Raw genomic sequence first — 576716 nt, forward strand, 5'->3', positions numbered from 1 at the left:
TGTGAGGCCGAGGGAGAACTCGGTGTGTCACCGGGGAAGGAGGGTGAGGCGCGGCGAGGCCGCGGGAGGGGGGAGGCGGCGGGAAGGTGGCTGCGGAGGGGGAGGGCGCGGGCGAGGCAGGGAGGGAGGGAGGGCGGCAGAGAGGGCGCGGCGGCGCGGGCGGCTCGGGGCTGGATTCCGCCCGCGCTCCCTCGCTCCCTCGCTCGCTCGCTCGTTCGCTCCCTCCCTCCCAGCCCCCTCCCACCCAGGCCCACCCCACCCACCACCCCTGGCGCAGGGACTGCTGGAACCTGGCGGTGCGCGCTGTCGCTTTAAGACAGACTCTGCCGGCGCCGTCCGGAGCCTTAGAAACCGGCCCCGGACCGGGAGCCGAAGCCGGGGCCGGGCGGGCGGCTGAGGCCCGAGCGGCGGGAGCGCAGCGCGGAGCGCGAAGCCGGGCCCCCGGTCGCGAGAAGCCGCTGCCGCTGCCGCCCGCCTGGCCCCGCAGCCCCGGGCGGTCCATGGGGCGGGCGCGGCGTCTTGGCGGGCGCGGGCAGCCCTGGGGGGCAGCCGCTTAGGCGCTGCGCTCTTGTCCTCGCAGGTCGCAGCCAGGGCGGCCGGGCGCGACCAGCCCCGGCCCCCGGAGCGCCCGCCGCGGTCCCCGCCTCCATGGACGCCTTTAAGGGGGGCATGAGCCTGGAGCGGCTGCCGGAGGGGCTCCGGCCGCCGCCGCCGCCGCCGCCGCACGACATGGGGCCCGCCTTCCACCTAGCCCGCGCCGCCGACCCCCGCGAGCCGCTCGAGAACTCCGCCAGCGAGTCGTCCGACACCGAGCTGCCAGGTAAGCGCGGCTCCCCGCGAGGCGCGCACGGAGCCTACCCGGGCGCAGGGCGCGGGGAGCCGGGAGCCGGGAGCCGGGCCTGGCGCCCGCCCCGCGCACTCAGGCTCGCGCTACGCCCCAGGAGCGTCAGGACCTTTCCTTTTCCCATTCTCCATCTGACGGGGAACGCGGACATGTACGCGCTTCGTGCAGCGGCAATTTAGTGCTTTCCGAGGGCACTTCCACGCGGTCCCCACGCGCCAAGTGACCGGCAGATGCACGAACCTACAGCTGGGGGGGTCGCAATGACAGCCCCTCTTGATCAGGAGCAAACAGAACGGGGAGAAAAGTTAGGTTTGCGCAACTGGTTGTCGAGGGGCCGCTAGGGCCGAAGGAGAGGAGCAGGTCAGAAAGGAATGGGCGGCGGGCGAGAGAAAGTGCCCAGAGAAACAGAGAGTACAGGCACCCCGACAGACTGTGGGTGACTGAGAGGGAGAGGCCGAAGAGAAGGTGTGGCGGGAAGAGTCAGAAAAGCAAAGTGGGGGAAAGAAAAACAACCTTAAGGAAAAAGAAAAGCGAGGGCGAGCGGGCCGAGAGGCGAGGCCCGGCTCCAGCCGGGACCCTCTAAAAGAGGGATCCCTGCCCCACGTGCGCAGCCGGAGCCCGCAGCTACCAGGCCGCCCAGCCAGGGCTCCGACTCGGCTCGGGCAAGCCTCCTTCCGCGCTGACTTTTTGTCCGAGCTCAAGTTCTCTTCCCCACCGGCAGCTGCCGGGCCGGCGGGTGGGCGGCGCGGGCAGTGATGAGGCTAATACCCGGCCCTGCCCGGGCTCCCGGGTCTCCGTCTCCGATCGGCTCCCGCGCTCGCGGTCCTAACTCGGCGCGGACGCCGAGCTCCCCACTCCCCTGGCCCTGGGCGCCTCTTCTGCGTTCATTTCTTAATCCACCGCTGAGTGTATCTCTACGGTTTTTAATCTCTATTTATTTCTGTTTTGCATCCCTTAAGTGACTTTCTCTGAGAGGTTCTGATGCTTGGTTAAAAAAACAATCAATGCTGGACGGTACTTTTGTTTTCAAAAGTTTTAACCGTGGCCTTTGGTTGGTTTTTATTTTTAAAACCCAGAGAAATATATAGTTATTGGTTGCTTTAAAAAAAAAACAAGTCTATGAGAACAAATTTTAAAATTCAGCTGTATTTTTCGATACAGAAAGAATTGCTATATTAGATACATTTCTCTGGAATTTAAAATATCTACACGCAATATTATTCTTCGGGAGATTTTAAAAAGTCAATCCAAAATGGCGCGTTTCTCCAGGATTTTATCAAAATCCATTTACAGTGGTGTTATTTGGGGAATTTAAGTTATCTAACTATAGTGTTGTATTTCCCTGGGACTTAAAAATTATCTCTAGAAGGGTATTATCGGGAAGGGGTTAAAAAATCTATCTACAACAGTACATTGATTTTTTTTTTAATCCCAGATAAATAAATGCCTGTCTGCCTGGAGTTTATACACATATAACACTGTATTTAGTTAGGAGTGTGTTTGCACGGAGGTTTCTGGCTTCTTGATTTGCATTTGCTGTGTTTCTACCTGCCTATTTTTAAGAATTTGTGACCCTTTCTGTGTTTTTAGGCATAGAGATGTGAGCTTTTCTGGGCTTCTATGTTTTGTTTTTAAATTCTTTATGTTTCAATGTTTCTATGACTGCATGTTGTTTGTGTAGCTTCAAAGAGAGAGAGGCTAGAGCTCCCAGGTCACCTAGACAGAGTCTGTGGGTCTGGGCTGCCCGGCTGCCGCCAGAGGGATTTTCTGGGCCTTGGGACTTGAGGCCTGGAGCTAAGGCCGAGAACCTGGCTGTCTCGTGCCTGCCCGGTGGGGCTCCCACACCGCCCTGGAGAGAAGAAACTGGAGGGGCTGCAGGCCACTGCCTGGCTCTTGCTCCACCGACTCCCTAGCTTCAGGCTAGAAAGATTTGATCCTAGTTCAGAAAGCAGAGATCCCCTCGAGTTTAGAACCCCAAGAGCCCTAAAAATATGTACATTTTCGGGTGACATCAACAGTAGGCTCCAGCGTCAGCGGAGCTGTGAGTGCAGGCCCTGCCCAGCTAGGAACCTAGGCCCGCGGCTCCGACTCCTGGGCTCTTCTCCCAGACGACCCTGACCAGAGGTGACTACTGACTACCCAGCACAGGCGGGCTCTTTCGAATGGGGACAATTCCAGGGCCCCTGGCGGGAGGACGGGCAGCCAGCGCTGACCGCGGGCGCTTCGGTAGAGCCGGGACGGGGTGCAAAAAGGCATAAGCCCGAGGTGACCGGCGCCCCATCCTGCCTGCTTCAGAGAAGGAGCGCAGCGGGGAGCCCAAGGGGCCCGAGGACAGCAGTGCGGGCGGCGCAGGCTGCGGCGGTGCGGAGGACCCTGCCAAGAAGAAGAAGCAGCGGCGGCAACGCACGCACTTCACAAGCCAGCAATTGCAAGAGCTGGAGGCCACGTTCCAGAGGAACCGCTACCCGGACATGAGCATGCGGGAGGAGATCGCCGTGTGGACCAACCTTACCGAGCCACGTGTGAGGGTGAGCGCGGGGTGCGCACCTAAGGGGACCCGCGCAGAAGGCTGCCAGCCGGCCCAGCGCAGCCCTTAAAAGCTTAAACCCGCGCTCAGACTATCACTCTTTCCCACACTCAGACCTGCTCCCTCCTTCCACCGGAGGAGATTCCACCTTAGGCCTGGGTCTACCCAACTGCCGCTGAGCTGTTTGGTGCTAGCGCCCCTCGGCTGCTGCCGCCTCGGATCGCTCTGACCCGCATCCTACCTGACCCTCGGTCTCTACCGCAGACCCAGCCCAAAGACCTATGGTCCCAAGAGACGTTCCCCTGCCCTGTAGAGCCCAGAGCCCGCTCGGATGTTACCACCCTAGACTGCGCAGAGGATTCCCCGCCGCTGGGGGCCTCGGAGCCGCTGGCGCCTTCCCGCGAAAACGAAAGGGAAAGGCAGATCCTGCCTGGCAGCCTGAGAAAGGCCTGATTAGAGCCTAGGCTTGGGGGTCTCAAAACTTCCTGGGGCAGTGGTCCCATCCACAGTCGGCTTCTCCAAAATCTCAGGATACTCTCCCCCTGATTTTCTCAGCCATTCGGCCAGCCTGAAGCTGGACCCTTTCCCTAATGCCCTTTCCTATAGGTCAGGTGAGGGGCTGGGGGGCAGATCTGGTAGACTAGTGAGCCTCAGGCAGAATCCCTTTGGAGATGTAAGGTCTCCAACCCAAGACAGGACTGCACCCTTCCTCTTCTCACTCCTTGGTGCCCAGTGAAAACATGGCTTTCCTGCCAGAGCGGCAAAAGAATCATTTCTTCTCTGGGTATGGCAAATATTAGTATTTAATCTGATATTGGGAACACGTCCGAAGCTAAACCAAAGTCCCACCTGGGCCACAGACTCCCTGCTATAACCCCAGCTCTCACCCCTCCCCAGTCAGGCTGGCCAGCCTAGTGGGATAGGGAGTGAAGACAGCACTCAGTAATCCTGAACTCACTCATCCTGCCTGGGGTTTATGGTGGTAGGGGTGGGGTGAGGTATGGCATCAGGCAATGTTAGTGCTGGGGATGGAGAAGGCTAGGGTGCCTGGGTCCACCCGGCCGGAGAGGTCGGAAACGGCCCAGGGCTGAACAAGGGCTGGGGAGAGCAAAGGACTAGGACTAGGTGTGGATCAGCAAGGACTGGGAACTGGGAAAGCAGAGGTTCTTACTGAATTTTGTGGGGGAAAGTGGAGAGGGAGAGTAGAGAGAAACTAGTAAGAAGTGAAAGGAAATTAAATATTTGCAGAAAAACATATTTGGCATATATTTAGGTGGCAGGAAAGAAATTAAATATTTAAGGGAGAAGCAAAAGGATCAAGTATTTGAGAAAAATAATCAACTATTTAAGAGAAACAGTGAAGGTCAGATATTTGGAAAGAAGGAAAAAAACTAAATATTTGGAGAAGAATCAAAAGGATCAAAAATGGGGGATAACGAAGAAAATGGACTGTTTGAGGGAGAAGAAAGTGGTTCAGATAGCGGGGTGGACCAAACGAAAATAAACATTTGGGGCAGAAATGAGAATATCAAATATTACCAATAAAGATGGAAACATACTATCTGAGGAATGAAAAATAGACTGAAGAATGAGAGGAATCGCAAGGTGCTATGTTTCAGGAAAGAAAACTACCTTCCATATTCGAGGGAGAAGAAAATGTTTGGAGTATTTAGGAGGTAGATGGGGAACCATTTGCGGGAGAAGGCAGAAGATGACCTGGTTGAGAGAGGAAGAAAGAAAAAACAAATATTTGTTAAAAACAAGAGAGGATCCATATTAGGAGAAGAACCCGGATTTAATTGGGGGAAGAGGATAAAGATCAGAAAAGGGAAAAGACTAATATTTTCTGGGGACAGAAAAGAAACCATTATGGAGAGAAGGCAGGGGCGGAAACAGAGAAGAAAAGAAACGGAATACGGAGAGAAAGAAGCGGGCGGAGGCCTCGGGGTGGGGCGGGATGAGATGGAGGCGCCTTCCCGCCCTCGGCAGCCCTGACCCTTCTGCTGTCCCCCTCCCCTAGGTCTGGTTCAAGAACCGGCGAGCCAAGTGGCGGAAGCGCGAGCGTAACCAGCAGCTGGACCTGTGCAAGGGCGGCTACGTGCCGCAGTTCAGCGGCTTGGTGCAGCCCTACGAGGACGTGTACGCCGCTGGCTACTCCTACAACAACTGGGCCGCCAAGAGCCTGGCGCCAGCGCCGCTCTCCACCAAGAGCTTCACCTTCTTCAACTCCATGAGCCCACTGTCGTCGCAATCCATGTTCTCGGCCCCCAGCTCCATCTCCTCCATGACCATGCCGTCGAGCATGGGCCCGGGCGCCGTGCCCGGCATGCCCAACTCGGGCCTCAACAATATTAACAACCTCACCGGCTCCTCGCTTAACTCGGCCATGTCACCGGGCGCCTGCCCGTACGGCACACCCGCCTCGCCCTACAGCGTCTACCGGGACACGTGCAACTCGAGCCTAGCCAGCCTGCGGCTCAAGTCCAAGCAGCACTCGTCGTTCGGCTACGGCGGCCTGCAGGGCCCGGCCTCGGGCCTCAATGCGTGCCAGTACAACAGCTGACCGCCCGGCCGGGCCACGCGGGCCGGCGGCCGGCAGGGCGCCGGGGCCGGGGCAGAGGCGGGCGCGGAGGACCTGGCGCCTGCGCGGCCCCCCTGCTCCCCACCTCCGGCTTGGTGTTGTGTTTGCTTTCCTGGACCCCACTTTGCCTTCCAAAACGAGACAAAACAAAGCAAAAAGACGTCGGAGAAAAGTGCCGCGAAAAAACGGATGAGTTGCAATGTTCCTCGGGATGGCGCGGGCGGTGCGTGTTCGCTCGCTCGGGGCCCGGTGGGCCACTCCGCGGAGGGGACGCAGCGCGGGAGGCGAGCGCCGAGGCCGGCGGCCCGGAGGAGACGCCCCCGTAGCGCGCATTCCCGCCGCGCTGGACCCGGACTGAGCGGCCACGCCTGCGAACTGGAGCGCGGAGCCCAGGCAAGCGTGGGTCCCAGCCAGGTGCGAACCGAGACGCCCCCTCCGAGCTGGGCCCGGCCGAGCATACCTTAGCTCGATCCGGATCCAAGTTGGAACGGGCGTTGGGCCGGGGGTGACGGTACCCAACCCAGGGTCGGGATCTCGCCGTGGAGCCGTATTAATGGCTCCGGCGCGCCTCCAAGAGCCCTTGCCTGCCGCGCGCCCCGGCGTCCTATATTAAGGCCAAGGAGCCGCAGCTGGCGGTGCGGACGAGGCAGGAGCATGCGGAGTGCTCGTCTCTGAGCGTCCCAGCCCCCAAGCTTCGCCGCAGGCCCAGGCCCTCCGCTCGGCTCCCGGGCTAGGAGGTGGCCCCCCTGTCCGGCGAAGAGCCCCCTCCTCACCGCCCGCCGTGCAAGAGTCGAGCCGCGAGAGCTCGGGGCGCGGCCAGGGCCCCACGCCGCGCCCACTTTGCACACCCGCTCTCCGGCCCGCGCCCCTGTTTACAGCGTCCCTGTGTATGTCGGACTGACTGTATAGAATTATAAATCTGTCTATATCGATTTGTCCATGTACGTCTATTAAAACCATAGTACGAGCGTGCTAACCACTGCGGAGCCCTGACTGCTTCATTCGGCCGAGGAGGGAGGCGGGTAGAAAGGGAACTGCACCCCGTGGGCCCAGCGAGTAGGAGGGAAGAGCCGAGGCCGACCCGCCAGGGGACCCTACCCCCACTTCCCCACCACCATTCCCGACCTGTTCGATCTGGCTCCCTTGAGGGAGCAGCCGGCGCTAGGAGCTGCCTCTCCTCGAGCGCGGGCCCCCCTAGCCTGGACCACCCGCCCTCCTCGACCGCCGGATTCTGCAGGCTTTTCCCAGGCTAGGTCTGCAGTGACCCTCCAGGCTCTAAGGGTGCTGCGCGCAGCCTTTGTCTGCCGGGAGGTTTGGGGTGGGAGCGCTGAGAGCCTTTATAGGCCTGGGGTTGCCTTTTCTCTTATAGGCCCCTACCTTATTTAGCCCTGCTCTGGCTGTTCTAGGACTGAGGGTGCTGGATCCGCCAGAGTCTAGCCAGGGCCTCCCTCCGCCTTTCCACATTGAAATCCCACCCAGGGGCATATGGCTATTCTGGTGAAAGTGTCCATCACACAGAGCTCACTTCTCACTTCCCTTCCATCCCGACTTATCAGTGGCTCCCGCCGACGCCACCCTCCCCCGACTTTTGGAAACTACTGAACAAGACCAGCCTGTAAACTGCCTGTAAAATTCTGCTTCCCTTAAGTAAGTCACTTCTAATGGCAAAACAAAATGTTTGCAGCTGCGGCGGGGTAGGAAGGAGGGGTTGGTATTCTGCTTTAGAATCACCTTGTGATCGGCACTGCCCTGCAGCTGGACCCAGGCAAGCCCTAGCTGGGAGCTGGGCACAGCCGTGGATGGGCTTAGTCATGAGCTAATAGCTGGAGAGCCCTGTGCACACATTCCCAAAGCAGCTCAACACTTCCTCCGAGGTCAGCAGTGTTGTCCCTATTATGCAGATGATGGAACCAAGGCTCCATCACACTATGCACTGGGCCAAGGTCACATGGATTCCAAAGCCAGGCATCTCTCCACTGGTCTTCTCACCTTCAGATGAGGAGTGAGGAGGGGTCTTTCCTGGAGGACGGCTCAGCCTGATGCTGTAGGACTTGGAGTGCAGGGTTCTGAGAAGGACAGGCCCAGATACACAGGCTGGAGGAGGGAGGTGGGGGAGGGAAGTTTGGGGCAGGGGGCTGGAGCCAGACCACCCCTCCCCCAACGGCTCCAGTCCAGAGCTCCGACCCCTCACTCTCTGGAAACATAAACACAATCACATCTGGACTCAGAGTGCCTCCCCCCCCCCCCCGCCTCACACATCTGCCAAGGCCAGGGGGCCCTGGTCTCAGCTGAGGGCAGGAGGAAGGGGAGACCTAGAAGGAGGTGGGACTGGTGAGAGGAGGGCCGAAGAGGAGCTCTGGTGGAGACGTAATGTGGTTGTGGGGCCACAGGCCAAATAGCTGCCGCCAGGAGGAGAGGCAAAAGCAGTCCAGAATGACCCCATCATCCATCAATGACCATGGCCAACAAGGTGAGTGTAAGACCCAGCCTTGGGCCCCACCCAGCTATTCTGACCCAGCTAACGCTGTGGCCACAGATAGTATCCAGCCCTCCCCAGCTACCCCAGCTGCAGGGTCATCTCTGGGGGGGATGAGGAATATACAGGGTTCTGAAAGCCAGGTCCTCTGAGAAAGGGCAGAAAGTCCTAGTCCTGCTCTGGCTGAAGAAGTCTGGGGCGGTTCGTTCAACATTTGCTGTGCTCCTGCCCTTGGTGCTGGGAATGGAGAAGTGGGAAACAGACACAGTCCCTGCTCTCATAGACAAGTAAACAAACACGTATAATTACAAACTGGGCTGAGTGCTTTTGAAGAAAAAGAACAGGGTGCTGTGAGTAAGGAAAAATGAAAGTCCTGCTTCAAACAGGATAGTCAGGCAAGGCTTTTGGAGGAGGTGGCCCATCCCTGTCTCCAGGGGCAAGCGTTATCATTTACTGAGGCCGTCCAGGTGTAGGGCCCTCCGCTAAGTGCGTGCTTCTCACAGATGAGCCGCTTTACCTGCACAGCAGCCCTGCGAGAAGGCTCCTCATTCTCCTGTTTCCCCCATGAGGCCCCTGAGGCTTAAAGAAGTCACAAAGCAGGAAGCGGTGGAGTGGATTCAAACCCTGTCACTTCTCACTCTCTGCCTTTTGCACTGGGCTCCCCCATGCCAAGCACCATGGGCAGTGTGGCGGGGGAGGGTGTCTGACCTCGAACAGATCATAGTTTCCGCTGGCAACACAGAACTGGACCCCCGGGAAATAGAAAAGCAGATTTGTTCTTACCTGGTCCTGACAACGTGAACCTCAGAGGGCCGCTGCAGTTTGAGAGAGGCCGTGAATCAGGGACAAGAGGCTGGTGACCAGCACTGGTTTGAAGGCGCCGGGGGCACCAAAGGAGAGTGCGGTGAGCCACTGTGTGCAACCCCTGCAGTGCCTGGTCCTTGAGGGAGAGGAACCGAGTCACCTCCCCTAGGCTGACGGCCCTCGTCAGGCTGCAGGCCTCCCTCTGGGCCACCAGAGTCATCTGCAGGGGGTGGGGGAAATCACAGCTGGAAAAGCTGCCTTGCAAGGGGGGCATTGCCGGAGGCGTTCAAGCCCTAGAGGTGGCGCTGGGTGGCCCTTCATCTCCACGTGTCTCAGCCAGCTGCTCCCCCATGAAATAGCAGTGGGACCTCAGTCACCAAGAGGGCCAGTCCGGGAAATGCGCGTGAGGGTGGTTTTCTCTCCAGGGACCTCCCCGTTTTCCCCGGCCAGGTACTTAGCTCTGGCATCCACAGGAACTTTTGCTGTGGTCTTTGAGAGCAAGAGTGTGAGTTCTGGCTCTACCTGTGAGTTGTCTTGGGCCAGAGACTTAATTAAGGCCTCTGAGCCTGTTTCCTCTTCAGTAAAAGGGAATAACAATCAGTTCGCACAGATGTCTAAAGGATTAAATGAGATAACGCACATAAACTGTTAGTTGCAGCGCCAGCACATAGTAAGTGCTCAATAAATTGTTATTAATGTTGGAATTGTTATTGTTGATGCTATTATTATTATTAAAGTGAGATGTCCTGCCTCTCCTCCTGAGCGCCCTGTCCCCCACTTTCCACATTAATAGGGCATCTCTTAAGATTCTCAACAGGTCATTTCTGAAAATATTACTTGGGGCCCAACTTGGATTTTCCTCTGGCTTTGCTGGATGTCATGAATGTGAGTCATGATTGACAGTCCTGCTGATTTCCCCACCTGCCCTACCTTCCCCACTCCATCCCACCCCCGGAACCATCCTAGACTTGGGCCCTCAGAAACCCAACCTGTTATCCTTTGGTCTGGTCTTCCCACCACACCGGTCCATGGGCCAGACCCTGGGAGACCTGGAGGAACCAGGCCCAATTCCTGCTGTCCACTGGGCCTGGAGAGGGGCAGATGGGCCAGGCCAGTCGGCACTCTGAGATATGAGCCTCAGGAGTGGAGGAGCACCCACTCAGGGTTCTCCTCTAAGGGTTCCCTGCAACATGGGATGAAGGCGCCTGAACACTTATTTCTGCGTTATTTCATCTTATCAAGAGCTAACATCAGGCCCTTACTGAGCAGCAGGCCCCATGCAAGCACTGTATAAGAATCACAGCATTCTCTCCTCATGGTGGGGAGGGGCTTGTTATCCTTACCCTGGGAGAAATCAAAACTCAGGGAGAATCAATAGCTCACCTGAGATGGCACAGTTACTGAGGAATAGAGTCAGGACCTGCACTCCAGCCCTCTGCCCAGGGTCCAGGCTCCCATCCACTGCACTGTACACTCTCCTGATGGGAATCACATTTGTAGTGGGCTGGAGAGTGGGGGTGGCAGGGGAGGTAAACAGTGATAACTCATGTCCAGAGGCTGGACTCAGCTGTGCTCTGGGAGAGAGAAAAAAGGCTGCAGGCCCCAGGATTTGCCTTCACCAAGCTCACTGGGCTGTGTGGGAGAGGAACAGAGGACACGGGTGACAGCTGGGACTGAGGAAGCCCTAGGGTGGGGCAGCAGAATGGGGTGGGCAGGCGGGAACACAGAGCAGCTTCCTGGTGAAGGCAGGGCCCTGGAATATCAACCGTTAAATCCAAACTCCTGTCTCAATCAGTTGTTATGAGCTTCTCGTTTCCTAGGTGGGCGCTTCCAGTCTGCCTCTGGGGCTTCCTCCCAGCCCTTGCTGATCTGCCTCCTTGCCCCTCTCCCCCCGGGAACCCCACTCTTCACACTCTTGTGTTGCCTTCGCAGGGCCCTGGACCTTGCCTCCCAATTGGCTGTTTTACCCAGAGCCAGTGTCGACTTATCGACAGGCTGCAGGGCACCCAGGAGACACAGTGCCAGAGCCCAGCCAGGTTGAGGAGCCTGCAATCCCATGAATCAGGACACAGCAGAGGAGCAGCTCCAGGTGCAGGAAGCTGCATTTGGAGCAGGTTGGAGGCAGAGGGCAGGACGGCCTTCATGGCAGATGAAAGCTGCTCTGGGTGATTGGTCATGCAGCCGCACGCCTCAGTCTGCGCTGTCCTCTGCTGTGCACCGTACATGTTTTATTTATCTTGTGAGCCTCGTTTCGTAGATGAGGGAGCTGAGGCTCAAGGCATCATGTAACCTGCCCAAAGGCACACAGCTTTAGAGGCTTGGATCCCAGCCTGTCTGACTGCAGACGGAGCCTGTGGCTTAACTTCTGTGAGCTCGGCCTTCTGGAGGCAGGGCGCTGGCAGGTGGGCAGGGTCACTGCAGCCCCTGAGCGCCAGGATGTAGCAACAAACAGGTGTGGACAGCAGCGTGTGGAGAAGTGTCTGCACATAGTCAGTGCTCAACAACGATTTGCTGAAGAAAGGTAGTGAAGGGCTGCCTTCCTTTATACCTCACTCCACAGGACATATCCCGGCCTTCCTCCCTCTCCCCACTCCTTTCTCTCGTCTCTTGCTTCTTTTCTTCCTCCTCTTATTCACTCACTGGCCCCCTCTCAACACAGATAGCTCTTAGCACTGCTCTTAAAAGTATATCTGAACAACAACAAAAATTCAAAAATGGGTAAAGGGCTTGAATAGACATTTCTCCAAAGAAGACATACAAATGGCCAATAAGCACACGAAAAGATGCTCAACATCACTAGTCATTAGGAAAATGCAAATCAAAACCACAATGAGATACCACTATACATCCATTACGATGGCTCTTACCAAAAAAGCAGAAAATAACAAGTGTTGGTAAGGATGTGGAGAATTTAGAACCCTTGTGCACTGCTGGTAGGAAAGTATAATGGTGCCGCTGTGGAAAACAGTATGGCAATTCCTTAAAAAAAATAGAGAATTACTGTATGATCCAGAAATTCCACTTCTGGGTATATACTGAAAAGAAACAAAAGCAGGGACTCAAACAGATATCTGTACACCTATGTTCAAAACAGTATTATTGACAATAGCCTAAAGGTAGGAGCAACCCATGTCCATCAACAGATGAATAAACAAATTGCAGTACGTACATACAGTGGTGTACTATTCAGCCTTGAAGCAGGAGGAAATTCCGACACTACAACACGGATGAACCTTGAAGACATGGTGCTAAGTGAAATAAGCCAGTCACAAAAGGACAAACATTCTATGAATCCACTTATTTGAGGTACCTGGAATAGGCAGACTCATACAGACAGAGAGTAGGATGGTGGTTGCCAGGGGCAGGGAGGAGAGGGGAACAGGGAGTTAGTGTTTAATGGGTATAGAGCTTCATTTGGGGGTGACGAAAAAGTTCTGGAGATGGATGGTGATGATGGTTGCACAACAGTATGAAGGTACTTAATGTCACTGAACTGTGTACTTTAAAAAAGGTTAAAATGGGGATTTCCCTGGTGGCACAGTGGTTAAAGAATCTGCCTACCAATGCAGGGGACACGGGTTCAATCCCTGGTCCAGGAAGGTCCCACATGTCACAGAACAACTAAGCCCGTGCACCACAACTATTTGAGCCTGCAAACCTAGAGCCCGTGCTCTGCAACAAGAGAAGCCACCGCAATGAGAAGCCTGTGCACCGCAATGAAGAGTAGCCCCTGCTCACTGCAACTAGAGAGAACCCATGAGCAGCAACAAAGACCCAATGCAGCCGATATAAATAAATTTATTTTTTTAAAAAGGTTAAAATTGTAAATTTTCATGTTATGTGCATTTTATCACACTTTAAAAAAAAAGTATATCTGTGTTTATACCTCTACCTTATCCAGAGAGGCATTCAGAGACTGGCACCCAGGACTCCTGGGGGCTGAACCTACTACCAGAGCTAGTTTGGTGCTTGCTGGAAAACCTTTCCCTGCAGCCCTCTTCAGCTGATACCCTGTGAGGCCGCAGTTACAGCTGAACCCCCATGTGGCCCTCACCCCATCCTCTATCCCTCTGCGCAGCATAGCAGTGGGCCCCCATTAAGGACACATTCCCTACTAAGTGTCTACTGTATGGCCAAGAGAAAGTAAATGGAGCTGATGACTTCTCTATATGTTTAGCGTAAAATTAAATAATAGGTTTGCCATTGCTTTTCTTAAAAAAACTGAGCTTCTTTGTCAAAACACTAAACAAGGCAAGCTACAGAACATTATATAAGCACCATACCATTTTTATTTTTATACACGCACAGAGAAATTTCTGGATGTGCACAAAGTGTCAACACCAGGTACCTTTGGGTGGTGGGAAATAAGGGATTCTTTTTCATTTTTCCTTTCCAAGTTTTTGCACTGAGCATGTATTACTTTTATCATGATGGAATGAAACATCAAATATTATTTTAAAAATGAAAAGAACTGTGATCTATAGGACAAGGAGTGGCCTTCTGCTTACAGGTCCCTGTCCTTACCCTAGAGGGGTCCGTTATCACCTCCCTGGGATAATGTGTCAACCCCAGGGATTCGGCCTCACACTGGGGCAGGCCAGTGTGACAGGTGTCAAGTAAACCTTTACAGATTTGGACAGAAGTGAAATTTTTGTTTTCAAATACTTTCTTCTTTAAACAGATGTCAAATTAGTGGGTGCCAAGAGGCGTGTCCAGAGAGAAGAATTTGTGGTGATCTTGTATGGTATACTGCAGACCAGAGAGGCTCCGTTTAAAGACGGGTCTCATCAGCTGGGTCCCATCCCTCTAGCCTTTGTCCCCTCACTGCATCCCCCACCCCAACCCTCCCAATCCTCCAACTCAGCAACCTATTTACACTCTTACCTTGCCTTCGCACACACACACACGTGCGCGCGCACGCGCGCGCACACACACACACACACACACACGCTGTGTGCCTGCCAGCTAGCATGATGATGGAATCTTTATTAAAGAGGTCCAAATTACCAAGGTTTACTGCACGACTAAAAATAGTCACGCTTACTTAGCCTGTTTAATAAGCACACCATTTCTAATTTTTCTGCCTGAGTAAACTGAAACATCATTCCAGAAATACATTTTTACTGAAACAAGAAGGCTCGTTTTTTCCTTCTCCGTTCATACACTTTTCTCCCTCTTTCCCCTTCTGCCTCCTCTCTCCAACCCCTGTGTCCCCCTCAGCTCCCCACCCTTCTCTTTTTGAAATTTCAAAACATAAAGGAGAAAGTAACAGTAATTTGGACTTGGCTTTTACGCAAAATGGACCAATTTTTTAAGTGTCGGTAATTTGTCCCGAAAATGGATATAGGGAGTTGGGCTGGGAAAGCTTTGAAGAATGGGGTTTTATGAGTGGAAAATGAGGCCTGAGTGTGTGGGAATGTGAGTTGCACCTCCCTCCGTGCCTGGGACAGTGCGGCACGTGTGATAATCGCAGCTAAGAGCACCATTACCGCCACTATCACATTATATTATGTGTTCCTCAGAATCAGACAAAGCATATTACCCCATTTAATTCAACCAAGGGCTTAATGTCCCAGTGACTTCACGGAAAGTGCTTGGCAAACCCTCCAAGACACTGCAGCCACAAAGCAGCCGGCCACTTTGCTGCTTGCCAGGCTGTGGCGGGGCCGGCAAGGGTTTCCCCAAACTGTTCCCGGCTGTGGCCTCTCTGGGAACTTTCCAGGACACACTGGAATGGATGCTGATCCGCACCCTTACTCCAGCCTTTTCATGCATACACCTCTCTCTTCCCTTGGGTAAACCTGATCTAATAAAGGATATATTTAGACAAAAGACACACACACACACACACACACACACACGACAGTGTGGCCAAGGACCCCTCCTCCATCTCCCAAACTAGCACTCCTATTGAGTCACGGGTGCTGGTCCTGAGTACAGGCACATGCAGTTCATGGCTTCTCCTGAGCTTGGTGCCCACGCCTCCAAAGCTTCTTGCTTCTCCCCCCGCCTCTAAGTGAGGCCACCCCTGGGGCAGCCCCCTAGGCTCACAGAGACTGGCCCAGCCCATCAAGACAAGGATACCCACTGAGCCTAGGCTGGGGGAGGCCCTGCGGGAGGCCAGGGCCCCTCTGGACTCTAGCTCCTGGGCTGGGCTCCTCCCTGGGCCCGGCCATCCTTTCCCAGAGCCCGGCCATCCTTTCCCAGAGCCCGAGTTTCCTCTCCTGTCAGTGGACACTGGACCTGCCTGCTTGCCCCTCCAGGTCTGCTGTCAGGGTTTGAAGAGACCATGGATGTGAATAGTTTGTAAGACTTTCAGGTGGGCTGTTGCTTCAGAGGCACAGAATTATCCTTTATCATCTGACTGACTTCCTATATCTAGAGAATCTCTGAGCGGGAAAGCTCTTTCTTATCAACATGCCAGCCTCCTCCCCTCCAGATTCCCCCACAGTGCCCCTGCCAGCTGGCCCCACAGGGAGACATCTTGCTTTATTTCACTAGGGATAATGGCACTCCCACGGCCTCAGCAGGAATGCTGCACTGCCCCCAGATCCTCCACTGGGTCAGGAGATACCACGTGAGTAAGATGGCATCACCTGCCACCCTGAAGTCCATTTCAACTGGGTCTGGGGCAGCAAGGCACAGGAGGGCCCCACCGCAGGCCCAACCCAGCCAACCTCCAGGGGGTGAGAACCAGGGAGACAAGTAGGTCACAGAGCTTAAGAGTATGGGCTTTGGAGTTAGACAGAGCCTGGGTTCAACTCACAGCACTACCACTTACTGCCACACAACCTCTCTAGGCCTCAGTTTCCTCATCTCTACAGTGCGGATAAATGTGAAAAGCTATGTGCAGTGCTTGGCGCAGTGCCTGTGACATGATAGGCTCAAAATAACTCCTGAGTCTCTGCTGCCTGCTTTCTCCCTCCCACATCAGGTCTCTAAAGCTGGCAGATGTTGGCCCGTCCATCACTGGCATCCAGGGATTACCTCATAACCTCTCAGTCCACGGCCCTCCTCCCCTGGTTCTAGAGGAATTAAGGTCTGATTTAAGGTCAGGAATGAAAGTTCAAGGGTGAAAATATGAAAAAGGAGATATCAAGGCTAACCAGAGCAATCTGGGAAGGCTTCCTGTTAGAGGGAGCCAAATGCTGAGTCTGGAAGGACAGGCAGATGAGAATGAGCGTGCAGAAGTGGAGGTGGCAATGAGCTAGGCAAAGGGGAGCCCTGGAAGATGTGGGGAGAGGAAGGGGGAGACAGAACAGAGAAGCCTTAAATGCCAGGTGAGAGAGACCAAGACCATTCTCAGAGAGGAAGCAGGAATCCAATCTGGCCAGGTTACTGCCCTGCTTCCAAATGCCAAGCTGCCGGCCCTCAGGATCACACTCCATGTACCGCCCCACTCTCCACCCCGCCCCCCCGCCCACGCTGTGGCCACACCGGCTCCCACCCCGTTTCTTTTGTGCCTATGATTCCTTCTGCCTGGAATGCCCTTGCACCTACCGCAGGCATGCACACGCACACTGCTTAACTCTTTTTTTTTTTTTTGCTTTACTTTTTGCCTTCCTCGTGGCATGCGAGATCTACACTCAGGCCCTGGTAGTGAAAGCGAGAAGTCCTAACCAGCGGACCACCAGGGAACCCCCAGCATTTTTTTTTGAGGTGAAAATTGTGTTGTTTTTCCTGATTATAAAATACACATTGATTCTCAGGGCTTCCCTGGTGGCACAGTGGTTAAGAATCCACCTGCCAATGCAGGGGACACGGGTTCGAGCCCTGGGCCGGGAGGATCCCGCGTGCCGTGGAACAGCTAGGCCTGTGTGCCACAACTGCTGAGCCTGTGCTCTGGAGCCCGTGAGCCACAACTATTGAGCCCACGTGCCGCAGCTGCTGAGGCCCATGCGCCTAGAGCCCGTGCTCCTCAAAGGAGAGGCCACCGCAATGAGGGACCCGCGCACCACGGTGAAGAGTGGCCCCTGCTCAGTGATGAGGACCCAATGCAGCCAATGAATGAATAAATAAATAAATCTATACAAAAAAATTAAAAATAAATAAAAAATTAAAACTTGAAAAAAAAAAGAAATACATATTGATTCTTAAAATTCAACAAGTTCAGAAAAGTGTGAGGACAAAGTCAAGACCACCTAGCCACTACTAATATGATTATCCTTCCAGACGTTGCTCAGCACATGCACGCGTGTGTGGACACATAATGCTCACTCACTGTTACATAAAGGACATCATATCACATGTTACTTTAGAAGCCACTTTTTTCAATCATATAATATCAAGAACATATATTCTTATCAACAAATCACGATTTTAAGGGCTACATGTATGGACTCACACTAACTCAACCATTCTCCTCACCAGTGGGCATTAGGTAATTCCTTGATTTCTTTTGCTGTGTTTCTATTTGTTTTTTAAGCTCTTTATTGGGGTATAATTGCTTTACACTGTTGTGCCAGTTTCTGCTGTACAACAAAGTGAATCAGCTGTATTTACACATATATCCCCACATCCCCTCCCTCCTGCGACTTTTGCTGTCTTTCTACCCAGCAGACTGCAGTAAACATCCTTAACGCTGTATCTCTATATATTTGTCATTTGGCTCTTCAGGATAATTTCATAAGCAGAACTGATGGGCCATAGGAACACATGCATAAAATCTAATCCACGTTACCTTCTGAGAAAGCCACTCCTACTTGCACTGCCAAAAGTGGACAGCGTGCCGTCTCCATACCAGTACTAGGTTTTGTCTATCATATTTGCCACCTGAAAGAGAATATCTCACTGCCACTGTGTTTGTGATTTTATTTATTTCTCCCTTTTTTTAAAAAATACAAATGGTATCACATATGCACAGTTCCGCACCTGGCTTTTTCCACCTGACTCTTCTTTCACACCTTTTCCGCTTACTCATTCAAGAATCAGGTAAAAGGTCACTGACTCAGGTCAAGAACCTCCCAAAGCATCCCCATGGATGCCCACAGCTTCTCCCCTTGCTGATGAGGTAAGTGAGTACAGGAGCAAGCAGGGGGCCAGAAAGGACAGACTACAGTGTCACCACCTAGGAAGCCAGCCTCCTGGGCATGGGGGCTGCTCTGTACGGCACTGATAAGGCTGGCTCATCCTGCCTGCTGCACTCGCGCCCTCTTAGCACATCCCATCGGCCGGCCAAGCCTCTCTGTGGGTCTGCTTAAGTGAAACCCAGGGAAGGGTGACTTCTAAGCCAAACCCCTCTTCTGCCCAGGCTATAATTTCCTGATTAGGCGCCACAGTCACCACCCATCTGCACACACGGATTGCTCCCTGCTCTCTCCATCTCTGGAGCTCCCAGGGCTCCTGAGCCAGGAGCCGCTGGACCAGCAGACTTCAGAGCTTCCACCAGACAGCAAGAATGTGCCAGGAAACTGGCTAAATGAGACCCGTCTGAGGGACCACCCTCCCTCCTCCCAGAGGCAGGCCCTGCTCAGGAGGGAATCATGGCTTGATTTTTAAAGTTCAAAAAATAGCTTTGATAAGAAAGAACAAGGTTGCTGTGAGACAGTAGAGCAGAGGGGGACATGGTTCAAATACTGGCTCTGCCCTCCAATGATAATCTTGCCAAGTAACAGTCTCTCTGAGCGCCACTTGCCCACTTATAAGATAGGGATAACAATTCCCTAGAGGATTGTTGCACAGTATTCTAGCAGAGCGATTAAAGCCAGACACGCTTGGCTCTTCCCCCTTAGTTGTACAGCCTTGGGTAGGTTACATTGCCTCTCTGAACCTCCGTTTTGCCACCTGTTTAATGGGAATACTGAAAGTACCTAAGTGCTGTTATGAGATTCAAATCATGTATGTCAAAGTACCTTAAACAGAACTACTGATAAAACAGAAGGTAGTATTTTCCACAGTCAACAGAGAGACCAGGCCATACCTTTGGAGCCTCCTTTGCTTGCCCAGCAGCACGTTTGAAGAGTCTTTTCATCTCACGCCCAATCCAGGCATCAAGGCCCCAGTGGGGAAGGAGGGAGTCAAGGGGCTGTTGTGCTCTCAGGACACTGAACTGTGGGGCAGTGGGGTCCTCTGCTGTAAGAGGTCATTGTCCCATCACCAGTTTACAAAAGTTGGGGTCAACCTCCAGTTTCCTAAGAGTTTTAGAGCAGACTCTTCATGCCCCTCTGGCCTCTTCCACACATCTTTTTGAAACTTCAATTTCATTTTGCAGAAAGCCAGTCACACTTGATGCCAACACCCGCAGGGGTACTTCACCTAGAGGCCTCAGATCACAGCTAGGGGCTCAGTCTTTGGTTCATAAAGCCCTCTAAACATATCCCGATTTTAGCCTAAGAGGTCCCTATGACACACGGCCATCTTTATGTCATCCAGATACAATGCAGACCCCACGTGGTCGAATCTTTTCATGGGGCTCCATTTTTCCATTTTTATTATTTTTTTAATTTTATTTATTTATTATTTTTCCATTTTTAAAGACACAGTTCAGCAACCAAAAATTATCCCTAAATAATTCCCATCGTTACTTGCCTCTCTCAAGGAATATCAGTAGGGATCCAGTTCTCACCCTACAAGGATACTTGCTCTCCCCATTTGGCCCCTTTCCATTCTTGCCCTCCAGCTGGGTCAGAACCTCTGTCCAAAGTCTCTGACTCCCGGCCTCGGCTTTTACTTCCTTCTTCCTCCATGTCCCAGCTCGTATCGTGTAGGTGCAGTGAGCCTTGCCCATTGACCTGCTTCTCCAGCGTGGAGGAGAAGCCGGAGAGCACAGATGCTCCCCTTGCCTTCCAGCTCTCCAGCCCTGCCTCCCCCATCCCCCCAGGGCTGCATCACAGCAAGCCTCAAGCGAAGTGAGAACTAGAACTCGGGAAGGTGGAACATGTGGCCGCAAGCACCGACAAAATTCTTGGTGCAGAGTGTGGGGAAGAGCGGGGCGCTCGCGTGCTGGTAAATCTCACCCCATCACACCGAGCTCCTTTCTCCCCATTTCCCAACCCCTGTGACTAGAAACAGCAATGACTACCTCTCCTTCCTGAGTAGCCTAGGGAGGAATTCAGAGCGATCTTCTGACCTGGTGAAGGGCAGTTCACTTTAGTAGGAGAAATGTCTCACCCACATTTGGGGAAAACATCAGGATGTGCAGTTTCCAACGTCTCAGTACTGGATTTTTAGGGACTGTTGGGATAAAGAGGAGCACTTATAGTCTCAGTCACTGCCTGGATTTCCATATTATAGAGACTGTTTCCTGCTGGTGGAATCAACAAGCAGTTTAAAAAAAAAAAAATCCGGCCACCTTCCAAACACCTCTAGCCTTGGATTCCATATCCTTCCTACAAGAGCTGGGGGAGGGCCTGGGCATGACCAGAAGACTCAGGCCCAGGTCCCGGGTATCCCACTGCGGCCCCAAACCACCCAGCTGGCAGGATAGAGATGGGCAAGGCATCTGGGGACAGCTCTGTGGGATCCCGGGGCTGGGGGTAGGAGGAGGGTCCTCCTTTCCACAGCCAGGCCTTGGCAAGCAGAACCACTTCTGCCCTAAGCAAATCAATTGAAAGTCTTGGCCAAGCCTGTTTGAGTTGGTGAGAGCCCAAGTGGGAATTCCAATCTGCCAGTGTTTGCTCTGCAGGCAAATAGAGCCAAACAGAAATGCTGCTTTGGGACTTTACGCCAAATATCCACTGGCCTGTTCTGCCAGCAGCGCTGAGCCAGCCCTCTGCACATCACTCTCCCCCAGCTCCCTGCTCTGTGAAAGCCTTCTGCTTGTACCCGTAAAGGCAGCTTGCCCTTCCACACCACAGCCCCGGGGCCCGTGCCTGGGCTTCCCTGCTGGGACACAGGCCCTGCAGGCCATCATGCCTGTCCCGCAGCAGTTCCACCTGGACACCCATTCACCCCCACCCTCAGGTTCCTGACCTCTGCTTCCTGCTCTCAGCTCCATGCTTTTGAGCCCTTTCCCCACCACCTTGTCGTTGGCCCGGTCCCTCTCAGCCCCTGGCCAGGACAGCCCACTGCAGCTGGCCACACATCAGAGGCAGCACTGACAGCCAGGAAGCACGAACCAGAGTTGACTGTGTCCTTTTTTTACACTCTCATGGGTATTTTATTTGATCCTTATTGGTGAATAGTTTTATCAGCCCATTTCTCAGATGAAATAGCTGAGGTTTCAAAAGACCAGACACCTTGCCCAAGGTCACCTGATTAAGGAATCCAAGTCTCCTGACTCTAAAACCATGATACTCCCTAACTTGCCTCCCTGCAGAAATTTTTAAATCTTTTGTTGGCTCCCAGAGGCCGAGGTCAATTCCGCTGACTCCTCGCGAGAGCAGGCGGAGGTGTTTTCACTTCCCCCAGGCAACGCTGGCACATCCAGTGTAGGCAGCCGGCAAGGTCTGCTTTGTCCCAGCCCTGCATCGGACTCGCTGCCTGAGGCCTGCATGCCGGGCGGACTGCGCTGCACCCACCAGAGCCCCACCGGAATCCCCAGCCTGGAGGCGCCCTGCCATGGCTAGGCACTGGACACACACCCCGCTCACTTTAGGGCCACCTCCCAGGGCACCGGCACAAAGTTCTCTCCACCCCAGGAAGGAGCGAGGCCACACGCCCTGCCCTCAGAGGGCTCCCCCACCGCACGGCAACGGGTCTCACGCTCCGGAGCGATCCTTCTTGGCAACGTTTCACACAGTTCTCGGTTTGGTCCTGAATGTAATCATTTGCAAATGGAAATGATTTGAGTATCTCAGAAGACACACGCTCTCTGCATTTAAAAAAGTATTGTCACTTCCTCAGGGAAATTTTCTCTCATCCATTCTGGCTGGATAACTGTCTCCCCTAGGCAACCGTGAGCATCGAGAGGGCCAGGACGAGACTGTGGCTTTCTCATCACAGAACCCCCAGCACCTGCACAACGGAGGAAATGGTAGTTGAGTGTATGAATGAAATCATGAGGAAAGGCTTCCACCAGCCCTTGTCCTCTGGCCTCAGAGGTGCCGTCATCCAGGCCTGGAGCCCCCAGGCCCCCAGGGGACCCTTGTCCAGCTATTCTCAATTCTACGTGTCTTCTACTGACCTGACTCCCCGGGCCGGGCCAGCTACAGATGCTGGTCTCCCCCCGCAGCTCAACCCCGAACTCACCTCTCCTCGGAGAGGGCACTGCCAAGCTGACAGGCCTCGAGAACACTCGCCAGCAGCGGGAGCGGAAGAGGCTCTGCTGGGCCTCAGGTCTGGCCCGTTGGGAGCAAGGGGTGCCGGCTACTCTGCCCCACCTGGACCTTCAGATGGCTGCATCGTGGCTGGACCAGGGCGGTGTCAGGACCTTGCCAGCGGAGGCAATCATGTGGCCGAGGGTGACACAGAAAATGCCTCCTTTTGAGTGAAGGGTTCTAACCATGAGGGAGGGAGCAGCCCGAAGTGCCGGGTGCTGCCACACCTCTGGCCCCTGCGTGCGGTGCCCCCCGAGCTTCACGCCACACGACAGAATCCTCCCCATCACAGCTGCACCCCTGGGGTACCACCATCCCCGTGAGCCTAGGGAAAGCAGAGGAGGCCTCCAGAGAGGGGTCTCCAGGGCACCGGGTGCACAGAGAGAGCTGTAGCTCTGCCAGGTGTGGCGACACCCAAACAGATGAGCCCAGCAGAGCTTCCAAGATCAGCAGTGCCACACCAGCTCAAAGGAGCCACGCACTCTTATGGGGCTGCTGGAAGCCCTTCTCGGCCCGGAGTCCTCAGGAGGCTTTCCCAGGAGCCCAGTGGATCCTTGCTGCTGGGGCCAAAGGAGAAGAGAGCCAGTGTGGATCCTAGGTGTGGCCTCTGGTCAGGGCGTGCCCTGGGCCTCCCTCTCCCCACTTTCCACTCCCGAGGTCTGGCTGTGTCATGTGAGGGAGGAATCAGATTTTGTGGACATCTACTCAGGCCCAACTCCCAAGGGTGGAGAAATGCCGTGATCGCAGCAACTGTGAAAAGGCCAACTCAGAAAACCTGTGTTTAATGGGGGGAGGGGGTACTGTCACAGCCTGCGAGGCCCTTGGTCCCTGGGTGCCCATGTCCAGCTATTTCTCATCGACCTTCTCTGAGGACTGTGATTGCTTCTTCTGGGGCAAGTCTTCAAGCATCAAGCTCAGCACGTGCACAATCTCATAGTACAGCTCCTGAAGCCTGGAAATGGAGGAGGAGAAGAGGCATGAGCGCATGAGCGGGCTCCGTGCCACCCTGGCCCTGCCCACTGCACACTTACACCTGCACGTTCACTATAGCTGGTAGGTGTGCGGTCAGGGACGATCGAGGACTTCAGAGCCAGATCGGGCTGGGCTGGAGGCCCGGGTCTGCCGCTCTACCTGTGGTGCCGGGCGTGGAGGTGCCCAGACACTGCCTGATCCACACTTGGGTCAACACTGGGCATTTCTAGATCCCCTCCTTTTAGTTCCTCCCGTCTATGAAGCCCTCCAGGGGGCTTTTGTTGAGACTAATCGTGCCCCTCCCCTTCCTGCAAATAATGGCCAGAATGACCCCGGCTAACTCACAGCGAGCACAGCCCTGGGGCAGGCCAAGCTCAGAGCTTCACACACATTGTTTTCATAGAGTGAGCCTCTCCTATGCCAGGGAGGAAAGGGACAAAGACTTGGCCACAGTCACACAGGAAGCAGTGGCAGAACCAGGCCAGAAGCTTCAGCTTCTGACTTGCCAGCCAGTGGTCTTTCCCTGGCCCTCTGAAAAGTGCTTGGTGAGGAGGGTCTTGGAGAGTCGAAGGAGCCAGTAGTTAAAAACAGGTCATGTTGTACAGCAGAAACTGCCACAACAGTGTAAAGCAATTATACTCCAATAAGAAAATAATAAACATTTTTTTAAAAAAACAACCACAGGTCAGGGAGGGCCAGTAGGCAGTGTCCCTCTAGCCACAGGCCTGTCCACACAGCAGCCCAGCCCCTGCACACTGCCAAGAAGGGCCTCGTTCTACCCACCCTGCACATCAGCAATCACCCACCCCCCCCACCCCGGGGCCCGTGGGCCAGGGTCAGCAGGGATGGGGCTGACTTGTAGGTGGTAGCATCCTGGTTGTCCAGAGTAGACAAGTAGACATCCATGAAGGGTAGGCTGGTGCCAAAATCATCCAAGACCATGGGGTCAGTGTGCCGCAGGGTCTTCTTAAACTTCTCCACCAGCTCAGTGAAACTTTTGTGGTCAACATTTTTCTAGAGAGGGAAGCATGAAGAGAACACAGACGAGGAAGTGGTGACCGGGCTGCACGGAGGCCTGGGGAAGCTCACGAGGGGCCCAGGGAAAGGCCTGACCCTGGCCCCAAGGTGAGTCCTGAGTCCAATCACCGTTCACCCCCACCCCTTCTGGGCCTGGACTCCCCTGATCGAGGTCACCTGGTGAGCCACCATCCCTGACGTGAGGACCGGTGACAGGGGAAGAAATCAGTGAGAACCTGCGCGCGGCTTAGCATTTCACCCTGTTCTGAACAAACCTGAGGCGCAGCAAGACAGGCGGACATGTCCACCTGAGAGATCAGGCTGAGCAGGGAGGCACCGGCCACATCGGGGAGAAAGGCGCAGTGGTTCAGGACCTGGCCGAGCACCCCGGGCCGCTCAGAGCACTTAGGCTGCAAAGAGAAGCCTCTCCCCCAGCCCCTCACAGCTGTATCATGCTTGACAAAAAATCTCCAGCCCATTGTGTTCATTCTCGCTCCAGTTTAGAAAAACTGAGGTTAATGACACCTGTCAGGGCCTCCGTGGCCTCACCCACTCAGCGGATGGGGACCAAGCCAACCTGGCACCCGGTGAGTCCTCAGGAACAAGAGTGCTCCAGGCAGAGGGCCCAGCAATGGAGTTTTGCCCGTGAAGGAGGGAAATATTATCATCACAGCACTCAACACTTGAAGAGGTCCAGAGAAATACAAAAGAGCAAAGAATAAAATCTGACTCTGAAAAATACAGCGGGGTGGGTAGCTGACTTACCAAATGCCACAGATGCCTAAGGCTACCCGCCCGCCACACGGGCCCCAGGGCCCCTCTTTCTGACCACGCCTTCGCCGGCTGTCCCTCTGCGTGCCCGCCTGCCCGTGGAGACCACCTACCTGTGTCTGCATCAGCTTGCTGACCTCCTCCTGCTGCCGCTTCAAAATCACATGCTTCTCCTCCATGAGGGTCACGTGTCTCTCTAGCATCAGCTCCCGCTCAAACTTTTTGACGGAGTCCTAGAGGGTGAGAGGCTGGAGGTCAGGTGCGGGCCGCCGCTCAGGCCCCCCAGCAGGAGGATCCCCTCCCCCACAGCTGCCAACGGCAGCTGCAGTAGCTTCCCAAGCACCTGTCCTGTGGGCAGTCATGAGGGAGGGAAAATGCATGGGCCCAGGGAAAGAATCAGGCTGGGGTAGAGAGAGGCCCGCCTGGTCACCTCCCCTCCGTTTCGGGAGGGAGACAGTTCAGGGTCCTCCCTGGAGACTTGGCCGGCTCACCTGCCACACTTACCCCACCCCCACGCTTACAAGCACCAGCTCACCTCGGTGTGAATGATCATCACACCCACGAACATGCTGAGGAAGACGAAGGATGCGAGCAAGATGAAGATGATGGTGAACGAACGGCTCAGAACAAAATTCCGGGCATCCAGCTGCTGCTGCAGGTCTGTCCAGCCATCAACCTGCTCGGGCAGGGCAGGGTGTGCCAAGAGCCAAGGCCCAGAGGGCAGGCCGCCCACTCACCTACCCGCTTCTCCCACATCAGCCCCTCAACACCCCCTAGTCCTCTGACTCCAGTGCATACATGCTGGCCTGAGATGCAGGGCACCACTGCATGGGAGCACTTCTGACCAAGATGCCCTAAGGGCTCTCCTCCAAAAGGCCTTACATCCTTCCCCAGAAGACACTGCCTCTCTGCCAGGGCCTCCTTTGGAAAGACCCCAATCTTTCCTAGACTTTGAGACTTGGGCTTTGCAGGCTTACTCTGGGTGGATTTGTGACAGCCTGTTCCCAAAAAGGCTATCTAACATGGGTTTCCCTTCTAAATTAAACTTAGTCTGAATCAATTATCTTTTGAGAACTTTTTGAAGTTTCACAACCCTGTGGGACAAATAAGAATGCTCTAGGGAGTCACAAGATTAGAAACAGTGATGGACTCCTGGCCAGGGCACTGGCCTATGCTTAGTTCTAGGAGACCAGCCCTCAGCTTCCCCAGCCCAGCTAAGTGCCTGAACATGGGAAAGGCCCCAGGTGAGGCCCAGCATGTCCACACGCTCACACCAGCTGGCAGCCCCTGCCCACCACTGTTCCCAAACACAGTACCGTGGCCAAGCTGAAGAGGGTAAAGAAGGCCAAAGCCAGGTTCCCCCAGTTATTCAGGTCAGCCCTCTCTGGAACTCCAAACAGGCAGAAGCCCAGGACAGCGAAGATGTACATCAGGACGAAGAGCAGGATGATCACGGAGGCCACGGTGTAGGCTGTTTGCCCCACGGCGGTGATGAGTGTCTGCAAGGCAAAGGCACTGGGGCTACGCCAGGCTGCCAGGCTGGGTTGGGCTCGGAGGACAGAGGTCCAGCCTGTCCCAACCCCAGCTGCCCCAGCATTCAGTGCCCTGCCTGGCACGTGGCAGATGCTCCATAAATGCATGAATGAACGAATGAATGAAAGGGAACTGTGCCCAGACTGGGGCTGGATCAATCTAACAGTGGCTCACCAGTGCCCGGCCTCCACGCTCAGTCACCAAGGGGTGGATCGCCCACGCTGCCCCAGGTCTGCTGTAGTCTCCCCATCAGCACCACTAAGTGCTCCACATGAACCCCCGCCCGCCTTTGTGATCATCCAAGGGTGTCCTGCTCCTGCTTCTCAGCTGAGGGCCAGCCCTGAATGCTCTTTCAGGCCCAGGAGGACTAGGGGAGCCACACTGGGAGTAGGAATGAAGGGGGCTGAGAGAAATGGAGCTTCCCAATTTTTCTGGGCCCCGTTTCACAGGCAGGTCTCCGTCCTGTGACCTTAGTCCTCCCCCATGAGGTGGGCATTTGTCTTATCTCCCACGCCTCATCGTTCATTCTCCATGCCCTAGAGTCTTGCATATACATGTCCAGCTACCTAGACGTTGTCACAGGTACCATGTCAAGGTAGGAAGATGTTCCTATTTCGAGATGCGGGATCAGAGGCTCAGAGAAGCAAAATGCCTTGGCCACAGACACACTATGATACAACGGAAGAGCTGGAAACCACTCTCCAGCCCCTCGCTGTGTTCCACTACTGTTAACCATAAAAGCCCCTTTTTCTAAACCAGGAATCTATTTATTGATTTAACAGTAGAAAAGGAGGTTCTGCTGGAGCTGGGACACAGGACAGTGAACTTTTGACAGTTTGGGGTAAAGTGCAAAGCAGAGAGTCAAGCCAGGAGCACTGGGGTTGCCCTGCGTGTGGACCAGTTTGGCAGCTGCCTGCAGGGGTGAATGCACACCCAACGCCCCCTCCTCTCCTTGGGGGAGGAAAATCAGTGTTTGGAGATTAATTCCAAAAGAAATGAGATGTAAAAAATTGCCTCCAAACCTGCGAGAGAGACAGAACTTCTTTCTCAAGACTGCTAAGACTGAATAGGTGAGAACTCATGAAAAATGCTGCCATGGGACACAGTCTGCAGGTGAGGTCTGCAGGGTGGGGAGGGGCAGGGCCGTGTGGAGGAACCTAAGGCACCGTGGAAGGATGGGGGAGAGGCCCCAGCAGGCTCTCCCACTTCCAGGCAAGTGTGCAGGCCCAGTGCCATCTGAGGTCAAAGTTAAGCAGCCTTGAGAACAGCCACGCAGTAAAGGTTACACTCTCCAGAAGCCAATGTGGGACTGACTCCCGGCAGCTGGTCTTGGCCACGTTGTTCAAGCACCGTCCAGACAGACCCCATTAGTCTGCAGCCTGGAAGGTCTAGAAATCTAGCCCCATGGACGGCTGCCCAGATCCCCATAGGCTCGTAGTGCCTTCCCTGAGGAAGGGGCTTCGTAGGGCTGCAGCCTAGTTCCCAGTAGATGTTTGGTTCTGAATTCCCAAATTCTTTGGGGAAGCAACTCCTCATCCCAGTTCAGCTCTCCTGGGCTCTGACTCCAGCTACAGCTGCCCTCCTGGCCTTGGGGAATTCTGGGCATGGAGAGGACCTCCAGGCAGGGCAGGTACCTGGGACCTGCCACTCTGATGTGTGGCAAGTGGAGCAGCCCGAGGAGGCGGGGGCTGGGAGGGAAGCGGGGCTGATGCCCCGTTGTAGCCCAGTGTCTGAAGGTGGTTCTTCAGGCTACAGTGCGGATGAACAAGGACAGTGTGGCCCATGGCTGCCCAGCTAACAGAACGTCTCTGTGTGTAAAACAAGAAGGAACTATTTCCTCATGATGCAGGTTTATTGCCATCAGGTGGAAGGCAGAGTGTCGTTTTAATTAATCAGGGAACAGGAGTTAGGAATGTGCCAGGTGCCAGCCCTGGGCACCAAGCTGCAGCTCTGTGAGAGCCTCATCTAGACTTCAATAACTCTAGATTAGCACAGAGGTGCAAGGCCCCACCTTTGGCACCTCCCGTTTCCCTGGCCAGCTGTCCAGGCTGGTGTACAGAGGGCATGTAAACCAGAGTCACTGCTGGGGTCCAATGATGTCCCCAAAGCCACAGAAGAGCCACAACCAGGGGGTCTGATGGTTCCCAGGGAACAACTTTTGGATACAAGGTTTTGCTTAATGACAGAAAGGCCTTACGGTCAAACATGGCCCGTAAGTACATGCACACACGGCATCCACGTGCCCGTGGGTGTCTATGACCACACGGACCAAAGGCCGAGCAGGGGCCGTCAGTCACCAAGCAAGCCAGGCTGAGCTCTGAGATAGGCCTTGGCCAGTTTGGAGGGCTGTGTGCCCTTCACTGGATGCCTGGGCGGTCCCTGACAGGCCTCAAGACCCGGGCACCTCAGGCCTTCCCCTCTGACCCCACTGCCGCCACACAATGCACTCAGCAGGCAGCGAGTGCCCTCAGCCTCACAAGGGACAGTCACTGCCCCTCCCCCCATGGAAGCCCCTCGTACCACCAGTCCTTTCTGCTTCCTCCTCCCTGCACAGCCCTGCCACTTCCTTTCCCTCAGCCCACTGCCATCACGCTCCCGCAGGTCTCTGGCACCTTCATTCCACGGTGATCTCTATCCTGGCCTCCCCTGAAAATCCTCTCTTGCCTGAGGACATCGCTCCCCAGCAGCCGTCAGAGGGAGACTGCCCATCTCCCACTCACCTGATTTAGGAGGCCACCCTCTACTTTATCCTCGGAGCCCCGGCCTCCATGGGCAAAGTCCCTGACTCTGCGCAGGGCTGACCTTCCACCTTCCTGAGCCCCATTGTGTCTTGGAATCTCTGCTTCCAGGCTCCACCCCACCCTGCTGTCACCCTGGGGGCCTTCAGCATCTCTGTGGACACCCACCACCCCCCAGGCCTCTTTGTCCCTTGACTTCCTCATCTCCAACAACCCTTGCATCGCTTTAGGCCCCTGCTCCCTTGGTGCCCAACACCCGAAAAACTGGTTACACCTCACCCTGTCTGATCACTCCCTCACTGCAAAGTGCCCGCCACCTGACACTTACCTCCCAGAGAGCTCCCATCTTCTTTCCTGTCCACCTGCCTTACTCTCATCCCTCTCTGACACAGACTCCAAAGCCCAGAGCACCTCAGACACTCTCCTCACCACTTCTAGGACACATTATAGGGTCTGTCTCTAGCCTCATGAAAAAGGGGAGCCACTCTCAGGTGTGAAAGGAAGGATGCCATGATTTGAGGTGCACTTTAGAGATACCTCCAGCTGCTGAGGTGTTTCTGCTCCAGGGCTCTCAGTAGTGTGGGAAGCCATTGCAGGAACCCATAGAAAGGTGGATGGTGATGGGAAAAATGATGGCTGTCAGCGTGAAAAGATGTGGACACGCATGCTACAGGACTTTGGGAGAGAGGGGTCAAAGCCAACATTCACATTTATGACTTGGCAATTGACTTGATGGGAGGCATCAGTCACCAAAAGACAAAATACAGGAGGAGAAGCCAAGTCTTGGGATTTGACGGGGGTGGTGGGAGGAGAGTGATGACTTCCAGTTTAGACACATTGAGTTTGAGGAGCATATGAGATAGCCAGGAAGCAGTTAGGTCTGAAGTTCAAAGAAAGAGGTGTGGGCAGGTGAAGACCCCTGCAAAGTCCAAAAGGTCACTCAAAGAGAATATGGAAAATTCAACATTTATGATAAAAACTCTCCAGAAAATGGGCATAGAAGGAAATTACCTCAACATAATAAAAGCCATATATGAGAAACCAAAAGCCAACATTGTTCTAAATGGTGCAAAATGGAAAGAATTCCCTCTAAGAACAGGAACAAGACAAGGGTGCCCACTCTCACCATTATTATTCAACATAGTTTTGGAAGTTTTAGCCACAGCAATCAGAGAAGAAAATGAAATAAAAGGAATACAAATTGGAAAAGAAGTAAAATTGTCGCTCTTTGCAGATGACATGATATTATACATAGAAAATCCTAAAGACTCTACCAGAAAACTGCTAGCACTAATCGATGAATTTAGTAAAGTAGCAGGATATAAAATTAATGCACAGAAATCTCTTGCATTCCTATACACTAACAATGAAAGAGCAGAAAGAGATATTAAGGAAACTCTCCCATTTACCATTGCAACAGAAAGAATAAAATACCTAGGAACAAACCTGCCTAAGGAGGCAAAAGACCTGTATGCAGAAAACTGTAAGACACTGATGAAAGAAATCAAAGACAATACAAACAGATGGAGAGACATACCATGTTCTTGGATTGGAAGAATCAACATAGTGAAAATGACTGTACTACCCAAAGCAATTTACAGATACAATGCAATCCCTATCAAATTACCAATGGCATTTTTCACAGAACTAGAACAAGAAATCTTACGATTTGTATGGAAATGCAGAAGACCCCGAACAGCCAAAGCAATCTTGAGAAGGAAAGATGGAGTTGGTGGAATTAGGCTTCCTGACTTCAAACTATACTACAAGGCCACAGTGATCAAGACAGTATGGTAATGGCACAAAAACAGAAAGGAAGATCAATGGAACAGAATAGAGAACTCAGAGGTAAACCCAAGCACATATGGGCACCTTATCTTTGACAAAGGAGGCAAGAATATACAATGGAAAAAAGACAGCCTCTTCAATAAGTGGTGCTGGGAAAATTGGACAGCTACACGTCAAAGAATGAAATTAGAACACTTCCTAACACCATACACAAAAATAAACTCAAAATGGATTCAAGACCTAAATGGAAGGCCAGACACTACAAAACTCCTAGAGAAAAACATAAGCAGAACACTCCATGACATACATCAAAGCAAGATCCTTTTTTACCCACCTCCTAGAATCATGGAAATAAAATCAAGAAGAAACAAATGGGACCTAATGAAACAAAAGGTTTTGCACAGCAAAAGAAACCATAAACAAGACAAGAAGACAACCCTCAGAATGGGAGAAAATACTTGCCAAAGAAGCAATGGACAAAGAATTAATCTCCAAAATATACAAGCAGCTCACGCAGCTTAAGACCAAAAAAGCAAATAACCCAATCCACAAATGGGCGGAAGACCTAAATAGGCATTTTTCCAAAGAAGACATGCAGATGGCTAACAAACACATGAAAAGATGCTCAACATCACTAATCATTAGAGAAATGCAAGTCAAAACCACCAAGAGGTATCACCTCACATTGGTCAGAATGTCCATCATCAAAAAATCTAGAAAAAATAAATGTTGGAGAGGGTGTGGAGAAAAGGGAGCTCTCCTGCACTGTTGGTGGGAATGTAAGCTGGTGCAGCCACCATGGAAAACAGTTTGGAGGTTCCTTAAAAAACTAAAAACAGAACTACCATATGACCCAGTAATCCCACTACCCAGAGAAAACCATAATCCAAAAAGAAACATGTACCATAATGTTCATTGCAGCACTATTTACAACAGCCAGGATGTGGAAGCAACTTAAATGCCCATCAACAGATAAATGGATAAAGAAGATGTGGCATATATATACAATGGAATATTACTCACCCATAAAAAGGAATGAAATGGAGCTATATGTAATGAGGTGGATGGACTTAGAGACTGTCATACAGAGCGAAGTAAGCCAGAAAGAGAAAAACAAATACCATATGCTAACATATATATATGGAATCTAAAAACAAAGTTACTGATGAACCCAGTGACAGGGCAAGAATAAGGATGCAGATACAGAGAATGGACTGGAGGACATGGGGTTGGGGGGGCGGGGGGCGGAGGGCGAAGGGGAAGCTGGGATGACGTGAGAGAGTAGCATAGACATATATACACTACCAACTGTAAAATAGATAGCTAGTGGGAAGTTGCTGTATAATAAAGGAAGATCAACTCGATGATGGGTGATGCCTTAGAGGGCCAGGACAGGGAGAGTGGGAGGAAGTCGCAGGAGGGAGGGGATATGGGGATATGTGTATAAATACAGCTGATTCACTTTCGTGTACCTCAAAAGATGGTACAAAAGTGTAAAGAAATTATATTCCAATAAAGAGCTTAAAAAAAGAGAGAGAGAATATGAAGAGTGATAAGAGAAGAGAACTCAGGATAGAGTCCTGAGAAAACCACACCCATGGGCCAGGCAAAGAAAACACGCCCCTGAGAAGTTATGTCCAACAGGCTGGAGGAAAACCAAGAGAACGCAGTGACAGGAGGTTGCTGACAACCTCAGAGAGACTAGTTACTGTGGAGAGGAGGGAGGAAGCCCGGACACAAACGACAGAGAAGGACAAGGGGACTGGGAGAACAGACCCTCTTCCAGGAGCCTCGCCATGAAGAGGAGCAGGAGGATGGACACCTATGGGAACGTGCCCGCGTGACAGCAAGACCTGCATCGGTGGGTCTGCTGCAGGGGCAGCTCCTCAACATGTGCCTATTCTCCACTCAGGCCTGGGGCTCACTTGGGCTCCCTGAGTGTTGGGCCTAAGCCCTAGATAGACAGACACCATGCTGGGCTAGTGACAGCCTCTCAGCAGAACAGGCGGACACACCCTAACTGCGCAAATAGGTTCAAACCAACCCCTTCCTGGAGAAGCACAGGTACTGAGCAGAGCCAGGGCAAACATACCACGTCCAGGATGAATGCCTGAGGGCATGCTCGGGGCACCTCTGAGGTTTGTTCTGAAACCTCTGAGCCAAATGAAGACTGGCCACCCCATGACCTGTCAGCAGCAGCAGCACTTCCAAAGCTGCCTGAACAAGACATGAGACCATTCCCATCAAGAGAAGCATCCGATTTTTAGTTGTCTGGGGAAAGCAGTGAGTGGCTGGGGCCACCAAAAAGCTAGAGACTCCTGGGCATGTGGCCCAAAGGGTCTGGACCATAAGAAAATCAGTCAGTTGGCAGCACGGGAGAGAGGAAAAGATCAGATGGCCCCAAGTCAGACACACCTTTCAAAGCTCAGCTCCAGCATCTAACTGCCAAGTGACCCTGGGTCTCAATTTCTTCATCTGTAAAATGAAGCTAATACCTTTCCTAGCATTGTTTTAAGGTGAAATGAGACAGTACAGATAAACATCCACCTGCCACACAAGAGAACTCAATCACTGCATGAGAGAAGTAAAGTTATCATTTCGTCAGGGGCTGGTGGGCAGAAGGGCACTATTGCCTGCACTCCCAGAACCACGGCCCCGCAGGTCCCGCACCCGGATGCCGCGGCTATAGGTGATCAGCTTGAGAATGCGCAGGGACTGCAGGCCGTCGGCAATGTTGAGGCAGGGGTAGTGCCTGCCCTTGATCTTACGGAGACTGTAGGGGACGGAGATGAGGATGAGGATGGTCACATCTAGCAGGTTGTAGCCATCCTTCCAGTAGTTGACAGGGTCCACGTAGAGCTTCATGCAGAACTCGGAGCTGTAGATGGACACAAAGATGAGCTCTGAGACCTGCGGGGGTGGCAAGGGTGCAAGGGTCAGACCACGCGGCAGACCTCCCCCCTGCCTGGGCCACCCCATTAGGTGTGTGTGTGTTGGCAGGCGGCAGGGTGCTCCTAAGTCAGCCACAAGACAGAGAAGCCCAGACAGAGTCCTGGCACACAGTGGACACCGCGGGCCCCACTCCCTTCTCCGTCTGTGTCTGTCCTGTCCTGTGGCCCCGAGCCGAGGCTGGGTTTGACCCAGAGAGCTTGAGAATGACTGACTGACGGACGGACTGACCGACAGACAGACAGACAGAATGACCATCGAGGCCCAGGGGGAGGTGCATGCCAGGCAACCCAGATGTAAGGTTTCCAAGGAGAAGATCCCAAGAGGCTTCTGGCCAACCTGAATATCCAGACTTTTAGGAACAGAGATGAACTACTCACATATCTACGTATATATCCTCTACTGTCACACGTACTTAAAATCAGTTAACTAATCTGCTTCTGACTGCTTTTTTTCTACTCTTATATTTTAGGAGACAATCTTATTCAAATTCTTCTCACGCATCCACAACTCCAGTGGCTTTGATTTTACCAAAAGGTACTTTTTTGAGTCATCTAAGTTTTCCCTCATCATCAATGCGTTCATTCATTGAGGAAGCTTCGATTAAGCATCTACCACATGCCAAGCAAGAACCGTTTCAGGCACAAGGAATGCAACAATGAATGAGATGGAAAATGTTCAGCCCCCAGGAAGCTGACCGTCTAGTAGGGGAGACAGAAATAAATGTTTAGACAAATACATATATAACGTCAGATGGGAAGGAAAGTGAAACAGCCGAAGGGGAGAGAGGGACTGGTCAGGTTGGGGAGTCATGGCAGCTACTTTAGAAAAGGTGCTGAGTGGCGGCCTTGCTAAAGCCAGGAATGGAGCCATAATAAAAACTGGGAGAATATTCCTCAGTGGCGATTACCAGGGCCCTAAGTTGAGAAAGGAACAGCAACGCCAGCGTGGCAGAACAGAAAGGGGCGGGCAGAGGAGGAGATGCAGTTGGAGAGGTGGGCCACGTAGGGAGGGCCTCATAGGCCTGGTGAGGGCTGTGAACTTTAACCTCAGCCTTGGAGGATTTTGAGCAAGGGAGTAATGTGAGCTGATTTACGTTTTTAAGAGATCTCCATGGAAAGAGACTGTGGGGGTACCGGCAGGAATAGCGACTGGGAGGAGGCAAGTTAGGGAGGAGGTGATCGATAGTAGAAGCATTATTTCTAGCGTCATCCAGGCAAGAGACATGGTTAGACTGCATTGGATTGGGGGACAATGTGGAGCCGAAGAGGACAGATTCCAGACGCATTTTGTAGGCAGTGATGACAGGACTTGCTGATGGACTCAGGGATGTCCAGTGTAGACAGAAGGCAAGGAAGACTCTAGCGCTTCATACAGAGCAACTGGGTAAATGCTGATGCCTTTAACTGAGATGAGTTTGGGGTGGGTTGAAGGGGGGCTGGAGAGAGCTTCTATTTCTATTTCTAGAGGGAAATAGAAAAGTTTTTGAGATACACCACCTTTTAAATATGTCAGATGCTGTCACTGGAAATTGTAACTCAAGCCACAACTATCCATTTGGACAACATTAGGGCAGCTGGTGGTGTTATTTGTGCTGTATACTTATATTTGTGGTCTCCACATGGCAACCATTTACATACACTTTTCTGTTTGTTAACTACAATGAAACATTTAAGATACACCAAAAGGTATAGAGAATAGTATAACGAGCAACCATACACAACCACCCAGTTTAAGAAATAAAATACTCCCATTACAGGCAGAGCCTCACATTGATCAAATCCCCTTCCCTTCCCACAAAAGTAATCCTATTTTAAATCTGGAGAGTGTCTTGCTCTTGTATTTTATACTTTTACCACATATGTATCCCTAAAAGTACATGGTTTTGCATTTTTTTTTATACACTACATACACTGCATACACACTAAAGTATTCTTTGGGCAATCTTTTTTCAATTAAAATTATAAGATTCATCCATGTTGATAGATGTAAACCTAGTTTAGTGCTTCACCACTATTTAGCAATTCTACTTATGAAAATACAATTTCTTTATCCAGCTACCCATTGAGTGATATTTAGCTTCTTTGTAATTTTTTACTACTGCAAAGAGTATAAGTACAAAATTTGAGCCAGATTGCAGGGCCATTTAAAAAGCGGATTTGAGGTCCTTTGCCCCTGGGCCCTCTTCCCCACCAGAACGCCGGAAAGACGGTTGGGTGTGCAGGGTCCTCAGACCCATGAGCCGGTCCTCCATGCCCCTAGGCACTCTGGCCCACGCCACAGAGGATTCTGAGCACCTCTCGGGCTCCCAACGGCTGGGCCACTGGCACCAGCTTCTGGAACATCCAAAAGGGACGTCTCCTGATTGCTAAGATTGGATTCTTCCTAGTGACTCTGATCTGCCTTGATCAGAGATTGAAATGGTCTTTGCTGCTATCTTCTTTATCACCTATGTGTGCTACCTGCACACCAAGAGATTGATGACCAACTGGCCTTGCAGTGGTTTCTTCCAAACCCTTATTGTGATCATCCTGTACCTGATCACCTCAACTGTTGTCTTTGTTGAGAGAGGAAACCACTCCAAAGTCATCACAGGGGTACTGGGACTAACCACTGGGTGCCTACACAGCTATGATGTCCATGTTACCTTCCCCTCGTGGCAGCAAAGACACAGCAACCCCAATCACCCTGCAGATTGCTGGGTGTAGGTGAACTCCCTTCACTTCTCTCTGAGACCTGCAAATAACACCTCCATCGAAATAACTCCCTGCCCCTACAACACTCCCAACCAACTTGCAGCCCCATGTTTTATTGTACACATGTGTAGTTTTTCTCTCTTACATACCTAGAAGCAGAAATAGCTGATGGTAGAATATGAGCATTTTCAGCTCCAGTGGATATTGCCAAATTGTTTTCTTTCTTTTTTTTTATTTATTTTATTTTACTTTTGACTTTGTTGGGTCTTTGTTGCTGTGTGGCTTTCACTAGTTGCCGCGAGTGGGGGCTACTCTTCATTGCAGGGTGCTGGCTTATTGCGGTAGCTTCTCTGGTTGCAGAGCATGGGTTCTAGGCACACGAGCTTCAGCAGTTGTGGCACACGGGCTTAGTTGCTCCGAGGCATGTGGGATCTTCCCAGTCCAGGGCTTGAACCCTTGTCCCCTGCATTGGTAGGCAGATTCTTAACCACTGCACCACCTGGGAAGTCCTGCCAAATTGTTTTCTGAAGCTATTGTACCAATTTACTTTAATAACAACAATTCCTTTTTTTTAATTTTTATTGGAGTATAGTTGTTTTACAATGTTGTGTTAGTTTCTGCTGTACAGCAAAGTGAATCAGTTATACATGTACATACATCCCCTCTTTTTTAGATTTCCTTCCCATTTAGGTCACCACAGAGCACTGAGTAAGTTCCCTGTGCTATGCTATACAGTAGGTTCTCTCATTAGTTATCTATACTAATACATAGTAGTGTATATATGTCAATCCCAATTTTCCAGTTCATCCCACCTCCCCTTCCTCCCTTGGTATCCATAAGTTTGTTTTCTACATCTGTGTCTCTATTTCTGCTTTGCAAATAAGTTCATCTGTTCCATTTTCCAGATTCCACATATAAGCGATATCATACGATATTTTTCTCTTTCTGACTTACATCTGAACAATGCTGTTTTTTTTTTAATATTCTTACCAACACTTCCTACTGTTGGACTTAATTTTTGACAACCTGATGACTATGAAATGGCATCTTATTTTTCATTTTGTTATTTCTCTATTAATGAAACTGGGCACCTTTTTATATGTTTAAATTTAAATTGCCTGTTCCCAATCTGTTGCCAAATTTTCTGCTAGGCTGTTTTGCCTTTTTCTTATTTTTTAATAAAGTTTTTTATTTTATTTATTTATTTATTTATTTATTTATTTATTTATTTATTGGCTGTGTTGGGTCTTTGTTGCTGCATTCGGGCTTTCTCTAGTTGTGGAGAGCGGGGGGCTACTCTTCTTTGCAGTGCACGGGCTTCTCATTGTGGTGGCTTCTCTTGTTGCAGAGCATGGGCTCTAGGCTTGTGAGCTTCAGTAGTTGTGGCATGTGGCCCCAATAGTTGTGGCACATGGGCGTAGTTGCTCCACGGCATGTAGGATCTTCCCGGACCAGGGATTGAACCCGTGTCCCCCACATAGGCAGGTGGATTCTTAACCACTGTGCCACCAGAGAAGTCCTGTCTTTTTCTTATTGATTTGGAAGACAATATATCACATACTTTGAATCCTAATCCTTTGCCTATTATATGTGTTTCAAATAGCTTCTTCTACACTGACTTATCTTTTCACCTCTTTAATGATCTTTTGATGAATAGAAGTTTAAAGTTTTAATGGAATCAAATTAACCAAACTTTTTCTTCATGGCTTATGTATTTTGTATCTTAAGATACCTTTCCCTCCTGAGATCATAAAAATCTTCCCTATTTTCTTCTAAACATTTTAAAGTTTCATTTTTCAAGTTAGGTCTTTATTCTAGCTGTGTAGGCTGGAAGGTAGAGACCCAATTCTGTTTTGTTTTGTTTTGTTTTTGTCCATATGTACTGTTTAATGAAGCATCTATCTTCCATCACTCATTTGCAGTGCCATCTGATAGGGTCCAGGTTTTCATACAAGCCAGGTCTGTTTCTGACCACTCTATCCTGTTCCATTGGTTTATTTGTCTATCCAGGCATTGTCACCCTGCTTTAATTACCACAGCCTTATAGAAAGTCTTATCACCTGGTAAGTCAAGCCTCCTCCCCTTTTCACTTTCAAAACCATCTTGGTTTTCCTTTATCTTTTAACTAAATTTTAGCATCAGCTTTTGGCAACCCATAAAAAATCCTGCCAGACTTTTTATTGGAATTGCATTGATATAATAGCTTAATTGGGGGAGACTGCATCTTGAAGAAACTGAGCCTTTCTACGAATGATCTGATATATCCTCCCATTTGTCTTCTTTAATGACCTTTATACATTTTTTCTCCTTAAAAATCACACAATAGTTTTATTAGATTTACCTCTAAGTACTTTTTATATTTTACTAGAAGTGCATCTTTTTTGTTGCTGACATATTAAATATATTTTATTTATTAATCATATATCCACCAAATTTGCTGGACTTTATTATTTATTAACTTTATTAATTGTATTAACTTTTTAAATTAATAATTCTTCCAGTTTCTTTGGGGATTTCTATACAGAAATCATAACACCTGTGAATAATGACAGTCTTTTTATAAATGTTTATTTTTTGGCTGCGTTGGGTCTTTGTTGCTGTGTGCAGGCTTTCTCTAGGTGCGGTGAGTAGGGGCTACTCTTTGTTGCAATGTGCGGGCTTCTCATTGCAGTGGCTTCTCTTGTTGCAGAGCTCGGGCTCTAGGTGTGCAGGCTTCAGTAGTTTTGGCACACGGGCTCAAGAGTTGTGCTCACGGGCTCTAGAGTACAGGCTCAGTAGTTGTGGTGCACGGGCTTAGTGGCATGTGGGATCTTCCCGGACCAGGGATCGAACCTGTGTCCTCTGTATTGGCAGGGGGATTCGTAACCACTGTGCCACCAGGGAAGTCCCTGACAGTCTTTTTAAACTTTCTTTCAAATCCTTAATTTTTTTTATTCCTTTTCCTTGTATTATACATTGGCTAAGACGCTAATACAAATCCTGTCAATAATAACTGGACTACACCTTTAAAAGGAATACTCTTACAGTTTCACCACTGAGCGTGAATTTTGATATAGGTTTTTCATAGGTACACTAATCACTTAAAAACAAATCCTTTCTATTCCTAGTTTGCTAAATTTTTACCGTGAAAGATATCCATGATAAACTTTTTTTGCATCTCTTAAAGTGATTTTATTGGGTTTTTTCTCTTTTAATATTTTAAGCTAGTTAATAAAAGTTATAGATTTTCCTAAAACATTCTTGGAAAAACCCAACTTGGCAATGCTATATTAGCTTCTTCATATATTTTTTAAAATTCAGGTTCCTAATATTCTGTTTGGAATTTTTATGTCCAAGCTCATGACACTGAGTGTAATTTGCCTTTTTCATATTGTCATTGTCTAGTTTTGTTTTGGCATGATAGATATACAGTTGTCCCTTGGTATACCCAGGGGATTGGTTCTAGGACCACTCCCCCCACACACACTCACACACAGATATCAAAATCCAAGGATGCTCAAGTCCCTTATGTAAAAAGGCATAGTATCTGCATATAACCTATGCACATCATCCCCATGCACTTTAAAACATCTCTAGATTACTTATAGTATACTTGATCTTAGCCAAAGGGCCGAGAAGCGATCTAGATTACTTATAGTAATCTAATACTAATATAACATAAATACTATGTAAATAGTGGTAAACACAATGTAAATTCTATGTAAACAGTTGCCAGGCAAGTGGCAAATTCAAATTTTGCTTTTTGAAATTTTCTGTAATTTTTTTAAAAAATTGTAACTAATTAACATTTATTTGGCTGTGCTGGGTCTTAATTGCAGCAGGCAGGATCTTCGTTGCCGCATGCAGTATCTTCGTTGCAGCATGCAGGATCTTTAGTTGTGGCATGTGAACTCTTAGTTGCAGCATACATGTAAGATCTAGTTCCCTGACTAGGGATCGAACCCAGGCACCCTGCATTAGGAGCCTGGAGTCTTAGCCACTGGACCACCAGGGAAGTCCCTGGTTTTTTTTTTTTTTTTTTTTTCTTAGAATATTTTCGATACCTGGTTGGTTGAATCCATGGATTTGGAAACCGCAGATACATACGGCCAACACAGTACTGGCTTCACAAAATGAACTGTCTGTGGGAGGGGCAGATATGCTCATTTATCTAATCACTAGAAGCTTTTTTTTTTCCCTAAAGAATTTTTTTATACATCTTTATTGGAGTATAATTGTTTTACAATGTTGTGTTAGTTTCTGCTGTACAACAAAATGAATCAGCTATATTTATACATATATCCCCGTATCCCCTCCCTCTTGAGCCTAACTCCCGCCCTCCCTATCCCACCCCTCTAAGCCATCACAAAGCACGGAGTTGATCTCCCTGTGCTATGCAGCAGCTTCCCACTAGCTATCAATTTTACATTTGGTAGTGTGCATATGTCAATGCTACTCTCTCACTACATCCCAGCCTCCCCTTCCCCTGCTGTGTCCTCAAGTCCATTCTCTACTTCTGTGTCTTTATTCCTGCCCCGTCACTAGGTTCCTCCATACCATTTTTCTAGATTCCATATATATACATTAGCATATGGTATTTGTTCTTCTCTTTCTGACTTACTTCACTGTGTATGACAGACTCTAGGTCCATGCACCTTACTATAAATAACTCAATTCATTCCTCTTTATGACTGAGTAGTATTTCATTGTATATATGTACCATATTTTTTTTAAGAACTTTTATTGAGATACAGTTAACATACAATAAACTGCATATATTTAGAATGTACAGTCTGGTGTTTTTTTTTTCTTATTAGTAATGTATATATGGCAATCCCAATCTCCCAATTCATTCCCCCCCAACCCTCCCTGCTTTCCCCACTTGGTGTCCACATATTTGTTCTCTACATCTGTGTCTCTATTTCTGCTTTGCAAACTGATTGATTTGTACCATTTTTTCTATATTCTGCATATATGTGTTAATATACAATATTTGTTTTTCTCTTTCTGACTCACTTTACTCTGTATGACAGTCTCTAGGTCCATCCATGTCTCTACAAATGTCCCAGTTTCATTGCTTTTTACAGCTGAGTAATATTCCATTGTATATATGTACTACATCTTCTTTATCCATTCATCTGTTGATGGACATTTAAGTTGCTTTCATGTCCTGGCTATTGTAAACAGTGCTGCAATGAACATTGTGGTACATGTATCTTTTTGAATTATAGTTTTCTCAGGGTGTATGGGATTGCTGGGTCATATGGTAGTTCTATTTTTAGTTTTTTCAGGAATCTCCATACTGTTTTCCACAGTGGCTGTATCAATTTACATTCCTACCAACAGTGTCGGAGGGTTCCCTTTTCTCCACACCCTCTCCAGCATTTATTGTATCTAGATTTTTTGATGATGGCCATTCTGACAGGTGTGAGGTGATACCTCATTGTGGTTTTGATTTGCATTTCTCTAATAATTAGTGATGTTGAGCATCTTTTCATGTGCCTCTTGGCCATCTCTATGTCTTCTTTGGAGAAATGTCTATTTAGGTCTTCCACCCATTTTTGGATGGGGTTATTTGGGGTTTTTTGTTAGTTTGTTTGTTTTTTGATATTGAGCTGCAAGAGCTGCCTGTATATTTTGGAGATTAATCCTTTGTCAGTTGCTTCATTTGCAAATATTTTCTCCCATTCTGAGGGTTGTCTTTTTGTCTTGTTTATGGTTTCCTTTGATGTGCAAAAGCTTTTAAGTTTCACTAGGTCCCATTTATTTTTGTTTTTGTTTTTTTTAATTTATTTATTTATTGGCTGTGTTGGGTCTTCATTGCTGCACACTGGCTTTGTCTAGTTGCGGCGAGCAGGGGCTACTCTTTGTTGTGGTGTATGGGCCCCTCATTGCCGTGGCTTCTCTTGCTGCAGAGCACTGGCTCTAGGCACGTGGGCTTCAGTGGTTGCAAGACATGGGCTCAATAGTTGTGGCTCATGGGCTCTAAAGCGCAGGCCCAACAGTTGTGGCACGTGGGCTTAGTTGCTCCGCGGCATGTGGGATCTTCCTGGAGCAGGGATCGAACCCATGTCCCCTGCATTAGCAGGCAGATTTTTAACCACTGTGCAACCTAGGAAGTCCCTGTTTATTTTTGTTTTTATTTCCATTACCCTAGGAGGTGGGTCAAAAAGGATCTTGCTGTGATTTATGTCATATAATGTTTTGCCTATGTTTTCCTCTAAGAGTTTTATAGTGTCTGGCCTTACATTTAGGTCTTATTCCATTTTGAGTTTATTTTTGTGTATGGTGTTAGGAAGTGTTCTAATTTCATTCTTTGACATGTAGCTGTCTAGTATTTCCAGCACCACTACTGAAGAGGCTGTCTTTTCTCCACTGTATATTCTTGCCTCCTTTGTCAAAGATAAGGTGAGCACATATGCGTGGGTTTATACCTCAGCTTTCTATCCTGTTCCATTGATCTATATTTCTGTTTTTGTGCCAGTACCATACTGTCTTGATTACTATAGCTTTGTAGTATATGTTTGGAATTATATGTTCCATGAATGTAAAACTATCTGGTTCAAGTTAGTTTTTTTTGTTTTAGGAAATGGAAATTTTTCACTATATTTTTTATTTTTTATTTTTTATAATAAACTGCATATATTTAGAGTGTACAATTTGGTATCCCAATCTCCCAATTCATTCCCCCCCCAACCCTCCCTGCTTTCCCCACTTGGTGTCCATATGTTTGTTCTCTACATCTGTCTCTATTTCTGCCTTGCAAATGGGTTGATTTGTACCATTTTTCTATAGTCCATATATATGTGTTAATATACAATATTTGTTTTTCTCTTTCTGACTCACTTTACTCTGTATGACAGTCTCTAGGTCCATCCATGTCTCTACAAATGTCCCAGTTTCATTGCTTTTTACAGCTGAGTAATATTCCATTGTATATATGTACCACATCCTCTTTATCCATTCATCTGTTGATGGACATGTAGGTTGCTTCCATGTCCTGACTATTGTAAATAGTGCTGCAATGAACATTGGAGTGCATGTGTCTTTTTGAATTATGGTGTTCTCTGGGTATATGCCCAGGAGTGGGATTGCTGGGTCATATGGTAACTCTATTTTTAGTTTTGCAAGGAACCTCCATACTGTTCTCCATAATGGCTGTATCAATTTACATTCCCACCAGCAACGCAAGAGCATTCCCTTTTCTCCACACCCTCTCCAGCATTTACTGTTTGTTGATTTTCTGATGATGCCCATTCTAACTGGTGTGAGGTGATACCTCATTGTAGTTTTGATTTGCATTTCTCTAATGATTAGTGATGTTGAGCAGCTTTTCATGTGTTTGTTGACCCTCTGTATGTCTTCTTTGGAGAAATGTCTAGGTCTTCTGCCCATTTTTTGATCGGGTTTTTTTTTTTTTTTGATATTGAGCTGGATAAACTGTATATTTTGGAGATTAATCCTTTGTTGATTTGTTTGCAAATATTTTCTCCCATTCTGATGGTTGTCTTTTTGTCTTGCTTATAGTTTCCTTTACTGTGCAGAAGCTTTGAAGTTTCATTAGGTCCCACTTATTTATTTTTGTTTTTATTTCCATTATTCTAGAGGGTGGATCAGAAAAGATCTTGCTGTGATTTACGTTGAAGAGTGTTCTTCCTATGTTTTCCTCTAGGAGTTTTATAGTGTCTGGCCTTACATTTAGGTCTTTATTCCATTTTGAGTTTATTTTTGTGTATGGTGTTAGGAATTGTTCTAATTTCATTCTTTGACATGTAGCTGTAGTTTTTCCAGCACCACTACTGAAGAGGCTGCCTTTTCTCCACTGTATATTCTTGCCTCCTTTGTCAAAGATAAGGTGAGCACATATGCGTGGGTTTATACCTCAGCTTTCTATCCTGTTCCATTGATCTATATTTCTGTTTTTGTGCCAGTACCATACTGTCTTGATTACTGTAGCTTTGTAGTATATGTTTGGAATTATATGTTCCATGAATGTAAAACCATCTGGTTCAAGTTAGTTTTTTTTGTTTTAGGAGATGGAAAATTTTCACTATTAATTCAATGCTTTATAAACACTAAAGGACATATATAGACATATTTTTTCAAGTTTTTGCTTTTTTATTGAATTTTGAAATTTTTTTCTAGAAAATTATCTTATTTCAGCTGGGTTTTCAAATTTATTGCCATAAAATTATTAGACTTCTGATATCTACTATAAATAGTGGTACATGCAATTTCCCTTTTTAATCCCTAACACGATTCAGAGCTTGACTAACAATTTATCATGATTGTCTCATCAAGAAAGTTATTTTGCAATTATTTTCTAAGATCTAACTTTTGCTTTGTTGATCCCTTTCTGTTGAATCTTTGTTTTCCATTTCATTAATTTTTGCTCTTACCTATTTCCTTTTCTCTACTTTCCTTTTTTTTTCCTTTTCCTTTTCCTTTCTTTTTCCTCCTTTTTGATTTTATTCTATTGTTCTTTTCCAATAGGTCAGCTCAATAATTTTTAAAATTGAGATATAATTAATGTACCATAAAATTCATAATTTTAAAGTGTAGAATTCAGTGGGAAGGGGGTATTTTGAGTATTCATTTTGAGTATTGATTATCTTTAGGTTTTGATTGTTGTAAAATATGCATACCATGAAATTGATCATTTTAAAGCATTTTTAGGTATACAATTAATTCAGTGGCATTAAGTACATTCACATTATTATGCAACTATCCCCACTATCCACTTCAAGAAGTTTTTCATCATCCTAAACAGAAACTCTGTATCTAATAAACAATAATTCCCATTCTCCTCTCTAGCCGTCTCCTAGTAAACTCTATTCTACTTTCTGTATGAATTTGCCTATTCTAGGTACTTCATATAAGTGAAACCATATAATTTTTGCCCTTTTGTATGTCTGGTTTATACCAATCAGCATGATGCTTTCAAAGTTCACCCACACTGTAGCATGTATCAAAATTTCATTCTTTTTTAGGGCTGAATAATATTCCATTTTATGAATATACCACATCTTCTTTACCCATTCACTGGTTTATGAATACATAGGTTGCTTCCACTTTTTGGCTATTGAGAATAATGCTGCTATGAATATTGGTGTACAAGTATCTGTATGAGTCCCTGTTTTCAGTTTTTGGGAGTACATACCTGGAAGTGGAATTCCTGGATCATATGGTAATTCTATGATTAACTTTTAGAGGAAATATGAAACTATTTTCTATAGTGGCTGCATGATTTCACATTCCCATCAGCAATGCATGAAGGTTCTAATTTCTCCACATCCTCATCAACAACTGTTATTTTCCATTTTATAGGGGGGGGCATGTTGTTTGTTTTTATAATAGCTGTCCTAATGGGTATGAAGTTGTATCTCATTGTGGTTTTGATGTGCATTTCCCATTCTAATGACTAGTGATCTTGAACACTTTTTCATGTCCTTACTGGTCATTTGTATATCTACTTTGGAGAAATGTCTATTCAAGTCCTTTGCCTGTTTTTGAATTTGGTTGTTGTTGCTGTTGTTGTTGAGTTGTGGAAATTATTTATATATTCTAGATATTAACCCCTTACCAGATATATGATTTGCAAATATTTTCTCCTATTCTGTGGGTTATATGTTCACTCTCTTGATAGTATCCTTAGATTCACAAATGTTTTTAATTTTGATGAAGTCCAATTTATCTATTTTTCTTTTGTTTCCTGTGCTTTTGATGTCATATCTAAGAATCCATTGCCAAATCCAAGGTCATAAAGATTTACCCCTATGTTTTCTTCTAAGAGTTTCTTCCAACATATATTTTGGATTTTGATCCATTTTGAGTTAATTTTTATATATGGTGTGTGGCAGGGGTCCAACTTTACTCTTTTGCATGTGGATATCAAGTTGTCTCACCACCATTTGATGAACAGACTATTTTTCTCCCCTTGAAAAGTCTTGGCACCCTTGTCAAAAATCAATTGACCATAGATATTTGGATTTATTTCTAGAATCTAAATTCTATTCCACAGTTCTATGTCTATCCTTATGTGAGCACCACACTCTTTTCATCATTGTATCTTTGTAGTAAGTTTTAAAGTCAGAAAGTACAAGTCCTCCAACTCTGTTCTTCATTTTCCATGTTGTCTTGGCTATTCACATTCATGTGAATTTAAGGATCTTCTTTTCAATTTCTTTTTTTTTTAAATGCTGTTGAAGTTTTGACAGGGATTGAATTGAATTTGTAGATCACTTTGAATAGTCCTCTTAACAAGTTTTTTATTCCGTGAATATAGGATCTTTCCATTTATTTAGGTCTTATTTAATTTCTTTCAGCAATATTTTTTAATTTTCAGTATGTACATCTCTCATCTCCTTAGCTACATTTATTTCTAGGTCTTTTATTATTTTGAATGCTATTATAAATGCAATTTTCTTAATTTCCTTTTCAGACTGTTCATATTAGTGTATAGAAATACAGCTAACTTTTGTTGTTAATCTTGTATCCTGCAACTTTGCTGAATTCATTTAATAGCTCTAGCAGTTGAGTTTGTATATGTGTGTATTCTTTATGGTTTTCTATATAGAAGATCAAGTCATCTACAAATAAAGATAATTTTGGTTCTTGCTTTTGCAATTTGGATACTTTTTAGCTCTTTTTCTTGCCTAACTGTTCTGGCTAGAACTTCCAGTACAATGCTAAATAATGGTGAAAGCAGGCATCTATCTTGTGTCTGATCTTAGAGGAAAGATTTTCAGTCTTTCACCATTGAGCATTGTTAGCTGTGGATTTCTTCATGATTACCCATTATCAAGTCAAGAAAATTTCCTTCTATTTCTAGTTCAAGTTGTTTGGTTTTTTAATCATGAAAGGGTGTTGGATTTTGCCAAATGCTCTTTCAGCATCTACTGAGGTAATTGTGCAAACTGTTTCCTTTATTCTATTGATGTATTACATTCATTGATTTTTCTATATTGAACCACCCTTACATTCCTGGGATAAATCCCACTTGGTTATGGTGTATAATCTTTTTAAGTATGCTGCTGGGTTCAGATGTAAGTATCTCGAGTATTATGCATCTATATTCATGAGGAATGTTGGTCTCTAGTTTTCTTGTGATGTATTTGGCTTTTGTCTCAGGGTAATGCTGGCCTCATGGAATGAATTCAGAAATATTCCCTCCTGTTTTTGGAAGAGTTTGAGGGGGATTGGTGTTCATTCTTTTTTAAATTCAGGGTAAAATTAACTAGTGAAGCCATCTGGTCCTGGGCATTTCTTTGTCAGGAGGTTTTTGATTAGTCATTTAGTCTCTTTATTTATGGGTCTGTTTCAATATGCCTGTTTTCTATTTCTTCTTGAATCAGTTTGGTAGTTAGTATGTTTTTAGGATTTTGTCCATTTCACCTAGGTTATCTAATTTGTTGGTGTACAAAGTGTTCATAGTATTCTGCTATAAAACTTTTCATTTCTATAAGGTCAGTAGTAATGTCCCAACTTTCATTTCTGTTATTAGTAATTTGTCTTCTTTTCTTAGTCAATCTAGCTAAAGGCTTGTGAATTTTGTTGATCTTTTCAAACAAGTGAATTTTTATTTTATTGGTTTTACTCTATTATTTCTCTATTTTGTTTCTTACTCTAATCTTTTTCATTTCTTTTCTTCTGCTAGTTTTGGGTATAGTTTGCTCCTCTTTTTCTTGTTTCTTAAAGTGTAAAATTAGGTTATTAATTTGAGATCTTTCCTCTTTTCTAATGCAGGCATTTACAGGTATAAATATCGCTCTGAGCACTGCTTCTGCTGCAACTTATAAGTTCCATTATGTTGTGTTTTCATGTTCATTTATCTTAAAGTATTTTCTAAATTCCCTTGTGATTTCTTCTTTGGCCTATTGTTTAAGAATGTTTTGTTTAATTTTCATATATTTGGAAATTTTCCAGTTTTCCCATTGTTGTTGATTTTTAGTTCCATTCCATAGTTGTCAGGAAAGATGCTATGTATGATTTCAATATTTTTTAATTTATTGAGACTTGTTTTGTCACCTAACATATGGTCTATCCTGGAGAAAGCTCCATGTGTACTTGAGAAAAAATAGCATATCTTCTTGATGAACTGACCCTATTGTCAACACATAATGTCTTTCTTTGTCTCTTGTAATGTTTTGCTTTAATGTCTCTTTTGTCTGATATGCATATACCCAACCCAGCTCTCTTTTGATTTCTTTTTGCATGGAATATCTTTTTGCATTTTTCACTTTCAACCTATTTGTATCTTTGGATCTCAAGTGAATCTCTTGTGGACAGCATATATTTGGATTTTTTAAAAAATTTTAGAAAAGATAAATACACAATTTTTCGACATAATCTCCTTGCTCTTCAATACACTTTGTCCATCTGTCAACAAGCTTTTGTTTTCCCTCATTAAAAAATGTTTTAGGCTGAGCTGCGAGCCACGAATACACTGCTATCTTCAACTCTTCATCAGAAGTGAATCTTTGTCCCTGGTAAGGCTGCTTTCAGGGGAACAAACAGGTGAAAGTCCAATGGAGCAAGATCAGGACTATTGGGAGGATGCTTTAACACCTCCAAACGAAGTTTTTGCAGAGTGTTGATGGTGTAGACAGAAGTGTGCAGACTTGCACTGTCATGCTAGGTCACAATGCCCTTGGATAGCAGTCCTCTATGTTTGATCTGAAGTTTAGGCTTCAGCACAAACTTTTCAAAACCTAAGCCTGTCGTGGATTATTTCATAGGCAGAGCCATGGCTGATTTGCAAATTATTTGCAACATAATCCACTGTCACTCATCTATTTTACAGAATCATTTCACATGTACACTCAATGTTGTCAGCAGCCATGGACGTGGACGAGCGTCCAGCTCCTTCTTGATGGCTAACACTTGTGCAACCTTCCTTGAATTTCTCTATCCATTCATACACACTTCTTCAAGACAAAACACTTTCTCCATACTGCACACAAAGTCTTCAATAAATAATGGCACCAGGTATATACACCCTCAGACCATAAAAAACGAATCACTGCACACTGCTCTTCTTTCATGCAAATCACAAGTGGGGCATCCATTTTTGCTTGCACTGCAGTTACAAATGAACTGATGTAACACATTCACACCCACGCAGCAGTGACTCGGAGATATAGCCTTAAACAGAAAGTGTTGATAAGACAGTGCAGCAAACAGAAGTTTTAATATAACCAGGGTGGGGATAACTTTTGACTCTCATAATTACTGATAAGGAAGAAATTACTTCTGCCATTTTGCTATTTGTTTTATATATGTCATGTCTTTTTTGTTCCTCAATTCCTCCATTACTGCTTTCTTTGGTGCTTTACTTTTATGTAGTGTACCATTTTTATTCTTTTCTCATTTCTTTTTCTGCATTTTTAAAGTTATTTTCTTGGTGGTTACCCTTGAGATTACAATTAATCTTAAATTTAAAACAGTCCATTTTTAACTACTACAAACTTAGCTTCAATAGTACATTAACAATTCTGTTCCCACACAGCTGCATACCCCCTTCATGTTTCTGTTGTCACAAAATACATCTGAATACATTGACTGCCCACTAACTATTTATAATTATTGTTTTACGCATTTGTATTTATTTTAAGCCATACAGAAAAAGAGTTACAAACCCAAAATACAATACTGGCTTTTATATTTACCTATGTAATTACATATATCAGTATTCTGTATCTCATCACAGGGTTTAAGTTACTGTCTAGTTTCATTTCCACCTAAAGGACTATCTTTAACATTTCTTGTAGCACAGGTCTACCAGAAGCAAACTCCCTTAGCTTTTGTTTGTCTGGAAATATCTTAATATATTCTTCATTTTCTGAAGGATAGATAGTTTTGCTGGATATAGAATTCTTGGTTGACAATATTTTTCTTTCAAAATTTTAATGTCATTTCACTGCCTTCTGTCCTCATAGTTTCTGAGAAGAAATCAGCTGTTCACCTTACTAAGGATTCCTCGTATGTAACAAGTTGCTTCTCTCTTGCTGCTTTCAGGATTCTGTCTTTGACTTTTGACAGCTTGATTATAGTATGTCTCAGTGTGGATCTCTTTGTTTCTCCTTCATGGAGTTCACTGAGATACTTGGATGTATATATTCTTTATCAAATTTGGAAGGTTTTTGGTCATTATTTCATCAAATATTTGTTCTTCCTCTCTCTCTCTCTCTCCCTCTCTCTCTCCCCTGCTCCCCCCCCTTCTGGAATGTGTGTGTACATTGATATGCTTGGTGGTGTCCCACAGATCTCTTAGACTCTGATTATTTTTCATCATTCTTTTTTCGCCTCAGACTAAGTCCAATTGATTTGTCTACAAGTTCACTGATTATTTCTCCTGGCTGCTCAAATCTGCTCTTGAACCCTCTACTGAATTTTTTAAATTAATTAATTAATTAATTGGCTACATTGGATCTTCGTTGCTGCATGAGGGATTTCTCTAGTTGCAGCAAGTGAGGGCTACTCCTCATTGCAGTGTGTGGGCTTCTCATTTTGGTGGCTTCTCTTGTTGAGGAGCACAGGCTCTAGGGTGCACGGGCTTCAGTAGTTGTGGCACACAGGCTCAGTAGTTGTGGTGCACAGGCTTAGTTGCACCACAACACATGGGATCTTCCTGGACCACAGACCAAACCCAAGTCCCCTGCATTGGCAGGCATATTCTTAACCACTGCACTACCAGGGAAGTCCCAGAATTTTTTAATTATTATACTTTCAGCTCCAGAATTTATTTCATTCCTTTTTATAATTTCTATTTATTGACATACTCTATTTCTTGAAACATTGTTCTCCTGGTTACCTTTAGCTCTTTGCCTGTGGTTTCCTTTAGCTCTCTGAGCATATTTTACATAGTTGACTTTAAGTCTTTGTCTAGTAATGCCAATGTCTGTGCTTCCTTAGGGTCAGTTTCTGTTCATTTCTCCTGTGTAAAAGCCATCCTTTCTTGTTTCTTTGCATGCTTCATAATATTTTTTTGAAAATTGGACGTTTTAAATTGTACAGTGTGGTAACTCTGGAAATCAAATTCTTCCCTCTCCTTAGGGTTTGTTTTTGTTGCTCTCTGTGGGTAGCGGTTGTTTAGTAATTTGTCTAAACAATTTTTGTAAGATTACATTCTTTGTAATACATGGTTTCTGAAGTCTCTTCTTCTTTTGTTTCTGGTCAGCTAATGTTTAAAGAGAGATTTTTTTAAATGCCTCAGGCAAAAAGAGGGAAGGGAGGGAGAAGGAAGGAAGAGAAAAGGAGAGAGGAAGGGAGGGAGAGAAAGAGAGAAGAAAAACTCTCCTAGTCTTTGCAGATGGGCTCTGTGTTGAGGAACTCCTTCAATGCTGAGCCAGGCCACTTACAACTATACCTTAGCATTCACTTTGGGCTTGTGCTGAGCCTAAAGATCAGTCACAGTGAAAGATTGGGATGTCTTCAGTTATTTCCTAAGCATGTGTCCTGCCCTGTGCATGTATGGCATACATGGGAGTTTTTCAGTGCCCTATTTTCCCAAAGAATCTCTCTCCCTGGATTTTCCTCTCAGGCTTTCGGCATATCTTGTTTGCCTTGAGTGTTATTTTTTTTGCTTGAGGTGGCAGTGGGTCATTCATTTGCCTTTCAATGGTTTTGAGAAATGCCCTCTGCATTGCCACCTTTCTGTCCTGAGAAAGTTCCACATTGGGCAAAACAAAAAGAATAGCTTTGGATCAGTCCTTCAGGCAGCCCTCAGACAGGTCAAAACAGACAAACACAAATCTTTAAGAACAAAATCTGCTCTGTTGTTTCTGGACTCAGGGACCAGGGTCCCACATTGGGAATATAGGATGTCCTCTGCAGGACTATCACCATGCTGAGAAGGGGGGCAGGCCAAAGGCAAGTAAAAATGCTGCAAAGTTTTCCTACCTTTTTTAAGTTGCCCCTTTCTTGACTCAAGTGTTCACTCAGTTACTGTAAACCTTTGGCTATTTTCTGAGTTCTTGTCAGAAGTTTTGCCCCCTTTTTAGGTGTTTCTGTGGGCAGATGGACTCTTGGAACTACCTACTCTACATTCTCACTGACATCACTCCTCTCCATATTTGAAGGACAGTTTTTTCTAGATGTTGAATTCCTGTTTGACAGTCTTTCTTTCAGCACTTTGAATATGACATCCCTTGCCTTCTGGCCACTGTGGTTTCAGATGAGAAATCTGTTTACAGTATGTCTAGGTGAATCTCTGAATTTATCCTACTTGGAGTTTGTTGATCTTCTTGGATGTGAAGATTAATGTTTTTCATAAAATTTGGGGAGTTTTTGGCCATTATTTCTTCACGTATTCTTTCTACCTTTTCTCTCCTCTCCTTCTGTGACACCTATGCATGTATGTTTGTATGTTTGATGGTGTTTCATAGGTCTCAGCTCATTTTTATTCATTCATTTTACTTTCTGTTTCTCACACTGGAAATCTCAATTGACCTATCTTTCTGTCCTTTAATTCTTCTTCCACTTGCTCAAATCTGCTGATGAAGTCTTCTCGTGAATTCATTTCAATTATTGTACTCTTCAACTACAGGATTTCTGTTTGGCTCTTTTTAATAATTTATCTTTACTCATATTCTGTATTTAGTGAGACAGTGCTCTCATACTTCCCTTTAGTTCTTTAGATATGGGTTTGTTTTTTTCAGTTCTTTGAACATATTTATAAAATCTTAAGTCCAACAGATGGGCTTCCTTGGGGAAAGTTTCTATTGATTGTTTTTTTCTTGTGTAGAGACCATACATTCTTGTTTCTCTGTGTGTCTCATGATTTCTTTCTTCTTCCTTTTTTTTTTTTTTTTTTTTTTTTTTTTGGTTGAAGATTGGACATTTTAAATCATATAACATTGGAAACTCTGGAAATCAGCTACTCCCCCCCCCCCCCCCAGGGTTTTATTACCATTCTTTTTCTTTTCTTTTTTTTTTTTAAGTGACTTTCCTGAACTAACTCTGTAAAGCGTACATTCTTTGTCATGTGTGGTCAGCAAAGTCTCTGCTCAGTTAGCTTAATGTCTGCTAATGACTGAACAGAGTATTCCTTAAATGCCTGGAACCAGTAAGTCTCCCAGCCTTTGCCAAGGGGCTCTCTGTGTTGGGGCATGTATTTAATGCCTCAGCAGTTTACAAGTCTGCCTTAGCCTTCATTTGCTGCTTGCACAGAATCTCCAGATGAGTTAGAGGTGACAGATCTGGGCCTTCTCAGTACTTTCCTGGTACCTTTATTGGGATCCCTAAGAGTCTTAATAATTTTTCAGTTTTACAGTTAACCAGGGGCTTTCATACATGTTAATTTCAATGATCTCAACAGCCACCCTGGAAGGTGTGTATTAATAACACCATTTTACAAATGTTGTAGCTGAACCACATAGAGGTTAAGTAACTTGTCCAAATTTTCACAGCTAGCGAGACAGTAGTAGAGCTAGGGCTTGAACCCAAAACTGTATGTCTGCATCCTTTCCACAGCACAGGACTTCCTCAGGCTTGCAAACCAGGATCCCTACAGAAGGCCTGTTTAGTGGCCCATACGGCCTCTGGAGGGCAATCAAAGAATTCAGATCCCTCAACTCATCTCTTCCCCTGATCCCTACACAAGTCCTATACCTAAGATAACATTCTACAGTCCATGACCAAACTCCGTGGGATGCTGGTATGAAATGCACTGCCATACCAACACATTCACAGAAGTGGTACCAAGTGGACCCTGCACATTTCAGGCATTGATTAGGGTTTTCCACCACCTCTGACACTACACTATGTTTATGCTAAACCTTTTCACCACCAAGAAGGAAATTTGTTATTTACCATAAATGAAGATAAAGTATATCTTTAACCTTTTTACTGTATAATAAAACACACATATAGAACCACACAAATATATAGCCTAATGGATTATTCCAAGGCCAACACCCATAACTACCACCTAGGTCAAGAAGTAGAACCTTGCCAGCTATCCCAGAAGCCTCTGCATGTGCCCCATCCCAATCACAGCTCCCTCCCTCCCCCCAAATTAACAACTATCCTTGTTTTTATAGTAATCACTTCCTTGTATTTCTCTATAGTATGCATTCCTTGAATTAATACTTCAGGTTTTTTGTTTAAAAAATGTTTTTAAATTTGATATGTCTTTTAAGTCTCCTATTCATTTTTTTTTTCTTTCCTTATAGTTTCTTTGTTGAAGAAGCCAGGCAGTATAACTTGTAGAATTTTCCAGTCTGGACTGTGTTGACTGCACACTCACGTTCCTCTCTCCTCTATTTCCTTGAAACAGGCAGCTGGATGAAAAGCCTTGACCAGATTCAGGTTTGATCTTTTTGGCAAGGTTATAGGTTCTGTTCTTTCATAGGAGGCATATAATGTCTGGTTATCTTTTTATGAGGCAAGCAGCCACTGATGCTCAAAATGCCCAAGTCCTATAATTCACTGGGATTGAAAAATTGTGATATTCTATCATTTCTTTTTCATTTATTAACTGGGACATTTCTATAAAGAGATGTTTCCCCTTATCTACTATGTGGTTACTCAGTAATACAGTTCATATAAGAAAGGTCAGTAATACTTGATTTTTTTCCCTTAATTTGACAGCTTTTGAGATAAAGTATTATTAGTTCCTTGTCCCCCTCCAAAAGTGACCTGTTAGCTTTTTTGGTATAATTATAAACTTATAGATTATTTGATGAGTTTCAAAATCCGCAGTAATTATTATCCTTATTGACGCTCAAAGTGTCCCACATTTGGCCAGAAGGAGCCTCTTCAAGTTGCCCCTTGAGTCCTTTTGACATGACCCCAGTAATCTCTGATAGCTTCTTTCCTATGTGTATGACAAGATATTCCTAGCTCATCTGGTATATTTTCTGCCCTAGACTTGCAATCAGCCATTTCTCTAAGAATCCTTAGTTTCTTTTAGTGAGAAATGGTATTTCAACATCACGTTATGGGCACTAAGGATGCATAATTGTTAAGTTGGTCAATGTTCTAGGTTTTTCAATGGATAAAGATAAAATACCTTAGTAGTTTATATTGATACTTCCAATTTAAATGCAGAACTACAGAGCTTTTACTTAACTTTGTTTATATTACATCCACATCTCCTTTCTTCCATGAGTAATCTGGTTCTCAAGAACAGAGGATAACAGAATTAAATTGTCTCAGAATACTACCACTAATAGCATCACCACTCACCACAAAGTTGATTTCCGAAAAATGGTTTAAAAATTTTTTTTGCATTGACTCTCCCCATCCTTACCCATTTTTAATCAGTAATATATCTTCATTGTCAGAGGATATATTCATTATGTGCTATATTCTCTCCTTGTTAACCCATAATTATGATTACTTCCATAAATAATCATATTTTTTAATGTTCATTGCCAGTCCTAATGTTGATACTTCTTTAGTCATTTTGGTTGGCTGAAACCTGTTCTTTACTAGATTCCTAAGGAAGGGTTCCTGGGAACAATATTAACCAAGCTTTTTAATGTTGATGACAGTTTGTCTATGTCCTTTATACTTGAAAGTCAGTTTTGCTGGATCTAGAATTCTTGGTTCACATTTTCTTTCCTGAAGTATCTTAAATGTCTTACTCCATTTTTTTAGCATAAAGTATTACCATAACAAAGTCTGGTAATAATTAATTTTCTTTTCCTTATAAGCCATTTTGCCTAGATGCTTACAATTTCCTCCACACCTCTTTCCTTTAAAGTCCAATAATTTTATGGTCTGGTGTTTGTTGTGTAAGTCCATATTCTCAATATGCAATTTGTGCTCTTTCAAAATATAGTTTCAATTCTCTTATTTCAGGTAACTTTCCTTAGATTTTAGATATTAGTGTTTATTCTGTTCTCTACTTTGTTTCTGTTTCTGTTTCAAATTCAGGGACTCCTATTATCCTTAAGTTGGGTCATCTTCCCCAGTCTTCAATGTTCATCATTTTCTCTTGAATCCTTTTTATCTCTCCATTTCTTAATGATTTTTAAGAATTTCTCCTGGACTTCCCAGGTAGCACAGTGGTTAAGAATCCGCCTGCCAATGCAAGGGATAAGGGTTCGATCCCTGGTCTGGGAAGATCCCACATGCCGTGGAGCAACTAAGCCCATGAGCTATAACTACTGATCCCATGCACCACAACTACTGGAGCCTGTGCACCTAGAGCCTATGGTCCACAACAAGGGAAGCCACCACAATGAGAAGCCCATGCACCGCAATGAAGAGTACCCCCGCTCTCTGCAACTAGGGAAAAGCCCATGCACAGCAACAAAGACCCAATGGAGCCAAAAAAAAAAAAAAAAAAAAAAAAAAAGAATTTCCCCCATTTAATCTTATATTTCTCTTAAGCTATTTATTATCTGCTATATTTAATTGCTTAATCTAATTGTCTTTATTTTTGAAATGATTTTACTTCTAGTTCTTTCCTGAGTTTTGTCACCTCACTCTTTTCTTTCCTATCTAACATTATTTTCTTAAACATTTACCTTGTTCTGGAATAATATGGTACAGTTTTTATCTGTTTTGTGAACATGTCTTTGTGGTGTGCTTTCATTATCTACAGTGATATTATTTTTCACTTTACTGTCTTTTCTCATAATAATTTTGTATGGGACTTTACCTCATTCTTTTCCTACTGAACTTTTTTATGTGAAATTAATTTTCCTGAACTTTTAGGAGAAAGTGTCATTTTAGCTTCAAATATTCCCTCTTGATTTAAAATGTGGTAGCTTGAATTTTAAGGTTTCCTGGTGCTGTTCCCCTCCTCCAATTTTATCTGAACTTCCTTCATCTCTGGGTTTCTAACCTGCTCAATTTCATTCCACTCCCAATATTCCTCCTAAGTGTGGAGCGCTGTCCTTGAAAGGAGCCTTAAACAGTCAGTTTTAAAAGTTTATAGGGTCTGGACTACTTTAGCCCCTTCATAAATTGCAGGAACCTCTGGTGCTATCCCAGTATTAGATTAGGCAACATCTTTCCTGATATCAACTGCTGTTCTCACATCAGCCCATCATACTTTCCAGTGAATACTTACTGACTGCCCGCTGCTTCCTCTTCTACAGATGCTAATACTATGCAGTGTGGCTCTTGGTAAGGATCTCTTAACTAGTTTTGATGGAAATGCTGCCCATGGGTTTTTGGTTTTGCTATCTAGTTGCTCTGTTTTTTCAAAGAGGGGATTCAGAGAGATTAAAAAACCATGTCACTGCTACAACTACTGCCACCATCTTCCCAGATATTACAGTCTATCTTAACAATCCTTATAATCTTTCTACAGAAAATTTTTTTGAACAAAATGCCTTAAAACATAACATTTTCAAAAATAATACAGGTAAAACAGAAGAAAATGCACCCATTTTGTCTGCTTACCTCAAAAAGTCTGAACAGGTTGTATCTTGTTTTATAATCAGTCCACAAGACCATAAAAAAGGCATTCGTTGAGATGGTGCTAATCATAATTATCTTAAAGAGATGACTCATTATGACTCTCTTCACAAATGCCTGACACTGAGTATCTTTCCTCCTGTCAAAAATTTGAATAAGAGGTATGATTATCTTACAACAGAGCTAGATCCCCAAACAGTGCATACTTTTTTTAGGGACTAGGGTCTGCTTTCCACCTTTTGTGAATATAAATCTATATATACTTTAAAACTGCAATGCAATGCTGACTAAATGACCGCTGAAATATGTATGACAATCACTGGGTGGGTCTGTCCCCACTCAGTTACTCAGTTCCTTCCCTCTAGACCTGTAAAAAAGAATGGTTACCACTCCATCTCAAGCAAAACAAAGCATCATCTTCATTTACTCATTCAACAAATTTTTATTAAGTGACTACTATTCAACTTACTCATTTATTCATTCAGCAAGTTTTTATTGAATGACTACTACATGCCAGGCAATACACTAGGCACTTGGGATATAAGATGAGCGAAACTAAATACTGTCAGTCTTAGTAGGGAAAACTGCTAATCAAATAATCAGCCATGCAAGCGCTTACAAATCAGTGATAAAAACCTGACCACCCTATGAAAAAACTGACAAACATACTACCAACTCATGAAGGAAATACAATGGCAATGAAGTACCCCCCAAAATGTTCAGAAACACTACTAATCAGGGACGTGCGAATTAAGTAAAACTAGTAATTTTGCTTATAAAATTAGCAAAGACTTAAACATGCTGGCAAGAGTGTAGTGTGAGGGAGCATTCTCTTAAACTGCCAGGGGAATGTAAATTGACCAACATTTCTGAAAAGCCTTAGTTCTGTTCGTATGCTCCAACCCAAGGAATCTACCCCAAGAGAACACAATCTGAAATGCAAACAGTGACTTTAGCCAAACATGTTTATTCCAGCATTATTTGCTGTAATGAGAACTTGGAAACAATTTAAAAGTCTAACCAAAAAAAGACAGGTTAAGTGAATTATGGCATATCCATCTCATGGAATATTATACAGATACTACAACATGTCTATGCATTTTTCATGATATAGAAAAATGTTTATGATCCACTGGATAGCAAAACACAGAAACAAAGCAAGATAAAAATTCTCTACTTGAAATGATCTCAACTGTGCAAAATAGGTAGAAAAAATTCACCAAGTATGCCAAAATGTTGATAGTGTCTGCCTACGGATAGCGAGGTTATAGGTAATTCTTTTTACTGTTTATTTATATTTATCTGTGCTTTCCAATTTTTCTCAAAGAGTATGTATTATTTTTCCCATTATATGTAACAAATGAACACAGTCTCACACAGTAAATATATATATATAGAGAGAGAGGGAGAGAATGTATATACTTTTTTAACCTATTAAAAACAAGATATATAATTTTCATTATCTGATTTGAGATCAGGTCTATTACCAAAAAAAAAAAAAAAAGGCTTCAAATTATCTAACACAGTAGTGAATAAAAAAAGGACACAACAGAGTCAAACTAGTCATTCAGTCTACAGGTCAAATAAGAATGTGACTGAACGTTTGATTAACCAGCCAATTGTGATATAAAAGCCAAAGAAACAAACTGTTTGGCTGAAACTTCACCAACCTCACCAGTTGGAGAAATCAGACTATCCAGGAGGAGCCCCTCAGTTTGGGAAGTGGATGAGTGCCTGTGGGAAGAGGCTATGAGACCCCAACACTGCCATCTACACATTCTTAACAAGCAAGAGAAATAAAGAATATTTACTGAAATTTCGATAATCTTTGAAAGAACAGCAGCGATGCATTCTCTAACAGTGAGCTAGAAATGACTCTTGGGTGGTTCTGGTGATAAAAGTGTTGAGACATTTTCCAAATTTTCAATGTTTATTCCTTGCTTTTACCAGCCAACAGAAAATCTCTGCTTAGGAATCTCCTCAGCATCTAGATTCCAAGAGGCCACAGAGAAGAGTCCACAGAGGGAATCCTTGCTTTATGAGGTCACTCTTGGGCATTCCAGTATGTTACTTGCCAGCAAGCCCCTAGAGGGGAGAGCTTCCCATTGGTCTACCCACAAATCTTTTCCTCCCAAGAAGACCAAGCACCTCTGTTCAGCAGAAGAGTCACGAGCACTCTGCAAGTGTGAAGCTCCGGGCTAAAGCTGGGAGACAGCAGAGACAGGCCAGACAAAAGCCCCTCCTTCAGGAAGTGCCCCCATCTGGCCCTTAATAATGTGTTAGAATAGGCTGCAGGTCACAGAAGAGGGGAAAGCAAAATTCTCTGGACTTCTAAGAGCAAGAATACACAGCCAGGGCACAGCACTGGAGACACCTGGAAGGACAAGGAAAGATTTTGATGTGTTCGGGGCTAGAACACAAGAAACAGGAGGAGGCAGAGGTTATCCTTGACCAGCACTGGTTAACTGGGGACACAGAATGTGCACATATCAACCACCTAAAGAGAGTGTAAGGGACAAGCCTGGGAATAGAGATGTTTTAGTGACAAGAGCAACAGGGATTTTTGCTCTGTTCAATTCTTGGGATTAATATATTCTCTCGTTCTCTTTCTCCTGGACCCTTTTACTTCCAAGGCAAATCAAGACAGAGGCTTCTGGGTAGCCCTGTGTTCAATTAAATGTTTAGTTGACCAAATTGGTCAAATTCCTGGAAACCTAATTTCTTGGGCCATAATAAAAAGATGTAACCACCTCACCACCTTCACTGTCCTGGTATTCTGAAACAAGTGTATATGACCACTTCGCATAGAAAAATACTCTTGTAGGCAAGCAGTATACTGAACTGGGAAATAACATCAATCACTCCACTTAAAATCATCAACAGCAAAGCTTTAAGAAACACTGATTAATGTCCCCAGGATTTAAACTTTGGCCTCATCATCTTATTCTACATTCTCTCCCTCAGGAATCAAGCTCCTCCTATGCCTCCTACTGCCTCCTCTGGTCATATGCCCCCCCAACGCCTTCTGGGCTCCTACCCACACCCCCACAGTGGGCTCCTGGAGCAGCTGCTCAGAGAGAGCCTGAATCAGTTCTTCATCTCTGTTTCCACCTGCCCCAATACATCAGTTGCCTAATCCCACCAGGGCAAATAGGAGGCCCTTGGTAAACGTGTGCCATGTGAATATACCAATGAATGACCTCAGGGATCCTTATGCTCTCTCAAGTAGCTGAGCATAATGGGATCCTATTTCCAGACACCCCAAGGATACACTTCTATGCCTCCCCTCTTTAACCACCAAAGTACACTTCTGGGGAGAAATGAAGAAGAGATTAAGAATGTAAAAAATTTTTCACGATGCTTGGAGGCGTGAGGAAAGATGGCTAGCTGGAAACAGTAGAGAAAAGACCAGCTGTTCTCAGTGTGCAACATCAGCACAGCCAACCACAGCTGAGTGTGGTTTCTGAAGTCACTGATGAAGTAGTCTAGTCTGGGACTGGAACTCCAGCTGATGAGTGGACTCGGAGATAACCAGCTTATCCAGGCCTACTGAAACCACCCACATCTTTTTGTGGATAGGTGGGCAGGACAGGCATCCTGGGATAAGAAGCTAAAGGGCCACCTCTTCTGCCCTTTTAGCCGCAGCTCACACTCTGCCTGACTTGGGCAGCACCACCTCAGCGGCACACAGCAGGCGCAGTAGCTTGATGACTCAAATCTTCTGGCCAAGAGTCATTCCTAGTTACACTGGAATTGAACTGGAACTGAAACACAAAACTCACATATTATAGCCAAACCCTATTACAGCTCTTGCTGTTCTGCAGAAATCTTACAAAACTGAAAGTTACACAATTCAACTAGTATGTATATTTTTGAACGCTAGATTAGAAATTATAAAGACTGCTCCACATTAACACTAGTAGTCCAATACTGCTTTTTGTCTTGAACAAAAACATAAAGAATCATGCTTATTCTATTTATCTAAAGATTTCCTAAATTCTATCAGTCAGAGTAACCACAATTTTCAGAACTTTCACTAACTTCGTTTTAGAAAAGGACACCGTCAAACGTGCTGCCCTGATTTATTATCTATGGAGGTCATGCAAAGGGTCATAGGTCACATCTATTTAACCCCCCTCTACTCCAGTGATCATTTAGAAGGAAAATGGAGGGAAAGTAAAGCTTGCCACATCAGAGAAACCACTGTCATCACAAAGATTCTGAACAGAAGGAAACTTGGGGGCCTCCAACTTTGACAATGTCTCTTTTAAGTTGAAATGTCAGTTACTTAGAGCAAGTATGGGGATTCATTCCGTTGGGATTGACCAGAAAGAGTATTACCACAGACTTCTGATACGGGATCCCTGATTCTCTAAAGTTCATGAGTCCCAGCAGATGTGACACCCCGTCACGTGGACCATATGTCAAACCCTCGCACAGATGCTCATCAGTAGCTACATTCTCAGGTCCTGACCACCACAATTATCAGCTGTACCCTGCTCTCTCTACTGTGCCACACACAGTCCAGGTTAACAGTTTAGCCTCTCAGACTTACATTCAAAACAGCGGGAAAGGTTTCCATTCAAGATACAGTGAAACAACTTAAGTGACACCACAAGAGAGCAAACAAACAAATCCAGAAGGTGGAATATTCCACAGGACCCAGTTTTTACAGTAAGTCAATGATATGGAGAGAAAGAGGGAATTGAGGGCAGGAGGCTTACTTCCTCTAGATGCAAAGCTTAAAGAGTCACAACAACCAAATGTGATGGGTAGGCTTCATGTGGATCCTGATTAGAACAAAACTACTGTCCAAAGACATTCTTGACCATCAGGACAATTTGATTTTGCCCAGGTATCAGCTGATACCAAGAAATCACAGTTTATTTTGTTAGGTGTGATAATGGCATTCTGGGTTCTACAAGAAAATGACCATATTTTCTAGAGATGTTTACCGGAGGATGTAGGGGTAAAATCACATGCTATCTAGGATCTGCTTTTAAATACTTTAGCAAAGAAAAAGGAAATGGGAGATGATATGAAGTAACTGGCAAGATACTGGTAACGGTTAAATCCTGGTGATAAGTACATAAGGGTTGAATGCACTATTTATTTTAAAATATGTTTAAATTTTTTCATGTTTAAAAATTCACATAAAAAATTTGAAGCACTGAGCTAGAAATCTTTGGTAATAAAATGTATAAAAGCTCCCAAATCTATAATATAGGAAAAAGTTCATAAAAATACATGGCTTTGCCTTCTCCTCTTAAAAATTTCAAAGTACAAGTTCTAGTGTCCAGGCTCTAGATCTCCCAGCAGCCACAGAGCCTGGGTGGCTCTTCTCTCTCTTGCCCCACCCCCCATGTATACTCCACACCCACAGGGCAAAATGACCATACCTGCCTCTCCCAGGTCAACAGAACCAGCCAAAAACTGGCTGCAGAGAGCTCAGCCTCCTTGTCCCACATGGCTCCTCAGACTAGGGGTCGGGACTGGGAGAGAGGGAAGCTTTGCTTGCTGTAACACAGAGTGATTTTTCTGGCCTCTGATGTGAGGCGGGGTATAAAGATGATCCTTGTTAAATCCTACTACTGTGAGCCATGTTTCTTGGATAGATATATACACACTTTTTAATCTACATTTTAATCTCATTAATAGCTACATTCCTGAGTTCCTTCAAAGAACAGTTATTGCAATTTTTAAATAATAGCTTACTTTATATTCCATTTTACTCCTGTCAGTGACACATGGAGTAAACACAGCTCATTACTAGATAATACCCAAGTAGCTTCTAGCTCAGTGGCTACAGACCCTCAGTTCAGGGGTCACAACATGCAAATAATGGGAAAAAATGACCCTTGGTTCCTCCTTCCTTCAGTACGTCAAATAATGACCTGGCAAGTTGGTCACTGTGACAGTGAATCCTTTTTTGCCTCACCTTGCTGGAAGCCTGGGGCAAGACTCTTGTCTTCTCCTTTCTCCCTGTCTGACGAGGAAGGATAAAACACAAGACAGCTCACTCAACACAAGACAGCTCACTCAATTTTTGCGACCTCTGTAACTTAAGTAACTACTTAAGTAGTAACAACAGCTAAAATCCAAGTCAACTTGAGCATCATAAGAATCGTTACATAGAGTTAAGCCCTTTACCTATAGAGTTTATCATTCTTTTTCTACCTTACAACTGCTCTCCAACACAATGCATTTGTAAAGCCACCATAATCACTTGAATTTCTGGGTTACAAAAATGCATGAATGCTCCCCCATACCTGCTTCTGATCTTTAAGAATGCTGTTTCTCGGGACTTCCCTGGTGGTCCAGTGGTTGAGAATCCACCTTTCAATGGAGGGGACGTGGGTTCAATCCCTGGTCAGGGAACTAAGATCCCACATGCTGCGGGGCAACTAAGCCTGCCCCGAGCGCCACAGCCAAGACCCGATGTAGACAAATAAATAAATAAATAAATAAATAAATAAATAAATAAATAAATAAATAAAAAGAATGCTGTTTCTCTTTTTTAATATTATTAACAGAATTACCTGGGTTAATTTACCTTATATATGTGACTAGATATAATGAAAAATACTTCAAGCTCAAGTTTAAATCATTTTTATTTAAGCACTGATTTTACAAAATGTGATCGTTCAAAAGGTGCACTAAATTGACAATTTAATTTGTTCATGTATTGATAAATTGCCTTCAAAAAAACACTGGAGCTAGATGTGTATATAAGATTTCACATGCATTTTGGAAGAAATCACACAGAAGCAGCTGCTTTTTCAATAAACTTGGCCAGTTTCACATCTCTTTTGGTCAGTCCTCCACAGTCATGCGATGTGAGAGTTATCTGGACCTAGGAAAGAGAGAAGCCGCTTTTAAAACCCTGAGCTGCGATTCATGATGTTCTCCTTTGGTGGTTCAGAAATCAATCTATTACTCAATATTTATCTTTGAGAATTGGGGCGATTAAATGATTTAGAAAATACTACATTATGAATAAACAATGCATTTCCAAAATCCAGTAAACTCCAGGCTGGGCCCAGCAGCCACCCAGGGATAAAAAGGTTCTCTCGTAAGAAGGGCAAACGAGCTGCCAGAATCTCAAATCTTGACTCTTGGGGCGAAAACAGAGAGCGAGAGAGGGAGAGAGACTGAGGTTACACTTTAACTCCTATTACTTTAATTACATCAACAATTTTTAGGCCACTGAGAAAAACTAAGCCATCAAATGTAACATCTTAGCAACCATGTTAAAAAAGCCTATTTCCAAATTTGGGAAGAGGGGGTGGGGTGGAGGAACAGACCATTACCTCTTGACAAATCAATTAAAAAGCAAAAACAAAATTACGGGCAAACTGAGGCAACTAGGAAATAAAAGTTTATGCTGGTACCTGTATGCTCTGAATTATTCCAATTAAATCACAAAAATATGAAATTTTCTTTTTTCAAAGAGAAAACAGAATCTCACAGAAATCTAGATGATAAGAAATTCCACATGGCATGACCATCAAGGCAAGGACACTTTTCGGGCAAGTGTGATTCTTCTCACTACGCCCCCTTAAAACTACCTGAGGAAGTCTTTTCGGTCTGTTCTTTCCCTTAAGAAGGTCAGTTCCCACTGAGAATAGAGAATTTAATAAATAGTTCTTGAGCAAATTTATTGCAATGAGATAAATAAGGCCATATCTTTCTTATTTGCTACCATCTCTTTCAATAATTTACCTTAAGAGGGTTTAAAAACTTATCTACATGACTGATATTCAAGTTTAATTCAGGAGTCTAATTTGGCCCAACTTTTTCATACTAGTTTCAGCAGAAGACAAGCATGAAAATGAAGAACTCAGTCACTGGTTCTCTTGAGTAGATCTGAAAATTGTTTACTAATTTGCAGTAACACACAGGGATCCTGAGAGAAAGAATAAGAGAATACTTTCCTAAGCACAATGACACTTAGTTGCACAGGATGACAAGCAAGAAAGGAAGAAAGAAGTTTCTTAAACTCCATAATAAAGGTGATTCCAAAATAAGGCAATTCAGTTACCTTGTTGTACACATTGAACCACTCCGGGTGGTGATTCATCTTCTCTGCTTGTAGGGCGACTCGAGACATAAAGCCAAATGCCTGCATAAGATGAAGTCAGAAGTGATGACTGACAGTGCCCTCTGCCCTGGACCTGAGAGAGACACCAGAGCAACCCAACCAGATAAAGACATGGCTAGGATCCTTAGAGAAGCCTGGAGAATCAAATATGAAAGGGAATGCTCTCCACAGAGCTGGGGTAGCAGTGTAGCAGGACGGTGACCTGCTGCTGCTGAATGGTGAAAAACAATCAGGCTCAAATAAACAAACCAGGAAATTGGTCTCACCCAGTGACCTGTCTGGACTGTTTAATTGTCCTCAGGACAAGACTCTCCAAAATAGGGAATAATTTCTCTTCAACTCTGTGTCCTGGAACTCACTACCTGGCCCCAAATCTTAGCAGTTACATTTCTTGCAGCACTGCTTTTTGTTTTTAGTGACTTTTGCTAACTAAGGCATCGACCACGAAGACTATACATATATGAAAATGTCTTGTGAATGTGTCTTAAGCAAAAGCTCCAGTAGAAATGAACAACCATCCCATCCCGCAGGCAGGACAGAAGGGGATGAGACTATTTTCACTGACATCCAGAGTGGAACAGAAAAGACGGGCTTGCCTGCTCAGGATCTTCTTGCTACTGCCCAGCACTGCCATTTCGAGGAGAAAGCACTCCGCTGCCAGGCAGAGGGCTGCAGAGCCGGCCACAGACCTAAGTGAGTGCCTGCAGGGCACTGTCTTCATACCACAGGGAAAGTACAAACCTAATTTTGTTAAGCAGAAGGCAAACTTGTCCTGAGAGGAAAAAAAAAAACATTTTTTTTGCTTGCTTTCAAATTTTTATGAGAGTAATTGCAAACAACAGGAGAGTTTGTCTCTTTCGTGTCCAGAGGCAGAAATATTTGGTAAGACTCTAAGGAAATGGTACATTAATTACAAAGTTACAGTGGAATTCACAGGGCATCACCCATTACAGTCACATAAATAAGTATTTAACTTCTTTACCCCTATCCAGAAAAACCAATCTGATGTTAGTTGGGCTATGGTTTTTGGATCACCAAATGACATAAGAGCGCATTTCCAAGTTAAGAGAAATATGGAAGACACCATTTTCAAACAATTCTGTCATTTATAATGGTTCCTATCTCAGAATCAATTTTATTCAGGATAAAGATTTCCATTTTGACACTTAACGCCTGAAGGTTTTCCCTATTAGGAAAAGGAAGTTCAAGAGAAATCCATTTAACCATGTATGGAATTATCAGTGGGAAAACAACATTCACTCTCCCACCCCTTCTCATTTCATAATCTGATTCTTTATGTGAGGATAAGGAACAAGCTCAATAAGAAAGTTTGTTTTAATTATTCAAACACAGAATTTTAATCTGTATTAAATTATTTTGAGAATTTTTACCCTGTTTGCCTATAATGCTTTATTCTAATGCTTTTAGCTTTAGAAGATTTACAATTTCATCACCACCCCTGAGAGACATTAAGGACATGGATTTCTGAGCCAGGGATTCAAATCCCAATTCTACTACTCAATTGTCGTATGATTTAACTCCGAGCCTCAATTTTCTTATCAGTAAAATGGCGATGATAAAAAAAAAAAAAAAAACCTCATGTAATTATTTTAATTTTAAAAAAAAGAGATGGCGATATAAAAACACTTAGCACAGCACCTGGCACAGAATGCACATACTGCTACCACTACTGCTTCTGGCCAAACTACACACCGTAGACCTTACAAAACATAATGGTAAGTGAAAAGCCCTCCCACAGACATTGAGAATCTAAGATTCGGTTGCTTTCTCTCAGAAGAATGACCCTCTCCTTTTCCCATGTGCCATAAATAGAGACTGACACACAAATACCCGACAGATAATATACTGTGGAATAATACCCTGATGCAGACTGACTGGGGAAAATAGCTGAATAACAAGAAATCAGGTTCTTAAGCCCTGTGGCCACAATTTCTATGAACCAAGCTATCCTAAAAGGTCCAAAGTGATGCTTAGAATCCTTTAACATTGCCTAAGAGACAAGTGAATTGAGTGAGTGGATGATCTGAACATGATCAGAAGTGCTCCTCAAATCTTTGACCACCAGCATGCTATCAGCACAGCAGCCAAATCTATTCCATCACAAATATGACTTAAAAGAGAACATCCATATCCTAAGAGGTACATTGAACAAAGAAAAAGCCTACCTATAAACAATGTTAAAAAAAAAAAAAAAAGTACATCCAAAGACCCTCCAAATTTGTATTTTCCTCAGTTTTACATATTTCCCTTCGACTGTCACCTAATATTTACATTTAATAAAATATCACAAAGCCTGATAAACCATTTACACAGGATTTACTCCTAATTCTTCCTTAGGGCAAGAATACTCAATCTGCTCTGGGAGCAAAAAGACAATTCCATAATCCTTCTTCTACATAACAGAACAAAATAATCCTCCAAATATTTATTTTTAAATCCATAAATTAAAAACATCCATAACTATACACATTCAAATTAAAGTAAAAGAATTTCCTCAAGGAAGTTAGATGAGTAGGTAGGAGAGGGGAAAAGCAAAATCTCAAAGGGGAATTTTGATTATATGGAATATAATAAAGAAGGAATGTGACTAAACAGCAAACTTGGCAGATAGTGAAAAGCATCTGTCCCTTCTTTCAAAGATTTATTTTTATAGCCCTAGCTACTTGTTACCAGGATGCCAGCTGGAATCTAAAGGCCTTGAGCTAGCTAAAAGTACAGGCTTTCTAAACCATTCCATCAAAGAAAGCTACTAACAGCCCAAAGCAAAATAGATACCAGCAACCCAGTAAGAAGCTTAGAGAACAGAACTGAGAAAATGGACAAATGAAGTAGAAATCAACACGAATTTATATGAATTAGAAAATAATAAATACAGAAAACAAAGTACCTCTAACATATAGATAATTGCTGTCAATAAGTAGAACAACAACTGAAAGAAAGAAAGAAAGAAAGAAAGAAAGAAAGAAAGAAAGAAAGAAAGAAAGAAAGAAAGAAAGAAAAGAAAGAAAACTGGAGATGTAATTCAAGAAAAATTTCCAGAAAGAAAAGATTTAAATCTAGAGATTGTAAGAATTCAGCCATGTCCCCACATTCTAGGAAAGTCGGTGAACTATGAAGATAAAAAATTCTTTTGGCATCTAGTCAAATAAGATCAATTCACCGATAATGATGAAAAGAATGTGGCTGATTTCAAACTTCCACATATCAACATTCAACATACAAGTTAGAGAAGCAATGCCTATAAAGACTCTAGGAAATGAAAGTGTGAAGAATTTTATACCCAGCTAAACTGTTATTCAAAATTAATGCAAAAGACATACTTTTTTCAAATGCAATAACTCATGGAATAATTTCCATTCACTCTTCTTGGGGAAATTTTTATTAAAGGATGAAATATACATAACTAAGAGATGAATGGAGAAACTATACCAAAGGTATTGGCAGTGAGTAATAAATTCACTCAGCTCTAGAAACACATTTTAAACAACTATGGGGATTATAGTTACAGAATAAAATGTAAATGTTATAAACCTTTAAAAGGGTTGAAGGAAATAGAAATAGGGAAGGTAGATGAAAGTTGAAAAAAATTTAAAAGCTAAAAGATCAAATGTTAAAGATATACGTATTTAAAAGTATAAAACAGGGACTTCCCTGGTGGCACAATGGTTAAGAATCCACCGGCTAATGCAGGGGACACAGGTTCAATCCCTGGTCCAGGAAGATCCCACATGCCACAGAGCAACTAAGCCTGTGTGCCACAACTACTGAGCACGAAAGCCACAACTATTGAGCCCATGTGCCACAACTACTGAAGTTCACATGCCTAGAGCCTGTGCTCCACAACAAGAGAAGCCACTGTAATGAGAAGCCTGCACACCACAACAAAGAGTTGCTCCCACTCACCGCAATTAGAGAAAGCCTGCACACAGCAACAAAGACCCAATGCAGCCAATAAATTAATTTATATATTTATTCATTTATTTTAAAAAGTATAAAACATAAGCAACAGAACTAAAAATATGAACTAAAATTATATGGTAAAGGGGAAGTACGAAAAAAGAAGTATAATTTTGACATTGCGTAGTGGGGAGACCACTATCTAAAGAAATGTCAGCTAAATGTTATCTAAAGAAATGGAGGATTACATTTGCTATGTAAAATTACAGGTCTAATAGTATTCACAAGAAGAACAAAAATAAAATTGAAATATTTACAATTAAGTAAATGAAAACACGATTAAAATGCAACAAACTCCCCGCCACAATCCTTATTATTATTTTTTCTATAAATTTATTTATTTTTTATTGGCTGTGTTGGGTCTTCGTTGCTGCACACGGGCTTTCCCCAGTTGCGGCGAGCGGGGACTACTCTTCATTGCAGTGTGCGGGCTCCTCATTGTGGTGGCTTCTCTTGTTGTGGAGCACAGGCTCTAGGTGTGTGGGCTTCAGTAGTTGCGGCACATGGGCTCAATAGTTATGGCTCACGGGCTCTAAAGCGCAGGCTCAACAGTTGTGGCACAGGGGCTTAGTTGCTCCATAGCACGTGGTATCTTCCTGGGGCAGGGATCGAACCCATGTCCCTTGCATTGGCAGGTGGATTTGAAACCACTGCGCCACCTAGGAAGTACCCCCCCAATCTTTATTATGATTAAGGTTAAGGGGGAAAAAACCATATTGGTTCTGTCATGTTTTATAAGACCAAATATCTTTCCAATCAATAAATTGTAAAGAGCCTAAATCCAACTAGTTAAAAGAAGAGAGAACTTATACAATGGATAACAAAGCAAAACTCAACCACTAGAGATAAAAGGACATAGGCGAATGTAATTTTTTTTAAAGCAATCATAAGGGTAATTTAAATTATAAAGTATATCCACAATGAAGATGAAGACTGAATAACTGTGAATACCTACATTGCAATAATACAGCATCAAAATCAATGAGACAGAAATGACAGGGCTGATGGGCCAAATAGAAACATTTGGGGCTTCCCTGGCAGCACAGTGGTTAAGTATCTGCCTGCCAATGCAGGGGACATGGGTTCGAGCCCTGGTCCAGGAAGATCCCACATGCCACAGAGCAACTAACCCCCAGGTGCCACAACTACTGAGCCCAAGTGCTGCAACTACTGAAGCCCGCACGCCTAGAGCCCGTGCTCTGCAACAAGAAGCCACCACAATAAGAAGCCTATGCACTGCAATGAAGAGTAGCCCCCACTCTCTGCAACTAGAGAAAGCCGGCGTGCACCAATGAAGATCCAAAGTAGCCAATAAATAAAATAAATTTTAAAAAAAATTTGTAGTTGGAGACTTTAATTCACATCTCTTAAGCCATGGCAGATTAAGTGAATAAAAGTAAGGATACGGACTACTTTAAAACATAATTTAAAAGGTAGATCTAATCGATGTATTTTAAACTCTAAAACTTGAGAATATAGCTTTTAAAATATATTTCAAACATTCACAAAAACCGAATATTTACTACTCCACAAAGAAAATCTCAACAATCACAAAGTAGAAATAGTACTGATCACATTCTCTAGTAAAATTAAAAACAAAACTAGGACACAAATGTAGCAAAAAGTACTACCTGAAAAAAAATTTAAATCCTTCTTTTAAAACTCTTGAGTCAAAAAAGAAATCAATACTAAAAATGAATAGAAATTAATAATGTAAGTATTACATATGGATACATCTATAGCAATAATCAGCATAAACATCTTTAAGTACTTAAATTTTCTTAAATTAATGAACTTTAAAGAATAAAAATAAATTAAATATCCAATCAAGAAACTAGATAAATAACAAAATAAATTCAGGGAGGAGAGTAAGAATAAATATAAATAAAGGGAACAGCAGATGTAAATTAATTAGTAAAGAGCAAAAAATGGTATAACTAACAAATCTAAATGCTGTATCTGGAAAAATTATATAACAGAAAATTGGTTACTTCCTGTAAAAACAAAGAAACAGAAAGATAGGGAGAGAAAGTACAGATAAACAAAATAAGAAATGAGAATGGGAAAGTAAAGACAGTTACAAGAGAAATTTTGAAACATACAAAAAATGAATTTTGAACAAAGTGTATACACAAATAAATTTTAAAACACAGGTAAGATAGTTCTCTGAGAAATAAAAATTATCAAAACTGACCCTAGAAGAGAAAAATATCTAAATAATTAAACAGCTGTAAAAGAGAAATGTGTCTAAGAGTGACACCAAAAAGTAACAGTTCCCAATCATTTCACAGAGGAATTCTACCAAACCTATATGGAACAGTTGACTGATTAAACTGTTCCAGAGCAAAGAAAAAGAAGGATATTTCCAAATTATTTTTTATAAACTATCATAATATTGTCTCCAAATTCTCACAGAGTATACAATAATGAAACTATAGATTGATCTCATATTAATTGAAATCCTAATAAACAAAACTTTGCAGTACACTGAAAGAATAAAACACCATGAGCAAACAGGATTTACTCTAAGAATGCAAGGATGGCTCAATATAAGGGAATTATTAATATAATTTACTATATTAATAAATCAAAAGAGAAAAATCATACATGACTCCCATAAATTCTGAAAAGATATTTGATAAATTCAATACTTACTATGTATTAAAGTTCTTAATGAATAAGAATATATGGGCCCTTCCTTAAATGACAGACCATATTCTCAGTTCCAAAGGCAATATCTTTCTTAATAGGGATACACTGAAAGAACTCCCACTGAAGTCAAGAATAAAACAAACAAGCCAAAAAAAGTCAATAGTCTTCTTACAAAAACAATGAATTAGAAAATACACTGGAAGAAAAGTTCCCATCTGAAATGGCACCAAAAAATTATCTAGGAATAACCTTAACAAGAAATGCATAAATTCTTTATGCAAAAAACTTTAAACCACTACTAAAAAGTAGATAAATCTTACTACATTAACTTTTTTTTCTGTATTATGATAAAAATCAACAAATTAAAAGACAAACAACAAACTGTATCTGCAGTACACATTTCCTTAGCATATAAAGAGAACTGACAATAAGAAAAAGTCCAAACGCCAATGTTTTAAAAATGGGCAAAGGACATAATAGACAGGTAACAGAGAAAAGAAATCAAATGGTTCTTAAACATAAAAACTGTTCCATCTCAAATATAAGAAAAGTACAAATTAAAGCTAAGTTACGTCACTTTTATCTCAATAAATTGGGGTGGGGGGAACTAAATTAAACCTATCAGTTCGGCAAAGACCAAAAAGTTTGATAATATTTTGTTAGTGAAGATACAGGAGAAATGGTACTCTCATATTTTTGGAGAAAATAAATTGATATAATAATCACTATAAAAGAGAATATGACAATATCTATCAAAATTAAAAATGTCTTATGCCCATAGGAAAAAATATGACTATGTCTTTTGGCCAAGCAATTCCACTTCTAGGAATTTGTCCTGCAGACATACTCATACATAAATTACAAGAATGGTCACTGCAGCACAGCCTATAACAGCAACAGGCTTGAAAGAGCCAAATGTCCATCAACAGAGAGCTGATTAAAACATATCATGGTACATTTATTCACTGGAATACTATGTAACCATTAAGAAGAGAAAACTATTTATCTTCTGACTAGAAATACCTCCAAGATATATTACTAAATGGGAAAAAAATGCATAACAACACTCTATAAATTGTATAAAAAGGAAAGAAAAGAAACTATGTGCATTAACATCTCTGGAATGGTACATAAGGATCTGGTAATAGTGAATGACAGAGGGTGGAGAGAGAGAACTGGGTGGTTGAGAATCAGGAACAGGAAGAGGCTTACTATACTCTGGTACCTTTTGACTTTTGAACCAATACATACATGATCTTTTTTTTTTTTAATTTATTTTATTTATTTATTTATTATTTATTTTTTATTGGCTGTGTTGGGTCTTTGTTGCTGCACACGGGCTTTCCCCAGTTGCGGCGAGCAGGGGCTACTCCTCATTGTGGTGGTTTCTCTTGTGGAGCACAGGTTCTAGGTGCGTGGGCTTCAGTAGTTGCGGCACATGGGCTCAACAGTTGCGGCTCACGGGCTCTAAAGCGCAGGCTCAACAGTTGTGGCACAGGGGCTTAGTTGCTCTGCGGCATGTGGGATCTTCCTGGGGCAGGGCTCGAACCCATGTCCCCTGCATTGGCAGGCAGATTCTGAACCATTGCGCCACCTAGGAAGTCCATGATCTATTTTTAAAGTTAGTTATCTTGGGAAAAAATGAAGAAGCCATGCAAATGAAGGTCTCACTGTAAAGGGAGCTGGGATCCTGCAATGCATGTAACCTGGTTCATATTAAAATATTTTGGCTCACATTAACTTCTTAACATATGCCTACCTGTTTAGGTGGGTTTTTAGTGCCAATTTACAGCATAGTTTGTCTATGAGCCATGTTCTGTTGAGCCACGGCCATTTCAAACAAACATATGTCCAACAAATAGCATATAATGGCTGATAATGGTTTCAGTCTTTCCTCTATTGCAAATTACAAACGTTTTATGAACAAGTCCATGAATGCATGATGAAGTATGACTTTTTAAGTCACTCTGCCATTTTAAGGAATGTAACCATTACAATCACAGTAAATTGGGCCAATGAAGTTTGTCATTTGGAAATCTCCAAGCCATCAGCAATTAAAAGATTTTTCCATGAACCCCAAATCAAGTGTTCTTTAAGAACTTAAATTTTTCTTAAAGTTCCTTTTGTTTCAGTTTATTCCATGAAAATATGAAAGACTATCAGATGCACAAAACCGAAACAAAAATCCTGTATCGATCTGTGAAATGTTTAACAGCACCCTGAATTTCAAACGCAGCTTTAGTCCAAATAATACGTATGATTTATTAAAGTCCTAAGACTTAACTTCTAGCATATATTTACAATACAAATCTGTCATTACTCAGAGCAATTCTCTTTGATATGGTCTTTAAATCAGCTGCCTTTTATATTTTGATTATAGACTATTTTAATTATGCACTAAAAAAGAACATATCTCCCACTAAGAAAATGAGCACCAGCAACTCCAAAGTAATTTCCCCAGTACAATCTCCATTAAGCCTCTAAATACTTCCTTTACTAATTCAATGAATTAGAACTCTATTGTTTATGAATCACCTTTATGTTTGCGGGCCTATAAACCTTCTTTTATAAAATACAATTGCTATGGAAGGAAATGATATTTATGTCTGATTAGAAATGAAAACACTATTACATAAATCAGTTTGGGCATTTCTTCACGTCTTGAAACATGATCGGCAATTTAGTCTAATTGGTGATCAAGGAAACTATCTTGTGATCAATTAAAGTAATTACCAGATTCCGGCAACACAACCTACCTTAATTTCAGCTAGAGTCTGCACTTCTTCAACTTTAATTAAAAATAATGAAAATTATTAAGCAAAATGCACAGCAAGATCATTGCCAAGCACGTACATGTCACCGGACAGGACCTTCCCTTGGTGTTGGTGACTGATCAATCACATACACATTGCTTGGTGCACCAAGAAAAGGAGTTCTTTGCCCCCAGAATATGATTACATGTCTCATGACGACTTTATCTGAAAAACACCGTTAACTGTTCTACCCACTGCAAAGGGAACATCAGATCTTAATCTGCAGGCAACAGAAGAATATTCTCAACTAGCAATGGAAGCAATGTGAGGAGCAGATCCAACCAAAGACATATTTAATCATGCTTTTTTTCTCCAAACTGTCACTGGTATTTTGACACAGCGGTCAACTGCAGGGACTTTAGGGTCAGAGACCTAGGTTCAAGTCCTAGCTCTGCGATTCACTGCTATGTGACCTCAGAGAAATTACTTAACATTTGAAATGAGTCTCAGTCTCTCCATGTGTAAAAAGGGGATAATTCACGTAACAAGACTTTACAGTAGGACAGGTATTCTATCAGGCACTCAGTTAATGCTGGTATTTATGACCATCATCAACACGTTAACATTACAGTGTCTATGGCCTGCAAAGGAAGAATTCTTTCCCAAACCTAGTACGAGAACAACAGGAAGGCCAAAGAAATTCACCTTTGCAAGGCTGCGAAAACCAGACAAATGTTTAAAACTGGTTCTCTACATGGGTATCCTGGAAAAAGAAGATTTCCAGTGGAACTGGCAATCTGTCGATGAGCATCTTAGCCAAGCAGGTGAAACATCTCCCTGAGAAGCCAAACTAAAGGCCTTACCTGCGGACCATCCCCTAGGCTGTCCGGCATGTGTATGTCTGAGGCAGACAACCCCCACCAATCCAGGGCCACTAGTCTGTCTTTTACGTGATCTACTACAGAGCCCCAAATTTCCAATAACTCAGGCCAAGAATATCCAACTCCAAAATCAAAACTGGCTTCCCCAGGCACTTGAGACAATGTCCACAAGCTACTTAAAGAGCAGCAGGCTCTGCTGTGCCCTAGGCTGAATTAGCGCCCCTTCAGCTGTGGTAATAAGTACACCACCTGTGAGATAGCACACTGACTTCAAAACAGTACTTTCAAAAGCTGTACACTCAGAACCATAATATTTTAGAGCCTTTAAAATAAGTTCCTAAGTCACCATTTTTTGCAATAATCATAATATCTTAAACAACCACTTGGAAAATTAAGGCAGCTCTTTTAGCTAATTACATGGTACCACCCTCAATACATACTGTTAAATGAAAAAGCAAGGTGCAAGACAGTTTTCTTTGCAGAATTAGGATATATAACCACATTAGTAAACTCCTCCTGAATTTCCAGGCTAGGAAGACTACTGTTTGATAGAGGTCTACTAATATGAATCCACTCTTCTCAAAGCATCAGTTAAGCAACATAAACACCTGTGCACACAGTTTTACCTAAGAGTCCTTTGTTTCTGTTCCATTTTCAGTGAAAGTTCTCTAACTAGATAGGTTTCACACAGCTTTCTGTGCCAAAAAGACGTTCTGACCAAGACACCACTCTTTTCTGAATTCCTCTGCACGTATATTTAAGTTATATTTCCCCAATATCATCACCAGCTACTACTGGATAGACCAACAGCTCAGTCTGATTAGCTCCTTCTAGAATTTCTCACAATCCTTTAGTTTTGCTCTCTTGGAATCAGCACATTTCACCAGTTTTCTATCCATCCTTTCCCCTTAAAGCAGACAGAAACAATGGTTTCAAAATCACCTGAGAGGAATCCACCAGAGAAGCCATTTACACTGAGTTCTCTAACGTCAAAATAACTTCTGATGCCTCACTGTTCACTGCTGCTATTCATTATTGCCAATCAGTTGCCTCAGAAAAGTCCTGTTGGAGGTTTTCTATGCTAATCTGCTGACAATCCACATTTGCTACCTTCAAGGAGTCTTACGGGGAAGAGGTATGGTAAAAACTCCCAAAGTTTTTTGTTTGTTTTAGCAACCCTTTATGAATTACAATTTACACTCCTTCATATTGTGATCATTATAAAATTTATAAAAATTCAAATTTATATAGAAAAATATCCCTCGGCTTCAACTCCATGCATCCAAACCACAATGTATGGAGTATCTGGCCAAATACATTTTAAAAAATGGAATAATATGCAAAATGGCAGCCTACTCCCCATCTTTTCTTCTTTCATAATCAACTGGTTCCTTTAGGAGATGCAGCCAGTACTAACACTATATAAGTCTACTTTACAGCTGGTGGGAACTGCCTCGCCTTCTCATATAGATATGGATGCGCATGCACCTAATTACAGAAAAAGAAAGACAAGGCAAAGAGGTTTTTTCCTGCCCAAACTAGGATGTGTTATCTTAAACTGAAAGTCAAGATCCAGTAACAATAACCAAAAGGGTGGAGAAAGAAAACAAGGGCTCAAGGCAAAAAGAACACCCATTCCCCCACTATCTGGGGGTGGGGGCACTCAAAAAGTATTTTAAGGAAACAAAGCAACATCTAATTTGGCTTAATGGTACAGTAAATACATTTTCTACAAGCAGCACACATTTTGTAAAACAGTCTCATTCCACTTCACATGCCCAAATATCTCTGACTGTATAAAAAGGTCTGCACAACATCGGTGAGTTCACACTTATCCTTTCTTTTTTTAAACAGAATCAAGTCTCCTCGTAAGAGTTTTTAGGTACAGTTTTAGCAAGATTTGCCAATATTTTCTGTAGGAAAAATACATCACCCAAATATTCAAGCCCCATCAGACATCCTGATCATTCCACAGAGGACATCCAGTGATAGACGGCTGCAATGCATCACTGGAAGAAAACAACCTGCCAGAACCACTTCTCAGAAAACGGTGCCAATCCAGAAGAAGCCCGGTGTGGAAAGAGACCATCCCATAAGTCGTCTGTATTTATTTGTTTCAAAGTGCACGTACAGGTTATGAACTTGGAAAGGTCCCTGAACCTGTCAGTCCTTAGACACTGAGGTGAAGCAAACCACAAATATATCCTGAATTTACCCTCAGTCTGTTATGATGAGGCTTAAGGAGAGCTCTATTCCTACCCTTATTGATTGAAACTCGGTACTTCTTTGGTTTTGTGTTCTAAACACAAATACTAAAGAATTAAAAGAAAACTATCAACACTTGAAGCACAAAGACAGTAAAAAAAACAGCACTTACCCTATTTTTGGTATCAAAAGATCACCAGGTCTGGTGGGGGGTGTCATCATATCCAGAAAAGTTCTAAATCCCAGCTTTGTCTCATTCTACGGCCTTAAGCAAATCCTAAATCTCTCGCTTCTCCCAGTCTTCGTAAATCAGAGGCTCTACTACTTCTTAAGTTCACTGTAAGTGTAAGGAGGTCTCATAACATGCAGAGTGCTTTGCACAGAAAATGTGCTACTGTGGAACACTGAAAAGGTTCCAATTTGCTTGAATCATACACAATGTAATTTTATGCCATTTTTTTAATCTAGAAAATTGCTCTGTGTAGCCAAATAAATTTAGATGCATCCTGAATACAAATGAAAAACTGTCTCTGTGTTTAAAATTCACAAATAAGGCTAATAACTCAGAAGACAGTAATGACTGTCAAATATTTAAAAGAATAAATGCTTACTTAAATCAATTCTTTTTATAATAGTATTATATAAATTACCTTAACTTCAGCTGTTGATCAAGTAGGGTTTGGGGGTTTGGGTTGGTTTTTTGTTTTTGTTTTTAATAATTAACAAAATCCTGAAAGAAAAAAAAAAAGGTTTGTTTTCCTGGACGTATGTAAACGGAAAAGGTTTTCCCCTCCTTAGAGCAGGCTCCTATACAGTTCCACCACAAAGGAGTTGCCGTCTCTGTGCAAGTGAGGGCTGATGGGCAGGCAGCACACAGCAAAACTCCATCTCCGCACCAAGACCTGCACAGCTCACTTACAAATCCCAACAGAGAAAAAGAACACAACTAGCCCTAAAACACTAGGACAAAGAAAGCATACAGATCTGATGGAGTGAGATGCCATTTGATGCAACTGCTAAAGAGAAACTCTTCCCTTTTGTTTTTAGAAGTTTATTATTTCATACCTTATGCAAATCATACTTTATATATTAGGCAATAATATTTGAGAAATACTCAAGTCAAATTAAAGCCTTCAATAGCCTTGCCAAAAGCACTGTGATTTTCCTATAAAAAAATTATTCCAATTTGTTGATCTTACATAGGATGAAACATACTGTAACAATCTTCATAATTTATGTCCTGTTGGGACACAATGATTTAAAGTAACATAATACAGAGCCGCATCACGGCTAATCTAAACCACCTGACCAGATAAACACCAGCTTCCCTTCTCTCTTCAGCAAGGGCATTTCTGTTTATTGTCATATCATTTCCTCATTCTAGGAACATGCAGAATAAATGCAGCCAACCTGCATTTCAGTGGGAGGCTGAGCTGGCCTTTCCCGTGTCAGGAGGTTTGTGCACACGCAGGTACCAGCACAATGTCAAGGGCTTACAAGACAGAAAACAATCCAAGAATTCCACCCTCAAAATCATTTACAGCGAAGCAAATATGGATTCATCCAGTACAATCTGGACCAGGTGTGGTGTTATAAACCACAATCTTTGGGCTTTTTTTTATAATGTCACTGAAGAGGTAATTCTGTAAAACAAATTATGCGGCTTACAATGAGCCAAATTTTTATAAATGTTTCAGTCATGCCTCTTGCCATGCTCACAGGCACTCACAATCTGATTAACCAAACTAAAACGTCCAAATTAACCAATGTCTTTTGGGGGTGAGGAATCTTGGTAGAAGAGAAAGACAAAGAGCCCGTACGGCACTAACCATGGCCATTTCTGGTACACTACTGCATAGGCAGATTTCAAATTGGACGGTTTCTCCAGGGTCCAAATCCCTTCGCCCTCCTCCCATATGCAAAACTTACTGGGCAGAGGGAGGTTTTCAGGGGGACTTAAGGGAAGGGTTTAAAGTTTCAATCGTGAAAGAAAAAGTGCAGGAACACATGTGCATTCAGCAGATAACAATTCACTGAAAATATTTTAAATCAAAACAAAACGCCTGTCTGACCAAATTTTTATAAACTTGGTTGGGGAAGAGGAAAACAAACAATTGTTTAAGGGTGGTTTCAAATATTGCTTTCTGCTATTACTGAGAATTTTCAAAGCTTCTCACGCTCCATTGGAAACAGCTCTGCTTCACAAACTGTTCTGGTTGGTCCTGCCAAAGAAATGGTCTGATACACTTTATTACAAGTTTATCGATTTGCTTACCCAGGCAAATATATATAATTATCTTTGCCCATGAAGACCAGTGTAAAATAGGATTCCTCCGCTGAAAGCAATGAGATTACTTAAACACAATTGGATGAGACAGGACTAGCAGATACTGGGCATCTGCATCCCCACCCCAGCTCCACTGAAGTCCACGCTACAACATCCTAACTTAAGTCCGCCAGTCCCCAAATGCACAGAGGCTAAGCCAACTTGACCAGCACCATTTCTCAGTCTCACCCTTATCAGTAGAAGAAAGAAGACAGCAAGTAATTACAGTTCTATCACAATCTGGAGCTTTTTGATTTGTGAAATTAAAGGGAAAATATCATTTTGGAATATTCTCTTTCAGGCAATAGACATAAAATAACAGGTTTGAACACTAAGCACATTTATAAAAATTTAAGGCAATATCATAGGTGACATTCCCAGTTAGTGCTGTCAACAGTGAATTCTGGTAAAAAGTGGATCTTCTCTGCCCTAAAGTACTTAACTGCCTGGACTGAGGCCCCACCTGTGCTCCATCTCTGCACACTCTCCCAGACTTCCCAAACCGCTTCACAACCAGCTCGTGCGGCTCTGAAGTCACAAGGGCTCAGGTCACCATGGGTTTCACTGGCTTCATGCATGGATAGGAGTCCTCTAATGACAGCCTTGTCACCAGGCTACTATGCAACTGTCCCCAAGCCCTAACCTTCGCACAATCCTGAACCTTAATTTTTTATTAATCTGTATACCAGAAGGTTATCCCAGCAATTCCATTTTTCGATCTATACCTTAAGGACACTCTCACACCTGTCCACAAGGAAACACAAGGACGCATGTTACAAAATTTACTGTAATAATGAACATCAGAAAACAAATACCCATCATTAGGGAAACAGATAAACTGTGGTTAACATTTAATTTTTAAACTGATTTGCAGAGGAAAAGAACATTTTAAAAACACATCTCTGGGACTTTCCTGATGGCACAGGGGTTAAGAATCCGCCTGCCAATGCAGGGGACAAGGGTTTGATCCTGGGTTCGATCCCTGGTCTGAGAAGATCCCACATGCTGCGAAGCAACTAAACCCGTGGGCCACAACTACTGAGCCTGCGCTCTAGAGCCTGTGAGCCACAACTACTGAAGCCCGCGCACCTAGAGCCTGTGCCCTTCAACAAGAGAAGCCACTGCACTGAGAAGCCCGCGCACCACAGCGAAGAGTAGCCCCTACTTGCCACAACTAGAGAAAGCCCGCAGCAATGCAGCCAAATAAATAAATAAATATAAAATAAAAACACATCTACTGTAACAGAAGCATACAATGAGATGGAAAGAACATCAGTCCAAGTATCCAAAACCTGGGTTCTAGACCCAGACCTTGAGCAAGCTACATGTCTTGGCTAGGTTGAGATTCTCATCTAGATACAGGGAGATGATGTATACCAGCTGCATATTATACTGCCCTCACACATGCAGTAAAGTTCAATAAAAAAGAATATTAGCTAATAATAATAGCAGCAGCATACAATGGAATACCACTCCGCCATAAAAAAGAATGAAATAATGCCATTTGCAGCAGTATGGATGGACCTAGAGATTATCATACTAAGTGATGCAAGTCAGAAAGAGTAAAACAAATATTGTACATCACATATGTGCAATCTAAAATATGACACAAATGCTGCTATATTTAAAATAAAATACCTTTCCATGAAAAAAAAAATAAAACAAAATATGACACAAATGAACTTATCTATGAAACAGAAACATAGTCACAGACAGAGGGAACAGACTTGTGCTTGCCAAGGAGGAAAAGGGTTGGGGAGGGATAGATGGGGTGTTCGGGGACTAGCAGAGGCAAACTATTATACAGAGGATGGATAAGCAACAAGGTCCTACTGTAGAGCACAGGGAACTATATTCAGTATCCTGTGATAAACCATAATGAAAAAAATATGAAAAAGAATGTGTATATATGTATAACTGAATCACTCTGCTGTATAACCAAATTAATGCAACACTGTAAACAACTATACTCCAATAAATTTTAAAATAATAACAATAATAATAATAGCAGCAGCACCTAACAGACACAAGGAACAGTTTATCTCTGATTACTTTCTGACTATTTCAGCATTAACCATAAATTGTCTTATTTTCTTGGCTACACCTGATAGGCTTCTTTCTGATTAAGCAGCACCCTCTGAACATAATTAATTCTTGCTGACTGTATGGATCATAGTCTATCTCAGGGGCTGAGATACCACCGACTCTCATTGTTCCATTCTGGACAAAGAAGGAAAGTGGAAAACTCAAAGGGCATTTGAAAAACAACCACTCCAGGCCAGGCATTCACATGACCCCGCAAACAGGTTGGCCTGTCCTATTTCACAGAGGAGAGAACTGAGGCTCCAAGAGGAGTCAACCACCTAATAAAAAGTGAGGCTGGGGTTCAAATTCAAGTATGCCCAACTCCAAAGCTTCCATGTGTGCTTAGGATAAATCTCTAATGTCAGATTATACTCTTTCATTTCTTTCTTTTACCTAAAAGCTAATTATAGCAAAACAAAGTTTCCTGTAATTTTTATTCTAAAAACTGAATTACAAGAGAAAAACAAAGCATTATAGAAGCGTTAGAAAAAGAAGTAAAAAGCTATTACATCTTTTGTTTTTATTTTTTCCCTGTGCCCTTTTTCCCATAACTGTCATGATAATATTCTTTTACTGTGGATCCTGAACTGTCTTATAACATTAAAACATCCTACCCATTTTCCATGTGGCTCCATGGTCTTCTTATTTTTAGAAGCTGCATAGAATGGATAATTTCACATAGAATGATAATTTTCTTGCATAGAAACTATTTCACGTAAATGGTTCAATCAGGTAGAAGAGAGACATGCATACAAATATACCTTTTTAAGCCAAGCCTTCTGAACATAAAGATTCTTTTTTTATTGAAGTACAGTTGGTTTATAATATTTCACGTGTACAGCAAAGTGATTCAGTTGTGTATATATATTCTTTTTCAGATTCTTTTCCATTATAGTTTATTCTGAGATATTGAAAAGATTCTTTGAATTCTCTACCAATACACATTGTGGAGTTTCAGAGGCAAAATTAAGGAACAACTGTATAATTGGGGGTTTATGGAACAAATGAGAAGTATTTTTTCTAATCCTTTTTTTCAAAGTCCAGTGAAAACATCAGATTGTATAATAAAGTTTTCTTTAGCTGAGCACTTATTAAAGCAACTCATTAGTTTAGGTATTAACTGCCTGCTGTGCCAAAACCATGACAACTAAAATACTCTACCCACCAAACTGGAAACGGCAGGGACACTGTCATCAAATCCTCCGATGTGCAGGCAGTGTGCCCTGTGGAAAGATCCCCAGAGTAGAATTCTCTGGGACCTGAGTTCTTGGCCTCAAATATTTCTCCCAGCTACACGTGACTGTAAGCACACCACCCAACTTTCTCTTTTTTCTTTTTTGGCCATGCCACGCAGCTTGTGGGATCTTAGTTCCCCAATCAGGAATCGAACCCGGGCCTTTTGCAGTGACAGCGTGGAGCACTAACCACTGGACTGCCAGGAAATTCCCACCACCCAGCTTTCACACTGAGCTCCCCAATTTGCCCAGGAGAGGACTACTCACTGAGGGGCAGAGAGAAGGCCCAGGAGTCAGGATACAAAAGAGCACTGTGCTTTTGTCTTGAGTGCTTAGAGAACAGATTACTGCTCTGAAATGATCTGCATCTTAAGTTTTCAAAATTATGATATTGGTAGAGTTTCATAATGAAGTTAAAGTCTCCATTACCTTCTTGGTTTGCCTAATCTTCCTCAAGCATCCAGTGAAAACTTGGAGCCATGCTTACCCTGGTGTTCTGAGGTGTATTTTTCATGGAAAGCTTGAGAATTATGGCCATTTGCAAATCCAGGGTTCTAATAAGGCAAAAAAATGCTGATCTGTAAATATGGGGAGTGGGCACTAGGTCAGAAATAAATTGGGGGTGGTTCTGAAAGAAATGCATAATCCAGAGAGCCATGCGTCACGAGACCAACAGCGTTGGAACTGGCAGGGACTGTAGCCCAAATCCCAAGGCTCTGAAAAGCATGCCTTACAATTTTTAGTTTGAATTCATTTTCTTTACCAAAAAGGTGTGCTGCTTTAACTTTAAATCTCTTTGGACTCATGCCGCATGTTATGGATAAGTGCCCCAAAAGTCCTATGATACAGAAAGACCCAGAGGGGAAAGTGTGCACTCCCACCTTGGATAGTTACTCCTCCCTCTCAGCCTTGGCTTCCTCGCGTGGGAGGAAGGGGGTGGGCCAGTGATGGCAGGGCTCTTCCCACTGTGTGACCTGACGACCAGCTTAAGGAGATAAGTGCTGTGTTCCCTGGTGATTGAAAAAAAAGGAAAGGATTCTTCTCATTGCACAGACTGGGGTTTTCCTAAGCGAACAACCATATTGTTTAGGAAGTGAGAGTTTGTTTCTTCGTGGTAGTTAGGAAAGAACCTAGAGTTCTCTCTCTGGCATAAATGACCTATCTGGGACCTCAGAAGTGTTTTTACAAGTGCCAGTAAAACTTTAAGGTAGTTAAGTGTCCAATTTATCTTTCAGTTTCATATATTGTGAGAGCGGATCCCAAGTCACAAATGTCTGTCAGCCTTTCAGAGAGAGCACTTTTGAACCTTCTTATGTGTTTCTGTTTCCTTCCTGAGATGCTTCAGAGGTTTTAGGCCAAGAGACTGTGTCTACACATGGTAGATGCTGCACAGGATTTAAGCTGTCTTTGTGTTTTGGCACAGACTGGGGCACTCTGCATCACTCTTTCTCCCGACTGCTCAGATTTTGGTAAAATCCCCTTCAAAAATTATGAAGGTTCCTATGACCCAGGAGATGCCCCTCACATATTACATATGCATTAACAGAATATGGATACAAGGTTCTGAAAATTTCAGAATCTCAAAAACAAACAAACCAGAAACCAAAACCTGAATACAAGAAAATCATGACTACATTAATATAAGCATGAAATAAAGTTAGAAATTCTATCTAGCCACCTTCTTATTGTATACCACTTTCTAAGAAGGCAGGGCCATACTGAATAATGACAACTAAAAGAAACACATATGCCTTTTTTAGAAAGTTCAAGGTTGGTGTTTACTTGGTTGGTGTTTACTCTCAAGATTCAATACTATTCAGTATTTTCTTCCAATATCCTTCCTTTAAACAGCAAATATGGTCAGGTATATTACAAATAAGATATTTTGGAATATAAAGCATAATAAAGCATACTTTTAATAAAGGATTTAAGAAAAATCTGCTCATGAATCTGACAATATAGAAAATGAAGGTTATATTATTACAGCCAGTATTTATATCACTCCATTTAAATAAAGTCTTTTGATTTTAGAAGTATAGGTAGGCTCTACTTTATTTTAAAAATTTCAAAAATTAAGGCTAAAGAGATTTTTTTTCTTTTTGGTGCAACACCTTTCTTTTGCCACTTATAATTTTATGAGTTAGTAATAAATGACTGGTTACATCAAAACAAATGGGAAATGGTTTGGGTTTTGATGCAATTTTTTTTAAAAGCTGGTAATAAGTTCCTTTAATAGCACTCTAAATATATATTTTTTAAAGTAATTAAAATTTCCAAACAGAATGTTTGGATTGCAGACAGAATTCAAGCATTCCTAACTTTACAACCTCCCAACTCTATTCCTTCCCCCCCCTCCGCCCCACACTACCTCAGCTCAGAACCACTTCCCAGCCTCTACTCTCACACAGAAGTAAGTCAAAGGTTAATTTCCATTCTAAGTCAAACTCTAATCCAAACTCTAATCCTGTGCTCCCAAAGTACCCCACCCAACACACAAAACTACCATGCAAACAGTCTTGTCCAAAGTGGGAGGTTCACAAAAGGGCGACAACACTCAACAAGTAGTGAAAATCAGCTATAAAACTCAAAAATTTCACTGATACCCCCTGCCACCATACTACAGACATAAAATGGTTAGTCAGCGAAAAAGCTACTTCAGTATATCTCTACTGCCATTTCTTAGTGGGAAAATGACTTTCAAAAGCTTGTCAAAGAACCATGAGAGGTGAGGCAAACAAAGCCACTGCTGGTTTCACCTCTGGTACCCAGTGTCTATGGCAGCAGTGATGGATCCCAAAACAGGCATGACGATCAACGCTGACAGGCAGTGACACGGTAGGCGAGAAGATTCCAGGAACTGCAGACCAGAATCGAAACCTCGAACCCCACACTCACAGAGCTAAAACGTTTCCTCATGTGAGGAAGAGAACCACCACTAACAATTTTTGGAAATAATATTTGAGTCTTGGCTCAACTGCATAATTTTGTTCTGCACCAAAAACAATTCCATTCGAATTCCCGAAGTCTATGAGCAGATCTGTACTAATTTCAAGACATAGTTTCCTTCCAAACCCAATGAAATGAAAGGCAGAAACCAGAAAATGAAAAAAAATAAATAAATAAATAACATATATAAGATGGCTTGCTATTTTATGAAAAACAAATGAAGAATTACACTCACATCACACTGATAAACTGAGAGGCTGCCAGTGGTTTTCAGGGCAGATGTAACATTTTAACAAATGTGATTGTTTGCGAACGAAATAATTCTGATCAAAAACTTAATTGCAGCCAAAGTGAGCCCTGGGTTGTGTCACCATAATCCATTCTGACAGGAAGCAGTGAGTGGAGATTCCTACTGTGAATGGAGCACATGTGAAAGGTCAGCTTTGGCCTGGAACTTCAAAACCGTTAACGTGTAAAACAGTGTGCATTAGAGCCCGGAACGGCTAACCACTGGATTAGCGGATGTCCGCTGTGTGGGTCTGATGTGCTTTTGGCAGGTAATGGTTAATTTGTAAATAGGCAATGTATTGTAACTTTCTTTCTTCCCAAAATTTACCAGCTGAACCCATTCTTAATTATAGTCCCAGAATATTACAATATTAGATTTATAACATAGTCTCATTATAACAAAGTCATTGTTTTTGAAATGAAACTTATTTTTAATAATTTAGTGAAGTTACGTGTATTTTTTAAATGTTTGTTGATATAATGAATGAAAAAATTTTTCATGTAAAATGAATATATTTGTTCACCAACAGCAGCTGTATTATAAAAGCCAAACTTTGCCAAATAATTTCATTACAAGAAATGTATAATTTACTAACATATTATACTCCGAAAAACCAATTACACAATACCATTTTGCATGGCTTAAAACAACATTCTAAATAAAAATGCAGTTAATACCAGTTTTCATTTTTCAATGAGCTGTTACTTAGGAAAGAACTAAGCTAAATACTGCCTTATAAGCCAATGTATGCAAAAGTACTTTATACATATTTAGTGCTATCAAAGTTGTTCATCTGGCTTTAAATTAGCCATTTCTCCCATATCTAAACCACCTGAGGTAATATGGCATTAATAACTGATAAAAGCTGGCACTGTGCACTTTAATGATTATTTCAGGATTTAACTCATTTCTGAGTTAAGGGGAAATAATACTTCTCTCTGAAAATAAGCAGGTCTTCTTCAATAAGTTTTATTTCTATTCTCAATATCAGCCTTCTAAGGCCATTGGACAGATGCAGCTCCTGGGCCCTTTGCAAACTAAATACAGAGATCTTGGAGGTGGCTACATGGCAAGGATAGCCTCATCGCCAGCAATCTCATGGTTCCTATCCTCTTCAGAATGTCCACTGACACCTTTAGAAACAAAATCACACATGTGCTACTAACTGCAATGAAAGGCTAAGGAGGAAAAAGAATCATGGTCAGAAAAACAAGTTACCAATTTCTTATATTTCTGCTTTCCATACAGGATCTGAAAACAAAACCTTTAACATATTTGGAAGATTCAGAATCTCCCTAACAGTCTGCTTCTGAAAGTATGGAATGTACACATTTACCAACCACCTTCCTGGGCTCTAGGCCCTGGGACACAACTCCTGCCCTTCAAGAAGCTTATAGTGTAGTGGGAGAGGGCAGATGGTCAACGATGAACACCTGGTAAGAAGTAAAGGCCGCAGAGAGGTAGCGATCAAGACAGCCTGTGTGAGCAAGTGGTTCTGGGCATATCCATCTTATATTTTTACCCCTCCTCTCCACAGATGCAACAGCAATCCAGATTTACAAGTAGAGCACCTAAGTTACTGTAGGAGCTAAATTTATCCCAGTGTACAAATAAACAAGAGATGTGTAATTCACCAAAAAAATATTTTAGAAGATTCCAAAGTGGTTATTAAGGTATTTTCTTATACTGTTAAGTGATTGATTACACCTGGTAACACTAAATGTATATAATTTTAGCTTCACTCCTAATCGTTTTTTCCATCACCACCTTTTCAGCATAATAAATCTTGGCCACCATTCCACTCCCTTGGTGAGGCTCAGGGTCAAAGAAGCTTATGAACTTCCCTCCAGAAAGATTACCAACAGAGCAGAAAGTGTCCCCACACTGAGTTCCAACTTAAAATGGGCATGCCCACCCAGGGTTAGGGACCCTGTGCTGAGGGGCATGTGCCCCACCCTCAGTGCCAACACTCACGGTTCTCTCGTTCAGGAGCAAGATTATTGCTAAGGCAGTTACAACTACTGATTATGAAAGGGATGCTGCTTATTTCTTAATTGGCTTATATTTGTTTACATGTCTTAAAAACAAATGTCCAGAAGGTTGAACTTATACTTTAATTCAGTTCTAGACTATGAGCTAAGTTTTCACAAATACAAAGAAATATATTGTTACCAGTTTCTTTTTAAGGACCCATGTTCAAATGGGAGGACACCAAAGAAATTCATCATTCAATTCTTATTTGTAGGAGCAGATTCTCTGTAACCTGTACATTATTTTGATTTACGGTGAATCACTATTGTATTCATAAATGCTGGGAAGTTGGTGAACAACATGATATAATGACACCCCAAAATAATTTTATAACTGCAGGTGTGCAAATCATAACATGTGGGAGATGACTCAAAGGATGATGGGGAATAAAACAGTTTAGGAAGGGAACGCAGTGCGGGCATGTACCGCAATTTTCCAAGATGTCTTTAAAACCAAACCACTCGTTTAGAGACAGATGCAGTGGGAGCAGTCAGGCACGGGCAGCAGAGTCAACAGTTACATTTAAACAAGCAAAGGCAAAATGCTCCATAATTTACAACAACCCCATCACATTGCTCATTCTTTTGAGGTTAAATGCTACTGACATAAGCTACACCTGAATCCAATCAATGCAGAGACGTTGAGAAGATTCACACGAAAGGGCTAAATTTGTCACAAATGGGTTGGTTTCCGATCTTAATGTAGCCAAGTTGCTTTACTCTGACCTCCATTGAACAAATCAACTTAATGGGCACTAGGAGTGCTATAAAACTTAACAATGGAGTGATTTTTAACTTTTAAAATATAGTTATGAAGCAAAATGTTGGATAGCTTCTACAATACTGGAAATCAAATTAAATCTAGATGTTTTTTAACAGTCTTGACAGATATAATCCTAGTTACCATGTAAATTTATGGTAAACTGCTGTGATATTAGCCACAGGTGCTACTTTTAATATATGAGCCGCATCTGGCTGGGAATAGAATTTCTCAGAGGACTGAAAATGACCTCACTATCAGACAATGGAAGGGAAAAAAACAAGACCACTGTGGCATATAAAAAGCTGAAGATGTGGTCCACAACTAAATATTTCACATAAAATTCATTTTACCTCTGCAGTTGTAGGTTAAAAGATATTATGCTTTCAATATTTAAGAGGCGTAGATGTTTTTCAACCAAATAGCCAAAAGATTAAGAATGTAAGATAGTTATGAATACCCAGGCTATGTATATAATACTAGTTTTCCATCCTTTGATCAATGTCGGGAAAAATGATGCACTAAGACTTGAAAAGAAAATTCTTTCAAGGCTCCCAAGCACACGACATGATTAGATACCACCAAGCATACCAAACCAAGATGTAACAATTACGGACCTCTAAGCAGCAACTCTCTAGCGCCTGGCCAACATCACCGGTTGGGTTTTTAAAGTTCTTTGGAGCCATTCATCACGCCCAAGAAGACATTCTCATCAGGTGAAATTTTTAAAAAATTATTACAAGTAATCACCATTTGAAGTCTGAGAACCAGCAATATCACCACAGACAAATACAAAGAGAAAATACAAGTTTCTCTTACCTATCCAATTCAAAAATAAAAAGAATATGTATAAAATATATAATTGTTTCTTTTTAAGAAACCCTTTCTGAACCACTCAAAAGCCATCATTTGCTAGAGAACTGGCAAGTGTGGAAATGTGATAGAGGATTTACAAAGATTTAATTTCCTATGAAATCACTTTTCCCAAATTAAACAAGCCTTCTTTATCTGAAAAAAAAAATCTCTGAAAGAGAAATATTTCTATGAAAACATTCCCTACACCATTCCCCTAAGCTGTGAGAATGGTAGCTATAGGTACAAAAGCCCTATAACATAACATTTTCCTTCTGACCTTCTCAAGTAAGTTGAAGGGCTTGATTTTTTAGCTTCAACAGATCAATTCAATCTAGATGATGATTTCTATTTACTTTAACAAGTAACTGGGTCTATGCCTGATCTCAATGGGCATCAAGATCCTGAGTTAAAGACACTCAGGAAGAACCTGGTATGACTCTGATATTTTGTGATCAATGGACAGCATTTATATGGAGTATTTAGACAAGGTAGGCTCACAAAGACTCACCTGTGGTTAGTTATGATAGAAGGGCACCAGTGAAATTAAATATGGCCTTTCCGTTCAATGGAATACTCTGTATATCCCACCATTAAAATCACGAAGTAAAATATCTTACTCACGGAAAAACGTTCACCATGTATAAAGTGAAAAAAAGCAACTGAACAAAAGAGCATCTACAATATGACTTCAAATATATACACAAACATATATACATACATACATACTCAGAAAATACACATTCACACATATTGTTTCTTGGGCAGAAGGTATAGTTTTCTTCTTTGTACTTTTCTGTGTTTTCCAAATTATAAAACACACTATGTAATCAGGAACAAAAAAATGTACTTATTACCAAGCTAAACATACCACACAAACATAACAGGGTGCTATCATTCCTGTAAGAGAGACGGGCCTGGCTGATCTCTGTGGGGTATGAGTGAGTAGTCCATAAACATTAAACCCTTCTATTTGAAGCTTGCAGTTTTAAAAAAATAGGAAGATGGAAGAGACTCATTCTCAAGCTTACATAACAGAATCATAGTTTAAGACATTTAGATTACAATGGCCCTCTCTTCTACACATCTGTATTCACAACTGTATGGTCAGTGGCTCAGAAAGCTGTATCTTCTCTACACAGTTCTAATTTGCCAAGTTAAGGTTTTAGCTGCTCTTCGCAGACCTTCTATCTGGAAGTCACTTCCCCCTCCAGGTAGAAGTTGACCTCCAATCTATAACTGACTTAGGATAAATAACTGATCAATGAAGTATTCTAAACTAATGCTTTCAGGGGCAGGCATGGGAATCCATGTAGCAATTCACAAGTCAAATTCCTATCAGCAGCTGGCTACCCTTTTCTTCAAAATACGCAAAGAACACACTGCCTCTTTTAAGCCCTCCAAAATAAACTGTTTCCTAAACAGAACAAAGAAACAGACTCAATTTTGAACAGCAGAGTTGTTCTTTCAAAGGTCTTGGACAGCAATCCATATTCTGAATTATTCCACAACCCTTCAAAATATAGACTTGGGTTAGAGAAGAGCTGTGGCCTTAGAGTAAGTAGGAAGCCTGGCCTTGGAAGGATGGCCCATCACTGCTTCATCTGTAAGTCTGAGCAGGTTCCTTCTTACCATTACTAAACTGGGCCTCCTAACACCCAACCTTGCAGGGCTGCTGGAAAGCTTCAGTGAAACCACCCACGTTATTTCCCAGGTCACCCAACAATGAGCTACTAACTCCTGGAAAACATGCATTCATTCATAAAATACTTTGTGACTCTCCAAACTGTCAGAAAGAAAACTGACTTGGCTGCATTTCAGGTAAATACTGCAACACTGAGTGTTACCTGTATTACGGATGGACCTTAAAGCAACATTTTCACATCAAAAATTTTTTAAATAATTCCTAAAAAAATGTATCAAATACATTTTAAAAACTTTTCTACCTGGAATGCCATCAATTTATGATTTAAAAAAAAAAAGAAGAAGAAGAAAAGAAAAAGAAAATGAAGAATCAGCCAAGAGGGCTGGACAGGGTCACAGAAAAGCAAAGGGACCTGAGATTAAAAGAACTGTCTTGAAACAGAAATGAGTGCCTAACTGATAACAGGTAAAAAGGCCTGTGGCAGTGTGATACTCTGTGGAGTCTTGGATGAATCTGCCATGGTCCCTTGGGACACCAAGATTTATAAAAGAGTGGGTGTGTGTGGCTGAAGCTGTGGAGCCAAAATGTAGAGTAAGTGCCAACCTCAGCCTCTCCTTGTTGGAGGTGATTTACTAGAAACGCCACAAGTGGCCCATTTCTTTCTCCAACACTTCAAAACTGCCTACAGAACAAAGACACAATCCATGCTGTTCTTCTGGAGGGTGTCATGGCCCTAAAGATCATCCCATCATACCCAGCAACTTAGCAGCCAAGTAAGTTGGGTCACCATTAGGGAACATCTGTGTCTAAGAGTAAGGAAACGAGAGAGGAGAAGTCCCTAGTGAGACAGGGTTTTAGGTAATAACCTATAGGAGACAAAAAGATGAAAAACACTATGTTCCCCTGGGGCTAAGGGCGCTGACTAGGATCACCTACGTGAGCCCAATCAAGGGGCTTCACGTATTCAAAATACCTAGGTAACACTGGGAGGGCATTGTGGGAGAGGTAAACAAGCACAACCCAAGTCTTGGCCCTCAAGGTGCTTATATATTAGATGCAGAGAGAAGAAGGTAAGCAGTCACATTCCTCTGCTGCGTGATCTAAGCTGCACTTACATCCTAATTCTGCCACTGGTTTACTGTCAACTTCACCCCTACGCCTCAATTGCCTCAACCCTTCTAGCGCTAATGTTCACAGGTTTAATATCAAAAACAAAGCTGAAAGAAAACCACAAACAAATAAGATAATGCAAGGGCTGAGTTACATACAGAAATAACAGACGAGAGACTAATGTCTGTGACTACAAAGATCTATGTAAGGCACGTGAGCTCCACTTCTTCTCCAGGCTGGCCTGCACCGCCACCCCACCCAAACCATCCTTCCTATGGCCACTGATGACCTCCATGTTGCTTAATCTGTGATCATCTTTTGGTACTCATCTTACTTGGAGTGTCAGCAGAACTGAATCCTCTCTCCCTTTTAAAACACCATCTTCTTTTGGATTCTATGTACAACACTGGGCTGATTTTCTTCCTATTTCACTATAAAGTCTTTCTCAGTCTTCTGCCAGCACCTCCTCTTCTATCCGACCTCTTAACGGACTGAGTTCTAAGCCTCCTTCTCTTCTCACACTACAATCTCTGCCTGGGTAACCTCATCTATTACACTGACTTGCTTCCATACACACCTATGTCTCCCCAATTATCTACAACCCAGATATAAAACTACCTTCTTGGGGTTTACATTGGGATGTCTCATAGCAACGCACACTTAAAAACATCCAAATCAGAAACTTTGATCCCTGCACCCCAATCCTGTTCCTTTCCCACACTCCCCCAGTTCAGTAAATGTCACTTCTGACCACCCAGTTCCTCAGGTCCTAAATTTGAAAGTCATTCTTAACAACCCCTGCTTTTCTTTCTCACCACCCATCACCACTCCTCCCTAGAAAAACCTGGGTTTTCTCTTGATGTTTTTATTCCCTGTAAAAGTTATGTGTGGCATCATTGGTTCCTGCTCATGTAAACTACTAAAAGAAGCTCCAAACTCTAAACATCTCTGCCACCACCCAGTCCACAATCTCCTGCTTTGTCCACCTAGTGATGATATCTCACCTGGATGAATACAACAACCTCCTTACCATTCTCCTCATGCGACTTTTGCCCCCTCCTGCCTCCACTTCATCCTCTAAGTCCCTAAACAGCCTGCCAACTTCCCATAACATCATGCCCTCACCCCTCCTGTCCTCTTCCTGTCACCTTTCTAGGCTGCCATACTGGTGCACATGAATGTCCTGGCTGATGATCTCAAGAACATCAACGATGCTAAAGAGATGCAAACACCAGGTTCTTACTAGACTGTGCTCCAAAGTCATCATCCAGTTTCTAACAGTAATAATGAAGAATGGTTACAGTGGCGAATTTGAAATCACTGATGACCACAGAGCTGGAAAAATTATTGTGAGCCACATGGGCAGGTTAAACAAGTGTGTAGTGGCCAGTCCCAGATTTGATGTGCAACTCAAAGATCTAAAAAATGGCAGACTGCCTGTTTGGTTTCATTATACTGACAACCTCAGCTGGTATCATGGACCAAGAAGCAGCAAAACAAAAATACAGGAAAGACAATCCCAAGATTCTTTTCCTAGGGATGTAACATACACATGCAAATAAAAAGCCTCAATGGACAAAGGGAAAAAAGAAAAAGAAAATGCATCAGCTTATCGGTTCCTTAGAGAGGCCATCCCTAACAGTTCTCCTCCAAACAAACGGTTTTCCCATTTTCTCTCTAACAACACTCTTTTCTGCTGGAGAGGTGGTTTCCACACTGGCAATTGGAAGGGATTGCCTGGGTCAAATCCCAACTCCACTGTGGGACCTTGGGGCAAGTCACTTAATCTAAACTTTGGTATCCTTATCTGTAAAATGAGGTAAATATTCTCTGCAAAGACAGGGTTTTATGAAGATTAAATGAATAAATACACGTAAAGTCCTTACAATATAGTGCCTGGCCCAAAGACTGAGTGTTCATAAACACTAGCTATTAGGATGCTCCTTCACGGAACTTACCATAATTGGCAATGATATATGCATTATTTTCTTTGTTTATGCTCTCCCTCCCCACTATACTGTGTCAGCTCCAGTTCCAGTATGGCCACTAATGCTTTTGCCCGCCTCCCCCCGCCCCGCCCTGGTTCTTGGCTTCCCCGCTTCTTCAATGAAAGGGATGACTGGGTGACCTCTCAGGTACCTTACAGTTCTAATCTCTAACAGACTAAAGAGGCCTCTTGCAGAGAAGTCATGAGAGGTAAGGTTAGAGACTGCGGGCAGCTTTGAAAACGTCTGAGAAGATGACGTCTTATAAGACATAACAGAAGGGAAACTGGGATTTTCTGAGCAGAGACCAACTTAGTCACAATAAAGCAGCATGCAGGCCAAGGAAGGCAGAGAGGGCCTAGAGGCAAAGAGCCCTCAGGAAGCTCCTACAGGAGTGCTAGGGGGAGGGGAGATGCACCCAGACCAGAAGCACAGTCACTGACCAGTTTCTGGTGACTGGTCACCAAGATAATCATCAGTTTTTTTAATCTTCAGTTTTAGGTCTGGGTGCTTGCGAGAACGGTGGTCCCACTGAGACAAACAAGTTTCTCTTAGGAAACTTTCTTGTAGGAAAGACAGAAAGACAAGAGTTTGCTTTCAGATACCAGAACCCTGAGGCAATGCTGAACAAGGGAGAAAGCACTACAAGGACCTTCCCTGCCAATCTTCAGCCCAGCTCACTGAACCAATCTTAGGGCCCTCACTTCCCCTACACATTACAAATAAGATGTGCCCTCTTTCTCCCTGTCCCTGATCTGTGCCACCTGCGGACCCCTCCCCCATAGCTCTTCCCTCAAAAAAACCTATCAGACCTATCAAAACGTCCCCCTCCACGCAGGCTTTCTGGATTACACCTCTTTCAGCTTCTTCGTACTTCCTATTTTAGTGCCTGATTAACATGGCAATTTAAAACATCAACTATCAGTACTTCCCTGGTGGTCCAGTGGGTAACAACACTCTGTGCTCCCCAAGTAGGGGGCCCGGGTTTGATCCCTCGTCGGGAAACTAGATCCCACATGCAGCAACTAAGAGTTCACATGCTGCAACTAAGATTGGCCCGCATGCCGCAACTAAGACCTGGCAGCAACCTAAATAAATAAATGAATGAATGAATGAATAAATATTTTGTAAAAATCAACTATCAGTATCTTATATAAGTCAGATGTTCCACCTCCCCAACAAAACTGGGACCTCTTCTGGGCAGGAACAGAATCAGGTACTTCTTTTGGATCTTTCTCCTTCCACGCCTTGAGCCCACAGCAGTGACAGCCCCTCAGTGGTTGCAGGCTCAAGGATCTCGCTATGCTCACTGATCCTGACAGAGCCAGGCCCCCTGGCTCTCAGTGGGAAGACCACGTGGCTCCTAGCCCAGCCCCAACTGGGTCTGCTCCAGGCACCTGGTACATGTCCATGGTCAGTGTTGCAGTGGCAAGGGCAGGGCATTTGCAGTCAGTTTGATGAGTGATATGGTAGAAGGCCACAATCCTGCCTTACTGGCTGACAGCACAGGAGTAAACTGATTCATCAGCAGCATCTGCTGTTTTGATAAGACTGATTTTAACAATACAATTAAATGACCTCTGATTGCTCAACAGTGATACCTGGGTTGCTCCCACACAAGCACAGCTTTGTTCTAGCTGGTGAACAGTCCCTTTCTCAGGGAAGTATTGTCAAACTCATTTAAGGCAGAAAAGTAATCCAACAGGAAGTCTTTGGAAAACAAGATATCTCCCAGAAGAAATCAAAAAATAAAAACAAAACATCTTTCTATATCACAGCAGGACCTAAAAATGTTGCTATGGGAACCAGAGATGAGTTTGGCACCTACTAACTGTGACGTGACTCCGTGTGGCCACATCAAGCCCATGATCTCAGTCTGGTTCAGTGTCCTTCTGTAAAATTCAGTGGACTAATTATAGTGAATTAGTTAGAATGGCCCTTCCCAGTCTGGATCAGAAGGGCAATATGATGGAAAATTATCTGCAAAACAGGGGAGAGGATTATTGCTTTGTTTTATTTAAAAGGATGTAGAGAAAAGAGCAAAACACAGAGAGCTCAGAGCCAGGGTGAGCTCTAGTGGGCCACATCCCTCCTGAGGTCAGAGAGCCACTGGTCACCACCTGGCCACAGAAATGTGAGTGCAGCGTTGTATTTGCTGCTCGGAAGAGCTGATAAAGAGTTGATAAAGCCACTTCATCAGGCACCCAAGGTCCGTATTTCAAAACAACTGAATGCAAGATTCTATGTCATGGCCCTAATGCGCCAAAACTCTATTGACAAAACTCTTGCTGTGCAAACCTAAGCACGATTGATGATGGCTGTACTGCAACAACGGAGCGGCATACCAAAGGAAAACAGAACCAGAACAGAAAACAAGACCAAAATGCTTTTAAGTGATTACTTAAGGTCTCCTTTAAATTATTTTCCGTAATTATCGAGCCAGCAGTCCACTGTTATTAATTCATATTCAGCCTCTTTAAGCGGTACCAGCAACGCAGGCTGAAAACAAATGCCTCGGTAATTTCCTAACTTTTGAGTGTTATTTTCTTGTCAGTTAAATTTAAAGCAGCCCATTTGTGACCACATTATACCAAGTTAATCTCATCTAAAGTGCTTCACAAACCCTAACAGCTACACTAAGGTTTTATACTAATTGAAAGCAATTTACATAAATGAAATTTATGTCAATGCATCTCATGACAAATTTTTTATTTTATAATAATTATAGTACTTATATGATAACATCTGTTGATATTCACAGTCTAAACCTGGCAAAGATTTAAACCCACAACATTTTCCATGCAGCACGTACATTATCTGTGAAAAGCAATAAAAAAAAGCAATGAATGCATTAATCATACCAATATCATCTGCAAAGCATAAATCTGAAATACCTTTCACGTCAGCTCAAACTGCTTTTTATTTTTTACACACCTGATTCTACGCCATCTGTAAAAGGGCAAGACAAAGACTTTTGAGGAAATTATACTTCTTGGCTGTTTGACTTTTACAAAATACTCAGGTGAAGTTGTGTAAACAGAAGATTTACTATACGACTAAGAAAAAACGATGCAGTTAAAAGTCCGTTTTTATTAAAGGACGGTGTAATGACCACGGCATTTTCACATTGCAGTGTGATGTCATATTTGCATTTTTACACCTGTTTTACATTTCCCCTCGTCTATCTATCACATGTGCTTTTACAAATACACATCAGGTCTAAACCTATTCTATGACATAAACAGCAGAAGCAAGACTCCGAATGATAAAATTTTAGGTTCTAATTTCCCCACCCTGGCGGACACCAAACCAACGTCCCAGCCACCACCTGACAACATCAGTGTGTCCTGCCCGGGCCTCCCCGGGACTCCAGGAATAACTTCAAAGTGAAAACCAACATGAACACACCACATAGATATTCTTACTAGCTTCCCAAATTTTCGGAAAAGATCACTGAAAGGTCACGTCTCTACTCTCTATTCCAATGACAACTCTGAACTAGAAATCTTTCTCAGGTTTCTAGTTGGATAACAAAGCCCATCAGTGGGCACATGTTAAGAGCAAGCTACTGGTGTGATAATCAGACAAGTTTTCACTTTACCTGGCTCCCAGACACCCAAATATTAGCTAAACTTTGAAAGCAAAATGACACTTTCTAAGCTACATGATGCCGAAGCCTTAGGAACATCCTCACTGGGAGTTTCTCTACCCTCGCCAGGCAGTGAATATCCACCTTCAAGAGTGCTCAGATGTGACATTTATATTACTGCATTACTGACTCATAACTTTGATGTGCACCAAGATTTGGTACACAACAATGAACAATGAAACCTGAACTAATTCGTTCACAAGGAGAGCGCCTGAGACCTCCACCCATGTCCTGCGAGGATCGTTAAGATTTTCATTAACAGTTGTCTGTCTTCTGGTATCAACAAGCCTTTGACTTCACTAAGTGTTTCAAAATGTTAACCATAAGCCTATTATCAAATTCCTCAATAAAACGTCTTTACAAAGTAAGTCAGCGACAGTAACTTTCAACTGCTCTACAGCAGGAGCTCTGGGCACAGGAATAAAAGTCATTTTACAAACCCCAAACTCACATATGGTACTACTGATGCTAGACACACAGAACCCCCCACTCCTCCTTTACCATCACCATCACCACCACCACCACCACCACCACCACCGCAGCCTAGGCCATTCAGAAGGTCCCTCCCCATTCCAGTGCCAGAAATCTTTTAATGGCAGCAGTTACATTAACCAAAATGTGATGAACAAGTTATAGCACAAATAGAGCTTGGACCCTGCCCTGCGAGAGATACTCAACTTGGACAAGCTATTAGACTGAACCATGTAAAAGAGCCATTTTTGTAGGTCAAATCTGGCTGAACATCAGCCAGCTCACAAGATTCCATCTAACAAAATCAAATGTCCTGCAGGCAGGCCCACCTAGGAGCTCCTCCAGGAATGCTAAGAATTACAGTTCTTTCTCACAAAGCTCAGTTCCACTTTCATGAATCAAACCTGCTCTCCATTACCGAGTGGAAACTCCTTATCTCCTCCACTCGGAACTCTTCATTCACCCAAAAGGTACCAAACTAGGTCAGCTGCCCCACCCCCACTCTTACCTATTCCTGATACTAAGTTTGTTTCCATGCTGAACAAGGGTGGTCCAGTATCCAGGAATGAGAGACTGTGGACAGCCTTCCCAGGGGTCTGTGATGCCGCCTGGGCCACCTGGGCTCCTGTCCTGGAGGGCTCTGGAGTAGCTGTTGCTTGGGTTCCAAAACCTCACCTTCTGCACCTGCTTCCAAAGCATAAAATTTACTCGGATTTTGTAAGCTTCCCACTTGTCCCCACATGACAATGCCTAACAAAATGTATCTTTATGGAAAGCTCACACCCACATTTCTAACTGACATTTTGTTCTTTCAACACAGTCACCATGCAGTTGCCAAACACCTAAGAATACGTTTACACGTCACTCAGAGGCCTCTCCCTCCTTATGTCTACAAGAACAGAAAAAAAGCAAAACTCCTTTACAAATGCCAACCCCACCCTGAGTCCAAGTACTCCAAGTGTCGAAACTTCCTGCCTCAGCCCTGGCACTGCCGTGCTCAGAATACTCATGGAGTCTTACCATTACCTTTGCACCGCCACCGAGGAAAGACAGTGGCCTGATAGCAACCAAAACCCACAGCCACTTCATCCACCTACGCCATTAGGATCCCTTAGGAATTTTCACATTTATAATAGGTAAGTATTTGCACCAATCTGAGCTACCAAATGCAGGCAGACTATTTGGAACTAACCATATCTTGGAATAAAACCTCTAAGAGGAAAGAAGTCCAAATATATTTTACTAGCTACTTCTTATAGTAAAATCTAGAATAATCCAAAGCTTTGAGAAGTAGGTTTTTCAACCAGGGTCAATGAAAATGTTTCTAAAACGTATGGTTCAATTTCTATAGCAATAAAAGAAATGAATTCTAAAGCAAACTTATAACACCATTTTATACACCCTACATAAGTAAACCATTTAAAAATGGTACAGTCACTAGGGAAAACTGTTTGGAACTTCCTCAAAAAAACTAAAAATAGAGTTGTCATATGATCCTACAATCCCACTCCTGAGCATATATCAGGACAAAACTATAATTCAAAAAGATACATGCACCCCAATATTCATTACAGCACCATTTACAGTAGCCAAGACATGGGAACAACCTAAATGTCCAGTGACAGATGAACAGATAAAGAAGATATGGTGCATATATGCGATGGAATATTACTCAGCCATTAAAAGGGATGAAATCATGCCATTTGCAGCAACATGGATGGACCTAGAGATTGTCATACGAAGTGAAGTCAGAAAGAGAAAGACAGATATCATATGATATCACTTATATGAGGAAACTAAAATATGACACAAATGAACCTGTCCATGAAATGGACTCACAGACATAGAGAACAGACTTGTGGCTGCCAAGGGGGAAGGGGGTGTGAGAGGGATGGACTGGGTGTTTGTGATTAGTAGACACAAACTATTACATGGAGAGTGTATAAACAACAAGCTCCTACTGTATAACACAGGGAACGATCCTGTGATAAACCATAATAGAAAAGAATTTGAAAAAGAATGTGTGTGTGTGTGTGTGTGTGTGTGTACATGCGTACACTCTGGCTGTAGAATTCATAGATGTTTTAATATAACCGGAGTGTGGATAATTTCTGACTCACGTGTGTGTGTGTGTGTGTGTGTGTGTGTGTGTGTGTGTGTGTGTGTGTGTGTGTGTAGCTGAATCACATCCAATCTAACAGCAGGTCTTGACTGTTCTATCTTCAAAATAAATGAGAAATCCTGCATTTCTCTCCACATTCCATTGCTACCACCACAGTTTCCCATCATCTCTTGCCTAGCCTATCACATGGCAACTTATACATTCTGCTTGCTGCCACTCTTGCTCTTCTACCATCTGTTGAGCATAAACCAAATCATGGCACGTCTCTGCCTGAAATCCTCCAAGAGCTTTCCTTCACAGAGTAAAATCCAAAGTCCTCACACAACAACAAGGCTCCAGTGCTCTGGCCCCTCCCTCTCTTTAGCCTCTTCTCCTTTCTGCCCCCTCCAGGACACTGGCTTCCTGGCTCTTCCTCAATCACACCAAGATCCCTCCTGCTCCAGGAATTTGGTACTTGCTGTCTCTCTACCTGGAATGCTCTTCCTTCGGGTCTTCATATGCTGAGCTCCCTCACACTACTGAGGTCTCAGAGAGGGGGCTGGAAAGGCCTCCCAAGAGAGGCCTTTTCAGCCCCCTCCATCACTCGCCATCCCAATATTCTACTTTATTCTCCCTCATGACTTAATCACTACATGAAATTGTATTATCTGTTCATTTGTTTATTGTCTATCTTCTGCACTGAAATGGGAGCTACATGAGCTTAGAATAGTGCCTGGCACAGAGAAGGTGCTTAATAAACATTTGTTAATGAATATTACTTTTACAATAAAAATTAAACTACTCTTTAAAAATTTAACTGCTTGTACAATTGCCACATTGTGAATAAACTGTACATATGGAGAAAGACTAGAAGAGAACAGGAAAAAAGATGGAAGTAGTTGCAATGGAAAAAAATTTTTTATTTACACCATCCTATTTTAATGTTTTATATCATTGCTTTATAATTTTAAAAAATACCTTTTCTGTATTGAAAAATAGAATAAGTGAAAGATAAGTGAGGATCTATCAGTGCCAGCCATCACTCTAAACATTAGTTGTGAAAAATGGAAAGGCAGTCCCGACACCTGGGAACTGGCCTAGACTATCACCTAGGCCTCCAAGTTACTAAAAGCCAGCCCAGCACTCACACCTAGGCCTTGGTGTTATATATCAACAGCAACATCACACAAGGCCACTCTGTGACCATGAAGGATTAAGACAAAAATAAAACCACTCTCGTAATGATTACTGTAATCATGACAATAACGTAATGTAATGAGAAGTACCACAGACATCACTCTGCAATGATATCCCAACACAAACAAAACATGCACATTGTCCAAAACACAAAATACCAAACACCCCCCTCTTCTGGCTAATGAGTGACTGCAGCTTCTTTACCAATTTCAGCTTTGGCCCTACTTTAGTCCATTCTCCCTAAAGGTAAGCTTTATTAAAACAGTGAATCATAGAACCCATTTTCTGACAGCATCCAACCCAGGGCAAAGCCCTGATCCTTAAAGAGTCCAAAATCACTAACAGCAGCCCAAATCCTGTAGTAAGTCTTTCCAACACGGTCTTCCTGAGATGCCCCACAGTTCCCTAGGGTGTGCACTCTCCCTCACTGCAACAAGCAATAAGCCCAACTTGTTCAGCTATTGGTATGTTTCTGGTAGTCTTTGGCTGGTGCGCACTGACACGTGTCATGACACAAGTCACCACTACAGGCCATTACATGCAGACATCATAGGAGCCTGGCTGGAAAACCAACCCCAGGATATGATCTCAGTTCTGGTTCCCTGAATATGTTCCCCGATATCAGCTGATTTTCTTGTTGTCTGACTCTTTCTCCTAAAAGGTGAGTAAGGGGGGGTTGGGAAAGTCAAGTTAACTAAATGCCCTGGTGAATAATGTTACAATTAATCAAGGATGCCCTGCACACCTTCCCTTCCCCCATTTCTGAAAGTACCCTGAGCACAAGGTTAGAGTGGGGCTGGACGACTGACTCATGGGCAGAGCCTGAGGCAACACTACTCAAGTACTTTAAGCCACATGTTCAAGCCCAATAAATTAGCTCGGGCTTAAAGAAGTCAGGCTGTACACATGTAAGAATTTTAATAAGCTTGGAAAATGCTACCTAGAGCTTATGCACACGCTTACTGTACCAATGGGATTCCCTGCCACCAGCCACAGAGTGCTAAGCCCCTGACAAGAGCCGTCGAGCACATGGGGCAACAGGGACAAGGAGTCAGCTTGGTCCAGGTTTCCTCAGGAGTTGGAGACACAGCAGAAGGCTGGCAGCCAGATGGATGGAGAGCAGAATAGGGCATGCAGCACAGTGGAGCCAACGGCATTTACTAGGAAAACATGTCGAAGATTTCTTTGGTGGAAATCTGGTCCTCACACACCCTTCCAGAAACTAGCAAACACTGTAATCAATGTCTGCATTTATCAAATGCTTGTTTGTACCCAGAACTGTGTTAGGTACAATAGACAGTTATTTAAGCAAACATGGTCTCTGCCTTCTAGATGCTGACACCTAATATAAATAAAAACAATAAATCTGTCCAGAGGATTACCAAACCAACAGAACAAACATGGACTAGTCTAAAGCACTGACCTTACAGAAATGCCGTGGAGCAAGGACTAAAGGGTAAGTCATGGGAGATGACTCTCTAAACAGGGTGGGGCCCTAACAGAGCAGTTCCCCTGTCAAGGCTGACTCTCCAAGGTGGGGGCCAGCTTTTAAGAGAAGCTTCAAGGGCTGGCTATTGGGCTTGGGGAAAATGAGCCAATTAGAGAAGAGGGTGCAGCTTGGGAGATGATTTACAGACAGAAATGCAACTATAAGGAGAAAGAAAACTTACCAACCAACCAAGAAAAGCAGGGGAAATCGGTCAAGCAGGTGTATGTTTCTCAACCATTTTTACTCATGCCCCCTTCTGATAAAGATAAAAAGCTCACACTCTCTGTTACTGTTATTTAAAATTTGAAAGGAAATTAAATATCCTAACCAACACCAAATCAGAGCAATAGTGGTTTCAGAATTTGATTTTCCAAATCACATAAATCACCCTCTTCCCCTAGAGCTGAGAATCACCCAGTTGGGTGGTAGCAACTGTCAACAAGGAAGGAGTAAGTATCACTGAATTCTTAAGGGAGAAAGGATTTGGATCCTGGATCCACAGGGCACCAGACAACCAGCAGTATTAGAAAGAGTTACAGCCTAAGGTGACAAAAATAGACCATAGCACAAAGGAGAATATGTTAACAATTACCTGATTAAAATTTTTGAAAGAGAATTCTTTGTAGATGGCATCTCTCTCACTTAATTCCGACCATCCTGCTGCTTTAAGGTCAAGTATAACTTGGTTCCTCTCCTCTGCTGTCGACCAGTGAGTATCTGCTGACTATGAAAAGAACACATTTAATATCTGAAATGTAGAGCTTTGGTTAAATTCAAATAAATTTAAAGCTCTTTACCTTATATAGAGATGTAGAAAAACAGCCTAAAGGGCAACAATTTCTAACCATCTTTGATTCTGTTATTCTCAAAATACAAACTTCTCAAAAAACAGACAAAAACAAGGATAGCCGGGTACAAAATAAGCTGCCTCCATGGTATGTGGGCTTATCACCCCTTATATATGCCTCAAACTTTACAATTCAGCTTCTCTGGTTTATTACAGAAACAGCTGAGATTGACCATTAGTCCATCTTACAAAAGATCATCACCAATGGCCAGCAATCCAGGACTTGGGTAACTGCAACAAACACACCCACTCAAAGAAACCCTGCAAATCCATGGGCGGAACCAGGATTAGAACTCAAGGCTCTAAACTCCTGGTCTACTGCTCTTTGGATGGTCCCACAGCATCTTAGGTAGCCTTCAGTCCTTACTCACACAGGTCTCAACTATCTGGGTTCACCATTACCTTTCAATTCTAATGAAAACCAATCCTCAGGGGAAAACAAATGCACATTTACAGGGGATTTTGTATAATAACTTCTGGGTGTCCACAGACCCTCTGGACTACAGGTAAAAGCCCTTGCTTTAGTGGAGTGAGTTTTCTCAGAAACACCAGCAACACAAACACCCTCTATCCTGTTCCTACTCATCCTGGTGATGACATTGCCAAACCCAGAGTTCTGTTGGTTAACACGCCCACACTTCTCATGCAATTTGCTTTTTCACTGAAAGAACCCTATGCAGCATGTCAGGTAGAAGAAAAGGACACTCCAGGAGAAGTCAGAAGAGCTGTGTTCTCATTCTGGCATAAGTGCCTGCCAGTACCTCCTGTCTTACCCATATGCAGGGCTACTATCGGCTCAGGTGAAGGAGGGACTGGCACTCAGAAAGACTGAACTAATGTGAGGGTTCCTTATCAGCGGGGGATGAACTGGATCCTCTGCCATGAAACTTCAACTCATTCCCACTCTAGAAATCCTAAAACCCATTATCACTGACATCAATGTAATTAAGAAGGCAAAGTAGGTGAACTTAAAAACAACTTATTCTACAAAGAGGAGAAAAGGATGCTAACGAGCCAATTTTCTAGTTTCTCTTCCTCGCTAGGCCAGCTACCCTTCCCTGCAATTAACAGAAGAGAAAGTGAAACTACCTCTTAATTAAATAAAAACATTTAAAGGCTTGTTATTAAAAACCATTTACTATTAAGAACCAAAGTATGTATCCATTAGTTTTACAACGACAGCTCCGAAAAATTTCACACAAAGACCTACTAAAGGAAATAAGCTAAAGTTTTTATTAAACATTTAAATATTTTAACTCAACTGAGACTACTCTGGAATCACTAAGTAGCTGCAAAGAAAACTATTAACCATGCTGTGGGTAATGCAGCAGTCACTCGAAGTCTGTGGAGCACACTCGGAACTGTTTTCCTCTGTCCTCTCCACCATCCACAACCCCAGTGAGGTCAATGACATGCACTCTGTGCTCACCAGATGCCTGCCTAGGGACAGGGACCATGTCCAGGTCTGTGAAATGGAGTCACCTCACCTACATAATACAAATGGTCCCCTTGGGGACATACCCTCTGCAGAACCGCTTGTGGTGGACTTTCTTTTTTCCTGTGGGAGCTGTGGGGAGCGACAGGAGAAAGCATAGGATTTGAAGAGCAGTTTTGATTCGAAGCCTAGCTTTGTTACTTTCACCTGTGCTATCAGCCTCTCCTGACAGCAGTGTTCTAGAGTGGGGATGTTACAGTGTCCACCTGTCAAGATTTTTGAAAGGCTTAAAAAGATTTTAAGTGTGAAGGCACCCACTCCAATCGCGTCTGTGTATTCATTCCTCCCCAAACCCCACAATTTTACTTCACCACCAGCGCCCTAGACAGAGGTATGCCTTGGGACACGCCTAGGTAAGAACTCATCTTGTGTTCTCACCTCAATGGCCACGAAACAGAGCACTCATCTGCTCCATCATCGAGCGATTTTACATGTCTTCTATTAAGTAATTTCAAACTTGCCAAAAGGGCTCTAACAAGCAACGTAAGAAAATGAAGAGGTGAGTTGAATGCAATATTCTCCCACTAGGTGGTGCTGCAAGTCAAAACGTTCCCTCGAGTTAACTCACCCCCAATGCGTTACTCTCTCAAGCAGGGAAACGGCCGAGACGCCCCTCGGGGGAGGAAAGAATCAATGCGCGACAAAGAAAATCGTTTATCGGTAATCACTCCAGAAAAATTACCACCACGGCAGGTGAGTTAATTCACCATTCAGGGCCCCGTGCTCAGGGAGCGAGCCGAGACGGAGACGGTGCCTGCTCTCACCGAGCGCACAACCTAGAGGACCCAACAGCACCTTCAGCCACATCAAGGGTCCCTAACCGTGAAATAGTTTCACAACTGCTTTTCATATTCACTTTTTTTTTTTAAACGAAAACCGTCCTGGTTTGCTTCCCGGTTGGCAATTCCGTAGACTACGACGCAACTCTAAGCCCAGTGAAAACTAGACGATGCTGCGGCCACCCCTGACTCAGACCAGCGCGTCGGGCAGGTGTCGGCTGCCCACACGCGGCCACCCAGAGCCCGAGCCCGAGCCCGAGCCCGAAGGCCCGGCCCACTTCGGGGCCCGCCGCGATCCCTCTGCCCCTCGGCCGGCACGGCGGGGCCTCGCCCTCCTCCCGCACCGCAGGCCCTCGGCACTCACCATGGCCGCCAGGCTCGGGCCCCGACCCCGCAGCGCCCGGAACCAGTGCCGCGGCGCCCCCAGCGCCGCCGCCATAGCGCCCGGCCGAGGGCTGCCCGGCGCGCTGCCTGCCCGCCTCTCCGCCGGCCGGCCCCGAGCCCGGGGCCACGCGGGCAGCTCGCAGCCGCCGCCCAGACCTTCTCGGGCAGCCCGGCCCCGCCGCGCAGGCCCCGCCGCGCAGCGGCCCCGGAAGGCCCCCCAGACGGTTCCACGGCCGGCAACGCTGCCGGCAGCCAGGCGGACGCGCGGCCGCCCCCGCAGGGCCCCGCAGGCCCGGGTGCGGTCAGCCCCGGCTCTGCGGGCCTTCCGCGTCGTCCCGGCGCCGGGGCCGGGTTTCCCGCCGAGGCGCTGCGGGTGGACCTCCTGTTCGCTCTTCGGGTTGTCGCCGACGGTCTGACCGCGCTGGACTCGCTTCTGGGCGGTGCGGGGAACAGTCCGCGCGGGCCGGAGGATGTCGCGGGCAAGGACAGGAAGAGATGAGCTGTGGAGGAGCGGGGGGTGGTGGGGGGCTGCTTCCCTCTGCCCGCCGTTGCGGGTCAGTGAACGATCGTGATCCACATCAGGGCCTTATAAGTCAGGGAGCCGCCGGTCGGAATGTGAGCTCTGCTGCGTTATTGCCTAGCTGCCAGTGTCCTGTGCAAACTGCCTCATCTGTCTTTGCCTAGATAAAATAATTTGGAAAACCTAGCTCATAGTGCACTCTAAAAGGTAGCACACGCGCAGTGCACAGTAGGCACCTCGGAGATATATGTGGCCAGATTTAGATAAATTTTTTTATATTTTTTATTTTTTTGGACAAAAGGGGTATTCTTTTATATATTTCTATTAGTATTTTATTCTCTTATTCCTTTTTTGCCTTTTTTTCTTTTTGAGATGATTCACATAGCATAAAATTATAGTCACCAGTGTCTTTGCTGAATAGTTTAAGCAAATTAATAATATAAACAGTTTTGCAGAGGACATAACAATACACTCAACAATATTTTTTTTTAAACACTGAGAGTCCATTTAAGTTCAGCTTAGCAGTTGCTAGCATTTGGTTCTGTTTCCCATATAGACTTGGAAAAAAATAAAGCCCTTTTTACCGAAAATAGCCTGAAATTCAGATTTATGGCTTAACCCATCTTCTTTGCTTTTGCCCACTTGATGAAAACTCAGCAGAGGAATCTTCCTGTAGACCTTGATGTCACTGGTCTCAAAGCATTTATCTAACACATTCTGGTTTCCTTTGCCTGATGCCTTAGGTGGATAGAGACAAGGGCTAGAATTAAACACTGTATTTCCAATATTTATTTTGGGTGTTTAGGATCATGAAAAATGCTCTACAAACTTACTCATTAAAGTGAGAACTGAGAAATGAACTGGTGGTTGTAACAAGTTGGAGACCCCTCATCATTTTAGTAGTTTGCGTTCATCATTTTCCTCCCCTAACACCACTGTAGGAGACTGTGGCATGTCAGCTCTAGTCATGAAAGCAGCAGCAGCAGGATGCTGGTTAGGGCCCAGGGGCAGTGGTGTCCAGCAATAGGGGCTGTGAATGCCCTGCCCTCACGTGTAGCTCCCTTAGTAGTATTTAAGTCCCTTAGCAAAGATTTACTGGGCATGTCCTCTGTAATGGACACTGTTGAGAAAAGCAGTCTCCTGCTCACAGTCTTTCACGTAAGAATAGACCTTGGACCTGGAACACTTCCTTACGGAGAAAAAGAGCCCACACAGCCTGTGCCAGGCTTATCAGCCTATGAAGGTATCTTTCCCTGTTTCAGACTGAACGTGTGCTCCTTTGTTCTGCTTAAGCATGGATGTCAGTGACCCTGGGGCACACCCTGCTATGTGGGTGCTCTTCAGCCATAGGCTGGGGGTGAGGGACACCCATGAGCCATGAGGGACCTATGCATACTACTGGGGCTGATCTTGCTATCTCTTCTCCATGTGAATAAAAACGCTGTTCCATCCAGTGCTTGCCCATGTTGTTTTCCTGGGCAACTCTGACACCAAGAAGCCATGGACAGAAGTGTTTGGACTTCTGTCCCTGGTGGCTGGCACTGTGATGATGCTTGCTGTCCTCCACGTAGCCGCAGTCCCCTCCTGGCACTGGTTCCTGGGATGGTTGAGCTGGTCTTGGACCACTTCCTTCCCCCTTTCTCAACACCAGTGCTTCCCGGCTGACCCTCTACGCTTGAACCTCCCCTCCAGGGAACAGCCATGCTCCACATTTCCCTCCAGGGGAATGTCTGTAGCTTGTCTCAGCTAAGTTTCAGAAGCAAAGCGGTGGATATGTTGGTCATCCTGGGAGCCTTTCCTCACCCTCCAGACTAGAGTAGGGCCCCATTAGATATCAAACAATATGAATATTCCTGTATCTTCGATAGGATAACTCCCACTCTGGGAATCTATCCCCAAGAAAATAAGACTGTGTACACAACCATAAATCCAGCAAAAGAGAACAGGTTAGGTAAGTAATGCTGAATCTATTCAAAGGCCTATTATGTAGCCATGGTTAGGAAAACTGTTACCAACAGTGAAATATTTATCATTTGTTAAGCAAAAGAAGAAGAAGAAGAAGAAAAGACACTATATCATGACTACAAGTATGGGAAACACACATAAGAAAAAGACAGGACTGCTATGCATATGATGGTTACCTGAGCCATGGCACAGAGGCAGGACGTGGTACCAACCCACATAGTGGCTCTGGAGTCAGAATGCTTAGGTTTGAGGCTGGATTCCACCACTGGAAGCTGTATAGCCAAGAGCAAGTTATTGAGGGCCTCACATTTACTCATTTTATAGTGGTGTCAAACTCAGCTATTTCACAGATTAATGAAACGGTATATGTCAAGCACTTAAAACATACCTGGCACACATAGTAATACTCAAATGTTAGTTATTATTATAAGAGATGGAATTATTAGAGCTTTTTTCCTTATAAGTACAGATAAACATACACTCGAAGGTTCAAATCCCAGCTTCATCATCCTACTATGTATGTAACCTAGTTAAGTTACTTAACCTCAATATGCCTGTTTGCTCATTTGTAAAATGGAAGTAATAATGGTACTACCCTGAGTATGTGCTATGGTCCCCTCCTGCCAGTGACTACCCCAGCCAGAGCTGTCCACAGCATGACACATAACATTGTAAACTCCTATCCAATGTTACACTCAGAAGGAGACTCATCTAAGGTTCTATTTTCATAGAATTTAGGATGCCTTATGAACTATTCTATCTAAAGCTCTGGAAACGAAAGTAGTTTATCATTATGTAGTCAGCTGTCATACCTGAATTTAAGGGATCTTTTAGAAACAGCTTTTCAAAAAGTTTATGTAAGTTACATGTTGCCTCTTTTCTACATGTGTCCTAAACTAGACTAGAATCAACTTGTGGGCAACAACAGTACTTTATATTTCTTTTCGTTCTCACTAAACCTAGCACAATGCCAAGAACATTTTAAGGTTCAATTAAGGCATGCTAATTAATAGCTGCCTTACCAGAAACAACTTCTTAAACCAGTTCAAATCCTTTCAGTGGGGAAAAAAAAAATCCTTTCAGTGAAATCAGAGATCATGAACACCAAGGTTATTTGACTCTTTATTTTCCCATTGGTTGCTACTTGTAGGGTCACATTTATTGATCCTAATTATTCTTCCCGTAAAAGAATACTTTCCTGCTTACTGACTCTGGGAGAGAAACAGCAAATGAACAGAAAACCAACTTTCTTATACGTATACAAGAAATCAAAGAGTTTTCTAAAACTATCATCTGAAAGTCCTATCTCTGCCATTTATATAGTAGGCATACTGTCATTCTACTCACTATTCCACCAGAATACATCTTCGCATGTCAAACTGGATTACTCCCTTAAATACTGGGTTATGTTCAAGTAGTAAAAACAAGAATGGTGAATTCTATTGAATATTTTTGCATTTTCTTATTATAGTACTAGTTAAAACACCAGTTTATAATTTTTTTACACATTCAACAGTTCAACGAACACATGATTCTTTCAATCTGACTGAAGTTGTAAGTCAACACGACTGGAGAAAATGTATGAAATTGTAGCATTAATTTCTGAAATGAAGGCTTGAAATTCTTCTTTCCAACTCTCCTTTGAGCCTATCACTACTCCGCATGTTCCTGCTCTTGTCCTGGAATTAACCACCGAATACTCTCAGTTCGAATGGTAGCGTACATAATAAAACTAATTAAAAAGAATAAGGAAAATACAAGCAACCAGTCCACACTTTTTATCAAAGTGCTGGGAAGAGGGCCTATTTGGTCAGCTTGAGTTATCACCACATTTTTCTTGGCTTCTATACCTGAAAGAAAAATCAGTTGTTTCAAATGAGACAGAAAACATACCCGCTACAGATCTTTCTTAAGTATTCTGCATGGTATTCAAAATGATATGCAGTCTTAAAATAAACACCACCGCTAGTATATGTGGGACGGATTTCACTTGCCTGTCAGTGTAGTGTGTAACTTGCCCTTCCCCCCAACACATCAAAGCAGCAGGCATCAATTCAGCTGTTCAAAGCTAAAACACTAGAACTTCAGTGAACTCACCAGAAAGGTCTTAGTCAGTGCATTGCATGAGTTGTCTTTTGTTCTCTTTCAAGACCAAAGTGCAACAACTAGTAAAGCTATTCTCAGGAGTCTACAGAATGTTTTCACAGGGTAAGTAATGCTAAATTCAAAATTTGCTTTTAAATAATTTACTGAAAGAATTGTTAGGGGACTTCCCTGGCAGTCCAGTGGTTAAGACACCGTGCCTCCACTGCAGAGTGCGGGTTCAATCCCTGGCCAGGGAACTAAGATCCCACATGCCATGCAGTGCAGGCTGGGGGGAAGGTTAAACTGAGCTTATTTAAGTAATTAAAAAAAAAAAAAAACTAACCACCACTGGGATCAGTGATTACCAAAGATGCTGTGACTCCTAGATTTCATTTGAGTTCTAAGTTTTCTGAGAGCACTGAGCAAAATGACTCCCCCTCTCTCCATAGGACAAGCAGGGGTCCAGTACAAGACTCTGAATAACCAACTGCCTGGTAACAAGCCTTTAACTCCTACAAGGTAACTCAGTTCTTTGTTCTTCTGTGTTAGATATAAGTAATTACACGCAGCTAAGAGTATATAGAAGGTACATTGTAATTTTTATTTACTTCCATTGAGTACATTTCAGGAAGAAGAGGAGTGCTCACAATTGAGGCATTAAAGCTTTTGAGGAATGAACTTTTCCAGTGAAGGAAATTTCATCAATATACAGTGCTCAAATTTTTACACGATAAAAATAAGGCCCTACGTTTTGGCAAATATTAAGGAATTAAAATAGCATCTACAAATGAATTAATAAATAGAACTCTATACAGCAACAAAAATGAACAAAGCACAACCATACACAACAATGCAGATGACTCCCACAAACATAATGGTCAGTGAAATCAGCCAGACATGGAAGAATCCATACTGTATGTTCTTCATCAATATAAAGGTCAAAAACAAGGAACACTACACCATGGTGTTCGGAGTGAAGGTGGTGGTGATCCTTGGGGAGGACAGGAGTGATGGTGCTGAAAGGGGGCTCCCAGGGTGTTCACTTTGCAAAAATTCATCACCCCGTAACACTAGTGATTGATGCATATTTTTGTCTAAATATTATACTTAAGTGAATAATGTCTGTAAAACAGTATCTACAGGTGTATGGTATATGAATTTTATCTCAACAAAGCTGTTATATTTTTTAAAGGTTATCTATAATCATATTAATATTACCTATTTATGTTAAGCTTGCCACTGATTGGAAGACATTTAACAGGACCATAACATTTCATTAGAAAAGAAGTTTTATATCCCAAAGCCAATCTTGAATCCTTCACTTAAGGATAATACTGTAGCCGATCAGAACCCACAGAAGGCATACTCCTCCAGCAATAAAATGTCTTGTTCTACAGGGCATTATTTCTACATACCTGTCTGGTTAAAAATGAAGATTTTCAGCGTTTCCAGTGTTCGATCTGTATGATTAAATCTAGCCATTGGTTTAGCTCCTTGAAATAACAAGATGTTAGGAACGGCTACGGTGCCAAACCTCGTAGAAAGGCTACAAGAGAGAGAAGTCAGTCAGAAAACCTGAATTAATAGTGGGCTTCCTCACACAATTACCATATCAGAATGGATGGAAATACATGGGAAAGGATCAGTTTCCTGTGACCTGTGGAGGCTTCTGATATTCAAACAATAGGCTTCTACTTGCTTCTGACTGCCTTCCTCGTGGGTCATGGGTGGGGGCATTCCTGTTCTGCTGAGTTGCTTTCTATTGCAACGTGGAGCTGCCCATGACACAATTATTCTACTATTTCTGTTCCTAACAGCCAAAACAGATCAGACTAGGAAATTTTAATTCATGGACAAAGCATGTCAATCTACTTGACAGAAGAAATTTCAAACTCTGCAGAATGCCCATCTCCATTCCTCATAAAAGATTCAACTTAAGCAATTAGGTTAGTGAGTCAGTGCAAAGGAATCTACAACCTAACAAACACACCAGGAAGTTCACAATTAAGGCAGGACAATTCAAAAGTAATATGACCTGAGCAGCACTGTTTCACTTTTGCAGAATACAGAGTAGTATAAGCTCCAGAGTCAAGACGCTCGGGGTTCAAGCCTCAGTTCTGCCACTGAACCAGCTGTGTGAACTTTGGGAGGATTATTTAACCTTTTTAAGCCTCAGTTACCCCCGTTAGTAAAATGGTAATATTGGATAATCAGGATTTTTTCTTTTGTGAACATGCTGTAACATAAATATTAACATATGAGGCAAACACGTCCCACGTCATTCAATAAGAGCGAGTATCCTGTATTCTCCGTAACTGAGGCAGCATCCCAGACACTGAGAAGGATGCATGGAGATGGAGAAGGAACAGAGGAGATGACAAAAGCCTGCAGGGATTGGAGGGCAGCTTGGGGGTTAGTATCAGACCCATAACCAAAGAGTACTGAGCAGGTGCTGGGAGCCAGTCCTGCTGGCTTGGGGGCAGCAGAGGGCCCAGTCAAAGCTGGGCAATGATCTCGAATGTCCTTCCAATCAGCCTGTTACTTTGCGCCAGGCCACTGAGATCTTTCCCTGAAGCCTTTGTGGGAATTACTAATTTGTTGGGCAATGTCTTTCTTCATAAACAATTCCAGGTAAACACTGGCAGTTCCATTACCCACACCGAAAATCAGTGCCTCATTTTAACCACCAATTTGATCATCTTCCAGAATTTCCAAATTTATTCACACACAATCTCCTTGTGACCTGCTAATAAGCAGCATCTGATTTAGAGGAAGAGGCAGTACACAGTTTATAACCCCAGGCACAGGCACGGGGAAATAAACAACATGTGCACTAAGTTCTTTGTAGCTTATCTTACTGAACATTCAGAAAAGACAAAACCCCACTGAACATGAAAGAATATAAAACAAGAATAAATGTATTTCAAAGGCCTAAAATAATTCATCAAATTTATTGAATGTCTACTAAGAACATGCATGCAAGAATAAATGTAAGCACGAAGAAAGGAAAGGAAGGAGGGAAAGAAGGAAAGAAAAAATAAAAATCAAAGAAAGAAATCCTTGGTAGACATAAAATGGGGGGGGGGGGGGGGGCGGTACTGAGAGTTAGGCTGCCAGGTGGGAACCTAAGCTGCAGGTGAACGTCACAAAGGAAGACCCTACTTAGGATGCTAATTTTGCTAATTCAGTCTGGGCTGGACCTGAAAACATCCTCTGCCCCCTCCCCTGCCATCAGGCAGAGCCATCTTTCAATTCCACCACATAGGGAACAGTCTTTCTTCTTGAGGAGTCTCCAGAAAGTCTCCCTCGGGAATGTGATAATCCTCACTAACACCTGTCCCTCCCTCCCTCAGTTCCATTTCAAAGCTCAAGTTCAAGCCTACCTCCTCTGCTCCTAACTTACCTGATTACGACCTTCAAGTAACTGCAACCATCATCCAACAGGACGAGACATAAACCCCACTAAGGGAAGGCAGTAAGGGAAGATACCTGCTGTGCTGAGATGCATCCAGTGCCAAAAAGTGAAGAGATGGAAATGCCCGGGGCAGAGAATTAAAATGAGGAGCCAAACTGGCAGAAAATCGGCACCAAGGGGTGTAAAACAGGACTAGGGTGCAGTCACTAGCGTTTGGGTTGAGAAAATCCATAAGGTCCTGTGGCAAAAGAAACAAAGTGTTACAGTCAGCGGTAAAGGACCGTGTACTTTTTCTGGAAGGATACGCAAGAAACAGGAACCACTGCTGCCACCAGGGAGAGGAGGTAGGGGCAGGGACAGGAGGGAGACAGCAGTGTTGCTCCTGAAGAACCTTGTGGGTTGGGAACATACAGATCCATGGATCAGCAGAAAAGAATTATCAGATGACACGTTAGCTTTCCTCCAAGTTTTCTTTTTAAATTTTATTGACGTATAGTTGATTTACAATGTTGTGTTAATCTCTGCCATACAGCAAAGTGATTCAGTTATACACATATATACATTCTTTTTCATATTCTTTTCCACTATGGTTTATCACGGGATACTGAATATAGTTCCCTGTGCTCTACAGTAGCACCTTGTTGTTTATCCGTCCTCTATATAGTAGTTTGCATCTGCTCATCCCAAACTCTCAATCCTTCCCCTCACACCTGCCTTGGCAACCACAGGTCTGTTCTCTATGTCTGTGAGTCCTTTTCTGTTTCGTGGATAGGTTCATTTGTGTCATATTTGAGATTCCACACATAAGTTATATCATATGGTATTTGTCTTTCTCTTTCTGACTTACTTCACTTAGTATGATCATCTCTAGGTCCATATTGCTGCAAATGGCATTATTTCATTCTTTTTAATGGCTGAGTAGTAGTCCATTGTGTGTGTATATACATATACACACATATATATATGTACCACATCTTCTTTATCCATTCATCTGTCAAGGGACATTTAGGTTGTTTCCATGTCTTGGCTATTATAAATAGTGCTGCTATGAACATAGGGGTGCATGTGTCTTTTTTTTTTTTTTCTTTTGGATGCACTGCATGGCATGCAGGATCTTAGCTCCCCGAGTCCCCGACCAGGGATCAAACCTGCACCCCCTGCAGGGGAAGCATGAAGTCTTAACCACTGGACCACCAGGAAGTCCCAGCATGTATTTTTTTTGAATTATAGTTTTGTCTGGATATATGCCCAGGAGTGGGATTGCTGGATCATATGGTAGTTCTATTTTTAGTTTTTTGAGGAACCTCCATACTGTTCTCCATAGTGGCTGCACCAATTTACATTCACACCGACAGTGTAGGAGGGTTCCTCCTCTAAGCTTTCTTAATATTACTATAGAGCAATTTTAGTATTTTTCATAATGCGTCAATTCATATACGAAGTACTCACAGGGTACAGGCAACTGTCCCACCCTTGGAAATGTACATCTCACACAATCTAACAGCGTTATTAAAGCACTGTGGTCTCAGGCCCAAACTATCATCTCAGCAGATCCAAGTCTATACTACGCAGTTGGATTCAAGTATTTGGCCAACGGTTAGTTCAGTGTGAGGGTGCACCACCCCTGCCACCAGCCAACTCAGACTGCTCTAACTGCTTTCTCTGGTCACGGGTGTGACACCCGTGCAGCAGTCCACAGTGCTGAGGCACAGCATTCACCAGGCACTGAGGGGAGGGTGTGAGGCCAGCACTGAGGCGGGCACCTGCCTTGGAGGGGCACTCAACATACCATCTGTACCCTCATTTTTTTTGGTTTGTTTTTTGGCACACGGGCTTAGTTGCTCCGCGGCATGTGGGATCTTCCTGGAGCTGGGATCGAACCCGAGACCTCTGCATTGGCAGGCGGATTCTTAACCACTGCGCCACCTAGGAAGCCCCTCTGTACCCTCATTTAAAACAAGCAATCACAGCTCTCAGAGCTAGGATTCTTCTCTTACAGAAGCAGCCTGAATGCACTCTGTTCTCTGGCTTTAACAATACTACAGAAAACGTCAGTCAGTATCCCGGTATTCTCTTTAGAATCACCATTTATCCAACCAGCTGGAAAAGCATGGCTGGGCTGGGCAAACGTGTCAGCTCTTGGTCCACAGTAAACACTAGGTTCACACTCTTTGGAGGAAAAAAAACTTTTCATCAATATAACATACTTCCCAGGGACATGACTAGCCTAAACAATGCTAAATTACAACTTTAGTAATTCAGATACTTTATTTTTATGCCTCCATAATTAAATACCTCATTTAGAAGAAAGAAAAATGCTATGATTCTATACCAAGCACCTATCTGTCCACTGGGATTTTTACCATGAGGTTTGGTGGTGAGATTACCCAAAGGCTGACTAGGTTTAGGCCGCCTGAAAAGCATAATCGACACTAGTTATATCTCCTCCTTTCCCTAAAAACATCACAAAAAGCCAAGTGAATTTTCACTGATGCAGCCGTTAAATGCTACCCACTTACAATATGATAAAGATTCTGACTCTCCACTTGAAAGCTGACAGAGTATTAAATCGTAAAATCATGCGTGGAAGAGGAGAAAAGTACTAAGTAATTTTTTCTTACCTGTGACATATTTAAAATTTTCAGAGTGAAATTTTCTAATCCTGTCACATTTCTCTCCTCGCAGTTCACCTTTGGGGATTTCAGACTTTCGGTGGTGTTGGAGTCCTCTGGCGGGGCGGGGTCGGATTCCACCACTTCGGGCTCCGCGTAGTACTCCTCTTCTCTCTCCAGGAAGTTTGCTCCAGTGCTGTCCAGAGAGAAGAGGCTCTCCTGGAGGTTGCAGCTGGAGTCCTCCTCCCCTCCAGCCCCGCACGTGCCGCCACTGGGCTCTGGGCTCAGTTTGTCCTTGGTTTCCCCAGGAATCACAGACAACATCACCATGTGGTCACCACCGGCATCCAGCCCCAGCACCGCCTCGGCCTCTTCTGCAGACGAGTCCTGGCCCACTGGCTCACGGGAAGGCACCTCCTCACTCATGTACACAGCCCCCACCTGGAATGGGTAGGCAGGCTGCTCCTCTGACCATAAGTGACCTCTTTTCTCTGCAACTAAAACATGCCAGTATGTTCACAGTCATATTTGACTTCAAAATAAATGAATCCCAAAGAATTACAGTTTTCAAATACGAAACTTTCCCCTCCAGAGTAAAAAGTTACCTTCCCATTAAGCTAGCAGAGAGCCACCCACCATTCTCCAGGTCATGAAGAAGATCACAAGGAGATGCTAGATTAATGAACACCAAGAGGTGGACAAACACATAGCTTCGTGAAAAATCCGCTGCTTGCCACGTGGAGTACAAAGACATTCCATTGCAGAGATCGAATTAGGAAGATATAATACAAACACTTTAACAATTTGTTTGATGAGACTATCCAAGAAAAGAGTGACGGCTTTTTGGAAGACGCCACTATGGCAAAGCATCTTTGCACCCCCCATAACAGCTGTGTGAGATGCGCAGGGCCAGCGTTATCATCCCGACTTAACAGACGACCGGGCTGAGCTACAGAGAGGTTCGGCGTAATGCCCAACGGCACAAAGACAGTAAGCAGCAGAGCCAGGTCTAGGAGTGAAGTCTTCTGACTGCTACTCCACAGCCGGCCTTACCCTCCCACACGATACCTCGGGGGGCTGCAAGGCCGCATGCCTGAGGAACGCTGCTAGAGCCAGCAGCAGTGCCTTCCCGGGGTGGCCTCTACGGCTGGTCTCTGCTCTCCTGCCTGCTGCCCTCAGGCCAGTGCCCTCAGGAGTGCGAAAGGTATGCGCCAAGCAGAGCAGGGGCAGCAGCAGGGAGAAGAGGAGGACTTTCCTCTCACTCTGGAGCCACTAGATGGGGCTGGGGCCAAAGATTCAGGTAAGGGAAGAGTCCTGGGCAGCCTCACGTCCATCCAGCACGCTCCGCTCACCTCTGTAACAATGACTCCTGCCCTCCACCTCTCATGACCTCAACAACAGCTGCCAGACTCTGGGCCAGGCACTGACTAGGGGAAACGAATGAGCCCAGCGGTACCCAGACAAGCCCACTGTATGGCTCGGGAGCCACCAGCTGTGCAAGGAGCACTGCATGCAAACATCACGTCTACCAGAGTGTGAAAGACCAACTGGCTTCAAAGCTGGGGAGGAGTCTGGGAGCTTCCTAAGATTTGCACATTTGTATAATGTCCCAAAGAATATCTCCACAGATGTCTGCAGATTCATTCAACAATTCAAAAACTGTCTCTGGGAATTTGCTTCGGGCTTAGTGTAATAACAGGAACCAGTACTCTCCCTCCTGAAACAACCCAAGAAACAGCCAAATATGTGAAACAACAGTTTCAGGAGAGTAACTGTGAGAGGAGGCAGCACAGTGAACGGGAAACAGATGAGAGGAGCCCTACAAATGCTCCAGCTCACTGCCTGAGCAGTTCCTGCCGTGTCTCAGGGAGGGCCCGCCTCACTCCTAGAGTCGAGAGGGAGCTCAGGGCCCAGAAAGACCACAAAGCTAGAGTCTGCCGGGCAGAATACTGGAGACGGGAGAGCGACAGAAAGAGGACGCTGGAGATCTGTGGAGGCCCCTCCCCCTTGAATATACTGGTCAGCACATGCATGTAAGTAAAGATTAAGTAAAGATTACAAGGCAGGCAAAGAAGCAGGGAAATTCTCATTACTCATAATGAGGAGCATAATCAACCAAAGCCGACCCGGAACTTGCACAGATGTCAGAATTATTAGATGATTACATTACACATTTAAAAAGTTAAGTAGATATAGAGAACATAAGATATAAAAAAAAGACCCAAATCGAAATGCAAATCGAAACCACAATGAGATATTACCTCACACATGTCAGAATGGCTATTATCAAAAAGACAAGAAATGACAAATTTGGCATGAATGTGGACAAAGGGGAACCCGTGTGCACTATCAGTGAGAATGTAAAGTGGTGCAGCCACTATGGAAAACAGTACAGAAGTTCCTCAAAATGTAAAAAAGTAGAACTACCATATGACCCAGCAATTCCACCTCTGGGTATTTATCCAAAGAAAATGAAAACACTCAAAAACATATATGCACCCCCATGTTCACTGCAGCACTATTTACAATAAGCCAGGACATGGAAGCAATGGATGGATGAATGGATAAAGAAAATGTGATATATACATTTATATGTATATGTATATATGTACATATATGTATATATAAAAAGAATATTATTCAGTCATTTAAAAAAAGGAAATCTTGCCATTTGCGACAACATGGATGGACTCTGAGGGCATTATGGTAAGTGAAATAAATCAGAGAAAGACAAATACTGTATGATCTCACTTATATGTGGAATTTAAAAACAAACAACAACAAAAACACAAGCTCATACAGAAAACTGGTGGTTGACTGAGGTGGTGGGAAGGGGGTGGGCAAAATGGATTAAAATGCTCAAACAGTACCAATTTCCGGTTATAAAATAAATAAGTCATGGGGATGTAATGTACAGCAGGTAACTGTAGTTAATTATACTATATTGTTTACTTGAAAGTTGCTAAGAGAGTAGTAAACAAAAGTTATCACCCAAAGAAAAAAATTGTATGACTATGTACAATGGTAGATGTTAACTAGACTTACTGTGGTGATCATTTTATAATATATACATATATCAAATGATTACATTGTACAACTGAAACTACTATAATGTTATATGTGAATTATATCTCAAGAATAATTTTTTAAAAGATCCAAATTGTACTTTTAGTGATAAAGATTACAAGGTCTGAGATGAAAACTGCACTATGTGGGATTCATGGCAGATCAGACATTACAGAAGAAAAGAGTAGTGAATTTAAGGCATCCCAATAGAATCCATACAAAATGAAACAATGAAAAAAAGAATCCCTCCAAATTAAGAGTGCCAGTGAGCTGTGGGACAATTTTAAGTGGTCTCAAGTACAGATAAGTGGAGTACTCAAAAGAGAGAAGACAGTGGGAGGAAACAGAAAGAATATTTGAAGAAATAGTAACCAAAAATTTTACAACCTGATGAAAACTATAAATCCATACATCCAAGAAGCTCAACAAACTACACCAAGACACATCATAATCAAACTGATCAAAAGCAGTGACAAAGAAAAAAATCTTGAAAGCAGTCGGAGAAAAAAAGACACACTATGTAGAGAGGAACAAAGATAAGGATGACAGCAGATTTCTCACTGGAAACAATGCAAGCAAGAAGAGCAGCATCTTTAAAGTACTGAAAGGAAAAAACCGTAAACCTAGAATTCTACACCCAGCAAAAATATCTTTCAAAAACAAAGGCAAGGGACTTCCCTGGTGGCATAGTAGTTAAAAATCCACCTGCCAATGCAGGGGACACGGGTTCGAGCCCTGGTCCAGGAAGATCCCACATGCAGGGAAGCAACTAAGCCCATGCGCCACAACTACTGAGCCTGAGCTCTAGGGCCTGCAAGCCACAACTGCTGAGCCCATGCACCACAGCTACTGAAGCCTGTGCGCCTAGAGTCCATGCTCCGTAAAATGAGAAGCCAGCGCACTGCAACAGAGTAGCCCCTGCTTGCCACAACCAGAGAAAGCCCACACGTAGCAACGAAGACCCAATGCAGCCAAAAATAAATAAATAAAATAATAAATAAATCTTTAAAAAAAAGGCAAAATAAATACGTTTTCAGGCATACAAAAGCTGAAAGAATTCATAACCAGCAGACCCACGTGACAAGAATCTTAAAGGAACTATTTCAGGCAATAGAAAAATGATACCAGGTGGAAATATGGATCCACACAAAAGAATGAACAGCACCAGAAATTTAACTACATAAACAAATATATACAATTCTTTCTCAAAGTCTAGCTCTGAAGGTAAAAAGAAAGACTAAGTAGTCATTACAGGCAGGCAGGGGCCTAAGGGAAATTTTTGTTTTGGATTTTAGGACATAGGAGAAATTTAAGGATCTATAAAGCGGATGGGAAAGCGGGGAAGCAGTGAGAGGTGACAATACAGGTTAGGTAAGGCAGAGTACAGGGCTTGGGAAGCAAGGCAGGTCGCCGACAGAAGAGTGTCAAGCACTTCTTTGACTATGATCTAGAGAAGGGACTGGGTGCCTGAGCAGGGAGCTCTACCAATGTGGCAGGGATGGCAGTCTTTCTGTAGCCTTTGGCTGAGAAACATGTACTGCTTGTTTAATCATAAGTAAAAACAAACATGTTTACTAGATCGTCCTTAAGACAGAGCACGAAAAGAAGCCAGAGAGGCTAAAAGTTGAGAAAAGAACAAAGGGTGCCTGATGTGGTGATCAACTCTACTCCTAAATGCACCAACTCTGCAGAGATCTGCTCTCTCTGAACCTAATCAACATTCTAGGTCCCTTAAAGAAAATGGAGAATGCCAATGTCTGAAGAAATCTCAAGAGAAAAAAATTAGGGCACAAACTAGAATCTGGTTCTTCTGATCCCCTTCATGTAAGAATGGATACACGTCCCTTACAAAAAAATCAACAGGAAGTCTGAGTGCTGCAGAGTGCTAGAATTTTAAGTCAGGAGTGTTGTTTTTCCCTCCTGTGAAGATATTTAAGTAGATAGTATAGATTAGGAACAAAGAAAAAATTCTCATGCCCTAGGTACCATTTTTTTCATTTAGGTATTGGAAAGAAAGGAAACACTGAATTATTCTACTCTAAGAAATGAACTACCATGTGACAGCCATTGAACTCTCCCATGGTAATGTACCTTTTATAAGAGATTGCTTCTTAATGTCAATAATCTGATTACAGTTTGAGCCATGCATAAAGTGGAAACTACTGCATTACTGGCAGCAAGGAATATGTCTGGAGAACAAGGGTGGGGCACCACTCCCAGCTCTGCCAAGGAGCCCTAGCCTGGGTCAGCGCCTTCACACCCTTCCAGTTTTTCTCAAAGGCTCTCTACCAGCCACAGGTTTGTTTTTTGGTTTTTTGGTTTTTTCGCAATGGCTTCTGTGGCAAGAGAACCTAATAGGGAGGACAAAAAACAGCCAAGGTTTAGAGGGGCAGCAACCCATACCTTCCAAAGGAAATTTTCAGTGTGCAGATCTAACAAATGGAGAAAATACCACTGAAATGCAGACATTCACAGGGCTACCCTGCAGATTAAATGAGAAAAGATGTATGTGGTCCCTGGCACATGGTAAGCACTCCACAAATGGCTACAGTGATGGTGACGATAACGGTTATGACTGATGTTTACAATTCAAAGAGACGGATGGGAACCACAACGAGGTCCTATTAATTCCTCTGCTAAATACACTCTGGATCCAAACACTTCTGCCATCTCCACTCACACCCCTCAGCCCAGGCCAGAGCCATCTCTCACTTGGTCAGCTGCTGCAGCCACCAAACTGGTCTTCCTGGTTGGCCCTCTACCCCCCTCCCAGACCCTTCTCCTCACAGCAATCCAAGTGGAATTGAAAGTCACAGGCAAATGTGATCATTTCACTCCCCTACTAAAACCCTTTCAATGGCTTCCCCTGCCCAGTGAATGAGTCCAAGCTCTGTAGCATGGCTACCAGGCCCCAGGTGATAAGGCCTCTATCCATACTGCCAACAGGTGCCACTAGACATTTCTGGTCCCTGATCATTTACACCCTCCTTCCCCTACCTCAGAGCTGCCCCAAGGACTGTTTCTCTGCCAGGAAAGCCCTCTACTCCCTCTCTTCTTCTGACTAATCTGACACATCCTTTAGAGCTCACCCTAAACTTCACCTCTGTGAGGTGAACTTCATACTAGAGGGGTCTCCCATTACAGCACCCAATAATGCCATGGGGCTCTCCTTGAAGCATTTTCCACTCTTACGGAAAATTCACTTATTTGTGGTCCTTTAATGCCTGCCTTCCCCATCAGACAGGAAGGTGGGCATATTTCTCTGCTTGCTCTCCACTGCACCCCCAGTGCCTCACAAAGCATTATGGCCTATGATGGGTGCTCAGTCAGAATCTGCTAGTTGACTGTTTAAGTGTAGACAGGTGTGTGGTGTTGAAGTCAGGAGCTGGCACCAGTTCCTTGGCACCTGGACAGCACTGCCACCTCCAGTTGCTGATGTGCCAGTGGTATCCTCCACAGAAAAAAAAAAACCCTTGGATTTTAAGCCACCCCAGAAAGGAACCAGCTGGTGAAAGTTCCTCAGTCCTCACCCCATTCATGGCCTCACCATGATGACCAGTGACTCACCCCATGGCTGGTGTTATCTTCATGTCTGCAAGATGTGACCCTGCCTGCCAAGTAGTCTCACACTGACTGCTGAATCAGCCAGGGTTCTGCCAGGAAACAGCACATGCAATTTGGACAATTGGAGGAGAACTTAATAAAGGTGCCTCCAACATGCGAGCTGGGTGTAGAGAAGCCAAAAGCAATGGTAAGGAATCCCAAGGCCAATAACAGCAGGGGGGAGCCAGTTAACACTCACAGACCTTTAGAGTCCAGAGGCAGGAGCAGTCACAAAAACTTGAAACAGAGAGGACAGGCTTCTAGAAGCCCTGACTTTCAGTGGAGGGATATAGCCAATCTGTGATACCCCTAAGGGAGAGAGCTGAGAGAATCAGTACCCTGACTTTACTCTCCCTTCATGCCAACCCAATGGAAGCCAGCAGACAGAAAAGCCAGTTGTTTATTCCATACAGGACATCTACTCAGGGCACAGAGCAGGGTGGAGAAGGCTGAAGAATATCTGAGAGACAAAGAGAAGATATCCAGTACATGCTGTCCCCTCTCTGAGGCTGGTGGTTAAGTGCAGCAACAGAGAAATATAGTGCAGAGGTTTGACTGTGCGGTCAGGCAGACATGGGCTTGAATTATGGCTTCTCAACTTCTGCCGTTGGACCTTGGTAAAAGACTTAGGGGATGCTGAGTCTCAGTTTACTCATCTATCAAATGGGGACAATAACAACATATACTTCATAAGCATTTAAAGATTAAATAAGATGATGCTCAAAAAGCACACAGCACACTGCCTGGCACATAGTGAGTGCTTTCAGTACTTTTCATTACTCAGCAAGACGGCTGCCCTGCCTCTTTCCAGGACACCACAGGGAAAGGAAAGACCTGCGTATTCCTTTTAAGTTTTGAATGGTAAGTAAGGCCAAAGAGTCTGGACTTTAACAGGGCTGTGTAGAGTGGGGCGGAGAAGCACCGGGAGTAAGGCCTCCAACTCTTGGGCCCAGCCGTGCCTCCAGGTGGCTGCCTTCCCCACCGAGGGGGCCCTGAGTGCATGCGCAGGCAAGCAGCAGGTTACCCTGGGAGTCTGCTCTGTTTTTCTCATTTGTCCTTCACACAGGCACCTGAGCAAGAGTGACCTTCTTAAGTAAGTGGTCCAGCAAGGCGCAAAGTAAAGCGTGGGCTTTGCAGTCAGAGATACAGGCTCTGCCAATTACCAGAAGCGCAAATGTAGGCAGATTATTTAGCCTCTCAGAGCTCAGCATCTTCATCTGTGAAACAGGGATACTCACGGAACCGCTCTCATAAGGTCTGTGGGAGGACTAAAGGAGATAATGAGAGAAAGCACCACACACAGCTCCTGGCTCCTAATAAGAGCACCATACAGGTCGGCTATTAGATACGATGATTATCATTTATAATAAAGTGCTCAGCACACGGGGGCACCTTAGTAAGCGCTAACACACGGTCCCACCCGACTGAGTCACCTGCTCCGGGGCCTGAACACGGCCCCGGCATCCCGCCCCGCCGCCCCAGACTCCGGGCCGCGAGCGGGGACCACCAGGGGAAAGAGGGCAGGGCAACGCGGGGACAGGCGCTCGAGGGGGCGCCAGGAAGGGGCGAGGCGCGCAGCGCGGGCCTTCGCGCAGGTAAAAGAGCGTCACCCGGGCAGACCGCCACCTCGCCGCTCATTTCGCGCAGAGCCGCCCGCGCCCGCAGCCCGCACTCACCCTCCTGGCCGCGGGCGGGAGGCCCCAGCAGCCACAGCAGTACCTGCCACCAGCCAAGGAGCCGCATGGTGCGGGGCGGGCAGCTGCCCCACCATCCAGGCCGCAGGCCAACCGCCGTACGGCGACGCGAGTCGCGCTCCCGGCCGGAGGGAGGCTGGGGGAGGAGAGCCCGGGAGCGCGGGCGCGGCCCCGCGCCGCCATCTTGGCAGCGGGCAGCCGTCGCGGGCGCCATCTTGGAGTCGGGCGGCCGCCTCAGGCCGGGGCGGTGGGGCCCGGTACTGTTCGGGAGCCAAGTCCCAGCCGTCTCAGGCCTTTTCGAAGTTTCCTGACCGTCAGGTCCCGGGCGGGGTTCCAGCAAAGACCCGTTGTTTTTCTTCGCGCACCAGTTGGGGCCTGGCGGCTGGCAGCACAGCCTGCGCCTACCCAGCGCTTTATTCCTGGGCCAGAAAAGCCCAGAAGTGTCCTCCTGGAGTACCCCGTGTACGGTCAGGCCTCTTGCTTCAGCCGGGCTTCCCTTCAAAGGATGCCCAGTTAAATTTGAATTTCACATACACAGCGAATAATTTTTTAATGTAAGAGACCGACCAAGCCTGGGCTGCCATAGTTTTGCTATAGTAAATTCTCTAGTGGTTCCAGGAGGGTCTGAGACAATGGACAACGTGCGTGGAAGAGCCCACATTCTAGTCTTGATCACTACAGTCGTCTTTTGGCTAACAACCTCCCTCTCCCCCAACAGTGTAGTACCAAATATTTTCTTCTTTAATTTATTCTCTCCCATGCCCTCCGTACTGGATTTGAAGGTCATGAAAAGCCAACGGGACAGAGGATTAAGGGGATTTAGGGAGGCGGACCTGACTCATCAGGACACTCCAGTGTGGATGCTGTGTGGTTACTACTCCTTCCTTTTTACTATGTCCTTTTCCTTCCCTGTGTTTGTGTTTCAGCTGTTTCTTTGGACAGATGCACTTACAGATGTTAGATTTGTTGCCTTTAGATGACAACTGAGTACAGCCAACAGGATAGAATGCATATCTGACTGTGTCGCCACCAGGTGGCACATGCACTTATTTCCGGTGAGAAAATTGCATTCGGGTTTGAAACTTTGATTTTACTTTCGTTTCTAGGGGGTAAAAAACTTGCCATCATCCTCTTCCTTTGGCTGAGGTGAACTCTAAGCACCAACACCATATAGCCTGGGGATTGTTCATACAAGAATCTGATAATTAGGATTGTTATTCAAAGTTACGCACCTGCACTCCCAGTGTTTTGTCCCCCATGATAGGTTTGCCTAAATTTTTTAATCTGCTGAGTCATGAGGACCTCTTTCCCTCTCTCTCTCCCTCCCCCTCTCTCATAAACAAACAGACAAGTATTTACTTTCATTTAGATTACTGTGGCAAAGTGTATTTTCCAAAGATTGCCACAAAAATATTCCCCATCCCACATGCTGTTGTGCAGAGTAATTTTGCCACTGCCCCACCAATAGGTAGAATATAATTCCCCTCCCCTTGCATCTGGGTGGTCCTGTGATTCACATATAACCAAGAGAATGTGGTAGTGTAGGAAATGATCCAGTATGACTTCTGAGGCTACACAGCTTAATCCTTTTTTGCTGGAAGGTTTGCACAGGCATTGTGAGCCACGAAGTAAGTAGATGGACTGTCCTGAGGCTGCTGTGTTCTGAAGAAGTTCAGACTAGCTTGCATAGAGGAGCCATGACACTTTATGCAGAGAGATGCTCACTATCACCAGCTGACTGCAGCCCCACTCTGTTCCAGCTTCAGCCACCATTGGACTACTACTGCCTGAGAGACCATAGCCAGAGATGCACAGCTTGAGCTCTTTCCAAATTCCTGACCCACAGAAACAGAGATTAAAAATTGTTATTTTAAGTCACTAACCTTTGGTGTCTTTTTAAACAGAATAGATAACTGGATCGTGTTATTTTGTAATGTAATACCTTTAATCTGAAGAGAATATTTAATTAGTTTAATAAATCAGTACTTTGGCAATGTATTCAAGCTCCTTTCCTGTCTTTATCATTTTAATTTTGTGTTTTGATGGACTTAAGATGACCCAATGTGCTCATTATTATTTCATCAATACTGGATATTCTTTGCAGTTATAACAAAAGGAGATTAAACTGAGCTCCTTCAATAATTAAGCAGCCTCCCAAGATATTTAAGAGAGTTGTGTCCTGAAGCACAGGGTAGATCAGACAATGTATAGTAGTTAAGAAAACTCTAAAAACAAACAAAAAAAACAATCACAGGCTCTCTTTCCCAATTCATCTACTCAGGGCACATACCCCAAGTTTCATTCCTAATCAAAATCATGCTTTACTTTGATGTACATGAGATGCTAGCTGGCTAAATCACAAGTGTAAACCTCAACTGGAAAACAAGAAGACATCTGCATTTCTGATCTGGGTACTAAGCCCTTGGTATTTATGATTTCACTCAAATGGCTTTCTCCCAGAGAAACTAAAGCACAGAGAAAATGGTTCAACGTCACATAGGGAGTTTCTGACAGAGCTGAAGCTAGAATATCAATCTGAAATCAAAACTTTACACTGGTATACAATCAGCAACCCATTTCAAATGTTATCATACTGTTAACCAGTACTTCATAATAGCTTGTGTACATAAATATTAGATACTAAATTGTGTTTAAAAGCTAATGAGAAGGATCCTATTGAGAGAGGTTTAAGATATAGGAGAGAGGATAATTTCTGAGAAAAAAAGGACACTGGGATCCAAAGAGGGATGAACTAGAAACAGTAAGAGGAATACTTCCTCCACTGTAATAGGAGGAAAGGAGGAATGCAGATAAGCTATTTTCCCTGTTAAGAAGAAAGGTGGTCTGCTGAGAGAGAGCCTGTGGTGATATCTAAGTATCTAAGGAGACTGGAGAGTGGAAATCTGAAATAACCTAAATAAAGAATGGCACGAGAGCTGACTAGGGATACTACTAAGGTAGTGTTGGGGATCCAGCTATGGTTGCAAAGCAGGAATTTATAGTGGCAAATGGCACATTTAAGCATTTTTTTTCCAACAGTATTTAGCAGCCTTGGAGTAAAAGGAAGCCAAAATTAGCCCAGAGTTAGTGTTTTGCCAGGCTGTGTGATGGAAAGACCGGGGCGGGGGCACAGTTAGTTGAAGATAATGAGAGTTACTAATGTCCTTATCAGTATAGTTGAGTCTTAACATTATTTTGAAAGGGAAATCTTAAGAGTTGGCTATTCCTTAGGTACGTGAGCACTTAGTATAACCTAACAATCATTTATAATCAGTGTATTGATTACCTAGTGTTGCATAACAAATTACCCAAAACTTTGTCTTAAAACAGTAATAATCATTTATTATCTCACACCATGTATGTGGGTCAGGAATTCAGAAATGGCTTGGCTGGGTGGCTCTGGCTCAGGATCTCTCGGGCGATTGTAATCAAGCTGTTGGCCTGGGTTACAGTTATTTGTAGGCTTGACTGGGACTGGAAGATCTGCTTTCAAGACAGCAAGTTGACACTGACTTGGTAGGAGGGCTCAGTTTTTAACCATGTAGATCTCTCCATAGGACAGTTTCTGTGTTCTAATGATATGACAGACGGCTTTCCCCAGACCAAGTGATCCAAGGGAACAGTGCTAAATGCAGTCTATTATGTCTGAGACTCAGAAATCACACATCATTTCTGCAATATCCTATTGTCTGTACATTTTTGCCATGTACAATGCAGAAGGGGACAACACAAGGGCACACACAGCAGGAGGTGAGGATCACTAGGAGCCATATTGGAGATGGCTTACCACAACTGAGTAATAAGATGTGAATACCTATAGTATTAATACTTGATGATGTTATAATAATATGAAAATAACATAAAAAATAACTATCCAAGCCATTACCTAATGGTCAGTTACCTACTTACCTAATATGTTCTTCCATCCCTTTTCAATTCATTGAATCTGACTTTTTTGAGATGTACTTCAGCTTACAACAGATTTGAGAAATTGTGTTTAGGAAATGCCAAATCCTCAAGCAAAAAAGAAATCCATAAATTATGATTCAACTTACTGTGTTTGATACTGTACCCGACATAGCATTTGGAGATACTGATTCACTAATCCCACCTTCAAAATACTAAAACTGACATCAAAATGGTGACTATAAAAAAGAACAAGGAGTTCCCTGGCAGTCCAGGGGTTAGGACTCAGGGCTTTCACTACTGTGGCTTGAGGTTCGGGCAACTAAGATCCCGCAAGCTACACAGTGCAGCCAAAAAAAAAAAAAAAGGACAATAAGTTATATGTCTTTTGTTTTAAAAACTAAAACATGCTTTCTAGCACATGCTAGAAAACTCTTTGACGTAAATCATAGCAATTTTTTTTTTTGGATCTCTTAAAGCAAAGGAAATAAAAGCAAAATAAACAAGTGGGGCTAATTAGACTTAAAAGCTTCTGCACAGCAAAGGAAATCATTGACAACCTACTGAATGGGAGAAAATATTTGCTTATGATATGACCAATAAGAGACTAATATCCAAAATATATAAACAGCTCATAGAATTCAACATCAAGAAACAAATAACCCAATTAAAAAATGAGCAGAAGACATGAATACATGAATAGACGTTTCTCCAAAGAAGACATACTGATGACCAACAGGCACATGGAAAGATGCTCAACATCATTAATCATCAGAGAAATGCAAATTAAAACCACAGTGAGATATCTCTTCACACCTGACAGGATGGCTATCATTAAAACACCACAATAACCAATGTTGGCAAGGATGTGGAAAAAAGAGAACCTTCGTACGCTGTTGGTGGGAATGTAAACTGGAGCAGCCACTGTGGAAAACAGTATGGAGGTTTCTCAAAAAACTAAAAATAGAACTACCATATAACCCAGCAATTCCATTCCTGGGTATGTATCTGAAAAAAAGAAAACACTAATTTGAAAAGATACATGCACCTCACTGTTTATAGCAGCATTATTTACAGTTGCCAAGATATGGAAGCAGCCTAAGTGTCCATCAACAAATGAATGGATAAAGAAGATGTGGTGTATACACACACACACAATGGAATACTAAGCAGCCATAAAAAAGAATGAAATTTTGCCATTTGCAACAACATGGATGGACATCAGAAAGAGATAAATACTGTATAATATCACTTATAAGTGGAATCTAGAAAATAAACGTGAATATAACAAAAAAGAAACAGACACAGATATAGAGAACAAACTAGTGGTTATCAGTGGGGAAAGGGAAGGAGGGAGGGGCAAGATAGAGGTAGGGCATTAAAAGGTACAAATAATTATGTATAAAATAAACAAGCTCCAAGGATATATTGTACCATACAGGGAAGATAGCCAGTATTTTATAATAACTATAAATGAAGTATAACCTTTACAAATTGTGAATTACTATGTTGTACATCTGTAACTTATATAATATTGTACATCAACTATATCTCAATCTTTTAAAAAGTAAACACGCAAAAAAACGGTACATGCAATTCTTAAGAAGGAAGATAAAATCATTCAAGTGTTGGAAATATCCTTACAGCCAAGCCTTCCAAGCAAGAACAACTGCAGGAGGTCTTCCCTGGTGGTGCAGTGGTTAAGAATCTGCCTGCCAGTGCAAGGGACACAGCTTTGAGCCCTGGTCCAGAAAGAACCCATGTGCTGTGGAGCAACTAAGCCTGTGCGCCACAACTACTGAGCCTGTACTCTAGAGCCTGCAAGCCACAACTACTGAAGCCCATGCGTCTAGAGCCCATGCTCTGAAACAAGGGAAGCCACCACAATGAAAAACCAGTGCACCACAACAAAGAGTGGCCCCCGCTCACCACAACCAGAGAAAGCCCACATGCAGCAATGAAGACCCAACACAGCCCCCCAAAAAAATAAGAAAAAAAAAAGAATAACTGTGCAGGGACTTCCCTGGTGGTCCAGTGGCTAAGATTCCGCGTTCCCAATGCAGGGGGCCCAGGTTCAATCCCTAGTCAAGGAACTAGATCCCACATGCCACAACTAAAGATCCCACATGCCACAAGTAAAAGATCCCACATGTCACAACTAAAAAAAGATCCCATGTGCCACAACTAAGACCTGGTACAGTCAAATAAATAAATAAATACATACTTAAAATTAAAAAAAAAAAAAAAAAAGAATAACTGTGTAGGGAATTCCCCAGTGGTCCAGTTGTTGGGACCCTGCGCTTTTACTGCTGAGGGCATGGGTTTGATCTCTGGTTAGGGAACTAAAATCCCACAAGTCTCAAGGCACAGCAAAAGGAAAAAATAAAAAAACAAAATAACTGTGCATCAACTGATGTTCCTCTTCTTTCTCGAGTCCATTCCCAACTCCAGTTAACCTTCAGATAATGTGAAGGTTAAAGGAATATCTTCTGATATTGCCTGATGTTCTGCTGATACAGATAACAATGCCCAAATCAATGGGCATGTTTTACAAACTAAAAAATTCAGCATCTGCTTTCATTTTATTAAGATGCTTTCATGTTAAAAGATCTTTTAGAATGTATAACAAAAGTTAAAATTATCATACTAAAATATGTCAGGTGATGGGTTAAATATTTTAGTTTAGTTATATATCCCATATAACTCTTGCAATATCTCTGGTATAGACATTATATACTTCCCTTTAAATGAAGAAAATAAAAGAATAAGTAATTTGCCTAAGTTCCCATATTAAACAGCAGAGCTTGAAGCTGAACCCAAAACTAAATTCTGTCAGTATGCCTAATTGCCCAAATGCATTACAGTGAGTCCCCTACATACGAAGGCGTTCCATTCCAAGAGCACGTTCGTAAGTCCAATTTGTTCATAAGTCCAACAAAGTTAGCCTAGGTACCCAACTAACACAATCAGCTATATAGTACTGTACTGTAATAGGTTTCTAATACTTTTCACACAAATAATACATAAAAAACAAACAAAAAAATAAACATCTTTAATCTTACAGTACAGTACCTTGAAAAGTACAGTAGTACAGTACAACAGCTGGCATACAGGGGCTGGCATGCAGTGAACAGGCAAGAAGAGTCGCTGACTGGAGGAGGGAGAGGAGGTGGGAGATGGTAGAGCTGAAGGATCATCAGCAATAGGAGACAGACGGCAACCTGCAGTTTCACTCATGTTGATGGAACACATGGATGGTGTTCGAATCTTTGAAAGTTTGCAACTTGAAGGTTGTATGCAGGGGACTTACTGTACACACATTTGAATTTTTGAAAGTTTGCAACTTGAAGGTTCGTATGCAGGGGACTTACTGTATTCTCATTTAATTCTCATTACAAACCCATTTTTGAGGCATAGAAAGATTAAGCAACAACCTGAGAAAGGTCAGAAACTAGTGAGTGGCTATGCAGGGACTCAAATCCAGGTGCATCTCTAAATCCAATGTGTTTCCCTACAAAAACAGAAACAAAAAGAAAAGTAACACATATTATAAATAACAAATTAGGAAGATGAAACAAATAAGTTACTGAAATAGGCAGTGAGGGCCCGGGAACAACATTTTACCAGTAGGAACAACACTTTATCAGTAGTCATTATATTCCAAATCAGGGTTCAAACTTTTCACAAGTGCCAGATCAACAATATCTAACTTCATATAAGCAAATTGCAACAAAAGTATTACTTTGTCAAATGCCATGAAGAGAATAAATCTTTATCCAAATACTTCTGCTCTCATTGGGAAGCTGCAATGCGATGCTGTGGCAGGGGTGAAGGGGAGAGAAAAAAACGTTTAGGGGATGTTTTAGGAGAGCAGGAAACTGGCTATTGGTAAGACATTTGTGTGCGGAGGACTATAATTTGAAAACAAAAGGAATATGCTTAGCCATATTTCATTCACACTTCTAAAGTCTGTTCAAAGGAATACCCTAGAATCTGAAGTTTATTTACTTGGAACAAATCTCAGGCCAGATGGTGTACTTCAAACTAGTGTCTTTTTGTTTTCTTTGCTTTCTTTCCTCGTCCCATTGATCTTTCTTTAAATATCCTTTGTTTATAAAAATTTTTTTAAAGATAATAATGTCATCATAAAGATTCTTTCAAACAGTTTAAAGATTATGTAAAATAGCAATTCTAGAAAATGAAGAAAATTCTTCTAAAACCCATACACCCTAAATTCAAGGTAGAGTGCATTGCTTCCCTAAATTACCTTGCTAAGTCGAAAGACCCTTTTTTGTGAGCCTGGGACATCTTGTCATACCAAAATGCTAGGAAGTGGACGAAGAATGCTAGGCCTAGGCCAAAATGATTGAGGAGCCAAACTGGCTCCTACCAGCCAAAGATGGAACAATTGCAGCATAAAAATGAATAATTACAATAGAAGGAGATGCATCATATATGTTAGAATCCATGCGTTCATATCGATAAAAACATTTTTTTTAATCTTTTATAAACCAAAATTACGTCAGTGATTCTGTTTCTATTTGGAAGTACAGAAATCATGATTATCTGCCTGGTTTCCCTATCATTTCATGACCTAGGTGTTCTTCCCTACACTACCAGCCAGGTTAGGTCCTGCTTGCTGTCTCTTGAGTGAGGCTCATTTAGGTCAAAGTAGCCAATGTATACTAAAAATGTAGGGCTCAGAAAACTCCAGCATCCTCAGCAAGTGACCAGTGAAGAGAGCATGCTCACTCTATGTTGCTGAACATGGAATGAAGGAACTGTTAGGACTTCATAAACTCCTTTAAACAAAAACGCCTGTATCCACGCCTGGAACAGAGTTCACACATCAATACTGACCTGCAAATGAGTAGGGTTTGTTTGGTTTTTGGTTTTTAATTGAAGTGTAGTTGATTTAAAATATTATGTTAGCTTCAGGTGTACAACATAGTGATTCAATATTTTATAGATTATACACCATTGAAAGTTATTAAGGACTTCCCTGGGTGTCCAGTGGTTAGAGCTCCGTGCTTCCACTGCAGGGGGCACGGATTTGATCCCTGGTCCAGGAACTAAGAACCTGCATGCCGCACAGTATGACCAAAAAATTAAAATAAAATAAAAAATAAAGTTATTATAAACATAGGCAGAACACTCTTTGACATAAGTTGCAGCAAGATCTTTTTTGATTCACTTCCTAGAGTAATGAAAATAAAAACAAAAATAAACAAATGGGAACTAATTAAACTTGAAAGCTTTTGCACAGCAAAGGAAAAGCATAAACAAAACAAAAAGACAACCCACAGAACGGGAGAAAATATTTGCAAACAAAGCAACTGACAAAGGAGTAATCTCCAAAAGATACAAACAGCTCATGCAGCTCAATATAAACAACAACAACAACACTGCAATCAAAAAATGGGCAGAAGATCTAAATATATATTTCTCCAAAGAAGACAGACAGATGACCAACAAACACATGGAAAGATGCTCAACATCACTAATTATAAGAGAAATGCAAATCAAAACTACAATGAGGTATCACCTCACACCGGTTAGAATGGGCATCATCAGAAACTCTACAAACAGTAAATGCTGGAGAGGGTGTGGAGAAAAGGGAACTCTCCTGCACTGTTAGTGGGAATGTAAGTTGGTACAGCCACATGGAAAACAGTTTGGAGGTTCCTTAAAAAACTAAAAATGGAACTACCATATGACCCAGAAATCCTACTACTGGGCATATACTCAGAGAAAATTATAATTAAAAAAGAAACATGTACCATAATGTTCATTGCAGCACTATTTACAACAGCCAGGATGTGGAAGCAAGCTAAATGCCCATCAACAGATGAATGGATAAAGAAGATGTGGCATATATATACAATGGAATATTACTCAGCCATAAAAAAGAATGAAATTGAACTATATGTAATGAGGTGATAGACCTAGAGACTGTCATATAGAGCAAAGTAAGCCAGAAAGAGAAAAAGAAATACCATATGCTAACTCATATATATGGAATCTAAAAAAATGGTACTGATGAACCTAGTGACAGGGCAAGAATAAAGATGCAGATACAGAGAATGGACTGGAGGACATGGGTTTGGGGGGGCGGGAAGGGTAAGCTGGGACGAAGTGAGAGAGTAGCACAGACATAGATACACTACCAAATGTAAAATAGATAGCTAGTGGGAAGTTGCTGTATAACAAAGGGAGATCAACTTGATGATGTGTGACACTTTAGAGGGCCAGGACAGGGAGGGTGGGAGGGAGTCACGGGAAGGAGGGGATATGGGGATATATGTATAAATACAGCTGATTCACTTTGGTGTACCTCAAAAACTGGTATGAGTGTAAAGCAATTATATTCCAATAAAGAGCTTAAAAAAAAAGAGTGGATATATGTATATGTATAACTGATTCACTTTGCTGTACACCTGAAACTAACACAACATTGTAAATCAACTATACTCCAATAAAAATGTTTCAAAAATAAAGTTATTACAAAATAATGGCTATATTTCCATGTGCTATACAATATATCCTTATTTATTTATTTTATACATAGTAATTTGTATCTCTTAACCCCACACCCTTATTTGCCTCTCCCGCCTTCCCTCTCCCCACTGGTAAAAAAATAAAAAATAAAAAATTAACTAATCATCTTTGGAAGATGCTAGAGAACTAACTCATTATTCTGAAAACTGGTAGGTAAAAGGAAAGAATTAGGTATTTATGCGTCTTTCCCACACAAATTTTATTTCAGGATAACCAAATATTTAACAATGGGAAGTTTATTTGTATAGAAATATTTGAGCTAATTAAAGAAACAACAGAATTTAAAATTGCCATTTAGCAGCTCCCAATGAAATAATGAAGCTAGGCCATCATCAAAGGCTACCATGATGGTTAATTTTATGTGTCAGTTTGCCTGGGCTAAGGGATGCCCAGATAGCAGGTAAAACATTATTTCTGGGTGTGGCTGTAAGGGTGTCTCAGGAAGTGATTAGCATTTGAGTAGGTAGACTGAGTAAAGAAGATCGTCCTCACCAGTGCAGGTAGGCATCATCCAGTCTGTTGAAGATTTGTATAGAAGAAAGTGGTGGAGATAGGGGCAAATCTTCTTTTTAACTTGAGCTGAGACATCCATCATCTCTTGTCCTCGGATCAGGACTTGCATCATTGGCCCCCTGATTCTTAAGCCTTTGGACTGGGACTAAAACCACTGGCTCCCTGGTTTTCAGGCCTTTGGAATCAGACTGAATTACACCACCAGCTTCCTGATACTCTAGCTTGCAGATGGCAGATCATGGTACTTCTTGGCCTCCTTAATCTGATGAGCCAATTCCTGTAGTATATCTTCTGTTATATCTATCTATCTACTTGTCTATCTTCTATCTATCTATCTACCTATCTATCTGTCTGTCTATCTATCTATCTATCATCTATTTTCAGTGTTCTTTAGAGAACACTAATATAGCTATTAAAACCATTAAGTGAAAAGCTGAAGAGGAATTTTTAAATGGATGAATCAGGTTAAGAACACTTGAACCCACAGATCAACTTTAATATAACCATAAAAGACAATCAGTTATAATGGGCAAACTAACATGATGCAATAGGAAGTGCAAAACACTACCTAAGACTGACAAAATATCAAAATGGAATCTCATCACACCTCTAGATCTCACTACCAATTTACAGAAAATACAGGAGTTAGAGAATTTTAAATAACACCGTGGGAATGCAATCAACAAAATTCAGAATCTGGGGGAAGGAAATGACCTAATTTCTTCAACAAATAAATTACAAAAGAGGAAAAAGAAATGGAATCCATAAGAGAGACTTAAGAGACATAGCAATTGCATACAGCTGGGCACCTTGTTTAGCTGGTAATTCTAACATTTATATGACAAAAATTATTAAGAAAATATTAGCAAACAAAATCCAGCAGTATATAAAAAGAATTATAAACCCCATGGTCCAGGAATGCAAGAATGGTTTAACATCCAAAAAATCTATTAGTGTAATATACCATATTGAATAAAATAGAACTCTTTGTAGAATAATGTAGAATAAACCATATGATCAATTGATGCAGAAAAAGCATTTACAAAATACAACACCCATTCATGATTTAAAAAAAAAAAAAAGCTTTTGGGCTTCCTAGGTGGCGCAGTGGTTGAGAATCCACCTGCCAATGCAGGGGATACGGGTTCGATCCCTGCTCCAGGAAGATAACACATGCTGCGGAGCAACTAAGCCCATGCGCCACAACTATTGAGCCTGCACTTTAGAGCCTGTGAGCCATAACTATTGAGCCCATGTGCTGCAACTACTGAAGCCCACGTGCCTAGAGCCCGTGCTCTGCAACAAGAGAAGCCATAGCAATGAGCCCGCGCACCACAACAAAGAGTAGCCCCCACTCACCGCAGCTAAAAAGAAAGCCCACGCACAGCAAAAACTACCAACACAGCCAAATAAATTAATTAATTAATTTTAAAAAAGCTTTCAAAAAAATAGGAACAAAAGGAACTTCCTCTTAAAGGATATCTACTGTAAACATACAGCTAACATTATACTTAATGATGAAAGACTGAATATTTTCCCACTAACAACAGGAATAAGGCAATGAATTCCACTCCGACTATTTCTATTTTAACATTGTATGAAGGTTCTAGCCAGTACAATAAGCAATAAAAAGAAATTAAAGGTATAGAGTTTGGAAAGAAAAACCACTGTCTTTATTCAGAGATGACATGATTTTGTATGTAGAAAATCCTATGCAAACTACCCAGAAAACTACCAGAAATATGTGAGTTTTAGCAAGGTTGCCAGATACAAGATCAATATACAAAAATGGACTGTATTTCTGCCTACTAGCAACAAACAATACTAAAGTGAAATAAAGAAAGCAATTCCATTTATAATATTATCAAAAATAATAAAGTATTGGGACTTCCCTGGTGGTCCAGTGGTTAAAACCCTGTGCTCCCAATGCAAGCAGCCCGGGTTTGATCCCCGGTCAGGGAACTAGATCCCGCGTGCCGCAACTAAGACCTAGCACAAATAAATAAATAAATATTTTAAAATAATAATAATAATAAAATATCTAGGAATAAATTTAACAAAATAAGTGCAAGTTTTTATACACTGAAATCTATAAAACATTGCTGAGAAAAATCGAGGAATACCTAAGCAGATGGAGAGATATAACATGTTCTTGAACTGGAATATTGTTATGATGGCACATCTCTCCAAATTAATCTATAGATACAATATAATCCCTAACAAAATCATGGGGATTTGTAGAAATTGACAAATGTACCCTAAAATCTGTATGGAAACATAAAGACCAAAATAGCCAAAACAATTTTAAGGAAGAAAAACAAAGCAGAAAGACTTATGCAACCTGATTTCAAAACTTATTATACAACTACCTAAATCAAGAGGGTATAAATATAAATCATTGAGATAGACAAGAAAGCCCAGATATAAACTTAAACGTTTATGGTCAATTGATTCTCAATAAACATGCCAAAGTAATTCAATGAGGGGAAGGATAGTCTTTTAAACAAACGGTGCTGGAATAATTGGTTAGATATACAAAATACAATGAACTATATACTTATACAATGGGTGAAAATTTTTGATATGTAAATTATACTTCAATAAAAAGACAGCAATTAAATACTTTTTTTTGCAATTATCAGATAATTAGGACCATTTTTTTTTTTTTTTGGCCATGCTGTGCAGCTTACAGGATCTTAGTTCCCCAACCAGGGACTGAACCAGGGCCCCTGGTAGTGGAAGTGCCGAGTCCTAACCACTGGACTGCCAGGGAATTCCCAAATTAGGACAATTTTAACACTGTCTGGATACTTGCTGATATCTAGGAATTTTTTTTTTAAGTGTAATAATGGTATCATGCTTATGTGTTTTAGAAAGTCTTTACTTTTAGATATACGTACTGAAATATTTTAGGATGACATGATTTGGAAAATTTGGTTCAAAATAATTGTGGGGGAAAGAGAGTGGGTAGGAATACAGATTAAAAAAAAAAAAGACAGGTCTTGAATTTTTAACTACTAAAGCTTGATGATGGCCATATGGAGGGTCATTATACTCTTATTTTTACTAAATTCTGTGTAAGTTTGTAATTTCCAAAATTAAAAATTAAACAAAATTTTTACAAACACTTCTTGTGTATGTGCTATTTTTGTTACAATCCTACAGCTACTCAAAAAAAATCATAATCGGTTTCAGTCATCAGCCATTCTGCATCTGGCATGTGGATGCATAACACTTTGTAGTAATTATTTGTTTCTTTATGTGACAGAGGGAGCACAACAGCCATGTAAGTAGCTCCCAACGTGATTTAAAAGCCAGCAGCATCATGATTTATGAATGATATCTTATCTGATACTTTTTTAAAATTTATTTTATTGAAGTATAGTTGATTTACAATGCTGTGTTAGTTTCTGGTGTAAAGTGATTCAGTTATACATATATACTTTTTCATATTCTTTTCTATTATGATTTATTACAGGATTATCTCATATTTCTGAGCTTACAGAGAATAAGCACAATAACCAGTTTTTCTGTTGAAATTCATCTAAAAACAAGCCTAAAGCTCAGGACTAAGCAGATGGGCTGGAGTTTCACTAGCTCTGTGCTAAAATTAATTAGCTAATTTGAGAGATAAAGCATGTTAAAATATCAATTCAGAACAAATACAAATTTTATTAAATGGCTTAAGTTCTACATATTAAGGCTTCTGTTTTCTAGTATGGGTTCCTAGAGGTTAGGGACTTCTGTCTTGTTCAGTATGTGAGCTGCTACATTGTAGAGGAGATGCTCAATAGTTAGTAAGGTTGTCGCATTTACCAGGCCAGTTGAAAGCTTGGGAAAATTACTAATTAAAATCTTTTTTTTTTTTTTACCTAAAATATAACAAAATCTTCATGTTCAAAAGTGGTCCCCACACCTGTTAGAATGGCTATTATCAAAAAGACAAGAAATAACAAGCATTGGAGGGGAGGTGGAGAAAAGGGAACCCCTGTGCACTGTCAGCGAGAATGTAAATTGGTGCAGCCACTATGGAAAACAGTATGGAGTTTCCTCAAAAAATTAAAAATAGAACTACCATATGATCCAGCAATTCCACTCTGGGTATTTATCCAAAGAAAATGAAAACACTAACATGAAAAGATATATGCACTCCCATGTTCATTGCAGCATTATTTACAATGGCCAAGATATGGAAACAACCTAAGAGTCCATCAACAGAAGAATGGATAAAGAAAACGTGACATATAGAAATAGATATCTCTATATCACGTTTACCTATATACAGAAATATCATTCAGTCATAAAAAAGAATAAAATCTTGCCATTTGCAACACCATGGATGAACCCTTAGGGTATTAAGCTAAGTGAAATAAGTCAGACAGAGAGAAACAAATACTATATGATCTCACTTTCATGTGGAATCTACAAAAACCAAAACCAAGCTTACAGAGAACAGATTGGTAGGGGGTGGGGTGTGGGCTAAAGGGGTGAGTGGAGTAAAAGGTACAAACTTCCAGTTATAAAATAGGTAAGTCATGGGGATGTAATGTGCAGCATGGAGAGTGTAGTTAATAATACTGTCCTGCAAATTTGAAAGTTGCTAGATCTTACAAGTTCTCATCACAAGAAAAAGAGAACTCTGCAACTACGGATGGTGATGGATGTTAACTAGACTTACTGTGGTGATCATTTCACAATATATACAAATATCGAATCATTATGTTGTATACCTGAAACTAATGTCATTATTCCTTAATTTAAAACAAAGAGTAGTTCCTTTTGCGCACCACCCCGCCCCCAGCAATAAAAACAGTATTTACTTTCATTTACAAGGGATAGATCTTGAGCTCTACTAGAAAAAATACAACCCCTCGATACAGGCAGGGGCCCTCTTAACCTGTCATATGCACTTGGCTTGGACACACGCTAACACCTCCCGCCACCATGTGTGCACTTGCATGCACACACTCACAGGCTCCCTAGCCTACTTAATGCTATGTCGCCACTCATGGACTCGTTTCCCTCATTACTGACACCAAGTTTTATTAACCGCCTGTTCCAGATCACCATCTGTCCACTGCTCTCTTCTCCACTGCCCAGTCTTAATCTGAATATCTCACTCAAATGAGACTTTACCGCTGTGCCTGTCTCTGATTTCTCCTCCTCCAAGCCAACCTAAGCTACAAATGTGTCACTCCCTTATTGAAAACCTTCCAATGGCTTGCGATTGTCCTCAAAAGAAAATAGAAACTCTTTAAATTGATTTTCAGGGTTCTTCTATGATCTGGTCCATTTCATCTGCCTTTCTCAACCCTTGTTCACCACCACCACCTACCATACACAATAATTTGTTTAAAGAATATCATGCTTTCCAGGCTTGTGTACATGTGTATGTGTGTTGTGTTGTTTTTCCTGTCTCAAATACTCTGCCCCTCCTCCACACACCAATCCATACTTATCTTTCAGCTCTAAGCTTAAATATCATTGAGTATTCTTATAGCCCCCCTCATTTACCTCAGGAACAGTAGTCATCATATTGTATAATTTCCTGCTTACTTGTCCAAATCTTTCATCCCTACAAACCAGTAGTCTAGTGTACCCAGAAGAGTGTTTGGTTCAACGATGGCATGCGAATCTTCAGTAAATTAACAATTTAAAAAAAAAGACACCTAACAATGACTTAAATTAGCTTTAAAACCCTCATTTTGGTTTCATATAATCTGTAGGATTTTGTGTCTTCATTCTACCCCAACTTCAGGCCACAACCCCTACTTACCTATAAGGGATGTGGTAGAGATTGCCACTAAAATCCATTCTCTCCTTGCATAACGAGACCTGGCTGCCCAAGTAGAGACTATACTTGCCAGCGTGTCTTGCAGCTATACGTATTCATGTGACCAACATACAGTCAAAAGAACGTGAGCAGTTATACAACTTATCTACTTAAAAAGGCTTAGACTTCCAAAGCCCATAAAATGAAAACAACTGAGTAATCTCAGAAGCCATGTTTTGCAAACAGCAGTCAGTTAGAGAACAGGTCCTTGAAAGACTGCATGCAGGACAGCACAGGACACTTAAGTGGTGAGAAATATGCTAGCCTTATCAGAACCATCACATTTTCAGGTCTCTTTGTTACAACTATCATTACTGTAAGGCCTAATACACAGGATATAGAAAGGCAGATGAAATGGGAGACTTCAGATTTTCAGAAAAATTACATAGATCTAATAAAAATAAAGATTAAAATTTCCAATATCAAAAAGATTATGAACCAAGGGTCATATAAACACAGAAAATAGTAATTTTTGAAACTAGTTAAAATATCTTTCTTAATGAGAAAGAGCTGATAAGTTATTTGAGGCAAATTAACAAAATCAGCAAGTAAAAACGTGAAAAAGGCAAGGAAAAAAAACTTGTGTCTGTGGTGCCTGTAGATTATGTGCAGCTAGAAGGCAGCAACTAGGGTGACTGCCATTCTACATGCAACTTCCTATCCCAAGAAAAGCTAGCCAAAGGATAATGGGACAAATGACAGGCAATAAATCACAAACCAACTTCAGAGGTCACAAACCAGTATCAGACAGCTCAAAGACAAAGTGCGCAGATTCTGTACTTAGAAACATGCCATACTCATAGAAGTAAATGCCTAACAGAATGAAGATTTCAAAAGATTTCTGAAGATTTTAAAACGTTAAAGATTTTAAAAGAACAATGAGAAAAATGACAGAGAAAAAAAAAGGGCTCTGTCACCCTCCTTGCAAAGAAGCTACTTCAAGTGCCCTTAGGTTCTCAGAAAAGAATGGCCACTGGCAAGGAAGCAAAATGAATGTATTACAATTCCATAGCCACATTTATCTATTTCACGGTCAGCACAAACACGCTCACTACTAAAAGCAGAACCCCATTTTTACATTTTTCCAATGGTGAGTAGAAGGTTAAGAGCCCCAGTTTTGCATGGGTTCAGATGCTGACTCTTACCACTTACTGGGTGTCATTAACTATGGGTAAATTATTTAACCTCTCTGGGATCCAAGTTTTCTTACCTGTAAAGGGATATTCCAACTCCTTTGGCATCCTTCAATAAGACTGCAACGGTTTTATAATAAACACTTGACATGTATTTACTATTTGTGGCAAACACTGTACTAAGAAGCCATTATTATTATACCCATTACACTTTCACTCCAATGGCGTTTTGTATTTTTTTAGAAAAGATTTGTAAGTTGGCATTGATTTTGAAGCAGCTACAAGTTTCCTTTAAGTGTAATCTTTTCCAATGGTATCACCAAAAAGACCACATTATAGTGCACCTACATTTGCTAACAGCTTACCACAGATTTCTATAAGTGGCTTCACCTCTGCTACTCTAATAATCTTAGAGAAATCGGGTATTAAAAGTCCCATTTACTTCACAATATATCTGTGATGCACATCATAAAACATGAATGATATTCTTTTTTTTAAATTATTTTATTTTTTTATTTTTGGCTGCATTGGGTCTTCTTTGCTGTGGACAGGCTTTCTATAGTTGTGGTGAACAGGGGCTACTCTTCGTTGCGGTGTGCAAGCTTCTCTTGTTGTGGAGCGCAGGCTCTAGAGCACAGGCTCAGTAGTTGTGGTGCATGGGCTTAGTTGTTCCGCAGCATGTGGGATCTTCCCGGACCAGGGCTCGAACCCGTGTCCCCTGCATTGGCAGGTGGATTCTTAACCACTGCCCCACCAGGGAAGTCCCTTGAATGATATCCTGATGAAGACATCCTCATAAACCCAGAACAAAGAAATGTGGGTGCTTAAAAAAGGTGTATATATGATGCCAGCAGATCTACATTCATTCTCTCATGCTTAGCAACAATTACAATATTCTAAGTATTTGTACCAAAATTTAAGATTTTTTTTACTACAAAACTATCAAATGCCAACTGATGATTTTCTAAGGGTTGTACATGATTCTCACACTCTATGGTAACTGCTGGGATCAAAACCACAAGTATGTTACTAATATTCATGGTGTAAATTCTAGGAGGTGAATGGAGACTGTCTTCTCTTCAATCTAAACATTTTCAATTAGATGACTTTTTCAACTGAACAGGATACTGATTTGCTCTCTGACAACTGCCAAGGAATAAGAATTTTGGCAAATATAATTACAATGAACAAATTAAGTTTTTATTAAACTATACAAAGAACTATAGAAAAAGTGGTAAAACCATAATTATTGGTAAACAGTAACTAAGTGATCCTTTGAGCCACAGTAAATGATTCACACTATGATGGTGTGGTTCTTTTCCTAGATTAGGAACAGTATACCTAATGAAAAGCACATTACTGTTATAAGTAAAAAGGACTTCAAAAATTTGAGCAAAAGCACACACAAAAGCACTTCTAAATGTAACTTGAAGAATATTTTTAAAAAGCCATCACTGGGGACTTCCCTGGTGGTGCAGTGGTTAAGACTCCGTGCTCCAATGCAGGGGGCCCTGGTTCAATCCCTGGTCAAGGAACTAGATCCCACATGCATGCTGCAACTAAGAGTTCGGATATTGCAACTAAGGAGCCCACCTGCCACAACTAAAACTCAGTGCAACCAAATAAATTAATTAAAAGAAAAAAGCCATCACTGGACTTCCCTGGTGGTCGAGTGGTTAAGATTCTGTGCTTCCACTGCAGGGGGTGTGGATTTGATCCCTGGTCAGTAAAGTTCCACATGCCATGTGATGTAGCCAAAAAAAAAAAAAAAAAAAGCCATCACTTGCTTGGGTTTTGAAATTCAATTTCAAATTGTATTTGCTGTTTCCTACTCCAATTTATCCTTCTAGATAAGGGGGGGAGAGGGGCATCAGCAAACTTTTTCAGTAAGGAAAGGAATAATCAGTAAATATTTTAGGCTTTGCAGGACTTCTATCCCAATGACTCAACTCCGCCACTGTAGTGCAAAAGCAGCCAGAGACAATACGTAAACAAATGGGAATGGTGAATCCAATAAAACTACAAAAACAGGCAGTGGGTCTCAGTTTGCCAACCTCTGTTCCAGATGATCTGCAGGATTCGGAGAAAATGGAAAAGGTAATTATATAGCCAAATAATTAGGAGAAAGTGTTTTTCTTTTTATAGCTCTAATATTTGACAGTTATAAAATATGCACATGCTGCTATCCATAAGGTTAAGACTAAAAAAATTAGCCATGTTTAATATGTAAACTTCTTAAACTAAAAGGATCAATCACATTTAAATTTAGGCCTTTAGTAGAACCATTAGCCTGAAGTATCTTAATAAATGGAAGAAAGTGAGATTTATTTATAAGTTAGAAGTTGAAATTACAAATATATAAATAATTACTATTTTGAGAAAAACAAAAAAGTACAGAGAGGCAGATTTCAGAAAGCACAACCCAAGGAAAATGTAAAACCACCAATCACGAAAGAGGTTTTACCATTTACAATTACCCTACTTGGAAAATACTCTGCTAAGAATTACAATAGTGAACATAGCTGGTTTGAAAGTAATGACTTTATTAATAAATATACATCCATATGATGATGTAGATACAAATCATGAACACTGCTCCATTCCCATACATGTAATTGCACACGAGTAGCTCCAGTTCATGGACATAAAAACATACACAGTATCTATTCAGACTTTTTACAGCAGAGGACAGCGTGCTTATATCAGTTAACTGGTAATTATTTTCTCCATAATATCTGTGGAAAAAGGAAACTGTGAAACTTAAAGAATCAAAGTGATCTGATTACTATAAATCACACACTTGATTTACTATAGCATTAAATTTTCCAGAAATTAAATACATTATATGTGAGAGCACAGATTTATCTACTTGGGGGGAGTAAGGGGAAAAAGCAAAGGAAAGATTTAGATACATCCTAGTGTTTAATAGCATATAGTTAAGCTATAATAAAAACAAAAACATAATAGCATCAAAATAGCTTTTGTCCAAGGGAAAAAAAGTTTTGAACAACTGTGGTGAATTCTTATATTGATATTTTACTACATAGGGATCATAAAATTTTACTGCATATATAGACAATGACTGACAGAATAGCAGTTATTGTCAACATCCCCTGAATTGTTCTTTTAAAGCTTCTTAGAATATAAAAGAGAAATTTTTTTTTTATTTAGCTCATACACTGCTTTTTCTTACATTGGACGAATCACCTTCAACCTAATAAATGGATCCAGATAATTTTTTTCCTCCTTAATTCACAGAAATGCTATTCTTATTTCATGAAAATATACATGTATTTTCACACAAACATTAGCTTGGAATGAATATTACTTTTACAACTTTAACAGATGTTTCTTTTAAAAAGTAAATAAAAAATATAAAGAATTTTTTAGTCTAACTGAAACACTGATTTTTAAAACATCCCCGAATATTAAAAATTAATCAGATACTTATTTTTTTCCAATACACCGTGCTAGTATTTTTTTAACATCCAGTGCAAAACTCCAAAGATAGTATCAAAATCATCCCACACTAAAGATTAGTTATGCAAGGTTATATCTGTGAAAAAATGAAAATTTCATCTGTATTAGCTCCTAGTTTGTTAAAATAAGAATAAATAAGGCATGTTAAAATATTTTTTAAAGTAAAAAGTAAAGCAAACTTACTTGAATAGCAGATCATTTTCTAACCAACAGTTTTAATATAGAATAGTGAAACCTATTTTGTAAGGAACAGAATTACACAATATAAAATTAGTAATTTACCTTTCAAGAACAATCATACAGTGGGGGAAAGGCCAGTTTTCCCCAACTGATTATATTAAAGTATAGGCAATTGTTTAACATGCTATTTCAGTGTTTATCATGACAAGAGACAGTGTTACAAAAGATGCACAATGTAGTCTTTAAAAAGAAGTAAAAATAGTTTATATTTTAAGACTTCATTCATGTTATCATTTAGATGTCTTTCTCTTCAACATGGCACCACTAAACTGTTCACAAGGAGAAAAGGAAGTGGAATCAGGAGATGCTCATCAGCATACAGATCTCATACTCCAGGTAACAACTACTTCACATGAACAGAAAATTTCAGCTTTCTAAATGTTATCCATTTGCGAAAGTAGCCATTCGCGCCCCCTTTTCTTCCTGGGACATAGCTCCTGATCTTAATAAACACTATTATGAACATACTTCCTTTAGCTGATTTTACCATTTCATTAATTTGTATATAAGATTCATTATACAATAATACACCTGCTTTATCTTCTGACACACAGCACAGCACCACTGAGTAGATGTGCTGGAGGATGAAGAAAGGGGTAGGGGAATGAATGTAGGGAGAAAGGGCACGTATAACAAAATCAGGAAAGAAAATAAACTAAAAGGGAAATGTCAAACGAGTATACTATAAAACACAACATGCAACCAAACCCTTGACAATCATATATATAATTCTATGGAAGAACATTTAATTAAACAACTGTTTTCAGGAATTCAAAAGAGGATTTCTAAGCAGCCAACTACTGAACATCATCTTGAGAAACAACTAAATGAGAGATACATAATAATAGTAGATGGATGAACATATGAAAAAAGATGTAAGCATCTGTGTGTGTCAAAAGTTATAGTGTTCTACATAAATTATTAAAAGTTTTATATTTTAAACTTCTGCAAGAAGAAACTCTTGTAGCAATTTAGCTGCCAGACTGTTATAACTGATTATGTAGTCATCCAACATTGTTCTCTATGGTTCGTGCAAAGCTAAAATTGTTGAGGTCACTGTCTTAGATGCCAGTGCACATACAGTCCCCACATACAATGCAACACCTCTTACTGTAAAGAGCAGCATAAAGTCCAGCTCATTGTGTCAGGCATCACTGGAACACCTGAAGGCTTGCTGCTTTTTTCCTGATAAAAAAGGTATGAAACATGACATCCATTTGCAATCAGAGTTTGCATTAAGTGAGAGCAAACCCAAACAACACAATATGTGGCCTTTTAAAATTTTAATTATTTTAAAAGTTTTGGGGTCCTGCAAATCTACACTATAATCTCAAAGGCATTTAAACTCACAAATACATACTTTGTAACTCTGAAGTTCAGTGGAATTTTTTTTTCCAAATCCGAAGTTTATAATAGTTTATTTAGAACAAACTCAGAATAAATAAAATGTATATTAACAAAGAATATTACTTTCAGAAAGAGGGAAGAGAGATCCCCTGTCCCTTCTATACATATCTACCCAATACTTTTTTTCTTTCCTATCTATCTTGCTTCTAAAGCAAACATTGCTGGAAAAAAATTTATTTTGAATGAAGTGGTCTCACTAGATTTTTAATTAAACTAACCATCACATTTCTTACATGTTTCATGCATAGATGGATTCCTATATATTTCTTAGTATTTGGGTTCTGACAGTCAGAAAACTGCATTTTGTTTACACCAGTTTTACAGTCTACCATTCAATTTTTGTCCTTTGGTAGATACAGACCTGAATCCACAGTAATTGCTAATGCAATGGGACTATTTATCAGAAAAAAACTAAAAAATATTCTTAATAAATGAACGCTAAGTGTTTTAAGCATAATGCTTTAAAACTAAGTATATGAAAGGCAAAATGTAGTACCTATAGCAACATGCAGACCTTAAGAATGTTTCTTTTTCTATTATATTAAATATGCTATTCTCAGAATGCACTATATTCAATTTTCCACCAAAAATGTAATGTGCGGTTTTTATAAAAAGTTTATTTTTTTTGTAAATATGAATTGTTTGTAGTGTTTGGTATACATGCTCTTAGGCAATTAAAACATACACAACCTAACATGGCTGAAAGGCAAATACTAAAAAAATTTTAAAGGAATAATGGTTAAACTAATTAATGCCACACAGATCAATAAATAGGAAGCTGCTTAAACCTAGAACAGTAAAAATAAGATTTTTCACATATGAAGTCTATGTAAATGCCAAAGCATATAAGTATTTGTGTCCTGTCTCATGAACATAAATGTTACCAAAAAACCTCACAGCCACTACCTCAAGTAATCCTGAATCATTAGTTTGCTTTGTTCCAACAGTTAAAAATACCTTAAAAAAAAAAAAAAAAAAACACTTAAATATTATCTTTGTTATATTGTAAGTTTAAGTCACAAATTGATAGGTATAAAGATTTCAGTTGTTCAACACATAAAGCATGTATTCAGAATGACCCAAAAGTAGTAATGAAATGAGACACAACCATAACACTAAAGGAAAAGCAAAAATGATTTAGATAGGTGTTACACTTGAAGCTATGTACAAATACAACACCACTGCTTATGCCCTGAGTGCATCTGTCAGCATCTGACAGTTTCTGAGCAAAAGCAGGGGAAAAAAATCAAATGGGAAAACAAACTTGGAAAGCCCAGGCCATAAAATCATGTATGTCAAAATAAAACCAAGAAGCTTTGGGATTATTCACTATCTTCCTTCTAAACCTGGCCCTCCTTTCCTGCCTCATTCACTCATTGGGTGGCTTGATTTCGCTGCTGGTTTCCTCTACCCCGTGAACTGCTCTACCATGCATCATAGGGTAAGGAAAAGCAGCAGTCCCACAGCCATAACCAAGATCAGCAAGACGCGATAGAGCTTTAATGCTACCTGGAGGTCTCCCTGGGCTGACTTTGTATCCGGCAGCTTTAGTTGTACCCAGAGGTCTGCCTGGACTTGTCTTAAATCCAGCTGCTTTGGTGGTTCCCAGGGGTCTGCCCGTGCTGGTCCGGTATCCTGCTGACTTGGTGGTTCCTGAAGGCCGGCCACGCTTACCAGATCGGTTGAGATTTTTCTTTTTCTTTAGTTCATCTTTGATCTCTATGCTTCTGCCACTTGTAGTCTGCAAGTGGGTTTCATTTAATGGGTCTTGCCTCTGACAAGCCATTGGTTTGTGGCTGACTGTGTGGCTGTATTTGTTTTGCTGGGAGGAATATATGTCAAACTGATCAGCAGCTCTCATGGCATCTTCATTGAGGCACGAAGGTTTGCCAGGCCCACAAAAAGCTGGGTTACTGCTGGCAACGGGATGCATCATTTTCTACCAAAAATAAAAGACAAATATGCATAAATACACATATACACATACATATCTGTATGAGAACATTTAGTGGGAAGACAGTCTGTCTTCCAACAACTATGCAGGCTCTCTAAAATTAGCTGACAGGCAGGACTCCAGACCAGTTATAAACAAACACACATCAGCAGATTCAAAGATACTTTCTTTTTGCTCAATTTAATCACTGGTAGGCACAAATGCCATGCAAGATAACTAACTCCAGTACTAATTTAGTAGTCACAATGTTCTCTGCTTAGGAATTAGAAAAGTGTGTAAACAAAATCTGTTATAGTTTGCAAGTCCTTTTCTTCTAGATTACTAACCCTAAAAAGATAATAACAAAGACAAGAACTGTTATTAGCACGATTCTCTTTTTTTCCTTCAGCTTCCCTAACATTCTCAGAATGTCTCCCTTTGGCCTTTCATTTTATTTCCCACATGTATACTTCTGATCTGGCCAGTTTTCACAAGGTGGACACTTTCTTATCATTATCATAATCTATTATTTATACAGAACCCTGAGTGTATGCTACACTTTACAAAAGATAGAATGTGCCATGCAAAAAACACAATCTGTTGGCCAAAAGTACTGGCTCCCTTCAAACCATTCTATCCAAACAGGAAGCAATAACAACATAAAGGGTAAAGAAAGGGTTCCATTAGCTAAAAGAAGTGAAAATTTACACAAACAACTGAGACATACTACAAAAATATGTGTAACAATCGTAACAAAATACTTTCTATTTTTAAAGTGTGGTTATCAAGACAAAAAGTTGAATGTGCAACACTGCTTTCTCCCTTGACCATAAATAATGGTGTGGATCTTCTTCTCTTACAGGAGCTCTGTGACTTATTAACAAACAGTCCAAAGTCTCTATTTTGTCTGTGAAGACATCCCTGTGAACTGTTTCTCTATTTTACAAAGGCTGTATAACAACTGCCACCATGACAAGCCAGCTCTAAATAGCCATACCGTTTAGACACATAGAAAAGGGGGGTCTATACAGACTACAGTATTATATTTCAGAGGTAAAAAAACAAACAAAAAACCAAAAAAAACCCAAGATATCAGTTCCAATTCATATTTAGAAAGGGTCACAAATGTATATGAAGGTCCAGCCCCAAGTTGTTACATGTTTGCCTGCATCTTTCATAAATGTAAAATTGTACCAAAACCTCAGTTATGAAAACAGTTACTCCTAGAGGCTAAAAACAGATAATTAATGTGAGCCAAAACCACTGCAAATTTATTTGTTATAAAGGTAAAAGGAAATGGAAACCAAGTCAAAGAACTGAGTTCAGTTACACTACTAAATATTCGCTGAGAATCAACAGATAGAGAGCCATTGGCCAGCTAGCTTAAAGTCTTAACTATGATGGGAAAACATTTACAATAAGAAGCTACTTGTTTATGGTAGGAGCCTTACAGACTTGAAAACAAAACAAGATTGAGCTAAACACAAATATTAAAAGGAGTAATTCTTCACTCATTCCCCAAGGATATAATAAGAGTAAGATTATTAATTACCACTTCATTTGCTCAAATTCTAATTTCAGATGAGAAATAAGAAGAGAGCATCAAGATGTGTTCCAAATATAATAGTATCAGCTGAAATTTACCAGTTTTTGAGATTTTCTATGTGCCAGGTAATAAGTTGGGTACTTTTGCACATTATCTGACTTAATCATCACTACAACAAGTCTATGAGGAACATACTATTAGCTCTATTTTACAGAAACTGAGGCAGGAACTTTAAGCAACTTGCTATTAGGAAATGGTAAAGCCAAATAGAAATTCAGATAATCTGACTTCAAAACCAACAGGGTTTCTCAACGGCACCACTATCATTTGAGTCAGATAATTCTTTTGGGTGGGAGAGTAGGGGATGGAGTTGTCCTGTTCATTTTAAGATGCTGAGCAGCATCCCTGGCCTCTACCCAGTCCACCCTCTAGATGTCACCCTCCTCTTTCCCCTCCCAATTTGTGACAACCAAAATATTCGCCAAACATTGCCAAACACTCCTTGGGGGGCGGGGGCAAAAATCTACCACCTGTCATGAGAATCACTCAGCTATACTAAAATGAAAACAGAAAACTCAATTTAAAATACTCCTGTTGAAGTTTTTATTCACCTCTTAAGCTCCTACTTCTCCAAATATCCATAAAATCTTTGTTGATAACTTCTCCAAATAATCACAAAACCTTTCTGTTGATAACCTCTCCAAATATCAAAAAAACCCAAAAAACCTTTCTTAAAATATCTTTTTTAAAAATAAATTTATTTATTTATTTATTTATTGGCTGCATTGGGTCTTCATTGCTGCATGTGGGCTTTATGTGGCAAGCGGTGGGGAGGGGGTACTCTTTGTTGCGTTGGGCGGGCTTCTTATTGTGGTGGCTTCTCTTGTTGCAGACCGCAGGCTCCAGGCACGTGAGCTTCAGTAGTTGTGGCTCACAGGCTCAATATTTGTGGCTCACGGGCTCTAGAGCGCAGGCTTAGCAATTGTGGTGCACGGTCTTAGTTGCTCTGTGGAATGTGGGATCTTCCCGCACCAGGGATCGAACCCGTGTCCCTTGTATTGGCAGCAGGATTCTCAACCACTGTGCCACCTGGGAATTCCAAAAAAAAAAATCCCTTTCTATTGATAACATCTACAACACCTAAGTCAAATGGATTTGCTTTCCAAATTGAAGAAAAGCCAACACTGGGATTTGTGAAGGGACCAACCACATTCTTCTCTGCTACAAGTTATAAACTAATTGAGAAATATACACAGGAATTAGATAGGAAATGAAATACTAGTTTATTAACAATAAAACTGGACTAGACACCACATGCAAATACAAACAAAAACACACTCAGACCTTTGAGCAGATTATAAGAGAAAAAGTGATCCCTTTTTCTCTTTTTTTTGCCCACGCCATGCAGCTTGGACCATACAGTGAAAGCACCAAGTCTTAACCACTGGCCCACCAGAGAGTTTCCAAAGTGATCCCTTTTTCAATTTTATTATTCAGAAATCACCCTGCTGGAAAGCTCTAGTATAAAGAAGTAGAAAGGTACCACTTCTCTTCCACAGGTAGCACTGCCAGTAAAGGGAGAAAACGCTTTTTCCTATAGTCTCTTTCAATGCTTTATAGCTCTTGCCTTCTTAGTTCCTATCACTAACTTACCAAAACCTTCCCTCTGGACCTTACCTCCTTTAACTCTTCTCTTAATATATTAGAACATTCACCATCTATTATCACTCAGGATATACAGTCTCAGCTTACATTATGTTAGGCTTTCAAAAGCAAGATTCTGCCATATATCCTTAACTCAACGAACAATGAAGAAAAACACACTATTTAAACAGAACAACTGCAATTAAAAAAATTATACCAATTTTTGATTCCTTTAATCTTCTCCAGGAATTTATGATTTTGGTTTGTATTATGTTCATTTACCTCTGATACAGCTCATGTTTATTGAGAACCAACTCCATGCAAAACACTATTCTAACCACTAGGACACAAAACAGACAGGAGTAAAGCTGTTTATCCCAGAGAATATAATAAGATACTGACTTAAAGAACATTTCTAAAAGGCAAGTCTTCTATGTATTCTATATTTTCCTTCCCTGCTACCACCAAGAAATCAGTACAGTATTCTGCTTTCTCAATAACTGATTAACAAACTGGACAAGAATTTACTATGATTGTTACTCATGTAAATAGTTAACTAAAAAAAGATAAAGCTAAAACCAATCCTTTTCTACTTGCAGGTGTCAACTTTTTAAGACAGGAGTCAGCACCATTAGATCCTTGTGTGCACAACCATCACATCCATACATACACACACGGGTAGGCGTGCAGAATTTATATGTTTGTTTGCAGTATGTGCATATACAAGCATCAATCCTACATTTAATAATGCCTCCCTGGTCCCACCTCAGGGCTCACCAGATAACTTCTTTCTTGAAAGACTCTTCCCATACTATAGTACAGAGTTCATTGAAATCACGCAGGCCACATTTCTTAATAGACTCAGAATGAATACTACATTTCTAGAATGTCTGGGCTGAATGAAATCCAAGAATACAGAACTGACTGTGTAGACTAGCAAAGATTACCAATCTTTTAAAATAGTTGACTGAATACAAGGGAATCAAGTAAGAGCTTCTATATATTTTAGCTATAACTAAATAAGAATCTTAAAGCATATGCTAAAACTTGCCATTCATGAAGCTGTTTTACTGTGTTTAACCCCTGAAGGCTTTCTTTACGAAATAATTCCTTTTCCTTCTCTTGAATGTGGCAGTATTTACTGTCAACATAAAGAACTATAACTATTTTTAGTAACTTCACGAAACATTCATTTCTAAACATAGAGAAAATCTTCCTTTCAAGAAATCCAAGTTCTGGTCTCTTCCGAGGAGCAAACAACACATAATTCTCAGAGGTTTATTTCAGGTCATTTGGCTTGTAACGACTATATATAGAATCATATGCGATTTTATAATTCTAAATGAAAGTCCATTTGTGATCGACCTCAATCACTCAGAAAGTCTATTCAGCGAAGGCTAAAACAAATGCCAGTAGCCACGCACCCTGCCCCACCAAGGAAAGTTTTGATACTAGGACAGAACATAAATAACGGCCTTCTTTGTCTTCTTTCTACTCGTCAATTGTGCCCCACCGCGCAGTTTCCCTGGTGCCAGAATCCTTATTTGACAAGAGGCGTTTAGATTAATGTATTACCTGTTGTGCCCGAAAGCGATTATTAATGTATTACCAATAACAACTTTGCAGAAGATACACGCCCACACTAGAGGAAGGGTTGCGAACCCTCCGAGAATCGTAACTGATAGCCCTGTCTTGCACCAGGAGTTCTGCAAGCTGTACGAGTCCACAGGCCATTCCATCTAGACGTCCACCTCGAGGCCAGCAGGCATTAGCTTAAAGTGGTGGGGGAGGACTGCTGATTCTGACCTCTTGAAGAAAAGAAAGGGTGACCCTCCCCCCGCCGCAGGAGGAACTTCCCCCCAATAATGGCTCCAAGCCCAAAGAAGAGCAGGCTACGACTGGGGCCCCTCCTCTCGCTCCGGGCTAGGCCAGAGCCCCTTCTCAGGCGCTGGTCGGAGACCTCTTCTCGCCAGCCGGCTAGGCCCTCCTTCTGGCCTTCTCCACGAGCAGCCGCCGCCCCGACTCTGCTCCGGGCCAGTCTGACAAACCCCCGCGCGCCCACCTACCTCAGCCGCTCGTAGCCCGGGCCCCTCAGCACGCCCAGGGGCTGCCCATCGGCTGGGAACCTCACGCCGGCGCCGCTCCCTTCCCAGCCCGGCGCCTCTACACGGCGCGGAGAGCCCAAGGCGGAGGGCAAGGCGGCGGGCAAGGCGGCGGCGAAGCGGACGGCGAGTCCCAGGTCCGACCGCAGCCACCGCTCGCGGTCCTCCCCCGGACGCAGGAAGAAGAGGCCGCCACAGCCCCGTAGAGCAAGCAGCGGCGTGCGCGAGCTCGCGGGTACCGCGCACGCACACGCACGTCGCGAGACCCAATCTGCCGCCGACGACCAGCACGCAAGCCTGGGGAGAGTAGCCCAGGGCGCCTAGCTGCGCTTGCGCGGCTTGGGGAGGGCAGGAGGTGGGGCTTAGGCTGGAGATACTTAGGCTCTGGTGCAGATCGCGCGCCCGGAGGGGTAATAACTTTCCCGGGGTGGATTTTCACCCCAATTCTGTGATGCTCGATCTACTACCATTTTTCAGATTACAGGACTAATAAATGGTAGAGTCAGGACTTGAACCCAGCATTCTTGTTCCAGAAACTGCTTTTAATCACAAGGACACAGCCTCTGACTTTTACTTATGGATGGATGGGGTGAGATCTGAGACCTGCAAATAAAATGAAGAATATTCAAATAACATGAGGTGTTTGGACCCTCGGCCCTAGGGTCATGTAATAATGAAAAGCCTCAATTTGTGAGGATAACTTTAAAAGTTTAGTAAGTTTTTATATTCATGACCTCCTCTGAATTAACATATTCTTCATTCCACCATCAGAGGAAAGGATGGGACAAGATGTAGTTTGCTTACAAAGTCTCTTTTGTGTAGCTATTGCGAGATTTCTGACATATAGGCCACCCCATACAAGCCACTTGGCAGAAAGATTTGGTTTCCCCATTTCTTCCGTCCATTAATTCAAGGATGTCAGAAAGAAGAGGATCCAGAATTAGAAAGGCTGCCGAGAGGAAGACACTTTTTTCCTTTCTTTACTTTTCTTCTTCCTTCCTTCTTTTTCTTTCTCTTTCCTTCCTCCCTCCCTCCCTCCCTTTCTTTCTTTCTAAAGCATGGTGGTTGCTTTATTTTAAATTTTAAAAATTTTATCTTTTCCGGCTGCTACATGCTGCTTGCGAGATCCTAGTTCCCTGACCAGGGATCGAGCCCAGCCCCAGCAGTGACAGCGCAGTGTCCTAACCACTGGACAACCAGGGAATTCCCAAGAAGACACTTCTTTGACAGCGTGAAGAGGCCAGAGGCAGGTGCTGTCCCTTCTGCCCATGCAATGAAGACTGTGTGAGGAGATCATTCTTAGCACTGAATTGTACCATGAGCACAGCACTTGGCCCAGTGCTGCTGCCAGTAGGAAATAAAGGAAGAGCAACAACTTTTCTGCGTGAATATACGAGCCAGGAAGCAAACCAAATACAAAACATAGAACAGGCAAGCGCCATCATTTTCTGGCAAGCAGGGTTTTCTAAAATGATTCTAATTATCATTCTAATTACTCCTATAAAATACTAGAAAATAGGACTGATGATATTAGTACTGTTCATACATAAAAGGAAAATACCAGGATAGAAAACAGCTAAAATATGCACACAGATTTCAGGGCATATTACGTACCCTTCCAAAAAACATTTTAAAAACAAGTTTTCTTTTTTATTCTCGAAGGGAAATGTGAGGATGCACTGTAGTGCTGCCATATCATGACCATTCCAGATCCGTAACTTTAAACTTTCAAGTAAAATGGCATTTGTACATAAAACCACTTAAGAAGAAAACTTTTGTGAATTCCCTGGTGGTCCAGTGGTTAGGACTCCCCGCTTTCACTGCCAAGGGCCCAAGTTCAATCCCTGGTCAGGGAACTAAGATCCCGCAAGCTGCAAGGCATAGCCAAAAAAAGGAAAAGAAAAAAGAAAAGAAAAGAAAATCACACTAATAAGATCAAATGATTTGCAAGCCCAGTGGGGAAGTGGCCAGAGTAACAGAGGAAGTCAGACATTCCTGGTTTGAATGCCTTTCCAACATTCACCCATGGTACCCTGGACAAGTCCACTGCTTTTTCCAAGTTTCCATATGTGTGAAATGAAGATAATGTCTTTCTTGTAGGGCTGTGAAATTAAATGAGCTTATAACTAAAGAAAGAGGTGGATTTAAATCCTCCGTGACTATGGACAAGTAACTAGTTAACTCAATTCAACGTATTTATTGAATTCAAAGTACTAGGAATGCAGAACAGACAAGGTCCCTAACTAACCTCAGGAAGTTTGCATCCTGGTGCGATTGACAAAAACTCAAATAAATAATCAGAATAGTGTTAAATGCAATGATTTGGCGTTTCCGGATAATTATCTCAGGTTGGTCTTCATGAGGTGCTATAGTACACATAACACAGGTAGAATGCACAACTAGTGCTGAATATAAAGGCTTTTTCAAGAGCGTATCCATTTATCACCACTTCATTTGCAAAAAGAGCACTTAAGTGTCACACTATTTGACTTATCTCCAAACATTTCTTCTTCAAAAGTGTACACCTGTGAAATATGATTTGAACTCAATTCAGTATTTTTCATTCCTTCTCCAACAGTCTCAGCCTGGCCCAGAATAGGCCAGATCATATAGACAAACCACCTGTTAATAAGACTTTTGCATGATAAATGGTGATTGTATACATGAGAAAGGAAGGCCATAAAAGGAATATTTGACTACAGTGGGAACTGGCTGCCACTAAAGACCTTTCAATTAAGGCAACAAGTGTTCTTAAATGCTAATCATTTGAACTGAAACATGTTCATAACTTCCTGGATTTTAGTTTATCAGTAGCCACTGACTGTCCTTGCTAGATATACAGCTTATAGCAATATTGAAAAATAAAGCAATATTGAAAGACAGCATCAGAAAATGCACTCAGTCACCCACTGTAATAAGAGTACTAATATTATTGAATACTTACCATATGCCAGGCACTGTTTTTATATGCTTTAATGCTTTACATGTATTATTACATCTCATCATCACGAAAACCCTGAAATAGGAATTATCATATCTCTATTTTACATATGAAAAAGTGAGACATTTGAAAGCATTTAAGCAACTTTTCTAAGGTTGTCCAAGTACCACACAATACATGAATTTATTTATAATTATGTAATGTACTGTTATACTAAACTAATACTATACACAATATATCAAGTAATAACATATAATAAAATCTACTCAAAATATTTAAAAGATGAGATTTTAAAAAAAGACATACAAATAACGGCTCCTGTATGTTCTGCCTGCTTTCCAATGGCTTACTGTACATGTGCCCCACTTTGGAGACCACTGCTTTAGATAAAAGGCAGTCAAAATCCAAGAACAAAACAAAATGGAGATTATCAGTGGTTTTCAAACTTGAATATATATCACAGAATTATTACCATCCCAGACACACTTATAATAGCAATCCTAGACTGTAAAAAGTTACAGAGGAACTTGTGCTCTCTTTAAAGGCATCCACTCTGCTGTGCTTTCCATGGAGCTTTCCAAATCTGAGAATTTGGCCACGGGCTGGCTTGGGGGAAAGGGAGAACTCTTTTTCAAAAGTCAACAGTGCAGTTCTGGGAATCTCAGCTTCCAGAAGACTCCCTCAGGCAAAGGCATGGAAAGAAAATATTACCTTCAATATTACCTTGCACTTGCTGGACACTGGCACCTGAGAGCCTCCTAGGAATTCAGGAAAAAAGGCCAAGGACACTTTAACACCCAAGGCTGCTAGAACAGCCGGGAGTTGACAGGCTGCAAAAAAAATCCACCTACCACTGAGTGCCAAATTCAAATGACATGCTTTTCCTGTGGACAAACAGCACATTTTTCATACAGAATCCTCACATTTTCTTTATTCCATAATAGGCAAAACTGTGAAAAGGGACTAATATTCAAAACATGAACTATCACGTATTTCCATTTATTAAAGATGATTAGGATTTTCTTAAATTCTGAAATTCTAGCTTTTACAGTAATCCTAATGATATCCAAGAGTAATGTGAGTTCCAGTTTTCCAAAGGGGTTAAAACTTTCTTTTTTATTTCACATTTTTCCCCTCCAAAAGAACAAGGTTAATGCAAATTCAGAATTTTTTAAAGACTTGAGCTTCAAAATCATGAAATTCTATAAGCTTATGCCATATTTGGGAGAGAACAAGGTCAAGAAAAATAATCAAAAGTAAATTCCTCACCAGTCATGTGATTTGACGGTATGCACTTACATACCATTTTGGCCATAAAGCACCAGAAAGGTGAGATCATTGATATTGTGGGGATATCGCAAAGAATTCATTTGTTTATACTTTTCCTTCACATTTCTACTTGGATTACTTTCTACTGCTCAAGCAAAATTATAAGTTGATACAGAAAAAAAAAAAAGGATCTTCAAATATCTGCAATTGGTAATACATCAGGGAATCTTTACCTAGTGATGGAAATGTAGCCACCTTCAGCTCCAGAGAGCTGGCCTAAGAGCACAGCATATGTTTCAGTAAGCAACATGTAAGATGTTGCTATACTCCAAGTCAAACGCCTCATTCCAGATTTTATTAAAGTCTTCTGGTGGTTACAACACCTAAACTGAATAAAATGTTAAGACATCCCCTCTACCTCTCCACACACATTCATCTGTTCTCTTTCTCTCTTTATATTTACACACACATCTTTTTTAAAGATTAACTTCAGCTTTTCATGCTAGAAGCAGAAGGCATAAGAAAATGTCAATAGATTCCAATTCTTATATAAAACTATGTACCAAAATGTGAAGAAATGGTAGCTCCAGACTCAATTCTAAGAGTAAGAGTATGCTCATTAACCACAGTGGGCTAGCCACTCAGAATTCATGCCTGCTACAAGAACTTAGCATCCATCATCTAAAAAGGACCAAAATGGGGTATTGTATAAAACAAAATATAGTTGTTTACCCTGGACTTCGTTTCAACTACCATTTCCCCCTCAGCTCCTACCTTAAACAAGTGCTATGTTATCTGCCACTAAAGGACTTTGATGGTTGTACAAAGCAAAGCAAGGCATCATAGGAAAAGGCTGCCTCTCTCAAAGGAAGGACTGCAGTCACAGGTGCACTGTGACTACCAGGTGAACACCATGTGCATACCAACAAGGCTGCTAAGATATGAAATATATCAGATAATAAAGTGTCTAAAAGGAGTTGGAGAGAATCTAGCCGTTACCATTTCATTCTATACTTTCATTTTGTCAGAATGAGTGTCACTGTGATAAAACACCAATTGGCACATGAACCCATTATTTCACCTACAGCCTATCTATCTTATGCCAAATACAAACACCATCAAAGACTAAGAAACTTCTTCAGGAAGATATTTTTGGATAGAACTATATATTTTGGGTTGCTAGAATTTTTTTAATAAAGATAGAGAGTATAATAGTTCTCTCACATGCCTAGCAATGTAAACAAAATTAGATAAACAGCAGAAAACATTTCAGCAAAGATAATTATAGGAAAATGCAGACTAAATTAACTTTATTTTATAAGGAATTTAGAAAACATGAGCAAATATTGATATTGCATAAAAAACAAATTAATCTGTACGTCATTCAAATTTTAAAAATCAAAGAATCAGCGTGACACTAAAAAACTGTAATAACAGAGAAACGTGTTTCATTTTAACAAAATACTATCAGTGGCTTATAACAACTAGATATACAAACATAAAGGTAATAATGCTAAAATGATATAAAACCCTGAATCTCAAAGTGATGGAGCAGGCTGAAGGGAGCACCAATTGCCATTAATGTGGGACTGCAACATACTCTAACAAAGGAAATAAACTATCACTAGGTAATAAAAATAAGGATATAAATAATATGGGGGGGGGGGGCCCAAGACACCTGAAATTTTAGAGTAAAAGGTTTATTTGGTTCTGTTGTTACACATGTTTTGTCTGTTTTCTTCCTCTAAGAAAAAAAGCGGATATGTGAGGGGTCCAAGATTACTTCCAAGTTATACCTCAGATTTTTATGAGGGGTAACTTTATATTGAAGAAATCATGACTGATACTCCTTGTCACTTTAACCACCTAATGTACTATTAAAATGATTTAACAGCTTTAATACGCTTTGTTTTTTTTTCCCTTTTTTAAAAACTCTTAGGTCAAGAAAACTCAAAGGAACTTCTGTATCTTTAAGAAATACATCTATTTAATTCCTGAAAATTTTATTTTTTCAAGGAGTGACAACAATATGAAGTTCTAACACACCAGGAGTCCTGAAAAGAATATTAAGTGATCTAATTATAACAATTTAAATTAGAATATTCAGGAAATATATTTGAAGGCTCAAAAATATAATTTATGATTCTTTGTGAACTAAATTTCACTGAGAAATGCTTAAGGTCTGAGTCTAAAATATGAGTGCCATTATGCTTTTCTTAAGAAAGAAAATTCACAACCTACGTAATAATCCTGGAGAAAAATCTGGTTGGCAGGATGTTCATATGTACAGATGTATAAATGAGCACTTAGGGGGGAAAAGCAATCATATTAATATTTACAGGCTACAAATCACTTTCTTTAAAGAAGATTAGCAAAGAGTTAGTAGCTAGGTGCAGAGCCAGAGGTTGTGAGGGGAACCTAAATTCAAAAACTATTTAGTAGTAAATACTAAAACTCTTAGCAGTGTAAAGGAATGCAAAAAATTCTTACACTACAAATCTTTAATTTTACAAAAACCAAAAAGCAGTCCAACTATGGCCCATATACGATGATAAAAACTGAAACAAAAACTCTGAACCCATTTTGTAAAATTTCTATTATACCATTCTTAAATCCAGTTCATATTGTTCCACTGAGTCAAGTAAGATTTAAGCTCAAGATGGGGAAACAAAATTAGAGAATTTCACCTTTTCTGAGGAGATGATCACAACTTCATTGCAAGAAGAGAAGGTGAAGAGCTCCTTAGCGACTTGTATATTTTATTAACGTCAATGGAAAGTCCAAATACTTTAACTTTCTTAAACTTCTGGAATATTATCCAGATATTTAAAATATTGATATTTAAGCTTTACTTTAAAGGACACTTTAATGAACATAGGTCTGCTTTAAATATAGTTTGATAATTCTGGGGGTACTTACTGAAAGAAGATTCATTAGCAAATACTGGTTTCTTGTATTTAAAAAAAAACAAAGAATCAGCAAGACAAAATTTAAAAAATCTTAATTTAAAATACATTGTAAACTGCAGACAACTGCCACATGTATCACAGACCAGCACAGGTTAAAAGTTTTTTTCCATATGTTTTTATAAGACTTTGTATCTTCCTTTATTTGTTGGTTGGTACGAATTTTGCTACAAGAGAAAATAAAAGGTACATGATCAGTAAAAGGGAGAAAAGAAAAAAAAAAGAAACATGTTAAGCAATTTCCGTAACAAATTTATAAAACTATCAGATATTTAAAATAAAAAATATTAATATTATATTGAGGAAGAACTATTCCACAATCATTTCTGTGTTCACTCAACTACTCCTTAACGACAGTTTTTTTTTGTTTTTTAACGACAGTTCTGAACCACTTAATAGTGGTGGCATTCTCTTCCTTGGTGAAAATCACTTGATTTAAGGTTGTTTTTAATCTTCCCTCTTGTTTTATGTACCTTCTATTCTTTAAATTTTTTATCCACCCAAAAGAATGTCCTATAAGGGAAATTTTAGAAAAGCCCTCAAAAACGCAATCTTAGAGAAAGGATAAAAGTTTCCTTTCAAAGGGTCCTCATCCCAATGTACACACTGTGGGGAGAGTTTGCAGGGATGTGTTTGCTTCCCTTGGAAAGATGGTCTATAAAAGGCTGCTTTATCCAAAATCAAATCAAGTCCTAACCTAAGTCTAAAAATACTGGCAAAAATGTAGAGAAACTGGAATTTTCATACACTGCTGAAGGTAATGTAAACTGGTATAACTACTCTGAAAAATTATTTAGCAATATCAACTTAAAGCTAAACTACACATATGCTATAACTAGCAATTCTACTCCAAGGTATATACTCAAGAGAAATATAAACTAACATGTACCAAAGAGACATGGAAGAATGTTCACAGAAGTGTTACTCATAAAAAACAAAAACTAAAATGACCTCAAAGTCTAAAACCTAAATTAACTGTGGTATATTCACATGCTTAAACATTATAGAGCCAGGAAAAGAATTACTGCTACATGCAAAAACACAGATTGATTTCCTCAAAGTAGTGTTGAGTGAAAGAAATTAGATATGAAAGAGTATGCAGTATTTGATTCCACTACATGGAGTTCAAAAATAGGTGAAACTAATCTACCTTGTTGAAAGTTAGAAAAATGTTACATTTGGGGGGCAATGAAGAGTGACAAGGAGGGGCATGAGCAGGGCTTCTGGGAAACTGGTGATGCTCTGTATTTCTTCATCTGGGTAGTGATCACATCAATGTGCTTTACTTTGAGAAAATTCATCAAACTATATCTACATCATTTGTCTATTTTTCTGTATTTATATTATAGTTCAATAAAACATTTATTAAAACAAATTACTAAGTCCTTGAGGTTTTCACTCACCAGCCGGATCAGTTCTTCTTTTATAAGCCTGGTGATTTCTGCCTTTGCTTTCTGCACAGCCAGTTCATTAGCACCTGGTGAGTGAGAACATTATTCATATTATTAGAATTACACTGAATGTTTATCCATGTCCTAGAGATCCAGTAGAAATACTGTAGGTGACTTCCAGGAACATTGTACTTCCTTGTCAAGATAGTCTTTCAATACCCGGTGGAACATCATCTACACTGTATCATGGCTGCTTATTATTATGATTACTTTTAGAGTTTCAAATGTAACCAGTGAGGTTAGCGTTAAGAGTGTTAAGGTTAGTGAGGTACTAGTGTTACAAGTTCTTGGTATGCTGGTATGCAAAGAAAAGATAATTTGCAATCTGTCCAAAAGAGAGAAAGAAAAAGGAAAAGGAAAATATAAATTCCTTGGAAAAGGGCTGGACAAAAGTAGACTAGAGATTAAGGACTAGGAGTGAAATGTCAAAGAATAAAAGCAGAACTGGGGTTGTAATATAGAGAACTGTGTTTTTATATTAAAAAAAAAAAAATTTTTTTTTTGGCTGCCCTGTGTGGCATGCAGAACTTCCCCGACCAGGGGTCAAACTTGTGGCCCCTGCAATAGAAGCATACTGAACCACCAGCGAAATCCTGTTTTTATCATTTAAGAAAATCAAATAAACAATTCACAAGAAATGGGAAAATTTCTCCCCTTATTAGATATCATAACTGTTTCAAATCTTTAGAGAGGAGAGGAAAGGAGTGGGAGGGAGAAGAGGAGAAAAAGAAAGTGGAAAAGGGAGGGGAGGAGGAGGGAGGGGAGGAAGAGGAAAAAGAAGAAAAGGTTTAACAGGAAAGAAAGGGCCATGAGTATAGCTGTGAATTCATAGCAACATATCTAATCTAATCTAAGTCCTATACCTTCACCAGCCACTGACCACAACATTTTAAAGCTATGGGTGTTGGAAGGGAGGAGAGGTGGATATGTGAAGCCAAGGGTAGAATTAAGAGCCAAGCCAGAATGAAAATTATTAAAAAAATGAAATTCAGGAGGAAATATGCATTTGGCATGAGTTGATATGAAGCCTGTTGACATTCTGTGCTGTTTTAAAAAGAATGAAAATGATACTCTCACCCAGCTCCAAGAGCAATTTTCCTGCTTTAGAGCCTGGCCATTTGGACCAGTTTAAATTTTTGACTTACACAGCTTCTTTAGGTAATAGGTTACATATGTTTATAAGCTGTCATGAAAAAGTGGCATTTCCTTTCACTGGTCCCAAAACAACTCTGGCTGCTTTTAAGGGATTCTCCACTAGTGAAAAGAGAGGGTCACAAAACAGGCTATAAATTATACAGGCTGGTTAGGCACATACGTCCTTCCTGTTCTTCCCACTGCCTAGTGGGAGGCTGGGAGCTGCTGAGCCACACAGAGCCTCTAAGGAGCCAGGCAGTGGGGTCCCACCAATTACAGAACTAGAAACAGATGACACTAGGCTCCTTCCAACACCTGTTTTCATCCCATTAGTGTTCAGCTGATTTGGATGGAGTTTCAAAAACTAAAAGATCCTTTAAATCTAATCATCTATGAAAATTCTCAAAGCTTTAAGTCATTTAAATTACCAGTCTCCAGCTCTTATTTAGCATCTTCATGTTTCTAGAATTCTCAAGATTCATTTCTTTTTTTAAAAATTATTTATTTATTTATTTTATTGGCTGTGTTGGGTCTTTTTTGCTGTGCGCGGGCTTTCTTTTAGTTGCAGTGAGTAGGGGCTACTCTTCGATGCGGTGTGCGGGCTCCTCATTGCCATGCCTTCTCTTGTTGCGGAGCATGGGCTCTAGGCATGTCAGCTTCAGTAGTTGCAGCACATGGGCTCAACAGTTGTGGCACACGGGCTTAGTTGCTCCACGGATGTGGGATCTTCCTGGAGCAGGGATCAAACCCGTGTCCCCTACACTGGCAGGCGGATTCTTAACCACTGCGCCACCTAGGAAGCCCTCAAGATTCATTTCTGACAAGGTTATTTTTTTACTGTGGAAATAAAAACCTTACTTAGATTATAAAAATTAGATGTTTCTTCTTAAGTACATACAAGTGACAGTGGAAAGAAGAGCCCAGAACCATGTTAGGTGGATGGAAAAGTCAGCAGAAGCTGTGGGCTTCTCATTTCACTTCACTTGGTAGTACAGGAGATGTGTTCTGATAAAGTTATATACAAATTAAACCTGGCATACACTAGTTATACTATACTAAGCATAATTAACTTTAAATTAACAAACTACTTGTGGGATCCTTTTTCAAAGCAAACAATTATCTCTTTGATTTACCACTTTAAAAGGCAGTCATTTAAAATACTGGTTTTGAAATCTTAGAGATACTCAGAAGAAATTACTATTATGTTATTACAAAAAAATTTTTTTTTTAAATATAATACTGGTTTTGCTTAAATGACATCTATGACATTCTAGCTGAATATACAAGCATGACTCCATGTTTACCAAAGGTTTTACCATCAGATTCTACTGAAAGGCATCCTGTATGGCCTAATGAACAAAGCAGTAAGAGAGAGCTGTCCAGCTCCAAGTGCAGAAGGATGTCAATGTAATTTTCTCTCCTTGAACATCAAGGTGCCAGCAACCCCCATTTTACCTCACAATAAGGAAAAATATCACATAATTCAGAAACACATTGAGTCACTGCCAGAGCAAAAGTCCTTCAGGATACATAAAAGAGTGCCATTTAATTTTTTTTTATACATTTATTTATTGGCTGCGTTGGGTTTTCGTTGCTGCACACAGGCTTCCTCTAGTTGCTGGGAGTGGGGGCTACTCTTCATTGTGGTGCACAGGCTCCTCATTGTAGTGACTTCTCCTGCTGTGGAGCATGGGCTCTAGGCACGTGGTCTTCAATAGTTGCGGCACACAGGCTCAATACTTGCGGCTCACAGGCTCTAGAGCACAGACTCAAAATAGTTTTGGCACACGGGCTTAGCTGCTCCGTGGCATGTGGAATCTTCCCAGAGCAGGGCTCAAACCCGTGTCCCCTGCACTGGCAGGTGGATTCTTAACCACTGCGTCACCTAGGAAGTCCCAAAAGGGTGCCATTTAAAAACCTGACTTAAAATAGATATGAACCAGAGGAATCAAGATGGCAGAGTAGGAGGACATGCACTCACTTCCTCTTGCAAGAGCACTGGAATTACAACTTACTACTGAACAATCATCGACAGAAAGATGCTGGAAATCACCAAAAAAAAAAAAAAAAAACACCCCACGTCCAGAGACAAAGGAGAAGCCGCAATGAGAAGGTAGGAGGAGTTTAAAATCAAATCCGATAAAAGCTGGGTGGGTGACTAACAAGCTGGAGAACAGTTATACTGCAGAAGTCCACCCACAGAAGTGAGGGTTCTGAACCCCACATCAGGCTTCCTAACCTGGGGGTCCAGCAATGGGAGGAGGAATCACCAGAGAATCAGACTTTGAAAGCCAGTAGGACTTGACTGCAGGACCTCCACAGGACTGGGGGAAACGGAGACTCCACCCTTGGAGGGCACACAAAAAAGTGTGCTCACCAGGACCCAGGGGGAAGGAGCAGTGACCCCATAGGAGACTGAACCAGACCTACCTGCTGGTGTTGGAGGGTTGCCTGCAGAGGTGGGGGGAAGCCGTGGCTCACCAAGGAGACAGGGGCACTGGCGGCAGGGGTTCTGGGAACTGTTCATTGGCGTGAGACCTCCCAGAGTCCGCCATTAGCCACACCAAAGAGGCTGTAAGCTCCAGTGCTGGGTAGCCTCAGGCCAAACATCAAACAAGGTGAGAACACAGCCCCACCCACTGGCAGACAAGCAGATTAAAGTGTCACTGAGCTCCACCCACCAAATCAGATTAAAGTTTTACTGAGCTCCGCCCACCCAGCCCAACCCACCATCAGTCCCTCCCATCAGGAAGCACCGGAGCCTGCTAGATAGCTTCCTCCACAAGAGGGCAGACAGCAGTATCAAGCAGTATCAGCAGTATTTCATCTTGTGGAACTGATAACCACAGCCACAGAAAGACAGAGAAAATGAAAAGGCAAAAGACTTTGTACCAGATGAAGGGACAATATAAAATGCCAGAAAAACAACTGAATGAAGAGGAGATAGGTAACCTTACAGAAAAAGAATTCAGAATAATGAAGGTGGAAATAATCCAGGACTTTGAAAAAAGACTGGATGCAAAGATCAAAAAGTTACAAGAACAGTTTATCAAAGACCTAGAAGAATTAAAGAACAAACAAACAGAGATATGCAACACAACAACTGAAATGAAAAATACACTAGAAGGAACCAATAGCAGATTAACTAAGGCAGAAGGGCAAATAAGTGACCTGGAAGACAGAAAGGTGATAATCATTGATGAGGAAAAGAATAAAGAAAAAAGAATGAAAAGAACTGAAGACAGCCTAAGAGACCTCTGGGACAATGTTAAATGCACCAACATTTGCATTATAGGGGTCCCAGAAAGAGAAGAGAGAGAGAAAGGACAAGAGAAAGTATCGGAAGAGATTATAGTTGAAAACTTCCCTAACATGGGAAAGGAAAGAGCTACCCAAGTGCAGGAAGCGCAGAGAGTCCCAGGCAGGATAAACCCAAGGAGAAACACACCAAGACACATAGTAGTCAAATTGACAAAAATTAAAGACAGAGAAATGTTATTAAAAGCAACAAGGGAAAAACGACAAATAACATACAAGGGAACTCCCATAAGGTGAACAGCTGATTTCTCAGCAGAAACTCTGCAAGCCAGAAGGGAGTGGCAGGATATATTTCAAGTGATGACAGGGAAGAACCTACAACCAAGAATACTCTACCCAGCAACGATCTCATTCAGATTCGACGGAGAAATCAAAAGCTTTCCAGACAAGCAACAGCTAAGAGAATTCAGCACCACCAAACCAGCCCTACAACAAATGCTAAAGGAACTTCTCTAAGTGGGAAACATAAAAGAAGAAAAGGACCTACAAAAACAAAAACAAAACAATTAAGAAAATGGTAATAGGAACATACATATCAATAATTACCTTGAATGTAAATGGACTAAATGCACCAACCAAAAGACACAGGCTGGCTGAATGGATACAAAAACAAGACCCATATATACGCTGTCTACAAGAGACTCACTTCAGACTTAGGGACACATACAGACTGAAAGTGAGTGGATGGAAAAAGATAGTCCATGCAAATGGAAATCAAAAGAAAGCTGGAGTAGCGATACTCATATCAGATAAAATAGACTTTAAAATAAAAAATGTTACAAGAGACAAGAAAGGACACTACATAAAGATCGAGGGATCAATCCAAGAAGAAGAGATAACAATTATAAATATATATGCACCCAATATAGGAGCACCTCAATACATAAGGCAAATGCTAACAATTATGAAAGAGGAAATGGACAGTAACACAATCATAGTGGGGGACTTTAACACCCCACTTACACCAATGGACAGATCATCCACAAAGAAAATTAATAAGGAAACACAAGCTTTAAATGACACAATAAATCAGCTGGATTTAATAGATATCTACAGGACATTATATCCAAAAACAGCAGATTACATGTTCTTCTCAGGTGCACATGGAACATTCTCCAGGATAGATCACATTTTGGGTCATAAATCAAGCCTTGGTAAATTCAAGAAAATTGAAATCGTATCAAGCGTCTTTTCCAACCACAACGCTATGAGTTTAGAAATCAATTACTTGAAAAAAACTGTAAAAAACACACATATGGAGGCTAAACAATACACTACTAAATAACCAACAGATCACTGAAGAAATCAAAGAGGAAATCAAAAAATACCTAGAGACAAATGACAATGAAAACACAACGATCCAAAACCTATGGGATGCAGCAAAGGCAGTTCTAAGAAGGAAGTTTATAGTAATACAATCCTAACTCAAGAAACAAGAAAAATCCCAAATAAACAATCTAACCTTACACCTAAGAAACTAGAGAAAGAAGAGCAAACAAAACCCAAAGTCAGTAGATGGAGAGAAATCATAAAGATCAGAGCAGAAATAAATGACATAGAAACAAAGAAAACAATAGCAAACATCAATAAAACTAAAAGCTGATTCTTTGAGAAGACAAATAAAATCGATAAACCTCTAGCAAGACTCATCAAGAAAAAGAGGGAGAGGACTCAAATCAATAAAATTAGAAATGAAACAGGAGAAGTTACAATGGACACCACAGAAATAAAAAGCACCATAAGAGACTTCTACAAGCAACTATATGCCAATAAACTGGACAACCTGGATGAAATGGACAGATTCTTAGAAAGGTATAACCTTCCAAGACTGAATCAGGAAGACACAGAAAATATGAACAGACCAATCACAAGTACTGAAATTGAAACTGTGATTAAAAACCTCCCAACAAACGAAAGTCCAGGATCAGATGGATACACAGGTGAATTCTATCAAACAATTAGAGAAGATCTAACACCCATCCTTCTCAAACTCTTCCAAAACACTGCAAAGGGAGGAACACTCCCAAACTCATTTTATGAAGCCACCATCACCCTGATACCAAAACCAGACAGAGATACTACAAAAAAAGAAAACTACAGACCAATATCACTGATGAATTTAGATGCAAAAATCCTCAACAAAATACTAGCCAACAGAATCCAACAACACATTAAAAGGATCATGCACCATGATCAAGTGGGCTTTATCCCTGGAATGCAAGGATTCTTTAATATACACAAATCAATCAATGTGATACACCATATTAACAAACTGAAGGATAAAAACCACATGATCATCTCAATAGATGCAGAAAAAGCTTTTGACAAAATTCAACACCCATTTATGATAAAAACTCCCCAGAAGGTGGGCATAGAGGGAACCTACCTCAACATAATAAAGGCCATATATGACAAACCCATAGCAAACATCATTCTCAATGGTGAAAAACTGAAAGCATTCCCTCTAAGATCAGGAACAAGACAAGGATGTCCACTCTTACCACTATTATTCAACATAGTTTTGGAAGTCCTGGCCACAGCAATCAGAGAAGAAATAAAAGGAATCCAAATTGGAAAAGAAGAAGTAAAACTATCACTGTTTGCAGATGACATGATACTATACATAGAAAATCCTAAAGATGCCACCAGAAAACGACTTGAGCTAATCAATGAATTTGGTAAAGTTGCAGGATACAAAATCAACACACAGAAATCTCCTGCATTTCTATACACTAACAATGGAAGGTCAGAAAGAGAAATTAAGGAAACAATCCCATTCACCATTGCAACAAAAAGAATAAATTACCTAGGAATAAACCTAACCAAGAAGGTAAAAGACCTGTACTCAGAAAACTATAAGACACTAATGAAAGAAATCAAAGACGACACAAACAGATGGAGAGACATAGCATGTTCTTGGACTGGAAGAATACACTGTGAAAATGACTATACTACCAAAAGCAATATACAGATTCAATGCAATCCCGATCAAATTACCAATGGCATATTTCACAGAACTAGAACAAGAAATTTTACAATTTGTATGGAAACGCAAAAGACCCTGAATAGCTAAAGCAATCTTTTTCTGTTTGTTTGTTTGCTTGTTTTTTTTTTTTTTGGAGCACGGGCTTAGTTGCTCCGCGGCATGTGGGATCTTCCTGGAGCAGGGATTGAACTCATGTCCTCTACATTGGCAGGCAGATTCCCAACCACTGCGCCACCTAGGAAGCCCATAAAGCAATCTTGAGAAGGAAAGACGGAGTTGGTGGAATCAGGCTTCCTGACTTCAGGCTATACCACAAGGCTACGGTGATCATGACAGCATGGTACTGGCACAAAAACAGAAATGTAGATCAATGGAACAGGATAGAAAGCCCAGAGATAAACTATGGTCAACTAATCTATGACAAAGGAGCCAAGGATATACAATGGAGAAAAGGCAGCCTCTTCAAGGAGTGGTGCTGGGAAAACTGGACAGCTACATGTGAAAGAATGAAATTAGGACACTTCCTAACACCATACACAAAAATAAACTCAAAATGGAATAAAGACCTAAATGTAAGGCCAGACACTATAAAACTCCTAGAGGAAAACATAGGAAGAACAGTCTTTGACGTAAATCACAGCAAGATCTTTTTTGATCCACCCCCTAGAGTAATGGAAAAAAAACAAAAATAAATAAGTGGGACCTAATGAAACTTCAAAGCTCCTGCACAGTAAAGGAAACTATAAGCAAGACAAAAAGACAACCCTCAGAATGGGAGAAAATATTTGCAAACGAATCAACAGACAAAGGATTAATCTCCAAAATATATAAACAGTTCAATATCAAAAAAACAAACAACCCGATCCAAAAATGGGCAGAAGACCTAAATAGGCATTTCTCCAAAGAAGACATACGGATGGCCAAGAGGCACATGAAAAGCAGCTCAACAACACTAATTATTAGAGAAATGAAAATCAAAACTACAAGGAGGTATCACCTCACACCGGTTAGAATGGGCATCATCAGAAAATCGACAAACAGTAAACGCTGGAGAGGGTGTGGAGAAAAGGGAACGCTCTTGCACTCTTGGTGGGAATGTTAATTGACACAGCCACTACGGAGAATAGTATGGAGGTTCCTTGCAAAACTAAAAATAGAACTCCCATATGAGCCAGCAATCCCACTGCTGGGCATATACCCAGAGAACACCATAATTCAAAAAGACACATGCACTCCAATGTTCACTGCAGCACTATTTACAATAGCCAGGACATGGAAGCAACCTACATGTCCATCAACAGATGAATGGATAAAAAAGATGTGGTACATATATACAATGGAATATTACTCAGCTATAAAAAGCAATGAAACTGGGACATTTGTAGAGACATGGATGGACCTAGAGACTGTCATACAGAGTGAAGTGAGTCAGAAAGAGAAAAACAAATATTGTATATTAACACATATATATGGACTATAGAAAAATGGTACAAATCAACCCATTTGCAAGGCAGAAATAGAGACCCAGATGTAGAGAACAAACATATGGACACCAAGTGGGGAAAGCAGGAAGGACTGGGTGGGGGAATGAATTGGGAGATTGGGATACCAAATAGTACACTCTAAATATATGCAGTTTATTGTATGTTAACTGTATCTCAATAAAAATTCTTAAAAAAAAAAAAAAGATATGACCCAGTTTCTCAAAGTCTCAATCACAAACAAAACAAATGCAACTTGCCTAGTTCTAGACCCACATTCTTTGTACACCATCTAAAATATGTATGAATCTTACTGTATTGTAATGGTAGAATGTCACTAACATGGAAAACATAAAGGCTATATCTGAGTTTTACCTTTGTCATAATTCATCATTATTAATTTTAAAAAGTCCAATAGTGAGAGTGATAGTGAAAATGTCACAGGAAGGAACTTCAAAAGCCTGTCTCTCCACAAAAGCAGTGAATAACCTTGCAAAAAACTGTTAAAATCAACTTTATCAGAACTTGGAAACTAATCAAAAGTTTACATCAACCTGGCAAACCCTTATTAAAGGGAAGTAAAAAAAGAAAAAAAGGCAAAAACCCAGCTCAATCCTGGTAACAAAAGTTTTCTGCTTTTTAACTTACTCTGATCCTATCAAGCATTTTTGAGCAGGAAACAACTTCTACTTAGGGTAGATGGGATGTACACTGCACATGCATTTCTCTTCTTGTAGTCTTTATGTTAAGAAGTCACACAAAAACAATTTGAGGTCACCAGTTAAAAGGAAAGTAACTAAATAGGCACAATACTAATTTACTTTCACATCTGTGAAATTCTCTTTGTTTTGTCCAGGAAAGAATCAAACCCTAAAAATAAGTCCTCATGTATATTTAAGTCATTTTTAGTTTATATTTATTTCAGTAAGGAACTTAACTAAAGTTATAAAGTTTTCACAAAAGTCAAAGGAATGCCAAAATATAAAAAGAAAACACTAACTAGTAATAAACCTTATTTACAATACACTTGCAGTTTATACTTCCATTGATCTTTCCAACAACAAAATTTAGAGCTGAGCTAGCCAATACAGTAGCCATCAGCCATGTGGCTATTTAGATTTAAGTTAAGAAAAATTAAATTAAATGTAAAATTTCTTGGTCACACTGGCCATATTTCAAGTGCTCCACAGCCATCAGAGTTTTTATTGGACAGTGCAGCTTTAGAGAGATCACATGGATATGCCTGTCAAATAATATTTTGTGTGCAGAAGTGGCTCTAGAGCTTAGTCAGATGCATCACTCAGAAAATTTATCAAGCACCTACCATGTGTCAGACAGTGAGAATACAGCAGAAGATAAAGTCACTGCATTCACAAAGCTCTAGTAGGGCAGACAGAAACAAGTAAAAACATACTATAATTTCTATGTAATGAGTACTGTGAAGAAAAACAAAGCAAGTAAAAAGCTACAGAGTAGTGAACTGAGATGAAGTAAGGCTTCCTTGTTAGAAGTGATGCGTATATCTCAAAGGACTAGACTGGTGTTTGAGATTATACAAAATGTAGGAGAGCTCCTTAGCAGCCATCTAAACCATTTATGCAGCAGGTATGCAGACTCTGGATTTATATGACACAAGGAGTAAATCTCTTCACAGCCCAACATCAGTATTCAAAAAATAATTAGTTTATTAAATAGATGAAATGGATCTGTGGCTGGTCTATGCTTAAAAATCTATTATAAAGATGATCAAATTAAATATAAATGAAGGGAGACAAGTTGTCCTACCATGCAGCAGCTAACACAGTAGGGAAAAAAAAAAATCAAACTGGAAACTGTTTTTTGAATTCATTCATGAATGCATGAAATAAGGTTAAAAAGCACACCTGATCACTCTTAGATAATGCATTACTTATATCCTTTGAGTTAGGGTATGCACAGTCCTATCCTATTTTTTAAAAAGGTACGTATGAATTTACAGGCCTAAAATCAGAGGCAATATTTGCTTGGATAAACAAGCATTAAGTGGACTAATATAGTTGATTTACTTTCTAACCTAAACTTTAGCCAAAACATTCTAGTTACTGGAAGCATAAAGAGACCAGTCCTGAAAATACATGTTTTCTTTTAGAGTGATTTTCAATTTGATCAAATTGTCAAAACTGAACAAGTCCCAAATACAGATCGTTCACCTCTATATATGTACTAAAATTCTAAATAAAGACCACAAATGATAGATGAAACTGTTTTTTTTCTTATAGGTGTTCCTCATTTTCAGTCCTCTCTATAACTGACCTCATATTCTTTCTGTGTCTATTACATCTATATGTAACTTAAGATTGAAACAGAACCAACAGTACATACTTTCGATTGCCAAGTAAATTTTCCGTTCTCCTTCCTTAGGTTCTTTGCCAGGTGGGAAATATGTTCCTCTGATTGTAATTGCAGCTTCAGAATATTCACTGATTCTCTGCAGAGCTTCCTTAGATGTAACTTTCCACCTAGCAGTCTATGAAAGAAACAGTGGGGGAAAAAATTCATTAAAACAGAATTTAAAAAACCTGATGTAATTAACAAAGAATAGGTTAACTAAATCATATTATGGTCAATATTAAGATTATAATTAACACCTTCATCATAAATTCATTCAGATTCTAATGTAACTAGAACATAATCATAAAAATGGAATTTCTAGTGTTGTCTCCATATCCAGATTAAAAAGTAAGCAGCCATTACAATGTTCATGGGTTGGGATTTCCTTGGCGGTTCAGTGGTTAAGAATCCATCTTGCAATGTAGGGGACAATGGTTCAATCCCTGGTCAGGGAACTAAGACCCCACATGATGCAGGGCAACTAAGCCAGTGTGCCACAACTACTGAGCCCATACGCCACAACTAGAGAGCCTGTGTCCTGCAACTACAGAGCCTGTGCACTGCAACTACTGAGCCCACACACTGCGGAGCCTGAATGCCACAACTATAAAGAAGCCTGTGCTCCACGATGAAGAACCCTCCAGCCGCGCTGCAATGAAAGATCCCACCTGCTGCAGCTAAAACCCACCCAATGCAGCTCCCCTCCCCCTGCCCAAAAATTGTTCATGAGTTTTAAACAAGGTATTTTCGCTTCTAAAAAAGGAGTTTCTACTCCACAATACAAAAAAATTTTTCTTAATGTTTAAATCTGTTACTTGCCTGTGGGAAGTCATTGATCTCTAATTCTTCTTCATATCTCTTAAAAGATTCATTCTGTCCACCATCCTGTCTCTCCTCTTCTTGTTTCTCCAAAGGCACATAATTGAGCTTGGCATTGATCTTTTCAGCAAGTTGCTCTGCAATGGTTTTTGCAGATACAGTGGGAGCCAGGATGGTGCCACCTCTGAGAATTGCATTGGTGGCCTGTTGCATCACATCCTGCAGTTAAAGAAGACCTACAGTCAAATCTCAAATGAAGGCAGAGACAAGACCAAAGACCCCACAATAAATTGTTCTCTGGAAAGCCATTAACTAAAAGCATCTTTCTAATGTAGAGTCCTACCCATAAGTGCAATTTAACAGCACATATACATAACGGTCTACTATATCTCCCTTACTTGATGAGAAAACTTAAGAACATTCAATTCTGTATTAAAAATTCTATTGAGTCACAGATAATTAGGTAACTTTTGATATGAGATATAGTATAATATTTATAAAATCATTTATATACTTTGTGGCTACTAGGAGTTTCCTATGAATCAGAATCTTTGCCCACTACCACCACTGAGCTCCTCCTCCCATGGACCAACCCAACATTTTATAAATTATAGTAAGTGATTTTACCCAACACTTTCTCTCTTTTTTTTAATTTGAACTTAAATTTATTATTAGGTGAGGTGCTGCGTCCCTATTTTCAGAAGAGGCACAGGCTTGAGTAAACACTTCATAGTAACTCACTGGCTAAATAAAACAGATGCAGAGATCCAAGGCTCTGAGCCTCAATTGTGGCTGCCTCACTGTGTCAGCCCACTGGCCTCTAGCTTGGTCATTCCACTTGGACACTACAGACGTGAACCTATACGAGCTACTGGACGCAGGGCCCTGTAGGTCCCCAGACTCGAAATTTTAAAAATACTGTCAAAATTAACAAACTGTTCTTTGGAAATGCTATGAAAATTTAACCTTAGTTAAAAATTAAGATGGACTTTCTAGGTGGTACAGTGGTTAAGAACCCGCCTGCCAATGCAGGGGACCTGGGTTCGATCCCTGCTCCAGGAAGCTACCACATGCCACGGAGCAACTAAGCCCGTGCGCCACAACTACTGAGCCTGTGCTCTAGAGCCCATGTGCTGCAACTACTGAGCCCGTGTGCTGCAACTACTGAAGCCTGAGCACCTAGAGCCCACTCCACAACAAGAGAAACCACCGCAATGTGGAGCCCACTCACCACAATGTAGAGTAGCCCTCGCTCACCGCAACTAGAGAAAGCCCGTGTGCAGCAAGAAAGACCCGATGCAGCCAATAAGTAATAAATTAAATAAATAAAGTTAACCAAAATGCTGGAGAGGGTGTGGAAAAAAGGGAACCCTCCTACAGTGTTGGTGAGAATGTAAATTGGTGCAGCAACTATGGAGAACAGTATGAAAGTTCCTCAAAAAACTAAAAACAGAGTGGCCATATGATGCAGCAATCCCACCCCTGGGCATACATCCAGACAAAACTATAATTCAAAAGGATGCATGCACCCTTATGTTCAGAGCAGCGCTATTTACAATAGCCAAGACATGGAAACAACCTAAATGTCCATGAATGGATAAAGAATATGTGGTATTGTGGTATGTGTACACACACACACACACACACACACAAAATGGAATACTACTCCACCATAAAAAAGAATGAAATAATGCCATTTGCAGTAACATGATGGATCTAGAGATTATCATACTAAGCAAAGTCAGGAAGAAAAAGACAAATACCCAATGATATCACTTATATGTGGATCTAAATTATGACACAAATGAACCTATCTAAGAAACAGAAACAGACTCATAGACATAGAGAACAGACTTGTTTGTGGTTGTCAAGGGAGAGGGGAAGGGCAGAGAGATAGACTGGGAATTTGGGATTAGCAGATGCAAACTATTATATAGAGAATGGGTAAATAAGAAGGTCCTATTGTATAGCACAATATCCTGTAATAAACCATAATGGAAAAGAGTAAGAATATATACATGTATAACTGAATCACTCTGCTGTACACCAGAAACTATCACAACATTGTAAATCAATATACTTCACACACACACACAAAAATTAAGTTAACCAAAAAACTCCCAAAAGAAAGATGGCAAGTGAAATTTTTAACACATTTCCCCACTGTGTAAACCCACGTCAATTTAAGTTATGTAACTGGGTGTTTGTACTTCAAAGGTATTGTTTGTGTGCCCAATGACCCATCCAATAAAAACTGGACAAGAAAGAAAAAGAGAGTTATTTCTTTAGGATTTTGATAAAATCACTCAGAATACTACTTGATAAAATTATCCATGGTTAACATGTGTATCGGGCCTTCCAGAATAGGCATTAAGACTTCAGTTAACCACACTAGAGAAATCACCCAAATACAATAATTAAAGAATTCTGTATTCAGAATAATGTTAGATAACGTTAATAGTGTTAAATAATGTTAAATGCTTAGTACTCAACATCTAGAACAACTTATTGTTCACTTGTGCTGACATAATTCCTGAAAAGCATTTAGAACTTACAAAAAGTACTAAGACTTGGAACAAATTACTTAATACCTGAGACTCAATGCCCAAATTCTTCTGAGCATTGATTCTAAGAGCCAATCTCTTCGCAATTTCTAACTTCTCAGCATTTCCTGCAGTTGGAGCAGGAACACTAGATGTTCCAGGTGCAGCCATATCCTTCACTCTCTTCTTTGAATTAAACATGCTTTCAATTTGCTCATCAATCTAAACAAGAAGAAAAAGGATTAGTAAAAATCTAGTTAAAAATACCAATTTAGAGAGAGGGAGGGGAGGGGATGGGGAAGGGGAAGAGAGGAGAGGGGATGGAGGAAGGAAGGAAAGAAAGATACAACACTGCAAGAACCACCTCAGCAGACTCCTTAGTGGTAAAGAAAATACATCCCAATTCAGTAAATAAAGAACATGTGCTGTCAAGATAGGGCAAACAATTTGATGCAGCTGAGTTGCTCCAGGGCCAAGACCTTGAGGTCAAATTACAGTACACTGCAATATGAAACAGGCTGGAAGAAGGGCAATAACTCAAGACCAGTGGACAAGTAAAAATACAGTCAATAGTTCCCAGGGGAATTGCCACAATATGTTCTTAAGGCAGGGTTCCTAAAATTCTTCCCAACTCCAAAAATGCAACTGAATTTAGCTAAAAAACTGGGTAAGAAAATCAGGGGGAAAAAAAAGTATTGTTTTATTCCTTCAAACCAAGGAAGGAAAGAAATGAAGGTTGGTTTCCCCATCAAAGCAAGAGCAATGCTGAAAATCTTGGCTCTCCAGGAGTCACATGAGTCCTACTGCCACTGTGTAATCCTCAGGTTAGCCACTTCTACCTCATAAGCTATTTGCATTTCCTTTTAAAGATGCCTTTTGCCCCAAAATGACTACTGACACTACCAACTAAAGGATGAAAACCCCTTCACATACTGGAATTAGGCTAATATTTCAAATCTCAAATGAGGAGAAAAGCTTTTTTAGGGTTTTAAATTAATTAGGTTAATTTAGAAAGAACTTTTACTGAAATGGAAACAGACAACTTACCTTCTTTTTAAAATATTTGTTACCTAATAAGGGGTTTGAGTTATCAACTACTTTTTTTTTTTTTTCTTTTTTTTTGGGGGGGGGCACACGGGCTTAGTTGCTCCGCGGCATGTGGGATCTTCCTGGAGCTGGGATCGAACCCATGACCTCTGCATTGGCAGGCGGATTCTTAACCACTGCGCCACCTAGGAAGCCATCAACTACTTTTAAACTAAAATTTGAGTGACATTTTTAAATTAAACTGCATACATGGCATTAAATCCAAAACAAATGCATAACATCAGGAATGGGGAATGTATATGGTGCTAGTTGACAGGGGTAACTTTACTTTTGACTTCATTCACTTTAGTATTACAAAAATTATATAATATTTTAACAAGAGGGGAAAAAATGAACATATTTCATTATGAGATTTTTAAAAACTGTTTAAGATAACAAAAAAAAACTGAGGTGGTTTTAAAAACAAAGCCACATATTCTTTAATACGCTTCCCTTCAAGAGGTGGAGCCTCTCCCTGAATGTGGGCTGGACTTAGAGACTTGCTTCCAACAGACAAAATCAAGTGGAAAAGCCAGTATATAACTTCAGAGACTAGTCATAAAAGGTACTAAGGCTTCCTCTTTGCTTTCTCTTGGATCACTCAATCAGGGGAGCCAGCTGCCATGCTATAAGGACACAAATGCAGAGTGAAGAACAGAAGCATCCTGCCAACATTAAAGTGAGTGAACCATCTTGGAAGAAGATGGTCCTTGTATCAGTGACGGCCTCAGACGACTGCAACCTGGGACAACAGCTTGAATGCAACCTCATGAGACCCTAACTAAGAACCACCTGGCTAAACTGCTCCTGATTTCCTAACCCTCAGGAATCGTGAGATAACAAATTTTTAATGTTTTAACCTGAGTTTTGGACTGACTTGTTACACTGTAACAGATAACTAAAACATCAACTTAACTGAATTTTAAGCCAGTATGGTCTGCTAGTAAGAAAGGGCCTAGAGTTAACAGGAGACCATGGTGCTGGTCCTGGTTGTGCTTAACAGCCAGCGCGGTCATTTCAGGAAATGACAAGGTCAGATTGAATTCCTGATTTCCTAAATTATGTTCTGAGCTAAGGTTTAATAGGGTATGTTAAAAAAAAAGTTCTATGGTCAAATATCAAATATATTGGAAGATTTCTGGGTTAAAGTTAAATAACATTATTTTATTAATGACTTTTCTCATCCTTTGATAGCATACCACTAATAGTGGTATATAATAGGCAGATTTTCCAAAATTACTTCATAATGAAAACAAAACATCTAAAGCTCAAGCTCCTGGGATTAGGGTTGCACAGAATATTCTGTGAAACCCGCAACTTGCTGAGTCCTCAGGGTCCCTTTTCACTGGGTTACAAATAATTCCGTAAGCTAAGAACGTGGGCCTCTGAAATAAGAATAGAATGGGTATAGATCCCAGCTCCTCCTCATAATAACTATGCAAATCTGAAAAGGTTATTATTTCTTTCTAAGTCTCAGTATCCTCAATTATAAAATGGGAATACTCTGAGTATCCACTAGTCTGGCTATTATGAGGAAGTAAATGAAATAATCCCTGTAAAGCACTTGGCACAGGACATGGCACTTAGCACTCAATAAATGTTGACTATTATTCTTAGTAAGAATGTTCTATAACAATTAAATTGTAAAAGATTAAAAAACAATGTTAATACCAATGATATGAAAGATACAGGAAGTCAGGCACTCAGACACCACTACTGTGACTGCCAATTGGTACTCACCTTGCAGGAGAACAACATGACAATGTTTTAAGACCATGTTAGATATACCCTTTGGCCTTGCAATTCCATTTATACGTTCACCCTCAATACTTAATCTGACGAATATGCAAGGTTAAATGCTCAAGGATGAGCAATGAAGTACGGTAATGTATATTCCAAATAATAAACAAACATATTTGTTTCCATATATTCAAAATAGGGATTCGATTCATTAAACTGTAGAACATCTAAATAATGAAACATGTAGCCTAAGAATGAATTTACTAAAAGAGAAGATTTCATCATAGGACTACTGTAAAGAAGATGATAAATCAGTATGACCTCATTTTTATGAAAATACAGAAATACGGGTATATATGAATACATCTGTATACATAGAAAAAAACTGAGAAGTGTACATACCAAAAAGTTTCCAATAATTTGCTAACTAAACAAGCCTACAGTAAGACCTCCAGTACAAAAGGAACAACTGCTTCAACTGGTAAGAATAAGGCTTAGAACAATAACACTTACATCAACTGCAGCATCCTCATCATCTGAATCTTGCAGACCAAGAGCAGCTTTTTGTAACTTCTTTCTCTCATTAGCCAAAGCTTGTTCTGTTTCATCAAACTTGAATCCCTTACCAGAGAACCCACTACTCTTTTTAATTATTTTCCCTTCCTTTCAAGGAAAAACAAGAAAGTTAATTTCACAGTAAAAAACAATGTTCAGGAATTTATGGCAATTAAATATTTTTCAAGGTGGTGTATGACAATATAACAAAAACATTTCATCTAGCATGTGAGAAAAGAAATAAAAACTCTATGTAGACTACAAAAAATACTAAGTTGAAGCAAAAGGGAGAATTTTGTTTTCATTCCTTTTCCTTTCTCTCTAAAGAGATAAATGGAAATAACTCTATCAAGGTTTACAGGTATTAAATATTCAACATTTAGAACACAATGACTTGCGTAAAAATAAGGAGAGTTAAAAAACTCACAGCTTTTTGTTGATCTTTGAAATCACTCCAGAGTTTCTCTAGATCAGGTGGCACTGCAGTTCCTGACAATTCAAGGGCTTTAATTATGTCACCAGCATACCGAGCTTGATCTTCTGTGATAAAAGTATATGCGTAGCCCTAGTGAATGATGAAAAAGTGGTACTATAAAACACTCCTTAGATCACAAATAAGATAAAATCTGAGCCACCTAATATACCCTCTTTAAGATGACTCTATTACTAAAGAATTTTAAAGAACACAAGAGTCCTACTAAATTGTTTAATGGTTCAAAGTGAAATATCTAAGTTTAATATTTAAAAATAAGCAAAACCAGAAAATTTCTAATTTCTTTATGCATAAAGTGAAATACGTGATTTTTACATAAATGCACAACTGCACTGTCATAACTATTATTTTTAATATACCTTATTTCTCCCTTCATGCTTGCATTCCCTTCCTCCACTACCTACTGCACCTCTCTACCTCAGATAACATGTATTAACTTCTAGAATATAACTTCACATATTTTTTAAAGACCAATTAAAAGATATAAAGACATATACACACGTATATCTGATATGTTTTTAAAATATACAAAAATGAAGTCAGCTACATCACTTCTCTAGGATTCTTTAAAGCCTGAGGATTCAGGTGTCCACAGCAGCTTTTTGTTTCAGGCAAGAGAAAGACTGGAGTTGTAGCAAACTATAATTAGATCGCCATCTTCACATAACGCTCTACCCTATCAGTGAACTGTTATAAATTTTAAAACATGGTTTAATATTTTATTTCAGGAGTACCTAGTTACCAGATTTGACCCATGGCCTGCTTTTATAAGGACCATGAATTAAAAGTGGCATTACATTTTTTAGGATTGTACACACATACATACACACACGATATGACAGAGACTGTGTGTGGCCAAAAAAGGCTACAATTTTAACTACCTTGCCCTTTATACAAAAAGTTTCCCAAATCCACATAATAACTCAGGTTAAAAGAATAAATGCCATCACTACTTATAAGCTGTGTAAATTTGGCAAGTAACTTAATGTCAGTGGCCCCCAACTTTCCTTACCTGTTAAAAGGGACAATATTATCCACCTCAAAGGGAATTTGTGAGAATAAAATGAGATGATATATGTAAAGCACTTAGAACAGTTGTGAGCATTTAATAAATACTTCATAAATCTAAACTATTAATATTATTATTGCTTTAGTATGTAGAAATGTCCATGGTTGTAATGTCAAAAATATCACCATCAGTGCTTCCAACAATGGAATATTCTGCTGCCCTCAAAAAGAATGAGTTAGAACTATATACTTAACAGAATACAGGTGAGTCAAAACAGGAAATAATATACATGTGTATGGGGGGCTGAGAACAGGGGTGACAGGTGTGAGCTGAGTGTATTTTATGATCCCATATTTTAAAAAAAGCAATCAAAGATCTTGAACTATATACATGTATGTATTTACAGAAATTTTTAGATGGGGGAGAAAGACCTTTTGGGGACACAAATGATTAACACTATCCAGCCTACAGAGAACAGCACTTAAGACATGTAAATGTATATAAATGATGAACATCAACTATACCCCATACTCTGATGATGAAGGATTTTTAAAATGTCCCCATAACTCCTATTATCTCCTCTTTATAATCCTAAAGATACACTTGTATTTTAACATAATAGAAATCAACTTTAAAAGCAATTGTTTTTACTTTGTTGCCTGCTCTTCCAGTCCGTCCTGCTCTGTGCACATAATCCTCATAATGGTTGGGGCAGCTATAATTTACTACAAGAATCAGATGTTTCACATCTAGGCCTCGGGCAGCAACAGATGTAGCCACAAGAAGTTTGCAGGTCCCATTCTTAAAATCATTTATGATGCTATCTCTGTCATATTGATCAATGCCTGCAAGTAAATTAAAGATAAGAGTTGTAAAACCACATACCCAAGTTAAATTTTCCATTTCCTCTGACATTCCGACAAAAAAGTTAAACACGGGTTAAAGAACAAATCCAACTTATACTGACCACATGCCCAACAACTACCATATAGAAAGTAAAAAACTGGGGGTGGGGGTTGGGTGAAGAGGGATAAATTACAAGTTTGGGATTAAAATATACACACTACTATATATAAAATAACCAACAAGGATTTTTTGTATAGTACAGGGAACTACACTCAATATCTTGTAATAAACTATAATGGAAAAGAATCTGTAAAAGAATAGATAGGACTTCCTAGGTAGCACAGTGGTTAAGAATCCACCTGCCAAAGCAGGGGACACGGGTTGGATCCCTGCCCCAGGAAGATACCACATGCCACGGAGCAACTAAGCCCGTGCACCACAACTACCGAGCCTGCGCTCTAGAGCCCATGAGCCACAACTACAGAGCCCGTGTGCCACAATTACTGAAACCAACGTGCCTAGAGCCCATGCTCTGCAACAAGAGAAGCTCGTGCACCACAACGAAGAGTAGCCCCCACTTGCCACAACTAGAGAAAGCCCATGTGCATCAACGAAGACCCAACACAGCCGATTAATTAATTTTTAAAAAAAGGATATAATGTATAACTGAATCACTCTGCTGTACACTCGAAACACAACACTGTAAATCAATTATGTTTCAATAAAAATTAAAAAAAAGACTAAGGAAATTTAATGACAAGATCAAAAGTTATTGCTATTTATGAATTCCAAATCTGCCCTTGTTTTGCCCCCTTTCTTGTATATAAGGTTAATAACTGCAGAAGACCAATCTCAGAATCACTAACCTATATCTGTTATGGGGGCAAAGGGAAAAAAGGCAGGTACATTCAGCTTATATTGACAGGATTCAGATCTTTCTACTTCTCCCACAGGTTATTTAGGGCCCTGCTACTTGCACTTTTGTCCCAGGACCAGGAGCAGCAACACATGACACCTTGTTAGAAATGCAGAATCTCAGATCCTACACCAAACTACTGAATCAGATTCTGCATTTTAATAAGATCCTTAGGTGATTACATGTCAACACTAAAGTTTATGGTACACTGCTTAAAAAGTACCCAACTGGATCTCTCTTAAAACTTGTTACTCAAAGAGCCACGCGATGAGTGACAAAGCAGAGTATAAAATACCAAAATGTTCTACTACAAAATGTGCAGGTCACAAATATACTTTATCATGGGGTACCTGGGATTCTATAGTAATCTGAGAAGGGCATGGGATAAATTCTTAAACCTTGAAATTCATTTTTGCAGCAAGAGATATTCTAACATTCCGTATAAAACCTGTGTTTAACATATACAAAACATTTAGCATCTAAATGTTTATCAATATTAATTTATAGTACCTAAAATTTTAAAGGTACTCTTCAAAGACTGAATTACAGAAAGTATTTGGATCTTATCTCAAAGAAACTAGGATCCAACAGTGTACCCAAAAACCTAATGAGAAAAATTAATGGAATCAATAACAATATACATTAAGTTCATAATTTTAAAATACCAAAACTTTTAGTTTAGACTGAGGTATCCTGACAAATATGTGCAGGAGAGTTAGTAGTTAATGGCAGCAACAATTAACCCTCTTCCCCCCCTTTTTAAAAATTTATTTATTTATTTAATTTGTTGGCTGCGTTGGGTCTTCGCTGTTGCACATGGGCTTTCTCTAGTTGCTTTGAGCAGGGGTTACTCTTCATTGTGGTGCGAGGGCTCATTGTAGTGGCTTCTCTTGTTGTGGAGCACAGGCTCTAGGTGCGTGGGCTTCAACAGTTGTGGCTCACAGGCTCTAGGGCACAGGCTCAACAGTTGTGGCGCACAGGCTTAGCTGCTCCGTGACATGTGGAATCTTCCCAAAGCATGGCTTGAACCTGTGTCCCCTGCATTGGCAGCTGGATTCTTAACCACTGCGCCACCTAGGAAGTCCCCAACCCTCTTCCTTTTTAACATAACCCCAATTTTGTTATCCACTCAACACATGGTTGCATATATCAAACCAGAGATGAGCCTAATTCTCAGTCTCAGGAGGTAAATAATGATTAGTGTAAACTAGCCCTTCTCAAACTTTCTGTGCTCAGGTTGCCTGTGCACTCTTAAAACTAATAAGAACCAGACCCAGAGAGCTTTAGTTTATATAGGCCATCTCTATCAATATTTAATGTATTAGAAACTAGAAGTGAGGAAAATTTTAAATACTTAAACTTTTTAAAAAATAATAAAACAATTACATGCTAAAATATTTATTTTTGTGAAAAATAACTTTTCCAAATCAATAAAAATAAGGCACTTCACATTTTTGCAAATCTCTTTGATGTCTGGCTTAACAGAAGATAGAGTCTAATATCTTTTGCATTCAATCTGTTGCAGTATAACAGCTTCTAGAAAACTACACTACATATACACTGATGAGAGAATGAAAGTGAAAAAGGCAAATAACTTGTGGGGTTATTATGGAAATACTTTTGACCTCATGAAATCCCTGAAAATCTCAGAGACCTCAGAGATGCAAGGACAATACATTGAGAACCACTCGTCATTCCCTTGCCTATGAATGAATTAAGCATAAGCATGTCTAGCAATTCTGACTAAAGAGGTAAAAGAAGTACACACAGGGGATTATGGGAAAAAATTTCCTTCCATATATAAAAAATTTCCATCAAGGTAGGCAAAAATCTTATAGACTAACCCTCCTGCAGATTACAGCTATAAATTCTAGACAAAATATAAAGAACTAACAACCTGAAGGGACCAGAGAGTGACTAAAAGCAGGCAGAAACTGGAAAGGAGTTGACACCTGGAAGAATGCAATGGCACTGGTTGAGTTTATAGGGTTTTACTTCTTTATTTAAACTTTCTGTTTGACAGCAGGCCCTGAGCAGCCCAGGTAGGGAAGTCAAAACATGAACAGAAACAACCTTACTGACAAGAAGAAACAAGAAGAAAGCGTTCAGGATAAACTCAGGACCAGAAAAGAGGGGGTAAATCCCAGAAAGAACAACAGAGCGGGAACATCCAACTCTGCATTAAAACACTGCCCAAATATCTGACACTGAAACTATACACACATGGAGCAGAATCCAAGCAGCTCAGCTCTGGCTGAAAGAAATTAATAGAGATTTCAGAAGTTGCCCATTACAAGAAAGACAGTTTCAAATATGGGTCCAGCCAAGTTTAATGCCCTATTTAAAAAAAAAAAAAAAAACCAAGAAACTCAAATAAAACATAAGAGAATTCAGACTCTACAAGGTATCATTCACAAAGGCCAGTAAACAAACCAAAATTACTAGACATACAAAGAAACAGAAAAATATAAGAACAAAATCAAAAGAAAACATAATAGAAAGTGACTTCAGATGACCAAGACATTGTAATTAATAGTCGAAGATTTTAAAGCAATTACTGTAACTGTCATCAAGGAAAACAATTTAAAATGCTTATAATGAATGGCTAGGAAATCTAATTAGAGAATCAAAATATAAAAGAGAGCCAAATGGAAATTCTAGAACTAAAAAAATATAATAATTTAATTAAAAAATTCACTGAATGGGTTTATTAATAGCAGATAAGAGATGGCCAGGGACTTCCTAGGTGGCGCAGTGGGTAAGAATCCACCTGCCAATGCAGGGGACATGGGTTCGATCCCTGTCCCAGGAAGATACCACATGTCAAGGAGCAACTAAGCCCATGTGCCACAACTATTGAGCCTGTGCTCTAGAGCCCATGAGCCACAACTATTGAGCCCATGTGCCGCAACTACTGAAGCCCACGTGCCTAGAGCCCATGCTCTGCAACAAGAGAGGCCACCGCAATGGGAAGGCCGCGTACCACAACGAAGAGTAGCCCCCGCTCGCCGCAACTAGAGAAAGCCTGTGTGCAGCAACGAAGACCCAACACAGCCAATAAAATAAATAAATTAATTAAAAAAAAAAGAGAGAGAGATGGCCAAAAACACAGTGAACTTGCAGACAAAGAAATTATTCAATCTTAATTAGAGAGAAAAAAGACTGAAAAACAAAGACTGAACAAAGCATCAATGATATAAGATAATATCAAAAGGCTCAACATACACACAATTGACGTCTCAAAAAGAAAGGAGAAAACAGGGCAATAAAAAATCAATCAATCAATCAAGAAATCAATCAATCAAGAAATAACAGTCAAGAATTTCCCAAATTAGATGCAAGACATAAATTTACAGATTCTAGAAGTTCAGTGAATCCCAAGGAGAATGAAAACAAAGAAAACCATACCTAAATCAACTTAGCATATGACCCAGCAATCCTATCCCTGGTTATTTACCCTTAAGAAACAAAATGTTCACACAAAAATCTGGACTTGCATATTTAATAGCAGCTCTATTTATAATTGTCTAAAACTGAAAACAACCCAAATGTCCTTCAACAGATGAAGAGATACACAAACAGTGGTATCCACATAAAATATACTACTACATAATAAAAAGAAATGAACAATGCAATGATTTGAATGGGTCTTAAATTCATCATGCTTAGTGAAAAAAGCCAATGGCAAGAAGTTGCATAACGTATGACTGCATTTATAAACATTCTTATAAGAGCACATCAGGGACCTCCCTGGTTGCACAGTGGTTAAGAATCTGCCTGCCAAGGCAGGGGACACAGGTTTGAGCTCTGGTCGGGGAAGATCCCACATGCCACAGTACAACTAAACCCATGTGCCACAACCACTGAGCTGACACTCTAGAGCCCAAGAGCCACAACTACTGAAACCTGCGTGCCTAGAGTCCGTGCTCTGCAATAAAGGAAGTTCCCACAATGAGAAGCCCGCACACCACAACTAGAGAAAGCCCTCGAGCAGCAATAAAAACCCAGATCAAAAATAAATAATAAATAATAAATAGCACATCAGTGGTTTCCAGGGGCTACGTACAAGAGGAGGAAGAACCTTAGAGTTACTCTGTATAGGGAGAGGACAGGGAATTTTGGGGGGTAAGGGAACTATTCTGTATCCTGATTACGGTGTATCCTTTGGGATGGTTAAAACAGCCAAAAAACTGGAAATAGCCCAGGTGTGCAAAAGAAATGACTAAACAACTATGATACATTTATATATTGGAGTATTACTCAGCAATAAAAGGGAAGAGCCGATACATTCAACAACATGGATGAACCTCAAATATATATATATGTAAAGTCAAAGATTCCTGACACAAAACAGTCCATAATGTATGGTTCCATTTATCTGAAATTCTAAAACAGGTAAAATTAATATATGTTGGGAAAAAAATGTAAAAAGTGGGGATAGGGACTGACGGAAATTTCTGAGGTTACATCTTTCTCCCCCACCCTGAGGTTATATCTTAATAGAGGTTTGAGTTTCACAACTTACATGCATTTGTCAAAATGCATCAGATGGTACACTTAGAATCTGTAAATTTCACTATAGTTTACTTATATTTTTATTAAAAAATTTTTGAACTAGTGCTGATCACATGTATAATGAAGTGAAATGTACTGATGCTGCAACTTACTCTGAAATGTATCAAAAAACTAAGAAAAATTGAGGAGTGGGTAAAAGGACAGATGGCTAAAGATGTGATAGATAAATACAACAAGATGTTAATTGTAGAATCTAGTATTAGCTATTCAAGGGTATTCACTATATAGTTTTCTCAGATTTTCTGTATTTGAAAACTTTCATAATAAAAATGAGGAGAAAAAAAAAGATATAGAAATATGGAAAATAGTCTTCTTCCTCGGGAAGTTGTCAGATCTAGAAGTGATGACTGAACCTGCAGAAGGCTTTTTGCTGCCATAGAGAAAGCTAAGCTTAATAACTAAGTTATTATGCTCAGGATGGCAATATAGAAGCTACAATATGGTGACATGAGCTACTGAATGAAGCAATCCTGGATTCATTTTCTTTTCTTTTCGACTGTGCTGAGTGGGGTGTGGAATCTTAGTTCCTGAACCAGGGATTGAACGCGGGCCCCCTGAAGTGGAAGCGTGAAGTCTTAACCGCTGGACTGCCAAGGAAGTTCCCTGGAATTGTTTTGCCATGGGATTTCATGTTTTATAAACTTATAAATATTTCTCATGATTTAGGGCAGCTGAGATCATATTTTCTGTTAACTTGCAGAGAAGCAAAAGAAAAAGTAACTGATATTAACGGTACATGTCAAAAGTCTCACTGAAGCATTCTGCCCTATTTTAAAATGTTCCTGTTTTCATATAGCATAAACACCTGAAAGTAGAAACCACTGTGCTACTTCCCTAATTTCAGCAACATTTACCATATTAAATGTAAGTTGTATCTTTAAGAAATTTTAAAATTATTCATTATTAGTGCAAAAATGAAGAAATAGATGATTGACAATAGAAATTGTAGCTATGGTTTAATGACAGTATTTTCAGATTTCTTTCATTTTTAAACCCAGTTTAGAGGAAAGTTTAGAGGAATGCAGGTATGTGATAAATCAAAAATAGAGTATTAAGAACAACATGCTCTCCATATATTTTGTTTATAAACTACAATTACCTGGCCTTTGTGCTCTAACAAAAAAGTCAAGCAACTATGGAATGCTCTGATTGTTGAACTGAGAAAATTGTCTCAGGTTAAGGAGACCAGGAGTGGGCAAAATATATCATCTACTCTCCAACCTCCTGCCTCCCTTTCTCCCTCCACTAGACCTGAAGACTTGAGGAACTACAGGTGGCTCTGAAGAAGTGGTGGCACTCACAGTGTCTCTGAGATTCCTTCTCACTATTCAGGAGAGTAAGCAGGAATAAATAGCTATTATTCCATTAAGTGATAGGTTCTGCAAATCAACCTGACTGTTCCTTTATGGAGATCAATTTTAGAAGAACAGAAATACCATAATCTCCAACTTCCAAATGAACAAGTTCAGTATTTCCTGTCATTTGATCACAATCCAAGGTCAGTAGCACCTTGCATTGCAATAATCCTAGCAGGAAGAATGGGCTAAACGTTTTGCAATTTCTGTTTTTCTTCTAAAGGGGCACAAAATTGTATGCATTTCATACTAACACCTACACTTCTCACTACTGATGCCATTACACTATGTATTATGCATAAAATGCACATTAATTACATGTGCACATTAGGAATTTCATGGTTACACCTTTAAAAAGAATCCTTTAAAAGCCCTAGTTTCTACATTTATATACTTACATATCAAATAGGCCTTTATTTACTTGTACATTAAGATGACTTAATGGCAAGACTCATAATCAAAACAAAACCTCTCTGGTTTTCCTTCAGAGATTCAGAACATTCTGTTCCACGACAAAGTGATATGATAAAAATGTCTAAGCTAATAAAGGTATTTTTTTACATGTGCACTGAAATGAAGTATTTACTTTAAGACTCAAGATCTACAAGGACAGTCTTGTTTTAATTAAAAATTTTTAGATTTAAAAAGTACAGGAAGGGGCTCCCCTGGTGGTGCAGTGGTTAAGAATCTGCCTGCCTATGCAGGGGACACGGGTTCAATCCCTGGGCCAGGAAGATCCCACATGCCTTGGAGCAACTAAGCCCGTGCACCACAACTACTGGGCCTGCGCTCTAGAGCCCATGAGCCACAACTATTGCGCCCACATGCCACAATTACTGAAGACCACGCGCCTAGAACCCGTGCTCTGCAACAAGAGAAGCCACTGCAATGAGAAGCCTGTGCACCAGAAATGAAGAGTAACCCCTGCTCACCGCAACTAGAGAAATCCAGCGAGCATCAACGAAGACCCAATGCAGCCAATAAACAAACAAATGAGATTTTTTTTTAAATTTAAAAATTAAAAAAAAATTAAAAGTATAGAAAAATAAATATAGGGCAGAGAAAAAATCATCAAGAGAAAGGGCACTAAGCTCCATATTTTAAATGTGGAGAATAACTAAAGTTCTGGACTAGAAACTTTGTAGCTAATGGCAATCAAAACATTTTCAGGATGACAACACTAATATGGCAAAAATAAAACATCTATATAAGTCATCATAGACTACTTATCCTAGTGATTGAAAGTAAATATGGACATTCTGGAACAAGCAAAAACATGGAGAAAATAAAAAGATCAGTGGTTGCCAGGGGGTAGGGGAGAGGACAAATGAATAGGGAGAGCACAGAAATTCTTGGGCAGCAAAAATACTCTGTATGATACCACTGTGGTAGAGACATGTCATTACACATTTGTCCAAACCCACAGAACGTATAACAGGACTTCCCTGCTGGTCCAGTGGTTAAGACTCCGCGCTTCCACTGCAGGGGGAATGGGTTCAATCCCCGGTTGGGGAACTAAGATCCTGCATGACACACGGTGCATCCAAAAACAAACAAACCAACCCACAAAATGTATAACACCAAGACCGAGTCCTAATATGAACTATGAACTCTGGGTGACAATGCAGGTTCATGAATGTAACAAACCTAACATTGTAGTGCGGGATATTGATAGTGGGGAAGGCTGTGCATGTTGGAAGAAAAGAGTATATGAGAACTCTGTGATTTCTGCTCAATTTTGCTGTGAACATAAAACTGCTCTAAAAAATTGTCTATTTTTTAAAAAAGTAAATGCAAAAAGATCAAAATTAAAATGAAATGACTGGCATAAGATAAACATACAGATCAATGGGATCAAATAGAGTCCAGAAATAAACCCTCACATAAATGGTCATGTGATTTTGAGAAGCGTGTCAAGACCATTCGCCAAGGAAAGGATAGTGTTTTCAACACATGGTGCTGGGAAACCAAACATCCACATGCAAAAGAATGAAGATGAATCCATATCTTACACCATACACAAAAATTAACTCAAAATGAATCCAAGGCCGAAACTTAAGAACTAAAACTTTAAACCTCTTAGAAGAAAACATATGGGAAATTTTTCATAAACCTTTGATTTGGCAATGATTTCTTGGCTGTAACACCAAAAGAACAAGCAACAAACAAAAGAAAAAAAATGAATACAGTGGACTTCAAAATTAAAGCATCAAAGGGCACTATCCAGAGAGTGAAAAGACAACCACAGAATGGGAGAAAACTTATGCAAATCATATATCTGATAAGAGATTGAAGAAATCCTACAACTTAGCAACAAAAAACCAAACAAGCCGATTAAAAAATAAGCAAAGGCATTGAATAGATATTTCTCCAAAGATATACAAATGCCTAAGAAGCACATAAAAAGATGCTCAACCTCACTAGTCATTAGGCAAACGCAAATCAAAACCATACTGACATACAACTCCATATCTACTAGCATGGCTACTATCAAAAAAATCAAAAATAACAAGTGCTAGCCAGGCTGTGGATAAACTGAATCCCTAATTCACTGCTGATGAGAATGCAAAATGGTGCAACTGCTACAAAAAACAGTTTGGTGGTTCCTCACAAAGTTAAACATACACTTATCATGTGACCCAGCAATTCCACTTCCAGGTATATACTCAAAAGAAATGAAAATAGGAATTCAAGCAGATACTTATCATCAATGTTCAAAGCAGCATTACTCACAAAGCCAAAAGGTACAAACAACCTAAGTGTCCATCAACAGACAAATGAAAAAAGGAAATATGGCATATATATATAGTGGAATATTATATTTAATATTATATTTTTCCCTTAAAAAGGAAGAAAATTCTGATACATGCTACATGGATATACCTTGAAGACTAATATTATGCTAAGTGAAATAAGCCAGGCACAAAAAGACAAATATTGTATAATTCCGCTTATGTGAAGTATATAGAATAGACAAATTCATAAATATAAAAAGTAGAAGACAGGTTACGAGGTGCTGGGGGGAGGGGAGAAGTCGAGTAGTGCTTAATAGGCACATTCTGTTTGAAATGAAAAATTTCTGGAAACAGATAATGGTGATGGTTACACAGCATTGTGAATCTACTTAATGCCACTGAATTACACACTTAAAATGGTTAAAATGGTAAATTTTATATAATGAATATTTTTTCAACTAAAAAGAAAAGGAAAATACGAGTCACTTTCAAACACTGAAAGTTAACCAAATACATATCCTCAAAGCCCTTTCAATTGGATTCCACATGAAGCCTTGTGTGGTAGATTGTATTTTCCAAAGATGGCAGCAAAAGTATGGCCTGGCCCACATGCTCTTCTGCATATCAAATGACATTTTCCCATGAGGAGGTGGAGTCTATGTCTCCATCCCCTTGAATGTGGGCCAGACTAGTGACTACTTTGACCTACAGAATACGGTGGAAATAAAAGTTCTACCACTTCCTAGTATCCTCCTTAACTGTCTTGGCAGCTTCTGGTTCTTGCATTCTAGCCAAGCAGCCTCAAAGAGAGGCTCACAAGCGGGAGAGTCAGGACTCCTGGTTAACAGCCGGACTGAACTCTCAGTCAAGAGCCAGCACCAACTTGTCAGCTGCCGAAGTAAGGAAAATTGGAAATGGATCCCCAACCCCAACTGAGCCATCCCAGCAGACAGAGCATGAAAGAGACTGGATATGTGTGTTGAGTGCTACACAAACTGCAGATTCTCACACACACACACACACACACACAAAAGAGAGAGAGAGAGAGAGAGACTGTTGCCACTAACTTTGGGGGTGGTTCATCCCAAAGCCATATTGCCAGAACACTTGGTCAGTGAATTTAATTCAAACTTTCTCTGTTCCATGTTTAATGTTCTAAGTCCCATATATATACAACAATGGTGATACTACACAGAAATTAATTAAAGCTCTAATGTGAATCATAAAAACCTCTAGATAGCATGGTACAATGGAAAGAATAAAACACAAATCAAAAATTTTAAGTTCAACTTCTCCTTAAGTGATTAATGGTTATGGAATTTCGTCAAACCAATGTATTGTTGTCTTACTTTATTGCTAAGATGGAATAATAATAATGCTTACCCCCACAGAACAGCTGTGAATGAAAACTGACATGGATGATACAAAATTTAGAGATAAATTAGAGACAAAGGAAATCACAGTACAGTGCTTGGCCAAGTTAAGTACTTAACAGATACTTCATTAAACGTTACCTCCATGAAGAGACATGCAAGGGTAAGAAGCTCTCATTAAATCTTTCAGAAGACCATCAGCATGTTCCTGCTTATCCACAAATATAATGACAGATCCTGATTCTTGATAATGGCCTAGAAGTTCAAGCAGCTTCAAGAATTTCTTTTCTTCTTCAATCACAATCTAAAAACAACACATTATATCAAGTTAATGGAGTAAAAATCCAAACACATTTCATGAACAAAAATCTTCATTTTATTTGTGGCAAATAAATAACTGACAACATCTTGCTATGTCTTTAGGAGGGGGTAGGAAAATTTTAACTGATAAACTACTAAGACCAAAAAAAAAAAAAAAAAAGTAACTTCCAGAGACCAAGAGGCTTACAAATGTGGACAGATGATCATCTGTTCTCTCTCTGACTCAACTTCACATTCTATTAACCAAAGAATAACATAGGTATGTGACATTTTACCACCAGCCCACCACTTCCGGTGAAAAAAACTGAAAGAGCATTTAAACAGACAGTTCCATGGAACAGCAAATTAAAATATATCTGGTAAAATATTAAAGGCTGCAATTGATGTGTACTATTCAATTTTAGAAATTATCTGCCTACATCACAATGATCCCAAAAGGATGACATACTGCCTAAATGTATGAGGAATTGGGGGTTTCCTAAGGACTGTACCCACCACTTGTTGCTCCACATCTGAGCAAACCACACTTCTGCCCCCAACCTGTACTTCAATGGGTTTACTGAGGATTCTGCGAGCCAAGGCTTCCATAGCTCTGGGGAAAGTAGCTGAAAACATAACTGTCTGTCGGTCAGGACGAACATTATCCACAATGCGCATGACCTGAGAAAACATTACAAATAAATATGGTGAGTGTAGTCTCCAAAAATTTGAGGATGGTAAAAGCAAGTAGGAGGGGACTCCCTGGTGGCACAGTGGTTGAGACTTCATGCTCCCAATGCAGGGGGCCTGGGTTCGATCCCTGGTCAGGGAACTAGATCCCATATGCATGCCACAACTAAGGATCCCTTGAGCCACAACTAAGGAGGCCACATGCTGCAACCAAGGAGCCCGCCTGCCGTAAGACCCGGTACAACCAAATAAAAAAAACAAGAAACAAAACAAAACAAACAAAAACACCAAGTAGGAGGAAGTTTTTTTTTTTTGGCTGCATTGGGTCTTCATTGCTGCACACGGTAGTTGCAGCGAGCAGGGGCTACTCTTCATTGAGGTGCATGGCCTTCTCATTGTGGTGGTTGCTCTTGTTGCAGAGCACAGGTTCCAGGCATGTGGGCTTCAGTAGTTGAAGCACATGGGCTTAGTTGCTCCGTGGCATGTGAGATCTTCCTGGAGCAGGGATCGAACCCATGTGCCCTGCACTGGCAGGCGGATTTTCAACTACTGAGCCATCAGGGAAGTCCAAAAGGAACTTTTGAGAATATCTATTCAGCGACTTTTAAACTTGTTACTAAACCTACAGTGCAACTATTCCTCATTGCTATTACTATTTTCCTTCATTTATTCAACACATTTTTATTGAGCAACCATTATGTGCCAAGCATTGTCCTAAGTGCTTGGAATGTGCAATACAATTAGACAAAAACTTGTCTTAATGGAACTTATATTCTAATGAGGATGGATAAACATATCATGATGCAAATGGTGATAAGAGCTACAGGGGAAAAAAAAGAACAATGATGGTGGACATATTGTTGAGGGGGGTGGGATATAGTTACCAATTAACTACTTTGGTGTCTAAAGAGCCCTGGAGGAATCAGGGAGTTCTAGGATTCTTATGGTATAAACAAGAAAAAAGACATAATGAATGAAATTATTAATGATGCTTTCAGGTGGACACTGGTGAGTGGTTAGAAATTGGGAAGGGTAAAGGTCTTGCCAGGAATATAAGACCACATTTTCACTCCAATCAAAGATGATGTGACATCTGTGAAAGGGACTGCCCTACCCACGGCATGTGGAAATCCTGGGCTCCTGGTCCACAACCCTCAACCATCTCTCATCTGGATTATTTCAACTGTTTTCTTTTTTAATTAATTAATTAATTGGCTGCATTGGGTCTTCATTGCTGCACATGGGCTTTCTCTAGTTGCAACGAGCGGGAGCTACTCTTCATTGTGGTGTGTGGGCTCCTCATTTTGGTGTCTTCCCTTGCTGCAGAGCACAGGCTCTAGGCACGTGGGCTTCAGTAGTTGCGGCACATGGGTCCAATAGTTGTGGCACACAGGATTAGTTGCTCTGCGGCATGTGGGATCTTCCTGGATCAGGGATCGAACCCGTGTCCCCTGCGTTGGCAGGCAGATTCTTAACTACTGCACCACCAGGGAAGCCCCAGAGGATTGCTCTTTACTACTTGATCTTTACATAAATTTCAGAGCTAAGTCCTCTTTAACGTTTTCCAGTAAAGTTTCACAATTTTCTCCAGATACAACTTACACATCCTTGTCAAGTTTATTTTTTCAAGCTTTTGTAAATTATATGATTTTTAAAGTACATTTTCTAACTTACTGGGAAAAGAACTGTAAATGATTTTTGTTTACTGACTTTGTGTCCAGAAATTTTACTATTCTCTCATCAATTCTAATAATTTATCTGTAGATTAGTTTGAGTCTTCTATAAAGATAAGATAATCATATCACCTGCAGATAACACTTGTTCCTTCCTTTCTAAATATTATAACTTTTTCTTGCTTACTGTGCTAGGACTTCCAGCAAAGTGTTGAATGAGTGTTCACTATTTAATTTTCTTTCTTATGTTAAAAGCTTCAAAGTTTCACCATTAGGTATACGGTTTACTATAAGCTTATTTTCATAGTTCCCTACTTACTTTCAGTCCTAGTGTACTGAATTTTTAAACCATGAGTGAAATTTTATCAAATGCCTTTTCTACATTATCCAAAATAATGGTATGGTTCTTCCCTCTATTTTGGTAACAGGGTGGATTATACTACTTGATTTTTCTAATTTTAAACCAGCCTTGGGGCATCTAAAGGATACCTACCTCAGTACGATTATCTATTTTAAACACTGCTCTATTTGGTTCCTAAATATATGTCTTAGAGGTTGTATATACATTGTACAAAAAACTGTAACATAACTTGTTTGATTTTTATATCTATATATTGGTCTATAAAGTAGAATAGCTACTATGGAAAAGTTTGACAGTTCCTTAGAAAGTTAAACATAAATCACCATATAATCAGCAATTCTACTCTTAGGTAATCTGTTCAAAACATACAAAGACTTATGTCCATACAAAGACTTGTATACAAATGTTCGTAGCAGCATTATTTCTAATAAGCCAAAAAGTGGCAATAATCCAAAATAATCCAAATGTTCATCAGCTGGCTAATGGAGAAACAAAATACAATATATATTCATATGACAGAATATTAATTACTCAGCAATTAAAGGAATAAAGTAACTGACAAATGCTATGACACGTATGAACCTCAAACACACACACCATAAGTGAAATAAATATAAGCTAGAAGTATACTGTATGATCACCCCCCCCACACACACACGGCTTGTGGCATGTTAGTTCCCTGACCAGGGACTGACCCCAGGCCAAGGCAGTGAAAGCAACGACTCCTAACCACTGGACTGCCAGGAAACTCCCTGTATGAGTCCATCTATATGAAATGTCCTGAAAAGGCAAATCTTTTAAGACAGAAAGCAAATTAGTGGCTGCCTCGGGCTGAGGTAGAAACATGAAATGAATGCAAACAGGCACAAGACATTTTCCTGGTGCAAGAAATGTTCTAAAACTGAATTGCAGTGATGGCTGCACAAACCTGTATGTGTATTAAAATCCATTTTATTACACAGCTTAATAAGGTGAATTTTATGGTATATAATTAGACGTTAACAGAGCTCTTTTAAAAGTAAAAGATTATAATGACCTTATAAACTGATGAGTAGTCCCTCTTTTTTATACTTTGAAATAAAGTATGATAAGGAACATAGTTATTTACTCCTTGATGTCTAGCAGAACTTGCTAGTAAAAAATAGTCAGGAACTGCTAGTAAAAAAATAGTCAGGAAAATAGAATTTTCCTTGTGACAAAATTAAAGTTGATTAATTTAATGAATGTAAAACTATTTCAGTCTTCTTGAATCTGTTTTTTTTTTTTTTTTTGAAGTGGGATCCTCCCAGACCAGGGCTCAAACCCATGTCCCCTGCACTGGCCAGCGGATCCCAACCACTGCGCCACCAGGGAAGCCCTTGAGTCTGTTTAACCTAAAGTTTTCAAACACACTGGTAAACACAGGGGGAAAAAAAAAAAGAAAAAAAAAAGCAAGGGAGAAAAAGACTGTGCAAGGAGATGAAAATTTCAAAACACTACTATCAATATTCAGGGAAACTTAAGAAATTTCTGTATCTATGAAACAAGAACAGGATGCCATTTAAAATAAAAATTCAAAGAAAAGAAAAGAATTTTGAAATTGAAACTATGAAAGCAGAACCTAAAAATTCAATAGAAAGGTTGAAAGCTTCGAATTTAGGAAATATCCTAGTAGGGCAAAATGATAGAGATGGAAAATACTTAAGAAAAATTAAGAAAATTAAAGGATGAGTCCAAAAGGTCCAACATCCAAATAATAAGGGATCCAGGAAACAAAGAGAACGAAATTACCAAAAAGTAATTCAAGAAAATTTCTCAGAACTGAAGGATTTGAGTTTCTAGATGGAAAGAACCCACCAAAGTAGTCAGGACACTTGTTGAAAAAAACCAACCTAAATGACATAGAACATTAGGATAAAGATCCAAAAAGTTTCAAGACAAAAAATACAAATTAAATACAAAAGGTTAATAACTGAATAACATTGAATTTCTCAAGAAAACCAACGGAGGGACTTCTCTGGTGATTCAGTGGCTAAGACTCCGCACTCCCAATGCAGGGTTTGATCCCTAGTCAGGGAGCTAGAACCCACATGCCACAACTAAAGAACCTGCATGCAGCAACTAAGACCCAGTGCAGCTAGCTAGTGAAATAGATAGATGGATAGACAGCCAGACAGACAGATAAATAGATATTAAAAAGAAAAAAAGAAAACCAATGGAGACAAAAAAAATTCTGAGGGAAAATTATCCTCACCTCATATCTAGCTAAATGTCAAATAAATGTGACAGTAGGTCAAAGACTTTCCAGATATGCAAAGACTCAAAAAATGTACTTTCAAGCACTTTCTACTGAAAAAGCAGTCCATAAACAAAGGGAATATACCCAAGAAAAAGGCACAAGATAAATTTCCAGTTAACAATGAAAGATTGAACACATGCATCTATTTTTACACCCTCCAAAAAAGATTAAATATCACAGAAAGGAGATTTTTAAAAATTTACAATGATATGATTCAAAACAAAAGCAACTGGTTAGGACAGACTTTGGGGGAGGGGGGGCACAAAAATGTTCTAATATTGGATATCGGTGATGGTTGTAATGTTCCATGAATACAATAAAAACCACTGAATTGATTGGGAAAGGGCACCTAGTTCCATCTTCTACTTGACTTCTTCAACTCTCTTTACTCTCTTTCCACAAATGGATCCACTGCCTCTACTAGAACACATGGATAAAAAGCATATTCAATATCTCCCTCCTACAAAGTAACCTGTTTAATCTCCCCAAAATGCTTATGTGGTCCTTTCTCAATACTATGCTCAGATCAAGTTCCCTATAGCCTCCCCACTAGATCCCAGTCCTACTCCTTGGGACCCAAAGGATAAATTCAATGCTTCTTTCATGTGACAGACTTTACTCAAAGAGTTAAAGGATGCTACTAAATCCCCTACTTCAAGCTAAATATTCCTCATTCCTTTAACTGTTTCTCACATGGCTCAAGTGTTACCACAGTCCTGTTTATTCTTTTATGCTCCTCTGTATCTCATTTAGAATGTGGTCTCTAAAAAAAAAAAAAAAAAAATAGAATGTGGTCTCTAAATCTAAACACATGTACTATCATATGACAGGTAACACAGTTTTGGAGAATACATGAATAAACTAAAAAAATGAACATGACTTTAACCTTATCCCTTTCCAATATTCCATTTCTATTACTGCAGTTTGTGATTTTAAAACATTTTTTGGCATCCATAGCACACTGACAACTCATACTGCTCTTCTTGTTAAGAAAAATTTCTACCACCTTTTAATATGTTTTTCTTTAAGCTTTTATCACTGAAATTTTGTATTTAAGGAAACTGCATATATGCCAAATATAAAATATAACCTAGACAAATGCTTTGGGGCTTAGTTTTTACATTTGGAGAACGTAAACAACCTGTGCTATCTAGATCATGAGGTAGTGAAAAGCATGAATTAAAGCAATGTATTTGGATGTACAATGAAAATTATAAAATATGAAAGCTTAAGTTTCTGTTAGGACTCCTCTTCTAATTTTACCACTGACAGTTTTAGACGGTCTAGGAAAACTTACACAAATATCTCCTAAACAAGTTTAATGAAGAATCCAAAACATAAATATCTATTTGAATTCCCTATGTCCTCAATCCACTGTATCACCACACAACAGAAACGTGTGTGAGAATTTCAGAAACCATATGAATATTTCTTGCTTATGGCAGTTTCAAGGTTTACTTTATAGTTGAAAACACTAAGAAATTTAATGAATACCTGTGGTTCAAAACCCATGTCAAACATTCTGTCTGCTTCATCTAAAACAACATACGTCACTCTTCGGAGATTTGTAACCCGACCTAAAATGAGGAAAAACAATAAAGACAAAAAGAAAACTAAAAATCAGTCACAATTCATCTTATGACTACCAAAAACTTAAAAAAACTGTAAAGGGAACTAAAATGCCTGACTTAACCAGAGGGGTAAGTTAGGTATCTTTAAACAGTGAAAAGAAATCTTGGTTTACAATATCTTAATCTAATGGCAAATACTTTCTGACAATGGGTATATGAGGCCCTTTATTTTGTCAAACTCGTCTCTTGCATACCATCATAGGGCCTGAAGAACCTGTAAAATTCAGAAAACAGCCCTCTCCAAAACACATCATAAAACTAAGACTGAGATGGAGCATCGAGCCACATCAGCCATTATCTGACAGCATCACCTAGGAAAAAACATATTAGAGATTACAGCGTATGTGTGGAAAGCAAGTTCCAGTGCTAACTACTTCAGACGCAGAAAATCTCTCTTTACAATACTTTATGTAGTACATAGCCTACTTACATATAGTTAGAAGCTTCTAATGGGTATGTCAAAACATAAATAAGAAGCTATTCAATATCACTAGGTAACATATTACACAAAAATTTTAAAAATCAAATATATTACATAGATACATTTTTCTATACAAAGATACAAATTCAATTTTACAAAGTGTTCCCACTGGTTTAAATAAATGCAACTGGCTTGTTAGCCATAAAAAACTAAATACATAGACAGGAAACCCTTTCTAAAGGATTAACACAAGCATTTCTATCAACTGTTGATTCAATCACCTGGCAAAAACATGTATAAAATAGTTATTAAATATAAACCAAAAGAACAGATAAAGGGAAAAGGTAAAATTAATCAAGATGAATTTCAGGAAGAGACTTAATCAATGCAGCATTGAGAAAAAACAAGGAATTATTTCATCAGCATTCAACCCAAAACTTTTCATATGCTGTATGAGCACAATGACTTATCAGTGTCAATATCACTTTACCAACTTCATGTAGAATTAGAATTAAGTGTACACAAAAATCCAAGCAAAATGCTATCAGAAACATGCATTACTCAAAGTTTTAAATACTCTACTATATATATATATATAGAGAGAGAGAGAGTTTCAAATACTCTACTATATATATATGTACACACACACACACACACACACACACACTGAATACTACAATGGAAACCTTTGAAAGCATTTTCTTCAAAGAACAGAAATGTGCCAAAATAAATGCTTTCTAATATTTAAGTATTCCATAATAACATGTGCAGCCCCAATTAGTATTGCAAGATTGGGAACAGCATTAAATTACCTACCTTTGATGGTTTAAGTCTCGGAAGCCCAGTTCTATAAATCTTGAAGGGCCTTTCTCCACAGAAGTTAAATAATGTCAACAGTTTAGTAACAGTTTTGATAGGGAATAATTTAACAAAGCACAATATTTGAGCTAAAAACATGCAACATTTACAAAAGAAAAATTTTCTTAAAGCTGTAATATCTTAATTTATCTGGTATTGTAAGAAAATACTAGCTCCTCCAGAGAAAAAGTCTAAATTGTATAATTTAAAAAAATGTCCTCCACCTTTTAAAAGCAAAGCTAGGCCAGAACTGGATTAAGAATCCACATGAAGTGCTTCAAAAATAAATAAATAAATAAATAAGATGGAATAGCTGTGAAGAAAATTTTTAATTAAATTGCAAAAATATTATGAACACCTGCAACAATAAGCTTGTTACAATACAAATTTTAAGATATTACAGCTTCAAGAAGAAATGATGTAGAAACCTTTAGGTGGTTTCTTGTGTCAGCTTTGATTTAACAAAAATGTATAGAATTCAAAAAGGAGGAAAGAGAACTGAAAAAAAAAAAACAAAAAAAACACCAAACCAAAAAAACCCCAATATCCCTGACTTACCACTGTTAGCTGCTAACATGTCAATCATTCGACCAGGTGTGCAAACAATAATTTCAGCACCTCTTTTCAGCTCAGCAATCTAATAAAAAAAGATGAAATTTTATAGTCTATTTATCACTAATGCTTCTTTACAGACTTCAAAATACTGCCTGAAGTCCTTGCAGAGCTCCATAAGCTAAGACAGTCAGGCCTCCTGCTTCATTCTTTGGAATGCTGGAGCACTACTAAAAGAATAGGTAGCAGCAACAAGACCATGTAATGCTATAACTCTAAAATCAATGAAAACCAGAGATTTTTACCAATTTTAATTTGACACGATTCCTCAAAACCAAGAAAGGAACATGAGAGATCAGTAAATAAAGAAATCTGATATATCAATATTTTTCAAATTGATATTTGTTTCCATTAGTGAATCACAAAGTCAGTAAGTCACAACCTGCATTTTAAAAATGAAATAGAAAGAAAACACCAGACTTTGTTAGACATCGTAAAACTTTGACTTCTGTATAAATACGCACGCATGTACCAGCTTATTCTATAATTGTATTTCTTACTATAGGCTATGCCCCAAAAAACTGACAAAGATAAACTTAGAAAACTAAGTTCAAGTGTTTAAAACAGCATTGGGATAACAAAAGCAAATGTGAAAATGCATCTAAAATCTGAGAAGACAAGACATAAGAAAGGGTTTTGGGGTTAAAAATGTTCAGAAAATGCCACTTAATTTATCCTCTTCTTCTAGCATCACAATATACATTAGCTTATTAACAATTAAGAAGTCTTGCAGGAAAGAGTTTTAACTTTGCATAGTTCAACATTTCCAAAAATTATTTCACCACAGAATCCAGTTTTTTCCTTCTTCTAGTTAAAGCAAACTATCTGATGACTATCATTCTTTAGAAGACACCTGAAGAAATGCCAATCTAAAGAGAGTGAATGAAGGTATGTTTAAATAATTCTTACTAAAATCATTTAAGAATGCACATGAAACTCTGATATTAATACATCCCACTCATTACCATCTTTTAAAGATGTCACTTAGATCACAGAAAATAAATGTCGGTCCAGGAATCATAAGACCTAGATTCTAGGACAAAGTCTTATTAAGCTAATGACTTTGGTCAACTTAACCTTTCTGAGTATCTATAAAATGGAAAAAAATATCTGCTTCGTTGAGCAGGGAAGGACAAAGAAGCACAGGAAAGCTAAGATACGAAAATGACGCAAAAATTCTAAAACAAAACTGTAACGTGATTCATTTTTACACCTCATTTTTAAGATTTTAGAAGCAATCATTACAGAAAACACTAAACACTTTTATTCATTCAATTTCAAAAAAGACTGGAAAAACTGAATGTTCCTTTTATAACTACCTGCTCACTGATTCCTGTTCCTCCATAAACACAGACCACTCTAAGGCCCAAGGTCTTCGAAAACTTCTTACATTCTTTAGTAATCTGTAAAGCCAGTTCTCGAGTTGGAGTCATGATGACAGCTGAAAAGATAAATATGTCAAAAGCCTAATCACCAAAATTCTGGAGAGGCTAAGCTTTAAAGTGTTAAATTTAACCTCTGCAATCAAGTTCAGATCTCAGTCCACTTTTTGTTTTGTTTTATACACCTCTGAAAATTCTGTATCAAAAGTTTTATAATAGCAGAGATTATGGTGAAGGATAATTTTAAGTAGATTTTAAGAACATGCTATAGGAAGATAAATGAGAGTTAAATGCCTTACTCAACCATCAGGAAAATACTTGGTTGAAAAGAATGCAAATCATTCTCAACTGCAAATCACAAAGATAATCAAGTGACTCACTGTGCTGCAGAGCCATGCCGTGGCTTCAGGAAACAACCTTGGGGCACAGACAGAGGAGAAATATACTGTGCCCTCTGTTGCCAAGAGAGGAGATGAACAACTTTCCAAAACCCTACTCAAATTTGGAGAAGAGATCTCTGCCAAATGAATCAAGAAACCTGAACCTGAAGACCTAATCCTGAATGAAATGCTGGCACTATAGCCTTTTAAGGCCAAAAGAAAAAAGAGAGAAAAGAAAAATACACTTCCCTACAATCTTTTATGTTGAGTTTATAGATCCACTGATATGGGCTAAGAACAAACCTCAACATAAATAAACAGATGCACGAGGAGTCTACCTGCCGAGTCAGAGTTTAAAAACTGAGCTGTGCCAGGAGAGGCTGTTTTTGTACTTCTGAGATGTCACTCCAGAGCTCTGAAGATTCTCACTCCACCTGCTGGTAAGGGGAAATCAGCCCCAAAGTGCCAAATATATAAAGGAAATGTACATAAAGACATCTTTATTGTTATAATTAACATTATAAAGCATCAGGTCTTTCTGATTGACGACAAAGCTGTCATCTGAAAATAACAGTTTAATGAAAGGAACTGTACCTATTGGCCCCTCTCCTTCTTCTAATGACCTCTGATCCATGATGTGTCTAAACATGGGCAACAGAAAGGCAATGGTCTTTCCACTTCCTGTCTTGGCAATACCAATCAAATCTCGTCCAGACATTATAGCAGGAATCGCCTGGGTTTGGATTGGCGTGGGCTTTTCATAACCATGCCTTAAAAAACAAACCAAAGGAAGACAAGCTAAGAACTGTTTTCTCTGGGTCCCTCAAACGGTAAACGTTTTCCAAAACATATATCCATACAATGAAATTTTATTTGGCAAAAATGAACGAAATACTGAGATATTCTACATCATGGATGATGTAGAAATATCTGAAAACATTATGCTAATTGAAAGAAGCCAGTCACAAAAGACTATATTAGTATGATCTTATTTATATGAAATGTCCGGAATAGACAAATCTATAAAAATAGTACGAGAATGCGGAATACAGAAAAATAGTACAAATAGACCAGTTTGCAAGGCAGAAATAGAGACACAGATGTAGAAAACAAGCATTTGGACACCAAGTGGGGAAGGGGGGTGGGATTAGGGGAGAATCAATTGGGAGATTCGGATTGCCATATATACATCACTAATAAGAAAAAAACCATCAATTGTACACTTTAAATATATGCAGTTTTTTGTATGTCAACTGTATCTCAATAAAAGTTCTTAAAGAAAAAAACAGTACAAGAGTCAAAAATTATTTGCACTCTGGTTATATCAAAACTTCTATAAATTCTGTAGCCAGAGTGCTGATAATTTTTGACTCAACCGCATAGATTAAGAGGTTGCCTAATGTGGAGGAGAAGGGAGAAAACTGACTACTAATGGATCCAGGCCTCTTTTAGGAATGATGAAAATGTTCTAAAATTAGATTACTGTAATGACTGCACAACTCCATAAATATATTGAAAATCATCAAATTGTAAACTTAAACAAAGGAATTACTTATGTAAAGGGCTATTTTTAGTAGCAAGATATTGAAAAACGTGGACAACCACTGAACACTTACTTTTTGAGAGAATTTAAGATCTTCATAGAAATCCCACACTGAACCCAAGATTTAATTGGTTTGGGGCAACCTTTCCCCTTGACAGTAATGCCCTCCATTTCCAACCGAAATACATTCACCTCTACAAAACAAAATCCAGATTAAAAGCTCTTAAATATTGTTCTATTAGTGCCTTCTACTTTTCAATGAGGCATGGTAAGATTAAGACGCTTCAATTCTTTTTTAGTGCCTCCAAAGATAATTCCATAGAAAAGCTAAGTGACAAAGCACTGAACAGCTCAGAGGGACAATTAAAGTGATTACTGTTGCAACCAACTAGGAACAAAAGAAACACCCCAATTTCTACAATTTGGCTTTTATTTTGACTTAAATTGTACCAGCAATAAAAGAACAATGACTGACAAGTAATACAACCACTTATTAAGCAAGGGTTGCCCAGATTATCCTTATTCTATCGATATCACACAGATTCACATTGGTTCCTAACTCTCAAATATCAGAAAAGGCTAACAATATTTTATTTGCTAACTTCACACGAAGAGTATTGTCAACTCTAAAAACCTCAACTACGTGAGCCAAATTATTTTTTGCTCATTTTTTTAATGTTTCCAAAAACACACTAATTCCTCAATGCTGCAAATCTTTGAGGATATTGTCCCACTCTCTAGAATGACTTCTCGCCTTCTAGTTCCCTCTCATTTCTCCAGGTAAGCCAGGCAAATTCCTCCTACTCATGCATCAATAGGCCTATCAACATTCCTCCCAGGCAAGGTGAAGTGTATTCCCTCTGTTCCCAAAATAACCAATAAATGAATAAAAAAATTTTTACCCTCTTGAGACATTTTTGCCAGTTCTGGAACTTCAACATAAAAGTTTTTTCTGAATGGTTCATATTCAATTTTTCCATGATCCACTGGTTCCAGAAGCTTTCTCTGCTTTGTCTGATAACCTGTAAGGGCAGTCTGAAGATCAACTTCTTCCTCCTCTGAAGAATACTATATTTAAAAAAGAAAAATTAAGAGCTAAATCCATTACTACCTATGGGAAGAAATATTCCTAGCTTTAGGAGGCTCTCCTAGAAAATATTCTTTGGCTTTTACTTTATTTTCTGAATTTTCCAACTTAATTTTTTCTTTGCCCTTATAGAAAGCTATAATAACAGTATAAACCTAAAATAAAAAAATAATTCTAACATGGCTTTAATAAAGTTTTGCTATAGTTTTCTCTATATAAATCTTTACAATTAATGTTAACAGGAAAAAATTTAATTCATTCTGTCACTTCATGTCTTCTCTATGTCTGGGATGAGCTGATGAGAGACAAGGGGGAATCAAAAAGTGGGCATACACTTGTGCAACAACACGGATGAACTCAAGAGAATATCATACTATATGAAATCAGTCAGACAGAGAAAGACAAATATATGAGATCACTTATACATGGAATCTAAAAAATAATACAAATGATTTTATTTACAAAACAGAAACAGACTCACAGACGTAGAAAACAAACTTATGGCTACCAAAGGGGAAAGGGGAAGGGGAGAGATAAATTAGAAGTATGGGATTAACAGACACAAACTGTTATACATAAAATAAATAACAAGGTTCCATTGTATAGCACAGGGAACTACATGCAATATCTTATAGTAATCTATAATGGAAAAGAATCTAAAAAAAGGAAAAACTACACACACACACACACACACACACACACACACACACACACACACACACACACACGAGAGTAAGTCAAAAATTATCTGCACTCTGGCTGTATAATTTAATTAACTTTTAGAAAAGACAAATACATCATTTTTCAACATAATCTCCTTGCTTTCCAATACACTTTGTTCATCTGTCAACAAGCTTTCGTATTCCCTCATTAAAAAATGTTTTAGGCTGAGCCCCGAGCCACAAATGCACTGCTGCCTTCACTTCTTCATCAGAAGTGAATCTTCAGGGACTTCCCTGATGTCGCAGTAGTTAAGAATTCACCTGCCCATACAGGCGACATGGGTTCGATCCCTGGGCCGGGAAGATCCCACATGCCTTGGAGCAACTAAGTCCGTGTGCCACAACTACTGAGCCCACGTGCCACAACTACTGAAGCTTGTGTGCCTAGAGCTTGTGCTCTGCAACAAGAGAAGCCATCACACTGAGAAGCCTGCGCACCACAACAAAGAGTAGCTCCCACTCGCCACAACTAGAGAAAGCCCACACGCAGCAATGAACCCCAACACAGTCAATAAATAAATAAATAAATAAATTTATTTAAAAAAAAAAAAAGAAAAAAAGACATGAATCTTCGTCCTTGTAAGGCTGCTTTCAGGGGACCACACAGATGAAAGTCTGATGGAGCAAGATCAGGACTATAGGAAGGATGCTTTAACAACTCAAAACCAAGATTTTGCAGTGTTGACAGTGTGGGCAGAAGTGTGCAGACGCACACACCCTCAGACCACAAAAAACGAATCACTGCACGCTGCTCTTCGTTCATGCAAATCACATCACAAGTGGAGCATCCATTTTTGCTTGCACCACAGTTACAAGTGAACTGATGTTAACACGTTCACACCTGCACAGCAGTGACTGGGGAGACAGCAGCCTTTAACAGAAAGTGCTGATAAGGCAGTGCAGCCAAAGAAGTTTTAATATAACCAGGGTGCAGATAATTTTTGACACCCTCATATATACACGTGTGTATATATGTGTGTGTGTGTGTATCTATATATAGATAGATATCTGAATCACTTTGCTGTATACCTGAAACTAACATAGTATTCTAAATCAACTGTACTTCAATTAAAGAAAAGAAAATGGGCATACAGCAAGAGGTCAAAGATGTTAGAATGTTCTACCAATGTGGATATTCCGCTACAATGCTGTTGAGAATAGCAAGAATTTCTCCTAAGAGTAAACTGCATAACTGAAAAGCACACATCCATCAATGCTTCCTTATAAATAGTTCTAGGATGGTATCGTGAACAAAGTCAAAAATCAATGAAGAATTACCTCCACAAGGTGGGGAGGGGATGAATTGGGAGACTGGGATTGACATATATACACTAGTATGTATAAAATAGATAGCTAACGAAAATCTGCTGTATAACACATGGAATTCCACTTTGCTGTACAGCAGAAACTAATACAACATTGTGAAACAACTATACCCCAATAAAAAGAAGAAAGAAAAATTACCTCCATGGCATCCTGGTCGTTCTCCATCAGCTCACCTTTCTTCTTATCAGAATCTACGACTGCTTTTTTGGTTGTGACAACAGTAACAACTTTTGTGACCGTTGGCCCAGACTTCTAGAAAAAGAATATAAAATATTTTGCAAAGTTGAAACACAAATTATGCACCAAATGAAACACGATAACTATCACAATTTATAATTTGAATTAACTTAGTTTTTAGTGACAACCTAATGAAAAAACAAAAAGTAGTCTGCTTTCTCCTGACTTGCTTAAATTTAAAAATGTAATACAACTGCACTATATTTTGTAACACATTAACATAGAGGTAATTAGGTATATAACATAATTTTATATAATATCATATATTTTAAAAATAATACTAAACGGTACTTTTCACTCATTCAACAAGCCAAATACTATTTTGGGACCTTAGAATGAATCAATAAACAAAACAGGTAAAGATCAATGCTCTTGGGAAGTTTTTAGAAGAAGGAATAAACAATAAACACAATGAAAAATTAATTTATATAATTTGTCAAAAAGTAATAAATGCTATTAAGAAAAAGAATGTCAGTAGCAGGTCAATGCATAATGAATTCAAGTTACCCAATTAGGAATACAAATCTTTAAAAATAAAATAGAAGAAAATTCCATACCTTTTCATTTCCCCCACCACCTTTCACACTTCTCATGTTAAACTTTTTTACTTCCTCTTTCACTTCTTCCATGTAAGCATCTAATGGATCTAACTCCTCACCCTCCATTTCATTTCCTTCCTTTTCAGCCTCTGCAGGATCATCTTCATCATCTAAAATATAGGAATACACTTTCTTTGAATACGTATTTCAAAAGGAAATACTTCACAATCAGACCACACCCCCACCATTAAAGCCTTTTCTCTTACTACCCAAACACCCTCCTTACCAATTAACCCTGGCACAATGCAGTTCAAATACTTACACTGGCAAGGTTTTAAATCAAGCAGGTATTAGTTTTGAATAATACTAATAATAAAATAAATTATAAATTATTAACTTGAAAAGAGAGACTAATATGTCTAAAAAAATGGATCTCTGGTATTAAGTTTTACAACTATACTAGTAGAAGTAGAACTAAAAACTTTGCTAAAATATATTTATTTCTTTTCTTTCAATTATCTTTCTTTAAATCACAGAAAGAAAAAAAAATAGCATACACTTGGGACTTCCCTGGTGGTCCAGTGGTAAAGAATCCACCTTATAATGCAGAGGACTCGTGTTCGATCCCTGGTCAGGGAACTAAGATCCCACATGCTGTGGGGCAACTAACCCTGCGCGCCACAACTACTGAGCTCACACTCCTCAATGAGAGAGCCCACGCACTCTGGAACCCATGCGCCACAACTATAACTACAACTACAACCCACAACTACAGAGCCCATGTGCCTTGGAGCCTGTGTGCCACAGGTAGAGAGAAGACCATGTGCTGCAGCGAATAGCCTGCTCTCCCTAACAAAAGATCCTGCATGCCTCAACGAAGATCCTGTGTCAGGCACCTAAAGACCTGACCCAGCCAAAAATAAATAAATAAATAATAAATAAATCTTAAAAAAAAATTAGCACATTCTTAATTAAAGACAATCTAATGTTTTTTACATAATTAAGATATCACCAATTAAAGATATAATCCATTCATCTATTTAGAACAAAACACCCTGTTCAACTGCCACAGAAAATGAAAAATTCACAGGAATTTTCACAGAAAGTGGAACAAAATTTCCTTTACCTAGAATCTCTCACACTCTTCCACTCTACTAAAATCTTAAACATCAATATCAGATGTGGAGGGGAAATTTCTCTTTTCAGTTATGAAAAAATCAGAGGGACCTGAAAATATGCCCTTAACCTACCTTCATTACTAACATTTGAAGTAAAAAAAATTAAAGAGCTATTTACTATGTCCATAAGTACCCAACTCTCCACTTTAAAGTAAAATCAGTGATCCTTACTTAACACTACTCTACAATTTAAATTTTAATGTAAATATTAAAAGGGGCATTTACCCTCCTAGCCAGGAGTTGTCATGAGATACAGTGCTAGCCAATGAGAATTAGGCAGAAATAGACAGGGCAGGGCTTCTAGAAAAGCTATAATTTTCCTGATTCAAAAGGGGGTAGATTTGGGTGATGAAGTGTAGGTTCATCAAGCGTAACAAATGTACCACTTTGGTGGGGGAGGCTATGCGTGTGTGGGGTGTGCGATCTGTACCTTTTGCTCAATTTTGCTGTGAACCTAAAATTGCTCTACAAAATAAAGTCTACTTTCAAAAGTTTTTAAAGGGAAAAAAAAGGGAGGGGGGGCATTTAAAAAATCTCAAATTGAATCTAGTGATTCCACTTCTAGGTATATACCCAAAAGAACTGAAAGCTGGGACTCAATCAGGTACTTGCACACCAATTCTTACAGAAGCTTTATTCACAATAGCCAAAAGATGGAAACAACAGCCAAATAAATGCAACAACAGATGAAAAGGCAAACAAACTGTGGTATATACATACAATGTAATACTATCCAGCCTTAAAAAGGAAGGAAATTCTGACCTGCTACAGCATGGATGAAACTTGAAGGCACTTTGCTAAGTGAAATAAGCCAGATACAAAAAGACAAATATTGTATGATTCCACTCACATGAGGTTCCTAGAATAGCCAAATTCATAGAATCAGAAAGTGGATTAGAAGTTACTAGAAATGAGGGGGTGAGGGGGACAGGATGGAGAATCACTCAACTCTGTTGAATGAGGTACAGAGTTTTTGTTTAGAATGATAAAAAAGTTCTAGAAATGGAGTGGTGATGGTTGCACAACACTGTGAATGTGCTTAATGTCACTGAATTGTACACTTAAAAATGGTTAAAATAGTAAACGTTATGTACATTTTTCCACAATAAAAAGGGCCTATTACTCATAATTCTAAAATAGCCTACATAAATTGTTATATAGTCTATTAGTCTAACAAATGAATATACCATCATCATCTTCTAAACTCCATTTTTTCCCTTGTTTCATCTCTTCAATTTCCTTTTTCAGTTCCCCTATGTTTTCCATGGCCTTTTTACGTTGCTCTTCTCGCCATTTTTCTACTCTTTCTTTTCGCTTTCTCATTTCTTCTTCTAGCTTATTCTGGTCAAAGTTCTTGGGGGGGGAAAAAGAGAAATAGAGGGAAATAAGGATCAACAATTTTACTCCAAGTGATGTTCCAAATAACTTCTCCAAAGTATAAAAAAGGAAAAGGAAAAATAGATGTATAAACAAAAATCCTAAATTCAGACCAGATTTAGATTACACATCTTTTAAATATATTCAGGAATAAACTCGCAAAATGAAATCACGATAAAAAGCATCTTCAACTAAGAAAGCAGACAGACTTCAAACACCATAAATTAATATCATTTTAGTTACAAGCAATATGCACACATGAATTCAATTTCTCCCTCAAAGTGGAAACTAAATGAACTAGCAAGCAATGTTCCCCAGTTATTAGTTGTTCTCAACTTTACATCCTCCAAACTCCTCCAAGACTGCCTCCATGAAAAGCAATTTTCTATTACAAATTAGTGAGTAAATGAAAGCTATTTATCAATAAGATTAAGAAGTTTTGATCTTTTAGCCTTTAGGTATAAGCTTCCTAGGAAGAGCCATTCTAAAACCTGTATCAAGATTATTAATAATACTCTTAAAAGGTTAGAGCAAATCATTTTCAGTCATAATCAGGGACTTAAAGATTAAGCATTATAGAAATCAAAATTTTATACATGCTACCATTACAGACAGGTATGGAAATACACATGTAAAAAATGGTCAAAGAAAATATTAATAAATTGCAATGATGATGGCATTTGGGGCACCTGGGATTACAGAGAATTATTTCTGACTTTCCAAGTATTTTATAATATGGTTATATTATGTTTATATTTTTAAAATAAATTTATTTGTTAACAAACAAAAAGCTTTGCTCCTGAATTTATATCCTTTATATTAATTCCATCCTCTATGAAGATGAGCCCCAGAAAGCTTATGTGTTTTTCTCAAGGTCACCCAGTCATTCAATACTAGTAGAAACTATATCAGAAACCAAATCCCCAGACTTCTTGTGTTATGTCTTGTCTTAGATAACCTGCTCAGCAAGCAGGTCCCTTAAAAAAAAAAGAACCACTAAACAACAGAACTTAAAAAAAAAAAAAGTGAAGCTATAACATATGCTAAAATGGGCAGAAGATATGAATAGGCATTCAAAGAAAAGTGCAAATAGTGAATAAATTTTAAATACCTTATTTAATTATTAGTTTGCATTATGTTCATAGCATTTAAAAATATTTACTCTTATTTAAAGACATGCAACTCAAAATAACAAGAAACCAATTACTACCTATTATACTGGCAAAAATTAAATTTTGAAATACGTTGGCAAGAATGTGAGAAAACAGACATTCATATGTCTAAAATCTTAAAACTTATACAACTTTTTTGGAGGGCAATTTGATACTATTCATCAAAATATTAAATGTACACAGCCACCTCTCTGTGTCTGTGAGTCCACATCCTCAGAATTCAACAAACTGTGGAACAAAAATATTCAGGACAAAAAATTCCAGAAAGTTCCAAAAATCAAAACTTGAATTTGTCCCATGCTGGCAATTGTTCACACAGCATTTACATTATATTTACAACTATTCACACAGCATTTACATCATATTAGGTATCATAAGTAATCTAAAGATAACAATGTATCCAGGGAGGATATGTGTAAGTTATCCTACATCATTTTATATAAGGGACTTGAATATCTTGAGATTTTGGTATCCCCAGGGATCCTATAACCAACCTCCCTCAGATACTGAGGGAAAACTGTATACCCATTGACAAAGTCATTTATTTTACTGATACCAATTTACCCTATACTATATTCACAAAACACACATGTGCAAGGATTAACATACCACTATTTAAAACTGCAGACTGGAGACAACCTAAATATTCATCTACCTTTTTCCAACAAAACACTATGAGGCATTATAAACAACCAGTTCCACCTATGTATGCAGCTACAGAAAGATATCCAATATTTAACAAATGAAAACAAACAGGTATTCTACTTCCTAAGTTAGACAGTTGGTATACTGCTATTTATTATTCTCAAGACGTTATATATTGATAAAATAATTCATAATTTAAAAGTGACAAAAAGCAAGGCACACAATAGTGCATATAGTATAATCACATTTTGTACATAAAATTAGATCATTTATATAGGTATGCAACTTTTTTCAGAAAAATTATCTCATGGGGACAGCTATTATTTTATGTTTATTTAACAAATCTGTTATCATTTACTTAAAAATAAAACATACAGCATTAAAAACAAAATTTGTCACTATAGAAACAAATTTGATATTATACAATTACTTATGTTAGGAAACATACGCCAGCATCCTTTTCTTTTTCATCCTCTTTGTCATCTTTGTCTTTTTTCTTCTCTTTAGAACTTTCCCCACTATCTGTTTTCTCTTTGGACCTAGACCTATGAAAAAAAAGAGGGGAAAAAAAGAAAGAGAAAGAGAAGGACATCATCTGTTTTTGGAAACACTGACTTTAAAATACTTAGACTTGTATTTTACTTTTTAGGTAAGAAATAAACTTTCAAGAGTCAACTGACCACAAATAAACACCCTAGAAATACAACGAACAATTAATCCCATGACACTAACTGCAAATATTATTTGATATCTAGAAATTGACCAAAGGAAAACCGGACACAGCATGTAAAAAAAATTACAAAATTTAAATGAGAAAGTTAAAATTTAACAAATAGAGAACTATACCAAGACATTAATAGTTTACAAGATAATTGATATATGTAATAACATTTAAAATCCCAACAGGCTTGCATTTTGACCCTACTTATGGCATCTAACAATGAATACAATTCCTTAATTGTAATGTAACCAAATTAATTGACCTTTTTCCCTCCCTTATGATTGGTGTTTTTTAAAGCACCTTAGAGGGGCTTCTGTGGTGGCTCAGTGGGTAAGACTCTGCACCCCTAATGCAGCGGGTCTGGGTTCGATCCCTGATCAGGGAACTAGATCCCACATGCAAGCCACAACTAAGAGTTCACATGCCACAACTGAGAAGCCCACCTGTCACAACTAAGGAGCCCTGGAGCCTCAACTAAGGAGCCTGCCTGCTGCACCTAAGACCCAGTGCAACCAAGTAAATATAAATAAATATTAAATAAATACAGTACCTTAGGAATTTTTCCAACTTTGATGAAGATACTCAGAGGTAAAGACGATATTCTCTAGCATAAACTTCTTAAAAGTTTATAGCTTTGCCATCTAAATTGTTTTTTTATTCTGTTTGGAAGTGCTTTTCGGGCACAGAATGAGGTAGCTGGTCCTATTTTATTAAAGAATAGCAAACGTCCCTAACATCATTTATTGGAAAAACTTTTTCTGACTATTTACAATGTCACCACTGTCATTTATCAAATGACCTTATATGTGTGGATCTAATTCTGGGTTCTTCATATGGTTCCAGTAATCTATTTGTCTACCTTCACAATAACAAGTCTTGATACCTGGTCGTGCAAGCCCTCATATCTTGTTCTTCCAAAGTGTTTATGCCCTTTGCATTCCTAATTTTACAATCAGTTTGTCAAATACTTTTCTATTCATGTTTGCTAAGAACTTTTAAACATCAATGCATGCTGAGGTTAATTAGATGCTTTTCCTGAATCTACTTAGATAACCATGACTTTTCTCCTTGCATCTTATTAATGTAGAGGATCACACTGATTGATTTTCTAATGTTAAACCAACCTTCCATTCCTAGAATAAATGCAACCAGTTTATAATAGTAGTAACTTTTTAGTATATTGTTAAAAGCAGCATGCTAGTCTTTTGTTTGGATTCAATACAGCCTATAGTCTTCTTTCTTCACACTGCCCTTGTCAGTTTTTCCTCAATCATTTTATTGATTTTCTTCATTTTATGAACGTTTCTTCTTTCTTAAGTCTCTGTTCCTCAAAAGTATCATTACAAAGTAAAAAGACAAACCAGAGTAACATATTTGCCACTCATATAAGTAACAAAGAACAACTATCTGGAACATTTAAAAACAAAAACTTCCTATAAATTAATTTTCAAAGAGAGAAACAACCCAATAGGAAAAAAAACAAAAGATTTAAACACATACTTTAGAAAAGAGAAAATGTGAATGACCAAAAAACACATGAAAAAGTATTCAACTTCATCAGTAATCAAGGAAATGCAAACTAAAACTACAATGATATTGTTATTACATGTCTACCAAATAAACAAGAATTAAAAGGACTGACAGGGACTTCCCAGGTGGCTCAGTAGTTAAGAATTCGCCTGTCAACGCAGGGGACAGGGGTTCGATTCCTGGTCTGGGAAGATCCCACATGCCACGGAGCAAGTAAGGCTGTATGCCACAATTACTGAGCCGGCACTCTTAGAGCCCACGAGCCACAACTATTGCGCCCGCATGCCACAACTACTGAAGACCCTGTGCCCAGAACCCGCACTCCACAAGAGAAGGCACGGCAATGAGAAGCCCTTGCACCCCAACGAAGACTAGCCCCCGCTGCTGCAACCAGAGAAAGCCTGTGCACAGCAACGAAGACCCAACACAGCCAATAAATAAGTAAATAATAAAAAATTAAAAATAAACAATAAAAGGACTGACAATACCTAATACTGGCAAGGGTATGGAGGGACACAATTCTCATACACCACTGAAAGTATAATTAGTACATACTCTTTGGGAAGCATTTGGGATTACTTAGTTAAAATGACCACGTAACTTCAGTTCTAGGTATACACCCAAGGGAAACTCATACACATGTATACACACACACACACACACACACACACACACACATATATATATATGCAAAAATGTTCATAATAGCCCCAAAGTTAAAACAACCCAAACATCCATCTCAGTAGAATGAATAAATAGTGGCATATTTATACCAGAGAATAGTGTTCAGCAATAAAAAATACTGTCATGAGCAACACAGATAACTCTCAATGTTGAGCAAAAACAGAGAAGACGACTCATTCATGTAAAGTTAAAAAACATATAAATCTAAACTATTCTTTCTCTAGTTATAAACACAGTTGGTAAAACTATAAAGAAATACTTAGAAAATTACTGGCACAAAAGTCAGGAGTGACTTTAGGGAAGTAGGGAGCTGGGTTAGAGAACGGACGTGAAGGGCTTCTGGGGGTACAGATAAAGTTCTATTTCTTGACTTTGGTGGCGGTTACATGGATCTTGCTTTATAATTATTTAATAAACTGCATGTTTTTTATTTCATTCATTTCTCTGAATTTAATTTTAAATTTAAAATAATCCCAATGGGTATTATTACACTGACCTTGATAAAATAAGAGTAAAATTTATATAGTAAAATAAATGACATGGGAAAAATCCTCATAGCTAATATGGAGAAAAAAGAGAAAAGATACAAATCCATACATCCCATGACACCACTTTAGAGACAATAACAAGCAAAGAACAAACCACTGACAAAAGAAATATAAAAAGTAAACATATCATGTCTAATAGACATAAATAATATCTCAAAATTGAATGGTACTAACATCTTAAGGAAACATGTACATCTAACTTACACAAGCAAAGTTCATGCTCTATGAACAGCAATTCAGCAATACACACCATGAGTAAAAAAGTTATTTGTCAATCAACACCAGAAATACCAAGAGAATAATTTCAAAGAAAAAAACACAGTTCCCACAAAGATGTATTTAAAATGTATTTCTGACCGTTAACAGCAGGTATCAAATAAAAGAACAATGCATTATAAGTGTTAAAACTAACAGAATTTAGTATTTTCTCCAAGCATTACAAGCCTTATAACCTACTGAAATTCAGCTAACAGCTCATTGTAACAGCCAAATTCAGTATTTATAAAGATTTTTTAGGGACTTCCTAAGTGGCGCAGTGGTTAAGAATCCGCCTGCCAATGCAGGAGACCCAGGTTTGAGCCCTGGATCAGGAAGATCCCACATGCCGCAGAGCAACAAAGCCCATGTGCCACAACTACTGAGCCTGCACTCTGGAGCCCATGTGCCACAACTACTGAGCCTGCACTCTGGAGCCCATGAGCCACAACTATTGAGCCCATGTGCCGCAACTACTAAAGCCCACACACCTAGAGCCTGTGCTCCGCAACAAGAGAAGCCAACACAACGTGGAGCCCGTGCACCAAAATGAAGAGTAGCCCCCGCACGCTGCAACTAGAGAAAGCCCGTGTGCAGCAACGAAGACCCAACACAGCCAATAAATAAATAAATTTTTTTTAAAAAAAAAAAGATTTTTTAAAAAAAACCGCAGGGAAGAGAGTGAGTTCCCAACTGGCATGACAGATACAGCCAATGTTTACATTACCTATTCTCAGCTTTCTTGCTTTTATTCCCAGGACTGGAGGATCGGGATCTCCGGCCCCGGCTTCTACTCCTCGAACGTCTCCTGTCTCGACTTCGAGATCTTCTTCGCTCTCGACTTCGATCTCTCTCTCTACTTCTGGAACGCCTGAAAGGAGGACACTTCATTTATTCTATGACCAAGTGGAACTTCTCTTTCAGATCATGGCTCTGCCTCATGTTGAAAGAAGCTTCTTAATTATTACCATTATTAAAAACAGAGATTTCATTTAACTATCAAATCATCCAAACAGGGAACAAGTAAAGCCAATTCTTACAAGTGGTCAATGAAAAAAATTATACTAATTTCAAAATGATGTTGTTGAAAAACAGAGGAAATATGTAATAATAGCTGTTTGAAATCTTTGACCTATTGCAGAAAATCTAAATTTCAAAGACAGCTGAAACCTAAGTATAAGGATGAGCGGAATGGGGCTGTGGAAGGATTACAGATATGAAAATTAGGAGATAAGCATTTCTACCCTGGTGCTGCTACTAACTAGTGATATACACGGGGCAAATCAACTCTCTGGGTCTCAGTTTCGTCATCTATAAAATAATGGAGACTACACCAAATAATCTCAAAATCCTTCTTGCTCTAAAATTTTGTGATTCTACTCTCACACCAAAAAGTCAAAGACTAAATCTTAAATGACCAATTTCACTTAACAAGTACTTGACTGAATTGTATGAAACTGTTCCTGAGACCACATAACATAAAACTGAATAAGTTAGCACTATCCACATTGTTATGAGTGAACATTTTCCCTAAGTACCAGGTGACACTTGTGCAATCTCTCCTTCCAATGTTTGAAAAAGATAAAGTCAAAGTTCTTTCTGTAATCAGTTCACAGCACCTGTATAACCCTGTCTTCTTTCCTATTTTAATGATAAACTTTATTAGAAATCTTTTTTTGGTGTGGGGGAGATGATTTTTATTTAAAGACTGTTTTTCACCTCCAGAGAAGTTGTGGTTGCTTGGGTGGTACCAAGGAGTATTTACTCAAGTAAAAGTTTTTAAAAATTAGGATGTTCTTTGACTAAATCTAAAAAAGTTCTTTAAAATAGTTTCAAACAGAGTATGGAAATGGCTCGGCCCTGTTTCTCCTGTCAGCTCTAGTGGTTGCTCTGAACAGAGGGGTCAGCTTTCTTGGGACAGGATTAGACTAGAATCCCCTTGATGGCATATTACCTTAGCTTTTACTTCTTTTTTTTTTAACTTTTCTCAGGGTGCTTTAAGAGTTCCCTTTGGATTACAGGAAACACCACCTCAAGTTTCCAAACTTAAAATACTGTTTGAAAATGACAGTGGAAAGGGGGAAAAAAAAAATACCATTTGAAAGTTTTTGTTCTAGGCAAATCACTTCTGTACCTAATCAAACAAGCTGGGGTTAAAGCAGAGGGCCTGCAAAGGGGCCATTAAATTCTAGTCCAAAATTTATGAAGAAGCCTGATTTAGCTGAGAAGGTCCAATTTATCAAGAGTTCTGTGGAGATTAATGTCTTACCTCAGACGCTTCCTGTCTCTTGACCGAGATCTTCTTTTATCTCTGCTACGAGACCTTTCTCTCCTTCTATCCCTATCCCTGCTTCTAGACCTTCTGTCATCTCCACGTTTACTTCTTTTGTCTGAGGGTGAACGACTTCTAGATCGACTTCCAGAGCGTCCCCGTGATGCTGATCGCTTCCGATAGTGGCTAGAATATTAGTTAAAAGATTAAGCTTAGCGAACACTGTTAGCTTCTATTACATTTTATTCATTATTTCCCAAAAAAAATCTCAGCAGATAAATTAAACATTGAAAGCACTTTTTATACATAAACTTTTTTAAAATTAGGGGGAAAGAATAAACTCTTCTGCTACAGCACATATAGAGAGGGAAAACTGTCCTGAAAGAGAAGCAAGGACAGTAAACAAAAGAGACCAAGTTCCTGCCTTTGGGCCTCAAGCAGCTTGCATTGAAGAGAAAGAGAGGTAAAGTAAGAGAGGACAGACAAGTAAAGAAATAAGTATACAATATGTATTTGGTGCTATGGAGAAAAAACAGATGAGAGTAAACGAAAAAGACAATGGGAGGTAGGAGGTTTGCTCCTTTAAACCAGGTCATTAGAGAAGGCCTCACTAATAAAGTGACATTTCAGAAGCTTGAAGGAAGTAAAGGAAGGAACCACTGAGATATATGAGAGAGAAACTTTCCAGGCAAAGTGCAGAGTAAGTGCAAAGACCCTGAAGAGGATCCCTGATTGGTGTGTTCAAGGAACAGCAAGGAACCAGATGTAGTTGGGGTTGAATGAGTGAGACAAAGTGCTTGGAGACGAGGTCAGAGAGAGAGCATGGGAGCCAAATCTGGAGAGCCTTACAGTCCATTATAAGGACTTTCTCTTTTACTCTGAGAAAAAATGACAAGCTATTGGAAGATTTTAAGCAGAGAAGTGACATAACCTCACTACTAGTTTTAAAAGTATTACTCTGGCTGCAGAGGGGAAAACAAAGAAAGGCAAGGACAGAAGCAGGGAAAACAGGCAGAATGCTATAGCAATCGTCCAAGTAAGAGACAGTGGTGGCTTGGATCACAATGTCAGGTGTAGAGTTGTTGAGAAGTGTCAAAATCTGAATATTTTAATAGCAAATTAAATGTCAAGTGCAACAGCAAATCTAGTGTACAAGCCATGCAAGGCAGAGAAGCAGCGGAGAAGGCCTTCCAGGGATGGGAGGGACATTCTTGGGAAGGGCCTTGAAGGCTGTGCTGTAGTGTCTCACTTCATCTTGGAAGCAGTAAGAACCAACGGGCAGGAAAGCAAGTAAATGACATAATCTTATGTTAATTTCAGAAGTGTCACTCTGGCTGCAGTGTGGAATCAATTAGGAGAGCAAGATCTAAGGAAGATAATCAACTTGAGGCAGGTGTAACAGTCTGAGCAATAAATGATTAGGGTCTGAATTAGGCAGAGCAGGAATGGCGACAAGGTGCAGAATTTAACTGGATATATGCAGTAAGAGAGAAGAATGAGTCAAATATCACCTCCAGGTTTCTGGTCTGCGCGGCCAGATGAATACCAATGCTTTCACGGAGATTTAAAAGACCTTTACAAGACTTTCCTATAGTTATGGAAATACTCTTTACCCAGGTGATGGATACACAGTTTATACATTTGCTACATTTCATCAAGCTCTACCCTTAAGCATTGTCCATTTCCCTGAATGTTAATTATACCTCAGTAAACTACTATTACCTTATTTACTTACTAATATCCTAGATATAAATGATCTTTTAGTCACCGCTAAATACTAAGCACATATGCACATTTAAGATAAAAATCTGGAGGTCCCAAACCAGGTACCAATCTAAAGTGTTGAAGAGATATCAGACTTCTAATAAGACCTCCCAGTTCTCAGTTTAAAAAGGATAAAAAAAAAAACACGTAACAAAGAAATTTTAAACCTATTTGAGAAATAAACGTCCATGCAACAAGCATTTACTATAGCCCAATAAAAACCAAGTCACGTACAGTGTTGTAGCTGATGCAAAAATGACCACATGCTCCTTTCCATCAACTAAAAAAAATACCACACGCGCACAAAAAACTAAAGTAGAGAGCAACTGCGGCTAAAGAAATGTTGCAAACGCGAAACGGTAAGAAATTCAACTGGGATCGCTACTGACTGAGGCGATCCGGGTAAGCTCCCCGGAAATGGCGGGATGCAGCTTACGTCCCGGAGGGATGTTTCCGCTCTCGGGGCTCGAACCGGCCGATGGCAGTGCTGGGGAATCCTCTGCCCGCCCCCGACCCAAGTACAGCCACTCTCTCAGCCGAGGTCCCCCAGCCCCTCCAGTAGCCGCTGGCAGCGCTGGATGCACGTGGGGCCGCGCCGGGCCAAATCCGGCCCCCCGGCCACCTCGACTCCCGCCTCTTCCCCCAAGGAAGCCGCTCGCCCGCCCAGCGCGCCGCCTCACCGTGACTCCCGGCCCATGCCGCCGGCCGCGAGAAAGCCGCGCCCTTCGAGACCACGCGCAGGAGAACCGGACAAAGTAGGAGGCCGCACCGCCCTCGGCACGCCGGGCGAGGAGCAGCACTAAGAGGCGGCAGCAGCGACAGTAGCAGCGGCCATCCGAACACGGCCAACGAAAACAGGACGTGCTGGCGCCAGTGGCGGGAGGAAGGAAAAACCGGACCGGAAGCGGATGTCGCTCTACAGCGCCCCTTTGCGGCTGGAGGCCGCACAGCGCCGGCTGCGCCAAAAGAGGTCGCCTAGGCGTTTTCCTCGCACAGCCTTGGTGCGTTAGAGGGCGGTGCCTCAGCCTTGCAGGCCCTGGGAGCACAAGGGGCACTGAAGCGCCATAAGCACCCCGGAGCTGTCCCAGGACGTGTCCTGACATCTGCCTTAACCTGCGCTAAGTGATGCTACAAACATCTCCATTCATTCTCATTCATTTATACATTCGTTCATTTAAATATGTTGTTAAGTGTCAGGCATGTTTTGGATTCCAGTGAGTTTTCAATCTAGTGGCAGATACAGGCATTAACAAAAACACAAGCAGATGTAATATAACAGGAAAGAGACTCTACCATAGGAGCGGGGTTCAGCAAAAGAGTTCCCTGAGAAAGTGACCTTTGACGTAAGATTTGAAGACTGAGTAGGAGTTAACTTGGTGAAGAGGAGCTAAAAATACGTACACAGATTATAACGGTTCTCAACACTGCCTGCGCTTGGGAGCTTAAAAATATATATACGGATGTGCGTGTTCCCTCCTGACATTCTGATTTGATTGGTCTGGAGTGCTTCTTGTGCACTGGGAATGTTCAAGCTTCCCAAGTGATTCTGAAGTATAGTCCAGTCAAGGTGGAGAACTAGGCGCCTAGTGGAAAGCACACTGCAACGTTGACCTGTTTTAGCAGAAAGCTGTAAACAAGTTGGGGACAGGCTCTCACTTACTTTACATGCCTCTGTACTATTTTATGTTCTTACACATAAGGATGATAGAAAAGTTCCATATCTTGACTGTGGCAGTCACTGTATAGATGTATGCCAAAATCCATTGAACTGTATGCTTGCTTGCTTGCTATACATATATATATATATATATATATATTTTCCCCCCTTCCTCTCCGCTGGATCTTAGTTGCCCAACCTTGCACTCCCTGCAGCAGAAGTGTGGAGTTTAACCATTGGACCATCAGGGAATTCCCTGAACTGTATGCTTTAAATTGGTGTTTTATAGTATGTAAATCTTACCTCAATAAATTTGAATTTTTAAAAAATGAAACCAATGAGTTAAGACTCCAAGATAGGCTTCTGCTCTTCCTCTGTGATTTACTGCCCATCTGTGGCAGCAGTGCAGACCATGCCATGGGTAAGGAAGGCCTGAGCCAATATGCGACAGAATGGACACCAATAAGAGTCAGGTATCAGAGCCATTGTGAATTATGAATTGCTTGCATATGAGCTGAAGGAGTGTGGCTTTCATCTAAAAGAAACAGGAAACCACTAGCGACTTAAACAGTGAAGACATTGAGAAGTGGTCAGAGTCTGGATGTACTCCACAGGCAGCTTTCCAAACACTAATTGATAAAATGGATGTGAACTGCAAGGGTAAGGGAGAAATAAAAACTCCCAGGTTTTGAACAGAGCTACTGTGAACTGTGCTGCATTTGTGGAGATGAAAAAGACCTGGGCACAGCAGATTTGGTGGGAATGGGAGAGTGTGGGAAGACATTCCGGAACCTTTTTGAAACATTGAAAATGTTGAAGTATGAGGGCCGAGCGATGGGATTCAGAATGTCCTGCTTGAGCAGTGGAGGAGCTGAGGGTGCGGGGCGTGGAGACTCATATCACCCTGTTTGGTCCTGAGGGATGGCTGGTTAGCCAAAGACGGGTAAGATTCCTCAGAGGAGGAACAACCTAAGACAGGCACAGCCGCAGAGAGGCCAACAGGGGTGGTGCATAGAGCCTTCCTTATATCACCGTGTTTGGCCCTGGAGGATGACTGGTTAGCCAGAGACGGGTAAGATTCCTCAAGGGAGGAACAACCTAAGACAGGCACAGTCGCAGAGGGGCCAACACGGGTGGGGCACAGACCTCCAATATCTGAGAGAGGTCTCCTGCCCCCAGGGCTGTTTTGCTCTCCACCCCCAGCTCAAATCCACACCTGCTCAACTCAGACCCAGGAAGTAAACAAAGATAATTGCCTCAGTCATGTGAGGCCTTTGATTGTTTATGAGTGTAACCTGAGAATGTTAGCCCACGAACTCAATAAAAGCAGCCTGGGATGAGTCAGCAGGGCTCTTGATCCGAGAGGTCTTGAGCCCCCCGATCCCACTTTTCTCTTCAGTCTGTGTCTGTGTCTTCTTCAAGCTTGCGGCACCCGTCCCTCACCTCGAGTCGCCGAGCTGGTCTCGGCAGGAGAGGAAAATCAGTGTTTCTACCTACTAGATATCCAGAAGGAGATAATGGCTGAAAGGAAATATATGAGTCTGGAATTCAAAGGAGAAATAGAGATTGGAGAGAGAGTCATGAGCACTTGATAGAATGTATAATACAGATCTTCCTTGATTTAGGATGGGGTTACATCCCATCATAAGTTTAAAATACTGTAAGTGGAAAATGCATTTAACATACCTAACCTACCTACCATAACTTAGCCTAGCCTACCTTAAATGTGCTGAGAACTCACACATTAGCCTACAGTTGAGCAAAATCATCGAACACAAAGCCTGTTTTATAATAAAGTGTTGAATAGCTCATGTAATTTGTTGAATACCATACTGAAAGTGAAAAGCAGAATGGTTTATGGGTATAGAATGGTTTTAAGTGGATCATCATGGACTGGGAGCCACTGCCCAGCATCACCAGAGAGTATCATACTGCAAATGGCTAGCCCAGGAAGAGATGAAAATTCAAAATGCAAAGTATGGTTTCTAATGAATGTGTCACTTTCGCACCACCATAAAGTCGAAAAACTGTAAGTCAAACCACCCAAAGTCAGAGATCTTCTGTACCTGGTATTTGAAGCCAAGGAACTGGATGAGGCCATGCAGAAATTAATGATATAGCTGGAACAGATTTTTAAAATCATTTATTCAAATTTCTTGATTTTAAGTGAGAACACTGAGATGTGGGAAACAAATTTAATCCCAGATCACTCATCTTTTTGGAACCTAAACTGGAACCAGAACCAAGGCATCTGATACCCAGGCCAGAGCTCTTTCCAAGATACTTCATTTCTAACTCCCTTTTAAGAGAACATATTCACGTGACAATTCTAACTGGCTTTTTATGCCCACAGCATATTTACGGTAAGTTCACAGTATTTCTGTGTCCTTGGAGAAGCTACTTTTATCTATTAGCTGAGGTGAAATAAGTGATTATAGTCCACTATGTCTCTAATACATCACTTGTTTAGCAAACTGCCCTGGCTTCAAAAGTGGATTTTGATTCTAACTAATTAACCTAGTTCTGAATGTCATAACCCTCTTGCTGTTTTTTAGCACCAACCTTACACATGTCCATTTATACAAGACTAAAAAGTCAAAGATGTCACCTCTCAACAACCATCCTTGTCAATCTAGTTTTAACTCATAAACATCTCAAATCCCTGAAATTTCTAAGTAAAAAAATTCTTCTTAATTATTTCAAACACTAATAAACTTCCATTTCCACTTGATATTATTCAACAACTTAAGCAAATACTTGTGTCTTCTCTCTGAAATAAATTTGATAATGATCAAAAGTCACTGAAACTCTGCATATGTAACACAACAAAATGGAAGAAATAAAATGTGCAACTGAAAACCCCTAGTGTCTTCCCAGGGACTGGTGAGAGTGACAAATTCAAGAGTAATATCCAGTCCTCTAGATATCAGATTTGTATGGAATCAGGAAAAATGTGTGCTTGTAATCTTACCCTAAGTCAGAGGAATAGACTTAAATTGTTATACTTATTCTCCATCATTGTGGTTCAAAATAAAGACTTTGTAATAAAAAAAGTCTATATGTTTTTAATATCACAAGAATTAATCAAACAGACGATACAAAAAACTAGGGAAATGTAACACCAAGTGATATAACACCTATGCTTTACACTCTTTTCAAACAAACCTTCCAAATATGAAAGTGTTACCACATTAGTTAGTTAAAAGGGTATTTATGCTATTGGGTTGCATACAGTCAATTCTTCAAATTCTATTTCTACATCTAATCATTCTATTCTATTGCTTAAAAAACGTACTTCTGAATATCGAGAACTCAAAAGTAAAAATTTCCAATTCTGAGATTGGTAATAAAATTTTTCATATATTAAAATTAAATAAAGATTTCATAAATACCTTTTAATTTCACGTGTGAATCTTAATCATTTCCTCCATTAAATATCTGTGCTGGAATAAAAATTAAGATACTGACTCAACAAGAAAAGATAAAAATGGCTACCTTATTCAGCCCTTATAAGTTAAGATGTGCAAACTTAACACTAGACAATTTGATTTCTTTCATTTTATTTTTAAGATGGCTGCATTTCTTAGGACAGAACAATACAAATACAAGATGCAGTCCTTGGGACTGGCTGAGACTACATTCATCTGCTCTCCTAAAAGCACTAGCTCAGCTCTCAAAAGAGGAATTACAAATCTGAGAAGTTAGGGAAAGGTGTAGACTAGGAGTTCTAATTAAACAAGAAAAATCAATTATTGACACTGGTATTCTAATCTTCACATCAGTATTAATACAAACTCAACCCCTTCCATTCAGGGAAACTGCCATTCCACTGCTAAACAAATGGTATTACAACCCCAAAAGTAAACGAATTATATAAAGGTGTAAACCAATATGCTTCCTTTAGAGACACTGCAATATAGAAGAGAAATTGTCTTTTTGTAAGCTTCTCTTTCTGAGTTCTACATGCTTCATGGTACTTCAGAGCCCCAATAATCAAGCAGTTCATGACAAAAGATAAAAGTGAAAAAGTAGACACAGAGATCTGTGAAAACTTCGCCCATTTTGCTATAAGTATCCATTGATCGATTTATCACTTCAGCAGGAATTCCGGATAATAGAAGCGCAGCTGTTAGTACTGTTGTCTTTATTTTCTTTTCACCCTGCATAGAAAAAGACTTAAATAAATCTTACAGCTCTTGGAAGACAACTTAAGCTCTATAAAAACATCAGTGCTGCTATTTTTGCCTGATTTCAAAACGGTTAATGAAGTTTCAAAATATCAATCAATAATACATTAACAAACATTTACTGAGCATATAATAATATAAAGCAGCAAACTGCTAGGCAACAGGGAAAAGACACCATGTTTGCTATCAAAAGTTTAAAAAAAACTCTTATCTTGGAGGCAAGATATAAATAATAATTTTAAATATATACAAAAGCTCAAGACAAAAACAGGAAAAGGACTACCAGACAGGACATAAATAACTGCTAAATCAATGACACGGATAATGTGTGCTATAGTGGCTCAAAGGGGATAGAAATTGCTCCAGGGTTTTATACAAAGTAAAGCACAGGGAAGGATTTCAAAAGGAAGTGGAATTAAAAACAGGCCTTTGGGACTTCCTAGGTGGCGCAGTGGTAAAGAATCCGCCTGCCAATGCAGGAGACACGGGTTTGAGCCCTGCTTGGAAGATCCCACGTGCCACGGAGCAACTAAGCCTGTGCACCACAACTATTGAGCCTGTGCTCTAGAGCCCATGAGCCACAACTACTGAGCCCATGTGCTGCAACTACTGAAGACCAAGTGCCTAGAGCCCATGCTCCACAGCAAGAGAAGCCACTACAATGAGCAGCCTGCGCACCACAATGAAGAGTAGCCCCCGCTCGCAGCAACTAGAGAAAGCCCATGTGCAGCAATGAAGACCCAACGCAGCCAATAAATAAATAAAATAAATTTATTTAAAAAAAAACAGGACTTCAAGAATGAGCAAGATTTAGATGAGCAGAAGTGAGAGGATAAATCTTATTGTAAGGTTAAGTCTCATGACAATAAGTCAGAAGAGTGACAGGTGTACTGGAGGACAGTGAATAGTTTGTAACAGAGTCAAAGGAACGTATTGTAGAGTCAGCCCTAATTGCCATCCAAAGGAATTCACATTTGATTACATATGCCATAGTATTTATCACTGAACATTTATTTCCTAATACAGCTTTCTAGTCTCATTCTTTAAGAGATTCAGGCTGAATTTATTTAATTTATTGATTTGGTATCACCAAATCCAATCATATGGTTCAAAAAACTTTTAAATATAAAAAGCTATAGTTACCCAAGAGAAATCAAAGCCTATGTCCACAAAAAAAACCTCACTCAAGAAAGTTCTTAGTTGCTTCAGTCATATTAACCAAAAACTGGAAACAACCAAGATGTCCATCAACAGGAAATTAGATAAATTAACGGCTATACTCACTCAATGGAATATTATTCTGCAAAGAGAGAGAGAGAGAATGAACTACTGATGCACTCAACAATATGGATGAATCTTAAAAATATGATGCAGAATGAAAGAAGCTTTGCACAAAGAAGTATGGACAGGAACGATCCCATTTATAATAAGTACTAAAACAGCCAAAACTAATCTACGGTGGGAAAAAGAAAATCAGACCTTCATGGTGCTGGGGTTGGGACTGCCTGGAAATGAACAAGATGGAACTTCCTGACAGTAATGTTCTAAATCGTGAAAGGATTTGGGTTTCACAGGTTGTCAAAACTCATTAAATGGTATAATGAAGACTTCAGCATTTCACTGTATGAAAATTTTACCTCAAAATAAAGGAAAGAAAAACCATAAAGAAATACTGAATTGTAGTTGATATGTAAGCTGAAATGTGTAAGGGTAAAATATGCTGATGTCTTCATCTACAACATACTTTGAAATGCATCAAGGAAAAAAAAGATGTATTAAAAAAAGGATGCATTGAAAATGGATAGAAAATTGAGTAAAGATATGATTAATATAATGAAATGTTCATTACAGAATCTAGGTGGTAAGCATAAGCAGATGTTCACTGCACAATTCTTTCAACTTTTCTGTTGAAACCTGTTACAACAAAGTGTTTTGTTGAAAGAAAATTATACAGTAATCTCCCTTCCTTTTCTCTCCCCCATTTACCTAGTAACTGACACACACTCTATCACAAGTAACCACTGTTAATAATTTCATGTAATATTCTTCCAGAGTTTCTTTACACATATACAAGCAAAATTAGATATATATGATTTTCCTCCTTTTTACAAAAAAAGGAGTATATCATAGATGCTATTCTGTATTTTTATTTTTATCTTAATATTTCTTGGCAAGTTTACCATTATCAGTACATGGAGACCTTTATCATTCTGAATGGACAGGCCATAACTTTTTTTAACTAGTCACTTACCAGTAGACATTTAGGTTGTTTCCAAACTTTTGCTATTGCAAAACTAAAAATCAATGTTTCAAGGGTAAATTTCTAAACAAATGCTTTCATTAAAATTACATTTTTGGAGGGGATCAACAAATATACATCTATATAATAAAAAAAGTTTTAATTAAAAAATAAAATTATGTATCTTTCTTTACTCTTTTACTTTGTATCTATTTGACCCCTCGAAAATATGTTTCAAATCCATTAAACACACACATGAGGTGTATCAGTGCATTGAAAATGACTAAGCAAACAGTCAAGTAGCCATTTTTTAGCAAAAATCTCACACAAAACTCAATTACACAAGTAGGTTATCTTCTACACTGGCAAGGCAAGTCCCATAAAACTGTATAGTATAACTGTAGTCAAGCAAACCAGGTAAACACTGATACTCCCCATGATTCTGTTTTGTAAGTATGGCCAAACATTTCTTGCAAATATCAGACCCTTGGCATTAAAGATAAAGTACACTGTTATTAAGTATTCAGTAAGGAGCACAGTAAGATAACTGAACCCATTTTTAAATTAACTTCCTCTATTAAAAACAAAATGTATACTAAGTAATTAAGCTGAACACTTTCTTAAACAAGTACTATTCAAACTCTTTCATGAGGCTTCTCCCCCAATTCATGGTGGACCAATATTTTTGTAAAATATGATAAAAATATTATCACAATGTCATATTGCTATAAAAGTTTCTAATTACCTTCTGAATTGAACTTATTACAAACAGAAACAAACAGTTTGAAGATTGGCACTGGTGAGCCAATCACACTTTGAATAGCACTGATTCAGACCACAGGTATAAATAATTTTTTAAAGTTTCTAAAATCATCTAGTTAATCAATCTAAATATACCACCACAATTCAGAAAAAAATTTTAATTTACCTTGGGAAAATATTTGTATAGTCCCATGTATGCAAGTTGTAAAGTAAGAAATGGAGCAAATATGGACTGTGAAGATAGAAGATAAAGTTACATATTTCCAACATAACCATTCAAATCACAATAAATGAAACAGCAGTTATAAAATTCCAAGCAAAAAACTAATAAAATATTTAATTTTAGTGGCTGAAAGCAGCCTTGTTTCCGCAAAAGGGTGACAAAAATAAAGAGATTTTATTTCCTTAACATAAAACACGTTTCTCAAGTCACATTCTTTCAATAATCCCCAAAATGCCCTCTCTCTTAAAAACCTACCTTTTAAATAATTTAAAGTGTCCAGTAGTGATTGATGTATAATACACCATGCAGTAACATGTCTCTCAACCAGAGATAATTAATTGACAATTTGAAAGCACACCTAAAAGGCTCAGTACTCACTACAGATGCCATACATACCTCACTCACACTTAGGGACAAGAAATGAACTCATCTCTGGCCCTCAAATAACAAGGTGTTCTTATTAAGATAAAACAACTTGGTTATCTCACTTCTCACACAATAAAACAGAAAAGATCAAAATAATACTTAATTTACATTTATTTCTAAAATTAAAATAGGGAGGGACTTCCCTGGCAGTCCAAGTGGTTAAGACTTCGCCTTCCAATACAGGAGGTTCAGGTTCAATCCCTGATCAGGGAGCTAAGATCCCACATGCCTCACGCCCAAAAAGCCAAAACATAAGGAAGCCATATTGTAACAAATTCAATAAAGACTTAAAGGAAAAAAAACCAAAGTTTTGTTTATAAATGAATAAATAAATAGGGACTTCCCTGGTGGTGCAGTGGTTAAGAATCCACCTGCCAATGCAGGGGACACGGGTTCGAGCCCTGGTCCGGGAAGATCCCACATGCCACGGAGCAACGAAGCCCGTGTGCCACAACAACTAAGCCTGGGCTCTAGAGCCCTCAAGCCACAACAACTGAGCTCACACACCACAACTACTGAAGCCCGCATGCCTAGAGCCCGTCCTCCCCAACAAGAGAAGGCACCGCACTGAGAAGCCTGTGCACCGCAACAAACAGTCCCCTCTCACTGCAACTAGAGAAAGCCCGAGCGTATTAACAAAGACCCAAAGCAGCCAAAAATAAATAAAATTAATTAAAAATAAATGAAATAGGGAGTGAAGGAGCAAATATAACTAGATGGAAGAATAGTGAGAGCAGTGATCAACAGCTGAAAATGTGATAGCAAAAAAAAAGCCCAGAAAGCCTAAAAAACCTCACACAAAATGAGGCACAAAAATAGGACATAACTTGAAAAGCATGGATCCTTTACATAAGAGAAAAAAAGTAGCTATACATCTCACTAAATGCGGAAAGCTATGATGACAATTTATCATCAGGGGAAAAAAAAAATCAAATCTGTTCAACAGCTTCTCTTTAGGAAAAAACTGGCATAAAAATAAACTTTTAAAAACTTTTTTTGCTTAATAACATAAACCTTAATTATCTGAAAATTTATTTATGTGCCTGGTAGTTGGTAGGTGTTCTTAAAATGTCTACTTAATGGAAATATCTCAAAGAGCAAGATATTGAACTATGAGTTATGCTTTTCTTTTTTCCACCACATACTGTAAAACAAAAGGACCAAAAAATCCAAACTTTCATTGAACAGCCATTGGCATATGAAGGTACAACAAAAATGGACTTCTATTATGATAATACTACATTATAAAATGCTGAACGCCTTCCGAACCATAAAAAATTATATCACATTCAGGACCATAGGAACTGCATTTTAGTATTTCAAATTATTTGAAAAGTGGTAATTAATACATAGTATATGTAGGTAATTTACCCTTTGGTTTTAGAATGAAACTGCCTGGGTTTAATCCCAGCTGTCACTTAGTAGTGTGACCCTGGACAAATGATTTCACCTCTCTGAGTCTTCACTCCCTCATCTATAAAGCAGATTCAAATGATACCTGGTTCATACGGATGAGGTTAAACGAATTAATATATATAAAGCACTTAGAATGGTATTTAGTATGTAGAAATCTTTTAGCAATTATTATCAGGCTCTGTATTTAACCAGAACACCTTATTCTATACCTAAGGCAAATAGCAGTTTATAACACATCTCCAAACATCCATATGAATCTGGTAAATATTAAGTTAATGTTGGCAATATTACAGATTAAAAGCACTCATTATTATAACCAATTTGCATTTTCCACCGTTTCTTACCAAATATTTGCAAACAAAAGCTCTGACTCCAAAGGCAAGAAGAGCACACCCCACCAATCTGAATACTCGAAAAGAGTCATATTCTTCTGTTGTATTTCCATCCTCTTGACTGGGTTTTTCACTAATCAACTGTTTCCTTAGCTTCATTGCTTCTTCAAATCTGGAGAGGTACTGTTCTAGGCCATGGCGAGAACCCCTCTGGACAGTGTCTGTTGTCAGGTCCCCTCTGTTCCGCTGCCGGAGCTCAAGGCTTACATCATTACTGCACTCAGGAGGTTTAATGAAAGAGTCCAATTTGTCTCCCAGCTGAGTCCCCTTTACCTCGGCCACACCACTCTGCTGGTCAGCTGTTCCTGTACTGACCGAATCACCCAGCACTACTCGCTTTGAAACTGAAGGAATGGTGAAGGAGTTCAGTTTATCACTGTCCTGCTGCTTTGATTTTGTTTGACTTTCTTCTTCTGAGAAAAGAAATTTAGAAGCCTTAAGTATTATATACTGGCAAACACCTTTATTAGCAGTGTTTAAAAACATGCTGCTAGAGCTAGAACTTGGCAGCCTCTGAATTCAATTAATACTGAGTCTTCATAAAACAAACTAGTTCCTTCCTCTACGCACTCAAAATGTCAAAAAGAGTATTCCTTCAGAGGATATAACCCAAACTTTGGGGGTAGAAGATAATGCTATTAGACAAACTGGGAAAGATAGTTAGGGATGGAGATTTTTAAAAATCTGTATTTTTAATACTGCATTTCTGAATCCAGAGTCCTGTCAACACAGGGTGTGGCATATTCTACAGCTACGGTTTGCATAATCCTACTGTAATCTGGGAGCCATTATTAGGTACTTAAGCAGTTTTAGGATGCTGTTCTGGTTTAAAACTAGGGAAAGAAGAAAGCTTTAATGAGAGAGAAAATAAAGATTTCAAAGCAAAAGAACAAAGTAAACACTGTAGGAAAGAATAAATAATCTGCTATTAATCATTAAAGAGGAAAATGTGTCTTCTAACGATTGTTCTAGAATTTGAAATAGGGCTCTTACCTCTCTTGGCAGTTTTCAATCACAAACCTGTGAGCTGTCTAAAACAGAGCTATATATCTAAAGCCCCAGAAAGCAGAAGTCACAAGGATCTAAGCAACCGGCAACCAGTGACGAAAGGCCAAATATTAAAGGCAACACTCAATGGAAATTTAGAGAACACTAGCACATACTAAGTGTTCAGTAAATATTCACATAAAAAATTTTTTTAAGAAACTCATTGTATATGTCATTGGGGGAGAAATGAGGAACTCTCTTCAGTGTTAAATGCAGTTCCTGACATCACTCACATCAATCTCAGCACCCTAGGAGATAAGAGCTCAGATGGGCACGTCCCACTTGTTGGGTTTCTAAAGAACGGTCGCTCCAATTTCTTTCACCTGTTTAAGAAGGCCTGTAGATGACAATGTCGAGGGCACCCAACACAGACACTAGGATACGACCATAAGAATCCCTGATCCACGCAGGAAGCCCCAGGGGGCAGTTCAGTAAAGACTAGCTCATGCGGGCCAACAGAGTTACAGCAAAAGGCAAAAGAAGGTACACCCTAGGGAAGGCGCTGGAAGGAAAAGCATTTGGAACAGAAAGAAAGGCAGGCAATGTTCCAGATGCGCACAATAGAGAGAGCAGTCTAGGGATAAAATGTGCGCCCTTCAAGAGAGGCGACGGGGTGGGGGGAGGAGAAACGGGCCGTCTCAGGGCAACTGGGCAGAGGGTCTCAGGAGCGAGGGCTTCGCAACCGGCAGCGGAGGTGGGGCCAACCTAAAGGCGAAGCCCCCGGAAAAGTGAGGAGACTAGAAACGTCCTGGGGTTAAGAAGTGAGAACCGGGGACCTCATCAAAGAGACGGGGCCAGAGGGGAGGTCAGAGATCAGGGCTTGATCAAAAATGTCAGCGGGGTGGAGGAGAGAAAGGAAGAATGATCCCAAGACTCAAAGGAATGGGCAGGAGAGTGTGGGGAAACGGAGGTTCTCACCCGCGCCGCTCCCTGGCCTGTGAAAGCCCATGATTCGGTTGATGCGCTGTTCCGAGTTCATGAGCAGCTTTCTACGCCGCAGCTCGGCCCGACGCTGGGAAGCCGACAGGCCTGAGCCCGCCGGGGCCCCCGGCCGGTCCCCGCTGTCGGTAGCGACGGGGACCGCCTCCATCTTCCCCTCCACAATCTGGGAGTGGTGATGGGGAGCGGCGGTAGCCGCGGCGGCGAAGACTCCAGGCCGGGCCCCTGGGCGCGAGTCCGCCTGTCTCTGAGGCCCCGCCCGCTCCCCGCGCGCAAGGCCGCGTAGTCAACCTAAGCACGCGCGCCGCCTGACGGGACCAAGCGGGAGCCTCGCGCAGCCATTTTGAGTGAGGGCATCGCTGGATCCTCGAGTTCCTGCTGCCTGGGCTTGCCGTCCTTGCTCCTCTCCACCCGGCCCCGCTGCCGTTCACTCGGAGGTGAAGAAAACCGGCACCTAGCCTGACGCACGGGAAGCCTATGGGGGCGAGGAATAGACGCCTCTTGCCTGGTGCCAGGAAGCAACATGGAGGTTGCAGCGGCAGGGACTGGTTCCCAGTGATCTTCTTCGGCGTCGCTTATAGGCCTCGGGAATACGTAACCCAGAGAGCGACGCTTTAGGGAGCGTTGTGGTTGGGATTTGTTCTTGGTGCTGATTCCTTATTTTCAGCTGTGCTTCTACCGAATACACACCTGGTTCGTTAGAGGCTTTCCTCATGTCTTTGTTCAAGACTTTCCCAGTGAAGCTTTCCACCCCCTCTCAACTCTCCCTATTCTCCTTATCTGCCTTTTCTCCTCAACACCGCCGCCTCCCAAGCTGAATGTACCCCTTTTGTTTATTATCTGCTTCTCACTAAGTAAAATGTAAGCTCCGTGAAGACAAGGACTGTGTTTTCTTCACGACTGCAACTCCTAGAACAGTGTGAGTCTTACCCATTAGGCCATGTTGAGGGCCCACAATAGGGGCCCAAGAAAATGTTTTAATTTGAATTTTTAAAATTGAAGTATAGTTGATGTACAATATTGTGTTAGTTTTAGGTGTACAGCACAATGATCTGGTTATACATATTGATATATATATGTACATGTCTATATTCTTTAAATTATTCTGTTCCATTATAGTTTGTTACAAGATATTGAATATAGTTCCCTGTGCTATACAGTAAACCCTTGTCGTTTATGTATTTTATGTGTGGAAGTATGCATCTGTTAATCCCATACTCCTAGTATATCCCTCCCCTGCCCTTATCCCCTTTGGTAACCATACGTTTGTTTTCTTTGTGAGTCTGTTTTCTAAATAAGTTCATTTAATTTGAATATTTTTTTAAATCAGAAGAAAAAATGTAGTAATAATTTTTATATAATAATGAATCACCCAGGATTGTAGTCCTCATACTAACATATATTACACTAAATGTAATTTTAAATATGCTTTTATAGAAGAAGGAGCCCACGAAAGCCAAGTACTTACAGCCCACAAAAGTGCTAATGCAGCCCTGGTGCACAGTAATGACTAAGTGAATGAGTAAATGAATGAAGGGATTGAATCCCTTGTCAACCCTTGCTGAAAGGACGCCATGGCCAGGTTCACACCTCAGGCTGCAGGGAGTGAAGCAACCTCGTGTGTCCCCTGCAATGAAGCCTGATACACAAGCCTGCTTAAAGTCAGCGAGCGGGTGAAACCCTGCTTAGATGGAAGGTAATAAAATACTGTTTTTAACTGTTAGTCACCTGACCCTGTCCCAGACAGAAAAGGATTTTGAAAAAAAGTGTAAAAACAAGCAACAACTTACCTTTTGGGTTCAACAACATAAGGAGCTCAGGTATAAACACTGAACATCCCGTCTTGATTGGATGATAGCTGAACCTCAGTGACATGCCCTAGTTAGTAACTTTAAAGCATTAGAAAAGGTTTCCCTGCATATTTGTGCAGATCTACATCTCTGAGGCCCAGACTGTGCCTTAAAAGCTTCTACAATTGAAATAATTAAGTACTATTAATAAATGTGCAATACTTGATGAGGTAAAGCCCTGATGAGTCAAGACCAAATACAATTCCAGGGTAAACAAAAGATTTTTTTCACTTGAGATAGCATATAAAAACCAAATGAATGTTTTGATTCTTTAGATAGATGTGTTGATGTATGATGGATGACAGAGTCAGGTATGAATTTAAAGTGTGAGGATTTCATATTACATGCTCGCTTACTTCTGGGAAACCATTTTCCTACGGGGTTTCTATAGTTACTAAATTTCCTAGTGCTTCTCAATGGTATATGATTCCTTGCTAAATGATTTGCATACTTAATGATTCTTGTCTTAATGCCTGTCTTTCTCACTATAGACTTTACAAGGGCAAGCCCACCTCCATTTTTTTTCTTTGTGTGTGTGTATTCTTATTTTTGTTTTGTTTTTTTCTTTAAAAAAATTTTTTTAATTTTTTAAATTATTTTTTCTTTGTTTTTTCCCATTTTAAAAAATGACCACTTTGCCCCACGCCTAGCACTGAGAGCACTAGATTAAATTTACCTGAATAGGTGCAGAAATTTTTCTTGTAGAGGAAATGTCAAAACTTTGTATTTTCAATGAGTTTTATGTATAATTTTTATTTGATCCTAGCATTGTTTAGGTAGGCCAATATTAATACTTTATTGACAAACTGTAGCTACAGAGCTGAACATACTGTCGTAAGTAATAAAAGTAGAATTCAGATTCTGGAGTTAAATGTAAACAGTAAGTTCATGCTTGGACACCTCTCTGCTACACATAGCAATCAGTAACAGTTAAAAACGTAAAGGTAAAAAAAAAATAGCTGGCCTCAAAAACAAGAGAAACATCTCAGGAAATCAAAGTATCGGAAACAGCACAGTGGAGCTAAAGTCAGGTGCCTGTTGGGCTGCAGATCCAGAAGCAGGCAATGGTAGCACATTCTATGTGTAAGAGGAACTGAAAGTACTCCACGAGACAAAGGGATGAACAGGACAAACTCACTTCTTGAGGTCTGCGTTCCCTGAAAAATATTCAAAATATCATTTGGTATTGGACTTCAGCTTAATAAGTAGAGAGGCAGAAGAGAGGGCACCAACTAGACTTCTCACTGTTGATGACTGGAATGGTGATATCCCCAAATCACTACAGGACAGGAACCCTAAAACACCACCATGAGCCCTAGTTTGGGGAAAATGCAACTAGAAAACCCATAGACAGGGAGGGGGAGAGCTTGGACAGAGGGAGATGTGCTAAAATTAAAGTAACAACTCTCCCAATCAAATCAGTCTAGAAACCCAAACATGAAGAAAGACAACATTTAAATTCTGCCAGCCAAATTAAAACTTAGAAGTGAAATTCACTCCAGAAAGAATTTTATAAAATGGTCTTAATACATTATTGAACAAAATAGGCAGAAATTAATCAAAAACAGAGTCAGTTATACAAATATAAAATTCAATAGATGAGATTAAACTCCAACTGGACATAGTCACCAAGATGAATTAGTAAAAACATACATCTAAAAGGAATTCTGAAGGTAAAAAAAGAATAGAGGGAATGACAGAAGCAAGTATTTTAAGAGAAAATAACTTTATATGTCAATTACACCCAAATTTTAAAAATAAATAAAATTTTAAAAAATGAGAATTTTCCACAATTAAAGATAGAGAAGCATCTCCATATTAAAGCATGCTCTGAAAAGCAAGCAGGGTAAACAAACTCAGAGTAGTAAAACTATTAAAACTATAGAATATTAAGGATAAAAGAAAAATCTTAAAAGCTAACATATCTTCAAATAACACAACAATTAGACTTATAGTAGGCATCTTATCAATAACAAAAGGGCCCACAAAGACAATGGAGTAGTATTTTAAACATCCTGAGGATAAAAAAACAAATTAAAAAAATTATAAACACTTTCAATCTAGAATTTTAAACCTAGCTGATCTTAAAGAGTGAGCACCCAGAATTCAGATTACGACCTCTCAGACACTGACTCAGGTTTAAAACACCTTCAGCAGTAGTTTTCCATTTACTTCATGTGGATGCAAAGCATAGCACTACTCAATGATGGTCAAGCTATTCATATCAATTTAAATAACTAATTACAATACGTAAGCTCTTTCAATTAACTTTATTGAATAGCCAAATTGATAAGTTAGCACAGTTCAAACAATTATTTGCATGGGTTACAAATGACTTTTTTTTTTTTACAGGAATAAAACAGTGAAAATTACAAACTGTAAAAACAAAGACATCTTGTCTCTAATGTTTCAGAGAAGCAAGATTTAACACAGCACGTTGAAGATCAATACATTTTTTTAATTTGAAAACAAGAATTTAATGTTACAATATTATACACTACTTTACAAAATTAAAACTTCTATATAAGGATTATATTTGTAATAGTTAATGAAATCTTGAAATCACATTTGGTGGTCCCCTAGATAATAGCTGTTATGCATCTCTGATTAGAAGAAAATCTTTTATTCTGATTATTGTAAAACAGTCTATTAGACTCAATATATTACATTAAATTAAAACAATGAAATATATGCAAACTAAAATAAATGCTACAGCTCAAGTGAATATTAATGTGCCAGACTTACAGAAATGTTATTTTAAAAATCCTAGAAATTAGAAAAATAGAGTACTTTTTATGGTAGAACTGCCATGCTCAGATTTAAATACCAAGATTGCCCTTGTCAGTTACTTTAGTAGTTGTAGATCTGTAGAAAATTCAAGGATCTTTCATAATTTACAACTACAATTAAAAAAAATATGGCATAGTGTAAATATTAGTTGCTTTACATCAAAAAGTAATACAAGATGAGATAGCAGGTAGTGCCCTACTTAAAAAAAAAAAAAAAAAACTAAACTAAAAAACATTCAATATTGCAAAAAATAATTGCTTAATATCAATATCTCCAAAAGGTTCATTCATTCCCTCATTACTGGGAGAACAAATATTGTGAATCCTTACTAAAGTTATGTTTTTTATGACCTGGCTATTATAAAATTATTCTGGATTCCACATGTTATGCAATACCTAAAATAATTTTTTAAAGTAAATTTGTGTAATATACTAACAAAGCATATTGTAATAACAAGAGTCACACCCACTTAGGGATGAAAGTGAGGCACAAGGAAGATTATTGTCCCTAAGAGCACAAACTTTTCCCTCTGGAAGATTCTTTACTACAATTAAAAAAGGACTTACAATATCAACATCTAAAATTCACATTATAAACAGAATTTTAGTTATTTTAAGAAACATCAGTGCATAATAATGACTCAGTTTCTTTAGAAGAGGGGCAAATATAAATGTATTCTAATTAGCTACAATTTGAAAATTGCTTCCTAATAAATGAAGCAGCTTCCAAGAATATTTCCAGTTCAATGTACCACTTGTATACTGAAAATAAACCTTAACACTGCTTAAGGAAGATAATATTTTTATAGAACACAATTATTCTGATCTTACTGGCAAGCAGTAGTATATACTCTAGTGGGACCTGTTTCTTCCCTACCCCAAAAAAATTCAGTTAAAGTCAGCTCATATTGATGTAAACCTGAAGGTTACTATTTCATTGGTGATCATATGAGATCAAGATTGTAAACACATTTTTCTAACCCACTGAAACAAAGAAACAAAAATCTTTTCATCAAGTACTACTCATGAACAACTTTTACTTTAAGAAGTTCATACAAGACAAGATGAGTCTGTGAAAACTGGACCAAACTCTTTTAAAAATATTCTGTCACAGCACTTTAAATATACAGATGTATAATTTACCTATTCATAAACAAAATCACTTAACAGTTTTGACTATAATATTTCTCTGGCCAAATCAAAAAAGCAGTTTCTTGAGCATGTTCAGAAATCAAGTTTCTTTTATAACTTTCATATATCGGATTTGTGTAATCTTAATATCCACTAAACCAAAACAGCGGCATTCATGCTTTAATGTTTTAATATCCAAGAATAAATCCTATGAGCAGCTTCCAATTTAATTATTAAACTCCTTAGAAAAATGTTACTGATGCATTTGAGACAGCATTTAAGAAAACTTTCATTTCTTTCATTCATACTCATTTCACCAATATAATGCTTTTATTATACATCACAGAGCAGAAATGTACCAAATAAAACCCACTTAAAGGATCAAGATAACTAAGTTGCTCATCTCCCTATTATCATTGCCAGTCCCAACATATTTATGAAGACAGTTCAGATTCTCTTCACTGCGGAATAAGACAGTGTGTCCAACCAAGTCTTCTACAGTCAAATCAAAAAACCACTCATAGTTTTCACTTCAAATCCGTGACTTTGTTCTTCAAGTATACAGAATACTGACAGATTTTAAAGCTTGACTGTATCACTTCATATTCTTCTCAAGCTAGACTAGAGTTAGTTTAGTTTTAGTTAACTCATGATCCTTTTTCTTCCTTAAAAAAAAAAAAAGCTGTAGGGGATGGATTCTAGTTTTCCAACATATTATTTACTTCAGAAATGTTTTTATTTTAAAAAGATCATTATCAATGGATTTGTAACTTCCCTGCAACATTTAGTCTTGTGAGGTTTTAAATGTAGCAGCCAAAAATTCAGAAAAAAATGAGAAATATACATTTGGAACACAAGGCTTTATTTTACAAAATGTACTTTGCCTCTGCAATATTGTCTTATTTCAATCCATAACAACTCAAACATAATTGGCAGCAAAGGAAAAAAGGTATTTAATCATATGCAGATATATTTTGATTTGAAAAATACAGTATTTCAGAGTTGCATGTTTGATTCTCTGCTGTTCCTTTATTTGCTATAGTTTGTTGAAATCACAGTGAGAACATATAATCATCACATTAGTCCACAAACCTAATAGGAAAGGAAGGTATTACACATTTTCAGGTGTTCTGCATTATTGTAAATTTCCTTAGAAATTACTAAGTCAAGTATCTTCATTTGTTCATTTATTCACTTGCTGTTGTATATGCAAGAGGAATTCATAATATGATAATGCAGATTCTGTTCTGTCTTCTACCATGTTTTGAAGGAAGTTTGCTTTCATTGGGCTCTCATCTCTTAGGAATAAAAGACAAATATTTATATTTGTTAGACAAAATGTAATAGTAAAATAAAAAGTGGATTTGTCGCAAAGCTTTTGACATACATTTTCTAATAACTGGATATAAAGCATAACTTTAGTACTACTTATTAGTACTATTTATTGAAAAAATTTTTTTTCCTATATTCTTCTATTTATTTATTTATTTGACTGTGCCAGGTCTTAGTTGTGGCATGCGGGATCTTTAGTTACAGCATGTGGTAATATAGTTCCCTGACCAGGGATCAAACCTGGGCCCCCTGCATTAGAAGTGCAGAGTCTTAGCTACTGGACCATCAGGGAAGTCCCGCCTATATTCTTCTAAAGAGTTTACAGGAATTCCCTGGCGGTCCAGTGGTTAGGACTCAGTGCTTTCACTGCCAGGGCCTGGGTTCCATCCCTGGTTGTGGAACTAAGATTCTGCAAGCCACATGGTGTGGGCAAATCCATCCATCCATCCATCAATCAACAGTTTGCTTAAGCAATAGGTCTCACACATATAGGACTCAAAACAGGTCCTTGGAAGGCCAAATTGTTTCACTATCAGCAAATGACAAACTCAACTTACCTTATTATATAAAGTATTGGGTAAAATGGTCTCTGCTCTCTAAGCCAAGAGATGAAAGCTATTGTTCTGGCAGATTCTGGTGTATCAAGTTCTGGAAGGTCTGTCTATTAAACAAAAACCAGCAACATCCAACTTATTCTAATATATCATCTATAGTGTTTTTCAAACTTTATCTTGTATATGAATCTCCTGGGGATCTTGCTGAACAGCAGACATTGATTTAGGAGGTCTGGGGATGAGCCTGAGTTTCTGCACACCACAATTTTCTAGTAAGGGGTAGGCAAACTTCTTAAAGGGACAGATAAATATTTTAAGTTTACAGGTCATTTGGTCCCTATTGCAACTTCTCAACTCTGCCACTGTTCCACTGAAGCAGCCATAGACCATACTTAAGTAAATGGACGTGGTTGTGTTCCAATAAATATTTATTTACAAAAACTGGTGGCAGGCCCCCTTGGTCATAGTTTATTAAACCCTGATCGTGAAGAATATCCTACCTCTTATCTTCAGTTTATTATGACATCTAGAATTAATTGGTCCATTCAGGCAGTTACTACAAATAAAACAATTTCTTATCTCCTCATTACTTAAAATGCCTAGTCATCTAGACCATTAATTAAGCTAGTGCTTATCCTAGATAGAATCCTAACATGTCTTTTAAATATACAAATCTCCTAATGATTTCTATAAATGAAGTTAAACCTATAAATATGAAAAGACGCTGACATAAAACATTCCAAAGTTGGTGACAAACTGATAGTTGAAACTGAAAAATATGATGTGAAATAAGACCATGTTGTAATCAATTCTAACTTTAAAATTCACAACTATCCACATGGTATATAGTTTAACAAATGCTTTCTCATGTGTTATTTCAAATAATCCTCCATAAGCAACAGCATTCTTATTTTACGAATGAGGCTTTTAGTGACTTGTCCAAGGTCACAGAGCTAGTGACAGAGGGTCCATTATTACATTGTCCAACAATCAATATAAATCCAACTGACACTGGCCACAAGTCATTTGCTTGTGTGGCAATTAGCTTAGTTCATACTCCAAAGCAGCAGTTAAAAAGACCCTGCCAAAGAACAATGAAATCACTTGAAAAAAACACAAAACACAGAAACAAAAGAGCCCTAACACAAATGCCAACACAGCAAACTTTTTTTTGGCCATTAACTATATTCCTTACTTTCTCCCTAAAATAGTATACACACATGAGAACAAGTAAGTCAAAGATGCAAGATAACCTAAAGAAAACATTTAAAACACAGCTATGATTTCAAAATAGGATGTTCATGTTTCTGCCACATTTGAAATGCCTTTTAAGCCTACTTCAATCACTATAATTACACAGTCTTACCATAGTCTGTGGAATTAATGCATAGTTTTCAACTCCTAGAACTTGACAGAGAAAATTCTGTCCACAATTTCTTCCAATCCAAAGCATTAGTACCTGGGGACAGGAAGGAAATTACTTTGAGATGCAGCTTAACAGTGAGCTATTGACTTATCTTTAACCCCTGACTATGTTTCAAAAGATCAAAATGATGAGTACATTTACTGAGATTGTACAGCCTTCAAATGAAGTAATGATAGTTACTATTTACCATGATGAGACATTTTATGCTTGGCATGAAAGGAGACTATGGAGGGAGAAGGTAGCTAACACAAAAATATACAGATTAAATAGCGTATAATCTGATAAGGAAAAGAGATATTAAAAGGAATGAAGGTAGTAGTATGCAGAGAGAAGAATCCAGCTCAGCCAAGACTACTCACAGAGCCTGCATCCATGAGGAAAGCTCCATCCCTGCTCAGCTTCTCCACTGAAAGCTGAAGAATAGGTGGCTGAGGTATAGTGCGATCATTGATGTTGATTGCTCCCTAAAGAATTAAGCAAAAGACTAAAGCTTTTAGATACAGGTAATAGGGAGACACAATTAAACAAAGAAAAAAAATTTTAATGAGTGTTACCTCTGAGACTTTGGAACTTATTTAGGTAAATCACAATTATTCATATTTAAATATAAAGAAGAGGCAGAAACATGTATCACTTATCTAAACAAAGCCACCATGAACCCCAATAAAGCCAAAATAATTTCTGATCTTATTATTTTAAAAACTAATACAATAAATGCAATGAAAATTCATGTATCCTGAACAGATAAGTAACATTAGTGAGATCCAAATAATATCTGGAATTTAGTTAATAACAACAGATGGCTGCATGGCTTAGATCATGTACATATGTGGAGGGAAGAGTAAGTCTAATGCAAATGAGTTTTTAATAGTTCTCTCCAATTTCACATTTATTAAGGCCAGAAATGGAAGTTTCTCATCTATAATTGACTATAATACTGCCATCTTAAAACACACACACACAAACACATACCTTTAAATATTCGTAACTATTCATTTTTGACCAAAAATTGATTTAAGGACTAAAACTTGGTACTTAATTAACCTTATCTGAGGGAGAAAGTAAATAAAATACTGACCTATCAAGGGGTACTACCTTGATGAGGCTTTAGCTCTACCAGGAACTATTAATCACAGTACCTTAAGACCAATGGCCTTAGGGTTTATGGGGAGCAAGAGAGACTATGACTCAAATACAGCCATTCAGCAATTAATGCGAACTAAGAAAAGACCTAGTGGTCCTTCTTGGTGGTAAAGATGGGAAGCTATCAGTAGCTTGGTTCTCTAGTCTTGTAGAAAAGGCTGATCTGAAAGAATGAGGCAATGCAAAGAGAGTCCATGAATCTGAGCTAGACCTGAGTTAAATTACACCCTAGGCCTTTCCCGTGGTTTGTGTTTGAGTGCCACATCAGTCCCCTTTTCTTCCTAAGCTTACTTGCAAAAAAAGAGTCCTGATAAACATACCACTGAAAATCCTAACAGTGCTTGTCTTTGAGTGTACATGAGTGATTTATTTTTCTTTTTTCTAGTGGTTTCCATATTATAGACATCCAATATATTGCATTTGTATTTTTATGTTAATTTGCCATTTTTTTTTTAATGTGACAAAAAGATAGGGCCAGTTAGTTGAACTTGTCAAACAGGATTACTCTTAAGTTATTATTTTTGTAATACAAACTAATAATGTCATCAACTGTTTTCATTTGCTAAAAAGTTACCTCAAATTTCATAGGCAGTTTCTCCTTTATATATGCAAGATATCTTAAAATCTTTAAACTCTGAAAAGTTTTTAACCAAAATATTACTTCCAACATATATATCCTAACTTGATCACAATGTAGAAAGAAAGGTTATGACAACATTTTCATGCTTGTAGCTTTAACTCAGGTTAATTTCCTATCAAGGGAAAATAATGTTACAACTTGGATAAATATTTTCTCTTTAATTCAAGAAAACCATTACACTAAATATTGACCTGGGGTATTCAAGTGTAATTTCACTCTGGGATACTCCTTTCAGATCAATTTGTTTAAACAAAAAAATCATAGGTTGCTCTGGTCAACTTGACAAATCTTCATTTACTTAGATCTGCTCTAAAGATCTGTCTTAAATAAAAAGTAAAGTTTATTACTTTAATAATTTAAATAAAAGTATTATTTCCAGGAGCTTCCCAAAACCAAAATCTCTTTATACAGGAATAAAATGAAAAGCTTTAAAATAGAAAACACCTTTCTTTACTTCTGCAATGGATTCCATATAATTAGGCTTATAAACCTTCAAGTAAAAGCAACTAAAAAATGAATCAATCTTACCTCATCTGAGAGATTGTCAACTCTATACAAACTGGGATGAGTTGTGAGCATAAGGTAAACCAGGGGCTGATTTTTCACTTGACACATAGCAAAAATGCGTTCATCTAGACGTGCATTTGTCCCAGTCTGAAATGATTTCTATAACAAAAACATACACCTCGTCAAAAAAAAAAGGTATTTAACAAATACATATAAAATTTTGCAAATATCAGTTGTTAAAACAGTATCTTCAGGACTTCCCTGATGGCACAATGGTTAAGAATTCACCTGTCAATGCAGGGGACAGGGGTTCAATCCTGGGCTGGGAAGATCCCACATGCCATGGAGCAACTAAGCCTGTGTGCCACAACTACTGACCCTGCACTCTAGAGCCCATGAGCCACAACTATTGAGCCCACATGCCACAACTACTGAAGCCCACGTGCCTAGAACCCCTGCTCCACAACAAGAGAAGCCACTGCAATGAGAAGTCCACACACCACAACAAAGAGTAGCCACCACTCGCCAAAACTAGAGAAGGCCTACACACAGCAACAAAGACCCAATGCAGGGATTTCCCCGGTGACGCAGTGGTTAAGAATCCACCTGCCAATGCAGGGGACCCCGGTTCGAGCCCTGCTCTGGGAAGATCTCACATGCCGAGGAGCAACTATGCCCATGCACCACAACTACTGAGCCTGCTCTCTAGAGCCTGCGAGCCACAACTACTGAAGCCCAAGTGCCTAGAGCCTATGCTCTGCAACAAGAGAAGCCACCACAATGAGAAGCCTGCCCACCGCAATGAAGAGTAGCTCCCACTCGAGGCAACTAAAGAAAGCCCACTCACAGCATTGAAGACCCAAAGCAGCCAAAAAATAATAAATAAAAAAATAATAAAATTCTTAAAAAAAAAAAAGACCCAATGCAGCCAATAAATAAATAAATAAATAAATTTTTTAAAAAACCAATTATCTACAGACAGAATCAACAAATTTACTGTTACTTATTCTTTTGAAAATGTATCTTAATAAGTCACACACATCTATTAAATTGTGGCTATATCCGCACCTAAAAGTCTTGACAAATTAATTATTTGACCATGGCAAAGTCACTTAATCTCTCTGGCATCTGCTTCCTAATCACTGAAATAGACCTAAACACTCTATCTACCATATAGGAATAGTGATGTAAAAATCTAAATAACACCATAAGGATAAAGCTATATTGCAGATGACAAAATAAAGACACATATGAAATATGAAGGACCAAAGATCTAAGTGTTCTGTAAAAGCTGGGTGATGATTAATGGTGGTTAACTATCCTCGTTTCTCTCATAGTTAGAGAAATTAAATAATGTAACAAAGCTCACAAATAAATCAGGAAAATTAATAATCTGAAGACACCTACTTAGCAGAATAGAGTTAATAAGTAACTGTGCGTTTCAACTGCAATATTAGCTCCATGAAGAATAACGAAGTTCTGAGGTGAGGTTTTAGCCATTTCTACTGATGGAAAGGAGTAGAAAGAGGCAGAGAGATAACAGCAACAAGAGTATGCCTTAAAGCAAATGCACTGGGACTTCCCTGGTGGTCCAGTGGCTAAGACTCCATGCTCCCAATGCAGGCGGCCCGAGTTCAATCCCTGGTCAGGAAAGTAGATCCTGCATGCTGCAACTAAAGATAACGCAATGAAGACCTGGCACATGGCAACGACGATCCCAAGTGCCACAACTAAGACCTGGCACAGCTAAATAAATACATATATATTTTAAAAACAAACAAAAATGCACTGACTATAAACAAGGAAGATATAGAAAAGGCTCTTTTTGGGGGGGGGGGGGCGCTGTGTCGGGTCTTCATTGCTGTGCTTGGGCTTTCTCTAGTTGTGGTGAGCAGGGGCTACTCTTCACTGTGGCTTCTCATTGCGGTGGCTTCTCTTGTTAAGGAGCACGGGTTCTAGGCATGTGGGCTTCGGTAGCTGCAGCATGTGGACTCAGTAGTTGTGGCACAAAGGTTCAGCAGTTGTGGCGTGCAGGCTTAGTTATTCCGTGGCATGTGGGATCTTCCTGGACCAAGTGTCAAACCCGTGTCCCCTGCATTGGCAGGCGGATTCTTAACCACTGTGCCATCAGGGAAGTCCCTAGAAAAGGCTCTTGAAGCAGTACTATGGGAAATGAAAGAAGTTCTGTTTATTCACTCAAAAAATATTTACTGAGTGCCTACTATGTACACAGTGGTAGATGAACAAGATAAAAATCCTGTCCTTGTGGACAAAAATAATTAACAAGCAAAATATATGGTATTTCAGTGTTAAGCACTATCGACAAAAATAAAGGAAGAAAGAGAGATAAAGAATGTCAGTGTGGCTAATTCTTAGAGAAATGCAAATCAAAACTACAATGAGGTATCACCTCACACCGGTTAGAATGGGAATCATCAGAAAATCGACAAACAGTAAACGCTGGAGAGGGTGTCGAGAAAAAGGAACGCTCTTACATTGCTGGTGGGAATGTAAATTGATACAGCCACTATGGAAAACAGTATGGAGGTTCCTTGCAAAACTAAACATAGAACTACCATATGACCCAGCAATCCCACTACTGGGCATATACCCAGAGAACACCATAATTCAAAAAGACACATGCACTCCAATGTTCACTGCAGCACTATTTACAATAGCCAGGACATGGAAGCAACCTAAACGTCCATCAACAGATGAATGGATAAAGAAGATGTGGTACATATATACAATGGAATATTACTCAGCTGTAAAAAGCAATGAAACTGGGACATTTGTAGAGACATGGATGGACCTAGAGACTGTCATACAGAGTGAAGTGAATCAGAAAGAGAAAAACAAATATTGTATGTTAACACATATATGTGGACTATAGAAAAATGGTACAGATCAACCGGTGTGCAAGGCAGAAATAGAGACACAGATGTAGAGAATAAACATATGGACACCAAGTGGGGAAAGTGGGGAGGCTTGGGGGTGAATGAATTGGGAGATTGGTATACCAAATTGTACACTCTAAATATATGCAGTTTATTGTAAAAAATAAAAAGTAAAAAAAAAAGAAATAAAGGACAAAGGATTTGATTCAGGCAAAATTGGATTAAAAAATAAGTAGTTTGGATTAGGGAAATACAAATCAAAACCACAATGAGATACCACTTCACACCCTTTAGAATGATGATTATAAAAAAAGAAAGAAAGAAAGAAAATAACAAGTGTTGGTTAAGATGTGGAAAAATTAGAACCACTGTGCCAGGCTGGTAAGAATGTAAAATGCTGCAGCCACTGTGGAAAACATCATGGCAGTTCCTCAAAAAATTAAAAATAAACTTACCATATAATCCAGCACTTCTACCTCTGGCTGTATATCCAAAAGAACTGAAAGCAGTGTTTCAAAGGGAGATTCGTATACCCATGTTCATATCAGCATTATTCACAATAGCCAAAAGATGGAAACAATCCAAGTGTCCATTGACAGATGAATGGATAAACAAAATGCGGTATATACACACAGTGGAATATTATTCAGCCTTAAAAAGGAATGAAATTCTGCCACATGCTATAACATGGATGAACCTTGAAAACCATTATGCTAAGAAGTGAAATAAGCCAGACACGAAAGGGCAAATATTGTATGATTCCATTTATATGAGGTACCTAGAATAGTCAAATTCATAGAGACGGAAAGGAGAATGGTGGTTGCCAACCACTGGCAGTAGGAGAGAATGAGGAATTAGTTTACTGGGTTTAGAGTTTATGTTGAGGATGATGAAAAAATCCTGGAGCTGGATGGTAGTGATGGCTGCACCACAGTGTAAATTTACTTAATGCCATTGAATTGTATACTTAAAAATGGCTATCATATGCTAACTCATATATATGGAATCTTGAAAAATGGTACGGATGAACCCAGTGGCAGGGCAAGAATAAAGATGCAGATGTAGAGAACGGACTTGAGAAGGGGGGGCGGGGCATGAAGGGGAAGCTGGGACGCAGTGAGAGAGTAGCATTGGCATATATTCACTACCAAATGTAAAACAGATAGCTAGTGGGAGGCTGCTGCATAAAATAGGGAGATCAACTCGATGATTGGTGATGACTTAGAGGGTTGGGATAGGGAGGGCAGGACGGAGTCATGGGAGGGAGGGGATATGGGGATATATGTATGGATGTAACAGATTCACTTTGTTGTACAGCAGAAACTGGCACAACAGTGTAAAGCAATTATACTCCAATAAAGAGCTAAGAAAAATGAAAAAAAAAAAAAAAGAATGTCAGTGTGGGATGGGATGAGAGTGTTGCATATTAAACGGGGAGATGAGGGAAGGCAAGCCTCAATGAAGGACAAAATTTAATGAAAGATCTGAAGAGGGAAGAGCTCAGATTCTTAAATGTTAAAATTTAAGTATTTATGTAACCTCTGTGCATTTACATTATATTCAGAAGTGGAAATACATAATTTGAGTCTCGAAGTAGACTCAAAAGCCATTTCTATCAATGTATAGCAGGTTGCCTTTCTCACCTGGAAGAGACAACATACATCTGACGGGCCAATGCTGGAGTTCAGAAAGTATACTAATTGACAAGAGCAGTCCTTAATTAATCCTGGAATCTGGGGTGGTTCCCCAGGTGATTTGTTAGCAAGCTTTGAAATAAAATTTTACAAGGGAAGGTTATCCTAAGTCTCCAAGTTTGGACATTTTTTATTAATTGAAGTATAGTTAACTTACAATGTTGTGTTAGTTTCAAGTGTACAGCAAAGTGATTCAGTTTTATATATATATATATATATATTCTTTTTCAGATTTTTCTTATATTCTTTTTCAGATTCTTTTCCAGTATAGGTTATTACAAGATATTAAGTATACTTCCCTGTGCTATATAGTAGGTCCTTGTTATCTACCTATTTTATATATAGTAGTGTGTATGTTAATCCCAAACTCCTAATTTATCCTCCCCCACCCCCCAATCTCCACTCCCCCTTTTGGTAACCATTAGTTTGTTTTCTAAGGACATTATATTTTGGACACTGGAAAAATAAGCCTCCTCCACCAGGCTAGTTTCCTTTTTTCTTTTTTCAGGAGCCAGGGGTATGGGCAAAAGGCAGGCAGGGGAGACAAATAAATAATAATAACATAAAAAATAATACTTTTTAAAAAAAACTGTATAAATAAATATATGCACATAGAGCTACTGGGCCATAGAAGTAAAGGCAACTGCCAGAGAGATAATATTTGAGCTCAAAGACAAGGACAGGAAAGCATAATACAGATCATGGAAATAAGTACACAAATGTATGAGAAGGCATTTCTAAGATTAAGAAATGAAATGTGGCTGAAATACTGTAGGGAGCAAGAAATTGTCATAAGAAGAGTCTCATGTGCGATTTGTTGCTCCAGCAGTAAAATACATAGTTTCTGTTTTGAAAAGCTGGAAAATTGATCATTTGCATCTTTTTTTTTTTTCGGCCACACAGTTTGGCATGTGGGATCCTAGTTCCCCAACCAGGAATCAAACCCGTGCCCCCTGCACTGGAAGGCGGAGTCTTAACCACTGGACCACAGGGGAAGTCCCAATCATTTGCATCTTTGATAACATCAGTGAATACTTCATCAGTGAGCATCTCTTACAAACCAGGCACATACTTTAAGTCAGTATTTTGTAAATTTTTTTTGGTTACAAATCCTTTAAGATACAATGGGAGTTAAGGTCCCTGTCCTCAGAAAACTTAACAGGCATAAAGTTATATATACGTTTAGTGGTTCACAGGACAAATATTTTGGCTGTTGACATTTTCACTGTGTTAGTTTCTAGTTCTGACTGTTTTACCTGTTTAAGGAGAGCCAACACAAACAGTGGGAAAAGCCGCAAAGAAAAAGGAACCATGAGTCCAGACTGCTGGTTACTTAGGACTGAAGAACGATAAGCCGAAAGAGAGTCTATGACGGCATTCACTAGGGCGTCCCGAGCATCACTCAGACTGGCAGTCACAGACCTGTCAACAGCTAACAGAGGTTGAGGTAGGGACATAAGAGAAAAAAGACAGAAGTGTTTAGCTACTCCACTATTAAGGACAGAAAAGTTTTTTTAATTATACAAATTCTCTCTCAAGTTAGTACATACATAAGGAACCAAATACAGCAGTTTAAAGCACATACTTTGGAATATCAAACCAACCTGTGTTGAAATGTTGTTCTGCTATTTCCTAGCAGTATGAATATCTGGCAAGTAATTTAACCTTCATGAGCCTCAGTATCCTTATCTGTAAAATGGGAAAACTGTATTTTGCCTAATCTAAGATGTTATTAATCATAACCTACCATTTTCTTTTATGTATTAGAAAGAAAAAACTCTGCAATTAAAACACACATGGTTTTTTAACACAGAGAACTTTTATTTCACATTTACTGAAAGAACTCTTAGCTATTTAGATGATCATCAACTGTCAAGCCACTGTTTTATGCTTTTCTTTATACTCAAAAATTTTTTTCAATACTAAAAACACTATAATTGTTTTGGAGACTTCTCAAACTACAACCAAACTCAGTTCAAGTGGTGTCAAAAAATACACTCAATGAAGTGATGTTATTAACTGCTATGACCAAATTTGTACATAAGCAAGAAAGAATGAAGACTACTATTAACCGATCAACAGTACGCTGCTAAGACTTTATCAGCTGAAGACATCCTGATTTTAAAGATTTTGACAAAGTGTGAAAAAAAGTGCATATTGGGATCAACCAAATTTGGTAACAGAACTTGGGAAGACTTTTTTTAAATCCACAAATATTGCCTGACATATAGTCGTTGATAATAATAGTAAGATAATAATAATCACACTGTTAGCAAAACATACTAGTTCAACAAAATATAAAGGCAATGACCCTCAAATTTCTTAGGTCACAATCTTTTAACTTTTAACAACATATGAGACTAAAGTGAGGTTAGATCCTTTACTACGTTCCATTAAAGAAAAATTTTCCCAACAGGAAATGCAAGAAAATACGTAATTATTCCTATTATAGGAAGATTTGAGTTTGAAGCAAATGGACCCATTGGTAGTCATCCATGAAGGAGAAAGGGAGCAAGAACCAACATGATGTTAAGCTCTGTGCATTTGAAAAAGGGATCCAAAAACAAAAAAATCCAAGAAGGCAACTCTATCTGAGATGGAAGGCATAAAGTAAAACATGCTTATTTAAGTCCACAGCAGGCGGACTGTGAAGCAGAAAACAGTTTAGGCGTTGCCTAAGGCCAGTGAGGGAAGAAAAAGGGAGTGAGCAGTAACTGTTAATGGGCATGAGATTCTTTTGGGGGTGATGGGAGTGTTCTAAAACTAGATTGAGGTGATAGCCACACAAACCTGTATATATACTCAAAACAACGGAATTGTATACTTAAATAAGGGTTAAGTGATTATTATATCACTTATATCTCAATAAACCGAAACTATATTTCCATAAAGCTGTTTAAATTAAAAAAAAAAAAGATTGGGTTATCTGCAGTAGATCCATTTATTTAAACAGTTACTTAGCAGGCATATACCAGATTCAAAATATTGAAATCGTAAAGCTAATTATTTAAAGGAAAACAAAACTATGTGGATTTTTCAAATGTTACTACTTGTAATATATTTACAATAGGTGATAACGATTCTTACCCATATTGGCCAATAACCCTGAAATTGCTTGAACATCAGCTCCAAGAAAGACTTCATTTAGAGTTGAAACTACTGGCAAGCACAAAGTATGAACACGAATTCTTCTTTCACCTTTGGAGAAAACACACAAATGACAGTGAGGGACAACAATATAAAAAAAAGTTTGCATTAAAGTTACTCGGAAAAATCACTCCTTTTCAATTTAGAACCAAACAGGGTTATATATAGTAAGCAGGGACAGTATCAAAACTTTAATTAATAAAAACTCTAAAGCATTATTTCTTTTATTTTTTTTACTACAAAATTATTTTTCTTCAAGGTATTACTGAAAAGACAACAGAGATCACATTCAAATGATGATAACATGCTAGCGTCTTAAAAATTTCTAAATTTTTTGGTTACTTCACCCTCTTTTATAAAAACAGGAAATTTGGGGGAAATATACATACTGTAAGACAATACTACTCTAGGATGTGTTCTAGAGTCTGTTTTGATATTCAAAGTCCAGAAAAATTTTATACTTTTCTTTTTAATCACAGGAAAAAAATTTAAAAGAAATTGACTAAAGCCACTCAGCACAGCCAAATTATAAACAAACAAACAAATAAATAAAGTTTCATTAAAAAAAAAGAAGAAAGAAATAGACTAAAAGGCACAATGCTTCCTCTCTGGTAATTACCCACAAAAACAAAAATCAATAAATACAAGAAACAAAAATGAAAACATTTTGAGAGCCATAAAATATCAAATATCATGTCAGTCTTTAAAAAATTTCTAATGAGCGACAACTTGAACACCAAAGAAAAAGAACGAGTTAAAAACCTAGAGGGACTTCCCTGGTGGTGCAGTGATTAAGACTCCGTGCTCCCAATGCAGGGGGCCAGGGTTTAATCCCTGGTCAGGGAACTAGATCCCACATGCATACTGCAACTAAGAGTTCACATGCTACAACTAAGGAGCCCATGTGCCACAAATAAGGATGCAACATAACCAAATAAGTAATAAAATAAATAAATAAATAAATAAATAAATAAATAAATAAATAAATAAATAAATAAATATTAAAAAAAAATCTAAACTCCTACAACTCAACAACAACAAAAGCTAGAGAGGATACCCACACTACAACCTGTAGGGACATATGAAGACTAACAAAATTGTATCTAGGAGGAGCTCATACAAATTACTTTTAAAGAGAAGAAGTAATATCTGCAAAAAAGGGTAACATTGTTTAGTGCTTCTATTCTAGATAAAAACATTAACAACTAAAAGAAATAAGATACAATTTAGTTTATCATATTCCCAACAACAACTATTACACACACAGATAGACACACACAGATACACCCACATAAAATCAGAGTTGGTAAAATATTTCTGAAAAGCAATCTGGCAATACCAAGAGTTTTCTAAACAGTTGATCTCTATACTTTTTATTTCCAATTCCAGAAATCCATCTTAGGGAAATTTTCAAAATTGACAAAGCTTTGTGGACATGGATAGAAATCATAATCACATTTTCCATAAAAACAAAATATTAGAAATAAACTAAACTTCAAACAGTAAGTATATAAAAAGATATCCAAACATTAGTTATTAGGGAAACATGAAATAAAACTAAAAGTGATATTAGTATACTTTATTAAAATGGCAAAATAAACAAAACAAACAAAAAACCTCAAGCCAAAAACAACAACCAAAAACTAAACACTGGGGACTTCCTAGGTGGTACAGTGGTTAAGAATCCGCCTGCCAATGCAGGGTACACAGGTTTGATCCCTGCTCCAAGAAGATCCCACATGCCTCAGAGCAACTAAGCCTGTGCGCCACAACTACTGAGCCCGTGTGCTGCAACTACTGAAGCCCACGTGCCTAGAGCCTGTGTTCCACAAGAGAAGCCACCACAATGAGGAGCCAGCCGCACCACAATGAAGAGTAGCTCCCACTTGCCACAACCAGAGACAGCCTGTAAACAGCAACAAAGACCCAATGCAGCCAATTAATTAATTAATTAATTAAATTTATTTTTTTTTTTTAAACTAAACACTGATAATAGCAAATGCTGATGAGGATACAGAGCAACTGGAACTCTCATACACTGCTGGTGAGAATGCAAAATGGTACAGCCGCTTAGGAAACAGTTTGGCAAGTTCTTAAGAAGTTAAACATAAGCTCACCATACAACCCAGCCATCCATCAAAAACCCTGAAAAGTATTAACCCAAGTGAAACTACAATTTATGCTCACACAAAAATCAGTATGCAAATGTATATAGGGGCTATATTTGAAACTGCCAAAAAATGGAAACAACCCAAATGTACCTCAACTGGGAAGTGAATAAACAAACTGGGTACAATGCAATACTACTTAGGAATAAAAAGTAACAAACTACTGGTAGATGCAACAACATGGATGAACCTCAAATGCACTATGCTAAGTGAAAGAGCCAGATACAAAAGGCTACCTACTGTATGATTCTATTCATAAGACATTCTTACAAAGGCAAAACTTAGGGTCAGAAAACAGATCAAAGGCTGCTAAGGGATGGAGATGGGAGAGAACTGACTACAAAAACACAAGGAGATTTGGGGGGTAATGGAACAGATTTTGATACCTAAATTGTGGTGGTGGTTACACACCCACTTGTCAAAACCTGTAGAACTATACACTAAAATGGTAGATTTTACCATAGGTCAATTATATATTACTGTTTTTTTTTTAATATTAAGAAAAATCAATGAGTAGAAAAACGACTGGGATGTTCTTTTGTTAAATAAAAATGATATCTAGAGACAAATCCATCTTACTTTTACATTTATGGTATGCAGTATTATAATCATAGTACAAAAACTGGACTTCTCTCATAATAAAAGTTTTCATTAAAATATCTGTATTATACACTTTTTATAGATTTTGGTAGGGCTGTAAAGGTCAGTAGACATAGCACAGAAACACTTCCAAAACTTTTTTTTAAGGAGACAAAACAGAATAGAGGGTGAGAGCTGTGAATTTTTAAAATAAGAAAAATAAATTTAACCAGCCTTCACAACATCTTTAGGACAAAGCACATTATAAATTAACTAGTACTAAACAAATTATACCCTTAAAAAGTGTTTATCTTCCATTTGAGCTCCTTCAGAACTTAACTCAAATGTCACCCTCCATGAGACCATTCCTGGCAACCCTATCTTAAAAGACCATCCCCCCAACACTTCTTAAATGCTCACCTGCTTTCTATTTCTAGTTAACTAACAACACTATATAACATACTACTATTTTACTTATGTATCCTCTTTATTGTTTGTCTCCTCTACTAGGATAAGCACTATGAGAAAAAGGTTTTTAATTCAGTTTTATTGATGTATTATCAGAACATATTTCAGACATTAAGTAGACTCTCAATAAATATCTATTAAATAAAATGCTTAAAAAAGTAAATACCAAACATCTTAGCTTTACCAAGAATAACAAAAAAGCTCTTAAGACTAAGAATACTCTTTTGGCTTAACAGAAATGAGTAATTACCTCCAAAGAAGATGGAGTTTATCACAAGCCATAGACTACATGGACAAATCAAAAATCTTACCTTTACTACACCATTGTGCTTACACTTAACAATACTGTATGTTAGACTTAAAATTTTAAGAGGACAGATTTCAATAAAACAAACAAAAAAACTTACCTTTGCTGGATGTATACAAGAGTGCTGACTGAAAGGAAACCAACTGAGTGTCGGTAAGACTCTCTTCCACTGACATCTGTACTGCATACCCAGCATCTGGGTTTACATTGGGCAAAGACAGTAAGTCTGTTGACCGAACAAAGAAGTTCCCATGGAAAGTATGAATGGAAAGACCTAGAAAAGAAAAATGTATCAAAGTGATTTATATACACCTACATATATTTACATTTTATCCTTGTCACTTAACAGAATGGCAGAGAGCAAATTAAAAAGTTTAGATGTGATATTGTGGTTTATAAGAAATATATACTTGGGGACTTCCTAGGTGGCACAGTGGTTAAGAATCCACCTGCCAATGCAGGGGACATGGGTTCGAGCCCTGCTCTGGGAAGATTCCACATGCCGTGGAGAAACTAAGCCCGTGAGCCACAAATATTGAGCCTGTGCTCTAGAGCCCATGAGCCACAACTATTGAGCCCATGTGCCGCAACTATTAAAGCCCACGTGCCCAGAGCCCATGCTCCACAACAAGAGAAGCCACCACAATGAGGAGCCCGTGCACCACAATGAAGAGTAGCCCCCACTCGCATCAACTAGAGAAAGCCCGTGTACAGCAATGAAGACCTAACGCAGCCAATAAATAAATAAATAAATAAATAAATGCAATATAAGTTAAAAAAAAAAAGAAAGAAACATATACTTGGTCTTCACCAGTTTCTGGCACAGAGCTCCTAAAACCCTTAGAATTCCCTATGTGTTGAGAGTCATAAAGGTATTTTTTGCTATGTTAATGAGATGACTTTTGGAAAGCACTTAGGTAACCTAAGGATGGGGGCTGGTTGTCAGAGGAGTCAACCATAAGATTACAGGGTTAGAACTTCAGTTCAACCCCCACTACTACCTCCAGGGAGGGGAGAGGTGCTGGAGGTTGAATCAATCACCAAATGTGAGTGATTTATCAGTTATGACTATGTAATGAAGCCTCCATAAAAACCCAAAAGGACGGGGTCCCTTGGCAAGCTCTGAGATCGTGAATATGTGGAGATGTGGGGAGAGTGAAGCTCTCAGAGAGAACAAGGAAGCTCCAGAAGCTCCATGCCCTTTCCCCTTCCCTATATCTTGCTCTATGCATCTTCTCTATTTTGCTGTTCTTGAGTTATATCCTTTTAAAATAAACTGGTAATCTAGTAAGTAAAATATTTCTCTGAGTTCTATAAGCCACTCTAGCCAATAATTTCAACTAAAGGTGGGATTCGTTGGAACCTCCAATCTATAGCCAGTTGGTCAGAAGCACAGGCAAGAAACCAGACTTGAAACTAGCTTCTGAAATGTGGGTGGTGGCAGGGGAGGGCTGGGAGACAGTCTTCTGAGACTGAACCCTTAACCAGTGGGATCTGATGCTATCTCCAGATAGACAATGTCAGAACTGAGTTAACTGCTTGGTAGAGTGAGGAAAAACAACCCACACATTGTAACTGGAAGAAGAATCATTAAATAATACACAGTAGTTAGTGAGAGTGTGGAAGGGATAAAAGATACCTTCTTGAATGAATTCAAATTTTCAAAAAACTTCTTTTCAATAATAATTTGGCAATATCTATCAAAATTCTAAATGGGTACTTACTTCGATGCTCGTAATTCCATAACTAAGAATTTATTCTAGAATATCCTTGTAAAATATCATCGTAAGTGTTTCTACTAATAAATCTCACAACTGGCACTTGCTCACACTGACAATTTAAAAAAAAAAGAATTTATCCGATAGATACATTCAAGTGCCAAATTTATACATACAAAAAAAATTAAGCATTACTATTTCTGTCATAACAAAAGAACCCAGAAATATCTTCAATGCCAATCAGTAGGAAAATAACTAAATCGTGATGTTTACATTCTACTGAATACTGGGTAGAAGTTAAAAAGTATGAGATAGATCTACATAAACTAATATTATTAGATCTTCAAGACTTGCTGAAAACATGTACAATGTTATTTACGCTACTACACTGTACTATATATTTTCCATGGAGAGGTACATATGCATGTAAATGTATAGAAAAACTTAGTATCACAGCAATGTGGTTATAGTGACTACATAGGGATGGAGTGAAAGTGAAATACACACAAGCTGATGCAAGAGGACTTTAGCTTTATCAATAATGTTTACGTTTCTTACAATAACAGGTATATATTTTGCTTGTGAAATAAAAACCAAGTTTACAACAGTAATTAAGAAAAAAGGAAGGATGTAGGTCTATACATACAAAAACAAAGTATAAACAAAAAAAGAAGCCAGATGTGATCCTCAATGCTGTTATTTGAAGGTGAAAATATATTCCTATGCTTGTATATGCACGGGAAAACTTTTCAAGGGCATATGAGAAACTCTGAGGTAGACAGACTTTATGGCTTAAGTTTAATTTCTCATTTTATATCTTTTTTATACTGTACTTTTCTTTTATGGTAGCTTTACCAAGAACATGTGTAATGTTCACGTGTAATGAAATTTATCATTAAAAAAGAGAGAAACCTAAGCAAATTAACCACAAAGATTTAGTATATTAAGCATAGGTTGGTTCATATGTCCAAGCTCTTTATGCAAAGTTAGGTACATATAAAATAGCTTCTGTCCTGCCAAAGAGAAAAAGTCTTAAAAGCATTTTTATGATGTACATTCCCCTAAATTTAGAGCCAATATTGCAGAAATAATCATTTCTGAGGTTTGTCAATCTTGAATGAATAGGACACAAGAAATGGGCTCTTTAAAACATACTAGAATTAATAAGCAAGTTCAACAAGGGTGCTGGATACCAGATCAATATTATAAGGATTAATTATATTTATAGGAGAAAGAAAATTTAAAAGTAATTCTATTTATAATGGAAAAAATAAAATATTTAGGAATAAATCTAACAAAAGAAATGCAAAACTTACATTCTGAAAATTGCAAAATATTGCTGAAAAAATTAAAGAGACATATCATGTTTTTGGATGGGAAGACTTATTATTGTTAAGATGCTAATATTCCCCAAATTTACCAACCTATTGAATGCAATTCCTATCAAATACCAGCTGGCTTCTTTGCAGAAATTGACAATATGAAACTAAAATTCATACAGAGATGCAAGGGACCCAGAATATCATACAATCTTGGTAAAGAAGAAAAAAGTTGAGAGGACTCATACTCTCTAATTTCAAACTTATTACAAAGTCACAACAATCAAGAACATTTGGTACTGGCATAAGATAGACATATAATTAAAAGATTAAAAGAATAAAATTCAGAATCCGAAACAAACCCTCACATTTATGATCAACTGATTTTTCACAGACGCCAAGACAATTCAATAGAGAACAGTCTTTTTAACAAATGGTGCTGGGACAATTGTATATCCACATGCAAAAGAATGTTGTAAAACACCTACCTTATCAAATACAAAAATTAAAAATAAAGACTTAAATATAAGAATTATAACTATAAAAGTCTTAGAAGATAATGTAAGTATAAATGTTCATGATCTTGGATTAAGCAGTGGTTTAACGCTACAATAAGACACCAAAAGCACAAAAAGAAAAAGGAAAAAGTTGATAAATGGAACATCACCAAAATTAAAAACAATTGGGGCTTCCTAGGTGGTGCAGTAGTTGAGAATCCGCCTGCCAGGGCGGGGGACATGGGTTCAATCCATGCTCCAGGAAGATCCCACATGCCACAGAGCAACTAAGCCCGTGTGCCACAGCTGTTGAGTCTGCACTTTAGAGCCCATGAGCCACAACTACTGAGCCTGTGTGCCGCAACTACTGAAGCCCACATGCCTAGAGCTCATGCTCCGCCACAGGAAGAGAGGCCACGGTAGTGGGGAGCCCGCGAGTCACAGCAGAGAGTAGCCCCTGCTCGCCACAACTAGACAAAGCCCATGTGCAGCAATGGAGACTCAATATAGCCAATAAATAAATAAATATATATATAAATTAAAATTAAAAAATAAAAAAAATAAAAAACAATTGTGCCTTAAAGGGTACCATTGAGAAAGTGAAAAAGGCAACCCACAAAATGAAAAAATAATATTGGAAATCATATATCTGATAGAGGCCTTGTATCTAAAAATATATAAAGAACACTTACAACTCTATAATAAAAAGACAAATAAACCAAGTTTTTAAATGGGAAATGATCTGAATAGACATTTCTCCAAAGATAAATAACCTTTAAGCACAAGAAAAGATGTTCAACCTCATCCATGAATAGAGAAATACAAATCAAAACCTCAATGAGATACCACATCACACCCACTAAGATGGCTAAAATTAAAAAAAACAAAAAAATAGGACAATAACAAGTATTGAAAAGGATGTGAAGAAATCAGTACTTTCATTCACTGCTGGCAGGAATGTAAAATGGTGCAACTTCTGGAAAACAGTCTGGCTGTTCCTCAAAAAGCTAAACTTTATGACTCAAGTATTGGTTGGCCAAAAGGTTCATTCAGGTTTTTTGCAAGATGTTATGGGAAAACAGCCAACCTTTCAGCCAACCCAATTTATACCTTAGGTATAGACCTGAGAGAAATGAAAACAGGTCCAAAACCCTCTACACAAGTGTTCATAGCAAGGGACTTGCCTGGTGGTCCAATGGTTACAACTTTCACTGCAGGGGGCACGGTTTGATCCCTGGTCCGGGAACTAAGATCCCGCCAGCCCTGCAGCATGGCCAAAATTAAAAAAAAAAAAAAAATTCATAGCAATACTATTCATAATATCCAAAAAGTGGAAACAACCCAAATATTCATCAAATGATGAAAGGATAAACAAAATGAGGTCTATCTATACAAAGGAATACTACTGAGAAAAAAAACCAAACGGAATATTTTTAAAAGGGGGTAATGAAATATGATATATGCTGCAACACGGATGAAGCTTGAAAACATTATGCTAAGTGTAAGACGCCAGTTACAGAGGGCCCATATTGTATGGCTCCATTAATATGAAATACCCAGAACAGGCAAGTCCAGAGACAGAAAGTGGACTGGCAGTCACCTAGGTGGGGGAATCAAAAGTGATTGCTAATCAGTACAGAGTTTCTTTTGGGGATGAAAGTATTCTAAAACTGACAATGGTAATATATGGTAAATATATTTAAAATCACTGAACTGTACATTTCAAATGGGTAAAATGTATGATATGTAAATTTTATCTCAATAAAGCTTCTATTAAGAAAAGGAAACAGAAACAGAAAGCTATTATGCTAACTGGTTTTGGGTGATGCCAACATCTGTGAGTTGTTTGGAGATGTGGCAACCTCTTAAGTGTTTATCTGATACTTTATATAAAAGATTACATAAGTTTTCTTTTCAGTTGTTTCATTCAACCATTTTTTTTTATTACAGTGATGGATAATGGATAACTCCATTTGGCACATTGTTTGATCAATAGATTTTAACATCTATCTAGTGGACAGGTCTGTGGATCCTTATCTTTTGATACCTATTTTTTTGCTACATATTTCACATAATCTTTGCACTGTAAAAAATTATTGCTTCCCACACCCTTTTATACAGCAGTAATATTTTAAAATCTGAATAAAAGAGTAGAAACAGGTTGATAATGTGGAGAAATGAAATATCAAGAATTATAATTTCCCATTTTCTTAAGAAAATAGTTGTCACATTTAGCAGCCACAAAGTATTTATCCTGAAAAACATATTTGGCATAAGCATTCTGAAACTGTGAGATGATTTCCAAAGCAACAATGTGGCAAGGTATTAGTAGCAGGTGCAGAATGAGAAGAACACAAACTAAAAGATATCCTACTTCTAGAGGTGGATGGTGGTGGTGATGGTTGCACAACAAGAGAATGTACTTAATGCCACTCAAATGTATACTTAAAAATGGTAAAATGGTAAATTTAAAAAAAATTTTTGGCTACATCGTGCAGCATGTGGGATCTTAGCTCCCCCACCAGGGATGAAACTCATGTCCCCTGCATTGCAACACTGAGCCTTAACCACTGGACTGCCAGGGAAGTCCCATAAAATGGTAACTTTAAAGTTATGTATATTTTACAACAATTTTTAAAAACAGTTGTTTAAAAAAAAAAGGTCTTCCACTACTTCTGTTCAATAAGTGGAATAAAAATCTATCAGTAATATGTTTTTTGTTTTTGTTTTTTTAAAGATGCCTCAGATTTTTTTTTTTAATTAATTAATTTTTAATTGGCTGTGTTGGGTCTTCCTTGTTGCACACAGGCTTTCTCTAGTTGCTGCGAGCAGGGGCCACTCTTCATTGTGGTACATGGGCTCCTTGTTGTGGTGGCTTCTCTTGCTGTGGAGCACGGGCTCTAGGCACGTGGGCTTCAGTAGCTGCAGCACATGGGCTCAATAGTTGTGGCTCACGGGCTCTAGAGCACAGGCCCAATAGTTGTGGCTCACGGGCTTAGTTGCTCCGCGGCATGTGGTCTCCTCCTGGGGCAGCGCTCAAACCCGTGTCCCCTGCATTGGCAGGCAGATTCTTAACCACTGCGCCACCTAGGAAGTCCCAGTAATATGTTTTATTTTCTTTGGAAGTAAGATTTTTTTTTTCACTGAGATACAATTCACATACAGAAAACCCCACAAGTGTACAATTCAGTGTTTTTTAGTATATTCAAAATAGTCCCTAGTTTTTCAATACTGTGTCTATTTTTAATTGCACAGTCTATCAAAGTAAGTACAATATCTTTAGAAGAACAAATTTAGAGGAACAAATCTTACTAGAAAAGACTAGGTGAATATATGTGTACATTTATTCATATCAAAAGCAACATTTACACCTTTGCAAGTATAAAAAAAAAGCGCCCCCACCTTTGGTACAACGAATCCTCATGACTGCCTCAAAGCCAATCTTCCGAGTGAGGTATCTCTGTAGTTCCTTCTGTAATTTCTGTACTTGGACTGGGTTGTGCTGATGGTGGTAAGAGGGATAATAATAGACACTACCTGCTGAATACCGAGAAATACAACCTGGAAGAGAACACACACTCCTTTTAAATTTTGCCATTAACTACTATTATTACACCAGAGTAACTACAAGCATTTGAATCAATCTTCCTTTAACCTCCTAAGATATTGTCAAAAAAGGATTATTTCATTTCTTTAAATAGTAATATAGAAATTTCTCTATTATAAATATTCAGAGTAGAAGACTATAAGGTTTATTACAAACTAACTTTCCAAGGGAATAAGAATTCTTTCACTTTGTCCTCTATTTAGAATATCATCATAAAAATACCATTTTGACCTTCATATGAGAAAAATAATCACTAGGAAGAACTTACCCAGAGAAGCCAAATCAGAATACTGTCCACTGAGAAGGAATAAGTCAACAGCTACCTGCTGACCAGAACAGTCCAAGGCTAATTTCTTATAGAAGTCAGTTGATGGTGTCAAGTGAATTTCCTATTAATAATTACAAAGAGAAAAATTTTAAATCATTAAATTGTCATAAAATTGATATACCTATCCATATATACCAATGCAATTATCCTTGGGCATTCTACAAAATCCTTTTGTTTTGTAATATTTCCTCTTTTTTTCAGTAAGAATCATGTCCTGCTTAAGAATTTTCTATCTTGTTTTAAAAAGAATTCCATCTATTATACTAATTTTGATAGTCTTAAATGCTTATTATGCTGGAAACTTCTAAACAATTCATATGTAATACTTTTCATCTAAGAAATGGGTACTATCCATATCTTCATTTTATAAACATAAGGAAACAGAGTAGCAAAGAAATTATGTAACTATTCAAGCTCACACATCTAAAAAGTAGTGAAACTTAGGCAGACTTATTCTAAGACTGAAGCCTTAATCATTACAGGATATGGCCATACTGTCATCATCTTTTGAGAAGTATACATCTCAAACTAAGTTTACACACACAGGTGCTCAAAAACAACCCCTGGCAGTCAATACACCAAACCATGGCTACTTTTTACTCATCATCCAGGTTCTGCTTCCTCCCTAGCAAGCACATTCTCTTAGTCTGCCTGACTTTCTCATCAAAGGCAGGCAGCATTGCTAGTGGCCTGCTAAAGATCTAAACATAAGGTAAGGGTGAATCAGATAGAAAATAATGTAATAAAATAGAACTGTCTGCGTAAAAGAAGAGAAACACTTTATCCATTTCTTCATATTCCCTCCTTTCCAAAATTGAAAAATAAATTTAAAATAAGCTCTGTCAAAGGGACAAAGCACCAGCATAAATCTTATCATACACTTGATGACTTTCTAACCTTAGCAGATGACCTTTGGTTGGGTTCTTCTCGTGGTTTCAGGGCTCCCACTCCAAGAGTTGGGAGTTGTGTTTGAAAAACAGACATTCGGCCACCAGTTGGGGACATCAGCTTAAAGGCAGCCTGAAGTGCTGGACCCAAGGCACTCTGGGTCTCTAGGGTCTTGGTGAACATTTGCGGCAAAGTTTTCAGTAAATCTTGGACAAGCTTGTAAAATAAAGCAAGAAAACTCAAGAGTGTTACAATAAAAAAAATTTTTTTTCACAATAAGTCAGTAACTAATACAATAGACAAGACACTGAGTCATGATGATGGTCAGAGAATCTACAGACAGTACAGTAAACAATGAAGCTGGTCAAATGACAAGAGAGCCATTTTAAGTCAACATTATAAATTGGCAAGCAAGACAAATCAAAATTGGGGCCTTACAGTTCTTGCACATGCAGTAGTCCAGCAAGACTATAAGTCCAAAATGTATCCAAAAGAACCATCACAGTTTAGAGATTTGACGTATTTAAATGCCATGAAATATGGCCTTCTCAATCACCTCTACACACTTTATTCTTTTCAGTTTCAAAGTGCGTTTAACTCTTCCCTATTGCAAAATCTAAGACAGCCAGTAAATTTGCCAACTAGTAATATTACTATGAAAGAAAAACAAAACAAAAAACAACTACCTATTCAGGTTAGGTTGTACAAATAAAGAGAGTTAATGGGAAAAAATACTTCGCACTATGGCAAAGTCACCATTGCTAACAGCTGAGACCATAGACTTGCTAGTTAAAATGTTACCCCTACGGCATATATGCATGTACAGGGTAGACAACATCCCCCCTTCAGACACATTCTGTTCACCTCTCACTGTATTATGTCATGGCAATTTCCAGGCAGGTAATAAGAGTTTCTTCTGAACTGACCCCAATGACACTCTGTGAATCAGAAAAGCAAAGGGCACTGAAAGCAGCCTAACGTGCTTCTATGTAGTGACCAGAAGCTTATCTCAGCAACCCTCCCAATTTCCCAAATGGCTGGCAAGGCAGGTTTCCTTCAGATTTTCCTCCTCTATGGAATAGGCTTATCTTCTACCCTACTACAAATTGATACATTAAACTTAAAAGCAATCAGTTCAAGGGAAAGCTCAAAAGCTGTTCATCTGATGAATTTTAACTAACTGCAAATATAAAATGCTATACATCTTAGAAATGTCACAGAAAGAAGCAAAATTCTACCTAAAGTTCATTTTTAAAAATATTCCTTCAACATTTCAATTAAACATGTCAGATAGGAAAGTGTCCCTTACCTCTTTACTTTCATTTAAATTTACTAATAAGTTCTCTGGCATAGGTATAAAAACATCTGAAAGAATAAATAAATATTTCTTTTAAGCAAAACAATTATTAAAGATGTCCCAAATACATAACACTGATATAATTAACCACCCCCATACTTAAGAGAAAAGCCACCTCCTCCACTTTTACAGCAATGTCTATATATGTTCAAAGAATCACCAAAGGAGCACTGATTTAGGTTTTTATTGCAACTTATCTATTACCATGTAAAAGGTAAATAGTCTCCCAATTAGAAAATACTGATCCACAAGCACTCAGTAAGGGTCTGTACAAGTGCTGTTTCCTAGGTTAAAGACAATTTAGATTCCTGCTTTAGAATTCTTGCTTAGCCCCAGAAGCCAGACAAAGAAACACTTTCAGCATTTTAAAAAAAAAGGTGACTAAGATGACACACAAGAATTCTGTCTTGACACAGAATTAATACAGCCCACAACAGCTCTGTCATTCATAAAGCGGATACTTTCTCATGAAGAAGGCCCCCATCCTACTCATGGGACTACAAAATCAAGTGAATGAGAAGGTATGCTAAATGGTCACATCAGAGGAGCTTCTGAGGATTCAAATTTATTCTTTCTTAGGAATTAAATACCCTTTCTAGAACGAAGCAAACTGGGAAGGAAATGTGGGTGGTGGTGGAGGATTTTGAGGGCTCTCACTTTCTACATTTTTTTGTACTCTATTTTTTATTACAAAATTACAAAAATAAGGCTCATAATATTTATAAAAATAATACCAATAACTTGAAACATTAAATATTAACTTTATCATATAAAAAATCTACTGTCTATTGTTTAGATTTCTTCTCTTTTTTCTTTAAAATTGAAAAAAAGTTAAAAGTTTTGAGGTATAATTCACATACCATAAAATTTACCCTTGCAGAAGATACAATTCAGTGATTTTTAAAATACATGCAGAGTTGTACAACTACCACTGTCTAACTCTAGATTCTTTTCATCATCCCAAAAGGGAGCTCCACACCAATTAGCAGTCATTCCTCAATTCCCCACCAACTCCCACAGTTCTAGGCAGCTGCAAGTCTTTCTGTCCCTGGACTGGCCTGTTCTAGACATTTTATATTAATGGAGTCACACTATGAGGTCCTCTGTGACTGGCTTTTTTTTTTTTTTTTTGGCTGCGCTAGGTCTTTTTTTTTTTAATTAATTAATTAATTAATTTGGCTGTGTAGGGTCTTAGTTTCAGTATGCAGGATCTTTCGTTGTGTCAAGAGGGCTTCTCTAGTTGTGGTGCACAGGCTCCAGAGGATGCGGGCCTAGTAGTTGTGGCGTGCAGGCTTAGTTGCCCTACAACACGTAGGATCTTAGTTCCCCGACCAGGGATTGAACCCGCGCCCCCTGCACTGGGAGCATGGAGTCTTACCCACTTGGATCACCAGGGAAGTCCCCTGTGACTGGCTTCTTACACTTAGCTTGATGTTTTCAAGGCTCATCCATGCTGTAGCGTATATCAGTATTTTATTCTTTATTGCTGAGTAACAAAACATTTCATTTTATGGGTATTCTACATTTTGTTTATGTTGGGTTGTTTCCACTTCTTGGTTGAGCTGCTACAAACATTCATGTACACATTTTTGTGGGCATGTTCTGTATTGTTTTATTTTTTAATAATTCATATTTAGCAATTTTTAAAACTTGAAGTGTAGATGCTTTACAGTGTAGACATGTTTTTAATTTTCTTGAGTATATGCCTATTAAGTAAAATTGCTGGATTATATGGTAACTCTCTGTTTAATTTCCAGAGGAACTGACAAAACGTTTTCCCTAACGGTAGCACCATTTTCCACTCCTACCACTAGTAAATGAGGATTCCAGTTTCTCCACATCCTTGCAAATACTTGTTACTGTCCTTTAAAAAAAATTTTTGCTATGTGACATCCAGCAAGGGATATTCTATTTATCAGCTCATGTATAAAATTGAGAAGCTGGGCCATATCAGTAAATTCACAACTTTGCCCATCATTAGAATCACCTGTTCTGTGATTTTATTTTATGCCAAATAAGTACTTGTGTAAATATATAAGGGAAATGAATGAATGACTTGGCTGCTCTGTTGTGAGACATGGAACAACCAAAACAGAAGGGGAACTACTGCATTTTAAAGATGTATAGTCAATTCTGATAATTCATAGATTCTATAGTTGTGAACTTGCCAACTTATTAAAAATTTATTTGTAATCCCAAAACCAACACTATGGAACTTCCCCAGTTATTCAGACACGCTCAGAGCAGCAAAAAATTTTGGTTTTAAGTTCAATAATTTTTTTTAACTGGTTTGTGATGTGGCATTTCATTGTGGGTTTCATTTGCATTTCTCTGATAACTCATGATATGGAGCATCTTCAAGGGTTTATGAGCCATATACAGAATACTGATTATGGTGTATTGAATAGAGACATGTCTACTCAAGTCTTTTGCCTGCTTTTTTTAAATTATTTTATTATTTATTTATTTATTTATATTTTTGGCTGCATTGGGTCTTCGTTGCTGTACACGGGCTTTCTCTAGTTGCAGTGCACAGGCTTCTCATTGTGGTGGCTTCTCTTGCTGAGGAGCATGGGCTCTAGGCTTGCAGGCTTCAGCAATTGTGGCACGTGGGCTCAGTAGTTGCAGCTCTTGGGCTCTAGAGCGCAGACTCAGTACTTGTGGCTCATGGGCTTAGTTGCTCTATGGCATGTGGAATCTTCCTGGACCAGGGATCAAACCCACATCCCCTGCATTAACAGGCGGATTCTTAACCACTGCGCCAGCAGGGAAGTCCCTGCCCGCTTTTTTCTTTTTTCTTTTTTTTTAAGGCCCTTTATTGGAATATAATTGCTTTACACTCTTGTACCAGTTTTTGAGGTACACCAAAGTCAATCAGCTGTATTTATACACATATTCCCATATTCCCTCCCTCCCGCGACTCCCCCCCACCTTCCCCGTCCCAGCCCTCTAAGGCATCACCTGCCTGCTTTTTAATCAGGCTGGTCTTTTTATTAAGTTGTAGAAGTTCTTAATGTAATCTAGATACATATTTTTTTGCTTTTTTTTAAAGGACTTTTATTGAGATATAATTGACATACAATAAACTGCATATATTTAAAGTATATAATTTGATATTTTTTTCTTATTAGTAATGTATATATGTCATAGATATATATTTTGATCAGATATATAACTTGCAAATATTTTCTCTCATTCTGTGGGTGTCTTCACTTTCATGATGGTGTCCTTTGAAACAGAAGATTTTTATTTTTTTAGAGTTTCTTTAATTTTTATTTATTTATTTTATTGAAGTATAGTTGATTTATAATGTGCTAATTTGTGCTGTACAGCAAAATGATTCAGTTATACATATATATTCTTTTTCATATTCTTTTCCATTACGGTTTATCACAGGATATTGAATATAGTTCCCTGTGCTATACAGTAGGACCTTGCTGTTCATCCAAAACTTTTTAATTTTTAAGAAGCCCAACTTATCTATCTTTTCTTTTGTTGTTTGTGCTTTTGGTGTTATATCTAATAAATCACTGCCTAATTCAAAGGTCACAAAGACTTACTTCTATGTTTTAACAGTTTTATAGTTTTAGTCTCATACTCAGATCTATGACCCATTTTGTAGTTAATTTTTTAAACTATGGTAAAATATATATAATATACAAAATTTATCACCTTAATCATTTTTAGGTACACAATTCAGTGGTATTAAGTACATTCACAATGTTGTATAACCATCATCATTATGTATTTTCAGAACTTTCTGATCATCCTAAACAGTACCCATTAAATAATTTCCCCCTTTCCCCAAGCTCCTGGTAACCTATAATCTACTTTCTATTTCTGAATTCACCCATTCCTGGTATCTCATATAAGCAGAATCATACACTCTTTGTCCTTTTGCATTTGGCTTATTCACTTAGTATTGATATAATGTTTTCAAGGTTCATCCATGTTGTAGTATGCATCGGAATTTCATTCTTAGGGATGAATAATATTCCATTATATGTATATACCACATAATTTAACCAATCATCTCTTGATGGATACTCAAGTTGTTTCCAACTTTGGCTACTGAGAATAACGTTGCTATGAACATTGCTATACAAGTATTTGAGTTTCTGCTCTCAATTTTTTAGGTATATACTGGGAAGTAGAATCAGTAGATCATAATGGTAATTCTATGCCTAACTTTTTTTTTTTAATTTATTTATTTATTGGCTATGTTGGGCCTTCATTGCTGCATGCAGGCTTTCTCTAGTTGCGGCAAGCGGGGGCTACTCTTCATTGTGGTGTGCGGGCTCCTCATTGCCATGGTTTCTCTTGTTGTGGAGCACGGGCTCTAGGTGCGTGGGCTTCAGCAGTTGCAGCACATGGCCTCAGTAGTTGTGGCTCACGGGCTCTAAAGCGCAGACTCAATAGTTGTGGCACACGGGCTTATTTGCTCCGCGGCATGTGGGATCATCCTAGAGCAGGGGTCGAACCTGTATCCCCTGTATTGGCAGGCAGATACTTAACCACTGCGCCACCTAGGAAGCCCCTATGTCTAACTTTTTGAGGAACTGCCAAATTGTTTACCATTGCACTCCACCATTTTACATTCCCACCAGCAATATATGACAGCTCCAATGTTTCCACACCATTTCCAGCCCTTGTTATTTTCCATTTTTAAAAAATAATAACCATTCTAGTGGATGTGAAGTGGGATCTCAACTGTTATTTTGATTTGCATTTCTCTAATGACTAATGATGTTGAGCATTTTTTTCATGTGTTTATTGGCCATTTGTATATCTTCTTTGGAGAACTGTGTATTCAAGTCCTTTGTCCATTTATGAATTGTGGTTTTTTTGTTGCTGAGTTGAGGAGCTCTTGATATTAAAATTTCATCATATGTATGATTTGCAACTGCATATATTTTCTCCCATTCTGTGACTTTTTTTTACTCTCTTGATAGTTTTCTTTCATGTATAAAAATATTTAACAGTGATAAAGTCCAATTTATTTATTTTTTCTTTTGTTGCTTCTTCTTTTAGTGTCATATCCAGGAAATCACTGCCAACCTGATGTCATGAAGATTTTCCCCTATGTTTTCTTATAAGAGTTTTACAGTTTTAGTTCTTAAGTTTAGGTCTTTGATCCAATGAGTTAATTTTTTTTTATATGGTTTAAGGTAAAGGGTCTAACTTCATTCTTTTGCATGATTGGTTTTCCCAGAACCATTTATTGAAAAGGCTGTCTTTTCCCCATTGAATGGTCTTGGCATTCTTATCAAAAATCAACTGACCACATATGTGAGGGCTTATTTCTGGGCTCTCTATTCTGTTCTATTAGCCTATGTCTATCTAAAATACTTCTTGATTGAACTTTTTTGTTGTTGACTTGTTCAGAACTTACTTCACCTCCATAATTCTGTTTCCTCTTCTATAAAATGAGAGATCTGACTGAGGGACTCTTATAATTTCAAAAACTTACAATTTTACACTCGAGGTTTTCCTCAATATAGTAGATTCATACCATATGCTCCTAATTTATTGAACAGCCATGAAATATTTCTAAAACTAAAAACTCCTCATGCAGTTCAATAATTTTAAGTATATAAAATATACCTTCAATATCTGAAACTATTAGCATCTGAGGTTGAGAGAGACCTTCTTGAAGACTGTAGAAGTGGATTGTACTATCAAATGTTATGAAGCCAATTTTTGTCCTAGTGTTGCCAGGAAGCCTAAAAACAAATTCAGAAGAGAATTTTACAAAGTTTTGCCGTATACATATATACCTAAGATATCTGCAAAGAGTTACATACAAATATCTACTTCTATATTATGGAAATTGTCCCAACATAAATATTTTTAACCTGTGCAATGTTTAATCACCATGAAAACATACACTACTCAAAAGCAAACACTGCACATAAGTCAAACAATCAACAAAACCCAGCAATAATACAGCAATCCAAAACTCATTACATCTATATAAAGTTATATTAATCACTTAGGAAATGATATATAAAAAATACTGGAAAGTATATACAAAAGTTTGTAGATGATTTTAATTTATAAAAATACTTCAAAAAATTACCATAAAGCAACTCTAAAATGTAATATAAATTTATATACTGCATATCTTTAAAAGAAACTGCCCAAACCTCTTCTTATATTGTTTAATGCATTCATTTAATAAGATCAGCAAAAAGATCTGTTTTAAAGAACTTAATATATAAACCTTAGTTTCATAAGGGGAAAAATAAACTAGTTTTCATTTTTTGTTGTTCATGCTCGGGTGGGTCAGTGAACTCTCTCATCAACAGACAATGCCCATACATAACCTACAACATTAAAAATACAAATGCTGATAAGAACAAGAATGCCTTTCACCAAGGTGAGGGAGTTAGTCCATTTCTGATGAGATTTGGTCCTGCACATTCTTCCTTACCACATAAGAGCACAATAGTATTTCATTACACTGAAAGTTCACACTAGCTTTTATGGGTTACACTAAGTATCTAAGCAGCATTTAAAGTACAGTTATTTTAAGAGGCTTAAGAAATATGATCAACAAATGTAATGTATAGACACTTATTTAAGTAAACTCATTTAGATTCTTTATTTAGATTCTTATTTAAGTAAACTCATAGTAAAAAGACTTTCTTGAGACAAGCAGGAACAAGAATTGAACTGGGTATTAAATCACATTATGGAATTATTGCTAATTTTGTTTGATGTGATTCTCATATTTTAGTTAGAGTTAAAAATAATTGCAAGTATTTTTAGGTAAATAACATACTGACTGTATTAAAATATTCTAGGAAAAAAGCGGGGTGGGGGGCAAGGTTAGATGAGGCAAGAACAGCTGAATGCTACAAATACTGAAGTTGAGAGAGGGATACCTGGAACTTCACTACATTCTTTCTATTTACTACATGTTTGAAATTTTTCCATAATAAAAAGTTAAATTAATGTTTCTCAGAGAAAGTGAGGCCTAAAGTTAAGTCCACTGATTTAAGTGGACTTTTAGAACATAATTACATAGCTTTTAAAATATATTTTGAAACTACTTATTCATTTTACAAACACCATTAGTTTTTAATTTAAACAGAATTAAGATACTTACAAATCCAGATTGTCTAACAAACTCTGGCAAACTGAATTCAAATATCCAGTTTCAACTGCATTGTGAGATACATCAAATACAAAGAGGTACACTGGAGGTTGAGGTGGTCGTAACTGAAAGAGAAAAAGGATCTCATAAAATACAATTAACAAGATTAAATTTAAACTTACTATTTGTCATGTCTACATACAGCAAAACAATAAAATAAGCATTATTTAGAGATTAAGTGGAGACTATAGTAAGTAACAATAGATTAAGAAAACAGTATAGAAAGAAGTTTTTTTCAGATGCATACTTAGGAAAAGGAAACGGAGGATATGATTATCGTAAGTCAGAAGGGTGTTTTTCTAGGACAGAAAGAGGAAGAAATGTGATTAGAAAGGCTTTTAGGAGTATTGGCAATGTTCAATTTCTTGATCTGTGCAGTGCAGTAGTGGTGTTATGATTAACATATTTATGTTTTATAGGCTTTTCCATATGTATACTATATTTCACAATTTAGAGAAATTACGGCTCTGAAAATGACAAATCAAGTTAGCCTGAGCTGGTAATTTAATAAACAAATTTCAGTTAAGTTCCAGAACAATGTGCAAGTATATTTTAAACTTCCAAGTTCAAAGATTTGTTTTCAATTCAATAAAAAGCATAGGGGGGAGTGATCAATTGGGAGATTGGGATTGACATATATATATACACTACTATGTATAAAACAGATAACTCCAATAAAGATATATAAAAAAAATACTTTACTGCCAAAAAAAAAACCCAACAACAACAAATAACTAATGAGAACCTACTGTCTAGCATCGGGAATCCTACTCAGTGATCTGTGGTGACCTAAATGGGAAGGAAATCTAAAAAACAGGGCCTATACACTAACAATGGAAGAGCAGAAAGAGAAATTAAGGAAACTCTCCCATTCACCATTGCAACAAAAAGAATAAAATACCTAGGAATAAACCTGCCTAAGGAGGCAAAAGATCAGTATGCAGAAAACTTTAAGACATTGCTGAAAGAAATCAAAGATGACACAAACAGATGGAGGGACATACCATGTTCCTGGATTGGAAGAATCAACATAGTGAAAATGACTGTACTACCCAAAGCAATTTACAGATTCAATGCAATCCCGATCAAATTACCAATGGCATTTTTTACAGAACTAGAGCAAGAAATCTTACGATTTGTGTGGAAACGCAAAAGACCCCGAATAGCCAAAGCAATCTTGAGAAGGAAAAATGGAGTTGGTGGAATCAGGCTTCCTGACTTCAAACTATACTACAAGGCCATAGTGATCAAGACAGTATGGTACTGGCACAAAAATAGAAAGGAAGATCAATGGAATAGAATAGAGAACTCAGAAGTAAGCCCAAACACATATGGGCACCTTATCTTTGACAAAGGAGGCACGAATATACAATGGAAAAAAGACAGCCTCTTCAATAAGTGGTGCTGGGAAAATTGGACAGCAACATGTCAAAGAATGAAATTAGAACACTTCCTAACACCATACACAAAAATAAACTCCAAATGGATTAAAGACCTACATGTAAGGCCAGACACTATAAAACTCCTAGAGGAAAACATAGGCAGAACACTCTATTACATCCATCAAAGCAAGATCCTTTTTGATCCACCTCCTAAAATCATGGAAATAAAATCAAGAATAAACAAATGGGACCTCATGAAACTTCAAAGCTTTTGCACAGCCAAAGAAACCATAAACAAGACTAGAAGGCAACCCTCAGAATGGGAAAAAAATAGTTGCCTATGAAACAATGGACAAAGGATTAACCTCCAAAATATACAAGCAGCTCATGAAGCTTAATACCAAAAAAGCAAATAACCCAATCCACAAATGGGCGGAAGACCTAAACAGACACTTCTCCAAAGAAGACATACAGATGGCCAACAAACACATGAAAAGATGCTCAACATCACTAATCATCAGAGAAATGCAAGTCAAAGCCACAATGAGGTATCACCTCACACTGATCAGAATGGCCATCATCACAAAGTCTGGAAACAACAAATGTTGGAGAGGGTGTGGAGAAAAGGGAACTCTCCTGCACTGTTGGTGGGAATGTAAGTTGGTACAGCCACTATGGAAAACAATTTGGAGGTTCCTTAAAAAACTACAAATAGAACTACCATATGATCCAGTAATCCCACTCCTGGGCATATACCCAAAGAAAATCATAATCTCAAAAGAAACATGTGCTGTAATGTTTATTGCAGCACTATTTACAATAGCCAGGACATGGAAGCAACCTAAATGCCCATCAACAAATGAATGGATAAAGAAGATGTGGCATATATATACAATGGAATATTACTCAGCTATAAAAAAAGGATAAGATGGAGCTATATGTCATGAGGTGGATAGGCCTAGAGTCTGTCATACAGAGTGAAGTAAGTCAGAAAGAGAAAGACAAATATTGTATGCTAACTCACATATACGGAATCTAAAAATGGTACTGATGAACTCAGTGACAAGAATAAGGATGCAGATACAGAGAATGGACTGGAGAACTCAAGGTTTGCAAGGGGGCGGGGGTGAAGGGGAAGATGAGACGAAGTGAGAGAGTAGCACAGACATATATATACTACCAGCTGTAAAATAGATAGCCAGTGGGAAGTTGTTGTATAACAAAGGGAGTTCAACTCGAGGATGGAAGATGCCTTAGAGGACTGGGATGGGGAGGATGGGGGAGACTCGAGGGAGGGTGGGGGGGGAGTCGAGGAAGGGAGGGAATACGGGGATACGTGTATAAAAACAGATGATTGAACTTGGTGTAACCCCCAAAAAATAATAAATAAATAATATCAAAAAAATAAAATAAAATAAAATAAAAAATGGGATTATATGTATATGTATAACTGATTCACTTTGCTGTACAGCAGAAACTAACACTGTAAACCAACTATACGCCAATAAAAATTAATTTAAAAAAAAGATCAAGGTCATGAAAGACAAGGAAAAGCTGAGGAACTGACACAGATGGGAGGAGACTAAAGGAACAGCAACTAAATGCAATGTGGACTGAATCCTGGGACAGAGAAAAGGCGTTAAGTGGAAAAGCTAGTGAAATCCAAGTAAAGTCCATCGTTTTGTTCATGGTGTTGTACCAGTGTTAATTTAAGTTTGATGAATGTCCTAGAGCTACATAAAATGATTACATTGGGGAAGCTGGGTGAACTCTTTGTGCAATTTTTGCCACCTTTCTGTAAGTCTAAAATTATCTCAAAAAGTATTTTAAGTTTCCAATAAAAAATATTAACAAAATAAAATAAAAAGCATTAAATAATCACAATCAGAACTCGGTGTGTAGTCTACTAACTTTCATACTTTTTTTTGCATATATCACTTGCCAAATTTATAGAATCTGGTGCCCAAGAGGTAAGTCAGGGAGAAACAAAACCTCTTGCTACAGGCAAGTTTCCAAATTTAAAGGAAGCCATTTTTACAAAACCTGGGAGTTAAAGAAACCCAGGAAGGCCAATTCAAAAGAACAAATGCTTCTGATTTTTTGGTTTTAATTCAACAAAGGGATAGCTACACTACAGAAAGCTATCACCAGCCATTTTAGTGTCACAAAAATGTTTTCTACACTGAAATTTCTATGTGGTGAAAACAGACTGAATCCTCATAATTTCTATACTAAAACGGCCCCAATTGACCAGATAGAGACTATCCCACAAAAAATATACTAAAATAATATATCAAAAGTTGGTGTTAATCTTATCTTTATATTCCCTTTCCTTAGAGGCAATTATTGCATGGGGAAAGAGAAACCAAATCAAAAGTCCTGGATTTTTATGAAAGCTCTAAAAGGAGATTTGGCAAGTCATTTAACTAAATCTGTTTCACATCTGTAAAACAGGATTTATAGCTTAATTAAGAGAGTTGTTTGTGATGACCAAAATACATAAGTGCTTTGTAAAATGTATATTGCTAATTAAACATTAGGTACAATCATTATCTTTTCAAATGCAAGACCTCAGATACTCACACAAGTGTATAAAAGTAGTTGCAAGAGAGGGCTTCCCTGGTGGCACAGTGGTTAAGAATCCACCTGCCAAGGCAGGGGACATCGTTTCGAGCCCTGGGCCCGGAAGATCCCATATGCCACAGAGCAACAAAGCCCGTGTGCCACAACTAATGAACCTGCGATCTAGAGCCTGCAAGCCACAACTATTGAGTCCATGCACCGCAACTACTGAGGCCCTCGAGCCTAGAACCCATGCTCTGCAACAAGAGAAGCCAAGGCAATGAGAAATCGGCACACTGCAATGAAGAGTAGCCCCCACTCTCCACAACTAAAGAAAGCCCATTACACAGCAACAAAGACCCTACACAGCCAAAAATTAATTAATTGATTTTTTTAAAAGTAATTGCAAGAGGATGTGTATCACATCACTATTTATAATAGAAAAAAACTGGAAGTGACCTAAAAGTGTGATTCCAATATTACACTGCAAATTTCTGAATGAATGCCCAAGAAACCTAAGTGGAACTGTACATGCACTTTTACTTTTCAAATTTATCCTTATATACAAATTAACTAATTTTATAATGAACAAGGATAGCTTTTATAAATTATAAATATAGAATTTTTTAAAGGACTCTATATTTTGAAATGTATGTATTATTATGTAATATTTGTATTATGAAATATTTATGCTATATAAAAAATGAAAGTTTACCATGTATTCTGAAGGAGCCATAAACTCAATAGTAGCATTCTGAACTTCAGGTCTTCTGTGAGGTTCTCCATAGACTCTGGTCAAAGGGTTGTACATGAATTCTTCAGGAACTACATGAGTTAACAGTGCATAATGTTAAGACTAAAAGGATTAAGTTTAATATGGCCTGCATTTGGCTGTTTTCTTAATTTAGGGATTTATGAATAAATAATTCAACACAGACTACAAATAAAGGGCTAAATACACTTTGTCTTTGAGTTCCACTCAATTCCTCTCCATACTGAATGGCACTAAGTATGTTTTGCTTTTACAACCACAAGCACTATGATTTTTCTTTCCCTATCTTCTAATATCCTTTTTCTCTTAATTCTTGGAAAGCTGCTTTCCTAAGGTAGTTTGAAAGGATGATTAAAAACTCATTAAATGCCAATTATCTTCTTAAATGCAAGACTAAACTTTCTCTTAAATTTCACAGTGATACAAGAATATTAACATTTGACGTGTGAAATATATAGACTCTGGTTGCCCCTAGAAAGCTACAGTAAAAATACTTCAAAGGCTAAAGCCTAAGGATACGGTGAGTTTCAATACTTAATAAGACCTCTATGAAATATCAGTTGCCTACTGCTTATAAAACACTAATGCTCAAAGAGTATTTTCTAAATTAATTATCATTAAATCTGTCTTCCCAGTAATTATTTAAAAATTCAAATTCCTATATACGCTAAAGGGTAAGCCAAGTTCATGAAATGGTCTGGGCTGCACACAAAAGTGACTTCAACCTTTACTACAATTTAATTTCACATACTGAAGCACATATACATAAGATTTTAAAAGTGTACTAAACACTATATGTACATATATTTTCTGAATTATTACAGACTAAAAAGAATTCTCTTTTTCTACCTTCACCTTCTTCTACTCTAAAAACACAAACAATAAAAATAGTTTTAAAAAAATCTCTCAAGTTCTTCTATTTCCCAATGCTTAATGAAATTTCCTTCTAAACAGAGACCTAAGTTTCAATGTGGATATCGGCATGCTCATTTTTCTTCTCTAATCCTAACAGAATGTTGCTGCTTAGATGATATTCTTCAAATATAAACTGTGAAACAGTTACTGAAGAACTCCTCCTCATCAATTACTGAAAAAACTACCTTCAACTAACCTTCTAGCACTGCCCACCTCCCTTCATACAGCAGTGAATGAAGCTAATGGCAGCTATTCTGTGGACTTATTTTCTTTCACCCTAGAGAAAAGGCATGTGATAATTTCTAAATAAAAATATTTCTTAATTTACAGGCTTAAATAATACCATGAAATATGCCATTTATTATATACCCAATATAATAAATGTAAAAAAGTGATATCAAAGTAATATCACCTTTTTTTGCTTAAGAATTATATAATTATTTATAAATTAAGTATAAATGCCTAGAAAAAAAGTTAAAAGAAGTTATATCTGAGTGAAAGGATTACAGGTAAATAAGACAGGGTTTTGGGTTTTTTTCACTTCACATTTGTGTTACCTGATTTCCCTACAATGCATGTAGAAATGTTTAAAAGTTTAAAAAAATAAAAAAAAACATACCATCATTAACTCGGTAACATAAATTACATTTCCATCTTCTCTGATCAAGAAAGCTGACAAAAGGGTTGATGTATGTCCTGCATGAACGGCATCTCACAATTGTACTAGAGGTAACCACAGGCAATTGCTGAAAAAAAAAGGGGACTAATTTATTAAAGACAGTGATCATCATGTCTAAAGGTCAAGCAATTGTGCTCGCTTCAGCAGCACATATACTAAAGGTCAAGCAATTAATTCATACCTTCCAAATAATTGTCGGGATATTATAATTTTAGAGAGAAAACTATGGTAAAAAATGTGTTCAAGCTGCCACACAAAAAATTATGTAATTGAAATGTATTGATTTTTAAATCCTAGTGATTTTCCCCGAAACCATTCTCATTCAATTTTGCCTTTTAAAAGTATTTATTTTTTCATTAAAAGTTTACACTGCAAAACCAACATTAAATTTACAATGTATCTCTGAGATGAATGGCGAAGGAAGGATCAACACTCTAAAATGCTAAATTCTCATAAAAGAACTGTCATAAAGTAAGGTATGGTTAAATTATATTTAAATATTTTATTGGACTTTGCAATTATGCTCCTATTAAAAAGATATTAAAAGATCTAAAGTCTTAAAGTCAAAAATCAGTAAAGGCAATACAATCCTATTACCAAAAGGAGGTTTGTTATGGGAAAGTCACTTCACTTATGTACTGATCCTCTCAAACGGGATGTGGTCATATGTTAAGGCCCCAGAGCCTTAGCACAAAAGTAGAAGGGCTTCTTTTTTCTTCTTCTTCTTCTTTTTTTTTAAACAGTTTCTTAAAGCAACAGCTTTTACTCCAAGAATGGAAGAACTGAGAGAATGGGTAAAGTATTTTAACGGACAATTTACAACTTTTTAAAACAGTATGGTTCATTTATTTATTTTTTCAGTACCTCTACTCTATTCAGTACTTCCTGAATTTTTCAACAATATGTTTATTTTATCTCATTGTGAAATGTGTCTTATAACAAGATTCAAACAAATTCTCGCGCTATTATAAAAAATTCCTTACCACCAAGCTAATTCTCCATAAGACATTTACTTTCACTAGTAAAACATACCACTAGGTCTTTAAAAGGATGAAGCAGCAGTCCCAAAGGAAGTTTGGCTTTATTCAGTAAGGCCTGAGTCTGAGGAATGCTAGTCAGTGTGCATCGAAATAACCTATATCAAAGTAAAAATCATGTGTCAGATGTTACTATGACTATTGTTTGGACCAAAAACAAACAAAAGACTTAAAAGTACATATTTTAACATTGGATCAGATTACAAATGAATTATTTCAATAGGCCCTCACAAATTTTAACCTTTTTAAATATTTAAATCCTATTTAGAAAGAAAGGGTAGACAGTTACAATCCAATTTTATATGACTAAAATAAAGTTTCTTCTCAGCTTGTGCATAAGGCAGTCTAGACTACCAAAGGACTTATTTTTCTTTACACAAATCTAGACTGCACTGGAATTGCAAATGCAAAGTTAAGTGTATTACTGAAAAGCTCACTTTTGCTTAAGGTTCTAAAGAGACTATTTAAAGATAATAGAATTCAATTTATCAGAAAGTCTTCATATATACTTAAACTCACAATCAATTTTAGGAGAGGAAAGAGTATTATAATTATGTTTGTTATGAAAAACAATTTAAAATGACAGCAAATAAAGGATTATACAGAATCAAATCTCTGGACTTGGGACTTTGAAACTATAATGTAGTCCCCATAATGAAAATGAATATCATAGTCCCGTTAGAGCTGATAAGAGTAGCTATCACGGGGCTTCCCTGGTGGCGCAGTGGTTAACAATCTGCCTGCCAATGCGGGGGACACGGATTCGATCCCTGGTCCGGGAAGATCCCACATAACATGGAGCAACTAACCCATGAGCCACAACTACTGAACCCGTGTGCTGCAACTACTGAAGACTGTGAGCCTAGAGCCTGTGTTCCACAACAGGAGAAGCCACTGCAATGAGAAGCCAGCATACTGCAATGAAGAGTACCCTCCCCCCCACAACTAGAGAAAGCCCACTTACAGCAACAAAGACCCAATGCAGTCAAAAAATAATAAAGATCTTTCAAAAAAAAAAAAAAGAGTAACTATCAGATCAGGGGTTACAACCCTATTCCTTGTCTTAGAACATTTCAGATATCAAGCAAGCAACTAACAAATGCCATTTTCTGCATGCAGAACTTTCATAAATTAATCATTTGTATAGCTTGTTCATAACACATGAAGCTCAAAAAAAAATCTGGAAGACTTTTCGGACAAGTGAAATGTCATATTTTAATAAGAAGTGCTGTTCGAAGCCTTACTCTGGGTTACAGTTGAGTTTCTGGATATCTTCATGCAAATTTGGAACCGGAGGCTGCAAAGGTGTTGATGGAAGCATGTTTCGTTCTTGAAGTAGATTGATAACTCTTAGCCCTTCTGGATGTAGACTTAATCCACTCATGCTTGCAGTTAAATGATTAGCACCTAAAGGAGTCTAAAGATATATAATTTCAAAGTAAGTATCCTTTATAAGGTCTTCAGTTGAAAAGAGCAGTGTATAAGGCCTTGGTTACTTCATTTCTCTCTAAATAACAAAACTGTAATCTAGATTCCCTGGTCAATTTTTTGGTTCTGCAGATATGTAACAAGAGAAAGGCCTGGACTTCCTAGGTGGCGCAGTGGGTGAGACTCTACCTGCCAATGCAGGGCACACGGGTTCAATCCCTGCCCCAGGAAGATACCACATGCCACAGAGCAACTAAGCCTGTGCGCCACAACTATTGAGCCTGCGCTCTAGAGCCCGTGAGCCACAACTATTGAGCCCATGTGCCGCAACTACTGAAGCCCATGCGCCTAGAGCCCGTGCGCTGCAACAAGAGAGGCCACCGCAAAGAGAAGGTTGCGCACCACAACAAAGAGTAGCCCCCGCTCGCCACAACTAGAGAAAGCCCGTGTGCAGCAACGAAGACCCAACACAGCCAATAAAATAAATAAATAAATTTATTAAAAAAAAAAAAAAGAGAGGCCTTATCATTCTAATTGGTTAAAAATGTTCATTATACCTTCCTAAAACTTTTTAATGTGAATACAGTTTAAACCAAAAAGTGGAATACACGTAAAAAAAACAAAAATAAAAAGTATACCTGAGTAAAAGCCTGTGGACCACTTGGGTAATTCAAGGAAGAGGGTGGCATTCCTGTTGTACTAGGTGGTGTTGTGTTCTGATAACCAGGTGGTAAGGAGGGATATGAATATCCAACACTTTGGCTCATTGTGGGATTCTTATTAGTAAGCTGTGGTGTTGCTAAAAACAAGGTAACTTTTAAGTTCTGTTTTACACTCCAGAGTACTTTAAATCAACACACAGATTCATTATAGAAATTATAGCTCCAAAATCTTTTGGGTAATTTAATACTTTCAGTCATCAATTTTGTAAAATAAAACAAACAGTAGTAACAAAGTAAGAGCAATGATTAAAATCTAGTTACTGTAGACTATAGCTGTAACACACAAAAATAAGTTTAGTATAATTAATTTAGTCTCATATCATGTACTAAACTTTGTATTCAGACTAAAATTTAAATTCAAAACAACCTTAAACCATACTAAATGTTCAACTGAATAAATTTAAATAGATTTAAATAATAAAAATACTCTACAGTCATAACATAATAATAATAAAGCACACAATCCTAATTCTAAAGGGGGAAAAAAACCTAACAAAAAATCTAAATGCATGGAGATAAAAAAATGCTAACAGTAGGTATTACTACATGACATAATTATGAAGCTTTCTTCTTTGTTTCCTACAAGGAACACATTAAAAAAACAAACAAAACAAAACAAAGCAAAAAACTTTCATAGCATCTCACCCAAGAAGCCACCACCTTCAATTTCATCATAACTATTGTGAACCATCATAGATCCATTATTGGTATTTGATATAATACCTAAGGAGAAAGTTTATTAACAATATTTAAATTAGAACCATTATTACAATTTCTGCAAGATTTGAGCTAATGTCTAAAATTTATAACTTTCCAAATGACAGTTTAAACTACAGCCCAGGAAATGTCAAATGTTGAAATAAAATGTTCAAACAATGTAAAATTTTAAATATACAAAATATGTAAGTTTCAAATAACCTGATAAACTTCTAAAAAAATGGTACTTTGTGGAGTTTATAAAATTATATACTATTTGAAAGATTTTTACCAGTTGTGAGAGCAGCATTAAAAATTCTAAGGTGCGGTACACACTAAAATAAGTCACCAAAATCAATATTATTTAAGGATGAAATAAATTTATGAGGAAAAAACCTTTTTTAAAAAAATATGGAACAGAGCAGAATCTAGAATTAACTTTAAGGTGATATACATTAATTAGAACAACTGCTTTAGTCTAGTGAACAACCACTAAAATGAACAATAAAAATTTATCATTAGGTACCTCTGCTATTTATTAGGTCTAACTCAGGTACAGAAGAAATTTAAATCAGTGAATAGCATCAACCTCTAGCAGCTAAGTATAAAGGTGCTAACTTTTAACAGTCATTTTAACACCAAATAGATAAGTTTAATGATTTGAATATAGCTAGTTAACTCCTTTCCAATTCTGAAGACCACCATGACTTTAACCATGAGTTGATACAGAAAACCTTAGTAAAATTCTTTTGTAGCAACAAACAAAAACATTGAGCATATTTTAGTTGCTTAAAAGTTTAAATACTTATTGTATTGTGATTTTCAAAATTATCATGTGACAACCAGTGGGACACTGCTTTATCATTTTGTTACTCACTATTAACCTATTCTTTTCATATTATACACAGGTCAGTTTTTTCCCTACGAACAATACTAAAAAAAGGAAATGGTAGAGGAAAATACAAAAATGATAATATTGATTTGTATTGAGTAGTAAGATATGGGGAGTGGTTTTTACCCTCCTCTTCTGTTTTCTTATTTCCAATCTTGTTGCAATAGTTATACTATGGCTAAAATCAAATTTCTTACTTCACAAAATATTTTGTTTAAATTAATAAACTTATATTTTAAAGTTACATCTGAAGATAATGCTTTAAAACTATAAAACATCAAAATGTTTGTATATTTGACTTTTTATTAGGCTCATAAATATTTGTTAACATTCACAGTAACAATCAAAATACTGCTTCCATAGAAAAGAGCCAATGTATTAAAAGGATAGCTCTAACATGATGTCCAGAAAAGCAAAAGTTCCTCTCTCATCTCCCTCTCCCAAAAGACACGTAACTCTATAGCCATGACTTTGAAATATGCACAGCAACAAAAAAAATTAACAGTAATCCCAAAAGGTAGTCCATAGCCCAGATTAGGGCAGTGGAATACTCAGAAACTTTTTTTTAACTCTTAATTCCTGAGGGGCATCCCTAACCAAAACAACTAGATTTTCTGGAAAAAAATACGACTGGAATGCATAGAATTCAGGTAATATTCATCCTTCCACTCTGAGTCAAGACGTTTTTGTCATGCTTACCTTCTTGGTTGCTAGCTGAATTAAACGAGGGCTGGGGCCCAGCTCTATGTGTTGATTTCTGAGGAGTAAAAGCCCTCACTGGAGGTGGTCCTCCAGTTGGAGGGGGCCCAAGAGGAGCTCCTGGTTGAAAAGTGGTAGGCAGAGGTGAATTCACTAAGGGGGGTGCAGATCCTACGGAAACAGTGGTTTTTCACATGTCATTTAAGAAAAAGGCCAAAACAGCCTTTTACCAAATCTAAGTTAACTTCCAAATTTATATTTCAATTATAAACCAATGAATTACTAGAAATAAGTTAACTTCCCAGGTTGACTTTTTAATTTACATGCATACTTTATAAATTTCCAAGTTTCTCCTACCATAATTCTTACCTGTCAATTATTAAAGCAGTATAAATATAAAGTCAGCATCAAATCACTTATTGATACAATGCCCTGTTTGATTAATTTCTCATTAACTGGTCAGAGTTTCAACAGGCCACGTCAAATATTCCAGTAGAAATTAAACATGAATAAAATTTTATGACTACTTATCAATCTAGTCCATTCAATTATCATCAATTAGGTTTAGAGTTAGCTTTCTAAAACTACAAAGTATTTTGGTTATCCTAAATTCTCCAAGTTTTATTTCAATTTGCTTCATTTTTACTGGGAGTATAACCTGTTAAAGTTAGATAATAAATGTGTACACTGTTCAGTGTTTACCTAATAATAATCAAAAGTCACTTACTTTCAATAACTGCTTAAATACTATATTAAGAACACTCCCTAAGCTTAATCCAAGAGGTTTAAAAATACCCGTCAAGCTAAACTAAGAAATGACACATGGTATTTGTCCTTGTATCTACCAGTATCACTGCCTCAATTTCACCAATTTTCTATTAGGACAGTAAGTTCTGACTAGTGTAAAAACATTGTCATTTACTCTTGGGGAAATTCTTCTATGTGACATGGAAAGTTCCAAAACCCACAACCACCTGTTCATTCAAATCAGTAATACTGCTTCCACCTTCTCATCTGCCAAAGAAGAGGAACAAAGTCTACAAAGTAGATAAAATACTGCTGATAATACTACTGATAAAATACATGTGATTTAATTTTTCATTACTTTCTTTTAATCCTCTGAATTTGTAAGTGAAATAGGTAATAAATTTTACATGTAATATATTCTACCTGTATTTTGTAAAACTAAAGTAATAAAGATACCCAAATATGAAAAATTTCAATACATTTCTTCAATACTGTTCAATTCTCTAGGGTCAAATCGAAAAATGATTTCCCAACAAGACAAATCAGTGCCCTGTTGTCAAAACTGAAGACAAAGATTACTGCCATGTAACTTCCTTATCGAAGAAGTAGCCATACATATCTATGGCAATACAGACAAGTCAAAGGAACAAAAGGGCAAAGTATATTACCAACTCAGCATGAATAAGAATGTTTGATACATCTGGTCACAAAGATGTAACAATCTACTGTTTAACAAAATACAAGTGAGCCTATAGAATTTTTCACAGCTTTAAGAGGAATATTGTTCAACCCAGAATAGCCTAAATTTCATAAAATAGACAGTTTTTCAAGCTGAGTGACTCTTATGTGGAACACTAAAACCTAGAGTTTCAGAATCTGCCTTCTGAGATCCCCAAAACCTTTTACATGCTAAAAGGTGGCCTATTAGAAAAAAAAGTTAGAGAATTTTAATATGTGAAATAGAAACTTAGCATAACTTAGGTACATATTTTTTAAATTATTTTTTAAATTTTTTTTTAACTTTTTAAAAAAAATATTTATTTATTTAGTTGCGCCAGGCAGGCTCCTTAGTTGCAGCTCACCAGCTCCTTAGTTGTGGCATGCAAGCTCTTAGTTGCAGCATGCATGTGGCATCTAGTTCCCTGACCAGGGATCGAACCCAGGCCTTTGCATTGGAAGTGCGGAGTCTTAAACACTGAGCCACCAAGGAAGTCCTTTTTTTTTTTTTTTAATTTATTTATAAATACAGTTTTGAGATCAGACAATCAGGCACCCACTAACATTGAAGAAAAAAACAGAGGTAAAAAATGGGGAAATTTTTTAGAGGTCTTATAAAGAAAAGAGAAGGGCAGTCATACAGTTCTCTTAGGCTCATTTTATTAGTTTATGTATCTTTCTTTCCCCTTCTTTTATATAGAAACCTTCATAGGTTTTGGCACTTTCTTATGTCTCTTTCACTACATCTGTGCTGTAATCAGGTGCTCTACCTGAGGGCTTCTGTTACAGCCAAAAAAATATTTCAGATTATTGATCACGTGCTTTTTAATGAGAGGCTACACCTACTTTTAAATAGCTTTTAAAAGTACCTTTTCTCAACCTATTTTCTTGTGGCTTTAGGCAAATTATTCAAGCCTCACATTTCTTATCTGTAAAACATACTGTTATAAAGATTAAATAACATACATTAAAGTTTGGTAAAGTGCCAGAAAATAACAAACATTCAATAAATGTTACCTATAATTCTTAACAAAGAAGTGAATGTTTATTAATTTCAAGTGATGGATGCACATTCATAGTGTCAAATGGGTAAGAATAAAAATAGAACTTTTATTTTATTCTTTAATCAGAAAGATTTTGGTTCTAACAATTATGGGTCAGAAGATCTCTCCAAAGAAATTAAGTTTCTAGAAGCAGCCTTAATATTTACAAGGTCAAAATGCATTCACCAGGGCCAGTGGCTAGTCAAGAGGCTAAGAAAAATAGTTTCAGCAGTTAACAAAACTACAAAACTGATGCAGTGCATGTAGTATCTAGATGCAGAAATACATATGAATATAAAAAGGTAATGACTGATATTACTATTTCACTTGGAAACTTTTACTAGTTCATTTCCTTGAGGATGTCTGCTGAGCAGAATCAACCTGCAGATCCCAATACAGAATCTGAAATGCTTTTCAAAGTAACACTATTAATGTTGATAAGTGCTTAAGATACAAATTTTAATAGCAAAAGAGGGAATAGTGAAATGGTTAATTGAACCTACTCTTGAACCAGATATGACCAAACACTGAGGTGAAAAAATAAAATGATCAAAGTCAGTCCAAGAATATATAGCTTTCTTCCCAAATTCATGTAGATTCAGCACAATCCCTATCAAAATCACAGCTGTCTTCTTTTTTTCTTGCAAAAATTGACAAGCTGATCCTAAAATTCTCATGGAAATGAAAGGCATCTAGGACAGCCAAAACAATCTTGGGGAAAAAAAAAGTTGGAGTTGTCAATCTTTCCAAATTCAAAGCTTTTTTACTACAAAGCTACAGTAATCAAGGTGTTTGGTACCAGTATAAAAATAGACATATAGATCAACAGAATAGAATTCAGAGTCCAGAAATAAACCCTACATTTATGATCAACTGATTTTCAACAAGGGTGCCAAGATCAGTCAATGGGAGGAAGAATAGTCTTTCCATCAAATAGTCCTGGGACAACCGTATATCCACATGCACAAGAATGAGGTTGAATCCCTACCTGCTAACACCATACACAAAAAAATTAACTCAAAATTGATCAAACACCTAAATGTAGGAACTAAAGTTATAAAACCCTTAGAAAAAAACAGAGATAAATCACTGTGCACTGCTTTCAGACCACAGATGTGCTCAATAATACTCCTCACTCCAAAAGTACTGTCTGTTTTCACCCTGCCTCTCCAGGATTCTCAGGTTTCTGGAGCCAAAAATTGTCTATGCCAGAACAAATAGATAAGCCAAGCCTTAGATCAAATCCAAAGAGGGACCACAAGGATTGGGCTTCCCTAGAAAACAAGATGGAACCCGTTAATAGAAGTAATGCCAGTCCCTAAGGAAGTGGTTCTGCATACATACTTGAAACTCTGAAATATCATGGGTGACTCAAAGAAACTCAGAGGATACCTTCAAAGGAAAGAAGTAAAGCGGAAACAATCATGATTTTAAGTTAACCCAAAGATTACAGAAGTAATCTACTTAAAGATTAACAATGATCAAAAAAATCAATAGCCTTCCATATGATTTTAAGGTTGAAATAGTAATTTAAACATTTAAACAAGCAAAATTTTCCCATTTCTATATTTTAAGCACTCCTATAAGAACTCTACCTGATTTTATGAAGTTGTTTTGAAGTGAATTATCTCCAGAAGAAACATATTGAAGACCTGTCAAATTTGCATTCCCAGACATGGTTGGTTGGGATGACGCACGAGGACAATGGTTTGTCTGTGACGAATAGTTATACTGCCAATTCAAAGGTGGTGGTATGTTGGCTCCAGGAAGAAAGCTACCAGAAGGCAATGGTGTAGCAGCTGGGTTCTGAGAAGTAGGTAGTGGCATCTGGGGAACAGGGCCACTACAGAGTGAAGATGTCACTGGATTAGAAGCCACAGGTGGTCTATAAAGAGTTTGTCCAGGTCCCTGATAATTACTTAATGTAGAAACAGTCTGGGAACCACCAGAATTAGACTGTCCAGAGACTGGATTCAAAGTCTTCGCTGGTATTAGATGAGGGTACGATCCTGGAAGCTGAGAATTATATCCTTGGCTCACTGACACTTGTGAAGACATCAGTACATTTTGGACAGGACCTTCCAATAAAAGGAGGAAAGATTAGTCTTACAAACAAAGCAAGCAATAATTTAAAAAATACAGTAAAACATATGGCGTTCTTACAACTCAAAAATAAAAAGACAAATAACCTAATTAAAAGTGAGCAAAGACTTTAAATAGCATTCAAATATACTTCCAAAGAGGTAAACAAATGGCCAGTAAGAACATGCAAAAATGTTCAACATTATTAGTCATTAGAGAACTGCAAATCAAAACTGCAGTGAGATACCACTCACCCCAACTAGGATGGTTAAAAAGAAAAAGATGGAAAATAACAAATATCAATAAGGATGTGGAGAAATTGGAACCCTCATATATTGCTTGTGGAAATGTAAATTGGTGCAACTACATTGGAAAACAGTTTGGCAGTTCTTCAAATATTAAACATAGTTACCACATAATCCAGCAATTCCACTCCTAATCTGCACAAAAACTTGTACACAAATGTTCGTAACATCATAATTGTAATAGCCAAAAAGGAGAAACAAGCAAAATGTCCATCAACTAATGAACAGATAAACAAAAGGGGCATAATCACACAATGGAATATTATTTGGTCATAAAAAGGAGTAAAGTACTGATGACATGCTATAACATAAATGAACCTTGAAAACTTTATACTAAGTGAAAGGTGCTAGTCACAAAAGATCATACACTGTTTAAATCATTTATACAAAACATCCAGGGGCTTCACTGGTAGCGCAGTGATTAAGAATCCACCTGCCAATGCAGGGAACACGGGTTCGATCCCTGGGCGGGGAAGATCCCACATGCTGTGGAACAACTAAACCCGTGAGCCACAACTAATGAGCTCACGTGCTGGAACTACTGAAGCCTGAGCACCTACAGCCTGTGTTCCACAACAAGAGAAGCCACAGCAATGACAAGCCTCTGCAATGAGAAGCCTGTGCACCACAACAAAGAGTAGCTCCTGCTCGCCGCAACTAGAGAAAGCCTGTGTGCAGCAACAAAGACCCAACACAGCCAATAAATAAAAATAAATAAATAAATAAAACCAAAAATCATCCAGAACAAGAAAACCTACAAACACAGAGGTAGATTTGTGGTTACAACAGCTGGGAGGAGGATATGGGTAGTAACTGCTAACGGCTATGGGGTTACTTTTTTGGGTTGATAAAGATATTTTAAAACTGACTGTAGTGATGGTAGCAATTTTCAATGAATACACTAAAAGTTATTGAACTGTACATTTTAAAGCTGTTATAAAAAAATTAATCTCTAGAATCACCACTTCTCAGGAATATGCTGTCCTTTTTGCCCATAAAACTAGACAATAAAAAGAAGTAAGATGAATATTTTTAAAAAGATGGCACTCAGACAAACCTAATTCCTCTGGAGTTTTTACAATTAAAAGGTATAAAAAGAAAATATTTATCTTCCAATCATACCCCCTCAATCCATGTAACTAGTGTACAAATATCATCAGCCTAATTTGAATCCTTCCATAAATTATACAATCCTGGGCTTCCCTGGTGGCGCAGTGGTTAAGAATCTGCCTGCCAATGGCAGAGGACATGGGTTCCAGCCCTGGTCTGGGAAGATCCCACATGCTGTGGAGCAACTAAGCCCGTGCACCACAACTACTGAGCCCACAAGCCGCAACTACTGAAGCCTGCGCACCTAGAGCCCATGCTCCGCAACAAGAGAAGCCACCTCAATAAGAAGCCCACACACTGCAATGAAGAGTAGCCCCCGCTCTCCACAACTACAGAAAGCCCGCATGCAGCAATGAAGACTCAAAGCAGCCAATAAATTAAAAATAAATAAGTTTATTTTAAAAATCACACAATACTTATACAAACACATAAGCATATGCAGAGAGAGAGAGAGGTAGGATTGGGGAGCCTACAAAAGCATACACACATTAGCGATATGTAGCTGGGGAGAGAGAGTTCGTCTATATGCACTACTCTACAAAAAAAAGATGAGACGAGACAAGACGAGACGAGACAAGACGAGAAGAGAAGAGAAAAGAGAGGAAAAGAAAAGAAAAAAAATACAGATATCCTTCCAGGACAAAAAAAACAGATCCACATGCGTTAGTTGTAGCATTATAATAATGTTTATAATAATAAAAAACTGGAAACAAATTAAATATTCATCAGCAAGAGCCTAAATAAATAAATTGTAGATTAGTCATACAATGGACTAATTATCGATAAAATATAGATGTATCAGATGTACATCTACCAACTGAGATAAATTACAAGAAGAATACTAAGAGAAAAAAAGGAAGTTATAGAGAGGTAAGTATGATACCTTTCTTATAAACCTTTTCATTATGAAAATTTTCAGACACAAAAATATAAGACCACTTCATGCAGTCTCCCACAAAAAAAAAGTGAAATGTCAATAGGAATTACATTTGATTTATATACTCATTTTGGATTGTCTGACATTTTATGATATAGGTTTTTTTCAGGAATTCCCTGACAGTCCAATGTTAGGACTCTGAGCTTTCACTGCTGAGGGCCAGGGTTCGATCCCTGGTCAGGGAACTAATATCCCACAAGCTGCACAGCACAGCCAAAATAACCACAAGCAAAAAACAAACAACAAAAAAACCTTCTATCATAAACATGGTATGTTTCTCCATTTATTCAAAATTTGTTTATATTTTCCAATTATATTTCATGCTTTTCTCGTAAATATGTCTTAACACCTTATTTAAATTAAATTTAGTTAACTTGCTGTTAGGGATTTTGTAGTTGTAAATACTATGAATAGAAAGAACATTTACTTTCACTTCTAACTAGTTAAAAGGCTATTATTCAAAGTACCATAAATGCCCAATTATAAGGTGAGATTTTCCTCAAAAAAGAAGTCACCTTACATATGAGTCTCTACAAACGTTTTGATTGTACAAGAATGCTCTGTCATAGTAGATTAACACTGTTTCAGTGGGTACAATTGATTAATGAGTTATTAAATCCATGAGTTACAAACTATCTTTTTAGTAATGAAATAGAAGATAGTTAAGAATGGAAAATATCGCAGGACATTACATGTAATAAGGGCAAGTACTGTGAGGTTTCAATACAAATATACACATATTTTTATACATATTTTACATACAAGTAATGAATCTACATACCAGGTCACTATTTAAAATGTATTTCTTATTGTAGATTATAGTCAAAGTCTGAAAGCCCATGACCAATTGATATCTTTGCATCCTCCTTTATCCCTCTATGCTTTATTCCCTACACCTCTTTTTTTTTTTTTTTTTTAATTAATTTATTTATTTATTGGCTGCATTGGGGCTGCTTACAAGCTTTCTCTAGTTGTGGCAAGCAGCAGCTACTCTTTGTTGTAGTACACGGGCTTGTCACTGCGGTGGCTTCTCTTGCTGTGGAGCACAGGCTCTAGGTGCTCGGGCATCAGTAGTTGTGGCGCGTGGGCTCAGTAGTTGTCCCTCGCAGGCTCTAGAGCACAGGCTCAGTAGTTGTGGTGCACGGGCTTAGTTGCTCTGTGGCATGTGGGATCTTCCTGGTTCAGGGATCAAACCCGTGTCCCTTGCATTGACAGGCGGATTCTTAACCACCGCGCCACCAGGGAAGTCCCTCTCTACATCTTTTAAAACATGGATCAAATCAACTTCCTACTCAAAACTTTCGAAGTCCTTATCTTAGCTTATAAGATCTTCTATGTCTCTGGCCTCCTTTCTGGCCTCATTTCTGACTTTCTTTTTTTAAGATATCGAACATCCATTTTATTTTAATGAAACAGTGCCAGGATAATACATTATGTTCTTTCTGATCTGGAAGTAAGTATCCTGTAGTCTTTTATTCTATTTGTTTTTTACTTGTTCTTTAAGCAAACTTTAATATAAAGTTCAATTTTTCTTTACAATTAGGTTTAACACAGACTATGTCAACTGAGACAAGAAAGTGGCCAATGTCTTGAACCATAGACTCATTAATTCTATCTTTGTCTTATTAATTACACATGGTTCTTCTCTTATTAGGCCATTCCCATCCTAATTTTATTTTGCTATTAGTTAATAATATCTGCTCATCTGTACAGGCCAAGGGGTGTTTTAATCTGGTATCGCTAACTCTGGAAAGATGTCTATGCAGGCTGTATTTAAGCCAACTTGGAGCAGATTTGCTGTTCCAAACATACACCTTTACAATTCTACCTTATTTAACAGTTTATCATACAATCTAAAACGGCTTAATGAATAATTTCCCCTAGAGACTGAAAGCCCTGTATATATAATGGAACCCCAATTCTTTGAGTTTAGTAACTGCTTATGGTAAGGTCACTATGTGAACTGACATCAATTACTCTATTTTAATGGCCAAAGGTCTTTACTAACAAGCTATTCAAACAATTTCCTACTCTTCCTCTCTACTCAGCTCCAACCACACCCACCTTAACATTCCTTCAATAAGTTTAAAAATGCTTCTACAGTAGAGTTTTTCACTTTTTACTCTGCCAAGAATACTCTCCCCCCAGATACAATCTCACTCCATCTCTTTTTTTTTTCTTTAGATCTTTATTGGACTATAATTGCTTTACACTGTTGTGCCAGTTTCTGCTGTACAACAAAGTGACTCAGCTGTATTTATACATATATCCCCATATTCCCTCCCACCCTCCCTATTCCACTCCTCTAGGCCATCATCAAGCATCGAGTTGATCTCCCTGTGCTATACAGCAGCTTCCCACTAGCCATCTACTTCACATTTGGTAGTGTGTGTGTATATATATATATATATATATATATGTCAATGCTACTCTCTATGTCCCAGGCTTCCCTTCCCCCATCTCTGCCCCCACGACCCCATGTCCTCAAGTCCATTCTCCCTATCATCTTTGACTTGTCAACATCACACGGATGTATGCCTGTCTTCACATGGCTATCTTCCCTGTGTGTCTCTGTCTCTTCACACGAAATTCTCCTCTCTGTGTGTCATGCCCGATTCCCTTCATTTTATGAGGACACACTCACTCCATCTCTTCATTCAAGTCTCTCTCAGATACAATCTCCTCAAAAAGCCACTGCCTGAACACCATATCTAAAACAGCAACTCTTTCACTCTCTCCCCCTCTGACCCTGTCTTATTTTTCTTTCTAGTGTTTTCCTGACACTACATTATTTATTTATAGGTGTCTACTTCACTGTAACATAAGCTCCATGAAGGTAAGGATTTTTTTTGTTCATTACTGTATTCTCAGCACCTAAAATATATCTATCACATAGTTGGTATTCAATAAATGTTTGTTAAATTATAGCACATAAACTCTTATTTTAAACAATAAACTACTATTTGGGGAAAAGTAAGAACCGACTTTAATAAAGGCTACTTTCAAATGCTGTAGTGATCACATGATGGAATCCCTTAAAATAAAGGTAAAGAAAATTTTCCACGATACAGCACCACAATGTTGCACATTCTTGTAAGAAAGACTTCTAAATAAACTAAAAAAAGAAACAATTCCTTTCCTGAAAAATTCAGTCCTAAAATATTAGGTGAGGTAAGCATTCGCATGTGGGGAAACTGGAGTAGAGTAAGGGGGCAGCCCCAGCAATGAAAGAATGGTTACATACAATGAAAGAATTGATCAAGTAAATATACATGAGATAATGGAAGCAAGGTCTCTCACTCTCAGGGAAGGAAGTCACAAATATGGAAAGGGGAAAACTAGAATGAACCCAGTGGGCCTGCAACAGAGATTACAATTGAAACTCATGGATTTAAGATTTAAGTTAAGATTCCCTAGCTCTATCTGCTGAAACTGGGAGCAGAGACATAATAATAGCACTGATCTCATCTAGTACTGTGTTCTTGGTTTCTAAATACTATTCGCCACTAAAAGGAATCATGGCTGTTTCCCGAGCTTGGAAAGTACAAGATGAGCCTGCAACACCTTACTGTGCCAGAAAGCAAGAAAGTGCCCCAAGAATGATAAGACATGACAAGAAGGCACATGAAGACAGCTTGAAGGGGCACCCACAGGCCAAATCTGAGATAATATAAGCATCAATATAAACAATGATAATAAAAGATTATAACCCACTGAAATAGTCCACACCAATAAAATGAATGAATAAATTAAAAGTCTAACAAGCAGTGAGATATTTACAAAGTCTCAAACTACCTCGCCCCAAAATACTTCTTAATTACAAAGGAAAAAGGATCAACTTTATTGTGAAGAAGCTTGGCAGACACCACCTAAATCAAGTGATCAAAGTGAACATCATTAATAGTGGGAAAAAATGAAATCATGTGTCATCTGATGTGATGCAATGAGAACACAGCATCTTCTCTGTCATAGTCCTGCTAGAGTGCATAATCTAAATCTAATCATGATGAAATGTACCAGGCAAACCCAAACTGAGAGACATTCTATAAGATAACTGGCTTGTAATTTCTCTGTTTTTTTTTTAACATTTATTTATTTATTTATTTATTTATTTATTTGGTTGCATCAGGTCTTTCTCTCTCTCTCTTTTTAACATTTATTTATTTGCAGTAGGCAGGCTCCTTAGTTGTGGAGTGCCAGCTTCTTAGGTGCAGCATGTGGGTTCCTTAGTTGTGGCTCCAAGGCCCCTTAGTTGTGACTCCAGGACTCCTTAGTTTCAGCGTGTGAACTCTTAATTGCAGCATGCATGTGGGATCTAGTTCCCTGACCAGGGATCAAACGCAGGCCCCCTGCACTGGGAGCACGAAGTCTTATACACTGCACCACCAGGGAAGTCCCTTATAATTTTCAAAAGCATCTAGGTTATGAAAGTCAGGGAAAGACTGAGGAACTGTTTCAGATGAAGAACACTACAGAGGCATGACAATATTAAATGCTAAGTGAGATTCTGGACAGGATTCTTTTGGTATAAAGGGTTTTATTGGGACAACTGATGAAATTGAATAGGGTCTGAGGATTAGATAACAAAGCATTTGAGAGTGATGGGACACCATGTCAGCAACTTACTCTCAAATGGTTCTGGAAAAAAAAGTTCTTTGCCATGTACTTGCAACTTGTCTATAAAGTTGATGTGATGAAACTTTTAAGTAAATTAAACATAAATGATAAGATTTTTTTGGTGAACTCTTTAAGAATAAATTATGTTTTAGGACTGTCTACTTAAAAATAGTTTCTCTAGCTTTGTATAGTGGCAGTATCGTAGCCAATGAGGTTTATCTGAGGTGAGATTATTACTAATAGAAAAAAAAAAAGTTTCTCCAAGGACTTCACTGGTGGCACAGTGATTAAGAATCTGCCTGCCAATGCAGGGGACACAGGTTTGGTCCAGTGCATGGGTTTCTCATTGTGGTGGCTTCTCTTGTTGCAAAGCATGGGCTCTAGATGCACGGGCTTCAGTAGTTGCAGCATGTGGGCTCAACAGTTGTGGCTCACGAGCTCTAGAGTGCATGTTCAGTAGCTGTGGCACAGGGGCTGAGTTGCTCTGCAGCATGTGGAATCGAATTTAAAAAAATAAACTCTATTTTATAACAGCAGTTACAATAACATAACAGCAAAAAGTTACCTGGGAAGTCAGTCTTAAGCAGTAAATACAAAAAAAAAAAAAACCCTCAAAGACTATGTTAGAACTTAATACCTATTGAAACATATTTTTTTCTCTCTCAAATTACCCTAATTTCTATCAAATATGGCCAAATTAAGACTAATTTGTTTGCAAGGCAATAAGGGAGTGCTGTAAGATACAGCCTGTGATACCTATAGATTTGGGTGGGTTCCTCTCTTCTCTTGAGATTCCTGCACCTGCCAGGAGGTAGCCTTCATTATTCACTTGATAAGGCTGCTGAGAACCTAAGAGTTCTCACGCCCCTGGTGTGGCCTTCCTGGCCTTGAGAGGCCTTTAAGAGTTCAATGTGAGATTCCTTATGAAAGTTCCAGCACAGCCAACTTAAAAGAGGCTATATGATCAATTATACTTATGTAAATAATCAGGCCAAGTTTATTGAAACCAGACTTATTTTGCAAACAAGTTAGTCTTAATTTGGCCATATTTGACAGAAATTAGGGTAATCTGAGAGAGAGAAAAAAAATATTCCAATGGGCATTAAGTTCTAGCACAGTCTTTCGAGGGATTTTTTTTTTTTTTTTTTTGTATTTACTGCTTAAGACTCACTTCCCAGATAACTTTTTCCTGTTATGTTATTATAGCTGCTGTTATATTATAGTTATTTTATTTATTTACTTATTTATTTATTGGCTGCACTGGGTCTTCATTGCTGTGCGTGGGCTTTCTCTAGTTGCAGCAAGCGGGGGGCTACTCTTTGTTCCAGTGTGTGGGCTTCTCATTGCTGCGGTGGCTTCTCTTGCTGCAGAGCACGGGCTTCAGTAGTTGTGGCACGTGGACTCAACAGTTGTAGCTCGAGGGCTCTAGAGCACAGGCTCAGTAGTTGTGGCACACGGGCTTAGTTGCTTTGTGGCATGTGGAATCTTCCTGGACCAGGGATCAAACCTGTGTACCCTGCATTGGCAGGCAGATTCTTAACCACTGCACCACCAAGTAAGTCCTATATTATAGAGTTTAATTACACCTTACTTGATTGAATTATTAAGAGGACATTCTAAATTTGTTTCTGAAGTTTATCATAGTAATTTATCTTTGGATGAAGATCAGATGCCCATGACCTGCAACCAGGATATTATGCATATTGGAAAAGACATCAGATGAAGGACTGTTTACAGCCACATTGGAAGGGGCCATATCAGGCCTCCTCTCCTGAACAGACTGCAACTCTTGTTTCTGACACGTGGCTTTGACTAATTGAGACCAGCACTACCAGACCAGGATGAGAAGAAGACAACATCTGAGGCAGACAGCTGATTCAGGACCAGGCCAGAATACTAATTACTTTGACAATTGCTCACACTTCTGCTTATGAACCAAATGTATTTCTTTCTTGGGCTCAATCATATGCCAAGTTTCAAAAATCAATACGCTGGGTTTGTGGCCAATTACCTATGTCCAGTACTCCTGGTTTACCTTGGTGAATTTCTCCTCTCCAAAGCTCTAACTGGATGGCTCTTAGAAATTTTTGAAGAAAGAGACTCTAGTACCGTGCAAGCTACCACCAATATCACTAAATGGGACCCTCTTACCTGGCCAATTTATGACACTTATTCTGCACCTGGCCATAAATACTCCTTTTCACTAGATGTTAAGTATTGGGAAGCTCCTAACAGGACCCAATGGATTTATGGAACAAGTTTCTGGTCTCACCTCTCCCCAGGTTAGTTAGGAAGATGCACAATTAGTTTTCCTTGGGCTCAAGGTCTCCTATAAGCAGCCTTGGAAACAGGCCCTGCCAATCTGCCTTCAATTCCAGTATGCTGGGTTCAATCAGTTTTCCAATGGTATGACCACTTAGCCACGATATCTGTTATTTCACTTGGAACAGAAGATATCATTACCTACACTGAGGCTTTAACAAAATTTACTGAGCAAGCTTTGAATGATAGTTATCCAAGCCATTAGCTTGCTCAATTCAGAAGTCTCCAAGATGAGAAAAAGTCGTCCCACAGAATTATATGACCCTTAAGATTCTCATTGCTTCCCAAGAGGGAACTTGTACTATAATACATACTGAATGTTGTGTTTTATATCCAAAGAGTTTTCTGATATAACTCATCTTATGACACAGGAAGAACCAAATTTCTACTCCTGATGATCCTCTTCCCAGTTTAGGGGAAATATTAGAAAAATGGCTTGGTTTAGGAGGATCTTGGCTTAAACTTTTAAACTACTGATCACATTTACAGTTCTCTATGAATTAATGAACATGCACAATGTACATGGCAAGATAAAACCGGCATAAGCCCTACTGGACAACTTGGAATTGACCACTAGTCCTTGACAGACTAGTACAACTGCCTAAAAGGAAAGAACCAGGCTATTAAGACCCAATATCAAGGGACATGATACACCCAGGACAGGTAAGCCATCACACAGGCATCAGGGGATCAAACATTTCATTACCTAATGCTTTCTATCAAAAGATTAATGATCAAAAGGGGGACATTAATGAAACAAAATTCCAATCTTATGGCAAGACAAGAAAATTTTAAATATAAATTTTTTCTCTGCCTGCTTGGGTCTCCTCCCTTAAGCATGTATCGAGTATCTGCATTAACCACATATACTTAGAAGATAACCTCCCTTATTAATCTTATAAAGGGTCATGATGACTCACTACTAGCTTTGTACTTGCAGATCTGGATTGTGTAAACTGTCAATACATCGTTTGATGTATAATCCTTTGTCTCAAAAAACGTATACAGTATAACTGTACTTTGACCTCTAACAGGTGGAATAGTCCTCAGAGCTTTCTAAAAAACTGTCTCCTGGGTTATAATCCTCAGGTTGGTTGGAATAACATTTTCCATTTCTTTCTTAGATCTTAGACTACTGGTTAATTTTATGGTGAACACTATATTTAGGTTAATCATTCATTTTACTCCAAATGGTTAGGAACATTCCATTCATTACTTAACTGAAAGACAGATTTTACTAAGTATCTTCTGAGGGCACAAGGTGAGTAAGGTCCGTTCCATCCCTGCCCCCAAGTAGCTATGGTCCAAACAGGAAGACAAATAACAAGGCAGGGACAATAGAGAGTGAAATCATAAGAGATAGTAGAAGTTAGCCCCAGGAAAAGGATTGTCAAGGGTGTTCCCAGAAAAAGGAACAACATGTGCAATAGCCTGTGGTCATGAATGGGCATTCTGAAAAATCAGCATGGCACAGCAAAGTCAAGTGACTGAGTCAAGTGTCTGAAGTGAGTCAGCAGGTTAGGACAGAAAAGAACCTCTTGGGGACTGGAGGAAAGATCAGAGATTGGAAGAGATTGCAGTAACCCAGGTAAGAAATAAATGACTAAACAGCAGCAGCGGGACTACAGAGGTGCTAGAATCAATGAAAACATTTGCAAAAAGTTAACTTACAAGCATATTTTGGGTCATCTGGGTAAAAACCGACATTTCACAGCCTAGTATTGCCAAAAATTTCATGGCCCACTCTCGTATTTTTATTTATCGTTTTATTACAGGCCAATATGCTAGAGGCCTTCAAGCCAAGTGCAGCCAAGTGAAAGCCAAATATTATCAAAATGCACAAAATAAGCAAAAGTCTTACAGTATATCAATGAAGAAAATTAAGAGTATGCAGTCATAAGACCACATGGTAGAAAGACAAACACAAAAGAACCTGCCTGCAGTAGTCATTATCCTAGATCCATTCTGAGTGACTTACAATGTGAAAATTTTATTTTTATTTGTATCAACTTGCAATAGTTCACTGGACGCATAGTAGTAAATATGTAATGAAGTTTAATATATCATTTGGATTTTAATATATTATTTGGATTTTAATATATTATTTTGAAGTCATTAATAAACTATGTAACCCATCAAAATAAAGGGTCAGTGGCTTTAAAGGGGTCCAGAATATACCACCGTGGCATAAAAACTATTTTGAGTAGAGAACATGAGTTCCAGGAATCACTTACCTGCCCCAAAGCAGAGCTTCCCAAAAGAACTCAAAAGAATTAAGTTGTCATAAATCTCCTCCCCAGGAGCAACCAGAGAAGACTGCCTTATTACCTGAGAAGTCTCCACACCATGCCTAAACATACACTGTCACAAAATGATCAAGTCCCCCATCTATTCTACTAAGGACCCATTTATCTTTCCAAAAAATCATTTTCCCATAAGTGCCCTTCTCTCTCTCCTCTTCCCCTATTTAAATGGTATATAAATCCCAAATTCTTGAGGCACATTTGCGTCACACAGCACATGGGATCTCAGTTCCCTGACCAAGGATTTGGCATGGTACAGCCAAAAAAAAAAAAAAAACACAACAAAACTGATAGAGGAAATTGAACCGATGGGATTTGATGTGGAATTGAATATGGGGACTGAATACATGAATTGATGTGGAATCAAAGAGGAGAAGGAACCAAGGATTATTCCCAGGATTCTGACCTGCACAACTCAGTAGATGGCAGTGCCATTCACTGGGACAGAAGGAGGAGAAAAGAACTCGGGAAGGCAGGGAACAGCAAAGGGAAGAGGGAATGAAGAATTATTCTCAACATACTTTAGGTGTTACCAAGAAATTCAAGTGGAAATGTGGAAATGTCCAACAGAAAGACATCTATCTAGATGGGTTTCAGCTTATGATATAACTTTGGAATTCACTGGCATATGTACAGTATTTGATATCATGAGAATTAGTAGTATCATGCAGGGAGTATGTACAGAGTAAGAAAAGAGCCAGCCATAGAAACTACGTGAGATAATAAATGTTTATTGTTATTTTTTTAAGAAAGAAAGGAAGAAAAAGAGGAGAACCAGGTCAGAAAGCTCTGAGGAACACCAACATTTTAGGAAAACGAGAACAATTAAAAGATAGGAATGAAAAATATTTTTCATACTTAATAACCAAGAAGTCATTTGTGGCCTTTTTTAAAGGCAGTTTTGGTGGATGTATAGAAGTAGAAGCCAAATTAGAAACAGTAGAAAAGAAACAAATGAGAGATTAAAATAGATGCAGATGACTGCTTCTCAATCACCCAACCAGCAACTTAAGAAACAAAGAGATACTAGGTTCTACCTTTGTAAATCATTATTCTACAGGACTCAATCGAATCCCAGAATCTACATTAGTAAAATTTTTATGTACTGGTGATTCTCACATACTTCACAATGAACCTTATAAACTTTAGAAACCAATGACGTATAAAAATGATTGATATATTTTTTTCATGAAATCTAGAATGTAAAATTAAAAGATACTTCTGATACACTATCTCAATGAACACAAAATAAAAGTTATTAACTTTACAAGTTTCTTCAAGAAAGCCTACTGAACAGTCACAAGAACACACTGAATAAACTACCCCTTTCACATAAGTTTAATAGTAAGGTAAGGGGAAAAGATGCTTCCCAAAATGGTTTCGCCTAACATTACAAGTAAAACAGAGATTTAAGATCTTGTATTCTTAAGCACTTCATTCACCAATCCATTCGGTAAATATATACTGAGCTACTATTTGCCAGGGACAGTTTACACTTTCTACCTATCATTCGTGAATCCAATTGAATGACCAATTTAAATTAATTCAAGGCTCCCCTGAATATGGTTCCACTAATTATGGTGTCCTATATGAAAGTACACATAAAAGTCACAGAAAAGCAGCCAAATACTCAAAAACATTGTGCTTTAGACAGCAATGTTTTCCTTAAGCCTCGAAAAGTTCCTTTTGTGTATGTGCTTTTAAATACAACAGGTTTGAAGGACAAGTTAAGCATGGAGGAAAAAACTGATTTAGCACCTCACCCTGCACATCAAATTACACTCTGATCACTTAGAGTTGACCAACTGAAACTATAAGTGCAACAAATGGATGCTACTGCATGAGTACATCCTGTGGGTCAGTCACTAAACATAAGGGCTTTAAAAAAGGCAATCAAAGGGGAAGAGCAAATGCTAAGAATCAAAGTGGGGGTACAGTCAATTTCAGGATCTACAAGACATTTATAAAATGTGATACTGAAACAGCAAAGAAATGGACTCATTACTAACAAAAGTGAGGGTCAGGTTGGGGACTTCCTTGGTGGTCCAGTGGTTAAGAATCTGCCTTCCAATGCAGGCAACATGGGTTCCATCCCTGGTCAGGGAACTGGGATCCCACATGCTGAGGGGCAACTGAGCCCCAGTGCGGTCAAAAATAAATAAATAAATATATTTTTTAAAGTGAGAGTTAGGTCATGTATTAATTATAATCCAAAGGAAACTAAGCTAGGTGGCAATTTCAAAAAATAATCAGCAAATATTTACTCGGATTATATGTATCCACCTACATAAAGAAACCAAAGAGTTCTGATCCTTGATTCAGGCATAACTACCAGGTAAGCTGAATAACAGTGATTAAATAGGACTGATTAGCTTAAATCTAGGTTCCACAATGTATTAGCTGTGTGACCTTGAACAAGTTGGTTGACCACGCATCTCAGTTTCCTGGTCAGTAAAACTAACAGTTTTCATATCATAGGGTTGTTGTGAGGATTAAATGAAATGATGCATATAAGGCAACCTAGCATAGTGACTGGGCATACAGTAAGTAAACAATAAATGTTAGTTCTTATTGTTACTATTTTATGTCTTTCAGGAGTTCCCAATCTATCAGCAAAGACCAACCAGAAGCTCAGTGCAGTAAGTTCTATTAGAGGTATGCAAAGTGTCTTATGGGAGTCCAACATTACTGAACCCACTGAAAACATTAAAGGAAACTCAGCCACAACAATCAGCGTTATAGACCACATGCCAATTTTATTCTCAGCAAGCCCTGATCACAACTAAAGACTTCTTATATTAAAAATACACAATCGGGCTTCCTAGGTGGCGCAGTGGTTAAGAATCCGCCTGCCAATGCAGAGGTCACGGGTTCGATCCCAGCTCCAGGAAAATCCCACATGCCGCGGAGCAACTAAGCCCGTGTGCCAAAAAAAAAAAAAAAAGTAAAAAATAAATAAATAAATAAAAATACACAATCATGGGGACTTCCTAGGTTGCACAGTGGTTAAGAATCCACCTGCCAATGCGGGGGACATGGGCTTGATCCCTGCCCCAGGAAGATACCACATACCGTGGAGCAACCAAGCCCGTGAGCCACAACTATTGAGCCCATGTGCCACAACTATTGAAGCCTGAGTGCCAAGAGCCTGTGCTCCACAACAAGAGAAGCCACTACAATGAGGAGCCCACACACCACAATGGAGAGTAACCCCACTCACTGCAACTAGAGAAAGCCCGTGTGCAGCAATGAAGACCCAACACAGCCAATAAATAAATAATAAATAAATTTATTTTTTTAAAAACTCACAATCATTTAATCCCTGATAGTCCAGTGGTTAAGAATTCACCTTCCAATGCAGGGGACACAGGTTCGATCCTTGGTCAGGGAACTAAGATCCCACATGCTGCTGAGCAACTAAGCGTGTGCGCCACAACTACTGAGCCTGTGCTCTAGAGCCTGCGAGCCACAACTATAGAGCCCATGTGCTACAACTACCGAAGCCTGAGCACCTAGAGCCCATGCTCCTCAACAAGAGAAGCCACTGCACTGAGAAGCCCACACACTGCAAGGAAGAGTAGCCCCTCGCTTGCCACAACTAGAGAAAGCCTGCGCACAGCAATGAAGACCCAACACAGCCAATAAATAAATAAATAAATAAAAATTTTTAAACAATTAAACGGGAATCTGGGTGGGAGAGAGGGTGTAGAATATCCTTCTCACTCTTAATCTATAAGGGGAAAAATGAATATTACATAAATATTACAAAAATAATATTAATAAAACTTCAATTTCTAACTGCCTTGGCAAACTGACTCAGTCAATAAAGAAGCAAATTAAAAGGGGGAGTCATGATTTGCCTTTAGCCTTTATTATACAGTAATCAGATGAAGATCTGCCAGTTTAAGTAGTCTTGCAGTTTCACTATCAATTTCTGCAAAGGAAATAAGTATAAACAAATCTACACAGAGACTTAGAAAAACCTGTCTAGAGACCCTTTGGATTGCAGTGCAATGCAACAATCAACCACAGAAAGAAATGTCCAGATGTGTGAGGCATACTGTAATATAATGACACTATATAATATGAAAGCAAGTTACAGAAAATCTAAAGACAAAACAAAACAAAACTGAAGATCCAACGAAGCTGCAATACATAATTTGAGCAAGCTACATTAAACCTAAAGTGTAAGAGAATTCAATAGAATATTTAAGCAGCAATAACTGCCTAGAAAGAGTTAACCAAAAAAAATTAGATTCCAGCACTGAACTTTTTTTTCACCTTCTACAGAAATATCTTCCTCTCCAATTCCCCACTACATCCCTACTCTCTTCATCATTAGCGGGATAAACAATAAAGGAACCCAACACAGGACATGAACCATTTTACTGAGAATACTTTTACAAAAAAACTTTAGAAATGGGGCTTATAAAAATAATGTCAAAATTATATCTTAACAAGGATATATACCATACGATGCAGCTATTCCACCCCAGGCATTTATCTGAAGAACATAAAAACACTAATTCAGAAAGATATATGTACCCCTGTGTTCACTGCAGCATTATTTACAACAGCCAAGATATGGAAACAACCTAAGTGTCCATCAATGGATGAATGGATAAAGAAGATGTGATAGATATATACACACCCAATGGAATATTACTCGGCCATAAAAAGAATGAAATCTTGCCATTTGCAAGAACATGGATGGAACTTGAAGGTACTATGCTAAGTGAAATAAGCAAAGAAAGACAAATGCCATATAATTTCATTCACACTTGGAATCTAAAAAAACAAAGCAAGTGAACAGAAAATAAAATTAAAACTCATTGACACAGAGATTAGATTAGTGGTTACCAGAGGGGAAGGAGGTTGGGAAGATGGGTGAAATGGGTGAAGAGGTCAACTGTATGGTGATGGATGTGTGATGGTGATCACTTTGTAGTGTATACAGATGTTGAATTATAACGCTGTACACTTGAAACTTATTTTTTAAAAAGTGGGGGGTACATATTTGCATTCCTATGATTTCCTTCCCTGTCTGACTCCCGAATTGGCTGTGAGCAACCTGTGTACAGGGACTCTTTTCTTACTCTCTTTTATACTCCTAAGGACACAACTTAAGTGTGTAACAAATGTATGTTGGACTGGATCAAATCAACATAGTGACAACATCTCCAATACAGTATACACAGTGGCTAAATTGCTTTAACATTTCAAAATTATCAAAACTATCCTTACATATAAGTTTACAAGCATATTTGCAGGATTCGCCAATTAAGACTCAAGTAAAACTGCGATTTATACATTATAAAAGAAAAAAAAAAGCCAGTCATATGACATCTTGCTTAAGAGTTTTGACCTTAAAATGAATGTCTTAAATCCCTTTCATCCTCGTGAAAATGTAACTAGATAGACTCAAATAAAATGTAGTTTACATAATCTGTTACCATAAATTTGAGAAAGAACAACTGATTCAACAACACCATTTTCGTGTTTACCCTCACTTATACTTGCTTCTGCCTACATACCTGCCTACTCAAAGACATTTTTAAAAGTCTTTTAGGGCCTTCTTTGTAAAGAAAACAGTAGTCTCTAAAAACAATGTAAATTAGCTATTTTAGTCGCTGGCTATTTTCTCGAACTTCACAGCAATCAGAATCCAATGGGCAACTTAAGCATTTTACTATTATTCTACTAGTTTTGTTTCCAAGAACCAACGATTTATAAGTAAACTGGTAACTTGGCAAACTGTTGGCAGAAAAATCTGTCTTTATTATAACAATTATAATAAACTTAGCAAATCACAACCTAGGACAATTTAAAGAATCCTAGAAGGGGTATAAAATTAGAAGACATCCTCACACCAAATGACAAATTATAATGCCACATGTACACTCTGGTCAGAGGTTCAGAGACTTGTGTCCAACCACTTTCCAAGTGATGTAAAGACCTCTGGAAGTCAAACAGGAGCTCCTCCCCTTCTAAAGCTGAAAAACTGAACAGGTGGCATAAGTACCATTGGGGGAAGGTTCAGGGAGAGATGAGCAGGCCCTAAAGAGGTCTCCCCAAAGCACAATCATCCATTCATCTCCCAAACTCACACTGAGCACGACCCTCACTCCACTGCAGGTCCCACGGGACCGAAATGAATCAGACCCCAAACCCTGCTCTCTAGAAGACAGGGGTGAGGTGGCGCGGAGGGGAAAGGCACATAAACAGACACTGTGAGCCTCGCATACCAGTTCTGAGATACGGACCGCATCTGCATTCTTCATCCATTATATACCCAGGGCGTTACATACAGCAAATGCTCAGCAACTGTGTGCTGAACGAAAGAATAAATAAATAAATATAAAACACAAAGACGAGCCGCGGTGCCCGTGGCCCAGCCTCCCACCTCCAGCCGCTCCAGACCCCGGCAGGGAAGTCACTCCCCCTCAGGCGACGACAGCAACCAAAGGTCAGCTCGAGCCGGGGCGCAAACTTTGCCGTCCACACCCCCCACCCCCGGGCGGCACTTACCGTTGGTGTAGGGAGACCCCGAGGCCGAGGTGGCCCCGTTCTGGGCCTGGAGGCCGGTGGGGGCGCCGCCAGAGGCCGGTATCCCGGGCCGGGACATGACGACGATGTTTATCGGGGTTGGAAGGGGCTGCTCAGGGTCTGCGACAGCGCCAAGTCGGGAGTTGAAAGAAGGCTGCTGGAAGCAGAGGGAGGGGGCTGACGACTTAGGACTGAAGGCGGGGTAGAGAGAGGGCGGCGCAGGAAGCCCTAGGCATGGCGCCGCATTCTCCCCAGCCCGCCGGCAGTCACGGCCTGGCCTGGGCGCTAAGGCTTGGGAGTTCGGCCGCTGGGGCCGAGAACGCTGGTCTGTGAGGCAGCAGCCAAGCCGACCGAAACCGAGGGAGGCCGCGGCCGGAACTGCCTGTCAGCCGCCCGCCGCGCACGCGCAATCGGGACACGTGGCACTTCCGGCTCCGGCCTCGCAGCCACCGCGGCTGTCGGTGAGCTCTTCTCTCCCCTCGGGGCTGCCCTGAAGCCACCTGACGGCTCCGGGTGTCCCGGCCTGAGAACCGAGCTCGGCCTCGCCTGCCACGTCACTGACTCGCACCGTCAGCCGGAAGTGGCGTGTCCCCGATACGGAAACCCCCGTTGTTTTGAACGTCACCTAGCCGGCACGGCCGGGATCTGAGGGCTGTCAGGGTTTCGGTGGCAGTTTCCCTGGAGTGGGACTGACAGTTCTTCTCCTCTAGTTTTTGTGACGATTACCTGAGAGGACAGGCGCCATCGTTCTCTGTTGAGACTATACCGGGTAGCTGAGCCGATTAATGTTCGTCGCACTATTTCATTTCACATTTCATCATCATATCCCAGGTGTAAATTGTAAGCGAGTTTTTAAAAAGGAGTGGTTACTTATGTACATGTGTTCAAAGTAATCAAATGGAGGAGGAGGCGTTTGCTTTTTGACCGCAGGATTCAGAAGTAATTTTAATTTTGAAACTCGCTGATTCATATAGCACAGTCACGCCAAAGTTCATTAACCACATATTTAAATGCTAATTTTATTTCCTCTTCTAAGAGTTTATAAAAGGTACAACATTCAAACTTCCTTTCTAGGCAAGGAGACTTTTTTTTTTCTTGCAAGTAGAAGACTTTTTTTTTTACTTTTGAGGCCAAACGGAGGTAGCAACTGGAGTGATTAGACAACATGATTAATGCTCTCAATAATCACTTAGCCACCTCCATTATACTTAGGGTTTCCCTGTTCTGAGCTGATGATAAAGCCCTTCTTTAAACTACAGGTTTGTATTGTTGATTAAAATGCAGTATCAACAGTTTCAAGACCCGTGAAGGGTGAAATACATCTTACTTAATTCATTTAATATCAAATATCTACTATGAAATGTTATATTACATACCAAAAGAGTAAGAACTAAACTGCTGCGTGAGGCCTGAAAAACGATAAGAATTCAAATAACTAAGCGTTAACTTTTACTCTTTTTTATCATTTGCCTCAGATGTGTAAAAATGTGTTTGCTGTGTAGAAATTGGAAAATTAAACTCCTTTGTACAAGATACAAAATCTTCTCTAGGATGAAGATGATACTTCTGTCAAACTGTTTTCAGCTTAGAGACCCTGTAACAAAATCCCGAATCACATATCCCAAGAACACTTGAAAATATATACAAACACAAGCCTCTTAATGATTTAAAGAGAAAACAGACCTCAGAAACAACCTCCCTGAGGTCAGAAAGAAACTCAGTGTCAATCTTCAAAAGAGCAATCCTTAGGCCTGGTCTCAAACTTGCATTAGTCTCATTCTTTTTTTTTTTTTTTAATGCAACTTTTTAATGATCTTGGTTTGTTGACCTTGGCACAGGAGTTTGATTTGGTTAAATCAAGTTTTCTTTGGACTTCGTTCTGTTTAAGCAATATCTGTGTACAGGAAAAAAAAAAACTGATGAAGAAGAACTAGCCATTTTAAAAAGTAAATAACCTTTGGTTAAATCAGGTTAAGTAAATGTAAATAATTTGCTAATAAGTAAACAATGCTTTTTCTAAAATGTGTTCCACCCCTAAATATCCCTGTTGCTGTTATCACCCCCACTCAAAAACAAAACAAAACAAACAAACAAAAAAAGAAACAAAACTAATGTTTAAGTCTTTCAAGTGTTTTTTACATTTTCAATGTAGTCAGCTTTAAAATATTGAGGAAAAAGGCATCATTTGCCATTTGCATACCCTCAGCAATAGTAGGAAGGTAAGTTTAAGTAATTGAGGTGAGACAACATATTTAAACAGGTAAGTGCTTTTCATATTAAATATTATCCACACATTGCCAAATCCTTCTCTGGCTTCTTTAAGTGTGGCCACATAAATTTTATGGAGAAAGTGCTATTACCAGTTGTAAAGGATATTGATATTTCCTCGGTCAATTATTTATATCTACCCTACACTACCATATGCTTTTCTAAACTAATGCCAGCAATATATTCTACTTTGTTATCCTTGATTTCCAGGACAACAGGACCCTTCTACTGCATATGCCCCTTCATATATCTGTGTATCACATTTTCTGCACATTATTTTCAGAGCCTTCAACCCTATTTAAGAAAATTATAAACAAAATAAGTGACACAAAAGTCTTTCAGTAAGGAGCCAACACTATACAAAGAATATTTCATTAAATTTGATTACTTATTTAGACCTGAAAGAGGGAGGCGCATTCCTAAAAGAAATTTGCTGATGTGCAGAAGTGAACTCAGGCTCATGCCAGCCTAAGTCCACTTTGCCTGCCTGCTCATGACTATTGAATTGTCGGCTGATAAGCAGGATCAATTCTGTTTACTTTTCACGATAAGGGAAATTATTTTAGGTCTTGGTTATGTTTTTTTCTATTTCTATTTCAAACAAACAACTAGTTTCAATTACAAACAGCAGGTTTGTTCTGAAACTCTCTTGTGGCTTCATTTTAGGAACAGTTCCTTTGGCCTCATTTGCCTCTCACAGGACATCTGTCTGTATCTTAAGTCAGTAGCTCTGAAGGTACAAGTACAGCCATCCCACACCAAGCCAGTAAATCCCACTGCTTTCTTTGAAAACTTTTCATCTTTATGTAGTTCCCACTGCCCACTCTGGTTAGTTTTCAGCATCTTGCCCTTGAACTTTCAGGATGGTCTTTCTGGTTTCAGTCTCTCCCATCCATCCTTCATGTTGAATTGAGCTCCTAAGTACTGATTCAATTTTTATTTTCCTATACCCCTAAACCTGTAATTGCTCCCTTTGCCTGATCCATCAAGTTAAAGTTTCTCTGCATGGCTTTTCTCATCTCATTCTGAGTAGAATCCAAAGTCCTACTCATAGCCTTCAAGACCTCAGATGACTTGGCCTTGCTATCTCTCTCTCTTCATCATCTTCTACACTCCCGCTCAACTCAGCACTTCAGACACACTTGCTATCTCTCTAGCTATCCAAGCACAAGTCTGCCTTAATACATATTTCTATTACCCAGAATGCTCTTCCTCAAGACACCCATTTAGCTCAATCTTTCACCCCTTCTTTTGTTAAATGATACCTTATGGTGAGGCATTTTCTGAACATCCTATCAACAACATATCCTCTCTGCTCACTTTCTATCCCTTTTACCCTGACTTTTTTCTTCACAGCACTTCTCATCATTGTTATATATTTGTGTTTATCTTTCTTCAGTGGAATAAAACTCTATACACATCGTGACAATTCTAAGGTAATCATTTTGATTTCACGTCTGTCTCTCTGTTTAGACTGTGAGAAAGTAGAGACCAGGGCCTGTGTCCTATTCATCTCTGTATTCTCAGCACTTGACATGGGGCCTCACACTTAAAAAGTATTCAATAAACATTTTTAAATGGATACATTTAAAGTGTCATCTCTTCTAATCTTCTATTTTGAATCTTTTAACCCTCACTAATTCACTACTATAGGTTCATATTGCAATTGTAGCCTAAACCACACCACTAGCACTTGTTTCTAAACTATGTTGTTCTCTAATTCTTTATTCTTAACTGTTATGCTACATTGTGTCTCATCTGATAACTGACCTGGTACTGTAGTTGAAATAGTGTCAGCCTCTGGTCAGACCCTATCTCTCCTGAGTAGCACTGGAGGTACAATATCAAATGCCAACTCTTTTTCCTTTTCTAACTCTAAATATATCTCTCTGTCCGTGCCCCATATGCACATATCCTGGCACCATGGTATCAGAGATCTGAGATATAAATTCCCCTCTAAACCTATCTTTTCATTGTACTTTCTACTGAATGACCTCATCAGTTCCTTCACTGATTTATTCATTCATTCAACAAATATTGATTAAATGCCTTCCATATGTCAGTCACCAAGGAAAAACAGAACAGGACAGACAGGATCTCTTCCTTCTGTGGAGTTTACAGTGGAGGAAACAATAAAAATGTTAATAACCTAAATAGACATTTCTCCAAAGAAGACATACAGATGGCTAACAAACACATGAAAAGATGCTCAACATCACTAATCATCAGAGAAATGCACGTCAAAGCCACATGAGGTATCACCTCACACCAATCAGAATGGCCATCATCACAAAATTTGGAAGCAACAAATGTTGGAGAGGGTGTGGAGAAAAGGGAACTCTCCTGCACTGTTGGTGGGAATGTAAGTTGGTACAGCCACTATGGAAAACAGTTTGGAGGTTCCTTAAAAAACTACAAATAGAACTACCATATGATCCAGTAATCCCACTACTGGGCATATACCCAGAGAAAACCATAATCCCAAAAGAAACATGTACCACAATGTTTATTGCAGCACTATTTACAATAGCCATGACATGGAAGCAACCTAAATGCCCATCAACAAATGAATGGATAAAGAAGATGTGGCATACATATACAATGGAATATTACTCAGCTATAAAAAGGAATGAGATGGAGCTATATGTCATGAGGTGGATAGACCTAGAGTCTGTCATACAGAGTGAAGTAAGTCAGAAAGAGAAAGACAAATATTGTATGCTAACTCATAAATACGGAATCTAAAAATGGTACTGATGAACTCAGTGACAAGACAAGAACAAGGACGCAGATGCAGAGAATGGACTGGAGAACTCGAGGTTTGGGGGGGTGGGGGGTGAAGGGGAAGCTGGGATGAAGTGAGAGAGTAGCATAGACATATATGTACTACCAACTGTAAAATAGCCAGTGGTAAGTTGTTGTATAACAAAGGGAGTTCAACTTGAGGATGGAAGATGCCTTAGAGGACTGGGATGGGGAGGGTGGGGGGGAGTCGAGGGAGGGAGGGAATACGGGGATATGTGTATAAATACAGATGATTGAACTTGGTGTACCTCAAAAATAAATAAATAAATAAATAAAATAAATGTTAATAAATACATCTTTTTTAAATTTCGAATTTGATAAGTGCTGTTGAGGTATTGGTAGTGAGATAGAGAATAAGAAGCAGGGATCTGATATGGATAGGATGGTTAGGACATGAGGTGACATTTAAGCTGTGATCTAAAGGACAAGGAAGCTAGCGATACAAAGGGAGAAGATGGGGAGAAGGAGGACTCTGGGCAAAGGGAACAGCACCTACAAAACCTCCTAAAGGCTCTATAGTTTGGGAGTCAAGGTCCCTGGTAGTCCAATTGAAAGCTATTTAGTAAAACCATAATACTTACCTGGTGCTTTTCCCATCTCTATTCCTTTCTGAATGTTAATCTTTCATTATATTATCCCTGCTGGATATTAATCTCCATTTTACTTTTGCAGGAACTGAAACTTCAAGTGGCTAATAATGTTAGAACCATAGTCTGTAGCTAGAGGTTGTACTCTTAACTATTATACTCTATTAAAAATGCTGGCATTGGGACTTCCTAGGTGGTATAGCAGTTAAGAATCTGCCTGCCAATGGAGGGGACATGGGTTCGCTCCCTGCTCCAGGAAGATCCCACTTAAAAAAAAAAAAAAGGAAAAAAGAAAAAAAAAATGCAGGCATTAAAATTCATGATTTAGATGAATACTTAATTACGTGGGAATGTTTTTAATTTTAAATGTTTTACAAAACTGTTCATAGTATGATTATAATTTTACAAAACTGGTTATATCTGTGAGGTGTGACAGAGGCTGATTTTTGTTTCCATCATATTTTTCTGGATTTTCCAAACTTTTTAACTATGACTATGTATTACTTTTATAACAATAACAATCATCAAAAAGATTGGGGGTAAATATCTTATGTATCTTTTAAGACTCTAGTCAAACACTATCTCCTGCCTCTCCACTCCCTCACTCCTACCATAAGTTTGTACTTTACTATCCTTTCTCTCCTCGGACCTCCTTTCATAGTTAGTTGTGAATGAACACATCTCCCTGCCAAACCGAAATGTCTCAAAGAGGCTATGTCTTCCTATTGTCATTCCCCCATGCCTAGTCAATTTACAATCTGTTGCTGAAGTCAGCAGGAATCAATTTAGATTTCTATCTAAAGGCTGACTAAAATGCCAGTGATATCAGGAAAGAAAGGCAATCCGGGAAAAGAGCTGTGGAGTAATCTTGAGGAGCCTGGTGAGATGCCTCAAGCCACTTAAAAGTATTTATTAAACCAAACTGAATTTAAGACTAGGTGAGCGGAAAGGAGAATAGAGGGGAACCCAGACTGGAACAACAAGCTCCTCCAACTCAGACCAATGGACTCTAGGGAAATTCTCTAACTCCTTGAGGACAAAAATTTACCTAGGAGTCCTTCATATTACGAATGAATCACTTGCTCATATGTATTAAGCACCTACTGTATGCCAAGCACTGAAAATGGGTTCAAGACAGGAAAAGGCAGATATGGTTCTTGACCTAAGGAAGCTTACAGAATGTCTGTTGGGGGAGGCTATAGATAAATAATCATACATATTGTAAAATTATAAGCAAGATAACTTCAATGATAAGGTAAATTGTACAGTTGCTGGGGAAACCTGCAATAGAAGGTTTAACCAAGTCTGAGAAGGAGGCTTTGATGAGAGAGCTATCTGTGCTAAGACCTGAACAGCGTGTAGAAGTTAGCTGGATGGAGAGGAGAGATCTGGGGAAGCAGTTCTAGCAGAAGGAAGGACAAGTGCAAAGGGAGGCCCAATGGAATAAGGCATTTCCTGAGGCTGGAACGAAAGAGGGGGCCATCCAGCAGAGCCAGTTATAGGCTTTGTTGGGAATCTATCAAATAACTCTGCTTCAGTCCCCAAACACCTCTTTGTTCTGTCCACATCACCTAGAATCCTAGGCTTAAGAGCAATCTTGGAAGCCACTGTCATCATACTTTCATTCAAGGTACCCAAGTATTCCCATTTGAATACATTTAAGAAAAGTAACATCCATAAGCAAAGAACAGCCGGTTCAAGGCAGTCTTGTTTAAAGCTCAACCTATTATCTAGCACATAGTTACATTTTGTAAATTACTTGTTGAATTCAAGAAACAGGTGCAGTTTAAAAATGTATTTTTCAAAAAAAGTATGTCACTTATAATTTCCCCAAGCTAAGAACCAGTGTTACCTTCTCTGCCTAGGCCTGCAGCCCCTGAAGCCCCTTCAGAAGAGTGTGTGTGTTGGGGGTGGGGCTCCAGCTTAGGGAGCACACAGCAGTGGGACTGGCCCCGGAACCGCCAGGAGGCGGAACTGCAGGCGCGCGGCGCTGCGGTCCTGCGAATCTTCGGGAGTGAAGCACTCGCCGGCCCGGAAGGAGCTATCGCGAAGTAGGGCCGCGGCAGCCATCGAGGTTTGCAGCTCGGTGTCGGAGTGAGTAGGGCAGACGTCAAGCAAGGAACTGTGTTCTCTCCAAACGCTGGTAAGTGGCGGCCTTTCCTTCCTGGAGAGCCGGCGGGCGGCAGCTGTAGGCCCCGGGAAGGAGCTCCTTTCGGACCTGGGCGCATCCGATGCCCCTGCCTGTAGCAGGGAGAGGAAGCGGCGTCTGTTTTCTACCCCGGAATCTGGCGGCGGTAAAGAGTACAGGTTTGTTTCGTGCTTCGCGGGGCCGCTCTGACGGTCATCCGGATAGGACACCGCTGCTGTCAAACGGTTATTTCAGGAATGAACGAAGTGACTCTGAACTGCAGGCAAGCCCTTGCTTCCCCTTGGCATCAGTTTCCTCACCGTGTAAGGTTAAGGCGGCGGGGATCACTGACAGCTCAAGAGGTTGTGACGCGGCGTGTTGTTTTCAGCTTTCCCACTTAGTGTGGGGACAAATCGAGCTTCCCTTACTACCTGTGGTTAACGTTTTCCCATAGCCCAAGTCCCAGTTGAGTGGGAAGAACATGCACTGTTGGGGGAAACTGCAATGATTTAGGGATTATTCCAAGAGTTTCCAACAAGATAGATACTGATTTTGACAACAGCTTAAACTCTGACATTGTTGACCAAAAGAACCAAACTCGTCAGGAATTCAAAGTGTTAGGTATGTTGGGCAAAATGAGGTGAAGAAATCCTTTTAATTTGAAAAATCAAACCGCTTATTAGTTGTATGTTTTTATTGATCTATCAAGATTTGTGCTACCACTGTGTCTCATACTGAATAATGTCCTGTGTTCAGAGTTAGAATACCAATTAGAGTCTCAAGTAAGCAAATGAAAGAAGGAAAGGGACATTTGTTGTCTACTGTGTGTAAGGCGCTAGCTATGCACACAGCAATCCACTGAGGAAATAGTAGTAATCTGTTTTACAGATGAGGAAGAAAGGAAGGTTTATGGTTTGTCAGTAATTAGTGGTGCTGATATTTCAGAGCAATGTGTGTATCAAATGTTGTTTTAGTGGACTTGCATTCGTCACCAAAATATTTTGAACTTTAAAAGCTTCGGGATAGTTCATAGGTGTTTTCTGAGTTTGCAGAAGAGGAAGGTGTTGCCTTCATTTTAGAAATATTTAAGAAGCATTGTCATTAATTATGAAGATTAGCAGTTTAAGTAGGGTACATTTTAACCTTCCTTTGCCTTGCACTTCAAGCAAGAATTGAAACCAAAGATTAGGCTATCAGAAATGAAAATCACTGCCACATCATTTGAAGCTTATAAATAAGAATTCTGTAGTAATGATTCATTATTTCTCCACCCTCTTCTTTAAGTACACTTGGTTGAAACTTATTTAAATTATTTTTCTGCAAAACATTACTAAGCAAATAATTTTCAAATCATGGTATTGAAAAGTTTCTCTTCCTTGTATATAGCTTTTAGAACAATTTGAGTTAAAAGTATTTTAATGATTGAATTTATCCTTGCTTATGTCAGTTTTTATTTTCTTAATTCATTATAGGCAAGTTCAGTACTCAGGCTCACAACTTTTTTTAATACAGAGTTTTTCCCTTTCCTCTTAAAAAAATCCTACTTATATTTGTCATAGATTTAACCTTATTTCAATCGTGTCACTTTTCCTTAAAGGAAAATTGATTATGTACTTTTTGTTCATTACATGAACCAAAAGGTTTAGTTCCATTATTATAATTGCTATATATTCAATCCTAAAATGTTTTCTTGAGTTTTTTATTTGCATCACCGTTTCAATAAAGATTATAAAAAGAAAACAATTTTATGGGCAAGTATTTATAAAGCAGCATTGTCTTGAAACATCCAACATTGTCACTGTCCATACTTTTAGTAGAGTTGGCCCTCCGTATCCATGGGTTCCGCTTCTGAGGATTCAACCACAGATGGAAAATATTTGGGGGAAAAAATTCCAGAAGGTTCCAAAAAGCAAAAACTTGAATTTGCCAAGTGCTGGCAACAATTTATATGACATTTACGTTGTATTCACAACTATTCGCTTATCATTTACATTGTATTAGATATTATAAGTAATTGAGAGATCATTTAAAGTATACTGGAGAATGTGCATGGATTATATGTAAATCTATGACATTTTATATAAGGGACTTGAGGATGGGGTGTAGGGGCCTGGAACTAATCCTCTAGGACACCAAGGGATGACTGTAAGGCACAGGACCTTGATGAAATTCTACAAAACATGTTCAAGCAGAGTTTGGCCTTTGTATTTCTAGTACTGTTTAAGTCTGAGAGAGAGGTATATATAGTTCCTAAATTAGTTTACAGATAGTATACTGATCTTATGGAATTTGTACATATTTTAATCATAAGCCTGACAAATTGTGTAGAAAGTTGTGATTAATCTCTTCTAGCGATATTTCCTTACCTGGATTTAAAGGAAACTGTTCCAGTGCCTTCTGTGGTGACCGTGATGGTATTGTTAATATTTAAAGTAAAATCAGGACATGATTAAAAAAACTTTTTCATATTAATAGTTAATGTTGAAGTTAATTTTTAAATTGGCACTTAAAGTTTTGTGCTTTGAATTTCAATTAATTTAGTCTAAATGAATTAATACCACCTTGTATGGTATGGTATTCAAAGTGTTTTTATGTATATTATCATATTTAATTCATAACATTTTGTGAGGCAGGTGGTGTTTCCCTTATATGGAGGAGCAAACTGGTGCTCAGGAATATTGGCTTTCCCAGAATGAAATTATAGTATTTCCAAAGATGCACAGTCAGGACTTCCCTGGCTGTCCAGTGCTTAAGACTGTGCTTCCACTGTAGGGGGCGCAGGTTTGATCCCTGGTGGGGGAAGTTCCACTTGCTGTGGGGTGCGGCCAAAAAAAAAAATGCACATTCAGTTTAGATTTCTTAAATTCGGTCCATTTTACCACCGCTCTACCATGCTTTGCTTCCCAAAGTTATTAATGTATTGATTCTAGACTCCTATTCTGAATAGGATTTACCTCAGAATATTATAGTTTTTATATCTTGCCATCTTATGTGTATTTTTCCTTATGTATATTTTTTAAAAGTTCATACCTAAATGATTTTGCTAAATTACTTATAATAGTTATAAATATTAAAAGTCCATGTAAATTTTTAACATTTAATTTTCTTTAATTTTTTAATAATAACTTTATTGAGAGAGAGTACATACCATAAAGGGTGCTTGTACATACACTTCTTACTGTTGTAAGTGTACAAGTCAGTGTTTTTAGTTCATCATGTTGTGCAACCGTCACCACTAAGTCCAGAACATTTTCATCACCCCCAAAAGACACCCGGTACTCATTAGCAGGCCCTCCCCGTTTCACCTTCCCCCTAGTCTGACAACCACTAATCTACTTACTCTAAAGACTTGCCTATTCTGGACATTTCATATAAATGGAATCGCCCTTATGAGTTTAATGGGGCCAGGCTTTCAGAAGTTATTTGTAATCTGAGAATTTCTGTTCCATTACACCCTTTGCACTTATTTTCATGTTACTCGAGTAGATCACTTTTCTAACCTGCATAGCGACTTCTGTTTGGTGTTCATGCAATAAATAAATCTGCTGACGTGTGTATGTTTCCTTGTTCTTGACCTTTGCTTTTCACATGTCTTAATAGTGTGTTCGTGGTGTTGTGTAACCTGTTCTCAGGGGTCAGGTATCTGTTTGTAGCTAAGTAACGTTTATTCTTAGTTGGCATTTTTACCTCTACTTTTTTTTTTTTTTTTTTTTGGCGCACAGGCTAAGTTGCTCCACGGCATGTGGGATCTTCCTAGAGCAGGGATCGAACCTGTGTCCTCTGCATTGGCAGGCGGATTCTTAACCACTGCGCCACCTAGGAAGCCCTACCTCTACTTTAAAATGACTAATGACTCCTAGCTTGTTTAAGGATCTCAGAAACTGTGACTTTATAGAAATGTAAATATCTCATTAATTTCTAAAGAACGGTTTCCCCATATATGTTATTAGATTAATTATCTTGGGACAAATTTTACAAAAGTAATTTGGTACCATCCTTATGCAGAAAATCCATTTACCTGCATGGCTTTTCCACTCTACCCTCCCTCAGTCCTTATGGCTCTCACCTGCCAACAGTCATCTTCAGCGAGGACTTTGCCACTTGATTCAGTCTTGCTTTCTATAATGCTGTCCTCTGATCTTCTAGGTGATTCCACTGGCTGTCAGTGTGAACAGTGTACCCTATAGCCCAGCTTCCCGTATCCTTCACATCTAGTCCTCTTCAGTTGCTCATGCCAGAGCCAGGCCTTGGAGCTTGCCACCACCCAGACCCAATCCTTTCTTGAATTCTGAACCCCACATTTTCCTCCACTTTGCTGGCACAATTCTGACCCACCTTTCACTTCTCGCACCCTTTTACTACATCTACACCTGCTATTTAACTAAAGACTCTGCCCCTATTCTTCAATTTCTGTTCTGTGAGAAGCCTGCCTTTGATCCCCACCCCATTCCCATGCGTTATCTGCCTTTATACCTTTATCCACCCAGCCTGAATTTCTGATCAGGTCACTTCAGCCTCTGTCACTAGTACTCTCAAATTCCTGTTCCCCTGTCTTTTTTTCATTTGCTGTTCTGGAAGTCCCTAATCCTCATTCGCTCCTTGTTCTCTAAAGCTGAGCATGCTTGGGGGAGGTAGGGAGGGATAGAAATCAGTGCAGATTAGTACTGCTGTGAATGTTTTTCAGCCCTAGCAATTGGCTCTTTTTAGTAATCTTTTGACTTGGTCTTTTCCCCTCAGTAGCTACTCTAATCCTTACTCCGCTCCTCAGAATTTCTCTACACCTCTTCTTCACCTTTCCTGGCCTTCCTTCCTTCTCATCTTAGAGAAAGAGTGTGCAGACTCCTCTTGTGACTTTGCCCCTTTTGGTTAATTCCTTCTCTTTCTCATCTTTAACCTCTTCCTTGCCACCAGCTCCTTCCTTTCAATTTATCTTAAGCCTTTATTCTCAAGCCTCACTCTTCCTGAAGAAGAAAATCTCATTTCCTTCATCCCATTTCAAACTTTTTGAAAGAAGAATTTCCTCACTGCCTCCACCTGTTAACTTTCCCATTCTCTTCTCAGTATAACAGAAGCCAGGTTTTAAATACTTACTTTGTGCATTTTATCTCATTTGCTCTTAAAATACCTGAGAGAGTTTAACTTGTTCATCAACAGCTCTGCTGTGCTTTAAGTACTGGCCATAGGCTCTCCTGTACTACCACTCCACTGCAGGCCAGTCATGCTCTCAATAGTTGTCTCCTTGTCACCATAGCTAGCTGTGACTTCTCTGCATTTAATGTGGCTCACTTCTTTTCCTTACTTCTTTCTTCTAGTTCTTTTACCCTTCCTGGGTTCTGTTGGTTCTTCCACCTACATCTGTCCCTTGAAGACTATCTCAAGTGAGAATTAATTTCTTCTATAGCATTTGCTGGTGCTTGAGGCAAGGCGACTTTAAGCAGAGATGGTGGGAGAACATTCCAATGCTGGGACAGATAATGAGCAGAGGTTTTAAGGTAGTAAAGTACAGGTCACCAGCAGTGAACGGCAAGCAGTTTACTTTGGCCTAAGGAAAGCTACAAGTAGGGAAGTAGTATGTATTAAGCTTGGAAAGGTAGCTCAGCGTGGAATGTGGAATACTGGACTAGGAGTTTGATTGTATCATTTCTCAGCTCAAAAACCTCCAGTGGGTCTCGATCCACAAGCATAGAGTGGCCATATAATTAAACACCTAAATCAGGACCCTTTTGAGAGTGGGAGGAAACACGATTAATAATTACATTGCAATAACTTTGCTGAGACTGTCCCCAGCAAACTGGGAGTTATAGTCACCCTTACTATGCAACAAGTCTAGGATGACATGTTGGACTTGTAATCCAACTTCATAGTAGTGAAGCGACTCTGGAGAGCATGTACAGATGAGTAGAAACACAGTTTGATGTTAAGATGTTAGTTTAGGAAAGTGACATAAGGTTCTTGACCAGATAGCTCCTGAGAGAATCAAAGAAAGCTTGAGACTTCAGTGCAGAAATTGATAGAACTAAGAAATGACTGGATGTGGAATGTGAGGGAGAGGAAGGAATTACTCAATGTCAGAGTCATGAGCTGGATAATTAAAAAATGGTATGTAATAATTTAAATAAATTTAAACTTTTAAAACTATTGTTATAAAGCTTTAGAGAGCCAGTGTAATGTAAGGAAAAGGGGATGGACGTGGAAGTCAGACTCATGTTGAAACCCAGATGTGCCAGTCACTAATAGTTGAGCTTTATTTACTGTAACTTCAGCTTCTTCTGTAAAATGCGAACAATGATGTATTTACTCTGAAAGGTTGTTGGGGTATTTAGTGCTGATATCTGTAAAGGGCCATGTAGTAGAAGAAATAATAGCAGCAGCTAAAATTGAATGCTTCCTCCATGCATATAGTAATTAATCTTCACAACACCATCTCAGGTAGATATCGTTATCCCCGTTTTACAGATGAAGAAAGTGAAGTAACTTACCTAAAGTAGATAGTAAAGTCCTAGCTCCAGACCTCCTGCTGTTAACCTCTAGACTGTAATGCTCATAGGGGTTCAATAAATAGTAGCTGATATTTTTTGTTTGTTTTGCTTTGTTTTGTTAAGTTGAAAGGTGGATTCAGCATTGTTTCTTATGTTCATGTATTTAAAGTAGCAAGCATGAAGATCAAATGTCTAAATTTAGTCTCAGATTTGCTTATCAATGTGGCTTCTGTATCACTAATTGGCACCCATTGATTTTTTACTCTCAGTTTGCGGTCCCCCAACCCCAGTCATATCATCGAACAGTTCCCAACTTTTTGCTGTACCGATTCAGGCTAAATACCATTTAAGAAACCTTTCCTTTGCTGTACCCTGTTGTCACCATAGAACTATGGAAATAGGACTTTGGATGTAGAGACAAGCAGGAGTGGTTTTCTCTTTTTTCATACATAATATAAAGTGCATCTGTGAGCAAACCACACCTCTTTCTGTTGGTATGCACACAAATACCTCATATCTCTTTGTTATTTATTTTTATTATTTTGTTTTTATGCTCTTACGACTATGACTCCCCTAGTAGCTTAGGATTTACAATATGGGCACTTTTTCCCTTGTGTTTGAATAAGTCTTGAAACTCTAAGGGTGAATTGTCACCATTTTAGATAATATCCTATTCACTTTTAACATCTTTCAGTTTAATTGCATTTGTGTAGCTAATTTATCACTCTATAATCTTTTTGAGAGAAAGAGCTATGTTTGTCATCAATATTTGTATTCCCCATGATGTCTAGCTCAGGACCTTGGATGTAATATGAGCTAGGTAAATACGTATTGAATTAAATAAAATATCTCAACAAACCACTGCTTTATTTAATTTTCTACAGTGGAAATTATTATAATTCCCTTTGAAAAGCATATATCTAAAAATCCTCAGAAGAGACAAGCCACTTATATATATTTTCTCTGACTATAAGTTTCAATTTCTACATGACCTAAAATGATAATAGTAGAAGGAGTTGTAATTTTCAACTTGAGTAAAATAAGAACTTCTAAGGTAATATATTCTTATATATTTATGTTGCTGTTGTAGTTCTTATTCTTGTGATACTGACAAATGAAGCTGTTCATAGTTTGCCAGCCACTCTGTCTGAATCAGGAATCAGCTGGTTGCAGAACAAAATTCTACGTATGCTAGTTCAAGTAAGAAGTTAATAGGGCTTCCCTGGTGGCGCAGTGGTTTAGAATCCGCCTGCCAATGCAGCGGACACAGGTTCCAGCCCTGGTCTTGGAAGAACTCACATGCTGCAGAGCAACTAAGCCTGTGTGCCACAACTACTGAGCCTGTGCTCTAGAGCCTGCGAGCCACAACTATGGAGCCCATGTGCCACAACTACTGAAGCCCACTTGCCTAGAGCCCATGCTCCGCAACAAGAGAAGCCACTGCAATAAGAAGCCTGCACACTGCAGTGAAGAGTAGCCCCCCCGTCTCCACAACTACAGAAAGCCCACACACAGCTGTGAAGACCCAGCACAGCCAATAAATTAAATAAACAAACAAACAAATAAAGTTAAAAAAGAAAAAAAGAAGTTAATGGAAGAGGAGAGAAGCTATTGCCAGTATCCAGGGAATTTCCTAGTAAGTACTGCTAGGCCTTGTACATACTGGTGATAGGCTGTCTCTTTTCTCTGTTTCTCACTCTTAAGGTGATGTGGTCTCAACATGTTACCCTCTAGGAATTCTGAGTTTGGTGGGCCCATCTGTGTCCAGCTTGGCTGCCCACTGGAGGGAGAGGCGGTTAAAGAAAGCAATGTTGTGGGCTTCCTAGGTGGTGCAGCCGTTGAGAATCCGCCTGCCAATGCAGGGGACACGAGTTCAATCCCTGCTTCAGGAAGATCCCACATGCCGCAGAGCAACTAAGCCCATGTGCCACAACTATTGAGCCTGCGCTTTAGAGCCTGTGAACCACAACTATTGAGCCCATGTGCTGCAACTGCTGAAGCCCACGAGCCTAGAGCCCTGAGCTCCGCAACAAGAGAAGCCACAGCAATGAGGAGCCAGCGCACCACAACGAAGAGTAGCCCCCACTCACCGCAACTAAAAAGAAAGCCCACACACAGCAAAAAAGACCCAACACAGCCAATAAAATAAATAAATTTATTAAAAAAAAAAGAAGAAAGCAATGTTGTGTGTCATATTAGTCTAAAGAATATCAAAGATAGCACAACCCTTCAAACGCTTTGGCTTGGCCCAAGTTTTGGGCCTGGGTTCTTTTGTTCAGCTCTAGGAAATGAACTTTGTTGATCTGAAAGCATATTTTTGTATAAGTGATCTTTCTTTTCTAAAGAGGCTTTTTTTCTCTTATTTCCCATATTTGCTATATCATATATTAGTTTATCAAGTTCATGTCAAGTAAATGCTGAATTGAACTATACTTTGCATTTTGTACTGTGATTTAATGATTTTTTTTTTTTTTTTTTACATTTAGTAACATGATTAAAATTTGAAAAATGCAGAAAGATAACAAACCCAGAAATTTACTATCTGGTACCAACTGCTACAAAAGACCAAAAGAAAAAGAAAAAGGGTTTTTACTCTACATAGGTAAAATCAGACTCAGAAACTTATTTCATGATCAATTTCCTTTCTTCTCCTCTTTTCTCCCTTCTCTCCCATCCCCCACTCCAAGGTTTTGGTAAATATTTTCATATGCCATATATACTGTATTTAATTTACTATTGAACATAGATTATTTATAAAAATTTTCTTATGTAACACTTTGATGAACATCTTTATACATTAAGCTTTTCCATATTTAGGACAATTTCTAAAAGTAGAATTCTTGGGTCAAATGGTATCAACAGATACATTATTGCCAAATTGATTTTGAAAAAGATTTGTACCAATTTATACTGCCACTAATGCTTCTTTTACCACATGTTTTCTAGTCTTGACTGTTATAATTCTTTTTCATATTGGCTACTTTGATGGGAAAAGAATGGTGTCTACTTGGTACTTTAATGGCATTTTGTTTTTTATGCATCAGTATAGATCAGGTTAGACTGGTGTGCAAAAGAGTGTTTAACGCTTTGTAGTAAGGTTGTTGTAGGACTGTTTACTCACGTTGATGTTGAGTGTTGTTGGTGTTTAATGCTGACTACTAAATTCAAAACACTTTTTTTTCCAGACCCTATAAGATTTGGCTATGTCCTTCATATTTGACTGGATTTACAGTGGTTTCAGCAGTGTGCTACAGTTTTTAGGTAATGTTGGCCCTCTGTTCTCTTTTGTTATCCCATTTAATCCTGCTTATATAAAAGTGTCTTTTATTTGTCCAGACCCTCTTTATACATAACCCAGTAGTTACGTAGTTACGAATGTGGGCTCTGGAATCACACAAACGTGTTCAATTGCTCATTATACCTGTTACAAAGTAATCTTAGACAAATTGCTTTCTCCACTTTAGCCTTAATTTCCTTATCTGTAAAATAATAATAATTCCTATCTCTTAAGGTTGTTAATAGGCATATTATTAACAGGAATAGCTACCATTTATTAGCCAGTTTGCATAAGAGCTTTACATGCTTTATCTCGTGTAATCCCCATAGGAATCCAATGCATTGGGCGTGTTTTTGGGGGTTTTTTGTTTTTTTAATTATAAAAATGCATGTTCCATACCATATATTATAAATGGCATTTTATAACCTACTAAATGAGACTTGTTTACCCAGCAATTCTGACTAGTGATTTTCCTCTCTTTATAGATTTTAAAGATAGGAAAAATCTTTGCTTCTCATTCTTTTATTGACACCCTTGCCTTGTCACATTTTTCAGTAAAACAGGCTTTTTTTTTTTCCAAAACAGGCTTTTGATTAACTTTTATGTTGGGATGTACACAACTTTATTATTGTAATAATTAGTGAGAATATTTCCAGTCTCCTATTTTCAAATTTTGCCCTAAGTTTAGCTTCCTGGTAGCCATCATCTTGTAAACTGGCAGAAAGAGAAGCATTTCATGTAATTACAGAGTGGTCAAGATAGTCCCAAACTGGCCACAGTCGTACTTATGGAATGATATCTCCTATATAAATATTTCTTTCTCCACAAACATAGCTGAGGAAATAAATTTTGTTTGGGAAATATAAATTTTGTTTGACTACTATATATTAAAAGGTCAAAAATGTAAGGTAAAATTTTGTCAATGTATTTTTATTTCTTAGTTGAAGCTTAATATTTGCAAAGTTTAAAAAACTCAGGGTGTTTTTTTTTTCTTTCTAAAAATATAATTCCTCCCATTATTTTATACTGTTGCTCTGCTACAGGTCAAATGTCAGATATCTCTAAACTACCTCCAAGAGAATTCTTAAATGTTTTTATCAAACTGAAATATTTTGTCCCATATTTGCAAGAACTAGGTCAGAAATAGGGGTTTTTAAACTTTATTTTATTGGGGCTTTGGCTTATAACATGTTGGAATCTATATCTCAGTTTATACAACAATGGATCTATGCTGAATTACATTGAAAAGGCAAAATAGATTGCATCACAATCAGGAACAAGAAGGTTAATAGTGCTAACATTAGAAGGCAGTATAGAGAAATGGAAATGAACCAAAGCTTTGGGATCAGACACGGGTTCAAATCTCAGATCTGACGTCAGCATTTGAGGAAGTTAACTCTGAGTCTTCATTTCCCCTGTGTTTAAAAAAAAAAAAAAGGGATAATAATGCTACTTCACAGAGTTAAGGATTAAGTGAAATAATGTATGTAGGTTCTTAACAGTGCCTATTGCAAAATAGGAATTTAGTCCAACTCAGTTTAAAGATTAAATGCACTAGTTTTCCCTTTTGGTATCTTATCCAGTACACTTTTACTTTTTAAAAGTTAGGGTGATAAGATTGAGTGCATTGGTTAGAAACGGTCTGTGTAGAAACCTTTTAAGAAATAGAACTACTTAAGGGGATTATTAGTCACTTTATAATTAAAGGAGAGATGTAGTATCCTAGCTCAAGTGAATATGGAAGACAATCTTCTCCTTAGGATTGGAATTGTTTATCAATAGATGATCAAAAGATTAGGACTTAAATAATTTACTTCTTAAACTTAAATGTTGGTAAAGAACTAGATGTTATTTTGGCATGAACGTATTAGGAAATGGATGGCCTGAATCTGTAATTGCCTAATGTCTTAAAAATTTCATTTATTGATTGAGTAAATATTTTTTTGAGCTGCTACTCTGTTCCCTGTCCTCATGTAATGCCACGGGTGTTAGACAATTAAACACATGAAAAATAAAGTTCAGTACCACTACACACCTATTAGAATGCCCCAAATCCAGATGCTGACAACACCAAATGCTGGTGAGAATGTGAAACAACAGAAACTCTCATTTATTGCTAGTGGGAATGAAAAAGTACAGCCACTTTAGAAGACAGTTTGTTGGTTTATTATAAAACCAAACATACTCTTACTGTTCAGTCCAGCAATTGTGCTCCTTGGTGTTTACCCAAAGGAGTTGAAAACTTACATCCACCTGAAAACCTACATCTACCTGAAAACCTGCACACAGGTGTTTATATAGCAGCTTTAGTCATAATGGCCAAAACTTGGAAGCAACCAAGATTTCCTTTAGTGTGTGCTATCAAGCCATGAAAATACATGAAGGAAAGTTAAATGCATGTTACTGAGTGAAAGAAGCCAATCTGAAAAGGCTACATAATGTGTGAATCCAGGTACAGGACATTCTAGAAAAGGCAAAAATACGGAGACAATAAAAAGATCAACAGTTGCTGGGCAGTGGGTGGGGTGGGATGTATAGGCAGAGCACAGGGGACTTTTGAGGGCAGTGAAAATACTCTGTATAATGATGGATATATGTCATTAAACTTTCATCCTCTTTTGAGGGAGGTTATGTATGTGTGGGGACAAAGGTATATGGGAAATCTCTGTACTTCCTTTCAGTTTTGCTGTAAACCTAAAAGTGCTCTGAGAAAAGTCTTTAAAATATATATATATAAAGCTTAGTATGAAATTTTGCAGTAAATGTCAGTCTACTATAAATTGGTCAATGATGTCTTTATCTGTTAATCACTTTATCAATGCTTGATTGATATTTAAAATTATGTGCTTGGATATTTTTGCTGTTGCTTAGTTTTATGCAATCATGTGAATAGTTTAACCTTATTCTCAAGGAAATTTGACAATGTACTAAACTTTTTTACTGAAAAAAAAACTCACTGTAATTTTTATTGTCAAAAATAGTTTATTTTTATATGTAAAAAAACTCTAATTTTTCTTTTGGTCTAGCTTCGTGGATGCATGATGTAAAGTATTTTATGAGGGTTTCTCTAGTAGAGGACACAGATGTTTGTCAAGGGAGAAATTGAAATTAAAAGAGGATTGAAGACAAATTGTCAAGGGAATTGGCATTTTGGCATTACAAGATAAGTTTAGGTCACACACATTTATTGATTGGGGCAAAGTTTAGTTTTATAATGATTTGACTTCCCAAATCATAAATAGATTTAAAATAGCTCTTCAAAACTAAAAATAGAAATGCAAGCTTTTTCAGGCCAATTAATAGAATCTTAAAAGTTCAAAAGGTTGACAAATGTTTCTTTATTAAAAATCTGGGGTAATTAGGAAAGATATCTAAATAACTAAATTGTGAATATTATATTATACTTGTATTTAAAGTCATTTTATTTGTATAGTCTATATCGGATATCATCTTGGCTAATCATAGCTCTTACTCTGTAGGATTATATAAGAAAACTGGTAAATTGGTATTCCTTGGATTGGATAATGCAGGAAAAACAACATTGCTACACATGCTAAAGGATGACAGACTTGGACAACATGTCCCAACGTTACATCCCAGTAAGTATATTCTCCTATGCAATGTATTACTTAATCAAGTGATACCAGTTCATAGGCCTTACCCAAAAGGTTTTGTTTGGTTTTTTTGGTGGATAAATTATGATCAGGTCATTTCACCTGTTCTTAAAATAGTATAATAAATAATAAGTGACCCAACTCCAGGGAGTATATTTGGGTCTTGAAATAATTCTCACATCTTCTTATCAGTTAGTATACCATTGTCCAGCTAGAGGAATTAAAAAGTTATTATCTCAGGGATTATGATGTGATATTCAACCACATATTGCTTAGGTTATAAATAGTCACCATTACCTTGTACATAACTTAAATTTCTTTCAAATTTTAGAACTGTACTATTTTAATCATTATTCAATGGACAGATTATAGTCTTATACTTTGCTGGTAGCTCTCAACTTATTAACCAGTTATTTTTCTAGTCCTAACAACCTGAACTATTTCTAATATAAAGACCATAGAATTAGTCCAAAAAACAGGGCATGTATTGATACACTTATAGAAAGATTTTTGTTTTTTGGGTTTTTTTATCTGTGCCCCATGGCTTATGGGATCTTAGTTCCCCAATCAGAGATTGAACCCAGGCCCATGGCAGTGAAAGTGCCAAGTTGTAACCACTGGACCACCAGGGAATTCCCTAGAAAGTTTTTAAATAATTAAAAAATAATTTACTGTGCTTACTTACTTCCTTTTAGAAAGACTACCTGAAAGACATTAATAACAATTCTATAAATCACTTAATACATATCATCCTGTATATAAGATTTTGGAACAGGTACTGTTTGAGAAAGTGAAGTTAATGTTAGAGTGACAAAATTATTAGAAACAGAAGTCTAATTTTAAAATACCTGTGAACTTACTTTTGCTATTGAAAAGACTATGAATCAAGTACACAGAGAGTTTAAAGACAAGTTAATCCACAGATTAATTATGAAATAATGAGTGTTGACCTTAATGAGTATAAAATTGAGAACTGGACTAAAAAGTAGATAATACAATAGTTAATTTAGTTCAGTAAATATACAAAGAACAAGGAAGGAGAACAGAACAAATTACCATTTTATCTCTAAAACTGTTAGTGAGTGAAGTTGGAAAAGAAAGATTTCATAAAATTGATACTTTTTTAATATTAGGAGAAGAAAGTGGGGCTTGACAAATAAGATTCTGATACAAGAACAATACTGTTAAAGAAAAATGATCATGGTGAAATAGAGTGCAAATAAAATTATCTGCAAAAACAGCAGAATTGGAAGAGATTACACAGTGGTCTTATATTAGGTGTAAGTCATTTTTAATATTTTATGATGTTGCCCTTTTTAATTTATTCAGCAAATATTTTTTGAGCACCTGCTTTATGTCAGACATTGTTCTAAGTACTAGGAGTAAAAGCAGTGGCACAAAACAGATGCTATCTCAACCTTCCTGCAGCTCACATTCATTTCAACTTATATTTTTCCGTTAATCAAAAGCATATGTGTGCTTGCTTCAGCAGCACATATGCTAAAATTGGAACAATACAGAGAAGATTAGCATGGCCCCTGCGCAAGGATGACACACAAATTCATGAAGCGTTCCATATTTTTAAAAATTAAATTAAAAATACTCTTAACACTATATACAAAAATAAACTCAGAATGGATTAAAGACCTAAATGTAAGGCTGGATACTATAAAACTCTTAGAGGAAAACATAGGCAGAACACTTTCTAACATAAATCTGAGCAGTATCTTTTTTGATTCACCGCCTAGAGTAATGAAAATTAAAACAAAAATAAACAAATGGGACCTAATTAAGCTTAAAAACTTTTGCACAGCAAAGGAAACCATAAACAAAACAAAAAGACAGCCCACAGAATGGGAGAAAATATTTGCAAATGAAGAGAGCGACAAGGGATTAATCTTCAAAATATACAAACAGCTCATGCAGGTCAATATCAAAAAACAAACAACCCAATCAAAAGTTGGGCAGAAGCTCTAAATAGACATTTCTCCAAAGAAGACAGACAGGTAGCCAAAAAGCACATGAAAATATTCTCAACATCACTAATTATTAGGGAAAAGCAAATCAAAACTACAATGAGGTATCATGTCATACCAGTCAGGATGGCCATCATGAAAAAATCTACAAACAATAAATGCTGGAGAGGGTGTGGAGAAAAGGGAACCCTCCTACACTGTTGGTGGGAATGTAAATTGGTACAGCCAGTATGGAGAACAGTGTGGAGGTTCCTTAAAAAACTAAAAATAGAACTACCATATGATCCAGCAGTCCTACTCCTGGGCATATATCTGGAGAAAACCATAATCTGAAAAGATACATACACCCCAGTGTTCATTGCAGCACTATTTACAGTAGCCAAGACATGGAAACAAATGTCCATCAACAGAGGAATGGATAAAGAAGTTGTGGTATGTATATGCAATGGAATATTACTCAGCCATAAAAAAAGAATGAAATCATGCCATTTGCAGCAACATAAATGGACCTAGAGATTATCATACTAAGTGAAGTGAGTCAGACAAAGACAGATATCCATATGATATCACTTATATGCGGAATCTAATTAAAAAATGATGCAAATGAACTTATTTACAAAACAGACTCACACGTCTCGAAATCAAACTTATGGCTACCAAAGGGGAAACGTTGGGGGAAGTGATACATTAGGAGACTGGGATTAACATATACACACTACTATATTATAAAATAACTAACAAGGACCTACGACATAGCAGAGGGAATGCTACTCAATAATCTGTAATAACCTATATGGGAAAAGAATCTGGGGACTTCCTTGGTGGTCCAGTGGCTGACTCCACACTCCCAATGCAGGCGGCCCAGGTTTGATACGTGGTCAGGGAACTAGATCCCACATGCATGCCGCTACTAAATGTCCCACTTGATGCAACTAAAGATCCCGCATGCTGCAAGTAAGACCCAGTGCAGCCTAAATAAATTACTAAATAAATAATTTTTTTTAAAATCTTTTAAAAAATTTGAAAAAGAAAGTACAGTATATATGTATAACTGATTCACTTTGTTATACACCTGAAACTAACACAATATTGCAAATCAACTATACTCCAATAAAAATTAAAAAAAAAAAAAAAGCATATGTGAAAAAGGTAACATATATCTACCCTATGATCTGGCAATTCCACTGCTAGGTATTTATCTAGGAGAAATGAAAACATATGTTCACCAAAATCCTCGTACAAGAATATTTATTATACCAGCTTTATCTTTAATAGCCCCAAACTGGAAACAGCTCAGATGTCCTTCAAAAAAATAATGGATAAACAATGGAATTCTACTTACCAAGAAAAAGGAATAAACTACTGATACATATGATGCATATTATATTGCGTGGAAGAAGCTGGTCACAAAAAATTATATACTGTGTGATACCATCTGTATAAAATTCTAAAACAGGCAAAACAAATCTGTGGTGATAGAATTCAGATCAGTGCTTGCTTCTGGGAGTGGAGGTGTGGACTGACTGGGAAGGGGCAAGAGGGAACTTGCTGGGATGTTAACAGTGTTCTGTATCTTAATCAAATTGGGACTTCTTTTTATAAAGCAGAGAGTGTATTGGGGATTGTAACCATAGAGGCAGTTTGCCAACCACATCCAAGCATTATCTTTTCCTTATGGAAAGGATCATGCTTTGAATACAAATTATATTAATTAATTATTCATTCAGTTGGCAGTCTTCATACTGAATTTTTTAGCAAGGTGAACTACTTTGGGGCCTCATGGTTATACTGAATAGTTAACAATTATACTGAACCTTTCATTATAATTGTAGGGAGCCTTCTGCTTTTGGCCACAAGAGAATAACAGTCTGGAATTACCCTCCCACAGTAAATGGCTAGAAAACTGGACGAAAGTATATACTACAACTGTTTTCAGATATTCGGCAGTAGCTAGCACAGGGCTATGATTCTTGAGAGAAGAAAAACAAACCCTTCTCTATTCAAGTTTTATCACAGAAGGTAATTTTCAGACCAGGGTGTAGGGAGAGGAAACCTAACCAAACATAACCCAGTAGTCTTACTGAGTTGAGGAGACAGAGACCAGAATTTGGGGAGGCTGAGGTGACTAGAATTTGCTGGGCAGATTACCACAAAGCAAGGAGCTCTGCAGAGAAAGGACTCCAGAAATATTTTTTTTTTTGGCTGCACCAGGTCTTAGTTGTGGCAGGTGGGATTTTTAGTTGCGGCATGCAGGCTCTTAGTTGCAGCATGCAGACTTCTTAGTTGTGGCATGCATGCAGGATCTAGTTCCCCAACCAGGGATCAAACCCCGGCCCCCTGCATTGGGAGTCTTACCCACTGGACCACCAGGGAAGTCCCAGAACTCCAGAAATTTTCATGGCTAAATATCAGTCTGTGCATACATAGGGTAAGACTGCACATGGCCAGTCAAAGAATAATTTCTGGAAGAGCAGTTATGGTGGAGCTGTTCACCAAGTAATTCCCAGAGCTCACACGGGGCCAGGAATCCATCTTTCCACAAGCCAAGAAGGAGAGATCTTGTTGAATACTTCAAAGGATCATATCTTAGTAATGGGGCTAAAGTAGCTCCAAAGTAAAGGCTGCTTTAGAGCTGCCCTAACAGCACTTAAAACTGATCTGCAAGAAATTTAACTGCCTGCCAGAACAAAGACCAACTTTTTTTTTTTTTTTCGTCGTGCCCCATGGCTTGTGGGAACTTAGTTCCTGGACCAGGGTCCCTGCAGTGAGAGTGCTGAGTCCCAACCACTGGAGCGCCAGGGAGTTTTCAAAGTCCTACTTTCTTAACAAGGATACAACAGAATCCAACATCCATATAAAATTACTAGACATGCAAAGAAGCAGGAAAGTGATCCATAACCAGCAAAAAAATCAATCAGTGTAAACAGATTGTAACAAAGATGATGGCAGAAATAAAAAAGATGATGGAATTAGCAAATAAGGACATTGAAACAGCTGTTATGAATATGCTTAAGAATTTAAGGGAAACGAACAAAATGAGGAGAGAAATGGAAGATATAAGACAGAACCAATGGAACGTATAGAAAAGAAAAATAAAATATCTGAAATGAAATTTTCACCGGATAGGATTAAAAGGAATTGTTTGGTGGAAGGGCTGGGCAGCGCACTGTGCAGCATGTAGAATTTTAGTTCCCACAAGCCATGGGGCACGACCAAAAAAAAAAGTTGGTCCAGGGATTGAACCCACGCCCCCTGCAGTGGAAGCACGGAGTCTCAACCACTGGACCACCAGGGAAGTCCCAAGGTTTATTAGCAAATTAAGACAGGGCCAGTACTGCAGAAGGAAAGACCAGCGAACTTAAGTCAATGCAATGGAAACTAAAACACAGAAAAATGACTGAAAAAAAAAATGAACAGAGCCTCAGTGACTTGTGGAACAATATTAAGCAGTCTAGCAAACCTATTATTGAAGTCCCAGAAGGGGAAGGAAGGGAGCAAAAAAATATTTGAAGAAATAATAGCCAAATTTCTTATTATAATTGTGTCTGTCATTGAAGACTGTCGCCTGTGAAATATGATAGCCGTGAGAGAATATTATTTCACCTTTATCATTTAAGATGAATTGCAGGAAAAATTATTAGGTTGGAGCAGTCACTTGAACTTATAGTAAATATCAATTTCAACAGGATAAATAGAGAAGGGAAAATAAGTGTTAGATTTGTGGCGCATAGTGAAGACTAGGATTGAATATTACCATTTCCTTGCGTTATGTTGGCAATATGAAATGGAATACGGTAGGGACAACAAAGAATTCCTTTTTGACTTGAGCTTATTTGCACTTAAAGTAAATCAAACTTTAAGTGGCAATACACACCAGGAATGGGTTTCTAATTTTCATGTTGTTAAAATACTTCGTATTATTATTTAGCTTCAGAAGAATTAACCATTGCTGGCATGACCTTTACAACTTTTGATCTGGGTGGACATGTTCAAGGTGAGATTCTATTACTCTTACAGTTGCTTTGTTTTATTTAATAAAAATGTGATCATTATGTTCCAGTGCATGAAATATCATTCTATTCAGGGAAAGCCAGGGTATACTTAAAATTTAGGAATATTACTCCCAGATAAATGCTTTAAGTGCAAAGGATGGTTTTCATGGTACTCCAGTTTAAGTCTGAATTGCTTTTGGTGGTAAAGCATATGAGTAAAATTTAGCTTTCATTCTTTCTCTGCTCCAGTCCAGCTTTTGCTTACTGCTGCAATCACGTTATAAATATATTATTGCTCTGTATGAAAAACCTTCAGTGGCTAACTCATTACCTACAAAATAAGGGCCAAACTCACTGACCTGGCATTTAGGGTCTCTATGATCTGATCGCACTTTACTTTTTGAGTTTATTTCCCACTAGTCCCTTTCCCGTTCTCTTTACTCCAGCCGAACCAAACCATCTTGGTGTTCTCCCACCTCTGTGCTCATGCCATCCCCCATCTGCACATAGGTAACCCACCTTCAGGTCCCAGTGTAAGTGGTGCTGCCTCTTTTGAGAAGCCACTCTCAACTATACTTAACTTAGCAATTAGTGCATTTGTATACATGTCTACAAGTTTGGATCAACTATCTTACTTCCTCTGCTAAACTTTCTGGGACTGAAATCCTGGTTATTTTTTAATATCCCCCAAAGGACTTAGCAGTACCCACCACATAGTAATTCATAAGTAATGAAGCCACAAAGCTTGTGGCTAGTGAAAGCACATTTGAGACATATGCCAATTATTTAAAATATACATAAACTAATTCCTGGAATATAATGATTAGATTTAGAACCTAATGGAGTTTGAGACTTCATTTCTATAGTATTTTAAGGTGTATTATAAAACTGAAGTCAGAACAAAAAGTTACCTTCCCCTAGGGCACCCCCAAAACTGTTTTCTCCTCTAAAAGAGAATGTCATGGAAAAAATTACCCTAATGGTTTCGTAAACTTTAGTTTCTGTTATGAGTAGAACAATTTATTATTTTAACTTAACAAGTCTGTACCCGATACTAATTTCCTTCTGTCACTGACTCCAGATTTATCACTGGCAAAAAACTGATAAATCAGAATGTCAAAAAAATGAATATTCCATATAATAAATAGTAGTGAACTTAATGTGTATCCTTGTCCATTAGTAGCAAATATTTATTCTTTTTCTAACACAGGAAAATTGGGGCAGAGTAAAGTATTTGAGTTGCCCACAATCAAGGAAAACCTCTAATTTCTTCTTTGGTCATCTGGAAAGATTTTGGCAATATTGGGTAAAAGATTAACTTGAGTATAGAGTAAAGTAGCAGCAGCTAAAGGACGATTACACTTGATATCTTGTTGGACTCTTCCCTCAAACCATCTGCTAGGTTTGACCAGAAAATGGTATCTAACTCCTGATTGTTTTCGTTAGCTCGAAGAGTGTGGAAGAACTACCTCCCTGCTATCAATGGCATTGTATTTCTGGTGGATTGTGCAGACCATGAAAGACTGTTAGAATCAAAAGAAGAACTTGATGTAAGTTAAATAATTAAAACTCAACATAGTTGAATCACTCTGGTAAGTCTGAGGAAATAGGTTGTAAATGTAGGTATCATAGTGCGGCTTTTCTGCCGCCTCTGATGTAACTCCTGAAAATTTGTGGAATTCAGAGATTACTCTACTTAGAATGTAGAGGGAGTAGCTTGGAGTAATTGCAACTATTGAGGAGGTACTAACACAGACTTCCTTCCTGAAGGCTTGGACTCACTCTGTGCAGAGTGTACCATTGTAGTATATTTCATGTTTGCTACATTCCTGTAGAGACTTTGTCTTAAGCCCATGGTCCTCCTAGGATGCTGGTTTCTTCAGGCATTGGCCAGAACCTGGAAATGGTATAACATGCTGTCTTTGTCACCACTCCCAGGAGTGATCAGGGCCATGTGTAGCCACCTCCTCTCCTGTCTCCCAGGTCACATGCTTCATAAAGGGGCTCAGGAGGACTTCCTAGGTGGCGCAGTGGTAAAGAATCCGCCTGCCAATGCACGGGACATGGGTTCGAGCCCTGCCCTGGGAAGATTCCACATGCCACGGAGCAACTAAGCCCGTGCGCCACAAAAAAAATAAATAAATAAAGGGGCTCAGGAGCAGTAGGCAAGGCCAGTGCTAGATCTGGGCCCACAGAGAAAGCAGGTCTGTGATTTGATGGAAGGCTGACCCAACCATGCCTCTGTCTAGAGCAAGCCAACAAGTCCTTATTCATGTGGAAAAGTCCAGGTAGGTGCTATGGTCATGGAACAGAGTCAGGGAATCCCTGAGTTCCTACTTTGTGCCAGGCACTGTGCATATTACCTCATTTAATTCTCAAATTAATTCCATACGGTAGGTGCTACTATTGCAAATTCTCTTTGAACTTCAGTGAGCCTTATTTGTCTAAGATCTCACAACTCAAAAGCAGCAGAACTAGAAATGAAACCAGGTCTGCACGCTTCAAAGTGTTGGGTCACAGAGTGAGCATTTACAGAAGGAGACTTAGGGAGGCAGAAGAATTGAGCTATGGATGTGTTGAGCTCACTTTAAAATGTGGGGAGAGTTTGCCGAAGAAAGTTAGCTAAACTGACAGGCTATGATAAAGAATGAGTCCTTGATGCCCCTTTGGTATCTTGTCACAGTGAGCTCTTTAGATGGTTTCATATCAACATCTTGTCTTTCATTTTGTTTTGTTTTGTTTTGTTTTTTCAGTCATTAATGACAGATGAAACTGTTGCTAATGTGCCTATACTGATTCTTGGCAATAAGATCGACAGACCTGAAGCCATCAGTGAAGAGAGGTTGCGAGAGATGTTTGGTTTATATGGTCAGACAACAGGAAAGGTAAAAAAAAAAAAGAAAAAAAAATTTTTGACAAGTGTGACTATTTCATTCAGTAATACAAATATCTTTTTATTTTATTTTATTTATTTTTAATTTTCTGAAATTGTTTGTCCCCACACTACCCCAACAGTAATGCTTATCAGTCTAATTGGACAGTCTGCCCTCTTTTTTTTTTTTAATTGGGGTGTAATTGACAGACAACATTATACTAGTTTCAGGTGTATAACTGGATGTCTTTAAATTACCATTGTCCAACCTCATAAGCCCATTTTCATTTCTTTTTCTTAAAAACTGTCATTTATACATTTGGGTCTTTTTTTAATGTCCTCATTTATTTTCTTTCTACCACTGAATGAAATGAAACCTTTTCTTGGTGATATCAAAAATGTCAAAGCCTATGCTATAAGAAACTAAATGAAAGCTTTCAAAGTTTTATTTGTCATAATTTTTCAGAATTAGTCACTAAATAATATACTTGAATGTTTAAGCACACCAATAGTGTATTTAGGCCCTCAGTTCACCACAGATAAAAATAAAATGTAAACTTGGCCATAGCAGTGTTGGGGTTTTCTGAACATATACTTTATAATAAGCTTGAAGACACATTATTTTTGCATTCATTTTTAATGGGATTTGTTTTGGGGAAGGACCTTAGTATTGAAAAATCCCAGAGTAGAGAAATATTGCAGCCTATGGAAGGAGACTCTTATGTTAGATCAGGCAGACTTTGGTCTTTTTTCTGTGTCTTCTCTTTATTTTTTTATTTTTATTTTTTATTGTGTGTGTGTGTGTCTTCTTTTTAATGTCAGCTCCACATTAACTTTTTTTTTTTTCTTTTTTTTTTTTTGGGCCATGCCAAGTGGCATGTGGGATCCTAGTTCCCTGACCAGGGATTGAACCCGTGCCCCCCCACGTTGGGAGCAGAGTCTTATCCACCAGACCGCCAGGGAATTCCTTGCTCCACATCAGTTTTAAGAAATGCCTTGTTTTGTCATAAACCTACTCAGAGAATGTTTGTTTTTAATATCAGTGAAGCCAGTTGTCCCAGGTTACTTGAATCTTTTCTAAGTCACAGATTGTTTTCATTCTTGTGTGCCTCACAAGCTCACCTCTGTGACACTGAGTGGACATCCTGTCCTACAGTAGAGCGAGAGGAGGCGTCCTGTGTCTTAGGGATGGGGACTTGGATGCCAGACAGCCATGGGTTTATCGCAGTCACCCTTTGTTCTGAGATGCACAAGCTACAGTTCTCCTGGGGAGTGGAGCTTTTATTTCATTAAGGGGTCATCCCAATCCAACATAATGTCTGTTTTCTCTTCTAGGGCAGTGTATCTCTGAAAGAACTGAATGCCCGGCCCTTAGAAGTTTTCATGTGTAGTGTGCTCAAAAGACAAGGCTATGGAGAAGGCTTCCGCTGGATGGCGCAGTACATTGATTAACACCAGCCCACATCGGTTCCAGGTCTCACCATTCAGACCTACTCAGAGATTTGATCGCTCAACATGCATAACTTGAATTCAATAGACTTTTGTTGGTTAGAAAACAGGTGTTTTTTAGATTATTAATATTTTGTCAACTTAATTTGAGTGAGAATTGAAAACTGATTCAAGGAAGTTTGAATATCACAATGTTAGCTTTCTAATTCCATAAAAATAATTAGTTTTTACAGTTTATAATCTGACATTACTCCCAGCACCATTTTTAGAGAGCAACTTTCCAGACTACATTTGAAGCACTTTTTAACAATATGAAATTACAAATATAAACCATATTTAAAAGCTCATCATGTTAAATTTTTTATGTACTTTTTTCGAACTGGTTTTTAAATTTTAGATTATATGTCCACCTATCTTAAGTGAACAGTTAATGATTAGCTTATTTATGATTGCATGACGCCTTACAGTTTTCATTATTTTTTCTTATGCAAACGTCATGCAATAAAGCAAACTGTAATGTTTGGCATCCTTGTTGGACAAATGTTTCATTTTAATGTGTCTTATCTGGCTAGTATGCTCTGAAATTTTGCATATTTATTATTATATATATGAGGGGGTTGTTGGGAAAGGAGACTGCTTCAGAATACTTAGAATGTTTAAGCCCCTAGAGGCTTTTGCATTTTCCAGGAGACAAGTTGTGTTTGGTTGCACCTTATACCACATTATCTCTGAATCATGTGTATTTTTATCTATAACACTACCATTACCAGTGCTGATGGGGTCCGTGTGCTAGTCCCTGTGGGATCGGCCTTCTGAAGAAAAGCACATCTTCTGGTACAACCCAAGGTTAAATTTTGGCTTGATATGCCCATTCCAGTTGTCTGATTCAGAAGGGCTCCAATCTTTCTGGCACCCGGTTTGGTAACCTGTGCCTCTTCACCAAAAGTAGTGACAGGCACCAGTCTCCCCACATTTAGAGGTACTCCCTAGTCTCTTTATACTTAATGGTACTTACCAGGGCAAATGACAAGTAGGATCTTGTATACAGTTTCATTGCGGAGGCCTGCATCTGAGGAGAAAGAAAGCCTGTTCTGCTTCATTTGTCACGGAGATGTTTGGGAATTTTGCTCCTATCCTATAGCTCTTTTCTAATAAGATTTTAGTTAGCTTTTTAAAGCCTTTTAATTTCCTAAAAAATTCAGTTCTTTTTTTCCATGTCAGAGATTCCCATAATTAGCTGAAAAACAAGTGCCAAATATTTATTTTTAAAGACTCTTGAGCTTAAGATTTCCTCTCTTGGTCACAAACCAAGGTTTTATAGTATATTTAACCAATTCCATTGAGAATAGATTGCTCCAGTTCCATCAAGAGTAATTTTAATATCAGAATTATTTAGCTATTGTCCAAATCAGAGTTACTATAGTCCTTTCTGCCATCAATAATGTAATATATGAAGCAAGTAAGGATTGAAGGATATGCCTGGAAGAAATTACCAGTTAGCTAAACCAACAAGGTCATTTCACCATGACATTTGGTTTTAGGAATTCATCTATTCTATTTCACTTTCAGCTTCCTTCCAAATGAAAATAAAAAAGCTTTCTCCCTGCCTAGAAACATCAGTAGCACCTGGGAAAAGTAGCAAATGACATTTCAGCCTCTTGGTTTATTCTGCCAGATATGTTTAAAGTTCTCATTTCTAATGTCTTGACTAAATAGAATTAAGCCTTATTAAAAGTAATTGCTTCTTGTTGATGGTATCTGTTTTCAGTATTTACAGGGACATGCCTTTCTTCAAGTATTTCCTAGTATCGTGATAATTGAGAAGTTAATTATTTGTGTTATAAATTGGTATAAAGGAAAAAGCTTACTAGAGGGGTTTCTCTAGAGGGGATTTGCTTTCTGGTACAAAATATCTTGTTCCAGAACTCTCATTCTAGGTCTGTCACTGGTATCAAAGGAACAAAGTCACTTTGTGGACCACAGCTAAAATGTGGATATTTTCCCAATGATGTAAGAGTCTTATGGCCTGAACCTCTGGAAATTAAGCTGCACTTTCCTGCCAGCTCCAGGGCGATGCACCTCAGAGTTCCCCAGCCATTGGGCTTACCATCTAGCTCTGAGAGCTCCTCAGAGCACATACACTGAGTCACTGCTTCCTTCAGGAGAAGCAAGTTAAGAGACCGCCAAGAAGTAGTAAAAGCGCATGGGGAAAACGTGTATTCTGTATGTGCCTATGCAAGTGTGTACACTTGCAGAGTATTTTGGGGTTACATGGTAGTATTGGGAACATAGGTTAATTTTGTTCCTCCCACTGTAAAGTGTGAAAATGTAATTAACACTATTGTATACAAGTTAAGATTGGATTCCTTATAAATCAGGAAGTATTCAAAAGATATTTTAAAATCTTAAGTCCAAAACTCTAAGAATAGAGGGCCTTGCTGGCTTTTATATTTTTAAAGAGATTCTTAACCTCACACCTGTTTCAGTGACTGCTGTTAATTATACTTTTGTGTAACTGGTTGAATTGATGGATTCCAGTTTATCTTGGTGAATTTTTAGATTGGAGAATATAGCATTTTTAAAAATTGGGGCACAGATATTCCCTAAAGCATATGAAAAAATATTCATCATTGGTTTAGTTGATCCAGTATCTTTGAGTGCCAAAGAAGTATGAATTCAGCTATTGCCTGCAAAGATCTAAATTTTAGTTTTGTGTGCCTGTGAACATATACAGATTTACTGTGGTTTAATTTACAGCATGTACACGGAACATTTTTTTCTTTTCTTTAGTTTTCAGCTGGCTCACACTTCTATGTAGTGCTTTCCAGCAGATAAACTACTTATAAATTATTAAAATAGTAATAGCTGTGATAATAGGGTTTCTTGCCTTATGCAAATTGATTTGATTAACCACATTCAAAACCCAGCATTTTCATAAGTTCCATCATTAAAAACAGAATACCTCTAGTTGGCATGATTTGAGAGTTTCAGGAGACAAGTTTACATTTTCTGCAACTGTATTTGGTATGTGACTCAATGTGGCATTTCAGTCTTGTTAGTCACTCACATGACTAAAGTTTGCGAGGCTTCTATTGCCAAATAAATTTTGACCAGAGTACATCGAAAATAGCTAATATAAAAGGAAGTCTCTCAAAATATCTTGTGTTGATTTTATTTAGAGTATATTGTTTGGATTTTTTATTTTTCCTGGCCATGCTGCACAGCATGTGAGATCTTAGTTCCCCGACCAGAGGTTGAACCCCGGCCCCCTGCATTGGAAGTTGTGGAGTCTTAACCACTGAACCATCGGGGAAGTCCCTGTTTGGATGATTTTAAACATATGTAAAAGTTGTTGAAACTTCAAAAAAATCTCCAAGAGAGCATGAAAAAATAGAGATTAGCAAACATAAATTTCTTGATGCAAAATTAATAGGGAATTAAAGATTTCCTTTAAATCTTTTTTTTTTTTTTTAATAAATAGTAAGAGTTCAAAAAACAGTATATCTTCAATTAGGACTAAATTCTTAAAGCTCCATATTAATGTTGCTGGTCATTTCCATCATTGTCCTTTTGAAGTACAAATTAGTGCTTTTTACCAAAAAAAAAAGAGAGAGAACAAGGTCTTAAAAATATAAGACTGTGCCTCTGTGTAAAGTGATTGGGATTTAGTTAAAACCATGTTTCTACTCTTGAACCCTGTAACCATTCCCCCTCATATACCCCCAGCCCATACCTGGGTAAAAAGATCCCTGAGTATAAAGGGAATCTACAGAGTCTGTTGAAGATGCAGTTTTGAACCAACTAATTTTTGTCCTCATAATCTAGAACATCAAGTAGCTAATATATTTAATACCTCTGGGCTTTGACCATACTTTTAAACAGAATCCAAAGCAATCACAGTAAAGTAAGCACATTTATTCAAAGTAAACTTTGTTTCAGGAGTGCCCCCACCCCAGATAGATTTTAGGGCAGAAATGAGAAAGGCTTTTGAGTGATTTCATGCAGAATTATTATCTTTGGAAGAGCCACACTGGAGTGGATTAATTCTTCTTCAGCGTGCATTTTAAATGAAGCAGGGGATTAGATTTTAATTTTAAATATTTGGGGGTAAAGGGAGGTGACATTTCTAGTTTTTGACATACAAGTTGTCCTTGAAATTGTTTTCATTATCAAGTATAAAGATTCACATCAGAATGGCCAACCTCACGTGGGTGTCTGGATTCCCCAGTGCTGCTCCGAACCCAAACTCATAATCAGTTGCAATACTGAGGCAAGAGCACTCAGGGTGAATGTAGTCACATGACTTTAAAAGCGATCAAAGTGTTTTCCGTGGTGAGGCCTTCAGTATTTGACTGAATGCAGAGTATGTTGAAGCGGTAAGTCAGTGATAAGTTTTCATCACTAACCTTGTTTGCACTTTTGTATACCACTGCTTGCACTAGCATCTTAGTGTGAATTTTAACATTTGTTTTACAGTGTATACAGATTGTTAAGCATTAATTTATATAAAGATGTTTCTGTTTACCTTTATGTATTTTACAAAGAATAGCTATAATAGTTGGTTAAATGTTCTTCAATTGTATTTGTGTGTTATTTTGATTATGTCCGATTATCTTTTCACCCCCTATGAATTTGAGTGTCAGGAATAGAAAAAATAAAATGATTACCTGGTCTTTGAAACACTCTCGTGTCAAGTCCCATTTTTATCATCCAATTGTAATTTTCATTGTGCTCATTAGAAATTTCTTGGACTTTGAAATTACTAAGATTATAGAATGTGCCATTTGTGCAAGGGAACCTTTGCCAAGGAAACTTTGCTTAAGTACCGAGGCCTAATTTGCCTTGTAAGACTGAAAACAACTTATGGGCACACTGTAGTAGGACTCAGTTGAAATGTGAAAAATAAGGCACTTGGTTGGTTTTACCTACATCAAGCTTCTCTAGCTTTAGTATGCATTAGAATCTTCTCTGTGTGGGGGGTGGGAGGTGGCTTTAAGACACACACATACACACACGGCAAAAAATCCCACAAAAATTGTGATTCTGTAAATCTGGAGTGGGGTGGGGGGCAGGAATCCAAATTTTCAACAAGCTTCTCAGGTTTTTCTAATGCCAGAGAGTGTGGATTTTCATTTAGGAGAAACAGTAATATAATACTAAACACTAGTAACACAATGATCATTGGCCAATCAGGAAGGAAAAATTTTAATCTTTTTTTTCCTGAGCATTCATTTCATAGTAAATCCTATATCAGTATAATCTGTAGTTGGTGGTTCTCAACTTCGACTGCATCCCCCAAAGCCCAGGGCTGCACTCAGGAAGCAGAATTTTTTCAACTCCTCAGGTGATTCGAATGAAAAATTTTATCCTTTTGGTAAGGATTATCAAGCTACTTTTGAGACTTAAATCCAAATATAAAATCTTTCTACAGCCATCCTTTGAACCTTCCCACTAACAGTGTGCATGATGATATCAAGCTTTGTGCTAACTCTTTTAATATAACCAATCATCATTCTATTACAATTGGGTCCATCAAATAGAGATTTAGTATGGACTCAAGTTATTTGTTGAATTGAAACTAACAAGTAGATAGTGAATGCACTGAAGAGATAAATGCTGAGAAATTCCAGTTTAGCTCATTTTCTTGAATTTAGCTACAATTATGTAGCTAAGTATCCCACTAGACTATCTGACATTTGTACTCAAGCTACAAGTAATGCAATGTCACAGCCCCCAAAAGAGTGTGAAAAGCATCTTGTTGGGAATAGGGGAACTAGGATACAGTGTAAAAGAAGCCCTTTGGGTGGTGGCCACCATCCTCCTAAATGAAGGTGAGAACAACTGCTTAGAAACCTGATGATTAACAAAAGTTGTAAAACAGGCCCTGTTTCTGCTGCGTCCCTTATAAAAGGTTCAGCTGGAGATTCAGTTAACTGACAAAGGTCAGAGCCTGTGTTTACAAAGCCTCTTTATTTAAACTTAAGACAGCAAGACTCAGTAATTTCCTGGCTATTATTCAGTAAACAAAGGTAGCCTTGCTTTGGAATGTGGGTTTTGATTTGGGGCATTATGTCGAACCATGTACTGTGCTTATTAAAGTCGCTATGACGTCAGGGATGGCACTATGACGTCAGGGATGGCACTATGCTACTACAAACAAGCTGGTACTCTTTCAAAAAGAAACTGAAGAGCTTTCTTACGCGATTGTACTGAAAGAGCCTGGGTTAATGGATAACAGTCCTCCAGTCAAAATCTTCACAGGTGTCATGTTTCATAGCTGTTAAAAGTAAACAAGGGGAAGAAATCATTGGAGGTGAGGTACAGGTGGACACAGAGAGAAACGGGTCAAAATGGAGATGTTTGTTTACTACTTTCTCGAACTAAAAAGTGGAGTTATAGTCCCATTTCATCTGGGATTAGCAAAATCTCAGAAACTAGAGAAATTATAAACACCAAGTTACAGCACAATTTTTAGGGTTCTCTCCTAGCCCTTGGGTTTGGGTGGAGGTCTCTAGATCTACCTCCGGTTGGGAAGCCACACCAGATTGGCTGCAGTCTGGAGAAAAGCACATTGACTTTCCTCCCTTCTAGGGACTTCATTTTCGAGAACTAAATGGCCAAGAGCCCCTCTTTGGGTAAGGGGCGGAACAGGAAAGTTCCAGCCCTGTTCTGGGCCCTAGAGCTTACTTACAATTAGAGCTCCATTGCATGGGGACACAGCTCTGACAGCTCCTGAAGAAAACCAGGCAACGCTGCTTTCTTTCCCGACTTTGGGGGCAGCACAGGGCAGGGGCACAAAGTTATTTAGAGAACAGTCTGAGTTTTCTCCACCTCAGCTTCTATTTGGGGGTTCCGAATCCACAGTCCTCTGGCAGTTGAGTAGCAGGGACACCCCTCTCGGATTCTCTGGGGCCTCAATCTGCCTTCCCTCTTTGGAGAAGCAGTGCCTGACCCTTCTGATTACCTGATATGTGGGCAGCCTTTGCCCACCACTCCATGTGGAGGGCTGGGCTGGGCAAAATAGGAGGCAGGGTCCCTACTCACCAGGTTCTTTTTTTCCTCTCTCTCACACACAAAGCCTTGCATGTGGGAAACCATTAGTTATCACTAGGCCTTCTGCAAGTATTGTGCTGGTGTTGGATTCAGGTTGGGACATTTGGCCCTCCTTTCTGTCTGCCCTTCCAGTCAGTCAGCAGGCATCTCCTCATGCCTGCCTGCTGGGCACTGGCATGGAATGATGAAAAATGCACAGAGATCTGCCCAAGGCATCATGGAAGGCAAAGAGGAAAAGCCCACCCCCGCCCCACCCCCACCCCAAACACCGTCTAGGGTTCTAGAAAGGGGCAGAGCTGAATCTTGAAGGAGTACAAGACTGTGGAGAAGGCGTGAGAGAGGATAACGTCCTCAGACAGAACAGCAAAGAAAAAGGCACGGCAGAACAGGGCACGCTGTGATTTGGGGCTGGTAGAAGCCAGAGGCTGAAGAGGTGCTGTGTGGAGAGCACATTAGACAGAGATGTCAGTGGAGGGAAAGACGAGAACACCAGGCCTGAACAGTGGAAGAGGCAGGCGAGCCAGGCGGCTCCTTCCCCTCTTTCAGCCTGCTTCTCACCTGTCATGATAAGTAGGTCACTTCTAACACCAATTCCAAAACCAACATTTTATGATGTAATATCACCATGTTTTCTAACCCAAGGCAGGAGCCAGGGATCCACCAGGAGAGCCTGCTCGTGCGGCCATCAGATCAGGATACACTTGTTGAAGCTGGGAACATGTGGACAGACATGTATCCCCAAAATGCCACGCTGAGCACGTGCACCAGAGTGTGTGGCACTGACAACGGGGAAGACACAGGTTTGAGGTCAAAATAAAACACAAGCTGGAGCTCTTGACACAGCTACACAACCTACAAGACATAGGGCTGAGGGGATGGGGGTGGGGCTCCCTGAGGGTACTGCTGGGAGGGGGGAGCTAAGACCCCATCTGTCCCTCTCTGACCCCGCTCTCCACCAGCCTCTTACCTGGGACTGGCTTTGCCCACACAGTGTGGGGATCCGGCGGTTCCATCCATCCGGCAGGAGAAGCGTAATGGAAGCAGCTGAGGGGAGTACCCTGCCTTCTAATCCCCTAGGAAAGTCCTGAACTTGAAAAGTCAGATGGGCAGGGTATCCTAACTCGTCACATAGCCCAAGGGCTGCCCAGTGAACACTGGACTGGACTTGGCCTCTGTGGCTCCAGGGCTCAGAACAACCTGTGAATAGAAACATCAAGTTCCAAGGTGACGATTACAGCTGAATTTAAGGAAGATGTTTTTAATTTAATACAGATGGCTTAGCAGTGGGTTGTTTATAAAATGATACGCTCTCTGTCACTAGAACTCAGAGGCTGTTCTCGAGCAAGTGGTGGGCAAGACGAGCTTCCGTGCCCCCACCCCCCTGCGCCCTGAGGTCCTATCACCCAGATGCTGCTCCTCAGATGAGGACCGAGCAGGAACAGGATTGATGGTGCAGATTGGTGCGGGTCCCATACCCTTTCTTTTTCTTTTTTTTATAAATGTATTTATTTTATTGGCTGTGTTGGGTCTTTTTTGCTGTGCGTGGTCTTTCTTTTTAGTTGCGGTGAGTGGGGGCTGCTCTTCCTTGTGGTGTGCGGGCTCCTCATTGCCGTGGCTTCTCTTGTTGTGGAGCACGGGCTCTAGGCTCGTGGGCTTCAGTAGTTGCAGCACATGGGCTCAATAGTTGTGGCTCAAGGGCTCTAAAGTGCAGGCTCAACAGTTGTGGCACATGGGCTTAGTTGCTCCGCGGCATGTGGGATCTTCCTGGAGTAGGGATTGAACCCGTGTCCCCTGCATTGGCAGGTGGATTCTCAACCACTGCGCCACCTAGGAAGCCTCCCATACCCTTTCTTGACCAGAAGGAAGTGCTCTAGGAGGGTAGAGGGGTCCCTAAGATTTGAGCATCCCGCCTGGTTCCTGATGTCCCTACAGAGCACACTGCTCCCTTCGCCATGAACCTGTTTATATAGGAGTCTTACCTTGGACGAGGCAGCTATCAGGCCAGTCCATGGCAGCTCCTTCCCAAGCCTCCTGGGCGTCCTTCCGCAAGCTGATGAGCACGAAGGTTACAGCTGGCACGTGGGAAACAAGGTTGTATACACCAACCACCTGCCACCCAAGCCAGGCAGTCACCCAGACCCCAAAATAGCAGTTCAGAATACCCACAGGTGATGGTTCATTTTGCTGAGTCACTTTTCTTACTTGGCTTCTCCCGCAAACCCTGGTGCTCTTCTGAGTTTCACGTGGATCCCAACATTCAGTTCCTAGCGATGGAACTGTCCTTCTTTGCGGGTGGGGGTGGGGAGAGGAGGAATTCAGCTACTTTGAGCTGCCTGGGTTACGAGGTTTCAGGATGGCCACCAAGGAACCCAGGATGCTGGGAAGGTGGCTGTTTCTCAGGCGCAGGCAGCTGACGGGCACAGGCATCACGTGAGCGGCTTCCCTGGTGACTACCAGGTGCTCACACCCCGCCTGTAGCCAGCCCCTCCCAGGCTGCACGTGGCCAGTCCCGCCCTGCCCCCAGACCACAGGTGTCCTGGTTGGGCGTGGGGAGGCCCATGACAACTTGTAAATAGCAGGGCTTCACCTGCTAGGATTCCTGGAAGAGGGAGGCAGTAAACAAATCCTTCTGGCCTCCTGGCCTCTGGTCGGTCGGTCTGCCAGCATCAGAGCGCCCTCTGCCAAAACCTCCGTCCCCCTCCTCTCACCCAGTCAGTGGTTCCTCATTCTTCTCACCTCACAACCATGCCCGCTTTGTGACTCTCAGCCACCCTGCATGGCAGGCCCAGCAGGATCTCTCATCCTCATTCAACAGGTGAGGAAACTGAGGCCCAGAAAGGGCCATAACACAGTCCCTAATTCTCCATTACCCCAAGGCCCACAAGAATCCAGTCCTGGCACTTTCTCCTCTGTGGTGCGTTCATGGGTGAACTCTCTGGACTTGCAGGGCCACAGGTAGCTAATGTTAACTGAGGGTGGAGAGGGAATGAGGGGGACCGCCCCTGAACACAGACCCCTAGACCTGAGCAAGCCCCCCTACAGCTGCTGTCACCCAAATCACAGAGCCCTGCAGTCCTGAGAGCGAGGCCTCGGCCCCACTCCCAAGCCTGGAGGACGGACGCCTCACCTTCCTTCTCGTGCCTACAGGCTCTGCTCAGCGCTTAACCCTGTCACCGTCCCCACTGGACCCATAATCACGCCCACGGCGAATGCTGTGCTCCTACTGACCCCTCAGCTGGTGACAGATGAATCAGCCAGGATGGCATTCTGATTGTGTGACGGCCCCCTGCATCTTCCTGCTCTTGCTCTGCCCAAGTTCAGTCTGGAGACTCACATAGCCGCCTCTGCCAGCCCGCCCCACCTCACCCCAGCAGGCTCTCACCTGACCGTCACTGACCACATCCTCTGACCATCGGCCCTCCCACCAGGACCTAGAGAAAACAGTATCCCCAACCTCTTCTCCCACTTTACAGGTGGGAAAACTGTGGTGCATCAAGTCAATGGCAGAGAGAAGACTAGAACCCTGGTTTCCTCAGCCTGGGCCAGACGTATTTTCCTACAGTGTTGTGCAAAAAACTGTGGTGGTGGGGTTTACAATAATAAAAAGAAGCCTTGAGTTTGAGTCGGGGGGCCCAGGGGAGTCACAGGTGCTCCAGAAAAGGCAGAGAGTCCCAACACGAACTCTTTCCTATGTTTTTAATTTTTAAAAATTTAAAACTTTTTAATGTAAACAAAATGTTAGGCTGCGCTGCGCGGCTTGTGGGATCATCGTTTCCCAGCTAGGGATCGTACCTGGGCCCCCGCAGGGAGAGCACCGGGCCGCCAGGATAACCCCTCTTTTTTCTTTTTAATGACTTAGAATGGCTTCTTTCTCCTACCACTGTGTTTGTTGTTGAGACAAAGCAGTCGTACATTATTAAATTAGCAGGGTTTTGTTTTGGTTTTGTTTTTCCTACATAATATTCTTTTTTTAAGAGAACTGTGGCATCAGGGCTGGGCAGCAGATGGCGCCCCAGATCCTACCTTGCAGGAGTTTCACGGGAAGAAGGCAAGTTCAGGGTGGGCAGAGAGGAGCGTCCCTCCCCGCTGCCACGCAGTCTGTGTGTACTTGCACACAGCTTTGGGACTCTTGGAGTAAAGTCTGTCTCCCACACTGGCCTGGTCTCTGCATAGGGGCCTGTGGTCATCCCAGAGTCCTCAGGGCCCAACAGCCAGTGCCCCCGTCGTGCTGAATCCAGGAGCGCATGAATGGGGCCAGGGGCATGGCGGGGTGGAGTGGCCACGCCCCTCTGGGGAAGTGCCCACACCTGGCCTCCCCTTGGATTCCCGTGGCATTGGCTCATTAGTAATTATTTTATATTGATTACAGGTTCACGTGATCATATTTTGGATATAATGGATTACATAAAATATATTATTAAAATTCATTTTACCTGTTTCTTTTTACTTAGTAAAACTTGGGCTACTAGAGTTACACGTGGCTCACACATTTTTCTATTGCACTTGCTGCTCTGGGCCCGCAGGTGCCTTGACCTCTCCTGCCCCACAGCCTTGCAGCTGCAGGCCTGGCCCCTGCATCATTCTTCTGTACCATTGTGGCCAAGTGGGCCTGGCTTTGGGGGGAGGGAGAGGCTGGGTGCTGAAACCAGGGCAGCTGGCGCAGAGAGCTGACAGCCCAGACCACAGCTAGGGGGCTGGCGGAGCAGGAGCCGCCTCGGCCCTGGGGCTGATCCACCAGCGCCTCATGCTGACTGCAGCTGGGGATGCTGAGTGAGCCCTTCTCACGCAGCTGAGTGCCCTGAGAGAACACACACGTCTGTCCCACATGGGTCCCTGGTCGCAGCAGCAGGAATGCGGCCCTTCGGAGAGGGACACCTCCCTCCACAGGCGTTCAAAGCACACACATTGGCCTCAGGTTTATTTCCACCACCTTCTGCACTGTGGAATCACAGAACTTTGGATCTGGAGGTGCTCTTGGGGACTTACCTTCTATTGCATCAGTGAAGAAAAGAGGGAATTCTCTGTGGTTAACAACTAAGCCAGCTGCCCCAGAATCTAGATTCCTTGAGTCTCAGTTCAAGCTCCTTTCCCCACAGCCTCCCCTTGGGCTCTCAGAGGAGATTCAAAACCCCTCCACATATGGCTTGATCCACCTTTGCGCTTGCCAACCCCTCTACCCAGAGTGCTTGCTGTCCCCTCCTCCCAGCCAGCTCCCCTGGGCCAGGAACTAGTTATTCTTCAAGTCTATGTCTTCTGGAAGCTCTGGGAGGGCAGGGTCCTGGTGCCATCCACAGCGCACGACCCAGCACACTGGCAGAATGAGACGTATGAGTCTGAGCAGCAGACTAACTGTCAAATGAACGAACGAACGAAATGAATGAACGAATGGTGTTACTTCCTCAGAGTATCCTGAACGCGCCCCCGTCCCATCAGCTCAGGCCTCCAACAGTATCTCGCAGTCCCTGCTGGACTGTGAGCTCCCCCCGGGGCAGAGGTGGTGGCTACATTCTCCATACTTCACAGAGCCTGGTCTGGAGTAAGTACTCAGGAAATAATGAAAAACAAGCCTGGGCAAGAGCCTTTCCTGCTCTAGGGACAGATGCCCGAGTTTCCTCCCAAACCGTCCCACTGCCCCAGGGGTCCTGACGTGAATGCTGAACTTCACCTCTTACCAGAGGTGTGGCTTTGGGGAGCTCCATTATCCACTCTGAACTCTGGGGAATGACAGCAGTGAGGAGGAAATGAAACACACCCAGCCCCCGTGTGTACCGAGCACTCACTCCGTCCCTTGGGACACCAAGGGCCCGCCCCCACCCCCAATGCAACAGAGCCTCACACCAGCCAGCACAGAAAACACTGCTTTATTCACTGTGTTTGCCAACACACGAGGAGTGCAGAGGGCCCTGAAGACACAGGCCCCAGTCGGGGCTGGCCTTGGGAAGAGCCCCACGAGTGAGCGGGACAGGATGGGACTGGGAGCTACGCAGCAGCGGCAACACAGCACCATGCAGGGCACGCGGGCACCGGCCACCCCACGGCGGCCGTACATTCTATTGCTCGTTAAGGGCGGCGCACGTGGACAATGTACAAAAAGGAGAAATAGGTTTCTGCGTTAATGAAAAATACATTTTTTCTCTACAAAGGAATCTTTTCTAATACAAGAAAATAAATATTGCAACATAAGCCAAAAATAATTTAAAATTGCTCTTTTCAATATATTTTCAATATTTCTCTTGTATATTAACAAATGGCACATCACTTTCTTTGAAACAAAGACAGAAGGTGTCTCCTCCTGTGACATTCATATCATCCCCCCACCGCGAGCCGGTGTGGAGCACAGAGTGTTGTGCATCTGAGGGACAAGGTGGCAGGAAGTGCCTTAAAGAACAACCAAAGGTCCCAGACTCCAGCCTGGCTCTTTGGCAAACGTGGCCAGCTGGGCCAGGGCCACGGGAAGTGGCCTCCCCAGGGGCCTTGCTACAGGCATCCATTCTGCAGGGCTTCGGGTATGGGCAGAAGTTGGCCACATCTGGCAGTAAGCAAGGAAATGCCAAATCCAGCTGCTGCCAATGTCTGTTAGAGTCGGGTGGTGATTTCTCTAGGAATTGCCCCGCAAGTCCCATCGTGTGCCCCTACATGACACACACAGACACACATGCACACGGACACACAAGATATGCCCTGGCACACACTCACACATCCACAGTCCAACACCCATGTTTGGAAACCTGGGTGGCTTCTCCAAGGAACCTGAGACCTTCACACTGCAAATGCTCACACACTGTCACCAAGTCAGAGCTCCTTTAACAAAATAAATCCTTCTAACCTTTCTTCTCCCTGTTTGTTCTAAAATACATTTATGACCCATAAAAATACTTTCCTCGCACATTATCCTTTCTCACTGTGATGAGGGGAAAGAGGCGGGCAGGGGGGACTGGGAGGGTGGCAACAGCTAGCACGAGTTCTAGAGCAGCTTCTCCCTCCTGAGCCAGTGAGTGCTGCGGGCAAGCAAGAGCTCTGCCTCAGCCTCTGTCTGGAAAAGCCTCCTGCCTTCTTCCCAGCTTCCCATCTTAACCTCAGAGGCGGCAAAGCCATCTGCACTGTGGACGGCAGGCTGGAAGAAGAGCGAAGGGGCTGTGGCTGATGGCGGAAAGGCCAGCAGTGGGAACCGGTATCCCTGTCCTCTCTGCAGCCTGGCAGACATCCTAGGGGTGTCTGGCCAGCACAGCTCTAGGGCTTGGCCTTGGAGACCCCGGCCAGCCAGCCTTACAGACACCTGGACTCCGTGCAGGATGTGGGCCCCAGAGACAGTTCAGTCCAAGGCAAGAGCCAGTCGAGAAAAGGGCTGGAATCCAGAGGCCAACTTGAGTAGAGGCCCCCCTGAAGGCTGCCAGCTGCCCGGCCTGGCCCACCCAGTCCAGACTGTGGCCAGACCCACCACCTTCCTACCCTGGTTCTCTCCCCACCCTCACCCCACGGAGCCCAGACTCTGCCTCAGGATGGATGAAGGGTAAGAGGGCAAGTACTGAGTCTACTGAACCTGAGCCATTGCTGGCACCCCCAACCCCAGGCAGCGTTTGGTTGTTCTTTAAAGCTCGTCCCTTTGCTTCCTGTGAGGTCAGACCAGGCAATCCGGCGCAGACGAGGTTGTGACCCGAGGTGACCCGAAGCACGGGGAAGGAAGAAGGTCTGTTCAAAGGCAGTAAACAGAGAATGGGGTTGGGACACTGATGCTGGCACTGCACTGGCCACTACTACTAAGGTGGGCAGGCAGACTAAACTCTACGTGGTGGCGCGTGCCTTCCCGACGCCCAGAGTCCTCGAAGCCCGCTCCGCGTCTGCTCCGCCTGGACAAGTCTGTCCGACCCTTTCAACGTAGTCATCATCTTTGTTTCCTGTTTTGATAAAATTCACATGAAACTGAGTGTCCATGACCATGCCACTGTCGTACCTTGAAAGTTTGGAGTCGGGGAGGGGTGCTCAAGTTGCTTCCCCATCCCGCTGATTTGCGCTTGTGTTACGTGGGGGGAACCCCATGGTGAGACTTTTGCCACGCTGGTTTTGCCATCAGTCTCCTCCCACAGTGAGCCTCCGAGGTCAGGAGAGCTCCCAGTGGGCCCAGCCCAGGATCTGAAATCCAACACCAGCAGCAGGACAGCATCCTCATCCAAGAGCTTGGGCTCGCCTTCTTGGGTGTGTGCAATGAACATGTTTCTACGCTTGGTTGCTAAAGAACTCCATTAAAAAAAAGAAAAGTCCAAGTGACAAGTTGTCAGGTCCAGGCTGTGCTGTATTATGGTCAAAATATTCTTTGGCATCCACAAAATGATTCGACTGATTCACTGGACTTTTGCAAGGTTCTTGTTGGTGAAGTTCTGGCTTTACCAGTGGCAGAAGTGACCCAGGAGTAATTCATAAAAGAAAAAAAAACATGCTTTCACTGAATTCCTTTTTTCATTTGTTCCCTGAGGCCACTCCACTGAAACTCTTCAGAGCTACTCCCTGGGACCTAGAGGGTTGGGTGGGGAAGGAGGACGGTGAGGGTGAGAAGGGAGGGGACGGCTGGGAAAGGGGGTTAAGGTTCCGAGGGCAAGAGGAACCAGGAAGATCCAGCAAGACTTAAAACAGCCCCAGCAGGCCATCACTGACCCATCCTGGGCCCCGGGATCCCACTGCTTGTTGGAAGGAGGAGTTTCCAAGAGGAAACCAAGGAAGAAGCTCATCTCTTAGCAGGACTGGGAAACTTGAAAAGGCAAACGGTCGGGTCTGGTCGGCTGTCTCGGAGTGATCAGACCTCAGCCGAGACTGGCCCCGAAGGAAGGAAGGAAGTTGGAGTCCCAGAGCGATTCTTTGCAGTGGGCGAGTCTGAGCCCCACGCCCCTGTCTGGGCACTGGCCCTCCCTCGCAGCCCTCCGCCGGCGCGGGCGGCTGGCTGTCTGGGAGTCCCCTGAGAAAATGGCACAGCTCAGGAAGGATTCTGGGCAGCCCTTCCCAGAGCTGCCAGGCTGGGCACTGGCAGGGACAGAGCAGCAAGGGAGTGGAGGGTCGCGGGGTGGGCGGGCAGGCCTCAGATGATGTGGGTTGATCAGGAACGGCTGTGGTTCCCTTGGAACCAGCGGGCCCTCTTCGCCCTCTCAGTGCTTTCTCGTATAAGCTCGTTGTGCTTGTGACAGTGAGTAGACTCTGGCTGGGTATCCCTTATTCTACTTCCTTGGGGATCAGTGGAGTGCAGCAGGACCCCCCAAATGGACCCCAGTGAGATTTGGGGGCAAGGCGGGGCAGGCCCTGGGCTGGCCCATCTGCCATAATAATGCCCAAACAACAGTCTGTGTCACCCAATGGCAGCGGGCTGGAGTCCCGAGCTCTTCTTCACCTTGCCTACATGTAGCCAGGAGCCCAGCAATACCGCGTGGGCCGGGCAGGGATGCTGCCGCGGCAGGGATGGTTCCCAGGACCTGCTGCGATCCTTGTGGCCAGAGCCGTGGAAGGAATCCTAATGTCCTAGGCCAGCACAGAGGAAAGACAATAGTGTGGAATTCGAAACTCTTTATATTAAAAATAAAACCACAACAGAGTGGCAGCCTCGAGGGTCTGAGACACTCAGCAGAGATTGGAAATGGCAGTTGTGACTGGGCTGAGGCCTTGTGGGGGGACCAGGACAGGGCCTAGGACAGGGGCAGGGGTGACTTAGGAGGCCAGTACCCCCATGCGGACCACCTCCTCAGCCCCTGCTTCCCGGGCACCCCGCTGAACCCCACTGTCCTCGGCCTCCACATCTGAGTCGCTCATCTCCCCATCAGAGAAGTAGCCATCAGTCTCAGTGTCAAAGTGTAGGCTGACCTTTGGCCTCTCAGCCGCAGCAGAAGGCGGTCCTGTCCCGGCATCAGGCCCGGCACCTGGCGATCTCCGGGTTCCCTTGCTCTCACGGGGCGGCCGGAGCCGTCCTGAGGGCTTGGGACCTGCCGTCGGGCCAGGCACTTGGATATTCGAGTCGGCAGCCGCGGGGGCTGCCTCGTCTGGGGCCTCGGCAGCCCGCGGTGGGGGGCTCTCGGGCGCTGCTGGGATGGGACAGTCCCCGGCTGCAGGGCTGGACGGCAGGTGAGAAGGTGTTCGCCGGGGGGGCTTCCTGGCAGGCGGCCCCTGACCCCCCTTGCCACTGCCCGCATCCTGGGCCCAGGGCTTCTTGGGGGGTTTGTCTGGAGTCGTCCGTGAACCGGGCCCATCCTGTGCTGGTTTCTTCTTGGCAGGCAGGCGCGTGCGGCTGCGCGCCTTCCTGGCAGGGTCGCCAGGTCGCAGCGAGGGGTCCCGCATGAAGCTCAGCAGCGTCTCCTCGTCCTGCAGCAGCTCCTCTGAAAGCAGCCCCGGAGCGGGGTCCTCGCGGTGCCCGTTGTTTAGTGACCACTCGCTCATGGCCATGTTCTCTGCTGTGATCTGCACCGACTGCGCCAGCCAGCTGTTGAAGAAGGTGCCATCGATGGGGAAAGAGGTGGACAGGCCTGGCGGAGAGAAAGAAGGCAGGTGAGATGCCAGCAGATGTGCATCCCACCCTCCTTCAGGAAGCCCTCTCCAACCCTTCCCTGCACGCCACCAAGTGCCTTCCTCCCTCTTTCCCTCTGTGCTAGACTCGGTAAGAGTCGTCTTGTTTCGTCCATCCACCCTGCTACCACCACCAAAGAGTAGGGTCCACACCAAATATACCCTCCCCAGAAGGATGTCCTGCTCCTGGGACTGGCTTCACAGTTTGAGGAGCAGAGTACAAAGTGAAGATGTGGGCAGCCTGTTCAAAAATTAAGAATTTCAAAGTGGCAACAGCAGAGCGTTAAACCAAGGGAGGGTCCTTGGAGACTGCACAGGTGTACCCCCAGCCCTGCCCAAGACCTGCACCCTGGGGGCGTAAGGGATGGTGGAAATGGAGGAAAGCGCCCTCAGGCCACCAGGGGGCGCTGGCTTTTCATGAGTGTGGCTTCTCAGAGCTTCCACAGCAGGAAACTTGGATAAGGGTGGCAGGCACGAATGGGACACGCGAGGTGTATGTCTGGGAAGCAGGTGCCTTTTGGATGTCAGGGCCAGCTCCAGCCATGGGCCCTCCCTCCTTTACTGAGGTCTTGGGAGGTGGCAGCTGGGGACACTGGGCAATGAGATACCAAGCTGTTTCCTTCCTGAGACTGAGGAAGATAAAAGATGACATGGAGCTTCTAGGCTAGAGAGGTGAGGCTGGGAAGGGGTCTCTACCCCATCCCTGAGACGCGCTCTAGAGGAAGCATGCGACATCCTAGGAGACAGAGCCCAAGGCTGAGGGCCCCTCTAGGGCTGCTGTGCTTGATGGGGCACTGTCCATGACAGTGCGATGGGCTGGGCCAGGGCCACGCCTATGGGTTTCTCTGGGTGGCTCCTGAAAGATTTGCTGGGGCTGAAGGGAGGGTCCATTTGAGGATATTGTGGCAGAGGGGGACAGGGACAGAGAATCATGGTCGGCCCTCACCTCCCAGCATGGCGCTGGGTTCCCGGAAGGGCCAGGATGGCCTAGAGGTTCCTGAGCTCTCGGGCCCAGTCTCCAGCCTACAAAAGAGTAACTCTCGGGATGCCAGATAGGGCTCTGAGATCTCAGCCTCCTTTATGGCTGGAAGGAGTGCCTGGGCAAGGAAGGGCCTGGCCACCCCTCTCGGGCCTCCCACTCTGCAGCAAGGATGCTGGTGGTCCCCGTGGCCCTTCGGGGGGAGCTGCAAGTGGAAAGATGGTATGAGCCTGGCCGTGTGCACGAGGCCACTCACCAAGCTGCCCCAGGACTGAGTCGGACTTCACTTTCTCTTTCTTCTCGGGGCTGCCCTTTGGACCCTCACGGCCTTTCCTTTTTGAGTCGCTCTTCTTGCCCTTTGCTCTCCTCCCAGATCGCTCTGCGTCAGGGAAAGAGAAAGCAGGAGGGAGATGGTTACACGAAGCAGTCCAGCCAGAATCAAGCCCACTGCGTGGCATCCCAGGAGTCCTCCCCATCGCCCAGTGCCTCGCCTTCTAGGTCACCTCCTCCTGCCTCTGTGGTCCAGGCTCAGAGCCATGAGGGACCTGGGATAACCGGGGCTCCCGTGAGTCAGGGAACAGCCAGTGTGGGAGAGAGGGGTAACTGCCCTTGAGGGCCTTGGTGAGGGGCACAGGGCCACAAGGAGGGTGGAACACTGCTCTGCAGGACCTGGACTGCAGTTTGATCTACATGGCCTACAGATCTAGGGACAGAGTCCTATTGGGTGGGAAGGCCAGCTGGAGGTGAGTGGACAGGGCAGGGCCTTAAGTGCCAGGCCCAGGAGCTATTCGTGAAGGTGGACAGGACACTGAGGAGTCCAGAGCCTCGGGTTCCACTCCTGACACAGCGAGAGCCCCCTTGCCTTGCTCCCCAGGTCTGCTTTGGAGGTCAGACAGTTGATGGGGGACTCGGGGGGGTGCACACCTGGCCTCATATCCTTTTAGCCTGTGACTGCACGGGTTTGGGGAGCCACAGAAAACAGCAGAGCAGAGGAGGGACAGGTTGTGGTGGGAAGCTGCCAGGAATCTTCTCCCAGGTTCTCAGCCAGAGGCTGGAAGGCTTCCTGAGTAAGCGTTTAAGAGAAGGTTGAGGAGTGTGGCCCCAACTCCGGGAATCTTCCCAGCTCTGCTGTTAATTCCCTGTGCAAACTCAGGCCTCAGTCTTCTCATCTATCACATGGGACAGTGCCTAGATACTTCAGAGGGAGGCTTCTCAAGTCTCCCACTGCCCTCACCACGGTTGAAGCTCCTTCCAAGGGCACAAGACCTTGCACATCTGACCCTGGCAACCCCTCGGCCTCACTTCAGACATTTTCCTTCTGCCTTGGTTGCAGATATGCCAGTTTCCTTCCAGTTTCTCTAACAAGACAGCTCGGGCCTCCAGGTCTCCAAATATGCGGTTTCCTTGTCCTGTCCTTCACCTAATTCAGCTTATAAGCCTAAATATCACCGCCACTGGGAAAACTTCTGTAGCCCTCTGGTCAGACAGGCCTCGGCAATATGCCTGTAGCCCATGTCTCACCCCATGGGTCAAATGTCACAACACTGAGGGCATTAGCTTCAGGCAGAGGCAAATCTGTCTTCTCTCCAAATGCCCTGCTCTGACCAAAAGGTGGCCTGTTGCTGCCACTCAAGTCTAGTTGCTGCAAATGTCTCCAGACTCAGTGTGGAGATGTGGACCCTCCAAGCTCCTGACCATGTTTCTGGAATCCTGTGCCTGAGAGCACTGCACACCTTACCACTCTCTGCTGCCTTCCTGCAGTTGAATGTGTGGCCAAAGTGAGTCCCAGGAAGCCTGAGATGTTCCAGCATCACCACCACCATGAAGCCATCCCTGATACCTCTGTCCCTGCACTGGCACCAGCGGCAACCCCTTGGATACCACTTTCCTTTGTCTTTCCAGATGGTGAGCTCCACGAGGACAGGAAGCCTGTCCATTCAGTCCATGGCAGGGTGCCCGCAGTGCCCAGCACAGAGCCTGGCATCACATCTACACCCAATCAATGCTCATTGAAGGAACTCACAGATGATAGGGAACCTGGAGAGGTCGGGCAGCCAGGAAGCTGCCACAGTCCTTGAGGGACATGGTGAGCCCTGACCTCTACATGGCCGTGACCCACCATGACCCAGCACCTGTACGGGGCAGTGCTGGCTTCTGGCGCAGTCGAGGCAGTTCAGCTCTTGGGCAGGGGTGAGGCAGTAGCAGGTCCTCAGTCACTGGCTCTGGTGGTGGCCCGACAGCTCTCCTCCATCTACTCCAGGCCCAGCCTGACCCACAGGCTGAGCTGGTAGTGGCAGCCCCTGGTTTAAAAATCTCTCCATCCAGCTATTTCTGCTGCATGTAATTCAGCATTAGAGCACCATTTTCTGGGCTAAGCATTGCCATCCTTAACATGTAAACACTCTGGGAAGGGCCCTGTTGTCAGGCAATATCCATAACTAGTAAGACCACTGCTGGAGCTTCTTTGACTTTTGATTTCCAGATCTGTTAAATGCATGTGATGGCAAGAGCATAAGACAGAGGGAAAAAACTTGGCGCAGGGCCTGAATCCTGTCAGACAGGGTCAGAGAGAACAAACACATAGGTCCTCTGCCACCTCTGGGGCAACTGCCTTCTTCAAAATCCACACACAGATACACAGGGGTTCAGGGAAGCTTGCCAGCTTGGGCCCCTCCTGCCCTGGCACCAGCACAGAGCCGCCGCAACTTCTGGTTTGCACCTGTTCACGGGCAACTTACTCCTGAACCACTATGGCCCAGCACTGCCTGAGAGTCGCATGAACCAGAAAGCTCCCTGAGGGCAGGCCTGATGCCCACGCTGCATCTTTGGCTCCTTGCCTGCCAACACACACCTAGGACCCCGGGAGGCCCCCACCTGGGCCTACGAACTGGATACAGAGGGTAGGGGCGGGGGCCAGTGGCCCCTGACCCTTACACATCCTCCCTGGGACCCAGCCCCGTGAGGGTGTGCACGAGAGGTGGCGGCGGCGGGCAGGGGAGGCGCCTACCTCGACACAGATCCTGTTCAATAAGTTTCATCTGCAGGTGGAATATCTGCTCCTGGAGCTTGCAGATGGCGTGTTTCGTTCTCTCGCGCCTTGTCACCATGTAGCACAGATTTCTAACCTGAGGAAACACAAGAGAGATTTTCCACCTTACTCACAGGCAACCACCCCTGACCTCCCAGCTCTGGGGGCCACCGCTGCCTAACCTGCTCAGGACATCTGGGAATCAATACCCAGGCCCTGAATGCATCCTCAGCCCTGAGCTGCAATTCTCTGATCCAAAACACGGGGCCAAGCACAGCCTTGCCCCTGTGGCCCCTGGTGGAGCCAGCAGGGAGAACACCTGTGGAACTCAGGCTGGCGACTCTGCCTTCCTCCTCTCGGCCTAAACTTCCTGGCTGGGTCATGCCAGCGCCCAAGGCCCTTCCAGTGTGGCTGCTCTCCCCTGTATACACAGTGCCCCAAGGCTGCGCGGGGCCTCAAGAGGTCACCAAATCCACCCCTCGGCTCCTGTCCAAGGCTTCTTTCCATCAAAGGAACTTCAGCCACAAGCACCTGGGCGAAAACCACTCCTATCCTGAGACATGAATGACCGACACATGAGTAGAGAGAGCTCCAGCAGAACAGCTCTGAGCAGACAGGCAGTCGCTGACGCACTGGGGTCCAGCCTGCAGCTGACCCGTGTCCACCTGCTGCCCTGGCCCTGAGCCAGGCCCACAGCTACTGTGGTCAAGGGCCCACATGCACTCAGCCATATTCGCTCAGCTAGAGACGGAACTCTCCAGACGGAAGGGCAGGGCCTCTCTGACTCCCTCAGGCCAGCTAGGAAGAGCTTCTTAGGACCTGGGAGACCAGCTTACGTAGCCCATGGGACAGGGCCCACCCTGCAGCCGGTCTAGAAGCACCTGAAGGACGGGCCACGTTGCTCCCTGTCCCCCTGGCACCTCTGCCCAGTGTGCCATCCCTTACCGGCTGCTCTCAGGGTACATCACACCTCTGGGACCAAGAGCAGGCCTCCTCCCCAGGAGGACACTGCCTTGTTCTGGCACTGTCTTCGGCTCGGGTCACAGTCTGCAGCAGCAGGGACAGCTAGCCAGAAACTGCTGAACTAGAATCCTGGGTCTCACCAGGTTCTACCTGCAGCGGGGTTCCGTCTTCAAGGCCGAGTTCCGTCTTCACACCCTAAGCGGCCTGGGCGTGAGCTGAGGGTTCCAGGGCCCCTCCCTGTCGTTGTGACCACCGCTCCTCCTGCCCTGGGGTAGCCCTGATCAGACCTCTCCGCCGGCATGGGCCTCCTCCTCCCCTCGCTGAGCTCATGATGCAGGAGACCCCGGAACACCCGCACCAGCAGAGCAGGCCTCCGCAGGATGGGCGGCCTGGACTCTCAGCAGCGCTCCGCACCGGACTGTGAACACCGGGCTCTCCTGCGGCCAGCACCTCCCCAAGGGGCAGCCACCCGGCCCAGCCTGAGAGCCCCTGCTCTGGCTCGCTGGCACCATCTGACGTCCTCGCCAATCCTGGGCTCCCCCAGGACCTCCCTCCAGCCAGCCTCCTCCCACACGCCCCTGCGCACAGGCCTGTGCTGGGCCCTGGGCTCAGCTCCACGCAGTGCCATCAGGATCCCTCTCTTCCGAGGGCCTGCCGCCCAGCGGGGCAGAGAGATGCTGACCAAATACTGAGAGGAGCAGGCAGCCCGGACCCGGACTTGGCGGTGGGTGAGGAGGCTCTTGGAGAAAGCGGCAGATAGGCCAGGTGGGCGCTGACTGCAGAGGGGCACAGGCTGAAGACAAGGATCCAGAGTAAGGCCAGGTAGGGGAGAGGAGAGCAAGGCCTTGTGGCTAGCGTGTCAGGCTCTGAGGCCTGACTGTGCCAGGTCAGCGGGAACTGTGGAAGGATTCTGGGGGTGGGGGGGGGGGGCAGGGAGCAGGGGTGTGTAAGTGCTGAGACTCAGGAGTCATCCTTACAGACCCAGATCCTCCACATCTGCCCCTACAGCTGATCCATCAGTATGTCCCATCAGTCCTTCCTGGTGAACTTTTATTTTTTGGCCACACCACACAGCTTGCGGGATCTTAGTTCCCTGACCAGGGACTGAACCCAGGCCCACGGCAGTGAAAGTGCAGAGTCCTAACCACTGGACTGCCAGGGAGCTCCCGTTCCTGGTGAACTTGACTCCTTCCCATCCCATCAGCTCCCTCCACCTCTTGGTCACCACGGTCATCTTCACCTGGACACCCAGCCGTTTTCACCTCTCTGCTATCCTAGAGCAATATTCTTGAAATAGAAATGTAAATCTTAAAATGTAAATCCTCCTCCCCTTAAAACCGCCAATGGATTCTACACTGGGTTGAACAGTGCCCTTCCCCAAAATTTATGTCTACCTGGAAACTTGGATATAATTAGTTAAGATGAGGTCACACTGGGTATGAGTGAGCCCTAAATCCAATGACTACTGTCCTTAAAAAAGGCTATGTGAAGACATACTGAGAGAACGCCATGTGATGCCAGAGACTGGAGTCATGGGTCTGCAAATCACAGGACGGCCATGGGTTGCCAGCAATTGCCAGAAGCTAGGAGAGAGGTATGGAGGGTTCTGCCTCAGAGCCTCTAGGAGGAATCAGCCTTGCCAAGGAATCACCTTCATCTAGAACTTCTGGCCTCTAGAACTGTGAGAAAACATATTTATGTTGTTTAAAGCCACTGAGTTTGTAGTACTTTGTCACAGTAGCCCTAGGAAACAGATATAGCTTTCTTCCTACCACACTTAAAAAACCAGAGCCACAGCCCAGAATGTTGCCCCATTTGACCCTGCTGTCACCTCAGTCTCTGTCCCACGGTTCTCCAGGCTCCAGCTGCACTGCCCTCCAGTCCCATTCTTTCTGTGTCCAGCCCACTTCTGCCCTGGGGTCTTGATATATATTCAACTCTTCACCCCAGATGCTCTTCAACCCTCTCTTCCCAAGGCTGGACCTCATCCTTCAGGTCTTGGTTCAAAAGTCACCTCCAGAAGGCATTCCTGTCCACCACATCTAAGCAGCCCAACCTTATTCTCCTCACATCCCCGTCTCTTCCTTCCTGACAGTCATGTGGCTGAGTGCACGTGGGGACAGTAGGGATGAAGAGAGGTGGATGGATTCATGGCTACTTTGGAGGCCTAAAAACAAACCAGTCAATATATCTAACCTAAAAACAGATCAGCCAAGGGCTACTTCTTATTAAAATACAGATGTAGTTTCTTTCTTTCTTTTTTTTTTTTTGTCTTTTCAAGACACTAGAGCAAGGTTTCTCAAGGCAGGCCCAAACGAATTACTGGCCAAGATTACCCCCAAATCCCTGGGTGGCTGGTTAAAAATACAGATTCGCAGGTTTGGGGGAATATCAAACTCTCTGGGGCGGGGCCCTCAAATACACATTTTACATAGATAGCACCATGGATCGGAGAACTACTGTCCTAGGCCAGGGGCCTCCAAAGTGAGCTGCATGGGCTATTGATTTTGATAACTCATCACAGTATAGGAGAAAATATTAGAACTTCTAGTGTTTGGGGGATTTGTTGTTGTTGTTGTTCCTACTAGAAATTCTGATTACAACTGCTTTTATAATATACCATGGTAGATATAAATGAGATATTGAAAATACAATATATTGGACGTAAACGCTCAATTTTTTTTTTCATGATAACGGTACATGCACTACACAATCAGTAATGTCTGGAGATTCCTGCTATAGAAGATTCTGTAAGAATCCCAACAATGCTAACTTTCTTTGGTTGGTACTGTGGTCACATTGTGACCCCTTATTCCCACTTCATCCTGGAATCATCAATTACTCCTCTAATTTCTCCCAAGATCCTTGGTTATATAGCTACATGTTACTGAATGTTGTAAAAGTCCTCTTCCAAGATGGCTCTTGGGGAAAAGTATTGATACCACCTTAGAAGCCCACCCAGGCTATCAGATCCCTTACATTGTTTTTTTCTGATTATAAAGATAAAATGTTCTCTTTAAAAAAAAATTTAAGAGTACTGAACTGCAGCAGGAATCAGCAATAAAAGCAGGTTTTACATTTTGGTAAAGTTGTTTTGACATCAGCAAGTTTCGCAGAGAGAACCTGGATGTGGGCTGAGGAGGAGAGAGGGGCAGAGAGGACTCCCAGCCAGTTACCTTGAGCTAGAATGGCCCAGTGTGGGGAGCATTCATGGAGCCTGGGGAGGTTGTGGGAGGAACACGGAACACTGGGCATTAAATGCTGGCGCTCGGGAGGGAGGTGTGGGCTGGAGCCAGCCTCCTGATGGGAAGTGAAACTGTGCAGCAGATGCGCAATGAGAGGTCAGGCCTAGTGCGGTGAATGATCCCTGGGACCAAGGAGGACTCAGAGAGGGAGCAGGAGAACTGGGGTATGTGGGTGGGGGCGGGGGTGGAATCTGGGCAGAGCATCCATGGGAAAAGTATTTCAAGATCAAGGGCATGTCTGACTGTGGCAACCACTGCTGAGAAGGCTGGCGGATGAGGATGGAGAAGTGGGAGAGATGGATGAAGGCTGTTGGTGACCCAGGCGGAAGGTTCTGGGATATGGTGGTGGCAGGAGCCTGGCCGGGGTGAGAAGCAAGGAAGCAAGAACAGTGAGGAATGACAGGGAAGGAGAGATAGGGACAAGGGTGAGAAACCCATGACTAGAGGGGCACGGGGAGGCAGCACTTGCTTCTGAAGATACGAGAAGGTAAGATGGATTCAGACACTGGAGGAATCCTGGAGACGAGAGGGGATGAAGAAAAGACAGATACTCCTGTGCCGCAGGGTGTGGGCTGGGGGGCGGGAAGGGGAGGACATGGGAGGAAAGGACAGAGAATGGGTACAGAGGGCACCGGCACCACCGGGCAAAGAGGTGGAGGGTTCTGGTCTGAGGAACAGGAGGTGAGGTGTGCTAAGAGACGGGGGAGCCCCGAGGGAGGGGAGCAGGAGTGAAGACAGGTGGCGGGAGAGCCCCAAACGCTGCAGGCTAGTGTGCCACCAAGGCTGGCTGCCAGGCACCTTGAGGGCGGCTCGTCGGCTCACTGCTATAGGATGGCCCCCGATGGGCCGAGTGGCTCCTACTGGGCGAGGCTCTTCCCTGGGGTGTGCCCTGGGCACAGGCACAGGGGACTGGCAGCAAGCTAATGCCACACGGGGTGGGAGCGAAGAAAACAGGGGACAGCGAAGGAGGAATGGAGCAGGGAGAACGGGAGGCTGTGGTGAAGAAGGCAGATGTGGGGATTCGGGGCTACTGACCAGAAGCAGTTGGAGGGGGTGCCAGGGTTTGAGTGGCTGGAGGGGCTCACGGGTTGGAAAAGTCCTCGCGTTGGGAGCCGGGGGGTTGAGGAGCTGGAGGCTAGGGGCCACGGCTGCCCCGGACGAGACAGGCTCTGGCAGGAGGTGGAGGAGACACAACCCAGGCTCTGAGGATGGAGCAAATGGGGTGTGGCGAGCGTGGGGGAGGACAGGACCTTCCCCTCCCGCGGAGAGCTTTGGGAAAGGAGGCTGTGGGGAGTTCCTACGTGTCTCTCCCCTGAGGCGCGTGTCTGAGACCTGCTCCTGCTCTCTTGGCTCCTCTCAGACCAGGCAAAACCTTCAATAAACTCCTGGTACCCAGATGCAGAGCCACAGGCAGTGAGGCCCCGCGTAGCCCAAGCTGCCGGCGCGGTTGCTAGGGGACACCAGCCGGCGCTCGCCAGGCAGGCTGCCGCTCAGCAGTGCTGCAATTCTTCGTCAGCTGCGCGCAACTCTGGGCGCCTGCACGCGCCGTGCCTCCCTGTGCTGCCGGCCAGGGCCGGAGCCTAAGGCTGAAATTTTAGGAAAGCACATCTTCTAGGCTGGCTATAAGATGGGATTTCATGCTGGGAGCAGCATGACCCCAGCTCCTGCTTCTCTCAGCAAAACCCCTGCCTGGCCTTGGGAGGCGAATCAGTCGGGGAGGATGCCTAGCACCGGGCCTGCCCTTTCCGTCTTCCCCGGAGCCTCACCTCCTGAGCAGCCCACCCTTTGAAGAGCCAGCACCGCGACAAGAACCATCATTAACAACGGAGGGCAGTGTGCTAAGCCCTGTCCGCCCATCTTTCCTGTGATCCAACATCAGCTAGATCCTTATTCCCATTTTACAGACAAGGAAACGAAAACTCAGGGAAGTAGAAACTGAAACGCAGACGGCACAGAGCTGAGAACTGCTGGAACTGGATGCAGACCCAGGCTACCCACAGCCACAGTCTCAAGCCCTCCCCGAATCCCTGATGGACCCAGCCCAAGCTGGCCTGGTGCCCAGTGACAGGCTGGATACCCTTGAGTGTTGGCACGGAGCCATGGTCAGAGACTGGGCCTGCTGGCCAGGCCACCAACAGGCATGGGGCTTTGCAGAAAGCCTCCCCCATGGCATAGTTTTTGGCCCTGTTCACTCACTCGAGTCACCAACGCGTGGCCGTGAAAGGTTCTGAGGCTGGACCAGAGGTGGTCAGCTGGCACATGACCGTGTGCCTGTCCCTCCTCGGCCTGCCAGGGCTGTGCACTCCCTGGCCCTGCACTCAGCTGGTGGCCTTCAGCCCAGCCTGGAGGCTGCTGGAGAAGCAGCATTTTGACAGGGCCCTCCTGAGCCCTAAGAAGCTGCACAGACTTCAAGGCGGGCCCTGCCTCCTCTTCCTGGGAGAAGAGTGGACCCACTCACACCTGACTTTGCAGGGCTTTGTGCCCCAACCAGAGGGGTCTGTGGGGCAGCTCTGGTTGCCCAGAAACCCCAGACCTGCCTCAGCATCCTAGACCATGACGACCTCAGCCCCTGGCCTCACCTGTACCAGCTGACAATGGTATTGAGAGCTTGGAGGGCTGACAAGCGGATACTTTTGCCCAGGAAATGTACAGAATAGAGAAGCCAACAACTCTGACAAACCCCTCCCCTATACAGGTCCTAATTCAACTCAACTCTAGAAAACACACGTTCCTCCAAGGCTTTCTTCACCTCTCTGAGCCTCACCTTCCTCATCTGCTCATTAGGGACGGCACTACCAACCTCTCATCTCTTTTTCCAGGATGATGGTTCAACAGGGGAGTCTGTCCCCTGACCTCCCCACAACACCTAGCCAGGGCCAGCCACGTGGGCTGAGCCGCACAGACCAGGGAGGTCAGATACGATGAGTCGTTCAGAAACAGGAGGGCTAAAAGCAGGGTGTCTGTACTCGAGACCCTTGGGGTGGAGACTTGAGGGTGGCCTGAGGACAAGTGTGGAAGCAGCTTTGGTCTCAGAAGGATTTGTACCTGATGGCCCTGTCACATGAGACAGGAGGCTGCGCTGCCCAGGAAGTAGTGACTACCATGTAGGTGGCCCTGCTCTCCGTCCTGGCTGGAGCTCTGAAACATTTGGTGATCCCCCCGCTCCCCACCTTCTGACCTGGTGGCAGGCTGGCTGCCAGGCAGTAAGCTCCCTCCCAGGCCAACAGGGTCATTTCCATTTGGCCAGGACTCAGGGCAGATGAGTAGGGCGAAGGAGAGTGGAGAGGCTAGGTCCAGTTTCAGAGCCTCCACCTCAATGTCCCCTCCCCGCCCCTCCCGGCCCACAGTTACATCATTTGCGAAGTTGCTCTAACCATTCTACAGACTTGCCAACTGAGACACACCTAAGCAAAGCAGCTGCCTTAAGTCACTCAAAGCCCCCTTGATGCTTCCACCCTGGCTGTTTCCCAGCACAGCCTGGAGAGAGGGTGGCCATGTGCATCTGGGTCCACAGAGGACACCGTGACATGACTGCTTATACTCTGGAATCCTAGAACTGAATGTCCGAGAGGAGAGGACAGAACAGCACCTGGGGTTCAGAGGACTAGATCTAGGACCTGGAACACCCTGCTTCATCCTCAGGTTGCCCCCAACACGGGGGTGGTACTTTATCAGCCGCAGGAGTCAGTGGAGGGTGCCAAAAAAGCCAAGTTCGAGGGCACACTCCACAGAAGGCACGACGCCCTCACCTTCCTTCTGGGAGGAGTAGGAGAGATTAGAGGCTTTAGGGGACCTCCATGTTCTAGGACAGCAACTCCCACTGGTCCCCGACCTCCACAGTCCAGCCCAAAACCATGGTGTCTGCACACCTTCCTCATCTCACTCAGCCCCCAAAGCCATGTGCCTGGACCAAGGCAAGATCACCTGCCTCCCAGAGCACAGCTGAGGGGTTTTTGGCCAACCCACTCACTCCATCTGGGTCCTGTGATTCTACCTCCAGGGTGAGCGTCTAGAATTTTACAGCCACAGCAGGACAGTTCCTGCTTAAAATACTGCTGCAGCTTTCAGACACTTTGGTCGACCCACCCAGCCCCATCCTTGCACCCTACAGTCCTCTGGTCTCCAGCCTACCCCCACACCCCGGCGCCTCTATCCACACTGTTCCCTCCATCCAGCACCCCCAGGAGCCACACTCACACTATCTTCATAGTGCGCTTTGGCCCAACACGTGCTTATCACACTGATTCAACTCACTTGTGATTCCCAGTTCCTCCCCTGCCTCCAACTCTAAGCAAAGCTCACGTGTTGGGACCAGGGAGGGCCCACAGAGACCACTGGGAGTCAGAAGCCTGGGTCCTTGCCCCAAGCTCTGGTGTCTCCCAGCCTCACAGTCCTGGCAGGGCCCCCACCCTTCACCAGGCCTGCAAGAGGGCTAGGACAAAAGGGACTCAGAGACCCCGGAGCTGGAGCCTCCCCTGTTCTGCAAACTCTCAGTCACCCCAACCCTGTCTGAGACCTGGAGGCCCTCAGTGCCTTGGCCAGAGCTCACGGTTTGAATCCTGGTGAACCACAGCTTCTCTAGCGTAGCGAGGGAGGGGTGGAAAGGCCTCCTGGGTTGCCCATCGGGCAGGCGGGTGGGCAGGCGGCAAGGGAACTCACTCTCTCCAGGTCCTGCCGCAGGTGTGTGAAGAGCTTCAGGCGGCGGTAGAGGACGTCCTGCTCCTGCTGGGCCAGGTTGTCCACCTCGTCTGTCTTGGGCGTCAACAGTGGCTGGTTGGCATTGGCTTTCCTCTTCAGCTTCCAGTACTGGTAGATGAAGTCAACCAGAGTCTCAGCCAGGTCCAGGCGCTCAGCCACCTCGGCCGGCTCCACCAGCTCGTAGAAGTCTTCCTCCAGCTGCTGTAGCCGCTGCTTACGTAGGGTCACCTTCTCCAGGTCCTCGCTGGCTGGACTGGGCTCCACGGGCTCAGACGTGGCTTCACCCCGTGGGCCCCCGTCACTGTGCTCCTGGCAGAACGACTTGAACTTGACCTCGTCATTGTCTGCTAATATAGTCCTCATTTCCAGGCTGTGATCAAAGGCGCATGTGACATGGAATGCCGTGACACAGGAAGGCATGGAACACTGGAGGGAGAGGAAGGGCAGCGTGAGGTATGAAGGGAGCCCTGGTGGGAGGGAAGAAGAATGTGGGGCACCCCCCAGGGTCATACCGAGAATGCAGAATGCTGGTGAGACCCTAAACAAAATGGCATGGGCTGCCAACATCCTGCAGGGTATGCAGGCAGCCATGGAAGATGGGAAGGGGGAGCTCTGGGGGAGCTGGAAAGGAAATGGAGTACAGCATCACATACCCTGGGGAAGTCAACAATCAGGTGACTGACAACCCCACTGGGGACAAGCTGCATTTCTGTGTGGACAAATAACTTTGGACCTGAGGCATCAAAAGGAAGAGGCTGTTGATGGCTCCCTGCCTCCTCTACTCCTGCAATGTTATCTAAGATGGGGAGCTGTGCCCCTCCTTTGTCCTCTGGGAAGAGGGGCTGGAGTTGGGCCCCTTCCCTCTTCTCTTATCCAGGTAGTTAGGGCCAACTCAGGACCTGAGTTGCCTGGGATGATGGCTGTGGGCAGCTGACAACTGTTTGAGCAATAACCCACTGAAACATTAGTGGCCATTTATGCTGTACTCACAAGCCACTCTGAAAGTCTTACACGTGGGTGGAGGCACCTCTAGTGTTTTTAATGACAACGGTTCCTAGAGAGACGAGGGAGAGAAAGGATGACCCTCCCATTTCCCGACCTATAGACCAGGAGCATCAATCTCACATGGGTACGTGCTAGAAATATGCAAATTCTCAGCCTCACCTCAGATCTACAGAATGAGGACCTCTGGGGGTAGGCCCAACGATCTGTGTTTTAACAAGTCCTCTGGGTAATACCGATGCACCCTGGAATTTGGGAATCATTACTGTCAACAAACTACCACAGCCCTGCCCTGTGTAAGGAGAGCCTGTTAGCGTAGATGAGGAAAAGTCTGATTCCTACCCCCTCACACGTCAAGTTTGCCATCAGAAGTGAGGTCAATGTATTTACGAAGCCCAACGCCACGGGATCTTGGGGAAAGCGCCCTCAGTACTGTAACGGGGGGGCGAGCCTGGCTCCCAGGCCTGTACCGCATGCTTAGAGGAATGGGGGATGGGGGGACGCCCGGCAGGTGGGGTGCTGGCAGTGGCCTGTTTTACAGGGTGGCCCAGACACAGCCCTCTGTGTAGCTGGCTCCTGCACGGGCTCCCGGGCAGCAGCGGGGTGAAGGGGCCGTGTACCTGGATGCAGGTGCCCGTGCACTCCTTGCAGAGGCTGCAGGACAGAGCCCAGCGGCTGGCTGGGATATGCGAGATCTTGGTGATGGGCTCCATCTTCTCGGGGCACCCGATGCTGACCTGGGCAGGACACAGGGAGCTGCATCAGGGCTCTCATCCCCAGCCTGCCTCCAGGGATCAGCCAAGTGGGGGGTTCTCTGCTGAAGCCAGGCGGTGGGCAGACATGCCAGTGGGAGAGTCCCAAGTCCTTCCTGACTTCCCAAGCTGACCACTGAGTGTTACAGTGTGTGCTCTCCAGCGGCTACGGCTTCAACGGTGACTGGGGGAGTGCGCGTCAGTGTGTACAGCTGACTGAGTGTGTGTGGGCTTGTGACCACGTGGGCCTCAAGACAGAGACGCTTCCATGTGCAGGTGAATACAGGCAAGTCCCCCTCTTTCGTACCTCATGCCTTTGTTAAGAGCATCTTTAGAGTTCTGATTAGCCCTTGAATTCATTCTACTTATTTTTCTGGGTACCAACTATAGGTCCCCACGGCAGGATCTCTTCTTGGGGACTTCCAGGGCTTTCCTGGCCAAGGGGGATGTGCCTTTGTTCAGCCCCTCCTATGGAGACAGGCATATAGCCATGCCTGTCTCCTGGGCACAGCCCACACCTCAGCCCCAGAAGCAGGGTACATTTGCCTTCCTACTGCCCATTCCTGAGGATGGAGAAAGGGCCCCTGTCCGGAGCTCCTGAACCAAAGAGCCTCCGTGGTAGGTCCTTGTTGGTCCTCTGTGTCCTGCTGCACCCAGACCAAGGTACACTCAGAGGTAGTCCCAGCCTTCAAGATGCTGATGTGGGAGCAAGTGACTATTGCTGAAATAACCACTATGATCCCAGAAACCTGCGATGTGGGTTCCACCAAGGACTTTCAGACTGCAAGCCCAGGAAGGGGAGGGGCCACCTGCGGACAGGGCCACCTGGCTTGCTTCCGGGCACAGGCAGCATCAGAGCAGGGCCTCATTCTGGGTCAGGGCACACAGCAGGGAGAGGGCTGCAACGCCAGCGAATGTCAGCATTTCACGTTTCAAATAAGACGGGAGCCCAGGGCCTCTGCTAACTCACTGTGGGCCCAGCCCATCGCCCATGGTTCCTCCCCACCTAGACTCGGACCCGGGCCCGTCCCTCCATCCCAGTCCTACTATCTAATGTTAATCAGACTCCCCACCTGAGCCTGATTTTAGGCCCTTTGGCTTATTTTTTGTTTTAAAAAGTGGTTGACTTTGGTTGGGACCACTGCCTAGATTTAGGGAGACCCACAACCTTGCTTTCCCCTCGAGTCAGCTGCCTGACTTCTGTTCAGCTCTCACATCTACTACCTGGATCCCCCAGTGGCTCATAATCCCATTTTCCCATGGAAACCACCACCTGAGTTCTGCCGAAGTCCACGGGTAAAGTTCCCTGTGGGCTGCTGCCTGAGTTCTTCCCAGGCTCGACACCTGAGACCCGCCATTTAATGTGGCCCATCACCTCCTTTTCCCAGTGCTCTGCCACCTGGGTTCTGAGTTCTGTTCAGACCCACTTCCCCAGGGCTGTGCCCCGGGCCGCCTCCCACCACGTGCCCACCTCAGGAATCCACAGAGCGCAGCTGACGTGCACCCACTTGGTCCCACTTCTCGTGGGCTTCAAGGCTCCTCCTCGCTTGGGGCAGAGCAGGCACTTCGGCTGGACACCCAGGGCACACGTGCGGCACAGCCAGCTGCCCGTGGGCACCTTGAGGATCCCGTAGCATGCCTGGGGAGAGAGGAGGGTGGGCCCAGGTCACAGGCATTCGCCCACCTGCACCTGGCCGGCATCCAGCTGCAGACAGTCCGAGCCCCAGCCCCAGCTGGCAGCCGCAGAGTGCCTCTGCCACTCATCAGTGCCAAAGAGACCGCCTGAGGGACTGCAACGCACGGGCTCCAGGGAAGCTCTCTGCACCGAGTGCGTGCCGAAATGCTACCATTTCACAGTCCTCTGCGGAAGGGCTCAGCTCTGCCCTCTGCTGGGAGGACGGTCACTCCAGCAGAGGTTCCTCAACAGGGATGGATTTCAGGGGCATCCATGAACCCCCTTAAACGAACACATATTTGGGCATGTGTGCTGCCTGGGGACAAGGCCCGGAGCGGAGTGCCCACCTGTTTCCACGGGGGTCTGTGATCAGGGACCCCTCTGCTCATGCCGAAGGCTTATGCACCTAAGAGCTGCTGGGTATAAAGGATGTGGATGAACGAGGAGGGTGGTGCACAGCCTACCCACCTGCCAGCCAGGTGAAGCCCCTCTGAGCTCCCCGGGAGCCACACCAGCAGAAGTGGGTAAGGGAGGGCCTCAAGGTCAGGGCCAGAGTGGGTCCACTGGGTTCCAGTCAGGTCTTCTACATCGTCTACACACAAGGCCCAGAGGTGCCCCAGACCTAGAGCCTTGGGGCCCAAGATCAAGAGGGGAGCCTAGTCAGGCCGCACCTGGTTTATAACACCAACAACATTAACAAACACGAACAACCCTCACTGTACTGTTCTCACCAAATGACTCATGGTAAGGACTTAATCCTCACAACAACTTATTTTTATTTATACTTGAGAAAACAGAGGCTCAAGAGAGGTTAATGAAATTACCCGAAATCAAACAGCTTGCAAAGAGCAGAGCCATGATTTGAAATCAGGTGGCTGGGCTCCAGGCTTTGCTCTCAGTCACTACCCTGTGCTGCCTTGTTGTAAGTTCAGGATGGAGAGGAGCAGAGGAGGAGGGGCTAGGGTGTTCAGCGGGGAGAATCTGAGGGAGGCCAGCAGGAAAGGAGAGGGCATCCAATGGGCGTTACCCAAATCTGGCAGAGGGGCTGAGCTGGGGGGCCCTGGGCACCCCCGGCACCACAGGCACTCACGCCATTCCCTTCTGCCCCTTGCCCTCCTCCTGAGGGGCCCGTGCCCACAGTGTTGCTGCAGCCCCACAGCCAGGGTGACCAGGCCAGGCAGGGGCCTGCCCGCACAGCATGCTGACGGCAATGGGGGCTGCCCACCTGGTGCACACAGACGTTGCACTTGTCGCAGAAGACCATCTCGTTGCCATCTTCACCCTCGGGAGAGCGGCACACATCACAGACGACATCCTCATCGTACTCGATGCCCAGCCCCTCCTGCGTCTCGATGGCCCGTGCCATGTTCTGGTGGCACAGCGTCTCCAGCTCCTCTAGCACGCGCTCGAGTGTCAGTTCATCCAGCTCTGGCCTCTCTGTGAGGACAGCAAGCAGGGTGTCAGGAGCCTGGCCTCTCAGGGCAGATGTACAGGAGGGTTTCCACACATTCACTGTGTGCGCTGTCCCGGGCCTCAGCTCCACGGTCCAAGAACTGCCTGGGCCGGACCATGCAACCTCAAAGGCCCCTGTGGCCTCGTGTGGGGTTGTGACTCGACCCTCCCTGTGACCGTGCACACGCTTCTGTACACACAGATACCACGGAGGTGTCCCTGGGATGCAGCTGGCTCCATGGGGAACCCACTGCTTGAGCTATGCGTATGGGGGGCCTGAGAAGGTGGCTGAATATGGCAGAGCTGGCCCTTCCTGGGACATGGGCTCCAGCCAGAAGGCCCATACCAACGGACCCTGCCCCATTTGCTAGATTCCTCGCGCTCACCCACTCTTCGTGTAACAGTCACGCTTACTACAATATTCCCCCAGACCGTATAAACGACATGCTATTACTGCCTCTGTCTGATAGCTACGGAAATCGAAGCACAGTAATCAGTAACGCAGCAGGGACGTTCCCCCCAGACCTGTGCAGTACCAAAGCCCAGTGGTGGCCACTGCCCTTCTGAGAGTAAGGATGCCGGGGTTCAGAACAAAACCCTCCTTGGCCTGCCCCCGCCCCATTCTCAGCTGGCGGGTCACCTACCCATCTCCTTGAGCTCCGAGTTGATGAGTTCCAGCCAGTAGGCGTCAATCTCGTCCAGGTCATAGCGGCTGCCCCCTGGCCAATCAGGCTGGGAGCCCTCACCAAGTTCGGAGCCGCTAGGGGACACCTGGGTAAGCGGGCCTTCCAATGGCGGGAGAATCCTAGGAAATCAAGAGAAGGTGTGAGGGGAGGGTGCCCTCAGTCCGCACTTTTGCTGGGTCTGCAGGCCTCCAGTGAGTTGGCCAGCCAGGCAGAGGAGGTTGTGTGCAAGTGAAGTGTGAGACTTTGAAACCAAGCAGGGCCCAGCTCCTTCCATTCCCTCCTTATACTCCCTCCTTCCACCTGCCCACCGTGCAGAGGCTGTAGGAGGCATTCCAAGTGCTGTCCTGGGCAATGCCTGGTGCCAGCCACTTTGGGAACAGTGGGATAGAGCCAGCTGGCCTCTAGGTCCTTCGACATACTCTCTCAAAACTGGGGAGAGGCCAGCTATTGTCCCCAGGCCCTCACGAGCTCTGGCCCCTCCTCCACCAATAGCCTCAGGGGCACTGAGGCCAGGACTCCTCCGGAGTGAGGAGGAGGCACCTGCTACAGTCCCAGGGTCACACTCCAGGTCAGCCCTCCCTCAGGCCATGGCTCTGACTCTGAGGCAGCTTGGAAGGGCCCTGGCTGCAGGGCGAGGTCTCCAAGCCCCGCTCCACCACTTAATGTGTGACTCTGGGCAAGCCACTTAACTTCTCTGTGCCCCACAAAATAGGCTAATGGTAAGAGCACCTACCTTCAATAGTTGGCATGAGACTTAAATGGGTGAATACACGTAGAGCTCTTACAACTGTGGCTGGCAGGCAGTAAGCACTATATGTGTGCGAGTGTGTATTTTAAGACCTTGGGATATCACTTTGCTCCTTCTGAAATGGAACATGAGGGTGTTTCGCCTTGGGAGGGCACAGCTTCCTCTCTTGGCTCAGCTGTGTGCTGCCCCTCGGTTCCTGATGCCAGTTCAGAATGCCAGCTCTTCCCACCCCCTACCAGTTGCCATGGTTATTGCTGCGGAGCCTGGCCTCCATCTGGCCAGCCCTGCCAGGGCTGAGAGGCCCCTTACTTGCCCGAGAGGCCTCCTGGGGTCGAAGGCAGGGCTGCCAGGGGCTGTGACTCAGCGCTGACTGGGGAGGGGAAGGCAGGGCTCTTGATGCACAGACATAGCACAGCTGTGGGGAGGGCGCCTGGGCTCCAGGGAATACCCCGGGTGTCAGCAAGGGGGGGCAGGAAGGATGAAGGCGACAGGGAGGCAGAATGGCCTCCAGGCAAGCGGGAGGCCCAGAGGAGATTAAGGGAGCCAAGGAGAAAGGGAAAGGGCTTGGCACCACCTTTTCCCATGCCAGGTGCCCAGATGAAGGAAGATCTTAGGCTACCATAATGATGTGATACCCCCCAGATTATTCCAAATAGAAGCAATAATAGCACTCTTAGTGCTACCAAACTCTGCCTTTCCTCATGAAGCCTTTATTTAAATGAACACATTCTTAAAACACTGTAATTTTGCCACAACCCTGCTTTGTCTGTGCCCCCAGCACATGCTTAGCTGGGGTTTTGGATAACCCTTGCCCACCACCTACTGGCACAACGACCCACACTGTGTGCTCAGTCAGCTGCTACCTGGCCAGATCTCTTGGGGCCAAGATCACATTCCTTTCTCTGAGAAGCTGAGGTTAAAGGGCTCACAACAAAAAAGGCATTTCCTGTGCTTCCTGAAGGTCTCATCTTTACCTGTTTGGCTTCTTCTGGCTCTGACTATGGAGGAAACTCTCCTCTCAAAGGTGGACCGACCTCACTCTAGGCCAAGGTCTCCATCTCAGCTGCAGTCAGTAGGACTGAGGTCAGCTGGGAGGAGGTGGATGGCTGGGCTGGGATCCGGAGAAGCAGAGGGCTCTCTACTCCAGAAGACCAGACAGACACCAGAGGCTGCTTCCACCCTGAGCTGAGTCTTTTGGCCACACCGAGGGAGCCGTGTAGGCCCCTCGCTCAATTCATGATCTGAGAGTGAGAGGTTCTCATTATCCAGAGAGGTGTCAGACAATAAGATGGGTAGATCTGCTCAAGGGCCAGGGAGGACTGGGAAAGGAGAGAGGGATGGAGGGGGCCAGCATAGCAGCAGGGGAGGGCAGAGTCAGCAAGCCAGGGTGATCAGGGCACAAAACTCTCTTTGGGCCACACAGGGGCAACCCAAGGTCTTGTTCCCGCAGCCTGTGATTTCCTGGCCCAGCCCACAAGGCCCTGGTGGTCATGCAGGGAATTCCCCCGAATTTCCCGACTTCCTCATCTATAAAATGGGGACAGTAACATGCCCTTTAGAGGGCTAATATGATAATTAAATGAGAAGATGAGCGGAACAGGCTCAGCATAGCAAGCTCCTAGGAACAGAGTTCCTGTAACAATTCTGAACATGGTGGCTGCCGTGCTGGCTTCCAGATGAGGGTTGAGCAGTGTAAGGCACCCTGGGCGATGTAGGGACCAGGCTGGAAGGAGACAGGAAAGGATGGGGCATAGAGATATCTCCATCCCTCCCCCTCCAGTCTATCCTCTCCAAAGAGCATATACAGTCCAGGAGTGCCTGGCTCCTGTCAGCTTAGAGCAGCCATGTGCACGCAGGGAATGTACCTAGTAGAGCCAGAGCTGTCTGAACACGTGCTGTCATCTTGATGTCAAGAGACAGAACACTGAGTAAAGCCAAGCTACTGGTGTGCAGGCATCTGCGATTAATTACTCAGGCCAGCAGATGTTTCCGGAACCACCTGACATTGACATCAAGGACAGAGGACAGACTGCTGGGCCAAGCTTCGTCAGGACTCACCCCTCTCTGCCCAGCTGCTGGCCCACCCCTCTGCCTTGTCATCTGGGCCCTTGGCATGCGAATTCTCATTTAATCCTCACCACCACAATATCAGGCATGTCCTGTTATTAGACCCATTTTATGGAGAAGGAAACAGGTTCCGAGAGGTCAGTAACAGTTCTTCAGTCTGCAGAGGTGAGGGTGTAAAAGTGGCCAGGAGGTTGACCCACATTTTTGGCCCTGGGCAAAGGATATGTATAATAAATTCTTTCTCCAAATCCCACACACTCTCCCTTCCAGAGAGGCCTGGAGCATCCCTGATTCTCAGAGGGCCGAAGACAAGAGCTGATAAGCATTCAGCCCTTAGGAGCCCAGGAGGATGAGCACTGCCCAATATGCAATCCTCAATGAGCACCAAAAGGGGCTTAGAGTCTGCTTCGCCTCTGTAATCCCATGCCCAGCACAGGCCTGGCACCAGGCAGGCACTGGGTGTCTGTGAGCCAGTCATAGGTGTGGCTGCCAGGAAGCAACAGTGCCAATGTCAAGGGAGGTGACAGCTGAGATCTTTGCCCCAGGCCTGGTCAAAACGGGCCTAAGCGAGAGCCACGAGGTTGTCAAAGCTGGGAACGGACTGCCAATAACACAAGCTGCCCAGCTCAGGCAGGCTGGTGAGCAGGGGAGGCCAGGACAGCAGGGCCCTACGTCTCAAGACATGACTTGGGGGGTTTCCCAGGGTGCAGAGAGAAACACTTGGCTGAACTCTGTCACTGGAGGCAAGGCCCACAGCCACAAGGCCACCACCTGACAAGAGCACCAGGAGTCTCTCTGACCTACAAGACCAGAAGGCTCCAAAGCCCAGAGAGAACTCATCCCTGACCCAACCCTGACCCAGCCCTGGCAGGGGGGGCCTCCTCAGAGTCTGGTCATAGCAACTGCTTCGTGAACAGCTGATGGGTGTGTGCCAGGTGCTGGACTCCCTCCTGCTAAGAACTCCTTAAAAAGGTATAAGAAGTCAAGAGCTTGGCTTATGCCTATCTTAAGGAGTAGTTAAAAGCCTGGTGATTTCCCTGATAAGATCCTCTGGTGGGACTCAGTCTGGATTGACATCAAGTTAATCCACAGCCAGTTTTCACTGAGGGCTCACGTGTGCCAGGTTCTATGTCCAGGGCCTTCCACGCATCGTTCCTTCCTCTACATCATCTTGACCACTGCATGGGGCAGGTGCTATTGTTATCACTCTCATTTTACACACAAGGAAACTGACGCCCAGGGAGATTACATTTCTGGCCCAAGGTCCCATTGAATATGAGTAGCGATTTGAACCCAGACTGTCTGGCTCCAGATCTCAGCCCAAGCTCAAACTCTTGGCCTCAGAGGTAAACTGCAGTATTTCTGAAAAACTGCAATATTTTTTAGGAAAAAATAATCTGAGAATAGAGACAGACTAGAAAGTGATCCCTTGACTGGTCCTAGCCTCCCCTTCCTCCCCTGGCCTGGGCTTCCCGGCTCACCTCACCACGGGCTCTGGAATGGCCTCTGCCCCGGCAGGCACCTGCACACCTTTCTCCCATTCCTGTCGCCATGGGTCTGCCAGGATATAGTAGTCATCCGGACTGAGCTGGTATGAGTCTGGGATCTTCATGGCGGTGATCAAGTCTGTCCGGAACACCTGTGGGGAGCAAAGGGGGAGAGAGAATGGCTTCGGATTGCCTCAGGGTGATCTGCTTCACAGGCCAGGGCAGGAAAAGGCAAATGCAGAAAGCCCACTCACTCAAAAAGAAGAAGATAACACAAAAGCAGTAAGTCCAATAATGCATCTTCTCTGAACCCAGCACAGTGCTTTGCACACAGAAGATCTTCAATAAATGTGTTGAACTGAATTTATGTGCTTTGACCTGCAGAAGGACAGAATCCGAGTGATGGATGGTAGTGGACCTCAGAGGGAAGGAAAAGACTTGCTGAGAAAGGCAAAAATAGTGAGGAAAAATCAGATGGCAGAAAGGCTTTTGTGAATGCGATACTGCCATGAAGTGACTGTTCAGGGAATTTCTGTTGAAGATTCAAAATTATGTTTGTTGTTGCAACTGCAGTCACAAGTGTAAAAGAGTCCAGGCAACTACGTGCCAGGGCCTCATGCAAATAGCTGAGGGAGAGGCCAGGGTTTGAGGCAGCCTAGAGAACAGCCTCCCATGGGTCAGGGTCTCAATGGGCCCTCAAGAACAAGGATACCATGATGGCCTATATGGGAAAAGAATCTAAAAAAGAGTGGACGTATGTATATGTATAACTCATTCACTCTGCCGTACACCGGAAGCTAACATAACATTATAAATCAACTATACTCCAATAAAAAGAGAGGAAAAAAAAAAAAAGAACAAGGATACCATGTGCCAGGCTCGCTGGGAGCTCCGCAGTTCCATCCTCTGCTTGTGATGGGATAGGAGAAGTGTGTTGAATTCCTTCTCAATTCAATCAAGCCCATCGAAATTCCCTCAGGGCTAGGCCGTGAGTGGACCTATCCTCATGCTTTGGTTTTCTGCTGAGCACCTGCTCCCTCAGGGAGACACTGCTCTTTCCGATATTCTATTGCCCCCACCCCAGAGCAACCTCCGAGCCCAGCCCCAGTGGCATCGGCAGTGCCTCGCCTGCCCCGGCTGCTTGGCCTCACTGGGGCCCCCACAAAGGGCTGCTGCAAAACTTGGTGGCAGCACCAGACACTATGTGATTTGCTTCGGCACCAACGTTCCCAGTGATCATCACATGAGAATCACAAGTTAAAAGAGAGTTCACATCATGGAGAGAAGAGAAACCACTTCAAGGAGCCCTCCAGGCCTCAGACCCAACTTCATGCCCACTCCCCTCCCCGGAAGCATCAGCATCCACCAGCCTTCCAGAGGCTCATGACAAGCCACGCAGTGGTAACCTCTGCCTGCAGGAGGCCCCACCCGCTGGCTGCGTGCCTCACTTGAATCTAGGGCTGTCACCACGAGGAAACAACTGACATGGGGGCACCAAGGGGGCTCGAGGCAGCATCGTGCAGACATCTAATTAACGTCTGCATATAGCTAGAGAGGGCCCCGGCTTGCAAAAGGTCAAGTTTCTTGAAGACTCTATTTGCCAATATAATTTAATTGTTAAGACTCACACCCTAACATTTAATTAGGGTACCAGTGTGAAAAAATTAAAATGAGATTACGATTAAATGCTAATTAAACAGAAGATGACATGTGCAAAGATTCCACAGCCCTGACAATTTGCATATCTTATTAGCAAGTAGCAAGACAGCAGACACAAGAACACACACTCAGGTACTGGGTGCTTCTGTGGTGTCCTTGGGCACCTCCCTTTGCTGGCTGGGACTGGGTTATTTCCCTCTGGGGCCCAGTACACAACCTGGTGGGGTAAACTGAACCACAGTGGATTGGTGACTGTCTCAAAGTTCTCCCAACCCCGGCAAGCCACGTGGTACGACATCTAATGCCCTGTTGCTCTGATGCTACAAGGAACCGCCCACCAGGGAAAGCCTGTCATTTTGCACCGGAAATCAACTGTTCAAGAGCCCAGTGTCACTGTGTGCCTCTCCAAAAGGCACAGGTGACTCTGAAACCTCTTGCTGTTCCCTGATCCTGGGCTGTAGTTTAAAATGTCACCTCTGAGGGATCACCATGATCACCTTGACTCAAGGCCACCAACCGCCTGACAGAGCCACTTTCCAGCCCATCATTCTGCCTCACGTCCCAGTACTTATACTCCTGAAAATTAACTGGTATATGCACGTTGCTTGTTTCTTGTCATCTTTCCTGCCACACCTGTCCTGTTTTCTGCAACATTCTCAATGCCTGGCAGGGTGACTGGCATAGAGTAGGTGCTCAATAAATAGTGACTGCATAGATGATTAAATGAACGAATGAATAAAAAGGGCCCCTCTGGAGGATTATCTGATTAAGCCTGAGGCCCCCAGGTAGCTCCTCGCCAATGCTTTTTGAACCCCCATGAACGGGTGAGACCCCTCACAGATATAACCAAAGCTGAAATAACCCAAGCACGTGGACTGAATGGAGCAAGAGGCAGCCTGCAGGCACAGAGTGCCAGGCCACACCAGCAGGGGAGAGGTGGCCCCAACCTAGGAACAGGCGTGGACTTAAGAACTCAGAGCAGGAAGGGAGAGATCCCAGGCTCAACTCAGTCAGGGAGATTCAGGAGACAGAAAGAAAAAGAGTCTGGTCCCAAGAGAATTGCAGGTTTTATCTGGGGTCACTCAGGGAGCAGGGGACAGACTGGACACGAGTGGCCCTTTTGGGCAGAGGACTGATGGAAGCACAGGAAAGGCAGCACTATGTTAATGGTACCAGTCAACACTTAAAGAGCACTGTGTGCCCAGCACCAGTCTAATGGCTGTCCTTGAATTACCTATTAGTCCCTATACCAACTCTGTGAGGTAGGTGCTACTATCATCCCTATTTTACAGCTGAGAAACTGGGGACTCCGGTTAATTTAATAACGCACACAAGATCCTACATGTCGGAAGTGGCAGAGGAACCCAGATAGACAACTCCGGAGCCATCCAGCACTCCTCCACAACCCCTGTCCCTCTTGGCCACCTGCTCATTACCAATGCCCTTGAGTTAACCGGAAGCCAAATCAAGTGGTTTCCCCAAGGGCTGGAATATGCAAATCAGACGGTGACCTTTTCGAGTTCCTAGTCCTCCAGTGGCTTTCCACTGTCTTCTCACTGCCCTCAAGCTGAGCTGCAGCGTCTACCAGGCCCTGTGGCCACACGGATGCATTAGCAGTCTCCCTCCCGAGCACTTTTCACCCTTGGCACACGGGAGGATCCTGCTGGGACACTCTTCTCCCTGCCAAAGAGGGGGCAGCCTGTTTCACGCTCAGGGTACTAGTCCAGCCCACATACACTCTGGGAAGCCTTCCCTGATGCCAGGCTGGGTTCTGGGCTTGCTCTGAACTCTCACGGCCCCTGTGCTGGAATCTCCTGGTTTCTTGCCGTGTCTTCCCCACTAGAAGGTAAGCTCAGTGAGGTCTGGCCAGGCCACAGGCTGCAGCAGGTGCACGCAGGGCCGGACACATGCTAGGTGCTAACTAAGGCTGAATGACTCAAGAGCCTCCCATGGATCTGCCACCACCTTTCTGGGGAGCTGCCCAAGGCTACAGCTGGGTACGCTATACCTTCCAAAGGAAACCCTGTACATTCATATAATACCCGTCCACAAATATGGCAACCCCGACATCTTTCTGTTTTGAACTGCCAAAGGTTAGGCTTAAAAAAAGGCTCAATTATTCTCCTAATGTGCCTCTGAATTATTTATGAAAACTAAATAAAAAATAAAATGGATACTGATGAACTGGAGGCCTTACCATGGTAAGGAAGTTGGAAGCTGGAAAACAAGCAATTTTCTAAGAATGTGAATGTTTACTATTTTTCGCTTTTGGCAGAAATTGACGAATTGTCTTTAAAGGTCTGCTGCCTAGCAACCAAGTTCTGCTGAGCTGCTTGGGAGACCTTAATTGTAGCTTCTTCAAATAGTATGAAGAATGTTTAAAGGTCTAAAACTCTAATCTAGTAAGCAATGTGAGTGCCAGAGGTGCCAAGGCAGCTCTGAAGGGAGCTGAAGACCCTGCTCTGCCCAGATGTGGGGAAACTGCATGTGGCTTGCCATCTAGCTCCTTTTCCCAAGACTGAAGACCACTTTCTGTACCTATTTCCCCAGGAAGAATCAAAAACGGGCTATGCCAGAAAGCATGTCATGTCTGGAGTCTGACGTGATCTCCAAAAGCAAATAAAGACAATGACCACAGGCAACATTCACTTTGCTATGCTAAGAGTTCCTGTATATGATCACAAGATTTATGAATGTTATTTAAACATTTCATCCTGGGACCTTGGTTTCTGCTTCCTTTTCTCAGGGGTGAAGGACTGTATCACAGTGTATTTCAGACCAAGAGGCACAAGGGGAAGTTCAGTTAAGGAAAGCTCCAGCACTTATCACAATTGCAGAAAATGGTTATTTGTGTAATTATTTGTTTAACGTCCATCTCCTCTAATAATCAAGCTGACACAGGCAGAGACCGCATGTGTCCTGCGAACCATTGTGCCTGTTTCTGACACAGTGCCTGGCACACACCAAGCACCCAAGAAATGCTTGTGGAACAAGTGCGTGAGTGAATGAATGAACCCCAGGATCCGTCTGAAGTATGACTAAGCTCTGAAACCTCCTGTCCTATCCTCCTAGCAGGGAGCGTGGAGACAGAGGGCTGTCTGTCTCCCAAAGGATACCTCCAGGTGGAACTCAGGAACTGGTCTTGGTCACTGTCCCAAAGCCAATCCAGGACTGCCTCTCCCTGACCTCTGTCCACATCAGAAGTCCCAATGCAAAGCTAGGAGCGGCCCCCCTCTCTCTAATCTCCCACAGGATGTTTGACAGTCTGTCCTGAAAAAGCCAAGTAAAATTACTACCAGTACCTTATTTAAAATCACAGTTTTTTTCAGAGCACCTCATCTCATTAGAAAGAATAGCTAATAGTGAAAAGTAATTGCCCTGTTACAGTATGCCAGGTGCTGTGCTAAACACTTTATATATACAATCTCACTTAATTCATTATTATTTCCACTTTACAGACGTGGAGACCAAGACTCAGAGAGGTTAAATCACTTGTCTGAGGGCTGCACTGTCATTTAACCAATGCAATGCTGCCCGCAAACCAGTCAGCTATTTCTTCTTTTTAAAAAAATCTTTTTCTTGGGCTGGAAACTGATAAAAGTATCTCAGCCAAGAGCACAATCAGATACTTAAAATTAGGCATAAAACACCAAAGAAGGGCTCTGGAAATAGCCTCGTAGTCGCATTCAAGCTACCACTAGGCTACTTTGGTCAGACATTTACACACACACACACACACACACACACACACACACTCAACATCTCTCTCTCTTTCACAAGGATAACAGCACTTCCTGCTCTTAAAGAGAATTTATTACATACATTTCTTTTGCAAGACAAGTCCCAGAGGCCAGGAGGCCTTTCCAGCTGGCAGAAGCAGCAATGTTTCTGGCTATACGAGAAGTGGATTTTGCCCCCCACCCCAGAGGAAGGCAGTGGGAGGTTCAGAAAGCAGGCACTTAGCCCAGCAGAAGGGCTCCCCCTCACCGCCCGCCTGCCTCCCAGGGTAGCAGAGGAAACTGTTGGCTAGAAACACGGCTCAAAACCATAGGGGCAAGCAAAAAACTTTTGTGTTTTTTTTTTGTTTTTTGGAGCCTCCTGTTGTACCTTTCAAGTTTGGGAGCATTTTGCACTTTACTACAACATATGTCATCACTGTTTTAACATACAATATGTTATTTCAAACATCTGGGTAACACCTCTGCTCCTCCAGGAATGCACCTTATTTATCCTGCAGCTCTGCACCCCAACACATTCTGGCCACCCTTGCCTTCACCCAGGGAGGAACAGGCCCATTTTCAAAAGCAAAGGGTCAAGCAGATATGCTGCATTCTCACTCCCCACTCGCTGCCTTTCCTAGGAAAGGCCTTCCTTATATAGGAACTTTCACAGACACTGGGTCAGGAAGACACTCCACTGGTGGCAGAGGCTGTTCACAGGGTCACTTCTTTCTCCCAGGTCCTGTTCCAGGGTCGAGAGGCTGAACCCTGAAAGGGCCCCTGTGGAACCTGAAGAGAAGCCCCATTCTCTCACCTAGAAGTATATACAGTTTGTCACCACGGCCTTAAAAGGAGCCTAGCTCCTGCCCACCCTGTTCTGGGACCATCTAGGCTTCTACCCCAGGGAGGCCAGGCTCACTTCCACTCATGTCTGGGATCTCCCCCACCCCCAGGCTCCACAGGCCTCAGGACAGGACAGTCACATCTACAGAACAGTAACTGCAGGGCAGGGCTCTACAGATGACAACACTGCAGCTCAGAGAGAAACGTACTTGCCCAGGGTCACAGAGCTCCTTCGTGGCAAAGCTGGCTGCACCTCTCATAACTGACACTTTCCTGTGTAGCACCTGCATTCTGCTAACAGCCAGAGGACAAGCTCCCTGGGGAGTCGGCCTGCATTTTCTGTGGCCCTAGCACTAGGCTGGGCCTAGTAGGTGCTCCCAAGTGTCTGCTGAGTCTAACCACTATCACTAGTTCTAGGGTCCTAAAGACCTATGTCCCTTGCCCACTGGCTCACTTCTGGGGACCCTGACTTCCTGAAAACACAACTTTCTACCTCAAGACAGCCTGCCAGGGGGAAGTTTCTGGCAGGGGAAACCCTCACTTCTCAGCTTGCCCCTCCATCTGCCTCTCTGCCCCAGGCCTGAGGAAGACACAGTTTCAAAAAGCAGTCTCCGAACCAAAGGGCTGGCCTCTGGGTCTCTTCTCAAACCGCCCTTCCCACCCATGCCAGGCCAAGGGCTTGGCAGAAACCCATCGGTCCCCTGGCTGCTGTGGCAGAAGAGGTGAGCTGCAGGATCCCCCCAGCCATGCTCCCAGCCTTTGTTTAGGTCACTGAACCAGGCTGGAAGGCCTTCCCTTCCTCCCTCAACTTCCAGGGAGGACCAAGCCAGAAACTCCTGTCTTAGAAGATGAGGCAAAAAGGTCTATGGCAGTAATTCTTAAGGCTGGCTTCCAGCAGGAGGGCTCTTAAGTACAGGTACCTGGGGCCCTACTCCAGACCATTTAAGTCATTTAATTTTGCGGAACGACATGGGATGGGGGTCTGATATTGTTATTTAAAAAAATAATCTCTGGTCTGTGATCTCTATCAGGCTCATAACCTACAAAGTTATGTTCATGCTATTTGGTGAGACAGGCCAGGCCAGAACCCCAAGGCCTCAGCATGGTTTTTACACTAATACCACCTCCCCAGGCCAAGCTAATCCCTTCCTCTCCTTCAGGACTAGCCTGGCCGACTTAAGCCCCAAGGGACAGACCTCAGGTTTATTGGGATCCTGCTGGCAGGCTGAGCAGACGAAGGCAGCAGCCTGTGTTCTTGGGGGCAGCCACACCTTTTCCCTCCCCTGCCAAACGGGATCCTGGAGCCAACTTCAGACTTAGTGTGGTGTGTTTCCACTTTTGATGGAAACCAAAAATCCTAACCCAGTCTCCCAGGAATCCCAGGGTCTGTTCTTTCAGCCCCCAGTACTGAGGCCTGCAGTCCCCTTTCACTCAGGCTGAATGAGGCCACCCACTGGTTAAGGGCCAGAAGGAAAGCTAGGCCTGCAAGGCCTCAGCCCTGTCCAGGGTCCTGACTCGTGGTCAGAGCACTTTGTTCCACCCTGGGACACCTCCCTCTGGTATAAACAGCACCCTCTGATATGCACCTTCATCCCAGGTGGGGCCCCGCCAGTCTTGCCTAAACCCAACCCCAGCCCTTTCCGTAGTGGCAGCTTCTCTATGTGCCAGTGCCGCTGCTATGCTAAATACTCCCGATCCCAAATCCCCAGCCATCACTGTCCACCTTCACAGATAAGGAGACAAAGTAAACTGTGGGTCCTGTGGCTCTGCAGCCACCAGGAAGGGACCCCTGCACCACACACATTCACTTGCAATCACTGAGGCTGGGAACTTGGGCCAGACTGGGAACAGACCGTTTGAGGAGCCTGAAAACCATTCCACAGGCTTCTTACTCTGGGGACTGAGCAGAAGGGACCCCAGATGCCCTTTCACCAGGGTGTTCACAGCCCTTGGCCTCCAGCCCTAGCAGATCATAAAGGCCTTTCTCTCCAGCCCGTGCACAGAAAGAGAAGGGGCAGCCCAGTGAAGAGATGTAGTGCAAACACGATCTGCCGTCAAAGCCTCGCTTTCATCTCCGCCTTCTCGTGAGCCAAATAATTTGGAAGCGTTCATTGATGGTTTCCTCTCTGCCCCACGGTTACTTGGAATTTATGCCGACTATGGCTCAGCCTCCTCACTTAGGGGACAAGGGAAACCTCGCAGGCTGCTCTCCAGCCTGCTGTGGGAGGAAAAGCTTGTCCTTGGCAACAGTTTAAGGCGGGGAAGACGACCTCAGCCCTCCAGGAGCCTGAGACCTGAGGGCGGGTGTCTCCAGTCAGGCCTCAGAGCCCCCTGCAGAGGCTCCTAGGCTCGAACCCAGGGCCGTGCACAGCCAATCCCCAGCAGTGCTGGGGAGCAACACCCTTGCAATGGTTTGACTATTTTCAGGTGGGGAAAGGTTCAAAGGCCCTGCACTGGAAAACCCAAGAGGCAGGGGAATTTTCAGCCCCATGCAAATCACCCTTTGCTCTCAGCCTTTACTTGACACCTGCTTCCCCCCAGCCTGCCTGCCTATCCCGGGCGTAGATGGCAGCCCTGCCCCTGGGATCTCCGCCCCGAGAGGAGGCCCTTCCTCCCACTGGAGCTTGAAGCTGGGGGGGGGGGGGGGGTCGGGGGAGGGACTAAGCCAGCCTGGGGCCTCCCCAGAACTTCCCCTCCTTTTTCCATTCTGAATAGCCCCTGAAAGCAGGGGGTGTTCTCAGAGGCAGGTTCCTCAGCTCGGAAATAGGCAGGACAATTCCTGCCTTACAGGACCAGGAAGGCACCAAAGGTGGCTATTGTTTTACTAATCCAATCCTAGTAGTAATTAGGAGCCCCTACAGCTCTCAAGATGGGGATGGGGGTAGAGGTGTGAAGGGGTGGTCCCAGGGACTCCCAGGGCCATAGTAAACTCTGCCTCCTACTTCCCAGTGCACGTGAGCACACACCTTCCACCCACTGAGCAGGGCTAGACCAGGAGGGTGCTAAGAGCCTCAAGAACAGCCTCCTCCCATGCCCACCTCACCCCCAGTTTTCATTCCAGTCCTTACTGCATTCCCAGAGATATCTCCTTCCATCTCCACCCCTCCCCTATAGGGCCAAGGGAGGACACCATGTTGGGGGATGGGAATGATAGGTTTCAGGTCTCAAAGGTGTCCCCACCCTCAACCCCCACAAAAGGAGAATCCCAGCGTAGGCCAGCTCCTGGAGAAGGTGGGGAGTCCTTTTTCAAATGCAAGGTTCTGCGGAAGACCCCCCAGGGACTGGCTAATGACAGCAGCTCCAGGATGGCCCTTGCAGTGAGGGAGAGGAGAGGAGGTTGCCAGGCTCAGAAGAAAGATATCCTCCCTCAACCCAGGCCAAGTGCTCCGCCCCAGAACTCGGAGCCTTCCCACCTTTGGCACTGTTGACCCCAATAACTTCACATCTTGGCTATATAAACTTAGGATACTCAGTTTCCTTATTATAACAGTTAAAAAGAGTAAAGTGTCCAGCCCAGAACCTGGCTACTCTGTGGGCTGCAGAACAATGTCTCTCTTAAGGGGCAGATTCAAAACCACCCTGCTTCTTCGGTACTCAATGCTCTTGCAGCCTCATCTGTGCCAAGGGTCTCTCCTGTGCCCAGTGCAATGCATTTGGAACGATAAGGCCCTAGGATGCAATTTTTTCAGGGGCTGCAGGAGGCAAGACTGCACGTCCATTTGTCTACCCACCCCAAAAGCTCTTCTCCACAGCTCCAGAGGCCATAAACACCTCTACCTATCCCAAGAAACAGGGTCAAAGTGAGGAAGGCTTACAGTGCTGATGCATGTGAAATGGGCATAATAAAGAGTGGACGAGGTAACTGGATGACTCTGAGGACTCAGTATTCCACCCCTACACCAGCAAATCCTGTCACTCTTGGCTCAGCCTCCAAAACGCCCCAGATCCTACTGCTTCTTCCTCCACTGCCATCACCCAGCTATAAGGCGCCATCATCTCTCCCTTGGACAACTGCCAAGCATCCTCCCTGCTCCCACCCTTGCCCCTCGTATTCCCTTCTCCTCACGGTGGCACCTTTCATTACAACATCAGACTACGTCGTCGTTACCCTGCTTATGATCCTTGAAAGGCTTCTCCTCTCACTCAGATCAACGGGAACATCTTTACAACAACCTACAAAGTGATGAGAACTGGCACCCCTACCCCCAGCTCCTCCCATTCACTCCACAGCCATACTGGTCTTGTTTTGCAACGACTGCGCCCTCTGCCAGGAATCCTCCCCCCTCCCCACCATGTATCTGCACTTCCCCCACACATCCCTTCCGCTCCTTTCCACCTCTGTTTCATCCTTCTCCAGGATACTTGTCACTACCCACCTCTGAGGGCTTCTTTTCGTTCTGCCGGGGCCAGCCCGATTTGGTGCTGCTGGGCAGTTTGGAGCATCTTGATGCAGATGTAGCGTGACCTGCAGAGAGAGCACAGCCCATGAGGGGCCCCTGGAAGGCCAGGACCACCAACCACCCATGTCCAAGGAAAGGAAGCCTGTAAGGAAGGCTCTGGCTTGAATGTTCAGGAGGTGGAGACCTCTGTGAGCACCTGGTGGACTGTCCCTGCTCTGGGCCTTTGCCATGATGAATGGGGACATAATGCCTCCTCCACTCACCAACCAGAAGAGGCTTGGGAGAGGAAAGGCAGTTGGACAAGGACTCAGCATTAGCTTCCTATGTGTGACGCATGACAAGTCCCTTGCCCTCTCTGGTCCTCTGCTTCCTCCTTGGCGAAGGAGGGCTATAATAAGCCTTCGGGGCTACTCTCCACCGCCCCTGCAGATCGGACACTGTGGGATGATGCCCAGCGGGTATACAGAGGCAAGACAGGGCAGTGGGACGCGTGCTGCCCTAAAGTAGACCTGTAGACTAAGCTTGAGCCCTGCTCCTCACATTGGGCAAATGACTTCGTCTCTTAGCCTGAGCTTGCCTTTCTATAAAATGGGGGCAGAGAATAACTATCTTCAAAGAGTCACTGTGAGAATGAAATGGTATCATGCCTGTAAAGTCTTAGCACAGTCCCTGGCCCACAGTACTGCATGGATAAACATTATCTATTATCCTTCGTGTGTAAAAGCCCTCGCTGGACGACACTCAGGGTGGCCTGCACCCCTAAGGGCCGCAGGAGCAGCAGCCACGCGTGGTGGGCAGTGGTGGGCACTGGTGAGAAGGCAGTACGCCGCAGCCTGGCCCAGCTCCCATGCAGACACAGGGCTCCGCTGCCCAGGGGTTCTCCCTTGCAGGTGCCTGGCCCTCAAGGGTGCCTCTGCCTGAAATAAAGTTAGAAGCAGAGGATACGGGTCTTCTCAGCTCTACTGAAACAGGCCACAGGCAGCGTGACTGCAGCCATAGAGGGCTGGACACTGTGATCTACTGTCGCAGGGAGGAACAGCCAGCCAGGTCACACACCAGAGCCAAGCTGAGCAAACGGGCCCCAAAGGACAATGAATGAGACCTGGAGGGAGAGAAGGGGCTGGGACCGGACTTCTCATCCTAGTGCATGCGTCCTCAGCCTCCAGGGGGTTAGGGAACTCCGGGAGCTCTAAGGGGCCTTGGCGATCTCCCCAATCCCAGCTGCTCACCACATATGTGAACAAACTAATGTCTACAGCTGCAGGGCTCCAGGCATGGCCTCCCTGGCAGTGCGGCCTCTTCCTCAGCCTGGGCTTTCACCAGAGGGCACCGCTAGGTGGGATCTTCCTGGCAGCGTCTCTCTCCTACACAGCGCAGAATGGAACTCTACTCCAACTGGCTCACGCAGGCCCAGGTTCCTAGGGCATCTGAGAAGAGCTGCCTTCTCGTACCAGGGAAAAGCCCTCACCTGACACCTCCCTTTTCACCTCCAAATTTCAGAAGACGCTCCCTAAATTCCATTTTATTGTAACAGTGCCCCCACCCACAGATATCCAACTGATGTACCCAGCCCCTACACAAGGCTACCTCTGAGGTTCTACTGCCAAAATCCTATGAAGGCTAGACTCCTTCATTAACTTCTTCAACAAACATTTACTGATCGCCTGTTATGTGCCCAGTCTAGCTGGATACAGCAGTCAGCAAGACATGACCCTTCTTATCAACTTATCAAGGAGCTTACCTTAATAAGGAAATGATACTTGGTTAGGAAATGATACTTATCAGGTCATGATAATGAAGAGTGATAGGCTTTTCATCTGTTGTGTGAACACTTCCACAAGGCCCTGACTCAACAGCAGGCCCAGAGGGAGAGAGATGTGTTCCTAGCAGCCAAGAACAGCATAGGCAAAGGCCCAGAGCCGAGCTGACCTGTTGCAACCGGAGCGAAACACATGGGGCTGAGAGCTAGAAGGTAAAGGGGAGTAGAGTGAAGAGGACAGTAAGGCCCTGGAGGCCATGGTGGTGTGGGGACTTTCTTAGGAGCAGAGGGACCTGGCCTGATTTATGCTTTCATCAACACTGAGACCATGGGGCACTGTCCCCTGATCTGGGCCTGATAATTATTCAAACACTTTCCCTGGAGGAGCCCCAAATGGAAGGCCTTACTGTCGGTGGTGTCAGAGTTGTCGCTGCTGATGGAGTACTTTCGCCTCTTCTCTTCCATCTGCAACAAAAGGCAGGCCCCATTATACTCACAGGCAGCTTGGGAAGTCCTCAATCTTGCAGAAAATTGCCCAGTAACCTACCTCCCCACACTCACCCTGCTGCAGAGAAAGAATGAGAGCAAGGTCGTGCCCTACGCTTCTCCTCACCAGCCTCTCCCTCTCCCCACCCACCTACGTGGGCCCTGGGGCTGGGAGAGGGGCTGCACCTCCCACCTCCTGAGCCCAGAGCCGCAGACAACAAAGAGTCTGGTCAAACACCACAGTGATGGAGGGCAAGGCGGGAGGCAAGCAGCCCCAGAGTGAACAGTGAGGAGGACCTGCCCGGCCCAGGCAGCACTGAGGGAACATCCTGAGAGCGGCTGCCAGAGGGGTGTGGAAGTGGGCTGGAGGCAGGAAGGCTGCAAGCTGGGTCCCTGAGCCACACCAGGCCCAGGGTGAACGGGCTGGGCTGGGCTGGGCTGCCCTCCCTCCCCCCTCAATGTCCTTCTCCAAATAAAAGTGCGAACCAGCCTCCTCTGCACCACAGTATGTAACCTCAAGGTAGGAAGGGCAGCGCCTCCATGCTGAGCTCTTTCCCCTATCCACGCTATCTCAGCTAGCGCGTGTTCCCAACAACCCAGGGAGTCGTGAGCTGTTAGCTTCTTTTACTGAGGAGGCTCAGTGCCTTGTCCTGCTAGTGACTGGCTGAACTGGGATTTGAATCCACGTGGTCTGATCCCTGAGCCCACACTGAGCTGCCTTTGTGCCCTGGTCAGCTCCTGCCTGTTGGAAGTGCTTTCCCACTCACTATTGCCTCTGATCCTGCAGAGTCCTGGGTGGCAGAGCCTGCTCTTGTCCCCTCTTGGAGGGGAGCACACTGAGTGGCTTGTTAACCCGCCCCGGGTCTCACAGCTAGTCAGTGGCCGAGTCCTAATGTGAGGACAGACTGGGGCTCAGGGCCCAGAGTGCTTTCCACCATGCTCCTGTCCGTCTAGACCCTGGGCTGCCTCACTGTACACAGCAAAGGACAAGGAGCCAGTGTCAATGGGGCAAAAGCACCGCTGCGCATCCCCGCTGCAGGCCAGCCAGGCTCCCCACCCACCAGGAATCCCATCTGCCACCTGCTGTCACCCCAAGTCTGCCCATGCCCAGGCCTGGGGGTCACCTTATTTTACTGTGGCCCTGCAGAGACCAGGGAGCACTGGCTCTGTAAGGCGGGCTGTGACTACCCAGAACTCTGAGCTACTCAGAAGGAACCTTCTGACTCAAACTTGACCTTAAGCCGGGAACTTCTCTCCATCCCCAGGTCCCCAGTAGCAGTATCAGGATGACAGGAAGGTTCACTGGGGCTGCTTACTGCCCAGCTCCAAAGGTGCAGGCAAAGTGCTCTCTAGAGGGTGTGGGAGTATGGAGGGATGCCTGGTGGTGAGTAACATGCATGCCAAGGAGGCAGGGATGAGAGCTAAAACTGGTAAGCACCCATTACCTGGGGAGGGGCAGCGTCCTGGTACACAGGGACCTCCCTGAGGCCTCACAACAGCTCTTTGGTGCTGGTGGGCATGATAGCTGCTTCCCTTTTGCAGGTGAGGAAAATGAAGCTTAGAGGTTAAGTGACTCGCCCAAGATCACAGTACTTGTAAGAGGTCCGTCTGACTCAGGAGACCATGCTCTCCACCCTTACACTACCCTGCCTCTGTACAGCAGAGTGCAAGCAGCCCAGTGGCTGAGGTCCTAGACTGAATAATGCTCCACCACCCACAGCTGTCCATCCTTGCTGTCCTCCGGGGTCTGAGTGTGACAGAGGTGACTTTAACAGAACTCTAGCCTACATCTTGCCAACCTAGCTCTGTCTCAGGTGGAACAGGAGTAGGGGGGAGAGGTGCTCTAAGTGCACCCACCTGTTTTCTCCTGGTAAGGAGAAATCCTCTACGTGAATTGCATTTCTTTTCATTTCCAGCAGAGGCACTTGCAAGCCAGGCTCTCCAATAGCATAAAAGCAGCAGCACTGGATTCAGGGAGGCCAAGTACAAATCCCACCTCCACCCCTCACTAGACCAGGGACCTTGGGAAAGACATACCTCCCAAAAGACACAAACTGGATCTGGAATTTTACATAAGTCTCCGGAACTTAAAATGTTGGCCACTGATTCAGATTTTTAAAACACTTTGAAAGCGCCAAACCAAACACATCTGTGGGCCAGAATCAGCTGGTGAGTAAATGAGAGCAGCATAAAGCCCTGAGCACAGGGGCTGGCACTCCATCTGTGTGCTGGTTCTTAATACCACAGCAGACTCACGCCAGGTGGACAGTTCTCCTAACCAGTGCCCACTTGAAGGCCTCCTCAGCGAGGCAGAGAGCCTGTGCAGTAAGGAAGTTCCCCTACAATGGGACCCCTTGACTGCCAGTGACTTTCTCATAATTCTGTTTCCCGCTGCCCAGGACCAGGGTGACCTGTCAGCAACGCAGACCTGCACCCCACCCTCAGCCAGCTCCCCATCCAACCTGCCCACCATGAAATACCCCAGAGTCCTCCTCAGCAGGGTGTTATTAAGGGAGCAGATTTTGCAGCGGCTTAATTGGAATAATAACTAGGCTTCAGACGGAAACCACTGCTTTGCTTCTTTCCTTTGAACCAAGTCTGCTCCAAAGGCCTCCCTGCCTCAGGTGAGCCTCTACTGTCGGTGGCTAACGAAGACCTAATGAGGCCTGGGCTCCCCTGTGGGCTCGCCCTTTGCCCCACGAAGCCCCTCTCCAACCCAGCAGAGGGGACAGGGAGGACTCTTTTACCAAAGCTGGAATCCAGGGCTATACATGCGGGTGGGGGTCGGGGGGGTTGCCAAGACATGATCTTGGCCTCTGGTTTTCCCTTTCCACTGGCTCCCCCAACCTCTCCCAAAGCAAGGTCTGCTCTGGGAGAATACCTCAGGGTCACAAGGCACTTGCTTTTAGGGACAAAAGTGCTCCTGAAACCCCACCTACAAAGGAGACTCTGAGAAAGAGTGTCCCCTTATCCTGCCATTTGCCACCAGTCACTTGCATTCCCACACCATCCCCAGTATGGAGACACACACAGCTCTCCTTTGGGTCCCCTCTGAGTCCCCTCAATGAGCAGCAGCCCACAGCCTCCTCCACCCCACCGCCAACCCTTGACAAGTCCAGTGGGTGCTTTCTCCAGAACACATCGAGAATCCACCCATCTTTCCCCTATCTCTACTGCTACCATACTGGTCCAAGCCAGCCTCATCTCTTGCAGGACTCCTCATTCATCTCCCAGCCTCCACTATCGCTCCCTTTTAATACAGGATCCACACCAGCAGCCAGAAGAATCTTCAAAAAGCATAGATCAGATCATGGCATGCCCTGTTTAAAATCTTTCAAAGGCTTCCTGCTGATCAAAGGGCAAAACTCAAGCTTCTGACCATAAGACCCTACATCATCTGGCCTCTGCCTACCGCATATGGACGACCACCCCCTTTCCCCACCACTTCCCAGCCAAACTGGCCTCCTTTCATTTCCTGAAACAAACCAAACAGTCAAGACCTGTGCACAGGTGTGCTCTCTGCCTGGAATGGTCTACACAGTCTAGGCACATCTGACTCTTCATCCTGCAGGTTTTGGCTTAACCATCACAGAGGTCTATGCCAGCTGCCTTATCTACAGAAAGCCCACCACCCAGTTAGTCAGCTTCTTCAGAGTTTCCATCACAATTTGTGTTTGTCGAGCTACTTGTTGAATGTCCTTCTCCTTGGGAGTATACGTTCCACGAGACTAAAAAGCACAACTGTTTGGATCCCTGCTGGCGCCCAGTACCCCCTCGATTTGTACCCAGCACATAATAGGGACTTGGTACACGTGGAGTGCTGAGTGTGTTCTTGTCTCCTCCCTCTAGAAGTGTGGGGCCACACAGCCCAGCTGGCCTGCTCGCAGCTTGTGGGAGCAAACACCTCAGGCCAAGATCTCGTCCTGTTTGCACAGCCCGCCTTCCCTGTCTTAACCTCACACATTTTTCAGGAGGCTTTATTTGGTTGGGCTCCTGGCTAATGATCAATGTCAACTCAGTAATAGGGCAGCAATTTGGTGGCAGATGTTTTCTTGGCAGCACTAGCCATTGGTCTTAGTGGGGGCCTCAGGTCTGGACTTGAAACACCAATGCCCAATGCCAGCCCCCTTTAAAGACCTCTCCGCAAATAAACTCAAATAAACACCCTGGGCCTCCATTAACGCCCTTCCAGCTGACCCTGGAAACAGTGGGCCTTTCAGGCCTGCTACTTCAGCAGCTCCCTGGGTAGTTAAAACACCCCAACCTGGCCTCCGGCCTCTCCTCTCTGGGGGCCACCCAGCCTACCCAGCCTGCCACCACACACAGCAGGATTTCGTCTTCCTCCTTAAAAAAGGGGCGGGGGAGTGGGGAGGCTTTCAAGCAGGCAATTTACCATTCCAGACACAATCTTTCAAAGAGAAACAAAAACTCTCCCTGTCTGAGGCAGACCACTAAGGCGTGTGTGTAATAAGATGCTAATACAATTTAATGATATTTCGGCTGGAAAACCTGTCCTCAGAGCCTGTTTGTGTTGGGAAGGCCAGACGTTCAGAAAACAAGAGCCGCACACTCTTAAACTGTTTTAAACGGGGGGGTCAGAGCCCCACTCTTTCCTATCTCTCATTAACTTTAATGCCTTCTCAGGGACAGTAACTGCTGTGACAAAAATGATTTTGTACACACAGATCCTCACACTTACTTCTCCAATCACAGGGGAGCCTAACCCTTCTCCAACACCCATCACTGCCCACCTGCAATTCCAAGTGTCCTAGGGGCACCCAGCTCCCCTAGAACACCCTATCCACACCCACCCTCCAGACCCAGTTCTGGGGACATACCAAGGGGATCCTGGGAGAGAGAAAAGGGCTTTGTCTACTTTGTCCTTCAGCACCTTCGCACCCTACCCTCCACCTCAGAGAGGGCAAAGCTCAGTCCACTTGCTCCCATGGATGGCTGCCCGCTGGCAGCTGCAGGGACCTTCTGACCCCTTCTTCAGAGAAGGGAGCTGGCTCTGCGGCCTAGCCTAAAGGGGAGAGATCAAAGGTCAGCTGCATTTGGGTCCTATCTAGGCCATTAATAATAATAGTAAGAATGGCTAATACTAATCAAGTGCTTACCACATGCCTGGCTTTTTGCTTAGTCTTCTTTATGCAATATATCGCTGAATCCACACACCCACCATGAGGTAGATACTGTTATTAACCCCAACTGCAGATGAAGAGACGGAGGCACAGAGCAATGGCCACCGCTGGTGACTGCACACCACCAGTCTAGCATTCAAACCTAGACTGACTCCAAACAGTGCATCTTGCCCCCTCCCCCCAGCGGGTACAGTGTACAGTGCACAGACCTGCAACTCCCAAGTATGCTGGGGTGACTCCAGATTCCTATGGGTTTTCTGAGAATCTTCCTGGGTTCCTAAACTTTGAGACACATAGTAAGGGTCCTATGTGGAGGACATGGCAAGCCAGGAGTACCCCCCCTCCTCACAACTCTGACTTGACCTCCCGGCAGAGAACCAAAAGGGAAAACTGTGAGGCCCACAAAGAGCCTGCTGGATGAGCTGTGAAGAATTTGGACTAGAAGCCTCTGACTTGGGCCTTGGGTATAAAACAAGTACCTCCCTGTTAACTGGAACACCAATGAACCAGAATACCCTGCCCCCAACCTCAAGGATGTGGACATCAGTGTCAAAAACCTAACCTCAAGATTCTGGAAGGGCTTGGGGGCTGGGAATCAGCAGACCCACCTCACCTGTCAACAAAAGCTAAGCAGAGATTTCTGACAGCCTCCTGGATCAGGGTTATTGGCTGTTTAGCCAGGCAACTTAGGGAAAGGAAAAGCCCGTTGGATGGGCCATGTTCTGGAAACATTTGCTGCATCCCGAGCCCAAACAACTCTATCCTAAAACGCTTCAACTCCAAAAGTGCTGGGGAGACCCTTGGCTAAACATTTTCAAAACCAACATTCACTACAAGTCTTGCTGCCTGGGGCGAGGACTTCCCTCGGTGAGGCATTTGCTGTGGAACCAAATGCTTTTCCACTCTAAACAACAGCCAACAGCACTTGGGACAACTGAGAGGCCTCCAGATCAAACAAACATCCCTTTTTTCTCCTACCATGCGAACTTTCTCAATAAATTATTCGCCCACTTCGGATCAAAGCCTACTTTTGCAGCCTGTGACCTAAAAAGCAAATAGCATCTCTTAAACATGAAAGCCCTCCTCCCTGCCTGGGTTGGCTTTGTTACTCGTTCCTTTCCCTTACAGTTATTCTGTTATTTTCCTTCTCTTCTTGCTAGATCGCTCTGCGAGTCCCAACCCGCCTGAGGAGGATGCGAAAGGAGGGATGGTGCCTTCACCTGGGGCCCTAAAGGTGGGAGAGGAAGTCAGGGTGGGGGAGAAGCCAGCACCCTGGGAACCCAGGAGACAGGGCCAGGCCCAGTTGGCAGCTCCCTGCTCAGCTCTTCTGCCAAATGTCCTACTGGGAATTTTACCAGTGAAGGGAGTTAATGCCACCCTGAGAGGAGGGGCCAGTAAGCCCTACCACCACCCAGGCCCAGGACTCAGTTTGCAAACATAAACATTAAAGGGACATCCTGACTTGTCTGGACTCAGGGCTCCTCCTCCTTGCAACATGGGCAGGGTGGCTGGTCAGTCATGCCCACTCAGCTCCTGAGCTCGGAGTGCAAACACGATGCCTCCTGATGACCGCCTGCAAACTAAGACCTTTTATGAAACTTTGCGTCTTGGAATCCCGCAGTAGATGGGGCGGGGATGGTGAGGGAATGGGAGAGAATGCTAAGCGCGGGGGCAAGGTTTGGGAATCTGCTAAGACCAGAGGCGCCGGGTGCTTCCTGCCCTTGGCACCGAGCAAAGGAAACACAGCCCTTCCCGCCCCCACCAGCCCTAGGGCATGAGACCTGCGGCCAAGGTGCTAAGCAAAAATGTCCCGGCCGGCAGCGGAGGCTAAGGAGACTGGGAGGGGGCGGCGCGCGCCTCCAGCCTGCCCCTAAAGGCAATCCGAGGGACAGCAGGCTGGAGGCGCGCCGGCGTGATTCCGACCGCGGGAGCCGGGAGGAGGAGCCGGAGGTGGCTGCGGGGGGCTCCGGCCCAGCCGAAGGAAGGGCAAGAAGCGGTCCGGGCCGGGGGTGGCGCCAGGAGGTAGCCTTGACCCCCGGGACGGGAGGAGGGGCGTAGGTGTAGCGGGTGAGGGCAGCCGAGCCCCTTGGGGGGTGGCAGCTGTGTGTGGCGGGGGACAGGGTGTGTGGGGGCGGAGGGTGGGTGTCCTGGGCCTCTAGAAGCTACAGTGAAGGCTTCCTGCCTGTCTCGCAGGCAACCCTCTTTTCTGACACTAAAGCTACGAGTCACTAAGCTGACCCCCTCTCATCCCTTGGCCTGAAGAAGAGGGTGTCTCAGGGCCCAGGGATAAGCGGGAAGGGACCGGAGGGAGCCACAAGTCTGCACCCTGGCGGGGAGGAGGCGGGCAGGAGCCGCTCCGCAGGCGCAGGCGAGTGGGTGGGAAGGAGGGGGGGAGAGAGGGAGGAAGGAGGTGAGGCCGGGAAGATGCCACTGCCGGGGGCGGGGCGCGGCCGGGGATCCGGGAGAGGGACTGCAGCGGTGCTTGGTGGGGGCGGGGGCTGCAATGTCACTCCTTTGGGGGTCAGGTGTGTAAGTCCCAGGCTCGGGCCGCCACTTGCCTACACCTTCCCGGTACCAACCAGGGCTCAGGGGTGCAGGCGGAGGGCAGGGGACTGCAGAAGCGTCCCCAGAGCGGGACGCGAACCGGCAGAGTTGGGAGAAGGTAAACAAGGGCCACGCCCCCTGCCGTCGCCCCGCGGGCGCGCACCCGCGGCTCCGGCTGCCGCCGGTACATTTCCACTCCCAGCGCTTCTCCCCCGCCGGACTCCCGCGCAGCCCTTTGGGGGGGGGCTGCCCCCGACCCCAGCCCGTGCCCCCCGCGCTGGGACTGCGCACCCTCCATACTCACCTGGAAAGGGTATCCCCCGCCCCTCCAAAGAAACTGTGCTTAATTTGTGCAGAGCCTCCACGCCTGGGAGCTGAGCATGCTGCCCCCGCGTGCAGAGCCCGCGTGCACCCAGCCCGGAGAGGGGGCGACAGGGCGGAGGCGGTGGCCCCCGGAAGGTGTCTGGGACCGGACCGGCTGCACGTGAGCCCAGCGCGGGGTCATGTGCACCGGCTCAGCCCGGTTCGGCGCCCGGACGTGCTGCGTATCAACAAAATGAAACTCGGGGAGACAGGAGGGCAGATAGCCCCGGGTCCTCCAAGCCCACGTCCCCTGCCGCGCGACCTCCTCTACGCACAGGTCTCCCGCCGCAGCCCCTCCGCCCTGCCAGAGCCCGCGGGGCAAGTTGCAGCCCCGGCGCGCCCCCGCCCGCCCGCGCCCCCTCCCCGGCCCGGGGGCGCTTTGCCGCAGTCATTAATAAAGAAGGTCGCCAAGCTCACCCTTCCAAAAGTTGTTGTTGCATGCGCCCCTCTCAGCCTCCCCGCAATGTACTCTTTAAAACACGACTGACCAACATGCGCAATCTCTCTCCCCTGTGCTGTGCATCGGCACCCCCCCCCCCCCGCCCCCCGCGCGCTGGCTTCCTAGAACAGGCAGCCAGCAGGAGAGAGAGGGAGCGAGCGAGCAAGAGAGAGAGAGCGCGCGCGAGAGGGCGAGGAGCGCTGGCAGATCTGTTGCAAAAACACAAAATAACGCCGTGGAGATGCGCAGGGCCAGTCGCCTGGGGCTAGATCTTACCTTGCTCCGTGGTGCCCTTCCGAGGGGTGCTACCCCCGGCTACGCGCCGCGGCTGGGGCCGGCGTGGGAAGGATGCTCCTGAAATCCGGAGCTCCTGGGGCCGGCGCAGGCGGGCGGGGGGCGCGCATCCATCCGGGGTCGTGGCGAGGGAGGCGGCCGGGCCCGTGGGGTCCCCGACACCACACCCCGGCTGGGGACAGTGAGCCCGCCGGACCTAAGCCCTTGCCGCTAGGAGTGGGCGCAAAGTAACTCCATGGACGCTTCTCACCCACCCCCCCCAAATAGCCTCCAACTGCGATGGCCGCGGTCGGCACCATTCACCAACCCCCCTGTGTATGTTTCTGTTTCTTTTTAAACCAAGACTTCCTTGTGATCTCTTTAGAAAAAAAAAATGTGTTGGGGTGGGGGTGGGGTGGGGGCGGGCGGGAGGAGCGAGGGAGGGGGAGTAGCCACTTTTTTCTTATTCAGTCGGATTTCCACTCCTGACACCCCCCCCCCGTCGCCCCCCCCCCCCCCCGCCCAGTTGTTTGGCTTCAGCTGCGGGTTCAGGTAGCGTTGCAGGCCTCCGGGGGGAGGGTACCCTGCCGGGCCGCCCTCTTGCCTGCACCTCGGGCCTGGACTCCCCACGGGCTCTGGGGCGCCCCCAGCCCGCCCCGTCCCCAGGGCCGGGCCCAAGCGGCGGCTGCGCCCGTGCAAGTCCCATCAGGTCTGCTCACACTTCACACACTCACACACATACCCCGCCCCTCCACTCTCTCACTCACACTTTCTGCTCACACCCCGCCCCCTTCGCGCCCCAGACCCGGGCGGCGCCCCCCGCAACCTTTAAAAAAAAAAAAAAAAGCAAGCTTATACTTAAAAAAATCTTTTGGCGCCATATTAATGACGTACTTAAAATTTGCCATTTCTCCCTGCGTCAAAAAGACGTTTCTTTGCAAATAACAGCCTGAAGGCGACACTCGCGGAGGGAACGAGGTTTGCACTGAGCACCCCGCCTCCCGGGGTTCCAGCGCTGGAAGACCCTCGCTCTAGGCCCTGCCCATGAATCGCTGGTTTTAAAATGCGAAACGAATAAATCGCGTGGCGTTTTGCAGCGCCAGAAGTGAGCAGAAAGTGCTGGCAGGAGCGGAGGGGAGGGGCGCGCGCGAGTCTGGGGGAGGGGGCGCGGCTCTCCTCCCCCACCCACAGCAGATGGAAACTAACATCCCAGGCGGGGGAAACTTGAAATTGTGGGCGACCTCAAGAAGGAGGGGCGGTCCGTAGAGAGGGTCCCTCACGGGTTCGTCGCCCCCTCCCCCCGCCCGAGTGCCTTCTGGCGCCCAGCTCTGACCCGCATTTCCGGGGGGTAGGGAACGCAGTGATGGGTGGGTGGGTGGATGGCTGCACGTCCTGGCCCCAGTAGGAGTTTACCCCCAGGTATCCACTTCCCCCTTGCACGTCCTTCCCACTACCCCTAAAGGGTTAAAAACCAAGGGGCAACTTCCAAGGACTGGCACTTGGCGAGGAAGCGGGGCGCCCCTCTCCCCACCCTTCGCCTCCTCGCCCCTCCTCCTCCGGCTCCACTTCCCGACTTGACCTTGTGGTGCACAAACAGTGCGCTGGGATCCTCGCAGTTTCTGGAAGAAGAGCTTGCGCTCGCCAGGCAGGCGGGCTGTCGGGCGGCTCTCGGGCGGTGGCGGGGCCTTGGGTCCGTTCCCGGAGCGGCGGGCCACACCCACCCAACCCGCTGCGCCCGCCGCGCTCACCTTCTCTCGAGGAAGGAGCAGGACTGGCCTTCTGGATGGGGAGAAGTGAGGGGCAAGCTGCAGTCTTCTCAGATGCTTCCAGCTAGGGAGGGGGTGGTCTGGTCTCAGGCGGGGTTTAGGGGGGAGACCTGGGAGCCTGGCCCAATATCCTCAAAGCATCATTGCCAACTTTTTATTCCCCCTCCTTTTTGGCTGCCCCTCAAAGATGATCCAATAATTTCTTCACCTCACCTTTGGTTTTGAAGGCACGTGGGTGAGTTGGGAACTGGGACAGGAACCGCCTTCCCTCTCCAAGACTGAAGGTTGTTTATTCTTTCTTTCCCCTCCACCCCTTCTGTGGAAAGATAAATATTCAGTTTACATAAGATGACATTTATGTGACAATTAAGAAGATTCCCCGATGGAATGTTGTGAACACATTTGCTTATAGGAGAAATAAATCTAATAATAAACAAACTCATAATAACAGCACAAATCCTCCAACAGGGTGGACTGTCTATACAACAAAGAGGGGGATGATGGATGCTGAAATAAGCACTTTTTGCAATAGGAAAGAAATAGGAGCACAAAGGGAGTCACAGAAACATTTCTCTTCCTTGGCCTTCATTCACAAAGTCTGGGGAGGCTTGTCTGGCAAGACTGAGGGGCTAGGTTATCACCTCCCAATTAGACCTGCTCTAGATTTCAGTGGTCATTTGGTAGGATTTTTCCCAACCTCAAGCTCAGTGCCTAGAAACAGATGTTGCAGACTGTGAGCATATAACAAAATGGTTAAATACCTGGGCTCTAGTCCTGGCTCTGCAGTTCAGAGGCTGCTTCATGTGGGCAAGTGAATTCATCTCTGGGTCTCTTTTTTCTCTTTTTTAGAATGGGGTGGTTGGAGGCTTCCTGAGACGGGCACACGCGTGTGCACACACACACACACACACACACACACACAATATGTGTACAGCAGGGCCTGGCTCAGAGTACACGGTGCACAGTAGCGCTTTTCCTAGTGCCTACATTTTGGAAGGGTGTGAATACACTCCCTGAAAGCTCTTAATACGGAGAAACTGAGGGACACATACAAGATCTCCCAGTGTGGGCAAAAGGGAAGGCCAGGAAAAGAAATTGTGAATGTTTGTGGACTTCACGGTCAGGGTCTAGATGGTAGCCACACATAAGATGTAAGAGTGGAGGTACCAATTTACAGTGGCACAGTTCAAGGGAACTGCTCTTGTTGGGTCTAGTTGCAGAGAGTTTACATGCAGGAGAAGACTGGACAGGCTCCTCCTCTTAGCCATCAGGATCTCATGGCAAGCAGTTATAAGAAGACCTAGAGGAGGAACAGGAAGTAGGTGACCATTTATACGGCACCTGCTCTGTGCTGTGCACTGTTAGTCATCCCATTTCATCCTCACAAAAACTACGTTACCTATTCAGAAAGGTTTAGCAACTTACCAACAGTCACACAGCTAGCAAGTGGTGGCAGAATTGGCACCTAGTCCAGTAGACCCTGGGACCTATGTGTTTTCCATTTTTACCACACTGCCAGAAATAAAAAGTATTAGTATTTTTGGTTTGATTGGAGATGGGAGCCTGATTGCTATATTGGCAAGAAAGAATTTTTTTATGAGCAGCACTTTGTCTCTGAGGTGGTTCCCTGAGTTTGGGTGAGATCCAGTCACCTAAAGAGTCCTTGGAAGATACTTCTTGTTTAGGATTGGGCACTCCATCAGAATCCTTGGCTTCCCACAGCTCCCTGCTACTGTTTCAGGTTAACCTTGGAAACATAAATAGAATGATAGCATTAAAGCTAATTATAACTCCTTAATCCTTATTAAAAGTTTCACAAATCATTAACTTTTTAAATATTTATTTATTTTTATTTATTTATTTATTTGGCTGCATTGGGTCTTAGTTGTGGCATTCAGGATCTTCACTGCAGCATCCAGGATCCTTTGCTGCAATACGGGCTCAGTAGTTGCAGTGCTTGGGCTCTCTAGTTGTGGCACGCAGGCTCTAGAGCATGCAGGCATGTGGGATCTTAGTCACCTGACCAGGGATCAAACCTGCGTTCCTTACATTGGAAGGCAGATTCTTAACCACTGGACCATGGGAACTCCCCGTTCATTAACATTTTGCAGAAAAAAAAGTGAAAAGAAACATGGTGTCCTTGGGGATGTAATCATTCATTTTTTTCAACAAATATTTATTGAGTGCCTTCTATATGCCAGGCATCATTCTAGGTGCTGGGGACACAGCACAAACATGACAGACAAAAATGCCTATTCTCATGGAACTTACTTTCTAGTTAAAGGAAATACACAATTTTTTTAAGTTAAAAAAATATTATATTTGAAGGTAAGTGCTGTGGAGAAAAATTAAGTAGAAATTCCCTCATAAGGAATGTAAGGATGCAATTTAAACAGAGTCCTCAGGAAAGAGCTCGCTGAGAAGGTGGCTTTTGAGTAAAAGGAGGTGAAAGAATGACCAGTGAGAGTTTATGCAGGAGGAGCATTCTAAGCTAGGGATTCTTAACCTGGAGTCATAGGCACCTCCCTCCCGAGGTCTGAGTACGAATTCAGGGGGTCTGCACCTTAGACAGGAAACAAAAATTATATTTTAATTTTCACTAGTTAAAATTTGGCATGTTCTTTGATTATGAATGCAGACAGCAAATCACAGTGATATTAGCAGCACCTTAAGCAGCATTGTTGCCAATAGAAATCACAGATATTTTCATATCACATTATAGTTGTTGCAGATATCTTAAAGTATCATTACACTCCTCACTACTTCAAACTTGGGCTGCTAGCTCTTGTAACTTAATGAATGAATAAGAAACACATGTATTACTACTATACTGCACATTTTAAAAATTTTTTTTGAGTTGTATTTCAGTATTGTTGGTCTTCTTTATAATGTATGAAGCTATTTTATGGATTTATGGATATTATAGTCAGGAGTCCATAGGCATCACAAGCTGCCAAAGGGGTCCATGGCATGAAAGAAAAGGCTAAGAACCGCTGTCTCTACACAGAGACCAGCAGTTGCAAAATCCTCGAGGCAGGAATGTGCTTAATATGTACACGTACAAGGACGACGTCATATACGGCACTGTTAGGAATTTGGCTTTTGCTAGGAATAATACGGACAGTTTTGAGCAGAAGAATGACATGTTCTGACACTGGGTTTTACCGGTCACTCTGCTGCCAGATGAAGGACAAACTGAAGGGGAAAGCTGAAGTAGGAAGATCAGTTAGGAGGTCATTATAATAAAACAGGTGGGAGATGATGTTAACTTGGACTAGAGTGGTAGCAGTGGAAGTGGTCAAATTCTGTACGTATTTTGAAGATAGCTCTGACAGGATTTGTTGATGGGGTGTGAGAAAACGAGAAGCCAAAGATGACGACAAGAGTTTTGCCTTGAACCAATATAAAGAGGGAGCTGCCATTAACTTAGATGGGGGAAACTATGGAAAAGATAGGTTTGGGGGAAGGATAGGGAGCTCAGCATTAGACACGTTAAGCTTGAGATGCAGGTTAGGTATCTAAGTGCAGCCATCCAGTAGGCAGCTAGAAATGGCAGCCTCAGCCCAGGGCGAGGTCTGGGGAAGATATCATTTGAGAGTCCTCAGCAGGTGGATGGTATTTAAAGCTATAGGCCTGTTTGAGATCACCAAGGAAGTGGGTGTAGAAAGAGAAGAGGTCCAAGGATGGCATCCTTGGGTACTGCAAGGTTAAGAGGTCTGGAAGATGAAGAAGAATCAGCAAGATGGTGTTAAAAAAGAAGTAGCCAGATATTTCTCCAAAGAAGAAATACAGGTGACCAATAAGCACGTGAAAATCACTAATCATCAGGGAAATGCTACACGGAGGACCATTTCACACCCATTAGTATGGCTGCTATTAAAAAAAAAAAAAAAGAAAATAGCAAGTATTGGCAAGGATGTGGAGAAATTAGAATGCTTGTACACTCTTGATGGGAATGTAAAATAGAACAACCACTGTAGAAAACAGTATGGCCATTCCTCAAAAAATTAAAAATAGGATTATCATATGATCCAGCAATTCCATTTCTCGTATTACTCAAAAGAATTGAAAGCAGGTATTTGTACACTCATGTTCACAGCAGCATTATTCATAATAGTTAAAATGTGGAAGAAACCCAGTGTCGATTGATGGATGAATGGATAAGCAAAATGTGGTACATATACAGAATGGAATATTTTTCAAATTTAAAAAGGAAGATAATTCTGCAATATGCTACAACATGGATGGACCTTGAGATCTTTATACTGAGTAAAATAAGCCAGTCACAAAAAGACAAATACTGTATGATTCCACTGTATGAGATATTTAGAGTGGTGAAATTCATAGAGACAGAAAGTAAAGTGGTGGTTGCCAGGGGCTGGGGAAAGGGGAAAATGGGGAGTTGTTTAATGGATATAGAGTTTCAATTTTACAAGAGGAAAGAGTTCTGGAGATGGACAGTGGTGATGGTTGCACAACAATGTGAATGTACTTAATATCACTGAATTGTACACTTAAAAAAGGTTAAGATAGTAAAATTTATGTTATGTATATTTTCCCACACTACAAAAAAATTGGAAAAAAAAAAAGGTGAATAAAGGAGCAACATCATTCAGAGAGATAGAAGGAATGTCCTGGGAGCCAAGTAAAGAGAGTTTCAAGAGGGAGGAAAGGCCTATGTCCAAAGCTGCCAAGGGGTCAGGTAAGATAAGGACTAACAATTAATCATTAGGTTCAGCCACGTGGAGGCCACTGGTGATCTTGACAAAAGCCACGTCAACAGAGTGGCATGAGCACAAGTTTCAATGAGTGAAGACAGTGGGAACATTTCTAGTTGTTCCTGCTTATTTCAAGATACTACCTATAATCTGTATATGCATGATTGTAGAAATGGATAATTATGTATGTGTAGAAATTCAATTGAAACTACTTTTGTTGAGGATATTCCAGTTGCCAGGCATGGTAATGGATGCTTCAGACACTGAGAGAAATAAGACACATTCACTGCCTTCCAAGATTTCCAAAGAGTTCACAATCTAGCAAACTTTGTGGACACGTGAAATCCACGCAAAGTGATATGTGTGGCTAAATACACACAGTTAGCCTGGGCATCAGTTTTTCCAATATAATAGACAGTATGTAAAACTGTGGATTGCAGATTCAGGCAGTTGTGAGTTTGAGTCCTGTTTCCACCATTCACTAGCTCTGTGACTTTGCACAAATCAGTTTCCTTCACATTCTCCTCTGTAAATTAGGGACACAATAATTTCCAAACTTTAGTGTGCCTGGGATGCTTATTAAAATGTAGATCTTGGGGCCTCATCCACAAAGGTTCTCAATGGGCAGGTCTGGGGCAAGGCCTGAGGATCTGCATTTTTAACAAACACCTGGTCGTGCTTGAGGCTGTTGGCCTTGAACCACACTTTTTAAAACGCTGAGAACTTATCCACATGGTACCAAGCATTGGCCTGGCATTTCACTAATTGCTCATTCAATAATAGCCATTCTTCCTGGGGTTCTTATTGGGGACAAAAAAAAAATGCTTTCTAATAGCTTGCAATTTATGTCCAGAAACAGAGGTCCAGCATACTGTAAGTACCCTAAATTGAGAAAATAGCATGATAATCATTCAACCTTTATTTACTGAACATTTATTGAGTGCCTACTATGTTCCAGATCGTATTCAAAGACTGGAGAGAGAGAAAATAGCTGACAATAATTTGTCTGAGTCATCAAGGTAGGCGGAAGCCCAGATGGAGTTCGCCACGCTATCTAGCAGCCAACCTCTGCGCCAGGTGAGAAGTCCTATGGTCACTCACTAGCTGCTTAAAGCAGTACTTGTTCAACCATAACATGCACATAAATCACCTGGTGTCTTGTTCAAGTGCAGATTCTGATTCATTAGGTCTGGGGTGGAGCCTGCAATTCTGCATTTCTGACAAGTTCCCAGATGACGCTGATGCTGCTGGTCCACGGATCATGCTTGAAGTAGCACAGGTTTAGAGGGTTAGGAAAAGCGGGTCACAATACCTCACCTAACACTAGAGTTCCTGGAGAATTCCTGGGAATCCTGAAGGGAAGAAGTAAAATCTGGGAAGACTACATAGATACAAATGAGGTTTCCTCACACTTTCTTCTGTCTCCTGTTTCTGAAATCCAATCCTAACCCTCCCACATATAGTCAGTGGCATTAGGTGGCCTCCCCTAAGGGAGGGTGAACATTCATTCTGTTGGCCATTCAGTAAATATTTCCTGGCTGCCTACTCTGTGTCAAGCTCTGTGCAAAGCACATAGTTTGGCATTCAAGAGAGGACAAATTCAGCAGCTTCTGCCTCCTAGGCTCTAAGCAGGGGCTGCAGTTGGGATTTGGAACAGAGAGAAAAGCTGCCCAGGGCTGTGTCTGTGGCTGAAGACACCGACCTGGCAAGATCCAGCCTTGGCTTTTTCTGTGGTGCTACAAATGCATGCCGGGGAGAGGAACCCCTCTGGAGCCTTTGCCAGCTGGTTTAGAGATGGTACTGACCAGCCCCAGGAGATGTCTAGATGATGTGCCAGCCAGGCCACCTGTCCCTTCTCAGACTCTCAGCCCCAGCCCAGTGGCCACAGATGGCAGAAGGCAAAGAAGATCCCTGGGGCCTCCAAACACCTCCCCAGAAACTGGCAGCAGGCAGTAACTCCAGCCAAATCAGGGGCTTGACAGAGTCAAAGTGTGAGACACCCCACTCGGAGCTGAGGGGGCCTGGCCCAATCCAAGAACCACTAAGAACCAAAGGCACTGGCTCCAAATCAAGTTGAACAGTGTAAGAAAAACCCTTTCTACTTTTCCTAGGGTTTCTCATAAACCAAAGAACCCCCACCCCCCCACTCCACAATGTGGAAGTCTTACAAAGACCCTTCCCATGCATTTACTGGTAAGTTCATAGCCACACTAAAGGTAATTTGGTTTTATGAGAAATAGTATGCATTTTACCAGCACCTATACAAACAAAGCTCTATCTTAGGGCAGTGAGTTCCAGGTCAAGATCCTGTCTTCTAGGGATTTAGGCTCATTTAGGAAGACAAGTCCTTAAGCATAGATGGGATGGTCAAGGTAAAATAAGCTGTCTTGGAGCCTGTGAGGTGGAATGGTCAAGAGAGTTTCTTTAAAAGGGCCTGGAGATGGACCTACATATAGATGGCAATTCAGATGAGATGGGAGGATGGAGGATGTTCCAGAGAGACGGGTGATGTCTGCCTGGTCTATAGCAGTGCAGTGCAGTATGCACCATGATGCTCATAGCTGGCCCCAGGATTCTTCCTGAAAAGGGAACCGCCCTTTGTACAGGAAAATATATTAGCATGCTTCTCGAGGGTGAAAGGTGAGATGCTATGGTTGCCCCAAGTTGGAAGAAGGGAATGAGGATGTGCAGTCTACTTTCAGGAATCTCCCCCAGAGAGACTCTCTGATATGGGCACAGGAGGATCTGTTTAAGAGCATCATTATAGCATTGTTTGTAACAGTGAAAAACTTGAAATAGCTTGAATGTTTGTCACTAGAGAACTCACTACATAAATCAAGAGCAAATAGAAGGCATCAAACTAAGAAGCATTGTGTGTCTGATGTAGAAAGAGCCCGAATAAAAGTGTTAAGTGAAAAGAAAGTTTCAGGGTAATGTGTACAGTATGATCCCATTTACTTTAAAAAATACCTACAAAAGTCTACCTTTTAATCTGAACACAGACACACAGATATACGTAATTTCAAAGAAAAAAAAAATGAAGTGTCTGGTGATGACCAGTTGCCCATGTTGGAGTATAAGGAGTAAGGCTGGGAAGGGGTAAGGGGCTGGGGGAGGGTTGTGGAGATGGAGAGAAGCGGTGACCCTGTGGTTGTTGGGGAGTCTCAAGAAGCCCTTTGCATTTGGGCAGTGCTGGTTGCCCCATAGGTGCTTAGGATTCTCCAAGAACAGAAGCATCAGTGGGGTGGAGGGATATGCTCCCCCAGCCCAACAATGGTTAGACTATGGTCCTGGCAGGCAGGGACAAGAAGCCTGCCCTCTGGTCTAGCTCCAGTACTGACTTCTGGGTGGCCTGGAGCCTGTTTGGACTTCTCCAGCTGGCCCAGCCTGAGATTCTAAGTCTATTCCAGACCCTTCCCATGGAGGTTGAGCTCCAAGAAGGGCATGGAAAAGCCCTACTTGGCCTTTGGCCTGCTGAGACTTTGGCATGAGTCAGGCTCCAACTGGGAACCAGTGTGGGAAGAGAGAAGTTTCTGAGCAGCATGGTCTCTGGGAGGAGCTCCCTCCTCTGACAGGTAGAGTACCTCTTCTTCCCAACACATCTGGCTTTAGGATACCTGGTCCAGACTGGCTCCTTAGGGAACAAATGTGGGACTAATTCATTACCAGGTGGGCCCTAATCAGTTAATGAAACCCACCGAGTGAGGGCTCTGGCTTGGGTGAGAGAAGTAGATGGTGCCTGAGACCAGGGCTTGGGCTCTGGGCCTGTGGATGTTCGTGTGATCTGTGCCCTGGTGCAGACCTATTCTGCATACAATTCCTATGGTTGGTCTGGGCTGGCTTCGGGCTACAGGGATGTATTACATGAGGTCCCTGCCCTGAGAATACCACAGATGTAGGAGGGGCATACATTGGGTTTGCATGGGGTCAAATATGTGGACCCAGAAGCAGCAAGGCCAGGTGGCTCTGAGATGCCTCACCGCAGTCAAGGCTTCATTAATGGTATCCTGATCTTGACCAGCCTCCTGCTGCCAGTAAGTATTCCAGGCTGCAAGGTGGCTACCTTGGGAGCCTCCTGCAGGTACTAGTAAGCAAGCTATTCCTCCCTTAGGACTATAAACAAAGTGTCTTGTGAGCCCGGGGTGACCCTGGGCACTATAACTGCTGGACATCTAGGACCTGCAGCTCTGGCAGGTGGTGAGCTGCTTCCAAATGTGCTGGATCTCCTGCCAGGGCCATGGGGAGAAGCTTCGACAGGAATTGGCGCTGGATGCCTGTGCAAGAGAGATGCTTGGAAACAAGGGTATTCTTGTCGAGCTGTTCTCCAGCTAGACCAGCTGCAGGAAGCTTATCCACCTAACACAGCTCCTTTAGGAGAGTTCTACAGAAGAAGGAAACCCTGCATTACTGGCATCTAGCTAGGGCAGGAAAGGCAGTTTCCTAGGGTGCAGGGGGAACTGAGTTTGGCAATGGGGACTCTCCTGGAGAGCTTCTGCCATTGGGCATCTAGTTCCTTATCTCCTTGATCCCCAACTGCTTTCAGAGAAGCAAGCAGCTCTTAAGTGCCCTGTCCTCTGGCTAACCAGGCAGGGAGGGTAGGCCCAGGAAAGAGAAAGCATCATCCTTGCCCCAGAGGATCTCACAACCCAGGTAGGGAGGTGAGATTCCTAGTCTGGAAACAAGATGAGGCAGGACATGAGTCAGTGCAGAAGTGTCTGCTTTGGCCCTGTGTGTGCGTGGGGGGAAGGAAGGAGCCACTATGTGGGGAGAGAGGGAAGGTATAGGGTGCACATGTGCTGTGTGTGCATGTGTGCCTTTGTGTATACCCATATGTATGTGTATGTGTGTGTTGCATCATTTTGTCTGCATGTACCCACACATGCCTGATGCCACATCTCTGGAGTTCCTGTCTTTTGTGCTATTTGCCCAGACAACCTAAAAATAATTTCCATTTAACTTTAGGATTTGTTATTTGATGCATAAGATGCTTGCCCAGCAGATATACTTTTCTACCCATACTTTATCTAAGATCAAGTTAAAAGCAGTCTGCATTATTTATGCATATACAGGATGGCTAGTGAGCAAAAGTCAGACTAGAGAACCTTGGATTTGTCCGGAAAGCTCATATAAAAATGATCCCTATGTGGATAACAAATTTGAACAGTGTGCCTGGATTGGGAATGATGGCATTGATGGTGGTGATGATGGTGGTGATAAAGAGAACCAAATAGAGCTACTTGGGGAGTGTCGTCAGTCCTTTATCTCACCGATACATGACATAAAATTGGGAACATGACAAGCACCCAGTGAATATTCATTGAATTTACTTGCAGGCATTGAGAATGTCCACATATGTGACACATGTGCAAATTTGGAGCTAGATGACTGATAATTCATCATGGACAGAAGACAACTAAATGATAGACTGAGTTTAAAATTCAGTTTATTAGATTGATGACTGAGGGGTGATATAATTATTAGATTGAAAGATTAAAGCCATGGAGGAATGATAGATTGATAAATAACTTGTTGATACCTGATAAGGGGTAGGAAGAGAGATAAATTGTGTCCAGGTGACAAGTCAATAGATCCATGGCCAGATCCAAATAGGTAGGTAGAAAGGAAAACAGAAATGAAGTGAAAGAGTGAAAGAGACAGGAGGATGAGAGGGATACTTTGTCAGGCAGAATAATGCCCCCTAAAGATGTCTATGTTGTGCTCCCCAGAACCTGGAATATGTTACTTACATAGAATAGGGACTTTGCAGATATGATTAAATTAAGGACCTGAGATGGAGGGATTATCCTGGATTATCCAGGTGGGCCCAGTCTAATCACGTCCTCCCACTGACCTTTCTTTCACCATGCTTCAGCCTCCCCTGCCATATGTTCAGTTCCTCATCATGCCAAGTTCATTCCTACCTCAGGGCCTTTGAACTCACTGTTTCCTCTGTCTGCTCCTTTTTGTCACTCAGATCTCAGCTCAAATGAGAATTGCTTCCCTGCTTCCAAATTTTTGTCCTGAAGCCTTGAGAACACTCCGTTCCTGGGACTGGGCTGGGGCAACGGGATGTCCAAGCTCCTAGCCTGCTCCGGCTGGCATCATCCCCAGCCCTGGGTCCCGCCCAAGGCCGCGGGATGGAGCAGCGTGCATGAGTCATCGAGCCACAGACACAGTCCCCTTGTTGGAGGGACCTGAGCAGTTATGTTGTGGCAAACTCCTAAGGCCAGTGGCCCGACTGAAAGAGAAGGTTAGGAATTTCCCCAAGTTCTTCAGACTCACACGGGACCAGGAGGGAACTGGAGGGTGGATGAGCCGAGAGCGGTCTGCATGGATGATGCTGTAATCTCTCTGGGCAGCTCTATGCCCACCTGAGCTGGGCTAGGCGGTGGAGGAGCAGATAGCATGTGCCAGTCTCGACGACCCTTCCATTTACCTCACACTGACCGAGCACCCACCGGATAGCAGGCCCCATGCTGCCCTCCTGCAGGCCAGCCCCGCCCGGAAGAAGCTAACAGTCTAGTCTGGGAGGAAGGCTGGCCAGCAAACCTTACAGATCTACTGGACCAGGGCTCAGGACCAGGTGACACAGAGAAGCCACATTAGATTCTGCCACATGGAGCAGGTGGTAGCACTCGAAGACAGTGAGCAGGTTAGCTAGAAGGGCACAGACATCCTCCTGTCTCATTCTCTTGTCTCTTTCACTCTTTCACTTCATTCCTGTGAAGTGGTGCATTAGTTTCCTGGGCTGCCATAACCAAGTACCACAAACTGAGTGGCTTAAAACAATGCAAATTTGTTCTCTCACAGTTGTAGAAGCTAGAAGTTTGAAATCAAAGTGTTGGCAGAGACAGGTTCCCTCCAAAGCCTCTAGGGGAGGATCCTTCCTTCTCTCTGTTTCTTGGCTTGTGGCAGCGAAACTTCAATCTCTGCCTTCATCTTCCCAAGGCTGTCTTCTTTCTGTGTCTGTGAGTCTCTGTGTCTTCATGTGGTGTTCTTCGCCTGTGCCTGTGTCTGTGTCCAAATTTCCCTCTTCTTACAAGAGGTATCCATCATATTGGATTAGGGGCCACCCTAATGACCTCATCTTAACTAAATCTGCACAGACCTTATTTCCAAATAAGGTCACATTCACAGGTGAGGGGGGAGAGTTAGGACTTCAGTATATCTTTTTGTGGGGACACAATTCAACCCATAATGGTGGGCAAAGGCTTGGAAGGGCATGGGGCTCAGGGCCAGAGCTCTCAACTGTTTGCCACCTCATCACCCACAACCTTTGTACACATTTCCCCTGGGCGTCTCACTGGTCCTGACACCTGCCTGGCATGTTCCCACCTCCAGACGCTTGCTGCCACATCCCCCCTGTCTGAATAGCTTTTCTTTCTCTATCGGCACGCCCACATCTTCAGGAAGTGCTCTCAGGCACTGATCTGGAAGTGTCGGTGCCTTCCTCTGATCTCTGAGACTCTCACGGTCTGAGTAAGGGCTCGTTTAGTCTGTAACACAGTGCCCAGGTGAAGGCCTTGAGGCCAGCCCCTCAGCCGTTTCCAAGTTCCCTCCTCACCATCCCTCACTGTCCCCAAGACATGGCACTCAGCACCTCCGGAGCAGAACCATCCCACACCAACAGCCCTAACTGCTGCAGTCTCCCTTGCTCTGGCCACACTGCATTGCCCAGGAGCTCCCTTGGAGTTCTGAGGTCCCCCTACTCCCACCACTTGGCCCCACCAGTGACCAGGGTTACAGTGGAGCACTCGCTACCTGAGGCAAGTTGAGGGGCTTGCAAAGGGCTCTCTCTCTCTTTTTTTTTTTTACTTTTTGGCTGCACTGCATGGCATGTAGGATCTTAGTTCCCCAACCAGGGATTGAACTCACACCCCCTGCAGTGGAAGCACAGAGTCTTAACCACTGTGTCACCAGGGAAGTCCTCCAAAGGGCTCTCTGACTCAATTCCCATCTCCCTAACACACCTGCCCTAGGTAAGAAATTCCACCATTGTCAAGTCTGGCAGCACTCATACCTGATAAGGACAAATGCCTTGAAGGGGAGACTGTCTGCCAGGAGTAGCTGGGCAGGACCTGCCTCTGGAGCCTGGCAGCCTGGTGACATCTCACTCAAGTCTACAGGAGACTTGCCACCCGGGAGCAGGAGGAGCCAAAGAAGGACTATTCTGCAGAGTTTTGTCCAGGCTGCAGGGTGGGGGAAAGCTGAGGGCAGCCCCATGGCCCAGCCTGCCCAGGCAGAGATGCACTCAGGCCCCAGGCTACGCACTAAGCTCAGCCTCTTCCTTCTCTCTAGCCCGCCTCCTTTGTCCTGCACCTCCCTGGCTGAAGACCAGCCCCCTCCACGCAGCCCCTGGGCTGTTAGTGGCCTTTGGACTGGGAAGGACCAGGGCCTCCCGGCCCCACACCCAGGCTGACACTCATAGGAAGCAGGGAAAGACCCAGAACTGTCCCTCCTTGGGCACAGTCCCATAGTGTCCTCAACTGGCCAGGCTTGTTCTACCCTTTCTCCCATGGGGAGGAGCTGGGGACAGGGAAGAGGGCACGGCCCAGAACGAGGCCAGAAGCAATGTGCTGCCCCAGCCCTCAGCCCCACATGTGCCCATGGAGCTCACATTCTGTGTGGGGGCCCTGGGTGAGGCGGGGCAGCCTGGGCTGCTCTTCCATTCATGCCAGAGGGATTGGAGGGTAGGATGAGGGGTGTGCTCAGCATAAGACACCAAGGGTCCTAAAAAGGCTCTTTTGGAAGGGTGAGCCAGCCACATCTAATAAGGAACTATTTCAGTTTTGCCATAATCAAGTCTAGCTCAGCGAGGCTGCCTAAAATAGCCAGGTAATAGAAGCCAAATGTCTGCAAGGAGAGTTTGGCTCCTGAGGCCTTTGTGGCAGGGAGGGGTGTGGCGGAGCGGAGGTCCAGTACAGGTCCAAGTGTCGGGAGGGTAGCCTCAGCCCCTGCGCCCAGATTCCAGACCCCCTACCTCCACCCCAAGGCATCAGTCTAGGCCTGGCTCCTGGTAGGTCCTTAAGCTAATGAAGCTTCTAAAATCCAACCCAGTCACTGCCCACATAGTGGGCATCAATAAAAATCTTTTTAGATTAAGGGATTCGTGGAGCATTTCATGGTGCCCCAGAGGGGGTAAGGTATGCTCAGGGGTCTGGCTAAGCCTAGCTTGGAACCTGCTTGCTAATCAGAGAAGTCCTCTCTAGGCCTGGCCTGAGCCCATGTTGGGGGTCCAGTCAGTGGCTTGGATAGCTGGGTTGGTGTCTTTCCCCAGGATTGTCTACCTGCTGGGTTACTGAGGACACCTAACTTGGGGGCTGCCTCTACTCCAGGAAGTACATCCTGTCACTGGCCCTACTGGCCCCTCTTGGTCTTGGTCCTCCGCTAAGCGTGGTTAGACCTGCCAATCTCCCATTGTCCCTTCCTTGCAGAGGAAAAGGGAAACCAAGCCCGGCATGGCATGGACCCTGTGGCCCACAGCCTGAGCCCTGAGTAAGGCACCCACGCACAGACGGGAGGGGCACACAGAGTATCCGGGGGGGCCTTTGGAACAGGGCTGGCTCTCTTTGTTCTTTGCTCCTGCTCTGCAGCAAACCCTGCTGTGTGCCCAATTTCCTTACCAAGCCCATGGAGACCATCTGGAGAACCTGTGGGGTCCTCTGCCTCCTCCAGGGGCATGATCCCCCAGCCCAGCAAACCCTGGACTTCTAAGTATTTTCTGGAGGCTCTTGTGCAGTATCAGGAAGGAAGAACACTTTCTCCCCCCACCCTATCCTAGACTTCTCTGGGAAGCTCATCCCTCCCCACTGCCATCTGTGGGCTTCCTGAGTACAGCTCACAGCCCCTGAACCTCAAAGCGTCTGTCTAACAAAGTGGTTAATGCCTGCTCCACCACTTGGCAGCTGTCTGAACATGGGCAAGGTGCTTGACCTCTTTGGACCTTATCTACCTCACTTATAAAATGGAAATAATTGATAGTCATTACCTCAAAGGGTCATTGTGAGGACCACTGAGGTCATCCAGGAGCTGGCACACAGTGAGAGCTTAATAAAGAACAGGCGTTAGAGAGCATCGTTGTTATTACCTGTGGGTATCCCTCTTTACCCTGCTTCTCCTCCTTTGCCCTTCTCCTCCAGCCCCTTAAATCCAGTCTTGTCACCTTCCTAAAGCCTCTGCAGTCTGAACCGGAGTAGCTGGTCAGGTCCTGCTCCCAGGTGAATGGGAGACAAGGATGTGTGTCTGAGTATCCTGCATCCCTTGTCATAAAGCTATAAGAAGTCCTCCAGAAACCTAGGATGCTCCCACTTTGGTCACCATCCACACTCATAATTCAAGAGGATTTCAAGAGTCAGCATTTCTGTGGTAGAAGCCAAAGCCAAGAAACAGAGAGGGTGAGAGAATAACTGAAGGTCACACAGCAAGCTCAGGCCAAAACTGGGTGAGAGCCTCAATGGACCTGCCATCCAGCTTTCCTCCCCACCTGATGCAACAGCTTTCTTTGCTTCAGAAACCTCCATGGAAGCCTCTTTCTGGAGCTTTCCTTTCAGAGAAAACAGCAAACAAAGTGTGGAGCCAGCCCCCTGGGCCTGGAGCCCTGAACTCCCCAGCCCGACCCACAGACTGACTGAGACGTTACCGAAGCTGATGATTCAACTTCCTGCCTTTTGAGAGCTCCCAGACCACAGAGGTTTTCTTGCTTGGAGGAGGGGGCATCTCCCTGCTGAGGGCCAAGCAGGGTGGGACAAGGCCCTACCACAAACCACAAGGACTAGGCAGTGCGTGGGACAGGCCCTAAGGGGCCACTCTGGAACCCTGGCCAGCTGCTTCCTGAAGCCCATTTCTCTGGGTAATTGATTACTACCTAGGGTGACCAACTGTCACCTGAAACTGTCACCTGCAACTGTCACCTGCAACTTGCCTGGAACTGTCCTGGTTTTAGGACCCAAAATCCCACATCCTGGGAAACCCCTCAGTTCTGGGCAAATCAGAAGGGTTGGTTTTTACCCTTTATTACCACCCATATTTCTATAGGACATGACAGCCTCGGTGACTCCGGGAGTCTGGGCCCCAGGACGGCACATTCTAGAACAGGAATTGGCAAACCATGGCCTGAGGGCCTGATCTGGCCCTCTGCCTATTTTGGTATAGCCCATGAGCTAAGAATAGTTTTTATATTTTTTAATGGTTGAAAACAAAATTAAAGAGGAATAATATTTCATGACAAGTAGAAATTTTATGAAATTCAAATTTCAGTGTTCATAAACAAAGGAACACAGCCAAGCCCATTAATTTACATATTGTTTCTGGCTACTTTCACATTACAAGGCAAAGTTGAGTAGCTGTAAGAGACCGTATGGACCTATGGACCACAAAGTCTAAAATATTTACTGTCTGACCTTGTACACAAATAGTTGCAGACCCCTGTTCTAGAGGCAGGTAAAGGGTATGGGTGCCTGACCTGGGCTGAGTGTGAGTGTGTGAGAGTGGGCAGTGATGCTTTTGTGAAGAAACTTAGAACTGGAGGAGAGAGAGATTCAAGACAATGTCTTCAACCCATTTCTTAGGCTGCAAATACTTGCCAGCCCAATTCCAAAATTGATTTAGAAATGATGCCCCCATACCCACAGACCCTACCCTCAGCCTGCTAACACTTCTGCTGAGCTCGGGCTTGTGGGGGGCACTGGGGCTTGCAAGGCGCATGCAGTACCAAATCCTTGGCCCTAGAGGCAACAGAGTCCTTTCCAGGCATGAATGGGCCCTACCATTTCAGAAGCCCCAACTGGAACATGGGGTCTGACAACTGGACAGCATATTTGAAGCTGAGACCATTCTGGGAAACCCATTTTTCTGACTGTGAGTAGGAACAGTGAGATTCCATGTAGGGTTAGGCATCCCAATATTGTCACATGGTGCCATAAATACAACAGGAGCTCCATGTGCCTGAACAGGTCTCTCTACTTGTGCCATGGTTGTCCACATGTGTAATTGACTTAGCAGCTCAGGACTGCTAGGGGGCTGGCAGGCTGTTCTCAGGGTCTGGTGGGGAATTCGTGGGACCCCGATTCCTCGCTACTGTCAACACCTTCAAGCAGCGTTTCTCAGAGGTGGATCCTGCCCTCAAGTCACTCTCCCTGGTCCAGGTCTTCAATCCCTGGAATGACAGAGCTGACTGCATCTCTGAAAGAAGCCTCCCTCAGTATCTTGGGAAAGAAAGTGGCTCCCTTACAGTTTGAGTAATACTTTCCACACTTTGAAGGCTGGTCATTAAGAGCAAACACCATCTTTAGCTTATCGCTCACTGCTGGAAGCAATGATGGTCAACCAGCACACATGGTCCCCTTGGGGTGGCGGTGAGGGTGCATTGTGAGAGAAAGCCCTAGAGATGTCTTTGAAAAGACCTGGCCAGCTGCAGCCAGGGGAACTCAGTTTAATTATTACCCTGATGCCAAGAAGAATTTTATAATAGACCTAGGTTAGTTTCTTGAACTCTACATAGATAATGTATGTTCTAGGTTGGATATCCTACCAACCATTGCCTCAGCCACATGATCAGCTCATTTCTAGCTATATATCCTCAGACTGGCTTCTGTGGACTTACAGCTGAGATTTGGGGAGGTTGAGGGACAGTACCAGAGTCCCCTCATAGGCCTCTAGGTCGATGCTCTATATCCTGGGCTGTTGGTTAGTTGTCCCTCTGTGTTCCCGTCTGTAAAATGGAATAATTTGGGAGACTTGCCTTATCATGGGGCTCTGAAGAACTACTGTACTAGAGAAGGCCTTCTGTTGATTTCACTGTGGATGTTCCTAAGGAATTGGCTCAAGGCTGGTGCTTTAGCAGAGCAGGTGAGGGGATTCAATTAGAACTCTTTTAGCTGTAAGTAATATGAAACTCACCCAAACTTGCTTAAGCAGAAGGGATCTATTTATGTGTTTGCTTAGTTGGTTTACATAATGGAAAAGTTCAGGGGCTTCAGGCACAGCTTGGTCTAGGGTCTCAAAAATGTCATTTAGGACCAGGTTATTCTATTTTTTTAAAAGTATAGTTGATTTACAATATTGTGTTAGTTTCATGTGTACATCAAAGTGATTCATTTATACATATACATATATATATTCTTTTTCAGATTCTTTTCCCTTATAAATTATTACAAAATATTGAGTATAGTTCCTTGTGCTATACAGTAGGTCCTTCTCAAGGACCAGGCTATTCTTCATTTCTGTTTTCTTTAGCATTGATCCTGTTCTTAGACTGTGATGGCAAGACAGCTGTAAACAGCTCCAAGATGACACCCTCACATCTCCAAGTCCAGATGAAAGGACAACATCTTTTTCTAGGCCATTCAAATACCTGGCATGGCTGCATAATGCAGGGAGATCAACTCAATGATGGGTGATGACGTAGAGGGCTGGGACGTGGAGGGTAGGAGGGAGTCGCAGGAGGGAGAGGATATGGGGATATATGTACAAATACAGCTGATTCACTTTGTTGTACAGCAAAAACTGGCACAACAGTGTAAAGCAATTATATTCCAATAAAGAGCTTAAAAAAAAAAAACCTGGTATGGCTCCGATTAGAACTCATGGCTTGGCTTGTGTCACATGCCCATCCCTAAACCAACTATTATGCAGCTCTGAACAGCACACAATGCATTAGGCTACTCTGATTGGCCAGGCCTGATTCACATGTGACTCTCAAGACAGAGAATTAACCACCTGAAGTACCCGTGCTGAAAATGACAAGAGTAGTTCCTCAGGTGAAAGTTTGGTGGCTGTTACCAGAAGAGGAGGGATGGATACTAACCGAGGAAACTACAACAGTTCTCAACCGGGAATAGATGTGTACGGGCAGGAATCCTTGGGCCTGGGTCTGTACAAGACATCAGTGGACTGATGCATAGCTCTAGGATAAAGTGAGAATGTAAGATACCACCCACCTCCAAGAAAATATTAGATTGCCTCAGAAACGCCCAAATATTGCCCACTCCACTGGAACTTGGTACCTCATAGTTAATCAGCATATAATCTGGGCACCCTAAAATCCACAAGAGTTACCAGCCCCTGCCTGGAGCAGGGGTCATCTGGCCCATGCCTCCTTACTCCCTGATTGTACTGTGCTCTCTTTAAGGGCAGAGACCACAACTTTCTCCCCTCTGTATCTGCAGAAATATTTTTAGAATGAAAATAATCGTTAGCAGGTGTGTGGAGCTTCATACCTTTTCAAACCTCTTTAACATCTACTATCATATTTGATTCTTTGTTCTTCTTTTTGGCTACCCAGGATCTGAACCCTCTTCCTGTGATGGGGAATTCCCCTCATTCTGAGGCAGAGCTCACTTCCCACCAGAGAGGCTGAAAGTACCACGTGCATGTATTTCCCAGTCTCCCTTTGGCTGGGCAAGGGCCCATAACCTAGGCTCTGACAATCAGACACACAGGCTGCAGATTGTGACCCAGGAGCTAGAGGCCCAAAGAAGCACTTGGTGGTTATGGTGGGTGCAGCAGGCCCCCATCCTAGGGCGGTGGAGATTGTGATACCTGAGGGCCTGGACAGGATGCTGCAGCCCAGCCTGCACAGCCTGGTGCTCGGTGGTGCTGGTGACAGCAAGGTCCTGACTGAGTACTGCCGTGTGATCTGGGGCCTTGTTCAAAGTTGTGTAGTCTATGGGGCTGCTTTTCTGCTCTGCCCAAACATTCTCTGAGCTGCTCAATAACCTTATTATTTTTTGGCTTAAATCAATTTAGCTTAAGTCATTTAAGTAAATCTGCTTAAGTTAAAAGTCAATTTCTGTTGCTTGCAGCTAGAAAGTCTGACTGTTATAATCCTTGAGACAAGACAACTGCATAATTCCCTTTTCCCAGATGCATAAATTGAGGCTAAGAGACTGGTCCAAGCTCATGCAATGTGAGTTTCTATGTGGAGACCAGAACCCTGGACTAAGTGGGACAGACATACAACTGGCAGGTGGGAGCCCAGGCAAGGAAGAAACTTCTCACAAGTAGAGCTGCCTCACCTGGTAGGAAGCCCCCTGTTACTGGAGGTATGCAAACAGCTCTGGGGAGAGTGAGGGAGAGGCAAAGCAAAGTAACTCCAGTTCCCTTCTTCTCCACGGGTTACACATGTTGTTATCTGCCCAACTCAGACTCCTCTTTGTGAACACAAAAGTGTTAAGGTGAAAACACAGCTCCTGGTGCTGCAGCTTCAAATCCCCACAGTCTCTTTACCAGCTTGCCTGTTTCTAGCCCAAGATACAACCGCTGCTAGTCCTATATTCCAGAGCTAAGTCATGGCGTTTATTGGCCTCCGTCACTTTAATGTAAAAGCCCCTACACCAAACAAATACAAGCACAGACATTTGCAACTAATTATGGTATTGCTGATCAGTCAAATTTCATTGCAAATTGCATGTTGAAATTGATAGTGGGCGACTCATGAATAAACTGGTTGTCTGGAAAAGTGACACGGGCACACAGGACTAGATTAATAATTCAATTTAGACTCAGCCAGACAATCCGAAGAAGAGGAAAAAGCAGATTAGCATTGCCCCAAGATTGCTTGTTTACCCGGGTACCTCTTGCCAATGTGCCTTCTAAGGGAAGCTGATCCTCCTTTAGGATCCTCCCACTTTGGGAGACCGCAGGGCGTTGAATATTCCAGCCTTTAATTCATGGTTTGCAAAATTACAGCCTTGAGTGGTGTGGGGAGGGGAAGACTGCCCTATGTCTCATCTGCTGCTAAGGAGCCCACTCAGGAGGCTTCCTGGAGGAAGGATGCCTCCTGCTGCAGTGAACAGCGCTCTTGGCCTCCAATCTGTGGGTACTGGGCTGGGGGGACGTAACCCACCTTGAAAGCCCAGGTGGATTCCCCAGGTTAGGTATGGCTCCAGAGGGTTAAGCCCATAGAATGTAGGAAAGGAGGCAGAGGGGCCTTACAGAGCTCCCCACTTGTCCTGGTCACTGTGGGGGTCTCAGAGAGCTAAGGAGTCCAAAGGCAAGACAATGTATTGAGGTCACAAGATAAATGGGCAGTGTCCTCAGGATTGGGCCTTCCTGAAAGTCACTATGTCCCTGCACCTGGGGAGGAAGGCAGGAAGGAGACACAGAGCAGGCAGAGTGCACAGGTGGGGGAAGCACCTGTATGCATGTAAGATACAACCACAGTGGTCACCTTGACTCACCCAGGAGTGCTTCTCCATGAGCTGCTCAGCCACTCCAACTGCCCTGGCTCCAAAGGCCTGTGCAGCAGGAAAGTCTTAATTTTCATCCTCTAATGGGGTTTAAAACTCAAATGTCTACACGGACGTGGGCGAGCTCTGGACTGGGCAGACTTGGTAAACTTGGGCCTGATTGGAGGGGGGCAGCCATGATTCAGCTTCAGGAGACTGCCTAGAGACAATATGAGTGGGAATTCAGAAAAAGATTTAGGCCAGGGATATAAATTTGGAAGTCGTCAACAACTGAATTTTATTTAAAGCCAGGACACTGGGGGAGATTAACAACGGAGTAAGTGCAGATAAGAGGTCCAGGGACTGAGCCTTAGAGATGAGGAAGTGCCAGCAAAGGGGCTAGTGAAGCAGCAACCAGAGAGAGGAGGGAAACCAGGAGAGGGGGGTGATGATCTGGGTGCCCAGGAGGGAGAGACGAACTCTCATGTTCTATGAAGAGGCGAGGAAAGTGAGGCTTGAGATTTAACAACATGGAGAATCTCTGACAGAGGCAGTCTTGCTGTTAGTGGTGAGGGCTGATGGGAGTGGATGGGAGAAAAGAAGGGAAGAAAGGACTTGAATGTGGCAAGAAGAGTCAATTCCTTCCTGGAGTTGTGCCATAAATAGTAGCAGAGAAATAGGGTGACAGTTCGAGAGGGATATGAGGCCAAGAGAAGGTTTTTCTTTAAGATAGAAAAATTACAGTATTTTTGTATGTTGATGGGAATAATGCTGGAGAGAGGGGAATTTTGATGATGCAAGTGAGAAGGGGGAATAAATGTTGGACTGAAGTCCTTGAGTAAACAGGTGGAGATGGCATCTGGTGCACAAAAAAGGGGGCTGTTCTTAAATGGGAGCACGGAAGGTTCACCCATATGAGTGAAATGGAAGGCAGAGTTGATGAGCGCAGATGCAGGGGGTGGAGGAAGTCGTGGTGGAGCCCATGGAACTTCTCTTCTATTTTCTTAAACTAGGAAGAGGTTCTCAGCTAACAGTGAGGTGGAGGAGGAGATGTGAAGTGATCGGCTGGGAGAGAGGGTGTGAGTAGACCTGGGGATGAAGTACAAGTGCTGGGCAGCTTTTAGGTCTCACTTAGGGAGGGGTGTGGTCATTAATTTAAAGTGAGGTTGTATAACAGAAAAGAAGCAGACTCACAGATGTAGAGAACAAACTAGTGGTTACCAATGGGGGGCGGGCAACAGGGGTCGGGGAGTGGGAGGTACAAACTACTGGGTGTAAGAAGGGCTCAAGGATGTCGTGTACAACACGGGGAATAGAGCCAATATTTTGTAATAACTGTAAATGGAAACTAACCTTTTAAATTGTATACAAATTCAAAATGATAATTTTAAAAGGTTCTAAATGAATTAAATAAATGAATGAATAAAGAAATAAACAAACAAAAAGTGAGGCTGGTCAGCTCAGTTGTGAGTTTTTCTTCAGTCCTGGGCAGCCTGTGGGTGCAGATGTAGAGTAGCTAGAGGGTTGAGTTTAACCAGGGATGTGGTTTTGCCAGGTGACTATAGTGCAGTGAGGGGCAAGGGAGAGAATATAATACTGGATCATGAACTCTGAGCTGGGTAAGGAGGGAAGAGGAGCGATGAACACTTGCTTGGTTCCTGGAAGAACTGTGGGAGAGGAGGTACTAGAGGGAGTGCGCTGGAGACAGAAGCAGGGTTTACTGGAAAGCAGGATGCCTGAAACGGAGGAGGTGAAGGGAGCGCACTGACAGATAACAGCCAGTTTAAAGCCTGGGTATGCGAGCTAGAGGCTGGGGCACTGTGGAAGCCAAGATCAGGAAGAGGAGCCAAAGGGTCTGTTCATTTACATGAATTCTGAAATAGAAAACCAAGGCAGGAGTGGCCTTGGAGAGGGTGACTGTGGGCCAGGAGTTACAATCTTTAAGGAATGATGGGGAGTGACCAGGAGGTCTATAAGTGACTGCAAAAAGGGGGAGAAATGGATGGTCTTCTCTGATGACATGGCTTTCAAACATGTGTGTTTCCAAGGAGGAGGGCAAGCTGTCTAGAAGTGGCACTGAGAAGCAATATGGGCATCTCCCACTCCTAGAAACAGGAACACAAAGACCATAAGAGGATATGGGGGAGTTTACTGATGCCAGATCATGAGTTTCAGCGAGTCAAGTGAAAGGGCTTCTGGACATGGGGTAGGGTAAGGCAATGCGGTCAAATAGGGAAATACAGAGCCATATGGGGCTTAGAGTCCTGGGGTGAGGGATGCCCTGAGAATCCTGAGCCTCTTGTGGGAACTGATATGAATAGGGATAAAGGGACTGATGAGAGCAGCCTGAGGGGTCCGAGGCAGAGGGTGGTGACCAGGCTGGGTTTGTCGGGAGGTGGGAGGAGAGAGTAAAGGTTAGAAGCCCTCTTCACTCCTGCTGATGGTAGTCTGGAGGTCTGAGGAGAGGCAGTCTTCCCAGAGCAGTTTGGGCTCCCTCCTTACTCCCAGGCAGCAATATTAATCAAAACACTCTTCATGGAACTGATGGTAAAACCACAGACATGTCAATGAAAGAGAATTGCCCAGAAATGGACTCATATACGGTATAATCTGTGTATAATGAACTTGGCCCTCTAAACAGTAGAGATGTAAGCATATTTTTCCCCCAGGGACAATTGAGAAAAAACAAATCCAGATTTTAACTTTAGATCTTATACTAAATGAATTCAGGTAAATTAAAAAGCTAGTGTAAAAAGTGTGATATCAGTGTAAAGATAGAAACAGACCTACACAATACCCAATCAACTGATTTTCAACAATACCAAGGCAGCTCAATGGGGAACAAACAATCTTTCCGACAAACCATGCTGGAACAACTGGAGAGCCATACGCAACATAATGCATATTGACCCTTACACCATAGACCATAGACAAAAATTAACTTGATATGGATTGTAGGCCTATGTGTATGAGCCATATACAAAATTACACATACAAATATTATACAAAAATGATATACAACTCAATTTTAAATGGGCAAAGGACTTCAATTGAAGAAGACTACCAAAGAAGATGTTTAGATAACAAACACATGAGAAGACGCTCAACATCTTCATTGATGTTCTTGTCATTAGGGAAATACTAATTAACACTACATGCTAGAAGGACTAGAATTTTAAAAGATTGTCCAAATTAAGTATTGGCAAGAATAGGACCATTGGTTGCCATGGAATAGATGGGCTTCAGAGGTACATGAGGATGCGTTGGGGAATTATGGGTATGTTGTATGAACACAGCAGAGTTTAACCTCTCTTCAACCGACAGACATTTAGGTTGTTGCCAGTTTGGCCTTGTGGCAGATGCAAAGATATGCTACCCAGATCCCTCCTCAAGGAAGAATTCGCTGTCCAGTTGCAAGGATTAGCAGAAACCTGCAGCCGATAGCTTTTTCAGGGTCCACCTGAGCTGCAGATAGTGCCTTGCCTCTTCCCAGAGCAGCTTGCATCATATGACTGAACAAAAGAAGGATACGGAGGCTGGGCCATTTTTATCCGCTATAGGAGTATTCAATGCAGAATATTTGCTCCAGAGTTCCCTACCAAGATGGCCTAGACGTCGTTGACCTGCATCACATTTTGACTTCTTCTGCTCAATTCTGCTTCTCTCCCTTTCTTTCATAGATGCTGATCCTTAATAAATTTCTTGCACCCCAAACTCCATCTCAGCATCTGTTTCCTGGAAAACTGACCTATGACAGGGTTATTACAACAAAGCTTCTATGATCATTCTTGTCCATGTTTCCTGTTCTATAAGCACTCTTTTCTGTAGGATATTTGCCTAGGTGTGGAATTGCTGGGTCATTAGAGTATGTTATTTTCAGCTTAATTGAATAATGCTGAACTGTTTTCCAAAGTGGTTGTACAAGTTTGTGTAGATTTACATGGATGAATATTTTTGCTAATCCCTGGTATTGTGACTTTTAAATTTTATTCAATTCGATAAGTGTGTAATGGTATCTCACCATGATTTTAATTTGCATTTCCCTGATTACCAAAGAAGTTGAGCACTTTTTTTTAATGTTATTGGCCTTTGAGTTTCTTATTTTTCAAAGTGCCAATCTTTTGCCCAGTTTCCTTTTCTTTCTGCCAAGTTATTTTAAAATTATTACTTATTTCTTTTAAAACCACTTTATTGAGGTATGACTGACATAAAAAAACCCGTACATATTTAACATATACAACTGGATGAGTTCAAATTGCCCATTTTTCCATTAGGTTGTCTTTTATTATTAATTCTAATAAGTTCTGTATATATTCTGGATAAAAGGCCTTTGTTAATCTTATCTGTGTCAATTATCTTCTGCTATTCTGTAGCTTGCCTTTTAACTCTCTTAATGTCTTTGATAAATAGTAATTCTCCATCTTATTCATCTTTCTTTTGTAGTGTTGCTTTTTGTGCTTTAAGAAAATTTTCCTTACCCAAGGTTATGAAGATATACTTCTACATTATCATTATAAAACTTTACAGTTTTGCCTTTTATATTTAGGTCCATATGCCCCTGGAGTTGATTTTGGTGTATGGTGTGAGACAGGGGTCCAATTACATTATTTTTTGATATAGATATCCAATTATTCCAGCCAAGCTTATTGAGAGTCTGTCTTTTTGCCCCTGCTACACCTGCTATCTCTGTCACAATCAAGCATCTGGATGTGCAGATCTGTTTCCATAATTTCCTCTCTATTCCATTGACTTGTCTATCCCCCCAGTCAATGCCAAACTCTCTTAATTACTATAACTGTATAGTAATCTAGTACAGCAATTCATCTAGTCTTGTTCTTCCTCTAGAATGACTTAGCCATTCTTGGCCCTTCGCATGTCCATATAAATTTAAGAATCATCTTGTCATGTTTCACAAAAAAATCCTGATGAGTTTTTTTTTTTAATTTTTATAGACATTTATTTATTTATTTATTGGCTGTGTTGGGTCTTCGTTGCTGCATGCAGGCTTTCTCTAGTTGCAGCGAGTGGGGCTACTCTTTGTTGTGATGCCCAGGCTTCTCATTGCCGTGGCTTCTCTTGTTGCACAGCATGGGGCTCTAAGAGCTCAAGCTTCAGTAGTTGCGGCACATGGGCTCAATGGTTGTGACTCATGGGCTCTAAAGTCAGGCTCAATAGTTGTGGCACACGGGCTTAGTTACTCTGTGGCATGTGGGATCTTCCTGGAGCAGGGATCGAACCCGTGTCCCCTGTATTGGCAGGGGGATTCTTAACCACTGAGCCACCTAGGAAGCCCCTGATGAGTTTTTATTAGAAATAAAATTGAATCTGTAAATCACTTTGGGAAGAACTGACAATCTTTGTAATATTGAATCTTCCAATCCATGAACACCATATCTCCACTTATTAAGGTCTTCAATTTCTGTCCATAATGCTTTCATATTTTCTGCATTGGAGATTTACTCAACATTTATTAGATTTATTCCTAGTGATGTGGCATTTTTAATTGATATTACAAATGCTATCCTTTTAAATTTTCTCTTTGTTGCTGCTATTAAGTACATTGATTTTTTAAAAAAGTCCAGGACACTTCCTGAGCTCTCTTAATAATTCTAATTATTGGTAGATTATTTTTTATTTCCCCTGTAAACTATCCTATCATCCATAAATAATGGTAGTTTCATTTCTTCCTTTTCCAGTCTTTTTCCTTTTCTTTCTTCACTGTGCTGGCCATAACCTCCAGCATAATGTTGAAAGAAAGTGGTAGTAATGGATATCTTTGTTTTGTTCCAACTTTCAAAGGGAAAACTTTCCATGTTTCACCACTAAGTACACTTGCATTAGTTATTTTTCAAAGGAAGCTTTTAGAAAATTAACGAATTTTCTTTCCAGTTCCAGTTTGGCAAATTTTTTTTTTAAATTATTCATCCATTTGATTCAATGGATGTTGAGTTTTATCAAATGCTTTTTCTGCATCTATTGAGATAACCATAAGATGTTTCTCCTTTAATCTGTTAATGTGATAAATTATATTAATGTTTTTGAATATTAAACAAAACTTGCATTCATAGAATTAATTATAACTTGCTCATAAGATCCTAAATTTTTTAAATAATACTTTTTATACAATCCTAAATTTTGTCTAATAATACTTTGGTTAACATTTTTTATATCTATGTTCATAAGTGAGATTGGCTTTTAATTGTCCTATGTTGATCCTGCCAGATTTTGGGGTTAGGGTCATATTAGTTCCACGAAATGAGTTGAGGAGGATAGCTTTTGTTTTTTGGGAGTAGAAACTTCTAAACTTCTAGAAGAGTTTGTGTATGAATGAAATTTTATTTTCCATGAATGTTCACTATAATTCACAGGTACAGCTATCTGTATTTGAAGTTTTCTTTGTGGGAAGATTTTAAATTACTGATTCAATAAAATATCTAGGAATAAACCTACCTATGGAGGTAAAAGACATACTTGGAAACCTATAAGATACTGATGAAAGAAATTGGAGATGACACAAACAGATGGAAAGACAGTGTTCATGGGTTGGAAAAATTAATATTGTTAAAATGACCATATTACCCAAGGCAATCTATAGATTCAATGCAATCTCTATCAAAATACCAAGGGTATTTTTCACAGAACTAGAACAAACAATTTTAAAATTTGTATGGAAACACAAAAGACCTCAAATAGCCAAAACAATCTTGAGAAAGAAGAACAGAGATGGAGGAATCATGCTCCCTGACTTCAGACTACACTACAAAGTCACAGTAATCAAACAGTATGGTACTGGCACAAAAACAGACACATAGATCAATGGAACAGAATAGACAGCCTGGAAATAAATTCACACACTTATGGTCAGTTAATCTATGACACAGGATGCAAGAATATACAATGGAGAAAAGACAGTCTCTTCAATAAGTGGTGCTGGGAAAACTGGACACCTACATGTAACACAAGGAAACTAGAACATTCTCCAATATCATATACAAAAATAAACTCAAAATGGATTAAAGACCTAAACATAAGACCAAAAACCATAAAACTCCTAGAAGAAAACTTAGGCAGAACATTCTTTGACATAAATCATAGCAATATTTTTTGGATCTGTCTCCTAAAGCAAAGGAAATAAAAGCAAAAATAATCCAGTGGGACCTAGTTAAACTGAAAAGCTTTTACACAGCAAAGGAAACCATCAATAAAACAAAAAGACAAACCAATGAATGGGAGAAAATATTTGCAAATGATATGACTGATAAGGGGTTAATATCCAAAATATATAAACAGTTCATATAACTCCACATCAAACAAACAAACAACCTGATTAAAAAATGGGCAGAAGATCTCAATAGACATTTTTCCAAAGAGGACATGCAGACGGCCAACCGGCACATGAAAAGATGCTCAACATCGTTAATCATCAGAAAAATGCAAATCAAAACCACAATGAGATATCACCTCACACCTGTCAGAATGGCTATCATAAAAAGGAACACAAATAACAATGTTGGTGAGGATGTGGAGAAAAGGGAACTCTTGTACACTGTTGGGGATGCAAATTAGTGCAGCCACTGTGGAAAACAGTATGGAGGTTTCTCAAAAAACTAAAAATAGAACTACCATATTACTCAGCAATTCCACTCCTGGGTATATATCCAAAAAAAACAAAAACATTAAATCAAAAAGACACATGCACCCCAATGTTCATAGCAGCATTATTTACAATTGCCAAGATATGGTAGCAACCTAAGTGTCTATCAACAGAAGAAGGGATACAGAAGATGTGAGATATATATATACATACATACACACAATGAAATACCACTCAGTCACAAAAGAGAATGAAATTTTTTTTTTTTTAAATTTTATTTATTTATTTATTTATTTTTTGGCACACGGGCTTAGTTGCTCCGCAGCATGTGGGATCTTCCTGGAGCAGGGATTGAACCCATGTCCTCTGCATTGGCAGGCGGATTCTTAACCACTGCACCACCTAGGAAGCCCGAGAATGAAATTTTGCCATTTGCAATAACATGGATGGACTTGGAGGATATTATGCTAAGTGAAATGTCAGACAGAGAAAGACAAATACTGTATGATATCTCTTATATGTTGAATCTAAAAAATAAAACAAGCTAGTAAATATAACAAAAAAGAAACACACTCACAGATATAGAGAATAAACTAGTGAGTGGTTACCAGTGGGAAGAGGGAAAGGGGTGAGGGGTAATATAGGGTTAGGGGATTAAGAGGTACAAAGTATTGTGCATAAAATAAATAAGGTACAAGAGTATATTGTACAACATAGGGAATATAGTCAATATTTTGTAGTAACTATAAATGGAATGTAATCTTTAAAAATTGTGAATTGTGTAACTTATGTAATATTGTGTATCAACTATACTTCAATTTTAAATAAAGAGATTCTGATACAATCTCTTTAATATTTATGAGACTAATCAGATTTTCCATTTCTTCATGAGTCACTTTTGATAAATTATTCTCTCTAGGGATTTTTCCATTTCATTTGAACTTTTTACATTTATTGGCATTAAGTTGCTCTTAATAGCTTCTTAGTATCTTCTAAATGTGTATGGATCTCTAGTTATATCCCCTTTGTCATTCTTACTATTAATTATTAATTCTCTCTTTTTTCTTTATTAGTCTCAATAAAGTTATTTCAATTTCCTTATTTTTTTGAAAAATAAATTTTAGTATTAAAAAATGCTATTGTATGTTTGTTTTTTAGTTCAGTAATTTCTTTTCTCATGTTTATTATTTCATTCTTCTACTTTGAATATAACTTCCTGAAATGAACCCTTGGGTCACATTTTCAATAATTCTTTTCAAATATATATATTTAATGTTATAGATTTTCCTCTAAATACTACCTTAGGTACACTCACAAATTTTTATACATGATATTTTCGCTCTTAGTTCTTTTTCTTATGAATTTATAGAAGTTCTTTATATACTCTGGATACAAGCCATTTACTAATTATATGTTTTGCAATGTTTTCTCTGACTCTGTATCTTGCCAGTTAACTCCTGTAATAATATTTTAATGAACAGGAAATTTTAATTTGAGAATAATTCAATTTAGGTATTAATTTTATGTTTTTTGTGTGTCTAGCTTAATAAAATCTTCTCTCTCCTGAAATTGTGAAGATATTCTCCTATAGTATCTTATAAAACTTTATATTTTTGCTTTTTTTGTTCATTTGTTTTATTAGAGCAGCTTAAATTTATTTTCAAATTACATGAATACACAGAAATTCAAGGAATCCCTTAAATTCTAATACTTTATTTCCTATACCCTGTTATAAAGTTCAGAGTAGAGTTTCAGCATTAAATAGTGACACATGTCAAGTTTCAGACTATTTATTAATCAGTGTAAACCCCAACACAATACACTAACATGATTTCATGCATTTAGAGGGGAAATATTTCCTGGTTAAGTGGAAAATTGTGCGGATGGCTTCTGGAAGACCTTCATTTTAAGCAGCTTTATAGTGAAACATTTCATTTAGAAGTCTGGACCTTCTTTCTTCAGTTTGCAGTAATCTACATTCACTGAGTACAACTTGTACTGATCATTGGGACTCAGTTTGTTCCTGGGTTCTGGGTTCCTCTTTCTGTCCCAACTGACATCTGGATTGAACATCGCCAGGTGCAAGACATACAGTGCTGCTCCAGTACCTCCCGCTCCAATAAATATGAAGAGGGGGATCACGCTAGGATGCTTCTTGGCCTGACCGATGATCTGGTGAAGCATGGCTGCGACAGAAGCTTCGAGTCCAGACAGAGAACAGCAACCCTGCAAGGCCTGGGACTAAACAGTCTCAGCACCGAGGTGGAGCGGATGTCCAAAGTCACCTAGGACCTCCTACCTCTATATTTTTGCTTTTTCTAGCAAAGATTTATTTAAACTATGATAATTGCTGAAGCTATGTAAAAAAATTGGCAGTGAACTTGAAGAATCTTACAAATGTTGATTCCTCCCTTTTGACCCAAACACTCACTTCTAGGAATCAATCCTACGTAAATAGCTCACTTAGGAAATAATAACTTACTTTTAAGAAACAATTTTAAGGATATTTATTGCAGCATGATATATAATAATAATTTTATATGCGTTAGATATTCAATAAAATAAAGCATATCTCTAATGAAATATTTGTAGCTGCTGAGAAATCACTATGGGATTCTGAGATCTGCACGTAAAACTTAACTATTACTTTGCTTCATAACAAGAAAATATGTACATATTGTAATTTTAAAAATCTAATAAAATATTTTTAAATCACACTTTTAAAGAGCTTTAAATCACATATACTAATGCTCACAGGAACACAGGTTGTTTTAACATCTGAAAATCAATTAATGTATATATTATAGCAATAGAATAAAGGACAAAAACCACATGGTACTGTCACCTTTTGACAAACTTCAACAGCTGTTCATGTAAAAACACTCAACAAACTAGGAATAGACAGGAACTTCCTCAGCCTGATAAAGAACATCTACAATAAACCTTAATATCCTATTTAATGAGGAGAGGCTGAATGCTTTCCCCTGAATATCGGAAATAAGAATGTCCACTCTCATCACTTCTATTCAACACTGTAATGGAATTTCTAGTCAGGGCAATTAGGCAAGAAAAAGAAATAAGAGGCATCTGGACCAGAAAGAAAGAAGTAAAACTATCTTTATTCACAGATGACATGACCTTGTATATGGAAAATCCTAAGGAATCCACTAAACAACTGTTAGAACTAATAAATAAGGCCAGCAAGTTTGCAGGATACAAGATCAAAAGCCTATTGTATTTCTATATACTAGCAGTACAATCCAAAAATGAACTAAGAAAACTATTCACAAAGAATAAAATACTTAGGAATACATTTAACTAAGGAAGTGTAAGATATGTACTCAAAACTACAAAGCATTTTTTAAAGAAATTAAAGATCTAAATAAATGGAAAGACATCCCATGTCCACGGGTCAGAAACTTAATGGTAATCTGTTGTTGAGATGGTAATCTACAGATCAAATGCAATCCCCATCAAATTCCAGCGGGCTTCTTTGCAGAAACTGACAAGTTGATGCTAAAATTCATGTCGCAATGCAAGGGAGCAAGAACAACCAAAGCAACCTGGGGGAACAAAAAAAGAGGACTCACATGTCCTGCTTTCTAAACTTATTACGAAGCTAAGGTAATCAAGACTGTGTGATACTGGCATAAGGATTAGACATACAGATCAAGAGAATATAACTCAAAATTCAGAAATAAATCCTTACATTTCAGGTCAACTGATTTTTTTTTTCTTTTTTTCTTTTGGCCGCACCTTAGTTCCCTGACCAGGGAATAAACCCGGGTCCTCAGCGCCAAAAGCACAGAGTCCCAACCACAGGACCACCAGGGAACTCCCTAAGGTCAACTGATTTTTGACAAGGGTATCAAGACAATCAACAGGGGAAGAACAGTCTTCAACGAATTGTGACGGCACAATTGAATACTCACATGCAGAATGAAGCTGGACCCCCATCTCACACCATATGGAAAAATTAACTCAAAACAGATCAAAGACCTAAATGTAACACGTAAAACTCTAAAACTCTCAAAAGAAAACACAGGAATAAATATTTGTTACTTGGATTAGGCGACGGTTTCTTAGCTATGGAATCAAAAGCACAAGAAACCAAAGAAGAAAGAGAGAAACTGGACTTCATTAAAATAAAAAACATTGCTGCTGCAGAGAGCATCATCAAGAAACAAAAGACTGCAAGAACTGCAGAACTGCAAGAAGTTATGTCTGTTGTTCATAAGCCACCCAGTGTATTGTATTCTGTTCTAATAGCCCAAACAGACTAAGATTTGAGCTGAAGGTTTATATTAACCATATGAGCTTCATACCCAAATAAGAGCAAACTGTCCCTGAAATTATGATAAATGCACATTCACATTTAGGTGTAAAGCTAACATAATACATTGGCCATATACAGACATCAGTCATAAAAAAAAGAAAGTAAAAAGAACAACCCAGATGATGGTAGAAAATTTTTACAAATCATATATCTGACAAGAGACTTGTATATAGAATATATAAAGGACTCTTACAACTCAATAATAGAAAGACAATACTCGGTTTAAATAAATGGGCAAAGGATCTGAATACACATTCCTTCAAAGAATACATAGTGCAAATGCCCAATAAGCATATGAAAAAAACATTCAACATCATTAGCCATCAGGAAAAGCAAATCAAACCATAATGAGATACTATGTCACATTACTAGGATGACTATAATCAAAAGGACATATATGGAGTGAAAGTTTGGGGTTAGAAGATGCAAATTATTATATATAGTATGGATAAATAACAAAGTCCTATTGTATAGCACAAGGAACTGTATTCAATATCCTGTGATAAATTGTGATGGAAAAGAATATAAAAAAGAATGTATATATGTATAACCAAATCACTTTGCTGTACTGCAGAAATTAACACAACACTGTAAATTGACTACACTTCAATTAAAAAAAAAAAGGACAGATAATAATAAATGTTGGCAAAGATGTGAAGAAATTGGAACCCTCACGCACTACTGATGGGAATGTAAAACAGTGCAGCTGCTTTGAAAAACAATTTGACAGTTCCTCAAAACGTTAAACATAGTTACCATATAACTTAGCAATCCTACTGCTAGCAATATACCCAAGGAAATGAAAATACATGTCCATACAAAAATTTGTATGTGAATGTCCACAGCAGCATTATTCACAATATCTACAAAGTAGAAATAACCTAAACGTCCACGAACTGATGAATGGATAAACCAAATGAAGTATATCCATACAATGGAATATTATCCAGCCACAAATAGGAATGAAATTCTAATACATGCTACAACATGGGTAAACCTTGAAAACATTAGGTAAGTGAAAGAAGCCACATATTGTGTGAGTCTATTTAAATGAAATATCCAGAATAGGCAAATCCATAAAGACAGGAAGTAGATTAGTGGTTATCTAGGTCTAGAAGTGGGGCATGAGGGGAAAAGTAAAATGACCCCTAATGGGCATGGTTTTTTGAGGAGGGGGGTGATAACGTGTTCTGAAATTGATTGTGGTGATCGTTGCACAGCTCTGAATATCCTGAAAACCATTGAACTGTACTCTTCAAATAGGTAAATTGTATCGCGTGTGAATTAGATCTCAATCAAGCTGTTTATTTTTTAAAACTTCAATGGAGCTGACAGTCAGGAGGACTCTGGTGACACACAGCAAGAACCATTTCAGTGCCTTGTTGGGGTGCTGGAAAGTGACAGGCTGGGGAGTAATGTGAGCAAGGAAGAAAGGAAAATACGTGGAGAAGACTCGGGAGGCTCCTCTGCCAATGAGAGTGGGAGTGAGGTCTGATGGGAGGTCTTGGGGGTTTGCAGGCCCCCATGAGACACATTATATTCCCAAGCCTGAGATCCAGCTCCTCAAAGAAGTTGGTGACGATGACTCTGTGGGCCTTTCCAGTCTTCTATCCTGATGGTGGCAGGACCAGCCAGGCCAGTCCTCTCTTCTCTACGCCACTAAAACTTAGCCACCTGGAAAGACTTACCACACCCCACCTCACCTTGGAACCCTTCCCTGAGGTGCTAGCTCCCACGGACGTCTCGCTTCTCAGCATGCTCTTACACTACACACAAGATGTCATCACCACACTATATCTTACAGTTTATGGGAGCAGCTTGCAAGTATGGGGAGGTACACACACGCTGCTTCTCTAGCCTGCGAGGACGAGGGGACTCAGGCATGGTTCCAGCTTACATATCTCTGACTCTAACTCCCACCTGCTCAAGCAGGGCTTCTGCAGTCCCCTGCTTGGTGCCCCAAGGAATTCTGGGAGCCCCAGGGAATGCTCTGGAATAGCCCAGGAAGGTCCCATGCAGGGTCTGCTGTCTCTTCCCTATGCTGTTCTTCTGGTCACTCTCCGTCTCCCAGTGAGGATGTAGGTCTTGGTGTTGATTACACTTTGTCAGAGGGGTCCCTGAGCAGCATAGCTTGGATGCCACTGCTTTACTAAAGCAGTGAGAATGCCCAATTTTTTTTAAAGAATTTTATTGAGATATGATTGACATACAATATACTGCATAAATTTAAAGTGTACAATTTGACCCCCTCCCTTGCTTTCCCCCCTTGGTGTCCATATGTTTGGAGGAAACCCAATTTTTAAGGACCACCTTTGCTCCTGTGCTTTCTATGGAGTCAGACATTTGGCCATATGAAGCTCAGCTAAGGATATGTCTTACGGGAGGGACTACACTGAATGCAGCCTCAATCAGCCTTAATGCCACAGCCTATAACCTCTAAGTCAGTATTTTCTCTGCATTGGCCATGGGATTCTCTAACCAGACCAGGTATCCCTGATTCACTGATGCTAACCAAGGGACCTGATTTGGGGAACAGGATATTGCCTGGAGCCTGTAACCCAGAATCGTGAACCTGCCAAACTCATTCATAAAGATATCTCTTATGGGGACTTCCTAGGTTAAGATCTGCCTGCCAATGCAGGGGACACGGGTTCCATCCCTGCTCCAGGAAGATCCCACATGCCACGCAGCAAGTAAGCCTGTGTGCCACAACTATTGAGCCTGCACTCTAGAGCCTGTGAGCCACAACTATAGAGCCCATGTGCCACAACCACTGAAGCTTGAGCACCTAGAGCCCGTGCTCCGCAACAAGAGAAGCCACCGCAATGAGGAGCTCATGCACCACAATGAAGAGTAGCCCCTGCTTGCCGCAACTACAGAAAGCCTGTGTGCAGTAACAAAGACCCAAAGCAGCCAATTAATTAATTAATTAAAACAAAAAGAAAAAAATATATTAAAAAAAAGTGACCTTTAAAAAAAAAAAGGTATCTCTTATGACCATTGACCCTTGCCTGGGCTTCTACAGGCTGACCTCCCTTTCAGGAGATGGTCATTGAATCTAGGTTTCTAGGAAAGCCATGTTTTCCAAGGTGACTACATGTGCCACCCATTCCACCTGGGCCAGAGCCAGCAAGTAAGATACACTTATTAACCCTTGGGCCCCAATGTGTTCAGAAGAGCACCAAGTTTCATGGGGCTGGGCTTAAGGTGGGAGAGAGACTTCTGCATACTCCGTCCTCCTCTTGGAGGACAAAGATGCTTATTAATTAACATATGAAAAAAGGCTCTGATAAAGCCTACAGTAAACGGTGTTTGAGTTTTTTGAACACAGTGCTTCCCAAACATATTTGTCCATGGCATCCTTTTTTGTCCCCCCCACCCACTATCATACTACCCTAACCAAAAAGTCCAGAACTCATGACTGGCATTTGGGGCCTACTCTACAGATTTCATTGGTCAGCCTCTCTCCTCTTCTGCCACCAGGACTCCTCTCCACATCTTGCATGTTCTTCTCCTCCAAGGCATAGCCCACAGCTGTCTCTGCCTGCTTGGGTGCCAGTATATCTCAGCCACCTGTTCCCTTAAACACCCAAAGACCCCTCTTCCCACCTCGTATCCACTGCCGGCTATTGCTTCCAACCTTGAGTATCCTTGAGTACCCTGGATGCCGGTCCTCTCTCCCTCCTCCTTTCCAGGTCATTCCTTGCTGCTTTCTGAGTTGCCCTTGTGAGGTCATGGGCATAGGATACCACACCTGACAACAATCCAAGGGGGCAGGACTGGGTCTTGAAGTGTTCTCAGAACCCGAGTCCCCTCACTCAGCTTCCTACCCCACAGGAACTCTGCCTCTGGCAGTAGAAGAGCAGGAGGCAGCGGGACTGGAGATGAGATGGGAGTTGGGTGACAAGCCAGTACCAGCTTCTCCCCTGGGCAGGGACCAGAGGCTGTCCCCATGCCTGAATCTGTAACTCGGTGAATACACGATCAGTGATGGTTCTTAGAGAGAAGCCCCTACCCCCAGCTCGGGACACATTTCCCACGTGGGAACTGGCCAACTTCCCCAAACTCAAGACACATCCTGGCTGGAGCTGGCTGTGGGCCGGGCACCTCCGGGGCAGCCGGGCAGGGCGGGGTGTCCTGGAGAGCCGCGGATGGGCCTCACACCCAGCCCGGGCCAGGACACCCAGTCCTTGGCAGAGGCCCAAAGCGGCTCTGTTTACAGAATCTGTCAGCTCCGTTTCCCCCTCCCCCTCCCCCTCCCACCACTTCCCCTAGAGTCCTGGGGGCTGGGAGACAGGCAGGCGGGGCCTGCGGGAGCCTAGCAGGCGGCCAAATCCCAGGCCGGCCCCTCAGGACCCCTCCCCTTCTTGGCTCCTAGGGTCCATCCGCCCCGTTTTCCAGTCTCCTGGTTTCCCCTTTAAAGCACTGAGTGGGAATGCACATTTTAAAAGAGAAATTTGCAGAAGACAATGCTTCCTCCCGAGGCAAGTTTAGCTAATGCTGGAAAGACAGGCGCTGTGCCGGTAGGTACAGGGAGATTTTCCCAGGCAAGGTGCTTCCTGGAGACCTCCAGACAGCCCGGAAGGAGGTTCGCTCTTTCCTCAGGACCCCAAACCCATGGGCCCCCGGGAGTTTTTCCAGAACTGCCGGAGGGACTAGGCACAAATTAGCTGTAGCCGGGCAGGCAGGCCGGGGGCTTTCGGTGGGTAGACACGTCTTGAGATAAGGCCAACGGCCGGCCGGGCCGCAGTGACTCAGCTGCGGCGGCTGCAAGGAAGCTCCGCGGGCCCCGAGGAACCGGACAGAGGAGGCGGGGCCCAACCGGGGACGCCCCGCCCTGCCCCAGGGCTCCGGGAAGGCCGGCCCACCACCCCCAGCTTCCCAGAGGCGCCCGGATTTCCCACGGGTTTCCCCAGCTGCTGCAAATAGTAACGAAGGCTGGCACTTTCAGAGCGCTCACTATGTGTTAGGCACTTCGCAAGCATCGCGTTTTGTTACCTCCATCAAGCTCTGAAGCAGGCGCCACAGTTACCTCCATTCAGAGACAAGGAATCTGAGGCTCTGAGATGCCAAGCGACTCGCTCAAGGTCACACAACTACTGAATGGTAAGGGCCACAGTTTCCGAGCCCCCAGACATCTCTTGCCCCTTCCCAGCTCCTGTGTCTCCCATGTCCTGCCCCTCCAGGTGCTAGCAGGTCCCCTGGGGGTGCCTTCCTAGGCAAAACCAGAAACCTGGACATCCCCTGGCCTGAGGGCTAACTCAATACAAATATTTATCATTTTGAGGCAAATGCAGTGGTCTCGATTATGTGTCTGCTGAACTCCCAGCCTGGTTTCAGGTGGTGGCAAAGTTCCCCAGCCCTAAGTTTCCCTTTGACCTCCACTCTGAGGGGAAACTCCTAGGCACAGGGCTAGGTCCCCAGGGTACACTGCCCTGCCAGCATCCAGCTCTGCCCTCTGGAGAGATGCAGTCTCCAGAAAGCCTCTGCCTTGCTCACAGATTAGCTCCCCAAACCTGGGACCTTGCCAAGTGAGAAGCAGGAGGCAGACAACACCCCACTGCTGCTGGCTGGCCCCTGCCTGTGTGGGGTCAGGGCCAGGGCTGTGCCACAGAAAGCCAAGTCTGAGCCCCAGAAGGGGTGGAGGAGCAAAGAGAACCCTGGGGCTGCCCTGGGAGGTAGTGAGCTCCCTGTTATCTAGGGTGGGGGAGCACCTGTGGAAGAAGTGATTCAAAAAGAGGGTGGGATGAGATGACCTTTAAAACCCCCAATTTCTCTAATCTATGAGTCAGGCAGTGTCCAAGTGAATGGCTTGTTCTGACAGCTGCTTAAATGGAAACTTTCCCAGACTCTCCCACTTCCTTCCCCTTTGACCTCTTTCTGCTGGGCCCTGTGATCTTCCTCCTGGAGACTCGGAGAATATTGTAAAGAAGGTGACTCCCATGCATCCCTGCTTCAGTTTGCCACTCTGTCCCAGTGGCCATTGTCTGGGTTCTGGGAGGCTCTGATGCATGGGAGAAAGGAAAGAGGAAAGGAAAGAAGGAAGGATGGAAAGAAAGAAGGATGAGTTTGAAGATGAATGACTGCCTCTGATTGAACTGCTTTGACCTGGGCCCTAGTCCAACCTCTTCCTCCAGATATGTGACCTTGAACAGAGTCACTTTACCTCCCAGGGCCTCTGCAAAATGAGAGAACTTTAATACCAACCAACCTTCCTGTGAGGGTAGCTGGTAGCAACAATGAGTGACCACTGTGGGTAGTCTTCCCCAGCACAATTGTGTGATGGTGCCCAGCGGGCAGCCCAGCTCTGCAGGCAAACATCGTTCTCTGTGGTTCTGTTTGAGCAGTTAACCCCGCAAGGACAGGCAAGTTTTGGTGGGAGAAAAGGGAGAGAGAAGGGGACCTGAGTAGGGGCTGCAGGGGATGGGTTTCCTGCAGTGGGAAGAGCTGTCCTAAAGATACTACTGGGGACTTCCCTGGTGGTGCAGTGGATAAGACTCCACGCTCCCAATGAAGGGGGCCCGGGTTCAGTCCCTGGTCAGGGAACTAGATCCCACATGCATGCCACAGCTAAGAGTTCGCATGCTGCAACTAAGGAGCCCATGTGCTGCAACTAAGGAGCCCGCCTGCCACAACTAAGACCTGGAGCAACCAAATAAATTTTTTTTTAATTTATTTTTTTAAGCTCTTTATTGGAGTATAATTGCTTTACACTGTTGTGCCACTTTCTGCTTTACAACAAAGTGAATCAGCTGTATTTATACGTATATCCCCATATCCCCTCCCTCCTGCGACTCCTTCCCACCCTTCCTATCCCACCCCTCTAAGTCATCACCAATCATTGAGTTGATCTCCCTGTGTTATACAGCAGCTTCTCACTAGCCATTTATTTTACATTTGGTAGTGTACGTATGTCAGTGCTACTCTCTCACTTCATCCCAGCTTCCCCTTTGCCCCCTCCTGCCGTGTCCTCAAGTCCATTCTCTGCATCTGCATATTTATTCTTGACGTTTCACTGGGTTCATCAGCACCATTTTTTTAGATTCCATATATATGAGTTAGCATACAGTATTTGTTTTTCTCTTTCTGGCTTACTTCACTCTGTATGACAGACTCTAGGTCCATCCACCTCACTACAAATAACTCAATTTCATTCCTTTTTATGGCTGAGTAATATTCCAATGTATATATGTACCACATCTTCTTTATCCATTCACGCATCGATGGACATTTCGGTTGCTTCCATGTCCTGGCTATTGTAAATAGTGCTGCAGTGAACATTGTGGGACATGTTTCTTTTTGGATTATGGTTTTCTCAGGGTATATGCTCAGGAGTGGGATTGCTGGGTCATATGGTAGTTCTATTTTCAGTTTTTTAAGGAACCTCCATACTGTTTTCCATAGTGGCTATACCAATTTACATTCCCACCAACAGTGCAGGAGGGTTCTCTTTTCTCTGCACCCTCTCCAGTATTTATTGTTTCTAGATTTTTTGATGACAGTCATTCTGACTGGTGTGAGGTGATACCTCATTGTGGCTTTGACTTGCATGTCTCTAATGATTAATGATGCTGAGCATCTTTTCATGTGTTTGTTAGCCATCTGCATGTCTTTTTTGGAGAAATGTCTATTTAGGTCTTCTGCCCATTTGTGGATTGGGTTATTTGCTTTTTTTTTTTTTTTTTTTATGAAATGCTATTTTTTTTTTAACTTAATTGCATTTATTTATTATTATTATTTTTTTTTTGGGGGGGGTACACCAGGTTCAATCAACTGTTTTTATACACATATCCCCATATTCCCTCCCTTCCTTGACGCCCCCCCCTCGAGTCCCCCCCACCCTCCCTGCCCCAGTCCTCTAAGGCATCTTCCATCCTCAAGTTGGACTCCCTTTGTTATACAACAACTTCCCACTGACTATTTTACAGTTGGTAGTATATATATGTCTGTGCTACTCTCTCGCTTCTTCTCAGGTTCCCCTTCACCCCCCGCCCCCTCCCATAGCTTGAGTTCTCCAGTCCATTCTCTGTATCTGCTTCCTTGTTCTTGTCACTGAGTTCATCAGTACCATTTTTAGATTCCGTATATGTGAGTTAGCATACAATATTTGTCCTTCTCTTTCTGACTTACTTCACTATGTATAACAGATTGTAGTTCTATCCACCTCATTACATATAGCTCCATCTCATCCCTTTTTATAGCTGAGTAATATTCCATTGTATATATATGCCACATCTTCTGTATCCATTCATTTGTTGATGGGCATTTAGGTTGCTTCCATGTCCTGGCTATTGTAAAGAGTGTTGCAATAAACATTATGGTACAAGTTTCTTTTGGGATTATGGTTTTCTTTGGGTATATGCCCAGGAGTGGGATTACTGGATCATATGGTAGTTCTATTTGTAGTTTTTGAAGGAACCTCCAAATTGTTTTCCATAGTGGCTGTACCAACTTACAGTCCCACCAAGAGTGCAGGAGAGTTCCCTTTTCTCCACACCCTCTCCAACATTTGTTGTTTCCAGACTTTGTGATGATGGCCATTCTGATTGGTGTGAGGTGATACCTCATTGTGGCTTTGACTTGCATTTCTCTGATGATGAGTGATGTTGAGCATCTTTTCATGTGTTTGTTGGCCATCTGTATGTCTTCTTTGGAGAAATGTCTATTTAGGTCTTCTGCCCATTTGTGGATTGGGTTATTTGCTTTTTTGGTATGAAGCTGCATGAGCTGCTTGTATATTTTGGAGGTTAATCCTTTGTCCGTTGCTTCATTGGCAAATATTTTCTCCCATTTTGAGGGTTGTCTTCTTATTTTGTTTATGGTTTCTTTTACTATGCAAAAGTTTTTATGTTTCGTTAGGTCCCATATATTTATTTTTTATTTTATTTCCATTATTCTAGGAGGTGGTAAATAAATAAATATTAAAAAAAAAATGATACTACTGTGTATCACCTCTGTGTGCCAGGCATGGAGCTAGGGGCTTCACACACATCATCACATTTAGTTCTATCTGTAAGGTAGGTACTAGTATTACCCCCATTTTATAGATAGCAAAGTCAAGGCTTAGAGAGGTTAAGAGACTTGCTAGTGGAGAAGCCAGAATTCACAGCCAGGCAGGCTGACTTTGGAGTCCTGTCCTACCCAGGTCCTGACTCAGGTCCCTTGCCCCTTCCCTACAGTTGTCTTGGAGGCTGGTACCCAGTGGCCTGTCTGATTGTGCCTAGTCCTTCAAGATCCCTACCCTCCTCTGCCAGCTGCTCTATCCAGCCAGAGTGGCTTTGGCCAACCAGAGACAGTCTGGAATCATGGCTGTGTTGGACCTTGTACAGCGATACCAGGGTTGACAGGGGCTAGGATCAAAGCCCAAAATTACAGGAGATAAATAAGATGTAGGGGAGAGGTCCTGGCTGGTGCTGAGTCTTGCACAGCAAAGAAAAAAAGGAAGACTGCCCACTCTAGATCCAGAACTAAGAAGTGACCTTGGGCACCTGAAACCAGCTCTGGTTCCATAAGGGTTGAGGAAGGTTTTAGACAGCTATTTAGGAAAGCTGTAAGACTGAGGCTGCCCTAACTATAATATGATATTTAAGGACCCCAAGATCTTCCCCAAACACCCCCACACACATATATACACACACTCTCCTGTCAGAGTCAAGTCTGGCCTGGGGCATCCCCTGGTCAAAGCCCTGCACTGCAGTCCTCCTGGCCATTGTGGAAAATCTCTGTCCCTAAAGGGGCCCCCTTCCTCTTTAGTGGAAGAGTCCCCTCCTTGCGACCTCCACTCCCAGTTGACGCTTCATCTTTTCTTGGAAACAAATCGCTCCCAACTTCAAAGCATCATAATTCCCCCCAAAGAGCAATCTTGAGAATGTCAAGGGGAACTTATTGAATTATCCTGGATGGCAGAAAAATCTAATTTATAGCAAAGCATTTCTCCTGAAATTTTAATAGATTTTTTTTCTTCCAATGGATTTTAATGTGCAATTGTTTCCCGGGCTTGGAAAATTTAGTTTGAAGCACTGACATCGCTTTTCAGTTCTTGATTTATTGCCAGCTCCCTGCTTTTGAGCCTGATAGCAAACCCAACATCCTATTTTCCCTTAAATGTGAGAGGACTGCTCTCTCTGTTTAGCCTGCTGGACCAGACATCTGATGGCACTGCCACCTCATTAAGGGAGTGAGGGGGCCTGGAGACCTGGCTGAACCCTCCCTGCCCTCCTTGAGGATTTTGTTAGCATGGAACCTCAATGCCACATGTATGAGGATGCCACTGGTCTCTCGGGACCAGTTGGGGCAGTGGCACAGCTAAGTTTCCTCTCTGCCCACTCCCTGCCTCCTAGCCTGTCAAGGTGCCTGGTGCAAAATAAGGGCTCAATCAACAGGTGTCAGCTGAAATAGAGGGTGGCATGGCTGAGTGTCAGACTCCTGCTTGGACCAGTGATAGTTTAGGCTCCCATTAGGAAAGGAATGTTGTGTTGACATCTTTGCCCAGGCTGCAGTCCATTGGATTGGAGTCACCTGGGCATAGCCCAGGGGCAGCAGGCAAGGGTGCTGCCTAGAGCTCTCAATTTATGGGGGCATGGCCAGCACTGGGGAAAGGGACTGGAGGGCCCAGTAGCATCAGAAAAATGCATCCTCCCCAAAAGATGAGAAGCTCATTGTGCCCCTAAGCACCTTTCAAGAGCATCTGACTAGGGCAATGCTTAACCAAAACTTGCTAAGGAGAGTAGGTTTTTGGAATGAATGACAAGCAGAGAAGGGAGATATTTAGGAAAAAAGCCAACTTCTTTTGAGCTCTTGGAATGATAATACCCATTTTACAGATGGAGAAACTTAGGCTCAGTGAAGGGCAGAAGCTCACGAAGCTTTGGCAGGTAGCCAAAGTAACAATGAGGCCCGGTGTTCGACTTCCTGAGGGTTCATCTAACAGCATGTGAGGCTGTACCAGGCTTACTAGCCTGACCCTGCAGGACCTGGCAAAGATTAGGCGCCTTTGAGAGGGTGGGGGGTCCCTCAGGCCCCTAAGGAGGCTGCCCACCATCCAATTTTAGAGCAAGCTGACAGGCCCATGAGGACTCCTTCCTAGGTCACAGCTATTCTCTGGGGGTTTTTTCTATCAATCCTCCTACCCCTGACTCCATCTTTCCAAATATCCAGAGCCTCTGGAGACTTTAGCCTCTTTCTTCCCAGAGATTGCTGTGGTGGCAAGTGGGAGAATTACCTGGCCACAGAAGGATGGTGATCAAGGGGCAAGGGGGAGAGGGTCTACACCTTTCCACTCGCTCCTTCTCTTGGTAATGTACCCTTCTCTGTCTCTCCCTGACTGCCTGACCTTCCATCCTCAGGGAATATGCGTTTCCTATCCCAGGGCATTACCAGGAACAGAGAAACAAATGGCCTGACCCCTGAAAAGCCCCGAGGGGCTCCCTAGGTGTGGAGGGCGCACCCTGGCCAGGGTCTGGACATGGAAGTAGGGGGAGCACTAACTGCCCCCCCGCCCCCAGGAGAGCCACAGGACACAATCTCACGGGCAGAAAGGGCCTGGCATGTGGGTTACGTTGTTTGCCACACAGAGTAGGCTAGCAAGCAGGGATGGGCACTTCTGTCCCATGCGCAGAGCCTGGGGCAGAAGGATGGCAGGAAGGGAGGGGGCAGTCCCGACTTTGCTGGCTTACCTTCTGGCTCACGCTCGAGAGTCCAGTGCCCTTGGCAGGGGCTGAGAATGGAGATGAAGGTGATTGAAGGATTTAGGGCAGCTCTTGGAGCCATCAGAGGTGGCTGCTGGGAGAGCACACTGTGGCTGAGACTCCCCCAGATGGCCTAAGCCTGTAGCCATCAGCCCCTCTCAGCACTCTCGCTGGTCCCTGGCAGGCCTTACCCCCACAATCTGCACATGGCCAGGCCCAGCCCCTGCCTGAAGCGGACCCTGAATACTTTGTGAGGCCCCTCCAACCCTATCCAGCCCTCTGGACCAAATCTAGGAGCCCGGCCAGGAGGGCTGGTTTGAAGGAGCTCACTGGATCATGGGGAGGGGGATCAGAGGCACGCGTTTCTCTCTGACTTCAGGGCAGAACCAGGCTCAGGGCTGAGTGCCCTGGAGACCCCCCTCCTCTGAGGAAGGCGTCCTTACCATTCAGGCCGCGAAAGCAAAGAACAGGAGGCATCATAGGGAAAGAGTGCCCTGTCACAGGGCTATTCCCCTAGAGGCCTGCCTCTCAAGGCTGCACCATACAAGCTTTTGCTCAGGAGAGCAGGGGAGCTGCCACCCTGGTGAGTCCACCCTGCTCCTCCAGATTTAATGACTGCCCAAATGTTATCTTTGCTGGGACAACTCCCGGGCTCTGTCCCAGCCAGCTGCAACCCAGGTCACCTCCTCCCTTCCCAGTGCTTGTCCCTTTACCCTTTGGCAGGCCTGTGACTACACCAGACATGGCTGTGAGCCAGGCCCAAGAGAGCTAAGCAGTGGGTGGGTAGACAGAAGAAGGAAACCTGAGTAGGCTGGTCATCTGATCCCAGCTCCTGGGAATGGGAAGCTCACGAGAGGCCAATACTGGGACCCTTCCCTGAGGGTGTCAGGGAGCAGGCTTCCAGGATGGGGGCCATTGTGGCACTGATTGACACTTTCCAGAAGAGTGCGAGGAAGATCAGGGATGAAGAAGCCACTGATGGGACCCTAAACACATGGCAAGTCAGTCTTGGGTAGGTCTGGGGGCTTTGAGGGTCCCAGTTGGTCAGCTAGGGGGGAAGATCCAAGGGGGTTTCTGCCCATGGCTCCCCGATCCCCAGTTGCAGTTTGATAAGATGAGGTGTAGGGCAGCCCAGCCTTGGAAGGAGCTATACCCAGGTATGACCTTGGCCCCACCCCTGAAAGCCCCCAATGCCTCAGCCTCTGCTGACCAGCTATTCTGATCACACCATGGGGCAGGGCCCCTTGCCTGCACTTCTGAAGCTTTGCCCTCTGGTGAGTAATTTCTTGGAGTTTGTGTCTGGCATCAAGATCAGAGGTTTTGCTCTCCACCTCCTACCTCTGAAGGAATCATGAAGGAGGGTCCTTCTTGAGGGCCCTGGGGAATGCTTCTGATCTGAGAGAGGGCTCCAGAGGCAGGATGAGGGGCATGTGTGGACCTGAAGTGCTTGGGGCAGGAGGCTCCTGTCCCGGGTCCTCCAGCCCACGCGTCCTGGCATGGGCTCCCTCAGCCTGAGTCTGATGGGCACCACAGGTTGGCATGCTTGTTAGAGGTCATGCAAGAGGCATGCCTGCCACCCAAGCCCTTGGCTGTCAGCCCATGCCTCAGTCCCACCGCCTCTCAGCAAGAGCAGACTCACTGAGGGCAACCTGGAAGGGCTGGAACTCCAATTGCAGCTGGAAGGTCACGGTTAGACTCAAAGAATTTTGTGAATATAAGAGCTGTGATGTGTAACCATCAAAGATAACTGATCACTCATCTCTCAGCAGCCAGGTGCCAGCCCTGTCCCCTTCAACCTGTCCTGCCACTCGTTAGATCTCAGTAAATGGTATTACCATCCACTATCCACCCAAACCCCCTGGGCAGCAAGCCCCTCCGCCCTGTAGCCAATGTAGCCAAGGCCTTGGCATCTCTTCCTCCCAACACCTCAAGAATCTGTCCATAGCCCTCCATCTGTACTACCACCACCCAGCCCGAGCTACTGCCACCTCTCTTCTGGATGCCTGCAGCAGCCTCTCACTGTCTGCCTGCTCCTGCCCACGCCCCCTGCTGTCCAGTCTTCACCCAACAGCCAGAGTGAGTGTCTCAGAATGTTAAGTCAAATGGATCTCTCTCTTGCTGCAAACCCTCCAGGGGGCTGTGATCCTCTTGGGTAAATGTCCTGCCCAATCTGACTCCAGCCCCATCTCCTGCTACCTTGACCACAGAACTCAGTTACAGTGGCCTCATTCTGTGTGCGCCTAGCTTGACTATGACTCTTCCATCTCTCTGGCCGCTTAACGGTCACTTGCTCATCTTGTAAGACTAGGAAGGCTTTTTGATCCGCCAACCCCCTCCAAGGCTCTGAGAATCCCTGCTGAACCTGAATCTATCCCTCCAACACCTGTCACCCCTTACTGTTATACTTCTTTATTATTGAGTCTACCTACTTAAGAATGAGAGTCACAATTGAGACAATACACATAGGACAGACGTGTGAAATGACCACAAGTTAAAGAGGTAGAAATAAGGGGAGGTTGGTGGTAGAGGTAGGGAAAACCTTCCTTTGCCCCCACTCTCCCACTATCTCCTAGGGTCATGTATTAGCTTCCAGAAGAGGACACTTACAGATTTAGGTGCCTGACTCTCATTCAACTTTTTCTTTTTTTTATTGTGGTAAAATATACATAACATAAAATTTACCATTTTTAGTGCCATTTAGTACCGTTTAGCGGCATTAAGTAAATCCACATTGTTGTACAGCTGTCACCACCATCCATCTCCAGGACTTCTTCATCATTCCAAAATGAAACTGTACCCATTAAACAATAATTCCCCATACCTTTCTCCCCCTAGCCCACAACCACCAGTCTGCTTTCTGTCTCTATGAACTTGACTACTCTAGGTACCTCATACAAGTGGAATCGTACAGTATTTGTCTTTTTGTGTCTGGTTTATTTCACCTAGCGTAATATCTTCAAAGTTCATCTACAATGTAGTATATGTCAGAATTTCCATCCTTTTTAAGGCTGAATAATATTCCATTTTATGTGTACACCTCATTTTGTTTATCCATTCATCCACTGATGTACATTTGAGTTGTTACCACTTTTTACTTATTGTGAATTATGCTGCTATGAACACAAGTGTACGAACATCTGTTCCAGTCTCTACTTTCCATTCTTTGAGGTGTTTACCCAGAAGTAAAATTGCTGGATCATATGGTAATTCTTTTTAATTTTTTGAGGAACCGCCATATCATTTCCCACAGCAGCTGCACCATTTTACATTTTCACTGGCAATGCGCAAGGCTTCCAATTTCTCCACATCTTTACCAACACATGTTATTTTCTGCTCAGTTTAGTTTTTGTTTTTTAATAGTAGTCATCCAAATGGGTGTGAAGTAGTTTCTCATGGTCATTTTAATTTTGAATTTCTTAATAATTAGTGATATTGAACACCTTTTCATGTGTTTACTGGCCATCTGCGTATCTTCTTTGGAGAAATGTCTGTTCAAGTCCTTTGTCCATTTTTAAATTTGGTTGTTTTTTGTTGTTGAGTTGTGGGAGTTCTTTTTTCTCTTTAATAAATTTATTTATTTATTTATTTACTGGCTGTGTTGCGTCTTCATTACTGCACATGGGCCTTCTCCAGTTGCGGTGAGCGGGGGCTACTCTTTGCTGTGGTGCACAGGTTCTTCATTGCCGTGGCCTCTCCTGCTGCAGAGTACGGGCTCCAGGCGTGTGGGCTTCAGTAGCTGCGGCACATGGGCTCAATAGTTGTGGCTCATGGGCTGGAAAGCACGGCTCAATAGTTGTGGCACACGGGCTCAGCTGCTCCGTGGCATGTGGGATCTTCCTGGAGCAGGGATTGAACCTGTGTCCCCTGCATTGGCAGGCGGACTCCCAACCACTGCACCACCTAGGAAGCCCGGGATTTCTCTATATATTCTGGATATTATCCCCTTATATGATTTGCAAATATTTCTCCCATTCCATGGGTTTCCTTTTCATTCTATTGGTATTGTCGTTTGATGCACAATAGTTTTTAACTTTGATGAAGCCCAATTTATCTATTTTTCCTTTTGTTGCCTGTGCTTTTGGTGTCATTTGCAAGAAATCATTGCCAAATACAATGACACGGAGATTGTCCCTTAAGTTTTCTTTTAAGAGTTTTATCATTTAGTTCTTTTTAAAAAAATTTTTTTAATTAATTTATTTTTTATATATATATTTTTTATTGAGATACAGTTAAATACAATAAACTGCATATATTTAGAGCGTACAATTTGGTATCCCAATCTCCCAGTTCATTCCCCCCCAACCCTTCCCACTTTCCCCACTTGGTGTCCATATGTTTGTTCTCTACATCTGTGTCTCTATTTCTGCCTTGTTTAGGTCTTTGATCCATTTTGAGTTAATATTTGTATTATGGTGTAAGGTAAGGATCCAACTTCATTCTTTTGCATGCAGATATCCAGTATTTTTCCAATACTATTTGTTGAAAAGACTGTCCTTTCTTCATTGAATTGCCTTGGCACCCGTGTCAAAAGCCCATTTGACTATACATGCAAGGATTTATTTCTGGGCTCTCTATTATATTTCATTTGTCTATGTGTCTGTCCTCCATGCCAGTGCCACACTCTTTTGATTACTATAGCTTTGAAGTAAGTTTTGAAATCAGGTGCTATGAGACCTCCAAGTTTATTCTTTTTCAAGATTGCTTTGACTATTCAGGATCCCTTGAGATTCCAGATGAATTTTCAGATGGATTTTTCTATACCTGAGAAAAACATTGTTGGGATTTTGATAATGATTGTATTGACCCTTGTAACTTTAAGGAGGGTCTGGGCCAGCTAGGGTGTCACAAGGTGACCAGGAACCAGCAGTGCAGTAAGGACGAATGGTGGTCTGAGCAGGAGAAGGCACAGACTTAGCACACTGAAGAATGGGGGAAAGGGACTACCCTTCTTTAAAATATTGAAAGCTTTGGCTCTTCCCAGGCCTCCATCAAAGGCAGGTCTCCATGGCAGGAGTTTACCCATCTGTATAATGGGCACTGCATTCCTAAGCCACTGAAAAGCCTCCTTCAGAATCAAATGCCTTTTACCTGTCTTCATTTACATTTTTCAGCTCTTGAAAAACCTTGTTGATTTGTTTGGACCTGGTACTCCCTATCTTGGTTCTTAGGGATATTAGCATGAATTTTGATGTGTCTGGGACTCTGTCTCACTCCAACACCTGACCAGGTCATCCTTCCAGTTCAGCCAGCTACCCCTTCTAGGAGGAGCATGTTTCCTCAAGACTGGGGGGAATAGGAATGGGTAGTTCTGGGTCCTCAAGGAGAGGATGGCTGGGCAGAATCCCTTTATGAAGAATATAGAGATGGTTTCCTCATCCTGGTACATCTTATAAGCAAATCTGGACCTCGGCAGGTGAGGTCCACCTGCAGCAGCAAAAGCAATGGAGGACACAGACAGCCTTCTTATGCAGCCTAGACTCTGGGAGATGACTCACTGGGCCCTAAGCCATACCTCTGGCTCTGCCTCAGAAAAACTCCTACACTCAGTCCATCGCTGAAGACAGACAGATGGATAAATGAGTAGAGAGCACTCTGAGCCCCTCATGGGGCATAATTCCCAGTTCAGAGCTGTGACACTCACCCACCCTGCCTGCCTGGCCACGGGAACACAGGAGAGCCTTTACTGCCCTAATTCTAGGAGGCATGGCTGGGGCTTCTGGCAACTCATTCTGCCCTGGAAGGGGTTGTCTAACTCCAGCTCTGACAGAGGGCCCTGGGGTTTCTGGCACAGCCTGAATTTCTATCTCAGCGTTCATATCTATGTGACCAGGGGTCAGAAAATAAGGTCCTTGAGCCAAATGGGAAACTTTATCCTAGTTGTTTTTATTTTATTTATTTATTATTTATTTTTTATTTATTGGCTGCATTGAGTCTTCATTGCTGCACGTGGGCTTTCTGTAGTTGCAGAGAGAGGGGCTACTCTTCATTGCAGTGCGTGGGCTTCTTATTGCGGTGACTTCTCTTGTTGCAGAGCACAGGCTCTAGACTTCAGTAGTTGCGACACGTGGGCTCAACAGTTGTGGCTTGCGGGCTCTAGAGCTCAAGCTCAGTAGTTGCGGCACACAGGCTTAGTTGCTCCAAGGGATGTGGGATCTTCCCAGACCAGGGATCGAACCTGTGTCCCCTGCATTGGCAGGCGGATTCTTAACCACTGTGCCACCAGGGAAGCCCCTATTCTAGTTGTTTTTAAAGCATTCCAAACTTTATCAGACTAACTGGAGTCATTTTAGATACAGAAGTAAAGCAGCAAGCAGTGATGAAATGATAGAGGCCTAGAAAATTATGTCAGTGCTGGGAAGGGTCTCATCCAATCGAGCTTTTATTTTACCAAGAGAAATCTATCCACCTGTTCATTCATGCATTCATTCAGTATCTTCTACGAGACAGGTCCCTTGCCAGGGGCTGGGGATACAGCCGTGAGTAAGACAGAACCTCTCTCTCACGGAAGGCACAGTCTGCTGGGGGAGGCAGATGGTAGCAAACAAACAAATAAACAAAACTCCTAATGAAGGGAAAGGAGTAATGGAACATGGGTCTATGGGAATATTTAACTAAAGAATCTGACCTGGACCAAGAAGTTAGTGAGGTCTTCCCTGAGAAAACAGGGACCTGAAGGATGAGTGAAACGGACAAAGGGGAAGGAAAAGAGTATTTCAGGCAGAGGGAACAGTATGTGCAAAGGCCTGGGGGCTGGAGGGACAGGCCCAAAGAGGAAAGGTCACCCGGGGAGCTGGAGACCATAACCAAGGGTTTGGGATTCCTACCTATATTCTTCCGCCATACCCCACAGCCTAATGCCCCCAAGTTTCATGGCCTCAGATAACACCCTCAGCCCCTACTGGGCCACTCACTGCACCCCCAGGTTCCCAGACAAGCTCAAAGACAGACCACAGAGTGTAGAATATCAGAATTATGCAAAGAACATACAAGGTGTATCCAAATTTGTTGAAGCCTCTTCAGGCCCCTGTGGCTGGCAGAAGCCTCTGGCTTGAGTTAAGACTAGAGGCCAAAGATTGAATGCTGAGTAGGAGAGTTTTACTGCCAAACAGAGAAACTATTCCAGCAGAGAGTCTAGGTTAGGGAAGGGGGAGAAATGGGGTTGGTCATGAACTATCTCTGTTCTGTATTCAAAAAACAAAGTTTCTGAGTGTTGTTGATTGACTGGGATATCTAGCTTGTAGGTCAGGTGAGCACTGGCTTGGCTGGGAGTGGTCAGTTGTGGACCTGGGGTGTCCTCCTCAGGATTATGGTGTCTAGCAGCCTCTGTGTGTACATGATAAGCCCGAATCAAGATTGGGATGCCCAATCAGGTCCACACTGATGTCAGCAGGCTAGATGGCTGGACTGGGGCTTATTACTGGCCACTGGCCTTCAATTTTTTACCAATGAAGGTGTGTGGGGGCCTCCAGATCCCTATGCTGAGTCCAGTCCAGTTAATAATTGTTTGCTGAATGCAACTGTTGATCTGTGATCTATATCCTCAACACCTAAGCCAGGGTTGCCTTCCTCTCCCTCACCCCCGCATGCTATGTTGAATTCTACTTCCTCTTATCTTCCACTTTGCCTGCCCTAGTCTGGGCTACCATTATTACTCACCCAAAGGCATTCATTTCCTCCAAACTTATCACCTCCAGCTCATGGTCTATGAGTCATCTGTCTAAAATGTCACTTATCTTCTTAAAACCCTTCCTTCACTCCCCTTGGCCACTGGGACAAAGCCCTGAGGCTTGCACACCCAAGCAGTCAACCTCTCCAACCCCACCCGCTGCATGTCCCCCTCACACACTAGGCTCAGCCACAGTGAATTTCCAGTTTCTCCAAAGTCATGCTCCCTCTCGCTGTTAGGCCTTTGCCAGTGGTGTTCCTTCTGTGTGGAATGCTGTTCCCACCTTCACCTGGCCACCTCCTGCTTACTTTTAAAGTGTCAGTTTATATGCCAATACCTTAGGGCCTTCCCTGACATTCCTAAATTGGGGTTTGGTATTCCCACCTTGGTGCACCCCAGTCCTTTTTCTTCCTTAAATATTTATTTAATTTGGAAATTCAAATTGGGGAGAGATGTGGTACCTTAGGTTATTTAGGGAAGACATCTAATGGCTGTTCCTCAAACTGCCTAGAAACATGGGCTGGAACCCCTGGAGAAGGAGATGTCAGCACAGCCCTGCTTCTTCCTCTAGTTCCTCCTCTAAGGAGAGTGAGTAGTCCGTTGGGCAGATTCTTCTCCTGAGCCACGCTGTATGGAGAATCACTGCTTTGCCAGCAGGGCACATGATGGGTAGAGGGTTCCAGGCTGACCAACCAGAACATTGGATCTACAGGGGCCAGGCAAGGGCCCAGATTGAAGAAAGGCAGGGTAGGGTTCAAACTCTGCATCTCTCTATCTGACAGAGTGACCATGCCATTAAAGCTGCCTGACTTCCCGCTCAGCTCAGTCTGGACTTGCAGTGCGCGTTGTGCTAGGCCAAGAGAATGCTCCAGCAGCCTGGGTGCCTTTTGAACTCGAGTTTCTGGCTCTTGGGTGAACAGATGAATAGCCTCCTGTGAACTAAAAATGCCTTCCTGGGCCTCTGTTCTTTGAAAGAAATCAAGGGATCCCACAGACTGACCTTGAGGATTTTTTTCCAAAGTCAACACAAGCCACCACTCTCCGAAACCTTCCACCAACTCTGCTCCTTCCCACCGCCACCCTGCCACCGCCATGTCAAGTGGTGACAGAAGGTCCTCAAGGGCCCCCCTCCTCTTGTGTAAGATGGGCACCCGTGTGCATGCCTGATTGCTGACTAGGGTGAGTCCTAGGGAAAGGAGAGTTGGGATGACATACACTCATTTTCCTGTGTATGCTTCTGTAATGTGGGAATGCTTTTACAAGCATGTATCACTCCTATAATTAAAGATATGAATCTAGTAAAATGTTCCATCCCATGGGCCATGGGCTCAGAGGGCAGAGGGTGACAAAGAAGACTTAATAGGTCAGACAGCACTGGGGCTGGGCCTGGCGAGGAGGGCGCGGGGGCAAGGCGGCCTTTGGACCCAATAAAGGCAGGGCTTAAAGATGAGAGAGCTTTAGGGGCAGAGGACAAAAAGGATGGGCACACTGGGCTGGAGGAGGTGTTTATGGAAGACTGGCCAGAGGTGAGTTAGTACTGTAGTGGGTAGGGCCATGGATGCCAGACCAAGGAGTTTCTATTAAGGGGTTTCTGAACCAGAGAGATGTGACCTGAGCTAGGCCTTAGGGCTGGAGCTAGCAAAGATGAGAGAGAGGCCAGGCCTGCCAGGAGGCTCTTTGCACATCCCGGTGCAAAGAACAACAATCGGGGAAAGGGGCTCCTGGATGAATGAGCTGGGCTGTCCAGGACCTCAGCACTGATGATACCCTCCGCCTGCGCCAGAAATCCTCCCAAAGCCTCTCTGGGTACTGGCAGCTCTGCCTGAGGTTCCTGTAAGCTGGAGACAGGGTGACATCCCAGTGTAACTCTGGTTCAGTCTCACTTGCCCACCTTGACCCAGAAAGGAGGTAGTGCCCACTGGACCTCTTGGGGCCTCCAGTTCCTTTTGCCTTCATAGAACTCCAGAGCAGCTGTTTGATTTTGGGTCACCTGGTGATTCATTTTCCTGGGTCCTAGAGGAAAAGCAAGCCTGTACACCATCAAAAAGTTCCTAGGATGTGCCAGTATGAGCCAGATGACGATTCTAATACTGTCGGGCCACCTGCAAGACGCAGGATAGTGCTTTGGCAATGCTGGGAGTTCCTAAGGGTTCCAGAGAGGCCCAGACACCTCAAGGGACTGGGTCTGACAGCAGCGAGGGCAGGCTAGAGTGCCCTACCCAGTGCACCTCCCAGCCCTGCCTCCTGCCCCATCAGAGGCTGCTAGGGACAGTCATGCCTAAGGGGCCATCCAAGATCACTTGAGGACCTACATAAAGATGGACTGGGCCTTGGGCAGGTTCTTCAGGATCAAAGAATCCTTCTCCTCTTCATAATTATTGTTCCCCCATTATTATGAGCAACTACCAAGGACTCAAAGTTGAAAGAAGACCCAACGAGCAGGGAGGGAGCATCTTCCCTCTCTGATTCCTCTGAGTTGCGTAGTGGAAAGAGATCAAGGCTACTGCACCCTGAAAGGGCCCAGAAACTTCAGAGTCTAATGAACACATCAAGCAAGGAAAATCTCTTCCTCTACCTCTGGTGGTCTCACAGCTAAGCGCTCTGGGGCTTGCTGTTCCCTTTGCCTAGATGCCCTTCCTCACCTGGCCCCACCGTGGCTGAGGAACTCCTGTTCTTTCTTGCAGGCATCACCTCTTCTGTGAAGTGAAGCTTTCCTTTACCACTCTACCAACACATTCCCCTCCTCCATCATTGCTGTGTCTTCTATTTAACCTATCACTGCATATTGCACCTTCTGCTGTTTTGCTTTATCTGTGGTCTGGTGTGATGTCATATGAGCCTTCCTCTGCTCTGTGTCCCCAGAGGGTAGCCTAGTGTCTGCCTCATTGAGCAGGTGCTCACTAAGCACTGGTACAGCAGAGCCACAAAGCACAGTCCGAGATTTCCCAAGCCAATTCCAGGCCACTTTGGGGTGCTTTACCCTTCCTAACCAACCCCTACCAGCCCACCCTTAGCCTCTAACACCCCCCTAACCCCACCTGAGGTTGAAGCCTAATGTCAGCCACACCTGGAGGTGTCTTTCTTGAAAGGATCCTCAAACTAGCAGTCTGTAGAGGTCCCCTAAGTTCTTCATGGACTTGCCACTTGGGCCAAGGCAGAGTGGGGAAGGCTGGGGCTGCGGAGACCCCTCACCGCTCTGGAGGTTGACCCCCATGCAGCAGCAATGTGGTGATGATTGACAACACGTGTACAATAAGGAGCACGGGTTGTGACCCGGGTGAGTGAGCATGCTGCCCACCCAGGGTGTCCTGACATCCCATCTGGAGACGGCCAGGTGTGGACTCAGGATCCAGGACGTCATCCAGCTTGGGCTATGGGCAAGGCACTCGAGACTAGCCAGGCAGTTAGGAGACCGCAGTCACCCTCCATGAGGCAAGTACCTCTGAATCCTCAGTCCATCTCCTCCACCCTCAAGATAATGATCCGCGGTCCAGGGCAGGCCTTGGCAGTGAGGAGGGAGCCAGCCCCTGCCACAGGCACCTTGGCAGTACCAGCTGCCCCCTTGGATGCCCCAGCTGTAGGCTTGTTCCAGACTTCGTATTCCTCTAGGATGACAGTGCCCTCTGTCACCGGCCACTCAGCCAAGTCAGAGCCTTGCCCTCCTTCTGCCAGGGCAGCTTTTCTGTGGGCTTCTCAAGGCTTAGAATTCTCTGGCTGGCTGATGGCTCGTCTTCTGCTTAGCTGGGCTCCAGTGTCGGGCTCACCCCCAGCTTGAGTCAGCACCCAGCTGGCTGCTCAAGCTCTGGCTCTGGTCTCTAAGAGGTCTCTGGGCAAATCTGCAGCTCTGTTCTAAACACTTTTGCATTTGGTCTCTTCGCTTCATTGATCAGGAATCATATGATCTTTTAAAAACACAGCTGGTAGAGTTGCCCATCTGTGCTTCTGCATTTGGATCATAAATTGGGCTGCCTAGAATTTATTTAAACCTGCAAACTGGGTGCAGAATGAGGCTGCTCTCACAGTGTCTCCTGTGATGATCTTCTCATTTCTGGATCATCTTAATTCTTAGGACCACTCTTGGCTGGGTTTCTAGGACTCAGTATGTTTTAATGCTCATTTGTCTCCTGAGTTCTTCTTCTTCTCCTCCTCCTCCTTCTCCTCCTCCTCCTCCTCTTCTTCTTTTTTTTTAAAGATTTATTTATTTATTTAGTTTTATTGTCTGCATTGGGTCTTCGTTGCTGCGCACGCGCTTTCTGTAGTTGCGGAGAGTGGGGGCTACTCTTCATTGCAGTGTGTGGGCTTCTTATTGTGGTGGCTTTTCTTGTTGAGGAGCATGGGCTTCAGTAGTTGCAGCTCGTGGGCTCCATAGTTGTGGCTCGCGGGCTCTAGAGCTCAGGCTCAGTAGTTGTGGTGCACAGGCTTAGTTGCTCCGTGGGATGTGGGATCTTCCCAGACCAGGGCTCGAACCCATGTCCCCTGCGCTGGCAGGCGGATTCTTAACCATTGTGCCACCAGGGAAGCCCTCTTGAGTTCTTCTAAGGACTACTTTCTCTTGACACTGAGATTCACTAATTACAGGACAAAGCACTTATCTGCACTCCTCTCCTGTCCCTGCACCACCCACACACGATTCCCAGACAGGATGGGTCAGAAGTCCTTAGCCAGGTCAATAACCCAAGATAGTGATGTCCTCTGTGTTCCCCTCCCCACTCCATCCTTTGAAATATACACAGGAACATTGCTGATGTGTCAAAGACTGTCAAGTGTCCCCCAATATCTGGTCTAGCTGAGCACATGGCATCCAAAATAAATACTAAATTTCCCAGCCTCCTTTCCAGCTATGTGACTAAGTTTTGGTCAATGAGATGTAAGCAGGATGGTGTATCCAACTTCTTGAAAGTATCCTTAAAGGGAAAGGCATATCCTTCTTCCTTTTTTAATTTCTTCATACTAGCCAGAAAGCACCTTCTGTGATATAATAGCTTGAGTTAGACCAGCCAAATTAGAACATTAGGATGAAGCCACTCTCTGAAGATGGCAGATGTGGGAGCCCAACTTCTGAGATGGCCTCCAGTGATTCTCAACTTCTGGTATGTCCTTGTTTCATTCTCTCCCATATTCAGCAGGACTGAGCCGTGTAACCAATCGGATATTACAGAAATGATAGTGTGACTTCTGAGACTACTTCATAAAAGACGTTGCAGCTTTTGCCTTTTTCTCTTTTGGGTCACTTGCTCAGGCTAGTGGAAGCCAGCTGCCATGTTGTAAGCACACTCAAGCAACCCTATGGAGGATTATAGGTGGTGAGGAACGGAGGCTTCCTGCCAACAGCCAGAACCAATATGCCAGCAGTGTTGCAGTGTCAGTCAAGCCATCAAATGACCACGGTTCCACTCTGACATGCTGACTGCAACCTTATGAGAGCTTAAGCCAGAATCACCCAGCAAAGCTACTCCTGAATAACTAATAATACACACAGAAAGTGTGAGGTAAGAAAAGCTTATTGTTGTTTTGAGCCACTGAGTTGTGAGGTAATTTGTTACACAGCAACAGAGGAGAGCAACACAACTGAAGGAGCCTTGACCATCTGAAATTGTGGAGGGCCTTACATTTACCTCAGATTTTTTTAAAGAGATATAAGCTTCTCTTATTTTCACAAGTATTACTCTGACTTTTCTGTCATTCCTATTCCTAGTCTTATTTTGGAACTACTCATTCAGAAACTCTTTTAAGAATCGCTAGCTGGAAGTGCCTTTGGAGGCCATCCCCATCATTCCTGCTTGCCAGGGGCATGTTGAGGCCTAAATCTTCCCAAGATGTTGGGTAGTTAATGTCTAAAAATGTCTGTAAGAGGAATTTTGTAATGAGAACCACTGGCCAAGGATCAGGAGACCCTGGCTCCACCCCCTCCTGAGTGCTCTCATTTATTTAACACTTTGGTGACACAGAGAGACACTGTCTTTATATGGGATGTCCATGAGGCTCAAAGAGATGTGTAAATAAGCAATTTGGAGAGTGCCAAGCTGCTTTACCAACTGAAGAAAGCACTCTTGCTGCTGGTTTCTGGATGGAGTTAGCCTGCCTCAGCATTTACAGGTGTTCCTTTCATGGACCAGCTTTCAGGTGTGCATCTCTGTGCCCTACTGAACAAATCCTCACCAATGATGAGCCACCCTGCTCAGATCCATTCAGCCATGACAACTGACAGGGCTGAGTGATGGCAGTCCTCGTGGTTAGTCTAGTTTTTAACTAAAGCACTTCTGCCCACTGCCCTGGCTGCAAGACAACGGCCAGCCCTCTGACACCTCCTCTCCACCCCATGTTCTGCTTTGTCACAGACCACAATTTCCAAGTGGACAAACCATCCAACGTGATTCCCCAGCATCACAGTTCCCAGACCTGCTTAATGTTCCTTACCTTCTCCCATTGGCTATTGCCATGCCAAGGGACAGCTTCTCTCTGAAATCTTAGCCTCCGGAATTCTACCAGAGGCTTTGACCTCCTGATTTCTAGATTTTTCCAGTCCGCTCTCCACTCCTGCTCTTGCACTTTAACAAAGACTTTCTGTTCCAAGAGGCTTCAATTGATTCTTCAGCCTGGCCCCATCAGAATCATCTGAACAACCAACAATTTTCTTATACCCCATATTAGTTAGGATAATGCTAGATGCTATAACAAACAAATCCCAAAATGTATACTGGCTCAGACAATATAGTTGATTTCTTGTTCACAAACAACTCACGTGGGTGTCCCTGATCAGTGGTGTCTGTCCTCCAAGTGATGATTCAGGGACCGGGATACTTACACCTTGTGGCTCCGCCATCTCCAACATGTGGTTTCCAAGGGGGCCTCAAACTAGAAGGAGAAAAGAAGGATGGAGAAGGCACATCTGCTTCTTAACTATTTGGGGCTGGAAGATACACATCATCCCTGATCAACATTCCATGGGCAAGAAGTGTCACTTGACTCCTCTCAGATGTCACAGATGTGAGGGGAGGGGTGTATGCTGGGAAGTGTAGCATCTGCTGGGAAGCCCCTTCCTAGCCTCAACTCTGTGCTATGGCAGGGCAAGGGATACACTTTTTTTTTTTTTTTTGGTTAACAGTTAGCTCTCTCTGCTACACACTCAGAAGGAAGCGAACCTTCTGCCACAACTGTCTTGTAAGACTGCAGCCCAGCGCTACAGGCCGACCTACCTTCCTGGCTTCTATGTCCTGGAGAAAACCCCAAGGAGGACAGGTCAGTGTCAATGCAGATTTATGACCTTCTAAGTCACCCGGGCCCCTATATTGCTAGGCCCGGGCAGGTTCTCTGCTATTTCCCCTAACAGCTGCTCCAAGCATCTTCTCCTTGCCCTCAGCCCCTCCCCACCCTCATTCTCAGCAGGTGAGAATTTTAGGACTGAAGGGCATGATGCCCCTTCCCTTCTTCCCCTGCCCTCTCCTCTGCAGCCGCACATATAAATTTGTCTGTGCCCGTGTGCCCTCCCGCTTCACAGCCTAAACTGCTCCCTGGATTTCAGACCTGTGTGTCCACCTGCCTCAGGATGCTTCCACCTGCATGCATATGGTCCTTCATACTCACCATGTCTCAAACAACTCACCCTTGTCCAGCGCACCCCCCTCCCCCAAACCTGTTCTCCACCTGCCGTTTCTTCCTCCCGTGATGGGGACGCCCTAACCACATGGTTGTCCTTGCTGAAAACCTGAGGGTCGTCACTGTCTCATTTCTCAGGTTGAATCCTGGCCAGAATATCTCTTGAATCAGTTTCCTCCACTTGTTTCCTCAGTTCAGGTCATCACTTCCTGCTCAGATGCCTAACAGGTCTTTTGCCTCTAGTCTGTGCCTCTCCAACCACTCTCCACCGGCAGCCAGAGTGACCGTTCGACAGTACACATCTGACCACAGCACTCACTTTCTTAAGTGAAGTATGCACTTCCTTCTAAGGCCCCCAAGTCCCCACATGACTGGCCCCACTGCAGCCAGCCCCTCACTTTTCCCGACACTCCAGCAACAACAGACTTTCCTTTGTACACGCCCTGAGGATCCTTGATGCCACACTGGGGTCATGGGTGGGTGGTGCTTATCACACTCCTTGGTAAAGCTCTTTTTGTATGTCTGCCTCCCACTTCTACAAGGGCAGGCACGAACTCTTTATCTCATGATCTCAGTGTCTGGGACAGTGCTCATCATACAGTAGGTGCTCCATACATGCTCCGTGAATGAATGAAGACGGTGGAAAGGAACTCGCTGAAGATATGGAAAATCTTGATTTAGATATACTTACCTTACGCTGAATGAACATTTCCTTCTCAGGAGAACCAAAGTATATATATATTTATCTGTGAAATCTGATCCTTTGCCTGAGAGCTTCCCATCAATTAATCATGACTGGCCATTCTGCACAAAACATCTTCTCCCAAAGCACTTTGCACAGAGGGGCTGAGCTCTCCCATCTTGCCAGTGCTGTGGGCTCAGTTCCTACCACATGACTGGCCTTGGCAGTAGACTCACACCCGTGCCTCCCACTGGACCTCCATGGGGCCCTGGGAGGAAGCCAGAAAGGAGCATGGTCCCCCACTTTTTTTGGGCCCCCATTTTTAAGATAAGAAAACCTGCTCACAGGAGATGAGGTGATTGTTCAAGGGTGCAAAGTGAGGCAGGTATTTGTTCTTTTCCACTGTATCATAGACCCACTCTGCCCACCTCTCTGCAGCTGATGTAATGCCCCGTGGTGCCAACACAGACCCTGGGCTCTGTGGGAAACTGCCTCAGACACCATCCCAGCCCCTTAGGTCATAATACATCTTGTATGTCAGCTGTTCCCTTGGGTAAGAAATTATTGGAACAGACACCCACCCAAGCTGACTCCATTATAAAGAGAACTCTCAAAGCATCCAAATGCACAAAGTCATTTCCCAGGAACTGGAAGCTCATTAGGCAAACATTTCATCTTTTGTGCTGGACTACAGGTCCTTTCTCCCTGCATTTCTAATCTCTTCCCTTTTTCACAGAACCCTCAACCATCATTTACAAGGCCCAACATGACCGCCAGTCCTGAGTCAGCGTGACTCACAACTCCAGGGCCCACCACCAAAGCAGCAGAGTGTCAGGGCCTTGGGAGTACTTGGCTGGCTCAGCCTCGGTGACTGCTGGTTCTCCCAGGCTAGGCTTTCAGCCCTTGCCCATCACCTGGAACATGTACAGCATGTCAGCTGGTACAAACAGGGTAGCAGGGGTTGTTGGCAGAGGAATTCCAAGGAGGGGTGTAGTTAGGGAAAACTGTGAAAGATGCTGAAATTTAGTGCTTGTCCTGAATAACTTACCTACCTAGATTCTTTCTGCCTTTTGTGGTCTTTGACTGACATTTCTCAGCTCCAAAGATAGAAATGAAGTTGTAAAACCTTGATAGTAATGCAAATAATTCCTGTCCACAGTAATACAGACTGTGTCTAGTGGAAGACAACTGACTATTGCCTTGTGGATACTGGCCAATTTTGCATCTATTCTGAAATGATTTCAGCATTCTTTACCTGACTATCATGTGATACTTGGAGTTCTCCTTTGAACTGGCTGTAATGTTTTAGTAATTCTCTCATTAATTAATGAGTTAAACTAAATCTTTGACACATGTTAATTTTATATCTTGGGACAGACATGATTATATCCTCTTTTAAAATTTATTGTTAAATATAGACAAAGCTTGTATGATCACATACTAACTTCAGAAATATTAGCGATGCAGAGGAAAAAATTTAGGAAACGCAAGAAACTGTTAGTGTTCACCCGTGGGGAAAAGGGAGGGAGGAGCACTTACTTTTCATTTTCTATTTTGTTGTGCTATTTTAACTTTTAAACTGTTTTAAAAGAATTTCAGTGGAGGTTGACTAGGCAAAGGGTCATCTGTTTATTTTATACTCTTCTCTATAAAAAATAATAACTAACTTTATAATTATATGTTAAGCCATACATATGGTTGTTTGGACTTTTCTGATTGTATGCTATATTTTAAAATTAAAAAAAAAAAAAAGCTGATACCTATTAAAATTTAAAGGAAAAAACAAACCAAATAGGAAAAACTACATCTTGGCATATTGCTCCAAACCAGCCCTGGGCAGCCAGTGGTGGTTCTGATGTGCTGCCTGTCCTCAGGGAAGAGGATAAGGTTCAGGCTCCACCCATGGGCCAAAGGGTTCCAGGCATCCTCCCTCCACACACACCTGGTGTCAGGGGCTGTCCAGGCGAGGGACCTTCCTCACTGTTCAATACCTGTCGCATCCCCTCCCTCCCGCCCTCCTGGTAGCTCAGCTCAGGGAACACTGATGGAAGATCATGCCAGAATGGGAACATTCCTTCACTCTCCCCTTCCTCCCCTGACAGTTGAGAGGCATCCTGCCCTCCCTGGCTTGCAGCTGAAAGGGAAGCATGAGTGCCAAACCACTGCTTGCACAACAATGCACTTCTGAGCAGGGTACACACAATTTTTGTCAATTGAACCCTGTCTTCCTCCTGAATTACACGATGGTACAGATACATCCTGGCTTCCATGCTCATGGGTGGCTCACCCACTAGTAATGGCTCCCAACACTTCATATTCTTCTGTCTTCATTAACCAACCTATAAACTGGCATTTATTTAAGTTCATGAGGATAGAACCTTCCTTCTAGGGAATTTCCCTACGCTTGGATGTTTGTCTCTGCTCTTTTCTTTGTGTGTGGTGAGGGACGCAACACCATAGGCAACGGGATCATTTCTCAGCCTCAGGAGCCTCCCCTGACCTTGGGCATGAATGTATGCAGTTCCTTGCATTTGGCACATCTGCACACATGTGCTTCATTAATGAACTCTGGCCTAGGAGGACTGAGGAAGAAGGAAGGCATGAGCCCCGTGCCTCCTCTCACTCGCTGCACACCTGAGCTGGCCTGACTGGAGCTGACCCTTCCCACGCTTACCCACTAGGCACAGAGTTACAGTCACCCCTGAGTCCTGGGCTGCTGCTCCGGGCACTCCAGAACAGCCCCTACGCAGCATACCACTGCCGTGGGAGGCAGTCTTTACTTCTAGTGCCACTACTTTGGGTGTTTGAGCCCAGACACCCAATGTCGTATGACTACATCACTCTCTTCCTTAAGTTATTCAGTGGCTCCCCATTACCTGCAGGATCAAGTCCAAGCTCCATGGCCTGGACTTCAAGCCCCTTGCTTCGCAGTGTGGCCCCAGGTAGACCTCAGGCACCATCTGCCTACACCATGTACCCCATTGTCTAACCACTCATTCAGCCCAGGCACACTGGAGTCCAACTTGTGCATGAGTCTAAAGGCTGTGTTCCACATCCTCGTAGCTGCCCCAAATGCCTCATTTCAATGGCAGCCTCTCTCCTATCAATTGATGTCATCAGAATTGCATTATGCAGGTGCGGACGCAGACGTGCCAGTGCCTGTTCCAATGCAGGGCTTTCCCGTGGTGCTCACACCAGCCGAGGCTGCACCTGGCTGAATACCACACAGGCCACTTTCCAGAATGGCTCTTTCCATGGGAGCAGTTGCAGGTTCCTCCTACCTCCCCAAAGCTCACTGCCTGAAGCAGAGGCAATTGTATTCGGACACATCACAGCATCTTGCTGCCAAAGTAACAGCTACAATTATGTTTTGGCTGACAGCTGGAAGTGACAGAATGTACAAACAGCCAAGGACTCATGGGCCTTCATGAATCAGCAGTTTGTGCTGTATGTCCAGCTGGTAGGTGAGGTGTCCCAACCTGACCGCCGTCCAGGCCCTCCCTTGGTGGGCAGTCTGCTGGCTATAGAACTCAAGTTAATACCTGGGGCCCCCAAGTGAAGTCCTCCACTGGGCAGTGACAGTTAATGCCCCCAAGGGCCACCAAGGCCCAGAGGAGTGGAAGAGTAGAATGGTCAAGCCCAGGCAAGGCCCAACCCAAAAGACAGGCACTGGATTCCTAGGCAAGGGCAGGGGCAGGTGACGCAAAGGGCCAAGCTGCACGGGGGTGAACTCATCACGCTGGCACCCTGATGCAAGATGTGCTTGTGATGGACAGGCGGTCTCTCTTGAGGCTCAGGGCGCCACCTCCACGAGAAGCCTCAGTGCCCCAGGCTATGGTGTCAGTGTAGGGGCCAAGAGGCTGCAGCAAGAACAAGCATGCAACAAGGGCAGCTCCCACTTACTGAGGCCTTCCATGTGCCAGGCACTGCACTGACCACTTCACAGACATTCCTTCTTTTCATCTTCCCTGCAACCCAGTGAGGTAAGTTCTGTTATTGCCTCCACTTTACCAGGAGAAAACTGAGTCTAAGAGAGGAATGTGATGGCGGCCACATAGCTGGCAAGTGTGGAGATGGAATTTGAGCCCAGACAGTCTGGCTCCAGAGCTCGGTTGGTTTATGCCTTATTATCCTGGTTCGACCCTTTCAATCCAGTCTTGGTTGCAGGAAGCTAAGAGACCCCCAGTGCATTCTTCACAGTGGGGACTCCAAGTAGACTTTGGCCTGGAAACCAAAATGTTACCAAGGAAAATAAACTACATTTTTGCATGTTTGTACATTTTTGCATGTTCAGCAGGAGCGTCATCGGGAAGCTGCCCCCGGAGACAGAGGGCAGCAGCAGGAACGGTCCTTTCTTTCAGACCTGCAAGGCCTCCCAAGCCCAGTGCCTGCCTCTTAGCCCTGACCTGGGCTCTGGCCGAGGTCCTGGGAGGGGCAGGCTCAGGCTCTTGGGGTTCTCTGAGGAGAGCTGCTGCCCTTCTTAGGCCCCTTGTTGAGGCATGCAGACTGGAGACAGTAGGCTAGCAACTCTGTTCTGCATGCTTCCAAAGTGGGCGTCTGAAAGGCCGGCAGGGCTGGGACTCGGGAGCGTTTGTATTTCAAGTGGCTGCTGCCCATGAATCACCAGTTTCATTCTGCGCTCTCAGCTCTGCGAAGGCCTCATTTCCACCCCGCCTCACATGGAGCTGGCGGCAGAGCCTCTTAGTGCAGCTATAAATAGCAGATCACTAACTCACCTCTTCTGAGCTCATCACAGGCTCCCGGGTGTACTGTGTGTCTTCCTGCTGCCTGCACGTCACCGTCACTCAGGTTTCCTAGGTGAGGCCTGGCTGAGAGACCCAGGGCACGCTCTGGGGGCTGCAGGGCTTGGGTTCTCAGAGCTGTTCAGGGTGACCGCAAGGGCAATGGCAGACTTTGGAAGAGCTCGGCATTTAAGGCGTCATAATTGTAATCTCGGGTCTCTGAAATCCTCTCCAATTAAACGCAGCAGCAAGGGACTGTCATTTCTCCAGGAGTCCTAGAAATAAAAGGCAAAGGACTCACTAAACACACTCCCAGAGAAAGCCACCTGGAGTGGGTAGCAACAAATGAGAGGTTTCATGCCTTCCTGTGGACTTGTCTCCTAACACTGAATGAAATACTTTATGGCTCTCTGGCTTCAGAAGTCAGATCACATTTTTTTAGTATTACTCAGAGCTACCATTATGGTGTGCTCCCTGCGTGCCAGGCTGTGTGCCCAGCCTTGGCATACAGCATCTCATCAAGTCATCACAACAACCATGTTGAGTTAACTGCTAGCGTCATTGGCTTTCCACTGGTGAGGAGGCTGAGGCTCCCAGAGTCACGGGCACAGGACTGCTGGATTCCAGAGCCCAATCTCTGAACCACCACACTTTCTGCCTCCTGCAGAAGAAGACTTGTTTTTGTGTCCACCACCGTGTCCACGTGTAGCCATGCATGCGTCCATGTGCATGTGCAACTGGAGGGATCTGAACCGTAGCCTCCTTTTTGCAGCATCACATACTCCACGACTGTAAGTGGGAGCCAGAGGCTCGCAGTCATCTTCCCCTGAGTCCCAGGCCCCTTTGGCATCCCGTTGCCATCTTCTCCTAAATCTGATCTTCTTCAAGGTTCTCCTGCAGGAGGGGCCCAGCCTCCATTTGGCTCTCCAGGCCCAACTTGATGGTCTTCCTCATGCTGCCCTCCCCTCAGGGCCTGAAACAGGCAGGGGTCCACGTGGGACTCCCTCCCTCCCCTTTGCCCTCCCCCCAGTTCCCACCCTGAGGGCAGCCTCCTTCCAATCTGTGTCCTCCTTTGCCTCCCGGAGTCACAGCCCCGTACTTGAAGTCTGGTGCCCTTTATTAGCATGTCTCAATAGCCTTCTAGCTCAGTGCTGCACTTGATGAATGTGTTCAGAACACAGATTCTTTTGGGTTTTTTTTATAATTATTCAAAGATCATCAGTGTCTAAATATACCTCCTAATATATATTTTCAAATTAAATTCTTTTTTAAAATTATTTATTTTATTTATTTATGGCTGCTTTGGGTCTTCATTGCTACATGTGGGCTTTCTCTAGTTGCAGCAAGCGGGGGCTCCTCATTGCAGTGGCTTCTCTTGTTGTGGAGCATGGGCTCTAGGCACTCGGGGTTCAGTAGTTGCAGCACACAGGCTCAATAGTTTTGCGGCACACAGGCTTAGTTGCTCCGCAGCATGTGGGATCTTCCTGGACCAGGATTCGACCTCGTGTCCCCTGCGTTAGCAGGCAGATTCTTAAACCACTGCACCACTTAGGAAGTCCCGAGAACACAGATTCTTGGTCCCCTCCCCAGGCCACCTTAAACAATCCATCAGGGTAGAGGCCAGGGTATGGATTTTTATTTATTTATTTATTTATTTATTTATTTATTTATTTATTTATTTTTTGGGGGGGTACACCAGGTTCAATCATCCGTTTTTATACACATATCCCCATCTTCCCTCCCTTCCTTGACTCCCCCCCCCAAGCCCCCCCCCACCCTCCCCGCCCCAGTCCTCAAAGGCATCTTCCATCCTCGAGTTGGACTCCCTTTGTTATACAACAACTTCCCAATGACTATTTTACAGTTGGTAGTATATATATGTCTGTGTTACTCTCTAGCTTCGTCTCAGTTTCCCCTTCACCCCCCGCCCCCTCCCATACCTCGAGTTCTCCAGGGTATGGATTTTTAAAAAGCTCTCCCAGTGATCTATGCAGCTAGGATTAAGAGCCACTTTGTCTAACTGACCACCTAGACTCCAGCCTCTCCCTGCTCCAAACCCTCCCAAGCACAGCTATCAGTTTAATTTTCTAAAAGCACAGTTTATCTCACATTACTCTCCTGTTCAAGATTCCTTGGGTGGCTCCCCACTGCCTGCAGGACAATGCAAAGTCCTTAGTGTGGCATTCAAGGCCCTCTCCATCCTTATCTGCTCATTCTCCTGCTAAACCCTTCCCCACCCACAGAGCCACCTTTCCCTGTGACAGCCTCCTGACCCTGCTCTCTCTGCTTAGCTTGCCTGGACTTTAGATGTCAGCTGGACACAGCAGAGCACACTGAAACAGCAGTGATCCTTCCCTAAGACTTTGAGCCCTTCAATAAGAGGAATGAGGAATTATTGCTAAAATGCCCTCCTATTTCAAGAGCCACATGTGCAGCTTTAAATGAAGAGGGTTTGTGGGGCCTGCAGATGAAAGGAGATCCGCCAGCAGATACAACACAATAGCAGTACTGTGTAAACACAGGATAGCAGGAGAGGTGGGGCTCATGATTAATTCATAGAAGATGGTATTTCAGCATTCTCCCTGCTTTTATTCAAGTGCAAAAGACAGAGCGGGTCTGGTAAGCACTGGGGCCAGGACCATGTTTCAAAGTGCCTTTTATGCTTTTCTGTTACTAGACAAAAGCAGAGAAACAGGGGACTTCCCTGGTGGTGCAATGGTTAAGACTCAGTGGTCCCAATGCAGGGGGCCCAGGTTTGATCCCTGGTCGGGGAAGAGAGTTCACATGCCACAACTAAGGAGCCTGAGAGCCACAACTAAAGGAGCCCGCCTGCCGCAACTAAGGAGCCCACATGCCGGAACGAAGACCCAACACAACCAAATAAATAAATATTAAAAAAAAAAAAAAGCAAAGAAACACATTTGGAACTTGTTCAAAAGGTCAAAAATGTTTTACTAATATGATTAAACAATGTATGTGTTTGGACTTTGCTCCATTTCCCACCAAAAAACACCTAGCCCAAAACATAATAAAAAGTGATTGTGTTGATTGACAGCAGTAGTTATTTCAGAACTTGGCCTGGAAATTGTTCCCTTCAAGTACTTCAGAGTGAAAACGGACTCTAAAGAACTTCTGGCTAAATGTGACAGAAGAGCCTCTCATGAATCTCCGTCTGCTCCCTCCCAAAGCCCTACTACAAACAACCATAAAGGAGTAAAAAGAGTTACAAATCCATAAGGTTTATGCAAATAGAGGAGGACATGGCAGCAGACAAAGTATGTCAGCACATTTTTGGAAGGCAGGAAGCAGAGGAAGGAGTGGCGAGTCACATGGCAGTAAGGGGGAGGCTGAAAGCCTGATGTCTACAGAAGGCTTCTGGGTGAGAAGCTGGCAGTCTGCTGGGACAGGGAGGGCAGAAATGCACACGGGGGTGGGGGGGTGGGGTGGGAGGGAGGGGGACGGACTGGTGGAGACTGCTTGAGAGCACAGCCCCAGTGGGTAGCGGGGTTGCGGCACCTCGCTTGCTCCTGCAGGAGACTTCAGGTGCCCATGAGGAATTTGGGTCAGCTCATCAGTCACTGTGGAGGGTGAATATGGAGTGGATAACTGAAAATATGGGGAACAAATGGAAACCCTGATACTAAGAGGTAAACTCCCAGCCCCTTTTCCTCACCCTGCTCCTAGGAAGCCTGGCAACCAGGCACACCCCAGGCTGAAGACTCAAGAACTCTTTTCTGAAGAAACTGAGCAGACTTAAGGGAAAGACCTACAGATACAGACATGATACAGTTACAGACCCCCAATAGAAGAGCCAGCTCATGACCAGCCACCCTCTACAGGGATGTCCACTGGTAGACAAGCTCCACCCAGGCATGCTGACCATCAAGTCATCTCTTCATCACCTGACTCTTAAATATGATCCTAGAGCCAAGACCCCCAGACATTTAAGGAAAGCCTCAGGCATGAGAGATAGGTGTGGGGGAGGGAGGAAGAATGCATAAGTTTAGAGAGAAGAAAGCTTTACAAATGCTCTGAAATCTTCAGGGAGAGAAGATGAGATTTCTCTCTAAAGGTTCATTTTCATGAAATGTCAGAACACCAAGGATAAAGACAAGATCTCAGAGGGACTCAGAAAGGAAATACAAGTCAATTGAAAGGACCAGGAAAAGAATCAGGATGACACCAGACTTCTCAGCAGCAAAACACTGGAAGCTGGAAGATAATGGAGTCAGGGCTTTAGAATTCTGAGTGAGAATTATTTATAGCTTAGAAATGTAACCCAAAGCATTAACAGAAATGATAGAATAAAAGACACTTGAAGACATGGGAGATCACAAATAATTTGCCTCTCATGCTCCCTTTCTCAGGAAGCTCTCCACCCAAATAAGAGAACAATCCAAGAATGAGGAAGACATACCCACGAGAGGGCATAGGGATTCTCAGGATGATGGCGAAGGAGACCTGGATGCCAGGGAGGGCAGTAGGCCTAGGGATGTCCCCCTCTGAGCCAGAGAATGGAGGACTCAGGATAGAGATAGGCCAGATGGATTACCTAACAGGTGTGACTAGGTGGAAAATTATGTTGAGGGGTTATTAGATGGTTGTGAGAATTAGTAGTAAGTTTATCAAAAACTGAGGCAATAAAAAATTTGAGGAAATTGCTACCTATAGAAAACCCCACAACACATAAACTGTAAAAGAAGATAATGGCAACACAAAAGAAATTCACAGAGCCATAATAACATTAACACAGATTACTGATTTAACCACAGGCTGTGATACACAGTGTTGGGAAGCTGGAGGAAAGGGAAGGAGGATGTAGGCCAAAGAGGGTAAAAGAAACCCGTCCTCATCTCCCATGACTGCCAGAAAACGGGTGCTGTTTAAAACTGACAAATCAACAAAAGAACACTATGAATACATGATTTAGAAAGGTGGCAGAAGAGGTTAAAACTGTGAGAAACAACTGAAAGAGATTAACTAGGTACCTTTGGGCATCAAAGGGGGAGTTGGGGTTGGGTGGGATAGGAGACTGCTATTTTTACCACGTCCCTTTTAGTACTATTTGACTTTTTAATTTTGGGGGTATATATTTTATTTGTATGAAAATAAAAAAATTTAAGAAAAATTAGTAGAAAATATTTTAAATTGACAAAACCAAAAATTTAAAAAGTGTTAGGTATTCATTAACTACACCTCTGTGATTTGTTTCTGTCCTGTTGATCTTCCTCACCATTCATTCATTCATTCATTCATTCATTTTTCTTTCAAAGTCTTAAATATTGATTGGAAAAATGTGGTAGGTTGCTGGAGAAAACACATTTGGGATATACTTATACTACAAAATTATTTGTTTATCTGAAATTCAAATTTAAGCGAGCTTCTGCTTTTTTTGTGTGTGCTAAATCCGGCACACTAAAGTGTGGTTCTCCTTTCACGAGCCCCCCAGGTTAATCCTGTGGCTAAAGAGATGGCAGAACCAGAAAGTTTGTCTGCACAATTAATATTCATAGAGTGGGAGCGTGTATAAGAGGTGACAAAACTTCCTAGTTAGATGCTGAGAACAATTCGGCCTCTAGTCATGGCGTGGTGCCAACCAGTCCTTGGCCAGTCTTGGTGAGTCCAAAAATATTAAAAGAATGCAGTTCTTCAGTTGTAGAGAACAAACATATGGACACCAAGTGGGGAAAGCTGGGAGGGTTGGGGGGGAATGAATTGGGAGATTGGGATTGCCATATACACATTACTCATAAGAAAAAATATACCAAATTGTACACTCTAAATATATGCAGTTTATTGTATGTCAACTGTATCTCAAAAGTTCTTAAAAAAAAAAAAAGAGTGCAGTTCTTGCCCTGTGACTGGCAGCAGTGTCCAATTCAGGGCCCAGCACCTGGCTGCCTCCCTCCTTCTGCTCCTCAGGGCACAAGAGATGAGCCCAGGGCTCTTGCCATTCATCACCATCCCTTTGCTGCATTTTCTTTCTTGAAAAGGGGCAAAGCAAGATAAAAAACAAACTTAACTTTAGCTAAATTCAGGAGTGCAACCACATCCATATCACCCCTTCTAGCTTTTTTTTTTAAAAACCCAAACCCCCAAATTTCTAGTTTACTTTTTTTTTTTTTAGCTGGGCCACGTAGCTTGCGGGATCTTAGTTCCCTGACCAGGGATCAAACTCTGGGGGGCCCAGGCAGTGAAAGTGCTGAGTCCTAACCACTGGACCACCAGGGAATTTCTCCTTCTTGCTTTTTATTGAAAAACTATCTCTTTTTTTTTTTTACTGGAGTATACTTGATTTACAATGTTGTGTTGGTTTCAGGTGTATAGCAAAGTTATACATGTATATGTATATATATATATATGTATTTCTATTACAGGTTATTACAAGATATTGAATATAATTTCCTGTGCATACAGTAGGTCCTTGTTGTTTATCTATTTTATATACAGTAGTGTGTAACTGTTAATCCCAAACTCCTAATTTATCCCTCCCCCTCCCCTTCCCAACTTTGGTAACCATAAATTTGTTTTCTATATCTGTGAGTCTGTTTCTGTTTTGTAAATAAGTTTATTTATTGTTTTTCTTAGATTCCACATATGGGTGATATCTTGTGATATTTGTCTTTGTCTGGTTTACTTCACTCAGCATGATAATCTCTAGCTCCATTCATGTTGCTGCAAATGGCATTATTTCATTCTTTCTTATGGCTGAGTAATACTCCATTGTACCCACTGTACCAAATACCATATCTTTATCCATTCATCTGTCAATGGACACTTAGGTTGCTCCCATGTCTTGGCTATCGTAAATAGTGCTGCTATTGGGGTGCATATATCTTTTCAAATTAGAGTTTTCGTCTTTTCTAAATATAAGCCTAGGAGTGGGATTGCTATATCATATGGTAACTCTATTTTTAGTTTTTTAAGGAACCTCTTTACTGTTTTCCATAGTGGCTGCACCAATTTCCATTCCCACCAACAGTGTAGCAGGGTTCCCTTTTCCCCATGCCTTCTCTAGCATTTATTATTTGTAGACTTTTTGATGATGGCCATTCTGACTGGTGTGAGGTGATAGCTCATGGTAGTTTTGAATTGCATTTCTCTAATAATTAGTGATGTTGAGCATCTTTTCATGCCTGTTGGCCATCTGGATGTCTTCTTTGGAGAAATGTCTGTTTAGGTCTTCTGCCCATTTTTTTGATTGGGTTGTTTGGAAAAACTATCTCTTTAAGCAGATTTCTTACACAAAAAGTGTACTGTGTGCTTACTTAAGAGTTTCACTCTCAAAGAAGGATTTTGTTCTTGAACTGTGGGGAAATCCTCTACTACCACTGACGGACTAACAGTAGGAATGTAATAATTTTCTTCCTTTTGTGCTGGGGAAACTGTTCTTTGCAGTTAATAGAATTAATACAAAGGATATGTGAGTCCTCCTGAAAGCTAAAATTATCTCTGGAATATATAAATGCATAATTTGGAAATACACATACATAAATGTATATAGAGAAAGAGAAACAACTAAAAATTGGATATTTAAAAATGAGGGAGAACACAAATATGAAGCATTTTGTTGTTCTGCTAGTAATTATTCCTTATGTGAGTAGATGTCAAAGGCAGCTAGGCAGGCAACAGGTTTCTGAACTCCAGCTGGGATTAAGATGATCAGCCACAGGGTCCTCTTCTGCAAAACTAATAGAATAACAAAAGAGCTTGCTTTCCTTAAACATTTTCAGGTCTATCTAAAAACAAATAACTGTGGCCATATTTTTTAAATTGTAAAATATTTAATTATGTATCTAGTTCAATCATGCATTTATTGTAGATGTGAGATGACTGGGAGCTCAGTTCAACCCAAGGAAGCATTTTGTATTTTTCAGACATCTCTAATTGTTTAAAGTTTTTCTATTTAAAGATGAAATCTAACTTTATAGAGCTCTCACTCTCTGGCCCTATGCCTGCCTCGGAAGGCAACAAAGAAGAGCCAGTTTCTACAAAACAGCCCCTTCGAAGACCTGAAGACAGTCCTAGGGCCTCTCCATGTAACCTGGTCTCTGACTCCCCTCCTCCATCTCCTTTCCCGTGAGCACTTCAGTTCATCAGCGCTGTGCTTAAAATAAGCCACTCAGACTCAACTCCTGGTATGGCCTGAGGCGTACAAAATAGCGAAGAAGAACTATAACTTTCTGTGATCTGAGTGTTGAACATCCATTCAGTTAGGTTAAAGCAGCCACTCAACTGCTGTGGTAAGAACATCAGTTTTAACGTTTCTGGTAGAGAGAAGACTAGTCTAACTCAACAGAGAAAAACTTAAGCTTACATTTACAACAGGTTAAAACATTCATGCATTTTGATTAAAAAACCACCATTTTATATGAATATAAATAATGGATTAACAAACTTTTGCAAAATAGAGGCTAACCTGATTTTAATCTTTACTACCTTTGTAGTAAGGAGCAGGGTAACTTCCTGCAGTGGGAAGCCTTTGGGGAATGTAATTTCCACTGCCTTGTGATGTTAATTTGAGACAATTAACATAAGCAGACTAAAAACTTGTGCATATTATTTGTCCCTGTGAGAGCCCTCTGCTGTTGGCTAGTCTTGATATGGGAGAAGCCCTAGGAGAGGAATATTTAGAATTTAGATACTTCTTTAATAATAGCCATGGATCCCAGGGTTTCAAAACTTTGAATGTTTCCCAGCTTCGGCTGGGAAAACCATCCTCTACAAAGGCTTGAGAAGCCAGATCCAAGAGCTCTCTCCACTTGGTATTTTTAATGCACCTGCATTTTCAACTTTTCCAAAGCAAGATGGGCAAGAATAAAACCACTTCTCCAGTCCATTTAGCTATTTTGGAATAGTTTTGTCATGTATGGAGGGAAACTAGATATTTTTTCCCTTTGATACCTCCAGGACCACTATGAATTTAGGTTATTCACTAAGAAAAAGGAAACCCTGGGGTCCATGGTTCAGTGCTGTCATCTGACCACCCACCAGGAGGCCTTCTTGTGCCATTTCCAGGAGCATTTTCACCTGTTGGATTGACTCCCCTTTTCAAGACCAAAATCAGAAGACAGGAGCTGAAATTGCTGAAAGACAAATAAGGACTAGCTGTTTTTCCAACCTCAGGCCTTCATGCCACGGCCTCTGGGTGAGGGGGATCTTCTTCAGAGCATCAGCCACAAAGTGGGGGCCTGCACAAAGAGAAGGAAGGTTTTGCTCAAGAGAGTCTGGAAATATTGGAATGTGAGAGCAGTGATTGCAGTAACTGTTTATCGGCTTTAAAGAGGAAGCTTGTGGCTGGTAGATATGGAAAGCCAGGTACAAACTTTCTAGGGCGTACTTTGGCAAAACAGTAAAAGCTTTAAAAGTGTACATGCCCTTCTGAACCAGGAATTTCACTTTTAGGAGTCTGTCAGAAGGAAACAAACAAACAAACCCTGATGTCCCTAGGTGTTTAGTTGAAAGGATGTCTAGTGGCATTAATATATTTTATTATAATTTAAAAATAGGAAAATGTTCCATTTCAGAAGGAACATGGCAGCAGCTTAGTTCTGAATTGTCTCACACCCAACAAGGACAACAACAAACCTGCCAACTAAGTATTTGGTGAAACCAGGAGAAAAATGCAACCTCCAAAGTGTGAAGAGCTGCCAGAGGTGAAAACAAGCGGGAAAGTTGGTGAAAAACCTTGAGCGAGGAGGGGATGTAGAGGATCAGAGAGCTCAGCAATGATGCCCTTCTGGAAGGGGAGGACATTACTCTGAAAGGAAACTATGAGAACAAGGTCTAAATTGAACAAAGCAAGATTACTGGGGACAGTGGAGAGTCTTGGAAAGCACTGGAAAAAACCAAAAGTTTTAAAAGTGGGTGCATTTTCCTAGAGATAAAGGCTGTAAAGAAATCTGGGAAACAGAGAAGCTCTCCTCAACCAAGCTCTGAAATCCAGAGAACAGGTGACTTCTCAAGGAGTCCTTGTCAGAAGTCCATCACTGTGGCAACAGAGAGCTCCCCTGGCCCCACTTCTCCACCCTTCCACCACTTCTCCAGGGCAAAAATCACTACCGCAAACAGTGGAGCCCACACCTGCACGACCCTCAAAGGAAGGAAAGTATGGGCCAAGAATAGTATCTAGCCAAACTGATCTTCAGGTATAAAGTCTGCAGACAAACATTTAAAAATCTGTCTGAGGAGATAGGATCAAGATGGCAGAGTAGGAGGACATGTGCTCACTCCCTCTTGCAAGAGCACCGGAATTACAACTAACTGCTGAACAATCATCGACAGAAAGACACTGGAACTCACCAAAAAGACACCCCACATCCAGAGACAAAGGAGAAGCCACAATAAGATGGTAGGAGGGGTGCAATCGTGTTAAAATCAAATCCCATAAATGCTGGGTAGGTGACTTACAAACTGGAGAACAGTTATACCGCAGAAGTCCACCCACTAAAGTGAGGGTTCTGAGCCCCACGTCAGGCTTCCCAACCTGGGAGTCCAGCAACAGGAGGAGGAATCTGCAGAGAATCAGACTTTGAAAGCCAGTGGGATTTGATTGCAGGACCTCCACAGGACTAGGGGTAACAGAGACTCCACTCTTGGAGGGCACACAAAAAAAGTGTGCTCACCAGGACCCAGGGGGAAGGAGCAGTGACCCCATAGGAGACTGAATCAGACCTACCTGCTGGTGTTGGAGGGTTGCCTGCAGAGGTGGGGGGCAGCTGTGGCTCACCGAGGAGACAGGGGCACTGGTGGCAGGGGTTCTGGGAGGTGCTCATTGGCCTGAGCCCTTCCAGAGTCCCCCATTAGCCCCACCAAAGAGCCTGTAGGCTCCAGTGCTAGGTGGCCTCAGGCCAAACGACCAACAGGGTGGGAACATAGCCCCACTCATTGACAGACAAGCAGATTAAAGTCTTACTGAGCTCTGCCCACCCAGCCCTACCCACCATCAGTCCCTGCCATCAGGAAGCACCCACGAGCCTCCTAGATAGCTTCCTCCACAAGAGGGCAGACAGCAGTATCAAGCAGTATCAAGCAGTATCAGCAGTATTTCGTCTTGTGGAACTGAAAACCACAGCCACAGAAAGATAGAGAAAATGAAAAGGCAGAGGACTTTGTATCAGATGAAGGGACAGGATAAAACCCCAGAAAAACAACTAAATGAAGAGGAGATAGGCACCCTTCCAGAAAAAGAATTCAGAATAATGATAGTGAAGATGATCCAGGACTTTGAAAAAAGACTGGATACAAAGATTGAAAAGTTTACCAAAGACCTAGAAGAATTAAAGAACAAACAAACAGAGATATGCAACACAATAACTGAAATGAAAAATACACTAGAAGGAACCAATAGCAGATTAACTGAGGCAGAAGGGCAAATAAGTGACCTGGAAGACAGAATGGCGATAATCACTGATGCAGAGAAGAATAAAGAAAAAAGAATGAAAAGAACTGAAGACAGCCTAAGAGGCCTCTGGGACAATGTTAAACGCACCAACATTTGCATTATAGGGGTCCCAGAAGGAGAAGAGAGAGAGAAAGGACCCGAGAAAATATTGGAAGAGATTATAGTTGAAAACTTCCCTAACATGGGAAAGGAAAGAGCTACCCAAGTCCAGGAAGCGCAGAGAGTACCAGGCAGGATAAACCCAAGGAGAAACATGCCAAAACATATAGTAGTCAAATTGACAAAAATTAAAGACAGAGAAAAGTTATTAAAAGCAACAAGGGAAAAACGACAAATAACATACAAGGGAACACCCATAAGGTTAACAGCTGATTTCTCAGCAGAAACTCTGCCAGCCAGAAGGGAGTGGCATGATATATTTAAAGTGATGAAAGGGAAGAACCTACAACCAAGAATACTCTACCCAGCAAGGATCTCATTCAGATTCAATGGAGAAATCAAAAGTTTTACAGACAGGCCACGGCTAAGAGAATTCAGCACCACCAACCAGCCCTACAACAAATGCTAAAGGAACTTCTCTAAGCGGAAAACATAAGAGAAGAAAGGGACCTACAAAATAAAAAAAGTAAAAAAAATTAAGAAAATGGTAATAGGAACATACATATTAATAATTACCTTGAATGTAAATGGACTAAATGCACCAACCAAAAGACACAGACTGGCTGAATGGATACAAAAACAAGACCCATATATATGCTGTCTACAGGAGACCCACTTCAGACCTAGGGACACATACAGACTGAAAGTGAGGGGATGGTAAAAGATATTCCATCCAAATGGAAATCAAAAGAAAGCTGGAGTAGTGATACTCATATCAGATAAAATAGACTTTAAAATAAAAAATGTTACAAGAGACAAGAAAGGACATTACATAAAGATCAAGGGATCAATCCAAGAAGAAGAGATAACAATTATAAATATAGATGCACCCAAATAGGACCACCTCAATACATAAGGCAAATGCTAACAACTATGAAAGAGGAAATGGACAGTAACACAATCATAGTGGGGGACTTTAACACCCCACTTACACCAATGGACAGATCATCCACACAGAAAATTAATAAGGAAACACAAGCTTTAAATGACACAATAAATCAGCTGGATTTAATAGATATCTATAGGACATTACATCCAAAAACAGCAGAGGACACATTCTTCTCAAGTGCACATGGAACATTCTCCAGGATAGGTCACATTTTGGGTCATAAATCAAGCCTTGGTAAATTCAAGAAAATTGAAATCATATCAAGCATCTTTTCCGACCACAACGCTATGAGATTAGAAATCAATTACTGGAAAATAACTGTAAAAAACACAAACACATGGAGGCTAAACAATACGCTACTAAATAACAAAGAGATCACTGAAGAAATCAAAGAGGAAATCAAAAATACCTAGAGACAAATGACAATGGAAACACAACGATCCAAAACTTATGGGATGCAGCAAAGGCAGTTCTAAGAGGGACGTTTATAGCAATACAATCCTACCTCAAGAAACAAGAAACATCCCAAATAAACAATCTAACCTTACACCTAAAGAAACTAGAGAAAGAAGAGCAAACAAAACCCAAAGTTAGTAGACAAACTGGGACATTTGTAGAGACATGGATGGACCTAGAGACTGTCATACAGAGTGAAATGTGTCAGAAAGAGAAAAACGCATATCGTATATGAACACATAGATGTGGACTATTGAAAAATGGTACAAATCAACCGGTTTGCAAGGCAGAAATAGAGACAAAGATGTAGAGAACAAACCTATGGACACCAAGTGGGGAAAGCAGGGAGGGTTGGGGAGGAATGAATTGGGAGACTGGGATACCAAATTGTGCACTCTAAATATATGCTGTTTATTGTCTGTTAACTGTATCTCAATAAAAGTTCTTAAAAATAAAATAAAATAAAAAATAAGAATCTGTCAGAAATAAGGGAAAATTATTCTCACGAGCCCTTTCAGAGGAAGCTACTAGAACCATGGGACAGCAGTCTCAGGACTCCTGAGCAAGCCTGAGGAAATCAGGATGAAAGGGCCTTCCTTGAGCATTCAATGTATTAAACTGCAGAAATAAGAGTAAAACAAATAGAGAGATTAGGGTAACAATCAGAATTCAGATGTTACACGCCTTACTTAATACTCTAGACACTTCTCATTATTAATAAAAAAAATTGAAGAAGAGAGAAGATAGGAATAAGAATGAATTTACTGATCACCTCAAATTCCTTGATTCAAAGGATAGTATTTAAAGTTTCCAAATCAAGTAGAAGCTTAATCATATTCAACATAAACACTAAGATCACTAATTCTATTGACTTAATGATGGAGGAGGGGTGAGGAGGAGAGGATAAAATTAAAAGGTAATTTTATTGTTGCTCATAGTAGGGAATCAAGCTACAGTCCCCAGAAAGAGTGGAATGAGGGTATTTTATAAAGGTAACTTTTAGAGCAAAAATACAGTCAAAACCTAAATATCAAAACTACATTAACAAAAAGGGCAAATACAAAATACACAATAAAAACACAACATAAAATAATATGACAGAATTGAAACCAAATATATCTGTCAATTCAATAAATATAAGTAGGTTTAAATAATCTATTTTTAAAATGGTTTTCAAAATAGATTCCAAAGCCTAATCTAACTCTAGGCTATATACATCTAAGACAAAATGATTCAGAAAGGTTAATAATGAAAGGATGGGCAAAGAAAAGCATACCAGAAAAATACAAACATTAAAAATCTTAATATCTGACAACACAGAATTCAGGACAAAAAGCCTTAAACAAGATAAAAAGAAGTATTTTTTAATGCTAAGGTGATAATTCCTTAGGAAAATTTAAATTATGAATATGTATGTACCAAATAACACAGCAGAAACTTTCACATAATAGAACTATAAAGATGCAAGGAGATTTAGACAAAAACACACTGTGGCAGGGCCCAACAGTATGACCAGGTGAGAACACAGGTTTGGAGATTTATGAATCATAGCCAATACTCAATGCACAATCACTCGGTCTAATCACACAATTAACATACAACACAGGTTACTCAAAGTACTGAAAATAGAAAAGGGGTAATGAAGCACTCCAAGGGGAAGTCCTCAGAAGGAGGCATCTCAGCAGCGGTCCCCAGTCCCTCAATAGGTCTCACGACAAGTGAGAAGTTGCCCTCTGCTCTGACAGTCTCTGGCAGTGTCAGTCTGGAGCAGCTCTCAGCAGCCTGAAGTTGGGTCCTCCAGCAAAGAGCCTTCAAGTCATGTGACTCAATGGTCTTATTTTAAGGAGTCCACCAGTAAGGTATATAGTTACACTGTAATAGGAGTTGTGTCTCTATTCAATGCTCTTTCTGTTCCAGTGAAGTCTTTCTGCAGATGTTACCAAACAAATTTCTTATCTAAATTTCTTAATTTCTAACACTAAGACACTCACAATCCTACATCAGATGTTTCAAAACAACTAATATGGAAGTTCACATTGGCCACTGTGACTCCATTCTGAACTACTTAACACAGCTTAAATTCTATGAGTTTCTCACAAGGTGAGCAGGAATCATAACACAAAAGAAACCACATCATATCACACACTAATAATAGAAGGCTTTGATTTCACCTTTCCCAATCCAAAACAGATTAAGTGGTCAAAATTAAATAAGGATCTAGAAGAACAACCAATATAATAAAAATGGTAAATGTTATTGATATGCATCAAATACTGTGCCCTGAGATTAGAGAACATACTTTCTTCTCAAGTGCTCTAGGATATTCCTGCATACACACAAGAGTATAAATTAGGCCACAAACCAAACCTCATTAAATTCCCACAGTAAAAATAATATAGATAGCATCTTGTAATAACAATACAACTAAATACTGACATTTATAACATATTCAGAAAACAAACAAAAAGTGCCCGTCTGTTTGGGTGTGTGTGGGAGGTCTATATTAAATAATTCCATGATCAAAGGGAAAATACAAATTCAAAACTGTAGAATTTCTAGAAAACAATACTGATGAATGTACCATATCGAAGAATCTATGAGTATAAAGTAGTACTCGAAAGAAAATTCATAGCCTTAAATAATTATACCAACATAAATGAAAGAAAAGAATAGAATTAAATAGCCGATTCAAAAAGCTAGAAAAATAATTTAAAAATAAACCAAAGGAAAACAAAAGGAAAATTAAGACAAACTCAGAAATTAATTAGTTAATATAACAAAAATAAAGTAGAACTTATAAATAAATAAGCTTGTTCTTTGAAAAAAAAAAATCAGTAAATTAGGTAAGCCACAAGCTAAACAAATCATTAAAAAAAGGAGAGGAGGGACTTCCCTGGTGGTGCAGTAGTTAAGAATCTGCCTGCCAATGTAGGGGACATGGGTTCGAGCCCCGGTCCAGGAAGATCCCACGTGCTGTGGAGCAACTAAGCCCATGTACCACAACTACTGAGCCTGTGCTCTAGAGCCGGCGAGCCACAATTACTGAGCCCACGTGCTACAACTGCTGAAGCCCATGCACCTAGAGCCTGTGCTCTGCAACAAGGGAAGCCACCACAATGAGAAGCCTGCACACCACAACAAAGAGTAGCCCCCACTCGCCACAACTAGAGAAAGCCTATGCACAGCAATGAAGACCCAACACAGCCAAAAAATAAATAAAATTTAAAAAAGGAAAAAAAGGAGAGGAAGTATACAAACACCTCAAGTACGAAATTATAGGTGGGAAATAGTCAAATAAACATTAGAAAATAAAAAACAAAGCAAAACAAAAAACCATGACAGAATACATTATACAATTTTATGCAAATAAATTTGAAAACCTATATGAAATGTACAATTTTATCAGAAAAGTAGATAGAAAACCAAAATACACCAATTTGCATAAAATAATTTGTTAAAATAATTTTAATAAAGTAAATATATTATGCATAAACATAATGTATACTAATGTAATATTATATAAATTATAATGAATAATTTAATTAGGTAATTTGTCAAAATCATGTGATAAAACTTGTCACTTACCCTTCATCCCCCCCAAAAAACCGAAGAAACACCAGACTCGTTGCACAGAGAAATTCTATAAATCTACTAACCTTTAAAGAACAGATGATTCCAATGGTTTTCAAAATGCTCCATGGCCTAGAAAAAGAAGAAAAACTTACAAATTATTTTCACAAAGCAAATATAAGTACACTAACACCAAACTATAATAAGGATTACAAAAATAAAGGGAAAAAAAAGGGCCAATCTCACTCATAAATATTAACGAAAAAACCCTAAATAAAATTTTAGCAAACAGAATCCAGAGAAGCACACTGAAAGAATAATATATGGTGGCCAAATGGAGTTTATTCTAGAAATGGAAATAAGGTTCAATATTAGAAAATCTATCAATATAAATCATATTAATAGCTCTGAATAGAAAATCATGTAATTACTTTATAAATACTAAAAATGCATTTGATAAAATACTTATTCTTGATTAAAAACAAGACATTCAGTAAACGGGAATCAATGGATACTTCCTCAAAATAGAAAAATAGGTTTTTCTTTCAGCAGAAAAGCAAAAGTTTACTTAACAGGGAAATACTAGCAACACTAATATTTAGGATATACTATAGTTACTAACCAATGCAATGTAGACATGAGAAATAAATTAGCGGTAGAAGAACTGAATAGAAGTATTCTTGAGTATTTCTTAAAATATCTTCTAGTATTCTTTTAAGGTTTTTCAGGCCCACGGTTAAAAGAATTGGTGAGGAATGTTCTAGAAGATAGTCTTAGGAGGAGGAGAAGAGAGGAGGGGTAGAAAGAGGAAGAAGGAGAAGAAAGAAGAGGAGAAGATGTGGTGGTTTAAAATCCATTCACAAATTCTTTGACACCCTATTTAGAAGGTGGAGCCTAAAATATATCTTGCCCTCCAATGTGTACTGGGTTTAGTGATTTACTTTTTTTTTTTAGATTTTTTTGGATGTAGACCTTTTTTAAAGTCTTTAATGAATTTGTTACAATATTGCTTCTGTTTTTTGTTTTGGCTTTTTGGCCACAAGGCATGTGGGCTCTCAGCTCCCTGACCAGAGATCCAACCCTCACCCCCTGCATTGGAAGGCAAAGTGTTAACCACTGGATCCCCAGGGAAGTTCCTGGATTTAGTGATTTACTTCTAATGAACAGAGTAACATGCTCTGCCTTACTCTTTCCTTGTTCACTTACTCTGAAGGAAGCCCTCTGCCATGTGAGGACACTCAAGCAGCCCTGTGGAGAGGTCCATGTAGTGAGAAACTGAGACCTGAGACAAACAGCCATGTGACTGAGCCATCTTGGAGGTGGCTCCTGTGGCCCTAAATAAGCCTTCACATAACTAAAGCACTAGCCAACAAATGTACTAAAGCCTCATCAGAGACCCTGAACCAGAACCACTCTGCTAAGCCATGCCTGAATTCCTAATTCACAGAAACTGTGAGACAGAGACTTTCCTGGTGGTCCAGTGGTTAAGACTTTGTGCTCCCAGTGCAGGGGGCCTGGTTTCAATTCCTGGTCAGGGAACTAGATCCTGCATGCCGCAAGTAAGACCTGGCACAGCCAAATAAATAAATAAATATTAAAAGAAGAAGAAAAAGAAGAAACTGTGAGATAATAAATGGTTATCATTTTAAGACACTAAGTTTTGGGGTAGTTTGTTATGCAGCCATACAACTAATACAGAAGGCAAAATAAAGTCATTTTAAGTTTGACAAAAAGTGAGCTTGCTACTAGCAGACCTATACTAAAGGAAATGTTAACAAATTTTTCAGGTAGAAGAAAAATGAAACAAATGGAAAGTAGAAGTAGAGAATGAAGGAAGAACAAATAAAGTGGCAAATGTGTTTTAAATATTATAATGTTTCATCAGATTCTAAGATATACCATAACAAGACCTAAATACATGAAGATATACCATGTTTATAAATTGGAAGATTCAATATTGGTAAGATGTTAATTCTTTCCCAATTGATCCATGGATTCAAAACAATCCCAATTAAAATCCTAGCAGCTTTGTTTTTCTAAACATTGAGAAACTAATGCTAAAATTTTTATTGAATAGCAATAGATTAAATAGCCAAAACGATTTTGTGAAAGAACACAGCTGGAGAACTCAAACTGATCTGATCTTAAGACTTACTATAAAGTTACAGCAGGGGTTGGCATACTACGGCCCTGTTTTTGGCAAAATAGGGGCCAAATCTAGCCTGCAGTCTCTTTTTGTAAGGCCCATAAGCTAAGATGCTTTTTACATTTTTCAATGGTTGAAAAAAGAAACAAAGAAAAGTATACAACAGGAATTATATGTAGCCTACCCTTAACAGAAAAAGCTTGCTAACTCCTGAGCTACAGTAATCAAGACACTATGGTATTGGTAAAAAGATAGACACATAGATCAATAGAGCAGAATAGAAAGTCCAGAAATACATTCACACATATATGGTCAATTAATTCTTGACAAAGGTATCAAAGTAATTGAATGGAAAAAAGATAGTCTTTTCAACAGATTGTACCAGGCCAATTAGACAACCATATGCAAAACAAAGAAACAAACAAACAAACAAAACCAACCCCCTGCCCCAAGACTCTCAACCTATGCTGGGAAATAGTTTTCCATGGGTTGCTCCTGTATCCGCACATCTTAACAGGTAGACACTAATTGCCCTTTTGTTCCAGACTGTCTTCAAGGATGTTTGTCCATGAAGTAGCCTAGGGATAGTGTCTACCTTCAGAGCAAAGGGTAAATGTGTTTACTATCCAGATAAAAATGATAATGTATTGCTCTGGGGCAAAGGTTGAGCAGGTTTAGCTTGCAGTCCTTTATAAAAGATTGATGTTCCCTGGGACTTCCCTGGTGGTCCAGTGGCTAAGAATCTAAGCTCCCAATGCAGGGAGCCTGGGTTCAATCCCTGGTCAGGGAGCTAGATTCCGCATGCGGCAACTATGAGTTTGCATGCCGCAACTAAAAGATCCAGCATGAGGCAACAAAGATCCTGCATGCCGCAACTAAGATCTGGCACAGCCAAATTAAAAATAAGTAAATAAAAAATAATAAAAAAAAATATTGGTGTTCCCTAAACTTGGCGTTCCTCAGCAGTCATACAAACCTACTGTGTGTACCTGTTTGTACTCATTCACCCTTTGGCACAGCCCCTGTGGGACTTAGGGGACAAGGGGAACCAATAAAAACACGAAGCTCATGCTGTTTGCTGTGCTCTGAGTCACAAAGTTCTTGTCTCTGTCTTAGGAATCTTAAGTATTTTGCCAGCATCCATTGAACCTGTGGCAAGGTAGTCTATTAGCTTCTAAGTGGCGTAAAATCTTATATCCTTTGTTGCTCTTGACAACGCATACCTTGCATCATATACAAAAATTAATTTGAAATGAATCACAGACCTAAAAGTAGAACGTAAAACTATAAAACTTCCAGAAGAAAACAGAAATTTTTATGTCATTGAGTTAGACAAAGATTTCTTAGATAGGACCAAAAAACATGACTCATAAAAAAATAATAATAAATTGTATTTCCTCAAAATTAAAAATGTTCTTCAGAAAACACTACTAGAATTTTTAGGGCAGTAAAACTATTCCGAATGTTAGTATAATGGTGGATACATGTCATTATGCATTTGTCAAAACCCATAGAACATACAACACCAAGTGTGAACTCTAATGTAAACTGTGGACTTTGGATGATAAGGATGTGTCAATGTAATAAATGTAGTCTGGTGAGAGCTGTTGATAGTGCAGGAGGCAGTGTGTAGTGGGGGTAGGGGAAGATGGGATACTGGAAGCTCTCTGCACTTTCCATTCAATTAGGCCATAAACCTAAGACTGCTCTAAAAAATAAAGTCTATTTAAAAAAAAAAAAAGGGCAAGGGGGACTTCCCTAGTGGCACACTGGTTAAGAATCCACCTTTTAATGCAAAGGACATGGGTTAGATCCCTGGTCGGGGAAGATCCCACATGCCACAAAGCAAGTAAGCCCGTGTACCACAACTACTAGAGCCCATGCTCCAAAACAAGAGAAGCCACTGCAGTGAGAAGCCTGTGCACCACAATGAAGAGTAGCCCCCTCTCTCCGCATCTAGAGAAAGCCCGCAAGCAGCAGCAAAGACGCAAGGCAGCCGATAAACAAATAAACACATAAATAGACAAAATAAAAAGGGCCTGGGATCTGAATAGCCATATCTTCAAAGAAGATATACAAACGGCCATTAAGCACATGAAAGATGCGCAACATCATTATTCCTTAGGGAAATACAAAACAAAACCACAATGTGATACAGCCTTGTACCCACTAAGGTGACTATAATCAAAAAAAGGGAAAATAATGTGTTGACAAGGATGTAGAAAAATCGGAACCCCCATACATTGCTGGTGGGAAGGCAGAATGGTGCAGACACTGTGGAAAACAATCTGTTAGTTCCTCCAGTTAAACATAGACCCAGCAATCCACTATATACCAAAAAAATTGAAAATATATGTCCACACAAAAACTTGTACATGAGTGTTCACAGCAGCATTATTCATAACAGCTAAGATGTAGAAACAACCCCAATGTCTAGCAAGTGATGGTAAACAAGATGAGGTATATCCATACAATGGAAAGTTACTCAGCCATAAAAGAGGAATGACGTACTGACACATGCAACAACATGGATGAATCTTGAAAACATAAGTGAAAGAGCTAGTCACAAGAGATCATTTACATTAAACGTCCAGAATAGGAAAGTCATAGAGACTGAAAGTAGATTAGTTGTTGCCAGGGGCTTGAGGGAGAGAGGAGCTAATGGGTATGGAGTTTCTTTTTGGGTGATGAAAATGTTCTATATTTAATTTGTATTGATGGTTGTACAAATCTGTGAATACAATAAAACCATTGAAAATTTTAAAATTTTTATTTATTTTAATTAATTAATTAACTTATTGACTGCTTAGGTCTCTGTTGCTGTGCGCGTGGGCTTTCTCTAGTTGAGGCAGGTGGGGGCTACTCTTCCTTGTGGTGGACACGCTTCTCATTGTGGTGGCTTCTCTCGTCGCAGAGCATGGGCTCTAGGCATGCGGGCTTCAGTAACTGTGGCAAGTGGGCTCTAGAGCACAGGCTCAGTAGTTGTGGCGCACGCTCAGCATGTGGGATCTTCCCGAACCAGGGCTCGAACCCGTTTCCCCTGCACTGGCAGGTAGATTCTTAACCACTGTACCACCAGGGAAGTCCCACCATTGAGTATTTTAAATGGGTGAATTTTATGGTATGTGAATTATATATCAATAATGATGTTTTAAAATGAAGATGAGGTAGGAAAAATGATCCTTGTCTATATAAGTAAGCACTCCACTTTAAGAAAATCTGAATCACAAATATGAGTTAGAAACAATACGCCGGGCAGTAACTAGACTTGCCACGGGGCTGGTAAAATGTTAATATTAACTAATATTGGGACTTCCCTGGTGGCGCAGTGGTTAAGAGGCCACCTGCCAGTGCAGGGGACACAGGTTCGAGCCCTGGTCTGGGAAGATCCCACATGCCACGGAGCAACTAAGCCCATGAGCCACAGCTACTGGGCTTGTGCTCTAGAGCCCATGAGCCACAACTACTGAGCCTATGTGCTGCAACTACTGAAGCCAATGCACCTAGAGCCCATGCTCCGCAACAAGAGAAGCCACTGCAATGAGAAGCCCACGCACCACAACGAAGAGTAGCTCCTGCTTGCCACAACTAGAGAAAGCCCGTGTGCAGCAATGAAGACACAATGCAGCCAATAAATAAATAAATAAATAAATAAATAAGTATATTAAAAAATTATTAACTAATCTTTTTAGGCTACTTTACATTTTGAAAGTATAATGTTAACACGATCATACTATAAAAAAATACATATTTGTGTACTTTTGAGTTGTTATAACCTGCATGCATGTCTGAATATTTTTGTAATTAGGTACACATATGCATATGTCTCATCACTATCAAAGATGATGCTAAATGAACCAGTTGCTGGATGACATCTTAGCTTTTTCACATCCCGGGGCGGAGTTAGCTGTGTAGCTACAGCTGTCGGTCACAAAGCCCAGGTTCCTATTTCTGGGTCAACCTGTTCACGATACAACCTGTTCACGATACAAGAACCCTCATCAATATTTTTCAAAGTTTGCTCAACTGCATATGGAATCAATTACCTGGAGCTTTGACTCAACATCCAGTGATGAGCCTGGGAATCCGCTTTTTTTTTTCTTTTTTTTGGCTGCGCCCCATGGTTTGTGAAATCTCAGTTCCCTGACCAGAGACTGAACCCAGGCCGTGTGAAAGCGCCAAATCCTAACCAACCACTAGACCACCAGGGAACTCCCTGGGAATCTGCTATTTTAACAAGCCCCTCTGGAGACATAATCTGCACTCGATTTTGGGAGCCCCAGCTCTGAGCACCTATTCCTGACTGATGTAGAGAAGCTGAGTCTGTCTTTGGTTTCACAGCCATGTTCACATTCTTCCTGCTCACCAGGTGAAAGTAGCATGCCTCCCTATTGTCAACCACAATGGGATGCCACTGAACCTGGTGCTGGTTCTATAGGCACAGTCTGCTCATAAGACTGCCTGATATTTCTATTCTATATGGGGTTTCTGCCTGTTGGAGGCTCTGATGTCTCATCAGAAGCTGCAGAAGCAGCAGACAACACATAGGTGGCTCTACCCCTGGGCCTCATTCACAGTATATGACCTACATTGGAATGCTGGATCCTGGATTCTAGGCTTAGCTCTGTACTCCACCACACATTTGATGGTGGATGAGAGGGAAGCCTATTAGGTCAATAATTTCTCAAGGCTGATGGAGGCTCAAGTGGTTCACTAGTTTACTGTACTTGAATGGGATGGGAAGTTCACCTCTAACGAGGAAGCTCTTCTGTTTGTCGGTGGGTCTACCTGACCCTAGGACAGCCAGCAGAGTCAGGCCAACTCACCTGCTCATCTCCTCTTGACACGTCCATTTTGGCTTCTTCCAACATCTTTTGGAAACACCTGGTTAAAATCCTTCAGTGGCTCCCCAATCCTTTTAGGTCTAGACCACAATGCCTTCCATGACCTACTGTTCTTGGTGATCTCTGCAGCCTCATCTCCTCCACTGTCCCCCACTCCAGGATCTGCCATACAGATCTTGCAGTTCTCTCACCAGGCCAGGCTCTCTTGCAGTGCCCTACTCTTTTTATGTAGTTCACTCCTGTTCATCCCTCAGCTCTCTAACATCATTTCCCTGACCTCCAAGTCTGGATCAGGTCTCTTGCCTATTCATGCCGCTAGCACTCCGGGCCTTTCTTTATTAAAAGCTGTCAACGTTGAAAAGTTTCCCTTGAGCAGTTAAGTAGTCACTAATAATGTCTGTGTCCCCCAGTAGACTGTGAAGTTCCTAAGAGCAGCGCTCTGAATTTGCTCTCATTGTTTCTCCAGCACCTAGCAAAGGGTCTGGCAGGTTTTCAGTTGGATGACTAGCTTCAGGAAGGCAGGCCACAACCTGGGTGAAGTGTCGAGACCTCTGGGAATCGACAAAAGTAGATCTTGAGCAGCTACACCCATGAGTCCTTAGAACTGAGAGCACCAGTCTGCGGGCCGGGTGCCCGGGGAATTCCCAGGAGAAGGACACAGTACAGCTCTGGCTGGCATCCAGCTGCGGAATGAGAGAGGGCCGCCCTTATTCTGTGCTTGGGAGGCCCTCAGTTTCCCTACTGGTTCCCCGTGGTGTCGGCCAAGAACTGCCCCAGAGGCCCCCCCCCGCGGTAGACCCGCTCCAGGGGCAGCGGGCGGCAGAAATCTGACAGGCCGGGCCAGGCTGGGTGAGGCCTCCGCGCCCGCCGAGGGCGCTCCAGAGCAGTCCTCCCGAGCAGTCGCGCGCCGCCGGGGCCCCTCTAGCCGCGGGGAGGCGGCGCAATGCGTGTCGGGAAGGCGGTGGGCGGATCCGGCCCTCAACCGCGGAGGGCGCCATGGTCGGTGGCGAGGCGGCCGCAGCCGTGGAGGAGCTGGTTTCGGGTGTGCGGCAGGCGACCGACTTCGCTGAGCAGTTCCGCTCCTACTCGGAGAGCGAGAAGCAATGGAAGGCCCGCATGGAATTCATCCTACGCCACCTGCCCGACTACCGCGACCCGCCCGATGGCGGCGGCCGCCTGGACCAGCTGCTGTCCCTCTCCATGGTCTGGGCCAACCACCTCTTCTTGGGTTGCAGGTGCGGACCCCGGCAGTCTGGCGGACCCCGACCCGCAGTCCTCCCCCAGGGCTGACCCTTGTCCAAGGCTGACCCTGCCCCCAACTTCCAGCCGTACTAGCCAGGCCTAAGGCAGATTCCCACCCTAGCCAATCCCTTGGAAAGATAGTTAACCTCACAGAGCTTCAGTTTCCTCATCTGGAAAATGAGTTGTGATGACTAGCATTAAAGAGTGAAAAGCACTTAGCACAGGCTGTCATCTAGGTAGGCATTCGAGTTGCTGTTGTTATTTATATTATTATTACTACAATTACTTAAAATTATCACCTTTGCAGAGTGCATTTTAAGTTCCTTAGCTCCTTTCTTCCACAGGGCAAACATGCAGAGACAGAAACTGAGGTCCCCAATTTACAGAAGAAGCTGGGAGAGGGAAAGAGACATATCTAGGGCCATACAGCTTCTGGCAGGATTGGTAGATTTTACCATTTATGTCAAGATGTAGTCTGTGGCCCTTGGCTTTTTCTCCCCACGTCCTAGTCTGCTGGACCCTGTAGCAAGAGGCAGTCTTTTGCCTCTCTGCCTTTCCTTTTACGAAAATGACAAATGCCTTCAAGGGACTGTTTTTGAAATGCCTGAAATGGCACTCCCTCTGCCCCTCCATGAAGCAGGTGGCAAATCTTGAGGCTCCCACAACCTTTTATTCAGCATTTCTTGAAATTGTGTTAGGATAATGAGATGACTTGGCTTAGTCCTGGTTTCTGTGCTCCTTATGGCTGTCTGGTCACATGGCCCCTCCAGTCCTAAGCCACTTGGTTTTGCTTTCAGATTTGGGGAATTATTAGAACAGAATTTGGGGAAGCAGTGACTGCTGTATCCCTCCCTTTTCTCTGACTTCCAGGTTCCTGTAGTAAATTCTGATTAACAGGATCCAAGATAAGAAAAATGTCAGAAAGTTGGACAAATGAACAAATCATGTTTTCATTAGACCAATATGCTGCATATTCAAAAAAGTAAAAAAAAATTTTGGCTCTCATACCATATCCATGAATATGTACTGCCAGATGTACAGTGCCTCTATTTTTGTAAGTCTTGTTTGTTTTGTAAATCTTAAAACACCTGTTCCATTGGCATTCCTAGTGCTGCTTCTGTATCCACATGCGAAAGAACTGTTTTCTGATTTGATGCTGAATATCTATCAGTCTCCCCAGTAGTATCAAATCGTTCCTCTGAGAGTTGAGTGTATAGTTCAACTACGTGCAGTTTCTTTTTAGCCCACAGTGACAATGATTCTTCCAAGGTTTTTATCTTACTACTTTTTATTGTGCAGTTACAACAAAGACCTTTTAGACAAGGTGATGGAAATGGCTGATGGGATTGAAGTGGAAGACCTGCCACAGTTTACTACCAGAAGTGAATTAATGAAAAAGGTAAACAGGATTTCCAAGTGCATTTGAAATGGTATAGAGCTAATGGCCCCTGCCTTTATGATGATGTATTAGCGTATACTGTTTTCTGAATGCTCTTATTTACTATCCCAATCTAAGCCCTTCGATTTTATTTCTCTGTAATTGGTATAAACCTTTTTGTAACTAGTTAACTCAGTAGATAAATTATGCATTGTTGGTCGAGTAACACATAAACTTAACCTCTTCAGTTCCTTTAGGAACATTCTGTTTTGAGCTTTTTGCTTGAATTTTAAGAAAATATTGGTTAGAATGCTACAGTTTCCCACATATTAAAAAATCTTGTTGATTACATTAATGTATCCTTATCCCAGTGGGTGAGGACCCCACCAGACTTGGCCCCTCTGACTTGCTGATGGAAATGTAGATGGAGTAATATCCACACATCATAGCTAGTCCCTATTCTGCCAAGTTTGGTCTGATCTGAGGTTGTGGATTTTTTACATAGTGAGCTGTTGCCCGTCAAGCCTTGTATCTGGATCCTGGGGCTGGGGCCATGGAGAGTGTGGCAGAAGGAAGCTCCGAGGCTGGGGCTGGGCGTCCCAACTGCTCTTCACAATCTTCCAAGATAATGCTTTTTCTCATTTGCCCTGGTCTCCTCAGGCAGTGGAATTAAGTGCTTCCTCATTTCCCATAGTTTTATTTCTTTAACACTTTACCCAGACCTTTTTAAGATCAGATTGTAAGCTTCTTGAGGGAAGAGTTGGTGCTTAAGATAATTAGTCTTCCTAATTCCAAAACCTAGTATAGGCATACCCTAGAGAAGATGCTCAGAAAATGCTTACAAAATTGACCAAAGCAAAACAGTAAAGGCTGCTGGCCTCTCTTTTGGTTATGTTGTCAGAAGCATAAGTAAGCCCTTGCTTTACCCCAGTTGGGTCTTTTTTTTGGGAAGCTGGGCACATAAAAAGGTTCCCCTCAGTGTGGGTGTCAGGAACTAATCAAATCCTCAGTTGCCCAGAAAGTACTTCAGCCCCAAACAGCATACCCCACTTGATTTCAGATAGTTTTCCTTAAAAAGTATTCTTTGTTTTTTAATTGAACCTGGAATCAAAAGTTTCAGGTTGTGTTCAAGGGGCTATTTTGTTTTTAAAATCAGCTGTTAATAGGGCTGTTGTTTGTAGTTAGGAAGCCATTGGGAACTGGGAATTTGTGACTTTTGGGATTCTCATATGTAATATTTTTTAAAACACCCTGGGAAGTCCTTCAGTATTCAAGTGGTGAGGTTCCTGGGGCCCAGGTATGGGGCATCTAGATAATTTTTGGCTACCTGATTGCACCCCATGGGTCAGGGGCAGGCAGGGAATAGGGCGAACCTTTACTTCCTGACTGCTTATGGCCGATTCTTTCCTTGGCTTTTTGCTCCTAAGAGGTATTTTGCCCTCCCTAAGACCTGTTTTTTGCATAAATTTTCTGTTATACTTCTCTATCTCTTTCCGGTCATGCTGGGATATTAGAGGTCAGAACACTTTACAATATTTGGGCTTCAGACTCCAGAAGAGACTAAGGAGGTTTTGTAATTAATATGCATGTTACTAACTTATCCATAGACTAGTGTGAAGATGTATATATGTGTGTGTTGAGGGGAAGAGTTTCTAAACTGTTAAACATTGTAAAGTTCATTTTTGACACTGTCATTGTACAGTGTCAGCCTCCAGAGAGGAGTCCTCAGAGATGAACTTTGGCGTCCCTGAAACCAGCTCTGCCATCAGACTAATCATTGGCACCTAGCTACCTGGAAGAAGCCTACAGGGAGCCTGTATTTCTATAGCACTTTTGGATTATGTATGTTTGAACTTCTTTCAAATAAAACTTATGTTTTCTTAGTAGCCAAGTTTAATTTTAGACTGTTGATGTCACTGAAAATGAAGCTATGTTGATCCTGAAAGTGAGATACTTAGAGGATGTGTAGAGTTTTGCCAGTTGGTAAGACTCTTTTAGATAAGCCTGGTCTGAGAATGAGTCATCTGATCTGTGTGCCATGACAGAATTGTGTTGAAGGCTGTCCCTTCTCTATTGAAGGCCACTCTGAGAATCCACTGGAAAGAGAGCTCTGGGGCTTTGCAGCAGTTTTTGTTTTTGTTTTTTTGTCTTCTTGCCTGAGGTTTTTGCATGTAATAGACTGGCAAACATTAAGCAACATTGCTAGCCCAGAGACAAAAAACAAAACCAAAAACAGACTTTGATGTTGAGCTGTGCACCTGAAAAAGTCAGTTATAGTTCTTTGATTCTTAGCTCTAAAGTTATAGAGTTTTAGTTGGGCTTTGAAGCTAGCTAGCAAGTGGAAATGAATCACCTGACATTATTGGTATCGTGAAACTGGATAGTAAAGATAACTTAGGGACATAAGTTCTTTAATGTAAGATTTAAAAAATACTTTATGACTGTTCTCCAGTTTTAAGGCCAGTACACCTCTGTGGTCTGTCCAACTCACTCACTCTTTTTTGCGTGGGGTGGGGGTGGTGCGGAGCGGGGTGGGGGCCGAATCTGAGAGAAGAAATGAGCATTGGTCTCTGACAGGTGCTATTTGTCAGATAGTTGCAGTGTATGAATTTTCTTTTGCAAAAAGGAGACTCAGACAGAAATATATTGAACAATCTCAGTTATCCAACAGCCCTCCCTAGGTACCTACTAGCAGACTTTGTGATTGATCAGCTTTACCCATTAATGAGCAATAACTTACAAAGAGCAGCAGCTCACTCAGGAATGGTGTTATTATTAAGACTTTCAGAGTTTATATTTCCAAGGCATTGTCTTAAGGAGAAAGAGGAGTGATTGACTAAGAAGGTATCATTATTGGCTCAAAGAAAAAAATCTGCCCACTTAATTTCTCCATTTTTCCTGAGAACATTTTTATCCAAGAGGGAAAATGGCAGTATGGAAAGTGACTAAGTATGAAATGTGAAAGAGAAGTTAGGAAAACAAGAGTGCCTGCCTTTCAAGAGGGTCTTTTTTTGTGCATTATATCCAGTCTTGGCAAGCTCTAAAAGTAATAGAGTAGCTACTCCATTGGTGGAAAGAGATGTGATTCTAATAAGATGGCAAGTATTTGTGAGTATTTAAAAAAAGTACTTTTCAGCCTGTCAGATAAGTTAAATCAGGTTTTGTCTTGTATCCTAAGATAAATGCTCCGTGGAGCTACCTTTCTTTTTTTTGTTTATCCACAGAAATAGAAGAAGCCAGAAAAGCTCTGTCTGACCCCACAGGCCAGTTTGTTGCCTGGTGCCCAGGATGAGTGAATCACCTGCCAACACCTTGTGTCAGAGACCATACTTGCAGCAGCCAAAGCCAGTGGCAGCTCTTCTGCTGCTATAGTCTTGGTCTATTCTATTGGAAATTTCAGAGATGACTTAGGGGATTCTCTTTCCCTTTGGACTAAAGATGGTTTCTTTAGGTGATACTGCATTCTCCTAAAAAGAGAGAGACCTCTTATATTTTACTTTTGCTGGGGAATTTTGCTTCTTCACTTCTCAAAGACTGGAATGACAGGCTTAAACTAGGAATAGGTCATACCTTGAAAACTCTGATTACTAGAAAGACTCTCAGATTGATTCACTTGCGCTGCTAAATGTTAAGGAAATCCATTCAAATAGAAGGTGACAGCCAAAATGATTTCTTCACACCCTGCTTAAAAGTTGTCTAAAGCCAAGTTTAAATTTACCAAAGGTGCTAGAGAATATTCAGAAAGAATATATCTGCTTCAGTTCACCACTATTTGAAGACATGCATTTACAGTTTCTAATAGTGTGAAATCCAGAAACATATAACCTTCACATCTCCTAAATATCCTGACTCAATGTGAAATGTGAATTACTACCTGGATTCAACTGATTTTAATTTAGAACAATAAGTGTTTGTGTGATTCTGTTTTTAGAAGCCTTCATTGCAAAGCATGCCATGGAAAAAGTTATTAAGTATTTCTGATATCACTTTAAATTGTGAACATTTATAGATCACAGGTGACAAGACAAAAAAAATAAACTCTGGCTTCCCAATGGATGGTATGGTCACTGTTTTGCTGAATTTTCTGTATGTAGTAAAGTCTTAATAATTTTTGAGTCTGCCTACCATCTGGGTAGTACATAAATATTGCATCACTGCTGTATTTTAATTTATGAATTTGATTCATTAGACTACATGACTACTAACTTTTTCTTTTTTTCCTAGCATCAAAGCTAAGGCAGAAGATTCATCACATTTTCATCCCTAGTTACACGCGTGGAAAGGAGGCTGGGATGAATGTAACATTGACCACAGCAGCTCTCTTAAGACCCTTGATATTAACAGTATGTAGGAAAGAGGAAATTGGAATGAAAGGGAATCTTGTCTAGATTGGCGTTTTAAAAGTTCTCATTCTTCTAGTAGTTATCTTAAAAGTATGCATGGGTATTTATGTTTTTATTTTCAGTTTTTGAATGTTGATCAAAATGTTAAAAATGCCTTTTTTAAAAAATGTTGATGTTTTAATGGCAGGTAATGAATTTTATACTTTGGATTTTTCAAGAGTGTACCTTTAAGTGTGATTCTGTTTTATGGTCTTTTTTTCCCCGCTGACTGAGGCAAACCATATCCCTTGTTTCTTCCTGAAGTTTACACCATCCATATACTCTGTTGACACACACACTTCATCTTTTTTTTAGAGAGATGAATGAAAATCAAATCATAGGCTTCGGGTATCTACCAGCTCATGGGAAGAGGGAGCCTAAAAAAAAGCCTTATTTTAAAACTCATTGACACAAGATTCCACAGCTTGGTCCATGCAGCCAGTTGATTGCAGGTTCGCTAGAAGGCCTTCCAGGCTGCTGAATAAAGCCCATATGCTCTTTTTCTGGAGGGAGCCTGAGGCTTCAGTATCCTAGACTTGAGGAATTGCCTTGTACAAAGTCCCTCAAGAAATACTTGTTTATTAGTGCAGTGCTGCTTTGCTCTGAAATTCTGGTTTTATTAGTTTCCCCCTTTCAGTTGATGTATGTTTCTTACCTGCTCCCTTTTCTTCTTTCTTATTTAGTACCCACTCTTAAGTATTTATCTCCAGGCATAAGTACCAAGAGGGGCTTCATTTGGAGGGCAGCAATGTAACAGTCACAGCAGGATTCATTTATCACTGTGCTTGGTACAGGGGAGGGTGGCAGAAACGACAGTCGACCTGCCTTAGCTTAATCTACTGGTAAACTCAGGTAACTGAAGTGCTGGAGAGCAACTGCAGGAGCATGGTGTCTGGGAACAGGGCAGTGGGATGACTCACCCATGGCTCAAGGCTAAGGCCACACAGCACACCACATCTCTGCAGCTTCTGCCTCTGATCTGTAGTGACCACTAGGGTGGGCCAAGTGAAGACCTCAGGACCTCCAACAAACCACTTCTCTTGCACAGCCTTTCCTGGAAAATGAAGAACATAGAAATACCTACCACAAAGGCCTGTGGCAAGGGCTAAGATGTCAGAGGGCCAAGCACAGTGCTCAGTGAGCCTTGGCCTCTCTACAAGATATAATGGCCCAATAAAATAATAATATGCTATCAGGAACACATCCATTGCAAAGTCTTCATTTTGTTTTTGAAGACTTCTCTACTTAAATTTTCTGGTGCCATTTTCTAGTGGGTTTTCTCATTATTTCCTCAGCTTAAGCTGCCCTCCACCTTTTTTTTTTACCTTTTTAAAAATAAGCTTTTATAGGAAGTTTGCAGAGAAAGTTCCGAGTTCCCATATACTCTGCACAGTTTCTCCTATTACTAGCATCTTACATTAGTATGGTACCTTTGTTATAATTAATGAACCAATATTGATACACTATTAACTAATGCCCACACTTCATTGAAACTTCCTTAGTTTTCACTTAATATCTTTTTTCTGTTTCAGGATCCCATTAGTCTTCCCAGGATAAGCTGCCTGTTTTTCATCTTACCTTTACAACCTCTGTGGCTAACTCAGCTATAAAATTAATCAGTATTTTAGAATTTTATCCTTTTTTTTTTTAATAGAAACTGGCATAGAAATCTAAAATTCTGCATTGCAGCACTCCTTGTGTAAGTAAAATGGCCCAGTCTTTGATTTGAAATAGGAGCTCATAACATACAAGCTGCAAGCAACTGGTCTCTTCATATATACAGTCCTGCCTAAGATTGGGTGAGGGTCAAGTGAGATCATAGGAAGGGACATGGTAAAGTATTACTTCAAGTAATGACTAGGAGAGGATCTTATCTGTTAAAGACATAAGTCTCAAGACCTTTTGAGAAGCAACTACAGTTGATCCTTGAACAACCTGTGGATTCAACTAACTGCAGATCATGTAGTACTTACTATAGTACGTATTTATTGAAAACAGTTTACATATAAGTGGACCTGTGCAGTTCAGACCTGTGTTTGGGTGACCTGTACTAACAGTACAGTTTAGGGTGCTCAGTTAATAGTGATGCCCTTTCATATTACCCAGAAAGTTGCTTTTTGAAACATTCCTCAGAGTCTGTGGCCCACCTGATCAATCCTCTCTACCTTTGGAAAGGAAAGGATTCCCTCTAAACTTTTCCAGGATCCATTTGGATCTGTGGCTTACCTGGTGTGTGGGCACTGGGAGGAATCACGTTAACTATCACTGCCCATCCTCTGTTGCTTTGCTATCTGTAGTAAATGGCAGTGAAAATACACATTGTTGTATCTGACATGAGATATATATACCCTAACCATCAGGTGACTTGATGTTTCCCAGCTGTCCAGCTGTAAAGTCTCTGCCTGTGTACCCTTATGTCTGGAAGGAGACTGTCAAATTCTGGGGTGTGAGGCTTGATGTCTAGTTATCTTGTCCTGGCTCTCATTCTTGACTAGTTTAGGGATACCTTTCAGTTTTATAGGTATAAGAGTAAACACAGTTCTTAAGAGGCAAGAGTTTTAGAACTTAAACTGATTTGTGGTGGTATGGAAATTGCTTCCTTCAACAAATAAGTACATGCTAAAAAAAAAATCTCTGCCCTCATGGATATTATACATACACACACACTCTCTCTCTCTCTCAAGAAACAGAACCTTGCCTGGCTTGCTTTTCATTAAAATAAATAGCCAGGGAACCTACTGATTTAAATGAAAAGCAAGCCAGGCAAGTTCTTTCCTTCCCAAAGTTTACTCTGTCCCTTCCAAGTTATGACTCCCACGGCAAGGGGTGGCATTATTGAGTGCCTTTCTAACTGGTTTGGAAGGGTTTTTTTTTTCACACTGCCAGCTGTAGAGGTAGAGTCCTTTGCATGTGCTCCTATCAGAGGTGAGCCTGAAGCCTTGCTCATAGGCAAGAGTATCAGCTGAGGACGTGGGTTAACAAAGACTACATCACCTGAACAGATTCCCTTGGAAATCAAATAGAAAGTAAAAGTTGAGACTATTAAGCTCCCATTAGATGGAGCTAATTCTTATCTGTTCTAGACCTGGGCATGTGAATTGGAGCTTTTTTCCTTGACAGACAAGGTTGCCTCTTTAGAACATAACCCAGGTAGTCACAGCCCAAGTCCCATCCTTCTTTCCCAACCTAGTAAAGTAGGCCAGTAAACCAAAATAACCGTTAATATGGCCCTTCAACCTATTTACCTGGGAGAAAGATGCTGTTAGGGGCCTGAGGCAGGTCTTGGTCCACCCCTGCTTTATTAAGAATGTTTATCCCTAGTAGTTATGAACTCCCTCTTGAGTTCCTCAGTGTAGGGATCTGCACTGTGGGGATGACTCCTACTTTCATCTTTATTGGAGGATTCTGTAGACAAACTAAAGTCTGTAGAAGTACCTGGCACTTAGCTGCTATTTCTTCATTTCTGCCCTACTTACCCTTTGAGGCCACGCTCGGAAGATAAGAAATGTTTCAACTAAAATTTACTTAAAAAAATGACCCATAATCATCCCACCAGACCAGCCTCCAGTCCCAAAGCTGCAAAAGGGTGGACCTAATGTGTGACTTGGCACACATTAGGTGCCAGCATATCAGTAGATATGTTGACAGAACAAATGGCAGCAGGCACTGATCAATGCAGCACAAATTAAATGCCAGGCTGTTCTGGACACGGGGGAGAAGCAGGATGGGGCAAAGGGGTCAGCATGTGGCCAGCCTTGGAATCCCTACAGCTAGAGGTCTGGGACTCGCGAAGGCTGTAGGTATGCTGCTTTCTCCATGAACATGGCCTTTGCTCTAGTAGTGGCTGCCTGCAGGTGGCTTGCCTTGGAGTCTCACACTGTAAACTGACTATAGAACCCTATCACTCGGTGTGAATTTTGGGCCCCAGACGATTGGAAACATTTGGGCTCCGGCCAACACTTACAGCCCTCATTTCCCTCAAACCAGCTGTTTTCAACTTCTCAGGTGGTGAGAATGACTCATGTATCCTTCTACCTTTGTGCTTACCAAGTTTTTTTTATGACTATGTTCTACTTTTATAACAAAAAACCAGAAAGCTGCTAATTAAAAAGTCTCCCTAGAGGATTCAGGGCTTGGACCCTTGGGAGGTCCACCTTTGTTTTGTGCTCTTGGCCTCCTGCCCAGGCCTGTGCATGTACTGCCAGAGGTTACCTGGAAAGCAGTTCCCAGTGTTTGGCTCCAGTCTTTGGTACTTACGTTGTTGCTCTTATAGCCTGATCCCTCAAACCTAGTCTTGAGAAGGTGCCATGGTGACTGTGGTCTGTTCTCAAGCTGCTCTGTGCACAACACCCAGCGCCTGTCAAAGGACCAATGTATAAGGGCTAACAAAAGCTTTAGGAACTTTCTCCCTGAGAGATGGTATTATCAACTCACCACCAGGCCCCAGGACTGCCCTCACTGATCTTTCTGGCTTGCAAAAGGTCTCTTGTACCCACCCCTGGGATTGACACTGTCTTCATTCTAAAGGCAGCTTTCCAGCTGACGTTCCAGGGAGTCTCCACCTGAAACCACAGCCTTATGTGCTCATGCAGGTACAGTCCTGTGACCAAGGCCCATTACAATACAGCGAGGTTACCAATCTACATTTTCTTCAGATCTCTTTTAAAAATTTTATTTATTATTTTTACTTATTGGCTGCATTGGGTCTTCGTTGCTGTGTGCGGGCTTTCTGTAGTTGCTGAGAGCGGGGGCTACTCTTTGTTGTTGTGCGCAGGCTTCTCATTGCGGTAGCTTCTTCTGTTGCAGAGTATGGGCTCTAGGCGTGCAGGCTTCAATAGTTGCAACACGTGGGCTCAGTAGTTGTGGCTCGCGGGCCTAGTTGCTCTGTGGCATGTGGGATCTTCCTTGACCAGGGCTCGAACCCGTGTCCCCTGCATTGGCAGATGGATTCTTAACCACTGTGCCACCAGGGAAGCCCTATATTTTCTTTGGAGGCAATATTCTAAGTGTTTAGCTGAAGCTGAAGACATGGGCTGAAGTCTCTGGATTCTTTCCTATTCTCTGCCCAGGGATGGTTATCAGGACAAGAAGCTTCCTGTTCCTGTTGTCTCTGTACTAGCACCAACATAAAAACATAAAACAAAATACATAAAATCTCCCAACTGAGTTTTGTAGAATAACTTTAAGCAGTGGCCAGCCAAAGAGCTGCAAACGTCTCTGCATTTGACATTCTTCTGTTCAAGAGTGCTGCTAGCCCAGTTCAGCTGGTGGGCTGCAGTATTCTTGGCACAAGGCCTTGTTTGCAAAGGGGGAAGGGAAGAGGGCTTCAGACAGGAAGCAGCATTAAGAGGTCTGCCTTAAATGCGCTTATGTTTGCACTGTGGCAGCCCTCAAGACACCACAGAAGCCCTCTTGCATTCCAGGAAGAATGACAACTCAGTGGTTCAGGGTGATGGAACCTGAGGGGAATCCTTTCAGAGAGACGCCCTGGTCTCCTCTAGACAAGTTCCTAACCCAGTGGCACATTAAAGATCCCAGTCTTCCAGGTAAGACTTTAGATCAGCTGTAATATCCCCATGAAAGACTACAGAAGCATCACCCTTGTAACCAAACCAAGACCTCTAACCAGCCAAAAGGTTATTTGCTTTTACTCAGCAGAATATACACAATATTTTTAGAGTCTTCCCAAACAGGATTCCAGAAGTCACTGGTAAACAAAAGCATCCTGTGGCCAAGCTTTAGCACTAAGTCACTGGCAGAGTTCCTGACAGTCCATGCAGACTTGTAACCCAAGCCTGAGTCCTCCATATGCCAAAGAGGAAACCTGGAGCCTTTCCTTCCAGGGCTCTTGATTTCAACCACCAAGGAACTAATGTTGCTGAGCTAAGAGAGATTTGTAAAGGGCACATCTCATTCATCTTTTGGGCCCAACTTAAAAAAAGCCCTAGTCCATGCAATGAACAGGAAACTTAAAAACCTCAGAATATTATTGACACAAATGTTTTAAAAAGCTGTAGTGATGGTGGGGAGAAATTACTGAAAGAATGGCACACACATCTGTGTTTCTAATATATCTTTGTGCTGTACATCGTATACTAGAACAAGATAACTAAAATTTCCCCTTATCAGACAACAGTTTAGTTTTTCCCTAACTAGATGGGAACTGAAGTAACAGGGCTACCATCTTTGCCGAAGGCCCCTGTCCTATGGACAATATCATTTAGCTTTAATAGCTTTCCACTTATTGACTTTTCTATTTGCATACATAATTGCCACATACCAGATTCCTTTGGGAATTTGCACTGCTGAATGCAGTAGAAAGAAATTGTAATAAGCACCACCAAGACCTAAAAATTTGATTTCTCTCAAAACCTGGAAGAACTGAGGTTACCTTAGACATAACTCTAAATTGTGCTTTGAGCCCCAAGCTTCTCTTTTTTAAAAGAGTACTAAATGAATAAATTAAGACAGGTACCTTAATTACTGGACACGCAACAGACTGTTACTAAATAAGCCACCTTCAATAGATTTCTTCTCCACTACCTTCCACCTACACGAGGAAGAATTTTTAGATCAGTTCCAGAAGTTATTCATATACATGGAACTTCTTAATTTTGGGGTGTGTATGTCTGTACAGACCCAAGGATATTTCTACGAAGGGGAAAAAATTTGGTCTATAAGTCAAGAGTGCTTTCTATCAGATACCAGAAAGTGTTCCTATATCCAGACTTTACTTGTTTACGTTAAAAAAAAAAAAAAAAGGTGGAAAATTGTGAAAACTTCTTCAATGGATAGATACAAGTCTATATAAAACTCTGAATCAACTTATGAATTTTCACAAATTGGGATGAATATTTAAGTTCAGCAGAATTTTTAAAACTAAACTCAATCCCTTAATATCTCTTAAGGGATAGTAGTTATTGGCTAAAAGACCCAACTGCCTGCGTTCAGATCCCAGCTCTGTCACAAACTAGCTGGTTGACCTTGAGAAAGTCACTTGATCTGTACCAAGTTTCCTCATCTGTGATACAGTAGTACCCACCTCATAAGATTACTCTGAGTTTGAAATGTGATCATGTTAAAGTGCTTAGAATAGTGCCTTGTACAGAATTATATGTTAGAAGTATTGTTACAGAGGAACTGCACATCACAAATGCACTTTAACATGAACCCAACTTTGTACCAAAATAAATTAGTTCTAGCCTCTTGCCATATCATACATTTATAAAATTTATGTAGTAAATTTTAAAGCAAACATTCTTTGTATGACATGACTTTGTAAACTGAAGTACATCTGGTATTCAACCAAAGAAACAGGAATCTGTTCCAAGGCTGAAGGAAAAAACTGTGAAGAGTAGCTGAGAAATGGAACATTGCTAAGAATTTTCTCCAATAGGAATGGGACTAGGTATGAGTTTTATGCATGTGTTGAATTTAGGAGAGCTCATTAACTCCCTGCAAAGTAAGATGTAACTTCCTTATAATTATCTTCCAGTACTTGAAATGTTTCAGTTTTAAATAGGGGAAGGAAAACAGGTTAAGGATAAAAATAGATTTTGGCGCAGTATCCAAATAGCATTTAATGAAATAAGAGGGGAGACTATCATAGCTACTGCATATTTAATCTAAGAGTCAATCACTGGAGTAAAAAACTGTTTTAGAGCTGAATATAAAAGTATCACACATTTGATATGACCAAAAAGAACCTTTAAATAAACCATCTTTTTTTTGGGTGGGGAGGGGGCATAATTCCAGTGAGTGAACTCTCAAGTGTATCAAAAGTTCCCTAAGTTCATACTTACCCCAAATTTCCCAAGTATTAACTTTTAAGGGAAACATCAGCACTTACCCTTCCCAAATTTTGCTTAATAAATAGAACCTACAGATATTGCCATCCTACAGTTTTCCAGCAGAGAAGAAATTAGTCTTCCAATAGAACAGAGGCTATTAGCTTACTAAGCTAGTATGAATGTGCAAGAAACTCTTGGGGTTAATGTAATAGCTGTTTTAACTACTAGAAAGACTACACAGGTGGTTCAACAGAATTTACTTGTATATTTTCCATTTTCTATACTATTTGAAGGCATAGGATAGCTTTGTATTAGCTTTCTACAATACTGTGTTTTAAGTTTATCCAATAAACTGAAATGCAGTACAACTTTTATACAATTTAGGAGATTAAAAAAAAATATCTCCACAAGAGAAAGCAACTCAGCAGGCCCTGGTATTAAAACATTTTCCCAGAGTAAACAAATAGGCAACTGCATTAAAAGGCAGTTTTCAAATATTTAAATTACACCAAGATTCCTTCCAAATATCTGCCTTATTCAAACCAATGCAACAAATTCTTATTTATTGTTAATAGTGGGGCATGGGTTTTTGGTAAATGTTAATGGTTTTACTTGTTTCATTATCAAAAATCTTTTAAAGTGCTATCAAGCAGCAAAATAAGTTGCATCAGCTCTCTGCTCACGGTAGAAGTGCCAATTCCTCAGAGGTGCCAATTCCTCGTGGTAGAGGTGCCAATTGTGAAATCCCAAAAGGTACAGTTGAACAGTAAGTAGTGCATGAAGAAACAGTAACAAGTGGCCTAAATATAGAGCTGGAGAGAATCAAACCAGTTATGTCTATAATTGCTCAACTGAAACTAATATAGATACATTCAAAATAAAGTTTTGGATTATAACTGGTATTTAGAATCAAATTTGAAGAATTTCTTGATAAAATATAAATGTGTTCTTTTGAAATTAAAAATGAACCTATCAATTGATGAAGAGCTAGAGACTTATTAACCCCTCCTACTCAGATAAGGAAATAAGTGACAAAGTCTCTTGCACTGAAGTTATGTATTTTAACAGCTTTACATGTAATATTCATATATAAAAAACTTTAAGTGCTTTTCTCCAATTTAAAAATCTAAAGAATTCAAAAATAAGGCATTCAATATTTGAAAAAAGTACAGATTTACAAAATGTGTATATTCTGTAATGAAAACTCCACACCAACATTATACACTTGGAAAAAAATACAAACAGGATATATTACAAATTTATGTAAGCAATAACTTAGTTCACACCATGCAATAAAAAGTACATTAATCAAGATACACAAGCTTTTGTAGGTTCTAAACTGAAGGACGTTTTTTTCTGCAGAATCCTTAAAACCTGTGGCACTTAAAATTTGTTAGCCTTTCTACTGAGAGGTAAATTATACACAACAATGATGAAAAAGATTAACAGACCAGTTGTCTATTATGAATCATTCCAGCTTTGTTCAACAATGGCCGAAACTCTTTTCTCATATTCTCGTTTGTTTTCCTGATAAAGCTGTGCTGCCTGGCTATTGGCTGGACTATTTGGATTCGGTTCATCCAGCAGAGACTAGAAGGAGAAGAAAAAACGTATTTGTAGAGTTATTCTTTATATTAACATGGGTCAGATATGGAGCTCAGAAGTTGTACAAAACAACAGAAATCATTCAATGATGAAAGACAGAAATTAGTATGTCTCACATATTTTTAGATCTAAGTATTTTCAGAAATGGTTTGATAAATACAGTAAGAAGTTTCCTGATGCTACAGAACTTAAGTTTTCAAAACAGAGAGCTCTCAATTGCCTTAAGACCTCTAATTTCAAAGGAATTAGAAGAGAACAATATTCTTCAGCATATGGAGACATTAACCAGGAAATAAACTTGATTTGGTTAATATACAGTATCTATAAAATAGCTTAGCAACTAACATTTTCCAAAGTTAAACTCTATTATTGTGATAAGTCTGCAAATTTCTGAAAGTAAGTTGGGTAGTGTACCTTGTTTCCTTTAATCAACAAAACATGTACCTAGCAGCAAGGGAATGAAATAGGAAGGCTGAAAACACTTTTTATAAGATGATCCAAATTAAAGCAGAAATGCGACAGAAAAAAACTTTAAAAGCGCCATAAACTAAAATGTTACTTCTGCTCCTCTCAAATCCATGTAACTAAAACATCACCCACCCCAACCCTCCCCAGATCTGTCATTCAAGGTCAACTCTGAAATATTCTGCCAGAGTGCTTTGGTGAATAGTTACATTTGTTTAAAACAGAATTTCTTGGATGGGGCAAACATACTCAGTGCTTCTCTGCACCTGGCAGTTTCTTGAGGTCTCTATGTTTTTTCTAAACAATCATCTTTATCTCTCCCCAAGATGATTTTTCATTCTTCTCCATAACCTCTGGCTATGCTTTGTGGGCCCGAATAATACTTGACCTGTGAGGGAATTCCCTGGTGGTGCAGTGGTTAGGATTCTGCAGGGTGCATGGGTTCAATCCCTGGTGGGGGAGTAAGATCCTGCAAGCCGTGCAGTGTGGCCAAAAACTCCCCCACCCAAAACAAACCACTTGACCTGTCAGAATACTTTATACTTAAATTTAATCAGGAAAATGACTGTAGATTTGATCCAATGTGGTCACTAATGAAAAAGCAGAGTGGATGTATAAAAATCACAAGGGTTTTGTCCAGGCTCTGACACTGGATACTTTAGTGTTGGGAAGATTAGTTTGCTCACTTGGCCTTAACTTGATACTGAAAAAGCCAATTATATCCCATAGAATCTTGAAAAATTAAGATGCATCCTAACACATGCTTACCTGAATTGATGTTAAGATAGAAGATACATCGTATGTTGGACTCCATCTATTCTGAAGGATATCTAAACATATGCTACCATCAGCATACACTGCAAAGACAACACTAAAATTGGTTACACATTAACTTTGTCATATCTAATAATTAAAGAGAAATTTTTACCACGAACAGAATGCTTGGCTCAGTCAGAAATCTTGAACATGAGTCAATAACTAGAACTTTTTGTCTCACAGAAAAATCAGTCTTAAACGAAGGACTCTTAATCCTCCTTTTGATCAGGAGGCTGAGTAAGAGTTAAATTTTTCATCACATACCACATAGCAAATCTGTTTAAATTCATTCCACATTTCTAAATATTCCTAAATAAAGTTCTTGGGGAGGAGGAGAAGCTAATTTGTTGACATAGCAATTCCACTCTAAAAGTAATAATCATGGACATGCACATTTTATTTATAGGATGTTCACTATAACACTCTACAGAGGTAAAAAATTGAAAACTACCTGTGGTCCACAGTGAGGGGACTGGCTAAACAATGGTACATTATTAATGGTACCATTACTGCCACCAGAAATGATATACATCTACCATATGTTAATGTAGAACAATACCCTCAATATATTACATTAATAAGTTTCCAATTACTTATATAGGATAATACTTTTTTTTTTTGCAAAGAATTATTTACAAATATTTTCATTTGAAGTATATGCAGTCACAAAAACATTTGTAAGATGAAATGCCAAAATGTAGATATCTGGAAATAGCAGTGATTACTGTTTTAAAGTCTAACATTTGAGAGGCTTTCCCCCACCTTGAACTGATTATGTGAAAATACAAAGAACATAATCTATTATCCACTTGCCGGATTATGTCTCTGTACAATAAATTTCCAAAAGTAGAAATGCTATGTTGACAAAGGATAAATGCATTTAAATGTTATAGATACTGCCAAATTGTGGAAAGCTTCACAGAACAGGCCAGATCACTCTGCATCGACAGGAATAAGTGAGGCCTTTTTGGGGAGAGGCAGCAAATTACACTTAAATACTGTCATTCCTTAGAGCTCTATCCTGGCTTCTCTTCCTTCTTACTTTTTACATACGCTCTAGGCAATATTATTCATGGCCTCAATTACTGTTTATGTGCTAGGTACTTCCAATTGTTAGTGCTAGACCAGATTTAACTCTCAGTTTTAAAGCAACACAGTCAACCACTTACTGTGTATCCCATAAGAACATCAAACTTAGCAACTCTAAAGCAAAAATCATCACCTCTGTAAAACCCATAAAAGTGTAAAATGATTTTAAAGTTGTGAACTAGTAACTATTTTTAAGAAGTAATCCAAAAGTAAACTAGAAACTGAATATGCATCCATTGATGAATGAACAAAATGTAATCTATCCATACAATGGATTATCATTCAGCAATAAAAGGAAATGAAGTACAGGTATGTGTTGCAACACAGATGAACCTGAAAACTATGCCAACTCCAAGAAATCAATCATAAAGGACCACATATATTATATGATTCCATATGTCCAGAGTAAGCAAATCTATAGAGGGAGAACAAATCAGTGGTTCCCTATGTCTGGGAGGCAGGGGAATGGGGATGGGAAGTGACTGCAAACAGGCACAGGATTTTTTGGGGAGGGTGATAAAAATGTTCTAAAATTGATTATGGTGATGGCTACACAACACAGTGAAGATACTGAAAACCACTGAATTGTACAACTTAAATGGGTGAGTAGCATAGTATGAGACTCTTTTAACAAAGATGTTTATAAAAAAGCAAACTAGGAAGTTAGCTAAATACTGATAGTGGAAAAAAGGGAAACCATGCTACTGATATGAAGGGATAAAAAAATAATCAAATACACTGTTTCCTTATAAATTTGTTAAGGCTGAAAACCCTACACCTATACACATATACCCCTTGCACATTCCACATTCCACTTTTCTACCTTGATTTACAGAGCTCCCTTACTACAATTTGGGTTGATTCAATACAAGTCTAAGTTAGAAAAAGCTAGAGTAGAATAAATGACAATAAGTGACTTGGGAATTTCCTCAAAACAGAAACAGAAAATGAAATTATAGCTGCCTTGCCTTTGGGTAGGGGAAGACCTTGAAAGAAAAAGCAACTTCACAGCAATAAAGCACAAAGGCTAAATACTGGGAAGTCACCTTGATTCCAGACACACAAACACAGCCCTCCTCTGAGTAGGGAGCTCCCTATCTGCCTGCAGCTATCTAACAGTCTGCAGTACTAGACTCGATGCACAATCAAGAGGACCTCTAACAATGTTCCTCCTGAAAGCAGGTTAACTGATGGGGAAGACCACATTTAAATGTGCAAAGGATATAAAAAGGAAAAAGAACTTAAATATTATGGAAAATAAGTCTTTCATACAGTAATTTATACTCCAGGAATACAAACTTATTACAAGTAAAGAGCAATAAGTCAGGGAAGAGCACATTTAATTACAAAAGAGTCTCTTAGCAGTCATTTATGGAAAACAGTAATAAATTTCTAAAAGTAAAAACAGGAACAAGAGGAAAAAAATGGAAAACTGTATTTTAAAAAAAGCCTTAAAAACATACAAACCTTTGACTGAGTAATCCCACTTCTAAAAACCCATTCATGGGTATTTGAGAAAATTTATTTTCAAGAAAAATGTGCTGTTTAAAACTGTAAACAATTAAAAATCACCAACTGGACAATGATTAAATAATAGTAAACTCATATAACAGAACATTTTGCAGACATTAAGAATGATACAGGGAATTCCCTGGCGGTCCAGTAGTTAGGACTCCAAGCTCTCACTGCCGTGGGCCTGGGTTCCATCCCTCGTCAGGGAACTAAGATCCCACAAGCCACATAGTGCAGCCAAAGGGGAAAAAAAAAGATACAAAAGAATATTTAATAAGGGAAAATGTTCATGTTATATATAAATTACTTAACTTTACATACAACATGACCTCAATTTTGCACATTTATTTGTATTTTTTACAAGCTATATTTTAAGCTACAAATTCTTTTTAGTATCTTTCACATTTCAACAAATAAATATTACTTTAAAATCAGAAGTTATTAAAACAAAACTTTACTTCAAATCTGGAAGCTTGATAAGATTCCAGACTACAAAAGTATGGTTAATACTGACACGGAAGCAACATCTAGAAGTGGGCCCTACTAATGAGAAGTATGGGCAAAACCTAAAAGGATGAAACTCTTTTTTCCTATCATTTGCAAAGCCTAATAAAATTGCTACTTACCATTTGGATGAAACATTTTGGACAAAAACCTAACAGTTGGCGGTTTATTTGGATATTCTTCAGAAAATTCTATTACTAGTTTAAAAGTACCTAGATAGAAAACAAACCAAAATAAAGTAAAGACAAGCATAACTTTTCTATCTCTTCATCAATGAATTCCCAACCCCATGCTGGCTTTTGCACAACCACACAAAAACTGGTGTCAATTTTGGTTCAGCACATAAAACATACCAAGTATAGTTCTATTTATGTACTAAGATATAGCACTGACAAGCACTTGGGGGTACAAGCATGTACATGTGCTACTGGTGGGAACGTTAACTATCATATTCTTGGAAGGCAATTTTGTCCTAGCTGCCAAAATTTTAAATGCACACTTGAGGAACTACAAATAATTTACTGTAACTTAGAAGAGGGTGCCAAATGATTCTGTGAGGGGCTAACCACCATATGATAGAGGACTCACATTGGAGGCATGACCACTAATGTGAAAAGTGTTCTGTCCCCATCACTTAAGTATGCCAAGAGTCAGTAAACATTAGTGCAATTGCCTACTGTTGGTTATAGACCAATACAGTACATTTTGGTCAGTCTAAATCATTATCTATGGTCAAAAGAGACAGGCATTTAAAAAAAATATGCATTTATAACAATGTCATTCTGTTCAGAGTGTATAAAGAAGAGCTCTCAACTAAAATTCTAAATCTATTCAGCAGAAACAAACACCATCAATAGTTTTGTGTTTATCTTTCTAGACTCCTTTTGCATAGTCCTTTTATTTTGAGGAAATCTACCTGAAGGTTGCATAGGTACTCCAACCACAACACTTTGAGCATACTCAGTAAGTTGAGACTTATTCCTAATGAAGTCAATAAAAGTTTAAACCATTCCAGATGTCTCCACAGCTTCTTTCCTTATTTCCTCAATGCAGTTAAAAACAAACAATACAAAAACCCTTTCTCAACCTAAATTCTAAACTCATGACTTCAGTCTACCAAGATCAGAGCCATGTATTTAGTAAAATATTTAATATTTTATTTTCATTGGTCATATATTCAGTATATAACCTCTACCTCTTTACATTTTTTGTTGTTTGGAAATTTGGGGTTAGGGAGGCCAAAGATACAAACAAAATTAAAGGTGATATTTAATTCACATTCTGATATATTAATAGAGGTTCTATGAAATGTACAGTCCATTAGCAAAGATAGCCTTATACCTAATTATATATTTTTACAGTTTAATTTTAACTTTCTTTAATTATTAAAATATACAGTGTAAGCATTTCAGGCAAACACAAACATGAAACTGCTTTTTCAAAGCTTTTTTCCTTCATATTATGTGTCTCAGGACCCCTTTATACTCTTACTCCCAACCATGCCAAGTTTCCAATGTGAAGTCACTGAATGTGAAGTTGGGAAGAGATGCATGCAACAGCATACTATTTTATGGTATTTCCACCAAGAATTAAAAATAATTTAAAAATACTGGCTCTTTAATAACCAACTTGCAAAAATTCCCCCAAATTTTAAACAACCCAGGCTCATAACTAGTATAAGCTACCTCCAGCACACCACAGGCTATAACTTTCGATATTTATTGTATTAGAAATTATAACTCAAGGAAATCTTAAAATATTTATTCATTAAAACTGTAAACTGGGCATTCCTAGGTGGCGCAGTGGTTAAGAATCTGCCTGCCAATGCAGGGGGACACGGGTTCGATCCCTGCTCCAGCAAGCTCCCACTTGCTGAAGAGCAACTAAGCCCATGTGCCACAACTATTGAGCCCATGTGCTGCAACTACTGGAGCCCACGCGCCTAGAGCCTGTGCTCTACAACAAGGGAAGCCACGGCAATAAGGAGCCCTCGAACTTCAATGAAGAGCAGCCCTCACTCACCGGAACTAAAGAAAGCCCACGCACAGCAAAAGGAGACCCAACACAGCCAATAAAATAAATAAATAAATAAATAAATAAATTTATTGTAAAAACCCAAAAAACTGTAAACTCATCACACATTAACCTAAGTAACATTTAATGAAAATACTATATTTCCCCCCACCAAATTAGTGAGAAATGTAGCACTGTTTTACCTATTTGCAAATCTCTTAAATGATTAGCTTAGCTATTTCTGCATTCAATCTGTTGGAACATGCTGTTTTGGTTGAGGTACATGAAGAAAATCAGGCCTCACATAAATATGTAAATGAAAAAGGTGAGTATTTTCATAGCGTTTTTCAGATAACTGTATATATTCTTTTTTGATATTTCACTGAAAAAATGGTAGGTTTTTAAAGGTTAGCTGCAATGTAGAACCTGAAATATTATAAACTTTCTGCATCAGTTACATTAACAACTGTTGCATAAGTGCATATATCTTTTATCCAGCCATAATTTTCTAATACATTAGCCATTTGGTAAATATTGGTTCACTGAGTTACCCAGATCTTCTAAATGTTGCCATATTTCATTATATATATACACCATCAAAAAAGAAAAAAATCACAGCACGTAATGCCACCTACTGATCTCATCAGAGAAATCTTTAAAGTATTGGGAAACCATCATTTTATCAGCATCAACAAATACTGTCAGTCACTTTCCTTGACCTAACACCTCATTTTGATAACTTTTAAGAATATGTCAACCAAATACACACTTGAATCTAAATAACCAGAGTCTGTCAGTCATTCCTTCAAGTAAAATGTTCCATGGAAAAAAGTAGTAATTCACGTTGCAACTCAAACAACTGCAGAACTGCTTTCCCTCCAGACAACCATCACACTTTGGTATGCAAATGAAGTGCTTTATGCATACTACCAACTTCATCACACAGAATATTAAAAAAGATGCATATTCAACAGTCAGAATTTAGTAATATTAATTCCCACTTTTTCATCAAGACATTTTAAACTGAAACTGGCATCTTTCAAAATGCAAAAAATACAATGACTCCCAGAAGTTTGGTACCACTGTCTTGATATGTGCCAGGGTGCTCAATTGCTTAGGGCAAGTTTTAGCCACTAATACTTTTGTACCATCAGTGCTAATGTTATTACAATGAAAAAGGCAAAAGTCTTACTATTAGTATGAGGACAGTTTTGATAACATGGAACCCCTGAAAGGGTCTCAGGGACCTTAAGGAATTTATGGACCACTCTTAAGAATCTTCTGGCAGGCTTCCCTGGTGGCGCAGTGCTTAAGAATCTGCCTGCCAATGCAGGGGACACAGGTTCCAGCCCTGGGCCAGGAAGATCCCACATGCCGTGAGCTACTAAGCCGGCGGGCCACAACTATACAGCCTGGGCTCTAGAGCCCGCGAGCCACAACTATTGACTCCACGTGCCACAACTACTGAAGCCCGCATGCCTAGAGCCCATGCTCCACAAAAGAATCCACCGCAATGAGAAGCCCGTGCACCACAACGAAGAGTAGCCTCCACTCACTGCAACTAGAGAAAGCCTGTGCAAAGCAACGAAAACCCAACCCAACACAGGCAAGGAAATAAAAAATAAATTTATTAAAAAAAAAAATCTGATATAGAGTAAAAAGCTGAACTCCTTGAGTACCTCTCTTCAATTCCTTACCCCCATCTAGAGGAAACCACTGATTAACAGTATCGTATATAACCCTTTAACCACACACACATGCATGCATGTATGCATTTAGCAAAAATGTGGTATTACAACACACATTCTGCAACTTTTTTGTCTCCTCAGACATAGGTCCAGATCTACTTTACTCTTAAGTATATAACATTCTAGAGTCTAGATATATCATAATTTGCTTAACCATTTCTCCAACTGAACATTCTGTTTAACTCCTTAAAAATACTTCTGCAATCATTGTTTGTACAAATAGCCTTGATGGGTTAATTCTGAAGCCACTGTGATTAAACCTGTTTAACAATATTTAAACATCCATGCTACAGGGACTTCCCTGGTGGCACAGTGGTAGAATCCTCCTGCCAATGCAGGGGACAAGTGTCCGATCCCTGGTCCGGGAAGATTTCCACATGCAGTCGAGCAACTAAGCCCATGTGCTACGACTACTGAACGTGCGCTCTAGAGCCCACGAGCCACAACTACTGAGCCCACATGCCACAACTATTGAAGCCCACAGGCCTAGATCCCATGCTCCACAACAAGAGAAGCCACCACAGTGAGAAGCCAGCACCGGAACGAAGAGTAGCCCCCACTCGCCACAACCAGAGAAAGCCCACACGCAACAACAAAGGCCCAAGCCAGCCAAAAAAAAAACAAAAACCAAAAAAAAAACAAAAACCAAAAAAAACCCATGCTATAATTAGGGAAACTCTAAGTATCTGGTTAAAATCAATTAGAGAAGTTCAACTATAAATATATATTAAAACAAGTTTTCCATTTTCCTGGCTCTTGGTGAAAATACTGAATTTAAGATGTAAAAGATTCTGCAGAATGCTAACTATTTATGTGTGTCAAATGCTAGCAGTTATGTGAAGCTACTGGCAGCTATGCATGCTTAAGAACAATTTCACCTCAGCACCTAATCAATACACATAAAGTTAAAAAAAGCATGATTACCCTTCTGATGTTTACCTCAGGGACACTTACTTTTAGCATGCTACAAGGCCATTTAAATTTAAACCATTCTCAACACAGACCCCACCATGTAGGCTTAGTGTTCTACAGCCAATATCAAAGTAACAGAGGGAACTAGCAATGAAGGTGATCAAGCTGATGTGGGAACAAAGTCCTCTGTAAAGTATATATTCTCAGTAGCATTATTTAGTTTTAATGTGATCTATTAACAATAGAAAATAGTTGGTGTTACGATTTCTTACTTAAAAGGAGCCTCTTAATACTACAAAAAACATATTAAGAACGACTTACCATCTTCAAAGGGTGTCCCCTCTGGTCTGAAAACAAGAAGATTTTTGATTAAAAGAAGTTTTTCATTCTGCTTTTTCCTCATTTTCAAAAGTTGAAAGAATAAACTCAAACAGAGAAAGAGGGGTTCATTCTGATAATTTGTGGAGTATTTAAGTTATTGTTAATTTAATATCACCTTAGCTCTGGATTTTTACTGATGGGTAACTTTCATTTTCAAAGTTTTCCTTTTAGGGTGGTTTTACAAAAAACAAAAACAAAAAAACTTGTCATAATTCTAGCACAAAAAGAATTCAGTTCATAAATACCAACTCTTTTATAAGTATGTGTATTCTTAAGAGAAAGAGTCTTACTTTCAATACATATGAATAAGATGGAAATTGTGACATCAAAGTGTCCTTCTTTTCGAAAGAGCAACAGCTCTTGTTCAAATAGACTAGATTTATCTGATGTCACCAAGAAAGCCAGTTTCTTTTGCCCAAAGCTTTTCCTTGCTACCATATCCCAATTACATCTTTCCTAAGCAGCAACACGAAGTTTAATTATTACTTGCAAGGCACATTCAGGATCTCAAAGAAGCATGCTAACAGCCCAAATTTAATATAATCACTTTACTTTAGAAGGGTGAACTATACTCATTTTTCAACTAGTCTTTAACATAGACTCTTACAACTGATTCAATGGCAATTCAGAATTGTTTACAAAAGTATTTCTTTAAAGTTTTAGTGCAAAACCAGTTTAAAGAGCGAAAGAAAATAAAATCCAGTTCAGAAAAACTAAAGAAAAAGCATAAGGAAATTTTAAATTAAAAAGCATATACACAACATATTCTATATGTAATATGTAAGACTGCATCTCAGAAGGCTCCATTCTGTTATTTCACACTGAGCTGTGAAACATCTTTCCTTTAAATTCTTACCATGGTGGAAGTTCTCAATATTTTTCATTCCTAGCCTTTTTACAGTTCTAGTAGAATGCAAGCATAAGCATTTGCTCAGTACATTTTCCACAAAATAACTTATCCTTCTCCTTTAGTTTCAAATATTTTTATCAAGTAAAACCCAAAGTGATTATAAAATCATAAATTTTATGTAACTGCCAAAACTCTTTTCAGAATTTTTTTTACTTTGCAGTTTCTGTAACAACTCTGATCCCTCAGCTCCCTTTCCCAGTTGTTATACACTCACTTTTCTTAAAAGAATCACCACACCTACCACTCGTGATTTCTTTCAACTCACCCAAATATAACTGCATTCCACTGCATGATGTTGTTTTCAGATGGTGCGCCACTGACACCCACAGGTGGATCCTCTTGCAATCTAGAAATTCAGAGTAGAAAGTTGAACATTAAGGCCACAAAGAAGGGCAAACAGAACAACTATGAACTGTATACCACCTACTTTGAGAAACAAACTAAATCCATTTCTTCGTTGTGCTGAGCTGGAATAAACCATAAGACTTAAAATGGCTCGGGAATCAACTCTCTTCAAATATCACCGATGTTAAGATATCTGTTCAAGAACTGACTTCAGCAATAATAACAAAGTAAAAACCTCAAGTGCAAAAAATATTTTTACTGAACCATCAATTCTGCTGTTATAAACATGCAAAGACTCTAAGTCCTAACCACAGCTACTTGTGCAACATGGCCATCAAAAAATCCTCCCCCCAAAACCAAAACAGAAAAAAACAAAAAAAAACCCCCACCCACCTCAGTGAAAACACTAAATGACTGAAAACACTTATAGCCAATTTAATTAGGAAACTAGTTTTAGGCAGTAGAGTTACTTTATCCTATTTGTTTCAATCAGCAATAGCTTTTAAAGTAATCAAAGCTTTGGTTAGGTTTTCCTTCAGTCCCTATTTTAAAAGCTCTGCACCAATACTAAGTCCACCTCAGATTATGTGACTCAATACAAAGCTACCTTCCAATATTTGTCATAATCAAATTCTTGTAACCGAAGATTCTTGGAAAACTACCAAAGGTGCCAAGTATACAACTTAGAATTAAGCAGAGAATCGCAATGAGAAACCAGGGTAACAATGGCCATGAAGTGGGAAGTTTTGTTTGAATTTCACTCATGGGAGCTAATCTGAGATCTACTGGTTTCAAGCTACAGAAAACGAATTTTGCACCAAAAAGAACATCTCCTTTAAACGACTGTCATCTCAGTAAAGAAAAAAAAAAAAAAAGCGCTACACACTTTATATAGAGAGAAAGAGAGAGACTGTCATGTGGTATGACTCTTGAAATTAGTCCCCCCCCAAAATGGCTCTTTTTAGTCAACCTCAAGTAAAACCGGCCACGATGAACAGCAGCCTTAGAGGATATGCTGCTTGAAGCCCGCCCACCAGATAAAGGCTAAATTACGAATACACTCAATGATAAACTGGCCAAAGCCCCAAACAATGGCTTCCAAGTACCTCACCTAAGGGTTTATAATGAAGTTGAGAGGTTACTTCCCGAGCGGCCAGTCTAAGTTTTTACACCAGATATTTGTCTCAGGCAGGGCGGGTCTCCCTAGAAAAACACTTTAAAATGCGCAGAGAAGTGTAATGCTAAGTTTTCTTGGTCATCTTTCTCCCCGTACCTCCAAGCACTCAATCAAAGAGAAACAAATGAAAAAAAGTCACTTCCTCCTCACCAACCCTAACACCTAACAAAACCCTACTTTACAAAAGGAGGCCCAGGGAGTATCAGGTTAGAGGCAATCTCCAAGAAGGCATTTTTCCAGGCTTTGGTGGCTATAGATAGGGCTTTATACACCAGGCCACAGAGCTGAGTTCCAGAAAGCACTGGCAGCCGGGGTTGCCAACCCGAGCCCCAGCTATCTAAGCCAGTTCTCAAGGTCCTTTCAGGCGGACGCAGGGAGAGTCGGGTTTCGGAGGATGGGTTAACCACCTCCAGCCCTCGCGCATCGGACCCCACCCTCACAGCAGACGGGGGAGGGGGGGTGTGTGGACCCAACACGGCCTCGGAGGAGACCGCAAGGCCATCGAATAAAGCTAACTGGTGCAGCTAGCGAGGGGAAAGGCTTCTGCAAGGGCTCGCTTTTAGGGCAGAGAAGGAAGGCACCGCAAGGTGCAGGAGCGGGGGCTGAGCTTTGAACGCTAGGGCGAGACATCGGGCAACTGGCCAAGTGGGCAGCAGGTAATCCTAGGACAGCCCCAAAGCCATCTTTTTACTTTTGAGGGGGAGAGAGGTGGTGAGGGGGTACCGAAATTTCTCACGTCTGACAAGTGGACAAGCAAGGACAAGAGAGTGCTAACGGGGGCCACGAAGGGACTTCCGCCTGTCCCGCTGGGCCCACAGCGGCCCTCTTAGGGTCATGAGGGGAAGGTGTCCCGGATCCACGCCCTGCAGCCGCGTAGCTTTGGGGAGGAGCCGTCATCCAGGCGAAAATGAAGGCCCTTACCGCTTGAAATCCCGCATAAGCCTCCTCCGGGCCGGGGTCGACATGCTCCCCAGCTGCCCCGCAGTCAGTCTGAAAGAAAAAAGTCCCGCGCAGCCCCCCCGCCCCCCGGCGCGGCGGCCGAATCACTGTGGGTCACCGCCGCGGCCGAGGTTGCACAAACAACCCTGCAATGACGTCTCCCTCCGCCGCCTCCAGATCCCTCCGCCCTCCGCCAGTACCATGGAGTGAGGGGTGGGGAGAAGGGGACGGGACGTAGAAGAGCTCGTTATGGGAGCCCTTCAGTAGGGACCCCATCCATTTTGGCTTCCTGAATTAATCGACCAATTGTTGTTCTCTGTGCTCAAGCTGGAGATTGTGATTAAGAAATACCGAAACCGAAACACCAACCTGTTTCCCCCTCTTTCACTAGTTTAGGCTCAACCGGGTGGGGAGAGAGGGACGCATCCGGGGCCAGAGGTTTCAAGGGAAGGAGGTGGGATGACGTAAGATCACGTGACTGCCGGCGGCGTTGTCAACAATCCACCCCTGAGGGGGAGGGGACGAAGTATCTAGAACCACGTGTCCCTATGACGCGATTAGAACGGATCACGTGAGAGCGTCGCCTGGATCTGAGTTTCAGCCAGGTCTTTAAACCGGGTAGTTAAATTTACGGGGCTGAGGGCGGGTATACACCTTTATTAGTTTTTCGTCCAGTCTGTCCTGTGGACGGCAATTGGTGAGGTTGTGTCGGAAGCAATAGTTTGTTTTGCTTCTTAAGTCTTTAAAATAGAGCCAAAAATAATTTGGCCTTAAAATCCCTTCTGGTTGGCGCAGTGGCTTATCAAATCTGATATGTGGGGAAGAGTGAAGGGACCTCCGTTTTCCTCAGCTGAATGCTGAGGCCCATACAAAGTATAATCCCCTGAAATGCTTTGTTAGGGCCACCAAGCATTCCGTATGTGCGTTGCAGTGAGTTTCAAGGGTTGGAAATTCTCGGCAGAGATGAAAGAACCGTGTACAGGTTGTCTAATGTTTGTTTACAGTCCCCATAGAATTACATAATTTTGTTTTTCCTTTATTGGTCTGCTTTTATTTGAGGCTTTGTGTCAAGAGTCCACGGATTTGGCTACAGTGGGGTACCGTTGTATTTGTCAAGAAATGTCGGGGTTTGATTGCAAGAGAGTGTATCAATAGGTGGTTGGTTGTCAAAGAAACCTAAAATTATGATTCAGAACTGGGGGAGAGATCAGGCAGACGTGGGTGGAGTTGGTATATCTAGCCTGAGTAACTTATTTCAGGTTTTCTACACTAGCAAGTAAATGGCCTGATATGTCCCTTACTCGGGGTCTCGGGGATGTTGACCATTGGGATACTGTCATTACTTCTAGTCATTGAGTGCCCTTCCTCTAGTGCCTCTAATTTTTGTTCTTTGGGGCTTTGTTGGTCCGAACTCTGAGCTCTTTTAATCCATGTGGGTAATTCCTCAGCCCAAGGTGTTATAGAAAGATAGAATGAGGAATATAGCGTTGCATATACTTTCATGGAACCAGAAGGGGTTAACTTTTCCTACTTTGCTGGTACCTCCCTTTCTTCAACCACTGAATTCTTTCTCTTGCTTTTAGTAATTGCCTTGGTGATCAAGTTAGCCAAGCCCAACTCTTGATAGATACGCATTCGCAAACGTACTTCTCTAAGTCAAAAGGTGAATATTCTTGTTTTTATTTTTTTGCTTTCCTGCCATAGCAATTCTTATCCTCCCTGTAGCTAAGGATGAAGACACACTGGTAGGGTTACCTATAGTGAAATGCTAAAGAGAAATTTTTCTTTCACTCTTTTTTTAAATCTCTTTTATGTCATTTGCCTAGTAATTTATTATAATTGTTTTAGAAATCTGCAGTTTATGGTTTTCCAAAATGAAGTGACGCTTTCGACAAAATCAAGTGAGGTTTCATTAAAATCCTAGAGCTTTACTGTATAAGCAAGAATCATAGGCTGTCCTGGTTACCAGGCCTGCCATAGCCTATTTGTAGAAAGAAGAGTTTTAAAGCTGTAACTTTATATTGTAGAGACTATGTAGCTCTAGATTGTGAGCTCACTGAGACCAGGGACTCTGATTCATGCTTTGTCCCTTGCCAATATTAAGCCAACAACAAGTATTTAATAAATGTGCTTTACAGCAAGTCTGGGTCCACTGTAAGATTTACTATGATATTTTTATTCATAGAAAGTATTTTATAACATGGTTGAATAACTTTTCGAAAGGAAAGAGAATTCTGAATATTCTGGTGGTGATCAGCAAAAACCAGGACCACCTCTCCTTCCCCTCCCACACCTCTCTCAATATAAACTTTAACAGCATAGAAACACTTAGGAAGTTTTTAAAATACCAGTTCCTTTACCTTAACTCATTTAAATTAGGATCTCTGGGGATGGGGCCTTTTAAAAATCTCTCTAGGTGTCATTTTAACGTGCATGTTGGGGTGAGACCAACTGGACTAGAATTTATTGGATAATAATGCTTTCTTTTATGAGAAGCATAGTGAGATTCAGCCTCTTACACTTAACTTTTTTTACAGAAAAAATTGAAAGTCCCAACAAAGACAGCAGTCCCTGGCCACTTCCAGTGATAATCATTTTATTCATTGGAGGCTGTCACTCCAGCAGAACCCCATGTCTAGTTCTTAAGCAATTAAATTAAGGCCTCTTTTTGGGGGTGGGGGTGCCATTGTATGTCCGTCTGTTTTGTGGTGGAGCCCTCCGAATTATTTGCTTTTCCAAAGAGGGACTTTTAGAGTTTTGACATGTAGAAGGGGAGTTTTTTAAAAGGAGGTGTTCAAGAAATGTTCTTGATTTATGAATCGGTTTATGTCTAAGCATGAATGTTAACAGCTGAGGTCGAAATCAGATTTATAGAATATTAACGTAACTAGGTAACTTAGAAAACTATAATTACGCAAGACTTCATTGGAAGTCTCATTTTAGAGGATATCTCTGCTTAGTCACACCAGGCATCCTGTTAGGATCCAGCGCAAGCGGCAAGTGTTCTTGGGCCTGGGGGCGTCTAAGTCGGATAAATTTCTACCCCGGTTCCCCTCCCCTAGGGGACTTACAGTCACTCATGCTGCAGTCAAAATGCGATCCTCCCCCCATCGCTGCTCAAAACCAACCTTGTGTAGTGGCCCCAGTTTGATCGACAGCAGCTTGTATTTCCCACCTCCACCTCCACCCCCACCCCCACGGAAACTTCCTGTTAGCGCCCACCCGGAACTCATTTCCTCCTGTTCTCATTTTCCTTTCCGGGTCGCGCTTGGCCCGTGTTCCGGTCTTGCGCCCTAGGTCGCGAGCGAGAGGCCGGCTGCCCCGTTGCCATGGCAGTAGGCAGTCGGGAGCTAGCTGGCTGGGTAGGGTCTGTGTCCTGGTTCCCGGTTGATACTGCGTGGAGCCAGGCCGGGGGGACTACAGAATGGGCTGAGGCGGTGGCGGCTGCCGGGAAGAGGTCGACTGCGGGGAGAGGGGCGCGGCACTGGTTTGGGACCCTAAGACACCTAGTTTGAGGAGCGGTGGGGCCGAGATTTTCTTGGGTCCCTGGGCCTGATCTCTTGGCGACTGAAGCTTTGCGGGAACCTCATATTTGACGGGGGCATGACAGGATGTGTGGGGACTCCACCCATGATGAATAAGTGACAAATAGTGAGGGAATCTTAAATCTTGGTGGGAATGACTGAGACAGCAGGAAGCTTCCCAAGTACTGGTGGGGGCCGAAGCCCCACAAGGACCCCTTACTGCTGAACTGGCAGAGTTCCCAAAGACAAACAGTGTCTGTGGAAAAGATTCCTATTGTTTCTGTTTCCGTATTTTTAAGTATGGGCTTTTTGTGGAAATGCATTATCCATCTTGAGTAAATAAAGGTATAAACGTTTAACCTTTCCCCTCCCCCTTTTTTTCTATAAAGAAGAAGCTGGGCTTGAAAATGGAGATGTATGAAACCCTTGGAAAAGTGGGAGAGGGAAGTTATGGAACAGTCATGAAGTGTAAGCATAAGAATACTGGGCAGATAGTGGCCATTAAGATATTTTATGAGAAACCAGAAAAATCTGTCAACAAAATTGCAACGAGAGAAATAAAGTTTCTAAAGGTTTGCTTCTTTTGCTTTAATTGCTCTCTGTAAGCCAAAAGAGAAGTTGTTATGGAATAAAAAACTACATAATGAATAATTCAATTAACATATGTATTTGGACATATAATAGAAAAACAAGTGTGATAGTTTACCTAACTGTACATTTTGTAATTTTACAGCGATACTAGATATATGTTCTTATGTATAGTGTAACAGACGGTATGCCAAATATCGTGAAGTAATTATTCAGAAAGATCCAAGTATAGTACTTAATAAAAATGTCTGTTTTGTGCAGAGTTTTGTGCCAGATGCTGCATCTGTAATGAGGTAAAAGACAATACTCGCTCTTCAGGACTTTTATTCTTTAATCAGAAAGACAAGAGGACAGATGAAAATAATACTGAATATTGACTGGCTAATAGTAAAAGCCAAGTGATTAACACAAAGTCCTGTTGAGTAGGGAAGGTTTCTTGGAGGAGATGTAACGTGAATTTGGCGGTGAAGGGCATGTAGAATTTAGGAAAGAGGGAGAGACTATTGTCTTCCAGGTTAGGGGAACAGCATAAGCTCAGAGAGGCTAAAGCAGGACACAGGACAATGAGCAGAGCAAAAGAATAAAGAGCATTGCCTGTAGAGTTTCTTATACAGAAGTAGAAAGAGGTGAGATTAGAGAAGTAAATTGGAGGTAGGTTTTTAAAGCCTTGTCTTTTAGGCTAAGGAATCGGAACTTGATTTTGTGAGAGGTGGGAGGTTTTGAATTCAGAGTAAAGAAACTAAATATTAATCTGGCATTATTTTTTAGAATAGATTGGAGGACTGAGGAGGTAAAAATAGGGAGATCTGTTGTGTTTTTAATTCAGGAATCCTGTTAAATGTGAGGGCCATTGCTAGAATGCAGCAATTTGAAAGGAAAGTAGAGTCAGAACATAATGTATTACTAAAGGAGACATCAAAGTGTAGAAGCAAACAGAAGGGGAATCAAAGGTATCTTTGAGGTTCATTGATTGCTACCATTGATGGAAATGTGAAAGACCCAAAAGAGACATGGTTTGGGAGCTAGTTTGGTTTTAGAAATGTTGAATTTGAGGTGACAGGAATACAGTTCAGTAAAGATGACCAGTAGGCTTTTAGAGATGAGGAACAGTATCAGGAGAGATCAGGGGACAAGATAGAATTTCATATAGGTATGATAGGTCCACCCAGTGGAAAGGCCTTAGGAGTGTAAAGAAAGGAATGTTAACATTCCTTGGGAATTGGGTACAAAACTAGTGATTTTAAAAATATTTAAATATACGTATGTATTTCATTTATTGGAATTTATCTAGTTGCTTTAAGGTTCATAGTCTAGATGTCTTATATGTGATGAAGAAAACAGATCCTCTTTGTTCATTTTTATCTGATGCAAAAGTACTATTCTCTTCTTTCTTTGTAAGTCTATATTAGATATGATGGATCAATTTGTTTTCTAAATAGAAGAAATATATTAGGCATATGTGGATTGTTGGAACCGCTCTATTTCTAGACAATGAAAAGGAAAGTTAAAGTCAGTAAAGATGTTGTGATTTTGTGAGAGATACCTGTCCTTATCCTGATGAACTAAAACATAGTAATACTGTAAAGCAACTCTTGTGCACCCTAAGTTAAAATCTGATTAGAAGGAGACCTTTTCCCAGGTGATATCTTTTGCTCTTTCTTCACCTTTGTTGCATTTAAGCTGATTATTTTTTTTCTTCTTGTTTTGTAAAAATAACCAATATGTGGCAAGAACACAGAGATGAATTTGAAAATTTACTGTTAGAACAATTATGCAAACTATTTTGAGATATCTTAGCTGTTTTTTCTCATTGGTTTATTTCTTGTAGAATTTTTAGTTTGATCCAGTCTAATTCCACAGGAGAGATTTTTTTGGATTAGTTAACATTCTTAGTCTAAAAACACTGCCATAATGACTTAATTAGAACTAAATTTTTATCTGCTAGAATTTCATTAAATAAATTACAATTATAGTAATTAGAGAGAATATCTGTAGAAAAGTTTTCTGTTTATAAAGGAAAACAAAAGTAAACAACTTGAAATAGGATAATGGAGTATTTCTAGGGGTTTCATGGTTTATCTGAGAAAGTCACTGATTCCTTACCCCTGGATGGATATTCCTTAATGCTTATTAACTTGCATTTACCCTTTTCTGCTTTTGCCTTTAACATTAAGACTGGCCAGAAACCAGTAATCTTCCTTAGTTGAAGGATTTATATTATAATGTCTAAAGGCAGTCTATATACATACATACATATATTGGTTTTTTTTCTTCTGCTGCCAGCATGTTGCTGCAGCACCCCACCAACCACGGAAATTGGATTAGGAGCAAAAATAGGAAAGGAATCTGGCATTATAGTTTGGCTTGTTTTTCTGTTAGTCATGTTTTGAGGACTTTAGTCTATTTATTCATATAGATAAGTAGAAAAATTGATATTGTGCCATTGGAATAAAGGCAAATTTTTTTTCATACAAGTATAGCTTTTTGATAGTCCAACATGGAAAATATACCCCTTAATTTTTAGTCAAATGAATAAATAGTTTTGGTAGTTTGAAAAAGTTAAATATTTGAGAGTTGATTGTAATTAAGTCAGTGTGTTAAAAAATAGAATAGGAGCGTATAATGTTAAACCTCTTTTTGTTTTCTAAGCTGATACATGCCATTTTTGACATTTTGGAATTATCTTGACAGTGAATGCTTGCCAGTCTAAAAACGTGTTTGGTTGCTTAATAGAATGTTACAGACAATGGACAAAAATGTACCCCAAAATAATTGTATATTTATATAAAGTTCCTATGGATATAAATTGGTATCTCACATATCTGAAAAGTTTCTAGATATTTTGATACCCCTTTGTTATAGTGTGATAAGTTTATAATCTTCACCTGGAACTTATATTTTACTCTTGAGAGTTTGGGACCAAACTCAGAGAGTAATTAATTTCTGTAAATTCACATTACATGCTCAGTGGCACTGGAATCCATGCTCATTTGAAATCATAAGGACCTTTTAAATTTAATCACAAACCAATTTAAAGGATAGGAAGGTATCTCTTAGCAGAATACCAAGTGACATTAGTACCTTAACTCTGAATTATTTTAGTAAGCAATCAAATGTCAACTTGAAATAAAGCAATGTATCTCCCTTTGTTCTATAAATATTAATTATGAAATAGATTAACATTTTTAAAAAACAGAAATATAAGCAAATCAGTTGAGAAATTTATTGAAATGGAGGAAAAGAAGCAGAGAATATTTTTTCTTTTTAAAATTACGTGGATCTTACATTTGCAGATTATGGTGAATGAAATACTTATTAAAAATCCATTTCTTTTGTTAATAGCAATTTCGTCATGAAAACCTGGTCAATCTGATTGAAGTTTTTAGACAGAAAAAGAAAATTCATTTGGTGTTTGAATTTATTGACCACACAATATTAGATGAGTTACAACATTATTGTCACGGACTAGAGAGTAAACGACTTAGAAAATACCTCTTCCAGATTCTTCGAGCAATTGAATATCTTCACAATAATAATGTAAGTGCTTCAGAGTAAGTCAGACTATCAGATGAATATGCATCGTAAGTGCCCTTTAAACGTTGTTCTTTTTTTATGAAAGTTGTTAAAATTATTTTCTGTACAATATTAATGGACATCCTGAAAATGGAGAGAAGGTCGGGGGAGTTACTACCTTATAATTCAGTTGCAGAACCAAAAAACATATTGAACACACAATAATTATAACTATAGGGCAGATCAACTATGGGATACTAAAGGAGGTATAGAGGAATCAACAGTTAACTGGGGCATCTTTTATTAGTACTTTAAAACATCGAAAGTCAAGCCAGCTCAGATGAAGGGAGGTTTGGAGGTTTGGAGATTTCCAGTGCCAGTTTCTTAGGTAGGAACTGGAAACTTGGCCAGGGGGATGGCAAGAGAATGTGGCTGTCTTTGGGAAAAAAAGGGGAGAAATAAAGTGGCTGAGGGATGTAGAGCCTTGTCATTTAAATCAAGAAAGGAGAGGTCAGATGTTTTGATTTTTAGTATTGCCTTTTAGCATTGTTTAGTTAATGTTTATCTCAGCAGGCTTTTATGGACATACTTTGTTCCCAACATGAGCTCTGCTTCCTGTAAAGTTAGATGCATGTTTGGGAAATAACAGTAGAAACCTCAAAAATAGTTTTATTAGTAAGTGGTATAGGCATAGCATATATATATCTTAGACTTTTTCAGGTAAGTTAATTTATAATTTTCTGTGTTGGTAATAGTGCATATTATGTTGCAGCTTTGAAAAATATGTTTATGATAACAACTGGAGTTCAGATTGTAATTTTCTTGCCTGCTGAATCCATGGGGACACAGTATGATGTAATAGTTAAAGAGTACACAGCCTTTGGAATCAGACTATCCTGGATTTTCACCCACTGGCTTATCTGAGAATAACCACATAACTTGTGCAGTTCACACTTGCACAATGAAAGGTGGTAGCCCTATTACTCTGTGGCCCCAGGGGAGTTATCTAACCTCTCTGAACTTCATTTTCTGCATCTGTAGAATGATACTATGGTACCTCACAGATTTTTTGTAAAGATCAAACTAGGTAGGTATAAAGTATTTAGCACTAGGTATGTTTTAAGTGCTCATTAAATAGTGCTGATAGAGAGTCAGGAATAGTTATGTTATCTATATCCCTATAGTGTCTTGCCTGGAGTAGACTTTAAAAATATTTCTAGAATAATGGGAGACACCAGTGTGGGCTAGGCTGAGAGTAGAAAACTTCAAAGAGGAGGTAAAATTAAAGTAATTTTTGAATTTAGATGGGTGTTTAGATTCAGGCACATAGGGAAACAACCCAAGTGCCTATCAACAAACGATTGGTTTAAGAAGATGTGATGTATGTGTGTGTGTGTGTGTGTGTGTGTGTGTATATCAATAGATATATATAGTTATATAACGGAATGTTACTAAGCCATAAAAAAGGATGAAATATTGCCATTTGCAGCAATATAGATGGATCTAGAGAATGTCATATTAAGTTAAATAAGTCGGACAAAGACAAATATCACATGATGTCACTTATATGTGGAATCTAAATAATAATACTAATGAATCTATATACAAAACAAAAACAGACTCACAGACATAGGAAACAAACATGGTTACCCAAGGGGAAAGGGAAGGAGGGATAAATTGGAAGTATGGGATTAATAGATAACAAACTATTGTACATAAAATAGATAAGCAACAAAGATTTACTGTATAGCACAGGGAACTATATTCAATATCTTGTAATATCCTATAATAGAAAATAATCTGAAAAAATGTATATAACTGAATCACTTTGCTGTACATCTGAAACTAACACAATATTGTAAGTCAACTATAGTTCACTAAAACAAACAAAAATGCCTTAATAGAATCAAAACCTAAAAAAAAGTAAATGATCTTAAAATTAATAAAGAAAGTGAATCAATAGTCAAAAAAATTCAAGGGTAATTCCCTGGCTGTCCAGTGGTTAGGACTCTGTGCTTTCGCTGCCAAGGGCCAGAGTTCAATCTCTGGTCGGGGAACTAAGATGCTGCAAGCTGTGTGGCTCTACCAAAAAAATAAATAAATAAAATTTAAAAAAAAATTCAAGCATGTAGAGCTATATAGGCAGAGTTATTATAAATCATTGTAATATGGAGTTCTGTGTAGTTTTGGAGCGTTTCACTACAAAGTGAAGGAAAATCAAACTCACTGAATCCAAAGTCTGATAGTGCACACCATATACAAAAATTAACTCAAAATGGATCAAAGACCTAAATGTAAGAGCTAAAACTATAAAACAGAAGAAAACAGGTGAAAATCTGTGTGACCATGTATTAGGCAATAGTTCTTGAGATATGGCATCAAAAGCAAAAGCAATCAGAAAATGTAGACAAATTGGGTTCCATCGAAATTAAAAAACTTTTGTGCATCAAAGCACACCATCAAGAAAGTAAAAAGTTCACAGAATGGGAGAAAATATTTGTGAATCATATATCTGATAAGCAACTAGTATCCAGGATATATAAAATAGAATTCAACGTAAAAAAACAACCCAATTTAAAAATGGGCAGGACTTCCTAGGTGGGGCAGTAGTTAAGAATCTGCCTGCCAATGCAGGGGACACAGGTTTGAGCCCTGCTCCAGGAAGATTCCACATGCCACGGAGCAACAAAGCCCTTGCACCACAACTGTTGAGCCCACATGCCACAACTACTGAAGCCCATGCACCTAGAGCCTGTGCTCCGCAAAAAGAGAAGCCACCAGAGTGAGGAGCCCGTGCACCACAATGAAGAGTAGCACCCACTTGGCGCAGCTAGAGAAAGCCCTTGTGCAGCATTGAAGACCCAACGCAGCCAATAAATAAATAAATAAATAAATTTTAAAAATGAATTAAAAAAAATAAAAATGGGCAAAGGACTTAATAGACATTTCTCCAAAGAAGGTATGCAAATGGCTGAAAGCACATGAAATGATGCTCAATATCCTGTCATTATGGTAATGCATATCAAAATCACAATGAGATAACCATTTCACACCTACTAGGCTGGCTGTAATGTAAAAAAAAAGAAAAGAACGAATGTTGGCAAGGAAATAGAGACGTTGGAACCCTCATACACTGCTGGTGGTAATGCAAAATACTGCAGCTGTTATGGAAAACAGCTTGGCAGTTCCACAAAAGTTAAACATAGAATTACCATATAACCCAGCAATTTTATTCCTAGATATCTACCCAAGAGAATTGGTAGCATATGTTCACATAAAAACCTGCCCAGGAGTGTTCATAGCAGCGTTATTCAAAACAGCCAAAAAGTGGAAACAACTCAAATATATATTAGTTGATGAATGGATAAACAAAATGAGGTACATCTATAGAGTGGGATTTATTCAGCCACAAAAAGGAATGAAGTACTGATACATGCTACAAAATGAGTGAACCTTGAAAACGTTATGTTGAATGAAAAAAGTCAAATGCAAAAGACACATAAATATAAATTCCATTTAAATGAAAAATCCAGAATCGGCAAGTTTATATTTGTATATCTGTTAATGAGTGAACCTTGAAAACATTATGTTGGATGAAAAAAGTCAAATGCAAAAGATACGTAAGTGTAAACTCCATTTAAATGAAAAATCCAGAATAGGCAAGGTTATATTTGTATATCTTTTTTAAAAATTTTATTTATTTGGCTATGCCAAGTCTTAGTTGCGGCACCCGGGATCTATGTGTGAGATCTTCATTGCAGCATGCAGACTCTTAGTTGCAGCATCTAGTTCCCTGATTAGTGATCAGACCTGGGCTACCTGCATTGGGAGTGTGGAGTCTTAACCACTGGACCACCAGGGAAGTCCCTTTATATCTTCTTTGAAGAAATGTCTATTCAAGTCCTTTGCCCATTTTTAAATTGGGTTATTTGTCTTTCTGTTGTTGAGTTATATTTTCTATAATTTGGATACAAGATCCTTAGCCAGATATGTGATTTGCAAATATTTTCTCCCATTTTGTGGATTGCCTTTTTGCTTTTTTAACAGTGTTTTGTTTTGTTTTTTCAATTTAGTGTGTTTTTTTTATCATTTCTTTCTCTATTGATATCGTTTATTTGGTGAGACATTGTGTTCATACTTTTCTTAAGTTCTTTAGACATGGTTTCCTTTAACCTTGAACATATTTAAAATAGCTGATTATAGTCTTTGTCTGGCAGGTTCAATGTGTGGGCTTCTTCATGGAAAGCTTCTTATGGACTGCTTTTTTTTTTCCTGCACATGGCCATATTTGTTTCTTTGCACACCTCTTTGGGGGAAGTTTTTTGGAAATTTGTAGTTTTTTGTTGAGAACTGGACTTTTATTTTATTTTTAATTCTAGCCATTTTTATTTATTTTTAAAATCTTATTTATTTATTTATTTATTTATTTATTTTATTTATTGGCTGTGTTGGGTCTTCGTTGTTATGTGTGGGCTTTCTGTAGTTGTAGAGAGCTGGGGCTACTCTTCATTGCGGTGCACAGGCTTCTTATTGTGGTGTCTTCTCTTGTTGTGGAGTACAGGCTCTAGGCACACGGGCTTCAGTAGTTATGGCACATGGGTTCAGTAGTCGTGGCTCGAGGGCTCTAGAGCACCGGCAAGGTAATTGTGGTGCATGGGCTTAGTTGCTCCGTGGCATGTGGCATCTTCCCAGACCAGGGCTAGAACCCGTGTCCCCTGCATTGGCAGGCGGATTCTTAACCACTGTGCCACCAGGGAAGCCGGAGAACTGGACATTTAAAATAATATAATGTGGTAACTCTGGAAATGAAGAGTTTCCCATCTCTCAAGGTTTGTAGTTGTTGCTATTTGTTTAGTTACTTTGCTGAACTAATTCTGTGAAGTCTGTATTTTTTGTCATTTGTGACTGCTAAAATCACTGCTCAGTTTGCTTAGTGGTCAGCTAATGTTTGGACAGAAATTTCCTTAAATTCTTGAAACCAATAAATCTCTCAGCTATATTTACTGAGGGCTGTCTGTGTTGGGGCATGTCTTCAATGTTCAGGCAGGCAGTTTACAACTCTGCCTTAGCCTTACCTTCCTGCTTGGGTAGTATCTTAAAGTCCACCAGTTTTGAGAGCTTAGGGACAATCTCAGGTCTTTCCTGGGTGTGTGCACAGCTGTGCATGTACCCTTCATGATTCTCAGGAATATGTTGGAACTTTTCAAGCTCTTTATGGACATCTTACTCCCAGTCTTTCTTTTTTCTTCTTTTTTTTTTACACACATATTTTGTTTTAACTTAACATTACATCTTGGAGGTTACACTATGTCAAAATACAGAGACTGTCTTCAATTATTTTTTACAGCAGAATCACAATAGCAGTCAATATTTTTATGGCAATTAGCATACACGAGGCATTATTTTAAATGTTTTTAGTGTTTTACATATATTAAGACATATGTAATGGCATATTCTTTGAAACCACACTAGGAGATGTGCATTTATTTTACCCCCATTTAAGATGAAGAAGCCATGTTTCTGAATCTTGCCCCAATCTCACAATATCAACAGGTAAAGTAGGGATTTGACCCTGTTAGTCTCACCACAATTTGTGCTCTTAAACTTTATACTCTAATGCCTTTCAACTCCAGCCTTGCTTTTTTTTTTTAATTGAAGTATAGTTGATTTACAATGTGCCAATCTCTGCTCTACAGCAAAGTGACTCAGTTATATACATATATACATTCTTTTTTAAATATTCTTTTCCGTTATGGTTTATCACAGGATATTGAATCCATTCTACAACAGCCTTTGTTTTTAAGTATTTTCCTCAGCTTGTTGTTTGTCCTGTTATAGCTTCCTCAGGTGGCTATAATATTATATAGTAGCTGCAAATTATTTCTGACAAAGGCTGTTTGCCCTGGGAAAGCTCTGAGTTAGGTCACTAAAGACAAGACTTCTGGTGGGATTTTTCAGTGATTTGGGGCTTTGGAGGATATACAACCCTATTCTACTCCTTCTTGTGGCTGCTAGGCTGCTAGTTTTCACCATGATTTGGGGGGCTGTTGGTTTACAAAGATACCAGTAGTTGGGTAGAGGGAAATAGAAACAGGGAAAATTAAGAATATCACAGGATCATAGTTTATGTTTTAGCTTTTTAAAGAAACTAACAAACTGTTTTTCCAAAGTGGCTGTACCATTTTACATCCCCATCAACGATGTATTCCAGTTTTTCTTCATCCTCCCAGTATTCATTTTTGTCTTTTGATTATAGCTGTTCCAGTGGGTGTGAAGTGGTATCTTTTTTGGGGTTTTTTTGAGTAGTAGAACTGTCTTTATTCACAGATGATATGATCATCTATGTAGAAAATTCTATGGAATCTGCAGCAAAGTTAAGAGAACTAACTTGTAAGTTTATCAGGGTTGTAGGATACAAGATCAATATATTGAAATTAATTGTATTTCTGTGTATTAGCAACAAACAATCAGAAATTGAAATTAAAAATACCATTGTAACAGCATCAAAAATATGAAATACTTAGAGAAAATCTGACAAAAGATATATAAGACCTATACACTGGAAACTATTAAACAATGATGAGAGAAATGAAAGATCTAAACCCATAGAAAGAAATGCTGTGTTTATAGAGGTCTCAGTGTGAAAGTGGAAGACCAAGGAGGATGTTGTCAAAACATAGAATTTTAAAAATTGGGATTCAGAGAGTGCTTGATTCTCAAGGATAACGAAGTTCTGCATGTAGTCATGGTGTTAGTTGTTTAAAAGAGTGAAAATGTTAGATTATCAACTGAGTGAATCTTTCTCCCCCATGTTTAGAGCACTGAGGAGGAGGGTGATGGATGTGTAGTAGGCAGAATATGTGAAGTGGTATCTTAATTTGCTTTTCCATGTCTATTTTTGCTCATGTTACATCTTCAGATCTTGATATAGTGCCTGGCATATAGTAGTCAGTCAGTAAAAGTTGTGGAAGTTAAAAAAGACTAACATAGTTTTATAGATGGCTCCTTTAAGGTTACTCATTACCGTAAGTTAATTATTTGGCCATTTAGGAGGAAGACTGAGGCAGAAACAAGAGCCAATCCCAAAGGCTTATAGCAATAAGTTATATAAAAAAGGAAAGATCCCAGATTTCTGTCACCAAGATATTTTCACTTGTGCCATAATACTTTGCTGGTGATAAGAATATGCTTAATACATTTGATAAAGGTTTTAAATGCCTTCTTTGTTTTAGGCACCGTACTGGGCACTGGGGACATAACCTGAACAAAACAGACATATATCTTGCCCTCATGGAACTTATAGTCTAATGGGAGTGACAAAAAAGTAAATAGGCAATTACTAATAAAGCATGACAAATACTATGAAAGGGGAGGTACAGAATAATGTGAGAACATATAGAGGGAATATCTAATACAGACATCTCAGATGAGACCTGAGGAAACGGCCAGGCAAAGTGTTCTAGGCAGTTGGACAGCATCAGCAAATGCAAAAAAATGATGACACAAACCAGGAAAACTGGGAAACTAATACTCAGTAGACTAGGGAAGGCAGGTTAAGAACGTGACTAGAGGCCAAATCCTATAAGCGCTTAACAGCCATTTTATTTGTTCTGTGGGATAGGGAATCCTTGAAGGAGTGACATAATCATACATGTGATTCTGAAATAGTACTGTGATTTCATTGTGGACTATGGATTGGTGGGGATCAGAGTGAATTCAGGGAGACCATTTGGTAAGCTAGTAACTTTGATGAGAGAGCTGAGGGAACTTGAACTAGGGAGGGAAGTAGATAGGTTGAGAAATATGGAACCCGAGGGAGAAAAGTGCCTTGATTTCTGGCTTGAGCCATGGGGTCAATATTGGTTTCATTCACTGAGCCAAAGGACTGTTGAGAACAAGTGGGTTTGGGGGAGAAGAGGATGCGTTTAGTTTTGGATTTGCTGTGTTTGTGGGAATTTGTGGGTCAGCCTTGTGGGACTTCTTATGGACTTCCAGTCCTTGTGGAAACCAGGAGAGATAAAAATAGAAATACAGAAATCATCAGTGTATGGACAGTTCCTAAAGCTGTAAGAGTAGGTGAGATAGAGATGGAACAGCCATTAGGTGGGAAGAAGCCCAAAAGAATATGGTGTTTCCATAACCTAGTGAAGAAAGTGCTTAAAAAAAAAAGTAGTTGAGATTGTACAGGAAACAGATGTATATGAGAAGACAAGCCTAAGACCAGAACCCAACGTTTACAGATAGAGAAAAAGGAACTGCCATGGGAGGAGACTGGGGAATTTTAGGTCCCAGAAGTCAGGATTGGAGGAGTGGTTGATATCTGTTATACTAAGATTATCAAGTAAGATATGTATTGAGGGGTGTCTATTACATGTAGCAACAATGAGGTTTTTGATGACTCTGGCTAGGGCAGTTTGAATATGGGAGCAAAAGAAGGATTGCATTACCTTGAGAAGTGAATGAGTAGTCAGAAAGTGAAGACTGAGTAAAAATAATGTCTTGAAGAAGTTTAGCTGTGAAGGAAATGAGAGAAAGGGCAGTACCTGGAGTGTAACATGGAGTTAAAGGAAAGTCAAACTTTTCCATTAAGTTCTTTTGATTAATTTTACTTTTAGGACTGTGATTTACCTTTTCAGTATTATGTCTGTTTTCCTGGCTTCGTTTGGAGATGATGGATGGGGCAAGAATTGAAAATATATAACTATTTAGCTTTTGCATTGTGTAGTTAATCTTTTGCATATGGTGAAAAAAATAGCTATGCTGTCTTAATTAGCTAGATTTTGTAGTTGTTGAGAGATTTTCTAGATAATGAAACCTCATTTTAATCTGTTGCATCTTCTGTTTGTTTTTTAGATCATTCATCGTGATATAAAACCTGAGAACATTTTAGTATCCCAGTCAGGAATTACTAAACTCTGTGATTTTGGTTTTGCACGAACGCTAGCAGCTCCTGGAGACGTTTATACAGACTATGTGGCCACACGCTGGTATAGAGCTCCAGAATTAGTATTAAAAGATACCTCTTATGGAAAGTATGTATATTTGAGGATCCTGCCTGGCCTTTCCTAGCCATCTCTTTTTTTCCCTTGGATATCTGTCACCCATACTACTGATACTTTCTGCCTTCTGCAACTGGGTTTGGGATAGAAAAGGGACACCCCAAAATAGAGCAGAGAGATCCTAGGCACCTGCCCTGCTGCTATTGATGTTGCCACGCTTGCCCTCTGGGGCTGAGTGGCCCGAACCCCAGAAGACCTATGCAGACACCCTCAGGCTGTATCCATGCTTGCATTAAGCTGTGCCCCACCCTTAACAGAGTGGCCCCCTCTGCTTATCTGTAGGCTCTACATTTACTGTACTCTGCCAGTGTTACCAGAGGATCTGCCAAATTTCCTATTTCCTGAGTATGGCACAATCTTTGCAAAGACTGGCAAATGATAATTTTTAAATTATATTGTTCTAGATGCCTCAAAGAATAGAAACAGTGCCTCAGTCTATTGTGAGATAGTAGAAACAGTATAGGAAACAACAGTCTAATAAACAAAAATAATGAATCTTAAAGAACATAAAGGGACCAAGTTGTATAACTTAATACAAGAAATGGAGGCAGGGATAATTCTCACATGCTTTTCTTAGAAACCATAATCCTGTTATTATAATAATATCTAACATCACTAAGTACTTATTTTAAAGCTAGAAACTGTTCTAAATGCTTTACATGCATTAAATTGTCTAATTTTCACAACAACCCTATGATGAAGGTGCTAGTATTTTATCCCCATTTTAAATAAGATGACACTAAGACAGTTAGTGGGTAAAATAATAACAAAGGTAAACTAATTTGCCCAAAGTCAATCCAGGGTATGTTTCCTTTCTTTCTTTCTTTTTTTAAATTATTTATTTTTGGCTGCATTGGGTCTTCATTGCTGCATGTGGGCATTCTCTAGTTGTGGTAAGCTGGGGCTACTCTTCATTGTGGTGCGCAGGCATCTCATTTCAGTGGCTTCTCTTGTTGTGGAGCATGGGCTCTAAGTGTGCGGGCTTCAGTAGTTGTGGCTCATGGGCTCTAGAGCACAGGCTCAGTAGTTGTGGCACACGGGCTCAGTTGCTGCATGGCATGTGGGATCTTCCCAGACCAGGGCTCGAACTCATGTCCCCTGCATTGGCAGGCGGCTTCTAAACCACTGTGCCACCAGGGAAGTTCCAGGGTACGTTTTCAACTGTACTTACCATTGATGCCTCTGTACTTCAGTTACTTTATCTGTATAAGGAAGTAATAATAGAACCAGTTTCATAGGTTTGTTGTGAGAATTAAATGATTTAATGAGTGAAAAAAATGAAAGTATAGTAACTGCTCAATCAATGTAGCCTCCATAAGATCTCGTCCAGTTTTACCTTCTGTTCATGACGTACTTAAATTCCTTTTCTAATGTACTTCCTTATTCCTGTCCCTTGCCCCCAAATCATATCCTCTTCTAAATCCTGTTGTACATTATCTGTAAATTTTGTGCCAGTTAATGTTTAATATGGCCTAGTTCTATCTAGCTCTTTTTTTTTTTTTTTTTTTTTGGCACACGGGCTTAGTTGCTCCGCGGCATGTGGGATCTTCCTGGAGCAGGGATCGAACCCGTGTCCCCTGCATTGGCAAGTGGATTCTTAACCACTGCGCCACCTAGGAAGCCCTCTTTTTTTTTTTTTAATACACTTCTTGCTGAAAGATTCCTTGAGCCAAATAGAGCCAAAATGGATGCCTTATATATAGTCATTTTGGATTCTATAAGCCTTTACATTGTGTTTGAAACATATTTGCTAGTGAGTTTTTTAAAACGTTAAATTTTAACATCTTTATATTTTAAAACATGTAAAACAAAACATAGATACAAAAAAAGCTCACACAACAAATATATAGTTCCATCACCAGATGGAAAAAAAGAATTTTGCTGGCTACCCCAGAAAACCCTCCATGTGCCCCATTCCACTTACAGTATTCTTTCTCACCTCAAAAGTAACCATGATACTGACTTTTATTATAATCAGTCTTGCATTTTTTAATAGTTTTATTACTCAAAAATGTATCTACTTATTAGTTTAATCTAGCCTTTTTTAATGACAGCTCTTTTAAAGCTATGATTCACATACCATATAATTCACACATTTAAAGTGTACAGTTCATTGGGCTTTAGTATATTTTCAGAGTTGTGCAACCATTACCACATTCATTTTAGAACATTTTCATCACCTTAAAAAGAAATCCTGGGCTTCCTAGGTGGCACAGTGGTTAAGAATCCACCTGCCAATGTGGGGGACATGGGTTCGATCCCTGCACCAGGAAGATCCCGCATGCTGAGGAGCAACTAAGCCTGTGCACCACAGCTATTGAGCCTGTGCTTTAGAGCCCATGAGCCACAACTATTGAGCCCATATGCTGCAACTACTGAAGCCCATGCGCCGAGAGCCCGTGCTCCACAACAAGAGAAGCCACGGCAATGAGGAGCCCACGCACCACAATGAAGAGTAGCCCCCACTCACGGCAACTAAAGAAAGCCCGCACACAGCAAAAAAAGACCCAACACAGCCAATAAAATAAATAAATAAATAAATAAGAAGTACTGAAAAAAAAAAAAAAAAGAAATCCTGTGCTCATTAGCAGTCATTCCCCATTTCTTCCCAACCCTTCCAGGCCTAGGCAACCACCAATCTCCTTTCATTTTCTCTAGATTTCCCTATTCTGGACATTTCATGTAAGGGGAATTATACAATATCTGCTCCTTTGGGACTGATTGCTCTCACTTAACATATTGTTTTCAAGATTCATCTGTCTTGTAGCATGTATCAGTACTTTATCATTTTTTGGCTTTATAATCTCCATTTTATGGATATACCACATTTTATTTACCCTTTTATTAGATGGTGAACATTTTGATTGTTTCCACTTTCTGGCTATTATGAATAATACTGTTGTGAACATCGGTATACACATTTTACTGTGGGCATGTGTCTTCATTTCTTTTTGGTATGTACCTAGGAGTTGAAATTGTGGGTCATATGGTAGTTCTATGTTGAAGTATTTTACTTTTTTTTTGGCACATGGGCTTAGTTGCTCCGTGGCATGTGGGATCTTCCTGGAGCTGGGATCGAACCTGTGACCTCTGCATTGGCAGGTGGATTCTTAACCACTGAGCCACCTAGGAAGCCCTATGTTGAAGTATTTTTAAGGAAATGCTGGACTGTTTTTCAGAGTGTTTGCATCATTTTACTTTCTCATCAGCAGAGTATGAGGGTTACAGATTTCTCCACACCCTCACCAACACTTATTATTTGACTTTTGGATTCTAGTTATTCTAATGGTTATGAAATGGTGTCTCATTAGGGGTCGATTTGCATTTCCTTGATGACTAATGATTGTTGAACTTCATTGTTGACCTTTTTATATGCTTACTGGCCATTTATATATCTTCCTTGGAGAAATGTCTGTTCAGATCCTTAGCCCATTTTTAAATTGGATTGGCTTTTAATTATTATTAAATTGTCAGAATTCTTTGTATACTCTAGATACAAATTCCTAATCAGATATATATTTGCAAATATTTTTTCTCTTTCTGTAGTTGTCTCTTCATTTTCTTTATGGTGTGTTTTGTCACACAGAATCTTTAATTTTGATGAAGTCCATTCTATCTGTTTTTTTCATTTGTTGCCTGTGTTTTTGGTGTCATATTTAAGAATCCTTTGCCAAATCCAAGATTCTGAAGATTAACCCGTCTGTTTTCTTTTTTTTTTATTAATTTTATTTATTTATTTATTATTTTTTGGGAGGTACACCAAGTTCAGTCATCTGTTTTTATACACATATCCACGTATTCCCTCCCTCCCTTGACTCCTCCCCCCACCCTCCCTCAAGTCTGTCTGTTTTCTTTTTTTTTTTATGGTTGGATCATGTTTTCTTTTTATTTTTTTTTTAATTTTTTAAATTTTTTTGGGGGTACACCAGGTTCAATCATCTGTTTTTATACACATATCCCCGTATTCCCTCCCTTCCTTGACTCACCCCCCCATCGAGTCCCCCCCACCCTCCCCGCCCCAGTCCTCTAAGGCATCTTCCATCCTCAAGTTGGACTCCGTTTGTTATACAACAACTTCCCACTGACTATTTTACAGTTGGTAGTATATATATGTCTGTGCTACTCTCTCGCTTCGTCTCAGTTTCCCCTTCACCCCCCGCCCCCTCCCATACCTCGAGTTCTCCAGTCCATTCTCTGTATCTGCATCCTTGTTCTTGTCACTGAGTTCATCAGTACCATTTTTAGATTCCGTATATGTGAGTTAGCATACAATATTTGTCCTTCTCTTTCTGACTTACTTCACTCTGTATGACAGATTGTAGTTCTATCCACCTCATGACATATAGCTCCATCTCATCCCTTTTTATAGCTGAGTAATATTCCATTGTATATATATGCCACATCTTCTTTATCCATTCATTTGTTGATGGGCATTTCGGTTGCTTCCATGTCCTGGCTATTGTAAACAGTGCTGCAATAAACATTATGGTACAAGTTTCTTTTGGGATTATGTTTTTCTTTGGGTATATGCCCAGTAGTGGGATTACTGGATCACATGGTAGTTCTATTTGTAGTTTTTTAAGGAACCTCCAAATTGTTTTCCATAGTGGCTGTACCAACTTACATTCCCACCAACAGTGCAGGAGAGTTCCCTTTTCTCCACACCCTCTCCAACATTTGTTGTTTCCAGATTTTGTGATGATGGCCATTCTGATCAGTGTGAGGTGATACCTCATTGTGGCTTTGACTTGCATTTCTCTAATGATTAGTGATGTGGAGCATCTTTTCATGTGTTTGTTGGCCATCTGTATGTCTTCTTTGGAGAAATGTCTATTTAGGTCTTCTGCCCATTTGTGGATTGGGTTATTTGCTTTTTTGGTATTAAGCTGCATGAGCTGCTTGTATATTTTGGAGGTTAATCCTTTGTCCGTTGTTTCATAGGCTATTATTTTTTCCCATTCTGAGGGTTGCCTTTTAGTCTTGTTTATGGTTTCTTTGGCTGTGCAAAAGCTTTTAAGTTTCATGAGGTCCCATTTGTTTCTTCTTGATTTTATTTCCATGATTCTAGGAGGTGGGTCAAAAAGGATCTTGCTTTGATGTATGTCATAGAGTGTTCTGCCTATGTTTTCCTCTAGGAGTTTTATAGTGTCTGGCCTTCCATGTAGGTCTTTAATCCATTTGGAGTTTATTTTTGTGTATGGTGTTAGGAAGTGTTCTAATTTCATTCTTTTACATGTTGCTGTCCAATTTTCCCAGCACCACTTATTGAAGAGGCTGTCTTTTTTCCATTGTATATTCGTGCCTCCTTTGTCAAAGATAAGGTGCTCATATGTGTTTGGGCTTACTTCTGAGTTCTCTATTCTATTCCATTGATCTTCCTTTCTATTTTTGTGCCAGTACCATACTGTCTTGATCACTATGGCCTTGTAGTATAGTTTGAAGTCAGGAAGCCTGATTCCACCAACTCCATTTTTCCTTCTCAAGATTGCTTTGGCTATTCGGGGTCTTTTGCGTTTCCATACAAATCGTAAGATTTCTTGCTCTAGTTCTGTGAAAAATGCCATTGGTAATTTGATCGGGATTGCATTGAATCTGTAAATTGCTTTGGGTAGTACAGACATTTTCACGATGTTGATTCTTCCAATCCAGGAACATGGTATGTCCCTCCATCTGTTTGTGTCGTCTTTGATTTCTTTCATCAGTGTCTTAACGTTTTCTGCATACAGATCTTTTGCCTTCTCTTAGTTTTTTTAATCTGGGGAAGTCTTTATTTCACCTTCATTTTTAAAAGATAATTTTGCTGGATATAGGATTTTTAGTTAATAATTATTTTCTTTGAGCAGTTTTCATATGTTGTACCACTGCCTTCTGGCCTAGATTGTTTTTATTGAGAAGTCAACTGTTAATGTTAAGGTGATTCCTCTATAACTGATGAAGTATTTTTCTCTTGCTGTTTTGAAATTTTTCTCCTTGTCTTTGATTTTTGACATTTTTACTATGATGTGTCTGTTTGTGGATCTCTTTGCATTTATCTTATTTGGAGTTTGTTGAGCTTCTTGGTTATTGTCTTTCAATAAATTTAGACCACTTTCATCTATTACTTCTAATATTTTTTCTTCTCATTTCTTTCTCTCCTCTCCTCTAGTACTCCCATTTATGTACCTTGTGTGGTTAAAGATGTCCTATGTTTTTCTGAGGCTGTGTACATTTTTTTTTCATTTTTTTCTCTCTGTTCTTTCGCTTGAATCATTTCTATTGATTTATCTTCAAGCTCACAAGTTCTTTCTTCTGCCTGTTCAAATCTGTTGAGCCCCTGTAGTGAATTTTAAAATTTCAGGTATTATATGTTTCACCTCCAGAATTTTCACTTCTTTCTTTTTTTTTCTTTTTCTTCCTTCCTTCCTTCCTTCCTTCCTTCCTTCCTTTCTTTTTGTGGCATGTGGGATCTTCCTGGAGCAAGGATCGAACCCATGTCCCCCACACTGGCAGGCAGATTCTTAACCACTGCGCTGCCTAGGAAGCCCCTCACTTGTTTCTTTATTTTAAAAAAGTCTATTTCTTTATTGATGTTCTGTATATCATGTGACACTGTCGTCATATCTTCCTTTATTACTTTAATCATGCTTTCCTTTAATTCTGTGAACATATTTATAATGGTTATTTTGAAGTGTTTTTCTGTTAAATGCAACATATGGTTAGTCTCACTGGCAGTTTGTACTGAATACTTTTTTCTGGTGTGCCTCATAATTTTTTGTTGGAACCTGAACATTTCAGGTAAAATATTGTATCAAATCTGGATAGATGACTTCCCCTGGAGCTTGTTATTATTTTTTGCTTGTTTATGTTATAGTGACCAGCTGGATTGTTTTAGTGAAGTCTCCTACCACCCCTACTGCCACCATAGTGTTAAGCCTCTGTAGTTGCTGCTCAGAGAGGCATAGTTTTGATAGGCTCATAGTTACCCTGGGATGACAGTGATATTAGTGGGTTGATTTTTCTGTTTTTCCCTGACTACACATAGCTATTAAACTCCATTAATTGATGACTGATTGCTCTCTTGTTTTCAAAAGGGCTTAAATTGCTCTACAAACTAATTATATTAAGGTCTTTTAAGTGGATGGTTTCTCTGGTCAGTATTTAGTATTTGTTCTGACCACAGGAAGGTTCCTTCCAGTTGTTTTATTCTCTGTTTTTTTCCTATGAACTAGCTGGCCTATAGTCTAGACTGTATCTTGATGAAATCCATGAGTCTTTTCCCAATTGCCTTTCACCACATCCTCCACTGTTCTTGAGAGCACCCTTAAGTTTGAATTTCTTCACACTTTGTTGCAAATGAAGTCATTTCCTTTGGAAGAGATTAGGAATTGTATATTTTATGGCCTGCTTCTTCTCCCTGGCAAAATTTGTGAGCCAAGGCTCTGGAGCTGGGATGTGGGATTAGTGGCAGTCTTGTCTCTAAGTGACACTGCTACTCTAGGAGCTGAGTGCTCAGTGGGATGTGGGGAGGTAGCAGCCTAAGGTCCTCTGAGCTTACCTTTGCTGGTGTAGAACCATCACCTCATGGGACAGGGCAAGGGCACTTGGGGCCCCAGTATTGTCAGTGTGCCACACCCAAGATAGAATGAGTAGAGGCTGGTCAGAAGAAGAAACCCTACCTCTTGACCACCCTCACTCAGGACTTAGTGTTAGGAACAGGTAACTGGGGACAATGTGAGAAATAACGAAGTTTTCTTCTTGGGAATAAAGCCCTCTGACTGGGAGCTAGGGGAAAAAGTTCTTGGCTGGAACTGTGTAGGGTAGTGTCTTTGCCTTACTGAACTAGAATGGAGGAGGGAGAGAGTGGTCTTGATTCAAATACCTCAGACTCGTCTTTCTTAACAAATTTGCATAGATTTTCTTGAATAGATAATTCTCCATTTACTGTTTGCCCTTAGGGCTATTTCTAGAGATTTTAATTACTGTAGGGTTTTTTTATAATTTCCACCAGTTTCACTGGAGAGTAGGTCAGCAGATTACCAAGTCCTTCCCCCATGCGATTCTTTTAAATTTTTCTCTTATTCCTGCATGTTATCCTAGGACTTACTTAAATTTCAGATAATGGGGACATCCATTAAGATTAGTACTGCAGTGACAATCAACTATTGCCTTACCTTACCAAACTGAACTGTGAAAGTTCAGAACAAGCTGGGGAAAAGTGAACTTATTTGTGTAAGAGTGTTTTATTGCCTCTGTTAGAAGTAGAGTAGATGAGTAGGAATGTCATACTGTAGGGGGAGTGCTTAAAAATAATTTACTTAAAACTTTGAAGGCAATAACTCGGTCTTAATTTTACCGTTTCTCACTAAAACTTATAAATTTCTATTAAGATCTTAAAACTTGTGGGACTTCCCTCTTGGTCCAGTGGGTAAGACTCTGTGTTCCCAGTGGGGGCCCAGGTTCAATCCCTGGTTGGGGGACTAGATCTCTCATGCATGCCACAACTAAGAGTCTGGACACCACAACTAAAGATCCTGCATGCCACAACGAAGATCCTGTGTGTTGCAACTAAGACCCGGCACAGCCAAAATAAAAATAAAATAAATAATATATAAATAAATATTAAAAAACAAACGCAAAAATCTGTGAAGTAAGCAAGCTTTTAAGTTCCTATTATCTGGTTTTCGTTGTAATGTGAACTTGACAAATTGTGTACACCACAGTAAAGTCGTTTGTTCTTTAAAAGTATATAATATAGAATCTTACTTTTTTCTCTCTTTTAATTTTTTAATTTAATATACTTTACTCTTTTAGAACAGTTTTAGGTTTACAGAAAAATTGAACAGAAAGTATAGGCTTCCCATATCCCCTCTACCCCACCCCCCCAGCACAGTTTCCCTATTATTAACATATAACATTAGTTTGGTACATTTGTTAGAATTGATAAACCAATATTTATACATTATCATTAATTCAAGTCCATAGTTAATATTTAGTCTTTGTATTGAATTTCCTGTGGGTCTTGACAAATGTATAATGTCATGTATCTACCATTACATCGTCATACAGAATAGCACAGAAAATCCACTGTGCTCTACCATTTTATCTTTCCTTCCTTTTCCCTGAACCTCTGGCAACCACTGATCTTTTAAATCTCTCTATACACTTGCCTTTTCCAGAATGTCGTGTAATTGGAGTCATACATTATGTAACCTTTACAGACTGGCTTCTTTCACTTAGCACTGTGTATTTAAGATTCCTTCATATTTTTTTATGGCTTGATAGTCCATTTCTTTTTAATCACTAAATATTCCATTGTATGTATGTCTGACAGTTTATCCATTCACCTGATGAAAGACGTATTACTTGCTTTCAAGTTTTGGCACTTATGGATAAAGCTGCTATAAATATTCATGTGCAGGTTTTTTGTGGACATGTTTTTCAACTTATTTGGCTAAATACCAAGGAGTGCAATTTTTTCTGGATTGTATGGTAAGACTATGTTTGGCTTTGTTAGAAGCTGTCAAACTGTCTTCCAAAGTGGCTGTATCATTTTGCATTCCCACCAGCAATGAATGAGTGTTCTGTTGCGCCATGTCCTTACCAGCATTTGGTGTTGTCAGTGTTTTAGATTTTACCCATTCTAATAGGTGTTTGGTGGTATCTGTCTCATTATTGTTATAATTTACAATTCCCTGACGACACATGATGTTGAACACCTTTTCATATGCTTATTTGCCATGTGTATATCTTCTTTGGTGAGGTGTCTGTTCATATTTTTTGCCCAATTTGTAATTTGGTTATTTGTTTTCTTATTGTTGAGTTTTAAGACTGCTTTGTACATTTTGGATGCAACACATTTATCAAATATGTGTTTTGCAAATATTTTCTCCAGCTCTGTGGCTTCTCTTTTCAGTCTCTTAGTAATATCTTTCACAGAGCAGGTTTTAAATTTTAATAATATACTACTTTGCCATTTTTTTCTTTTGTGGATTATGCTTTTCATATTATATATGAAAACTCATCACCAAACCCAAGGTCATCTAGATTTTCTCCTATATTATTGTCTAGAAGTTTTATAATTTTGCATATTACATTTAGGTCTATGATCCATTTTGAGTTAATTTTTGTGAAAAGTGTAAAGTCTATGTCTAGGTTCATTTCTTCTTCCTTATGGATTTCTAGTTGTTAAAGTATCATTTGTTAAAAGGACTTTCCTTTTTTTCCTGAATTGCCTTTGCTCCTTTGTCAAATATCAGTTGAGTCTATTTCTGTGAGTCTATTTCTGGGCACTCTATACTGTTCTCTTGACCTTTTTGTCTATTTTTCACCAATATCACGCTGTCTTGCTTACTGTAGCTTTTTAGTTTTGAAGTCAGATAGTGTCTTTCCTCCGACTTTGTTCTTGTTCAACATCGTGTTGGCTTTTCTGGTTCTGTTGCCTTTCCATATAAACTTTAGAATCAATTTATTGATAGCCAAATTGGATTTGGATTGGGATTACATTGAATCTATAGATCAAGTTGGGAAGAACTGACATCTTGACGACATTGAGGTTTCCTATCCATGAACATGGAATATTTCTCCATTTATTGGGCCTAAAAGTTTTTTCAGATTTTTCTGTAACATCTTATGGAAAACCCCAAATGAGCTTTTTGGCCAACCCAGTATTTATATCTCCTCTGATTTCTTTAATGAATTTTGCTTTTATTCACCTGAGAGTTTATCTTGGCGATCACTTTATGTTAACACATACAGATAGACCTACATTATTCTTTTTAACAACTAAATAATATTTCATTGTGTGGTTATACAAAAACTTACATAGCTATTCCCATATTGATGAATGTCTAGGTTGTTCCCAATCTTTATACTACAAAGAGTGCTGCAGTGAAATTCTCATATAATTTATCTTTGTGCACATGGGCGAGTAGATCTTTGCATAGGTTCTTAGGAATAAAGGTGTTTGGTCAAGAGTATGTAAATTTAAAGTTTTGGTAGCTTTTGCCAATTTTCCTCCAAAGAATTTGTTTAAATTTACACTCCCAGAGCAGTACATGTGAGTATTCATTTTCCATAGTCTCATCAACATAGCAGTTATCAAATTTTATAACTTTTGTCAGTTGGATCAGTGAAAAACATATCTCATTATAGTGTTTATAATTTCTTCTGAATGTAACTTTGGGCATCTTTTTATCTATTTAAAAAACTGGGACTTCCTAGGTGGCACAGTGGTAAAGAATCCACCTGCCAATGCAGGCGACATGGGTTCAAGCCCTGCCCGGGGAATATTCCACATGCCACGGAGCAACTAAGCCCGTGCACCACAACTATTGAGCCTGTGCTCTAGAGCCCATGAGCCACAACTACTGAGCCCATGTGCCACAACTTCTGAAGCCCATGCTCCTAGGGCCTGTGCTCCACAACAAGAGAAGCCACTACAATGAGGAGCCTGCGCACCACAATGAAGAGTAGCCCCCGCTCGCAGCAAACAGAGAAAACCCGTGTGCAGCAACTAAGAGCCAACGCAGCCAATAAATAAATTAAATAAATTAAAAAAAAAGTCAGTCATAGTCAAGGAGAAAATATTCACAATAGATATATCTGATAAAGGGCTTGTATCCAGAACATATAAGGAATGCTTACAAATCATGAATAAAAAGGAAACACCACATTAAAAAAAAAAACTGATTATTTGGGAAAAAAGCTTGAATTATGGATGACTCAGAATTCATTAAGATATAAGTGAATGTAAGTGGTAAAATATTTAAGATTTTTAATTTTTGCTTTCTAAATACAAGATGATTTTAGTATTCAGCTATTCTACTTCATAAACCATTTATCATAATGTCCATATATAAGTATTTGAAGCAATTTTAGAATATAGTTAATTTTTTTTGGACTGCTCCATGGCTTCTCATCCAATTTAAATATAAGCTATTTAAGTTACTAATAAAACATGATAGTATTTAATATATATCCTAAAGTTGCCATATGATATTACAGTGAAAATTGATAAATGATACCACTTAACCATTCTGTTTTCTTTAGCCTTAACTTTATTTTAAAAGTTCTTTTTTAGAGAATTCCCTGGGTCCAGTGGTTAGGACTCCACGCTTTCACTGTGGGCAGCATGGGTTCGATACCTGGTTGGGGAACTAAGATCCTGTAAGCCACACAGTGTGACCAAAAAAAAAATTTTTTTTTAGAAAAGATGTCTTATATATTTCTCCATGAGAAAGTGGTTTATTCTTGTCTGTTTCAGACCTGTGGATATCTGGGCTTTGGGCTGTATGATCATTGAGATGGCCACCGGAAATCCCTATCTTCCTAGCAGCTCTGATTTGGATTTACTTCATAAAATTGTTTTAAAAGTAGGTAGGTATTATTGAAAAATACTGTTAAATGCCTCAACTAAGTATTTCCAGATCAATTCTGCTTGATTTTCAAATTTAGTTTCTTCTTATAAGAACAGGGAAGCATATTGTTTTGATAGATGGGAGTAGATGGATGCTTTGGGCTGATAAAAAAGGTAGAAAATTCTCCTCTGTTTTTGCAAGTAATATTTTTCTTTGCCAGGATGCAAATTGATACTCCATATGTTGATAGTTGATACTAAGAAAAATAGTAAAATAGGAACCTACTTCAGTTTGTCTGAAAGTTGTTTCAAAATGTTGGCTTCTGTAAATATTTACTTCTTTCAACGAGGACTTTTAAATAATAGAGTTGATTTTGATGCTTTTTAAAATTGCTTCAAAATAGAAAACCAGTTATTTACTGAGAAAACTTTTTTTAACCACAATAGATAAGCAGATAGCTGAATATCTTATTCAAAATTATTTTTGATGATAGCTGCATTATTTGATGATCTGCTTTGACTACCAAAACATTTTCATGGTTAGTATTGCTCATGGAGTTTCAAGGATTTTATATATATTTCTGAATCAGAAGCTTGAGGAGCCTTTTTATGCGGTGAGGCAGCTATACATAAACATGTAATTACAGGATCATAAGGAAGGTACTGTGAACAACTATAAAAACCATAAATCTGAGTAAATATTGATTAAAGATACAGTTCAGAGCCTTAAAGCAGCATACTTTTTTCTGCCATCTTTAAAGTTCTGGTTATGAGATTAATGTTAGAAGGAGCTCTAGAGATGGTGGGATCAATTTTGTTATTTTACAGTGAGGAAACCAAGGCACAGAAAAGGAAGATTTGCCCAAGGTCACAGAATTAGTTATAGCAGAACTAGTGCTAGAACTTAGCTCTCTCCACTCCTATTTATAGTTCTTTCCATTCTACTACTACTCTAAAGCCTTGTTTCTTTTTTGCAGTATTCCTATTTCTATATAATTTTAGTATTTTAGCTGTTTTCAGTGAGGCTTTGCTGATGAACACTTGCTAGTTAAGCCATTTAGATATCTTTATGGAAATGTGTAAAAGTTGCAATGTGCCTTTTCTAATAGCGTTATATATTATGTCTTGTATTTTGGGAAAGGAAAATGCATCTGTGGTTTTATATTTTCTACTGTCTATGTGCTATCAACAGATTACTGGGGAAACTCACATTTTTTATGCTATATTCAGATAGTTCCATGTTCAACTTTAAAAAATAAAAGAACTTAACTGTTATTCTCCCTTTTTAGTAATTTAATGCAGATTACATAATTTATTATTTTGATTGTAGGATAATTTCCCTGTTTTCTTATGTATGTATTTTTTCTCTTTTCAGGCAATTTGACACCTCACTTGCAGAATATCTTTTCCAAGAGTCCCATTTTTTCTGGGGTGGTCCTTCCTCAAGTTCAACACCCCAAAAATGCAAGAAAAAAATACCCAAAGCTGAATGGATTGTTGGCAGACATTGTTCATGTATGTTAAGATTAAGGATTTATTTCTGGGAAATTTGCATAAATTATAATACAGTTTTAGGATATTACTTTAATGAAATTCCGAAAGGATTCATGAAGTAATGTTATCTGTTAAAAGTTACTATATTCCTCTGTCTTTATGTTTTTAGTTCAGAGAAATTAAAAGTCATAGACTGTTAGAACTGAAAGGCCCCTGGGATAATCCTGTCTATTATTTTTTGTTTATCCCAATTTTATTGATAATTAGGGATAAACTGGAAAATTTTAAGGACTTATCGTGTTTATCAATACCTCTCAACAGCCAGTCTTCCTAGCAATCTACCCAAGGGATTGGTTCCTTGTACAGTGATATTCTAAGGTATGTACAAGGCATTGGCAGCTGCAGTTTTAATGTTGTTTGAGAATACACCGGTGCCATAATTCAGGTTGAGTTGTAGAAACGAAAACATTATTTGGTACTTTTAAATTAGTTTAAAATTTAAATTTTATTTTGAACTACATAATAAATATACCAGCATACTTAATACAAAATTCAAAAGGTGAGAGAGTTACTTGCTTCTATTTACTTTCTCTTTCCAGCCAATTTCCTTTCCCAGGGTCAACTAAGGTATCTTGTTTCTAATGTACAGCCCTTAAAAAGAGTGGTTACCTAAATTTCAAAGCAAGTATAGTGTGGTGTTTATAAGAAGGGAGCTCTGGATTCACATGAACTTTGTTTAAAACCCAGCTCTGTCATTCATTAGCTCTGTAAACTTGAGCAAGTCAATCTCCATGCCTGAGTTTACTGGGCTATTAAACAACATTAACAATATTTATTTGCTGGAGCTGAAGAATTAAATGAGCTAGTGGTAGAAATGTTCTTAGCACAGAGCCTTGAATAAGCTGTCAACAAACATTGTTAATGTTAACTGTTGTTGCTGTTATTTAGATAAAACTAAACATATGACATGTAACATCTAAAGACTATTATCAAAGGAAGAAGATTGTTTCTTTGGTATTTGGAAAGAACTAGAGTTTACTAAAGGATCAGATTTGTTTACTACATTTTCACTTTAATTTTTTTTTCATGTCATAGTTTTGCTTACACAAAGAATACATAATAATCATAGAAAAATAGGAATACTTGATAAACTGAGAGAAGTTAAGCTTTTCCCAACCCCCACAATCCAGGAAAAATTACTATTAATGTTTTGGTTTGTATACTTCTGGGCTTTTCTCAACCAAATACATGCATAGAAGTATATGCTTTTTAAAAGGTGTCATCCTTTACACACTGCTATGTAACCTGTTTATTTTCACTTAGCAGTATATTTTAAGCATATTACCATGTCACTAAGTATGGAGCTACATCATAATTTTAGTGCTTGCGTAGTGTTCATTGTATGACTGTGCTATAGTTTATTTAACTGATCTTGCAATTTTGAACATTTGTTTTTGGGGTTTTTTCCCTCACTATTGGTAAAGATGCTACAGTGAACATCTTTTATACATCTTTATGAACTTGTTATTTGCTTGGGATAAATTCCTAGAAGTGTGACTAGTGGACCAAAGGGTTTACACTTTTTAGGACTTTTGATATATTTTGCCGTTTTTCTCTCCAGAAAGGTTTCATTGATTTATACTCAAGTAGCATTGGATATAAATATCCATTCTAACATTGAATATTATAATTTAAAAAATATTTGCCAACTTAATAAAGTATCTTTTTTGAAATTGCACTTATGTTGTTACAGGAAAGTTGGACATTTTACTAATATTAATCAGTCATTTGTAGTTCTTATTTTAAGAATCTTTAACCTATTTGTCATTTAAAGTATTTCTTATATTGATTTGCAAAACAATAAGCATATTAGTCTTTTTTTTTTTTTTTTTGCTCTTGCATTGGGTCTTTGTTGCAGCTCGCAGGCTTTCACTAGTTGTGGTGAGTGGGGGCTACTCTTTGTTGTGGTGTGTGGGCTTCTCAGTGCAGTGGCTTCTCTTGTTGCAGAGCACGGGCTCTAGGCGCGCAGGCTTCAGTAGTTGCAGCATGCAGCCTCAGTAGTTGTGGCACACAGGCTCAGTAGTTGTGGCTTGCAGGCTCTAGAGAGCAGGCTCAGTAGTTGCGGCTCACGGGCTTAGTTGCACTGCAGCATGTGGGATCTTCCCGGACCAGGGATTGAACCTGTGTCCCCTGCATTGGCAGGCAGATTCTTAACCACTGCACCATCAGGGAAGTCCCAGTCTTTTGTTGTATATGTTGTAAATACTTTTTTTCAACTTGAATAATCCAGTGGTTTGGAATGCCACATTTATCATAGACAAAATGCTTATACATGCTTGGGTCTGTTTCTACTTTGTTGATTTCTCTCTTTATTCTAATACAGATACAATTTTGATTGTTTATTGTAACTTTAAAATACATCTTTTTCTTTTTTGGCCTCACTGCATGGCTTGCAGGATCTTACTTCTGCAACCAGAGATTGAACCCAGGCCCCAGCAGTGAAAGCACAGAGTCCTAACCACTGGACCACCAAGAAATTCCCTAAAATACTTCTTAATACCTGATGTAGAGCTGTATTTTTTTCTAGATTTAAATTTTTTAAACAATTTTATTGTGGTATGATTTCTTTACAGTAAACTACATGTACTTCAGATGTACAATTTGATGAGTTTTGATAGGTGTATACACCTGTGAAACCAACACTACAATCAAGATACCTAACCTTTCCATCGTTCCCTAAAATGTCCTTGCATTCTTTTGTAATCCATCTTTCCCTTCATTCCTGTCCCCAGATAACCACTGATTTACTTGTCACTATAGTTTACATTTTCTAGAATAGTCTGTAAATGGAATCAAACAGTATGTACTCTTTTCTGTCAGGCTTCTTCAACTCAGTATTATAGTCTAGAGATTCAGTTCATGTTTTTGTGTGTATCAGTAGTTTGTTCCTTTTTATTGCTGAGTAGTATTCCATTGTATGGATATATCACAATTTTTTATCTATTCTCCTGTTTTGGGTTGTTTCCTCTTTTTGGCTATTACAAATAAAATTGCTATTAACATTCACTTATAAGTCTATGTGTAGAAATGTATTTTCATTTTGAGGGGGAAACTGCCAGTCTGTTTCTCAAAGTATGGTGTTTCACATTTTCCAAACTAGGGCAAGTATTTAAATTTTGTGAATTATATTATTCACCGAAGGAATATTTGTCTGCTTCTATTAGGCTATGACCTTTTAGCATTTTTCTTCCTGTTTTGTTGATGGATAACTGTTATGTTCTAAAATATTTTTAGCTAGTTGCAATCTAAAGGATCTCAATATTCCCTCATAAAGACAAGAATGGACTCCATTTTATTTTGTGAGTCAACTTTTTTTTTTAAATTATGGTAAAAAACACATAACATAAAATGTATCCTCCAAGTTGCAGGAGCAGTGTTTTCAAGCAGAAGAGCAAGGACGGGCTCTTGTGCACGAGGGAAGTTGTTGCCTTTGGAGGGGAGTATAGTTGGCTTACCTACAGAGATGAGAAGGAAGACTATGAAGGTGGTAATGGTGGATGCTGATACTGCAGTTGTGTTTGATACTCTTTGCTGTCAATAGCAAAGACTAAGCACAGTCAACATTTTCATCACACAGGGTGCCTGTCTCTCCAAGCCATTCCAGCAAGTAACACGTTGATTTTAGAAAAAGAAAAAAACGTATCCCAATGGATTTTACCACTGCCTCAGAAGTCTGAAACTCAAGGTCAAGAAAAAGCAGGCATACACAGGCCTACCTTGGAGAAATCCAGACTGCTGCCATAAAAACCTTCAGAAACAAGAAGGGGAGGCATGTGGTTCCAGATACAAAACCCAGAGTTTTCCACAAAGTGGCACAGAGAACATAACTAGTAACAAACCTGTGGGCTTCCCTGGGGTGCAGTGGTTAAGAATCTGCCTGCCAATGCAGGGGACACAGGTTTGAGCCCTGGTCTGGGAAGATCCCACATGCCTCGGAGCAACTAAGCCCGTGTGCCACAACTACTGAGCCCATGTGCCACAACTACTGAAGCCTGAGCGCCTAGAGCCTATGCTCCGCAACAAGAGAGGGCACTGCAATGAGAAGCTTGCGCACCACAATGAAGAGTAGCCTCCACTCTTTGCAACTAGAGAAAGCCCATGCACAGCAACAAAGACCCAACACAGCCAATAACTAAATAAATAAATTTATTAAATAACAAAAACAAAAACCTTGCGAACTCACATCTTAAAGATAGACCCTGCATCTCACCAAACAATCCATAAAGCCATGAAAGATGTCTGTAGTACATACAGTAAATCTTGTCCTTAACTAAGCAAAATCTGACATCTCAGAAAAGATATTCGGGCATCATCAAAAGGAAAGAAAAATAACTTTAAAAAGTAACTGTCTTCCATTCCTAGGCTTTTGTTTCATTAAGCTTTTTTAAACCTGATGTCTAGAAAGCATTCACTTCTACAAAATAAATTAAGCCTCATTGTACTACACATTTTTCTCATTTTATCATAAAATAATTCAGCATCATTGCTATAGAGCTGTATTTTGATAAATGTGTAAAATATGGTTCCTAACACAAAACAGCCTTGTCTGTGCCAGTAGAAGATTCAAAAGCAAGAATGCTTAACAACTAGTTTTTGTTTTAGGATCCAAGTAATCATAGCTTTAATCAAATAATTCCCCATCCCTTCTCCCAAATCCCAAATGTGTATTACAGACACATTTCAATAATTCAGGGGGATTTCATAAATTAATTATAACAAAAAAGCTTGATGGGAGAAAAGAAACAGCTAATTTTTCTCCCTTTTTAACTAGTAAAAGCTATGATTTTATGAAAAAGCCACAAAAAACACTACATAAGTATCTGTGATGTGGATTAACAAAAATGCATAAAGATAGTCCAGTTTCTGTACCAACATTAATAAGTACCTCCCCAATGTGTTCTCACCTTTGTTTTAATTTAAATGTAAATTCAAGTATATTTTATATTTTAGATCCTCTCTATTCTTATTGACAAATAAGATAAAAGGGACATATCAGCAGAGACTAGGTCTTCCCACATGCCAATTAGCAGCATGATACTGCATAATTATTACAGGATAAAGATTAAGCAGGTAAAGCTAAAAAGCCCTAATCAAAACATATTCAGATAAGGAATAGAAGATCAAGGAGATATGAAAACAAACATACATCCAAACTAGAGCCTAAACTACAACTTCCTCCACCTCCTCCGTGACTTTGAGCCAATAAACCTTGACTGAACATCAATTATTTGCCAGGCAATGCTAGTGCAGGGACACAAATATGAAGACACAATGAACATCCCATCTTTCAGGGTTTTGATATGCTCTGGCCCCTAAATGTTGCACTAAAGTTACATATTTACATAAAGCTTATCCTGCACTGCCCAATATAGAAGCTTCTAGTACAAGTTCCCATTTAAAGTCACACTAGTCACATCTAAAATTCTCAAGAGCCACATGTGCTTAGTGGCTGCCAATCATACTGGACACATTTACATCATGCTATGCAGATATGGAGATATACAGAAAGAACGTTTGCATCATCACAGAAAGTTCTACTGTGCAGACTCTGCTCCGACACCAAATAGGTGGTCTCTATCACTTACTGATGCTCTGCTCTAGGGAAATCATGTAGCCTGTAAGCGTGTTTCCTTTGCCACAAACACAACCAAACAGCTAAATAAATTATAACCTGTCCATATAATGGATGCTGTGGAGCAATTAAAAAAACAGGTCAGTTGGTACTAGCACACAAAGATCTCCACAACCTAATACTAATAAGAATAATGCACATTGGATTAAGAAATATCCAGTGTGGGGCTTCCTAGGTGGCGCAGTGGTTAAGAATCCACCTGCCAATGCAGGGGACACAGGTTCGAACCCTGCTCCGGGAAGATCCCACATGCTGCGGAGCCGCTAAGCCCGTGTGCCACAACTACTGAAGCCCATGCGCCTAGAGCCCGTGCTCTGCAACAAGAGAAGCCATGGCAATGAGGAGCCCTCACACCACAAAAAAAGAGTAGCCCTAGCTCACCGCAACTAGAGAAAGCCCGCATGCAGCAACGAAGACCCAACACAGCCAATGAATAAATAAACAAATTTATTTAAAAAATAAAAAGAAATATCCAGTGTGAATCTAAAAAAATGATACTGATAAACCCAGTGGCAGGGCAAGAATAAAGATGCAGATGTAGAGAACGGACCTGAGGACACGGGGCCGGGGGCGGGGGGGGCACGGAGAGGCAAGGGAAAGCTGGGATGAAGTGACAGTAACATTGACATATATATACTACCGAATGTAAAATAGATACCTAGTGAGAGGCTGCTGTATAACACAGGGAGATCAACTCAATGATTGGTGATGACTTAGAGGGGTGGGATAGGGAGGGTGGAAGGGAGGGAATATGGGGATATATGTATAAAGACAGCTGATTCGCTTTGTTGTACAGCAGAAACTGGCTCAACAGTGTAAAGCAATTATACTCCAATAAAGAGCTAAAAAAAAAAATATCCTCTTACCAAATTTTAAAATGTACAGGACTTCCCTGGTGGCAGAGCAGCTAAGAATCTGCCTGCCAGTGCAGGGGACCCAGGTTCAAGTCCTGGTCTGGGAAGATCCCACATGCTGCAGAGCAACTAAGCCCACGCGCCGCAACTATTGAGGCTGTGCTCTATTGCCCAGTGAGCCACAGCTGTTGAGCCCATGTGTTGCAACTATGGTAGCCCGCGCATCTAGAGCCCGTGCTCCACAACAAGAGAAGTCACTGCAATGAGGAACCTGTGCACCACAATGAAGAGTAGCCCCCGCTCGCCACAACTAGAGAAAGCCCATGGGCAGCAATGAAGACCCAACACAGCCAAGAAACAAATTAAATAAATAATTTATATATAAAAGAAAAGAATCTGCCTGCAAGTGCAGGGGACACGGGTTCGATCCCTGGTCTGGGAAGATCCCACATGCCACAGAGCAACTAAGCCTGTTCACCACAACTGCTAAGCCTGCACTCTAGAGCCTGCAAGCTTCAGCTATTGAAGCCCGCATGCCACAACTACTGACCCCACATGCTGCAACTACTGAGCCCACACAGTGCAACTACTGAAGCCCACATACTCTAGGGTTCTTGTGCCGCAACTATTGATCCCATGTACTGACTAATGAAGCCCATGCACCTAGAGCCCAGGCTCTGCAACAAGAGAAGCCACCGCAGTGAGAAGCCCTGGACCCCAATGAGGAGTAGCCCCCACTCACAGCAACTAGAGAAAGCCCGTGTGCAGCAACCAAGACCCAATACAGCCAAAAAAACTTAAAAATAAAATGTACAGTACAATATTGTTAACTATATTCACATTGTTGTATAGCAGATCTCTACAACTTTTTCTGTGAATCAATTTAAACATACACTGTTTGAAATAAAGTGTAATTACTTTCAATATATGCAGTTTATTGTATGTCAGGTGTATCTCAGTAAAAGTTCTTAAAAAAAGTGTAATTATATGCAATTACTTTGGATAGTCGGGATTTTAACTATCTTTTCTATTCATGAGATCTTAGACAAATTACTTGTCCTCTCTGGGCCTTAGTCTCCTCGTCTGTACAATGAGGATAGTAATACTACCCAACTTGTAGGGTTGCTGTTGGGATCAAGTAATAGGAAAAGGCTAGATAGAGTGTTGTATGGCACATAGTAAGCATAAATAAAAGTTACATATTATTAATATTTTTCCTTCCTTCCAATAAACAGCTCAAAAAATAAAAATAAAAATAAAATAAAAATGACTTGGGTGAAAAAAATGTTTTGCCTTCTTTTAGGGGAAGAATAAAAATTATAAGGCAAATGGCTTTTATTCAAATTCTATCTTTAATATTTTGATTAAAGAAATGTGTTCTATTTATAATTATGATTATTTGATTATATATAGATTCATTATGTGCAACTTATTATTCCAAAACTCTTACTTCCATTGTCTGTTTTTGTTTTGTGGGGTTTTTTTAGTTCTCTACTCAGTTGAAATCCTCCCAAGTTAGGGAAACAGGGAGGAGCTGTTCTGATAATGGGTTATTGAAAGATTTGGGGGCTTGGATATTTGTTAAATTGTTTTATGCCATAGAAAGAGCACTAGATTAGGAATCAGACAATATGAGATAAAATTCTAGTTTGGCAAATCACTAACCACGCTGCTGACTCTGTAAAATGGCAATGATAATGCATGAACTTCCCACCCTATGGGGCTGGTAAGAGGATCAAAACGAGCTGATTAATCCCTGCTGATTCCAGCAGAAGTAGATCAACTCTGTTTTGGCTAGAACTGTAGGACATTTAACCTGTAGTAATGCCTTACAAGTACAATTTCTTAGGGAAATAAGTGGTCAGAACTCACTGTCAGAAATTCTTGAGGTTTAATTCCATCTTTTCAAGAACTCTTTCAGCTCTGGGTAATGAATTACAACCTACATTTGTGAAGTAAATTTAGTATTTACCATAAGGACCCTTGTTAAGAGTTGTTTGACATAGAATCTTTTTTTTAATTTTCTAGGCTTGTTTACAAATTGATCCTGCTGAGAGGATATCATCTACGGATCTTTTGCATCATGAATATTTTACTAGAGATGGGTTTATTGAAAAGTAAGCATTTTGTGTGAGTGTGGACTTTTTCGTGTTTTGTATTAGGAAATTTTACTAGCATGAAAATTACTACATAGGTTAATGTTACAGAACAGAAGAATTCACTTTATCAAAAACTTACTGAGTGTCTGTATTGACTAGGTATATGGTAGACTTACAGGTGTCATGGTGAAAATTCTAATAATAAAAAAAAGTACAGTTAACATTCATTACATAGTTATTATGCCCCAGGCAGTGTGCTAAGCTCTTCAAATGCATTTTCAATTCTCATTATAGGCCAGAGATAATATTAAATAAACATCAGTACTTTTTAGCTTTATTTCCATTTAGACCTCTGACTCAGAATAGTCCAGTTTTTCCTCTCTGATCTATATATTATAATTAGTGTTCGTTTCCCAGATAGTTTTATTCTGTTTTCCTTATTCTGTTTCAGTTCCTGTTGTTTTATTCTCCCCACCAAACTGGAAGTTCCCTGAACACAGGGACCATGCCTCTTAACCTTTCTCTGTCCCTCATTGTATCTAAAATATATAATGACAATGTAGATTCATAAATCAGCCATGCTTCTTAAAAAAAGAAAACAAAACAAAACACCATTTTCTATTTGGGCTTTGAAAGAAACAGGAAAAGTTTCTCCTTAATTGTAAAATCAGTCAGTTTGCCTTTGGATATGAGGTCAGAAACATGAATATCAATTAAAAATGTGATGGAGTTAAGATCAGGCATAGAAAAGTCCAGGACCTCCATTGAAGACAGACCGAAACAGAAAAAGGCAAAGGAAATTTTTTGAGAGTAAGTATAACTTCAGGCATTTCAGGAATTTTAATCTAAAACAAAAAGTGAGAAGATATATTAAAAGTGCCATTGATAAGTGTCAGTTATTGAGTAAAAAGTTGCTTCCTATCAATTCTACATAGACTAATTTGATTTCTCTTGTGTATTTAGATATTAGGATTTTACTATTATGGGGTGAAAGTTCTTGAGTTCCAGTTATAGAACCCTCAGAAAATGTTTGGGGGAAGACTTTTTACTTGGTTAAGAGACAGCTTTTTTTTTTCATGGACCTTCTGTAATGCAAGGAAGTTTTGACAGAAGTGTGCCGTTTTCTTATTCAGCCAAACTAATCACACTGGTTATTTTCTTCATCTCCTCACACTATGCTTTATTATAATTCTAGGGGACAATTCATTCATGGTAGAATTCATTCAGTCCCAAACCGAGAGCAGTAGCTGCTTCAAGGAGAGAAACTGCAACTCAGGGAGAGGGGTGGGAAGGAGACTTTTCAGTATAACCTTTTGAGTTTTGAGCCATGTGAATGGATTTTCTATTAAAAAATAAATAATTTTTAAAAAGTCAAAGTAAAACCAAAACAATCTGTCTTCAATATTGATATATTCTGTTGTATTCTGAAAATTCTGATGTATTCTGAAAATATTTCTCTAGAGTAAGATTTTAGAAACTAGTTCATCTTTTAAGTCCTGTTACTTTGAAGAATCACTAAAGGAACAAAGTGGCCTGAGTTTTCTTGAAAAGAATAGTATATTTATCAGAATTAAAAGCAATGCTTTTATTAAGTTAACTTTGCATCGGCAAAGGAATCTAATTCATATGTCTATCTTGTAAAAGCCTTATTAATACTAAATAACCATAGAAAAAATTTTGAAAGATTTATCTTTACTAGGAAACAATTTGTATTAGGTAAATATTGTGCCATCTCTTGGCATGCATTACTGATAACGTATTTATTCTGTAACTCAAATGTAAATTAATTGATTAGAAGTTCTTTTAAATATAAAATACTCTATCTACATAAATAAAGGTATTTGATATTGCTTGTTTTATCAGATTCATACCAGAACTGAAAGCTAAATTGCTACAAGAAGCAAAAGTCAATTCATTCATAAAGCCAAAAGAGAATTCTAAAGAAAATGAATTTATGAAAGATGATAGAAAAACAGTTTATACCAATACACTACTAAGTACTTCAGTTTTGGGAAAGGTAAAAATGCCTTTTTTTAGCCAGTATAACTATTTTCTAGTTAGTACTCTAGTGGTAAAAATAACTGTTCTCCTGACTCAGATTTTGGATGTATCTATTCTAGGAAATAGAAAAAGAGAAAAAGCCCAAGGAGATCAAAGTCAGAGTTATTAAAGTTAAAGGAGGAAAAGGAAATATCTTAGAACCAAAAAAAATAGAGTGTGAAGGTGGACATTGTCAACAGGATGCAGTTGAAATTGCTCATACTATGTCTCAAGATACAAAACCTGCTGTCAGTGAACCACCAAACGCTGTCAATCCCAGCACTAACGCTATGGGCATGAAAGATGATCTGCATGCTGGAGGCTGTATGGTGATGCCACCCATCAATCTAACTAGCTGTAATTTGATGGCTTCAAATCCCAGTTCAAATCTCTCCCACTCCAATTCAAGGTGAGTTTTTTTTTTTTTTTTGAGTTTAGAGAAAGGTTGTGTGTAATGGTAAAGCTGAGCACATTCCAGCACCAGGCATGGCCTGGAGTCAAAGCAGCAGGGGTGAGTAGGTGACCTCCGTGGAGCCTCACATGGCGAAGAGGATGAGGAAGGCGACCATCAAACAGAAGAGTTCCATAGCCTCAGACAGGGCAAAGCCCAGAATGGCATAGGAGAAGATCTGCTGCTTTAGAGACGGGTTCCTGGCGTAGCCAGTGATCAAGCTGCCAAACACTGTTCCAATGCTGGCCCCTGAACCAGCCACACCAACTGTGGCAGCCCCAGCGCCAATAAACTTGGCCGCTGTGTCAATGTCCTGGGAGACAGCACTGGTCTGGAATTCCCGCCTGGCTACCTGGAGTGGGACACTGCTGTAGGAGGGCTGTTCAGACGGGATCTCTGACCTACTCAGGAAGGAGGCAGACACAGGCCTGATCAGACCCCTGGTACAAGAGCGAATCAAAGCAGGAGGAATGAGTAGTGCCCCGGGGGTCTGCATTTTTTCAGTCTCCTAGCTTTAGCTCTAGGACTCAGCTCAAGGTGAGTTTTAACATAAAAGAAACAGAAGGAAATGGACCTAAGTAATACAATGTTATTATATAATGGTATTTCAAAGAATCAAGTTTGTAGTATCTGTATATAAACAATTTGAAGATATATTGCAATTATAATCATATAATGGGCCATTACTAAGTGCTTCTTATGAATGCTACAGAAGAAATTAACTTTTCTTGGCTATCTAGGTGTTAAGTTTTTCACTAATGCCATTTGGAAAAACCTCATTTTTTTTAAAAAAAAAAAGACTCAGAAAAATTACTTCCCATCTGAAGAGAAAAAAGTAATGTGACCTCAGTTTTGGTATTGATGTGCCTTCATATAATAAAGTAAGCTTTATTTTCATATCATAGCAAATTGTCTAAATGGAGGAAAGATAGTTGAAAATAACCTTGTGTGGTCAAATAGCTTTCAAGGTCAAATATTTCAGGAGGAAAACAACATATTGGACCAATTTTAGATTTAGCTACCAATACAGATTGAGAGACTGGTACCATGAATCTGGTTAATCAAGGACAGTGTGTTGGATGGCAAGGGTCTGTCTAGCAAGGCATCAAGGCCAGTTCTAAATTTAGGGAAACAACTATGGCTCTGGTTGAGGAAGGAGACTTAGTTCAATATCCTAAGCCAATCTGAGCAGACTAGGTGGGCTACAAGTTGTGGAGCTTAGTGGTCTGCAGAGGACCACTTAGTGGACATGTCTGTACAACAGACTACAGACAGCAAGTGTCCAATCATTCTTGAGGTGATTCCCAAACCATGATCTCAATAACCATGGTTACAAACTAGCCTTGGTCAGAAAGCTCAGAAATTCATGGACCCTGTAGTTAAGAGATCCAGGTTCAGAACAGACAGAAGGGACCACGTAGGCCAGCTGGAGTAACCCCACAGCATGGTTGTAACCACTGATGCTAGCCATGAGTGAGTTGTTCTCTGCTCTGTTTTCACCTCTTTACTTAGAGCAGTTGGTACTTAAGGACTAATAATTGCATGTTGGCACTCATTGTTCAAACAGTAGACTACCATGGTATAACTTATCATTATTGAAGCTAAAACAGAAGCACTTCTGGAGAGTTCTAATAACTTCTCATTTGTTTTTAAATTATAGGTTAACTGAAAGAGCAAAAAAGAGACGTACTTCGTCACAATCTATTGGACAAGTTATATCTAATAGGCATGAGGATACAGGTCCCACTCAAGTAAGGCAAGAAGCTAGTCATTAAAATATGACCTCTTTCAACATTATCTCCCCACCTCCTGCCCTTTCTCTATCTTTGGGGCTCTGAAATTTTTTAAGAATGTGCTTTTAGTTTCCTTTTTTTTTTTCCCCCAAGATGAAAATAGGTTATCATTTCCTTAGTGCTTTCACAATTTTAGTTAATTTCTTATAACTTGATTTGTGTCTTGGGAGAAAAAAGTTAAGATTTTCACCTTTAAAAGTCACAAGACTTTTTGGTTTTTCACTTCCAAGAAATGATTTTAGTATCTTCCTTTATGGATTAAGAGCAATTACCAAATAGATACATCTTACTTTTCACAAGAAAACATAATCAATGTAGTTCATTTCCTCATTTTTCACATAGGAAAGTAGTTTAAAAATTGAAACACAGTATTATTTATAATAATAGAACATTGAAACAACACAAATCCAAGAGCAAGTGACTGGTTAAGTACGTTAAAGTATATCCAGACAGTGGGATACTATGCATTACATTGTGGAAGAGTTCATTAACCTAGGAAAGTTTCTATCATCTGTTGCCAAATGAGCAAAAACAGGTAACACAAAAGTTTTTCCAGAACACTGAGTTCACAAATAATTTTTTCCTTTGGATTTTTCCAGTGTCTAGAGCACATCATTTTGTAAATAGAAAAATAAGTTATTAATAAAACAAACTGAAGCAATTTGTCCAAAGTCAGAGTGCAATGAATAGGATCAAATATTAAAAGTTGAGACTGTGGTTCTCATGATCAAGACTATTCTCAGAATACTGAATATGCTAAAAAAAGGTTTACTTTATGAAACTTTTATTGAAGTTTGCTCTGTTTATATGTTTGATGGTATTCTCTTCTACTTCTTATTACAATAAACTTGCAAAGACAGTCATTTTTATACCTATCTTGTACCATCCAAATGGCTGGCATTTGTAGGCTTGTTATTCAATAAGTAGTTACATACCTTTTTTCAAATTAACTCTTGTTTATTTGTTTTTTAGAGCCAAATGGAGAAGGGCGTGTTTAATGAGCGAGCAGGTCAAAGTGACCAAATGGCAAATGGAAACAAAAGGAAGCTGAATTTTTCCAGATGTGACAGGAAAGAATTCCATTTCCCAGAATTGCCTTTCACAATACGGTCAAAGGAGATGAAAAGAATGGAAGGTACACATTTGTTGCATAGCTTTACAAATCTCCAGACATAATCTTTTATAAGACCTTTTTTGGTAATATAACTTACATGTTATAACGTGATTTAGGTAGAAAGGAGTATATTGCTATGCAAAATATTTTCAGCTGATGAAAATTTTTTTCCCATCGTCAAATAAGGGGTAAGACAAGATAATTTTAAAGAAGAGTTATGAAAACTTTAAAAAGTAAAATTTTCGTTAGCTCAATTTTGTTGAAATGTTAGAACAGTATTTGAGGAAGGTGTTTTTTGGTTTAGTATATGACCTGGGGTAAATCAGTTTCCTCTGTTTCTCTGTGATAACTTGCCCGTGTAAGAGCAGGAATGATATATGTGCTTCCGGCATCCAAGGATTTAGTAGATTAAGATTTATAGCATGTATTGGGCTCATAAAATGAAACATTTTTTTGCAGTGTTATCATTATGTTTCTTTGAAGAACAGTGACACCTTGTGAAAAGATAATATAATAGCAAGAAAATAATACCTGTATAGCTCAAGAGGAATTATCTGATCCACTTAGCAGTTATACTCAGAATTTTAAAAATAAATGTCCTCTTTATTTAGAGGACAGACTGGTAGACTATTTGTAAAATTATATAACAAATCATTTATGATTGGCACATTATACCATTACAACTCAGGATTGTTCAGTTCCTTTATAATAAACTGAGAAACTGACTTTAGTGGATATCAGAATTTCCATTTGAAACTCTTGAAAAGGAAAGTAAAATTTCAAGGTAGGAGTAACAAGTTCTCGTTGTACATATTTTTGCGAAAGTTAAACAGATAAAAGTGCTAAAGAGGGAATCAAAGGAAACAGATTCATCTAAAATACCAACTTTACTTAATGCAGATCAATATCAAGAAAAACAAGAGGTAATTTTTTTTTATTTATAGCTTTTACTAAGTAATGCTGTTTAGAACCCTTGACTTAGTATATAATTTTAGTTATTACTGTTGGAAAGTCAGATAAAAATTCAAAATTCTATAATCTTTGACCTCTAGAAACAGAATTATATATTCCTAGAATAACCAATTACGAAAGGTTTTTGAAAGTTACTTTTTTGAGGATAGCAAATGCAAACCCTCATTTGAATGTTGAGTGATTGAATATATGGTACCCAGTGAAAATGGTATGTGTGTTATGTGTACTACCTGATAGTGGGTAAACCATGCCAGAGGAAAGGAATAATGGTATAAACATAGGATTATACTGACCATAAGAACATATGATTTTGTCTTTAGCCTTTTTCTTCCTGTTTTTTCTCCAATTTACTCCCCCATCTCTGCTCTCTACCTATTGTCCTATTCTCACAAAGATTTGCTCTCAGATAACTATCAGATAATCTTAAATTTTATTTGGGAATCTTGACTCCATCAACATCTAAATGAATACTCTTTAAAGGTACTCTTTTAAGGGAAAGGGATTATGATGAGCACCCACTGAATTAAATTATATTGACAGCCTTCTATCCTGTACACCTGTGAGGTCATCAACTTTGTTATCTCAGTTTCTTATTTTCTAAGTAAAATTGACTACATTTTTATTCATGATAAAATTAGCTCATACTTATTAAGGAAATTTGAAGAAATTATAAATATAGAAACTTTGATCTGAAACTATGTAAGAAGGTATTTTAGCTAATTCTATTCAATCTCTACAACATTCAGGTAAGAGTTATCAGACACTGTTAGATATATTTTCACAGTGACATTTATGCCTTATTCCTGGCCTAGAACTTGTTAAGAACTCCACAATCAACTTTACAGAAAAAAAAAATTTTCTAAATAGAACAAGAAAGGCATTAATGGCCATCTTTTTAGTTCATTATAAAAAGTAATAAGGTGGCTTCAAACTTTTATACCTTCGTGACTTATTGATGTCACAGCATGTTGAACAGCACACCATTTGCACATTTTTTTAAATGATAGGATGAGTTAAGGCTCTTGAGTTTGGGCAGACTAGTAATGTGCTACATGTGTTTATCCTACTGTCCTATGAGAGCCCCCAGAACTGAAATTACATTTTAATGCAGGAAGAAAGGATCATCAATGATGGTTCTAGTTCATTTGTACTAATCATTCAAATGCAGTTCTGACAAGTGACTGAAATTGCATATAGGGCTGGTTCAAATGCTTTTAATAAATTAATGTCAGAATTAAGAAAATTTCCTAAATTTCGAGTTGATCGTTTGTTAATTTAGAGCATGAGAGAATATGACATGTTTTAAAAAACATAAGATAGGGAATGGCAACTTATTTGTTCTATTCACTGATTTGTTTCTGAATTACTCACATCCAAGCACTTCCCAGTTAATAGTATACACATGTATTGAATAGATTCTATGACCTAGAGAGAAATTCTAATTACTGCTAATGAATGAGTTAGGCAAAAGAGAAGAGTCCATAGAAAAGCCACCTTCAGTTTTGTCTCATGATGATAATAAGGAACACTCTGCTAAGTAGTCTCCCTGTACCTGATGAAATAACCCCAGGTGCAAAGTACAAGTGCTTATCTGTGGCTGTATTTCCTTAGCCAAAGACTCACCATTTCCTCAATTAAGATCCTGTTTCTATTTACTTTTTAGAATACAGGAAATGCACAAAATGAAAGGAAGAAGAATCTGACAGATGTAGAGTAGAAAATGCAGCAGCTGAAAATTCAGGAAATCCCAGAATCACTGTATGGTTAAAAAAAAATCCTTTTTATTAATATTACATACGCAAAAATGCTGACTAGAGAATTCTGTGGCTATATTGTAAATCCTGTGTAGTGATGTGTTTACTCACCTAAATTTGTTTTTAAATTTATTAATCTTTAAATTATTCATGTTTTCTTAATTTGAACATTAATTTATAAAAACTGCCTGACTGGTAAATCCTAATAAAACTACAGCTTACATTAAGTCATATAATTTTATTTGATGACCTGTTATCTCAGTCATGTTTGATTAGTGGTCATTCTTAGCTTTGGTTCAGAACTTTATAATTATAGATGGAGAAGTTTCTAAATGTGTAATAAAATGAAATCCCAATGTCTGGGAGCACCAAATATTTCTGAGCAAACAAATACACTTGATAAGCATGAAACATGGGTTTGGTTTCACACTGAACATTCTGGATCAGCATTTAAACATATTGTGAAGGTTGTTTTAAAAGGATGGAGACTGAGCAAAGCATTGAAGCAAATCTTTTGGCTTGACCAACATGTTTATCATTTAGTAGTTTATATAGAATATACTGTTACATGTAATTTAACATTAGTACAGTCATGATTTTGTCAACATGTATTTACATTCTTATCCCTCGTTCTTATTGGCTTGGTTTCTAATTTTAGGATGGAGATGGCCATTGTAAGGGGAAGAATTTGAAGAGGAGCAGATTTTTTTTCTGGTAGTGTCTTTTCTTTTAAATCTTAAAAATACAAATTGGCAAGTCTTCCCTTTTAATTTTATATACAATAGAAATGTAACATGAGCTGTTAAGACAGCAATTCTTCGGCATTAGCATCATCCAGCTTTGTTTTGTTAGCAAGCCATTCACTGTTTTCTTCTTCTAAGAATTCTGTTGATGTGATGTTTTGATTTGGAATTATAAAGTCATCTCCTCTCTGCCTGCTTCTTTACTTGCCATGATTACTGAGTAGGTAAGACATCCTGTCATATGATATGCACTGTATTTATTATGCTGATCTCTGCCCTCTGCTAGTCACATAACTTAAGTGTCAGTTATTTCCTAGAATGCTCAGGCTTCCTGAAGTGAGTTCTCAGTGAAATATCTGACATTTTTTTAAAAGTAGTTCATTACCATTACATGATTAAAAATATGTTCTGTTAGTTAGCTATAAAAGCACTTGTAATATTTACATAGTATCAGAAAATTATATGGTATTTAAATGTTAATTTTTTAATCCCTTTAAGCAACTGCCAACACTCTTCCAGTTTCCTAGTTCAATCTGATAGTGCTTTTTTTTTTTTTTTGGCTGTGTCAGGTCTTAGTTGCACCACAGTATTCATTGAGGCATGCAGGATCTTTCGTTGTGGTACTCAGGCTTCTCTATGGTTGTAGGATGTGGGTTTTCTCTCTCTAGTTGTGGCACACGGGCTCCAGGGCGTGTGGGCTCTGTAATTTGTGGCTCTCAGGCTCTCTAGTTGAGGCGTGCAGGCTCATTAGTTGTGGCATGCGGACTTAGTTGCATCACGGCCTATGGGATCTTAGCTCCCCCAACCAGGGATCGAACTCTTGTCCCCTGCATTGCAAGGCAGATTCTTTCCCACAGGGAAGTCCCTGATAGTGCCTTTTATGTGGTACAAACTTTTTCTATTTATATATGACCCAGAAGAGGTATACTACCAAAATTCTTGATTCTCATATTTTTCAAAAAACAATAAAGTGGGATTATCTGGTATTTTACCAGGACTCTGCCTGATTTTGTATTTACTAAATAGACATGAAAAACAAAGGAAAACATAATTTCTTTATTACAATATTATGATCTCTTTTCAACTCATTAAAAGGTTGATTAAAATTAACAGCTAAGATTATTATATATAACATATCTTTCTAAAAGACTCCTTTAAAAGATTAGCTTTAGTAACTAATCTCCTCCAAGGAAATTAAGAGTTGTTCCTATGGTAGGTTCAATAAATGTGTCTGCCCATTGCTTATTGCATTTATATATTCATTGATCTTTACATCAAAGGATTGTCCTTTTTTTTTTTTTTTCAATTTCTACAAAAATGCCTGGTGGGATTTTGACTGGGATTGTGTTAAAATCTATATATCAATTTGAGGAGAATAGGTCTTAGAAATACTGAATCTTCCAATCCACGAGCATGGTATAAACTCTCCATTTATTTAGATCTTTACATTTTTTTCTGTGATAATTTATAGCAATCATATATCATTCAATAAAGGTACTCCTATGTATTTTGTTTTTTGATGCTATTATAAATGATATTATTTTTTAATATCATCTTCTCTTTGGTTGTTGCTAGTATTACAGAGGTACAATTTGTTTTTCTATATTGAGCTTGTATTTTGAGACCTTGCTAAATTAAATTCACTTATTCCAGTAGGTTTCCTTCATTCCTTTGTTCTTTCCTTCTTTTTTTTGTCTATTCCTTAGGATTTCCTATACAAGCAATTATAACATTTGCAGATAAAGACAGATTTACTTCTTCCTTTCCATTGTTTCTATGTTGTGACAGTGCTGCACAGAAATTGTGAGTGGACATTCTTGCCTTTTTTCCTATACCAGAGAGAAAATATTGAGCTTTTTCCCACTAAGTATGATGTTGATTATAGATTTTATGTAGATATTTTTATTAGATTGAAGAAGTTTCCTTCTATTTCTGTTTGTTGAGTGTCTGTACCATGAATGGATGTTAAATTTTGTTAAATACTTTTCCTGTATCTTCTGAGATGTTTTATGATTTTCCTTCTTTATTCTGTTAATGTGAATTACATTAATTGATGTTTTAATGTTAATTCAACCCTACATTCTTAGGATTAAACTCCATTTGATCCTTTTTATGTATTGTATTGAATTTCATTGGTTAATATTTTATTAAGATTTTGGCATTTACATTAGTGAGGGATTTTAGTCCCTTTTTTTTTTCTTGTGTTGCCTTTGCCTGCTTTTGATATCAGTTTTACGGTGCTTCATAAAGTGAGTTGGGAAGTTTTCCATCTTCTTCTCTTTTCTGAAAGAATTTGTGTAGGATTGCTTTTATTTCCTCCTTAAATACTTGTTAGAAATCACCAGTGGGGCCAGCCGGGCCTAAAGTTTCCTTTATGGAAATGTAAGATGCAAATTCAATTTCCTTAAATTTATTTAATA

At 41.5% G+C, this 576716-nt stretch overlaps 15 protein-coding genes, 3 long non-coding RNA genes and 2 other non-coding genes across 56 annotated transcripts; 7 read left to right on the forward strand and 13 right to left on the reverse strand.

Moving 5' to 3' along the window:
- The first annotated feature begins 295 nt into the window (after positions 1–295).
- Positions 296–6938, forward strand: PITX1 (paired like homeodomain 1). The gene is made up of 3 exons (XM_057734566.1): positions 296–820; positions 3140–3372; positions 5392–6938. The coding sequence occupies exons 1-3, from the start codon at positions 649–651 to the stop codon at positions 5932–5934; spliced, it is 948 nt and encodes a 315-aa protein (XP_057590549.1). The 5' UTR covers positions 296–648; the 3' UTR covers positions 5935–6938.
- A 15730-nt stretch (positions 6939–22668) lies between these two features.
- On the reverse strand, positions 22669–60158 carry CATSPER3 (cation channel sperm associated 3). Of its 2 annotated transcripts, XM_057734610.1 has the most exons (8): positions 60058–60158; positions 58232–58385; positions 33918–34157; positions 26505–26687; positions 25724–25864; positions 25302–25421; positions 24257–24414; positions 22669–23380 (listed from the first exon to the last, which is right to left on the reverse strand). In XM_057734610.1, exons 1-8 carry the CDS (start codon positions 60156–60158, stop codon positions 23275–23277), a joined length of 1203 nt encoding a protein of 400 aa, XP_057590593.1. In that variant the 3' UTR covers positions 22669–23274. The 2 variants fall into 2 exon arrangements, with proteins under 2 accessions (XP_057590593.1, XP_057590585.1); XM_057734602.1 differs by lacking the exon at positions 60058–60158 and having other exon boundaries at positions 33918–34125; positions 58232–58374.
- A 4681-nt stretch (positions 60159–64839) lies between these two features.
- PCBD2 (pterin-4 alpha-carbinolamine dehydratase 2) lies at positions 64840–111383 on the reverse strand. 5 transcript variants are annotated; one of them, XM_057734646.1, is made up of 5 exons: positions 105579–105710; positions 79467–79546; positions 66944–67119; positions 66288–66368; positions 64840–65099 (listed from the first exon to the last, which is right to left on the reverse strand). In XM_057734646.1, exons 4-5 carry the CDS (start codon positions 66354–66356, stop codon positions 65004–65006), a joined length of 165 nt encoding a protein of 54 aa, XP_057590629.1. In that variant the 5' UTR covers positions 66357–66368; positions 66944–67119; positions 79467–79546; positions 105579–105710; the 3' UTR covers positions 64840–65003. The 5 variants fall into 5 exon arrangements, with proteins under 5 accessions (XP_057590629.1, XP_057590608.1, XP_057590610.1 ...); XM_057734625.1 differs by lacking the exons at positions 66944–67119; positions 79467–79546 and adding an exon at positions 111153–111383; XM_057734627.1 differs by lacking the exons at positions 66944–67119; positions 79467–79546 and adding an exon at positions 108472–108698.
- Positions 111384–112085: 702 nt separating this feature from the next.
- Positions 112086–127680, reverse strand: TXNDC15 (thioredoxin domain containing 15). Of its 2 annotated transcripts, none has more exons than XM_057734582.1 (5): positions 127434–127680; positions 119098–119585; positions 116551–116714; positions 114477–114607; positions 112086–112826 (listed from the first exon to the last, which is right to left on the reverse strand). In XM_057734582.1, exons 1-5 carry the CDS (start codon positions 127663–127665, stop codon positions 112630–112632), a joined length of 1212 nt encoding a protein of 403 aa, XP_057590565.1. In that variant the 5' UTR covers positions 127666–127680; the 3' UTR covers positions 112086–112629. The 2 variants fall into 2 exon arrangements, with proteins under 2 accessions (XP_057590565.1, XP_057590571.1); XM_057734588.1 differs by lacking the exon at positions 127434–127680 and adding an exon at positions 126921–126939.
- Positions 127681–134459: 6779 nt separating this feature from the next.
- C1H5orf24 (chromosome 1 C5orf24 homolog) lies at positions 134460–165006 on the reverse strand. 5 transcript variants are annotated; one of them, XM_057734743.1, is made up of 4 exons: positions 164876–165006; positions 152031–152460; positions 150226–150299; positions 134460–134868 (listed from the first exon to the last, which is right to left on the reverse strand). In XM_057734743.1, the coding sequence occupies exons 1-3, from the start codon at positions 164888–164890 to the stop codon at positions 150259–150261; spliced, it is 486 nt and encodes a 161-aa protein (XP_057590726.1). In that variant the 5' UTR covers positions 164891–165006; the 3' UTR covers positions 134460–134868; positions 150226–150258. The 5 variants fall into 5 exon arrangements, with proteins under 5 accessions (XP_057590726.1, XP_057590716.1, XP_057590687.1 ...); XM_057734733.1 differs by lacking the exon at positions 134460–134868 and having other exon boundaries at positions 147918–150299; XM_057734704.1 differs by lacking the exon at positions 134460–134868 and having other exon boundaries at positions 147918–152460.
- On the reverse strand, positions 164950–226763 carry DDX46 (DEAD-box helicase 46). 3 transcript variants are annotated; one of them, XM_057734680.1, is made up of 23 exons: positions 226574–226763; positions 224127–224315; positions 222585–222728; positions 218568–218664; positions 216113–216278; positions 213766–213917; positions 213110–213223; positions 210739–210904; positions 209910–210030; positions 208888–209063; positions 207851–207972; positions 206478–206556; positions 204504–204586; positions 198524–198688; positions 197849–198011; positions 186559–186752; positions 184833–184970; positions 184364–184513; positions 181073–181246; positions 178482–178700; positions 177654–177798; positions 166326–166399; positions 164950–165089 (listed from the first exon to the last, which is right to left on the reverse strand). In XM_057734680.1, exons 1-23 carry the CDS (start codon positions 226588–226590, stop codon positions 165042–165044), a joined length of 3096 nt encoding a protein of 1031 aa, XP_057590663.1. In that variant the 5' UTR covers positions 226591–226763; the 3' UTR covers positions 164950–165041. The 3 variants fall into 3 exon arrangements, with proteins under 3 accessions (XP_057590663.1, XP_057590655.1, XP_057590672.1); XM_057734672.1 differs by having other exon boundaries at positions 181070–181246; XM_057734689.1 differs by lacking the exons at positions 222585–222728; positions 224127–224315; positions 226574–226763 and having other exon boundaries at positions 181070–181246; positions 218550–218664.
- Positions 226764–231099: 4336 nt separating this feature from the next.
- CAMLG (calcium modulating ligand) lies at positions 231100–239448 on the reverse strand. Of its 2 annotated transcripts, XM_057734786.1 has the most exons (4): positions 239161–239448; positions 237148–237608; positions 234905–234970; positions 231100–231710 (listed from the first exon to the last, which is right to left on the reverse strand). In XM_057734786.1, the coding sequence occupies exons 1-4, from the start codon at positions 239330–239332 to the stop codon at positions 231519–231521; spliced, it is 891 nt and encodes a 296-aa protein (XP_057590769.1). In that variant the 5' UTR covers positions 239333–239448; the 3' UTR covers positions 231100–231518. The 2 variants fall into 2 exon arrangements, with proteins under 2 accessions (XP_057590769.1, XP_057590779.1); XM_057734796.1 differs by lacking the exon at positions 234905–234970.
- On the forward strand, positions 239444–243479 carry LOC130853238 (uncharacterized). Its single transcript, XR_009053704.1, has 3 exons — positions 239444–240100; positions 240619–240877; positions 243384–243479. It is a non-coding gene; the product is annotated as an uncharacterized LOC130853238 (long non-coding RNA).
- On the reverse strand, positions 243284–313619 carry SEC24A (SEC24 homolog A, COPII coat complex component). Of its 3 annotated transcripts, XM_057734763.1 has the most exons (24): positions 313182–313619; positions 312899–312984; positions 294573–295055; positions 290471–290641; positions 288829–288906; positions 288100–288260; positions 287278–287450; positions 286029–286131; positions 284937–285063; positions 283346–283455; positions 278639–278751; positions 277132–277250; positions 271480–271535; positions 270180–270386; positions 269223–269343; positions 268750–268908; positions 261914–262087; positions 258232–258342; positions 256401–256576; positions 250575–250712; positions 248623–248727; positions 248204–248296; positions 246841–246944; positions 243284–246249 (listed from the first exon to the last, which is right to left on the reverse strand). In XM_057734763.1, the coding sequence occupies exons 2-24, from the start codon at positions 312936–312938 to the stop codon at positions 246135–246137; spliced, it is 3237 nt and encodes a 1078-aa protein (XP_057590746.1). In that variant the 5' UTR covers positions 312939–312984; positions 313182–313619; the 3' UTR covers positions 243284–246134. The 3 variants fall into 3 exon arrangements, with proteins under 3 accessions (XP_057590746.1, XP_057590737.1, XP_057590757.1); XM_057734754.1 differs by lacking the exon at positions 312899–312984; XM_057734774.1 differs by lacking the exons at positions 288829–288906; positions 312899–312984.
- TRNAR-UCU (transfer RNA arginine (anticodon UCU)) lies at positions 246503–246575 on the reverse strand. The gene has a single exon. It is a non-coding gene; the product is annotated as a tRNA-Arg (tRNA).
- Positions 313620–320873: 7254 nt separating the features above from the next.
- Positions 320874–345169, forward strand: SAR1B (secretion associated Ras related GTPase 1B). 4 transcript variants are annotated; one of them, XM_057734830.1, is made up of 8 exons: positions 320916–321002; positions 329953–330068; positions 330652–330727; positions 334223–334342; positions 340262–340327; positions 341772–341875; positions 343079–343210; positions 344533–345169. In XM_057734830.1, exons 3-8 carry the CDS (start codon positions 330670–330672, stop codon positions 344647–344649), a joined length of 597 nt encoding a protein of 198 aa, XP_057590813.1. In that variant the 5' UTR covers positions 320916–321002; positions 329953–330068; positions 330652–330669; the 3' UTR covers positions 344650–345169. The 4 variants fall into 4 exon arrangements, with proteins under 4 accessions (XP_057590803.1, XP_057590813.1, XP_057590823.1 ...); XM_057734840.1 differs by lacking the exon at positions 320916–321002 and adding an exon at positions 321050–321166; XM_057734848.1 differs by lacking the exon at positions 320916–321002 and adding an exon at positions 328587–329102.
- On the forward strand, positions 335834–335940 carry LOC130842313 (U6 spliceosomal RNA). The gene has a single exon (XR_009050400.1). It is a non-coding gene; the product is annotated as a U6 spliceosomal RNA (small nuclear RNA).
- A 14572-nt stretch (positions 345170–359741) lies between the features above and the next one.
- JADE2 (jade family PHD finger 2) lies at positions 359742–408288 on the reverse strand. Of its 12 annotated transcripts, none has more exons than XM_057734908.1 (15): positions 406349–406631; positions 403001–403091; positions 402722–402906; positions 399741–399822; positions 397805–397862; positions 395615–395703; positions 385012–385169; positions 380674–380834; positions 379803–380014; positions 378374–378541; positions 376771–376887; positions 375110–375574; positions 366222–366339; positions 363471–363593; positions 359742–362195 (listed from the first exon to the last, which is right to left on the reverse strand). In XM_057734908.1, the coding sequence occupies exons 5-15, from the start codon at positions 397860–397862 to the stop codon at positions 361387–361389; spliced, it is 2478 nt and encodes an 825-aa protein (XP_057590891.1). In that variant the 5' UTR covers positions 399741–399822; positions 402722–402906; positions 403001–403091; positions 406349–406631; the 3' UTR covers positions 359742–361386. The 12 variants fall into 12 exon arrangements, with proteins under 12 accessions (XP_057590891.1, XP_057590846.1, XP_057590900.1 ...); XM_057734863.1 differs by having other exon boundaries at positions 399741–399847; positions 406349–406630; XM_057734917.1 differs by lacking the exons at positions 403001–403091; positions 406349–406631 and adding an exon at positions 408223–408286 and having other exon boundaries at positions 399741–399847.
- Positions 408289–438673: 30385 nt separating this feature from the next.
- Positions 438674–439071, reverse strand: LOC130832770 (cytochrome c oxidase subunit NDUFA4-like). Its single transcript, XM_057701554.1, has one exon. It carries the CDS (start codon positions 439069–439071, stop codon positions 438823–438825), a length of 249 nt encoding a protein of 82 aa, XP_057557537.1. The 3' UTR covers positions 438674–438822.
- Positions 439072–446134: 7063 nt separating this feature from the next.
- On the forward strand, positions 446135–470620 carry LOC130831669 (uncharacterized). Of its 2 annotated transcripts, none has more exons than XR_009048096.1 (3): positions 446135–446329; positions 467682–467815; positions 469591–470620. It is a non-coding gene; the product is annotated as an uncharacterized LOC130831669 (long non-coding RNA). The 2 variants fall into 2 exon arrangements; XR_009048094.1 differs by lacking the exon at positions 446135–446329 and adding an exon at positions 466621–466699.
- Positions 470621–479492: 8872 nt separating this feature from the next.
- Positions 479493–490208, reverse strand: LOC130860550 (uncharacterized). Its single transcript, XR_009055466.1, has 3 exons — positions 490161–490208; positions 482627–482682; positions 479493–479580 (listed from the first exon to the last, which is right to left on the reverse strand). It is a non-coding gene; the product is annotated as an uncharacterized LOC130860550 (long non-coding RNA).
- Positions 490209–498030: 7822 nt separating this feature from the next.
- On the forward strand, positions 498031–504249 carry CDKN2AIPNL (CDKN2A interacting protein N-terminal like). 4 transcript variants are annotated; one of them, XR_009053718.1, is made up of 5 exons: positions 498031–498299; positions 499606–499705; positions 501387–501526; positions 502909–503135; positions 503909–504249. XR_009053718.1 is itself a non-coding variant. In XM_057734983.1 (3 exons), exons 1-3 carry the CDS (start codon positions 498061–498063, stop codon positions 503918–503920), a joined length of 351 nt encoding a protein of 116 aa, XP_057590966.1. In that variant the 5' UTR covers positions 498031–498060; the 3' UTR covers positions 503921–504249. The 4 variants fall into 4 exon arrangements, 1 of the variants encoding a protein (XP_057590966.1); XR_009053719.1 differs by lacking the exon at positions 502909–503135; XR_009053720.1 differs by lacking the exon at positions 501387–501526.
- Positions 504250–508722: 4473 nt separating this feature from the next.
- On the reverse strand, positions 508723–526584 carry UBE2B (ubiquitin conjugating enzyme E2 B). Of its 3 annotated transcripts, none has more exons than XR_009053725.1 (7): positions 526255–526584; positions 524077–524157; positions 522842–522867; positions 517970–518059; positions 514695–514783; positions 510542–513446; positions 508723–509176 (listed from the first exon to the last, which is right to left on the reverse strand). XR_009053725.1 is itself a non-coding variant. In XM_057735015.1 (6 exons), exons 1-6 carry the CDS (start codon positions 526296–526298, stop codon positions 513318–513320), a joined length of 459 nt encoding a protein of 152 aa, XP_057590998.1. In that variant the 5' UTR covers positions 526299–526584; the 3' UTR covers positions 508723–513317. The 3 variants fall into 3 exon arrangements, 1 of the variants encoding a protein (XP_057590998.1); XR_009053724.1 differs by having other exon boundaries at positions 508723–509181; XM_057735015.1 differs by having other exon boundaries at positions 508723–513446.
- Positions 526585–526725: 141 nt separating this feature from the next.
- On the forward strand, positions 526726–574455 carry CDKL3 (cyclin dependent kinase like 3). Of its 2 annotated transcripts, XM_057735008.1 has the most exons (13): positions 529691–529923; positions 530186–530368; positions 533727–533921; positions 542751–542929; positions 555198–555310; positions 556666–556805; positions 565359–565447; positions 567293–567446; positions 567550–567878; positions 569581–569671; positions 570686–570848; positions 571653–571750; positions 574212–574455. In XM_057735008.1, the coding sequence occupies exons 2-13, from the start codon at positions 530204–530206 to the stop codon at positions 574269–574271; spliced, it is 1776 nt and encodes a 591-aa protein (XP_057590991.1). In that variant the 5' UTR covers positions 529691–529923; positions 530186–530203; the 3' UTR covers positions 574272–574455. The 2 variants fall into 2 exon arrangements, with proteins under 2 accessions (XP_057590985.1, XP_057590991.1); XM_057735002.1 differs by lacking the exons at positions 529691–529923; positions 571653–571750 and adding an exon at positions 526726–526890.
- LOC130853321 (ATP synthase F(0) complex subunit C1, mitochondrial-like) lies at positions 568006–568446 on the reverse strand. Its single transcript, XM_057735032.1, has one exon. The coding sequence runs from the start codon at positions 568414–568416 to the stop codon at positions 568006–568008; it is 411 nt and encodes a 136-aa protein (XP_057591015.1). The 5' UTR covers positions 568417–568446.
- Positions 574456–576716: the final 2261 nt, after the last annotated feature.

The sequence above is a fragment of the Hippopotamus amphibius genome, chromosome 1, assembly GCF_030028045.1.
Source record: "Hippopotamus amphibius kiboko isolate mHipAmp2 chromosome 1, mHipAmp2.hap2, whole genome shotgun sequence".
NCBI lineage: Eukaryota > Metazoa > Chordata > Mammalia > Artiodactyla > Hippopotamidae > Hippopotamus > Hippopotamus amphibius.

Excerpts from the sequence above, each read along its gene's own strand:
- PITX1 (XM_057734566.1), top strand. The coding sequence starts at position 649 with ATGGACGCCTTTAAGGGGGGCATGAGCCTGGAGCGGCTGCCGGAGGGG. Across the intron at positions 821-3,139 it reads GTCCGACACCGAGCTGCCAG|AGAAGGAGCGCAGCGGGGAG; the intron begins GTAAGCGCGGCT and ends TGCCTGCTTCAG. Across the intron at positions 3,373-5,391 it reads TTACCGAGCCACGTGTGAGG|GTCTGGTTCAAGAACCGGCG; the intron begins GTGAGCGCGGGG and ends CCCCTCCCCTAG.
- CATSPER3 (XM_057734610.1), bottom strand. The coding sequence starts at position 60,158 with ATGTCTCAACACTTTTATCACCAGAACCACCCAAGAGTCATTTCTAGC. Across the intron at positions 26,688-33,917 it reads CCTATAGCCGCGGCATCCGG|ACACTCATCACCGCCGTGGG; the intron begins GTGCGGGACCTG and ends TTTGCCTTGCAG. Across the intron at positions 23,381-24,256 it reads CAGGATGCTACCACCTACAA|GCTTCAGGAGCTGTACTATG; the intron begins GTCAGCCCCATC and ends CTCCATTTCCAG.
- PCBD2 (XM_057734625.1), bottom strand. The coding sequence starts at position 111,293 with ATGAGTAAATGTGAGGCCCTCAATAACTTGCTCTTGGCTATACAGCTT. Across the intron at positions 66,369-105,578 it reads CTTTCAAAAATTTTAATCAG|GCATTTGGCTTTATGTCTCG; the intron begins GTAATTGTTAAC and ends CATCTTATGCAG. Across the intron at positions 65,100-66,287 it reads GGTTCAATGTGTACAACAAG|GTCCAGATAACTCTCACATC; the intron begins GTAACTGAATTG and ends TCTCTTTCCTAG.
- TXNDC15 (XM_057734582.1), bottom strand. The coding sequence starts at position 127,665 with ATGGCGCCCGCGACGGCTGCCCGCTGCCAAGATGGCGGCGCGGGGCCG. Across the intron at positions 116,715-119,097 it reads AAATTTTAAATATGTCACAG|GACCTTATGGATTTTCTCAA; the intron begins GTAAGAAAAAAT and ends CTTTTGCCACAG. Across the intron at positions 114,608-116,550 it reads GATGCATCTCAGCACAGCAG|CCTTTCTACGAGGTTTGGCA; the intron begins GTATCTTCCCTT and ends TCTCTCTTGTAG.
- DDX46 (XM_057734672.1), bottom strand. Across the intron at positions 216,279-218,567 it reads AAAAAGAAAAGGATGCTGGC|AACTTTGACCAGAATAAGCT; the intron begins GTATGTTTCCTA and ends TCCCCCCCCAAG. Across the intron at positions 198,012-198,523 it reads CAGATGTGGAGCAACAAGTG|ATTGTGATTGAAGAAGAAAA; the intron begins GTGGGTACAGTC and ends TGTTGTTTTTAG.
- CAMLG (XM_057734786.1), bottom strand. The coding sequence starts at position 239,332 with ATGGAGGCGGTCCCCGTCGCTACCGACAGCGGGGACCGGCCGGGGGCC. Across the intron at positions 234,971-237,147 it reads CTTTTGTTTGCAAATATTTG|TCCATATTTGCTCCATTTCT; the intron begins GTAAGAAACGGT and ends CTATCTTCACAG. Across the intron at positions 231,711-234,904 it reads TATACAAATATTTTCCCAAG|GGTGAAAAGAAAATAAAGAC; the intron begins GTAAATTAAAAT and ends TTTTCTATGCAG.
- SEC24A (XM_057734754.1), bottom strand. The coding sequence starts at position 313,278 with ATGTCCCGGCCCGGGATACCGGCCTCTGGCGGCGCCCCCACCGGCCTC. Across the intron at positions 295,056-313,181 it reads GGGGTCTCCCTACACCAACG|GTCCTGTCCAAAATGTACTG; the intron begins GTAAGTGCCGCC and ends TTTTATTGGAAG. Across the intron at positions 258,343-261,913 it reads CTTGTATACATCCAGCAAAG|GTGAAAGAAGAATTCGTGTT; the intron begins GTAAGTTTTTTT and ends TTTTCTCCAAAG.
- SAR1B (XM_057734820.1), top strand. The coding sequence starts at position 330,670 with ATGTCCTTCATATTTGACTGGATTTACAGTGGTTTCAGCAGTGTGCTA. Across the intron at positions 334,343-340,261 it reads TGTCCCAACGTTACATCCCA|CTTCAGAAGAATTAACCATT; the intron begins GTAAGTATATTC and ends ATTATTATTTAG. Across the intron at positions 343,211-344,532 it reads ATGGTCAGACAACAGGAAAG|GGCAGTGTATCTCTGAAAGA; the intron begins GTAAAAAAAAAA and ends TTTCTCTTCTAG.
- JADE2 (XM_057734953.1), bottom strand. The coding sequence starts at position 397,862 with ATGGAAGAGAAGAGGCGAAAGTACTCCATCAGCAGCGACAACTCTGAC. Across the intron at positions 395,704-397,804 it reads CAACTCTGACACCACCGACA|GTCACGCTACATCTGCATCA; the intron begins GTAAGGCCTTCC and ends CTCTCTCTGCAG. Across the intron at positions 378,542-379,802 it reads GCAACGTCTGTGTGCACCAG|GCATGCTACGGGATCCTCAA; the intron begins GTGGGCAGCCCC and ends CTCTCTCCCCAG.
- LOC130832770 (XM_057701554.1), bottom strand. The coding sequence starts at position 439,071 with ATGCTTCACCAGATCATCGGTCAGGCCAAGAAGCATCCTAGCGTGATC.
- CDKN2AIPNL (XM_057734983.1), top strand. The coding sequence starts at position 498,061 with ATGGTCGGTGGCGAGGCGGCCGCAGCCGTGGAGGAGCTGGTTTCGGGT. Across the intron at positions 498,300-499,605 it reads CACCTCTTCTTGGGTTGCAG|TTACAACAAAGACCTTTTAG; the intron begins GTGCGGACCCCG and ends TTTATTGTGCAG.
- UBE2B (XM_057735015.1), bottom strand. The coding sequence starts at position 526,298 with ATGTCGACCCCGGCCCGGAGGAGGCTTATGCGGGATTTCAAGCG. Across the intron at positions 524,158-526,254 it reads CTTATGCGGGATTTCAAGCG|ATTGCAAGAGGATCCACCTG; the intron begins GTAAGGGCCTTC and ends CTGAATTTCTAG. Across the intron at positions 513,447-514,694 it reads CTATCTTAACATCAATTCAG|TCTCTGCTGGATGAACCGAA; the intron begins GTAAGCATGTGT and ends TTCTCCTTCTAG.
- CDKL3 (XM_057735008.1), top strand. The coding sequence starts at position 530,204 with ATGGAGATGTATGAAACCCTTGGAAAAGTGGGAGAGGGAAGTTATGGA. Across the intron at positions 555,311-556,665 it reads TAAAATTGTTTTAAAAGTAG|GCAATTTGACACCTCACTTG; the intron begins GTAGGTATTATT and ends TTCTCTTTTCAG. Across the intron at positions 571,751-574,211 it reads AATATCAAGAAAAACAAGAG|GATGGAGATGGCCATTGTAA; the intron begins GTAATTTTTTTT and ends TTCTAATTTTAG.
- LOC130853321 (XM_057735032.1), bottom strand. The coding sequence starts at position 568,416 with ATGCAGACCCCCGGGGCACTACTCATTCCTCCTGCTTTGATTCGCTCT.